The 424,556-nt window shown below is 46.0% G+C and overlaps 1 protein-coding gene across 3 annotated transcripts; it reads left to right on the forward strand.

The window, feature by feature from the left end:
• Positions 1 to 79,740: 79,740 nt before the first annotated feature.
• Positions 79,741 to 359,009, forward strand: ZFHX3 (zinc finger homeobox 3). Of its 3 annotated transcripts, none has more exons than XM_084644864.1 (10): positions 80,175 to 80,243; positions 172,540 to 175,289; positions 179,364 to 179,860; positions 231,794 to 232,025; positions 307,758 to 307,865; positions 325,852 to 325,985; positions 326,220 to 326,420; positions 335,695 to 335,797; positions 337,321 to 342,744; positions 358,578 to 359,009. In XM_084644864.1, exons 2-10 carry the CDS (start codon positions 172,586 to 172,588, stop codon positions 358,640 to 358,642), a joined length of 9,468 nt encoding a protein of 3,155 aa, XP_084500990.1. In that variant the 5' UTR covers positions 80,175 to 80,243; positions 172,540 to 172,585; the 3' UTR covers positions 358,643 to 359,009. The 3 variants fall into 3 exon arrangements, with proteins under 3 accessions (XP_084500991.1, XP_084500990.1, XP_084500989.1); XM_084644863.1 differs by lacking the exon at positions 358,578 to 359,009 and adding an exon at positions 354,973 to 357,034; XM_084644865.1 differs by lacking the exons at positions 172,540 to 175,289; positions 358,578 to 359,009 and adding an exon at positions 354,973 to 357,034 and having other exon boundaries at positions 79,741 to 80,243.
• The last annotated feature ends 65,547 nt before the right edge of the window (positions 359,010 to 424,556 follow it).

Here is a 424,556-nt window from a genome sequence, read left to right on the forward strand (position 1 = left end):
TGTAGATGTATTAATGATTTGGTTTGTCCCAATAGTTCATACATGAAAACATCCAAGATAATATAAAAAAGCTATTTTCTTGACATATCTATTTTTGCATTTTATACAAGTCTTCTACATGTCCTAAATTGTTTAGTTGTCATTACTTGTCTTGTAAAAATTCTTCCCATTGCCTGAAATCTTATGTAAGTCAGATTTCTTCCGTTGCTAAAGAGCACAGAATTTTGAGTTCTAGAGTTGTTCCAGGTGAACAAATCTGAAGTTACCATTTGTATTGGTGGTGAACTTTTAATCACTTTTAGTGTCTTGACTTGGGGACGTAGGTTTTGTGGATAAATAAATGCAGCTTTCTGTTTACTTTTCATAAAAAGTGTGCTAACTTTTTGTATAAATTAGCTTAACAAAAAATACCACAGGATTTCTTACAAATCTTTGGCCCTTTCTTAACTGACATATTTTTATCTTTCTATAGCTAGACTCATTTTTTATTTTCCTTTCAAAAATATGTTTTTTTAAATTCATTTGCCTTACCTTGTTTTAAACTTTTTCAACACCAATTAAACAGCTATGCTGACCATTACTAAGGGATTCATTGGGTTGCATCAGTAGCCTAGCCCAGTATCAGGGGGTAGCCGTGTTAGTCTGTATCCACAAAAACAACGAGGAGTCCGGTGGCACCTTAAAGACTAACAGATTTATTTGGGCATAAGCTTTCGTGAGTAAAAAACCCCACTTCTTCAGATGCATGGAGTGAAAATTACAGATACAGGCATAAATATACTGGCACATGAAGAGAAGGGAGTTACCTCACAAGTGGAGAACCAGTGTTGACAAGGCCAATTCAGTCTGGGTGGATGTGGTCCACTCCCAATAACTGATGAGGAGGTGTCAATACCAAGAGAGGGAAAATTGCTTTTGTAGTGAGCCAGCCACTCCCAGTCCCTCTTCAAGCCCAAATTAATGGTGTTAAGTTTGCAAATGAATTGTAGCTCTTCAGTTTCTCTTTGAAGTCTGTTTTTGAAGTTTTTTTGTTGAAGGATGGCTACTTTTAAATCTGTTGTTGACTGTCCAGGGAGATTGAAGTGCTCTCCTACTGGCTTTTGTATGTTACCATTCCTGATGTCTGATTTGTGTCCATTTATTCTTTTATGTAGAGACTGTCTGGTTTGGCCAATGTACTCGGCAGAGGGGCATTGCTGGAACATGATGGCATCTATTACATTAGCAGATGTGCAGCTGAATGAGCCCCTGATGGTGTGGCTGATGTGTTTGGGTCCTCTGATGGTGTTGCTAGAGTAGATATGGGGACAGAATAGGCAACAGGGTTTGTTACAGGGATTGGTTCCTGGGTTAGTGTTTCTGTGGTGTGGTGTGTAGTTGCTGGTGAGTATTTGCTTAGGGGGCTGTCTGTAAGCGAGGACTGGCCTGTCTCCCAAGGTCTGTGAGAGTGAGGGATCGTTTTCCAGGATAGGTTGTAGATCATTGATGATGTGCTGGAGAGGTTTTAGCTGGGGGCTGTACGTGATGGCCAGTGGTGTTCTGTTATTTTCCTTGTTGGGCCTGTCCTTTAGGTGACTTCTGGGTACCTGTCTCGCTTTATCAATGTGTTTCCTCACTTCCCAAGGTGGGTATTGTAGTTTTAAGAATGTTTGATAAAGATCTTGTAGGTGTTTGTCTCTGTCTGTAGGATTGGAGCAAATGTGGTTGTATCTTAGAGCTTGGCCGTAGAGAGTGGGTTGTGTGATGTGTCCTGGATGGAAGCTGGAGGCATGTAGGTAAGTATAGCGGTCAGTAGCGATCAGTAGCCTAGCCCAGAATCCCTTCAGCTCCATTGCTCCATTTTTTCTTGAGGAGACCGATAATTATTCATTTTCTTAACCTCTATTATTTTTTAAAATCTGACTAAATAACACCAGCAACAGGACTGCTAACTATTTGGATCATTTTCCACTGCATAACATATGATGTTTTCAGGCTTTTAAACACTAAAGAATGACATAATACCCAACCTCATTTCTTATTTACGAATATTTCATCAAACATAAGAGTTTCCTTTTTTTCCCTCTTCATCATGCAAAGTCTAAAAAAATGACCTGGTGCTTAAGGTTAGTGAATTGGTTTCATTTTGGAGGGAGTTTTTACAAACTTGTTAGTGTGGTTATCTATAGCATGGTGGTTGGTTTTTGTTGTTGTTGTTTCTTTTTAATCTTTTCTACTCTAGCACAGTTTTGCGACTTAGATACTGGTACATTTATACTTACTCAGAAACTGGTACAACCACAATCTCTCACACTCAACAGTAGCTGCACAGACATTTGATGTCTGCATTGAGGCAGAATTGTAAACAATGTGTTTGTATTAAAATATGCACAGAAATTATTCTGTGAGTATAAAGTCAAGAAATTTCACCCTAACCTTATACTTCTAAGTTGCTGTAAAATGGCATACTTAATAATAAATGAAAGGTGTTAAGCCAGACTACACGTGGAGCCTTATTCTTTTCTCCTTTGCCCCTCGAGTAGTCATTTACAAAGTCCGTGCAAATAATTTGTAATATGTTACACTTCTGATATTAGTGATTTACACCCACTTTGTAGAGGTGTAAATAACTTCATATGGTGTAAAACAGTGGAGAATCTAGCCCACTGTCTTTATAAGACTCAGAGTAGTGGTGTGAGAGCAGAGGAAGTGTCGAAAAGGGAACAGGAAACAGATGGGAGATGAGATCTCTCAAAACTCCACAATTCTCAGAAATTTCAGGCCAGTCTCACACCTGAGGATTTAAGGGTAGAAAAGAACAAACATTACTCTTTGCACAGTACAAAATAAGAAAGCAGAAATGTGGAAAAGAGGAGTATACTCCAGGTTAATTACAAATGAGCACAAAAATGCACTCCAATATTTCCCTGCGTGTGTGCTATGTGGAAAATGTTGATTAAGTAAGTCTTTATTAGCATCAAATAGATAGGACATCACATCAGTCTTTGAATTCATTTAACACAAGGAAGAATAAGAGAACTAATGTGGGATCTCCATTCACACTGAAATGGGCTCTGAGTACATATCTGAGAGCAGAGGAAGAAAAGAAAAACGTTAGGAGACCCAAACAGTAAGAAGCTGGCAAAAATATACTGTGTCTTTATAAACAAAGATACCAACTAAACCCTGTCCTGCTTTCACTTGACATCTTTAATTTTGTTGTATGGAGCACAATGGGGGAATATGTTACAAATTCTGGAGTGAAGGAGGGGAAATGTCAGTGGCATTATGCTACACCAACAAACAGTCCAAATTCCTCACTGAAATTTATTCTGCGCTGTAAACCAGATGAAACTGCAACGCACAAGGGTACCAAAAAGTGTCTTTGCATGTTTTGTAATTATAGTGTTAGTGTATCATAGTAGATTTCTTATTTATGGAGATTGGGTCTGTAGTTTTATTTATATTTTCTTTTCAGAGTGGGGCATGGCCCTTTAACCATAAGGAGAAGTTGAATCATCTTGCTAAGATGCTAAAATATTGCAATCCAGCTGACCTCCTCAAAACAAATCCAAATAGTAAAGCTGTCCAAAAATCCAAGACACTCCTCCCACTCCTCTGCAACTGCGTTTCACTTGAAGTGAGCTGTAGCTCACGAAAGCTTATGCTCAAATAAATTGGTTAGTCTCTAAGGTGCCACAAGTACTCCTTTTCTTTTTGCAAATACGGACTAACACGGCTGTTACTCTGAAACTTGCATTTCACTTGTGACCTTGCACAGCCTGTGGTCAGACAAGATCTTTTGAACACATCCTCAGAGCTGCAGTGATTTGCAGTGCAGGTCTTTGATTACCTAACTCAGCTGGTCCTCAGTTCTCTATAATGCTCTTTCTCCCCCACACTTTGTGCTCGCCTCTCCCCCCTCCATGCCCTATTCATTCATAGGCAATATTTAAAGTCAAAGCTTTTTTCCACCCTCTTTTCATTTTCCTGTAGCGTATAAGTCTCAATACGTAGTTAACACTAATCCTGATTTATTTAGGATTTATCTGTATTATTAATTCCAGTCATGTTGTGAAAAAAGTGCTAATGGTTCTAGTTTGTATATAAAGTTTGGTTGTTTGGGAGAGAGGTTTAGAAGAAGAGTGACCTTTTTAAATCTTATCTTTTAGCCAAAATCTCAGACTTTTGCATTATTTAAAACACTTTGGATGGGAATTGGCCATAATAATTTGATTTATATTTTTTTCAGTAAATACCCTGTCGGGCTATTTCATGCATTAATCTGGATTTAATGTGGATTTAAACATTTACAATGCAAAATAATTTGGGTTAAAAATAATCCCCTTTGATAAAGCTAGAAAAAAACCCACAACTGTCACCATCTCTGACAGCCAGGCATCAAATGAGACCTTGGATATGCAAATTAAGAAAAGAAAAAATTCAACAGGAAAGACCTAAAATGGCATGTTATATTTTGTATTCCGGTCAATCAAATGTTTTGACTGATTTAACAGTTTGAGGAATCAGGGTCTTGAGCTACTGTGTGTCATAAATCAATTCATCATCATTCGTCACCCAAATGGTACAAACTCTGACATTATGGTCTTAGAAATCTTGCTCTTCAAACTGTGCCATGTTGTGCCATACACAGGCCCAGATTACCTGAGTCTGGAATTTTCAGTAAAAAGACTTCTCAGTGCATAATATAATGAAGTAACACCACAATTCTCGATTCATAGATACTAAGGTCAGAAGGGACCATTATGATCATCTAGTCTGACCTCCTGCACAATGCAGGCCACAGAATTTCACCCACCCACTTCTGCGAAAAACCTCACACCTATATCTGTGCTATTGAAGTCCTCAAATTGTGGTTTAAAGACTTCAAGGAGCAGAGAATCCTCCAGCAAGTGACCCATGCCCCATGCTACAGAGGAAGGCGAAAAACCTCCAGGGCCTCTTCCAATCTGCCCTGGAGGAAAATTCCTTCCCGACCCCAAATGCGATCAGCTGAACCCTGAGCACATGAGCCAGATTCACCAGCCAGATACTACAGAAAATTCTTTCCTGGGTAACTCAGATCCCACCCCATCTAACATCCCATCGCAGGCTATTTACCAAGAATATTTAATTACCAAAATCATGTTATCCCATCATACCATCTCCTCCATAAACTTATCAGGCTATTCCTGAAGCCTGGTACAAAATTAATCTAAAGTGTTATTCCACAGTAGCTGTGAACTCTCAAATCTTTCTTTGAAGAATGACAAGACTGCTTGGCCCACAATATATTTATGGACTCCCAGGTACTCTCCATATTTGACATAACCCATTAACCTACAGTACTCTCCATATACTGTAGCTTTCAGAATGTCAGGGTGCATATACCATCCATATACATTTATGAGAGAACCGTTGGGCTCTGTTAGCATGGGTATTTGCCATGAGCAGGCCAGGAAACCACAAAGTCTTCCTTCTTATGCTGCAAGGCACAAAAATATCCAAATGGGATGCACAATATGGCATAGGATGTAACGAAAACCCTAGCAAACAGCTAGGATTACTGATTGTTCTCCAAAGTCTATTAATACCTCTCACCTCCTGTTCTCACACTTTGTCATGTTTTAAAAGAAATTTCAGATCATGTCATTGAGGAAAGTATAAATAATTCTTGTATACAGTCCACAATATGAAATTCTCTTGCAGTTGGTCTCACTTCAGTCTGCTCTGTAGTCTTCTCAATAGCTCATCAGAGCCATCCATCAATAATAAGGAGCTGAATTCCACTCTGGAAGCTGGTGAATCAGTCACTGGTAATTGTTGGATGAACCAGGGAAGGATATTCCAGAGCTGTCCAGGAACCAGTGGGTTGTTGTGGTAGCTAACAGCTTTTACCACTGAACAATATCCCAGCTGCATATAAAGCTTGTGAGAGATTCATCAAATGAGGAAAACCCGGCCATCAATAAGCAGCTCCACAGGGTCAGTCAATGAACTGCCTTTCAAATGGTTACCGACCACTGAACTGGTTCTCCAGCAACAATGAAACAGTCTTTAGCTGCTATCAGCCACTTCCATCACCTCTGAGACTGGCAGTTTTCCAATAAAGCCAATATCCCCCTCCCCCAGGGTAAGATCATCAGCAGGAGCTGGGCATTGTCATTTTACTCCAGCAATTTGACAACAATGTTAGGTTACACTCTATTATCAGGCAGCTACACCCTGACCCCTGACCTTGACATTGACCGCAGACAGCCCACTAGCAGGGTGGACGCTGATAGTTTAAGGTGGACTGGTGAAGTTGCTTAGAACAGCCCTCACAGCTACCAAAACAGAGGTCTGCCAAGACCAATTGTGCTGAACTGTGCTGATAATCTGTGATACACTGATACACTCCTAATAGTAAGTTTTAAATCATGAAGTTCAGAAGCAGACTGGAGCTGAACTTAACATTCAGCAGTGAATCAATTATACATAGCAAAATGTCTGAACAGGAGCCAGTGCTGGATTCTGGGCACTTAGCACAGAATTGAGGATAGCTGTTACCAGATATTTAGAAAGGAAATTGCAAAATCCAGTTTATAAGATAAAAAACAAAGAGTAAACAAAGTGAAATGTGCATTTGATAAGAGTGTTAGTATGAGATATACTTTTATACTAGAAGCAGTAACTTATATGTGCGAGTCCAGTGTTGTTAAATTTGAATGAGTTTTATACCAGGACTGCTAGATTGAGCTATGTGTTATACAGTACTGGGCTTGTTAGACTGAGTTGCAATTTATCTCAGGATACAGGGTGCTTTGGGTATAATGGGACTTGAAATTTTCTGGAATTAAAATAGCAGAGAAAACTTTTAACAGAACGTTTCTTCCAAACCAGATCCTCTCGACTTTTGTTTTTTCTGGTCTTTACCCATTGTAATCTCGCTACAGTTTTTCTACTGAGGATTTAAAGGCTTTCCCCCATCAATAAAAACATTAGCTCACTAACCATTCTGATGGCTTTGCTTCTCTGGATTAACCCTTCGGGAGCTGGGGTTTCCTTTGGATTTGTAAAGATATTGATCACAGATCATGTTTGCCTTTCAAACACTCTCTCTCCTTTAGACTTGATGGATAGTTTCAGTGCTGCAGATAGGCAGCAAATTCACCGCAGCTATTCAGCAAAAGTCTGTAGTAAACTGTTTAAAATGTTTTCACTAGTTGGTTAGATAGACAGATAGAAGAGTTATAACTTTGAAACGGAACATGCTGACCATCAGCATCAGGATTAATTTATTGATTATTTTCTCAGGTAATTCTCAAAGCCATAACCATTTTAGCAAAAGTTGAAAGATTATATAATGTCTGATTAACAAGGCTTTATCATCAAGTTGGCAAAAACTGTACTAAAATGTATTTTAAAAGGCTGCTTCATCCTGATTCAAAGGTCTCTTTCCTAGTGATAAACCATTTTTCAGAAAACGTCTATAAAGCATGAATAAAATAACTAGATAAACCTATGAGAGAGGGAGGTAGCTGAGATACCTGCACCGCTACTAGTCAAGAAAAAGTTAGAGAAGCTTTTAGGATAATGGTGCACGAGAAGCCTTGCAAAATGTAAGGGTCACATTTTACAACCCAAGCGGGCTTAGCTGGCCCAATTGGCTATGGTAGAATATAAGAACTAGTAACCTAACCAGAAAACAGATCTTCTGCCTTTTGAATGCATGTACTAAAGTTGTTCTCCCAGTATACAGAGTCTGACTGAGACCCTGGAATAGAGACTTACATATTCCCTTTAGTTAGGACCATTTTACTATTATACCTCTCATATATTGTGATCCTCCCAGTCCCTTGTATACATGTATGAGAATGAAAAAAGAGACCCTCTCTTGGACTGAGAAGAGCTGGTATTCTCTTGAAATCTGGGCAGTGTCCCTGAGTTATTGAGCCCCTGGAACATCTGCTCCAGGAACTGTCTATGCTGGTCCTTTGTGGATGTTGCATGGACTTGCAAGTTTCTTCATAAATTGCAGTGAATCTATCTGCTCTTTTAGGTGGGCTGTATCTTAGGCCTACAGCTCTTTTGTCTGCTGTTATGTCGTCTATTTCAGGATTTCTTTAGTTTTCCTTCTCTTATGCCTCTTTTGCAGAAGGACTTAAAAAATAATAGGAGTACTTGTGGCACCTTAGAGACTAACCAATTTATTTGGGCATAAGCTTTCGTGAGCTACAGCTCACTTCATCGGATGCATACTGTGGAAAATACAGAAGATGTTTTCTATACACACAAACCATGAAAAAATGGGTGTTTATCACTACAAAAGATTTTCTCTCCCCCCACCCCACTCTCCTGCTGGTAATAGCTTATGTAAAGTGATCACCCTCCTTACAATGTGTATGATAATCAAGGTGGGCCATTTCCAGCACAAATCCAGGTTTTCTCCCCACCCCCCCACACAAACCCACTCTCCTGCTGGTAATAGCTTATCTAAAGTGATCACTCTCCTTACAATGCGTATGATAATCAAGGTGGGCCATTTCCAGCACAAATCCAGGGTTTAACAAGAACGTCTGAGGAACAGGGAGGCCAGGGGGTAGGAAAAAACAAGGGGAAATAGGTTGCCTTGCATAATGACTTAGCCACTCCCAGTCTCTATTCAAGCCTAAGTTAATTCTATCCAATTTGCAAATGAATTCCAATTCATCAGTCTCTCGCTGGAATCTGGTTTTGAAGTTTTTCTGTTGTAATATCGCAACTTTCATGTCTGTAATCGCGTGACCAGAGAGATTGAAGTGTTCTCCGACTGGTTTATGAATGTTATAATTCTTGACATCTGATTTGTGTCCATTTATTCTTTTACGTAGAGACTGTCCAGTTTGACCAATGTACATGGCAGAGGGGCATTGCTGGCACATGATGGCATATATCACATTGGTAGATGTGCAGGTAGATGTGTTAAGTCATTATGCAATGCAACCTATTTCCCCTTGTTTTTTCCTACCCCCCCCGCGCCCCCCGTTCCTCAGACGTTCTTGTTAAACCCTGGATTTGTGCTGGAAATGGCCCACCTTGATTATCATACACATTGTAAGGAGAGTGATCACTTTAGATAAGCTATTACCAACAGGAGAGTGGGTTTGTGTGTTTTGGGGTGGGGTGGTGGGAGAAAACCTGGATTTGTGCTGGAAATGGCCCACCTTGATTATCATACACATTGTAAGGAGAGTGATCACTTTACATAAGCTATTACCAGCAGGAGAGTGGGGTGGGGGGAGAGAAAACCTTTTGTAGTGATAAACACCCATTTTTTCATGGTTTGTGTGTATAAAAACATCTTCTGTATTTTCCACAGTATGCATCCGATGAAGTGAGCTGTAACTCACGAAAGCTTATCCTCAAATAAATTGGTTAGTCTCTAAGGTGCCACAAGTACTCCTTTTCTTTTTGCGAATACAGACTAACACGGCTGTTACTCTGAAACCTTTTAAAAAATAATAAATACCATTACTGATTCTGCATGTAAGAACCTGCCTTTCCCAACCTGCATTACAAAAATAGTCCACACACTATACAAAGTTAAACTCACCCCTTTCCTAGGATTTAGCAACTATTCATAAAGAAAACAACAATAAGACAATGTAAAAATCCACTCAGACTCTCCTCCCTGAATTGGCTGCTCCTAAGATTCCTTCCTCAGGACTGCTGAGTCTACATCCTACATCCTCTTTCCCCAGAAAACCAATCCCACTTATCTTGTTGGGGGTGACAGCAACATCTCCCTCTCTGAGTTAACAGAATCAAAACCTGCCAACAAGGTAGGATGTTTCAGGCAAACACTGCTAGGTTGTTACAAGCCCAGTATGATAAGATGAGATGTGACCCTATAAACTACAACCTTGGGGCATGTATGGCAAAACAGCCAACCAATAGAAATACTCTGTGTGAGTGAAATGGCAACACCCCTAGAGGTTCATATGCTGCCTCCATTTCTTTTCCTGTGTCAAAAATACTTTTGGAAATCCTTCAGCACAGTTTCAGCATTACATTTGCCATTTCTTAAAACCACAGCCAAAAAAATCTCTCCCCCTTTGTAATGTATGCTTGAGATAGGCAGCTAATGAGAGGCAGCACAGATTGAAGGAATGATTACAAGGCTGGGAATCAGGCCATCCTTCCTGAGTTCTAATCCCACCTCTGCCATTGATTTGCTGTCTAACCCTCAGGAAATACATCATTTCCCTACTTCAGAGATGCTAATATCACCGCAAAGGGGTGTTGAGAGGGTTAATGAATATTTGTACATCACTTTGAATATATAAAGTACTGAAGCATTGTTATGGATAGCTGTTATATTGACAATTTCGTAGTGCAATATATTAATTGATCACTCATCTTCCTGTTATCAGTGTGATCACCTACCCTGTGATAGGTTTGATCATCTAACTTATGTTAGAGAACTAATGTATCTATTTCACAGTCTAACTCCTGTAGAAAGTAGTTGTTTAAGAGGATTTCCCTCTTCATGCAGGGATGGCAGCAACCATGCCAATCAGGGTGGGGGCAGATTATGGGAGATTGATTGATGGAATATAATCCTCAAGATGTACTGATCTGAACTGATGAAGATTGTGTTTCAAAGGTAGCAGCTTATCTTCACTACAGGGAGTGGCCCATAAATAGGGGTTTAATGAGCTCCGACAGGCACGATTTCTCTGGTGCTACAGTAAAAACAATGTGGCCAGACCTGATGGCTTGGAGGTCCTGACCTTTAACAAGGATTTATGACATAGGGCACGCTGCCCAGGAGAGATAGAGAGGCACAAGGCCAGAGACACAAGGTCATCAGATAATGAAGTGGTCAGCATTGGATGTCTGTCACTCACATTAGTTTAAGCATAAGACTGAGAGTGTTTAGTAAAAGAAATTGGTAGAAGCACACAAAGCATGGAGGTGAGATCAGAAGACCCAGGAAGGACCTTATCACTTGCTGCTTTGAACTAGACTAAATGGTGATTTCTCTATAACTTTAAGTCTTTAAATCAAAGTTTGAGGACTTCAGTAACTCGGCCAGAGGTTATGGGCCTATTACAGGAGAGGGTGGATGACATTCTGAGGTCTGCGATGTGCAGGAGGTCAGACTAGAGGATCATAATGATCCCTTCTGACCTTAAGGCCTATGTGTGTATTTCTCTAGGTTCTTATACTGGTGCATGGACTTGCAAGTTGGTTTCTGAGTGACTGTGGGACAGAAGGACACAGGCAAAAAGGACGCTCAGAAAACTCTAGTGAGGTTCTGGTGTGGAGAAACATGTAATGAAAAGGGGAGATCAAGAAAGGAACAGGAGGTATTGAGAGGTGGTTGCAGTATGATATGTTATTTCTACTCAGCAGCAAAAAGATAAGGAAATTCAGGCAAACCCGTAACTTAAAGTGAGCATTGTGGTTAGACGTTGAGACTAGGGAAACAGGAAGGAAATGAGCAGTATAGTCAGCATACACAATGTGGATCTGAGTTCAATGAGCATCTAGGTGCTGATTCATCCACATGCTGGTCCAGAGTCTGGTACAAGGCCTGAAGAAAGGCAGCTTGTGCCTCCTTTTCTTTAGATACAAATTAGGGCATCCCTGAGTGCTGCCATAAATTGAAACACAGCTGCTATGGCCCCTCTGGGTCTTGTGACAGCCAGGGAATAAGTGGGGATCAGGAATACCAGAACAATGCCTCTTCCATCCTCTGGCATGCTCCCTTCTACCCCTGAACTGTGATCTATGATGTCAGTTTTCTAAGAAAACTTTTCATTTTGTTCTAAACAATCTGCTGAGTAGTCAAACAGCAGGACTGTGAAACATAGAGGAAATTAAGATCTGTTGTTAAAGAGACCCTGTGAGGTGATTATGACCATAACTTAAGGTTTGCTTTAAAAAAATATTTTCTATAAATCCTAATCTTAATAGAAATGTTGTCATTACAATTTTTGTGACATTTGTCCCTGAAATACAAACATTAAAATCTAAACATTTGCAGCCCAAACACTGCAGAATTACACTACTGCATAAGAAGACAAAAATGAAATGAACTAGAAACAAAAATTAAAAATGAGAAATCTATTATCCAACCTAGTTAACATGCAAAAAGTAAATAAAAATCATTAATGATGAAAAGGAAATTAGATTTTGAAAACTATTATAGACTTAATAACCTGAGAAGATATTTAATTACACAAGGAAGGAAATTTGTTTTTTAATATATGATTTTGACCTTGACAGTCCCTTTCAAAACTTTAAATTTGCAAGTCCTATAAAGATTAGAATAATGAAACAAGACCTGTGCAACTGTTTCCTTTCTTATTTAGCCCTTCAGCCTCTGGTACTCTGCTACCTAAAATTGTAGCAAACTGAACAATGCAGAGTAACCTGCTTCTGTATCAGCTTCAGCCACTGAACGGTGAAGGGAGGGTAGATTTGCTCTTTAGTTGTTTTTCTCCATCTGGGATCGTATGGTTCTTTTCTTCTCTGGGTGAATGGGAGTGCTGGGGAGCCAAGCAACCTGTTAGTGAGATGACTTGTGAGATTACATTGCGATGTTTTAATTCGTCTTTGGATGAATTCTCATTAGCTTTCATGAGAAAATCTCCCAGTAGATGCATTCGTTTAATTTAAGAACAGTTGGGAGTGGATGGGCCCAGATGACAGATGGAGGAACATGGTCTCTTATAGGGGAGAGCTAGCACTTTTTGTATTTATCTTTTCATAGAACACAGTTGCTGTTCTTTTCTGTTCCCATTCCCATGCATTTTTCATTCAATATTTCTTAGCAATCACTCCCTTTTTCTGTACTGTGGGTCTAATAAATGTAATTGTTTTCTTCTGTACTGTCTGAAAAGACAGAGCATTGAAACAGAAGAATATGTTGTCGGAAGCGGACTAGTAGGAACACAGGACAGGAAAAGGCTGAGCCTTAATAAGTGGGTCTCAGCCCAGTTTTGGACTGCAGAATATTCTCTAGAGAGAGGTAGGGGGAAAGGAGAACTGCTTTGTTAATTAGATCTGCTCACTGCTGTTGAGCAAGTTGGCCAAGTTTTGTTTAAATCAATTATAAAAGCTTCTATTAATAGGAATATTTTCATGACTTTTTTTGTCAAGGAAGACATGTTTGCAACCCATGCATAACAGCATTTTGCTGATGCATGAGACTCAGAAAGTGAAATTGACTAGGAAAAAAAGGGAAAATGGCTTATCTATTTTCATTGTACAAGATGAATGAAATGCACTAAGTAAACAAACAGTATTAAGTGGTATAAATAAATTATTCTGCCAGTCTTAATAACATAAATTGTAATTAGTAATGGAAATGAGGACAGTTATACTATCAATACATGGGGCCTGAACATGCAAACATATATGAGTGTGAATGGTCCCATCGATAAGTGTTTGAAGGATTAGTTCTATGGTTTGTGAGTTTTGTCCCTTTAAGAGCCTCTTAGTTTTAATAACAGGTAATGATAATAAAAAGTAATTTAGAAATGCCCATGCACTGAGACTGCTGGGCACCATAACAGAAAAAACTAAAACTAAATTTTAATAAGCAAAAGAAAATCTGTCAAAAATAAAGAGTCACTTCTGTTCTAAGTCTCTTTATGAGGCAGCTTTATAAAACTTATTCCACTTTGCAATTTGATCAGTCAAGAAGCTAACATAGCATACAGGGCCAAAATTTCAAAACCTGGAAGCTGGTTGGGGGGAAGCAGTAGATACGATATATCTTTGCTGTAGTAAGATTTTTTACATGATCCCACATGACATTCTCATAAGCAAACTAGGGAAATGTGGTCTAAATGAAATTACGATAAGGTAGATGCACAACTGGTTAAAAGACTGTACTCCAAGAATAGTTATCAATGTTTCGCTGTCAAACTGGGTGACTGATCTAGTGGGTTTGCACAGGGGTCGGTCCTGGGTCCAGTACTAGTCAATATGTTTATTAATTATTTGGATAAGGAAGTAGAGAGTATGCCTATAAAATTTGCAGGTGACACCAATCTGGAAGGGGTTGCAAGCACTTTGGAGGACAGGATTAGAATTCAAAATGACCTTGACAAATTAAAGAATTACCCTGAAATCAACAAGATGGAATTCAATGAAGACAAGTACAAAGTATTCCACTTAGGGAGGAAAAATCAAATACACAATTACAAAATGAAGAATAAGTACCTAGGTGATAGTACTGCTGAAAAGGATCGAGGGTTATAATGGATCACAAATTGAATGAATAAACAGTGTGATGCATTTGCAAAAAAGGCCAATATCATTCTGGGGCATATTAACAGGTGTGTCATATGAAAGGCACAGAAGATAATTTTTATAAGAACATAGGATCATAAGAACATAAAAATGGGGATAGTGGGTTAGACCCATGGTCCTGTCTTCTGGTAATGGCCAGTGCAAGATGCTTCAGCGAGAATGAACAGAACATGGCAATTATCAAGGGATCCATCTCCTGTCATCCAGTAGCAGCTTCTGGCAGTTGGAGTTTTAGGGACACCCATAGCATGGAGTTGTGTCCGTGAACATCTCCGCTGTTAACCATGGATTGACCTATCCTTCAGGAACTTATCTAATTCTTTTTTGAATCCAGTTAGACTTTTGGCCATCACATCTCCTGGCAATGAGTTTCACAGGTTGACTCTGTGTTGTGTGAAGAAGTATTTCCTTTTATTTATTTTAAACCTGATGCCTATTAATTTCATTGGGTGACCCCTGGTTCTTGTGTTATATGAAGGGGTAAATAACATTTCCCCATTCACTTTCATGATTTTATAGACCACTATTACATCTCCCCTGAGTTGTCTCTTTCCAAAGCTAAACAATCCTAATCTTTTTAGTATCTCCTCATATGGAAGGAGTTCCATACAGCTAATCATTCTTGTTGCCCTTCTCTGTACCTTTTCCAATTCTAATATATGTTTTTTTGAGATGGGGTGACCAGAACTGCACACCGTATTTAAAATGTGGTTGTGCCATGGATTTATATAGTGGCAATATGATATTTTCTTTCTTTTTATCTATCCCTTTCCTAATGATTCCTAACATTCTCTAAGCTTTTTTGACTGCTGCTGCAAATTGAGCAGATGTTTTCAGAGAACTATCCACAGAGAACTCCAAGAGCTCTTACCTGAGTGGTAATGGTTAAGTTAGACCCCCCCACTTTTATGTATGTATAGTTGGAATAACTTTTTCCAATGTGCATTATTTTGCACTTATCAACATTGAATTTCATCTGCCATTTTCTTCCCCAGTCACACAGCTTAGTGCGATTCCTTTGTAACTCTTCGCAGTCAGCTTTGTACTTAATTATCTTGAGTAGTTTTGTATCATCTTCAGACTTTGCCACCTTACTGTTCACCCCTTTTTCCAGATCACTTATGAATATGTTGAAAGAACAGAGAAAGCCAGCACCTATGAGTATAGATACTGAATATTGGATCCAGGAAAATGTCTCTACTGCTTTTGATTTCTTTGTGTTCTACAATATGTGGCCACACAACATAACAGACCATAAAGCAGAACTAATCCTAGCAATTCAGAGAGGAAGACAACCAGAAACTGACCTGACCTGATTTGCTCAGGAATGAAGTAAACAGAACAAGGAGAATGTATCAGTTTTCTCCTCACACCAGCCAATGCTGCAGTTAGATTATAATAATTTAACTTACATTTTAAACACCTTTCCTCCAGAAGGCTTCCCAAGTGTCTTACATTCTTTATAAACTGATTATATGTACAGTATGAATCCCTTTACCCTTTGCAGAAATGCAGTCACCTGTGGCCTGGAACCTGGGAGCAGTTTAATAGCACACAGTGTTATTACCCAAGTTTCAGACAACAAATGGAAAATAATGTGTGCATCTGAAATGGTGTTTCCACTGAAACTAGCTCATGCTGCACCTATTCAGCTTGTTGCAATTATTTCTAGCCAGCGATCACTTTCTGATGGTCAGTATTCTTATACTATTAACTAAAGTGCCTCCCTGTTGGCAGAGGCTGGAACTAGAGAATCCATGCAGCTTCCTCATAGCCAGCAAATGTTTCTATGTGGTTTGTGACCTGAGATGGCAGTAGCAGAGACTGGGATAATTTCTTTCTCTGTATGAAGTAGCTATCACAGTACTAAAGATGTGTATCCTACATACCTTCTTGTTTTCAGACTCCTGCTTACTCCTTCCCTTTTCCTGCAGCCAGCAGCTGTCCCTAATCATGGGAGGTGCTCCACATAGCTCAGCAGGATGAACAGGGACTGTGCACAGACTCTGAAGGGCTTTCCTGCTCCACCAGCCATCACAAGTGTCTTTGTTATCTCACCTGTCGATGCTTGGCGCTCACTTGATGTCTCAGTTCCGGAACAGAGACACTCCAGCTGCTATCTGGGAAGGCTCTGGCCCCAAAAATATTTAGTTAGCAGCCATTCAGTTAAGTGGAATTGACTTTTTATCGGCTTTCCTCTGTACGGCTGCCACCAGCAAAGGCTGTTTCCTCCTTCCCTCTTCTCCGCCTGTCAGTTCACTCCACATTCCTATCGGCAGCCTTTAGCTCTGATCAATACTAACCGCTGTGTAACAGCTCACGCACGGCTGCTTTAGTTTGCATCGATCAGACCCTTCTTCCAACAGGTAGCCAGCTATTTGAGGCAATGACTTGAGATAAACACCTACTTTTACTTCAGGCTAATTCATTATGGAGAGATTTCAAGGAGGCCCTGTGCCCTATTTCTGAGAGACTCGTAGATATCAGAGATTCAAGAACAACTCCTCTTCTGCTTGAGATTCTAAGACACCTTTCAGAGTAGCAGCCGTGTTTGTCTGTATCCGCAAAAAGAAAAGGAGTACCTGTGGCACCTTAGAGACAAACCAATTTATTTGAGCATAAGCTTTCGTGAGCTACAGCTCACTTCATCGGATGCATTCAGTGGAAACTACAGTGGGGAGATTTATATACACAGAAAACATTAAACAATGGGTGTTACCATACACACTGTAATGAGAGTGATCAGGTAAGGTGAGCTATTACCAGCAGGAGAGCGGGTGTGGGGGGGAACCTTTTGTAGTGATAATCAAGGTGGGCCATTTCCAGCAGTTGACAAGAATGTCTGAGGAACAGTGAGGGATGGGGGGCGATAAACATGGGGAAATAGTTTTACTTTGTGTAATGACCCATCCACTCCCAGGCTCCATTCAAGCCTAAGTTAATTGTATCCAGTTTGCAAATTAATTCCAATTCAGCAGTCTCTCGTTGGAATCCGTTTTTGAAGTTTTTTTGTTGAAGAATTGCAACTTTTAGGTCTGTAATCGAGTGACCAGAGAGATTGAAGTGTTCTCCAACTGGTTTTTGAATGTTATAATTCTTGACATCTGATTTGCGTCCATTTATTCTTTTACGTAGAGACTGTCCAGTTTGACCAGTGTACATGGCAGAAGGGCACATGATGGCATATATCACATTGGTAGATGTGCTGGTGAATGAGCCTCTGATAGACTGGCTGATGTGATTAGGCCCTATGATGGTGTCCCCTGAATAGATATGTGGACACAGTTGGCAACAGGCTTTGTTGCAAGGATAGCTTCCTGGGTTAGTGGTTCTGTTGTGTGGTGTGTGGTTGCTGGTGAGTATTTGCTTCAGGTTGGGGGGCTGTCTGTAAGCAAGGACTGGCCTGTCTCCCACCCATCAATATTGTTAATCTGTCCAATTATACTCTTAACCCAGCAGAAGAATCTGTCCTATCTCGGGGCCTCTCCTTCTGCCCCTCCACCCCCACGAACATGGTACAGTTCTCTGGTGACCTAGAATCCTGTTTTCGACATTTCCGACTCAAGGAATATATTTCCAACACACCTCTGAACAACATACTAACCTTCCTACCAAGACTACAAAAAGAAGGATTCTGGCTGGACTCCTCCTGAAGGTCGAAACAACAGACTGGACTTCTACATAGAGTGCTTCCACCGACATGCATGGGCTGAAATTGTGGAAAAGCAGCATCACTTGCCCCATAACCTCAGCCGTGCAGAACACAAGGCCATCCACAGCCTCAGAAACATCTCTGACATAATCAAAAAGGCTAACAAAGGAGGTGCTGTCGTCATCATGAATAGAATCATAGAATCATAGAATATCAGGGTTGGAAGGGATCTCAGGAGGTCATCTAATCCAACCCCCTGCTCAAAGCAGGACCAATCCCCAATTAAATCATCCCAGCCAGGGCTTTGTCAAGCCTGACCTTAAAAACTTCTAAGGAAGGAGATTCTACCACCTCCCTAGGTAACGCATTCCAGTGTTTCACCACCCTCCTAGTGAAAAAGGTTTTCCTAATATCCAACCTAAACCTCCCCCACTGCAACTTGAGACCATTACTCCTTGTCCTGTCATCTACTACCACTGAGAATAGTCTAGAACCATCCTCTTTGGAACTACCTCTCAGGTAGTTGAAAGCAGCTATCAAATCCCCCCTCATTCTTCTCTTCTGCAGACTAAACAATCCCAGTTCCCTCAGCCTCTCCTCATAAGTCATGTGTTCCAGACCCCTAATCATTTTTGTTGCCCTTCGCTGGACTCTCTCCAATTTTTCCACATCCTTCTTGTAGTGTGGGGCCCAAAACTGGACACAGTACTCCAGATGAGGCCTCACCAATGTCGAATAGAGGGGAACGATCATGTCCCTCGATCTGCTGGCTATGCCCCTACTTATACATCCCAAAATGCCATTGGCCTTCTTGGCAACAAGGGCACACTGTTGACTCATATCCAGCTTCTCGTCCACTGTCACCCCTAGGTCCTTTTCTGCAAAACTGCTGCCTAGCCATTTGGTCCCTAGTCTGTAGCGGTGCATTGGATTCTTCCGCCCTAAGTGCAGGACCCTGCACTTATCCTTGTTGAACCTCATCAGATTTCTTTTGGCCCAATCCTCCAATTTCTCTAGGTCCCTCTGTATCCTATCCCTACCTGCCACCGTATCTACCACTCCTCCTAGTTTAGTATCATCTGCAAATTTGCGGAGAGTGCAATCCACACCATCATCCAGATCAAGATGAAGATATTGAACAAAACCGGCCCCAGGATCGACCCTTGGGGCACTCCACTTGATACCAGCTGCCAACTAGACATGGAACCATTGATCACTACCCGTTGAGCTCAACAATCTAGCCAACTTTCTACCCACCTTATAGTGCATTCATCCAGCCCATACTTCTTTAACTTGCTGACAAGAATACTGTGGGAGACCGTGTCAAAAGCTTTGCTAAAGTCAAGAAACAATACATCCAAGAAACAATACATCCACTGCTTTCCCTTCATCCACAGAACCAGTAATCTCATCATAGAAGGTGATTAGATTAGTCAGGCATGACCTTCCCTTGGTGAATCCATGCTGACTGTTCCTGATCACTTTCCTCTCCTCTAAGTGCTTCAGGATTGATTCCTTGAGGACCTGCTCCATGATTTTTCCGGGGACTGAGGTGAGGCTGACTGGCCTGTAGTTCCCAGGATCCTCCTTCTTCCCTTTTTTAAAGATGGGCACTACATTAGCCTTTTTCCAGTCGTCCGGGACCTCTCCCAATCACCATGAGTTTTCAAAAATAATGGCCAATGGCTCTGCAATCACAGCCGCCAACTCCTTTAGCACTCTCGGATGTCCAATCTTCCACTTCTTGTAAGCTTCTTTTTCATGTTTAAGATCCACAAGGATTTCACTGTTAAGCCAAGATGGTCGCCTACCATATTTACTATTCTTTCGACACATCGGGATGGTTTGTCCCTGTAACCTCAATAGGGGTTCTTTGAAATTCTTTGAATAGGTCGGAATATGAACAAGAGGCTGCTAGGCAGCTCTCCAAAGGCACCACTTTCTGCAAGCCATTACCCTCTGATCCCACTGAGGGTTACCAAAAGAAACTACACCATTTGCTCAAGAAACTCCCTGAAAAAGCACAAGAACAAATCCGCACAGACATACCCCTGGAACTCCGACCTGGGGTAGTCTATCTGCTACCCAAGATCCATAAACCTGGAAATCCTGGAAGCCCCATCATCTCAGGCATTGGCACCCTGACAGCAGGATTGTCTGGCTATGTAGACTCCCTCCTCAGGCCCTACGCTACCAGCTCTCCCAGCTACCTTCGAGACACCACTGACTTCTTGAGGAAACTACAATCCATCAGTGATCTTCCTGAAAACACCATCCTGGCCACTATGGATGTAGAAGCCCTCTACACCAACATTCCACACAAAGATGGACTACAAGCCATCAGGAACAGTATCCCCGATAATGTCACGGCAAACCTGGTGGCTGAACTTTGTGACTTTGTCCTCAACCATAACTATTTCACATTTGGGGACAATGTATACCTTCAAATCAGCGGCACTGCTATGGGTACTCGCATGGCCCCACACTATGCCAATATTTTTATGCCTGACTTAGAACAAAGCCCATTGCCAACTGTGTCCACATATCTATTCAGGGGACACCATCATAGGGCCTAATCACATCAGCCACACTATCAGAGGCTCGTTCACCTGCACATCTACCAATGTGATATATGCCATCATGTGTCAGCAATGCCCCTCTGCCATGTACATTGGTCAAACTGGACAGTCTCTACGTAAAAGAATAAATGGACGCAAATCAGATGTCAAGAATTATAACATTCAAAAACCAGTTGGAGAACACTTCAATCTCTCTGGTCACTCGATTACAGACCTAAAAGTTGCAATTCTTCAACAAAAAAACTTCAAAAATGGACTCCAACGAGAGACTGCTGAATTGGAATTAATTTGCAAACTGGATACAATTAACTTAGGCTTGAATGGAGACTGGGAGTGAATGGGTCATTACACAAAGTAAAACTATTTCCCCATGTTTATCCCCTCCCTCACCCCCCCACTGTTCCTCAGACGTTCTTGTCAACTGCTGGAAATGGCCCACCTTGATTATCACTACAAAAGGTTCCCCCCCCCCCCGCTCTCCTGCTGGTAATAGCTCACCTTACCTGATCACTCTTGTTACAGTGTGTATGGTAACAGCCATTGTTTCATGTTCTCTATGTATATAAATCTCCCCACTGTATTTTTCACTGAATGCATCCGATGAAGTGAGCTGTAGCTCACGAAAGCTCATGCTCAAATAAATTTGTTAGTCTCTAAGGTGCCACAAGTCCTCCTTTACTTTTTAAGACACCTTTGTTTCCTTCCCTCTCCTGTCTGAAATGCCTATAGAAAAGATACAATCCAAATCATTACAAAAGCCACAGACTGAAAATTACACTTCAAAACATTTTACTTTGAATTAAATGAATTTGGAACTTATGAAACTGAAGCAGTAGGGATAGTATGGCCAGGCATCCTCTTAGCTGCCACAAAGCACCTCTGCCAAATCTTCTCGTGACTTGTAGCAGTTCCTGTTATACCAGTCCACCGTCCCATACAAACACCTCTACAAATGCTCCAAACTCTTGCACTACAACATCCCTGACACTGCTCTGTCAAAACACCTTAACTCTGGCCTGCTATTCCTGTCAAGTGCAAAATTCGAATTTTTATGGAGATTGTAGTGATGTGAACAAATATACCTTGGAAACTATGCTGAGACTGCCAACTCGTATGTAAGTTAGCCAGTTTAATTTACAAAGGCATACAGCACACATCCTTCAAAACTGCACCTTCTGACCAGATGGACAAGTAACATCTGTTTTGTTTCTCAGACAGCATGGGATGGAAAGTGATATTGAGCAGATAGACATCAGAGAGCATGGATAGGAGGCATCACTTTAAGGCTTAAACAGCAATATAGTGGTAATGGTCTTTTTCACATACCTGCTATTAAACTATAAAGTATCTGTATTGAGGTAAGTGAAAGCTTTTGGTAGAGGAATCCTAGCAGACAGAAAGATGGAGTCTAGTGGAGGAAGAGGTACTAAGGGCTGACAATCTGGTGCACTGAACTAGCAGAAACTGGTGAGTAGCCAGCTGAAAGGACCATCTCTCCAAGGTACTTATATGGCCCTCATCACTGTAGTATCTAAGCACCTCAAAATTTTTAATATTTTTATCCCTGCAATATCTCTATGAGGCAAGACAGTGCTAATATCCCATTGTACCGATGGGGAACTGAGGTACAGCAAGACTAACTGACTTGTCTAATGTCCCACAGGAACTTGAACACCAGTCTCCCAAGTTATATCTCTAACTACTGGACCATCCTTCATACCTAGAGCTTTGAGATCTGCCTGGGAGCAAAAGTGATTGGCTGGAAAAAACAGATCAGGCCCAAAAAGCGATAGCTAAGTGGAAAACTTTGGAGAACTGCTAAGAAATTCCCTCACCATCTGCTGACTAAGAGGCATATAGGAGACAGGGAGGGAATATGAGACTCTGCTCTTCTCTGAGCTTTCAGGGTATATTCTCCACATCTTGATTCCTGCTCCTCCTCCTCCTCACTTTCCTGACATGTGGACTTTCTAAAGTTTTCAGGAGCTGATGCAGATCTTCAGTTTTTCAGGAATCATGCCTAGTGCAGAGTTTATAGCGTACCATCTCTTTGTAAACCTTAATGATATGTGGATGTGTTATGGGTAGATATATACCATGTACGCCCGATTTATCATTTCCAGGGAGCAACATTCTTATGGTGACTGACAAGTGTGTATTTTTCCCCCTCCACCAGACCTTTTAACAACACACTGATAGATCTCGCTGTAACTGCGCTTGTTTTATTATAGTGTTTAGATGACAGTCTAGATACCATAGTGACTGGCACATTATAAATACCTAATAGCTAGCTAGGTTAGACGTATTACAGCTGAAATAAGCAACATATTAACTAGTAAAAAGAAAAGGAGTACTTGTGGCACCTTAGAGACTAACAAATTTATTTGATGTTAGTCTCTAAGGTGCCACAAGTACTCCTTTTCTTTTTGCGAATACAGACTAACACGGCTGCTACTCTGAAACCTGATATTAACTAGTGTGTGCGTACACATTTCTGAATATGGAAGGTTGATTGGGAATTCAAAACCAGCTTCATCTGCTTCTTTCCTCTCTTCAGGGAATCCTGAGCAAAGTTCCAGTGACAACCTTTCACTTGTTCTTGTATGAAAGCATTGCTAGGCTGTAATGCTTCCACATTGCTGGGTGTCAAGCAATTGCAAACATTCATACTTCAACTTTCCTGAGCTGCATGATGAGATCGACACAGGTATTGACCCTAGCAACTGGCCCACCCAAAATGAAGCTGTTCTTTGTGCTACACAAGTATTTTTTGGCCCCGGTGATGCATTTGAGAGAAAACCAGGCTATTGCAGACATGAAAGAGCTGTTTGTGCATCAAACTCTTGGAGAGTCTTCTGAGGGCTCCACAGAAAGCACAGCACACAACAGATGTGTGTGCAGTTCACTCTCATGCTTTCACACACCCTCAACAATAAAAACACTTCCTCAGAGCCCACTGTACAGCCTTTACTTTTACTTTTGGGAAGTGGAAAAAAAACAAACGAAGAGTAAACGTCTTTGGCAAAAATGAATCTTTAGCCGTCCTTAATCAGCTTGTTAAATATTCCACAGATCCTGCACATGCAAATCTGAAATCTCCCTACAAAAAGGGGGCAACAAGCCTAAAATAAACACACTGCCATTTCCAGTTTTCATGTAGCCAACCCAGTGCATAGCGGCATAAGGCCTGCAGGGCATCTTGGGTTGTAACAAACTTTCCAGCAAAGTGAGTGTTTATTATTGTTGTAGGTTTGATGTGTTCCCAAAAGGATCTAATCAACATGTAATAAGGCCTCAAGAGAGCAATTAGAAACCTCAGCTTTAACTCTGTTATAACCGCAGTGGATAGAGTAACTTGCTTCTGCTCTGGGGCTATGCAGCACAATTCCTTGCAGAGGAATAAGTACTGGGAATCTGAAAGCCATTCTTGTACCATTCTTAGTACCAATGTTTGAAGTTGAGAAGGGGAATTCACAAGATGACTTTCTCTGCTGACTGCATGTGCACAGCCTCATAGTTGGAACCCAGGGAGACAAAGAGACCAGTGTTCAATCCCCGTCTTTTTTTCTGGCTTTTTCTCTGTGGCCTTGGACAAGTCACTTAATTGCTCTGAGCCTCAGTTTCTCCATATGTAAAATAGAGATAAAAATAATTGCCTTCCCACAGAGGGTTATGAGGCTTAATTAGTTAATGCTTGTAAGTAATTTGAAAAACTTGATTGGAATGTGCCAGAGAAGAACTAAGTATTAAATACTTCTCACTGTTATTCAATTTAGCAAATTATCCAGTCACCAGAAAGCAAGAAATTGCTTTAGAAGACAGTTGATCAGGGTAGCAACTGCAGTGAGGACAGGCTGCTCTGGGGCAAGTGTTCCTTTCCAAACTGTCCAGCCGGGAATTTAGAAAAGCCTTGACTAATTCACATGCACCTGCACTGGGACATATAAAGACATTCTCTGCCCATGGCATATAATAGTCTATTCTCTTCTAGGCAATAGAATTGGTCTAATTTCAGCTGTTGGGTTTAGTGCGCATGTGCTGGGTGGTGTTGCCTATGATATATAGATGGTTTAGTCCCTTCTGGCATTAAACTCTTTGACATGTAAGGAGAGATATCTACACAGAGTATTAGTTTTGTAGGGGAGGGGATGGAGGCCTGCCTTCCATACCTGAGGGGTTTTCGTTTTTAAAAATATTATAGGATCAAGGTAAAGAATTTGAAATTGTCCCCAAGTAAGTCTTTCAAATCTCTTTTTTGAGGGACTCCTCCTGTGCCAGGACCCTAGAATCATAGAATATCAGGGTTAGAAGGGATCTCAGGAGGTCATCTAGTCCAACCCCCTGCTCAAAGCAGGACCAATCCCCAACTAAATCATCCCAGCCAGGGCTTTGTCAAGCCTGACCTTAAAAACTTCTAAGGAAGGAGATTCTACCACCTCCCTAGGTAACCCATTCCAGTGTTTCACCACCCTCCTAGTGAAAAAGTTTTTCCTAATATCCAAACTAAACCTCCCCCACTGCAACTTGAGACCATTACTCCTTGTTCTGTCATCTGCTACCACTGAGAACAGTCTAGATCCATCCTCTTTGGAACCCCCTTTCAGGTAGTTGAAAGCAGCTATCAAATCCCCCCTCATTCTTCTCTTCTGCAGACTAAATAATCCCAGTTCCCTCAGCCTCTCCTCATAAGTCATGTGTTCCTGTCCCCTAATCATTTTTGTTGCCCTCCGCTGAACGTTTTCCAATTTTTCCACATCCTTCTTGTAGTGTGGGGCCCAAAACTGGACACAATACTCCAGATGAGGTCTCACCAATGTCGAATAGAGGGGAACGATCATGTCCCTCAATCTGCTGGCAGTGCCCCTACTTATACATCCCAAAATGCCATTGGCCTTCTTGGCAACAAGGGCACACTGTTGACTCATATCCAGCTTCTTGTCCACTGTAACCCCTAGGTCCTTTTCTGCAGAACTGCTACCTAGCCATTCGGTCCCTAGTCTGTAGCGGTGCATGGGATTCTTCCGTCCTAAGTGCAGGACTCTGCACTTGTCCTTGCTGAACCTCATCAGATTTCTTTTGGCCCAATCCTCCAATTTGTCTTGGTCCCCCTGTATCCTATCCCTACCCTCCAGAGTATCTACCTCTCCTCCCAGTTTAGTGTCATCTGCAAACTTGCTGAGGGTGCAATCCACGCCATCCTCCAGATCATTAATGAAGATATTGAACAAAACTGGCCCAGGGACCAACCCTTGGGGCACTCCACTTGATACCGGCTGCCAACCAGACATAGAGCCATTGATCACTACCCGTTGAGCCTGACAATCTAGTCAGCTTTCTATCCACCTTATAGTCCATTCATCCAGCCCATACTTCTTTAGCTTGCTGGCAAGAATACTGTGGAGACCATGTCAAAAGCTTTGCTAAAGTCAAGGAATAACACGTCCACTGCTTTCCCCTCATCCACAGAGCCAGTTATCTCACCATAGAAGGCAATTAGATTAGTCAGGCATGACTTGTCCTTGGTGAATCCATGCTGACTGTTCCTGATCACTTTCCTCTCCTCTAAGTGCTTCAGAATTCATAGATTCATAGATTCATAGATATTTAGGCCAGAAGGGACCATTATGATCATCTAGTCTGACCTCCTGCACAATGCAGGCCACAGAATTTCACCCACCACTCCTAAAAAAGACCTCACACCTATATCTGTGCTATTGAAGTCCTCAAATTGTAGTTTGAAGACCTCAAGGAGCAGAGAATCCTCCAGCAAGTGACCCGTGCCCCATGCTACAGAGGAAGGCAAAAAACCTCCAGGGCCGTCCAATCTGCCCTGGAGGAAAATTCCTTCCCGACCCCAAATATGGCGATCAGCTAAACCCTGAGCATATGGGCAAGATTCATCAGCCAGATACTACAGAAAATTCTTTCCCGGGTAACTTGGAGCTTACCCCATCTAAAAACCCATCACAGGCCATTGGGCCTATGTACCATGAATATTCAATTACCAAAACCATGTTATCCCATCATACCATCTCCTCCATAAACTTATCGAGTTTAATCTTAAAGCAAGATAGATCTTTTGCCCCCACTACTTCCCTCGGAAGGCTATTCCAAAACTTCACTCCTCTGATGGTTAGAAACCTTCGTCTAATTTCTAATCTAAATTTCCTAGTGGCCAGTTTATATCCATTTGTTCTTGTGTCCACATTGGTACTGAGTTTAAATAATTCCTCTCCCTCTCTGGTATTTATCCCTCTGATATATTTGATTCCTTGAGAACCTGTTCCATGTTTTTCCCAGGGACTGAGGTGAGGCTGACTGGCCTGTAGTTCCCTGGATCCTCTTTCTTCCCTTTTTAAAAGATGGGCACTACATTAGTATTTTTCCTGCTGTGGTATAGAAAGACAGGTCTTTGTCTGTCCTAAAAACAAATATCACACTTAACACGAAACATACTGACAAAACCCAAATACTATTAGAATATAAGAAACTAAAAAAAATAAAACTTATCCCAGCAGCTAAAATATTAGTTGTCCATTTTGATTCTTTTAGATCTGTCAGCAGCCTTCAGCAGTCTAGACTATGAGGTGGTGTTAGTGTATTTGCAGACAATGGCAGAGTAGACAGAATTGCACTTATGTAGCTCTGTTTTTGTCTTTCTGAGATAAGTGTTCATTGAATAGTTGCTCTCATACCCAAAGATTCCATCATGTGGGGTGTTATGAATTCCCCCTTCTTGTTCAATGTGTATGTGAAGCCAGTGGGGGAGATAGTGAAACAGTTTGGAATGCCATGTCCTCAATCATCAGATGACACTCCACTCTTTAACATTTTCATCAGATCTGGATGGTGCTGCCTCTCAGCTCTCACAGTGTTGCTGGTAGGGTGGGGAAACAATCCGAGAAGTTGGCAGAGGTTGTCTGCTCCTCAGTAGACAAAGACAAACAGCACATATCCTCCAACATTGTACCTTCTGACCAACTGGCCACGTAACATTAGTCTTGCTGTTCAGCCACCATTAGAACTGAAAATAATATTGAGAAGACAGACCTTTAAAATTATTGACAGAAGGCATCACTGTGCGGATTACTAAAAGAGAAGTATGGTCGTAATTTTTCTTTTTTGCGTACCCACTAAAAAGTGTCCGATGTGGGGTGTCAGTACTGAGATATAGAAGAATACTTTTAGAAAGAAAGACAGAGGGTTTTTAAGTATACTTGAGAGTCCAACAGTTGTGGTGTTGCAGTGATCAGTGAGCCACCAGTGGACCAACGTGAAACACAGGTCAAATCAGAACATAAATGGAAAAATGTGATATGGTAGAGACCAATGGTTTCTGCCAGTGCAAACTAACATGCAATAAAATGAAAAATAACCTATAAAATGAAATAAACCTATAAAACAATGCCTAGAGCAGGAAGCCAGTCCCAATCCCACAGGACAGGAGCCACTGCTGCAGGGTGAGTGCAGGGTAGGCTGTCTCTCCATACACCTGCCCAAAGGCCTCCCTCCTCAGGGGCAGGATCTGACACCCTCCCTAGAACTCCCACCCCAGGAGATGGCCCCTGACCTCTTCCCACAATAAAAGATAAAGTAAAATTACCCCCAAAAACCAAAACAAAACATATAAAGAATTTCACAGGGATCTAGTGATAAGTAGTGTGTGTGTGTGTGTGTCTCTCTCTCTCTGTTGACAGCTGAGCATTGCCCCTCGTTTACCATTGTTCCAGGCCATGGCCTACATATCCCATAGTTAATCCACCATTGAGTGAACACATTGTAAATTACACAGACTTGTACCTCATAATAAATAATCAGGAACCATAAGACTGACTATAAAAGCATTACAAGAAACAACTCTGTGGGCTTTCTATGCCATGCTAAAAGCATACAAAAGTATAAGTCAACCTGTTCAAATATGTGGGAGTAAAGTCTGAGGTCCAGCTAACCAATTAAGGGGAAAAAATCGAAACTCTGCACCTGCAGATCTGCAAATACTACATGTGCGCCTTTACTCCGTTGCATTAGAACATAACTAAAATAATTCTCTTGCTCCACCATAAAAAAGAACACAACTTCTCATGCCATCTCTTCCAAAGCAGCAAAAACATCCTCCATATCAAAGTGCAAAAACTCATGCCAAATGAAAACATACTCCACCGCTAGCATCCCTTCCAAGCCTCGACAGCACTAACCTCCAAACTGATAGAGCAAACTAGTTTATTCAGACTAGAATGAGATTCAGGATACCAGATCAAAATCTAAAACACCAGTACACGGATCACTGGGAAGAATAGATCACAAACAACAAGATAGTTGGCTATATATCCCTATGCAGAACAATCACATAATCAAGTACATCACCATGATGAAATATGAAAAACTAAGACAGACTCTTACTAAATATCAAATCCATGACCAACTAGCAGACACAAAACGCTGTTCAAATCCAGTGAGGAATGACTGTACAACATATTTAACACAGAGATTCTACTCTAGTGTCCAAAATATAAGGGAATGTGAGAAAGGTACTTCCTCAAATGATCAGAAATGATAAAGAAAAACTGTAAGTAAGAAGAGATATGGCAGGAATTGCATTTCACTGCCAGAAAATCAAGGATAGTCAATAACAAAAGGCAATGGCATAAAACCTGAAGTGCATTATAAAACCCTGACCAGGACAGATATTTGATTTATTTTACCTATTTCTGGCAGATATCCAAGGCAGATACACTTTGGTAACACTTGTATAGCTTGTCATGAAATCAAATGGCTTGCACTGGCTTGACAGATATGAACACAGACAATTGTGCAACAAACAATTATGCAATTATTAAGGCAAGAATATTATTTTTATTGGAAATCAGAGGTGCTATTAGGCTTACAGTTGCTGGATTACAAAACTAGATTGAAGAGGTGAGAATTACATTTAGACTTAAAAATGGTGGCCATTCTAAGTTCCTGTGGAAGCAAATTCCAAAAGCCTGAGGCAGCTGCGCCTCCTGTGCAATTCCATTGTTTCTACAGAGGGGGGCGCTGTTAAGCACAATTGAGGACCCAAAGGGTGAACTAATCCTTTAGATATCTTGGTCTTAGACATTTGATGGCCTTGAAAATAATAGTCACAGATGACAGAATACCCTTTTTGTGGCTAATGTGAGTGTTCAATTTGAAAGCGGAATCCAGAAAAGAACCATAGATGGTCGAATACCTTTCTGATTTGGGGACATCCATCCTCAGTTCTTAGCAACATCATGGTGTCTCTTCAAACTCTTTCATTCTGCCTTCAAGCATAACCTGCATTTTGCTTGGATTTAACTTCAGTCACCTCTTCCCCATCCAGGTGCTGATCTCAGCTGAGTGCAGGGTTATGTTTGTGTATGATATGAACAACAAATAGAGTTGAGGATCATCTGCATATTGTTGACATTTGAGACATAGAATCTGGATTAGATGGACCACTGATCTGGTCACTACAGCAGTTTCTATGTTTCTACAGTTACACCAACAGCTCTATATAGATATTAAAGAGGACATGAGAGAGAGTGAAACCTTGTGATACCCTACAGGTGAAGCTTTTTGATGACAGAGGAGCAGTTGCCTATCAGCATCATCTGGATGTGGCCCTGAAGGAAGGTTTCAAACCATTTAAAAATATTTCTCTTTACTCCTGCTGCATCTTTAAAACTGGACAACAGTGTTCTCTGACTGACCATCTAGCATAAAGAGGAAAGATCTAAGAGTAAGAGCACTGGTATTTGTCCTTTATTAATGGATAGTTAGAGACTGTCCACAATATCCTGTCCTGGAACAGGAATGGGAATGATCTTGGATGTTGGCTTTGGACATACATACTTGGAGATAGCTCTCAATTAACTTTTTCAGAAACTTTTGCCACCGGGTGCTAGTTGACAAGGTCTGTTGCATCTCCTGAAGATTTCTATAAAGGTGGCCAGATGTATAACGTGACTTAAAATCAGGAGGTAGAGTTCCTTCTTTGAATGAGGTGTTGAAAGTCTTTGTTGGGAGAAGCATGAGGTCATGGCTTTAGTCTCCTTTGATATGTCCAAGATGTCCTATCGGGTAAACAGATCAAATTTAGGGGGGAAAGTGTCATGTAATGGGCATGTGCATGGTGACTGGATATGTTTTGGAGATTGGTAGGATTCATGAGCTTTTGGAGGTGGGCCAAGGTGTAGTAGCCATCTTGTTGTCTGGAAGCAGAGAACTCTGACCACTTTTTTTGCATGAGGTGGTATGTCCGAGAGAGTGACTGGTTACTAATATTCTCTGTGTCCACATCTAGTCCAAAGATCACATTCAAGGTGTATCTGCTATGTGGTCTGGATCAGGAATTAGCTGTGAGACTCCTAACACAGAGACAGAGTGGAAATGAACTTTCTGTTTCTTGTGTCCAAGGCCCATCTCTGACATCATCTTGTAGATGTTTAGCTGTCATCTTAAGCTCAACATAGCAAAAACAGAACTCCTAAAGCTTTTCTTTCAAGTCCTCTCCCTCCTCTCTCAGTCTGTGGAAAACCTCCCTGTCCTCCCCGTCACTCAGGTCTGTACTCTGGGCATTACCTTTGACTGGCCTTCTCTCTGGATCGTCACATCCAGGCTGCATCTAACTCCTCCTTATTCTTTCCACACAACATCTCTAAGCCTTGCCTATCCATCCACAGAGCGAAAATTCTCGTCCAAGCCCTCATAATTTCATGATTACTCCAACATCCTCTTTTCTGGATTTATCACATCTTGCCTGTCTTAGATCTACTCAAAATGCTGCTGCAAAGATTATTTTCTTAGCTTGTTGCCTTGACCATGTCACCCCACTCTTTGCATCCATTCACTGGATCCCCTTTTTCCATTTCATCAAATATAAGCTACTTGTCATCACCTTCAAAGCTCTTCATGGCATATCCGGAACATACCTATCATCTCTCTTTCACTATCGAGATGTTCGCAAAAAGAAAAGGAGTACTTGTGGCACCTTAGAGACTAACCAATTTATTTGAGCATGAGCTTTCGTGAGCTACAGCTCACTTCAAGTACTCCTTTTCTTTTTGCGAATACAGACTAACATGGCTGTTACTCTGAAACCTATCGAGATGTTGTCTCCCATCTCTGATCAGGCAATGATTCATAGATTTTAAAGCCAGAAGGGACCATTGTGATCATCTAGTCAGACCTCCTATATAACATACACCATGGGACTTTATTGAATTAATTCCTGCTTCAAGTCCAGCAGTTGTGGTTGAACTAGACCATATCATGTGAATCTATCTCGATTTTAAAATTTCCACTGATGGAGAATCCACCACAACACTTCGTAAGCTGTTCCAGTAATTTATCACCTTCATTGTTAAAATTTTGCACCTTCTTTCTAGACTGAGAGTATGTCTACACTAGAAACATAAGTCAAGCTATCTTAGGTCGACTTACAAACACCACAGTAATTACTGCGGTGGTATAGGTCCATACTACCCTTCTTGCGTCGGTGGTACACGTCCTCACCAAGAGCGCTTCTATTGATCTGAGAGGGACAGTGTGGGGAGCTGAGAGCCTGGTCTCTCAGCTGCACTGGCTGCTCCCTGCCAGGACCCTGGCTGCCTCACCCTGGTGGGCTGCCCCCTGCCTCTCTGCTGGGAGTGGTGGGAAGCCTCCCGGGGCTTCTAACCTCCCCATTCCCTGCTGAGGGTAGGGGGAAGGCATCCAGAATTTCTTTGCACACACCCCCACCTCCAAGCCATGAAAGAGACAGGACAACCTGGCTCCCAGCTAGGAGCTGGGAGGAAGCTGCCCACCCTTCTCAGCCTGGCTCCCAGCAGGGAGCAGGGTTCAGCCACCCAGGCTTCTTGCCCCAGCTCCTTGCTGAGGGTGGGATCCATTCTCGTGCCAGCTTCCAGTCAGGATTGGGGTCCAGCTGCCCAGCTCTCCATGGGAGCTGGGGGCAGCTGGCCTCTAGCTGTCCCACTTTCTTGTCAATTTCACGGCTCCTGCCCTGAAATTCACAAGACAGCCAACAGTCAATGTAAGTAACACCCTGTCCTCACCCTAACTACACTGATATAAGCCCTATGCCTCTCATGGAGGTGCAGTTATTACGTCGGTGTAGGACGGCACTTACGCCGGCGGGCACATCATTCTAGTGTAGACATTGATATAATTAGGTCGACATAAACTGCCTTGCATCAACCTAACTCTGTAGTATAAACCAGCCCTGAATTTGTCCAGCTTCAGCTTCCAGCCATTGGTACTTGTTATACCTTTGTCTGCTAAACTGAAATGCCTCTACATTATCAAATTTCCGTTCCCCATATTGGTAATTATAGACTATGATCCACTCACCCTTAAACTTCTCTTTGATAAACTACATAGATAGACTTACAGAACTCAAACACTTAAAGGCCTGTTTTCAAATTTTTTATCATTCACAGATCCCAAGACCGGAAGGGATAATTGTGATCATTTAGTCTCATCTCCTGTATAGCTTAGGCCACAGAATTTTCTCAAAATAATTCCCACAGGAGATCTTTTTAAAAAACAACCAATCTTGATATTAAAATTGTTCGCGATAGAAAATCCACCATGTCCCTTGGTAAATTGTTCCAATGGTTAATAACCCTCACTGTCAAAAATTCACATCTTATCTCCAGTCTAAATTTGTCTAGCTTCAACTTTCAGCTATTCGATTGTGTTATACCTTTCTCTGATAGATTAAAGAGCTCTTATTAAGTATTTGTTACTTATGTAGATATTTATAGACTGCAGTCAGGTCACTCCTTATCCTTCTCTTAACATAAGAACATAAGAATCACCATACTGGGTCAAACCAAAGGTCTGTCTAGCCCAGTATCCTGTCTACCGACAGTGGCCAATGCCAGGTGCCCCAGAGGGAATGAACAGAACAGGTAATTATCAAGTGATCCATCCCCTGTTGCCCATTCCCAGCTTCTGGCAAACAGAGGCTAGGGATACCATTCCTGCCCATCCTGGCTAATAGCCATTGATGGACTTATCCTCCATGAATTTATCTAGTTCTGTTTTGAACTCTATTATCATCTTGGCCTTTACAACATCCTCTGGAAAGGAGTTCCACAGGTTGATTGTGTATTGTGTGAAGAAATACTTCCTTTTGTTTGTTTTAAACCTGCTGCCTATTAATTTCATGTGGTGACCCCCTAGTTCTTGTGTTATGAGAAGGAGTAAACAACACTTCCTTATTTACTTTCTCCACACCAGTCATGATTTTATAGACCTCTATCATATCCCTGTCTTAGTCATCTCTTTTCCAAGCTGAAAAGTCCCAATCTTATTAATCTCTCCTCATATGGAAGCTGGTTCATACCCCTAATCATTTTTGTTGCCCTTTTCTGAACCTTTTCCAATTCCAAAATATCATTTTTTGAGATGGGATGACCACATCGGCACACAGTATTCAAGGTGTGAGCGTACCATGGATTTATATAGCGGCAATATGATATTTTCTGTCTTATTATCTATTCCAACATTCTGTTCGCTTTTTTGAGTGCAGCTGCACATTGAGTGGATGTTTTCGGAGAACTATCCACAATGACTCCAAGATCTCTTTCTTGAGTGGTAACAGTAATTTAGACCCCATCATTTCATATGTATAGTTGGGATTATGTTTTCAGGTGTGCATTACTTTGCATTTATCAACATTGAATTACATCTGCTATTTTTTTGCCCAGTCACCCAGTTTTGTGAGATCCCTTTGTAACTCTTCACAGTCTGCTTTGGACTTAACTATCTTGAGTAGTTTTGTATCATCTGCAAATTTTGCCACCTCACAGTTTACCCCTTTTTCCAGATCATTTATGAACATGTTTAATAGGACTGGTCCCAGTACAGACCCCTGGGGGACACCACTGTTTACCTCTCTCGATTCTGAAAACTGACCATTTATTCCTACCCTTTGTTTCCTGTCTTTTAACCAGTTACCAGTCCATGAGAGGACCTTCCCTCTTCCCTCTTATGCTTACTTGGCTTAAGAGACTTTGTTGAGGAACCTTGTCAAAGGCTTTCTGAAAGTCTAAGTACACTATATCCACTGGATCCCCCTTGTCTACATGCTTGTTGACCCCCCCCAAAGAATTCTAGTAGATTGGTGAGGCATGATTTCCTTTTACAGAAACCATGTTGACTCTTCTCCAACCAATTACGTTCGTCTACATGTCTGACAATTCTGTTCTTTACTATAGTTTTAACCAGTTTGCCTAGTACTGAAGTTAGGCTTACTGGCCTAATTGCTGGGATCACTTCTGGAGCATTTTTTAAAAATTGGTGTTACATTAGTTATCTTCCAATCATCTGGTACAGAAGCTGATTTAAATGATAGGTTACATACCACAGTTAGTTCTGCAATTTCACATTTGAGTTCCTTCACAACTCTTGGGTGAATACCATCTGGTCCTGGTGACTTATTTCTCTTTAGTTTATCAATTTGTTCCAAACCCTCCTCTAATGACACCTCAGTCTGGGACAGTTCCTTAGATTTGTCACTTAAAAAGAATGACTCAGGTTTGGGAATCTCCCTCACATCCTCAGGTGTGAAAAGCGATGCAAAGAATCCATTTAGTTTCTCCGCAATAGCCTTATCGTCCTTAAGAGCTCCTTTAGTATCTTTATCATCCAGTGGCCCTACTGGTTGTTTAGCAGGCTTCCTGCTTCTGATGTACTTTAAAAAACTGATTTTGTTAAGCTAAATAGCTTTTTAAGCTACATAGATTGAGGTCTTTGAGTCTATCATTATAAGGTATGTTTTCAAATACTTTAATCATTGTCATCACTCTTCTCTGAGCCATCTCCAATTTAGAATCATAGAATCATAGAATAGCAGGGTTGGAAGGACCTCAGGAGGTCATCTAGTCCAACCCCCTGTTCAAAGCAGGACCAATCCCCAACTAAATCATCCCAGCCAGGGCTTTGTCAAGTCTGACCTTAAAAACCTCTGAGGAAGGAGATTCCACCACCTCCCTAGGTAACCCATTCACCACCCTCCTAGTGAAAAAGTTTTTCCTAACATCCAACCTCAACCTCCCCACTGCAACTTGAGACCATTACTCCTTGTTCTGTCATCTGCTACCACTGAGAACAGTCTAGATCCATCCTCTTTGGAACCCCCTTTCAGGTAGTTGAAAGCAGCTATCAAATCCCCCCTCATTCTTCTCTTCTGCAGACTAAATAATCCCAGTTCCTTCAGCCTCTCCTCATAAGTCATGTGTTCCAGCCTGCTAATAATTTTTGTTGCCCTCTGCTGGACTCTTTCCAATTTTTCCACATACTTCTTGTAGTGTGGGGCCCAAAACTGGACCAGTACTCCTGATGAGGCCTCACTAATGTCGAATAGAGGGGAACGATTACGTCCCTCAATCTGCTGGCAATGGCCCTACTTATAGAGCCCAAAATACCATTGGCTTTCTTGGCAACAAGGGCACACTGTTGACTCGTATCCAGCTTCTTGTCCACTGTAACCCCTAGGTCCTTTTCTGCAGAACTGCTGCCGAGCCATTCGGTCCGTAGTCTGTAGCAGTGCATGGGATTCTTCCATCCTAAGTGCAGGACTCTGCACTTGTCCTTGTTGAACCTCATCAGATTTCTTTTGGCCCAAACCTCTAATTTTTCTAGGTCCCCCTGTATCCTATCCCTACCCTCCAGGCTATCCCAGTTTAATGTCATCTGCAAACTTGCCGAGGGTGCAATCCACACCAAGGATTTCCCCAACCCCCGCCCCCTCCCCGCCAAGTTTTGTGAACTAGTTATATGCAGTGTTGCCTGTTTAGTGATTGTTTGGAAATGTGAATTTAAATTGAAACATTAATACACACTTTAAAAGCATATACAGTGTCTGATAAAATATGTGTATCTGAAAAAGTATAATAGATTTGAAAAGTATAAACATAGACTAGCTTCCTTATACAGCTGTTGTTTTTTATGACAATGTGAGTGCATTCATTTCGGTGATGTTGGCCAACCTAATAATTTCAAATTATTATTTGTAAGCAAAGTCTAAATGAGCCCTCCCTGACAGCTAGTGATGAGCTGGGGCTGGGGGGAAAGGCTTCAAGACCAGATTGTATTTACATTCACACCTAATCTACCTAGGTATCCAGCAAGCTGAGCTGCGTTGCCCAAGTGATAGATTTTGGCTGGGGTTGGATTACAAATCACTTGAATGCGGGCGGGGGGGGGGAATGAAATGTTGTTATTGTCTGAGTAAAGGGCAGTAGAAGTGCACTTAGCCTGTGCCGATTGAGGGCATCAAGAGAGAGGGTGGGGACAGGTGTTTTGCTTGATGGTCTGCCTGAGTCACAAATACTATTTGACCAGCCCCTCTCCACTGTTTAAAGACAGAGCTGATTAGGCTCCATAGAGAGTCTTTCGTTTTGTTTAGTGACCACTACAGCTGAAATCAGGTCTAAGTGCTTCGACCTGCTGTGGGACAGTGTTTCTGTGGAAGAGACAGCCCAGTCTGCACTAGCAGTGAGGTTCCCCAAATGAGAGCTCAGCTGAAATCACTGAGAGCTGGGAGGAACTTCAAGAGACCAACTAGGAGAGGTCACAGGGGCAGGTGGCAGCAGAAGGTGACGGCGCAGGGCCATGGGCAACAGAGCGATGGAGTGAACGGTGGCACAACAAACAACAGTGGCCAGAGCGAACAGTGAGCAGCTGGAGGAACGAGCAAGGTGCCTTCTTGCCCCCCACCTGAGAGGTGAACTCATGTAAAAGCACCTCTGAATTCTGTGTCTCCACTGATCAAGGACAACACTGGTGAGTGTTCATGAGGCTGTTAAGAATGCTGGATATACAACACAGTTCATGCGAATAAACATGGCTGTGGCATCATACTTTCTATTTAAGCAAGAGATACCACACACTACGAACTGGAGGCCAATGTTAAGTGCTTTGTCACTTGTTCATCCTGAAGTTGAACACTGGTTCTGAACAAAACCAGCAAATGCTCGCTGTCTTGCTGCAAGAAACTCCACTGACCCGCTAGATGCATGTGGTGCAACAGTGAAAGACTCAACAGTTGAAAAAGTGAAGAACTCTCTCCCCACAAAAAAAATGTTCATACATGGCTGATGAACGCACCAGTGCAAATGGGCATCAAGTATTAAGTCACTGTGTATGTTATCTGTATGTCAGGGGTAGGCCAGTAGATGTATTTCTAGATGTTCAAGTCATAGAAGACACATCGGCTGCATCTGTGACAACCCACATCTTAGAAGAGTTAAATCCTTGTCAATTGGATCCCAAACAGATGGCTGCTTGTGCATTTGATGGAGGTGCAAACTTCTCTAGAAGACATGGTAGAGTACAAGCTTTGCTCAGAGAAAAGTGTAACCCTAATCTCTCCTATACACAGTGCAGAGGCCATCTACTCCAACTAGCGCTTGTACGAGCTGCAGACTCCTCAAAAGACATTTAAAAAGCTATAAATGTAATGTCTTCATTATATTCTTTTTTCAGCAAGAGTCCAAAAAGACTGAATATCTTGGAAAATATAGAAGATACACTGGGACTGAAGTTCAAATTAGTCCAACCTAGGAAAACCCTCTGGCTTTCTCATGAGTGATCCTTGGCTGTTGTATTAAAATTACACCAGCCATTATTACTGGCTTTGGAAAGTATCTACCAAGATGGGATGGATCTAAGTAGTGAGTCTGGTGGATTACTTTAGCTACTACGTTCAGAGAAGACTATTGGCATTCTCTCCCTTGTAAGTCTACTGTTGAAACCACTTGGGTCATTAAATAATGCCATCCAGGCTTCTGCTACAACAGTAGTAGATCTTTGTCCAGCAATAGAAGCTACATTTGGATCAATCAGAGAACTATCCATTGAAAAAGTACTGGAAGAAGCAAAGACTTCAGTCCAGAAGTTGAGTAATGAAGGCATTTATATTGAATCCTTAACTGAAGAGGACAAGAAGTGTTTGTTAAGACAACTGAAAAAATACACAGACTTGATTCTTAAAAATCTACAACAGCGACTTATAGATTCTACTCAACCTCTACATAGCTTTTACAGATCCCTGTCCTATAAAACACTGATAGTTGAGTGGAGTGAGGCACTACCAGCCATGGGGCTGCCATGTGCTCAGGACAGAATAGAGAATTTGAACACACAGTGGAATATCATACGACGAATGAATGAAGATTTGACTTAAACTTCTTTTTTATCATCACTAGTGGCTTGACCCAATCTTTGTGCTATGTTTCCTGGGATGAAAGGAGTAGAAATTCATCTCTTGTTACTCCCAGTCACAACAGCTATAGTTGAGCATTCTTTTGCCTCATTGAATAGAATTTTGTGTTCTGAAAGAAGTTGCCTTCTGCCTGATCATGTGAATGAACAAATGAGCATATAAATTGAAGGAATGGAAGTACCGGACACATGAGAAGCCACCAAAGATGAATGCATTGCATTCAAGAAGTTCATTAACAGAGTTGTGCAAAATTATAACAAGAAACCAAGAAGGATGAAGTTGTAGTACATCATAGAAGGCTTGAGTAGCCAACTTTAATTTTTGTGATGATTTTAAAACATGAGTTAAATCTAATTAAATGGTCATGAAATATTTTTCAGTTTTTACTATGGTGCCATGGAGCCACCTTCACCCTCACGATCTAACCCCCATCGGCCCTGACCCCCCTCTCCCCCCCGCAAATTCGAACACCTAATTTCGTTTCCTAGGGAAAATACTGGTCAACGCCATCCTGCATATCATTAATGAAGATATTGAACAAAACCGGCGCCAGGTCTGACCCTTGGGGCACTCCGCTTGATACCAGCTGCCAACTAGACATGGAGCCATTGATCACTACCTGTTGAGCCCAACAATCTAGCCAGCTTTCTATCCACCTTATAGTCCGTTCATCCAGCCCATACTTCTTTAACTTGCTGGCAAGAATACTGTGGGAGACCATGTCAAAAGCTTTGCTAACGTCAAGGAATAACACATCCACTGCTTTCCCCTCATCCACAGAGCCAGTGATCTTATCATAGAAGGCAATTAGGTTAGTCAGGCATGACTTGGTCAGGCCCTTGGTGAATCCATGCTGACTGTTCGTGATCACTTTCCTCTCTTCTAAGTGCTTCAGAATTGATTCCTAGAGGACCTGCTCCATGATTTTTCCAGGGACTGAGGTGAGGCTGACTGGCCGGTAGTTCCCAGGATCCTCCTTCTTTCCTTTTTTAAAGATGGGCACTATATTAGCCCTTTTCCAGTCTTCTGGGACCTCCTCCGATCACAATGAGTTTTCAAAGATAATGGCCAATGGCTCTGCAGTCACATCCGTCAACTCCTTTGGCAATCTTGGATGCAGTGCATCCAGTCCCATGGACTTGTGCTTGTCCAGCTTTTCTAAATAGTCCCAAACCACTTCTTTCTCCACAGAGGGCTGGTCACCTCCCCCCATGCTGTGCTGCCCAGTGCAGCAGTCTGGGAGCTGACCTTGTTCATGAAGACAGAGGCAAAAAAAGCATTGAGTATATTAGCTTTTTCCACATCCTCTGTCACTAGGTTGCCTCCCTCATTCAATAAGGGGCCCACACTTTCCTTGGCTTTCTTCTTGTTGCTAACATACCTGAAGAAACCCTTCTTGTTACTCTTAACATCTCTTGCTAGCTGCAACAAGTGTGATTTGGCCTTCCTGATTTCACTCCTGCATGCCTGAGCAATATTTTTATACTCCTCTCTGGTCATTTGTCCAATCTTCCACTTCTTGTAAGCTTCTTTTTTGTCTTTAAGATCAGCAAGGATTTCACAGTTAAGCCAAGCTGGTTGCCTGCCGTATTTACTATTCTTTCTACACTTCAGGATGGTTTGTTCCTGCAACCTCAGTAAGGATTCTTTAAAATACAACCAGCTCTCCTGGACTCCTTTCCCCATCATGTTGTTCTCCCAGGGGATCCTGCCCATCAGTTCCCTGAGGGGGTCAAAGTCGGCTTTTCTGAAGTTCAGGGTCCGTATTCTGCTGCTCTCCTTTCTTCCTTGTGTCAGGATCCTGAACTCGACCATCTCATGGTCACTGCCTCCCAGGTTCGCATCCACTTTTGCTTCCCCTACTAATTCTTCTCGGTTTGTGAGCAGCAGGTCAAGAAGATCTGTGCCCCTAGTTGGTTCCTCCAGCACTTGCATCAGGAAATTGTCATCCTTCTTGAACTGTGGGCATCAGAACTGGATACAGAACTCCAGCAGCTGTTGCACCAGTGCCAAATGTAGAGGAAAAATAGCCTGTCTACTGCTACTCAAGATTCCCCTTTTTATGCATCCCAAGATCACATTAGCTCTTTTGGCCACAGTATCACATTGGGAACTCTCGTTCAGCTGTTTATCCATCCTGACCCCCAAATCTTTTTCAGAGTCACTGCCTCCCAGGATAGAGTACACCATCCTATAAGTATGGTCTACATTATTTGTTCCTAGATGTATACATTTACCTTTAGCCATATTAAAACGCATTGTGTTTACTTGCACTCAGTTTATCAAGTAATCCAGCTCGCTCTGGATCAGTGACCTGTCCTCTTCATTATTTGCCACTCCCCCAATTTTTCTGTCATCTGGAAACTTTATCAGTGATGATTTTATATTTGCTTCCAGCTCATTGATAAAAATGTTAAATAGCATAGGGCTAAGAACTGATTCCTGCAGGACACCACTGAAAACAGACCCAATAAATGATAACTCTCCATTTAAAATCATATTTTGAGACCTATCAATTGGCCAGTTTTTAATCCATTGAATGTGTGCTAAGTTAATTTTATATTTTTCCAGAATTTTAATCAAGATGTTGTGCAGTACAAAGTCAAAGTCCTTACAGAAGTCAAAGTACATTACATCAACACTGTTATCTTTGGCAAGCAAACATATAATCTCATAAAAAAAAATATCAAGTTGGTTTGATAGGATCTATAGTCCATAAACCCATGATAATTGTCATTAATTACATTACCATCTTTTAATTCTTTATTAATAGAATCCCCTATGAGCCACTCCATTATTTTGCCAGGGATCAATGTCAGGCTGACAGGCCCATAAATATTCAGGTCATCTCATTTACCATTTTTTAAAATTGGCACAGCACCAACTTTCTTCCAGTCTTCTGGAACTTCCCCAGTGCCCCAAGACTTACTGAAAATCAGTGTTAATGGTCCAGCACACACCTCAGCCAGCTATTTTACAAATTTTGGATGCAAGTTATCTAGACCTACTGATTTTAAAATGTCTAACTTTAGTAGCTTCTGTTTAACATCTGCCACAGATACTAATAGAATGGAAAGAGTGTTATCTTCATCATATGATGAGACTATATAATCTGCTTTTCCCCAAGTACAGAACAGAAAGATATATTGAACAGCCTTTTCTGCTTTACTATTGCTAATTGTACCATTTCCATCTAGTAATGGACCCAATACTATTGTCAGGATTCTTTTTGTTCCTAATGTATTTAAGAAAACTCCTTTTTATTGTCCTTCATTCAGCTGGCCATAGATTTCTCTATTTGTCATTTTGCTTCCCTTATCAACTTTCTACCATTCCTAACTTCTGATTTATATTCATTACTATCAACTTCCCCTTTCTTCTATTTGTTATATATTATTTTTCTATTTTTATAATTCCCTTCCCCTCTAAACCACGTCAGTTTTTTAACCAGCATGGCCTTCCTCTGTTGAGGGATTGTGGCTTTTTGGGCATCTAATAAGGTGTTCTTAAATGATTCCCAAATATCATTCACATTTTTCTGATTAAATTTGTGACTGTTCACTGAACCTTTTCCATTTTTTCAAGATGCTTCCTGAAGTGTGGATACCAGAACCAGACACTGTATTCTAGAAGCAGTTTCATCAGTGCCAAATACAGAAGTTTGTCCTCACCCATAACTATTTCACATTTGGGGACAATGTATACCTTCAAATCAGCGGCACTGCCATGGGTACCCGCATGGCCCCACAGTATGCCAACATTTTTATGGCTGACTTAGAACAACGCTTCCTCAGCTCTCATCCCCTAATGCCCCTACTCTACTTGCGCTACATTGATGACATCTTCATCATCTGGACCCATGGAAAAGAAGGGGGACACCATCATAGGGCCTAATCACATCAGCCACACTTTCAGAGGCTCGTTCACCTGCACATCTACCAATGTGATATATGCCATCATGTGCCAGTAATGCCCCTCTGCCATGTACATTGGCCAAAATGGACAGTCTCTACGTAAAAGAATAAATGGACACAAATCAGATGTCAAGAATTATAACATTCAAAAACCAGTCAGAGAACACTTCAATCTCTTTGGTCACTCGATTACAGACCTAAAAGTGGCAATTCTTCAACAAAAAAACTTCAAAAACAGACTCCAATGAGAGACTGCTGAATTGGAATTAATTTGCAAACTGGATACAATTAACTTAGGCTTGAATAAAGACTGGGAGTGGATGGATCATTACACAAAGTAAAACTATTTCCCCATTTCCGCCCCCCCCCCCCCCGCCCCCGGCTGTTCCTCAGACGTTCTTGTCAACTGCTGGAAATGGCCCACCTTGATTATCACTACAAAAGGTCCCACCCCCCACCCCCGCTCTCCTGCTGGTAATAGCTCATCTTACCTGATCACTCTCATTACAGTGTGTATGGTAACACCCATTGTTCCATATTCTCTGTGTATATAAAATCTCCCCACTGTATTTTCCACTGTATGCATCCAATGAAGTGAGCTGTAGCTCACGAAAGCTTATGCTCAAATAAATTTGTTAGTCTCTAAGGTGCCACAAGTCCTCCTTTTCTTTTTGCGGATACAGACTAACACAGCTGCTACTCTGAAACCAGTCAAAATTAAGGCAGAAATTAGAAGTAAAAAAGTAACATATAAAAATGGGAAAAGGGGGAAAAGATAGCAACCAATATAAATGCAATGTTATGAAGTATAGAACACTGATATGGGAATCTAAACATATCATGAAAAAATCTGTGGCTAGCAGGGCTAAGGAAAATAAGGAGTTTTTAACTATATTAGGAACAAAAGAAATTCTGACAATGCTATAGGCCCATTACTAGTTGGAAATGGTAAAACTGCTAATAATGATGCAAAAAAGGCAGACATGTTAAATAAATATTTCTGTTCCATATATGGAAAGAAGCAGGATGATGTACTTGTATCACATGAGGATGACAAAATATTTTCCAGTCTATTAATAACCTAGGAAGATGTTAAATGGCATCTACAAGGAATAAACATTTTAAAATCAACAGGCCCAGATAACTTGCACCCAAGAGTTCTAAAAGACCTGGCTGAGGAGATCTCTGGCCCATCTGAAGTTCAGGTTAATACATCTTAGAATACTGGGAAAATTCCAGAAGACTGGAAGAGGGCTAAGGTGCCAATATTTAAAAAGGGCAAGTGGGATGACCCAGGTAACAATAAGCTGGTTAACCTGACATCAATTCCAGGAAAAATGGAAAAACTGATACCAGATTCAATTAATAAAGAATTAAAGGACAAGAATATAATTAATGCCAATCAACATGAAAAATGGATTTTTGCAAACTAGATTAATTCTTTGAAGAGATTACAAATTTGGTTGATAAAGGTAATTGTGTAAGTATAATATACATAGACTTTAGTAAGGCATTTGACTTAGTACCACATGCCATTCTGAGTAAAACATTAGCACTGTACCATAGCAATAAATCAAGTTAGATGGATTAAGAACTGGCCAACTGACATATCTCAAAAAGTAATCATCAATGGGGAACCCTGAATGGGAGATTTCTAGTGGGGTTCTGCAAGGTTTGGTATGAAGCCCAACGTGATTTAAACTTTCATCTGTGATCTGGAAGTAAATATTAAAACTGCTAATTAAATTTGCAGATTTTATGTATTCTCTCAGGTAATTGGTTAAGACTTTAAATAGTGTAGGGCCAAAAACTGATCATTGTGGGACCCCATTAGAAATGCAAACCCCCTGGATGAGGATTCCCATTTTCCATTACATTGTGAGACTTGTCAGTTAGCCAGTTTTTAATCAATATGTGTGCTGTGTTGATTTCATATCATTCAAGTTTCTTAATCTAAATGTCATGAAATATTAAGTCAAATGCCTTACAGAAGTCTAAGAATATTACATCAACACTATTACCTTTATCAATCAAACTTGTAATCTCATCAAAAAGAAATCAAGTTAGTAGGATAGGCTCTATTTTCTATATGCCCATATTGATTGGCATTAATTATACTGCCCTCCTTTAATTCTTTTCCTGTATCAGTCATTCCATTATTTTGCTCAGGATTGATGTTAGGCTGACTGGACTACATTTTCCCAGTCTCCACACTTGCCCTTTTGAAATACTGGCACATTAGCTTTCTTCCAGTCCCCTGAAATGTCCTCAGTGATGCAAGAGTTACTGAAAATCAATATTAATGGTCCAGAGAGTTCCTCAGCCTGCTCTTTTGAAACTCTTGAATGCAAAGTATCTAGATCTGCTGATTTAAAAATGTCTTACTTTAGTAGCTGCTGTTTCATATTATCCTCAGTTACTGTTGGAATGGAAAGTATTTTATTATCATTACATAGTATGACTATATAGAATCATAGAACTAGAAGGGACCTCGAAAGGTCATCTAGTCCAGTCCTCTGCACTCGAGGCAGGACTAAGTATATCAACTGGCTTTTTCCCAAATATGGAACAGAAATATTTATTGAAAAGTTCTGCATTTTCTGCATTATTATTGAGAAATTTTTTCATTTCCATGTAGCAATGGACCAATAACATTGTTAGGATCCCTTTCAGTGCAAATATACTTTAAAAACTCCTGATTGTCCTTCATTCTGCTGGCCATAGATTTCTCCTTGTGTCTTTTTCCTTTCCTTATCGATTTTCTACAATTTATAACTTCTATGTATTATATATTAATTATAACTATATTGCTATCAACTACACCTTTTTTCCATTTGTTATACATTGTTTCTTCAATATCAGCATGGGCGGGGGAGAGAACCTTTTGTAGTGATAAACACCCATTTTTTCATGGTTTATGTGTATAAAAACATCTTATGTATTTTCCACAGTATGCATCCGATGAAGTGAGCTGTAGCTCACGAAAGCTTATGCTCAAATAAATTGGTTAGTCTCTAAGGTGCCACAAGTCCTCCTTTTCTTTTCGCGAATACAGACTAACATGGCTGTTACTCTGAAACCTGTTTCTTCATAGTTACTCTTACTTCCCTCCTAAACCAGGCTGCAGCTCCACTGTTATGGCCTCCTTCCCTCACTCACCAGGCAGGAGTGTGGGAGCTGTCCCCAGCCAGGAACTGTTCAGCTACACCCCACAGCAGGGGGCTCATCTTCCTTCTTGCAGTTGCTGGGCCAGGACTGCAGCTTCCCCTGCACCTTGCACCCCAGTACTCTGGGCCTCTTGGCTGTGTAGGGAATCACCTGCAGCCCCTGCTATCAGCGCTGCCCTAACCCAAACCCCAACCCTAACTCCCTCCATTAGTTTCCAGCAACTGTAAAAATAAAAACAGATCAAAATTTAAAAAAAGAAAACTAAAAATAGATAATAGAAAGATTATTTTAAAAATAAAAATTGATACGAATAATCAAAAGTAGAAAAAAGTAAAAACCAAATTCTGTCAACCCTACCTATCATGCTGACCAATGTTGTTTCATTGTTTCCTCACTGGCAATTCACTGCTATCTCCAACAATGCCTCCTTCAATTCCCTTATTAATCCTTTGTTCTTCAGACATCTGAAGATGAGAAAAAAATCCAGATTACCAGTAATTTCTGTTTGGTTATACATGTTGAAGTCTTTAAACCACGATTTGAGGACTTCAATAGCTCAGACATAGGTGAGAGGTTTTTCGCAGGAGGGGGTGGGTGAGATTCTGTGGCCTGTGTTGTGCAGGAGGTCGGATTAGATGATCATAATGACCTTAGTATCTATGAATCTGTGAATTCAGATGATTTTGTATTTCCTGGTTCCTTTCTAGAATTCCAGAATGGAGAACTATATTAATGCTATTCTGCCTCTTCTCTTATCTCGTCAAGACTTCCTGTGTTCTAAATATCCTAAGGAAGCAAGGTCGGTCATCTCAGGCCTATTGATGCAGTCTACCTACCAGACTGAAGCCTGTATAGCCAAGTGCTAGGCAATCAGATACACGTTTGCAAGAGAAAAGGAGCCTTTGCTTCAGGAGGTGATGAAGCAGAGGTATTAATCTTGCATTTAGCTATATTAAAATGAATGTTGTTCAAGTGAGAGTATTTTACTATGTAATCCAGATCACTCTGTAGAAATGACTGGTCCTTACCATTTACCACTCCACCAATTTTTGTTATCTTCTATAAATTTTACCAGCTTCCAGATCACTGAAAAAGAAATTAAATAGTATTGGACCAAGACCTCACTAGAAATTCCCCCATTGCACAGTGGTTCCATAACTACTGTTACTTTCTGAGGTCTATCAGTTATCCAGTTTTTAATCTAATATGTGCTGCATTGATTTTGTATAGTGCTAATATTTTAATCAGAAAATTATGCTAATTTATTCTCTGGCCATCAAATACTTTTCATTCCCTCCCCACACCAGAATGGAGTACAATCGAAAATGCTGATCAACATAAAATTAGTCAATGCTTTCCGTAGAGATTATTTTTGAGAGTTTGGGGGTTTTTAGCTATGTTCTCCAAGTGGCCTGTCTCCACTGTTGCAATGTTTTCTAGGTGGCTCAACTCAGAATCTCCTTCTCCTCATCCCTACCAGGGAAGGAGGGAGCTTGTAGCCATTTTAGTGGCTGTCTCCCCAGGCCTTGGCTGCTGTGTTGTTCTCCAGACAGCCCAGCTGCCCAGCCTATAATTCTGCTGCTCTCACTCCCTGGCTGCAAGCTGAAACCAGCTCTGATTCTCTGTCACCTTCCAGCCAGGTTGAATAGAACAGCACAGGACATGGACTCTAATCCAATTATGTCCCCTTGCAGGAAAAACTGGAGAGCAAGAGGCAGCTGCAGACAAGTCCTGGCAGGCAGGGAGACAGGAAACAAAATGCTGAGTGCCTGGCTGCAGCAAAAATCCTGAATTCTGTAGCATCTTGTAGAAATACCAGATTCTGCAGCCACCTAAGAGTTCTTCAGGCCCTGAGTAAAAGGGGCAGTTCACGTATCTTAGAGTTACTGTTTCAGTACCCCAACAGATTCAGGTAGATATCACTACATCAGTTAACACTCTATTCGTATTACCACGTTTATGTCTGTAACCATAAGGGCTAAAAAGGTAATTTTTTAAAAACGTAAGATGAAATCTGGAGCAAGATGTAAATTTCACAGCTGCAAAATCACAAAATACATGAGGCCATCGTTACAGGTCAGCCCTTTTAGCTCTAGTGGTAAATGCCTTTGGATTTTAAACAGAAAATCCAGGGTTCTAATCCCAGTGCCTCAGGTGAGCATGTGATCTAGGTATTGTCTGCTGGCTGCACGACATAGATTAATATATATCCAAAGTGGATGGACTTCACAGAGCAAACTGCCTTTCTCTGATTCAAAGTGAATCTTTAACAAGAGATGGGAGACAATTACAGTTAAATGTGGGAAGTATCAAAACTTTGGTTAAAAAAGATACAAAGTACTATAATCCATTTGTAAAACTAATTGCACACACACCTCTCTCCCTGCTGCTGTGGAAAATTAGCAGTGGAACTGGGAAATGTTTAAAGACCCTTGCATTCCAAGCATTCTTTCTCCTCATTGTAGTTGACTTGCTGCTTATGAAAGTGAGGGATTAGCAGCACTGTCTAAACCAGGTACAGTGGGAAGAAAGCCATTATCTTTGAAAACTCGTGGCGAACCGGGGAAGTCCCGGATGACTGGAAAAAGGCTAATGTAGTGCCAATCTTTAAAAAAGGGAAGAAGGAGGATCCTGGGAACTACAGGCCAGTCAGCCTCACCTCAGTCCCTGGAAAAATCATGGAGCAGGTCCTCAAAGAATCAATCCTGATGCACTTGCATGAGAGGAAAGTGATCAGTAACAGCCGGCATGGATTCACCAAGGGAAGGTCATGCCTGACTAATCTAATCGCCTTTTATGATGAGATTACTGGTTCTGTGGATGAAGGGAAAGCAGTGGATGTATTGTTTCTTGACTTTAGCAAAGCTTTTGACACGGTCTCCCACAGTATTCTTGTCAGCAAGTTAAGGAAGTATGGGCTGGATGAATGCACTATAAGGTGGGTAGAAAGCTGGCTAGATTGTCGGGCTCAACGGGTAGTGATCAATGGCTCCATGTCTAGTTGGCAGCCGGTATCAAGTGGAGTGCCCCAAGGGTCGGTCCTGGGGCCGGTTTTGTTCAATATCTTCATAAATGATCTGGAGGATGGTGTGGATTGCACTCTCAGCAAATTTGCGGATGATACTAAACTGGGAGGAGTGGTAGATACGCTGGAGGGTAGGGATAGGATACAGAAGGACCTAGACAAATTGGAGGATTGGGCCAAAAGAAATCTGATGAGGTTCAATAAGGATAAGTGCAGGGTCCTGCAGATGACAGAACGAGGAGTAATGGTCTCAAGTTGCAGTGGGGGAGGTTTAGATTGGATATTAGGAAAAACTTTTTCACTAAGAGGGTGGTGAAACACTGGAATGCGTTACCTAGGGAGGTGGTAGAATCTCCTTCCTTAGAGGTTTTTAAGGTCAGGCTTGACAAAGCCCTGGCTGGGATGATTTAACTGGGAATTGGTCCTGCTCGAGCAGGGGGTTGGACTAGATGACCTTCAGGGGTCCCTTCCAACCCTGATATTCTATGATTCTATGATTCTAAAGCTTCAGGCCCCCAGCTTGGCCATTGTACTTGCAGCCCAAACTGCTATTCTTGTCTTGTGCTCCCACCCTACAGCTCCACTAATGCATGTCAGTCCTGGCTATTGTTGCCCTGTGCTTTCTCTTTCAGCTCAACCAATGCCTCAGAACCTCCGCAGTATTCCCACACCGGGCCTTTCCTAAACAGAGACATTGAGACAGAGAAATTGGTCCAAAAAAGATATTATTACCTCACCCACCTTGTCTCTCTAGATTAGGTCTGTCACACACTGTCACAGGTAAAGTTCTTGTGTGGATGCTCAGAGGACTTCCATAGCTGCAGATGGGAATAGATCCCCTTTGTGAGTGCTGCTGTCTGACACAGTTCATAGAATGTTTAGCTCCATTTCTTTACTATTATTTTTAGATTTTTTGCTACATGAGATAAATGAGTCAGTCGTGCTGAAAAAGGCGATTGAGACTGGGAATGGTAAGAACAGACCTTTGGAGATGGCACTACTTGGAGGCAAATCACAGCAGTCAGGTTTGGGGCCTGATTTTCAGAAAGTCTGAGCACTCACAGCTCTAGTTAATGTCAATGGGAAGTGGAGGTGCTTAGCATCCCTGAAAATCCAGCCAGGCAGGTACTTGGAGGCAGGTACTTGGTGCTGTGAGTCTGAGATTGTATTGATCTGTGTTTTCTCTGCTGCTGTCACCTGTAGGGCATAAATGGGGGTTTCCCAAAGAGGCACAGTTGGCTGGAATATTGGTGAAACCAGTTCACACAACAAGAAGTTGTACTCTTCCGAGCATGATCCTTCTTTTCTGCATAACATACATACTACTGCAATGGTTGCATTATAAAAGTGATTGGAGTGGACTTGGCAGAATTCTAGTGGTAATGCACCATATTTTTCTTGAATTGGACCTTAAATTTGGACATCCCTTCAAATGTAACAGTAACTTAGAATTATTTTTCTTTTCCATTGTCCCATGTGTTGGAATGTGCTATGGGCTACACGATAAGGAGTCTGTAACAGCGAACTCTTCTGCTTACCCACCTTATTAACAGGTATTAGAATTTGCAAAATTTTATGCAGGGATTTAACGGCTGCCACAAGGGTTGGTCAACAGAAGAGCCCTAACCCTTATTGTAGAGCTCTGTGATGCAGTCATCTAGTCCCCAGATAGCTCTGATTCTCTTATCTTTCCATGGTCCAAGAAAAATCATGTTGGTGGTGCTTTGGAAGCAAAACATGATGCAGCGAATCAGCAGAAAGTCCCAGAAGTTAGTGTAAGTGTCCCTTGAGTCTGCAATCACATTCCAAGAACCAGGTGGTGGGAGCTGGGCATGTTGCTTTCCAACACCTTTGGAACCATTCCAGCTTTTTACAATCTCCCCTTCCCAGCAGTTTGTGTTGTCTTTCCAAACAGAAACTTTTCAAACTTGTTTTAAAATATTCTTTTCTTTTGAATTTGAAGCACATTGTGTGTGAATCTTCAAATAAACATTTGTTCGAGTAAGTGCAAAATTGTACCAAACAGTCACTTCCAGTGGACATGCTGAAAACTGATTGTGGGATTTATTTGAGTTTTGTGATGGTGGTGGTGGCGGGGGAGCATAGGGGGTGTTTTCCCCTTGAAATGCGATTGTATTTGTACCTGGATTAAGCTCTCCTGTATTAGTGCTGACATTTTTAAAGATGAAAAACAGCACACCAAAGCATGGAAAGGGTAAAAATGAGTGTGAAATGGCATTTGGCCAATGTTTATGAATCATTGACTATGATCATAAAATCATAAAAAATAATCACCAAAAGGTAAATAAATTACCTAGTTTACTACTTATTCTCATGTGCAGTTTGACACAAAAGCTGAAGCCATGAATGATTTATGCCTGTTTTAGCAATAATACTCATTTTACTGAAAGATGGTCAGCACTAAGTTGTGCTCAGAGCTCATTGCCAGTTGTCAAAAGGTTAATGTTTCAGCAGCAATACATTAAATTATGAATAATACCAGTCCCAAAATGGAAGGTTATTAGTTCAGTCTGCTTAATTAGACCTGCTAGAACTTTGCCATCAACTAGCAGTACCCATCTCTACAGTGTGATAATAGGGTTAGAAAATCAGCTGCCAAAACAAGGGAGTTCATATAACCTGACCCTTCATCATGGCATCTTCTGGGACTTTGTTCTTGTGAGACCCTGGGTAACTCCAAGTGGTTAATCAGCACCTCTGAAGTTACAGCCCAGCTAATGCCCACACTGAACAGAGTTTCCAATTTTATAGTGTTCATGGATACTAAAAGACACAAAGGAGTAATAGTAGGATAATCCTTCCCTTTTGGCGTCCTGGTGGCCAATTCTCCTGCCAAAGGATGTGAATAACTCTGATAAACTTTGAGAGCTACATGTATAATTTAATGATCCCAGGACTTGTGGATTCAAATATAGTTTCAGTCACTCACATGTTAAATTAGTTTGTTTTCAGCCTTGTCCCAAATATTGGATGTCTGGCTACATCTCCAGTTTGTCATGAGAAAGAGACAGCCCAGCACATATCTGAAGCCTAGTGTATACCAGAGTGAAGGCCTCTCCACAAGACGTCCAGAACTGAAATAGCAGGGGTCCATAAATCAAAACTGAGGCAGAGCTGGAGCGGGGAAGTGTCCCAGGTCTGGAATAGTAGGGTGATGCAAGTCAGGATAGCAGGGGGGAGTTAGTGGGTGTTGGTCAATTTATTTGCATAACATCTGCCAGCCTCAAGACTGGTTCTAGCCTGCAGTATGTAGTCCTTTACTTCCACATGTACTAAAATTCACCTCCTTTTCTCACTCATATATAAAAGGAACAACATATAGTCTGTTAGTCTTGTATTATTCAGATTATACAGTGTTTTCACAATATAAAATGCTAAGTATTACATTATTATTATTATTATTTATTAAATTCTTGGTTACATTATCCTAATGCTGGAGCCAGAAGGGCACTATACAATGGTGATGCCCTGTCTGTGAGATATGCAGCCATGGGAAGCTTCCTGAAGTTATAAGAGGCCAGACTCAGTCTTTTGTGTCTTGTCTTCTCATTCTCCTAGGATGGGACAATTTTGCCATTGAAAAGAGGAAGCCAGAGAAGTGTAAGAACTTTGAGTCTGTGCTCTTTCCATCAGCTGGACAATAACATGCAGAAGTAATTAATTCATCTCCATTCCATCACCGCTTATCAGACTTCAAAGATATTTTAAATCACAAATGGGACTGTATCAAATATTGTAATAGAAATTCACCAAAAGATCTGGTCTGCAGAAACAGGCCCATTTGATTCCACTGGCTCTCAAGTGTCCTGCGACTCTGGGCCCATTTGACTCCACTGACGATCACGTGCACCTATCCAGGATTTGTATGAAAAGAAAAAGTCTGAAGGAAAAGTACAAGACATTCAAGTCAACATAAGAGACGGCAACAGGTAGGGACTAAATCTCTCTTCTTCATTTATCTTACAGTAGTTCTTCCCTCTCCCTCCTTGAGATTTCCCTAATAACCTCTCCTTCACACCAGCTGACCCTCACTTCTATTTGTGCTTACTGAAATAGGGATGCTGTCATTAGAATGACTTCACTGGAATCATAGAGTGGTGTTTTTAATAGAGGAGAACCTGTATTATAGACAGAGAGAAAAGGATAGGGTGGAGAAAAGTGAGAAAAATGGATGATGTGATGGGAGATGTAAGAAATAAAGACAGAGGGGGTGGAGTAGAAGGAAGAAAAAGACAAAGAGAATGAAATCTTGTCTATTTATTACAGTTAACTATTATTTATATGGAGTCCAACACGTATTAGGTTCTTTATTGAACAAATAAAAAGATAAGAAAATAAGAACGACCATACTGGGTCAGACCAAATGTCCATCTAGCCCAGTATCCTGTCTTCTGACAGTGGCCAATGCCAGGTGCCCCCGAGGGAATGAATAGAACAGGTAATCATCAAGTGATCCATTCCCTGTCGCTCATTCCCAGCTTCTGGCAAACAGAGGCTAGGGATACCATTCCTGCCCATCCTGGCTAATAGCCATTGATTGACCTATCCTCCATGAACTTATCTAGTTCTGTTTTGAACTCTGTTATCATCTTGGCCTTCACAGCATCCTCTGGAAAAGAGTTCCACAGGTTGACTGTGCATTGTGTGAAGAAATACTTCCTTTTGTTTATTTTAAACCTACTGCTTATTAATTTCATGTGGTGACCCCTAGTTCTTGTGTTATGAGAAGGCGTAAATAACACTTCCTTATTTACTTTCTCCACACCAGTCATGATTTTATAGACCTTAATCATATCCCCCTTTAGTCATTTCTTTTCCAAGCTGAAAAGTCCCAATCTTATTAATCTCTCCTCATATGGAAGCTGGTCCATACCCCTAATCATTTTTGTTGCCCTTTTCTAAACCTTTTCCAATTCCTTTTTTGAGATGGGGCAACCACATCTGCACATAGTATTCAAGATGTGGGCATACCATGGATTTATATAGAGGCAATATGATATTTCCATCTTATTATCTATCCCTTTCTTAATGATTCCTAACATTCCATTCGCTTTTTCGACTGCCGCTACACATTGAGTGGATGTTTTCAGAGAACTATCCATAATGACTCCAAGATCTCTTTCTTGAGTGGTAACAGCTAATTTAGACCCCATCATTTTATATGTATAGTTGGGATTATGTTTTCCAGTGTGCATTACTTTGTATTGATCAACACTGAATTTCATCTGCCATTTTGTTGCCCAGTCACCCAATTTTCAGAGATCCTTTTGTAGCTCTTTGCAGTCTGCCTGGGACTTAACTATCTTGAGTAGTTTTGTATCATCTGCAAATTTTGCCACCTCACTGTTTACCCCTTTTTCCAGGTCATTTATGAATATGTTGAATAGGACTGGGCCCAGTGCAGACCCCTCGGGGACACCACTATTTACCTCTCTCGATTCTGAAAACTGACCATTTATTCCTACCTTTTGTTTCCTATTTTTTAACCAGTTACCAATCCATGAGAGCACCTTCCCTCTTATCCTGTGACAGCTTACTTTGCTTAAGAGCCTTTGGTGAGGGACCTTGTCAAAGGCTTTCTGAAAATCTAAGTACACAATGTCCAGTGGATCCCCCTTGTCCACATGCTTGTTGACCCCCTCAAAGAATTCTAGTAGATTGGTGAGGCATGATTTCCCTTTACAAAAACCATGTTGATTCTTCCCCAACAAATTATGTTCATCCATGTATCTGACAATTTTGTTCTTTACTATGGTTTCAGCCCATTTGCCTGGTACTTAAGTCAGGCTTACCTGCCTGTAATTGCTGGGATCACCTCTGGAGCCCTTTTTTAATATTGGCATCACATTAACTATCCTCCAGTCATTTGGTACAGAAGCTAATTTAAATAATAGGTTACACACCACAGTTAGTAGTTCTGCAATTTCACATTTGAGTTCCTTCACAACTCTTGGGTGAATACCATCTGGTCCTGGTGACGTATTACTGTTTCATAGAATCATAGAATATCAGGGTTGGAAGGGACCTCAGGAGGTCATCTAGTCCAACCCCCTGCTCAAAAGCAGGAGCAATCCCCAATTAAATCATCCCAGCCAGGGCTTTGTCAAGCCTGACCTTAAAAACTTCTAAGGAAGGAGATTCCACCACCTCCCTAGGCAACGCATTCCAGTGTTTCACCACCCCCCTAGTGAAAAAGTTTTTCCTAATATCCAACCTAAACCTCCCCCACTGCAACTTGAGACCATTACTCCTTGTCTTGTCCTCTTCCACCACTGAGAATAGTCTAGAACCATCGTCTCTGGAACTACCTCTCAGGTAGTTGAAAGCAGCTATCAAATCCCCCCTCATTCTTCTCTTTTGCAGACTAAACAATCCCAGTTCCCTCAGCCTCTCCTCATAAGTCATGTGTTCCAGACCCCTAATCATTTTTGTTGCCCTTCGCCGGACTCTTTCCAATTTATCCACATCCTTCTTGTAGTGTGGGGCCCAAAACTGGACACAGTACTCCAGATGAGGCCTCACCAATGTCGAATAGAGGGGGACGATACGTCCCTCGATCTGCTCGCTATGCCCCTACTTATACATCCCAAAATGCCATTGGCCTTCTTGGCAACAAGGGCACACTGCTGACTCATATCCAGTTTCTCGTCCACTGTCACCCCTAGGTCCTTTTCTGCAGAACTGCTGCCTAGCCATTCGGTCCCTAGTCTGTAGCTGTGCATTGGGTTCTTCCGTCCTAAGTGCAGGACCCTGCACTTATCCTTATTGAACCTCATCAGATTTCTTTTGGCCCAATCCTCCAATTTGTCTAGGTCCCTCTGTATCCTATCCCTGCCCTCTAGCGTATCAACCACTCCTCCCAGTTTAGTATCATGCGCAAATTTGCTGAGAGTGCAATCCACACCATCCTCCAGATCATTTATGAAGATATTGAACAAAACCGGCCCCAGGACCGACCCCTGGGGCACTCCACTTGATACCGGCTGCCAACTAGACATGGAGCCATTGATCACTACCAGTTGAGCCCGACAATCTAGCCAACTTTCTACCCACCTTGTAGTGCATTCATCCAGCCCATACTTCTTTAACTTGCTGACAAGAATACTGTGGGAGAGCGTGTCAAAAGCTTTGCTAAAGTCAAGAAACAATACATCCACTGCTTTCCCTTCATCCACAGAACCAGTAATCTCATCATAGAAGGCGATTAGATTAGTCAGGCATGACCTTCCCTTGATGAATCCATGCTGACTGTTCCTGATCACTTTCCTCTCATGTAAGTGCTTCAGGATTGATTCTTTGAGGACCTGCTCCATGATTTTTCTGGGGACTGAAGTGAGGCTGACTGGCCTGTAGTTCCCAGGATCCTCCTTCCCTTTTTTAAAGATTGGCACTACATTAGCCTTTTTCCAGTCATCTGGGACTTCCCCCGTTCGCCACGAGTTTTCAAAGATAATGGCCAATTTTCATTTATCAATTGGTTCCAAAACCTCTTCTAATGACACCTCAATCTGGGACAGTTCCTCAGATTTGTCACCTATAAAGAATGGCTGAGGTTGGGAATCTCCTACACATCCTCAGACGTGAAGACTGATGTAAAGAATTGATTTAGTTTCTCCACAACGGCCTTATCGTCCTTGAGTGCTCCTCTAGCATCTCGATCATTTGGTGGCCCCACAGGTTGTTTAGCAGGCTTTCTGCTTCTGATGTACTTAAAAAGATAAGTTCCCAACCCCAAAAGAGTACAAACTAGTTCTAGTTGTGACTCCGTGAAAATGACAACCAAGAAGGAGGATTGGAGAAGGAAAGATAAAGGTTTGAGTAGCAACAGGTCACTGAGTTACTCCATTTTGGTATGCGTATATCCTGATGGTGCCACAAGGTGGCATTTTCTTGCTTTTACATTAACTCATTTCTTGTAAATAACACAGAAGTAGGAGCTTTTCAGGAAAGATCTGAAAGAAAGGGCTGGTCCTGGGGCCGGTTTTGTTCAATATCTTCATTAATGATCTGGAAGATGGTGTGGATTGCACCCTCAGCAAGTTTGCCGATGACACTAAACTGGGAGGAGAGATAGATATGCTGGAGGGTAGGGATAGGATACAGATGGACCCAGACAAATTAGAGGATTGGGCCAAAAGGAATCTGATGAGGTTCAACAAGGACAAGTGCAGAGTCCTGCACTTAGGATGGAAGAATCCCATGCACCGTTACAGACTAGGGACCGAATGGCTAGGCAGCAGTTCTGCAGAAAAGGACCTAGGGGTTACAGTGGACAAGAAGCTGGATATGAGTCAACAGTGTGCCCTTGTTGCCAAGAAGGCTAACGGCATTTTGGGCTCTATAAGTAGGAGCATTGCCAGCAGATTGAGGGACGTATCGTCCCCCTCTATTCGGCATTGATGAGGCCTCATCTGGAGTACTGTGTCCAGTTTTGGGCCCCACACTACAAGAAGGATGTGGAAAAGTTGGAAAGAGTCCAGCGGAGGGCAACAAAAATTATTAGCAGGCTAGAACACATGACTTATGAGGAGAGGCTGAGGGAACTGGGATTGTTTAGTCTGCAGAAGAGAAGAATGAGGGGGGATTTGATAGCTGCTTTCAACTACCTGAAAGGGGCTTCCAAAGAGGATGGATCTAGACTGTTCTCAGTGGTAGCAGATGACAGAACAAGGAGTAATGGTCTGAAGTTGCAGTGGGGAGGTTTAGGTTGGATGTTAGGAAAAACTTTTTCACTAGGAGGGTGGTGAAACACTGGAATGGGTTACCTAGGGAGGTGGTGGAATCTCCTTCCTTAGAGGTTTTTAAGGTCAGGCTTGACAAAGCCCTGGCTGGGATGATTTAGTTGGGGATTGGTCCTGCTTTGAGCAGGGGGTTGGACTAGATGACCTCCTGAGGTCCCTTCCAACCCTGATATTCTATGAAAAGGGTGTTGGGAGTAATCAAGGTGAGAGTTGATCAGGGCACAGACAAGTCATTTATGCCGAGGCACAAACAGAAAGGGATGTATTTTATTACATTGTAAGAGGAAATGGGAAGATTTAGTAACAGCCTGAATGGGAGGCGAAGAGGATGACCTTGGGGTTCCATGTCTTGGTGCCAAAGAGCATTGTAGTAGACTAGACAGAAGTGGAGAAGGGAGGAAGTGTAGAGGATTCAGGTGGAAAAATAGAGTTCAATTTTAGGCATGTTGACAATAAGCCATCTAAGAGGAACTGTCAGATGCAAGCTGCAGTGAGAGACTGAATAGAGAGAGACAGGAGAAATAAACCTACTATGTTAACCAGGTCCCCTGATTCAGGTAGAACATGGTTGTACTCTAACTCAGTTACAACAGTTCCAGTTCGTAATCTTAAGCCTTAGACATATCCACAGAAGAGGGGAGGACAGAGGATATGAACTAGTGCAAACCAGGTCAACTCTGTAATGAGCACTGTAGACCAGGGAAGCAGTAGCTAGCTGTTCATGTGTGGTCATTCTAATTTATTGTTGATCTTATTAAAGCCCAGTTCCACAATAATTTTATGCCCAGGTAAGGGCAGAAAAAGAGCCTGATGCCCTCAAGCAACCCATAAATAGCAGGGTGAAGACAAAGTGTTTATTACTTGGTCTCATGAAGGCCATATAAGTGATCTCTCAAGGGGTGGAATTGTGCGTCCCAGCTGCTAATACTCCAGCTCAGCTTTATTGCTCAAAACACTATAAACATGGAGATCATTGTAACAGTTGATTTCATCTGACAGAGCATCATATGGAAACTTTAGTTTTTTCTTCCAATCCTTTTCACATTGAACAGGATCTTTGCCTTCTCTGCACTTCTTGTCTTTCTTTCATAAGATCTCTTGAGGTATCATTACCAGCAGAAAAACTTCCAGGGCCTATGTCTATATAGCACTCTAGTCTGCAGGCAGCTAGCCAATCCAGCTGCAGTTTTCAATTACAGCCATCATTTGGACTATGGTAGATGGCCCTTTCAAATTATAATCAAAATTAAAATTTCTTTTTGTATACATGCACTCATTGTAACACCCATTCATTCTCATCCACTCACACACATGTGGGCACACACTCTCTGCTCTGGAAAATCCATAAGCTTTTCCTAAAGGAATCTATTTTTCAGCTCCTCTGTCACCAGATACCTTCAGTCCTTCTCACTTACATTCTTTAAGAAAGAGAACCAATAATTCTGAAAGCTGATTAAATGTGGAAAAATAAATTTGTTCTACTGTAAAGCCAGCAGAGAGAGGTTCAAGTGGAAATTCTGTGTCTGAGCAGGAAAACTACAGAGCGCTGTTCTTGTTAGTAATTTATAGTCTCAAAGTATGTGTAAACCAACAAGAGTTCTCCCCCATTGACTCTAGTCCTAGTCACTCATTGACTCCTCCCTAGTCACATTCTGCCACCTTTTTCCCCACTGTGTCATAGGAGAGCTGCAGTGGGACACTTTGTTTCAGGGAAGAATTGTAACTTTCATTTACCAAAAAAATGGTTCTTCATTGTGAAAAAAACCTTTCTTGTTATGAATCTGTGCCACACAATTTGAGACTGCACATAGATAGCCAGAAACAGTAGCTCAGAGAGGGGTGAACTGTGCCATTGGGGTGCTAAGCTGGAAGCTTTGTGTTGACAGTTTAAATGGCAACACAGCTAATTATTCCTTGCTAAGACATAGATATATGTAGAATGGGCGATGTGGTATAAAGGTTCTATCACTATCACTTTGGGATGGCCCCATTATTTACAAGTGGTGACACTACAAGTGAATTATGCAGGTTACCCCAAGTGTTTGCTGATAAAACCTTAATATCCTATAATTGTGTCCTGTATAAAACATATGTTATAGAAAAGCAATTTTAGGAAGGTTTAGAGTTTTATAGATTTTATTGGAACTATTTTTTTTTTTGTATTCCTCTTCTTGTAAACCCAGGTGCCTTTGTTACCATGAATCCAATTGCACAAGACAAGAGGGATCCATAAAACAGTTTGAGGCTTCCAGTTTGAGGGACCCATAAAAATGTCTTAAAATGACATAAAATAGCTTTCATAACTAAAACATCACATTTAAAGTCAAGAAATCTCAGCCTCTTCCAGGCTAGAAGCAGCTTCTGGGTCTCCATGGAAAGCTGCAAGTCTTCTCTTTTTAGTGGGATAAAGCTCCTTTTTCTAATTCTACAGTCTTGCAGGATATTGGGTTTTAACATCCATTATATTTTTATGTATAGAAAAGCTGCCCCTAGCCTGGCCTGGGATAATTTGGGAGGAAATTCCTCTTTCGTGGAGGAGGAAAACACTTCTCTGCCAGGTTGATTTATTTTTTATTCTCAGCCATTTGAATCTGTTGAGAGGTTTCAATTGTTAAAATAAGTCTTGAATAAGTAAGTGAGAGTGGTTAAAGGTGCAAGATAACTATATATATATAAAATCAATCACATGGTTCTGCAATTTTGTCATATAGCTATCATCTCCATCCATATTGTTTGCATATCTGTATATAAGCATTTAGAAAACATGAATGGAATTTACAAAAATGTAGGGCTGTCGATTAATTGCAGTTAACTCAACTCAAAACAATCACAATTAAAAATTAATCACGATTAATGGCAGTTTTATTCACACTGTTAAACAATAGAATACCAACTGAAATTTATTAAATGTTTTTGGATGTTTTTCTACATTTTTAAATATATTGATTTTAATTACAACACAGAATACAAAATGTACAGTGCTCACTTTATATTATTTTTATTACAAATATTTGCACTTTAAAAACAAAAGAAATAGTATTTTTCAATTCACCTCATACAAGTACTGTAGTGCAATCTCTTTATCATGAAAGTGTAACTTACAAATGTAGGTTTTTTTCGTTACATAACTGCACTCAAAAATAAAACAATTGAAAACTTTAGAGCCTACAAGTCCACACAGTCCTACTTCTTGTTCAGCCAATCACTAAGACAAACAAGTTTGTTTATATTTACGGGAGATAATGCTGCCCTCCTCTTATTTACAATGTCACAAGAAAGTTAAAAAACGCATTTGCATGGCACTTTTGTAGCCAGCATTGCAAGGTATTTACATGCCAGATATGTTAAACATTCGTACGCCCCTTTGTGCTTCAGCCACCATTTCAGAGGATGTGTCCATGCTGATGACACTCATTAAAAAATGCGTTAATTAAATTTGTGACTCAACTCCTTGGGACAGAATTGTATGTCTTCTGCTCTGTTTTATTCTCATTCTGCCCTATATTTCATGTTATAGCAGTCTCGGATCATGACCCAGCACATGTTTGTTTTAAGAACACTTTCACAGCAGATTTGACAAAACTCAAAGAAGGTACCAATGTGAGATCTCTAAAGATAGCTACAGCACTCGACCCAACATTTAAAAATCTAAAGTGCCTTCTAAAATCTGAGAGGGACAAGGTGTGCAGCATGCTTTTAGAAGTCTTAAAAGAGCAACACTCTGATGCGGAAACTACAGACCCAAACCACCAAAAAAGAAAATCAACCTTCTGCTGGTGGCATCTGACTCAAATGATGAAAATGAACATGCATCAGTCTGTGCTGCTCTGGATCTCTATTGAGCAGAATCCATCATCAGCATGGACGCATGTCCTATGCAATGGTGGCTGAAGCATGAAGGGACATATGAATCTTTAGTGCATCTGGCACGTAAATATCTTGCAATGCCAGCTACAACAATGCCATGCGAATGCCTGTTGTCACTTTTAGGTGACATTGTGAACAAGAAGTGGGCAGCATTACCTCCTGCAAATGTAAACAAACTTGTTTGCCTGAGCAATTGTCTGAACAAGAAATAGGACTGAGTGAACTTGTAGGGTCTAAAGTTTCACATTGTTTTATTTTTGAATGAAGTTATTTTTTGTTCATAATTCTACTTTCATGATAAAGTGATTGCACTACGGTACTTGTCTGAGGTGAATTGAGAAATACTATTTCTTCTGTTTATTACAGTGGAGGTATTTGTAATCAAAAAATTTGAAAATGTAGAAGACATCCAAAAATATTTTAAATAAATGGTATTCTATTATTAACAGCATGATTAATTGCAATTAATTTTTTAATTGCTTGACAGCCCTACAAAGATGTTATTGAATTAAGCCTCACAATTCCCCTCTGCTTCTCCTGGTCCTCCTCCAAGGTCAACTAGAATTATTGTCTGTATTGTACAGAAACATAGGGCGGGTCACACTTAAAACACTGCATTGATACAGCTGCACTTAAGCAAAGACACTACTACATCAATGGGAGAGCTTCCCTTGTTGGTGTAGTTATTCCACCTCCCCGAGAGGCAAAAGCTACGTCAACGGGAGAAGCTCTCCTATCTAATAGCGCTATCTGCATGGTGGTTTAGGTCAGTTTAGCTACCTTACTATGGGGGGTGGATTTTTCTCACCCCTGAGCAACGTAGTTATACCAAAATAGGTCTGTAATGTAGACCTGGACTTGTACAAAGTCTGTCTGGCTATGTCTCTGTTTTAGGCATTTGTAACTTACCTGTCGACATTGTATCTTGGTGCTGCAGGCCAGACAGTGAATCTGAGGCAGAGCTGGGAATAGGACCTACAAGTCCTGACTCCAAGTCTTGTGGCTAAGGTACAAAGTCATTTTTCCTTCTGAAACCGTGCTCATTAATATCTTCTTAAATGATTTTGCACACAGTTGGCTCCTTCCACTGACCAGATGTGTTCAAAACCAGCTTTGGAAAGAGAGATGTTTGGACTGTACTTTAGTGGAGTGATGATGGGACAGGGCTTTTCTTTTTCTTTCTGGCTGCAGGGCATGATCCCCTCCCCCCCATCTGAGGAAACAACAGTTAGCAGAAAACTATGGAGAAGGCTCATTAGGAAACACTAGCATGACATTAGCAGGAGAACCCTGCTAAGAAATGCAGTGGATAAAGGAACGTCTTATCTAGGAGCATAAACATTAGGATTCGCCATGAATTACAGAATTCTCTGCCATATCTCAGACACCTTTTATATTTTCTTCACATTTGGCTGCAACTTTCTTCTGTCAAGGACTGAGTGGTCTCACATTTACAATCCCCTGAGACCTTTGTTGTTGGCCAATTTCATTATTACTTTATTAATATAGACGTTTTACCAGAAGCACCAACAGGAATTGGCCCCCACTGTGCTAAGACCTATACAGTTACACACAAAGACATGACCCCTACCCCGAATTGCTTCCAGGATAAGACAGTGATATTTCACTGCCAGAAGGAGGAGGATACACTACAATTCATACAATGTTTCTAAAAACAGATATTTGACTTTGTTGTTGTAAATTGATGAAGAGTTGATTCCCTCTCCTCCCCCACATCATTAATTGTCTAATTTCATTTAAGCTGATTTATCATTTAGATTGTAGTAATACCCAAAATGTGCTCAGTGTTTTCCAGACAGAGAAAGATATGGGCCCTGCTACAAACAGTGAACAATCTAAAAACACAAAAGCCTTGTCAACATGGAGAGTTAGTAAACAACAAGCTAGAGTGTAAATCCACAGCACGCAAGCCTTCTGCACATTAACTGTCCATGTGGACTGTGCTACCATGCACTAAAAGTTTCCTACTGCACTTTTACCTACTGCTGTTTGAAATCTCAGTAGGTAAAAGCACACTAGGGGTATGTCTTCACTGCAATTAGACATCTGCAGCTGCCCCATGCCTCCTGATTCAGGCTTGTGGGGCTTGGGATAAGGGTGTAGACATTTGAGCCCAGGTTCTGGGATCCTGCAAGGTGGGAAGGCCCCACAATTCAGGCTGCAGCCCAAGCCAGAACGTCTACACCACAGTTAAACAGTACCCTAGCCCAATCCCCACCAGCCTGAGTCAGCTGGCATGGGCCAGCTGCAGGTGTCTAACTGCAGTGTAGACATACCTGAAGGAACTTTTAGTGTGCAGTAACAGGGTTCCCACAGACAGCTAATGTGCAGCAGGCTAGTATGCTGTAGATTGACTAACTCTCTATCTAGACAAGCCCTAAGGCAGAAAGTGATACAACAAACAAGAAAGGGTATCAGAGGATGAAAACCATGGAATTAATAAATCATGGCCTATTGTTTTGGGGAGTTGTTTTGTTTTAAGTTATACAAGCAATACTCCCTCTCACAAATCAGCCCACTTATCTCCCTTCCACACCAATTGCCACCTTTAATTCCAGTCTTTAATTCTCCCTCTTTCCAGTTCAACTCCCTCCCTCCATATCAGTGAGCAGCTCGCTTATGAGACAAATAAACAAAATAGCCAAGTAGAAGATTAGAGACACAAGGTGGGAGAGGTAATATCTTTTATTCAACCAACATCTGTTGACCAACACAGCTACAGCAACACTGCATACAACAGTGGAAGATAACAAATTTTGCCATCTGAAATGGAAACACCACAACATGAAGAAAGAGGAAGCAAAACTTAACAGTGACATCTACTTCTTGAGCAAATGCCAGAAACAAAACATCTTCCCCAGAGGTCTCACCATCTGTAGCCCTCAGACTGCTACATACAACTCCAAATGTGCTGAACAGCTCTGCAGACGGACTTCCGAAAACCAAGGAACCACTTACTACACTTCATGTACTCCAGACGGGACTACCTCAGACAAGAAATCATCATATGCTTCTACACACAGGAAGAAAAAAAAAATCAGGAAACATACCTGGAAATTATGCAAGAAACCCAAACAAAACAACAACAACACCACCCCACCTGATGTCACCCATCCAACACAAAAACAAGATGTGGAGAATACCAGTTGGTCCAATAAAAGTTATTACCCCAACCTTACCCTCCTTGTCCCACTAATATCCTGGGACCAATAGGGCTAAAACATCACTGCATACAACAATATAAGTAGAAGATTAGTTTGCTAATTTCTTGTAGATATTGCAGAAACAAAAGGACTTGAGGAAGAATTTAAACATCTGTGTGGGCAGCTTAGGAAGAGTGGTGCATGTATGGGGGAACCAAGGAAGTTAGGATGGGAGTGAGCACTTCCCAAGGACCCCATTCAGTCAGGCTCCATGCAGAAAGCATCTGTTGCTGCTTTAAAACTTTGAGTGTTTCTCTTTTTTCCCTCACACACCAGCTCTAAGTGGTAAATGTGCCTGTTAAAGTGCTAATGTCCTGCAAGTGGAATCCCACCTCCAAGTGTATTAGGATAATGAGTTCACACCTAACTAATGGAGACTTAATAGACTCACTAATGGGCCACCTTTTCTCCAACAGTTTATGACCCCTTAGGATGGCAGTTGTTAAGGGAGGAAAAGGTTGAAGGATGAGCTCTGTCCTGCAGCCTATGCAGCCAGCTCTCTTTGGGTCTCTGGCCTCCTTGACTTGCTCTGGCTCTTAAGGCAGTTTCCAGGGCCACACTCTCTCTACCTTCCTGGAGGAAAAGTAAACAGTTTGAGGCTCCTGTGTCTTTATTAAAGATTTCCCTTTAACTGCATACTTTGGCTCTGTGCCCAACTACAGGGAGAAAGCTTCCACAGAGCAGCACAAGCCCAGAGCCCTGCCACATGGTTCCCAGGATAAATACCCTTTAAAAAATCAAGCACCTGTTGGAGGCTCCTCCCTTAGTTGATACCTACAGGGGGTTTCTCAGCTCTCAAGGGCCAGGCAAAGAAACTCCTAGGAAGTCCTCTTGATTTCTTGTGTCAGTGATCCTCAACATAGGTTTGGAGAAAAGAATAGAGAGGAGGGACCGCGGCACTGGGGAGAGATGACTGCATTATGCACTGGGGAGAGATGACTGCACCCACCTAGTTCCAAATGGTAACAGCTGGAGATAGGGATCCAATCTGGTGGGGGAGGGGGGCAATTTACCTAATATAGCTATATTTATAAACTGATGTCGGGGGGGAAAGGGTGGGCATGATAGATATGAAAGGGGATTAATCCCAAAGTAACTGTAGATAAAGAGCCCAAAAAATTTCTTAAATCCACAGCAGCAAGGGCATTTATGCTAATACTTATGGTGCCCATGCACCCCCATCCATAATTGACAAGCAATTTGATTGGGTCTCAAAGTCCCATTTAACTTAGGGTCTGTTCACACTTCAAGTATAACTGTGTGCTAGTAGAGCTGTTGGTCATGGTCTAACATGACTTTTCCTTACTAGTGTAGTTGGGACAACCTGGTTCTTTAGCTGTGCTAGGGACCAGTGTTACAGACTAGGTATGGATCCAGGAAAAGCGTGAAGGGAGAGAGAATGTGCAGGAATGTGTAGGAAGAAAAGGGGGAGAGAATCGTCAGGAATGGGGTGGAGGAAGGAGAGAATGAATGCAGAAATGCATAGGAGGAGGAAGAGAGTGTGTGTGTGTGAGAGAGAGAGAGTCTCCAGCCAGCCAAGCAGAGAGGGAGGGAACACGTATGAGAGACACAATGATGTCAGCATTTCCTTGTGGATTGGTCATGTGGTGCTTGCCAGGTAAACAGTCTAGAAATAGATGAGAGGAAGGCAGCATACGGGCGTGTAGAGCAGGGCCAGAGGAGCTCAGGCTCCTTCACCCTTTCCTTTCCTTTCCACTGCATCTTACACAAACAGCTTTCCATGGCTCTAGCAAGATTCTCCAGAGTAGAATTACCAAAAAAACAAACTGAGAAATAAAAGACTTAAGATTGATTTAAGATCTTAAATATTTAATGATCATTTTGATTTGAAAACACTGACAAATCAAAGGAGGTAGATTTTGTTATTTTACAAGACCTTGGTTACAGCACATCCATTTCAGCCCCTCTTGCACTGGAAGGGTTATAGTACCCTGAAGAGGAGACAGTCAGGGGAGCTGGGAAGGTTCTGATTTAGGAAAACATGATGATGATGATTCTTTTCAGCTAGGGAAGAGAAAACTGTAAGAGGACTCAGTGGAAAAGATTCCAGCTGCTGAAGGGACCTGTTAAAGTGGAAGGAAATAAATTGTTCTCAGAGCTGAGAGGGTGAACCTCAGGGAACAACTTAAGATGAGAGAATTTATAGCAAACGTGAATTTTATTTAATGAGTTACTTCATGACATGTATCTAGCAAGTGAGGTCACAGCAGATTATGCATATGAAGCTCAGTGAAACCCCAAGAACAGTCTCCTCTTCAGTGTAACATTTACCTCTTTCTCTTCATTCAAATCCCTCCTTGAAACTGGCTCCTTCTGTGGTGCCTTTCAGTGTCACCCGCCACTTACAGTATTAACCACAGCAAGGAGCTGCCCATGCTGCTTGGAGACTGCACTGTTGAACCCCTGGGTATGCACTTTACACTGTCCGGACGGGGTGGACTGGCCACTTGAGAGCCTGGGCTCTAAAAGTCCTGTGTGTCCTCGGTTCCAATTGATTTTAGTGGAAGAAAAAGATGCTCAGCACCTTGCCATTAGATTATCAATTGGTGGGGGCCAGGGACCATATCTTCTCCAAGCGTTACAGAGTATCCTACACAGCGCTGGGGCCCAGTAATTATATGTAAACCATTTTAGAGTGGCAGAGGGAAACTGAAAGACTCGAGAGCTGGGGGAAGGTTAAACCGGAGACAGTTTGATGACTAGGTGTTCTTTTCCTGCCCAGCAATTTCTCTTACCCTACAAACCCTCTCACAAAACAAAGCTTATATAGAGAGCATGCCCCTTAAATGCCTTGTATTCTGAATGTGGAGATTAGTGGTAATTTTACAAGGCCTCAAAGTTGGACTGCAGGGTGCAGCACTCCCTTGAAAGGGAACAGCAGACACTTCCCTTGGAAGCAAGTTTCCCCTTTACAGCAGTTTATAGCTGAAGCAGTGTCAGATTGTGGCAGAAATACACTGTCTGCCTCTGGGTTGAAAGATGGATACTTGATACCTCTCTCTGTTGCTGAAACACATCACCCAGCCAAGACTCCCAGATCCTAGTATAGTTATTTTTTGAAGCATTATATAATTGGATTGCATGGTCAGGAGTGCTTCCTTAACAAGCCTTTCAGCAAGCCCTTTGCGTCTGCCTCAGCCAATCCTCAACTCTTACACACTTACTCACACACTCAGTTTAGAGTAAACTTGCTGCAAAATACAGTTAGGAAACAGATGAAACCAAAAAGAAAAGGAGGACTTGCGGCACCTTAGAGACTAACCAATTTATTTGAGCATAAGCTTTCGTGAGCTACAGCTCACTTCATCGGATGCATACTGTGGAAAGTATAGAAGATCTTTTTATACACACAAAGCATGAAAAAATGGGTGTTTACCACTACAAAAGGTTTTCTCTCCCCCCACCCCACTCTCCTGCTGGTAATAGCTTATCGAAAGTGATCACTCTCCTTACAATGTGTATGATAATCAAGGTGGGCCATTTCCAGCACAAATCCGGATATTCCTCCCCCCCCCCCAAGCAGTCCAGTGTCTTACTCTGCAAAAACAAAAACAAAAAATGGAGGGGTGGGGAAGGGGGGCGCTGAGGACAGACAGCTAGCAGTAGCTTTCTGAACTGAAAGAGACCACTAATCCTAACCCTTTACCCTCCCTGAGGTGAATGTCTTTAAAAGAAAGATTGCCATTGGTCGTATCTGTTGCATTCAAACAGGGCAAACGGGGTTTTGATTTCTATTTTCCTGTCATCTCATCACCACTCATAGGAGCATAGATTTTGCCATATCATATCAGACCATTGGTTCATCAAGTCAGGTATCCTGCCCCTGGCCCATGCCTGATGCCTCAGAGAAAGGTGTAAAATCCCCATAGGATATTTAGTCAATTATGCAATACAGTACAAAGTGGGTGGGGCAGGAGGGGAAAATCCTTACTGATCTCTGTCTCTTATTCCTGTTCTATACAGTTTTATAAGTCTTTTACCACTACTGTCAATATATTGGTTATGGCTCTGCTGAGTCATTCCATCCTGTTTGTGAGGGACAACTGACTAGTGGCAGCAGTTACAGAAGCAATTATATATATAAAATTTCTTTTTTTTAAGTGTGAGCTTTTTCTGGGACCAGAGGATTCAACTGGGACTGTGCCAAGAGATACACTCTGGTGGGCAGTAGTTCAACTAGATGCAGAATACTACAAACCTACTAGTCACCTATTGCAGAAAAGAGAAAAATATCACCCCCAATTCTCCATGAATACTTCTATCCCTATCTGAATCCAAATCAAAATTGTTTCCTAATTTCCAAAATGCACCCTGGTTACAGTCTTGGCCTTTTCTCCCTGTGGCTCTCAACTGTTGGTGAGGAGTTAAAACTTTTGTTTGCACTTAATCGATGATTGACTCTCCCAATGAAGTGAGCTGTAGCTCACGAAAGCTTATGCTCAGATAAATTTGTTAGTCTCTAAGGTGCCACAAGTCCTCCTTTTCTTTTTGTGAATACAGACTAACACGGCTGCTACTCTGAAATCTCCCTAGAAATATTTTTGACATTATGTAAGTAGAATGCTTTAGAAAAGCTATCAAACTAATGTTATTTCTAGGGCTGTCCAGCAATTAAAAAAATTAATTGCGCTGTTAACAGTAAGAGAAGTTTCAGAGTAACAGCCGTGTTAGTCTGTATTCGCAAAAAGAAAAGGAGTACTTGTGGCACCTTAGAGACTAACCAATTTATTTGAGCATGAGCTTTCGTGAGCTACAGCTCACTTCATCGGATGCATTTCCAGCACAAATCCAGGTTTTCTCACCCTCCACCACCCCCCACACTGGCAGGAGAGTGAATTTGTGTGGGGGGGTGGAGGGTGAGAAAACCTGGATTTGTGCTGGAAATGGCCCAACCTGATGATCACTTTAGATAAGCTATTACCAGCAGGACAGTGGGGTGGGAGGAGGTATTGTTTCATGGTCTCTGTGTATATATAAAGTCTGCTGCAGTTTCCACGGTATGCATCCGATGAAGTGAGCTGTAGCTCACGAAAGCTCATGCTCAAATAAATTGGTTAGTCTCTAAGGTGCCACAAGTACTCCTTTTCTTTTAACAGTAAGAGAATACCATTTATTCAAATATTTGTGGATGTTTTCTACATTTTCAAATATATTGATTTCAATTACAAAAAAGAATACAACGTATACAGCACTCACTTTATATTTATTTTTATTACAAATATTTGCACTGTAAAAACCAAAAGAAATAGTATTTTTCAATTCACCTAATTCAATTACTATAGAGCAATCTCTTTATCATGAAAGTTGAATTTACCAATTTAGAATTATGTAGAAAAAATAACTGCATTCAAATATAAAACAATGTAAAACTTTAGAGCCTACAACTCCACTCAGTCTTACTTCTTGTCCAGCCGATCGCTCAAACACGTTTGTTTACATTTTCAGGAAATAATGTTGATTGCTTCTTGTTTACAATGTCACCTGAAAGTGAGAACAGGGGAGTTCGCATGGCACAGTTCTAGCCGGTTCTCAAGATATTTACGTGCCAGATGCAGTAAAGATTTGTATGTCCCTTCATGCTTCAACCACCATTCCAGAGGACATGCATCCATGTGACGGGTTCTGCTCACTAACAATCCAAAGCAGTGCAAACTGATGGATGTTCATTTTCATCATCTGTGTCAGATGCCACCAGCAGAAGGTTGATTGTCTTTTTTGGTGGTTCAGGTTCTGTAGTTTCCCACCCCGAGATCAGTCACAAATTTAATTAATGCATTATTTTTTTAATGAGCATTGTCAGCATAGAAGCATGTTCTCTGGAATAGTGGCTGAAGTATGAAGGGACATATGAATCTTTAGCACATCTGGCACGTAAATATCTTGCAATACCGGCTACAAAAGTGCCATGCGAACGCCTGTTCTCACTGTCAGGTGATGTAAATAAGAAGCAGGCCACATTATCTCCTGTAAATGTAAACAAACTTGTTTGTCTTAGCAATGGGCTGAACAAGAAGTAGGACTGAATGGACTTGTAGGGTCTAAAGTTTTACATTGTTTTTGAGTACAGTTATGTAGCAAAAAAAAATCTACATGTGTAAGGTGCACTTTCATGATAGAGATTGCATTACAGTATTTGTATGAGCTGAATTGAAAAATACTATTTCTTTTATCATTTTTACAGTGCAAATATTTGTAATGAAAAATAATATAAAGTGAGCACTGCACACTTTGTATTCTGTGTTGTAATTAAAATCAATATAATTGAAAATGTAGAAAAACATCCACAACTATTTAATACATTTCAATTGATATTCTATTGTTTAACAGTGAGATTAAAACTGCAATCAATCGATTTTTTAATCGTGATTACTTTTTTTGAGTTAATCGCGTGAGTTAACTGTGATTAATCGACAGCCCTAGTTATTTCCTTTTTTTGGTGGAAAAAGTTGATGGGGACAAAAAGTTGAAATGTACGTAGTAAGTTCCTGACAATACAGACCTAGATACAGCATTCATGAGGAATTGTGTACACATGCTTGGTCTTTTCATATTATGCCAGTTTGTCCTTTCATGGTCCTAAAATGTCCCTGCACATGGACTGGTTGGTGAGAAACATTTTTCCATGGCTCCTTCCTCACTTGAGCAGTTGGAAACCTTGACTGTGGATTCAGCTCTTGGTTAGATTATTGTGATGCTGCTTCTCTTTTTTCTAGTCACTGAGGCACTTATATAGAGCTTCTAATTTTTGCCTTATATTAACTGAAATGCATAGGCTGAAAACACAACCACAAGTTGTTGGGCCTGATGAAGGAATTACTGGGTAAAATTCTATGACCTGTGTTACACAGGAGGGCAGAATAGATCACCACAGTGGTCCATTTTAGACTTAAAATCTGTAAGATTGTTTTCAGATGAGGACAAAATCTTAACTTTTATACCAGAGCCTCACACTGTTTTTACCATGAGTAACAATGACCGGCAGATAAGATTGACAGACAGCTTGGAGGACAAGCATAGAAAACATACCCTCAAAATGCCAAAAAAGAAGTTTCTCCACTATTTTAACAAATGCCAAAAGCTAGAAGCTGTATATACAGATAGCGGGTTGATGAGGAGGAGAGGCTACAGTGAACACAACACAGTTCAAGTTGGCAAAGAGCCCTTTCCTGAAGAATGTACGTTTAACCTTTAGCATTCAAGTGTCTGGGCTTAAGAGTCATTATGAGCAATACTTTCCTCTAGCACAGCCTCCCCTGACTGTGGGAAGAGGGTTTTGTAGAAACCCACCATCTTTACCCTTTCTTTTTCTAGAAGATTAAAAAAAATATTTCAGCCACCTCTATCCCTTTTAATGCCAAATACAAATGTACTTTCAATGGAAGCTGCTGACATGCTATTTATTTCTAACAAAACCCAGGTGCCGTAGCGTTTGCAGATGGGATGCTCTTTGGTCTGGCTCAGTCCCTTTGCCAGTGGAAAGTGCTGCGATGGTCTGACAGAACAGACTCTTTGCAGATCAGTAATCTGTGATTGGAGAACACAACCTTTAGCCAAACTAATGCTTATGGTTTGAATCAAAGGGTTGGGATTTGATGCAGCTGCTCACAACTGAGTTCTTTGCAGTCTTGGCCTAGCACTATGGAATTCTGAAACAGGTGGCAGCAGGTACCTTTTTGGGGGGAGTGGGGTGGGGAGAAAGGAAGGATGGGAAAGGGGCTACTAGTGACTGGCCTGTGCAGGAAACAATACAAAATGGGAAATATTTGGCCAGTTTCTCTGCCTCTCTAGCACAGAACACTTGATTTCACCTTTTGGTGAACACAACACATGAAATGTTAGAGAGACAGCAACAGACAAACATCAGACCCTGCTGCAAATGGACAGGCTAGAAATGCCCCCAAATCATCTCCATCTGTAAAACACTTCAGGACTGATAGAAAACACACACATCCCAAGCACTGACCAAATCTGGGAAGCTGCATTCCAAGAAAAAATGGAGGGGGGAAGTAAAGGAAGTGTTAAATGGGAAGAAAAGGAGGAGATTCTTGGTTTGATTTTGGTGCTGAGAGGAGAATCCTTGCAGTGAGGCATTTCCTTTCAGCCCCACAGTCTACTCACATCTCATCCATCCTCTTCGCTGTTCCGGTGCAGAGCTTTTTGCTGATCAGAACAATTGCTGAGGGGGGAGCAGGAAGCCTCTTTTAGCGTTTCTGTAGCTCCCTGATGGTCAGTCCCAACATCCCAGCTGTCAAAGGGCACTAATCAGAGCAGCTATACTGGCTATTAGGGGAGGGCCTGGGTTTAGGGGCAGGGTACATCACTGACTGAAGTCACATACCGGGTCCCATCTTCAAATAGGCAGGTCTCAAACAGGACACTCTCTCTTGCGAATGTTAACTTGTTTATGTTATATATAGGAAATATTCTGAAACAAACATACAAAAAATGTAATTCTTTTAAATGAACTTGTGAGGTATTTACATGTATGTATGATTTTATAAAATAAGCACAAATCTTCACAGCAGCAGATTTTTGTGCAGTTTTAATTAGGCTCTTAGAGAGAAAAAACAGTATTTTTAATAAAAGGTAAGGTGATGAACATATCTGACTAAAATGGATGTAGGTGGGACCTTGTCCCCATCTCTCACAATGAGTATCTCACTATTTTCCAACTTCGAATTTTGGGAGCAAGGGGAGTGAGGCTGGTACAGTATAAGGTTAGCAGGTTTGGCACCGGCATCTAAATTACTGAAGAATATGTTGACTCAAGTTCTCTCTCTTAGGCCTCCATCTCCCTCCAAAAGAATTTTAGGGGGAAGATTTTCAAAAGCACAAAGGCCAGTTAGGTGTCTAAGTCCCACTGGAAGCCTTTTAAAATCATCCCCTTGAAGATCTGGTGTTGTCTTCGATTTGAGGAGGTTTATGTGAACTGTGGATGAGAGTCCCTCCTTTGCAAGATTTCCTGTTGAAGGGCCCTGACTGTTGAAGAGATGCAGATTCTTTTGTGTATTCAATACATTTATACCAAATTGTGTGTGAACTATTTTGGAAAATATAGAACCTTTAATTTATCCCTTTGCTTTGAAAGCAAAATGTCTATTTTATCTTTTTAATTATATTATTCTGTAACTTAATCCCACCTTTTTCATTTAAAATTGTTCCCATTCAGTTTTACTATGAGTTTATTTTGATTTTTAAGCAAATTTCGGGGAAGTGACCCTAACTCAGTGATTTCTGTAAATATTTTAATAAATTCTAATATTGAAGATGACATCAGTACAACAGGCAGGAGGTGTACAAGCATAAAACTAGTGCAACTGCAGCAAATATCCATAAAGTAGTTCAGGCATAAGCTACAGCTCAGAGGGAAATGATGCTCAATATTTGTATCAGGTTAGTGAGTCCTGATTAAATGCCAAGATTTTTTTCCTCAGTGATTCTTTTTAAAAAATGTATAGCTACATAATGAGTTCATTTTTTCCGTCACAATAAAATCTACCATACCTTGCATTAAAACCTGCAAAAATAGGCAAATATATGGGTTTTAAATCAGTGTTTCTCAATGACTCGTCCATGGACCAACACTGGTCCCTGAGATCTCCCTGACACAGTTTAGGAAGGCAGCAAGCCGGTCCCTGGTATCAAAAAGGTTGAGAAACACTGTTTGAAATAACAGCCCTATGATGATGCTGTTACACCCCTGAAGGACTACTTATGTGCTCTAAACAGTGACAAAGGCAAGGCTGTGAAATAGCTCTACTAGTCCACTGATGCCTTTCATTCTAAGTGACTAACACACTTCCGGTGATGGAAAAAAATCGATGTCCGAATCTTTAAAAAAAAATAGTCGTTGAATAAAGAGTATCTGGGAAGAGACACGAAAAAACAGGGAGAGAACAAACATCCCCCTGATTTTCCTCACTCCAGAAATCTCTCTCTCGAAATCCTACAACATGTATTCCTCCAGAAGAAATACATACATCCCTCGAGCGTATCCATCTCTCAGCAATAAAGGAACTCGGCCTCCTGTCCATTAAACAATACACGCATACATGCCTCCAGAAGAAATTCATACATCTGCTAAAATTGCTCAGCAGTGCGTCTCTCTCTAGCCCTCTGTTTATCTCTTTAGCCCTGCTGTATTTCTGCATCCCAACAATGAATGTGCTGCTGTTGGCATATCCCTTTCCATGCTGCTTGCTAAATGTATGTATATGGACACAATGCATCAGATCACTTCAGTGGCTTGCATAACTCTTTTGCAAGCAAATGCTTTTGATTATTTGTGCTGTTTCGTATCCTTTGGAACCCCTAAATTAATGCACCAGCTTGATCTATTTCATGTTAGTTAACCTTTCCCCCCATCCCTCTCTGCATTCAACTTGATATAAACAAACTCTTAAATAAAAAACAAAACAAACAACCAACCAAAGCATTGTGTAGGTAAACTAAAATAAACGCTGAGAATAACAGACCCTTCCCAACTCTTAGTGCTAAGGTTTGATTGCAGATTTCCATTGCAAACTGGAAATCTGACAAATGCCTTCAAATTGACCTGTATTTTCACAATGCACGCTGTGTTTAAAATGAGTGGCAGACTTTATCACTTGGAGCTACTTCAAGGACTCTGGGCTTCTGTTGTATTCTGATTCTTTAAACATATTTCCAAGAAGCAGAAAATCAACAATTCATATTATGGACTTTTTCTAAACTGGGTTACATTTTACAATGGGTTATTGTCTTATTTAAACAGGAATTTAAAAAAAAAAACAGCTTGGAACTTTTCCCTTCACATGCAGGCATCATTATCATGAACTGCTCCTTAGGGCTGATGGATTGGAAGATATAATAGGTCTTTTCTGTCTTCAGCATCAATGACTTCCCTCTCACCCAAAACATTAGAATAAGTAGTATTCAACCAGTTTGGGGTTCTGTTTTAAATTGTGGCATGGTTGTGGCTCCCCGCTAACTCCTTGCATTCATTTGATTTCACGGGGGCCATACCCGGATTTGTCCCACTCATGCTTCAGGAAGAACCTTGTTCATCCCAGACTGTTGGGTAGCCAAGCTGCATTTCCACAGAAGGACCCTGCCTCCGTAGAAGACAGAGGGACCTAGAATCATGCCCCAAGTCTGTTCACCATGGATAACTACCATTCATCTGGGAGCTCAGTCAGCAGAAAACCATAACCAATGTGTCAGGCATTAAGCAGTTTCCAGCCAGTGTGTTCCTAAAACTCTTTAGTTTTCATGCAACTTTTTAAACGAAAGCAAATTTTGTAAATATATTAGTCTTAAGTTGTACAAAACACTGTTTTTAGTTCCATCAGTGCAAAATAGATAAATGCAATGGTATACTGCTACATACATATCCCTCAGATATGCAGGTCAAAAAATTAGATGGACAAACAGTTTGTATTTCTTGATGCAATTATTCACATGTTGTTTTTCTGCATGAAAACAGTTACATTTTGGAAGTCTTACAAGGCGAGTTTGAGAGCTTTCCGTTAAGTACATTAGATATCCAAACAAAAGATTAAATACTTTTATATTCATGTAAAGGTGTGTATATAAATAAAATGGAGGCAGCCCTACTGACTCTGCAGTTGGGGTTATGTTGATTTCCACTTAAAAACCCAAGACTAAAACTGATATTTTATACTTTAATGATAGAATTTAGTCTCCAAACGCTTTAGAGAACTGAATTTTCTAATTACTATTACCAATCTGTACATATAAAATTTACTATATGCCATTTGTAACCATTATCTACAGCTATTTCAACATCCTTTAGTCAGATTTCTGTGTTTGCATAAGGGTTTAATAACTGCAGGACAGTTCAGATGACGCAGTAGGCTCTGCACAACCTCTGTATACTGAAAAGGGGAACTCTTCCGTTTTTTCTTCTATTTCTCCTTGTCTATCCTATTGGTAAGGCCAGGGGAGGAATCTATCTCCTCATCTTGGTCTAGCCTTGTTTCTCTCCCCAGCTCCCTTAATTCCCTTTGCCTCATCTTCTGCCCTTTCCAGAGGCAGAAGGAAGGCATCTTAGGACTTGACCCCAGAGCAGAGCTGCTTGTGACTGGACCTGACTCTGGGAGGAAAAAGAGGAAGAGTGCAACCCTCTCCCCTTGCTTTGCTGCTTAACCCTTTAGTTACTCAGAAACGGATAAGTAGCATTACTGCCTCTAACCCCAGCTGTGCTGCTGCCCTCTTCCTTTTCTGGGCACTTCGGATCACTTAGAAAGCACAGAAGAACAAGAATGCAGGAGCACTGAGAGACTGTCACAGGCGGGAAGAGAGAGAGCAGCAGAGCCTGAGGAATACCACAGAGTAGCCAAAAAGAAGGATGTTTGGTTAGTGTTAAGTACCCAGACATATGCACTTCGGCATGTTTGCATTTATGGAACTATACGTTTTCATAGGAAGTGAATGGACAGCAACACAGGGCTAGACTGCACAGAGAAATGTACATGTCTAAGAGGGTGCGTGCATGTATGTTATTTCTAAGGCACCTATCACCATAGTATGTGGTATTAGACTTCCTTGCCCCTTATCACCAGGTTTACTTTCTCCTGTACCCTGGAGAAAAATGTGCACACAGAGAATGGGTCCTGCCTGACTGTCCCACTACATCTACAACCTTTGGAGAAAATAGACTCTTCTTAAAAAACTGTACTGGAAATGAGCAGGCAATTGTTGCCTTTATTCTGTTCTCCTAGCTTCACCAGCATTGAAGCAATTTGTTTTATATTCACAAAGAATGACAGCTACAAATTCTGTATACCTCTACAGACAGCACATGGAGCAGCCTTGCAAAATTCTGCTTGCCCAAGGCAAGTAGGAATATATATATATTTTGTTTTTGAGAGGCAAGTTATTTTTTTCAGTTATCCTCAGAGTAAGAGGGGGCAAAAAGATCTTTGTGCAGGGACAGGTAAATTTCCATGACTGTTCCACAAGGCTGACAAAAGTACATGCTTGCATTCATATACTTATTGATGTGTGTAAATTCACAAACAACATACAGGCAAATAGTTACATACCCTCTATGCATACCTCTGAGTTTTCATAATTTACAAATTAAATTATATACCAATTTAAATGCCCATTTTCTTATATCTCACAAACATCCAAAAATAGCAAAATACCTTTATTAATTTACCAGGTAATAGCGGTTCTTTGGATTTCTAGCATTCCTTCCCCTTTTCTACTAAAATTGTGAAGACTCCAAAATTACCACCTCAATATTAAATAATGCATGGTAGGCAGGTTTAGAGAATTAAAAATACAAATATTGACTAGTTTTAGCATGCAGTTCATTATATTACAATTTGAAATCCATCTATATTCAGAATCTCCCAAATGGAAACAACGACTGCAACTGGATTCCTTGTTCCGTACACTAAAAATCAGGAGGTTTTATTTATTTTGGTTACTATTTTTTAAAATATAAAATTACTGACATTTTTAAAGCCTCTCTAGGTGTTCAAGGAGGAAGACATAATTTGGCTGCATTTTTTTCAACAAAACTAACATTTACACAGGTTCTTGGAGACGGAGAAAAAGGGGAAAAAAAAAGAAACATTAAATTTTAGACTGTTTTTTGCCTGGCCCATCTCCTAAAAATTCAAATGCTAGGTTCCCTCTAGTCAGCTAGATTTTACAGTGACATGGGGCTGGGGAAAAAGAGCGATTAACTGTTGCAAATGGAAAGTTTAGATAATCACAAATGGAACAAATTGAAAGCAAAAATGTTACCGTAACAATAAAGAAATATTTAATCAAAGCCCAGGTTCTGTGGGGACTGAAGGAATGCTACATCCTTGCCTTAAAAAAAAAAAAAGGGGGGGGGGGGAGAGAAGAGAGAAAAGAGAGAGAAAGCAAGCAAGAAAAAAGGCAGAGGCAGAGCCGCCTCCTGTAGCTCCCCATTGTCCAGGGCTATAGAGAGCCCCAGAATGGCATTAACCTCACAAAAGGCACATTGTGCTGGGGACAAAAACAGCCCCTTCTTCTACAATAACTTTTAGCTTTTTATTTTTAGAAAATGACAAAGCTTTTGCAGCAATGGCTGGTGAAACCTGTAGCCCGATTTCCAGCGAGGCTGGACTTGGCTTTATTGATCAGCTGTCCCGCCTGGAAAAGCAGCCAGGAAAGTTTGAATGGGAACTCGATGTTGGTTCCTGGAGAGGAAAGCCCCGATTTGTTAAACTGAGCTTTCTGCATAAAGAGAGTTTTATTCCCCAGCGAGGGTCGCGGTGAGCCCGGGGGATTCCCGAGCCGGGCCAGGCACGCGTGGCGGGGCAGAGGAATTAAAGGCTCCCCGCAGCCTGCGCCCCCGAACGCGCCTCCCAGGGCGCAGGGAGTCGGGCGGCTGCTCGCGGGACACGCGTGCAAGGGGCTGCGAGGCTGCTAATTCCGCGGGCGAAGTTACACAAGTGCATCCTTGGCGTGAAAGCTCCGGCCGCAGCTGGGCGCGGAGGCTCGGGCCGGAGGGACACGGCGGGCTCTGCCTGGCTGGGCGCTCGGGCTGGGGGCTCGGGCTGGGGGCAGGTAGGGTCCGCGGCTGCCGCCGCCCTGCGCGGCGCTCTCCTGGGGCCGGGGAAGGGCCGGGCCCGCGGCGCTCCCCGGAGCTCGCCCTGCCTCTGCTCCTACCCCTAGAGACGGAGAAAGTTGCGCTTCTTTCCCGCTGCAACTTTCCCAGCTCCTCGCGGGAACTTCCCGGCGCTGGGTGCCCCGGCCCTGGCGGCGCGGCGCGGCAAGCGCGGGGCGGGGCGGGCCTGGCCGGGCAGGTGGCCCCCGAGCGCGGCCCGCCGGGCAGAGCGGGAGCCGGTCAGCGCCGCCGCGGGCGCGGGAGCCGCGGCCCAGCCCCCTCCGGCGCGGCGGCGGGTCCTGCGGGCCCCCCCCGGGTCCTGCGGGCCCCCCCGAGCGGCGCCGGGCCGGCCCCATGCCCCAAGTTTCGCTGCGCCGCCGCCGCCGCCGCGCTGCTCCCCCCGCCCGCTCGCTCGCTCGCTCCCTCCCCCGCCGCCTGGGCTGAATCTTATTGATCCAGAAGGTGGCTAATTAGCCCTTCCCGTCGTGCCTGGGTAATGAGGCACATGCGCACTGCACTAATCAGCCATTTTTTGCAGGAAACTAATTAGCAGAATAAAGATCCAAAGAGTTTTTTTTCTTCCCAATCATCAGATCTGAGTCCGGGCGCTTCCTGCTCCGGCGACCGCCAGCCCCGCCGCCCGCTCCGCCCCGAGCGCCGCTGCTGCTGCTGCCGCCCGTGGCCCCCTCTCTCCGGGGGGCTGCAAACTCCCCGACAACGATGCTGCTGCTGGGCAGCGGCGGCGGCGGCGGCGGCTCCTGCTCGGCTCCGGCTGCTGCCTCCTGCTCCCGCTGCTGCTGCCCCGGGCTCCTCCTCGGAGCGCGCCGCTCCTGCCGCTGCCGCCGCGGCAGCCTGCATGGGATCCGTGGCCCCCGCGCCGCCGCCGCCGCCCGGGATTAAAGCGCCGCCGCCGCCGCCGCCGGAGAAGCGACCGTGTAAGTGGCAACTTTCCTGCCCGGTCCCCCGCTCGGGCTCCTCCTGCTCGGGGCGCTCGGGCTGCTTTGCATGGGGCTGGTCCTGCCCCCCGCCCTCCCGCTCCCACCCACCCAGCTCGGAGCCCGCAGCAAACTTTGTGCCGCCCGCTGTCCGGGAGCCCCGCCGGGGACCGAGCCGGCCGGCCGGGGCGCTGCCCCGGGACACGCTCCGCGCCGGCCCCCGCGATCGCCGCCGCTAGCTCCGTCCGCGGCCGGCCCGCCGCGCTCTTCTCCGGCTGCCGCTCGCAGGTGTCTCGGGCTCGGGGATGGCTCCGGCTCCGGCTCAGCGAGCCCCAGGAGGCGGGGGACTCGCCTGCTCCCGAGGAGATGCCCGGCGCCCATGGACTGCTGCGTGCCCGGCGGCGCCCCGGCGGCGGGGCCCAGGGACAATGGCAGCGAGCGAGGAGCGGGGATCGCCTGCCCGGGGCTGGGGTGACACCGGCGGGGCAGCTCAGCTCCGCGGCGGAGCAGGAGCGCGCCCGGGGCGCAGGGTTAGGCTACGAATTGCACCCCGCAGAAATTCACTTCGGGACAGGAGCGGGCTCCCGGGCTCGGCTCGGTGCCCCCGAGATTTTTGTCTCGTGCTCGGGTTTGCTCTTTTTGAAGAGTGCTTGGGGAGGGACAGGAACTTGGTCGGAGTGGTTTAAAATCCAGGTTTGTGGGGGACAAGGAGAGCATTGATCAGAATAATCTGCATAATCGATAGGGCAATGTGCTGAAATCGTGTCCCTCCATTTACTGTAAATTTCTCTAATCTCTGCCGCGAGACTGCCCGAGTGCAGCTTCCCTCTTCCTAGTGTGCATTTAATTGCAATCCAGCACCCCCGACTTTACTGCTCGGCTCTCTGCAACTGTCACTGGGAAGGAGACACACTTTGTCTGCCTCACTTTCAAATTCCGTCCCTTTACTTTTCTCTTCAGTGGCTTTTTTGTGTGTATTTTTTCCGGGTAGGTGTTGAGAGGTTTAATAGGAGATGTCTTTAAACTCGGCCAGTTCCTGAATGTGGATTAATGTAGTTTGCTAGTCTTTCAAATGAACAATAACACTTCCTAGGATCCCGTCTCTGTTAATCTAGGGTTAGATTTCTGCTGTGTTAAATGTCCTATAATTCTGTACAATTAATACACCAAAGAGCAATTTAAAAATATTTTAATTTTTTTAAAAAATTGTTCCAATGTAGACACCATTCCATCCTTGTTGCCAGTCCCTTTAATCCTGCTGCCTTAGGTGAATTTGTGTTTGGGATATATTTTGAAAGAGAAGTTCAGTTTAGTCTAGTTACCACTTTAATAAAATAAAAGTGTACATGGAGCTAGTTTTGAAGATTGTGGTTAGGGGGATGGGAGAGGTGAAGGCAGAAAATGCCACTGTAGGCCAATCCCTCCTTTCTCAGTTTCAGTTTTTAATTACTTAATGCTGAATTGCACAGTGCTTATCTAAATATTTGCAAATGCTCTTTCCTATTGATTCCTCTGAATAAACTGTCCTCCTTCGCTTCAGAGCGGAGGTGATTCATGCTTTTTTAAAATGAAATCTCTAGAGCGGTATGTGTATATTTTAGTGTATAAAAACACACACATTTTAGTTTTAATTTATAAATTGGGGGTGTGTTTTTTGAAACTGTGTTAAACTCTTTTTGGGCTCTGGGAAAGATTTGTTTCTCTTTTGAACTGTGCTTGAAGCTGGCCTTTGGTAGATCCAGGACTTGGTGTGTACATGTACATCTCTGCCTGCTCGCTTCTTCTCTCTCTCTTGTTTAATATGGAGCAATTTTCTGGAGGCTCAGTGACTCCCTCCTTGGGGTCACATTGAGTTCGAATCTCACTGAAGGTGCAGGAATCCTGCAATGGGCGAAGTAAGAGAATAGAAAGAATGGGGTCAAGTTGGTTCCTTAGAGGCCAAAACTCCCATAGCTGCCTTTATATTATAAATAAATAAATTAAATAAAATTAGCTTCCCCCCCTCCCCCGCCATGTTACAAATTGCAGTCTCCCCTTTCAGGTATTTGCTTTACAGCTTAAAGCTTCTCCCCCTTCTGCCCTCAGCCAACACCCCCCCCCCAAAATGGAGTGGGGAGAAGGGGAAAAAAATAAGTTGAGTTTAGGCAAATAATGTTCAGTCTCCATATCCTATTACAAAGCACTTTGAATATGCAAGACATCACACAAGACCAGTTATTCCAGTTACAACAAACTTAAAAAAAGAGAAAAAGGAAAGGCAGGTTTTAGATGGACTCTCTCGCACTAACAAATTACATATTTAAAGCTCTCTTTAATTTTTTCCCGTAATCGCATAGTATCAATGCTTTTTTTTTTTTTTTTTTTTTGGATGTCTTGTTCTTTCATTACAATCTTTCAGCCGAGTTTAGGAAGATTGCTGCAAGCAACACGTTTTCTGTAGTTTTGTTTCTGTATCTTGGAGGAGAGTTGGCAGGCATTCTGTGGTTTGCAGTTACACAATATGTTATCATGTTTTTAATCACTAAATCATTGCAGTGGTTATAGATTTACAGTCTTAGGGTATTACAGAGGAGAAACAGAGGCTATATGTATTTATATGTATGAGTGTGTCTGTGTGTTTTGTGAACTTTTAAATTGTATTGTTTTTCTTTTGTTTTCTGAAAGAGAAGAAAGTTTATATTTTTGTGCCAAGTCTCCCCACGTGCTTCAAAAAAGTTTGTAAAATCTTCTGATCCCAACAGAGCAGGAATTCTAATATTAGTATACGAGATGTTATGTGAAATGTTGGCGTTAAACTAACATCGTGGTTGGGGTTAGCGAAAGGCAGTCAAGCTGTTCTCTTGTTTTAATATTAGCCACCTGCATTGGGATTTGGCACTTATTGGAAATGGTAATGTGGGGAAGAAGGACCCATGTTTTGTAGATGTCCGTGACCTAGTGTGTCATGTCATTGGTAGCCCACTTTCTGCTTCTGTTTTCATATTATTATGTAACAGAATCCTTGGTAGCATTAAAAATTCAGTATTACAAGCTGATTGTAATGCTCCCTCATTAGGGAGAACTGTCTGGCCCTGTATTAAGTGAAACACGGAGCATGGCTTTTAGATTCTAAACATCAATAAATATTAAGTATCAGCAGAGGAAAAAATAAAGTTAGCTGGGCTTTTGGCCCCTTCGTAGTTCTCTCCCCCTCCCTACCCCACCATATTTGTCTGTCTGTCTTTTATTGTGAGCTAGATATCTGCTTTCCATTGGTGACTTTTTCTGTCTTTCTTGAGAGAGGTCTCTTGTATACACAAAAGGTTTGGAAGTTTGTTTTGTTTTGATCTGTATTAAACAGGTCCTTCAGTTTGCTGATGTCATTTCCTTTCATATTTGAGTTGTTTGTTGTGCCTCCCCGCCCCCCTTCTCAGCTGGAGCCTAGGGCAATGTGGGGAAGTGCAGCAGCGGACGAAGTAAGTTCTGGGTTCAAAGGCTGAGGGTCGTATGGTGCCTTTTCGTCATTCTCTGTTTTGCCTGCTTGGAAAGAGGCTCCAATCCCAATATCTGGTTAAATGCTCAGACATCAGCTTTCTGTGGCCTGTCCATGGGCTGCAGTGGCAGGCGATGATTCATCTCAATTTCCTTTTCGTGCTCGATCCCCTTTTTAATGCCTTTAATACTCCCCTCTGCCCCTCCCCCCCACCTTTCCTCCCCCCCCCCCAAAAAAAAAAAAAGTTCTGACAACTGCAATTCACTTGCAAATCTGAGGCCAGCATTAGTGGGGCTCCTGCTGTGAAAAGAACGAAAGTGTTTCAAGTTTTTTTTCCCCCTGTCGCTTTATTTCTGTTCTTCATCTCCAGTTAAACATTTTTAAGTGGCTTTTTCCTTTCCTTGGTCAGTTGACTGACTTCAGAGGTATGGGCCCTGTTCTCCTGATGTTACTAACGTTGCGATATAGCTCAGTTCTCTCCTCTGCAAGCATTCTTCAGTCTGTAACAAAAACAAACAAACATAGGAAAGAGGAGGAAGAAAAAGAAACCAAATTTCTAACGGCAAAGATTTTTTTTTTGTTTTTTTTTTAAATGTCTAGTTATATTCGGAAAGGAATGGCCATTCGTCTGTTTGCTTCAGGTTTTCTGTATCCAAGCTGGGGTGAAAAATGAGCCAGCATTGACACTTGGCCTAATGTGAAACCCTGGGTAACCTCTTTCCCCTTCTATGGCTCTGGCCTTTTGTTCCTGGAGAACTGAGCTAAGGTGCTTTTCACTCGGACCAAAGGCAGCACGAGAAGTCTCCCTGTGTGCCTAGCGCCTTTGGATGGCCTCCTCATGGTTATTGTCAGAGCAGAGTCTAGGAAACAATCGCTTTGGCGAGACATAAACGCAAAAACATTTGTCCATCTTTTAATCTCTTTGTTTTAGGATTTTTTTAATCTCGTTCTTTAAATTTCACCATTTCAGTTTGTGTCTTGAGAGAGACGAGTGGAACAACATGAAGCAGATTTACCGTAGGCCAGGCCAGCAGTTGAACAGATTCAGTAGAAATTCCTAAATCCTAAACTGATGCACATATGGCTGACTGCATTCGTGTCTCTGTTAACACTTTCTTCAACTTTTTAAAATAAAAATGTTGTTCTGAAAAAGCAAAAAATGACGTAAGACTGTTATTTGAACTTGATTTAGTATTTTATAGGCACCATTTTTTACTATATTTTACTGCACATACACCACACCCCCGTCAGTTCTAAGCTTGCTTGTCTGTACTGGAAGAATTATTAGGCAACCATCTTATTCTAGGTTGTACTCTGGCTTGTATGAATAGTGTTTCTGATATAGTCATTTAATTAATTATAAAGGTGTCTTAACACATACTGCACATAGGAGAGAGCGGCTCTTTTTAGAAAAGAGTAATTACAACCCCCCCCCAAACCTCTTAAGGCTCTTAACTTTGTTTTTTAATGTAATACCACCTGCCTTTGTGTGGTTTGTATGACGCTGAATATAAACTGATGCATCAGATGGGAGAGATAGTCCATGAACAAAGCAGGAGTCCGATTTTCCCCTCCTTCTCCTCCCCCCCCCCACCTTAATATATCTGCATCAGTTGGGATGCTGTATTTAGAGGTCTGTCAGCTTTTCTGTTATGAACTCTTAAATTTTGCAGGTTGTACCATAGAAAAGCCTCCCCACGGCTAAGATGAGGTGTTCACATTGTATGAAAGGCTATTCTGTTTTTTTTTCTTTTGTTTTCCTATAATTCAACCTCTTCTCCCCCTTCCCCTTCCCTCCTCCACCCCCCATTTGGAATTGTACTGTAGTCCATTAGTCCCTTATAGGAGATTTATACTTCTGTATTTTGAGGTGAGGAAAAGAGAACCAGGTGAAAGAAATTCTTCTAGTAACAGACTGTTTTCAGCACCTGCACAGAGCTTCCTCTGCTTCCTTCTCTTCCTTTTCTGCCATTTTAAACTTGGATAGGATTTTTAATCTGTGGAACTAACATTGCCACGATAGAGTTGTTGAGGGCTGTCGTGTCAGGAGAATGGGAATCCAAACATCTGTGCGTAGGCCTCCGCACAGCAGACTCTCTAATGGTTTTGACGGAGCTGTTGTGGTCTGTTGTCTGGAAAATCTGCATTCTACGTAGTGCCCGAGGGGGGCCTCGGTACCACAGACCGTAATGTGTACCTAAATATAACTGCCTAGGCACAATGGGGTGAGATAAGGGCAGAACAAGAAGCTCAACTGAATGTCTGCCTCTTGTTTTGTCCCTGATTTACAATTCGTGTGTGTGGTTTTTTTTAAGTGTAGCAAAGGGTTCACAAGAATAAATATATTCTACTCAGTTATATAAGAAAAAAGCACATAGCTAAGGTTTCCCTTTTAGATGAAAATGGGGGCGCTCCTACTCATTGTCCCTTTTTTCAGGAATTCTGTCTGCCCTCGGTGAGAGAATGCAGACAGGTTATGTGTACTCATTGCATATGTGTGAAGAAACCTGGCTGGCACAGTTTTATCTGGGTAACTTACCAGTTAGCTGAGCCTCTGAAGCGGTAAGTCTCCCATTTCGGGGGCATGCGGAGCCAGCATCTCTTGTTAAAACGATTGTATTTAGCTGGTGTCAGTTCATGTGTGCATCCACACGCAGCTGGGTCAGTTTCTAAAGAACTGGAACTGGAGAGGAGTGACCATTTCCAATACTATTGTTTTTTTGTTGGTTCTGCAGGACAGAAAATGTCTGTCTGTTGGTGCAGGGGAGGTGAAGTGTGTATCTCCAGAGCAACCACAGTTTAAGGAGCAGCGGTGTGTTCCAGACCAGGTGTACACTGTGTATATATTTTCAGAGAAAGGGTGAAACGTACGGGTAAAGTTCAGTCTTGTTTGAAATGATGTTTTGATTCAGGGGTGTCGGAAGGGGGAGACCTGCTGACTGATTCTGTAATGGGAGCAGCACAGCGTTCAGATTACCTGCCTGCTTCTGCGTGTAGCCCAGAGTGTTGCTCGTAGCAAAGTGTTCTGTGTCCAGGGGGATCTCAGGTTATTTGGGTTCCTGTTAGTTAGGTCTGAGGTGGAAGAAGCAGGTTCTGGTAGCCATTGTTAAAGACGTTCTCTTTTGCTGCTAAATCTTGATGTTTACGTGGCTCTCCAGGTGTCTCTGTGTTGCTCTTGAATTCATTATTATATTTAAGATGTTTAACTGTTAATTGTCTGGTTTTTTTGGTGTTATCAAATTACAAACATGCTCCTTGTTAAAGCAAAGCAGCAAAATTAGATTTTTCAGCACACAAACATTTTCTTATGGTCCTTAATTAACTGTACAGTTTGTGTTCCCAGGAAGGTGGAAAGTGCAAGCCCAGAGTACTCAGGCTTTAAAGTTTCATGTTTCAGAAGAGAGGTGAGATTTGAGGGAGGAGGCTCTGGTCTTTCTCTGCTTCTTTGGGAAGGGGTGAGGTTTGGGGTGTTGGTGATAGTAATACTGTGTGTTGCAGTCTATCCATAGAAAATCCCCCCCCCCCCCAAGTGTTTTCATAAAGACGTTTCCGCTTTGCGGTATGTTTAGTCTTTTCAGAACCGTAACTTTGGTATGAATACACCTGTTGAAAAGTAATCTCCTAGGACTGAATAGAAACAGGCGTGTCCTGGGAAGTCTCAGCTCACTGGAGTACTGTTTTTCCTCTAAAAAGAAAAGGAGTACTTGTGGCACCTTAGAATACTCCTGACCTATTCTGTCCCTCCCAGTGCACTGATAACCTAGGGTAGTTGTCCCTGCGTCTGGAGGTGTTGGCTGACTAGGACATGGGTAGAATCACCACCACTCTGGAATAAAATGCAGGGGCTTCCTTCTAGGGGCTTGCCTGGTGTCTGTACCAGAGACTGTTTGCTTCTTCTAGCTAATGATAAACAAATTACAAAACAGCTTGTTAGGTAACAGAGTTTTAACACCTCCCTTCACGCCCCCCCCCCCCATATTGTAACCATTCTTTAGCGTGTGCAAAAGTACTAATACACGTATATGAACTCAGAGCCATCTCAGCATGTATACCAGATGTTCTGGTGAGGAGCGTGGGATAAATCCCTGCACAGATTGCTGGAGTATCTGAGCACCTGCGTTGTTGCTATCCAGTGAGGTGCCCATAGCTTTTTGTTTTCTCTCTGTATGATGCATTACATACAGTGATAAAAGCAGAATACACGGGCAGGCACTTGGGAAGCCTGAAAGGGTTGCAGTCAGATGAAATACTGAAGGGGACAGTGCGGGATTTGGCCTGCCAAAGGTATCTTCCGTGCTGAAGTGACGTGTACCTGAAAGATGTGGCTGTAAGTCTAGAGTCTGAGGTGGGAGGTTGGAGGCAGAAGACCACTACTGTTCTAGGCAATACAGGAAACAGAACTGCACTGATTTTGTTGACGTAGGTTTGTGTGTGTGCTGCCAACTAGATTGGTTATGTTATCCTCATGTTTTATTTATTTCATTTGCATTGCAGGAGTGCCCCTCGGAGTCCCGCTCATACGTCAGGACCCAATGTGCTAGGCATTGTTACAAATGCATAACAGAGATGGTCCCTTCCCCCAGACTGTTCACAATTGAAGCTCCTGCTGTCTGGTTACCGAGATTGTAGGATGAGGCCCTAGTCCCTTTTAGAAGAGTGAAGACTTTTATTTGAAAGCATGAAACATCAGTGCATGCCGGTAAAAGCCAGTTCCAGCTGAGTTGAAGCAGTGTGTACTGTGCTGTTGGTCAGGCCAGGAAAAGCCTGCTAATGGTTGACACTAGGCATCCACGAGCCCCTCCTGGTTCCAGCGAGGGGTCCATCCCCAGGCTGAAGTGGATTTGTGCCGGCATGGCTTGTGTTTTTGAGAGGCTGCGTGCTCGCTGAAGAAGCGCGAGAGCTCCTGGCTGCTGTGTACCCAACGTCCTTGCGTGCGTTTCCGATTAGCCGCCCCTTACTGTGCCAGACAGAACTGTAGATGTCAGGCTTTGCACAGAAAGGAGAGCAAGGCAGGGAGGGCGAGGGAGAGACAAGCCTACAAGCAGCAGGGCTGTGAGTTTCAAATTAACCTTCTGCTTTGTTGATGTCTAACGTGAAGCCCCCCTTCCCCTCAGCCCCCTCCCAGTGCAGTGCACGTTGGCAAATTGTGAGAGTCTGTCTTAATTTACATAAAGCTATTACAAGAGGCTGGGCAGCAGGAAGACTGCGTTCAGGCGGTGGCCCTCTGGGGGACGGCAATCGGAATGCCTTGTGCTGAATGGCAAGTCCAGCAGCGCTCGCAGGCAGGCAGTCGGGGGAGGGGAGTTTCCCTTCCAGAGACGGTTTGTGGCATGGGGGATTTGACCATCTTTCTTTCAACACGATCGTAGCAGCTGACTATGGAAAAGACCTGCTAGATTATCGTATCCCATGCAGGATTGCTTCCTACAGGATATTTTTTATACTATGTTGTCCAATTCAGTTTTAAGTAATGGGGATTCCACCCTTTCATTTGGGAGACGATTCCACAGCCTTAAAACATCCACTCCTAGAAAGTTCTTTCAGATGTTGAGCCTAAGTCTTCCCTTTCTGAATTTCACCCCTTTACTCTTAGTTATATGCATTCCTATCCTGAGTTCTTTCCCCTCCCTTCCATTTGCATCTTTCAAATACCTGTAGGCTGTTAGAGATGCAGATTACTGATGAGCATGGATTTGAAGTCAGGAATGCCCAAGCCTAGTCATGATGCTGACTTTGGGCCAGTCACTTAACCATTGTGCCTCAGTTTCCGTCTATAAAATGAGATAAAACTTAGTTCTGTCACAGAACTGTAGTAAGGGTTAATGATAGAAGATCTGTAATCTGCATTGAACAGGGAAAGCACTTTATGTCCCATCCCCTTGCCATTTCTGTTGCTTTGCTCTGAATAGCCTCCAGTTTGTCAGTGCTGTTCTAGTGGTCAGGTGCTTGGAATTAGCAGTATTCTAGGTGTGCTCAGACTAGAGTTATTTAGAGAAGGGAGCCATAACATGCATTTGAGTCTGAAGCTATTTCTCAGCTTCATAATCTTCTCTTATCGTCTAAATAATTCCACGTATTGGGGGCTTTATGGATTTGTATTCTTTCAGCTTGGAAAAGAGAGCAGGCCAGCTAGTGTAGCAGGTTTGGGGTCTGTGTTGGTAAGAGTGAGTCCCAGGGAAAACATCTGCTCACAGAGCTGAAGAAGTTGCTCAGGGTCTGTTTTGCCTTTCAGATAGAAAATGACTGTAGACTAAGATCTCCTAGTCTAGTCTTGTTAGCTTTCCTCCGTGTCTCTTACCTTGCTGCAGTCACGGCTGCCACTACCTCCATTCCTGGGGCCTCATTCCGCAGGACCATTATAGACATGCCTGGGGCTCTGGTTTAATTGACCTTTATTTTGGAATGGGGTGGGATATGAATCTCCTTCTGGTCTGAGCAGCTGTGCTAGATTTTTATTGGATCATACTTGTTAGTATGTGTTGCCTCATCTAGTGGAAAGAGGGCAATGACAGTGGCAGTAAAATACTTGTACCATGATAGCAGTTATGGTGTGGAGAGGAGTGGATGTGCACATCTGGCAAAGGTGAAAGGTTCATGTCTAATCCAGAGGGGCTGTCTGAAGGGCCTATTTCCCTGCTGTGGGGAAGGGGATTGCTTTGGAATCCATGCTTTACCACTGCAGAAATGTCATCTGTAATCTATTCTGCTCCCAGTGGTTCCTGGTGTGTAAATTCTACATGCAGAGGTGTCTGGGTTAGGAGAGCCAGTAAAGTAGTTTTAAAGAGAAGACTTCAGTCAGGTACAACTGTGAGAGACCTAAAAGGGCAGGCTGACATACTCTCTCCCTAGCCTTACAGGTATTGCTGGGATCTCTGCAGTAGACCTGATTTGGTATATACTGGGGTCAGAGAGCAAGGGGAGTGTGGGAGGCGCATGCCAACTACTCTATTAGTCCATTTGCAAAGTGAAGGAGTAGGGGAAAAGGAGGAAAAATGTCTGCTACATCATAAGACTGGTGCTGGAGAAGGATGCGCTAGCTGACTACAAGTGCCGTTCGCACAGCATATTTGCAATCTCTTACTAGATGAGGAGGGGTGATGAGGTAGAGTGCTGGTGAGTTTCATTCTTCTTGCTTAGTGTAGTGTCCTAGAAGGGACGTGCTGAGTACTATAGAGCAATGCCTGGCTCCCTCCGGCATGAGGTCCTGGAATTACTTGAAGTGGCAAGGCAGTCATGCCTAAAAAGCTCCCTCCCTTGCAGGCTCGCAACAGTTTCCTCTGAAACTGCAAATGTTTAAGCATCTGAGCAGAACTTTGGGAGAGTCCTGAGAATTTCTCAAAACAAACGGCCCCAAAAGCTTTAACTCCGCCTGAGGAGTGTCGGCTAGTTCTCTCCTTCTGGGTTTAACAAGATGCCAGAGGCAGGGAAATCACTTTTACCTTGAAGGGTAACCCTCCTCATTTTTCCCATCTCTCAGCTGCTTTGAAGTGAGCTGTCCCTAGGCTTAGGACCAAGGGCCCGGCTGGCAGCAGCTCTGCATCTGGACCATATGATGTTCTCTGAAGATTCTTCCTCTTACTGTGAGTCCCTTTGTGACTTGTAATTTTTGGAGGTGAGCTTTGTAGAAGGTGGGAAGGGGGAGACTAGTCTGGGGGAGTTGAAGTTTCCTCTTCTGCTCCTTTTTCCTCCATTAGCCTGAGAGGCCACTAGAACATGAAGCATCAGCTGGTTCCTCCATGCAATAGGCATCCTGTCAGGATTCTGGATGAAACTGGTTTTTCTTCCTTTTGCATCTGAAGGTCATGATACAGTCAGGGAACACAAAAATTAATGAGGCCTGTGAAGTGAGCACCTCCAGAGAGGCATTGGATGGCCCCCTGGGAATCTTGAAACTCGTAGCTGCTCAGTCATTGGGGTTCATCATTATGCGCCTCTCCCGTATTTAGTCCTCTATTACAGGGACTTCTAGGGCTCTGCTAGCAGTGCTCCAGAGTCGTGACACCTCTTCTCCTCCTCCCAAGCCGTTCTCAAGGCAGAAGAAATCTCTGTGCTTAGACCCTTGAGGAATGCTAAGAGCCCAAGCAGGATGTCCTCCCTGCCTCCCTCCGGACCTTGTGCAAGGAGCTAGGATTTGGACCTTTTTGACTTAATGTGAAAGTGTCTTGTGGGAATTTGGCAGGCATGGGGTGGAGAGAGATTCCCCTCTGAGTGCTGGAGGCAAGGGGATGTCAGTTTAACAGAGTAGCTGCATGTTACAATATTTGAAATGACAGTGGAATTTTCATCTGCTGCTGACTTCATGCTCTACCCCCCCCCCCCCCCCCCCGATTTCTATTAGCAGAGGTTAGTGACTGCTCAGACCTCGTTCCTGAATTTCTGGGGGTGGGGGTAAGGGAATGGATGGAGCTGGGAATAGAGCTGATATGTAGTCCTTGGAGGGGGCTTGGAGATCCAGTCCCCCATCGGAGTTAACAAGTGTAGGAGAGTTGAATCAAGAAGAAGGAAGATTCAGTGGGGGCAACAGAGTGTCTGAGAGGGCCTCTGTTCTACCATTGAAATGGTCAGGTTCTTAGTATTAAAATCCAAAAAGTGGAATGAAACCAAGAGTGAGTCATAAAGCTCAAGCCTTTAACATTCCCTTTGAAGGTGACCTGCAAAGGAAGAAATAGTTTTGCATCATGTCTTATTTCTCTCAAATTATTTTTTTCTTTTTTCTTTAGAAATATTAGGAGTATCAAATCTTGTCTTTCCTGTTTTTTGCTGGAGGTCTCCTTGTGGGAATCAGAGAACTGGAATGGGAGCTTTCTTAGTCTACTGTTGAAGGGGTGAGGTGTTTAATAATAATGATACTTTCGCCAACTGTTTATCAAGCATTTGAGTTAAATATATATGAACACAGATTTCTAAACAGCCTTCGTACCTCTTTCCTTTTCAGTTTAGGTTTCAATCCCTAGATACTGTACTGTGAGATCCTACAAGTTTCCCAGTCATCTATAGAGCCTTTCAGGAAAAACAGAATAGACCAGGGGTGGCCAAACTTACTGACCCTCTGAGCCGCATGTGACTAACTTCAGAAGTTAGAGAACCGGGGCACACCTGCCAGGGCTCAGGGCTTCAGCCCTGTGGGAGGTGTCTGATGGGGCTCAGGGCTTCCGCCCCACTCTGCTGAAGCCCCGAACCCCAGTGGGTGCTAATTTCTAATGCTAAGTGTTAGGGGAGTGATTCACCTCCCTTCCTATATCATAAAAAAGCAAAAACAGGGCAACTTCCCCTTTTCTTTGCAGATCACCTTTAAAAGGAGTGACCGTGTGATGTATGATTCCATTCCCAACGTTAACTACAAAGAGTAAAGCATCGACAAATGCTTTGAATTATTTTTATTCCCTCTTCATAGTTTAATACATGATAGTATTGTAAGAATCACCTTAATGTGGGTTATTTTTAAAGGGGTAAGTCAAACTCAAAATCATGCTTCTGTCTGAAAATTGATAGAAGCAACATCTAACGATATTTTAATAGAAAGCCTAGAGGTTTTCTCTTTGTTTGCAGTGGGTGTTGGAAAGTGCTTTGTGTATTTCACTTTCTCTGTTTAGTCAGTTTCCTCATTGTTGGTGTGGGTCTTTCACACAGTGGAGGAAAGGGATGTACTTGAACAAAAATTGAAAATACATTTCCTAAAATGAGAATTCCCTGCTGTATGTGTAGGACCTGAAACAACTACTGATTTTCTTTTGAATTGACCATATTTCATATTGGCAACATCCCTGTTTTAAGTGACTTAAACAATAAAGTACAGTTCGACTCTGAAAAACTGCCCGTAAAAATGCTCTGATGCGTCTCTGGATCTATTTCAGAGTAGCAGCCGTGTTAGTCTGTATTCGCAAAAAGAAAAGGAGGACTTGTGGCAGCTTAGAGACTAACAAATTTATTGGAGCATAAGCTTTCGTGAGCTACAGCTTATTGTTTCTAAGACTTCTGTATTAGAGACGCTCCCTTTTCTCATTGGTAACTCTGCAAACTCAGCCTGTGCAGTCAGACGCAAGCTGGTTTTTTAAATGTCCCTTATCTGTAGCTATAATGGTTCTGCTGGCTAAATTAGGCCCTCATTTCCACCTGTGTAGCTCCATTGCCTTCAGTGGATTTATTGGAAGTTAGGCCTGTTCTACCCAGAATTTGTGCTGGTTTAATTTAAATGGGTTTAAAAACTTGTTTACTTAACCCAGTACAAACCCCTGTGTGGGCTGGACACTCTCTTTAATTTTGGTTTATGGGTGGCTTATTTTGGTTTGGTTTATATTTGTTCCCAATCAAATTAAGCTAAACCATAAAGGCCTTTCTTAAACCGATCTGAGTGTCCATACAGGGATTTTCACTAGTAACTCAGATTGAATTCACACCTTAGATTAAATTGGTGTAATTTTCCTATGTAGACAAGTTCCTTAGTAAATAATTCTGTTGATGATGGACAGGCAGGAATAGAATCCAGGTCACTCAGCTGTAACTGTGTTGACTCTGTCCGGCTAATAGGAGCTAAAAGCACGAGAAGCTCTCACTAGAGTGGGCAGGTACGATTCTAAATATGCACGAGGGGATACATTTGTTGAACAAGAAGGTGCTGTTTTTCAGACTCCTTTCAAAATAAATAAGATATTTTAATTTAACATAAGAATTTTTGTAAAGCTTCGTAGGACTTGCCTTTCAAAAACTTGACAAGTTTGGCTTCCAGTTCTTTTGGTATGGAAAAGCTGATTGATTCAGTCCTGTGGACCCCTCTGAGGAAGTATAATTGATAGGGCACCCCATCCACTGAGAGAACTGGTAGTCCTGTTCATGGAACAAGGGTGGCTAAAAACGGCAGTGGAAATTTTTATATTCAGCTGTGTAAGGTAATGTATCTAAGCCTTGCAGTTCCCCTTTAACACTCCATTTTGAGCTTGGTTATTGCCAGGGCTGTGCTGAAATAGCAAACAACATAGGCCAAAGGTGAGACAAATCTGCAGCCTGAGGTCTTGTTTGTGCACTCTTTTGCACCTGGAACTGCACTGGTGCAAACCTTTACTGTAGATGCAGTGCTATAGTGTCATCAGTGACTTGCACTAGTATCTCACCCCTGCCAAATCTAGGGTGTTCAGAGCAGTTCTTAACAGCGCTGTTGGTCCACTTCATTAAAAAATATTTACCTTCAACATGCTCTTTTGCAGTAGCACTGGTCTATTGAATTCGGTATGAATGCTATCCCATTCTCCTAACACCCTTGCTAGGTACGTCAGCTGCATGCATTCCTCTTCCTGCAGCCTGAACTGCCCAAGAGCAATAACCTTTTTCGCTTTTCCTTAAAAACAACTCTACTTCTAAATTTTGCAGTTGCAGAAAGTGTATCCAGTCTTCTAATGTGTTTCAGGCTCTTTGCTGTTCTAAAACGAATTTTTGCTGCAGGCTTTCTGGTAGTTTAGTTCCAATTTAAACAGCCCAGTATTAACATTTGGAAACTGGCTCCTTCACATCTGTATTAACATTGTAAAGACTCTGCAGTACACTCAGGCATGATCCAAAGAGAGAGAAAAACATGGATTCAAACAAAAATGTGTGTATCTGGGGGAGGGGGAAGAATTTGACTGCCTTTTCTGATAGTGGGCTATATTAGGGTTGAAATATGCTGTTGGATGTCAGTTATGTTAGGGTAGAATTTTGTTATATTTTTAAGTTGTCAGCAGTGCCTAGAGTATATGGTACATGCTGGATTTTTAGTGTATTTAAAGCTAAATATTAGGTACTGTTAGAGTGCTGACTTACGGAACGGGCCTGACTCTAATCTCTCTCTGTTTCTGTACCCGTGTAGTACCATATACTAAAATGGGGTTACTCCTCATTTACATCCATGTCACGTTAGAATTGGCCGAACTTGGTGCTCCCATCACAAACACTGACGTGACCATCTGTGTTTATATTTATTCTAGTAGAGCATCGACTTTTTCTTGACACAAAGTTAAAGTTCTGTGCTAAGGCCTAGTATGCAGGAGAAACTGTACTAGGTTAGCTAAATTGCTTTAGAAACTGATGTAGATAAATTAGTGCACCTCCCTTGTAATAATGCCTCATCTCAGTTTTAGCTTGTTGATACAAATACTGACTTAAGCCAATTGATAGAAGGCATTCCTAAATCAAAATGAGTATCCACACAAGATAGTTGCACAAATTTAACTACATCAGTTTCTATAGTGATTTGCTAAATTGGTCCAGCTTTAGTGTGTAGACAAGGCTTAGAATCATAGAATATCAGGGTTGGAAGGGACCTCAGGAGGTCATCTAGTCCAACCCCCTGCTCAAAGCAGGACCAATCCCCAACTAAATCATCCCAGCCAGGGCTTTGTCAAGCCTGACCTTAAAAACCTCTAAGGAAGGAGATTCCACCACCTCCCTAGGTAACCCATTCCAGTGTTTCACCACCCTCCTAGTGAAAAAGTTTTTCCTAACATCCAACCTAAACCTCCTCCACTGCAACTTGAGACCATTACTCCTTGTTCTGTCATCTGCTACCACTGAGAACAGTCTAAAGCCATCCTCTTTAGAACCCCCTTTTAGGTAGTTGAAAGCAGCTATCAAATCCCTCCTCATTCTTCTCTTCCGCAGACTAAACAATCCCAGTTCCCTCAGCCTCTCCTCATAAGTCATGTGTTCCAAACCCCTAATCATTTTTGTTGCCCTCTCCTGGATGTTTTCCTATTTTTCCACATCCTTCTTAAGTGATGTGTGAGTCTGCCATTCCTCTGGAGTCTCAGTAGGGCATCTTTCTGGTGGCCCCCATCTTCCTAACTGTTCAAGAAAAAAATGCCAGCATAAAACCAGATTGTAACTGCTCCAGCTAATTACAAAGAGTAAATCACTAAGAAATGTTTGCCTTATGTGTAATAAAGAAGAATTAACATGCAGGCTGGAAGCAGTGATTTACAATGGGTTGTGCACAGTAGGACAGAGGACTAGAAAGTCCAGTTTCCAGATACGATGGGGATGGATGCAGGAGAAATGCAAATCCAATTTCAGAAGTTCTTGTAAAAGTGAGTTCTGCTTTTAAAACATGGATTTATATAGAACAGTGGTCTCCAACCTTTTTAAGCACAAGATCACATCTTTTGAATTTAAAGGGATCTACCTCAAAGAAAATGAAGGAATAAAAGTAATCTCACAAACCTAGACACCCTTCCCTGAGGCCCTGCCCCTTCTCTGAGGCCACACCCACTCAATTCCTCCTCCCTTGGTCACTTGCTCTCCTCCACCCTCAATCACTTTCACTGGGCTGGGACAAATGGTTGTGGTGTGGGAGGGGGTGCGGGCTCTAGGCTGGGGCCGAGGGGGTTCAGATCATAGGCACCGACTCCGTGGGTGCTCGGGGGCTGGAGCACCCACGGGGAAAAACTGGTGGGTGCTCTGCACCCACCCCCAGCTCCCCTCCACCTCCTCCCCTGAGTGTGCCATGTCCCCACTTCTCCTCCCGGTGCTTGCCGCTGCAAAACAGCTGTTTCGCGGCGTAACAAGCTGTGGGAGAGAGTGGGGAGCGGCGGGAACGTGATACGCTCGGGGGGGAGGCAGGGCCAGGGCAGGGATTTGGGGAAGGAGTCCAATGGGGCAGGGAGGGGGCGGGGACTTGGGGAAGGGGTTGGAATGGGGGCGGGGCAGGGGCGGGAGGGAGAGAGCACCCACCAGTGCCAGGAGAAGTTGGCGCCTATGGTTCGGAGTGTGGGAGGGGCTCCGGGCTGAGCCTGGGGCAGGGAGTTGGGGTGCAGGTTCTGGGAGGGAGTTTGGGTGAAGGAAGGGGCTCAGGGCTGGGGCAGGAGGTTGGGGTGCAGGAGGGAGTGTGGGGTGCTGGCTCTGGGAGGGGGCTCAGGCAGTGGGTTGGGGTGTGGGCTCTGGGAGGGGGCTGGTGCAGGAGGGGGTGCGGGGTGAAGGAGGGGGCTCAGGGCTGGGACCAGGGGTTGGGGTGAAGGAGGGGGTTCAGGGCGGGGGCAGGGGGTTGGGATGCAGTTGAGGTTTGGGGTGTGGGCTCCGGCCAGGCACCACTTATCTAAGGCACCCCACGGGTGGCAGCGCAGGGGGACTAAGGCAGGTTCCCTGACTGACCTGGCTCTGTGCTGTTCCCAGAAGTGGTCGGCATGTCTGGCAGGTGGCTCCGTGCGCTGCCCTCACCTGCAGGCACCACCCCTGCAGCTCTCATGGGCTGTGGTTCCCTGTTTCTGGCCAATGGGAGCTGCGGGAGCAGTGCCTGCAGGCGAGGGCAGCGCGAGGAGACCTCCTGCCCCTTCCCCACCCCCGGAGCCACATCCGGACATGCCGGCCGCTTCCCAGAGCGGTGTGGGGCCAGGCAGGCTGGGAGCCAGCAGACTGTTAGCTGCAGGAGGGTTGGCAACTCCATTGTGATCTACTGGTTGGTGACCACTGATTTAGAAATTGTTGATTGGGCATACTTACTGAAAATGTTTACATTATAGAACTTCAGGACTTGGAACATTTCTCCAGCTGTCTAATGGAGAAGCTGCTCCTTTTGGTCCTGCTCTATCATTTAATTTGATCCTTCTGGGATGTGTCAGTGCTGAGAAAGCCAGCACATGCTGACTGAGGAGTCATTGATTCCAAGGCCAGAAGGCACCCTTGTGTCATCTCGTCTGACCTTCTGTGTAACACAGGCCAGAGACCTGCCCAAAACAGATGTGATGGATCTTTCTAAAAACTACCATGGATTTCTAAAAACTACTTTGAAAATTCCTGCTTTTGTGTATCATAGGAAATGTTTCCTATGTGAAGAAAGCTATATAAATTTCAGACACTCACTAGCAAGAAGAATAAACCTCCAAGCCATAGGTGGAGCGAAGTGTTCATTCTGCCGCTGCCGAGGAAGCTCTGAGCAAAAGCAGAGGAGCTGTCTGCAGACTCGGAACACCACTGCATAGATCTACACTCTGTTAGTGTTAGAAGGCAATCTCTAGTTAGAATGGCTGGAGACTTCACTTTTTTATGTGAAAGCTTAAATTTTGTAGGTCTCTTGCCAGGGAGGATTTTCTAGGTGACAGTGAGTGGATCTGTAAACTACTAATCCCTAGTTTTCCTTTAACTTAGTTTCCAGTCAGGGAAAACAGCGGGACCACACAGGGTGGGCTTTGGGAAGGGGAAAAGCAGGGAAAGCACTGGATGAACTGTCCTCCTCTACAGAAATGGGTGACTTGCTGGACAGCATGAATAAAGTAGAGAGTTCTGATTCAACCCCTTGTACTGCATGCCCAGGAGGAGGAGGATGAGAGGTGTCCCAGAGGTGAACCCACCTGCAGTCCATGTAGGTTACGCTCATCAGCAAGGAATGTAGCCAAAGGGGGAATCAAGCCCACCTGATTTGGGTGGGAAGAAGAGGATAAAGAACCAGGTGAGCAATAGAAGTAGCCCAGGATTGTGTTCTATTTAGATTCTTCTACTCTGCCTAACATCATGGCTTCTGAGCACCTTCCGGCAATGCATTAGGCACCCTGACTGGCGCAACATCTTCTCCATTCCTCTTCCTGGGGGAAAATTGTAATGCGTCTATCCCTTGGGTGTTCTTAAATATGACACAGCATCGAACAAACTTCCACATCTTCTGCTTCCCCACAGCGTTTGGCTGTACTGCTTTGCATTCACATGCTTGTGGCTGCTGTGGTAAGGTTGTATGAGTCTGAACCAGTTGCTTCACATGTGCAGTGTATAGTTTCCTGACATGGTTCTAGCAGCCTGCAGCAGGAGTTCACACTTAAAAGAAAAACCCCTACCGCGGAGACCCTCTGGCATTCTGAAGCACGGAACCTCTAGCCACTGGAGAGAGACTGCACTGCTGTGTAGTTCTTGGTGCCTTGCAACAGATCTTTGACTGCTTTCTAGTTCCCTCCGACTGCTGTACCTCTTCTGTAGGGACAGGGCTTTCTCCTCCTGACCCTATACTGTTTGGTATTTTGTAGGTAGGAAATTGCTGTGTGTTAAATTAAATTAAATTGCCGTTTCCTAGGAGCCACTCACTCACTAACACATTTTTCAGTTTTCTCTTGTTGACCCTCTTTGTTGTTTTGCGTTTAAATTCTACATTTTCATGTAGCCCACTCTTCTTACTAGGCTGGGATAGTGTTTCTTGCCACACTTGTGCCACTGGATTCAGTAGTGCAAATGTCTGTCTGAATTCAGACCCTTTCTCCATCTCCCCTCCTGCAGGAGGAAGTTGGCAGGCTGCCTCCAAAGTGAACACCTCATCTCAATGACCCACCTAGAGCGGCTGTCCAGGATTTGTATATGCTAATAAGCCTGACTTGTCCTAGCTTGTTTGTAGTGATTTGTGGCTGCATTTATATGCAAATACTAACAACTTGCTGCTGAGTTAATTAGCATTTTTTCTATTTGCTTCCTGCAGCTTTAGGAAAGGGGCTTTATTCTTTTTATTCCAGTCGTCTGACCTAACCCCCCACCCACAGGTAATTGTGGGAGTACCAGACCATGCCCCTGCCTTCCCTCTGTAAGAGGAATAGAGGGACACAAGAGTGGTGCTCTAGTACAGTGCTACTCAAAGTTGTGGTCCATCGGCTGCCAGTCTGTGCACACATTGGCAAAAAAAATTGCCGGTCCCCCACATCAGATAGCTTGAGAAGCACTGCACTAGTAGATTCAATCTCATCACTAGATAAAAGAAATATGGCTGCAGCTCTGGAGGTCGGCTGCCATGCAGTCAATGTTGCCAGCACCTCTGTAATTGTAGAAACATCACTTTTCCTGGGTTCTGAACATGGTTGTGCAAAGTGAGTGGGGGCCACCACCTCACACCTCAAGGAAGAGTTGTTTTGTACCTTTTCCAAGTGTTGGTATAGGAAGTTCTGGTTCTCTTGGCCTTCTTGATTGCATTCTGCTACATGATGCTACATGAGTGTCTGGTGCTTGCTAGTTACTCTCTGCAACCAAGTAAAACAAAAACAAACACAAAACCCCAACCTATCCCGAAAACACACAATTTCTGCTTTTCATGTCATGACTAAAAACGCCAAATACAATCAGATGAATGACTGCCAAAAGGCAGAGGCATCATGGTGGTTTTCTTGTGGCCCAGTTATTGCAGAATTTAGAGTGTTCTGCTTGGGGCCGGGTGGCGGGGGGGGTTGGCCTCTAGCTGATGCTTTGAAACTAATTTTTGGACCCCAACTATATCGCCTGGTGTGCGGAGCAGTGGTTCACTTGGCTGCCTGGAGGATTTTACTCATTTGAATTTTGTCATCATTCTCATTATTGCCAAAATATAAGGTTTGGTTAGTCTGCCCCATTCTGGGGTACTTCCTTTTACTTGGAGTGCTGGTAAGGGTTACCAGTGACATGAGTTAAATGGCATTAGTTCGCTCTCTTGACACCCAAGGAAAGGTCGGGGTCTGTACAAAGAAACCCTGGGGTCATATGTCACCATGTGCCATTTTACTTGCTTGATCCAAATAAATGCAATGGAGAGAGACTGCAATTCCTGACCAGTCCTGTGAGCCTTTAAATGCCTTTTTGCTGGTGTGTATCCTGTACTGAGTGCTTCACTCTCCTCCTTGCCTGTCCCTCCCTCCTTTCTGCCCTGAAGCAAAGTCTTTTTCACAGTTACTGAGTCAGTGAGAACAGTGGTGTGTTGGTTTTTTTTTTTTAAAGCCTTTGTTTTCACTCTTGAAAGGTAGGGCCCTGGCTGCACAGCTGCAGGCGTGGAGCGGAGGAGACGGAGCTCCCTGCAGCCTCTAATCTCTGCTAAAGCTCCCACCTTCTTGCCTCTGTGTGGGAGGGAGGGAGCTTCTCAGCACATTTGGCCGATCTGGAAAAGAGGGTAAATCTTCACAGGGCCCTGTGTTCTCCCCTTGGAGTTTGCAATACAGTAACTCGAGCTAATTGCACGTACAGGATTAATTTATTGGGTGAAAGAGGTGCTGATCTCCAGCAGTGACGAGATTTAGGGAGGGTGGGGTCTCCTGAAGAAAAGGCACTGTGTGATTTTCTTTCCTACATGGGTTGTGTCCTGGAGGCAGGAGTTGTGAAGCAGAGCGGCCTCTGAATCTCTCCATTTTCTTTTCTTTTGACTGGAGGCAAGAGTCTCAAGTTGCATTCTTTTATTCCCTTTGTCCCACCTCTTTTCTGTATGTTGTCTACATAAATTGCAAGCTCCTTGGGCAGTGAAGTGACTTAAAGCAGCTAGCATGTTTTGGGATACAATTTAAATAATGGAAAGAGAAGTGGATTAGAAGCCTGAGGCAGGGGGCTGCAGAAAAGGCAGGCAGAAATGGAAGTCAGTGAGCCCTTGTTCTAACCTTGATTGACATTTTTTCAGCTCTTTGCTTCCTGATATGTGGAGTTATAATGTTGTGTGTGTGAGATAATGGAGGAAAAGTGATGTGACTTCTACTATTGCACTGGGCCCTGGTAAGAAGGAGAGGACCACTCTGTATCTTGTGGCATTCAGGCTGGGGGTGGGGAGAGAATTTACCTTGGTGCTATTTGGTTATCTATTCGCAGCCTTTTATCCTGGTGGCTTTAAAGCCTTGAAGGGGGGGCAGGGAAGGAGGGGCATGCATTGCCAATTGCACCTGAAGTCTCCGCATGCAAAGGGGGTGTTTTTCTGTAGTTTTCCTCTTCTAGCCCATCCTCTTGTGCAGAGTCAATTCCACTCCTCTCTCCTGGTACTTGTGATGCGTCAGCACTCTGGTTTGATTTTTGGCCTGGTAGGCAGATTTTCCTCTCTCTAAATCCCTTGGATGCTTTTTCCTCCACCTCCTTTTATTTTCTTATTTCACATCCTCAAAGACAAGAGGGCCTGGAAGCACAGACCTGTCCTGCTGCATTCCTGAGTAATTTGGTTTTGATTAACCCAAGGGAGAGAAGTTGGTTTCTCATAGCGACCATTGGATCAAAGTGCCAGGAGAAGCAGTTCCCTCTCATGCATCAGACTCCCCCCGTTCCACTGTCAGGGGTGGCCTTTTCAACCCAGGCTACTTTGGCAAGTTATTTCCACTTTTCTGATTTTTCATGCTAGTGTTCAGAGAGCTTTTGATAGACAGAAAAACTCCTCCCCTGCCCCTCCTTGCATTTTCTTCCAAGACTCCTTTTCCCTGCAAAACACATTCTTGCGTTAATCCTGCTACAGGAGGAATGCAAATACTTCTAATTGTAAGATCCAGGATGGGTCTTCCATATCTGTGCATCTTTTATTCTTGTAGGAGATGGCTAAGCATTTCACTTTCACAAAGCACTGGGCACTTTTCCTTCTCTGTTGGGACAGTTGTCAAGATTACCAGGTTCAGGTCAGATGCAAAGAGGTGACAGCAAGTGGGTTCCTTCCTGGAAGCATAGGTAATTTCTCTATCTCTTTTGTGCTTCTGGGTTGAGTGAGAAAGGGTATACATCCACTGCTCCTGATGAATCCAGTTGGATGAGTGTCAGACGCACACTAGGTGCAATGAGATAATTTCAACTCATGGCGGTGAGAAATCAAGCTGGCGTTATGGTCAAGGAGACCTTATTTAGGACAGAAAGCTACCATGTTGTGGGAGCTGGTTACAAAACTATACAGCAGGGTGTCCAAATCCTTCTGTGGAAAGGGACAGATGTATTTTTAATTATGAGCAGTGGGTCTTGGTATATAGTTAGGACTACATATGACCCATGATCCACAATGTATCTCCTACTGTTCTGAAAGAGAGGCTTGCACAAGGATCATGTGGAGAACTTAGCAGTTAGTAATTTAAACTTTTAATCATCATTATTAAAGTATCTTATTATTTTTGTCTAGGATCTTATCCGACTCCTATTGTCATAGTATCTGAGCACCTCCCAAAAAAGAATAAAAGAAAATCAGGGTCCAAGAAGGTTTCAGAGTAGCAGCCGTGTTAGTCTGTATTCGCAAAAAGAAAAGGAATACTTGTGGCTCCTTAGAGACTAACCAATTTATTTGAGCATAAGCTTTCGTGAGCTACAGCTCACTGCATCGGATGTCCTTCAGTCACTCTTCCCTCCTCCAGAAGGGAGTTCCACTGTATTGTGCATTTATGGGCAATCAATGGGAAAATATTTCTCCTTTGGCACTATTACAATTTATGCGCTTTGCTTGTTTGTCTTCCTCAGCCTCCTTTCTTTGTGTCTTCTCCTTTCCGTTTAAATCAAGATTAGATCTTTCACAAAGATAAACTCTGTTCAGGTTATTGAGCTTGGTACAGGAATTATTGTGTGAAATTCTATGGCATGCTTTATACAGGGGGTTAGACTAGATCATGACAGGTCCCTTGTGGGTTTACAGTATAAACTTTAACCTTCAGGGATTGACCAGGTTCTACAGCAGCATCGGTTTGGGGTTGAACGTCTGTATGCCCAGTGTAGTCTCACTAGGATGAAAATGTCATCCTAGTCCCATGATGCAGTGTTGGGAAGTTACAGAACCATGGTCTTGTTGAAACAGTGGCTGGCTTAGAGTCTTGATGGGTGTCAGTGATCCACTAGGACAAAAGTTTATGTAAATTATTTTCTAGAAATAAACCAGCCCAGGAGGCACTTTCACACAGTAAAAGCTCAGCAAGCATAGTTGAGTCAGTTCTTGCTGAGGTGATACGTGAGGTACCTGAGGCAAATGGCCCCGGCAGTAGGACTCTTCAGGCTGGTGAATTAAGCTGTGTTTCGGAGGAGATATGTTTGGGCCAGATCTGTCTTCCCCCCTCTCCCCCCCCCCGCCTGTAATTGCCCTCTCCCCCATCATCCTTTGTTCAGAGATGTAGTGACATTGGTATTGAATTGTGCCAAGCTTGCTTTCTCTCTCACTGCCCGTGGGAAGGAAGGGGGGATCCAGTAATGAAGGTAATGGTGCTGAGGCTAAAACTGAGCCAGCTTTTCAGTTAAGAGTTGTGGGACACTGGTGGAGGTGGCATTGGCACCCTAACAAGACCTTGAGGAAATGACAGCACGGGTTTGGACAAACGAGCAGTGAAGAGTGTGGCCAAGCTTTCCATAAGAAGTAATGAGAGTTTGGTCTTGCTCAGACAATGAGGGTGTCAAGGTTCCTCCCCCACTCTGAACTCTAGGGTACAGATGTGGGGACCTGCATGAAAAACCTCCTAAGCTTATCTTTACCAGCTTAGGTCAAAACTTCCCCAAGGTACAAAATATTACCCCCGTTATCCTTGGAATGGCCGCTACCACCACCAAACTAATACTGGTTACTGGGGAAGAGCTGTTTGGACGCGTCCTTCCCCCCAAAATACTTCCCAAAACCTTGCACCCCACTTCCTGGACAAGGTTTGGTAAAAAGCCTCACCAATTTGCCTAGGTGACTACAGACCCAGACCCTTGGATCTTAAGAACAATGAACAATCCTCCCAACACTTGCACTCCCCCTTTCCTGGGAAATGTTGGATAAAAAGCCTCACCAATTTGCATAGGTGACCACAAACCCAAACCCTTGGATCTGAGAACAATGAAAAAGCATTCAGTGTTTTACAAGAAGACTTTTAATAAAAAATAGAAGTAAATAGAAATAAAGAAATTCCCCCTGTAAAATCAGGATGGTATATATCTTACAGGGTAATTAGATTCAAAAACATAGAGAACCCCTCTAGGCAAAACCTTAAGTTACAAAAAAGATACACAGACAGAAATAGTTATTCTATTCAGCACAATTCTTTTCTCAGCCATTTAAAGAAATCATAATCTAACACATACCTAGCTAGATTACTTACTAAAAGTTCTAAGACTCCATTCCTGTTCTGTCCCTGGCCAAGACGACTACAGACAGACCCTTTGTTACTCTCCCTCCTCCCAGCTTTTGAAAGTATCTTGTCTCCTCATTGGTCATTTTGGTCAGGTGCCAGCGAGGTTACCTTTAGCTTCTTAACCCTTTACAGGTGAGAGGAGCTTTCCCCTGGCCAGGAGGGATTTCAAAGGGGTTTACCCTTCCCTTTATATTTATGACAAGGGTGATAGCAGCGAAGGCTTGGGTAGGCTCCTAGGGTGAGTTTGGAGTGGCAGAGAGGACTTCAGCAGAGTAGGTGCGGGGGTGGTGAGATTGAGGAAGCTATCTGGCAGCCTGGGGTTGGGCATATGTGTGGAGCCCATTGAGGTTGGCTTAGGCAGCAGCAGGGTCTCAGTCGTGATTTATTAACAGGCTTGCATCTGGTGCTCACTGCTGCAGTATCTGAGCACCTCATGGACCTTCCTGCCTCACAAGGGTGCTCCATGGGAACATTCTCCTCATTTTACAGCTGGAGAACGGAGAAACAAGTGCATCTAAACAGAGGATTTTCATAAATTTTCTAGCCCTCAGTGTAACACCAGCGCAGCTTCACTGGCACTAGCAAAAGTGGGAATGCTGGTATAGAATGGCTGCCAGCATTTTTACCACCATGTTCTCTACAGCTGCTCTGAGCAGAGATCGATGATGTACTTGTAAAATAGCTGGCAATAGGCTTATGCTAGTGCTCCCATCTCTGCTAACATTGGTGCTACAGTGGGAGACTTCCCTAACATTATGACAGGTTTCAGAGTAACAGCCATGTTAGTCTGTATTCGCAAAAAGAAAAGGAGTACTTGTGGCACCTTAGAGACTCACCAATTTATTTGAGCATGAGCTTTCGTGAGCTACAGCTCACTTCATCGGATGCAGTGAGCTGTAGCTCACGAAAGCTTATGCTCAAATAAATTGGTGAGTCTCTAAGGTGCCACAAGTACTCCTTTTCTTTTTCCCTAACATTGTCAGTGTAAGACCAGAGAGGTTAAGTGACTTGTCTGAGATCACAAAGAGTCTGTGGCAGAGTTGGGACAGAACACACATCTCCTGAGCCTGTCCGTTGCTTTAACCACAACGCCATCCTTCCTTTCTTCCCAGAATACTGTCCTGTAGGAGGAGAATCCTAAAACACCTGTTCATGACTTGCTCAGTAACTTGGTCAGCAGCTATATCTCACGCTTCTCCCCAGAGAGAGCCAAGCTAGGCAAAGTACACCCGTCAGTAGCCTTCAGCACTAGGTGTCCTGGGGATGGCCTCCATGTAACTGCTTATGGTAAGTGGATTATTGGGCCCTTCCAAATGGGCTGTCTTTGCCCCAGACACAGCTCAGGTAAATAGAGAGCCACCAGAAGGCTTAGCGTGAAACCTGTGCAATAGAGGGTGCCATTCTTTTTCCTGGTGGGACCCTCTGAGGTTTTCATTGACTGCTCAACTGCTCCAAAGCTCTTTACAGGCAGTTATAGTTGGGAGAATCGGGTAGGGCCATTTCACTCCTGATTGGAAACTCCAAATTCTGCCCACCACTCTCCCTGGCCCATGAAGCTGTGGGAAGAGAATTTAGTTCAGGCCTGTTCAGAATTTAGTTTAGGCCTGTTCAGGCCTCTGGTTTGTGCTCTTACTGTCAGTGCATGGTTTGAGCCCTGTGCCTTCCAAGCAAGGGACGAGCTGGTCTCTGCCTTTCTGCCTGGCTTTGGAGGGAGACTGAAGAATGGTGCTGGCGCCCGGCCCCTGCTGAGGATGGGGTGAGCTGCAGCTGCCTGACCCGGGTGAAAAGTTCAAATCTGCATTTAAAAGGAAGAGAGCCATTAAGTGGCTGGGACAGTCTCCAGTCAAGTCGAAAGGGTTTTTGTTTCTAAAAGACACTGAGCTGGCCTCTTGTTCAGACTCCATGCAGCCCTGCATGCTCCACCAGTTTGCCACTGTTCCTGTTCTCAGTGGCCTCCTGGGGAGCTTGGGTTCATGTAGGGAAAGAAACGGAACTCATGGCCTCATGGAGTCTGGGCTTTGCTGGTGGTGCTCGACTCTGAACCCATCTTTAGCCTCCAAATCTTGTATTCTGTACTTCTCTCATCTTTCTCTCTTACAAATCCCTGTGCAGTGTCTTGTCCCAGGCCACGGAGCCAGCAGATGTCAAGTACAGAACCCAGGCCCCCCCAGCTCCCTGGCCTGTGCTCGAACTACTAGACCAGGCTCCATGGCTTCACTTTTATGTTTAACCCCATACATTGGCCAGCAGGCCTGAAGCATCCCCCCCACCCCCCCGAGAGTATATTAAACTGCTGGAGCTCCATGGTAACCTTGTGTGGGATTGCAGCTTTCCCCTCCCTGGCTTAATGTTCACAGATCCACACTGGGGCAGCCAGACATTCGTATGAGCAGGACTTGTGTCTCCATGGTGATCCAGCCTGCCCCACAAGAGGGGCTGGGGGGAAGTCCTGTTTCTGTTATGTGCTAGCAGTTTAAAATGATCTCCTGGGTGTTAGGAAGGAGTTGGGAAGCTCTGTATTTCCCTTCAGGCCAGACTATCCCTCTTACTCCTGCTTAAAGACCTGGGTCAGAGCTTTCTCACATCTAAACAGCTCTGGTGTCTGGGAAACAGCTGGAGGATCTTGGCTTGGTGTCCTGAGCTGTGTGGCAATGCCCTCCCTGCCTGGGTGAATGGGAAAGAGTCTTGTTCTTAGTCTTGATGCTCCCTCACTGAGCTATATGCTGCATTAGTTTCTTTCCCTTCCTACGCTTAAAAGTGCATTGCACTCTGCAGAGGATTTGAGGAGCACCTAGTAGATTTGGTTTGTTTACAAGCATTAGACAAATGTAAATAGTTTAGCTTCTCTCTTGACTATGAATGGAGATTAAGGAGGCGCCTAGGGTTTCATTCCTTCATGCTCCATTCTGATGCTAACAAGTTGGTCTGTAACCTGGGAGGAGCAAGATACAGCCCTTGAACGTTAGGACCTTGCCTTCTGGACTACGGAGAAATGAGTTTCATGAGCCTTATTCATATGGTGAGACCTAGTGCAGAGTCTGGGGAACAGGAGTCAGAGGAGGTGTCTGTGTGTGTTCGCTCCAGCAGCTTCAGGATTTTAAGTTTGGGGAAAGTCCCCTGAGGGAGGGCGGAAGAGCGTTTCACCTAGAGTACCTGCAAGTTGAATTTCAGTTAATTTTCAAAGGAAAAACTTTACTGTATCAGAATCAGCAGTTCTTTGCTTTTTCACATGCTGAGTTTCCAGCTAGGTGTCAACACTGAATACGTTCTGTTGAATGGTGTGGGGGTTCCTGGTTTATCACAAGTAGTTTGGAGAGGGAGAAAGGACTGGAAAATGAGAGGTATTAACAGACTTCTTGTTAGATGTTTAGGCTATTGTGTATCTATTGTGTACCTTCTGGAAAAGGAAGCCCACTATAAGAGTGCTCATCTTTGGATGTGCTCTGCATTGTCCTCATAGTCTGGATAGTATCGAAGTCTGCAGCCAGATATTTGGCTTGTCTGCTTTTTTTTGTAAGAAAGAGTGATGCACTTTGGAAACTACAAAAGTCCACGCAGGGCCTAGCATACACTAGCATTTTTGCATGTCTGCACCTGTGCACCTCCCCAAGAGGTAGCAGTTGTGAGCTTTAGTCGTTTGCAACATTTTGTCACTATGTTCGGTAAACCTGATGCTGCACTGGTACTGTGGACAAGATCTCTGCAACTTGGCGTTCCTAAATTGTGCCTCATAGAGTGGGAGTGTTGGTGATACTCTTCAAAGCTGAAACCCAGTTTGCCTGTTGAATTCTAGTGTTCCACCTCTTGGTTTTTGGACAAGAAGTACAAACCTGGCTGCATTAGGAAAATAGCTGGATTTCCTTTCCAATCCCAGTATGAGCACACTCCTTGCATTTTGGTTCCAGGAGTGGAAGGGAGCATCTCTGGAACAGTCCTCTCCTAAGAATGTTCCTTGTCCAGGCAGAGGAAGTCAGTGGTAATTTTCTGGCTACCAGATCAATTTATAAATGAAACTCTCTGGCTGCCTCATCAGACCTGCTGGGGGTTTGTGTGATATTTGATGTTTCTTGTTTGCAGATAGATGTTTAAGTCTTGGCCTGCTGCTTGCAGAAGTGTTTCTGGAATACTTGAAAGGGAGAAGTCTCATTCTCAGTGTGGCACTACTTCACATTACCATGTGGGGGCAGCAGCACCTCCTGGGGACGGGGTGGGGCTGGGCAGCTAAATTCCTTGTCTGAGGTCATTTGTGCCAAGCTAAGGCAATTTAATTAGCGGAGCCTTTGTCACTAGTGAGTTATTTTTGTCTGGAAACACTAAAATACTGTTTACGCCTTGTCTCAACAAAATGCAAAACAGCAATTAAGCAGAAGTGTGTGTGTGTGAGAATCAGGGGCCAGTCAAAAAACAGGATGTGATTTCCCCCTGAACAAAATAAATGCTCCCCTCATGTTGCTGCTGCTTGATGTAGGGATGCTGCGCACCCTCTCGTCTGGATTTAATCTGCGGTTAGCTGGTGAATAAAGTGCTGTTCCCTAGTGTGCTTCACATTCCTTCATCCGGTGCCAGGCCTCTGGTAGTGAGGGGTTTAATCTCCTCTCCTTTCCTACTTTCTGTAGGAATGAGGGTGGAAACGTTAATTTGACACAATCCCCATTAGCAGCAGGCTTCTCTTTAAAGGCTTCTCGGGAGCTGATGAAGAAGCCGAATCTGTGTGGAAACCCAGCGGGGGACCCTGAATCGGGGGCTGCAGTTTATGAAATACAGATTCTCTGGTTCAAATCCTACTGGTTGCAAGATGAGGGTTGGTTTTCTGTCCTAGAAACTATCACTGTGTTAAAGGTCTAAGGTACAGGGAGCCACTTGAAAAGGCTGAGAGTGGCATGTGAGGAAGCAAGTTAATTCTTAATCATATCTCATGTATATGTATAGATTAGCCTCCTTTGCAGCAGATATGTCTGCTGTAAAATGCTTAGTGTTGAGAGCCTGGTTGGGCGGCGCACACTAAATGTCCAAGCTCCTCCCTGCCTTTTTTCTTCAAACAATATCTTCTGGCTTCCAGATTTCTGACAAATTGATAAGAGGAGTCGCGTGAGTCAATAGAGTTGTAGACACTTTGCCAATATAACCCTAGCGCTATTGATCGGCCAGTAAATTAAAGTCTTACTTAGAGGCTGCCGATATTTCTAATCTTCTGCTTCACCAATTACAACCTTCCTGCTACCTGGAAAAGAGAGTGAAAGGGAAACGGGACTTTTGAATTTTTGTTGTTGAGCTAGCCTGTTGATGGGGCAGGAGGAAAGGGAGTGAGGTGCAGGGGGTGGGTGAGTTGGGGACTACCTAGCAGTACCTCAGACATCAGTTGTTGAGTTCACTTCTGTGCATAAGTTTTATTAGTGGAAAGAACCCTAGACTTCAGTTTAATAGTGAATCTGTCACTCATCTATCCAGGAGTCCTATGTAAGGCTCCCCTAGGTAAGGCTTTCTTATGCTATTTATTTCTCTTCACCCAAACACTTGGGGGAACACTGCTCTGAGAATAGTGTAGGAACAAGTGTGACCACATCTCCAGTCTTCAGTTCCGTATTTAGGATCCTCTCTCTATCTGCGTAGAGTTAGAAGAATAGCTAGCTCTCGCCCCATCCAGTAATTCTCTTTCATGAGATAGAAATTGGATGGATTGAGCTATGAAAACATGGCTTTGCTGTGGTGGTGGGAAGGAGGGTCCCAGCTTTGGGGAATGGGACCTTGCAGGTCTTGCCGGAAGAGGCAGAGAAGTGATACATTTCCTTCTTTCCAGAAATGTGGAAAACCTTTTGTGCCCTAGTCGGACTGTCTCTCCCCTCTGTGCCCTCTTGCCTGCTTATTTGAAGTTGGGCAACAATAACAGTTGCTTTCAGATGTCCGAGGAGGAACAATGGGATCATAGAGCTCCCTGCTGGGGCTCCCATTCTCAGTGATGATGGTTTCAGCTGATCATTTGTCCGATAAGCTCCTTTCAAGTCTCATTTCTGTTTGAAAGTCCGCAGTTGGCTTTGGGAAGAAATCTCCAGATAAACGCTGTGTTCTTTCTAATACCCCAGAGCGAAAATCAATGGGAGGGATAATTCCTTCCCTTGTCCTACACAGACTTTCGTGGTTTGGTGCCTGCAGCAGCACCTATTCAGTAAGTAAAGAAAAGGGAAAAGCCCTCCCTTTGGTGCTGTTTGGGGGACAGACTGGCCTCTGCGGAGGGTGCCCCTGATGTGCAGAGCAGTGTGGTCGTGGGGGAGGCTTCCTCAAACAATGTCTGCTTTTATTATTTTGTTGATGGTTGGCTGCAAGTGCGACATAGGTGCAGACCTAGGGTCAAGTGCTACAGGGCTGCTTACGTAAAGAAGTAGAGTGGACTGGGCCATGTAGGCTCTAGTCTTGACCAAGGTCACCCAGTGGCTAAGCCAAGTGACTTTAACCTCTTCCTATTTCCACATCTGTAGTAAAATGAGGCCACTCACCCATTCTTGTAGAGTAGCACCTGCATCATATCCTCATTGTTGTACAGTCTGTTTAGGGTCCTCCAGGGAGTGAGAAGGAGACAAACACGGCCAACCCCAAATGTTCAAAAAACATGAGATTGGCTTTAAAATCAGGAGATTAAGTAAAAATAGTAGATTTGGTGTTTTTTATTTGCCTTCTGCTTGTGGTGTCTCTAGGGTGCCTGGGGTGCCATTTTGACGCTTTCTCCACAGCCGCGAGGGCTAGAAACTTCCTTTTTCTACGAGAATGAAGGCTGAAATCACCACCTCTCCACTTGACTCCAGGAGTTGGAGATCTAAGGAAAACAATTATCGTGAGATTTATGGCAGAATCATGAGAGATGGCAGTGCCGGAGACCTGTAGAGCTTATTGTGGAGGCTGGAATCCCTGTCCGGGAGCACAGCATGAACTCCCAGAAACCTCCCGGTGGAAATGCCTGTCTGAAATTTTATCTGTTGGAAGAAAAGGTAACGTCCGTGCCAGCCTGGGATGCGAACGTGTTTACAAAGATGTGTGTCTCTGAAGTGAGGTTCCTTGCCTTGCTCTCTCTGTGCGGATCACGTTTGTTGTGGGACGTGGTGCCTTTGCTGCCACTGAGAACTTTGCAGTGGAGACTTGAACCGCTCCAGCTGTTCCTGATTTGTCCCGGAGGTGCTACGAATCCTGTCGGAGGTGCGGAGCTGCAGGACAGGCACAGTCACACAGACTGCGCGTCTTTAGGGAAAACAGGGCATCGAAACTGGCTCTGCACTAAGATTTGTCTTCAGATTTCCAACAGCTGTACTTCCAGTAGTAGCAGCAACAGTGGGCATGCAAACATAGGTAGGGCACTAGTATTTTAACCACCAAGTTGCCTACCCGTGCTTGGAAGAGGCCAGTAGTACCCTTTTTACTCTAGGTTTCCCAGGTTTCCTCTCTGTTTAAAGTGGAATCAGTGGCAGTGCAAGGCTGGGAAATGGAAGAAAAATCCTATAGTGTGGAGGAGCCCAGGGAGAGGGAAATGTTTGGCCAGAGTCTGTTGTTGAGAGTTCTGAGAGGTGGGGACTGACTGAATCTCTCCTTTGTGGATTGTATTGTGTGAGGTGTTTGACTCCTGCTCACATCTGTTGGTGGGGACGCCCGGCATAGATTCAGACTGGACGTTGCTTACTAAAAACACAAACTTAATTGTAGCAACTTGTTAATGTTCAATTACCCAAATAGTGGGTGCTCTGAAGCAATGAAAGGGCATCCTCAATGTTATGCATTGCTTTTTTGCCTTCTGTTGTCCTGATAAATACAGCAGAAACCTAGAAGGGGCTAGAAAGTATTTTTCCTAACCTAAACTGGTGCACAGCAATTAGCATGATCAAAACTTTCAGCTCCTTTTTCTTTTTCCCCCTCCACATCCTGGGGTGCGATATGACTGGAGAAATAGGGCCCGAGTGGTTGCGTGATAGATGGCTCACTTGGGTAGGAGAACAAATCTGCGTGGCTTCTCCTACCTATCTTCCCCGGGGCTTATTCAGTACTAAGGCCAGGGGAACAGTGTCATTTGTCAGAACCAAACCCGGCATCTGGCACTGTTTCTGGATTCTGTAGGACTTCCTTTGTCTTGTGGTCTGGCCCTTGCGATAGCTTCTTCCTAATAAGAGGTAGGCCTGATTCAAAACCTCGGATGTAAAACTCCTTCAGGCTGTGGGAGGAGTCTAGGTTTGGAGTTTTTTTGTGTGTCTCTTCCCCCCCGCCCCCCCTTTACTTGATCATTTGGTCAATATTCCTATCTAATCCCCACAGGCCGGGGGGCACGTGTTATATGCTACTTCAAGATGCTTTTGTAGGCATGTGGCTCAAAATGGCTTTAATTTTTTTTTTTTTTTTTTAAGTTAAGTTCAGCAAAAGTCTTGGAATGTCTGAATTGCCAGACTGGAACTTCATCTAGTCCGATATGCTGTTTCTGACTGGCCCGTACCTGGTGCTTCAGAGGAAGATGCAAGGACATCATTGTAGACAGCTGTGGAATAACCTACCCAAGGAGGAAGTGTCTTCCTAACCCTCAGCATTTAGATATTGGCTTATACTCTGAAGCAAAAGGGTTTATATCCTTTAAAAATATTTTATCCTGCCTAATGCAACCTCTAGTACATGTTTTGAATCCTCCTAATTTCTTGGATTCAGAGATGGTGGTGAGTTTCATAAACTAATTATATTTTGCTTTTCGATTTCATTGAATATCCACTTGATTTTGTAGTATGAGATAGGAGTGCCTCTTATATCCTCTCTACCAATCATTATTTTTTCATACATCTATCTTGTTTCCTCTTACTCATCCCTCTCTAAACAGTCTCCATCTTTTACGCCTTTCCTCAACTAGATGCCCACCCGGACCTCCAACAATGTTATTCTCTGTCTGTGCACCCTCTCTTTCTGCTATGCTCTTTTTGAGATAGGGTGACCAGAGCTGAACACAGTATTCCAAGTGAGAGCGTTGTATAACGCCGTTATAGCATCAGTGTGTTCTATCCTGTTCCTAATCATCCGAACATTTTCTTTGCCTTTCTGGCCACAGCTGCATGTAGAGCAGAGGTTTTCATTGAGTTGTCCACAATGATATCCAGATCTTTCCTGAGAGTCCGCAGTTAATTAAAACCCCAGCAATGTGTATGAGTAGTTCATGTAAATTCTTCCAGTGTGCCTCACCTTGCTACTGTCAACATTGATTCACTGTTCACCCCTCTTCCAAGATCACTAATATATTAAAAAACCCACTAGTCTTCGTATGTAACCTTGTGGCTCCCACTGTTAACTTATTGCTGCATTGAAAATTAATCATTTATTCCTGCTCTCTTTCTTCATGTAGTTATTCATTTGTGTTTTACCTTCCAAATAAAATGGAAATTAGGATTAAATTTAAATTCAGGAATTTTGGAAAAAATAGTTATCAGATATCTGGTTTAAAAATAGGCTCCAAGTACTAGGCTAAAATGTATTAGACTTAATGTGATCAGTGTCACACTCCTCGCTCTTACCTTAAACTTCCACTTGCATTAAGTACTGAAATAGGAACATGTACAGTGGATCTAGAACAATGATATGCAGAAAAGGAGAGAGGAATTGTGTGGGGTGTGTGCGTCCATCCCCTAAGTGACCTGTGCTGGCACAGTCTGTAAAATATTGCCCCGGTGGCCTAGTGGTGGTCTGGTGGTGAGCTATGAAGAGTGCCAGATGCCCAGCAGTGTATTAAACGCTAGTTGAGTACAGGAGGGCAGCATATCACAGGAGAGAGATAAGCAAAGTTCTCTGATTGTGGATCAATAAAGGTTAGTGACATCATATCTCCAAGTGAGAGAACCTGCTTTCTGCAGAGCTATTTATCAGATTGCAGGCTGGGACAGAGTTAACCTTTTCCTAACCCGATATCCGTTCTTCGTCTGATTCCAAATGGGATAGCCTCCCTCTCCATGCCAGAGGAGTCTCTGACTTTGCCTTCCTAAGCCTGGAGATAGTCTGATGTGAGGATGGTTCTGGCTTACGCCTGGAACCTGGAAGGGTTCAACTTTGAACAATCCTCTGTTGTTTGACCCTGCGCTGGAACTTACTGCAGCCAGCCAGCACTACCCTAACGCCATGCTGGAGTGGGGGAATGTGAAACCCTGCGCAGCTGGGCATCCTGGCACTATTTAGTGTCAAATATTAACCTTCCATTCTCTTGTTACCAATTCACCATTATTTTGTGTGAGGAAGGAAGCTAGAGAGCTGGAGCTGCTGGACAAACACCCTGCGTAGGTGGTAGCAGCCCCTGCACTGGGTAACAGTCTAACATTGGGCTGTGAAACTGAGCCCCAGCTTCCTCAGTTCTCCCCAATGGAGTGTCTGGCTGTGGGGAATATGAAGCGGTTTCCCATGCTAGTTCAAGTTTCTAACGCAGAGCTGTGGCGGAATTGTGCGCAGCATTTCCCTGAACAGTTCTGCTGCCCCGGTGGTGCGCGCTGCTTAGAGCCAGTGTCCATAAGTGGCTACTTTTTAAGCGCTCTGATCACAATGGACATCAGCGGTGCTTTCCAGATGAATGGAAGGGCAGGCCCCTGCCCCGAGGAGGCTACAACCTAAGTTCGACATAACACAGCAAAGTGGAGTGAAGGTGGGAGGATGGCTAATTCCTGCAGTGAGCCTGTATTTCTAGACAGGAAATACCCATTTTCTTTAGAGAGGTTGAGATTTTATCCATAAAGACTTTTGCTTGCTTTTTGTTTCTTCTGTGATTTATTGCTGGGAGAGAAGGCCCTTGTCTGTGATTGTTTCTTTTGGCTGTGCCTGACAATACATTGAGGGCAATGCCAGTTACGTATCCGAGTGGGTTGGGGGATGATTATGATTCTAGCCCAGGCTAATGGGCTGATGTCCAAGCAGAAAGTGTATTTTCAATGAGGAAGTGCTGAGACATTAGTGGAGCTTGGATTACTGTGTGATTGTGCTGTCAATGCTGCTGTATTGAGTCCGAGAGAGTCTGCACAGCACAGGGAAACACTTAGCTCACTAGTGCTGCTTATTGAGAAGCCAATAGCAATTTACTTGCTGACACTTGACATCAAATCCATTCCCAGAGGTGCAGCTCCTACTAAACCATTGCCAAGCTCTCCTTTACACCTGCCTCCTTATCTTACCTTTAAATGTGCAGCTGGGAGGAAATAAATGAGGGTACGTCATTTTTCCCATGTATGCCTGTCCACAAGAAAGTGAGGATCTCATCTCTCACCCTTACTCCTTTGCCATGCTCTGCTCACACTGTCAGGAGCTAGGATGTACTTCTCTAAGCCCTGTGATGTAAGGGAAATCTTTACCTTTCATGTGGGATTCAACATCTGTAAAAATGTATCTCTTCCACATGTGCGTGATGCAGAGGCACAGGGGCTATGGGGAGGCTAGAACGGCTAGTCCGTTGTAGGGGAGGGAGAAAAGGAGTGCCTGGGATCTATGGAGTGGCTGCATTTCTTCCTGCCACGCTTCCCTCCTCTTGTGGGACAGGGAGACATGCCCTGACGTGCTCATTCCCCTCTTTTGGGGAGTGCTCATTGCAACACAGCACCCACAGTGCCGTAGGCACTTTACAGACACATACCAAGTCCAGGTCCTTTGCCTGGAGAGCTAATTCTCTAAATGTACAATAAACAAAGGAATGGAGAGGTGATGGAATCACTGATCAAGCAGTGATATTAGGTGATCTGAAAAAGGGGGAAATGGGGCCTATTCCCTTGTCATGCTTCTTTAAAGCTACATGCTTCTTTAAAGCTACTCCTGAAATGCTTAAAATCTAGTTAGGAATACTAGTCCAATCTTTCCTCTTTCTGCAAGAGGTCATTCGGAGGATTCAGATAATGTAAGCTTTCTTGGTCCCTAATTGAAGATAGAAGTGTTTGAAACTAAGGGTGCTTCTTCCAGCTTTTCTATTTTGACTTATTTAACTCAGTTGACTGACAAAGAGCTTTAAACTGTCTGAATAAAAATCTCTTCCACTCTACTTTGCTCAGGTGTTGCTTAGTGCCAGAGTTGGTATTATCCCCTTAGTTGCTCAGTTGTTTATAGGCCTTCCAGGACAGGTAGGACAGAGGAACCCTGAATTATGAATGTAATAAGGAAGCAGAACAAAAACATATTTTTGTTGGATGAAGACATTTTGGACTGTGTGTTGTTTTGTTTTTTTTTAAATCCTACAGAAGCAAAAATGATGCGCGTGCGGTCTTTCTGATTTCAGCTCACACTTGTGCACTCTGCCTGGCTCCATGCTTTCCACTTGTGTGGTTTTACATTTAACTTTTTTTTTTAACCTGTAGGGTGTGGCGGAGAGGAGTCAGCTTTGCTCTTACCTTAAAGCAGCTTGCGGTTGCACATTAGTAGCACCTGGCAGAAAGGCGTCTGTCTACTTTGGAGGCAGGGAACGCAATGTGTCCAGTTGGTAGAACAGGTGAAATTCCTGTTGAGAAGGATTCAGAGTAGCAGCCGTGTTAGTCTGTATTCGCAAAAAGAACAGGAGGACTTGTGGCACCTTGGAGACTAACAGATTTATTGGAGCATAAGCTTTCGTGCATCCGATGAAGTGAGCTGTAGCTCACGAAAGCTTATGCTCCAATAAATTTGTTAATCTCCAAGGTGCCACAAGTCCTCCTGTTCTTGTTGAGAAGGAGAATCACAAATTGAATAAAGCTGTTTAGCGGGTTAAGAAGTAACAAATACAAGGAAGTTGGAGTTCAGAGCTCCTGCTAGCTCCTTAATTCACTTCAAGCAGCCTGCTCTGGTCTTTGGGGCATACCTGCCTGGATGTTTTCCCTCTGTTTTTAAAGTGAATTTGTTTTAAAACTGCCTTAAAAAGGGGAATGAGACTAGAAGTGAAAGGCAGGCAGGCAGCACCTCCCTGGGTTGCCTTGCATCTGTATTGGACCTTCTCTGTCTCTTCCAATTGGGGTAATTGCCTGTGGTCCCATTGCATGGCATATAATGTATCTTATTGGCTGTGTCCAGCATGGACCTCTCTGCTTTAAATGTAGCTTTCCTGCCAGTAGGATGCATGCTGTCTCCCTTGGTTCTGATTCAAGCTCAGACCTCACATCGAGATTGACATGGCCCTGCCTAGGAGGGGATTCTCTGTGCTCCTGAGCCAGAATAAACAGAAAGTGCTGGCTCTGAAAACTTGTTGTTCTCTGCCTGGTGGGTTTAACCAGAAGTTGATGGTGATGTGACAGCCAGAGTCCCTGGTATGTTGGCTGGGGAAATGCCAGTTCACAGTTGGCATTTTGGCACTGTAAGTTGTCAGAGTGCAGTTGGAAAGACAGGGTCTCTAGTGCAAAATACAGTAGGCTGTAGGATTAGATTTTTACTGGTAAACATTGATTTCACTGTACACATACACAAACCAGAAAAGAAAAATTCCATAGATGATGATTGGAATTTATGAATAGGCAAAGTAAGAAGAATCCTGCTTGAGAACTAATTAGTTTAAGGATATTTACTTTGTGAACATCATATGTCAAAATATACAGTTGGTGGTGTAATGATTATAAAGCATTAACTTTGTGAATCTCATAGTCTACTGTCATTAAATAATTCTGACCCTCACGATTTCCTGCAACTGTGAATTTAAATCAATATAAATAAAAAAGCTTAAACTCCACAATTTTGCATAATGGTGAAAATTTTAATGACTGAAAAAATGCTTTAAAAATACATCATCTGTAAAATTATATAAAAATGAATTCTGCCAAACATAACAATATTGGATGATATGACAACATAGGAGCAGTGGCATGAGTTTTCTGAGGGTGAGGGACTGCAGGGCAGAGGGAAAGGGGTATCTGGAGTGAGGAGAGGTTAAAAGCTATATATTCCAATCCATTTATTTTATAACTATACAGTTAAAAATGAAAAGTAAGCAATTTCAGTAATAGTGCGCTGTCACTTTTGTAATTTTATATCTGATTTTTAGTTTTTAAGTGAGTGAAACTTGGGGCTACACAAGACAAATCGGATCCCTGAAAGGGATAGAGTTGTCTGGAAAGGTTGAGAGCCACTGCACTAAGGAAGCGGGGGTGGGGAATATTTAATTGAATTTGTGTTGTCCTGTAAATTTTCTAGTCACGATATGGCAGTATGTGAATAGGCTATTGATATGCTAGGGGCTGCTGAACACCTGACAATGCCTAGGGTAAAGTGTGGGCTGGAAGGCTCATGGGTGCAGCTGATTCCAGTGGTCACCCCATTTGGTATGCTGTCCCTCTCCCATATTCCTCCTGAGAATAAACCTGCTGCTTGTTTCTGGAGCATCCCTTCCCAACCTGCTCTGACTCCATCCACAGCACCCCAGCCATCCTCTCTTGAGCAAAAGTGGCTGAGTCAGCAGCCAGTAGAGGGCTACTTGGTGGCTGCCGCCATCTATGTCTGCAAGAATCAAAACTAGCTCCTTGCTAATGTTGACCTTATGCAGCTCTAAAGTTGGTTCCTAAGGGGGCCCCTGCTCTCTCTATGCATTATCAGCTTCCCCCTTTGAAAACCCTTTTCCTAATGGACTTGCCCGAGGTCATACAGCAAGTCAGTGAGAGTTGAAATTCCTGGCTCTACCTGTTAAACACTGCAGAGACCTTGACTGCACATGACAAACTTATCCCATCAAAGTTCTGTCACTTATGGTAAAAAAAAAAAAAAAATTACACCACTGTAACTGTAACAATACGAGCCTTTGCGTAGATGCACTTATATCGGGTATGCTGTTGCCAGTATAGCTTATATCTTTCGGGAAATGTTATAAACTATGCCAGCATAAGCACTTTTGCACCAGTATAAACTGAGTCTGCACTGTCAGGGGTTGCAGGTAAACCTTTACCGCTATAGTTATGTCAGCAAACTTTTTTGGTGCAGACAAGGCCTGGAAATTGTGACAGAGGAGGGGGCAGGAAGGGAAAAATTAGGTTTTCTCTGCTTTGAATGTTCTTGTCATGTTGCTGAAAAGACCTTAGGCCAACTCTTGGTTTTTAGCTGTCCCTAGAAGAGGTCAGGCAAGTTCACCTGACCACCTATCATATTTACTTGGTTCAGTAAAAACCAAGTCACTGTAATTTTGAAGGATTATTAGGATTTTGCCCAATGCTAAAGTCTTAACAAATGAAGAAGAAGAAGAAGAAGAATCCCTGTTTCAAAGACCGCAATCTAAATAAACAAGCCAGATAGAGTAGGGGAAAGGGTTGCACTTTCCAGACAAAGTGAGGTGTGCGCATGGCATGTAACCGTGATGTGTGTGTTTGTGTCTCATGTGGGATTTGATTGGGAAGAGTTTCGCTAAACAGAAAGAAAAGAAGGTGGGGGGAGGAGGTTGAGCTAACCACCAATCAGCACCAGAGAGAATGTGCAGAGTGAAATGCAGAAGCAGGCTGTCATCAGTGTATCCCTGCTTAAAGTGCTTCTGGAGTTGCTGTGCCAGCTGCTGTCCCTGGTGGACTCCTCCCTGCAGTTTCTGCCCCCTGTGCCACATCGGTGGGGCTGCGGGAATCTCTATGGTCCTAGTAGCCCTATTTTAGCAGGGCTCAGGACTTGAGGCCTGTGGGTGATGGATGCCATTCCAAGCAGCAGGCTCTGCTGTTGTCTGGGCAAAGGACTATCTGTGAGAATGTTTAAAGCAAAACCATGCAGGAGGTGAGTTCCCAAGTGCCATGTGGGACACATGGGGTGAGCAGGGAAGTGCCTTGTCAATCAACATTGACTGTTGGTGAGTGCTTTTGGTGAGCGTCCCTAAAGATGCTGGTCCTGTTTTGGCAGGCCAAGGGCTAGAGGTAGAAAGCAAGGCCAAATGAAGAGGGTTTCGGGGCTCTGACAGAGATGTTATGGGCCCTTCCTAGCAAAAGGAACACCACAAAGAAGTGTTGATCTGCTTAGGGCCTGGCTCAGTCACTCTTCAGAATAGTACTGTTCCTCGGGGCAATGGTGACTCATGCCAGCAGGGTTCCTGTGCTCTGGCAAAGGAAGATCTGTGCAGGAAACGGGCTCCCCTCCTGTTGTGGATGCAAACATGTGGAACAGTGGGTGACCAGAGATCAAGTACAGACTGGTAAATCACTCTTGTTCTCTGTGCTTGTGGGCAGGTGTGCGCCCCTCTCCTTTGCAATCATAGGCTGGCTGCTGGAGTTCGTGCTGGTCTCCCCAACCATGGGGGTTGGGGTGCTGGGGGACTGTTGGCATGGCTGGTGCGGTGCATGCCAGGCAAGCCCAGTGGGGTTTTGATGTGAGTTTCGCATGGGTGCTGTGGGTGGTGGGGGAATCCTTTGATAAGGGGCCATGGCACTTCAAATACACATGCAAGTGCAGTTTCTAAATGGTCACTTGAGAGTATCCCTCTGTATGTTTTCAGCCGAGGACTCGTATTAAGGTGCTGTTGAAATTAGCTGGCTTCTGCTACTGTAGAACTGTAATGGGGCATAGACTTTCTGCAGCAGCGCCTCCTGCTGATTGGTTTGGGAATTAGCTCTTTCAGGGGTGTCTCTCCCACTGTTACTCTCTCTGTCTCCGCTGTCCTTGCAGTCAGACCCATGTCACTCGTGGACCGGGGCATCCTCTGTGCCTGCTCTGTTGGCTCCCCCAGCCCCCCCGCTTTCCAGCTTCTGGTTCTACCACTCGCCGCAGTTCTCAGTCTAGGCACTTCCTCCAAAGGCAAATTGCAGTCTGGCTTAGCCACTCTCATCACTGGCAAGTGGGGGGACAAAACAGGGAGGGGGGGAGCCCAGGCCTGCCGCTACTCCGGGCCCCGACTCAGGGACCCTCTAGCCACAGCCACTTACTGCCCTCCTCCAACTCTCCTCTATTGCCTACTTCCCTGGGCCACTTCTCTGCCCCTGTGTCTCAGGGCCCCAGGCTGGCAGTCATCACTGCAGAGCTCCCCCAGCCTCTGCTGACCCTGCCCAGCCCTGCTCTCTCTTAGGTACTTCACTCTCTAAGGCAGGGGTGGCAAACTTTTTGGCCTGAGGGCCACATTGGGCTTTCAAAACTGTATGGAGGGCCGGGTAGGGAAGACTGTGCCTCCCCAAACTCTAACCCTATCTGCCCTCTCCCACTTCCCGCCCCCTGACTGCCCCCCTCAGAACTCCCGACCCATCCAACCCCCCCGCTCCTTGTCCCCTGACCGCCCCCTCCTGGGACCCCCTCCCCTAATTGCCTCCCCCCAGGACCCCACCCTCTATCTAACCCCCCTGCTACTGACTACCCTGACCCCTACGCACACCTCTGCCCCCGACAGGCCCCCCAGAACCCCATCCCCATCCAACCTCCCCTCTAAAGCCCCCTTCAGAATGCGGCCCTGCGAACATGGGCGGAGGACTCAGGAGGAGCAGGCGCAGCCGGAGAGAAGCAGCGGTTTCCCCTTCAAAGCGCTGCTTCTCTGGCCAGCTGTGTGGCCTCCCCTACTCCGCCGCGTTCATCGCGCTCCCACTACCTGCACCCCCCGCCTGCTCCCCGAGGCTGCCGGTGAGCCTCCCTCCCTGCTCTCCCCTGCCCCCGCAGTGCAGCCCCCTCCTGTGCTGGCGGCGTGGCGCGCTGAGGCTGCGGGGGAGGGGGGCAGTGGGGGAGGGGCCGAGGACTAGCCTCCTGGGCCAGGAACTCAGGGGCCTGGCAGGACGGTCCCGCAGGCCGAATGTGGCCCCCGGGCCGTAGTTTGCCCACCTCTGCTTTAAGAGCCAGTTCCTCTCCCTTTGCCCTCCAGGGAGAGACTCTGCTCCTCTCTGCCCTGCAGCCTTCTTATAGGGCCCAGCCTGGTCCTGATAGGCTGCTTTCAAGCCTCCACTTGATTGGCTCCCAGTAAGCCCTTCCATGATTGGCTGGGGCTCTGCGCAGCTTCTCTGGCTTGCTCCAACTCCTTCCACGCCAGAGTGGGGCAACTGCTGCACTGCAATCAAAAGTAGGTATTTTTCAGTGCAATGGTGTTGCTCAACAGCAGATATCTGGAAGTAACCCCTGCATACTCTGAGGTTTTTTTGGATGCACCCATGCTATAGCAACCTTTTAAAAAGCAGTGCCTTTGGGAGCCTCATGATGGCACTGAATGCTTAAAGCCAAGGTTAGACATGACCATGCCATTCCCAGCTCATTCCTTCCCATGACTACTTGTAGGTGTAAGGACCTTCACCCTGTCTAGAATCTTGGTTTAGTTTTTTACTAAACTTCTAGCTGCTTTATGACAGAAACCACTCTTAATTGTGGATTGTGACTGGAGCCTTTATGCAATATGTTTGTCAAGCTGGACAAGTTTCAGCTTGGTTCTGGGGCATTGTCTGATCTGGACCTCAAAAAGACTGTTTCATGCTTCTGTCTTTCTGGAATTAGTGCTATATGTGTGCACCTTAAGGAATGATGTGCTGTGGACACATTTCAGTGTGCTTTACCTTTCTTTTCAAGCCTCAGGTTTACTGGCACTCTTAGCCCCTGTGAGTGCTGATGGACAGTGTGTCTGCAATGCTCAACCTCAACAGGCCTTGGAGTCAGGCATTAAGAATTTATCTAAACTTTATGTAGCTTTTAGAGACCAGTTTAAAAGGAATGCTGCTTCCATGTAACGCTATCAAAATAGGTAGCTTAGACCAGTGGTCTCCAACCGTTTTATGCACAAGATCACTTTGAATTTAAGTGCAACCCAGGATCTGCTCAGTCAACCCCCCACCCTCACTCACTTTCACCGGGCTGGGGTTCCGGAGGGGTGCAGGCTCTCTGCTGGGGCCAAGAGTTCAGAGTGTGGGAGGGGGCTCTGGGTTGAGCCTGGGGCAGGGGGTTGGGGTACAAGAAAGGGCGAGGGGTGAAAGCTCTGGAATGGAGTTTGGGTGGAGGAGGGGATGCAGGCTCTGGGAGGGAGGTTGGGTGCAGGAAGGGGCTCTGGGTTGCTGGCTCTGGGAGGGGGCTTAAGTCTGGGGTGGGAGTTTGGGGTGCTGGCTCCAGGAGGGGGCTCAGGGCTGGGGTTGGGGTGCGGGCTCCTGGTGGGCGGCACTTACCTTCAACGGTTCCTGGTTGGTGATGGAGCAGGGCTGCCACTAAGGCAGGCTCCCTGCTTGCCCCAGCCCCATGCTGCTCCCGGAAGGAGCCAATGCACCCCTGTGTGCTGCTCCCGCCTGCAAGCACCACCCCCGCAGCTCCCATTGGCCACAGTTCCCTGTTCCTGGCCAATGGGAGCTGCAGGGGCGGTGCTTGCTGGCAGGAGCTGAGCATGGAGACTCCTGCCTCCCCCGGGGCCACAGGGGCATGCTGGCTGCTTCTAGGGGTGGCGTGGATCTGGGGCAAGAAGGGAGCCTGCCTTAGCAGCAGCCCTGCTGCGCCGCTGGAGATTACGATCGACTGGGAGAGTCTCCTGTATCAACCAGTTGATCACAATCGACCGGTTGGTGACCACTGGCTTAGACAATGAAACGTGTTACTTCCTGTGTCTGAGGGCTCACTCTGATAGGCTAACACAGCATTTCCCTCCCGCCTTGTAATGTTTCTGTCCTAGAAATCTGCAGGGCTGCTGTCAAGGTTCCTTCTCCACTCTGAACTCTAGGGTACAGCTGTGGGGACCTGCATGAAAAACCCCCTAAGCTTATTTTTACCAGCTCAGGTTAAAACTTTCCCAAGGTACAAACTATTTTACCTTTTGCCCTCGGACTTTATTGCTGCCACCACCAAGCGTCTAACAAATATATAACCGGGAAAGAGCCTGCTTGGAAACGTCTTTCCCCCCCAAAATCCTCCCAAACCCTACACCCCCTTTCCTGGGGAAGGCTTGATAAAAATCCTCACCAATTTGCATCGGTGAATACAGACCCAAACCCTTGAATCTTAAGAATAATGAAAAAGCAATCAGGTTCTTAAAAGAAGAATTTTAATTAAAGAAAAGGTAAAAGAATCACCTGTGGATTCTTGGACCTGGTTGTCAACACATTTGGTGTATTTGCCTGGGAAACTAGGATCAGAAACTGGTTGGTAGTTGCAAACTCATTAGCATTCACTGTGTGTTTTCTGTTTTGATCATGGGAGGTTTCAGAGTAGCTGCCGTGTTAGTCTGTATCCGCAAAAAGAAAAGGAGTACTTGTGGCACCTTAGAGACTAACCAATTTATTTGAGCATAAGGATTTCTTGGGCTAAAGCCCACTTCATCAGATGCATGAAGTGGAAAATACAGTGGGGAGATTTTATATACACAGAGAACATGAAACGATGGGTGTTACCATACACACTGTAACAAGAGTGATCAGGTAAGGTGAGCTATTACCAGCAGGAGAGTGGGGGGGTGGGAGGAAACCTTTTGTAGTGATAATCCAGCTGGGCCATTTCCAGCAGTTGAGAAGAATGTCTGCGGGAGGGGGGAGGAATAAACATGGGGAAATAGTTTTACTTTTTGTAATGACACATCCACTCCCAGTCTTTATTCAAGTCTAAGTTAATTGTGTCTAGTTAGCAAATTAATTCCAATTCAGCAGTCTCTCATTGGAGTCTGTTTTTGAAGTATTTTTTATTGAAGAATTGCCACTTTTAGGCCTGTAATCGAGTGACCAAAGAGATTGAAGTGTTCTCCGACTGGTTTTTGAATGTTATAATTCTTGACGTCTGATTTGTGTCCATTTATTCTTTTACGTAGAGACTGTCCAGTTTGGCCAATGTACATGGCAGAGGGGCATTGCTGGCACATGATGGCATATATCACATTGGTAGATGTGCAGATGAACGAGCCTCTGATAGTGTGGCTGATGTGATTAGGCCATATGATGGTGTCCCTTGAATAGATATGTGGACACAGTTGGCAACGGGCTTTGTTGCAAGATAGGTTCCTGGGTTAGTGTTTTTGTTGTGTGGTGTGTGGTTGCTGGTGAGTATTTGCTTCAGGTTGTGGGGCTGTCTGTAAGCAAGGACTGGCCTGTCTCCCAAGATCTGTGAGGGTGATGGGTTGTCCTTCAGGATAGGTTGTAAATCCTTGATGATGCGTTGGAGAGGTTTTAGTTGGGGGCTGAAGGTGACGGCTAGTGGCATTCTGTTATTTTCTTTGTTGGGCCTGTCCTGTAGTAGGTAACTTCTGGGTACTCTTCTGGCTCTGTCAGTCTGTTTCTTCACTTCAGCAGCTGGGTATTGTAGTTGTAAGAACGCTTGATAGAGATCTTGTAGGTGTTTGTCTCTGTCTGAGGGGTTGGAGCAAATGTGGTTGTATCGTAGAGCTTGGCTGTAGACAATGGATCGTGTGGTGTGATCTGGAGGCATGTAGGTAAGCATAGCAGTCCATAGGTTTCCGGTATAGGGTGGTGTTTGTGACCATTGCTTATTGGCACCGTAGTTTCCAGGAAGTGGATCTCTTGTGTGGACTGGTCCACGCTGAGGTTGATGGTGGGATGGAAATTGTTGAAATCATGGTGGAATCCCCTCCCTGCTCTCCTGCTGGTAATAGCTCACCTTACCTGATCACTCTCGTTACAGTGTGTATGATAACACCCATTGTTTCGTGTTCTCTGTTTATATTTAAATCTCCCCATTGTATTTTCCACTGCATGCATCCGACGAAGTGGGCTTTAGCCCACGAAAGCTTATGCTCAAATAAATTTGTTAGTCTCTAAGGTGCCACAAGTACTCCTGTTCTGTTTTGATCATGTCGCTCCTTTCTTTGCATCCCTCCACTGGCTCCCTCTTCTCTATCACATCATACATAAGCTGCTTGTCTTCACCTTCAAGGCCCTTCGTGGCCTATTCTGACCCTTCCTGTTATCTCTCACGCACTGTCCGCAGGTCCACTCCCACCTCCAGTCAGCCCATGATGCCGGCCTCCATCACTCATGTTACATTTTCCAACAAGCCCCTTTGTGCTTTGTCCTGTTTTACCCCTCATACCTGAGAGGAGCGTCTGGTAAACACCTGCAAAGCCATTTTCATTATTCTTCTTCAAAGCCCTCCTTAAAATTCTCTCATTCCCTGGGATGCCTGTAAAAACACACTTGACAATGGGTTGGCTGCTGGTGTGCTGAGACCACAGCCTGTCATGCTGACCAGCACTGTTTTGTTTTACTCCTTTGTTTGCCTGTATTCAGCTTTTGTCTCTAGTCTTACACTTAGATAGTCCCTGCCCCAAAGAGCTTAGTCTTTTTGTTCTCTTTGTATCGTGCTTAGCACAACGGGGTCCAGAACTAGGGTTCTTGAGCACTATGTTAATACGAATAATGAATAATAATTTTCTAATCCTCTTTGCTAAACTTGTTTCAAGGGTTAGGTAGGTTGTTCTATTTGAAGGAGATATGAATGGTTTTGCTTAGCTGAGGACCTGTGAACAACCATGATGGGTTTGAGGTGCAGGGACAGGTCCAGATGTCCCTTGGAACTTTTAGCGTTTTGCTTGTTTGGTCGAACCTCTGAAGAAAAGTGAGATGATATTTGATGTGTTCTAGCACAATATCTTTCATTCCTGAGAGACTGTCTCTTATTCAGTTGATATTTTTAATAGAGCAGTCAGAGGCTTTGGTGTAGTCAGGGTTTATCATTCAATTGACTACTTGGAAAAAGTCCAGCTGACCGTGACTTGGCAGAGTTAGCTGTGGAGAAGAAAGAGACTTTGTTTTCTTCTTAGCTGTGGAATATTCCTATAAGAAATCCTTGTGATGGTGTTATGGGAGGAAGCTGGAGTGGGGTTTGTGTCACCAACATTTCAGCCTTTATGTTTGCTCAGAGGAAGCGAACCAAATGAAACCAAGTTGACTATGCAGATGGTTTGGGAAGGGGTTGTCTTTGGACCAAGGTGTCAATGGTTGTGGCCACTAGATGGCTGAAATGCTCCACCAAATTACACTATTTAACTCCTTTTTATCTTTTCTTATGATTCAGGCTCCTCATCATCTGTTGTTTTTTTAAAATGTCTCTTTTGGCATTCCAGCACCTAGAACTGTGCGCGGCATTCCAGGTGTGGCCAGATGAGCACTGTATCAAAGGAGATATTACCTGCCTGCTCTGTGATGTGCCACAAAATTTCATTGGCCTTTTTTCTGACTTCTGCATTATGAACATGTCCAACTTGCTGTCCTTCATCACCCCTTGTCTCACTCTCTCAGCCCACTGCATCCCAGGCTACTCTGCTCTATTGAGTAAATGGAATGATTTTTTTCTAGATGAGTATGAGCTTTCACTTCTAAAGGTGTATGTGGGGTAGGTAATGTACACTGTTTAGAGCAAAGTCTTAGTGCTCTGATCCAGTGGATTTGTAGTCCTCATTCAGAGGACCAGGGCTCTAACTCGGCTGGATCAAGAATTATCTCATTCTTGGGTTGTGTTCAGCACCCAGATCATTGGCAGGTTAAGTAGCCTGAGTTCTGTGACTTCCAAGCTGCTTTTCATTTGCAGATCTGAGATGTGATTGGCAGTTGCTGCAAAAGTGTTCTAGCCTAATAGGCCTTTTCTACTACAGCAGTTTCATTAAAATCTCATATAGCTTCACAGGCAGCAGCGCTGGCTAGTGTAGACTGCGGATGCTAAACCTGCGTGGAGTAGGTCAGGCAACACGGTCGTAAAACGAGTGTAGACGAAGCACTGGTGTCGCATGCACCATTGGTAGCATGGGCAGAGCTACGGTGGTGCAGAACACGTTCACAGATTTTCCCAGTGTAGATTCAGCCCTGAAGCATATCTTCTACCAAGTTCCAAAGCGCTGGCAAGGGAGTAGAAATTAGCTCCTTCCAGTGCAGGGGTTCTCAAGCTGGGGGTTGGGACCCCTCAGGGGGTCACGAGCTGTCAACCTCCACCCCAAACCCCGCTTTGCCTCCAGCATTTATAATGGTATTAAATATATAAACAAGTGTTTTTAATTTATAAGGGGAGGTCGCACTCAGAGACTTGCTGTGTGAAAAGGGTCACTAGTAAAAAAAAAAAAAAATTTGAGAGCCACTGTTCCAGTGGAACTGTGGGGACTTACTGGCAGGTTTTTGGAGCAGTGTTAGTACACTGTTTCCCTGGCATTACAAAGGGATCAATGCTTAATGCCAGAATGTAAACAGAATGCCCCAGTGTAATTGGCAACAAATACAAACCTTATTGCAGCTGTTCATAAGATATCCGAAAGGTAACAATAGTATCATAATAGAACTGGAACAAAACCGAGGTCACCACTCTGCACGCTGGAAAATGCTCTAGGAGTAGCCATGGTGTGACGACAGCGGGATGCTGGTACCATTGACTGGTGCGCCATCAGGGCAATTTCATCTGTCTTCTGACCATGTCCTTCGTAAACAGTTGTGGTCAGTCTTCTCCTGTGTGTGGCTGCGTGGGTACCAGAGCCCTGGCAGGAGCCACACAACAGGCATCTGCCGGGGCAAGCCTCTCTTCTTGGTGCCATATTGACACGGATAATGTTAGTCTGACCGTTCTTTTTCCGTTAGTTATGATGCCGCCAGAATTCACACTTGTTCGAGAGATTCAGTCCTGGAAAGCTGAGATGGCAGATATTTTGAGAAATTTGAGCAGGCGGACAGCCAGCTCCTAATGTGGTTGGCAGCCCACATTACACGTACTCAGGTGCTGCAAAGATTGGAAGAGAGCTGATGGCCTGAGGCTACCACAGGAGTGGGCAGGGTGCCACTGCCTTTAAGTACTTTCCTGTTCTTGTCTCTCTCTGTCTGAGCGCAACAGCCCCGGCTTTCCAGTTCCACAGGCTGCCAGCTCTGCACCAGAGGATCTCCAAAGGCAGGTTGCGTGGGAGCCGCCGCCTCAAACCGCAGGCTCTGTTTCCATTCTGCTAGTGGCAAGAGTGCAGGTGCATTAAACCTGAGACTGCAGCCTCCAAGGCAGGTGCAGATCAGGATTGTTGGTAAAGCAAAGCAACTCTTTGCCCTCTTTCCTCTCTCTATTGCTATTCAGGTTTGTCTTCATCTGCCAATTTCTGAGGAGTGCAATTACAACTGATCAATTGAGTTTGGAAGAGGATGTGCAGCTTAGCGATCAGAGGCTGAAATGTTCAGAGCTTCTGCTCTCTCTGAATAGGTCTAACAAAAGAAACTTGACCAGCCCTCTGCTGATCTTAGGTTACGTCTACACTGTGAACCTGAGGGAGTGATTTCCCCTGCTTAAGTATGCAGACTCGTAGTAGCATAAGAAGCAGTGTAACTGTGGAAGCAGGGGCAAGGCTGACATGCCGAGTACAAACCTGATCTGCAGGCTTGCAACTCTTCCCGTGCTGCTGAGGCTGTGGGATAGGAACTGGAGGGATTCACGATCTGAAAGGAGTATTAGCTGAACTGTAAAGACTAGTTACTCTGTGTACAGAATATTTCTTACAAACAGTATCCTAAAATGCTTTCATTATAGAGATTTTACAGAAGAAAATATTTTTTTCAGGGTTTTTTTTTTTTTTTTAAATTTTAAGGGGCTCGAGGGACTAGCAGGTAATTTAGCACCCAGCTTTTGTGCACTGGTCGGGGAGTTTTCAGATCCCAAAATTAATTAATTCTCTTTGTCACAGCTGTTTTTAAATTCTAACAGAGAGCAGTTGAAATGTGAATATTCCCTGCAGCGTCTGCAGCTCAGACATTCTGCATTGTGCTAGAATGAGACCCAAAAGTGAAACTAGCTAGTCTGTTTTCAGTGTTTTAGCTGAATGAAATGCAAAAGTAAACAAACAAAAATCAAGACAAGTAAAATTAGATGAGATTTTCAAATTTTCCAGTTGTGATTACCTAAGGCAGGAGTTCTCTGGAGAGCAGGCTGGTCATATGGTACTGGCTTTCATCGTCCTCTTCATTCCCACCTACCATATTGCATTAAAATGCAGCTAAAAATGCACTATACTTTTTCATGCCCACAATTGCTGCTGTTGCTGCAGGGTATTTTCAGGATCACAAATGGAAAGGAAGGTGAGAGCTGTAATTAGAACTGGGAGGGCAGTCATTTATGGGACAATCTGTATTAAAATACGGCCCACATTATGAAATACCTTTGATCCCCTGCTCTAAGGTAATAAAGGTGAGGAAAGCCAGTTATCTTTTACCTGACAGTGTTCCTTTTAAGAGCTAGAGGCGTGAGAGATTGAATTGAGATCTGAAGAGAGAAAGTATTGATATTTGGCAAGATCCAGGATGGCTAGTCCAGATGACAAGAGTTTCAGAGAAAGCTCTTGCATCATCAGGGGCTAAGAAACAAATCTTCTGTTTTACTGAACCTGCTGTCTCTGATTCAGAGATCTGAATGCTGGTTTTATGTCCCCCTAGGAGCTGAGAGGTCAAATATAGGCTACCTGGGGTCCAGCTGCAGTTTGGCTGGTGGCTTCATGGAAAAGGCAGAGCCTGAAGGAAGCTGGAGAAAAGGGAAAGGAAATTCCCTCTCTAAGGATGATCAGAATGGTCTGAAAAGGCCACAGATTTATATTTCGAGAGGAAACCCTAGAAGTGTAAACTGATGTCCTGACCTGAGAACAGAACACAGATGCAGTCAGCATCGGCTTCTTCCAGGAGTAGTGCTTCTAACTAGAAATCAAAGAAAGTTAACTGGAGGTCATGGAGCCTGAGCTTCGCACAGGCATTATCCCAAGCAGCCACTTCATTAGTTGCCCCAGAGCATATGAGCAGGGGATGAAGGAGGCTTAGCTGAGAGAGAGGGAATTACGGTTTTGTTAAGTCACTGAACTGGTATGTGGAAGGCTTGGTTCAATTCCCAGCCTTGCCATAGGCTTCCTATGTGAGCTTGGGCAAGTCACTTAATCTTTCTCTGCCTCAGTCCCCTGTCTGTACAATGAGTAGAAAACTTCCCTTCTTCATGAGGACGGTGCTGATGTAAGTACCTAAGTAACTAGGCTAACCCAGTGAGTCATTCTTCATCTCAGATCCACTTCATTGGGCAGTGAGAGACCCCACAGTCCTGTGCCACTTAGTCAATATATGAGGCAGAATAGGAAAAGCATGCAGAATGGGATTTCTAATGTGACTAAATAGGAGAATACAAGTGTCCCTACAGGAAGAGTTCAGATATTTTGGGAATGGATTCCTAGCAATGAGATTTTCTGTTAGTCTTATTTACGAATTACAGTCCAAAAGGCTCCCAGGCCCCAGACGCAGCAGTTCCTACCAGTGATCCACAGAGCAGTTAGTGGTAGTTCAGATAGTTGACCACGTGGTGCTGGCTTTCCTCCTTGTTTCTGTTACCCTGAATTGAGGACATCTACATACATAACCTTACAGATCTTACTTTCCACATAAGCAATTGCTGTATTTGCCACAGCAGGAGGTGGCCCATGTGACCTCTCTTTAAAATATGTTCCACATTTTGAAAAAGTTTGAACCTAGTAATCAGAGGGCAAAGATCACATGTGTAACTCCTTTCTCCTGTTAAGTTGAGTGCTCGCTACTAGAGGCCCCGTTTGTAATTCTGGACCAGAATAGAGCTCCTACCATGTTCAAGGCTGGCTATAACTGGCTAGACAGTAATACTGCTGAAGAGGATGGTGGGTGATAGCAGATTACAAATTGACTCTGAATCAACACTGATGCATTTGTGAAAAAGGCTGCTATCATTCTGGGATTATTAACAGGAGAATGGTCTGCACGACAGTGGAGGTAGTTATTGTGCTCTACATGGTAGTGGTGAGGCTGAAGTACTGTGTTCAGTTCTGGGCACCACATTTTAGGACAGATGTGGATAAACTGGAGAGAGAGTTGACAGGAGAGCATCAGAAATGATAAACAGTTTAGAAAACCTGAACTAGGAGAAAAGGTGAAAAAACCAAAACTGGGCATGTTTAGTCTTGAGAAAAGACGGGTGGGGAGAACTTGATAAGCCTTCAAATATGTTAAGGGCTGTCACAAACAGGATGGTGATGAATTATTCTCCATGTTCACAGAAGGTAGGACAAAAAGTAAGTGTCTTAATTTGCAATAAGGGAAATTGAGATTAGATATTAGGAAAAACTTTCTTACTATAAGGATAGTTAGGCTCTGAAACAGGCCTCCAAGGGAGGCTGTGGAATCCCCATCACTGGAGGTTTTAAAGAACAGGCTGGACAAACATCCATCAAGGGCTGGGTTTACTTGGTCCTGCCTTGGTACAGGGGGTTGGATTTGATGCCCTCTTGAGGTCCCTTCCACCCCTGCATTTCTGTGTTTTTATTTATTTTTTTTTTAATGTGGCATATGAAAACTGAGCCTAACTGCAGGGCCACTCTCTCAAAGAGGTAAGGCATGGGGCTTCCAAGAGATAAGAAATCTCATCCTAGATGGCTTTTGACAGCAAGGCAGGTGGAAAGAAGTGTCGTGGTTCAGAGGGTTAGTGGTCACCAGTCACTGTGTGCAAAACTCTGATCATGCTGTCTTTTGAATTGAATGCATTGTAAATACAAGTTATCCTGCTAACGTCCAGGCAGAGGGAGTACTGTAGCTGTCGTGGTGTCTCCCTAATGCAGCAGCCTGTGGGTCATGTCCCAGAATTGGTTCACTGGAATGCACCAAAGGGTCATGGGCTGGCTGGGCTCGGCTTTCCGCTCTGGGTGCTGTGACCTGTGCATAGGGTCCCAGCACTGCTCAAATTTGGCCCAGCCACCCTCTGTCATGATGCCCAGAGCTAAATTTGAGTGAGTGGCTCCTTGCCTCCACGTTGTTGGCAAAATATTTCCACCCACCACTTCTCCTTACACTCTCACTGAAAGGTGCCCAAACAGTCTGTTCTAGAGAAGGGAATGGCCTTCACCACCACATGCCAGCTCCTTCATTCCTGAGCAGTGCCATTCAAATCTCATGCCTGGTGACTTAGAGGGGTAGTTTGATTTGTGTGATTCGTGTGGTGACATGTCTAGCCTGCAAGTTGTGATGCACCAAACTACCTGACTAGGTCCTCTGGAATTTTTGGCCTCTGTACACACAAACTTCCTCTGCCTTCTGAGCAAAATTTCTGACAACCTAGCTGGGTTAGTTCAAGCCTCTGTGCAGACTGAGTGCAGTGCACAGACGAGTGGCCCAACAGGCTGGTAGGAAACCACTGAAAAAGGATGTGAGTCTTCCCTGATTCTCCCACTTGTGCTAAATGAAGTTTCAGGTCTGCAAAAGCCATTGCTTCAGACAATTATATGAACCTAAGAGGGCCTTGTTCCCGTTACTAATGGTAACCTGTCAGACCCTTTTTGTCACCTCCAGTGATGTTCATCATGATCAGTGTCCTCATATTGTCATTCCCTAGTCTCCAAGGGCCCTTCCAGAACATGCTCATATGTTTGGCAATTGGGAGTGAAGATCTGCTGGGTCATCACTTGAGAAAGAGCTCAGAATGTCTGCAGAGCTCTCTAAGTGAAGAGTTGGATGGCTTGTCCTTGACCATACTCTGAAAGGGCTCTCTCTCACCGCAGGACATCCCTGAACAATGGCTACTTCACTTATGTACCAACCAAAAAAACAAAGAACTGACCCTTAGTGGCTCAAAGGTCTTAAAGAAGACCTCAGTGGGTTCCAGAACTAGTTTCCTTTTTAATTTTATTTTTAATAGAGTTGCTTTGAGAAAGCTTTTTGTGGTAGTAAAATCTCAGTAGCCACTATTAACCACCTCGTGAGAACTAAACTGACTTTGTCGCTGGACGGTGCGTTGGTCTCTAACTTTCTCTGGTAACATTGGAAGGCTTCATCTAGTGGGGTATGGCACACATGCCACTGAGGAAGATAAAAACTAGTTTCAGTTGTTCGCTCTTGAAGAGGTTTTGATAGCTGAGGTTGTATATCGCTCTTTGCTGCTCTCCTTTTCATCTAGCATTTTGTGTGTCTGCGTTTGGGATGATCATTGCCCTTGTTCCTTGGCCTCTGGAGGTCTAAAATGCCAAGAGAGATCGAAGAGACAATCTATGGAAGTGGATTTGAATTAGGTGTCTGTTTTGGTTTGTCTTCAGTTGATGGATTGAGGACTTTTTGTCTCACAATTCTGCAGGCCTTTATCTTTGTTCATGTGTATCCATCTCTCTTACATGAATGTGCATTTTAGTTCAGTTGTTGACGAGGGCTCATAAGATCTTCCTTCCAGACTGTGAATAGTTGCTCTCAGTCAGCAACTGCTGTTTCTCATAACCAGGTGGAACAATCTCTTTTTATCTGAGATCTTGCTTATTTGTCTTCTCTGGGAACTCTTTCAAGATAAAGGACTTCATATTTGTTCTACACTGGTACTTTGTGTTTAATTGAATTCGTCAAATGACTTTCTCTGCCAGCAAGCAAGTTTTATGCATACTACGTTACAAAAGTTTGTTCAGCTGGCTATCCTGAATTTGGTCTACATATTAGTAGAGTCCAGGCTTGGTACCAAACTGCATGGTACAGAATTCACAGGCCCATGCACCTTCTGGAGCCTGGAGTATCAACTTACTTCATTTAAGGATGTGACTTTGGATGCAGTGAGTTCTGTATTTTCACACAGGGAACGCTGGTACTCCACATCCCTTCTATCATGTATATGTTTGATGTATACTCTGAGAGCTGATGGTGTCTCCCCTTCCCTCCAAACACACTGGGCACCCTTGGTTTGAATCTCCAGCTGCACAGTCCGTTTTTCTTCTGTGCTTTCTCCTGACCTTCCACAGCTATCGCTTCCTCTGGGCTGGGGTTGGTTATTTAACGTTGGTGCCTGCTACAGACCACAAAATCAAACTAGAGAGCAGAATGACCAACTCTTTACGCACCACTCTGCAATATGTAGGAAAAATTGCTGCATGATTATGCGGGAAATCAATTTGAGTGACACATGCTGGAGGTATCATGCTGCCGTTGCTAAAACATGCTTGGTATTTCTAAATGTTATAGATGACAGTTTCCCAACTCAGAAAGTGTTGCAGCCAATATGAGGGAAGTCTTTATTACACCTTGTCCTAACCGATAAGGAGGAACTGATCACAGAACTAAAAACTAATGGCAGCTTAGGTACAAATGATCACGTGTAAAAGCATAATAAGTAGAAGTTTAATAAGCAGACAAGAAAGAATTTGAAGAATTACTACCTAAGGGGACACAAACTGCCAACATTTTTAACGTACATTGGAAACGGGAAGCTTGCCAAACAGTCAGTGGGGCCACTGGCCGTTCGAGATGCTAAAGGAGCACTCAAGGAAGACAAGGTCATTGCAGAAAAGCTAAATGAATTCTTTGCATCGGTCTTCACTGCAGAGGCTGGGGCCGAGGCGGGAGATCCCACACCTGAGCCATTCTTTTTGGGTGATAGCTCTGAGGAACTGTCCCAGATTGAAGTGTTGTTAGAGGAGCTTTTGGAACAAATTAATAAATTAAACCGTAATAAATCACCATGACCAGGTGGTATTCACCCAAGAGTTCTGAAGAAACTCAAATATGAAATTGCAGAGGTGCTAACTGAGGTATGTAAGCTATCACTTAAATCAGCATCTATACAAGATGCCTGGCGGATAGCTAATATGGTGCCTTTTTTTAAATAAAAAGGCTCCACAAGCAATCTTGGCAATTACAGTCTGATAAGCCTAACTTCAGTACAGGCAAATTGGTTGAAACTATGGTAGAGAATAGAATGATCAGACACCTAGATGAACGCTGTGTGCTGGGGAAGAGTCAAAATGGCTTTTGTAAAAGGATATCATGACCAATCAATCTATTAGAAATCTTTTGAGGGGTCAACACGTGTGGACAAGGGTGATCCAGTGGATATAGTATACTTGGACTTTCAGAAACCCTATGACAAGGTCTCTCACCAACGGCTCTTAAACAAAGTAGGCAGTCATGAGATAAGAGGGAAGGTCCTCTGATGGCTCAGTAACTGGTTAAAAGATAAGTTTCAGAGTAGCAGCCATGTTAGTCTGTATTCGCAAAAAGAAAAGGAGTGCTTGTGGCACCTTAGAGACTAACCAATTTATTAGAGCATAAGCTTTCATGAGCTACAGCTCACTTCATCGGATGCATTCATTCACTGTAGCTCAAGAAAGCTTATGCTCAGATAAATTTGTTACTTTCTAAGGTGCCACAAGTACTCCTTTTCTTTTTGGTTAAAAGATAGAAAGCAAAGGGTAAATGGTAAATGTTCATGGTGGAGAAAGGTAAATAGCAGGGTCCCCCAAGGATCTGTAATGGGACCAGTACTGTTCAACATATTCATAAATGATCTGGACAAAGGGGTAAAGAGTGAGGTGACAAAGTTTACAGAGGCTACAAAAAAAGAAAAGGAGTACTTGCGGCACCTTAGAGACTAACCAATTTATTTGAGCATGCTCACGAAAGCTCATGCTCAAATAAATTGGTTAGTCTCTAAGGTGCCACAAGTACTCCTTTTCTTTTTGCGAATACAGACAAACACGGCTGTTACTCTGAAAAGAGGCTACAAAATGACTCAAGATAGTTAAGTCCAAAGCAGATTGCGAAGACTTACAAAGGGATCTCACAAAACTGGGTAACTGGCAGATGAGATTCAATGTTGATAAGTGCAAAGTAATACATCTTGGAAAACATAATCCCAACTATATATACAAATGCTGGGGTGGAAGTTAGCTGTTTATCACTCAAGAAAGAGATCTTGGAGTCACTGTGGATAGTTCTCTGAAAACATCCACTCAGTGTGCAGCAGCAGCCAAAAACGGTAACAGACTGTTAGAACCATTAGGAAAGGGATAGATAAGACAGAAGATATAATGCCACTATATAAATCCATGGTAGGCCCACATCCTGAATACTGTTTGCAATTATGGTGATCACATCTCGAAAAAGATATACAGTAATATAATCGGAAAAGGGCAACAAAAATGATGAGGGGCGTGGAACAGCTTCTGTATGAGGAGCGATTAAAAAGCCTGGGGCTGTTCAGCTTGGAAAAGAGACGATTAAGGGGGGAGATTACCAAGATCTGTAAAACCATGACAGGTGTGGAGAATGTGAACAGGGAAGTGTTATTTACTCTTTCTCATAACACAAGAACCAGGGGTCACCAATGAAATTAATAGGCAGCAGGTTGAAAACAAATATAAGGAAGTACTTCTTCACACAATGCACAGTGAACCTGTGGAACTCATTGCCAGGGGATGTAGTGAAAGCCAAAAGTATAGCTGGGTTCAAAAAAGAACTAGATAAGTTCATGGAGGATAGGTCCAGGAATGGCTATTAGTCAAGATGGTCAGGGGTGCAACCCCATGCTCCGGGTATCCCTAAACCTCCAACTGCCAGAAACATCTGGCACTGACCACTTGACAGAGAGAGGATACTGGGCTAGCTGGATCATTGATTTTACCCATTATGGCCATTTGTTTGTTCTTGCAATCACATTTATAATGTGTAAGCAAAATAAAGTCCAGACCAATAATATAGATATACGTAGTGCTTTAATAGAGCCAGTTTCTCAAAGCTGAAAACAATTTTGCCAAATCACCTGGGAGGAAGAATTTAATCAGAAATATGTAAATGGTAATTGGGGACCATATAAGAACACTTACTTAGATGCCCCGAAAGCCATGTTTGAGGAAGAAGGCCGTATTGGTCAAAAAACTGTCCTGGCTTAGAGGGAAGTGAAGGCAGCTATAAAACAATAGAAAAATAATATATAACAAATGGAAGAAAGGGGAAGTTGATAGTAATGAATATAAATCAGAAGTTAGCTGTGGAAAACTGGTAGGAGAAATCTATGACCAACAAAGTTAAGGACAATATTAAGAACAAAAAAAGAATTTTGGCTATGGTATTGGTTCATTACTATATGGAAATGGTAGAATTATCAATAATACTGTAGAAAAGGCAGAAGTAGTCAATACATCTCTGTTCTGTACATGTGTGGGGGGGGAGGGGAACAGATTGTGTAGTCTCATCATGTGGTAATAACACTCTTGCATTCCACTAATATCTCTGGCTGATGTTAAACAGAAGTTACTAAAGTCAGATAATTTTAATCAGTAAGTCCAGATAATTTGCATCCAAGAGTTTTAAAAGAGCTGGATGAAGAGTTTGGTAGACCATCAGTGTTGTTTTTTCAATGTCTTAAAGCACTAGGGCAGCTCCAGAAGAGTGGAAGAAAGCTAATGCTGTGCCAATTTTTTAAAAAGGATAAATAGGATGACCCACGTAATTATAGGCCTGGCAAGATAATGAAATATCTGATACAGACTTGGTTAATAAAGAATTAAAGAACCATAATGTAATTAATGCTAATCAACCTGGGTTTATGGAAAATAGATCCTATCAAAAAAACTTGATACCTTTTTGATGAGGTTACAAGTTTGGTAGATAAGGTAATAGTATTGATGTAGTATATATAGATTCCTGTAAGACACTTGATTTGGTACCACTCAATATTTTGATTAGAAAAGTAGAGCATTAAAAAATTAACATGGTATATGTAAAATGGATTAAAAACTCTCTAACTGATAGGTCCAACGTAACTGTAAATGGGGAATCATCGAGTGGGTCCGTTTTCAGCGAGGTCCCTCAGAGATCAGTTCTCAACCCTACGCTATTTAACATTTTTATCCATGAGCTGGAAGAAAACATACAGTCATCACTGATCAAGTTTGCAGATGACAGAAAAATTGGAGGAGTGGTAAATAATGAAGAGGACAGATCGCTGATTTTGAACTGTCTGGATCTCTTGGTAAACTAGATACAGCCAAACAATGTGTTTTAATATGGCTAAATGTATACATCTAGGAACAAAGAACGCAGGCCATACTTACAGGCTGGGGGACTCTATCCTGGGAAGCCAGGACCATGAAAGACATTTGAGAGTCCTGGTGGAGAATCAGCTAAACAGGAGCTCCTAGAGGTGCAGTGTGGCCAAAAGAGCTAATACGACCCTGGGATGCAGAAACAGGGGAGTCGTGAGCAGAGAGGTTGTTTTACCTCCATATTTGGCACTGGTGTGACTGTTGCTGGAACATGATGTCCAATTCCCATGCCCATAACTCAAGAGAGATGTTGATCCGTTGGAGAGAGTTCAGAGGAGAGCCACGAGAATGAGTAAAGGATTAGAAAACCTGCCTTTTAGTGATAGACTAATAGAGCCCAATCTGTTTAGTTTAACAAAGACAATAGGCAAAGGGGTGAATTGACTGTAAATATCTAAATGGGGAACAAATATTTAATAACGGACTTTTCAATCTATCAGAGAAAGGTGGGTAGAAAGCTGGCTAGATTGTCGGGCTCAACGGGTAGTGATCAATGGCTCCATGTCTAGTTGGCAGCCGGTATCAAGTGGAGTGCCCCAAGGGTCGGTCCTGGGGCTGGTTTTATTCAATATCTTCATAAATGATCTGGAGGATGGTGTGGATTGCACTCTCAGCAAATTTGCGGATGATACTAAACTGGGAGGAGTGGTAGATACGCTGGAGGGGAGGGATAGGATACAGAAGGACCTAGACCAATTGGAAGATTGGGCCAAAAGGAATCTGATGAGGTTCAATAAGGATAAGTGCAGGGTTCTGCACTTAGGACGGAAGAACCCAATGCACAGCTACAGACTAGGGACCGAATGGCTAGGCAGCAGTTCTGCGGAAAAGGACCTAGGGGTGACAGTGGACGAGAAGCTGGATATGAGTCAGCAGTGTGCCCTTGTTGCCAAGAAGGCCAATGGCATTTTGGGATGTATAAGTAGGGGCATAGTGAGCAGATCGAGGGACGTGATCGTTCCCCTCTATTCGACATTGGTGAGGCCTCATCTGGAGTACTGTGTCCAGTTTTGGGCCCCACACTTCAAGAAGGATGTGGATAAATTGGAGAGAGTCCAGCGAAGGGCAACAAAAATGATTAGGGGACTGGAACACATGAGTTATGAGGAGAGGCTGAGGGAGCTGGGATTGTTTAGCCTGCAGAAGAGAAGAATGAGGGGGGATTTGATAGCTGCTTTCAACTACCTGAAAGGGGGTTCCAAAGAGGATGGCTCTAGACTGTTCTCAATGGTAGCAGATGACAGAACGAGGAGTAATGGTCTCAAGTTGCAGTGGGGGAGGTTTAGATTGGATATTAGGAAAAACTTTTTCACTAAGAGGGTGGTGAAACACTGGAATGCGTTACCTACGGAGGTGGTGGAATCTCCTTCCTTAGAAGTTTTTAAGGTCAGGCTTGACAAAGCCCTGGCTGGGATGATTTAACTGGGAATTGGTCCTGCTTCGAGCAGGGGGTTGGACTAGATGACCTTCTGGGGTCCCTTCCAACCCTGATATTCTATGATTCTATGAAAGGGATAATAAGATCTAGTACCTGGAAGCTAGAAAATGGCAGGCTGGAAATAAGGCATAAATGTGTGCCAGTGAAGGTAATTAACCACTAGAGCAATTTACCAAGGGTTGCGGTGGATTCTCCATCACTGACAGTTTTTAAATCAAGACTGGATGCTTCCTTTCTAAGATCTAGTGTAGGGATTATTTGGGGGAAGTTCTGTGGCCTGTGTTGTACAGGAGGTCAGACTGGATGATTGCAGTGGTCATTTCTGGCCGTGCAAGCTACCTGATCAACTGTAAGTGCTATAGAGCTGTTAAACATTCCCTCCGTGTAATGGACAGGCAGTTTGGAGTTGCAATGTTTGTGAAGTAACCCCACTTTCTCGAAACAGAGTTGTGAAATAACGTTTAATAATAACTAATTTAAAAGGAGAACAAGGGGTTCAGTATCATCGTGGTCAAGGACCTCCCATACCCCCAAGGTCATGCCATCACAATGGGTAGTTCTGTCGTGGCAGTTTGTCTAGATGGCTTTTGGTGCATATAGCCCCAAGTCTGTTTTTCCACCTTGTGGTGCTAATGGGCATCTGGCAAAACACCCCAAAAGGGGGATTAGACTGTGCAGTTGAGCCCGTGTTAGCTGTCACGTAAAGGAGACATTTGCCTTGGGAACCACAGGGAGGTTGCTGTCTCTGAACTGCAGTGATCTAATCATGCACAAGCATTGTAGTTAAACTTGCTTTCTTGCTTAGCTCACTTATTTCTCTTCCCTGGCTGGTTTATCTGGGCATGGGTGCACAGGCATCAAGAAATAGGCTGGTTGAAGGGCTTTTTCCTTCTTCCCAAAAGAGTTGTCTGTGTAAACCTTCTACCTGCTGGAGAGGAGTCTTGTGTGTTTCCAGATTTGGGAGCCAGCACTGTGCCCCTTGGGGCTTTTGGAGCAAATCCCAGCTTCAGCTTTTTCTGGTCTCTCTCTCTCCCATGCACTTTCCTTGCCTGGAGCCAAAGCAAGAAGCCAAGAATTAACTATTTTGTGTGTTTCCCTTTTCCCCTGGTTGCATCATGGTTTGATCAATAGCTGGGTTGATTAGACACAGAAACTTTTCACTTCCTTCCCCTTTCCCTTGTGAAGATCGATTGCGTTCCCAGTATTGGGGAGAGCCCAGTAAATATCTGAACACTGTGCAAGTGAGATGGACTGCTGCTGAAGCGCATCCTTGGATTCATGCACCTTCTGGGCTCCCTAAAGCTGCCAGCATTAGAATGAGATGCAGTGGCGTCATCCAGTGATCTTAATATTTACCATAGCCTGTGCTGTTTTACCTACTAGAGCTGTCATTCAGTGTGTCCCATACGTAATGGTGTCTAAGATCTAGCTAGCAGGCTTCTGTAACTACTGAGGGGGCTGAGCTGTTTGTATTGTAAAGTCCTGTGCTAATCCTGGACTCGAGAAATGTGGTATTGCCATAGTGTGAGCTACACACCATAGGACCTGTTGTTGGTGTATGAGTCACGAACATGGGTGTCTTTAGGGAGAGAGACATTCCCATTCACCCATTCTCTTCTGGCGCTGAATGAGCATGTTGGATTGTGCAGGTTTTTTGTCAATTATCCTGGGCTGTGAATCCGAGTGCATCTGCCTTTTTTTTTTTTTTTTTTTTTTAACTTTAAAGTAAACTTCACAGGACGTACCTGCAAACAAATGAGAAATCAAAATACTTGTTCTTTATTTTAGAATCTCTTTTGTTGGTGTGGAAATTAACCCTTAAGTGTTAGGATCTCTATTGGCCAGAAGGCAGTGGACAGGTAGGAGACTGAGGAAGTATGTAACTGGTAAAAGATACCTGGGAGAAGGAAATAGAGGAGGTGAGAACTTGCTGACTTACAGGGATTTGGAATTCTTAAAGAAATGTTGTTCTGGGGATGTTTATGGAAGTTTGCCTTGCAGAAATATTCAAGATTGTTAAAGATTCCATGTTTCTTCCTCTTGAGTGTGTGTGTGCTCTGTCTCTCTCTCTCTCGAGTATGACACAAGTTCTGTATTCCAATACCAAATCTGAAAAGGGGGTTAACACAGGCTGCCCAGTAGCACTGAATTATCACCAAAAAAGGAAAGGAAGAGTTCATGTGAAGGGAACAAAATTTAACACTTTAATTTCAGATTCAGCAGCAGTGTAAATGATCACAATTAGTTGAAAGTGATTGCAGAATTAATTAAATCACAAAAAAGACAGATTTTGACTTTCCAGACTTGAGTTAACGAGCAAATTATTTACAGTTCAGAAGCCCATGAATGAAATTCTGGCCATCCTTGAGAATGTGTAAAAGGGGCTAGACTTGGGAAAGAATCTGGAAAGGTGGCCTCTTGGTCGCCTTGTGGTGTAGGACAGGGAGCACTTTTGGAGTAGCTCCTGGCATGAGGAAGGGATACCGCAGATTGTCGTCTTGAGGTTGGAGGGGTTTGTAAACAACACGTTTCGGAAGAATAGCACTTAGAATATACCTGAACACTGGCTGAGTGGCGAGTGGTGCCCGGTTCGGCCAGACCCCAATTCTCATTTTTTATCAGCTGAAAAAGGTTGGTGCTGCCATTGCTCATTTCAAGCTCGAAGTCCACATCCGCGGCTCAGGCCTGGAGAGCGTGTCGTGCCGTGTGTCGGCGATGGGAGCACTGTTGGCCAGTCAAATAAACCCTTTCGTTTCTTGGCATCCCTTTTGGCGTCCTTCCTTCTCCAAGCTGGGATGGTGCATGGCTTGGCTTTTTGAAGGAGGCCAGGTCAACTTAATGGAGCTTACTGCCAATACTTACATAAGAACGGCCAGACTGGGTCAGACCAAAGGTCCTTTTACCGCAGTATCCTGTCTTCCAACAGTGGCCAGTGCCAGGTGCCCCAGAGGGAATGAACAGAACAGGTAATCATCAAGTGATCCATCCCCTGTCGCCTATTCCCATCTTCTGGCAAACAGAGGCTAGGGACACCATCCGTGCACATCCTGGCTAATAGCCATTTGTGGACCTATCCTCCATGAGCCTATAAAGTTCTTTATAGTCGTGGCCTTCACAACATCCTCTGGAAGGGAGTTCCACAGGTTGACTGCATTGTGTGAAAAAATACTTCCTTTTGTTTGTTTTAAACCTACTGCCTATTAATTTCATTTGGTGGCCCCTAGTTCTTGTGTTATCAGGAGGCATAAATAACACTTCCTTATTTACTTTCTCAACACCAGTCATGATTTCATAGATCTCTATCATATTCCCCCTTAGTCATCCCTTTTCCAAGCTGAAAAGTCCCCGTCTTATTCTCTCCTTATAGGACAGCTGTTCCATACCCCTAATAATTTTTGTTGCCCTTTTCTGAATTTTTTCCAAGTCCAGTATATCTTTTTTTGAGATGGTTTACCACATCTGCATGCAGTATTCAAGATGTGGGAGTACCATGGATTTATATAGAGGCAATATGATATCGATAATTATTATATAATAATTATAATATAATATATTAATAAAATTATTATAATTTATCATTATAAAAATTAATTATAATAAAATTATCGATGATATTATCGATCCCTTTCTTAATGATTCCCAACATTGTTTGCTTTTTTGACTGCCGCTGCACATTGATTGGATGTTTTCAGAGAACTATCCACAATGACTCCAAGGTCTCTTTCTTGAGTGGTAACAGCTAATTTAGACCCCCAACATTTCATATGTATAGTTGGGATTATGTTTTCCAGTGGGCATTACTTTGCATTTATCAACATTGAATTTCATCTGCCATTTTGTTGCCCAGTCACCCAGTTCTGTGAGATCCTTTTGTAGCTCTTCGCACTCTGCCTGGGACTTAACTATCTTAAGTAGTTTTGTATCCTCTGCAAATTTTGCCACGTCACTATTTACCCCTTTTTCTAGATCATTTATGAATATACTGAATAGGACTGGTCCCAGAACAGACCCCTTGGGGACACCACTATTTACCTCTCTCCATTCTGAAAACTGACCATTTATTCCTACCCTTTGTTTGGTATCTTTTAACCAGTTACTTACTGCTTTGGTGTCTCAAGGCAAGTCTTTAAGGGAATTTGAGTCATCATAGTAATTGCATGCAGTGTTGGATCTTTCTCTCAGAACTTGCGCTTGGCTTTTTGAGCTCTTGCGCCAGTGAAATTGTGTAAGAAGGGTGACTTCTCCCTGAGTGAAAGTGGACATTAAGCGCCTTGTATTATTCAGAAAGCTGAGCAAAGTGTGTGGCTAAGTGAGAAACAGCAGGCCATACCCAGCCTGTGGTGCAGGGCAAGGAGGTGGAAGGTCTCTTTGCTGATAGTGGCAGGATGCTAAACATCAGTTTATTTCACATTTGTGACTTCAGCAGAAGCTCATGTGGCAGGAATTCCAGAGTGGGCTGCTGTCTGTGGGTCTGAGTATAGCTTTTTGACATTGGGGTCTGCAAGTCTAGGTACATCTGGAAAGAGCTGGCTCTCCTTCCCATCTCAGTGTCCCAGAGGGAGAGGGAGCTCCATGAACCTGGAATGTGATATACAGAGTAGGCTGCTTCTGACCCTAAGACAACCCAACCTGGCTGTGACCTTTAGGCACTATCACAATATAAATGTTGAATAATGTCAGAAGCGCAGAGGTGCAATGAGGATTGATATGTGACCGTGCTCCTTGGGTGCTTCATTGTCCTGCTTGTTTTACAGTAGCTGCTGCCCGCTGGGTAGCCATCCGAAGAGTACCTGCTCAAATGGGCTTCGTAGTGCTAAACTGCTGACAGTCTGAGTTTCCATTTATTTATTCACTTCTTTTTGTACTGGCTTATCCTCCTCCCCAGTCCCACTTTAATTAAGAGCTGGGAAAGTGCTGGTGTCTCTCAGAAATGTTGCTGAGTCCCTCCTTTGGATGTGAGCAGATGCCACTGTATGTGGGTTAGGGTCCCCAACAGGACCCCCTGGGGACCTTTTGCAATCATGGTCCAGCATATTCAGAGGTTGCAATTACTGCTCCGGTACTAATTACCTTGCCTAGCATTAGCTGAGTTACATGGGGAGCTTGGAGACTGTCAGCAAAGGTCAACCTGAGGGCCTTTTACTAAACAGCCCTCCTGTGATAGCTCTCCTAGCAAAAAACACATTAACAACATGGCAAGCTTGGAAGATTTGTTGGAACTGCTGTAGCCCTTTCTGTGCTATGCTCTCTTTGTATTTTAGGGTGTTCATTTTAGGGATGCATAACGTGCCCCTTTTGTCTGATTGGATTGCTGGAGAGCTCTTTTCAGGAAGCTGGGAGGGAGAAATGCCTGCATTTGAAGTAAGGCTCTTCAGTAACCAGCTCTAGGACCTGAATTTTTCTTGTCTTTGTGCTCTGAAGTCAGCTCCTGAGAACAGCACCTCTCTCACTAAGAGAAGTGGCTGAAAAACGGAAGCTTTTTTGGTGAAAATTTTCACTGGGGGGAGGGAGGAAATGCTACCCTTTTCTGACAAGCTCTAGTCACTACTCTCTGATTAGCCTGTGTGTCTGTCCAGATGCTCTCTACTGTTGCGGTGCCACCTATTTCTTTCCATCATCTGAGGGTACTCTTCACAATCACTGTTGCTTACGAATGGCTGGGTTGGAGCAATAGAGCAAGGATTGTGAAATCATTTTCTGTGAACGCGGTGTTCCGTGGCTGGAGCAGAAAGATGGCATCCAGTTCATTGGACTTGCGGGGAACAACCTCCTCATGCCAGACAGCTTGGGCAATGGCATTAAATTGTGGTCTCAGATTTCAGCCACTTTCTAATAACTAACCCCTACAGCAACCTGATTCTGTGGGACTTGTCTGGTTATAGACCATGTGCCATGTAAAGCCATTCCCTGGTTCAATGCCTTGTACTGTAGCTGATCAGATGTATGGCAGAATTGTGGGGTTTTGATAAAAGTATGTAATCTGCCACAGTCTTAGGGCATGACCTAAACATGATTTTCAGATATGTGGCCATGGCCAACTCATGCCATGTTGGCTGTAGCAGCCATTTTAAATTCTGAAATGCATTTTTTCTACTGATGTTTTTCTCATACTGATGGTTTATGGAATGAAACCATTCCAGTGGGTTTTTATTTTTCTACATTTATATTCCTATGGTCTGAGGTGTCCTAAAAAGTAAAGCAATGAATTATGATGTCTAGAGATTATACAAAAATATTGAGAATTAACATGTTCTGTAGCGTGTCACCGGGGAGTATTTACTAAAATATTAATTGTATAGAAAAATGACAGTTTACAATTTTTTGATAATAAACAGAAAGTTACATTTCTCTTTGCTAATAATACTATGTGAGATTAATCTATGCACATTAGGATAGCTCCATGTCTCAAAAAGATTGAAAAGGGAACTTGCATAAACATTACTCCTGGGGGAATTCTGCACCAAAAATTTAAAAATTCTGCACACAATATTTAAAAATTCTGCATATTTTATTTGTCAAAATAACACCGTATAATCATGCCAATTTCAATTTTGGTAATTTATTTCAAAATATCTTTCAGCAGGTATGTCTGTAACAATACAGACCAAAAAAAAAATTCTGGTAATTTTTTTTCCTTTGGGGACAGATTCCTTACTAGGCATATTAATACAGAACTTTATTGTAATCTAAATGAATTACTCACAGAACTGTATTTCCTGTACCCGTCAAGAGCAATGCAAAGGCTTGGGAGAGTCAGGGGTAAGGGAGGAGCTGAGGGAGAGGGAAGGAGCCTGGAGTGAACCTGGAGGGTTGTTGGGTCTGAGTGGGAGAAGTATGGAACAGATTTTTTTGTGAGGAGGGGCAGGATTGTTGGGGAGCCTCCCCCATGCAGACCCTGGCTGATCCCAAGCCTCTCCCATTCAGTAAGGTGCATCTGTCCCTATCCCTGCATCTCCCCCCCCCCATCCTGATTGGTCCCAGTAGCCTTCTCCCCATGTGGCCATTCACCCCCACTCCCATTCAGCCCCTGGCTCAATGCTGTCACCCCACTAGCTTCTGAGCCCATGCCCCACTCTGTCCCGTGCACTAGCCATTCTGAACCCCAGACTGTGACCCCCTCCCCCGCAGCCCCATGTGCCCCACTCTGTCTTGACTTGGCTCTGCGGACAGATTAACTTCTACTCCTGGGGAATTCTGTGCCACTGCGTGCACAGAATTTTTTTCCCCACATAAAATACATTCTGCCCCAGAAGTGCTGCAGTTCTGCCTTTTGCCCACCAGAGGCTGCTGTGGCACCAGAACAGCCTGCTGCATTCATGCAAAAGGCGAAACTGCAGCACTTCTGGGGCAGAATCATAGAAGGTTAGTGTTGGAAGGGACCTCAGGAGGTCATCTAGTCCAACCCCCTGCTTGAAGCAGGACCAATCCCCAATTTTTGCCCCAGATCCCTAAATGGCCCCCTCAAGGATTGAACTGTATTTTATGTGGAAACAACATTCTGTGGGAGACATGAATTCTGCGCATGCGCAGTGGCGTGGAACTCCCCCAGGAGTAAAACATGCAGTCTGAAACAGTCGGTCCCAGTCTGAAGTATAGTGAAACATTGCATTCCACACCATTTTTCAAGGAGGAGAGCTGCAATTTGGACTCTGAGAGCTCCCTTGCAGGAGGTCTGCTGAACAAGGGGAGTTTATTTAGCTTGATAGGCTCTTGGGAAGCTTGGTTTTGTCTTGCAATCTCTCCATTGCAAACATGGAGTTCTGCTGCTTCCTGATCTTCTCTGCTTCCCTGCCAGAGACAGTCACCACGGGATTCGCAGTGTTTGGGGTCCAGTTTAAATAAGTCTGCACTCTCTTCTGAGAAGGGGTTGCCCATGTCATCTGTGACCTCAACAAGTGCCTTCACATGTTGTGGAAAAGATGCCTGGACACCTTTCGCCTGCTCATGGTGTTTTGATCCTTTTTGAGTGGTTCCTTCGTCTGCTGTGGCTTCAAATTCTCCCGTCGACCTGGCCATCTCCAGTCCCGCTGTCATCCAGGCCAAAGGGGTTCTTGTGCTCCGACCTCCCCTTTGATAATGGTGTTGTTTTTGCTCACAAGCTTGGTCAAGAGCAAATGCAGAGAAAACATGCTGGCTTCTGAACTGTGAAGTTCCCTTTTAGGAACTCGAGCTGTGTCTTGATGCCCTGTGTGAAGGGTACTGTGTCTCGGAGGTGATCATGTACCCAACAAGCGTAATCTGTGTGATCTAACACAAAGAATCAGGGTGACAGCTTCCCAAGGCATTCAGTGTAGAGAGCAAAGTTTGCCCGCCAGATTGACAGCAGGTAGGTCAGTACACACAGCTCCAGATGAAGTATGGTATGCCAGAAGTGGAATATTGGAGTTTCTAGTTTTTGCATGTCATACCACTTGTCATACCTCTTGGGGGGGGGGGGGGGCTCATCTTCCCTGAGGCTTTGGGTATACTATGTGCATACAGATGACTGGCAGTTACTTGCTGGGCATGCCTTGTGTGTGTGGCATGAGGCACTTTCAAGGAGTCAGACATTTCTGGGCAGGCCACTTGGGCCTGAACAAGGGCCTCTGTCCATCCGCTATCTTCTAGCCAATCCCTAGTCAGCTTCACACTTGCCATTTCCAGATGAAGCTCCTCCCCTTAGCATAATGACAAATTTTGTCCTCCCCATAGCCAGCGGGCCAGGGCTACTGTATCTGTTTGATTATGGTGAAAAGGGCTGATCCAACTTTGTGTGGGTTTAGGTGGTGTACAACGTTCCTTATCACATCCATGGTGTGACGAATCATTGCCACAGACTTGGAGTCCTCTGCAAAGAGGGAAAGAAACACAGTGATGGCTGGGGCAAAGTCTGGCTCTGGCTGTTTGCTGGGCATGGTAAGCTGTCCAGGAAATCTCTTGATCTCCATTGAAGGTATTCAGACTTGCTGTTTTCCTTGCTTGCTTAAGCATTCTTAAGCATCTGCATTCTTCTTGCAGGCTTGGGTAATCAGTTGGCAGTCTTGAATTCAACATTTGCAGCAGTGATGGGAGCACTGGTTTTCTTCAAGATGAATAGAGGTACAATTGCGTAAGACTTAAGAAGTGACGATATAGTCTGTAGTCTCACAGTCTGAGGTGGGACAACTCCCATTACTTGAGTACTGGGGGATGCTCAAAAATTGATAGCACAGTTCCATGGAAGGAGTCTGTTGCTGGGATTGTGGTTTGTGTTGTCTGGGTGTGGTAGTGAACTGACTACTGTGAAGCTTTAGAGGACAGATTACATTCTCCTCCTCTGAGTGTTGGCATGCACTGTTTGCCATGCTGGTAGAGATGGCCAACGCTTTGACATAGGAAAAAGACAATCCAAGTTTAAAGGAGGTATCTGCTAACTCACTTTTTCATGTCTGTGCATGAAGTGTCAAACCACCGTAGATTGGTAAAGGCATTTCTAGAGCTTAATTATAGTACAAACTTTCTGTTCCTTCATGACAGTGGATGTTGCTTTTGTAGGTCAGTAGCTGTGCCAAAGTAAGTGTAGGTGGATGAATGGAAACTTGTTCTGACTAAGTTTTAATGTTTGGTCTGTCCAGTATCATGAACATCAATGCCAACAGTGACTTGGGCACAGATTTTCTTGGCATTCTGAGTTAAATGATTCAGTAAACGGTGTTGTCATTTGAAACATCTCTTAGAATAATTTTTTCTGTTCGGGGCAGATGAAGTGCTTCTTGGTCAGTCTTCCTCACATGCTTCTGGGAGGACATGTCCAACATCCTGGTTGAAGGCAAGGAGTGCATCTCGTTCGTCTTTGCGCAGTTAAAGATCCGTAACGTGGGATTTTAGTTCAGTGCTGTGAATGTGCCCAGCCATTATCGCCCCCAGCTGGTCAGAGCCTTGTGAGCTCTGCTAATTTAAAGACTGGAGCCATGTCTTCTCAGTGTTTCCTCAGTGTATGCTGTCAGTTGAGCAAAGACAATCCCAAATCTTCTCTGCATTGATTTGCTCAGTTTTCTCCTCTCTGACTTTTGTTGCAGAGACACCAAACAAGTTGCATGATACTTTACCTCTTGGGCCATTAAGTCCCCGGCTCTTAGTTTTTTGCAAGCAAGCACTGGTCTGGAAGCTGAAATGCATGTTTGTGGACTCAACTATCATTGTTGAGGGTAGATGCTTCATGGAAGTTCTCTGATGGTATGTTCATCTCGCAAATAAAGTTTTCTGGATGTCCTTTGTGCTGATCACTTAAACATGTGTTTTCTTTGCAGTCTATCAGGGTGATCCGCAACTTCCTCGGATTTTTTTTTTTCAGCCCTTCTGAGTTTGGTCCGGTTAAAGTTAATGTAGTAGGATTTGTGCCAACGGCCACTGTTCTTGTTCAAAGTCTTTCAGTACCATCATCTCATCTGCATATGACTTGGGATATGGGAAGTGCATTCAGCTTATGGAAAAGTCCAATATTTTCTGCTAGAGTTTGATAGTCAGATCCAACATGCTCTTTGTGATTATGTAGGATTAATCAACTCTACACCTGTGTTTTCCTGCCAACGTACACACTTGCTCCAGTCGATATAGGAATGAGGATGTTTCTGTTGATGGACCAGACTGTAGAACAAGCTTGTATCTTTTTGACATGTATGAAGAAATAGTAATCTAATCTTTCATTACTGTGTACAATTAATATTACCCAATCACCAAGTAACTTTCACATAATCAAAGGAGCATCTGAAGGGGGGAAAAAAAAAAAAAGAAATGTGATCAAATGTTGCCAAGACCACATTGACAATACAAAATGTCCTTACAGCAATTTTAAGGTCAAGCTGAAGAAAACCAAGAAAGCATCCCTTGTATGTCCAATTGTAAACCAACATTATTTGCCCGTTATGGCAATGTTGATGAAATGACATGGCATGAGTTGGCGATGGCCCCATATCTAAAAATCTTTATTAGGTGATGCTCTAACACAGTAATAAATTTCATGTTTTTATCATAAAACCCACAAATCCATTTTTTTGCACAAATTTGATCAGCTACTAAAGGATGTTGGTAAAGCAAGATACTCTCTTCTTGAAGCTGAGACCTGTGTATTTAAACAAAAAGAAAAGGAGGACTTGTGGCACCTTAGAGACTAACCAATTTATTTGAGCATAAGCTTTCCTGAGCTACAGCTCACTTCATCGCGTGCATACTGTGGAAACTGCAGAAAATGTTCTTATACATACAAACCATGAAAAAATGGGTGTTTACCACTACAAAAGGTATTTGCAAAAAGAAAAGGAGTACTTGTAGTGGTAAACACCCATTTTTTCATGCTTTGTATGTATAAGAACATCTTCTGCAGTTTCCACGGTATGCATCCGATGAAGTGAGCTGTAGCTCACGAAAGCTTATGCTCAATGAATTGGTTAGTCTCTAAAGGTGCCACAAGTCCTCCTATTCTTTTTGCGAATACAGACTAACACGGGTGCTACTCTGAAACCTGTATTTAAACAGTATCATAGTTCCAGATGTAATCTTTCAGCAGGCCTGTTGTAGGCAGATGTGGAGATGGGAGTTGGCTGTGAATTATATTTGTCTGCTTAGAAGATCAAAAAGGTCTTTGTTTTGGAGTAATGGTGCATGCTGGGGCACAACGCTGGCCTTGACTTGAATTCTTGAGCTCTTTCAGAGAAAAGGTAGGTAAGTGGCTGTTGGCAGAATGGGTGTGGATGCTTTTAGGGGTGATAGAGAGAAACCTTTAATCACTGTTTTCAGTGTTCAATAGGAAAAGATACTCCCTTCTTGAATAGGTTCAAAACTACAGTGAAAAATATCAATCTGGAATGAGAGTGCCAATCCCGAAGTGCATCTGTGAAGGACTATTATGAGATTCGGAACTCTTCCAGTCAGTTTGTTTCACTTGTGAGCTGTCCTTGTCCCAGGGCTTCAGAAGGCAAGTCTCAAGTGTTCATTGCTGGTCAAATAACTCTTCCTGCCCCTCCAATCGGTTTTTAAAATATGCTAACTACAAAATAGAAAAACTAGGCAACACATTTGGCAGTACACCAGTCATGAAGTGCTAGCTTCTGCCTATCTTGAGCCAATCAGTGACACCTCATGCAAGAGAAATTGACATGGGAAAATGACATTAGGGATTAGAGAATGGGATACCTTTGAAAGAATTTAGCAAATGCCAAGAGATGTGTGCTAGCCACTGTGTTCTGGTCCCTGAGAATTCTCTGTTCAGCACTCTGCCTTCAGTGGGCTGGAAGGGACTTTGCAGAAAATTGTTGTAGAAACATCCAAATGATTGCTAGGTGGCTTGGAGCAGATTTTAGAGAAGAGTTAATCCAGTGCACTTAGTCTTGGGTCATTCTAGGAATGAAGTGCAGCCCCATGTGGGTGGAACTTGGCAGCCATGTACTGGTGGAAAATGACACTCTACACCAGTTGATGGCAGAAAGTAAGCTAATGTCATATGGCTGATGAATGCAGGGAGGAATTTAGGGAGGCAAAATGCAAGTACTCAAGTTGAAATCTGACTAGAATGTCAGTTAATGCACCACGTTTTGCAAAGGGTGCATGAGCTCTAGTGACAAATTCTTGGATCCTCTGTGTTCTGTTTTACCCAAAATACTTCATTTCCAGCAGTGCTGTGATTCCGGTACATCGTGCTGGGTTACTGGACTGAGCATCATCTGCTGGATCACAGCCACTCTTTCCAGCAGCACCTTAGTGGTCTTGGGAGAGCATCTGTCTAAGTACTGATGTGCCCTGCTCTTAGTCTGTGAGAACTGACTAATTTAGAGGGGATAGGTGTTAAGTGGCAGGCTTCTGGAGAGGTTTAGCTGATCTGTTAATTTACCTACAGACAGCTTCCTTGGAGCTGTACAGGGCACAAATATGAAGATTGTCCCTGACTCGAGGAGTTTACAACCTAATAGACACATAAGATAGGAGCCACTGGGAGGCCCAGAGGAGAGAACAAACGTAATTTATGCTGGCAGAGTCCCCTAATGGAGACACAGTTTATACTGGCAAAAGGAGTACTTTCCCCAATATAGTTAAAATACCTCCCCAAAGGACTCTAAGCTGCATCTACATGCATAGCTATGTCAATTAGGGGTGTGATTTCCCGCGGGGGGGGGGGGGGGACTGACTCTCCTAACAGAAACATTGATGCCAACAAATCTTTCTAGTGCAGACCTGGCCTCAGTTTTTAATAATTTTCCTGCTTTCACACACTTTTCCTCTAAGGTAGCATTGGGAAAGAGAAAGTGTTCAGTAAATACTATGCTGACCCACATTTAAAGTGTGGGTTGCCTCCATGTGTAATAGATTCTCCAGTAATATAACTGTGTGTCCAGGCAGTAACTCAGAAATGAAATTAAATGAGGGTAACTGCTTTGCTATGGCAATGTGAGGGACTTTGGCCCCACTTTGGGGGGGGTTTCAGACAAAAGACTATGGCCTGGCAATTCTGTATTATTTTTGTAGAAGGCTCAAGGAAGCACTGGGAGCATCTTGCAGGCACCCAGCAATTATCATAATAAACAGTTTTATCATCTGCTTGGCAATCAATAATGTGGCTTACTCTGCTTTAGTATCTCAGTGGTATTGATTACCTTAACAACTGTGCTGCGGTTAGCCTATGTTAACCCCTGCTCTGCTGGTAGGGCTTGCCACTTTCACTGGACTAGGCAAAAAAGCTCTGTTTTCAGTCTAGACAAGTTCACGAATTTGACAGCAGGCCAGGCCAAAACTAGCTTTAATCCTGCAATGTCTGACAATAGGTTTTAAATGAGAAATGTGGAGCCTGATACATTTTGGGGAAATGGTATCTTAAACATTTAGAGCAATTGGATTAAAATGTGATTCAAAATGTGACTATCAAAAGCCTAAATATTTCCCTGTGCTTTCCCTACTTGGTGGATTCTGATTGTGATCATTACTTACTCCATTGTAGCTTTGTAGAACAGTTTTTATGTAAGTGGGTGGATTTTCTTGGTTTTGTTTGTTTTTCTGAGCATAGATTGAGATCTCTGTACCTCACTTCTGGGAGAAAGGATGCCTGTGGGCCTTGAGGCTAAACCACACCCCTCTATCCAGGGTCCTGGGCCCCACTGTCCTTAGAAATTGACAGGAGCTCAGAATTCTTATTGGAGTAAGAATTTGTCCCGGACATTCCAGCTTCTACCAGGTCCCTGATTTCTCAGTGCTGCTGGAATCCCGTGGTCTTCAGGGACTGCATGAGAACTGGTCAGCTCATGGGTATGGAGTTCTCTCGCAGCTGGCACCCAAGGTCCCCTCGTGCTCCTTGGTCTATGGCGGGATATGGTTTCCCTTGGCTACAGAATTGGGAACCAATTGCTAAGGGTATGTCTATACTCCCTGCCGGATCGGTGGGCAGTGATAGATCCAGCTGGGGTCGACTTACCGTGTCTAGACTAGACGCGATAAATCGACCCCCGAGCACTCTCCCATCGACTCGTGTACTCCAGCGCCGCGAGCGGAGTCGATGGGGGAGCGGCAGCCGTCGACTCACCGTAGTGACGACACCATGGTAAGTCGATCTAAGTACGTCGACTTCAGCGACGTTATTCACGTAGCTGAAGTTGTGTGACTTAGATTGACACCTCCCCCCTCCCCCCCAGTGTAGACCAGGCCTAAGAGCTGCTTGGTCCTGCAGCGGCACACAAGGGGCTGGGCTGTGTAGAAGAGGCTTTGACTAAGTGAATCTGTTGCAGCATTTTAACAGCCTTGCTGTGCTACAGTCTCGGCTCAAGAGCAGCAGTTCAGAGCTTGTTGCGTTTTGGGAGGCAGAAGTAAGCTTGCTTCTCTTAGGGCTCCTGACAGGAGTGTGAGGGAAGCAATACTTCCTGGACCTTGGGTGTAACTAGGAAGTTTGGTCTCATGGCCCAAGTATTTCTCCTAATGGAATTTCCCATCAGTTACTGCCCTGCTGATTTCTGATCAATGAAAATGAAATTGCATCACCTCCTCAGAGGCTCCATGTATGGCTGCAGCTTCCAGCCGTGTCAGTTCCGGTAAAATAATCTCATCAGGCGTGTGAGAGGGTAATAAGAAATAAAAATAAAACCCCACAATTAGGAAGAGGCTGAACAGCAGAGTAACACTGAGTTCTGGAGACCAGGAGAGCTACATTCCGTGACTCCTCGCTACCCCCGCAAAATCTCCTGGCAGTTCAAACTTGAGGCCCCCTGAATCCTGTGGAGGCCCGCTTTTGGGTGAGCTCTGAAATCTGCGTGCATCCACTCCAGGCAGATCCTGGAACTTCTACTTATTTGGGTCACAGTTTAGCCATTCTATAGGTAACAACTGTAAATTGCATTAGGATTCAGTTTGCCTGAAAGCGTTACAAAAACCTGGCACTTGCTAAACAGCGGCAGTGTGTGGCGTGGGCCAGGAGAACCTGAACTCCAGACTCACAGCGTATTGAATAAAAAGAAAAGGAGGACTTGTGGCACCTTAAAGACTAACCAATTTATTTGAGCATAAGCTTTCGTGAGCTACACGAAAGCTTATGCTCAAATAAATTTTAGTCTCTAAGGTGCCACAAGTCCTCCTCTTCTTTTTGCGGATACAGACTAACACGGCTGCTACTCTGAAACCAGCTTATTGAATGGGATTCAGCCTATTGACGCCCACTGGTTCCTGTACACAGTGGGCTTTGTTTTAATCAGACGACTGCTTCTGAAGTGACACCATGTCTTAGACACCAGTGGGGACGGGTAGATGGATGGGTAGGTGCCATGCCCATGGGAACAACCTGTTTTTAGAAATTCTCATGTCTGTTGCAAGGTTACACAGAAGAATAAGGGCTTGTCTACATGGGAAACTTTTCCAGTTACAAAGGTATATTTAAACTGGTGTAGATATATTGGTATAACTCCCTGTGTGGACACTTTTTTATTTCCAGTGGCTTTTTGGCCTCATTCAAAGGCTAGTCTACACTAGAAGTGTCTTATCTCGTGAAGAGAGTCTGTGCCGACAGGAGAGAGCTCTCCAGTTGGCATAATAAATCCGCCTTCACCATAGATGGTAGCTGTGTTGGTGGGAGAAGCTCTACCGCTGACATAGCGCTCTCCTCACCGGTGCTTAGGTGGGTGTAAGTTGCATCGATTGGGGGTGGCTTATTCACACCCCTGAATGGTGTAAGTTCTACCGAAGTACGTGGCAGTATAGACCTGGCCTAAACTGCTTCCAAAGTGAAATAAGCGAAACCAGAAAAGGCAGGCTTATCCCGGGGTAAGAGTGTCTGCCTGGGGAATTGCACCAGTAGAGCTATTGGGTTTAAATTAATGTCTTAGCTCATACTTGTATAGGCAAGCCTTCCTGCCCTGTCTGCGGGAACCGACCAGACAGTAGCAGCTGTTTCTGGGGGAAGAGCTTGTTTTACTGGTCTTCCAGCACCCTGTTCCCTAAAGTTCTCTTATTCAAAGTCGAGTTCTGCTGCTGAGCTATTGCATCCCATCGGTGCTCTAGCTTGCATCAGTCCTTCACTTGAACCATCAGTTGATCAGTTCAATCCCTACAGCACACTTCTCTGCTAGGATCATTGCTGAAAACCCAAAGTCCTACTTATAGGCTTTCCCAAAGGGTGTGGGCCAGGGTCTGAGCCCTGGCCAAGGAGAAAGGTGTGATTGATAACTCTGGCTACTGCTCTGGTCTCTGTTTTTGTCCTTGACGCTAGACAGAAACAAGTTCACTGTTTGGGTGAACCAGTGGAGGGAACACAGCATTCACAGGGACCCTCACCAGGCGTGTGAGCTGCGGTGGGTGAGTGGACATGATAAGAAAGGTTTCAGAGTAACAGCCGTGTTAGTCTGTATTCGCAAAAAGAAAAGGAGTACTTGTGGCACCTTAGAGACTAACCAATTTATTTGAGCATGAGCTTTCGTGAGCTACAGCTCACTTCATCGGATGCATGTCGTGGAAACAGTTTCCACGGCATGCATCCGATGAAGTGAGCTGTAGCTCACGAAAGCTCATGCTCAAATAAATTGGTTAGTCTCTAAGGTGCCACAAGTACTCCTTTTCTTTTCATAAGAAAGTTTTGGGTGTTTAGAGAATACCTTGTTTTTATGAGCTGCTGTGGGGCATGTAGAGACTTCACTGTCTGTCTTTATAAAGATTTCCATTTTGAGTTTTGTGTAGCAAAGCAATGCCTGGAGTACTTCTGCTGGAGAGAGAAGGCGGCAGCCGTGCACAGCACAGGCTGTTGGAGTACTAGGAAGATATAGGACGGACAAAGACTCAGTGAAGCTTGAAACATCAAGAGTGAAAAGCTTCTTCCAGGAGTCATTACTGTTACTTGGAGCACAGGGTCTGTGGATTATAGTTCTACATTCCTCCTCAGTTCAGGCACAGCCAGTAAGAACCTCTGTAGCTCTGTAACCTCGGGCTGTGATCTCTGATCTTGTCAGATAAGCGGGCTAATGTGGAGGCAGTAATGGACTGGAGACTCAAGGAACAGGTGATGCAGGAAGTGGTGACAGTGATTCATTGAGGGGCCCTCTTGCCTCTGGGACAGTAGTGACTGTATCAGAAGGGGGGGCCCTGCTGGAGGAGCTGTCTTTGCTGTTTTTAAAGATCTGGCATTTGTCGTAAGAGGAGGTGTGTCAGCCCCACTGTCTGGCCTCGTTGCGGGTGGAATGTAGGGATGTCTACCTTCATTGCCACGACTGGTGGCTTCAGCAGAAGTAGCAGTGGTCCTGATGTAGACGAGATACTAGGCAGACTTCAGTTTCTGTGCCATCTTACGTACGGCTGCAAGGGTTACAACTGCTGCTAACTGCTCATAGCCTTGTCTGTGTTAGCCAGCACCAGTGAAGCCGAGCTAGTGGTAGCGAAGATAAGAAACTCCACAGAAAAGCCTAGAGTGGAGAAAACGTAGTTCTGGAATGACTGCAAATCCCCCGGCAGGTTGTACAGGCAAGCTGCTCTTCACTTGGGAGGCAGGGGTCAAAGGCTGAGTGAGGAGATCTGGATTTTTGTCCTGCTGCTCCCACCATCTTGCTGTGTGACTGTGGACGAGTCACTTAATTTCTCTGTATGTGTTTTCTTTATCTGTACAAAAGAGATGATGGCACTTACCTTTGAGATCTACAGATGAAACCCGCGAGATAAACACCAAGTATTGCCGTTAAAATTATTTATTCTCTCCTAACTAGTTGTGTGGTGTTGCTTGTGAAGAATAGCTGCTATGCTCCTCCCCAGAGGAGCATATGGTTTGTAAAATGCATTTGGCTGGAAGGCCCAATACATATTGTGTATAAGCAGGGCCCTGTGTACTCCCCGATACGGGGGACCAGATACTGTGCAGGGTTTGCCTTTCAGGTGGGGACCCTCTCTCCTGTTTCCATGCCAAGTGGTTGAGCCCTACAGCTTCCAGGCCTCTCCTGTTCAGCATTTTCTTTGCTTCCTGCTGCTTGAACAGCTGTTTATGCTAATGATCCCATGAAGATCTGAGGAAGTTGCTGTGCCTATACATGTGAGTCTGTGCATGTGTGTTTTCTACCCTGTTAATGAACGTGTGCAGAGCAATGCTTCTTTGTATGGCCAGTGCGCCAGTTCCGGAGCCCTGTGCCAGAGCCAGCTGCCAATGGCAAGGGCCCTCGCTTATGCCTTTTCCTGCTGTGAGGAAAACACACACCTTTTTCAGAGTCGCTTTGGAGATACCTGCTGTGCGAGTCTTCCCTTTCCTCAGGCCATCTTTTACCTAGTCCTCTCCCAGTGCTGTGTGTCGTTCTGCACTGGTTGGCAGGACCCCCGCAGAACAGAAAGTATCCAGCACTTAAACGGTAAATCACATGGGAGCTTCCCCAGTCAGGGAGTACAGCAGGATGGGTCATGAAAAGGGAACACTGCAGCAGGATAGCAGGGCTCTTCTGTTCCCCATCCTGTCAGCGGGTGTTGGAACCCTGCAGGGTAGCTGGCTTGATTCCTACTCACTCAGCAGGGCTCCTGTGGCTTGCTATTCACCCTGCCATAACAGAGCTGTGACTGTCTCTGGCCAGCTGGAACCACAGTCTTGGACAGAGGTCTCTGCAGGGAAACTCTAGGAGCAGCCAAATGTAAGAAGAATGCATAGGCTGAGATTTGTTTTTGTTGTTGCTTTGTAAATTAATGCAAACCTTGGAAAAGGAGTAAATAAAGGCTAGTAGTAGATGGTGTCCAGAATTGGGCAGGAATACCTCGTGCTAACAAACACATAGGATGCAGCATCGGCATTATGGTCATTTAACTGTTTGATCAGTTACTTCCTGTGGTACTTATCTATTGCCTTCTCTCACGAAGAGTGTGGGGAAAATAATTTGCCCTGTGAAATTAGTTTCTCCTTATTGAAATGTTGGGCTGCAGTGATTAAAAAATGCTGGTTTTGTTTTCTCATTAGGAAGCACATAATAAGAATCCCAGAGAATTAACCCTCTGAAATGTTGCTGGAAACCCCTATCAAGAACCACTCTGCAAGCTACACACACGCTTCATTGCTATGCCTAGATTTTTACACATAAACACCATTTTTATTCTATTATTCCAAGGCACGTTGCAAACTCCTCAGATTCCTCTTAATGAGAATATCTGCCAGCCTCTCTGGCACCTCAGTGAGGAGGGAAGAGCTGAGCTCTGTCTCTCACGTTTATGATATAAGAAAAAACCCATCTGGTGAAGCTGGGAGTTGAAAGAGCAAAGAACCATGGAGGTCATCTCTAAATGCTGTTGCCTAGCTCAAACTTTGGCTCTGTGCTGCACCATTCCTTTGAGCTGATGCTTTGGGAATTAGGCAAGAGCTCTCTATTCTAGAAAGTAATTTTCCATGTATTTGTTTAATAAGATCTGCTGTATAAATGTTCTAAAGTGACATGTCCATGCAACCTTAATTTTACCCCCTTGTGCATCCATCCTGTGCATTGGATAAGGCAGGAGTCCTATGGGAAGCAACAGTATGCGTTCAGATTACTACAGATTTGTGCTCTAAGGGTCTGAGTTAAGCCTGCATGGGCAACCTACATTCTGGAAAAAAGAAAAGGAGGACTTGTGGCACCTTAGAGACTAACCAATTTATTTGAGCATAAGCTTTCGTGAGCTACAGCTCACTTCATCGGATGCCCGATGCATCCGATCGGGCTTCCGATGAAGTGAGCTGTAGCTCACGAAAGCTTATGCTCAAATAAATGTGTTAGTCTCTAAAGTGCCACAAGTCCTCCTTTTCTTTTTGCGAATACAGACTAACACGGATGCTACTCTGAAACCTACATTCTGGAGTTTCTTAATTTTTAAGTGCTTGGCTTTGCAATCTAACTGTTTTGAACATAGCCTTTTCTGCATATAATTCCCTATGCTTTTAAAAAGGAAAAGGTTTAAAAAATATGGGCATGCATAATGCATCCACAGTAGCATAGGAACTGTGACCTTTCAATACTGTGTTACTCGCCTCTGCTGCTTGAGCTAGAAGGCAGAATGGTTACAGAATTGGCAGCAGGGGAAAGGTGGTGTCCCAGCAGGGCATGGGTTGCTGGGGCTGGGTGTTGGGTTCAGGGGATAGTTGGGAGGAGTCTGGCCTGGCTCTCTTCCCCTTCCTTCCCTGTTGCAGCTTACCTGGCATCTCTCCGCTTACAATGCGGTGTCCGCAGCAAGTGGCGGCAGGGGCCCAATCTAAGAATATTTGGTTGTTATTTTGGCAGGGTGCCACATCTTTCCAAAGGTTTGCTGGTGACAAAGGGGAATTGGGAATTTTTAACCATTCACGTCAGCAAAACATGAACGGCATTTCCTGGGGCCAAAAAAAAGGCACTTCTCTGGCCCACGGACTTTCCACATGCTAACTTCAAAGGTGCTGCAAACAGTAGAGGTGTTTAGAGCTCCTCAAAAAAAGTTGCAATAATTTTTGGTAATGTAAATATTAAGCAACCTAAATATAGGGTTTGCTTCCAGCTTTCCCTATAATTAATAGATTTCACACTCTCTTTATTATAGATGGCTGTGCTGTGTATTCTAGGTACTGTGAAAAGCTGATAATTTTGCAAACCGATATTTCCCATCATCTACTTTACCTGGTATGCAACAGCATCCAGCTTTATCCAGTTAACCTACATGGAAATCTGTGACTGTCTGATACATGAGGTCCGTGTTCTTGATGGGCAGTGCAGGGTTTTGGTATCCCTGTAACAAAGCATACATGGTGCCGAGCGGTGTGTGAGTGTCAACCTGTATTTCCCCTCCCTTGAGGGCACCCACTTGCAGGCTCCTAGCTGTTACTTCTGGGCAGGGATTTTAAGGCTACGCAGCTGTCTGCCTGCACCGCTATCCTCAGCAAGCCAGACTGCTGCCCACACTTTGTTTTCTCTCTGAGGGCTATGATCAGTGTTAGCACACAGCTCTTTCTAAGCAAGCACATTTATTCTAAAGGTAATAGCAATACAGAGCAAACATATTAAAACAATAAAATAACCTATACGCATGCTAAAAAAGCTTACTTGAGGTCATCCCCTGGTTCGAGCCTAGGGCTCTGATAGATGTTAGTCTGTCAAAACCCACAACTGGCTTTTCCCCGTGGTTACAAGTTCATCCATGTTCGATCCGGAATGAGAACGAAGGCCCCGAGACAGTTTAAGCTTGAGCTGTTTATCCAAATGGCTTTTCTTTGTCTGTTGGTCTCGGGAGACTCCAGTTTGAACCAGAATACCTGATGCTCCATAGGAGGTAGCACCTCTCTGGAGGTGTTATAACCTGAGTGATTTGCCTTGATCATCCCCTGCTGTTTTCACTTCCTGGAGGAGCTGTGGTAACCTTCCCCCCGTTGAATGCACATAGTCTGTAGCCCACATTGATACAAAAGCCATTGATACACTTAATACAAAATGGTTGCCCAGAGGGATTGCCGGAAGTTGCCCTATCTGTCACAGGTATGTGGAAAGGGTCAGTGCTCCAGAGTCTCCACACCTGCACTCCCAAGATTTGCTGGGGCCATGATACTTGGTTTCTGTGTGTGTGTGTGTCTCTCTCTTCCCTCCCCCCCCCCCCACTAGATTTCCAATTAGTAGGAGAATCAAGCTATGAATACAGCCAATACTAGGGGGCTAAATAAATGTTAGACTGCTCTGTGGAGGAGCTGCTTCTGGGTCATCCTCAGGAGGCCCCTCTTGTGCTTTGGGATTGGCGTATTTACACAAATGAGAAAACAGAGGGTGTTCCCTTTTGGCCTCTCTGCAAAAGAGGCTGGAAAAGAGCCAGCTATGCGGGAAGAAGGATGGGTCTGGAAGGGGCTGAGTAGACTGTCATCCCTAAGTAGTCCCGATAACCAGGGGGCCTCGTCTGAGATCTTGCCCTTCCCTACCAACCCCAGCTTCTAGTAACTGAAGTTGAAGCTAGACAAATTCAGACTGGAAATAGTGTCAATTTTAATGGTGAGAGCCATTGGAACAATTCCGCAAGGGGCATGGTGGATTCTCCATCACTGACCATTTTAAAATCAAGATTGGATTTTTTTTGTGAAAGAGCTGTTCCAGGAATTATTGCAGGGCAGGTCTCTGGCCTGTGTTACACATGTGGTCAGACTAGATGATCACAATGGTCCCTTCTGGCCTTGGAATCTGTGAATCTAGGAATAAGCTCAGTCAGCTGAATAGATGTCATAAAAACTAATTCCAGTGTCAGCAGGAGCTACTCCACTAACCTATATACTGGACCACTTATCTTGCTCCATCCTCCTTACCATGCATTTCAGCAAGCCACCTTGGAAAGACGAGACAGAATAAGCGTCTTTGCAGTTCCAAAGTTCCCCTACTTTGGGATCACAGCACTGAGGTCCAGCTGCCCACTGGGTGTTTAAGGCAGGATACTAATGTAGGAGGTGGTGTGGTATGCACTCACACGATTGATTCCTACGGTGTCTGTTGCCAGAAGGCCTAGGTGCATATTTACAAAGTTAAAGCCTTTCTTATATAACTTCCCACAATAGGGAACTCTCGAGGAGCTGCTGCTGCTGCCTACAGAAATGTTTACCAGGAATCATGTCCTCACTGAAACCAAGGCTCACACCTAACCCAGTAAATGTCACGTGAGGCCCTGCTGCCGGCTGGCCTGTGGCTGGGCAAGCTGTGAAGGAGCAGGCCTTCTGTTAGTTGAGCTCTTTCCTCTCCAGAACACTGACCTGGGCAGTCTGCAGCTGGGCCGGGCTGCACCTCAAGGTGTCTGCCAGGGTCATGGCCAGCAGTGGCAAGTGTCTGCCTGTCTCTCACCCGATGTTGCTCCCCCTTTTTGCAGAGGGAACAGTTTTTCACTCTCTCCTTTTGTTTTCCTACTTTCTCATCGCTTCCAGTCTTGGTTTACTGCCAAACAGCCTCTTGTGAAAGGGCCGCCTAATTAACCCTGTGCTAATTAACAATTTAAAATTACACAGCATGGCTGTTCATATTTAATTCTCGGGAAGCTTGAGCAACAGCAGGAACCCTCTCCTCCCTCCCGCTTTCCATTCTCTGCCTTTCATGACTGCGACAGCCTCAGCCCTTTAAGGGGGTAAGGAAGTAGGCTGTTTAGACCAGAGCCTGCACCCAGAGGTCAGCTGTTTGCTGAAGCACAGTGAAGGAAGCTGGCTTTATACCAGCTGCTAGAACTGGAAATATTGGAACAGGGATCACTGAGGGTGGGGTAAGGGTGGTGGGGGAGTGAATGCTGTATGAGATCACCCAGTGAGAAGCTGGGATTGACTTCACTCATGTTCTAGACAGGCAAATAGCTGCAAAAGGAACTTTTGTGGTTAGTGGAGGCCCTTGGTGAAAGTTTTTGGAATATTTGTAGTGTAATTTATTGCTTCACCCACCTGAATGTGGTTTAATCCTGGTAAGAAGACATTGCTGTTCTTGCGGCTGAAGATACTGGCCCATAATTCTTCATCATCTAATCAGCAAATGCATCCAGGCAGTGTTCTGGGAGGCCTTGAGATGCAGAGATTTAAAAGGGAAAACGTAGGGACCGGGGAAGGATTAAAGTAAAGGGTTATGGCTGACCGAGCTGAGTGACAAAAGCCTGAGGGATAGTTGTGAGGTTTGTATGACACAGGTGAGAGAAGAGGCTAGAGGAGGGATTGAACAGGAAGTGTTTCCTTCTGCTCACTATGCAGTGTGTGGAAGCACAGGTGGTCTTTGGGTTCTCACACTGTTCTCTTTCTCTAACTAAAGATCACTGACTGTATGGGAACCCATGTTTACAGACAGAGTGCTGATCGACTTGACGAGTTGACTTCTGCCTCCTTAAGTAAGAACAACCTTTCATTATTGACTGGCTGATAAACAGTAAAGAAGAAGAGAGAGAGAATTGTAAGAGGATGAGGAAATGTACAAAAGATGCTTGTGCAGGAGGGCTTAGCCAATTCTCTTACATCTTGTTGCCCCTGTTCTTGGTCAGTCGGGATGGGAAATGTTAGGTCTAGGCCTAACCCAAGGCACTAATACTGAACTAGTGTGTCAGTCACCCCATTTAGAATCTAGTTTGCTTTAAACATGCAAATCATGGAAAGCGCTGAAATCTGCCATTCGTATATGAATGGGAACGATCAGCTGTCTGTATGTCTTCTTTCTTGGCCCCATCCCAGGAAAGTAGGTCTGTTCTTGGGGCTGAAAGGAATGGGCAAGAAAGCTCCCAGTCACAGAGCAGAGAGGTCAGAAACCTGTCCAGGAGCCAATGGAAGTAGTGCATTCAGGGCATTCTGGCTCAGGAGTTTCTCACTAGCAGCCTTCTGAGATTCAGAAAATCAAAGACAAAAGAAAGGAGATTCTTAAAGCAGCATCTCCTGAGCCAGTTAACTGGCTGAGTGGGGGAGGGTTGTTAGAGCAACACAGAGGCAGAAAAGCCCACCAATTAATTGGTAAATGCTTGCAGGTTTCTCTGGCCTGGCCTGGCCTGGAGAGGAGATTGGCTTGCCTGTCAATAAACAAGTCCCCAGTGCCGCATCAAAGCCGCAGTCCTTTATCAATCGTGGCCTCCTCTTCCCGCATGTTTCTGTAACTTACCAAGCATTTACGACATTGATTTTACAATCAGGCTGTTAACCCTCCCACCCCATTGGCCCTGCTAACCTTTTTGGCCCAAACTGTCAATCAGGCATCTTCCAGCCAATCAGATGTATTCCCAGAAATAGTCTAGAATTTTGAGTGGCCCTATTTCTTGGCTTTAAATATTTCTTGAGAAGCCAATTGCATTTTCTTATTTTAGTTCTGTCCCTATTACTTTGACTCTTGTTTAACAAAGTAACACTGTGTTAATGGGAATGAACACTTGCTTGTGTGTGTGTTGAGGGTTACAAACAGAATGAATCTTTTACAGACTTACTTTTTCCAAGAAGCTAATTCCCAAGAGAATATTGACGATGGCTTTCCAGGTACCTTTGTTGGGAGACTTTGGGATGGTTTAGAGTCTTGCTTTTTTTCACCTGCCAGAGAGCCTTGGGGAGCGTAAGTGATCAAACTGCTAGCCAGAGGCAGACAAAAAGATGGAACTCCCAAACAGGGTCCAGGGACAGCACCCTGAAAAGAGTCCCAGCAGGTGGGATGTGAGAGAATTGGCTTCTCACTTGGAGAGTCTTATCAGCTTTCTTCCTAGCTTACTGCTTGCAAATTTAGTCCTGGACAGAGCATCACAGAAATTACACATTTTATCCATGGGATTGGTGTGAATGGGGCAGACTGCGGGGATAACTCAGAAGAAAGTGTAGTGCAGGCATGTGTGTGCATATGTATATTGTGACAGGGGCAGGCCAGATGGCTACAGGAGAGTGTTAGAAGGCAGATATCTTAGACCCAGATTAAGCAGGTCCGTTTTCCCTGGGTAAAGTAACAGGGGCAGTTCCAGAACAAGAAGGAACTTGCTGGAACAAATTCAGGCAGGCAGGCTAATTAGGACACCAGGAACCAATTAAGAAGCTGCTAGAATCAATTAGGGCAGGCTGGCTAATAGGGGACCTGAGTTTTAAAAAGGACCTCACTTCTGTTTGTGGCATGTGTGCGAGGAGCTGGGAGCAAGAGGCACTAGGAGCTGAGAGTGAGATCGTGGACTGTTGGAGGACTGAGGGGTACAAGCATTATCAGACACCAGGAGGAAGATCCTGTGGTGAGGATAAAGAGGGTGTTGGGAGGAGGCCATGGGGAAGTAGCCCAGGGAGTTGTAGCTGTCACACAGCTGTTCCAGGAGGCACTCTAGACAGCTGCATTCCACAGGGCCCTGGGCTGGAACCCGGAGTAAAGGGCAGGCCCAGGTTCCCCCCAAACCTCCCAACTCCTAATCAGACACGGGAGGAGTTGACCTGGACTGTGGATTCCATCAGAGGGGAATGTCTCTGGGCTGTTCCCCGACCCACATGGTGGATCAGCAGAGACTGCGGGAATTGTTCTCCTTCCTTTTTCCCGTGCTGGCCAGTGATGAGGTTAGCTGAGTGAATGGCAGGTTTCAGCCACTAGCAAAAGTGGCCAAACTGAGGGCTGCTGTGATTCTCCGAGACAAGCAAAGCCACCAATAAGCGCAGGACCCACCAAGGCAGAGGAGGAACTTTGTCACAATATGTAATGAGAGAGGTGGAAGTGATAATATATTGAAGGAGGAAGAGAACTTATCTAGGGAGTGGGAAATACACATTGAGAGAGAGAAGGGAAAGAAGAAATAGCATAGATGGCAAATTAGGAAAATATCCACCATGATCCATTATAGGAAAAAAAATAAATGTGGGTGAAGAACGAAGTCAGGAAAAAAGAGCAGGTATAGCAAATTTGCCAAGTGACACGTTCCTCAAGTAACTTTGCTATAGTCAAGTAATTTATTCAACAACCACTTTTTGTGGGATTCAGCCAGCTCTGTAGCTGGTGAGACGTTTCTTGGCAAACATTCAAGTCGGTGAAATTTGTCAAATTGCACGTGTAGCTAATATTTTTTTTTCTATGTCACCAACCCCCATAAGTAACATTTAAAAATTTTTATTAAATGAAAAGTTCATTTGTTATGTATTTCATGGTGTTACAGTTAAATACAGTGCATGGTCAATGGGGCCGAATTCGTGAAGGGGGTAGCTTTTTCTTTTTTACGGTATTCCTTTAAATTTCAGGGCATACAGCTTTGGAAGAATGTAGCAACGCAGCTGTCTTTCACCATAGCTACTAGGTTCAGTCCTTGGGTCAGATACATTTATAAACTCTGATCATGATAGTTAGCAGTTAATAAAGCATTTTACATTTTCAAAGCATATAATTAAAAAATTACAGATTAGTTGTATTGAAAGAGCCCCAAAGTTGGTGGTGGACAGCTAATTCTGTTGGAGTTTGTAAAGTAACAGGGCTGCAAAAAAGGCAAGTGCAATGTTGGCTTGTATGTACAAAAGCATCATCTCTATGGATCCGTGAGGTGCCGATTCCTCTCTACTGGTCTGGAGTGGTGTGACCAAACCGGACGTATTGTTCGGTTTTTGGCACCTCAGAAGAAGAAAGTTACAGATTAAATGGAGGGAGTTCAGAGAATAGCAACCAAAATGACTAGGGAGCTGTAAGAAATGATTAGTGGGGAAAGGTCATTTTAAAAATTATGTAGGCATAAATGCAATACTTAGATTGACTCAAGGAGGCATAATTAAGACCAAAGTATAAAATTAAGAAATGGAAAGCTTAGGCTGAATATCGCAGGAATTCCTGATGAAGATGTATTAGGGTTTGAAATAATCTCTCAGGGAAAGTCAGGGAAACTCAATACTTGGGACGTTCACAACTAGCCTGGACAGTTAAGTAGCACTGCAGGAATAATCACTGCATTGGTTTAAACATGTTCTAGATGACTGCCGAGGTTTTTGAGCTCTGGTTTCTGTGCTCATTGTGGTAATGAGGTGCTTAGCAATGACTTCTGTATGTCCGTTGCAGTTGCAGCAGAGCTGTACAGAGAAGAATTACTGCCTCCTCCATCTATGTGGCGATGCCTCTGTGTACATAACCAAAACCAGCGTGTCATGATTTGTTACAAGCTCCCGCTGTTTGGCAGTCCGTTGTTAATTGTTGGTGGCTGTTTGCATTGTGGTCGTGCCTAGAGGCTCTGATCCAGGACCAGGGCCTTGTGCTAGGCACTGTGTGTATATATATATGTACCAAAAATATGCACTGTGTCCCAAAGGGCTTATAAGACAAGAGACCACCGGTGGATGCAGCAGTTTGTGGGAACATGAGGTAATAATGAAACAGGATTAATGTTGTACGCAGCAGCCACTGGACACCAGCTGCATTGCTATCTTCAGGTGTTTGCAGATATTGTGTCATAGGTGGGTTTCAAGGAAAGTCAGAGGATAACATCTGCTACTGTGGGTTTTTACAGGGAGCGTCTCCCATGAATAAGCGGCACCATGGGAGAGACCACCAAGATGCTTGTTGGAAAATTTGTCAAATTGGTAATTGTGGCTGGCAGCTTTGGCCCAGGGATCGGGGTTGATGGCTCAGTAGCATATAAAATGAAAAGTATCCAGCCAAGTACTTTGTTTGGTATAATGGGGAATGGGGCCGGTGCCAGGATGCAAAGGGGTATAGTAGGGTAACATGGCTGAAATGACAAGCCAGGAAGGTGACTTCTCTAGCAGCATTTTGAATAGATTTGATGGCATTTGTTAAGAACAGCAAAGAGATGGCTGTAACAGTAAAGACATGAGATACTGCGGGCTTGGATGAGTTTTACAGATAGAGGAAAAAGCTGACCGTTAGAGCTGTTGAGCAGGAAGAAGTGGTAGGATTTACACAGCTTGAATATGTGGGCCTAGAGAGAGAGATTATGAGCCTGAGTGTTGAGGAGGATGGTGGCGGTGGTGTCTGATAGGAGTTGGGACGGGCAGGTCATGTAGTTTTGGCCATGTAGAATTGAGTTGCTAGCTGGACATCCACAAGGGATGTCTGACAGGAAGAGATTTTAGCTCAGACAGGAGACTTGTCCGAAGTAGCAAGGTAAAGATGAGTCATCAACATAAGGATGATCGTTAAAGCCATGTTTTTGAACGAGAGTTGGGTATAGATAGAAGGGGCTAATAACAGAGCCCTGGGGACCTCTAGTGAACCCTGGAGTAGGTGTGACAAAATTCTGGGCAGGGGCATTGTAGGCTGACCCTAGGACTCATTATGCATGTGCAGATACCCTTCCAGCACACCCACTGCTCTGTAACGTTGAATGGCTTCAAACGGAGCCATGGTGGGGTGAAGGGATTCTAAGACTTGCTCAGAGCTAGCACAGCTAACTCTTGTGAAATGCTGCAATGCTTTGTGCGAGGCGCAGTGTTTGGCTCTTCTCCTGAGACACAATGTGTGTCCTTTCCTTTGTTTACAGCCTTACAGCCGAGTTGCCCATAGCTGGTTTTGCCATGTTGAGATTAGACTTCTGCCAGTTTCGGGAAGGACAGTTGACATGAACTTGAGGGAGAAGTTGGGACCAGCCATCACTTTCGCTTCTGCTGGCTCTTTTGACCGATTTTCAGTTCATGTCACAGTTCTCAGTCAAAGCTGATAGGAATACATTTTGTAAAGAAGTAGAAATCAGACATCCAAAGGTATTGCATCTGCCCTGTCCTTCATCAAGCGTGTGTGCATGTTTTAAATCAATCCATTTGTCTGGGGAAAAGATGTTCTGTACCATCTTCCAGTCCCGTCTATTGCTCTTTGTCCCATCATTTACTGTCTGCATGGTCTAGAGGTCATTTAGTCTTTCCATTATTCCTTTTCTTATAATGCAAGAACAAGGCTGTCCAATGAAATTATAAGGTAATATGTTTAAAACAATAAAGGGAAATAATGGTTTTAAATAATGTATGATTAACCTGTAGAACTCACTGCCACAGAATATCACTGAGATCAAGATCCTAATAGGATTCAAAAAGGATTAGACACCTACAGCTGATGAGGACATCTAGTTATATTAGACAGTAGAAAAAAATGGGAGCGGTGTAAACTCTCATGCTTCAGGGCATAAACCAACCATTTACACATGAGGGTTGGAAAGAAACTTTACCCATTAGCAGGTTGTGTACTATGGGGTTTCTTGCCTCCTTTGAAGCATCTGATACTGGCTCCTGACACAGGATACTGGTTAAAATGGACCCTTGATTTGATCTTGTTTGGCAGTTTCTACGTTCTTAAATAATTTCATATCCTCTCTGCTATGTGTTTGGCTGAATTTAACTGCCTAGATATCCAAGTAGTTAAATCCCTGTGAGTGCGGTGTCCCGTGAGTTTGAGAACCTTGGGAGTTGGTCCAGGTCTTGGTGGTCCATGGCAAAGATGGATGTGTGAAGGGTACAGCAATGTTCTCTCTATTACCAGGACTTTTAATAGAAGAATGTGTCTTGAAGTGGCAGAATTCAAGTTCAGGAGTCACTTGCTCTGTACGTGTGTACTGGGAAAGTGTGTTATTTCCCCTGATAGTGAAGGGAATGGGAGGGCCTCTGTGGCACATTCTCCATAGAGGTTTAATATTGCAGCTGTTACTTACATTACTTCATGGTAGCTTCTTAATTCTGTTTCCACCCCAAAGGCTTTTCTAGTTTAAATTGCATCATTTTTAAAAATATCCTAAGCTTCTTAGAGATACAGTGCAGTTACTAGTCTTCGGTGGGGTCACTGCACCGTGGCCACGCCTAGTGCCTCAGTCTGACTCTTACTTTTTCTAACTCCATCACTGAATAGCAAAAGAGGGGCAAGTCCACCTTTTCCTCCTCCAGTGAGGAACTCGTTTTAGTGCTCTTTCAGCCCCCCACACGGTTGTTCTCCCTGGCTTCAGTCCCTTTGCATTATCCTCATTACCTTGGGTTAGGTCTTGCATTTCAGGAGCTTATTAGTGGGGCGCCATCTCCCCTCTAGGGCTTTGGATGCTCTAGGACGAAATGGACTGTGTGCATTATAGTGACTGTGCTGTGTGGAAATGCGGTGTGTGCCTTCTCTAACTTATTCGCCTTTCTCTTTCTTTCTGTCTCCCCCCTCTCTTTTTGCCTTTAGGTCCAAGCCGTAGTGGGTGCAATGAAAGCTCCATGCAGGCCTTACCATGGAAGGCTGTGACTCGCCTGTCATCTCTGGGAAGGACAATGGGTGTGGCATCCCTCAGCACCAGCAATGGACTGAACTCAACAGCACCCACCTCCCTGACAAACCCAGTAGCATGGAGCAGTCCACAACCGAAAACCACGGGGCCCTAGACAGCCTGAGGGTCCCCTTTAATGAGCGCATTCCAGACAGCATCAACTCAGCTGGCCCCAACACTGAGTCCACTAGCAAAGAGGTCAGCTGCAACGAATGCTTGGCCTCCTTTGCCAGTTTACAGACCTATATGGAGCACCATTGCCCCAGTGCCCGCCCACCTCTTCCACTGAGGGAGGAAAGTGGGAGTGATACCAGTGAGGAGGGGGACGAGGAGAGTGATGTGGAGAACCTTGCTGGAGAAATAGTCTACCAGCCAGATGGCTCCGCGTATATTGTTGAAAGCGTCAACCAGTTGATCCAAAGTGGGGGAGCCAGTGGCAGTGGGGCTCTCCCTTCATTCGTTATGAACTCTCTACCCAATGCTGGGGGCAAACCAGGAGAACCCTCCTCTGCTGCACCCGTGTATCCACAGATCATTAATACTTTCCACATAGCCTCATCCTTCGGGAAATGGTTTGAGGGCTCAGACCAGTCCTTCCCGAATACCTCAGCCCTGACGGGCATCAGCCCCGTCTTGCACAGCTTCCGCGTTTTTGATGTGCGACACAAAAGCAACAAGGATTACCTGAACAGCGATGGTTCTGCCAAAAGCTCCTGTGTATCCAAAGATGTTCCCAACAATGTGGACCTGTCCAAATTTGATGGCTTTGTGCTCTATGGGAAGAGGAAGCCCATACTGATGTGTTTCTTGTGCAAGCTCTCCTTTGGGTATGTCCGCTCATTTGTGACCCATGCAGTGCATGACCATCGAATGACTCTGAGTGAGGAGGAGCGGAAAATTCTTAGCAATAAGAACATCTCCGCTATCATCCAAGGGATAGGCAAAGACAAGGAACCCCTTGTAAGTTTTCTGGAACCAAAAAACAAAAACTTTCAACACCCTTTAGTTTCCGCAGCTAACCTCATAGGCCCTGGACACAGCTTTTATGGTAAATTCAGTGGCATTCGAATGGAAGGGGAAGAGGCTGTCCAGGCTGGCACTGCCAGTGGAGCAGAGCAGCCACCATCAGGCATCTTGGCGCCTGGTGCCCTCTTGAACCTTGGTGGGCTGACCAGCTCAGCTCTGAAAACCCCAATTACCTCAGTTCCCCTGGGCCCGCTAGCTTCCAGTCCTACCAAATCCTCAGAGGGAAAAGACCCCGGGGCAACAGACAGCGAGAAGCAAGAACTGGGTGACCAGGATAGCCTCTCGGAAAAAGCAGAACCAGCTGAGGATGTGGAGGAGGACGAAGAAGAGGAGGACGTGGAGGAGGAGGAGGAGGAAGAGGAGGAGGAGGAAGAAGACGACGACGATGAGGGTTGCAAAGGACTGTTTCCAAGCGAGTTGGAGGATGAATTGGAAGATGGGCCCCATGAAGAGTCTGGGGCTGTGGCAGGTAGCAGCAGCAAAAAGGACCCTGCTCTCTCAAACCAAAGCATTTCTAACTCTCCCTTAATGCCTAACGTGCTCCAGACCCTGTCAAGGGGCACAGCTTCTTCTATTTCTAATTCTGCTTCTTCCTTTGTCTTTGATGGTGCAAACAGGAGGAGTCGTTTAAGCTTTAACAATGAGGGCGGTGGAGCCAGCGTGGCAGAGGGCAGCAGGAGGTTGGACTTCGTCGATGAAAGTGCCAATAAAGACAATGCCACAGCACCAGAACCAAATGAGAGTGCAGAGGGCGAGGATGGGAGCTACATCTCCCATCACCAGCACACTGGTCCCCTCTGTGAGCTTGGGGGTGGGGAGTGCCCCTCGGGGAGTGGTGTGGAGTGCCCAAAGTGTGACACAGTCCTGGGCTCCTCACGGTCACTAGGTGGCCACATGACCATGATGCATTCTCGCAACTCGTGTAAGACACTCAAGTGTCCCAAGTGCAATTGGCACTACAAATACCAGCAGACACTTGAGGCACACATGAAGGAGAAGCACCCCGAGCCAGGTGGCTCGTGCGTGTACTGCAAGAGTGGGCAGCCACACCCCCGGTTGGCACGGGGCGAGAGCTACACTTGTGGTTACAAGCCTTTTCGTTGCGAGGTCTGTAACTACTCCACCACTACCAAAGGCAACCTCAGTATTCATATGCAGTCCGACAAGCATCTCAACAACATGCAAACCCTGCAGAATGGAGGGGGAGAGCAGGTCTTCAGTCACACGGCTGGGGCAGCGGCGGCGGCTGCGGCCGCGGCAGCAGCTGCAGCAGCAAACATTGGTAGCACCTGTGGGGCCCCCTCGCCCACCAAACCAAAAACCAAACCCACCTGGCGGTGTGAGGTGTGTGACTACGAAACCAACGTAGCTAGGAACCTTCGCATTCACATGACCAGTGAGAAGCACATGCACAATATGATGCTGCTTCAGCAGAATATGACCCAAATCCAGCACAGCCGGCATTTGGGCCTTGGCAGCCTGCCCTCCCCGGCCGAGGCCGAGCTGTACCAGTACTATCTGGCACACAACGTGAGTCTGCCCAGCCTGAAGATGGACAGCACTTCCTCCGATGCCCCGTTCAGGATGGGTGGATACCAGCTCGATCCCACCAGCCCTATGGCAACCGTGGCTCCGTCTCTAGGTGAGGTTGAAGTGTTTCCCTGTTTTTGCTGCTGTCATTTCTGTGCGGGGGGGAGAGGGATTTTCTTTTTGCCGTAAGGCCCTGTGGGTGGATGAGGTGCTGTCCATCCCAGTCTGTTTTCCCCAATCCTATTCTGAAATACCTGTAGCGCTCCATGGAATACATACATAGTTCGGTGAATCACAAAAGGGATAGAGACCCTTCTCCCTTCTCACCCTAATTTTTTCTCATCTTCAGAAATTCTTGGCACTCTCCTGTGTTCCTATGTATTTCTTGTGAACTTCAGGAAACTCTGTGGATGAATTGAATAGTGAAGCCACTGAGAGAGGATGCAATGGGTAAACATCGCTGATTGGATTGTTAAGGGTTCTCCAGTGCCTGCACCAAGGGTACCTTATACTCCCTCCTTAGTTTGGAGAGCGTGAAGCATACTATTGAAGGGGGGTGCTTAATGAGAAAGCGGGAGGTCAGGTGCTTGGCAGTTACATTGTATTAGTGAGGATAGATGTTAGTTATGGGGATATGGATCTGGAGAAGTGAAATGTATTGATAATTGGTAGGTCAGGATAAATGTGATTGACAGTCGTGATAGAGGCTTCTAGAGTGAGTGATATTTGCTTGGTGAAGGGGAGTAGGGACAGTTGCAGTGGGTGCTGGTTTGAGATCTCAAACTCAAAGCTTGACCACCGAGAGTTGTTAGGCTAGGAAGGGTTGGACCAAGGTTGGCTGGTGTAGGGAAGGGAGGTGATCTCTTTATTTTGAAGGGGGTTTGTCGTCCGCACAGCATGTTCTCCGAACAGGCATATTAACGGTACTTTATTACCTGGAAACAAGACTTTATTATGCATGCGTGCATGTTGACATGACAATTGGTGCTGTAGAAGATGTCAGTAAAGACACAGTCCCTGCCCCAAGGAATTTACTGCCTCAGAGTGCAGTTAGAATTTGGAATGATGGGCTAAATCTATTCTTGGAAGTCTGATATGCTGCTATAGTCAATTAAAGGACACAACTGTATCTTCACCTACCCGAATCCTTGCTATAGTCCACACGGTGTGCATACATCTGTGTGTATTTGAGCTTCCTATTGCCAATCCAATATGAAACAGTGAAGCATAATAGAACTCTACCAGATCAGCTCTGGCAAGGGTCTGTAGCATCTACCAGCTGAAATAACCCTTTCTCTGTACCCCAGTTCACTATAACCACAATTATTTGACACTGCTTTCAGAAATTACATATACAAGGAGAGCACCCACATTCCTCTGACCTGACCTCTTTTTCCTGAACTCTGTCATTTGTAATCTTATTCATCCATTGAGACTGAACAGGCTAGCTTGGTCTAAGACCGTGACTCCTAAGGCACTATGTTTGGGTGCCCAAGACTCCAGCATCTTTTTCCTATACTCCTGTAGCAACATAACTCATTGCCGCACAGGGGGGGCTTGATGATCTTAAATTTTCGAAAGATCTGTTTGTTTGAGAGGGGGAAAGAACACAGAACATTGAAAAGGAAAACTGAGGAATGGAAGGCTCTACAAACAAAAGTAACTACAATTTTCTTCCACATATCTGTTGTCCCAACTTGCCTCTTTGAGGAAGGTGGCAATGGTTTTGTCTTTGCTGTGACTTTTTTTTAACCATTCCGGGTTGCCAGTAGAAAGAATTTCTACTCTTTTATAATGTAGCTTGTTGACATTGTCAACTTTATGGGGAGTCAACATGTTTAGGGTTTCCTGAGACATACCCCTGTTAAAGTCCCTAGCCCTGTCTACCTTAAGCTGTCGGGAAGTGCTCCTGAGAGGAAGTGGAGTAACCTACTGGTGTCTTACTCTTGAGTGACTCCAGCTGAATACAAGCATCTTGAATGTGTCTAAGCTCGTTCGGGAAGCGATTTGTGACTTGTGTGCTTTATGGCATTAGGAATCATGGCTACAAATCTTGAGCTAGGAGTTGTGGGGCAGAGTCCCTGCCCTTGCCAATAAGCACTGGACACAATTCTAGCTGTTAGGATAAATCTTTTACTTTGGGTCTATTAGAGTGGCTTTGTTCTGCATGGATGCCTTTTAAGCTCTTCCCCCTCACTTCCTTAGTCATCTGTCCCTTTTTTTATTTGCTGCATATAAACATATTCATTGTTTTGGCTGGTAGGAGGTGCTTTGCCCTTTTTTGCCATTGAATCCCAGACCTGCCTGTGGCTTGTAGGTTTGAGTAGAACATGAGCTATTCTGTGGACTCCATTTCCATTCAGCATTCCTCATTGTGGAGGTGGTTGGGATGGACTAGCTCAGAAGAGAGGGGCTAGATTGCATGTCAGGAAAAATGGCCTGACTGGGGATGGTGGAGGTAGGCTGTGGAAAAGTCTCCCAAGGGAAGTAGAGAGAGCCTTGTTGTTTGGGGCACTAAAAATGAGTGGATTGTGCACTAGCAAGTGTCCTTGGGTGCACAATACTGCCCTGGCAGGAGGGGGAGTAGATGATCAGACAGTACAGTGGTGGGGATGAAAAAGGCACCTAGACAGAGGAAAGGCCCCTAATCCCTGTGAGCCCTGGCACATGGAAAGGAGTGCGTGTGCAAGCAAGCTGGACTTTTCCCTGTTTAGCCTTTTCTCCTATCTCTGTGTGTGCTCATGGGCGTGGGACACCTGTGCCTTGCAACCAGACGGAAGTGAAGGCTTCATTGGTCTTCCCTGACTAGAGACATAACCATCATCATGTCCGTGCATCTCTGCAGGGAAGAGAGGCAACACACACGCTGCACTGGAGGCTAACCTCAACCATCCAGAAGCACTTGTTTGTGCAGATTTCTGGATTCTGCACAGGTTGCACAGCTGCTCAGCAAATTCAGACAGCTCCTGATCCTGGCTGTTCCTCGGCAAATGACTGAAAGCATAGAAAGGAAAACCATTAAGGAATAAAATCTCCCTTTTTTGATTAGCTATAGACTTGAAGGCTTAAATAACCCCTTAAACCGAGTTGGGATGCAGTCAGGCTTAATTGTTGAAGGGGAAAAAAAATCAAACCAAAACTAGCTGAAGTGTGGTGGGGGGAAAGATAAGCAGAGCTCCCCCATGGAGGCTGGTGGTTGGGCTATTTGCTTCGGCATGAGATCCCGGGTAATGGAGAGGAGTCTTCCCTCCTTCCACGTCCTCAAGCCTTTCTAACCATATAAATAAGAGGTTGCTGTATTAATTTACTATAAGTGAATGGAGGTCAGCTCTTGGTTTAGCTGGGTCAGTGATAATTTGAAGAGCGGGGATATGACAGAGCGAGAGAGAAAGCATGCTTCCTGCTGACTGTTTCCCTGACACACACACGCATACTTGTACTTCCCCAGTTATTAGCTGTTGTCCTTTCCTTGGCCATAAGATCTCCCCCTGGCCAGGACTTTCCTTGAGCGTATCTACCATTCTGAATTTTTGTTTCAGACAAGTCCTGAGGCTTACCGCTGAGAGCATGGCACTTTTAGGGAGCTGCAGCTGTCTAGTTGGTGCTGCTGCAACATAACTTCCTAATCACACTGCTGTGCGTCATGGCCAAAGAGTCTCTTATTCAGCAGGGGTTGGGTTTGGATGTCCTATGCGTGACCTTTCTTGTCTCTTCCTTGTGTCCTTGCCTGCCTGGAGAAAGAGGTTTAATTCCTCAGAGGTAACCACATAGGTGGTAGAGCCAGCAAGTGGGAGAGTGTCATATAGTTTTTCACAGAGCAGCAAAGTGAAGACTTTACCCCTCCTAAAATCTGTTGGGATTCACATTTATTTTCTCTCTGGCTGGCGAGGACCTGTTGTGCTCCTGGCCCTGTGGTCAGCAGGTCCTGGGCTGGGCAACAAGGGACTGTTGTCCTCCAGGCCCAATGGCTGTAGAACCAGACAGCTGACTCTTTTGTGCCTGGCATACCAGCAGTGCACAGGCATGGGCAAGGGGTGAGAAATTCTGCTGTGTTTTGCTTCTGACCCAGGACCTGGTGGCATATTATGGGGGCATGCCAGGGGAGTGAATGTTCTGCTCTGCTTCTGTCATGGGAGGTACAGGATGCAGCTTTTCTGACTTGTATTTTTCTCTCTCCTTTCTGCAGTGGGTGGAGAGATCCCCCTGGACATGCGGCTGGGGGGCGGGCAGCTGGTGTCCGAGGAGTTAATGAACCTGGGTGAGAGCTTCACACAAACGAACGACCCATCACTGAAGCTCTTCCAGTGTGCTGTGTGCAACAAGTTCACTACAGACAACCTGGACATGCTGGGGCTGCACATGAACGTGGAGCGCAGCCTCCCGGAGGATGAGTGGAAGGCCGTGATGGGGGACTCGTACCAGTGCAAGCTGTGCCGCTACAACACACAGCTCAAGGCAAACTTCCAGCTCCACTGCAAAACGGATAAGCACGTGCAGAAGTACCAGCTAGTAGCGCACATCAAGGAGGGTGGCAAAGCCAACGAGTGGAGGCTGAAGTGTGTGGCCATCGGGAACCCCGTGCATCTGAAGTGCAATGCCTGTGACTACTACACCAACAGTCTGGAGAAGCTGCGTCTGCACACAGTTAACTCCAGGCATGAGGCCAGCCTGAAGCTGTACAAGGTGAGGCTTGATTGCTCTTTTGTCTTCCTTGTGGGGGACCCAGCTGTCCGTTCTGAGCTACCGTGAGAGTGGGATTTTAAACCCATTCAGTCTAGCACCTCCGCAGGGCTTGGCCCCAGACTCACTGGGATCACACGCCTCCTCAGCTTGCACTTTGCTAGCAACTCTTTTGGGCTCCGAAAGCCTTAGGCCAAGCTTTTCAAAAGTGATAGTGGCTGTTGGGGCCCAACTTGAGGTGCCTTAGAGGGGCTGAGCACCTGTCCTGTGAAAATTAGATCCCTTTAAGATGTGTCACATTGCACATCCAAAATCATCAGTCCTGTCTGAAAATTGCATTCCAACAAGCTGTTTCTCACTGCTAATCTCGGAAGGGATTCTGCTAGCTAGGGTTTGCCTTATGTCAGGTTGCTCATCCTTGCCAGAAACTTTCTGAAAGCTACTCCCATCCAAGCAGGAACTCCGGGTAGTTTGCTCATGCTAGCATGGAGAATGCATGTGGGCAGTGTCAAAGAAGCGGGCAGTGCCCTGTTTCTTTTGTGCTGTGTGTGGGAGTGCCGGGGATGTGTTGTTGAACTGCTGCTTGAGCCTGCTGGAAAGGAGCGAGAACAAATTCTATTGCTGTATATATGTAGTTGACTGAAGGCATGGTCAAACTGACAGCTTCCCTCGGACGATATGTCACAGCCTTTCCTTACCACTCACCTTCCACGTTACACGTTGCTCCATGACTCTCTCTTGGTTTTTGTCTTTTTTTCCTCTTGCCTCCAATTTTCTGTCCCTTCTGTAACCATCTTTTCCTCTCCTGCCTCATTTCTCTGCCTCCCCACCCCCCGAACCCTGTAGGCTATAACCCAATGGGAGCTCCGGATACAGTAAATAGTCCTTTCACTCGCGCAGCAGAATTGCTCCAGACGTTTTTATTGATTTTCACTGGACTTAAAGCTTCACCTTTTTCTCTAATCATCCCATAATGGCTTTAGTATGAACAATCAGGTACAAATCGCCATAAATCTAAGCAGCCTCACTTCGCATACCTTCTACTCACTTACACATGCTCTGTCTCTCACTGTCTTCTCATTTTGCTCAATTTTGTATTCTGTCTGTCTTTTCTCCTTTCCTTCCCTCTCCCTGTAATTCTAAAGGGATCTACAATTTTGGATTAGACTAGGCAGTCTTGTTTTGTACCCCATTTCTCTCATTTCCTAACCCTGCTGTGCCTCTTTGCTGTCTGTGTAACTCTCCCGTATCAGGTGAGTTCAAAACTTTGCATCTCTCCCTGTGTCAGTCCCCCACACTAAGGAGGAAATGTGTGGTTTTTAACATAGGGAGTTGTTCCAGGAAATGAATTACTCCAGCAATTTCAGGAGGAGAGGGGAAAGTGGTAGGAGGGCAGAACAGTTTAGCCTAGTCTAGAGCAGCTGGAGACTCAGCTAGTATTAAGAGGGAAATACTGTTAAACCTGAGGAAGCTCCTAGTGCTGGAGGCCCAGTGGATGTGACCGGGCTTCTCTGAACATCACTGTTATCGGTGTCAGTGGAACTAGTGAGGCATGGCACAGCTTCGCTCTGAAGATGACGAAGTTCACTCTTATTTCTCTGCTTTCAAAGTATCCTATTTTAGTAAAGTCAAAGAAACTGGGATATGTACAAGAGGGAATTTGGGGTGAAAGTGGGAGCAGGAGAAATCTCACAGGGGCTAGGAGAGGACATCTGAATAGTGCAGTCTGTCTTCAGAATTAAAACTCATGTACCAAGCAAGCATCATGATTTCAACTTATAATAGTCTTTAGATTTGACTTTTTTGTTATCTGGGGACAAGACAGTGGTGACAGGCTGCAAAAATTCTTGGTTCAAACCCTCTGTCTCTGTTGTGCTCCCTGGTGAGAAAGCAGATTGAGGGCACTGGCTTTCTCCTTCCCTCCTTGTTTCCTGCCAAAACAGGAAAAGGATACATGGTGCAGGGACTGGTTTTCTAAAGCAATATATTGGAGGCTTGTGAAATGCCTTCCCCAGACAGGTGAAGGAATTCATTCATTCTCAGGGACAATAGGTAGTTTCAGCCCTGAGCACTTAGTCATGATTTTAAAATCTCGTTTGTCTTTGAGGTGAGAGTTCCAGTGAAACATCCAAGCAAGAGAGAGCAGGAACTACCTTGGTATCAAAATACTGAACACGAGCACCTACCAGTTTAGCATGGGTATAAATGTCTGCTAGTGTAGTCACACATTCCATGAAATGCTTGTATGGAATTCATTGCATTGGTACCCCAACCACTTTCATTGTAAATCCATATAAGTCATGTTGCTCTTCTTACTTAGTTACCATTGTGCTATCCAATGAAAGGAGAGATTCCCAGAGAGTCTTAGCCCAGCACATCGATGGATTCAGTGTTCGTTGTCATTGAAGAACTTGGCTGTAGATAGAGTTGCTCACTGAGGTCCTCAGCTCAGAGTTTCCATTCTTTCGTGTGGTTTTAGTGCCATGGAGCTTTGACAGCTGACGGGTGAAGTGGGAGTGGGGGCAGTTCATGGACCAGTTTCTCTTCTCTTCTCTCAGCCCTTGGTGTGGTCTGCAGTAAATTGAGATTGATTGGATGTTATTTTTCCTCTTGCTAATGTAATCCATTAGCCTGGCACATGCATAATCAGTTTAGAGCACAGTTAACTGGATGTAATCGAGTTCTTCCCTGTCTGCTGGAGAAAATCCTCTCCAGATGCTGCCTGGGTGAGAGAGTGCACGAAGCTTCTCGCGCACAATCCTCCTTATGCTGCCTCTTTGCCGTTTTCCTTTTAAATCATGTTATTGGCCACTTGGGTTGCCCAAGAGCCACTTCAGCAGCAAGTGGCGGAGCTGGAAAATGTGATCCTGAGACCTCGTTAGTCAGCAGCATAACGAGCCTGTGAGACCTCCCCTGCCATGTATCCGGTGCTTTCTGGTGAGGGTGGAGTGAGAGACTGCTTGGAATTTTAATACTGTTTCCAGTATTTCAGGATGTCTTAAGTCCAGTCCCCTCTTATGCAGCATTGGTTTATAAGGGGGAGGGTTCTTTGGGGGGGCGGTTTGTGTTGGAGTTTCTCACACTGATGAACACGGAGAGATCTGACACACAGCTTCCGTCTCTCCTCACTGCTTGTGCTCTCATGTCCTCGGTCAGTATTACCCAGAAAGTGCCATTAGTATCATAAATACTTGTTTCGACGCTAAGTGGAATGAGGTGGACATGCTGGTTCAGGAGATGAATAGGATATGAAATATTTCAATTCTAGTTGAGGCAGTGTGGTCTAGAGGAAAAGCATGGGGCTAGCAGCCAGGAGACTAGGGTTCCATTCTAGGGTCAGCCACTGACTTGCTCCGTTAGCTTGGGCAAATCCCTTCCTATCTCTGTAACATGGGAACGATAATACTCCTTTTTCTTCAGTGCTTTGAGATTTACAGATGAAAAGGGCAGAGTATTTCTGATCTTGAGACAGTATGCAGACAGAGAAACTTTTTAACCTGTAAATCACAAACTAAGTTCCAATTCAGACTAGGTTAGCAACAGTTATTCAGATTTGGCTTTCCTGTGAAATGTAGGGATGAGATAAAGCCATTTTATCCAGGGCAAGTGGGGCATTTGGGGACAGCTAGAAAGGGTACTGGAGATCTTGGGGAGGCCTTGGTGTAGATGAACTAGGTTTACAGAGAGAGGGGTGTTCTAAACTGCCATCTGACAGTATTTTGTGTCACAAGGACAGAGCCCAAAGCCTAGGCACCAGTTGTCCATCTCAGCTCCTACTTGGTTTTCCATTTGTTATGCTTCTTTGCAGGAGTCATGTGGAGGAAGGGCAGGGCAGGTTTGAGGTACTCTCCAAAGGTAATTATTTGGAGAAACCTCATTTGCTTTTTTTGGATTTTCTCCTTCGTAGAGTTTCTGTGGAGGTTTTGTGGCCTCCCCCTTATGCTTGTTTGAGGAGTTTTTAATCTGATGAAAACTAAATTCCTTCAACTCTGTTAATTAGCATATCTGCTCTACGGTATCACTGGACAAGTAGCTGGGATAATAGTGGGAAGGGTATGGGATAGAAGGCTGTAAAACTCTACCATTTAAAAGGAACTCTCTGGTTTCCCCTCACTCCTTGCCTGCTTCTTCCCTCCTGAAACAAAGCAATGTTGTTTATGCATCACCTTGTTTCTCTGTGATCCCTACAGATGTTCAAGCTCTTGCCTAAGACAGCCAAGCTAATGTACTGTCCCTGAAGTGCAGCCCCTAGAAGGGAAGCATGGAGATGGCTTAATACCAGTGCACTGCACCATGTGACAGCCACTGGCTTGTTACAGCTTGTTTTTCGGTCAATGTTTTTTCCATGAAAAATCTGTTACCTCAAGCAGGTAGGTGGGGACCCATCCAACTCCTTACACTGAGATTCCAGTACGGGCCCCACCGCCGGCTCTGCGGATACCACGGCTCTGCTTGTTAGGTTGGTGCTGGCTCAGAGGGAAGAGGCCTGCCAGCTGAATCACTGGCACCACACCTTGGTGCCCCCAGGTATTTTTTTGAGGTCTCTCAGTCAAGTGCTGATGTCTAGACAAATACTTGGTGGTTTTAAGATCTATCCCAGGGTGCAGACCAGAAAAGTGGGAATTTGTCTACTTAGGGAAATGTCGTGCACGTTTCCTTAGCCCAGACTAAGCTTCTGAACCAAAATGGGTCTGGGACTGGACTAAGCTTCAAAATCTAGAACAAGCTTCTGAGCTACACTAAACTCAGAGCTGGACCAACCTGCTCATGAACTATCACAAGCTCCCATGTTAGAATGGGCTTCTTGCCAAGGGCATGGTCCTGCCTGCTCTGAGCTCCCAGTAGTCCAAGCCCAGAGGAAGAGTTGAGCTGATGGGCCCTATGGCCCACCTGAGAAGTTTGGGTGTTATGCAATCGGGTCTTGCAGCACTCCCGCTACGCAGTGTCTATATCAGGGACCAAATCTCTTCCAACATGGGTACATCTATACAGGTTTCAGGGTATGGGATTGCATCTCCTACTAATGCTTCCAGATCTGGGCATAAAGTTGCTTCAGGATGCTTAAGTGCAGTCTCATAATATTTTCCCTCTTTTCAGACCTTTTTCTTGGGATGAGGATGTTTTTACCCATTAGCCTTATTTATTGGGCATAAACCCCATGCAAAGTCCAGTTTTGGATCAAAGTGATTGAATAGCTTTGAATACAGACCGTTATTTATTAGATCTTATTCCCTCTTCTGCCCAGTTCTCAAAATAAGCTTCACAGTCCACTTTTGCTCTTGCCCCAGAAATACCTTGTAAATGTTTGTTTAATATCATCATGGCACTATATGACCTCAGACATCTTTTGCAGAATTTGAAATGTCTCATCTGCTAGGCAAGGGCATCGTTACAGTATTTTGATTTTGGAATAGTGTCTGTAGCTTCTCGGATAACTCTGATTCTGGCTGTCCCAGATGTTTCTTTGTCATCTGGGAGAGCACTAAGTGCATCAGATCGAGTACTCTGTCACAGTCCATAACCAAAGCGCCACCAGATCCTGCCAGAACAACAGATGCAAAACCTGCAGACATATCTCCACTGCTACAATGATCAGCACTCCCCATGACGCACCTTTCAAGATCCATGGTCCTACACATGCCTAGCACAACGGGGGGGTACCTCATCCAGTGCATTAAATGCCCCAATAACTATGTGGGTGAAACCAGACAATCACTATGCTTTCAGATGAACTTACACAGGAAAATGATAAAAGACAAAAGCACCCTATCTCCGGTGGGTGAACGTTTCACAAAGTGGCCTTTCTGTATCTGACCTGCCAGTCCTCATCCTCAGAGGGAACCTGCACAACACTTTCAGAAGATGAGCCTGGGAGCTTAAATTCAGAAATTTGCTGGACACTAAAAATCATGGTGTGAACAGAGACACTGGATTCATGGCTTATTACAACCATCTGCAACCCACTAAGCCGCCCCCCCCCTTTTTTTTAAATTCGATGACTACACAGGTGTTAATGGGCCCCTTCATCGTGATGGTCACTTCGAACGTGTGCTAACTACTTATGCTAAACTATCTGTTCAACCTTGTATGTAGCTGTGACGCTCTGAGAACCATTCCCAGATGTGAAGAAGAGCTCCGTGTGTCTAGGCAGCCTGTCTCTCCCACCAACAGAAGTTGGTCCAATAACAGATATTATTTCGCCCACCTTGTCTCTCAAATATCCTGGGACTGCCACGGCTGTAATTACTGCATAACAGTATACAATGGTCAGCCAGGAAGATAAGTGACTCCCATCTCCTGTCTTGTAGAACTTGTCTTAAGGCATGTCACCTCTGGGTGACCTGCCTTTAACTGCAAGGACTTCAGAGCACATGGGCATGCACACACATACTCCTCCTTACATATTATCCCCATGTGGGTTTCGCATAGATTGTGATGACCAGGGTTTCAGTGGAAACCTTACGTGATGCTCTTTGATGAACCAGAATGTAAATATCAGAGCCGGGGGGCCCTGCAATCCTTATGCATCTTTGCATCCTCTGCCAGGTGGCATCAAGAGGTTCTTGGGTCACACATTCTCCTCCACCTGACTCAGAATGGTGTGTCTCTGTGGGTAACAAATACTGTAGCCTCTCCCCCAAGTCTAAATAAAACTACTCCAACGCATTTTCCCCCAAGTAAAACATCCCTGCATCTCTATGCATTCAAGGAAGAAGGGATAAACCAACCCTGCAATGAACATGCTGCAGTTGGATTCTACTTTGCTTTCTCCCCCTGGGACTCATTAAGGAATTTTAATACAGGTAACATATATTATCCATTTAACTGTTTCAGAAATCTAACCCTGGGGCCTTCACACTTCCTGTGCCAGCCTGCTCCACCACATTACCCTTGCAGTAAAGTAGATTTTTGCATTTAATGTTGTAATACAAAAATACCTTAACATAGGACCAGCAACCATGTTCTGTATGTTTGCCCCTTAGGAGGCGTTGGGACTGAATGAATTTAGAGTGCAAAACCACTTGTAAAATACTTCATTTATTCAAAAATTCAAGTCAAACCCTTTTTTTGGACACATCTTGTCCCTACTTTTACAATATTGTGATATGTCCTGACCCATATTCAACCAACGTCTTCGGGAGGTAAATTTGGTTTGCATAGTGATGAAACTGAAAAAGCACTGAAGACCAAACAGACTCCCAAGGCAACCGGAGTGAGCAACCCAAAGTCAAAGGGTTGGGAATGTTGGGGAAGAGCAGCCTCCCAACCCTTCTGTCTACTTGTTAAAGTAAAATTCAAACTCCAAATTGTCAAAAAAAGATTTAGAATTCAGTCCAAAATGTCAAAATGCCTTCTGTCTTTGACCCTAATCATAGGAAAGGTGGAAGAAGTTGTCATTGCCTCAGTCACCAAGTGTGAGCAATCCTGTTGGCTTGGTTTCTCTGTCACTGAAGGGGGGAGGGGAGAAAGAGCAGGAGGGTTTAAGGGATTCTTTCCTAGCTGCCCCAGGCTTTGGTTGTTATCTCCACAATTAGGGATTGTAAATTGTGACCAGAGTACAACCCGAGCCCTGTACAGCACTGCACAATGCCCATGCTCATCCGAATTCACTCGTCATTATTTCTGAGAGTAAGCTGAGAACAGATCTGAGTGTTTTGTTGAAATTCTACAAAGTATTGCCTGCTCATCCTACCGTGCCACATCTGTCCCAAACCCTGGCTTGAGCAGAATGGGATAGTACTCTCAACACCAGCCGTCAGACTGCAGACCCGGGGTGGAAGCAAGGCAGTTCAGGGGGGGCAACTTCTTGACAGTTTGATAAACTGCTGATTGTCTTGAGTCCGAATAAAACAGCGTGGAATTACACTCTGAAGATTCTGATTGCTGATTGGAGTCCATCACCCATGGTGGTTGTTTGGAACACCTGCTAATGACCGCTCTGGGTTCCGGAACCGCATGAGAAGAGCCCTTAGTTCTGTGTCTGATCAGTCAGAAAGGAATGAAGCAGATATAGATGTACTCACTTGCATATATTTACTCTCTCTGATTACAACTGCAGATTTGGCATTGTGAGAAGCTCTAATTAGGAGAGTTAAAATGAAGTTTACTAGAGCTTGGTATCAGGAAGTCTGTGATCCCAAGGCTCTCTGGAGGCATACCCTGTATAAAGTGCTAAGACGACAATCAGGCCATTGCTTAAGTCTGGGTCTGAGAGATTCTCTGTAGTGGGTGGGTCTCGGAGATGGGAGTACCACATCCGTAAGAGATCAGAATAGGCAAATCCAGACACTCTGTGGCATGTTTGCGCTGCAAGCCATCTCCTAGGCAGCTTGTCCTTCCAGGAGAAGCTCATCCATTCATAGAATCCCTTATTGTCATCTGCCTAATGAGTCTGTAGTCCCAAATGGGTAGCCTGAGGCCCTACTCTCACAACCCTCCCTTGCAGAATATGCTGGGACAGAGGCTTGAGAGATGCTGTTTGGAATGTTAAGCTGCTTTGCCTTTTTTCCTCTCTGGCTCTCATTTCCAGGTGAAATGGGTACCAGTGTCCTAGCCAGAATTTGCGGCTGCAGCCAGCGTGGCTACAGCAGCGGTCTCCAGCGCAGTGCCCACGGGTCCTATGGCGCCCGCCGGGGCATTTGTGCGCCCGCCTACTGACAAGGGAGCGCTTCCGCCGGACAGCCTGCCGCCAAGGAGCGCAGCCGCGAGACAACCAGCTGCCGAAATGCCGCCCGGAAGCAGCAACGCCAAGAAGTGTCACCGCTGAAATGCCACCGCTTCTGTGCAGCATTTCGATGGCAGTACTGCTCGATGACACTGCTTCTCGGCGGCATTTCGGCGGCTGGTTGTCCAGTGCCCGCCACGCTCTTCTGGGAACGTAAATATGCTACAGCAACAGAAAGGTTGGGGACCGCTGGGCTACAGGGTCTTCTGGTGCCTCCTCCCCTGCTTATGTTTATTCAATAATATCGCAAGCCCTGAAGTCTCTCTGGCAGCTGAGCCCTGTGTGCTGTGCTTTTCCTAGCAGCAAATAATAATGTCACCCCATGAAGTCGCAGTTGGACTTTTGTAACCGATGAAAATGGGTTTGTCCCCTGTACAATAGTTAAACTGTTCAACTCTTGTTCACGGTGACCATTGAACAGGTATTTTCAGCAGTGGGTCAGTTTCCTAGTGTAGGGACAGGTTTCAGAGTAGCAGCCGTGTTAGTCTGTATCCGCAAAAAAAAAAAAAAAAAGGGAGGACTTGTGGCACCTTAGAGACTAACACATTTATTTGAGCATAAGCTTTCGTGAGCTACAGCTCACTTCACAAAAGCTTGTTCAATATCTTCATAAATGATCTGGAGGATGGTGTGGATAGCACTCTCAGTAAATTTGCGCATGATACTAAACTGGGAGGAGTGGTAGACACACTGGAGGGCAGGGATAGGATACAGAGGGACCTAGACAAATTGGAGGATTGGGCCAAAAGAAATCTGATGAGGTTCAATAAGGATAAGTGCAGGGTCCTGCACTTAGGACGGAAGAACCCAACGCACAGCTACAGACTAGGGACCGAATGGCTGGGCAGCAGTTCTGCAGAAAAAGAGCTAGGGGTGACAGTGGACGAGAAGCTGGATATGAGTCAGCAGTGTGCCCTTGTTGCCAAGAAGGCCAATGGCATTTTGGGATGTATAAGTAGGGGCATAGCGAGCAGATCGAGGGACGTGATCGTCCCCCTCTATTCGACATTGGTGAGGCCTCATCTGGAGTACTGTCCAGTTTTGGGCCCCACGCTACAAGAAGGATGTGGATAAATTGGAAAGAGTCCAGCGAAGGGCAACAAAAATGATTAGGGGTCTGGAACACATGACTTATGAGGAGAGGCTGAGGGAACTGGGATTGTTTAGTCTGCGGAAGAGAAGAATGAGGGGGGATTTGATAATTGCTTTCAACTACCTGAGAGGTGGTTCCAGAGAGGATGGTTCTAGACTATTCTCAGTGGTGGAAGAGGACAGGACAAGGAGTAATGGTCTCAAGTTGCAGTGGGAGAGGTTTAGATTGGATATTAAGAAAAACTTTTTCACTATGAGGGTGGTGAAACACTGGAATGCGTTGCCTAGGGAGGTGGTGGAATCTCCTTCCTTAGAAGTTTTTAAGGTCAGGCTTGACAAAGCCCTGGCTGGGATGATTTAATTGGGGATGGGTCCTGCTTTTGAGCAGGGGGTTGGACTAGATGACCTCCTGAGGTCCCTTCCAACGCTGATATTCTATGATTCTATGATTATGCTCAAATAAGTTTGTTAGTCTCTAAGGTGCCCCAAGTCCTCCTTTTCTTTCTAGTGTAGAGAGGGGTCTTGGTGTGCTCCCTACCCAGAGAGGGATCAGTGTGATGTGGGACTGGCTCTTGATTTGTCATAGTCTGTTAGAAATACCACTTTGCAAGTCAGGTTCATCCCATGATGTCTCCTAAGACAAGTGTGCTTTTTTTGGGCAGTGCTATGCAACTAATTACGGCTATAGTCTGAAAAGTGCCTACGAAAATGGTATTTGTGGTTCTCTCTGATCCTATGTAAATAGTGCTTAGTTTACAACCAGAAAGGTGTTTTTTCTCACTGCCAGCCCTGCAAATTCAGCCTGACCTTCAAGAGTCATGTGGGTTCTTTCCCTCTTCCACATCATTACTTGCAATAAAAGTTCTGCAAATCTAATTATGCCAGGAGTTGCACTTGTGCAAACCAAGTGTCTTAAAATTGTGCTTTAGTTACACCAGTGCAGCCATCAGTGGTTGACACACGTGTGTCTGCTTGGAACTTAGTAAACAAGTCTGTTGCTGTTGCACAAGGAGGAATAGACTCCAGCTCATTCAGTCTGAGCACTCGTGGCTTTTTAGAGCTAACAGGAGTAAGAAGCATTAACTAGTTAAGTTGGCTGGCCTGACTTGCATAATACCTTGGATTGTTCCCCTCCTGACAGCCAAAAAAAATGCCTTGATTTGTTCCTGTCCTCTTCTCTTCTGCTGCTTTTAAAGCAAAGAAACAGGGAGGGGCTATCATGGAGATATCTGTTTCAGACCTCTGAATTGGTCAGCCAAGTGGAGTTGGGCTTAGGACCCGGCTTTCCCACTCTCCCACACGAGTCAGACTTCTGCTGCTTTGCAGCCAGCTGTGGTTTAATTGGTGTTGTGTGTAATGGTTTGGCTAGAAATGTAGGTGCTGTCTCATTTTATGACTTTTCTCTCTGAATCTGTTTTATCAGTTCTTGTCTCTCTGCTCCCCACTCTGTCACGTGGTCCTTTCCATGGGCTCCAAGTCTGCCAGCATAGGGCAGTAGGAAGAATGGAGAATTGATGTAGTGGAGGTCATGTTGCTCTGACTTTCTTTCAGGGACTGCAGGCCTAGCATGATCTCTTCTCCCATTAGCTCTCTTGCAGTGAGGTTCACAAGTAGGGAGTTCGCAAGGCCTGCTACTTTCATTTTACTCTGGATACTTTTGAAAGGAGTTAATGTTCTCTGGCCTGCTACCATTTGCTTCTGCTGTCCAGTGGCATGTATCTTTCACTCAGGCACTTTCCATCTCCTGTGCATACTTTGGAAAACCGTGTCTCACTCACTCCTCCCCCGTTTCTTTCTCATGCTCTGAGAATGGTAGATTTAAAAAAAAACACCTGGGGAAGTTTTAGGCAGCAGTAACAAAGCTTGTCTCCACAGAGGGGAGACTAATTACACAGCTAATTAATCCAACAGATGTCCTTTTTAAATGCCTGATTCTTTGTGAGTCTGTTGCACACACATGCTGGTTAAACAGACTTTGTGGGCCCTGTTCAAAATGCCTGTACAGGCTGTTGGAGACTGTCACTGTTATAGAATGTCCAGGGAGATTGAAGTGCTCTCCCACTGGCTTTTGTGTGTTACCATTCTTGATGTCCGATTTGTGTCTTTTACGTAGAGACTGTCTGGTTTGGCCAATGTACATGGCAGAGGGGCATTGCTGGCACATGATGGCATATATCACATTGGTAGATGTGCAGGTGAATGAGCCTCTGATGGTGTGGCTGATGTGGTTGGGTCCTCTGATGGTGTCACTTGAGTAGATATGGGGACAGAGTAGGCAATGAGGTTTGCTACAGGGAGTGGTTCCTAGGTTAGATTTGAAAGTAGCTATACTTGAACAAAAAAACTTCAGAAACAGACTTCAAAGAGAAACAGCAGAACTAAAATTCATTTGCAAATTTAACACCATTAATTTGGGCTTGAAGAGGGACTGGGAGTGGCTGGCTCATTACAGAAGCAGCTTTGCCTCTCCTGGAATTGACACCTCATCTGTTGTTGGGAGTGGACTACATCCACCCTGATCGAAAATTGGCCCTGTCAACACTGGTTCTCCACTTGTGAGGTAACTCCCTTCTCTTCAAAAAGAAAAGGAGGACTTGTGGCACCTTAGAGACTAATAAATTTATTTGAGCATAAGCTTTTGTGAGCTACAGCTCACTTCATCGGATGCAGACTAACACAGCTGCTACTCTGATCCCTTCTCTTCATGTGTCAGTATATTTATGTCTGCATCTGTAACTTTCACTCCATGCATCTGAAGAAGTGAGGTTTTTACCCACAAAAGCTTATGCTCAAGTAAATCTGTTAGTCTTTAAGGTGCCACCGGCCTCCTTGTTGTTTTTGTGGATACAGACTAACACAGCTACCCCCTGATAAGTAATAACAATGACGTTTTGGGTGCATTTCCTGCTCGTTTGGGATTTTATTCCCCTTTAAACCAGCAGAGATGGAAACCAATTCTTTGTCTTTTCCTCACTGAGAAGTTACATTCCAGTGACAATAGGTACATGTATGGCGTTGGTTTCAGTGTTGGATTGAAGTTATGGGCCTATTGCAGGAGTGGGTGGGTGAGGTTCTGTGACTTGCAGTGTGCAGTAGCTCAGACCAGCTGATTGTGATGGTCCCTTCTGGTATGAGGCAGCCGCATGTTGCTTTTAAAGCACAGATGCTAGGTGGGAAGAAAGCAAGAGAGATCCAACAGATTATGGATTGGTTATAATGTGTGTGGCAGTCTGAAGGAGGCAGACAGTTGGATAATAACTACATGGAATAAGGGGAAGAGTAGTCAAAGGCAGAGGGAGGTTTTCCTGGTGCTTAGATCCTCGAGTAAATCACTGTTACTGCAGCTGATTCAGCATAATTGATGTGTTCTCATTTCCCACAGCTGATGAGGATTATATCAGCTTGGTTTAACGGTCTCATTTGCTACTCCCAGTGCACACTTGTTTTAATGTGTTTCAGTTAATGAGGTAGAAGAGAGGGTGAGGTGTTACTGTTTATACATGGATAGTCTGTGCAGAGAGGGCTCTGCTGGAGCCTACACGATCCCTCTCAAAGGGCCAGCTTCTTGAAGACGTTAGCCAGCACTTCAGAGAGAAGTTATTGGCTGGGCTTGTGCAGGTGCTGCCCTGGCCACTCCTGCTTGCTGGTGCATATTCCTCCTTTGCATATTAGCTTCCCTTCAGCATGGTTCCCAGTTGGAAGAGGCTGACTCTGTGACCAGCCGTCAGCATTTGGGAACTCGAGCAGGGAAGTCTGAAGCTTAGCAAGGCTCAAGTGCTACAGCAAAGATTCAGTGTTGCCTCCCAGGAGTAACAGACTGCGGTATGCCCTGACTCCAGTTCTGAGAGCTGTGTCACCTCACACCTCTGTGTTGCTGCATTACAGCCCAAAGGTCCCAGTCAGGATCAGGGCCACATCGTGTCAGGCTCTGTGTGTACATGTAGAAATAAATGCCCCTGTCCCAAATTGCTTACCATTGCAAGTCTCATCTTATTAGGAGAGAGGCTGTGTCCTTGTCGGGGCTAGCATGTAGTAACTAGCATGTAGTAAAATACTAGTGAGGACAAAGTTGGTAGTTTTCACACAAGGTAATGCTGGGCTCTCTGCTAGAGTTTAACTTGACCTGCTAATGGGTGAATAGTATAAATTGCCTTGTGTTCACTAGACTTTTACCTCATGTTAGTTACCAGGTGTTAGTCCAGGTAAGAACATACCCTTTCTCCTAGTGTGGATATGCCTTAAGTTAACATTGCCTTCTCCGAGCACCGGAGAGGCTTAATCCAGCACTGTGTAGAAGAGGGTCAAGACTAGGAGCTGGTCTGTTGCTGTTTGATATGGGCTCTGCCATTGACCACAAACTTGAGAAGCCTAGTCAAGAGACGGTTGTAGGGGGATGGGAAAGGTCAGCGATACAGTTTGAATGGATTTATGTAAAGGGGGTCTCTGCATTCATGAAAAAATGTACTCTGGTGGTGAAATGTGTATTTGCTGTATTGTGAACTGTAATATGGTGGGTGGAAAGAGCACATCATCTCCCCTACACCCAGTTTAAGTTGCAGTGAAAAGTGTCTATAAATAGTTAAACCTGTTATCTAATTTGTGGCATGGAGCCATTCTCTGGCATCAGCTGGCTGACAACCCACCTCAAAAGGCCCTGTGCATTGGTGTGTTCCTGAAGGCAAAGCTGCTGCTGTTTTAAGCAGGAATTAAACAATTACTGTGTCTTAGTTCTCCCCACCTTCAGTGGATTGACTCTATAAATTGTCAGCCTGTTGACATTTTAATGCGAATTATGTCATATGGTATCCCCTTTGATTTCAACATGCCTCAGTTTGTAAATACATGAGCCTCTCAAAGGCTTGTGGTTAGCATACACATAGGAGGCCTCAGGGGTTTTGGTGAGGAGTGAGCACAATGCCTGTCTCTTTCAGCAATGAGTGCGCCTGGCATGGAAAGACTCACTCACTTACCACATAATCTCAAGAAACAGGCAAAGAGGGGCATTTTTCAAGCACCAGCCTCTGGCAGGGCTGCTGTAGAAATGCTCTCAGCCCTTCTCTTGCACAGAGGGGATGGTGCTCCAAAGGAGATTCCAGGGCTTCCATGGTGCTGCTCACATGGAATGCTGATTTAGTGCTGTTCTGTGTAATGGTTGCTCTTTTATCTCCACACACCCCCATACTGGGGATTGCACAGGCTCTGAACTGTTAAAAGGCAAATAAATCTGGTGTTGGGCTGTTCCCGGTAGCTCCTACACCCATGTAGGACAAATATCCAAAACAGATGTGTCCACATGCACTTGAAGTGAGGAAGCAATAAACAGCTGAAGCCATTTACCCATCTCCGGTTTTATGGAGCACTCGTCCCCTGTGCCCCACCCCGGTGTGTGTTCTACACACAGTACTGTTGGGCAGTGACTGTTAGCTGTAGCTGAACCCTTAATATTAAAAGGGGTAACACACACTTACACACACGCACACGCACACTTACACACGCACACGCACACTTACGCACACGCACACGCACACTTACACACGCACACGCACACTTACGCACACGCACACGCACACTTGCACACGCACGCGCGCGCACACACACACACCCGTCTCTCTCTTTTGTGTTTCAAAATCCCCTTTCCATGCTTGCCTGCAAAGTATTTGTCTGGAGGATCTGTTGCTTTGGGGAATGGGGCATAGAATATGTACATAACCTATACAGCAATACTGTCCCATGTGTAAATTCCCAGTCAAAAATTGTTACATTGGAATTAAAGTTGAGAGTACATATCAGAAATTTAAGGTAAAAAACTTTACATTGATGATGGAATCGCTCTGAAAATAAGCACTTTAAACCCAGGAAACTAAAGTTAAGGTTAAATTTAAGAGACTAAGTGAATGTATGGTGAAGACACCCAAACCACTTTGTATCACTATTATTTTTATTGCTCTTGTGCCAAGTGCCCCAGTCATGGACCAGATGATAAAAAGATGGTCCCTCCCCAAAGAGTTTATAATGTAGGTAAATCTTAAACCAGTCAGTCAGACAGGACTGTCACCGCCATCTCATCTGACTTGCTGGTTCTCACAGGCTGTATAGTCTCTCACGCTGTTTTCTGCTTCAAGCCCATCACTTCTGTTTTGAGCTATAGAATCATTTTTGAAAGGCATAGTCTTGATTTTAAAGACTTCAAATGATGGAGAATTCACCACGTATCTTTGTAAATTGTTGGAATGATTACCTCCGTTGTTAAAATAAAAAATACAAAAACCTTACACCTTATTTCTGGTCTGAAACCATTGGATATTATATCTTTTTCTGATACATTTGAGACTTCTCTACTGTTAGAAAACTTCTCCCTGTATAGGTGTTTGTTGATTAGGAACAAGTCACCTCTTAATTTCTCTTGGATAAAGTAAATAAAGTGAGTTCTTCTTTGAGTGCTTGCTCATGTCAATTCCATTTTAAGTGTGCCGCGCGCCCACCTGCACAGTTGTCGAAGATTTCTGCATTAGCGGCATCCGTAAGATTGGCTGTGGCGCTCTCTGGAGTGCTGCGCTCATGCGTTGGTCACTCTTCTTTTCTGATGGTCCTCATTAGAGAGGGCTAGCTTAATTTTGCCCTATTTTGTTGGCAAATGATAACTGTGTAGCTGTGACTGAAATATATTTGAATTTGTTAGGCCACATTACATGAGCCTGCCTTTTTTTTTTTAAAGACACGCTACATTTTTTTTCCTCATGGTGTCATACGGCAGAGCTAAGGTTGTCTAGTGGCTTCACCAAGGCATTTCCATATCTTACACATTTGGATTTCTTTTAAGTTTAAACTTAATGCTGAGTTTCCTGGGTTTTATAATGCTTGTTTTGGGGATAAGTACAGCATTCCTATAAGGTTGTTATGATAAATTATTGATGTATACTTTCAATCTTCACTCCATGTTGCCACAGCTTTTTCTGAGAATTTCCTTGTTTTTTAAAAATATTAAAATGTTCTTACATAAACAGGAAGCAAGAAATCGAAAGAGTGCTACGTGTGCCATTTGTAATGAGTTGAAGATCTCTAGTATCGGCAGAGCTGGGCAAAGAGCTGATTTTTTCAGTTTGCTGGCAGATTGAAAAACTCAGTTTGGGTCAAACCAAAAATTCTGAAACATTTCATCCACTTGAAAAAGTCGACACATTTTGTTTTGTGATTGAACAAAATGTTTCATTTCATTGTTGGACATTATAAATAGAAAAACAAAGGAAAGTGAGGACTGGCGTCCCAAACAGCAGGTCAAGGGCGAGGGGTTGATGGTGGTGCCACTTGCCTCCTTTTTAACTTTTAGCCCGGTTGTTAGGGGACTCACCTAATCACCAAGGTACTGTGGGGTGGGTCGTGCGCAATCTGTCCTGTGGAAACTGTTCTGCTTTTGTATAAATACTTGAACTGTCATGGTGCTAGGCGAGAGAGAGAGACTGATTCTACAGCCTGGTGTTTAGGACGCTCTTGCAATGGACCAGACCCAAGTTCAGATTCCTGTTCCACATCTAGCAAAGGGAGGGATTGAACCTGGGTCTCCCAAAATCCCAGTTGAGGGCCTTAGCTACTGGGCTAAAAGTTATAAAGGAGACCGCCACCTCCACTGTCACTCTCCCCCCTGTTTTGTGAATAACACTTAAGTCCCCATGTGAATTCAGCTGGAACTTTTTTTTTCTTTTTGCATGAAATTATTCAATGAATTCATGTCAAATTCACAACTCGTTTCAATATCAAGGGTATGGAACAGCTTCCATGCAAGGAGAGACTAAAAGGATTAGGGCTGTTCAGTTTAGAAAAGCGATAACTAAGGGAGGGTATGATAGAGCGCTATCAAATCCTGACTGGTATGGAAAAGGTGAGAGAGAAGTGGTGTTTACCCTTTCACACAATTCATTTCACCAGCTGATCTCTGGTTTTTGTAGCGGTAGCAGGGTTAGTACATACAAGAAGGGAAGTACTTTTTCACACAACTAACCTGTGGAACTCATTGCCCTGGGATGTTGTGATGGCCATAAGTGCAACTGGGCTAAAAACAAAAACCTGGATAAGTTCATAGAGGATAAATCCATCAATGGCTATTAGCCAAGATGGTCAGGGACACAACCCCATGTTTGGGGTGACCTAAACCTCTGACTATAAGAAGACATGAGTAGAAGACAGAAGTGGATCACTTGGTGATTGCCCTGTTCTGTACATTCCCCCTGAAGCTCCAGAACAGGACACTGTCGGTGACAGGATTTTGGGCAAGATGGGCCATGGTGTGTCCCAGAATGGCAGCTCTTATGTCAGTCAAAACTCTATTTTAGGTAACTAAACGATTTGTGCAAAAAACTTCTCCCAGCTCTAAGCATCAGCCCGAACTTTTCTTTATTCTATTTTTAACTATTAGGGCCAGGCTATCTCGTATGCACTGGAGCAGCACAAGGCAGCTGGAACACAGGGGCTGGTTAAACTGGATTTACAGCTGCTTTGTATTGCCAGAGCACTACAAGGCAGCTGGCAGGTACGAGGCAGTTTTCCCTTCCTGTCCACGTTCTCCTACCTGTGGGCGCGCCCCCTCCCCTCCCCCATGTCCCCTTTGCTCGTGCACACCTTATTGCCTCCATGCACATGCACGCTTCCTGGTCTCCTTCTCCTTCTTCTTCCTTCCTTTCGTGTTGAATAGATCTGGTGTAGCAAGAAGTTTTTGAATAGAAATATTTAGGATTAATGGTCACTTTTTTTTTTGCTGACATTTATTCTTCAGCAGAGTCAGGTGCTTAACATCTTCAGAGGGAATGCCCCTCTTTCAAAATGGCCTGTCAACTCTTGAGCTCAATGGCTTGGAGGCCACAAGCTGCCTTTTCTTAGCCCTGATGGCCACTGTTTCACATGGCTCCCACTGGGAGTGAAGCAAAGCTTACCTCAGAGAAGATGATTGTCCCCTGCGCTGTCAGGGGGCAGAGGAGCCTGTGGCTTCTTGGCTGTGGGAGAGATACGGGCTTTGGGGGAATGGTAGCTGTTTTTGAAAGAGGACAATTCTTTGAATTTCTCTGAAGAGAAAAGTGTTCTTCAGCCACTGCTGTAAAAAGCACCATGAATCCTACATTTCTTTTCCAAAGGTACCGATTGCATTGAACCTAGTCAAGTTTTATTTCTCTGCCAATTTTTGTGTAGATGGACTATACCTGAGCTGACATCATGCAGGACATAAAAAGGTCTGGCAGAGTTAATTTTCTTAAATAACCTCTTTTAAATTTATTTCAACTTAAATGAATTAACAGATTTACTTGTTAAATTCTCAAACTTCATTCAGTACTCAGCATAAGTGCTATAATTTTGGGCAGGATAACATCTCAAATAGTGATCTCCCACTTTAAAACTCAACCTTGAGTCTGGAGCCACGACTGCCATTTCTATAGTAACAATAATCATCACAATAGCCAAACTATATAGTCTGAAAAAGAAAAGGACCCTGAGCTGCTGGAATCTCCTGGATTAAACTCTTCCCACCGGGAAACATTCTACGGGGAGGCGTTGCTGTTTAATTATTTATTTTGATGTTTGTAGCTCCTGTTGTTTGGTGGTTCTGGGAGTAATACACAAAAGATGGGACGCAGCAACTCCCGCTGAGGGTTTGCCCTAAACTCAGGTGTCAAGGCTTGTGAGGTGGTGCTCGACCTTGTGTATTGTAAAAAAAACCTCTGCTTCCATCCTCCCTTAGCTTTTGTTATCGTACTCACATTTGCATGAAGAGAGGAGGGCATCTTGATTCTTTGAGTTGCACTGTGGTCTGGCATTGTTTTGAATTCTTCTGTTGCATTTTGGCAAACTCCAGGGTAATGGTGTCTTTATTATCAATTATTATGGTAGCATGTAAGACCCTGAACAGGTCTGATCCCCATTGTGCTAGGTGCTGTACTATTCATCTGTGCAACACACAGTAATTCTGTTTTTGCAGCCCAGGAGGTACTGGGCCTAGTGAGAAAGGTGAATTGCATTCTCCTGCCAAGTGACCATGGCAGTAGACAAAATCACTGTCTAGGGTGCACAGCTGGCCAACTTGAAAGGAAGTTTCTCAACTGCTGCCTTATCCACGTCCGTGGCTGCTCCACTTGCACAGTGACTGGAATACGGATATGAATGAATTGGAATACTCAAGAAGGAGGGGCCAGTCTGACTGTACCAAACATGTAGACATGCTAGCACCACCATCCCATTGTGTTGAAGCCTGCTTCAACCCTGCATCTTCGTGACTTCCAGTTCAAAAAGAAAACTATTTTTACTTTGTCTGTTACTTCTACTTCCCCTCTGTCAGAAACTGTTTTCGTTGCATCCATCGATGTAATATCTAGGTGCTAGTCTTCACTACTGGCATGCCATCTGCCACAGATTCACAGGATCGGACCTATGCCCCAGCTTTTAAACTGTCTCTTGGAGGGGCCCCGTCAGTGTGCCAGTCCCCTAAGAGGTCTCACTCTTCCTTCAGCTTCAGTCACGTGGCCTCCCTGCCTCAGAGACTGAGCCTCTGGATTCCAACCCTCTTGCTTCACACCTGCGCGTCCGCACTGAGAGAGGCTCCTGGTCAGAGACTTGTAGCCTCTTCAAAGACTAATGCACCTCTGCAAGTAGTTGCAGTGACACCAGACAGCCTTTTCAAAACAGAGTGGGATTTATTAGTCAATTGGAGCACAGCATTGGGATATCTTTAGGTTAGTATAGAGAAATAAAGGTCAAAACATAGTCCATCTAGCCAAACCAGAGCAATCCAGCAGCCAAGCTGTAATGGATTCCATTTTAGGCCTTTTCCCTCTGGGTATGTCTGCACTGTAACCAAACACCGATAGGTAGCCCGTGTCAGCTGACTCAGGTTCATGGGGCTTTGGGTATGGGGCTGTAAAATGACAGTGTAGATGCTTGGGCTGGAGCCTTGGCTCTGGGACCCTCCACCACTGCAGTGTGGGCATATCCTCCGTGACCCCTTAATCAGTCCAAGGTGAGAGCAGCCAGCCTCTTCCAGAAGCCAGCCCTTTTCTCTCCTGCCGGCCTCCTCCAGGCAGGCCCATGCTGAGTTCACAACCCCACCTGCTGGAGCTTTCCACTGTTGAGTGTAGATTGTTCAGTCAATGGAGCTTTTGTTGTGTTTCTGGAGCCTCTGTTGATCTGAACCAGATCCTTAATGACCCTATTCATTGCATCCCAGACTACAAGGTGACACCCACACCTCCTTTCCTTTGCTGCGCCAGGGACCCTTTTGCACCCACTGGGTAGGCAAACAAAGTACAGAGGGAAACTGAGGCACACTCACTGTTTATAAAAATATTACAGAAAATTCCAACTTCTGACTACCCTCACTCAACCAAAGCCATCTGGTTATGTGTGTGTGTGCATGCAATGCCAAATCAAATGAGAGTGAAGCACTTTCCACTCCAGCACTAACTCAGGAGGATGTTGAATAGCAGCACCTTAAGTGAGATATTTTTAGTCAGCACATCTGGATACCTGGCATCTGAGCGTTTTAAAGAGCTGTCCTTGGAGCTGTGGATGGTTAATGTTGTTTTTTTCAATAATTCTTGTGTCAAGGTTCCTTCCCCACTCTGAACTCTAGGGTACAGGTGTGGGGACCTGCATGAAAAACCCCCTAAGCTTATTTTTACCAGCTTAGGTTAAAACTTCCCCAAGGTACAAACTATTTTACCTTTTGCCCCTGGACTTTATTGCTGCCACCACCAAGCGTCTAACAAATATATAACCGGGAAAGAGCCCGCTTGGAAACGTCTTCCCCTCCCCACCCACCCCCAATCCTCCCCAAACCCTACACCCCCTTTCCGGGGGAAGTCTTGATAAAAATCCTCACCAATTTGCATAGGTGAACACAGACCCAAACCCTTGGATCTTTAAGAACAATGAAAAAGCAATCAGGTTCTTAAAAGAAGAATTTGAATTGAAGAAAAAGTAAAAGAATCACCTCTGTAAAATCAGGATGGTAAATACCTTCCAGGGTAATCAGATTCAAAACATAGAGAATCCCTCTCAGCAAAACCTTAAGTTACAAAAAGGCACAAAAACAGGAATAGACATTCCATTCAGCACAACTTATTTTATCAGCCATTTAAACAAAACAGAATCTAACACATATTTAACTAGATTGCTTATTAGCCTTATACAGGAGTTCTGACCTGCATTCCTGCTCTGGTCCCGGCAAAAGCAACACACAGTCAGAGAGAACCCTTTGTTCCCCCCACAGCTTTGAAAGTATCTTGTCTCCTCATTGGTCATTTTGGTCAGGTGCCAGCGAGGTTATCTTTAGCTTCTTAACGCTGTACAGGTGAAAGGGTTTTTCCTCTGGCCAAGAGGGATTTAAAGGTGGTTAGCCTTCCCTTTATATTTGACATCTTGGAACACTGGGTAAGTTCCAGAAGTCTGGAAGAAAGCTAATACTGTGCTAGTATTTCAGAAGGGTAAATGAGACAACCTGGGTAATTATAGGCCTGTCAGCCTGATACTGATCCTGGGCAAGATAATGAAGCAGCTGATACCTGACTTGATTAATACAAAATTAAAGGAGAGGAGTATAATTAATGCCAAGCAACACGGGTTTATGGACAATAGATCCTGTCAAACTAACAATCTCTTTTTTGCAGAGATTACAAGTTTAGTTGAGAGAGGTGAGTGTGTTGATGCAGTATGCTTACAGTTCTGTAAGGCATTTGACTTGGTACCACATGACAATTGGATTAAGAAACTAGAATGATACGAAATCAACATGGTCCACATTATATGCATTAAAAACTGGCTAAATGACAGATCTCAAAATGTAATGGCAAACAAGAATCCTCTTCAGGCAGTTTTGGTTCTAGTGGGGTCCCACAAAGAGCAGTTCTTGGGCCTGTGCTATTTAATATTTTTATCAGTGACCTGGAAGAAGACGTAAAAACTGAATGTCTGCAGCACCATCTAAACAGCCCTGTAGCCCAAGCCAGGCCAGCCGCTGGTGTTTAATTGCAGTGTAGGCATACCCTAAGACTCCTTCATGGACTGGGACTCCCTTGTGCTACGTTCTGTACAAACACAGAACAAAAAAGTTCCCTGAGGATTTTACAATGCAAATGTAAAACCAGAGAACAGATGGATACATGCAGACGGGCATACATGGAAACAGCAAGATCGTATTGATCAGTATGATAGGTGGGGATAAAGTTTTTGCAGATGACACAAAGATTGGGGGAGTAGTAAATAATGGAGAGAACAGTGGTAAATAATGACCGAGCACGATCTGGATTGCTTCATAAAGTGGGTGCCAGCAAAAATATGCATTTTAATATGGCCTGATGTAAGGTCAACTTGTAGGAACAAAAGAATTCAGATCATACTTGCAGGATGGGAGACTCTACCCTGGAAGGCAGTGACTCTGAAAGGATCTGGAGGTGGGGGCCAGCTGGATAATCAGCTGAATGTGAGCGCTCAGTATGAGGCTGTGGCCAAAAGGCCTAATGCGATCCTTGGGTGTATAAACAGGGTATCTTGAGTAGGAGTAGAATCTCAACTATACCTACAAAATGATAAGTTCTAAACTCACTGCTGCCACTCAAGGAGAAGATTTTGGAGTTATCGTGGATAGCTCTCTGAAAACCTGTGCTCAATGTGCAGTGGCAGTCAAAAAAAAAAAAAAAAAAAAAGCTAATGCTAGGAACCATTGGGAAAGGGATCGCTAATAAAGCAGAAAATATCATAATACCACTGTGTAAATCCATGGTGCCCCCACATCTTGAATACTGCATGCAGTTCTGGTCGCCCCATCTGTAAAAAGATGTATTAGAATTGGAGAAAGTACAGAGAAGGGCGACAAAAATTATTAGGGGTGTGATATTGGCAGACCAGGTGCCAGTTCATGCCAAGGCTCCTATGTCTCACTGAACATTGATAGTTGCATAGCTGGAAACCAGTCTGGCTTGTGTGTTACTCCTGGGGGAATTCTGCGCCACTGCGCAATGCAGAATTTTGTAGAAATTAATGTTGCGCAGAATTTCCTTTCTTCCCCACAGAAATGGTCTGTAGAGATGTTGGTCGCCCCTAGGGACCTCTGGACCTGGCAGAGTCCAGTTTGCAAATACAAGACAAGGCTTGGGGGGGACGGAACTGGAGGGTTCCCAGCAACTACAGTTCCCAGCATGCCCTGAAGGAAGGAGGCGGCGGTGTGCAGGAAACCGTGCAAGCCTGGGACCCAGCATCAGGCTCTTTCTCCCGCTGGATCCCTGGGCTCTAGGAGAGTAGGCTCTGAGTGTCTGGGCCGGGGGGAAGGCCTGCAGCTGGCCTCTGTGGGGGAGAGGGTGTGGGTGTCTGGCCCCCGGCTGGGCTCGAGGGGATGGGGGTGGAAGGGTGCAGAGAAGCAGCAACTGGGTTGTCATAGGGGTTTCTTTAATGCTCTACTCCTGGGGGAATTTTAGTGTGTCTGTATTGTTACAGACATACTTGCTGACAGGTATTTTGAAATAAATTACCAAAATAATTGAAACTGGTGTTTATTATATAGTGTTATTTTGACAAATAAAATTTGCAGAATTTTGCAGAATTTCAACATACTGTGCACAGAATTTTAAAATAGTGTGCGCAGAATTCCTCCAGGAGGAGTGTGTGTTAGTAGTGTTAAAACAGGCTTTAGATTTTTAAAGATGTTTAGTGTTTGGACTTGCTTGTGAGTTGCTGCATGTATTAATCTCACTTATAATATCTGTATCCCATGTTATAAAGTAATATTTAAGTGTTGGCTCTGTAACTATAAAAGTGTTTAGCTATGAAAATGAAACCCCCATAGTCAGGAGACAAACATTAAATATCAATTTACACAAGATGTCATCTTCTGCCCTGCAAAAGAAGGCCTGTACATACCTACAAACCATTGTGGAACATAAGTGGACAAAAGACTTTGTTGGTTGTTTTCCCTATCCCCACAAAGCAGGGACGTGCACAAACACTCGTCCCATCACAGCTTGAACGCTGGTGGAAGGGAATAAAAATTCCTGTGAAGAAGAAATTGTCATCACGATGCTGCTTGGAATTTGGAGAGGCCAGTATTTCTAAATATTAGCATGGGATCCCAAGCTGCTTAGCTTGGGTTAGACCTGAGGTCCTATAGAGTTTGCACATTATAGCAGCTTCTATTACTTTTTGGAACCTAAGACTGTAACTCATTGGTGTGTGTATGTTTACCTGCTTTAACCTTGTAAATAACTCTTGTTTCCTTTTCTTAGTTAATAAGTCCTTAGTTTATTACAGGATTGGCTACAAGCATTTGTAGTTGGTGTGTGATCTGAGGTGCAGTTGACCTGGGGTAAGTGACTGGTACTTTGGGACTGGGAGTAACCTGAACATTGTTGTACCAAAGATCTTTACAAGGGACCTCTATTACAAAGGCAAGTTTGCCTAGGTAGCGGGATAGACTGGAGTACCCAAGGGGACTGTCTATGACTCCATGGTAAGGTTCTTACAGTGCCTGTGGAGTTCACACTCGGTGAAATCTAAGTACAGAACTCACAACCAGTTTGGGGTTTGTAACAGTCTGCCCTGAGCCTGGCTGTCACGTTCATGAGCCACTCTGTGCAGCTTGACAAGGGGAATGGAACAGATTCCATGTGAGGAGAGATTAAACAAACTGAAACTGTTCGGCCTAGAAAAGAGACGGCTAAACAGGGATGATATAGAGGTCCATATAAAATCACGAACGGTGTGGAGAAAGTGAATAGGGAAGTGTTATTTACCATCTCACATAACACAAGAACCAGGGGCACCCAATGAAATTAAGAGGCAGTAGGTTTAAAACAAACAAAACAAAGTATTTCTTCACACAATGCACGGTCAACCTGTGGAGCTCATTACCAGGGAATGTTGTGAAGGTCAAAAGTATAATGGGTTAAAAAAAGAATTAGAGAAGTTCCTGGAGGATAGGTCTATCAATGGCTACTAGCCAACATGGTCAGGGATACAATTCCATGCTTCGGGTGTCCCTAAATCTCTGACTGCCAGAAGCAGGGACTGGATGACAGGAAATGCATCACTCACAATTGTCATGTTACGTTCATTCCCTCTGAAGCATCTGGCCACTGTCAGAAAATGGGATACTGAGCTAGATGGACCATTGGTCTGACCCAATATGGCCATTCTTATGTTCTTATTGTTATATTACCTCTGTATTTAGCATTGGTGCAACAGTTAACTGGAGTATTGTATCCAGTTCTGGTGTTCACAATTCAAGAAGGATGTTGATAAATTGGAGTGGGTTCAGCGAAGAGCCATGGGAATCATTAAGGGATTAGAAAACGCGCCTTATAGTGAGAGACTGAGGAACTCAATCTATTTAGCTTAGCAAATAGAACATTAAGAGGTGACTTGATTATAGTCCTTAAGTGCCTACATAGGGAAGAAAATTTGATAATAAATGGCTCTTCCAGCTAGCAAACAAAAGTCTTACAAAATCCAATGGCTGGAAGTTGAAGCTAGACAAACTTCAAACTAGAAATAAAGTGCAAATTTTTAACAATGAGGGTAATTAAGCACTGGAACAACTTTAAAAGGGTTCTGCATCACTGCAAATTTTTAAATAAAGATATTGGCTGTTTTTCTAAGGACATGGTCTAGTTCAAACAAACTATTTCAGGGAAGTCCTATAGCCTGTGTTATACAAGATAGCAAAGTAGATTATCACAATGGTCTCTTCTGCTCTTCTGGCTTTATAGTCTATGAATATTTGAAATTGTTCCATGGCTTTCTTGAGATGGAAATGGAGTAAAGAGTTTCAAAACTTTCTGGGTATGTATATTACAAGCCCACAGCTGAAGTGTGTCTTTGGGTAAATAACGCCATAAGCAAGGAGAATGAACGTAGCCCTGCAGGATATATTTGGACCTACAGAGAAGCAATGACTGGTAGCGGCCTCAGTCCTCCTTTGTGATGCACAGTATGGATTTTTCAGTGTTGTCTCTGATCTCTGTAGGTCTATATGTCAGAATGAATGAGATAAGATAGAAACTGGTTCAAATGGAATCCAGATCTTCTAGTTTTGAGCCTTTGATTTTTAGGAGATTCCTTTGCATTTGTCCCTTTTCTAGATCCTAGGAAGCTCTGGATCTAGCACTTCAATGGAAAATGACAAAGCATCCATTTGTAGTTCTCGCTGCAGCTGTCTAGTTCTCACATGAACTTCTTGAAGTGAAGGTACTAACCAACGCAACACCTCAACACCCTGGCCTTTCCTGGCCAATGTCCCACCTCCAGCTATGGAAGAGGAAGGAGATTAAAAAAACAAACAGAAAGCATTGGGATGGAAAAATCTCCTCCTGACCCCTGCAGGTGACTGGCTGAAACCCTGAATCCATGCGCTTTCAGGTACATAAGACATAAACTAAAAGTGAGCCCAGGGCTACCAAGCCCTGTTCCTTGCCATTACAAGCAACCCCTTCATACAATTCCACTCAAACTTGTCCCGCTTTCTCTTAAAACTAATTAAATGGTCACCATAGCTCCTATTGCGAGGCTGTTCCAGAGCCTCACCCCTCTGATGGTTAGAACCCTTCTAATTTCCAGCCTGAATTTGTTCATGGATAGTTTGATATTGTACTTCATCTTAAATAGCTGTTCACCCTCCCCGGACATGTGTGGTCTGCCCTTGGAGTTGGAGAACCCATCTGCTGGAAGGGTGAGTCTGAGGCTATGTCTGCACTGTGAAAATAAAATGTGTGTTGGTCACTTGAGTTAGACCAGCAGCAAAGACATGGCAGCTCAGTTTTTGGGTTAGCCGCTTAAGGCAAAACCTAGACGGGGGAGCCTGGGGTTGAAGTCAAGCTGCTAACCAGAGCTAAAAGAAGAGTCGCTGGGTCTTCACAGCTACTTTAACCCAAGTTAGCAATTTTTGCAGCGTAGTCAGACCCCGAGTCTTTAATCTGTGACTTGGGCTTGAGGACAACAGCTTCCTCACACATCCACAACCCTAGCAGGGTGTGCTGGCATTTCCCCTCTAGTTCTTTCCCCAAAGTTGGGAAACTCACTGAAACTCCCTATGTGGTGCTACTGGCTCAGTGTGATGTTGGGTAGAAGTGTGAAGGCTGCCATGATTGAAGCTCCATGCTATTGCTCCTGTCCCAGCAGAGGGTTAGGTGGGGCTGTGTTGTTGTGTGTCAGGGTCCAGCTGAGAGTTAAAATTAACATCCTGGCCACTGAAGATCTCATGACACCATTCATATGCATGGAAGATTTCTGAATTCCATTTATACCGAAAACCAGTGTTAATTACATTCTGCCTACTTAAATCTCCCCTATGCGCTTTCTTCCCTTTTTTCCATAGCTATTGTGTTGCTGTGATGCTGTTAAACAATCACCTCAGTTTACCGTAGAAACAGTAAACATTTCAGTGGAGGGTAAAGTAATCCCTCAGCATGTAATCTTAAACCCATTTAACATTTTTTTGTCCTTCTGAAGCTAAAAGTCCATTGTTGGTTCTACACAGGTGCAACTGGGTATTGCAGCACTATGGTATTGTGAGATGAAGGTAATGATATTTATCTTTAAACCGTATTTCACGATCTCTGTTGAATCCTCACAGCCCCTCAGTAGGTATCCCCATTTCATAGAGGACAAAGCTGAGACAAAAGAGGTTAATGGTCTTGTCTAAGGGCACATAAGAAGCAGGTTTCAGAACTGAGATCAGAGCTCTGGAGTTCCTGGGTGTAGCTCTGATGTTCAAGCAACAACTTTCTCAACACCATGATTAACCAGTCCTTCGAGGCGGAGCCACATCTAGAAGCTGGGTGCTCTTCTCTGTTTGGAGGCTGCTAGCAGTGCACAGCACCCTCCCTGAGGAGCGCAGAGTACAATTAAACAGAAGCAGTGATGGGCTTTGGAAATTGATCTGCTTTCCCTGCAGTTGTCTACATAGAAAAGCTTGTGCAGGTACTAATTGGTGCAGAGTAGTAAAGTCACCCCTGCTCCAAAGTGAGCCAGTTCTGCTGGGAATTGTGTGTGTGTCACCCTCCTACTCATCTGTGTTCTCCTCAGGGACTGGGCCAGCTGGCTGTCAGGGTGGGTTGCTAGGAAACCAACATGCTTTGGTCTCAGTTTCCTTAGGACAAGACCCCAGCCAACACTTCAGGGCCTGAAACCAGCATGGATCAAACGGAAAATACAAAAGAACAAGTGGAATGCTGTGACCCCAAACCCTCCCCCCAGTCACCCAGCTCAAATTCTTTCCATGGGCTTGTGATTCTTAGAAATGAATCTCAAACAGTTAGGAAAGGGGCAGGCAGAGGGACCTGTGCCTGCCCGTTTCACTTCAGGAGCAATTTCCTGTTTGCATAGGACTGGGAAGGTAGAGTCTGTAGATCCCACACAGCAAGACTTCCTTTCGCTTTTAAATTCTGAAGGCTTCACCTGTCACTCCCTCTTATTTCTGTGACTGCAGAGTGCAAGGTTTTGATTCTCTGCCCTGGGGTAGGGTGTGTCATCTTTGAGTATCAGGACTCATGGTGAGGGGATAAATAGCAGGTAACGTATGATCTCAGTAAACCCTGATTGACCTTTCCCACTGATAGATTTGGAAAAGTCTGCTCCTGGGACACAAGGACAGTGCTAGCCCTGAACTCTCCTCAAATTTCTCAGGTCTAGTCAGGAAAAGTTTGGCAGCATAACTATGTCAGTTAGTGTGAAAAATCATAATCCCAGGGGCTGTCAAAATTCCTAGTGTAAACGTAGCTGTCCTGGCAAAACCCCCGACAGTCGAGCCTGGGACGTACAGCCTATTTCAAAGCACAGGCAGCTGTGAGAACTTAGCGCTTCTCCCAGTCAGAGCAGGGTGGCTCAGTCCCAGGTCGATGCTGTAAGCAGATAGAGCACCCTCTGGAGTCTGCCTGAGCAGAGAAGTTAGCTGCCAAATGCTAACGTGTCTTTACTGAGCATGTGTAAACAGGTTCTTTTTTTTTTGTAAAGGCTCATAACTTGGCCAAATTGATGTGTTTTCATAGGAGCTGCACGAGGCACATCCCTGACACCAGTGCATCCTCTGTCAGATTTCAAGTATCTCCTCCAAAGTATTGAGGTGCTAGAGCTTCTAAAAATTCTCATTTTGTATAGGAGGGCCATTTTGAAGAGGAAGGTTGTACAGTATTTCTTAAAGGCAGTCATCCCCTGGACTCACCTAATCTTTCTTGGAAGATTTTGTTCCATAGCAGGATGCCCTCAACCAATAGGTAAAATAATCCTATTCTCTGTGTGAGACTGGAAGCTATTTGGAGCAGGGACTGCCTAGTCTTGTGTCTTTGTTGGCACCTCACTCTATGACGTATCCTTTATTATCCAAACTGTTCACATTCCATTCAAGTGATTTTATTAAATATTAACAAACTTTCATATCTATGCATGATATTAACACAGTTTGACATTGTGTTTAGCTCATAGCTATTATCAAATAGCTTCCTAACTCTGTCCACTAACAGAGTTTCCTTATGGGCTACTCAGATCAAATTAACTAGGTGGGGAGGTTTGTGATGGTCCTTGGTTCCTGGGAGAGTTCTTTCTACAGTCTTGGGCCAGCCCCCAAGACAGCTTGGTCTCTTGCAAAGATGAACTTTGCCCTTATGGTAGAAAGTTCCATTGTGTCAGAGGAGTCAAGATGTCAACTATGATCTTCATCCTGGAGCTTTAGGCTCTTTTAGATACCCTGGGCCCAGGCCATTGAGTGCCTTGAAGATTAGGACCAAGACCGGGGTAGTCCATTATTTTTTTTTGTCATGGTCCAAATTTCTTAGTCAAGGTCCAGACTCCAGAGAGAATAATAATAATAATTAATGATAACAAGTAAGTGATTTTTGGGGTTCGTTCAAAAGCATTTGGTGGTCTGGATTTGGCCCACAGTCCACCTATTGACTACCTCTGACCTAGATCTTTAACTTTATTTGATATTCTGTGGAAAGCTAGCACAGGGAGTGAAGGACTGGTCTGATGTTTGTGGTAGCCTGTGTTGCTGAGAAGTAGTGCTTTGTGCCAGCTGGAGTTTCCTAAGGCATGAAGGCTTCATTGCGAGGCATATTTCATTGCTGTAGCCCAGCCACGAGGTGACATAGGTGTGTGTAACTGAGGCTGGGTAATCCATCTCCAGGATGGAGCAGAGTCTCCTAACCAGCTGGACATGGCAGAAAGTTACTCTCAGATGCTTGACATCGGTGAGGACTGATGACTGAGGGCCAACTTAAGTCTGTATATTTTCATTGTCGCCCTTGTTAACGTTTGTGTAGGACAGCTCAGAACCTGATATTGTTCATCTCTGTGGTACTGGTATTCTGGTACTGGTACTCTCACTTACGGCGAGAGTAAGACCATAATCCTCTGGGGGCACTGTTGCTACTATAGGATTATCTCTTGGGATTCACTAAGGTACATTGCTGTTTTTCAACCTTTTTTCATTGGTGAACCACCCCCCCCCCCATCCCCCCAAATTTTTGACTGGAGGTGCAGATACCTTTGGAAATCTTAGACAGTCTGTGGCCCTCCTGGGGTCCTCAGCTCACATGCTGAGAACCACTAGTGTAGGAAGTTAGTTATAAATAAACTATGTGAAAACAGGATATTCATCAGTCTTTGTCATTGTCACAGTTCAGGGCAGCTGCACCTGTATTCTCCCTCTGAAGTCCAGCAAGAGCACCTCTCCTAGGCTTCTCTCTCTCCAGCCATCATCTCTCTTGGGCAGCGACACACATCTCTCCCTCCAGGTTGCACAGTTCCCTGTCTATGCTGTGAATTCCCCAGCAAGTCAGATCACTCATATCATGCTAAAAAGCTTACCAAATATCACCTTCCCCCATCTCCACAAGGGCTGTGGTCAGTGTCGGTCCTTCCAGCCATTCCCTAAGGATTGGGCCCACGCCTTGGACAGAAGTCCTGTCTGTTTGCTGGATCAGAAAAAAGGCCCTGAGTCTGTTTAAATTCAGGCCTTTTATCCAAAAGTCCTTTGTCTGTCGGCCTCTGACAAATGCAGTTTGAACTAGCTCATGCAGGCATCCCCAGGGGTGGTAGTTCTCTGGAGGTGTTACCACCTGAGTGAATTTGCCTAATCACCCCCCAGTGTTCTTCGTTTCATACAATCCCTAGCCCAAATGATACATAAACTTAGTACAGGAAATCTCCCAAAGCTATTGCAGGAGATTGCCGTATTTGTAACAATCACAACACTTATAGCTCTCATTTGATTTGAGGTAGTTGAAACAAATAGTGAGCAAAGAAAGTTTAATCTATGTCCAAAGTATTTCCTTGAATAAAATGAGCACAACCTAGTTGGGTCTGGCTGGCTCCAGTTTCCTGTGTAATTTTTGAAGCATTATTACACTGGCCCCTTGTTGTCCGCATGTCGTAGCCTGCAAAAATCTCCTGCAACTGCTCAGCTAGTAACATGATCACAAAGCAGTGTCTCATCACACCGAATAGTTGAGTTTCTAGCTCATTTCTTTCATATGAGTGCATAAAACCTACTGCAGTGCTTTCAACCAGAGCCTTCAGGAAGCTTTCTGCTAGTGAATGCATTGGGCACCAGCTCCTCAGTATGAGAGACAAGTTGGGTTTTTCTTTCTGCTCTGCTTTATCCTCTTCCCCCAATCAAGCAACAAACAAAAATTACCTTGTAGAGACAGGTTTCAGAGTAGCAGCCGTGTTAGTCTATATTCACAAAAAGAAAAGGAGTACTTGTGAGTATGTCGTCGGATGCATCCGATGAAGTGAGCTGTAGCTCACGAAAGCTTATGCTCAAATAAATTTTTTAGTCTCTAAGGTGCCACAAGTACTTCTTTTCTTCTTGTAGAGACACTTTGTGGTCAGTGAATCCACTTCAGGTTCCAGCTGTGCTTCCTTTCAGTCACTGCCTAGATTGTTCTCATGATGCTGGGATCCCTATTATTTCTGAATGTGGCATATGGTTTCAAGAGCCCCATGCTATCTGTTTCTTTTCCTCTGATTCTGTCTTTTTTTCACCTGAGTTACCCTGGATCGGAGCCCAGCCTGTTACACTTCTCTTGTCTGGCCTGCTTGCTTTGGTGCTGCAGCTGGACTTGTCCATGTGCTGCTTTCCTTTTACCTACCCCTCTTGGCTTGGAGCTGGGAGAGCAGCTCCTTCTCATAGTTGGGGGAGTGTAGATTTGTGTGCCAGTCTTGTCACCTTTACATGTACAGCACAACTGTTAAGAGCATCTCCAGCTGAGCATTCCTTCTCACATGGGGACGCTAAGTCAAGAGGGCCTGTCTGCTCACTGGTGGGTGTTTGGTTGATTTCCAGTTCTAATTCCATGTCACCTGAGGGCGTTCAGAGACTGGGAAACAAGAATAACTAATGACCTGGAAAAAGTCTCATATGAAGAGATTGAAAAGATGTAAACTCTGAATCCAGCATACAATTTCAGGAGCCCCTCTGTTTCTTTTCCTCTGATTCGGTCTCTTTTTTTTTTTTCTCCACCTGACCATTTTCTCCATTGACTGTGTAGAGAAGATGACTAAGAAGAGGTATGATAAAAACATACAAAATATAAATGGTATTGAAATGGGGCATTTCCCTTCCCGCTCTCAAAATACAGGGACAAAGGTGACGCTCAATTCAATTGAGAGGTTGCAAATTTAAAATTGATGCAGAAATACTTCTTTACAACACACACTAAGACTGTGCAACTCACTGCCACAAAATAAACTCTTGCTCTCGGTGATAACAAGATTCAAAAAAGGATCAGACATTTTTATGAATAGCTAGAGCCAGACTTGTCCTAATGAATATTTTAGGAAAATTGTGGAAGAGATAAACCCTTGATCTTCAGGGCATAAGCCAACTTCGAACTATTAGAAGTTAGGCAGAAACTTTCCTTGGGAGCAGATTATTCTGTAAGTGTCAACAGCATGGTTTCTTGCACCTTCTTCTGAAGCAACTGATGATGGCCACTTTCGGATGCAGGGTACTGGATTAGATGGCCCTGTGGTCTGTTACATTCTGACAGTTCAAACATTCTGCTTTGGAAGAATGCCACTGCTATGCCCATTATCTCCATTGCATGTCATTTCCAAATGTTTGCTTCAGGTTTTTGGTGGGGGGTGATATTGTAAACTGAGAGGCCCTCAGAGAGTTAGGTCTCATGGACATAGCTCACATCCTCCAGCACAAAAATTAATCTCTTGAAGCATTCTAGGTGTGTTTCTAATGACTGCATTAAGTGTCACACTCTGCAGACTAGCGAGGGAAGTGTGTTCACATGTCCCCTCCACTGGAACTGCCTTGTCCACCCCTTGCTCCTCTTGTGCTCTTCCAGAACAAGCTTTATTTATACCTTTCTGCCTGCATGGGTTAATCCAACCCAAAAGCAGGTAGGACAGTACTATTACAAAAACTTGATAGCAGTCTCTTAAAGATCCTCTGAACAAAAGATACATGCTTCTCAGAGGTCAAAGGAAGCTACTGAGGGTTTGCATTGCCAGGGGAAAGACACAGACACATTTCAGTGGTAACATGGAAAATAAATAAATAAACCAGCTCTCCTCTTCCTCCTCCCTCCCTTCACTACTGTTGCAACCACTTAGAGCTGGCCTGCTGGATTTACTCAGTAGCATCAAACTCCATTTTATTAATCTGTATTTGAAGATCTGTAGTACCTTTCAGCTGAGGATCACAAAGCACTTCAGAAGCGTTAACTAAGCCTCATGACGCTGTAAGGTGGCAAAGGTAAGGGATCTTTAGTGTTTGCTTTTCCTGCCACTGAAATGCAGTAGTGTCTAGGGTAGGACTAAGCAACTTTTTAATAGACTTTGACCATTGAGGAGCGGAAGACGAATAGAATGTAACCATCTGAGGTGGGATTTGGCCAGGGAGCAGGAATAATATACACTTCTATTCAGTTACTCTGGGATTTTACCATAGTAGTAACCATATAGTAACTCTGATTAAAAAATCAAAATTAGCAGACAAGGAAAACACAAATCTGATCTTTGGATTTTATTAAAACATTTGATATCTCAAAATCATGACCTGAAACATTCAAATTGGCTTGGGTAGGAACAGTGTTATGGGGGCTAAAAATAAACCAAACAGTAGTGAGGAACAGCAGTGACATGAGTTTGAATGACCTCTCGGGTACAAAGCTGGGTGGTAAGGCCAGTGTTCATTAACATCTTTCTTAATGATCCGAAAGAAGTAAACAGCATCCAGATGTAGTTCACTGATGATACCAACTTGTTAAGGACAGAGAAATAATTCTGAGGAACGTAGAGATACTGGGAACGTAAGCAGGAAATTATCAAATGAGATTCAACATAGAAAAATGCGGCTAATACATCTTGGGGAAGAGACTCTGTAATGAGGGTACTCTGAGCAAGGGAGAGATTGGGAAGCAGTGTTGCAGAAAGAGAACTAAGGGTGACAGTGGGCTGTGAATCAGAGATGAGTTTGCAATGTGATATGGCAATAACAAAGCCATTGCAATAGTGCAGTTGTTCTCAAATTTCATTGCACTGTCATCCCCCTTCTGACAAGAAAAATTACTGCATGACCCCAGGAAGGGGGACTGGAGCCTGAACCCACCCAGAGCCCTGCCATCCTGGGGGGCAAAAGCTGAAGCTTGAGGGCTTCTGCCCTGGGCAGGGGCATGTAACCTTGGCCCACCTGCCCAGGGCTGAAGCCCTCAGGCTTCAGCCTGGGCCCCATCAAATCTAACAGCAGCTCTGGTGACCACATTATAATGGGATCATGACCCACTTCGGGGTCCCAACCCACAGTTTGAGAACCCCTGAAATAATGGGCTTCATGTCCAGAGGCTTTGTATTGGGTAGCCAAACCTGGCCCTGGATGTGGACAGGATATAAGTCAGCATCTCACCTCCTGCTTCTTCCATTAATTTTTCCAGCAGATGTAACCATGCCAGAGCACGTCTTTTATCTGCCCGCTATTCACACCATTGCACCAATTAACCTTTCAGAGCCAGAATGCATACCTCCATTTCCCTTCTCTGGAGTTTATAAGATGGGCTCACCTGCAAGTTCAAGGCATCTGTGAACTTGAAGTATAACAGTCTTAGTTTTCACATTCTTTCTAAAAACAAAGGAAGTTTCCTGACCCAAAATGTTAAGATATTAGTGGTTATATTATTTAAACAAACGTTATTACAATGTTAATTGTTTTTTAAAAAATAGTTGAAAGCCTGGAAATTCAGAGTGAAGATTTCAGATTGCTGAGCCTGTATCCACCTAATGTGGCCTGTCTGGCTAATTTTGTGAACTGCACCTTTGAATGTGAAATCTCCTGGCATGTGTGTCTGGAGGGCAGGACTGGGAATCAATTCAAGATGGCGGCAGGGTTGCCAACTTTGTAATATTTAAAAACCAGACAGTCCAGCAGGAGTGCTGGAACCTCCCCTGCCCCTTGAGGTCTCACTCCCGCCCTGCCCCTTCCCCCTGAGGCACTTCCCCCCACATTACCTCTTCTTCTCCCCCCACCTCCATCGTTCACTGCTTTTCCCCTCTTCCCCCCTCCATGCAGGGTCTGGTGGGACTCACCTGCAGAGCCGGGGCTGGGAACTGCAGCCACCCAATTCAGGTAAGAGGTGGCCTGGCTGAGTAGGTGCCGGCACGGGTGATGATTTGATGCCTCCCCACCTGCCCTGCCCGCAGCGACCAGACTTTGGGTGTCCGGTCAGTAGATCTGACCGGACAGTCAGGTGCTCTTTTTGACTGGACTTTCCAGTCAACAGCTGGACACCTGGCTACCCTAGCTGGCTGTCAGAGGGAATAATACATCCTCTAAACAGAAAGTAGGTTTTGCTCTTCCTGTATGAAAAGCTAACAACCCTGCTTTCCTCTGTCTGAAACCCCCTGTTTTTCCAACCCCAGACTTCATATACCTCTTCCTCCCTCATATCAGCCACCAACACTCCTCCAGTTCACCTGATAGTTGTAGCTAAAGAACCAAAATGTGCCTGTTCATACTGTATAGAACAGTATAAGGAAGTAGGATCTTTGGCCAGGGCCTGTCTCTGGCCATCACCTCCTTCCCAACCACAGGCTGGCTTCTTCCTGCTCCTCTCCAGCCCCAGCGAGATGAAGCTTTTTGGATGCTGGTCTCTGGTTCCTCCTAAGATGGTTGAGAGAAGAAATACATGGAGGAAGGACAAGTATTAACCGCTAGGGTTGGTACTGTGGAGTTGCACAAATACGGAGTTTGCAGAGCTTCATCTTGGTGCTGTACATCCTAAAACATAGGCTTTGCTGTTGCACTTGCCAAGGAGCAGCTTTTAAAAATAATGTTCAACATTTTCGTCCGTCGACAGTGACGGTTCCTCACGGAGGGCTAGCCCCTGGAAAGCATGACGTTTGTAAAGCTGTATCTGTTAGTGACGAGCAAAACCTCCCTAATTTAGCTTCGTCTCAAACTTTCAAAAAAATCCACCTTTTGGCTGAGACTAAACAATTGCAAACATCACAGTATTTGATAGTGAAAGCTCCTGTAAGTACTGGAGATGTCAGTGCAGGAAAGCTTTCTTGTGAGGCTTTTAGTCATGTCTATTATTTGCATAGTGAAACTCTGTCGACTGCTTTGAAAATTTACCTGCTGATGTCGTTTATGTAAAACATGCATCACCTGTGCCAATTTTCCAACAGTATTTTAATCTCTGGGCTCTGGTGATCCAAGCTTCCCTCTTAAGCTTTGATTTGTACACAGCCTCTTGTTGGTTCTTTCTGCAGTTTACACTTATGATCAACATTTGTCCTCGTAATGTAAATTGGTCGGGATTAAGGTTGCCTGCAAAAAGCATGGCAGTCTCACCTGTCCTGCTAACCAGCAAAGAAGTCTTGATGGACAAAGGTAAATAGGTCATCAGAGACTGCTGCAGTAGCAGCAGGGTCGGGGAAGGTGGATCGTGAGGTAGCCGGAGAGGTCTGTTGGCTCCAGTGAGAGCAGGGAAGTGTAATGCCAACTCTTGTGACTCTATCATGAGTCTTGTGATATTTGGTGTTCTTTTTGAAGCTCCAACTCCTGGAATCAGGTAATTACGCTAGAATCTCAGCTTTCATTTAAAAAATAAGCAAATTCCTAGCCCTCCTGGTTGCAGAGAGAAGCTTGAAAATCCAATCAGAGTGCCCCGTAAAGGCTCAGAAACCAGAAGGCAAATGAAAAGACGACAAACCACCTGTATCGCTTTTCCGAAAGTTAAATGAATTTTAAGCTAATAATGATTGTTGGGGTTTGACTTGGATATTTTTGAAGGTTTGGGGTTGGTGATAGTGAACGAAGTGGAGCAGCTGCTGAGCACGGAGGGCACTTTATAGTATCAATATTGAAAGACCTGGGTGCGAAACGGGGCACTGAGTGCTCAAGTCATTCCACTTCAATTCCTGGTTATTCCTGCAGTGGTAGTTCACACACACATGCGGATAAGGGATGACAGTTAACGAGGGAGAGGCCTGAGAGGAGGACGACTGCCATGGTGGAATGTCCTGAAACGTGCTTAATATCCTGTGCACATTGTGTTAGTTTGTCTTTAGATTTTTAAAAGTGAAAGATGTTGACCAAAAGAAGTAAATCTTGAGGTTTGAGAGCAACACTTGCCAAAACAGTTTTGATCCACATATGTGGGACACTAGGAGACGTACCATTGACTGTGACTGTTTGCTCATTATTGAGCTTGCTAATGACAGTAGCATGCCACTGTGTTCATCTGCCCCGGTATTGGAGCATGTGCTTGTGAGAAACATTCTATGGAGGATGTTCAGACGCAAGGCGATTGGAAAGCTCTTAGAAATTGTGTTCTTAGGAGGGAATTGCTCCGATATGGCTGCCAGTCTTGTAATGGAATAGTAATGGGAAAGCGGAATACCATGACTGCAAGCAGGATGCCAAGTGAGCTGAGCCCCTTCACTACAACTGTCTTTTTGTCATGTGTTTATAAGGTCCCTAGCCCAAGGGGTCCTGGTCTGTGAGTAGGGACCCAAGGTGCTACCACAAGACAAATAATAATTTGCCAGATGGAAACTGGCACCTTCAGCCACCTGGTTTTACTCCATTCATGTCTCCTCCTGTTGTTTGTTTGACTCTTGGCCCCAGGACAGCAGTGTTTTTTTCCTCTTGATCCATGACTTTCAGAGGAGGAAGTGGCTGGTGAGTAAAGTTGAGCAAAGAGGCTTTCCAGGGACTTGCTAAAGAAAGTGGGAGGGATCCTGGTGACACTTTTACGCATGTAATGAGCATGCAGAGTCTTTCACCTACCTGACTCTGTGATGAATGATTAATTCATGTTCTCAGGCCAACTGTGCAATTAAGCCAAAAAGAGGGAAAAGTCCAAGTTAAATCTAATTTGGCCCCATCTTGTTTTCTGTTAATCTATGCTGTTGTGTGTCCGTCTGTCCCTGGAGAGTGCGGGGGGGCTTGCTGCTTACTGAAGCCTGCATAAACAATATCCTTGTTAAGAGCTGATCGGTTTAGGAAGGCCATGTGAAGAAGCCAGCCTGCCAAAGGCAGTGAAAACTGGTGCTGTTGCCTCCCTCTGGGCTTTAGCCCCTCCTCATTAAGCTGTTCCGGGCTATTGATTGGGAGCTTGTGTTTGGAAGAGTCTTACTTACTCCATGCATTATCTTGACAGATTGATCAGACCTGATTGAGAACCTCTTAAAGAAACGAACAGCTGTAATGGGAAAGTTGGACTCTGTCATCTGTTAGGATGATTCTGGGAGTGAGAAGAACAAGGCTGACATCTTGGAGCAATTGTATTTACAATTAACATGGCTGAAAACGATTGCCTCTATTGATCCCCCCTTCCTGCAATTACAGCCCCATTGTTTACATTCCAGCACTTCGGTTATAAAAAGGAAATTCAATAATTATTGCATTATTTAAAGTTAAAGTGCCACAGAGTTTGCTGGCTACGCTTGCTGGTTGATTTAACGTTCAGTAAAATCCATGTTGAGCTCTCCATCTTTAGGCTGAACAATATTGGCTTTTAATGAGACTTAAAGGGGTGGGGGAGCAAAACCCAGTCTGCTGGGTGTTCGTCTGGGTTGTTTATGGGGGAAACTCAAAAGCACTTCAGAGCAGCCAAAGTATTGTTTGTTCTTCCCTCTTCACCATGAGGAACAGCCTCATGGCCACCAGAGAGAGCATGTCTGGGCCAACCACCTTTCATCTTACTCTAAACCCCAATGGGGACATCTCCCCTCCCTTGCTTCCCTCTACTGGCATATGTGGGGCACACAGGGGAGATTGAAGGTTCAAGGGGGTTATTGATAGGCCAGTAATGAGGTAGAATGAAAAGCTTTTCTCCAAAGTATGAAAAGACTGTGATGGGTCTTATCCTTTCTGGGTAAGATGGCTTGCTTTTTCCAACAGGCTGATCCAGGACTCAATAAATAACTAAAGGAGGATAAAGTAATTAATGCAAATAAACATGGGTTTATGGAAAATAGATCCTGTCAGACTAACTTGATCTCTCTTTGAGATAGCACATTTGGTTGATAAAAGTAATAGCATTGACATAATGTGCTTAGGCTTCTTAAGGTGTTGGACTTGGATTCCCACAGGGATCTGTTCTTGGCCCTACGCTATTTAATATTTTTATCAATGACCTGGCAGAAAACATAAAATCATCACTGATAAAGTTTGCAGATGGCACAAATTGGGGGAGTGGTAAATAATGAAGAGGACAGATCACTGATTCAGAGCAATTTCGATTGCTTGGTAAACCAGGCACAAACAAACAGTGGCTAAATGTAAATATATACATCTAGAAACAAAGAATGTAGGCCATACTAACGAGCAGAGGGACTCTATTCTGTGAAACAGTGACTGAAAAAGATTTGGGGGTCGTGGTGGGTAATCAGATGAACGTGAGCTCCCCGCGTGACTCTGTGGCCCAAAGAGCTAATGGGATCCTGGGTGCGGAAACAGGAATCTCAAGTAGGAGAGGTACTGGTATGACCTCGGCTGGAATCCTGTGTCCAGTTCTGGCCCCCACAGTTCAAGAAGGCTGTTGATTAAATTGGAGAGGACTCTGAGAAGAGCCATGAAAATGATCAGAGGATTAGAAAACCTGCCTTATAGCGATAGACTCAGAGCTCTGTCTATTTATCTTAACAAAGATGACTTGATTAGAGTCTAAAAGTATCTATGTGGGGAACAAATATTTAATAATGGGCGTTTTAGTCTAGCAGAGCAACAGATAACATGATCCAAGGGCTGGAATTGGAAGCTAGACAAATTCAGACCGGAAACAAGACGTAAATTTCTAACCGTGAGAGTAATTAACCATTGGAATAATTTACGGCATGTCCTGGTGGATTCTCTATCACTGGCAATTTTAAAATCATGATCAGATGGTTTTCTAAAAGATTTGCTGTTGGCGTCATTTTGGGGGAGTTCTCTGGCCTGTGTTTTACAGGACATCAGACTAGGTGATCTTAGTGGTCCTTTCTGGCCTTGGAATCTATGCAGTATTATCTTCAAGGAGACAGGTTAGACGATGGCAGCTTCGAAGACCCCGTCCAGAGACACAGGGCTCTTCTCAGTGATGCTGTTGTCAGGTGTTTGACACGTGCATGAAGGTGTACTATAATTCCTGCCAGGTTCAGTTATTGCCAAGCAGGATTTAAGAATGAGAGGATCCTCTTTAGGGGGAAAAGAAAGTGAAGACCTGCAGAGAGAACCTTGGCAAGAGCATGTTTGCACCTCTTGTGATACTTGATGTTTTTCTTAAGGTCCCAGCTATGGGGGCTGTGATCACATCAAAATCTCAGCTTTATTTTTTGGAGAGTGGGGAGGGAGAGAATGTTTCTATCCATTAGAGTTGTGTAGAAAAATGTAGACAACATGAACCTTAAAGGCTCAAAAGGCAAACAAAGACCTAAATTTGTTTTTAAAAACCTCATGGTTTGTTCAGTGATTGGGATTGGCAGTACTGGGAAATCTTGACTTTGGGGAGAAAATTTTAAGGTGAAGACTATGATGTTTGGTTACAAAAATGACCAAAGAACCCAATTTGCAGACAGGTGTGGGACAGAAAATCTGGACTTTATACAGTGTGTGCAAACTGTTTAGAGCAAGGTGGGAATTCCTGCTTGGAAGCATGTATAAAGGCAAGGAAATAGAGGTCTTTCAAGGTGAGGGTGTGGAGATCACTTCTTTGTGAGCAATACACAGTTGAAGGACATGGGAGAAATTTAGAGACAGTGAAAGTTCTTCTGTTGAACCTGCTGCAGTGAAAATAAATTATTTCTTGTTCCTGCAGACATCTGGACAGGCAAGCCCAGCAAGAGGTTGGTGGTGAGCAGGCCACCCCCTTTCAGCAGTCAGGCAGCATGTGTTCTCACTGTAGTTAGTTTCCCCAGCTTCTCAGATGGCTCCAGGAAATTCCAGCAGGGGTGCAGGTGTGAAAGGAGAGTAAGATGAATTGAGCCAGCTCTGATTTTTATGGAGTACTTGGAACAGGCCAGCATCAGACAGCTGCTTCCACATGACTTTCATTAAGGATCCAAATTCTTGTGTACAAGTATTGTATGATTTATCTAGTGCAGCTTATGGCTCTGAGCTGTGGGGAGGGGGGAAATTTTGAGGCATCTAAGATCTTCTGAGGGCCCTGATCCCTTCCCCGAGTCACAATATTCTGCATACATGGGTCCTAGCCTCAGGTTCTAGGGATCAATATTTTGGCGTCTTACCTAGATTAATAGATTATAAAGCCAGAAGGAATAACTGTGGTCATCTAGGCTGACCACCTGTATAACACAGACCAGAGAACTCCCCTGAATTAATTCCTCTTTGAACTCACGCAGATCTCTTAGAAGAATATCCAGTCTTGATTTTAAAATTGCCAGTGATGGAGAATCCACCATGATCCTTGATAAATTGTTGCACTGGTTAATTAATCTTGCTGTTAAAAACGTGCAGTTTATTTCTAGTTTGAATTTGTCTAGCTTTGACTTCCAGCCATTGGGTTGTGTTCTACCTCTTTCTGTGAGACTGAAGAGCCCTCTATTATCAATTTTTGTTCCCAGTGTAGGGTATATATAAACTGTGATCAAGTCACCACTTAACCTTCTCCTTTTTAAGGTGAAACGGTTGAGGTCCTTGAGTCAGTCATTGGAAGGCAGGTTTTCCAATCCTTAATTGTTCCTTTTGCTATTCTCTGAACCCTCTCTAACTTATTAACATCCTCTAGCTTTGCTGGAGTTCCTCATCGCATACAGAGTTACAGCCTGGTGGTAAAAATGGAATCCTTATGGGCATGTGAAGTGCTTTCCACATAACCCCAGGGTCAGGAATTTGTATCTATTGTATCCAGTGGGCCCCAAACTGTGGGGCATACTCCCCTAGGGAGCCACGGAGGAATATTCGGGGGAGCATGTGGCGGGGCCAGGGCGAGCTCCCACCGGGGGCGAGGAGGGTACGCCACGCTTCCAGCCCTGCCGGCAGACCAGCTCTGCCCTCACTCCCTCTCTGCCCCCAGTCCAGCTCCTCCTCCATCCCCAGTTCCACCTTCAGCCCACGCTCGACTGCTGAGGAAGCCTTGGCTGTGCAGTAATGGAGGGGGGGCACGGACACGGACAGAGTCTCTTACTGGTAAGGGGGATGTGACTGGAAAAGATTGTGCACCACTGCAATGGGCAGACTGAATTCAGAGGGCCACATTCTACCCTCCACTCTCCGTGTGACCCTGTATTATTACATTCAAATCCGGGGAGAGACTGTCTCTTTGTCATTACAGCAACAGTGCTGTCCTGTTTCCAAGGTTTGTTCCTGAACCCCCACTAGTCAGGAGTTGGAGGCAATGAGGCTGGCATGTGCTGTCCACCAAGACCTCGCTCACACAGGCTAATGGCAACAGCTGCCAGTGTGCCAGTACGTGTGTACACAAGGGCTTTTGAAGTAGTTTATATTCTTGGTTTTCTCTTTTTGTCCCCTCTTGGGGAGAGGCAAGTGCTAAATGGGACGTATCTGTCTAGATGCAAGCGTCCCTGAGGCATGGCAGACTGAAGTGTTTTGTGCCTGTATTTGGCTCCTGCTCGCCTTCCTCTTGCAGCCGTGTTTGGTAATTCTTTTAACATCTCTCTTTAACTGACATTTACCAGTGCATCAATTACAGCAACTCCAGGGCTGGAAAGAAGGCTGCGTGAGAGGAGAGGTGCAAGCCTTTGCTCTTTAACATTACTCCTTTCTTTCACAAGACCTCTTAGAGGAAAACTTGTCTTTAATAGTTCTAAAAGAAGAGAATAAAGACCCCTCTTTGGGCACTGATCTTCAGCACACCAGGGAAAGTACTGGATAATGTTGTTCAGTCAGCTATCATTCTTGATATGAAATGAGTCCCATCGATTTCTAATACTAATGTACTGCCATGAACCCTCAGCCAGTTTATGTAGTATAGAGTGACTGAAGAAAAATCAACCCTGGGGGGATGCAGGGGAGAGGGAGCACTCTAGTTATTTATGTTGAGCCTTTGGAGGAGTATCACAACATATCACCCTGACAGGGTAAAGCAGGCATGTTTAAAATGATCCCTTTGCAGCAGCAGGTTCCCCCTGTCCACCTGATCCCTCCGGGCTCAGGCAGAATGCCTACACCGTCACCTCTAAGAGACTGGAGGCAAGAAACAAGAACTGAAAGCAAGCAAACCAGCTCTCTTGGACTGAGGAGGCAACGGGTGGGAGTTCTCTCTCCGCAGGGTTCCCTCCATGGGATCTGAGCAACATTAGGGGAGAGAGGGAGGTTTTTCCAATTTTGCTGCTGCCCAAGCCTCCAGCTATCCATAGAATCATAGAATATCAGGGTTGGAAGGGACCCCAGAAGGTCATCTAGTCCAACCCCCTGCTCGAAGCAGGACCAATTCCCAGTTAAATCATCCCAGCCAGGGCTTTGTCAAGCCTGACCTTAAAAACCTCTAAGGAAGGAGATTCTACCACCTCCCTAGGTAACGCATTCCAGTGTTTCACCACCCTCTTAGTGAAAAAGTTTTTCCTAATATCCAATCTAAACCTCCCCCACTGCAACTTGAGACCATTACTCCTCGTTCTGTCATCTGCTACTATTGAGAACAGTCTAGAGCCATCCTGTTTGGAACCCCCTTTCAGGTAGTTGAAAGCAGCTATCAAATCCCCCCTCATTCTTCTCTTCTGCAGGCTAAACAATCCCAGCTCCCTCAGCCTCTCCTCATAACTCATGTGTTCCAGTCCCCTAATCATTTTTGTTGCCCTTCGCTGGACTCTCTCCAATTTATCCACATCCTTCTTGAAGTGTGGGGCCCAAAACTGGACACAGTACTCCAGATGAGGCCTCACCAATGTCGAATAGAGGGGAACGATCACGTCCCTCCATCTGCTCGCTATGCCCCTACTTATACATCCCAAAATGCCATTGGCCTTCTTGGCAACAAGGGCACACTGCTGACTCATATCCAGCTTCTCGTCCACTGTCACCCCTAGGTCCTTTTCCGCAGAACTGCTGCCTAGCCATTCGGTCCCTAGTCTGTATCTGTGCATTGGGTTCTTCCGTCCTAAGTGCAGGACCCTGCACTTATCCTTATTGAACCTCATCAGATTTCTTTTGGCCCAATCCTCCAATTTGTCTAGGTCCTTCTGTATCCTATCCCTCCCCTCCAGCATATCTACCACTCCTCCCAGTTTAGTATCATCCGCAAATTTGCTGAGAGTGCAATCCACACCATCCTCCAGATCATTTATGAAGATATTGAACAAAACCGGCCCCAGGACCGACCCTTGGGGCACTCCACTTGATACCGGCTGCCAACTAGATATGGAGCCATTGATCACTACCTGTTGAGCCCGACAATCTAGCCAGCTTTCTACCCACCTTATAGTGCATTCATCCAGCCCATACTTCCTTAACTTGCTGACAAGAATACTGTGGGAGACCGTGTCAAAAGCTTTGCTAAAGTCAAGAAACAATACATCCACTGCTTTCCCTTCATCCACAGAACCAGTAATCTCATCATAAAAGGCGATTAGATTAATCAGGCATGACCTTCCCTTGGTGAATCCATGCTGGCTGTTCCTGATCACTTTCCTCTCATGCAAGTGCTTCAGGATTGATTCTTTGAGGACCTGCTCCATGATTTTTCCAGGGACTGAGGTGAGGCTGACTGGCCTGTAGTTCCCAGGATCCTCCTTCTTCCCTTTTTTAAAGATTGGCACTACATTAGCCTTTTTCCAGTCATCCGGGACTTCCCCGGTTCGCCACGAGTTTTCAAAGATAAACTGCAATCACAGCCGCCAATTCCTTCATCACTCTCGGATTTTAGGCTCGTGGATTTTAGGCAGAAGAGAGCATTTCGTTCCACTGCACTGTCACTGGGAAGTGCGAGTCTAGCGTCTTAATGCTACAGTAGGAATTGGCTTCCTGCACAGTATTAATAAACTTACTGTACATATTCAAAAGAACACTTCCAAATTAAAAGCAGACCTGCTATGCTCAAGTTAGCAGTTCAAATGTGGAAGAGTTGTGTGTTAATTAACAAATTAAAGATAATTATGTGGTTAAGGTGTCCTCCGTTATTAACCCTATTTTTTAAAAGGTGTTTTATACATATGGGTCTGGATAGGTTTAGCTAGTTTCTGCTTAATGCATTTATTTGTATTGCAGTAGTGTCTGGAGGCCCCAGCTGAGATCAGGGCCACATTCTCCTAGGCACTGTACACAGTAAGAGAGAGAGAGAGAGAGTCTCTGCCCTGAAGAGCTTGCAGTCTAAATACAAAATAAAGAGGGGAAGGAAGGTGGGGAGGGGAAGGAAGGTAACATGCAAGCAGAGTGAACAATCTGACGGTTGCAAATGTCCTGTTAGCTCCACAGTTTTAAAAAAGAATGGTGGGTGGGGTTTGTTAGGAGGGGATGGGGGCATTGAAGGGATGGAAGAAAAGGGGAAGGGAAGGAAGGAGAAATGGAGCATAGTGTCATTCCTTCTCTCATTTGTTTAAAAATTACATTGTCCACAGTGATAGGCTGTGAACGTTTATTGTGCTGTTGCTTATCAGAATACAAGCCGACACAACCTTCCAGGACAGATGTTCATGAACAAGAATTGGAAAGTTAGTCGATCAATCCAAGGGTCAGTTTCACAATCACTCTCTTAACTGATTTCTTTCACTTAGAGCAACTGAGCAGATTGATTTCTTTAAGATGAACTGTAAAAATAACATTAAGCAACACTTTCTTAATCAGTGTGAGAAACTACAGAGTTACAATGTAGGCTGTCTAGTTATTTGAGTGTGAGTCTGCGGTTTACTGTGGAAGTAGTCTTAACTCTGTCCTGGGTTTCTAAATGTCTGGTGGTTTTCTTTTAAACTCTAACCATATTGAAAGCTCACAGGCAGACAAAATGGTTGATGCTAATATCTTTACTATAATGTAATATTTTGATCTAACAAAAAACATTTGACATATCACTTCCTTTGTCATTCTGACTTCCAGCCTCCAAATGAAACAGGGTAGGTTCCTCCACAGTCTAACTTTCTGATACAAACTGTGTATAAGGAAAACTATCTTGTTTGCATCTATTTGCTGCTACTCTTTGCTGTCTTGCTTGAGCAGGATTTTGTTGTTGTTGTTACAGAGGATGGAATCAGGGTGTATGTTTGATGTGGGAATAAAATGAAATAGAGAACCCAGTTTCTCAAACGCAAATTTCTTGTTTTCTGATTAGCTTTTCTTCTTCATCTGCTAAAGAGCTAATAATGTGTAGGGCTGCTTCTGTGGCCAGGTACTAGAGATGGTAATGTACAGGGGTATTTCCTCCAGGCTTCAGAAAAGTTCTAGTGTTGATATACAACCAGCTACACACTGAGAACACTTTTGGCGTTGTAATCCTTCCCCAACTGCCCTCTTCCACAGGGACAGCAGATGGCTTTGCATTGAGGTACTAGATGTTTCCTCATTGAAGGACTGGGCAGAGTTGTTTTTGATTTTTGTGTGTAAGAGTAGGTGTTGTGAGCTGCATGTGTTGTTGTGGTTCGTGTGTGTACAGTAACAGGCCTTATTCCCCTAGGAAGCATCACTTGTGACCCTTATGGTTTCTGTCAGAATGTACTTCTGTCTGTTTCTACTTTAAAGTGGAGCTTTGACTAAATCTAATCAATATTTTGCATTCCATGCGTGAAGAACCAGATGTTAGAAGTTTCCTATTGTTGGAAGGCAGGGTAGGAGGGTGGGGGTGAACAGCTCCTTCAGATTTACTGAAATCGATGTTCTCTTAGCGAAGTTTGGTTAGTTTTCTTTTGGAACAATATATCCTTTTGATTTTTTTTCAAGATGAATTATCGTCTAATGAAAGTTCTTGTTTAGTCTTTTGAATTTGTGCTTTGTGTAAGGGAAAATTCTCATCTGGGGAAAGCTTTACTACACGATGGACCATTAACAGTACTTATCTATCTGTGTGTTTCAGCATTTTCAGTAACACCCCAGCTAAAAATTGCAGGTGTGTGACTTTCACCCAGTTCACTCCTCTCGTGTAACCCTGCAGTAAAATCACAGCACTGTATGTGTGACCGCTGTTGCTTCCATGGCAGACTGATGCTGTAGGTCACACAGGATTTTGACTTCACTACAGGATGCAGTAGCAAGTGAAGGGGGCCTGAGAGGGGCAGGGTCTCTGACTACAACCCACATCCTTGGAACAGACACACAGGGAGCATCGCAAATGAGCCACATTTATTAAGTTGTTTTAAAATATATTTCCCCACGATGTAAGGCCCCCCCACCCCTGTCAATCAAAGACTGAAGATTGTGCCTCTGTCTCCCATGGAGACCACGTCCATAATACTTTTCTGGAACCTTGTATAGTGGTAGCAATGATCTTGCAACACTCCTGGTCAGGAAATACCTTATGAAAGGCTAGGAAGAAAATCCCCCAATGTCAGGTTATTCCAGAATTGCCCTTTTCGGGTTCCTTGCACTGTTTCGAAGCAGCTGGTACTTGTTGCAGTCAGAGAGAGGAAACTGGGTTAGATGGACCAGGTTAGCAATTGCTACATCTGTCTCTGTTCATTCAGGGTCTTAGAATTTGAAATTTGTACCACCAGGACTTAGAAGGCTTCTTCGCTCAGGGGAGCAAATAGTTTTCTTGTAGCCCCAATGAGCAGGAAATCCGGGGCTGGTGGTAGGAGTGTGATGCAGAAACCTGAGCTGGACAGGACAAGGCACTGGGCTGGTTGAGCTGGGCAGGACACTGTCAAATCACTACTCCCGTGCGTCTTTTGTTTTTTATATCTGAAGCAATTGCTCTTTTTCTGGCTATAGCATAGGCTAAGTTAATGCACACAGACAGTAGAGATTAAGCAGAGGAAAGAGGAGTAAAACGCCCACAAGAGAGAGCGCTCTGGAAAGTTTCTTTGAGGGCAGCAGAGGGATTGGTGCCTTGGTGGATTCTTCAGATACTACAGTGAATTTAATTAAATACATTATGATCCCAAATGAGACTATTCTAATTAGCTGGATCAGGAATGCATTTATTCTCTTCATGCACCCCTTCTGGTCAAAAGCAGCAGCTCTAGCTCCTATCTAGTTTTAAGCATGTCCTTAGCTTGGAAGGATTGTTTATCTCTTCGGCACCCTACTGCAGATCCCTATCATCCAGACATAAAGAGTTGGGTAATGTGTGTCTTTAGCAGGACATCTATACCTTAGCCATCGCTGGCAGGTACAACAAGGCAGCTGTCTGAAGTCTAGGATAACCTACCCTCATATAGGTAACGCTTTTTGGTGACAGAGTGCAAATGAATGCAGCCCAAGATTGGTTGACGTAAATTTTCCCCAAGTAGAACAAATGGGAAAGGAGGATTTCCTGGGCTGCTATGGAAGGTGAGGAGCAGCTGGTTGTGGGGCTGTGTGCTAAGAATGGATACTTCCAGGCTTGCGGTGCAGGACAATATTGGAGAGGATTCGGGTTATTGCTGAATTGCAGGTTATTGCAGGTACAGGCGGTAATCCGAAATGGCTTGGCCTGGGAATTCTTCCTTGACCTTTGACCTTGTGTCCCTGCTTCACCTTGGCAGGCAGGCAGGCACAAAATGCCATGGGAATGGGGAATGCTAGTGCAGAATATATGGGAACAGTACAAACTCAACCCAAAAATGAGAGAGCAAAGTGGGGCAGCCCTCTGCACAGCTAAGAGGGCGAATTCTTGCCCGTGTCTTTCTCTAAGAATTTTGTTCCAGCCTTTGGGATTCACAGCAATGTGGTAAATAACATTTACCCCTTTCCCCAGTGTGCTGGGGATTCTGGGTCTGAGAACTGACAGGTTTCGTTTGCTGATCAGGGGGGTAAACTGTCCTCCACTGGCACTGGCTGGCTTGGCTATGAGGTCTCCATGTGGGAGGGGGAAGCTTTTCTGTAGCTTGCTCTGAATTACTTGAAAAGGAGGTTGTTGCTAGTGCGCTTAGTCTCTGGCCGTCTCTCTCAGGTCATCCTGCTTCTTTTGTCCATTTCCGAGGGAATGGACCCTGGGGTGGTAGGCGTTTAAACCTTCTCTTTACAAACAGAAAACCAGGGGATGCACATACTCAGCAACTCTGCTCTCGTGAGCTCTTTCCAGGGTCTCTTGGAATTGGTTCATTGCAACCAAGGGCTGCTCCTCTTTTATTCCTCTGTTTTAGTTGAGCATTTATCAGATGTAATTCTGTCTGTTGGACATAAGACCAGAGCTCCCTCTCTGATTTCCTCCCTGGAACCGCTTGATTAAGAGAGACTCTTGCCAAATTCCATACGTAGGTTTTGAACAGTTTTTTAATGTTGGATTGGTCATTTTCTTCCAGTGAAAAGGCTTGATCTCGGTTGTTGCTGCTATATTAGTTTCAGCACATGCTTATCTCCCTGATGACTTTCCATGGAAGCAAAGAGTGGGAAGTTCTGTTTTAACATCCCCAAGTGTAGGAAGACATGGATTTCAGCTTTCTCCATCATTTACTACATTTTCCCCCTCATCTTCTCCTCTCCCTCTCTTGGGACAGCCCCAATCCCTAATATCTGTAGCCTCCCGGAAGACTTCAGTGCCTTTCAGTGATCAGTTGTGGGAGAGGAGCACTGAGCACAATGCACAATGGGTCCCCATCAGCGTGAAAGTTTGTGTGGTCACTGTCAAATCCACTTTTCCTGCCATTCAACTTATAGTCCTATAGGGCATGAGGCCCCCTTTAAGTACAGCTTTCAGCCCTCCCAGATTCCCCTGTGTAGCCGGGCCTCCAAGTGAAGGACATGGCAGAGGAGGGATGGAGGCACTCCGTGTCTGCAGGGATGTGTGTGATAGTGGGCTCACTTTTCACCTGTATGATGCTAAGCTCTTTGACTTAGTACTTCCACTTGCACTAGTGGACAGCCACGAGCAGTGAGTTATTGATGGTTTGTGTGGGACTTTGGATCAAAAATGAAGGTTGACCCTTATTAGTTATAATTGCAGGCGCTGCAGAGATGGTTTTCGGTGAGATTCAGTGGCTGAGGAATCAAGAGGTTGTCCTGTGCTGCCCTGACCACTGAAACATCATCTCACTGCTGTGCAAAAAGCAGCCTTTCTCTTGGTTCAGATCCACCCTTCAAATGCCCCTTTCCACCAGGCCTATGAAAGATAAACTTGGAGAGAAGTGGGTTAACAGACCCATTCACTTAAAAAAAACAAACCAACAACTCTGGAGTTCTTGATGGCCCTTTTTGCCCTCCAGTGCAATTTATAGCTGAACTGTTTTGTCTGTACGGCTAGATTACAATCTCTTGGGGGCAGTGACTGTGTGTTTTGTACAGTGCTGAGCATACTGGCAGCCCTTTAATAAAAAAAACAAAACAAACAGTCCTATGCCCACTTGTATCGCTCCTTTGCCCAAAGTCAGCCCAGCCTCTCTTTAAGTGCTGTTGCTGTCAGTCAGTACAACAGTGCCAGGAAATCCCCATTCATGGTTCCTTCATAGTACCCTCAACAGAGGAAATTCTTGCTCTTGCTCTTGTTCTTGTTCAAGGTGCATTCCTGCTAGTGAGTTTCCAAGAAACCTTTTGGGAGCTTCAAGTGCTGTAGCCCATATAGGTTGGGGATGGGACATTTTCTAACTCTGTCACTCATGTGTCTCTGCTTTGTTCTTCACAGCACCTTCAGCATCATGAGAGCGGGGTTGAGGGCGAAAGCTGCTATTATCACTGTGTCCTCTGTAACTATTCCACCAAGGCCAAGCTGAACCTTATCCAACATGTGCGCTCCATGAAACATCAGCGTAGTGAGAGCCTGCGTAAACTGCAGCGCCTTCAGAAGGGCCTCCCTGAGGAAGAGGAGGACTTAGGTCAGATCTTCACCATCCGCAAGTGTCCAGCTGCTGATGCCGGTGAGTGGCATTTCTTAGCTATTGCTATTGACTGGTGTATGTTCTGACATTCGACTTGGAGAGTTAGTCTGCAGAATTTCTCAGCCAGCTTCAGAATTTCCTTGTCGTGGTCTCTCTTCCTCTTTCGAGGTGACAGTATGTATTACAATAGCCTTACAAGCCTAAGTCAGGGTCAGGGGCCCATCGTGCTGGGTGCTGTACCAACACACCAGAAAACGTAATCCCTGCCTCAGAGAGCTTACAGTGTAGGGCTCCAACCCTGTGAAGACTTAAACACGTTTAATTTCGTGTATGTGAGTTGTCCCATGGGCTTCAGTAGGACTAACTGCATGTGTGACGTTAAGTACATGCATAAGTCTGGGACCTAAAATAACTAGGGACATAAGAGGATGAGGGATAAAATCAAATTCGGTCACCTTTAATAGGTGGATATTTGCATTTTTTCCAGATAATTATAAATAGGGCCTTTCCAAATTCACAGTCCATTTTGGTCAATTTCACAGTTATAGGATTTTAAATCTGAAATTTCACGGTGTTCTATTTGTCAGGATTCTGACCCACAAAGGAGCTGTGGGGTGGTCACAGGGTTATCGTAGGGGGGGTTATCGTAGGGGGGGTTATCGTAGGGGGGGTTGCGGTTCTGCTACTCTTTCTTCTGAGTTGCTGCTGGCGGCAGCGCTGCCTTCAGAGCTGGGCAGCTGGGGAGCGGTGGCTGCTGGTCAGGAGCTCAGCTCTGAAGGCGGAGCTGCCCCCAGCAGCAGTGCAGAGGAAAGGATGGCCTGGTCTGGAATTGCCACCCTTACTTCTGGGCTGCTGCTGGCAGGGCGCTGCCTTCAGAGCTGGGTGCCTGGCCAATAGCCACCACTCTCTGGTTGCCCAGCTCTGAAGGCAGCACAGAAGTAAGGGTGGCAATATCACGATCCCCTTAAAATAACCTTGCGACCCCCCGCCCCCCCGCCTTGCAACTCCCTTTTGGGTCAGGACTCCCAATTTGAGAAATGCTAGTCTCCCTCATGAAATCTGTATAGTACAGGGTAAAAGCACGCAAAAGATCAGATTTCACGGTCCATGATGCGTTTTTCCTGGCCGATTATAAATAGGGGTCAGCTATGCCATGTGCCCCTCACATCTTCATTCACTGATTGATTTCCTCTGGGTATTGCAGCAGAGGTGGCTCTTGAGGAGTTTGGAGGAGGAGAGGATAGTGTCCTACAGACTGGTTCGGAAGGAACATTCCATGTGTAAGGAGCAGTGTGGAAGAAGGCACAGTGATGTTTATGTGAGACATGGCAGGGAGCTGGAAGAGGGATTTAACAGGGTGCGTAATTAGGGATGGCAAGAGAACAGGAATTCGGTTTCACAAAAGTTTGTTGAGGTTTGGACATTTTGTGTTCTGTATTGGAATGAAACCAAGACCTTGCAAAACTTTGTGTGTGTGTGTGTGTGTGGCCCTTAACATCCCAGAATAGCCAATAGTCAGGACACTTGCCTGTATTATGGGGGAGACAGATTCATGTCTGTGCTCTGCCTGATTCAGAGCAGGGTCTCGGGGGGTTTCCTACATCCCAAGTGAGTGCCTGGGCCACTGGAGGACTGACTGTTTCTCTCCCTCTCTCCTTTTGACCATAAATTCCATCCTGGGCCTCAAAAACCTTCCCGATGAAAGTTTTGTTTTTGATTAATTAGCATTTTCTGGGTTTTTTTTAAAAAAAAATCGTATTTGTGGAAAGATCCCTGACCAGCCATATCATAGGGACTGATCTCAGGGTGCAGTCATCCAGACAGGGTGAACATCTGGATGAACGCTTATATTGTGTGGATAGAAAAAAAAAATGCAGATCTTAGAAATGTGTTGGATGAAGGGTTTGGTGGTTGCTGATATACATGTTGATCAAAGAGGAACGGAAATGCTTGAAAATACCTGAATAACCAAAACAAAAGATTTCAAATCACTAAGGGTTAAATCTGGTTTTACAACCTGAGTACCCAGTCTGCAGGCTCGGGTAAAATTTCATTTGTGTGTTGGGTTTTTTTGCAGCAGCATCACACTGTTGACTCATGTTGAGGTTGTGATACGCTACCGCTCCCAGATCCTTTTCAGCAGTGCTGCTGCCAATCCAGTTATCCCCCATTCTGTATTTGTACATTTGATTTTTCTTCCCTAAGTGTAGCACGTCACATTTCTTTGTTGAATTTCATTTTGTTGTCTGTAGCCCAGTTTTCAATTTATGAAGATCCCTCTGAATTTTAGCTCCATCTTCCAAAGTGTTTGCAAACCACAGACCCCCAGCTTTGTGTCATCTGCACATTTGATCAGTCTGTTCTTTATTCCTACATCCACTCGAGACCTCCCTCCCATCTGACATCATTCCATCTGTAGTTACTCTTTGTTTGTTTAACCAGTTATGTATCCATTTAATGTTAGTTCCGCCAAACCTGCATTGCTCCAACTTACCTATCAGAATGTCATGTGGGACTGTGTCAAAAGCCGTGCTGAAGTCCGGGTATATTATGTCCACTGCATTCCCCCTATCCATCAAACCAGTTACCCTGTCAAAGAAGGAAATCAAGCTGGTTTGGCATGATTTGTTCTTAGTAAATCCATGCTGTCTGCTAGTGATTACCCCTTCATCCTCCAGGTATTCACAAATTGAATAATTTATACATTGCTCTAGTAGCTTCTCAGGTATCAAGCTCAGGCTGACTGATCTATAGTTCTCCAGCCCCTCCCTTTCCCCTTTTTTGAAGATGGGCACTACATTAGCGCTTCTCCAGTCTTCCAGGTTCCACCATTTTAAATCTGGGCTGAGAGATCTCACTCCATATCACTGGGGGTCTCCCTGGAAATCACCAACAAACAAGAGGGCAAAACTTGACATTCCTAATGTTTCTAGGTTTCTAGTTGAAAAAATATCTTTTTACCTAATAAAGATGCAAAGGAGGAGCCAGCCCCTTTTGCAGGTCACCTTAATGATTTGGAATATTTTCACTTCCTTTAGGTTTTAAGAAGCCTCTCAGCCAACCTTTGAGAGAAGTGAATAAATACTGACAGCCTGAGGATTCTTGTTTGCCAGAATGTCAAGTCACCCCCCAGTAGAAGACCCTGCTCATTGGGTGTGCTCCCAAAGTAATAAAGCAACAGAGTTTGCATTTGGCTGAGACAGTACAAAACCAAAGCAGAGAATGGATAATTTCATCTTCTTTCTCTTGCTTTTATGCCCATAGAGAATTGTAGATGAAGGTGTCCAAATGGATGATAGAACATGGCCCCATTTCTCTGTGTGACAGTGAAGAGAGGCCCTGGCTAGTATCTGGGCTGGATGTTGGTTGTTTAGTTCTCCCTAATAAATGTTCTCCTTTCAGGATCCTAGGAGCTAGAGACCAACAACCCCGACTAGGTCTCCCTTAGCCTGTGGCTCCGGGGTTAGGGCAGATGGTTCCCTGCAGGGTGTGTTTCAGGGTCTTGTCCAGTTGAATTTCCAGTGACACACCACCTGGAGGTGATTGCACAGGTGGTCCCTGAAAGCATGCCTACACAGCCTGTGGTAGTGAGTCTCCAAGCCTGGGTCCGCAGACTCGAGCTCACGCTCATGCACGAACAATAGCTCCATAGCGTTGCCGCTTGGGCTCTGTAGCCCACCTACCCTCCCTGCTCCTGCTCAAGCCACAATGGGAAAGCACTGTCTTCAGAGTTGATTCGGGGCCGACAGGCTGCCCACCCGAGCTGGCAGGGTTCAAAGGAAAGGAGATGTATGTAGCTCCTCAAGCCCATTGCTGACTGCTGAAGATAACAGATAAATAATAATAGCAGAGCTAAGCAGTGACTGAGGGGGGCATTTCAGTATTTCAGGAGGAAGGAGAGGAGATATTTATAAATAAAGGGATGAAATTGAACAAAAGAAAACGTTTCCTTCTCAGGTCTCTCAAACTGTAAGGATACATCTACACAGCCAGTGGCAGCCTGCAGCTTCAAGCCTCCAAGCCCCAGTCAAGTCAACTAAGGCTGGCAGTCTAAATCCAGTATCAGATCTGGAGATGTGTTCACCATAATGTTTCTGTGCCTGGCATAAAGGGTTCCATGGTCCCTGGATCTGACCTGGTCAACCAACTCTCTTGAAATCTGGCACCCCTTGACACTGAGGAGCCACTTGTCAGAAAGGTCCCTGGATCCATCCATGTCGACAAGTCCAGAGCTGAGGATCTGGCCCCATCTACTCTTGAGAACCACTTACCAAATGTGTCCACATGAGTAGCATTGAGCTCTCCAGTTCCATCCAGGTTAACCAGGGTGGACTGAGGGCCTGGTTCCATTGACTCTCTGTGCTTAGCACGAGTAGCCTGGAAGTCGGAGTCATAGAAATGAAGGCCAGAAGGGACCACCAGATCATCTAGCTTGATCTGTATATCACAGCTCACCATCACCACCCAGATGTGTCCGGGTTGACTGAATCACACTCTTCACATGCGTTGAACTATTTCAGTGTGGGGCATATGTCAGTAGAAGACCCTATTTTAAGAAGGGCTGCCTGGGAAAGCTATCTTTCTTTCCCATTAAACCTCTCCTCCCTCTACACTTTTTATCGCTGGGTGTGTTCATCCACTCACAGGAATGATTTCACTGTCATTCTGATGTAGATGACTCTCAAATCTACTTTGTCCAGGCCCACATCTAAGCCTGTGTCTCAAATGCTTTCTCTTAGATACTCTATATCTGCAGCTAAACTCTCCCTCCATACTCTCTTCTTCCCCATTCTCCTTTACTGTTAAAACACCCCATCCTCCCTCACCCAGGCTCACAACTTGGAGATTATCTTTCATTCTTTCCCCTTATATTATGCACATCTAAGGACTATATACATTTTTCCACTTCTTTACAGCATATCAAAAGATCCAGCCTTCCCTTGCCAGCCTGACAACTAAAGCACTGAGCCACGTTCGTAATTATTTCCAGTCTTAGGGCTTGGCTACACTTACATTTTATAGTGCTCTAACTTGCTGGCTCAGGGGTGTGAAAAATCACCCCCCTGAGCACAGCAAGTCTGAGCGCTTTAAAGCACTAGTGTAGACAGGCTCCGAGCACTGGGAGCCATGTTTCCAGCACTGGGAGCTAATCCCCTCGTGGAGATGGATTTCCAGGAACGCTGGGAGAGCGGTCTCCCAGCGCTCGTGAGCGACCACACTCGCACTTCAAAGCACTGCCGTGGAAGCGTTCCCTCAGGAGCGCTTTGAAGTTTCCAGTGTAGCCATGCCCTTAGCTACTCATCTTCCTCCTATTTGGCCTCACGAACGCACACCTGGATCCCTTTCAATAGGATCCCAATACCCTGCCGCAGTTATCTGTCTTGACCATTATTCAGACCTGGTCACAATTCACTTTCAGTCCCTCTGCTGGCTCCCCTTTAAGAACTTAAAACTTCTTGTCCTCATCATCAAAGCTTCAGTCCCAATGACATCAGTCTCCTGTCACCCTCTGCTCCGAGCAATGCCACTCCCAGTACCCTGTGTCCTTCTCCACCCCCTCTCCATACTTTCTCACCCTCTCTGCCCCTACATGAGCAGTATCATTTTGAAATCATTTCTCCAAGCCACCACCCTTTCTTCATTCAAGCCCCTTTTTAAAGCACCTTTTTTGTAAGGCCCATAGAATGAGTGTATAATTTGATTTAAATAAATTGAACAAAAGCCCTCGACACAAAATCTTCCCCCTAGGATTTCCCAGGGTAGCCTGTGGTCTCTGCCTGCCTGTCCAACTGTAAGTGCTTAGGGGAGGGGCTGTTATCTTTGTGTATTGTGCAGCGCTGAACATATCCGCACTAACCAAATAAATAATAATGAAGAGTCTACTACAGTGCATTTCAGTGCAGGCTAAAGCTCTGTCCCTGTTGTTCCTCCAGATATCCCTGTTAATAGCATTCAGGTGTTGCAGCCATGCTTTGTGTTTGCACATGGATAGTCTATGTTCAGGTCTTATACTGAACCTGAATCTGTGCTGTGGAGTAGTCAGGGTGAAAGGAGTGGCCATGGTGGAAGAGGTTAGCAGGGCCCTTGGATGGAGGGAGGAGGGATAGCAAGAGTGCTGTGTATCTGGAGCTAATTGAAATACTTGCATCACTTTCACAGGAAATTTCTAAATCCTTTTTTGTTCTGAAATGGAACAAAATTTTAAAATTTCCTGCAAAACAAAAAGTCTTATTGTTTTCAATTCAGAACAAAGTTTGTGAATTTCAACCCAGAGGAGGAATTGTGCGAGTGGCCATTTTGTATTTTCTGCAGTGCCTTAGTAGGCAAGGGAAGGAATGGATGAGTTGTCCCTAGGCATCAGTTATCTCCCTAACTCTCTAGGGCAGTGGCTCTCAACCATTCCAGACGACTGTACCCCTTTCAGGAGTCTAATTTGTCTTGTGGACCCCCAAATTTCATCTCACTTTAAAAACTGCTTGCTTACAAAATCAGACATAAAAATACAAAAGTGACACAGCACACTGTTACTGAAAAACTGCTGACTTTCTCATTTTTACCATACAATGATACAATCAATGGGTTGGAATATAAATATTGTACTTACATTTCAGTGTATAGAGCAGTATAAACAAGCCATTGTCTATGAAATTTTAGTTTGTACTGACTTTGCTAGTGCATTTTATGTCGCCTGTTTTAAAACTAAGAAAATATCTGGGTGAGTTCATGTACCCCCTGGAAGGCCTCTGCGTACCTCTAGGGGTACATGTACCCCTGGTTCAGAACCACTGCTCTGAAACAGGCACCCCCTTTCTGTGTCTGTCCAATGCTCAGTATGTCTGAAAACCTCCCCTCATGTAAATAACATATTTTCCTGTCTCTGCCTGGATGCATTTCTGTGTTTGTGTGCACACCACGATATTTGTGGGCTCTGTTCTATGGGCTGGTTTGCACACGGTTATTTCTGCATATAGGGGGTAGTGTGGGTGAGGCACCGAATTATGTGTGTGTTGCAGGAAGTGGTTCAGAGCAGGCCACCTCCCTGGAGTGGCAATTTTGTTACCATAGCCTCAGTTCTCCCAACTATCCAATTAAGTCCCACATGCCTAAGAGTTTGAATGACGATTCTCCCTTATGGGGTCTACTTTAGTAAGCCATTCCGGTTCCATAATTGGTTCAGTTGGACCTCTCAGGCCAAAAGTATTTCTCCCTAGTCTGCAGAGTTCTCCTCAGCACTTCACCGTCTGGGTGCAGGGTTCTCTGCATTCATTCAGGGCTTGCTCTCTGCGGACCCCTCTCCTAGGTGAGCCTAACTCATCTCATAGCAAGTGCCACCTCCATGTTTCTGTCCATAACCCTTAGTCACCTGACTCAAGTACAGGCTAGAGCTTGAGGCCTGTTGGGCGGCAAGGGCGTGTCGCAGGCCCAACAAAGGGGTAAGATTATTAATAAAACCTTTGTTCACAGTAACAGCATTAGCAGCTAAGTGTGGCCTTTGGCTTCATGTCAAGTTACTCCTGTAACAACCACCTTCAAAAAAATCTTTTAATCCTTTTATTAAAGACCCAGGAAAAGAAGAGAAACCAGTTATAAAGCATTTGGAATGTAGTGTCCAGGAAGGCTTTTTTTTCAGTAATATTCCTTCCTCCCTTTCCCTTCAGCGGCAGAGTTTATTTCCTAGGCTGGGTTTCCCCCTTTGCTAGGTTTTAGACGGTGTTGACCATGGTGTTCACTCTTGTGGGGAAAAGAGGAAACGTTTAGCTTTGATGATCTGGCACTGTTGTAGTTGAAGTTGATCCTGTTTAATTTCCATAAAACAAGACAAATGCACACAAAAAGGGAGAAACAACAAAAGCAAAGACGAGAACCTGTGTGGTGTTCAGATGCTGACTTCCACTTGCAGCCTTGCTCCTGGAGAAACACAGGGTTTATCAGCCACTCATGGTGTGTCTACACTGTAATTAGACGTCCACAGCTGGCCCATGCCAGCTGACTTGGGCTTGCAGGGCTCTGGCTAAGGGGCAGTTTAATTTCTGTTTCAGAGGTTCCTTCTTGAGCTGCAGCCCCAGCTCTGGGACCCTCACACCTCAGAGGGTCTTAGAGCCCGGGCTCCAGTCTGAGCCCGAATGTTACACTGCAATTAAACAGCCCCTTAATCCGAGCCAGCTGGCATGGGCCAGCCACAGGCATCTAATTGCCATGTAGACTTACTCCCAGTGATGGCAAACTTTTACCAGTGTCAGGAATCTAGCACTGGCTCACAGCCTGTCTTGCCAGAAATGAAATTATTTGTCTTGGCTGGCCAATCCAGACTCTTGTTAGACAGAAGACAAAAGGAGAGATGGGGAAGAGGAGAAATAAAATAGGGAAGGAAAATGACACATGAGGGAGGGGCTGACATCAGGACCCAAGTCTCTCACCCCCAGGAATCATTCAGGATTGAGTAGAAGCTGGTGGAAGTGGTGATATAATCTGATTTTCTCCCTGTGGCCCGACCTGGTCAGGTTGTCTTTCAGAATCAGGACAGTGAAGGCCCAGTGAATGGTGCCATGGTGGATCCCAGGATCTCAGGTGGCAGTCGCAGCCATGATGGTAAAGCTTGCTCCTAACCAGTCCGCCCATACCACTGCTCCCCTTTAGTGACTCCAGATAAGCCATGTCCAAAGCAGGGTGGCAACTACATCCCATTAATAATAATCCGTTCTGACACAGTTCAGTCATTTCAACTATAAACGCTTCTTCCTTCTCTAGAGTCTTTCAGCTCATTGTCATGCCAGCCCATCACTTTACCAGGAGTTTGGAAAGACCCCTGATTACAGGTCTTCTAACTTAAACAATCCAATGTGTACCAGTCTACTTGTCTCCAACTTTTTATTACTTTTACAAATAGCTTTATAGACCAGGCCAACCTGGACTTTTGTTACCCTGAATAACTTTGAATACTGCACAACAAACCTTAATGCTTTGCTGGGGCACAGTATGAGTGGTGGGATTATTACCTCCAGTTTGCATGTGTGCAGTTGGTTATTTGTGTGTATCAAAAAAGGGGTGTATAACAGGTTGGGTTTGCATGTAGATATTTCCATGTGTTTGTGCCTCAATCTCCTGATGGAAGAGAGTGCCTGATCTGGCTTAATTAGTCCTCTAACAATCTACAAAGGTCAGGGCCAATTGCTTGTTCGTTTACATTTGTAATTGTGATGGTTCCTGATTGCACATTCCCTCCCATCCCTTACAGAACACACAGACACACACATACACTTCCTCCCTCCCACCAACCCTTTACAGAATGAACACACACAGGAACACACACACACACCAGTCGAAGCAGCAGCCTTGTAGACACAGGGACCTTTGTCTCCTCACTTGTGCTGATGATACAGACCTCCCAGGAACTTCTGTGCCTGCCATGGAAAAGAGCTTTGGGAGCTACAGTCCACTTCCTGTGGAGGGAAAATGAAGCCACTGGCAGAGAAATTACACAGACACTGGGCAAGAAACCCAAGCCCCATTATCTGGGAGCCTTCTTGAGCTGGATGATTAAAGACCATTATGCTTTTCTGCTTGCTCTGTGCAGAGTTTGCTAATGTAGCAGACAGGAAGATGGGCTCAGGTGGAATACTCAGTGTTGCTGACCAAGGACAGTGCATCTTAGGTGCTAGGAGATGCTTTTCTCTCTTGGATATTTTTAGGGCCTCCCTCACTGTAGTATTTTAGCACATCTCTGGGCTTCTGCTATGGCTGGTATTTGTCGCTCACTGAAGATACATCCATTCGCTATCACCCATGGGCCAATTTGCTTTTAATCCTGACCACTTAGCAAAAAAATTCCCTAAACAATGATCAATGAATAGAGGGAGGCTGATGAGTGTGGGAGACAGAACTTCCCTAGGCTAGCCCCAGCTCCTGTGACCTTAATTTCTGCAGGAGATAGTGACAACAGACCTCACCATGTTCAGCGGTAAATTTAAACTCATTCCTTCAGCCTAGCTCTCCCCAGTAACTCCTGCATACCTCCCCCCACAGATCTCACAGGCAAAAAAATCCCTAGAAATTAACCAAGCTACCGGTTTTACAGCTGGGAAGGAAGAGTGAAGAAGGACTGTTATTTCTATGTGCAAATACGTGAAAGGCTCTTAGATATTGTGGTGGTAGCACCATGTAAGTAGACAGGGCATGACAGAGATAAACATGAAAACAAACTATTTTTGTCCAACCTGTGAAAGCATCTTCTCCCTGAAAACTGCAGATACAAAACAAACCTGTTTAGTGCTCAGCTCAGACAATTGTGCTTGGAGCTGCCAACCACTTGGTGTGGAACTGCCGGATTGGCGTTTTGTCGATGTAAATGTAGCTCACTGGTCAGTGTGTTGTGTTCCCTCAGTGCCTGATACACGCAGGATGTGAGTCTGTTACAGCCCCATATATAGCCTGGCTCTAGAGACTCCGGCTTTTAGTGCGGGAGGTCCCTGAGGTCAGTCATTTTTGCATGCTAGCTAAAAATGTCCCATTCTGCCTGCTTTGATTTTGTTCTCCTCCCCTTTTCCTTTCCTTGTCCTTCTGTCCACTTGTCCTCCCTCTCTGTTGTATGTCTTGGTGTATTGTTGCTGCTCAGATTAGGGTTTATTCTCTAGGGTTTAACTTTCTAGCCTTCTTTTTCTCAGATCATTCTTCCTTCTGTAAGATGTGTTTTTCTGCCTCACCTTTTAGCTTCCTTTTCCCCTCTCTGTTTTCCCTTCCGCATACTCTCTTTATCTGGTGTTATTTGTACATAATCCATTCCTTCTATATTTTCTTCTTTCCCTTCTGTGTTAACCTCTATTTCCTTCTGTCCTCCTCTCTCTTTTCTTTCCTGATTTCAGCCCAAAGGGTCACCTCTTCCCCTAAAAGCACTAAGTGTGGAAGGTTTCAGAGTAGCAGCCGTGTTAGTCTGTATTCGCAAAAAGAAAAGGAGTACTTGTGGCACCTTTAGAGACTAACCAATTTATTTGAGCATCAATGCATGATGCTCAAATAAATTGGTTAGTCTCTAAGGTGCCACAAGTACTCCTTTTCTTTTTAAGTGTGGAAGATTTTCTTAAAGATAAAAGTGGGCATATAATTTCTGTTGTGTGTGTGTCTGGCCTGTTGGCAGCTGTTGATCTGGTAACATGCTTTCTTGGGGGCTGGTGTAAGGCTACGGAACAAACTCCCACAGGAACTAAGGATCATCCCTAACCTCACTACCTTCTGCTCTAGCCCCAGGCTATCGTCTTCAACCTGCCTTCTCTAGCATGAACACGGAGCGTGCACGTTTAAAACCTGTCACCCCACTCACAAGTCTCCCTTGGGATGAGGATGAGGGAGAAAAAAACCACAGGAGACAGACGTTCGTTGCATCACTTTATCTTAAATACGTATTTGTAGGCTGACCAGATAGCAAGTGTGAAAAATCAGGACGGGGGTGGGAGGTAATAGGCACCTATATAAGCAAAAGCCCCAAATATCGGGGACCGTCCCTATAAAAGCAGGACATCTGGTCACCCTATGTATTTGGCTTCCATCACTGTAGCGTCTGATTACCCCACAATCTTTTTCCTTACAAACCCCCTATGATGAGATAGGGCAGTGCTGTTATTCTCATGTTACGGATGGGGAACTGATGCACGGAGAGGCCAAATGACTTGCCCAAGGTCACCCAAAAAGTCTGTGGCAGAAGGGGATGTGAACCCAAGTCTCCCGAATCCTAGGCTAGGACCTTAACCACTGGACAGTCTTTCCTCTCTTACCGCCGTCTTGGAGGGCGCACAGCTACTATGGTGATAAGGGCGGTCTGAGACCCTCCATAGAATTGAATAGGGCTGGTAGTAAACAGGAATGTTGTTGCTTGAAGTTCGTTTTGGACACAATAATATGAGCGTGTATCGCTTAGAGAATCCTGGACTGAAACATCACCGAGAATAATTTAAAATGCCTGTCCCCAACTGAGAGATTGTCCTAGAAAAGCACTGCCTGCGGATGATGGAATTTTGTTGCCAGGTTTCTGTATTTGACAAACTAACTCAAAAAAACAAGGAATTTTCTAGGAGAGAAATAAAGCTCCTAATGGATTTAAAAGTAGGGCTTTATTTTGAAGGGTTTAGAATGATGTTTACCTAACACCCCCACATGGGCCCCCATAAGTTGATGGTGTGGCCGAATGCTTCACCATCAGGAGAGAGAGCACAGTCCCTGCCCCAGGGACTCACAATCAAAATGGACAGAGCATGTGCTCTAGCTGAGGAAGGAGCAGGATAAGTCCTGGGTGAAATGGCATGGATGAAGGAGCACACCCTTTCTCTTTCATCTTCCCTTCTCAAAGCAATGCAATTGGTTTGGTTTTAAATACCTAAATCTGTGTGTGAGGGACGTGGCAGTGGGGAACATCTACAGCAGGGGTCGGCAACCTTTCAGAAGTGGTGGGCCGAGTCTTCATTTATTCACTTTAATTTAAGGTTTCTCCTGCCAGTCATACATTTTAACATTTTTAGACTGTCTCTCTCTATAAGTCTCTATATTGTATAACTAAACTATTGTCGTATGTAAACAAGGTTTTCAAAATGTTTAAGAAGCTTCATGTTTAAGAAGCTTCAAGTTGCAGTGGGGGAGGTTTAGATTGGATATTAGGAAAAACTTTTTCACTAAGAGGGTGGTGAAACACTGGAATGCGTTACCTAGGGAGGTGGTAGAATCTCCTTCCTTAGAGGTTTTTAAGGTCAGGCTTGACAAAGCCCTGGCTGGGATGATTTAACTGGGAATTGGTCCTGCTTCGAGCAGGAGGTTGGACTAGATGACCTTCAGGGGTCCCTTCCAGCCCTGATATTCTATGATTCTATGATTTAAAATTAAATTAAAATGCTGATCTTACGCTGCCGGCTGTGTTCCAGGCTTTGTGGAGCCACCCCTTAGAAAAGTCCTGTAGCATTTAATAGGAAATAATAACAGTTTTCTAGACTTTGTGAATCATCCCATAGAATAGACTATATTAAAAATTAGATCCACGCTCTAGAAATCTGTAGGATGTTTTAAAAACACCTATGGAAAGGAAGCCCTTTCTTATTCTAGTCAATGAGTTTTAGATCATTGTTGTGGAACGTATAATTTAGAACCTGTTGGTGGTGTTGCTATTAAATTGTATGGAATTTACCCATGGGGGCCCAGCAGCCAAGGACACACTCGGTTATGTGCTGCTGCACTGTTTGCTGGCTCAACAGGAAAAGGGTTCCTGTAGTCTCTGCATTCCACTGAAGGGACCCAATCCCGTACGTGGACATATTGTTTCAGCCATTCTGCTAATCTCTGCCAGAACCTTATTCTTGTAAGACATAAAGTCATTGTTGTAGGCCTTTGCATGTGAAGAATGAGAGCAGGGTCTCTGGAAGGAGTCTCTGAACAAATCCAAGTATGCTCAAAAGAGCCTTTCTTTGTTCAAGAAAAGAATCTGAAAATGGTGTCAGACAGAGAATTCTTAGTCACGTGTCACTCCTTCTCTGCCCTGGTCTTGTTGGAGCATCCATTCTGATCCCAGCATCAGCCACAGCAAACACCCGGGGACCTGGCTTTCTCCTCAGACTCAGGGTAGAATGGCTGCCAGCAATTTGGGTCAGTATCTCTAGATGTAAAAGTCTTAACCGCTGGGGAGCTCTTCTGTTCTCAGAGCAATTGGGAAGGGGGATTCTGGGTATGTCTTCCCGGGGGTGGGGGAGGGAAGTGTTCTTCACTTGGGTTAAAATAGCAGTGAGGACATGGCAATGCTTCTAAAAATGTAACAGGTTACAGCTTGACTTTAAAGGCTGTGGGGTTGAACTTGAGCTGCCAAGCTGAAGTAAAAGCAGACTTGCTGTGTATTCACTGCTGTTTTAACCAAGTTAGCTGCCCCCACGATCCAGTCTGTCCCTCTTGTTTGGTAGCCATTTCCTGGATTACACATTGAATGGACAGGGTGAAATGCTGGTAGCTCACAAAGGCTGTGGAAAATCTGGTACCCAGCTGGTATAGGAAGAGGAAGCAGGCTCTCCCCAGAAGGTTTAGAAAAACGCTGAGCATCCCTGGCCCTCAGAGCCTGGGGGAATCTGACCACCATATAAGGCATTTCTGATTTGTAGGTGTCAGTGATGTGTAAGAGCCAGAAAGCATTATTAAAGTAGGGGTGCAACAAGTGCCTGCTTTGAGTGGAAGTTTTACGTGAGTCCAGTGTCCCCACTTGCACTGTAACCTTCTACGGCCTTGTCTGTGTTGGAGTTTGCCCTGATTCCTACTGTCACTGTAGGTGCGCTGGTATCAAGTTTAGACAAAGAAAGCTGCAATGTTCACCAGTGGAGCTTATCCCTGCTTAAAGTATGGGCCCATCCCTGATTTTAGTAATGCCTAAAATCTCTCTCTGATTGTAATTAAAGGTAAACTGCCCCATAACCAAATGCAAGTTGTTGGCCGTACTGAACAGAGGCAATTGAGGGTTTCAGACGGATTCAGAAGAGTGGGATTGTCATTGTCACTCCCCTCGTATATGCCTTTGTCTGCTGTCTAGGTGGAACTTAGTTCTGTGCACACAGGGTGCTTAGAAACTTCCCAGTGGGCAGAGAAATTGCGGTGGCCACAGTAGTACAGTGCACCCTGGGCGAGGAATTTCTTTTGCGCCTCGCACAGGGACACAGGCTATTTGACTAAATTCTGTCTGTCAGCAATGTGGAGGCAGAGTGAGCAGCTCTTCCAAACTGATTGCTCTGTCTAAACATTACCAGTAAACAAAATTAAGTCAAATCTCCTGCGTCCACATATGAAGTGCAATAGGAACACCTCTGTGCAGGAGACGGGCCTTTCAGGGCAGAGCTGAAGTCTGCTGGTGAAGCAGGGCAGAAGCCTCCTTGTCTTCCCTGTATGCAGCTTTTCATGATCGTGTTCAGACTGCTGCCTTCTTCCATTCTCAGCCTTGTCTTTGACCTGTGGATCTGGAACAGTCTCCCCTGTCCTGTGCACTTGCCAGCCTTATTGTCCCCCTTCAAAGCGCTCCTCCAAACCAGCTTCTTTCAGCTAGCATCCCTGTCACTAGTGACCCCTCAGGCGCTCGCTCCTTCCCCCTGCCAGACCTGCCCAGGATCGATTAAATCCGTCTAATAGGACAGTTCAAACGAGAGCCCAACCCTCTGTGCACAAATGTCAAATGCTGTCCCAGCACCACTAGCTTCTTCCCTTATTTTGTCATGCACTTATCGCCCTGTCCCAGCGTTGTCTCTCCCCAACATGTCGTTGCTAGGTTCCTTGTGGCAGGAACTTGTGTTTGTATCTGTGAAGTGCTGTGCACCTGATGCCATGTAAATGCAATCAGATTATTGGTACATAGACTCTAAAGATTTGCTCTAAACGCGTTGTGAATGCCCAGTCTGTGCAGCGTACCAGAACTGGGCTAGGAAGGGCTGCTGTGTGTGTCCTGCCATGCCTCAGTTGGAATGGAATCAAAGAGCTTGCTGGGGCAATTGTATAGCTTTGGTCTCTGAAGAGGGAATCCTTTTCTGTTGTCTCCTCAGCAGAAGGTGAGGAGTGAGAAAAGCTATTGTCCTGATTTGAGGAAACATTCACTCTTCAGCACAGTAACATACGTGAAATAGCAACAAAGCACACGACTCTTGGCAGTACGTGTGAATGCTGATTAAACCTACATTTGGCCTTTAACTGCAGCATTTCTCATCCTTGTGCCAAAGCCCCAGGACACCCCCACATACAGGATTATCATGTCTTCCAAACAAGATTTCGTTTCACTTCTGTTCCTTAAGCCATAAGAAAACTTGTTGCTTTAACCTCAGTCATTCTGTTGGGATCTCAAAGCCCCATTTCTCCAAGCTGTTCTTCCATTTCTGAAGGGTATCATGTCCCAGGTGTGACTGTCAGCTGTTTGGCAGGCCCACATAAACAGATGTGATCTTGCTCTGCTCTGTGTAATCATATCCTCCGAGGGATGTGTTCAGACACCAGGCTGATTCAAAGGCCTCTTCTTGATAGAGAAGAGGAGAGGGATATTTACAACTGTTACGTTGGTTTTGCTTTAATCTTTGTACTGTTGTTCCACAGTCATCAAACTGGAGAATGTCTTTTGTTTGTGGCTAAAGGACAGGGTGGCTGCTGACCAGAACGTCTGTGAGAAACAGAGTTTGGGGACATGGGGAGACAACCATTCCAGGTCCCATAGGAAAACACACCAGGCTCAGTTTGTTTAGAAACATAGGGGGACTTGCTTGTCTCTGTACTTTTTCTCCTCTTGTGAGAGGCTCTGATGTGAACACAGAGATGAGAGGCTGGCTGCTGAGAATAGAGGGACAACATTTGTTCCTCTTTAATATCTGGCAGAGGCACATTTCCTTTTATTTCTCTTTTGGTTTTTAAATTTAAAGAAAAGAGCCGTTGTGTCCCAGAATCCATTTGACCAGCAGCAGCAGGGAGATAATCTCTAAAGGATATGAAAGGTTTAATCATTTTAATTTTGTTTTTATTAGTTTATCATAACTTTTTTCCATGTGCCCCTGGTAAACATGAGAAGAGGATGGAGGGAGTAATATAAATATGCACAACGCCCCCAAGCGTTCACTTAATGAAAGGCTCTAATGGGAGGCGCCTGGCGGGAAGGAAGTGGTTAGATAGCTGGGCTAGGGAAGGCAGACCAAAGACATGCTGTAATATCACTGAAACATGGCAGGAATCTCATAAACTCCCCATGGAGCTCCAGCAGACACTTGTCACTGGGAGCTCATGGCTTTCATTAAAGAGAAAGAGAGGAAGTTCTGACTGCTGACTTGTTCCAGAATGTTTTTCTTGTTTGGCTGCATCTTAAAGCCTTTTCCACTTAAAAATGTATAAAAAAATATAAAAATAAAAACCAAAACCCACCAGACTACCCAGCAGATGCTACAGTGAAGTGTGTTGAGAAGATATGAAGTCCCCCTACTAGGCTTTTCTCGTCAGCAGAACAAACCCTGGTGCTGGGATGAATCCAGCCTGTTTGGGAGGGGCTTTTCTGAAATTCTCCCTAGCTGTAATATCATCTGGGGCAGGCGAGCCATAGGCCAACAACTGCCTCAGATCCCTGGCAATGAGCTTCAGCGCAAGTTCACCCTTGTCTTTCCTGGGTTTGGAATATGGGACTCTACTCATTCCCTTGCTTTGGGGGGGGGGGGGGAGGTTTAAAGGTCGTCATCGTTGGAGTGGTGTGAGGTAAAGCCAACAACTAACTATGCTCACCCCTGTGCAGGGATTAGCAAAGCAGTGAGGAAGCCCCAGATTGAATAACTGTGGACCCTAAATTTCCCTGTCTCCTCAGGAGCCATGTGTGGAGCAGGGTTTAAGGCCAGATTGAGTTATCTCTGAAGGAATTATTCAGGCTGTGGGGCATTCTGGTAGCAAATCCAGTTGTGAGGTAAAGTCTTGTTCCCCAATTTTTGCACTTAACCTGTTGCACGTCTCTCCTTCCGGGGGGATCTGATGAGGTTCCTGACAGGTAGAAAAGGGAAGCTCCTGGAAGCTCAGCTTCTCCTCCTGTCCCAGCAAATCAATTCCAAGTTGCTTGAGCCGAATTCATGTGTCACTGTACAATACTGGGAGACTGAGTGACAACCCAAACCCTGCAGTATCCTATTCTAGGCTGCAGTGTTTGGGTCCATCACTGCAGTATTTTCTGTAAGGCTTTCAGTTAAATTGCACCCGGCATGAATTTGTCTCACTCTAGTTCTAGAAAGCTAATGAGTTTGGGTTTTGCTTTGCTCTGATGCTTTTGTTTTTACGTTAACATTGGATCCCTTGTCATCTCATGCTGATAAGTAATTAATGGACTAAAGGACACAAGAGAAGAGGGCAGTCCCCTTCGTAAAGTTGTGTGTTCCAGCCCCTTACGGAGTGATTGTTGCGTGGAAGTGACCAGACTGCTGGGCCTATGTGCTTAGCAGAGGACAAGAACTCTAGTTCAAAGCGAGTGTTTTGTTCTCTTGAGCAGAGTCAATCTCTGTACTGTATCAGTCCCCTCTGCACACCCTTCCTAACCTGCTCTGTGGCCCTATCTGGAGCTACAGCCCAGCCTCTTTACTGCATTCTGGTGTCATAAAGGGTCCAGAAACCAGACAGCTTTCCCAACTGGGAAACTCCCCTGAAGTAAGGGAGCTTCCACTGTGGTACAGGGCCAATGGGATGGTCTTGTGCTGTGCTCCCTTGGCACGCGCCAGTGCAGCGGCGTGCTAAATGTGTGCCAGGAGGAGGCCAGAGGTGCGTGGGGAGAGAAGGGGAGTGTGGTCAGAGTGCACTGATCTGCCAGCTGGTTTCTTAGGGATCATTGTAGCCAAGACAAATTGGCCACTGGGTGCTACATCTAGATTTAACGGTAATGTCTTTGTTCTGAGAAACCTGGAGTTCTCTCCTAGTAAATGTCCATAGAGATCTAATAGGTTCTTCGAGTGCATGGTACTCTACAGTCCCACCTCACTCCGTCATGCAAACTCGCTCAAAGAGCAGTCACAGCTGAAAATACCTTTTGTTGTCTTTTAAGAGACAGCTGTTCTTTAAAATGGCTGATTGTCTGCTGAGCTGTGTTGTGGCTCCATTCTAGCTCTCTGGGACACCCAAGTGCAGGAGGCAGCCCAACATCATATTAGCTGTGGCAAATCTTGCCCCATTGTATTGACCGTCAGCATCTCTGTCAAACATGTCTCTGCCTTTTGACCTGAAAAGAGCTGTAAATCCTCAAAGCACAGAACGCTCCCAGACTCCTAGCTCATGGTGAGCACATGGACATAGGAACGGCCATACTGGGTCAGACCAAAGGTCCATCTAGCCTAGTATCCTGTCTTCCGACAGTGGCCAATGCAAGAGGGAATGAACAGAACAGGTAATCAGCAAGTGATCCATCCTCTGTCACCCATTCTCAGCTTCTGACAAACAGAGGCTAGGGATACCATTCCTGCCCATCCTGACTAATAGCCATTGATGGACCTATCCTCCATGAACTTATTTAGTTCTTTTTTGAACCCTGTTATAGTCTTGGCTTTCACAACATCCTCTCTGACAAGGAGTTCCACGGGTTGACTGTGCATTGTGTGAAGAACTACTTCCTTTTGTTTGTTTTAAACCTGCTGCCTATTAATTTCATGTGGTGACCCCTAGCTCTTGTGTTATGAGAAGAAGTAAATATCACTTCCTTATTTACTTTCTCCACACCAGTCATGATTTTATAGATCTCAATCATATGCCCCCTTAGTCGTCTCTTTTCCAAGCTGAAATGTCCCAGTCTTATTAATCTCTCCTCATACAGAAGCCGTTCCATACCCGTAAACATTTTTGTTACCCTTTTCCAATTCCAATATATCTTTTTTGAGCTGGGGCAAAAACATCTGCCCGCAGTATTCAAGATGTGGGCATACCATGGATTTCTATAGAGGCAGTATGATATTTTCTGTGTTTGCCAAGGAAGCCCATCGGTATGCACACACTATTTGTTTTATCACACATTTGCCTGTATGCACGAGGGCTCACTTTATTTGCTGGACCATGTAGCAATATGAGAGGAAGTGAGAGGAAGTGGACATGTCCATGTTTTTCTATGGACAAAACAGAGATATTCCTTGTGTGCTGTGGGGTGTTCCTTGGCGTGGTGCATCATTCACATAGCCCAGGACCAGTGGTGAAAAAGGAGTCCAGTGGTTTCTCCAGGACTCACTTTTACCCAGCAGTTCTCAGTTTCCAGTGGAGGGAAATGTTTGAGCTGGGTGGCAAAGGAACAGAAGGAAATAGCCCTTCAAGGGCACAGTACGCAGTGGTGTTGGCACCATTCGGTGGCATGGGGAGGAAACATCTTCTGCTGATGTGGGGAACAGCAGAGAATGTCTGTCTGAGACAGTGGCGATGGGCCCCACATAAGGACCTAGATAGGGCAAGTTTGGAGTTCCTTTCTTGTACCAAGGCTATGGCGAAAGGAATCCAGAATAATGATTCTCTCAGTACTTTGTTTCCTGAATCCCTATAAAATGAGGGTGAGATGTCTGTGATGCATAAATAATGTTAAGAATTATTGAACTATTAGACAAATACTTGTTGAGGGTAAGTGCCAAATCAGAGAGAGAGAGCGCCCATGGTGCAGAGCCAGGGCTGAGTTTTCAGACAGTGCTTGTGCTCCTGGTCAGACTCGTGTCCTTTTAATGGAGTGCTTCTGGCTGGAAAATGCTCTATTTCCCACCATTATTTTGACTACTTTATAGGAGATGGGGAGAGGGTGGCCCGGAGGGAGGAGTTGACTGTGGCTTTCTTAATTAGGTTTTATGGACACAGTGGACTCCAGCCCCACTTGCTTTGGTGTGTGTGTGCCTGGCTGCCCACAGCAGGCTCCTTGAAGTTATGCTTTTCTATATAGAGAGCATGTCAAGTTCTTTAAAGCATATTGCATCAGCAGGAATATTTCAACCAAACTAGCTTCATTCCTAGGTGCCTGAGCCCTTACTTGACAGCAGAAATGTGTGTCAGTGGAGAAGAGAAAGTAAACTCCTGCTTCCTTGGGATGGTAGAATCATTTGGGTCAGACACTGCCGCCTTGAACTCCTCAGGTGCTTTTATGTTGCGTTGTTTCCTCTTTGCCATCATACAGGACTGTGAACATTATATTAGCTTTCTGCTCTGCAGCGTTCCTCATGGGGAAAAATTGCAGGGCAGGTTCGCTTTGTGTGTCCAGCTGGGGTCGTTCTCTGCCACTGGTTGCCTCTCTGCTGCTGCCTGAGTACTTTCCAAAATAAACAATCTGGTGTTCCCTCGCCTTTCTCTGCACGGTAAAAACCCCTGTCCAGGGTTCAATGCTTAAAGCAATAAGGAACAGTTCCTGCATAAGCCTGTGCAAGACCGTAAGGAAGTGTAATCCCACAGTGCACTTCAAAGGCTGCCATTGGGCCTTTCATTAGCAGAGAAGCTAAGGGCACTCCAGTAGCATGTTTGTCCTCAGTTTTTAACACATTTTAGGATTGGAAGTGACCACAGTGTTACTAATTCACTTCAGCAGCTCTCAGTGATTGGAGGGAAAAGTTGGTCTTATGGCCAAAACACAGGATGGACTCCAGAGATGTGAGTTCTCCTTGTGGCTCTGACACTAACTCACTGGGGCAAGTTACTTAAACTTCAGTGCTCCCCACTTGCTGGCTCTTCTCTCCCCCAACCATGCTGCGTCAGGCCCCGAGCCCTCCCCACTCCTCCCCCCACCCGCACCCCCCAACAATCCTGCACCAGGCCCCTGAGCCCTCCCCACCTGCACCCCCCACCCACATCCCCCACCCGTCCTGCGCCAGGCTCCTGAGCCCTCCCTGCCCCTTTCCCCCCTTCAGACATACTGACTGGCCTGGACAGGTGGTGGGGATAGGCTGGGGGTGACCTACGCGCAGTTTTCCTTTTCCTCTGATCGGCTAGTATTGAAGCAGAACAGAAACTTTTGCTCCTTTTCTGGGAGCTGGTGTCTTACTCTCGTTTTTAGCCTTTTAAACTGAAGCATTCTGGTGTCTCCCTTCCTCCTCTTTGTTGTTGTGAAGGGTGAGCCATGGCTGGGGGTTTGGAATTGTTCTCTGCCCTGTACTGCTACTTTGCTGCCTCCTTTGTGGCAGGACAATGGCATTAATTTCAGCCTTTGCAGGCAGGCAGTCTGGCAGAGCACAGCGCCTGTCCGTTCCACTTCAGTAGTGCAGCCGCCTCCTTTCCACATCACCTGCTCACTTCTCTCCTCCTCCTCCTTTCTTTTCTGCTCTTTTGGTGCGTGTGGTGCGCGGGATTGTGTGGAGTTTATTTATTCCAGTCTGGAGGAGGTCAGAGGTCACTGCTTGGATCCAGCACACAGGGAAGCAGACATGTGGCCAAATGAAAGTAAGCAGCGTTTTCCCCCTGCTGAGCATGCTTTTTCCCGGAGCCCAGGCTCAGGCTTCCTTTGCCCACTCTGGGTGTGTCTACACTGCAATGAGACCCCCGTGGCTGGCCCATGCCAGCTGACCAGGGCTCGCAAGGCTTGGGCTGAGGCGCTGTTGGATTGCAGTGTAGACATTTTGGGCTCAGGCTGCAGCCTGGGCTCTAGGCTCAAGCCTAACCAACGTGAGCCTTATGCTGTACAAGCCACAGAAGGGAAGGATAGCAATACTCAAACCACTGATCTGGAAGAGGTAGAGGAGGGAATAAAAGAACCCAAACCCCACCCCACCCCACCCCTGCACCACATGACAGTGTCTGAGAGGGGGATGTGGGCAAAACCTCTCTTTCACAAAGTGTTCCAGCTCATTGCTGTGTAACCTGGAGGTGGTTCAGAACTGGGCTAGCGCCTCTTCCTCTTTGCCCCAGCAGGGCTCTCTGGATGTCTCACGTAGATGGCTTCAGGCTGAATTCACAGTGTTGGTTAAATAAGGCAAACAAATCAAATGCATTCCCAGGCAGTATGGTGCCCATTATCCGAACCTCTGCCTATCAGGGAAGGACTCTGCAGTTCCCTGCCAGAGCTGCCTCTGTCCTGGGGACTGACTTCTCCCAGTTGCACAAGAGAAGAACGGTATGCAAGGCCAGGGCACTGCACTCACTCTCACATTTGCAGCACCTGTTGGGACACGCAATGTTTGTTTTCTCCCCAGATAGTACTTTTTCTTCCTTGGGTGTGTATGCTGGAGTTCCAGGGAAATGGACACAGCCATTATTTCCATCACTGACTCCCTCTATTGAGTAAAGACCAGCAAATAGCAGTTTGAACATTGCCAAGCAATAGCCTGAATCAGCTGGGGTTAATAATTTGTGATGCTGGCTTCAATTCTTTTTGGCCAGTGTTGACAAACATTCCTTTAGGACCCCGGCTAATATGGTACTGGAAGTTCTGGAACTGCTTTGTGCCAGTTCTTCTCCCACCACGGCCATGTTGTAGAGCAGTGGGAAATGCAGAGTTGTCTGTATAATGGAAGGTGGATGCTGCCCCTGTGGGGGAGGGGGGAGAAAGACACACTGCTAGTATGCTGGCAGTTGGATTTCAGTGCCTCGCACAGGGGGCAGCACTAGTGGTGGGGAAGGGAGCAGAAAAAAGTTGGGCTTTGCCTCTGATCCCACCGGCATTTCTAAACCGGCAGAAACAGAGAATACTTAAAATGTCTGTCAGAAACTGACACTTCCTTTGAAAGATGCGGCACAGCTTCATTTTGGGTACTGGTGTCCACAGAACAAGTACCCCCGGCGTGTCAGAATTAAAATATAGCACAGAGGGAAAAAGATTCAGATGCACAGGGCAAGGGAGAAAAGATGCTTCTAGCTGAGAGATGAAATGATTGGGTACATCAGGCACCTACAAGGTGGAAGTCTGTTCCAGATGGCAGGAGCTGCAGAGGAAAAGAGTCTTGCACAAAGAACGGCAAGATTATGTGGTGGGACAAGAGAAGGCTAAAGCTTGATAAGTAGAAGGAGTAAGTAGGCACACTGATGTTTTAAAAACAAGGAGGTCAGTTTTGAACTGTGTGACTCTGATGCTTGGTTCAGGTCACCCAGAAGTGTGAGCCACTGTGTTCTCTTTGCTGCTGCCAAGCTACGTGTCAGCTCCCCAATGTGCCAACCTATCTGCCTAGCCAGCAAACTCTGCGGGATTCTGCCAGTCCAGACCTATCTTGCAAGTAACAATCAGCAAACCCCAGTTCCCAAGTTCCCCAGAGACATCTTGCTGCAGTGTCCAGTCTCTCTCACTGCACACTCACAGAAGTTAAATTTGCTGTCTCCAGAGAGGCAGAGCACCCATCAGCCTGTTAAGTTAGCTGAAGACCCATACTTCGCTTCAATATAACAGCACTGAGATATCTTTGTAATAAGTTTATTAACAAAGAACATAGGTTTAAGTGATTTCAGGTACAAGTGAAAGATATGAAAAGTTACACGCAAAACACGCTTTCTAGTGACTAAAACTTAATTTCAGCAAGTTACAATCTTTGTCACCTACAGTCACTTCAGCCCCCTGGTTGAGGGATCCACCTTTCTCAGGTTTCAAGAGCTCTGGCCTTTTGTGTTTTTCAGCTGATGAATGCTAAAATGGCTTTTTTTTTTCTGCTCATATTTTCCAAGTCCATTGTCTCTGTTTCAAGAGCCAGGAAGGCTTCCTCCATCCCCCATCATGATTGTTACATCTCCCCACTTACTAGTTTGATGGCTTTGTTTACCTTCTATCTACATGTACTTCCGTTATTTCTGGCTTCACCTTTCTCAATTTAGACTGGAAACACAGTCAAGCAGGTAAAACAACATTACTTAGTTTAGGACTGGCTGGACTTAGGCTTGCCGAATACCTTTTAAGTACATATTTCCAGTGCACATCTATAATTCGTTGTATATCGCCTATACATACATCACAAAATAATATTAATGATCAGTGTGTTACCAGTTTGTATAGGATACTTTACATGACTCCTTTTAGATACAGATTATGACCAGAGTGAGTTGGGGCCGTGTGTGTGCCAGGCCTGATGGGAATTGTGGTATGGCAACATGCTCTGCCAGTTAGAATTGAAGGGCTTCCTGGGTCACAGTGACTTTGGGCAAGTCACTTAGTTCCTCTGTGCCTCAGTTCTCATCTGTACAATGGGGATAACAGCACTTCCCTACTTCACATGGATGTTGTGAGGATAAATACATTAAAGATTGTGACGACTCAGCCACTGTTGTAAGGGGGGCTATATGAGTACCCGAGGGACAGGGGGAGGGATATTGAAATGACTGGGGAGCCTGTGGACTTGGCTGAAGATGGGATACTGTGTGCTCTTCTTTGTATGTGGTTGAAAGTACTAGTATCCAATGGAAAGTCCATACTCTCCATGAGAGTGCTGCAGCTCTTGCTCTGCTCCTGCTGAGTTGGGTCTTCAAGGTATAAGCACATGGTGACCTGAATGCCGAGCCAGCACTCCGCTGGGCCTCCCATCGGGGTTTGCTAGTGTTTTTCAAGCTGAAAGCAATAGATGCATTTTGAGCACTCGCCCATAGCCTGTTATCACTTAGCCACTGTGAAGGTTGCTCTTCCCTGGCCAGGGACAGGCTAATGAGCCCACAGTGAGGTGGCCTGTGCTGTTGGCAACAAGCAGGAAGTTTGAGCTGAGAGAACACTACTCTGACTCCAGTGTGCACATGTGCTTTCCCGCTGCTATCAGACTCACATCAGCCAACCTGCAGGAATGGGCTGCAGCTTCCTTTGCCTCCAATTCAACGCTCTGGGGCAGTTGGTTGGCCTCAGTTTATTTCCTCAGTTCATTTTGTCCGCAAATAAGGAAGGTTCTTACCTGCTTTTCTAAAGCTAGATATGGAGCCCAGCTGAGGTCTTCTCTGTCTGGAAAGAACATAATAAATCATGGGCTACCTGGTAACAGGCGTGTCCTTTGCCTTCCAGAAGGCAGCCGATAAATGCATACACGAGATGCCCCCCCGTCAACTGTTTCCTTCCTTCTGCGCAAATTGGCAAGAACTAACCTTGTCATATTTAGTGCAGCGCTAACGGGCGCCTGCCTCCAAGGGGTAATCATGCAGGCATAAATTCGGAAAGTTGCTAAGCTATGGGCAGTCTTATGAGCATTAAAAGTGTCCTCTTTGCCAGAAAGGTCATTCATAACTTGGCTGCGCCGCTGATGCACAGTCAGTGATATTGATTGATTAATGTATAAAAAGCACCAAATCCATTTGCCTGTATGAAAGAGAATAAAGTGCAGTCGACTCTCTTTATTTTCACCTCATCCTTTTGTTTGAAGGACGTTTTTTTCTCTTTTTGTTTTGCCGGCTAGGTTTAAGGGGGTTACAGAAAGCCAGTTTCTGCCAAGTAATGCGTTCACAAAGGGAACATTGATTCACATCAGTGTCGCTTGAATTACCCCTAAAGGTTTGCCAAGGAGTTGTTCTTATATTAACCTTCTGTTCATCAAAGATGAAATAAATAAGTCATAAAATCAGCTCCACTGCATTTGATTTGGAATTGGATGCAAAACAGGAATTTCTTCAGTTGATGATTGTTGCAAAAGGTGCTGTAGCCTTGTCTCTTCCTCCACCCTGGGGTCTTACCCCTCCTTCCAGCCTTGCTCCCTCTATGACACTGCATTTCCCCTAGTTCCCTGGGGGACCTCATCCCCTCTGTATGACTGGCTTTCCCCCTTTATAGGACTGCCCCCTTCTTCCCTGAACCTTACATCCCTCCTCTGGGGCTAGTTCCCTGCACTCGCCTTCTAAAGCCTCTCCCAGTGCTGTTTCACAGAACAGAATGGAGAATTTACTTCCAGCACAGAGATTAGTTCTGATTGGCTGCCTTCCCTTTCACACTGACTAGCTGCTTCCCGGATTCCTTGTACTTGGAGACAGTTCATGTGGGGTGGGAGAGCTGGAGAGAAAACCTGCCTTTGTCAAGAAGAATTGAGTTCCTGGGGCTCTAAAAGGAACACTTCCAGCCCTGGGTCCATGGATTTAACTGCACAACTCAGAAACTCACCCTAGAATATTCAGATTCCCCAGGGATTCAGAAAGGGGGGAGGAAGCAGAAGAGAAAAAAGGAAAACAAGGGCCCTCTCCTCACTTCCTGTGATTCGGGATGGAGGCTGGGCACATCAGATACCAGGTGGAATATTCTTTCTGTACTAACAGAATTAATTTCTTGCAGTAGCTCAAAATTATCCAATATAAATTCAAATGTGTTAATTTTTGTAAGTGAGCAAACCTTGGGGACTGCTAGGGGGTGCCTCTATGTACATATGTGTTTCCTCTCTTGGAGGGAATATTTTGTTTATGGTGGCTATTTTGGATATTTATTCAGATATTCGATGAGCCATTTACTAACCCACCTAACCAATGTATGATTTTATTCTTGGATACATACCTTGCCTGGGAGTTGTACTGACATTAACTACTAAATCCGCACAACACTTTGACCCTGAGAAGTGCTGTCGAGAAGCCTTGTAGTTTTGTTTGCTGCATGAGTTTCATGTGTGAAATGTTCATTCTATGACCACAGCCTTAATTAGGATGATCTCCGAACATCCTCACTTCCGAACAGAAATGAGGTCTTGGGACCAGCCAATACATTCTGGACTTGCCATTTGATCCACCTCATTTAGCATCCACATAGTTCATCCGAGAGTCCCATCTCTAGATGTTGGTGGTTACATTCTGTCTTTGGTTCCTCGTTATGGCAGGTACCTCTCTGTTTGATGCCAATGAGCACCCTGAAACAAGAGGTCCTTGAGTCCATGGAGCTGGCGCTATGACCCATGCCCCCAGCATGCAGGCTGCAGCATTCCCTTCCGCAACAAGTGAAACGGACAGGTTAAGTTGTAACCCAATTTGCTGTCAGTTGGAGGAGCAGTTAATTGTATATGTGGCCCATCGGTGACTGCCAGTAGCAAAAATCCCCAATGGCCGGAGATGGGACCCTGTAGGGGAAGCACTCTGAGTTACTAGAGAGAATTCTTTCCAGGGTATCTGCCTGATTGGTTTGGCCCACATGCTCTGGGTCTAAATGATCACCATATTTGGGGTTGGGAAGGAATTTTCCCCTGGGTCAGATTGGCAGAGACTGGGGATGGGGTGGGGGAGGGGAAGAGAGACGAAAAAGAAGGTGTTTGCCTTTCTCTACAGCATGGGGCACGGGTCACTTGCAGGTTTAAACTAGTGTAAATGGTGGATTCTCTGTAACTTGAAATCTTTAACCCATGTTTTGAGGACTTCAGTAAGTCAGCCAGAGGTTAGGGTTCTATTTCAGGAACGGGTGGGTGAGGTTCTGTGGCCTGCAGTGTACAGGTCAGACGATGGTCCCTTCTGACCTTAAAGTCTGTGAATCTGTGAGTCAGCAGGAGCCTTACTGTTTGTCAGTCACGTGTTTCATTTGAGCCAAAGTCTTATGCTCTCACTGGTCCTTAACCAAAACCCAGGAAGGACAATTCATATTGTCCTTGGGTCAGTTCATTCCCTACACTCAGGGTAGTAGTCTGTTTTGGCTGTTGTCTGGGAGGCTGGGGAAGCGGTGGATGTCATTGTCCTCCTTGCCTCCTTCTCCCTTCCCCTCTAATGCAAAAGGCTACGCTGAGACATTTGGAAAAGGCTCTGTAGTGAGCTGTCTGCACCTGGCCAGCAATTTGATAGAGAATCGCTTCAATGTGTGAGCATCTCGAAGGCCTCAGGTTTTGTGTGTCATTTCAAATAATCTCTGCTGCTCAGCCATGAGTAGTTCAGTATTATAATTGTTTGCAGCTGGACCGCAGTGGGCACTGCACAATAGCGTCGGTGCTTTCCTCAGTGCAAGAACATGGTGACTGACCCAAAGACAGATGTAACTTCCAGTTTCTCAGCCCTTTGTATCTAATCAGATTTCTTTCCCTTCTTGCTGACTAGAGCTGCTAATGCACAGTGCTGCCCTAACCCCCGGACATGGAGAGGCGGCTGCAGGACGTGAGCTAACTGGATTTGCGGATGATACTAAACTGGGAGGAGTGATAGATACGCTGGAGGGGAGGGATAGGATACAGAAGGACCTAGACCAATTGGAAGATTGGGCCAAAAGGAATCTGATGAGGTTCAATAAGGATAAGTGCAGGGTCCTGCACTTAGGACGGAAGAACCCAATGCACAGCTACAGACTAGGGACCGAATGGCTAGGCAGCAGTTCTGCGGAAAAGGACCTAGGGGTGACAGTGGACGAGAAGCTGGATATGAGTCAGCAGTGTGCCCTTGTTGCCAAGAAGGCCAATGGCATTTTGGGATGTATAAGTAGGGGCATAGCGAGCAGATGGAGGGACGTGATCGTTCCCCTCTATTCGACATTGGTGAGGCCTCATCTGGAGTACTGTGTCCAGTTTTGGGCCCCACACTTCAAGAAGGATGTGGATAAATTGGAGAGAGTCCAGCGAAGGGCAACAAAAATGATTAGGGGACTGGAACACATGAGTTATGAGGAGAGGCTGAGGGAGCTGGGATTGTTTAGCCTGCAGAAGAGAAGAATGAGGGGGGATTTGATAGCTGCTTTCAACTACCTGAAAGGGGGTTCCAAACAGGATGGCTCTAGACTGTTCTCAATGGTAGCAGATGACAGAACGAGGAGTAATGGTCTCAAGCTGCAGTGGGGGAGGTTTCGATTGGATATTAGGAAAAACTTTTTCACTAAGAGGGTGGTGAAACACTGGAATGCGTTACCTAGGGAGGTGGTAGAATCTCCTTCCTTAGAGGTTTTTAAGGTCAGGCTTGACAAAGCCCTGGCTGGGATGATTTAACTGGGAATTGGTCCTGCTTTGAGCAGGGGGTTGGACTAGATGACCTTCTGGGGTCCCTTCCAACCCTGATATTCTATGATTCTATGATTCAGTTGTTTTGTTAAGATGTTAGTTTTTCAATTCTACGTTCAGCACGTGAGCCCTTTTTTAACCGAGACGAGCAGCAGGCTCTTCAGCATTGTCATGCACAACGCTGTCTTGCCAACTCTTCCACTCAGAAAATGACAACGACGTTACTGTAAAAATCTCTTTGGACACCAAATACAGTATAAATAGTGGAGGAACAGCTGGGTTTTCTCCCCACATATAACTTTGCTCAGGCTACTTGTACCACTTTCTCTATGTCCTTTTCTGTGTGTCATACCACACCTGTGATGCATCTGAGGGTTGTGCCACTGATTTAACGTTCCAATAAAGCAAGCCCCTCAAATCTCTACGTGCTACCTGGAAGGGACTTTATTTTCTCCATGGCTGCTGCAGAAATTGAAAGAAAAAATCATTGTCTTTTAAATCTTTTTTTCTCAGTTTCTGAGTGAGCCTCAGAACCCTGACTTCCCCTCCCCCCAAGGTGAGGTGATGGGGATAGGGTGAGAAAATACAAAGTGAGCACGCTGAGAACGAATCCGTTTTCTCCCTTCCATCTCCGCAGAATCAATTAGAATTTGCCTGATTTAATCAAATGGCTTAATCTCTCTGCCATCTTTCCTATCTCCCAAATGTTCTCTCCCCACCCCCACTGCACAATAATAGATCTCAGCTCCATATCTCCTTGTTATAAGCTAGCCATTTAACATGGAGAGAGAGAGACTGTGTGTGCACACGTGTATGCATAGCTTGCACTAGGGGATTCTGGGGACCGAAGGTGCAGGAAATTTGTCACTCTGTCTCATTTTCCTTATTGTCAGACGTGATGGTTATAATTGATGTGCAGGTCAGTGTAATTTACTGTCTGTCTGCCATTAGCCCGACCTCTTGGAGTGGATGTGACTGCAATATAGAATTTTTGTTTCAGATGTGGGGGTGTTAGTGATAGGAAATCTTGTAGCACAAATTTTCCCCAGCCACTTTTCTCTTTAACTGGCACATATTTATCTCTGTGTTCATTGGAATGTAATTCTTCTGTCCCAGACAGGAGGAAGAGGTTACTGTTAGAATTTAGAATCGTTTCACTATATCTGAACCTTTCCCCCTCTTCAATCTGGTGTGTTTAATTTCTATTTCCTAGGTTGATTTTTTTCCCTTTCCGTTCTGACACTGATTATGCTAGGCGCATTGGGAGCGCTTGCTGCTGAGAGGTACCCAGCTAAGTGTTAAGAAAGGTTTTAAAAACAGACTGAACTCTTCCTTAATGAGGCTCAGTCGTGCTCTCCTCTGGGTGGTTTTGTTTTGCTGATCTGTCAGTTTTTCGAGGCTTTAATTGCACTTCTTTCATATTAGTCTTTGAAGTGGGGCTAACCAGATTGCTGTAAAATATAATCTAAAGAGGGAGAGAAGTTATTGGCTTTTCTTTTTCTGTTTTCTTCTTCTTTTTAGCTTTCATCACTCCATGATCATCTTCTGCCACTGGCTCTTGGGACCCAACGGTCGTAAAGAATAAAATATATGAAGGCTGCAAATGAAATGGCAGGCTAGACCTTTATGGCAGCTCCCAGAATCAGACCCTTGTAGGAGATATTCTTTGCCTCTCACGCTGCCTCGTTTTGGCTCCTGTGTCACACTGTTGCTTATGTTGATCTTAATAGAACTTCCAAAATGTTTGGTTTGGAGGGGAAGCGGGAAGAGAGGGGAGGGGCGTGCTGATTTGTATAGTATGAGGAGGCGCTCATTTCCTATAGAAGTGACGAAGGACATCAACATGGTTCCAAAACAAGTGCATTTGTGAAGCTCAACAGCATCTCCTCAAGGCCCAAAATGTATGAAATGCAGAAATCCAGCCCAAAAAATGGAAAGCAGAAGTCAGGCTGGTGGGGGTGGGGGAGAGAGGTTGTATCCCTTATACTATTATCTTTATGGCATAGAAAAACATGCTTGAAGCAATCAGCATGAAATTCTTAATTGCTTCGCTTACTTCTGCTCCCCTCGAGGGACAAATTGTGCAAATGCAAGAGCTGCCAGGACCCTCGTATTAGCGCACTGTCCCTGCTGTACACACTATGTTTAACTAGTGCTTTGTTTTGCAAAGATGCACAAAGGTTTTTCTTTTTTCATGGATGCTAATAAACAGCAGAGGCAATAAAGAGCCGTTCTAGCCAACCTGACAGTGACTGTGCTTTAGTAGAGTGCAATTCATGTTTCATCCTCTTTCTGTTCATCTTCTTTAGCTTTAGCTTTGGCTTTCTTTTTGTTTTTCTTCACATTTATCCCGTAACTATTTTAACAGCTATTTTTAATTTCTAGTCTCAACATGACTCAAATCCCTTGTTCCTTTCTTCCTTCAGATGCATATCTTCCTCTTCTGGTTCCCAGCACATCACTCTCATGAGGCTGTATGATCCAAGAACCAGATCTGAGATTTAAAAATAAAATAAAAGTAAACTCTGCTTAGAAACACTTTAGTAGGAAAGCCAGGCTAATTGTAAATCAATGAGTCTTAAAATGCAGCATTGATCTCCAGTTAGAAGTTTGAAGGGGAGAGCAGTAATTACTGCGCCAAAGGTAGTTTTTTCTCTTAGTAAGTTCTGGGCAGAAAGAAGGCTCATTAGGGCAGCACTTCGGAATCTGAGTAATTAGTTTAAGAAGTACTTTTGTGGTGTTATTCCCTTGGCTAGAAATTATTGGAATCTTCACAGACTTATAGTTCAACCCAGATAAGGTTTGATTTATTATTGTGTTTGGTGTGGGAGATCCTTACTATATCATCACCTGGGTGAAGATCCCAAGCAGTGTGGATCAGGCAGCAAAGCCTCTCATACACTTTGAGAACTGTTTGCATTTAAACATTGTTCATTGGTAACCCCAATTTCTCTGTGTAGTGGCTTACCTGAAACAATGCAATGTAACTCCACATACACTGTCCCCTCAAGGCAGTGCTGTTTGGAATGGTATAAGTGGGCCATGGCATCTCGGGGAGTAGACAGTGATTTGTGTAGCAAAAAACCTGTCCTGCTGGAGGGTGATTGGCACCACTTGTGTTTTGAAGTGCCCTAGATATCTCTCTAATAGCTTACATGTTTAGGTTTTATTTCATCTTAACAAATAAGTTTAGCACTAATATACCATTCTATATATAACACTTTCTGTCTGATGACCTAGGGGCTCTTTCATCCCTGAGGAAGACAAGATGCCAGCACTGGAGATGGTGCCTCTAGCAGCTAGTCTGCCTGAAAGAGATGAACTCTTCTAGCTTTGTGAGGGATTTTAGCTTCTATTTTTCTGCTTACAGTTATTCCTTAGTGAATTTCCAGGAATGACACGTGTTTCTGTTAAGGCCTGTCCAAAGGTCTCTTGGAAATCCGTTTGTGTTGCTATGTTAATGTGTATTATGGAGCTGCAGTAGCAGTTCCATAGTTAAGAAGTTTTATTTTCCCAAATCTGGTTTATAATAGAAAAACACCCTGCTTACTTCCCCCAAAAAGAAACAGTTCTCCTGGAAATTTGGCCACCATATATTGCCCAAGGGTAGAGTTTTCTGGGAAGCTCAATGGAAATCAGAAAAAGTGGTTCTGAAGTTACAGAATCTTGAAAATGTCCTTATTGTTTACTTCTGGCTTTCAACTCATGGGTTGATTTTGACCTGTGGTGTGTCCTAAGTGAGTTTTTTGTTGTTGCCATTGCTGTTTGTGGGGCCAAAGGGAGTTAGTAGGGTAGATGCAAAGGCAGGAAAGGAGTTAGCCAGGGTCTGGCTCATCAGAGCAGGGCTATAAATAGAAGGCCCTGGATGGTGGGGGGAGGGCCTCTGATGGGAAGAGGAAGTGTTCAGCCAGGAAGCAAAGAGGAACTGCCAACACTGTCTTACTGTACTGCTTCAGAGACTTGGCAAGTTAACGGGCTGTTTGCTATTTTGCTATCCTAGTTTGTTCTTCTACTTCCTGGTTTTTAATTCTGAGTTAGTTTGGACCAGATAGAAGAGATCCAATCCTGACTCGTGTGCGTGAGGGCCAATGCAGAGGAATGCTCTGGGAAGAGCAGCATGCGTTTTACAGGGCCAGCTTGCAGTTCCCCTCCATCCCCATCCCCTCCTTTTTATTCATTTATTTATTTATTTTTAACTTGTGGTACAGTGTACTGAGTGCTGCTCATGCTGAGCTGTTTTTGTATGTAAACAGAGCATTAAGATTATTTAAAAATATTTATTCATATAAATTGACTGCGTCTAACTCCTGACATGGATTGGGTAGAAGGAGGACTTGGGTCTGAGGGAGGGTGGCGTGGAGTGGCAAGTGGCATGGAGCTGTGCTACCTGGCTTTGGGATAAAGGGGTCTGGAGAGGAAGGAAACAGAAGCACAGGAGACAGGATGGACATGCAGTAGCAAGATGAATGGATGGTGCTGGGAATTGGGGATTGCATGAGGGGTGAGGAGAGGGAAATGCCGTGTTTTAGCCATGTTGAACTCTACCCACAAACGCACCCCCACCCTCAGGGTGCCTACAGTACCAAAATAATATAAGCACATTAGAAGGGCACGAGAGAGAGACAGTCTGGAACTGTGCACATTTTTAAGAAAAGCTCCCCTAACTCTGGGCTCTTCTCCGCCCACCAGCTGAGCCTTTCACAGAATTTCCACCTCTTCTTATCTTATCAAATTAAGTCTGTGTTTTAAAGCTGTGGCATTTTACTGGTTTGGTGCCAGAGTGTGAGCCTCTCTTGCTCGTTCTTTGCACAAGTAGTCCCGTTGATGTCAATGGGACTGCTCATGGGAGTAATTGCTCACCATTGGGAGTAAGGAGTTCATAAGCTGGCCCATAGTGATTTTAGTGTTGTAGTTCTGTTGATTTTCTCCAAGTTTGGAGGTCTTTTTTAAGCCAGTTGTGGAAGTCTCCACATGGTGAAGTTAGAAGAGTTATAGTTCCAGAAAGTAAATCTCAGACTGTGATTTACCCATGCCCATTGTTATGTGTGCTTTGGTAAGGGGCATTCAACCCATGGACATTCATCTTAACGATTTCCTGACTGGAAAAAGCTTTATTCCCCCTCAGAGCATAGATCCAAGAGCTTCATGTAACTGGGGCAAATCAAGGAAGAGAAAGTGACCTTAATATTTTCACATCTGGCAGTAGCTGCATCATCTTTGTTGCTCCCTCCAAAGACGTCTAGGTGGCACTTGTAGGCCCCCAAGAAGTACAGAGGTCATCCAAGAAGAGGTCAAGGAGTCAAGGGTTGAATCGGACTGTGCCATGGCGTGTCTATTTCTTTGGATTCTAGGAAGCCTGAAGAGGACAGATCTTCCTCAGATCCAAGGCAGTTGAATTCTTTGAGGCTTGTGGGCTTTGCAAACTGAGATGTAAGTACTCAAATCTATCTTCGGAACTGAGGCCTGCTCACCTGCTCATATCCCAGATTTGGAATAACTCTCCTCCTGGATATGCAAGACCATGGGAATTTTCATATTACATCAGACCTGTGGTCCATGTAGTCCAGTGCCCTATCTCTAGCAGTGGTCACTACTAAATATGTAAGAGAAAAGTGCCAGAACCCCACAGTAGGCAATTATGGAATAACTTGCTTCCAGGGTTGGTTTCTTCTAAGCCTTAATAATTAGAGTTTGGTTTATGCCCCGAAGCTTGCAGATTTGTATTCCTTCCAAAATTTTTGTTGGCTTTAAAATTAACAATAATAATTGGATATTCTTGTTATCCCTATAAATGTCCAATCCCTTGCTGAATTCTTGGCCACAGCAACATCCTGTGGCAATGAGTTCCACAATCTAATTACTAATTGTAATTACTAAATCTAGTTTTATGTGCAAAAATATTTCTCCTTTCTCTACAAGCTCTACAGCTCCATTAACTGGCGAGCTCTCAGCCTGCACAGGTAGAACCAGACTTGTCAGTCACTGCTACGGGAGGTTGTGGCCAGTTACACTGAAAACACTGCTGGTTTTTTCACTCTGCCTCCCTGGCCACAGAAAAGTTTACCAGACATTGTTACAGAGCAAACACGTCTTGTTAAAAAATGGTTGACAGGGTGCATCCATGAAGCCCTCAAGTAGAAAAATCTGTCCAGAAACCAGCATCAAAGCCCATCCATTGAGAGAGTAGCAGCTTCCTGGGTGAAGGAGTCTTTCTGATCTACCTGCTTGTCCATTGATCATTTCTCAAAATGTTACAAGCTGGGCATTCAGGCAGCAGCAGAGTTGCTCCACACTATGATCTCCTAGTGGTAGAAAAGGAATTTAAAATTCCTTATCTAGTTCTGTTTGACTGAACCCTCCTTGACAGCTCACTACTGTAAAAATCCCACTGGTTAACAGACTTGTGGACCTTGTGACTCTACTGAAACTTTTCCCACATCAGATGTTCCAATTCCTTTTATCAGTTTTGAATTTGCCGCTTTCCAATTTGACTCTCTCCTTGCTCTCTTTTTTATGTGATGGAGAGCAGAAGTTCCTGGTTTACCTCTCTGAATCACTTATGTACCTTTATCATGTCCCCTGTTGTTTGCCTCTTTTCTAAGGGAAACAATCCCAAGCTTTTCAATCTCTCTTCATGAGAGTTTTGTTGGGCCTCTGATGATTCTCTTCCTGCTTCTCTGAATCCCTGTAATTCTGGAGTGTCCTTTTTGGATTGAGGTGATCTGTCCTTCACACAGTATGCAGATGAGTCCATATCACTGATTTGTGTAAAGACATTAGAATATTATCTTCATTATTCTTCATCCCAGTCCTTGTGGATCCTAACATCTTGTTTGCTTTTTCTGAACACAGCTGCACATTGAGCCAGGGTCTCTTTCGTAAATTGATTCTGTTAATTTAGAAGCTTGTGAGCTGTATGAGTTGTTAAAAGTTTGCTTTCTAATGTCCATTGCTTTGCATTTATCAACAGTGAACTTCATCAACCATCACATTGCCTCTTCTCTGACCTTAGTTAGGTCCTTACAAAGTTCCCACGGTTTTTCTGGGTTTGACTGCTTAAATTACTTTCCTTGTCTCTGAAACTGTCCTCTTCTTTGTTCCAAGGTTCCCTGATATCACACTCAGAATTGATATATTGGGTCCAGGAAAGTAAGGATGAATGTCTTTGCTAAATATTGACTTTGTGGTGGTCCCAGCAAATCCTTCTGCCTGTATAATCACTCCTCCTGGTTCTGAAACCCCTTTAATCTGAATGACAGCCTTGGTTGTTTTTTTACTCTTCTGTAGGGATAATTTAATCTCCCTACAATCTATGTGGACCTTGGAATAACTGGCCTTCTTGGATCTTGGGTTTCTTATCCACTGAAAGGTGATGACAAAGAGTTTGGAATTTGTTTCCTGTCCCTCATCTGTCAAAAGATCTAGGGTTATAAAGGAGCATATGACAGTGCTTCAGAATACCTCTTATTAATGGCTGGCTGTGGAGAGGCAGGCAGGAATTACTCTTTGTCCACTTCTCTAGACCAGCGGTTCTCAAACTGTGGATCGGGACCCCAAGGTGAGTTGGGACCCCATTTTTATGGGGTCACCAGGGCTGGCTTAGATTTTCTGGGGTCTGGGGCTGAAGCCCAAGCCCCACCACCTGGAGACGAAGCTGAAGCCCCCCTCAGGTTTCGGCCTGGGGTGGCGGGGCTCAGGTTACAGGCCCCCTGCCTGGGGCTGAAGCCCTTGGGCTTCTGCTTTGTTCCCCCGCCCATGGTCGTGGGGTTCAGGCTTTGCTCCCCCCCGCCCTCTCAGGGTGGTGGAGCATGGGCGGGCTCAATCTCCAGTCCCCCGTCCTGGGGTTGTGTAGTAATTTTTGTTGTCAAAAGTGGGTCGTGGTGCAATGGAGTTTGAGAACCCCTGCTCTAGATGACTCCATGTGTCTGTCTTCCACATCTCCTCCTGAGAATCCTAGGTCATTGGGAGCTGGCAGGCTGTGTGTGTTTTCATAACTCCATAAACTCTCTAACATAGTAGTTCATATGGAGCGTGGCCTAAAGGCCCTCTCTGCTCTCAAGAGGTTCTCTGAGAATTTATCCAGCCACTGCTCCAAATGACCTTCCTGATGGCTGTCAGATACTTCAGACGATTTAGCATTTTAACCCAGAGTAGCATTCAGCACACCAGAAGTGCAACGTGTACGAGCTGGCTGACAATTACTTGCAGGAGAAGATGCAGACTTTGGGTTAGTCCCAGCCTCCATTGCACAAGTGTTTGGCAATGGTAGCAGTTCATCTTTGTCAGAAATTACGGATATATCCTTATCCTTCATAAAACCCAGGTGTGACTGGGCCTTGTAATGTAACTTGCTCTCTCTTCTTTTCTTTGGGGTTGAGGATGAGTGTAGCAAAGTAGACACTAAAGCCAGCTCAACAATTGACCTTCGTAGAAGTATATAACAGGACTTTGCGTGAAGGCACAGAGCTATCCTGCTGATTCACTTTGATAGGAAGACCAGCTCTGGGGTATTAAATGGCTGAGTGGCTCTCTGAGGTAACAGAGCCATAAGGAAGGGATGCTGACACCTGCGGTTAAGTCTAGCTCAGGTGCATGGGGTAAGGAAACTCCTTGGACCAGCTACTGTTTTCCCCGCCTGTCCTAGATAACACTCCCACCAGGCCCTCTAGTGTGTGTGTGTGTGTGTGTGTGAGAACTGTGGTACCCTGTGCACTGTTGCTGTTTTGATTTCTCACTCTGAGGCCTGGTATCCTCCCCTGTGTAATCTGATAAATATTTTTATAGACATAATTTAGTTTAGGCTTAGTTTGCAATGATTGATAAGGATCTGATTTTTTGCAACTGGAAAGGAGAAGGTATTTTGAGGCAGAAAATCCCCATGTGTCAGCAATCCTGCTTGGAAGTCAGCTCATGAAGAATTAGAAACCTTTAAATAAATGCTTGACAAGGCTCTGTCTTCCACCTTCTAACAAGCAGGGAAGCGAATGGCAGCCGCTGGCCAGAAATTGATTGCATTAATTGATATGCCAATAAGAGAGCTTGTTACATCCGCCATTGGTTAGGAGGCCGGCTAACAAGTCCTTCTGATCAATGGAACCAATAAAGATTTCATCCATTAATGAGCAACATGGTAATTAATGTTATCTATAAACCAATTAGCCTAGGTAGCTAATGTGCTGGTTAGCACAGTGAGTAGCAGAGCAGTGGGTGTGCATAGACTGGCCATCCGGTATGAAGAGCAGGTTAGGCTGTTGGGTAGAATTTTGTGATTTGAAGGAACCAGCCACCCTCTCCAAGCCTTTTCACAGGGAAGAAAGTTGACTGACTTGGGTGACAGGAGCTTTTTTGCTGGCAGAGGAGGAATTTGTGGCCAGATTTATGGAGCAATTTGAGCTACATTTTTTAAAATCTGCTTCAAATATGAAAGTTGAGAATTTTTTCTTTTTGCAACAAATGTTTCTCTGTGTGTGCCAATCTCTTTGGCCCTGTGTACAGAGGGCAGAATGGAGTGGTTGTGTGCCCCAGCTCTGCGCCACTGGAGACCTGCTGGCCTCTCACCTGGTTACATTCTCTGTTAAGCATACCCTCTCCTCTTGTTTGCAGGCCTGCCGCCTGCACTGGCTTCCTTCTGATAATTTCCCACTGGTGAGAAGGCTGGTTCAGCGCCACTCGTGGGAGCAAAGGTGGCAGCACCCTTGCAGGCGAAGCTCCAGGTGCCACGCGTGTGCTAAGGGGTGTATTGCTTAAACCTGATCAGGCAAATCTACAGACCATGGCCACTGAAAGCCTGCAGCCACCAACCCTCCGCCTGCAATCGTAGCGCATGATCCATACCCTGGGTGGAGAGAGGATGGTGTTAGCAAGGGTGGGAAATTTTTAGAGAATGACCTAGTGTAGCAGGGCTCTGAGAAGCTTGGAGAGTGGTGAACTAACTCCCCTGCCGCTGCCTGCGATGAAGAACAGCGTGCTCGTGGAAAGAGCGACGGACGGTTGTAGGCTGGGCCTTTCCCTGCCAAAATGATTCAAGCAAGTTGTTTGACAAACTGAACCCTGCAACCCTTCTCCAGACCTGGGATTTCTGAGGGGAGCCTCCTCCCTGCCTATGTCATCGGGGCGGCTTTCCAGGAGCATTGCTAGGTGCTGGTCTGTGGTGACGGAGAGACTGGGGGGCTTGTGTGGGTCAATCAGAACAGAGGGAGTTTAAGGCTCTAAGAGGCTGTGGGGGTTGGAAGCTGGCTGAGGGGTCTTGTTAGGGATCTTGTGGGAATCGGAATGAAGCTGAATTAGTAAAAAACAGGCTGGGGGATAAGACACAAGGCAGAGGCACAGGGACAGGCCTGGAGAAATACTTCACAGTGTCAAGCCCAATATTCCACTGTGGAGTTTCCTTTGCATTGTTAGGTATTGACCCTGGGAGACCCCTTGTGGATTCCCTAATTGAAAATTAATACTAGATCGATGTCTTGGGCAATTTGCATATTGATCATAAACAACTTTGAAGGCACCAAGTGTGTGCTGGATCAATAGGGCTTTTGAGCAGGTTGCAGTGGGAGTACATCCCCTTACGCTGTGCTGTGAAAGAGGTTAATGATTTGGGAAGTTCCGTCACTGGTCAGGGCAGGCATGGCGGCAGCCTGCAGGCGAGAGGAGAAGCTGGCTTGGCTGGGACAGGGTCAGAGGGACTTCTGAATTAACAGGCTTTTTCTGCATTTAATTCTGGGGATGTTATTGAGGGAAAGCAAACCCAAAGGCCAGTGAAATCACACAGCACCAGTGGGGATGTCCCTGCTGCCTCCCAGTGCACAGCCCCTGCCCCCCTTTATTCACACACTGAGAGGTGGGGGCTGCCATGTCTCCTTTCCTGGAGCTGTTGTTTCCCAGCAGTGGTATTGGGAGGTATGGAAGCCACCCCCAGTTTCTATTCATTCCCGTTCTGTTCAACTTCATTTGCCCCCTAAAGACATAGTTAGAAACTGTCTGACTATGGCCTTTATGGCATGCCCCTCACCATAGTATCTCTCCTGAAATACTTTCCTCCTCCAGCCCCACCCCATTTAAAGAAAAGCAAACCAACGCCATTTTGGGCTATGCACAGTGCTCCTAGGTTAGGAGATTCCTAACTACAGAACAAGCAGACGTGCTTCACCTGCATAGAGAGGAGACGTTTGGGGAAATAGGAGTAAGGTGTGGAAGTGAATTTCCCCCTAGTCTGTTGAATCCCATCTGCCACTCCCACACTGTGGGCCTTTCAGTCCCATTGGATGTCACTCCCATCCAGGATTTGAGCAACAGGAGATCTGAATCGATAGTAAAACACAAGTAGCATGCGCCATTTGTGAGCAGAGGATTGGAGTGAAGTTAGGATTCTGCTCCTGAAAGTTCTTTCTTGGTTTCAGAGCAGTGGCAGCTGCTTGTCTGTGTAGCCAGCAGGTTCCAGGAAGTCACTGCGCATCTAATTACTTCATTATAGGGCCTTTCATTGACTTGGCTGTACTATACTGATGAACTGAGACTGGGGACAAGAGCACATAATTGAGAGAAATAAATTCTTATCACAGGCCTTGCTGGAGAGAGAGAGAGAGAGAGTGTGTGTCTTTTTGTCCAGTTCTCAGGAACATTTCAAGCTTTTAGAGCGGCTGGTGCTCCCTTCAGAGTGTTCCAGGAAAGCTGCCCAGTTAAATCCCAGGGATGGTACATTTCTTAAGGGGTGCCTGCAAAAACCCCCAAACGTCTCCCCAGAGTGACCTGGCTGTTGTGCCATTCTGCTCAGTTGCTTGCCTGGAGCCAGCTATGACCCTGAGGTGGTAGGTCACCACCTTTCTGTCAGTGTCATATTGGAAACCTTGCCATATTCCTCACCCATGTTTTATTTGTTAGTTATGTGTAACCCTTCTGCCCGTCAGAGTTGGCAACAACAAGGGCCGGGTTCAGTATCTAGGGGATCCATTCCAATAACACCATGCAAAACCGGCTTGAGCCCCCACCCAGTGACCTGGGACAAATATATACCACCCCCGCTGGGTGCCTCTAAGAGGCAATACTTCGCCTCTTGCAAGCACAGAGTCTGAGTGTAGCAAAAGCCTTTTAATAACAGAGAGAAACAATGTGGCATTATGCTAGGGAAACACCACCAACAGAATTCATAACACAACCCATGAGCGGAAAACCCACCCCAAGCAAATTGGGCTGTGTCCTTTCCCTTTGGTTCTTGAGTCTAGCAACCCAAAAGTCACCCAAAGTCCCAAAAGTCCAACACCCCCAAAAGACTCTGTCCCTGGTAAGTGCAGCACCAGAGTTTGAAAGTTTATCTGCAGAGTTTTACCTCCCAACCTGGGTGGAGATGGGGGGTTAAGGGGCACCTGACATGGTCCAAAGTCAATTGCCCCACCTCTACATGGGGCTCTGCTCTGCTCCGCTCCACCAGCCATCCCGCAAATCACTCCGCTCTGCCAGCTGCCCCCATGAGCCACTCCAGCCATCCCGCGAACTGCTCCACCATATCTCTTCAGGCCCCCCCACTACTTAACACAACACTCAGCTCTTAGTCAGTTCAGCTCTTTTGTGATTTCAGCTTGTAGTAGGGGAGCCTCAGTGCTGGTGCACCATTGGCCCAAAGTGAATTCAGCTCAGCAGCCTGTAACTAGACGCCTAATGGAATCAAAATTAGCTCTGATATTCCACAGTGGAGAGAGGAGGACGTGCAATTAGCATGTAAGACCCTCACCAGGGGGCCCATACCACCAGGTATTAATACCTGTCCCCAGCCTCTCTAAATCCACTGAGTTTTGGAACCCATGTCCCTTGCCTAGCGAGTGTTACTTACTTGATGGCAAGTCCCTCCATCATAATAAAAGGCCAAGTACAGTTCCACTGTCCTTGACTCACATAATCAGGATAATAACAATTTATTCTTCCTGCCCCAATGACAGAGAAACTGGGGATCCCACAGCAGCCAAAATAACCATTTGGGCAGCTGTGGGCTTTTGCTAGGCGGGGTGGGTGTGCCTATGCAAATGAGATCAGCCCCCAAAGTTCTTTTCCACAACTTGCCACAACTCACCACCAGATGTCAGGGTGGAGCTCATCCTGACTCTGCTTACATCTGGGAGCTCTTTTTTTTTCATTCATTGCTTCCCAGCTTCTCTTTCCGATAAGACAGTGTACACAAGGGTATGTCTACACTATGAAATTAGGTCGAATTTGTAGAAGTCGGTTTTGTAGAAAACGTTTTTATACAGTCAATTGTGTGTCCCCCCACACAAATGCTCTAAGTGCATCTAGTCAGCAGAGTGTGTCCACAGTACCGAGGCAACTGTCAGCTTCTGGAGCGTTGCACTGTGGGTAGCTATCCCACAGTTCCCACAGTCTCTGCCATCCATTTGAATTCTGGCTAGAAATCCTAGTGCTTGATGGGTCTAAAACATTGTCGCGAGTGGTTCTGGGTACAGATCGTCAGGCCCCCCTTCCCTCCCTCCTTCTGTGAAAGCAAGGGCAGACAATTGTTTTGTGCTTTTTTTCTTGAGTTACCTGTGCAGACGCCATACCATGGCAAGCATGGAGCCCACTCAGCTCACTGTCACCGTATGTCTCCTGGGTGCTGGCAGACGCGGTACTGCATTGCTACACAGCAGCAGTTCATTGCCTTTTGGCAGCAGACAGTGCAGTATGATTGGTAGCCGTCATTGATGTAGTCCTGGGTGGTGTTTTAACCGACCTCGCTGAGGTCAGGGGCGCCTGGACAAACATGGGAGTGACTCAGCCAGGTCATTTCCCTTTTAAGTTTCGTCTCATGGCAATTCAGTCCTACCAGCAGTCCTAGTGCACTGTCTTTTAATCAGCAGCCAGCAGAAGATGATGGCCATACTGCACCGTCTTCTGTCCAGCACCCAGGAGATGACAAGGGCTAGCAGTCGTACTGCACAGTCTGCTGCCAGCAAGATGTATAAAGATAGATGAAGTGGATCAAAACAAGAAATAGACCAGATTTGTTTTGTATTCATTGTTTCCTCCCTCCCTCCATGAAATCAACGGCCTGCTAAACCCAGTTTTTAGTTCTATCCTTGAGGTTTTGAGTTCTATGCTTCAGGGGGCCATTCTCTTTCTCGCAAAGCCACCCCCTTTGTTGATTTTAATTCCCTGTAAGCCAACCCTGTAAGCCATGTTGTCGATCGCCCCTCCCTCCGTCAGAGCAATGGCAGACAATCGTTCTGCACCTTTTTTCCATGCAGACGCCATACCACAGCAAGCATGGAGCCTGCTTAGATCACTTTGGCAATTCGGAGCACATTAAACACCATACATATTATCCAGCAATATATGCAGCACCAGAACCTGGCAAAGTGAAACCAGGTGAGTAGGCGATGTCAGCGTGGTGACGAGAGTGATGAGGACATGGACAAAGACTTCTCTCAAAGCACGGGCCCTGGCAATGTGGGCATCATGGTGCTAATGGGGCAGGTTCGTGCAGTGGAACACCGATTCTGGGCTCGGGAAACGAGCACAGACTGATGGGACCGCAAAGTGTTGCAGGTCTGGGACAATTCCCAGTGGCTGCGAAACTTTTGCACGCGTAAGGGCACTTTCATGGAACTTTGTGACTTGCTTTCCCCTGCCCTGAGGCACAAGAATACCAAGATGAGAGCAGCCCTCACAGTTGAGAAGCGAGTGGCAATAGCCCTGTGGAAGCTTGCAACGCCAGATAGCTACCGGTCAGTTGGGAATCAATTTGGAGTGGGCAAATCTACTGTGGGAGCTGCTGTGATGCAAGTAGCCAACGCAATCAAAGATCTGCTGACATCAAGGGTAGTGACCCTGGGAAATGTGCAGGTCATAGTGGATGGCTTTGCTGCAATGGGATTCCCTAACTGTGGTGGGGCCATAGACGGAACCCATATCCCTATCTTGGCACCGGAGCACCAAGCCGCCGAGTACATAAACCGCAAGGGGTACTTTTCAATAGTGCTGCAAGCACTGGTTGATCACAAGGGTCATTTCACCAACATCAATGTGGGATGGCCGGGAAAGGTACATGACGCTCGCATCTTCAGGAACTCTGGTCTGTTTCAAAAGCTGCAGGAAGGGACTTCATTCCCAGACCAGAAAATAACTGTTGGGGATGTTGAAATGCCTTTAATTATCCTTGGGGACCCAGCCTACCCCTTAATACCCTGGCTCATGAAGCCATACACAGGCAACCTGGACAGTAGTCAGGAGCTGTTCAGCTGCAGGCTGAGCAATTGCAGAATGGTGGTAGAATGTGCATTTGGACGTTTAAAAGCGCGCTGGCGCAGTTTACTGACTCGGTTAGACCTCAGCAAAACCAATATTCCCACTGTTATTACTGTTTGCTGTGCGCTCCACAATATCTGTGAGAGTAAGGGGGAGACATTTATGGCGGGATGGGACGTTGAGGCAAGTTGCTTGGAGGCTGGTTACGCGCAGCCAGACACCAGGGCGGTTAGAAGAGCACAGGAGGGCGCGGTGCGCATCGGAGAAGCTTTGAAAACCAAATTCATGAGTGGCCAGGCTAAGGTGTGAAAGTTCTGTTTGTTTCTCCTTGATGAAACCTCGCGTCCCTTGGTTCACTCTACTTCCCTGAAAGTGAACCACCCTCCCCTCCTCCCTTCGATCACCGCTTGCAGAGGCAATAAAAGAAAAGGAGTACTTGTGGCACCTTAGAGACTAACAAATTTATTTGAGCATAAGCTTTCGTGAGCTACAGCTCACTTCATCGGATGCATTCAGTGGAAAAACAGAGGCAATAAAGTAATAGTTGCTTCACATTCATGCATTCTTTATTAATTCATAACACAAATAGGGGGATAACTGCCAAGGTAGCCCGGGAAGGGTGGTGGAGGAGAAAAGCACCAGCAGGGGTGGTGGAGGAGGGAAGGACATGGCCACACAGCACTTTAAAAGTTTAAAGCTTTAAAACTTATTGAATGCCAGCCTTCTGTTGCTTGGGCAATCCTCTGGGGTGGAGTGGCTGGGTGGCCGGAGGCCCCCCCACCGCATTCTTGGGTGTCTGGGTGAGGAGGCTATGGAACTTGGGGAGGAGGGCGGTTGGTTACACAGGGGCTGTAGAGGCGGTCTGTGCTCCTGCTGCCTTTCCTGCAGCTCAACCATACACTGGAGCATATTAGTTTGATCCTCCAGCAGCCTCAGCATTGAATCCTGTCTCCTCTCATCACGCTGCTGCCACCTTTCAGCTTCAGCCCACCACTTACTCTCTTCAGCCTGCCACCGCTCCTCCTGGTCATTTTGTGCTTTCCTGCACTCTGACATTGTCTGCCTCCACACATTCATCTGTGCTCTGTCAGTGTGGGAGGACAGCATGAGCTCAGAGAACATTTAATTGCGAGTGTGGTTTTTTTCGCCTTCTAATCTTCGCTAGCCTCTGGGAAGCTGGTGGTCATGGTATATGTAGGCCCCAGTGACATAGGGAAAGGTAGGAGAGAGTCTTGGAGGCCAAACATAGGCTACTAAAGTAGGAGATTAATGTCCAGGACCTCTGTGGTAGCATTCTCTGAAATGCTTCCAGATCCACGCACAGGCCAGGCAGAATTGCAGGGGCTCAATGCATGGATGAGATGACGGTGTTGGGAAGGGGGATTTAGGTTTATTAGGAACTGGGGAATTTTTTGGGAAAGCAGGAACCTACACAGGGAGGATGGGCTCCACCTAAACCAAAACAGAACAGGCTACTGGCATGTAAAACTAAAAAGGTAGGAGTTTTCAAACAAAAGGCTGGGGTTAAGCTGACAGGTGCGGAAGAGCATGTGGTTTGGGCAGAGACATCCCTTAGGGGACGATTTATTAGTGAGGATTCTCTATAGCCTAGTACAGAGCAGAGGATAGAAGCTGATAAATTCTCTATAGGAACTGAGGAAAACAGTCAAACGAAAGAGTTCCATTCAGTTATGTCACATAAAGGCAGACAACTAAATATTGCCAAATTTTATAAGTGCTTAATACAAATGCTAGAAGTCTAAAAACTAAGATGGTGAACTTGAGTGCCTGGCATTAAATGAGGATATTGATATAATAGGCATCACAGAAACTTAATAGAACAATGCTAATCAATGGGACCTGATAATACCAAGGTACAAAATATATAGGAATGTCAGAGTAGGTCACATTAGTGGGGGAGTGGCACTGTACGTGAAAGAAAAGCCGAGAGGCAAATATACTAAAAATCTTAAATGAATCAACCAGTACCATAGAATTTGTCTGGATAGAAATTCCAAGCTTGAATAATAAGAGTATTACAGTAGGAATATACTACCGACCTCCTGACAGGCATGGTAGCAGTGATTGTGAAATGGTCAGGAAAATCGGAGAGACTACAAAAACAGAAAACCCAATAATAATGGAGGATTTCAATTAATCCCATATTGACTGGGAACATGTCACTGCAGGATGGGATGCAGATATAAAATTGCTAGACCCCATTAATGGCTGCTTCTTGGAGCAGCTAGCCCTGGAAGCCACACAGGGAGAGGCAATTCTTGATTTAGTCCTAAGTGGAGAACAGGGTCTGGTCCAAGAGGTGAATATAGCTTAACTGCTGTGGGATCCCCATAATGTAATTACATTTAATGTCCTTGTAGGAGGAAAATAGCAAAGAAACCCACCACAGTAGCACTTAACTTCAAAATAGGGAACTACACAAAAATGAGGAAGCGAGTTAAATGGAAATTAAAATTAACAGTCACGAGTGAAATGCCTGTAAGCTGCATGGAAACTATTTAAAAACACCATGATAGAGATTTGAACTAAATGTATACTCCAAATTTAAAAAAAAAATAAAAAAGTAGGAGGACCAGAAATATACTACCATGGCTGAACAGTAGAGTAAAAGAGGCAGTTAAGGGCAAAAAGGCATCCTTTAAAAATTGAAAGTTAAATCCTACTTAGCAAATAAAAAGGAACATAGACTCTGGCAAGTACAGTGTAAAAGTATAATTAGGGAGGCAAAAAAAGAATTTGAAGAGCAACTGCAAAAGAGACAAAAACTGAGAGCAACAAAAAATAAAGTACCATGAGAAGAAGGAAGCCACTGGATAAGCAAAGTGCCAAAGGAGCATCAAGGAAGACAAGACCGTTGCGGAGAAGCTAAATGAATTATTTGCATCGGCCTTCACAACAGAGGATGTGAGGGAGATTCCCAAACATGAGCCATTCTTTTGAGGTGACAGATCTGAGGAACTATGCCAGATTGAGGTGTCATTAGAGGAGCTCTTGGAACAAATTGATAAATGAAACAGTAATACGTCACCAGGACCAGATGGGATTCCCCCAGGAGTTCTGAAGGAACTCAAATATGAAATTGCAGAACTAACAACTGTGGTGTGTAACCTGTCGTTTAAAACCACCTCGGTACCAGATGATTGGTGGGTAGCTCATGCGATGCCTATTTTTATTCAAAGCTCCAGAAGCGACATTGGCAATTACAGGCAGCTAAGCCTGACTTCAGTTCCGGGCAAATTGATTGAAACTATAGCAAAGAACAGAATGATCAGACGCACAGATGACCACAATATGCTTGGGGAAGAGTCACCACAGCTCTTGTAAAGGGAAAGCATGCCCCACTAATCTATTAGAATTCTTTAAGGGTGTCAACAAGCATTTGGACAAGGGTGATCCAATTGATATAGTGTGCTTGGACTTTCAGAAAGCCTTTGACAAGGTCCCACACTAAAGGCTCTTAAGCAAAGTAATGGGATAAGAGGGAAGGGAAGGGGTCAGACATGTTCATGGCCAAGTAGGAGGGCTAAGTCACCTCAGCCTGAAGGTGTTGGAGTCTGGGTGGATTGGTGGAAGACCAGGAGGGAAGCAGAGGCCGCACCACTGTGGCACACCATAAATTTGTGTGGTAACAGAACCAGCATACGGTTCACTTTAAAGTAGCCCCAATTCCCACTTATTTAAACATCTTCACAGGACCACTTTCCCCATGTCTGGGCCAAGCCCCGCTGCCCACCCTGCCTTCCATAAATCAGTTGTTTTGGGGTTTGGCTGCTTTTTAGCAGTTCCTAGGATTTTTGTGCTGTCATCTGCTGTGGAGTGATACTGCAGGTTGGGACTCCTGGTGTGAAGGCAAATGGAGAGGACTCACTTGACATTCTGTGGACTCACTTGGTGCAGCTGAATACCGGAGAGGCAGGGCTGAAATTGCAGTCACTTCTGATTATTTGGAACTGGTAGAGGCAGAGAGAAAGGAAAGGGCCCGTTGACTGCAGGAGGTTGGAATGTTCCTCTGCTGAAAAGCTTGTTAGTAGAAGGGGAAAAGCAATTACTGATTTTCTGCTAGTGCTACTAACCCAAACTGTGGTTAGTAGGCAGCTCCTAGGGCATCTTTCCAAAGAGAGGCCCTCCCCAAAGAGAGGAACCTGTGGACGCACTTGGGCTTGCATGAGTTGAATCTTGCTAATTTTAACCTTGTTTTTCCTTTGGCCTGTTGTTCTGTCCTGTTTCTTCTGAAGCTGTCAGTACAATAGCAATGCCAGGAGTCATTAGAAATTGCTTTATGGGACTGCAGATGGCTTCGTTTGTTAGAGAGGAGTAGATTAGTTATACCATAGTAGCCTCACGTTAGTAACTCTTCCTCCAAGATGTAATGGTAAGGTGCTAGTCCGCAAGAGGGACATGACGCAGCAGGATAAAGAGTCTTAGCCCTTCTCTAGCACCCTCCAGCCAACAAGTTCAAAGAACACAAACACTGGTTAAGCCTCACAACCTTCCCATTATCCTCATTGTGCCAATTGTAAAACAGGCGCAGGAAAGGGAAAACCTCTAATGGGAGGTTGGATGCCAAGCCATGAGTAGAACTCGCATCTCTCAACTCCCGGTCCAGTATGTTAGCCACGTAACTCGCCTTCCTGCAACAGGCTGGACTGAGCAAATGGCCCACATCGTTAGATTCACATCACACCAGCCTGGACAGAAGCCTTGAGAATCGGCTGCAGGGAGCCCATTCTGCAATGGCTGGGAGCAGGCTATCCTAGATGATCTAAGGGGCGGGGGCAAGGAGTGGGGGGAGCAGATGGTGGGGCAGGAGCAAATAGATGATGGGGCAAGGTGTTGAAGCAAAGCTGGCAGGAGGACACACAGGAGCAGTGGAAGGAATGTTCTGAGCTCTCTGTGAGCACTCCTCTGGTGCTGAGCGAGCCAGACTATGGTTTTCTGGGACAGCGGCTTCCTAGGGGCGTTTGGTATTTGTGTTCTCTTGCTGTGGCTGCTCTGCCCAGCTGTTCCAGGCACCTTGCAGCAGTGCACTCTGTGCCTTGAGCTTGGCAGCAGCCACGGATTTGTAAGGAGCTGGTTGCCAGGATGAGCAGAGAAGGGAACAGGGTGGGAAATTGGGAGCCTCCAGAAAAAGCAGGATCTTCTGTTCAGATCCAACATGTCAACAAGTTGGCTCAAAGTAGCACAAGTCTGAGCTCAGTCTGCAGAGGTTGGGTGCTCGCGGAAGGGTGCAAGCTTGGGGGGAGGTCAGGTGACCTGCAGAAGGCTGCAAGCTTGGGGGGAGGTCGGGTGACCTGTGGAAGGCTGGTAGCTTGTAGGAGGTGATGTCATGTGGCCTGTGGAAGGCTGCAAGCTTTGGGTGTGGGGGGGTCAGGTGGCTGACGGAAGGTGCGAGCTCATGGGAAAGGGAGGAGTTATACGCTTGTGGAAGGCTGAGAGCCTGGGGGGAGGGCAGAGTGTCTCTCTCCATAAAGGCTGTGCCCTCTGAGAGCCATAGTTAATTTTTCTAGCTATAGGCTTCTAGTAACCAGCAGGAATCAGAATGTAGTGGAAATGCAATAGTATTGATTTGGGGGCCTTAATGTTCTAGGGTTAATTAATAGAAATCAGAACCATAGGAATTAGAGCTGAGAAAGCACTATTAGGTGCCATCTAGTCCGTCACCTGGGGCCCGTTCTGGATTGTTCCCTACAGCATTTTGTTTTTCTAGTACTTTGAAAACTGGGGTAGACAGTGTCCCAATCAGTGCAACTTTCACCCCGTCCCTCGGCAGACTGTTTCCCGCCTAACACATCTCACTGTCCAGAAAAGTTCCTTGAAAAGTTCCTCTGGCTTCAAGACTAAGCTTGGTAAGTGTACGGAGGGGATGGTATGATGGGATAGCCTAATTTTGGCAATTAATTGATCTTTGACTATTAGCAGTAAATATGCCCAGTGGCCTGTGATGGGACACTAGATAGGGTGGGATCTGAGTTACTACAAATAATTCTTTCCTGGGTGTCTGGCTGGGGAGTCTTGCCCACATGCTCAGGGTTTAAGCTGATTGCCGTATTTCTACTCGGGAAGGAATTTTCCTCCAGGGCAGATTGGCAGAGGCCCTGGGGGGGTTTCGCCTTCCTCTGCAGCGTGGGGCACGGGTCACTTGCTGGAGGATTGTCTGCACCTTGAAGTCTTTAAACCATGATTTGAGGACTTCAGTAGCTCAAATATAGGTCAGGGTTTTGTTACAGGAGTGGGTGGGTGAGATTCTGTAGCCTGCGTTGTGCAGGAGGTCATACTAGATGATCATAATGGTCCCTTCTGACCTTAAAGTCTGTAAGTCTAAGGTAAGTCTACACTACGAAATTAGGTTGAATTTATAGAAGTTGTTTTTTTAGAAATCGTTTTTATATAGTCGATTGTGTGTGTCCCCACACAAAATGCTCTAAGTGCATTTTGCACTTCATCTTGCATCCGATGAAGTGAGCTGTAGCTCACGAAAGTTTATGCTCAAATAAATTGGTTAGTCTCTAAGGTGTCACAAGTACTCCTTTTCTTTTTAAGTGCATTAACTCGGCGGAGTGCTTCCACTGTACCGAGACAAGCGTCGACTTCCGGAGCGTTGCACTGTGGGTAGCTATCCCACAGTTCCTGCAGTCTCCGCTGCCCATTGGAATTCTGGGTTGAGATCCCAGTGCCTAATGGGGCAAAAACATTGTCACAGGTGGCTCTGGGTACATGTCGTCAGGCCCTCCCTCCCTCCATGAAAGCAACGGCAGACAATAGTTTCGTGCCTTTTTTCCTGAGTTACCTGTGCAGACGCCATACCACGGCAAGCATGGAGCCCGCTCCGCTCACTGTCACCATACGTGTCCTGGGTGCTGGCAGACGCGGTACTGCATTGCTACACAGCAGCAGCTCATTGCCTTGTGGCAGGAGATGGTGTAATAGGCCTGATAACCATCGTCGTCATGTCCTAGGTGCTCCTTGCCACCTCAGTAAGGTCGGTTAGGAGCGCCTGGGCAGACATGGACGCAGGGACTAAAATAGGAGTGACTTGACCAGGTCATTCTCTTTAGTCCTGCTGGCAGTCGTATGGCACCGTCTTCTGCCGAGCAGCCAGGAGATGAGGATGGCTAGCAGTCCTACTGCACCGTCTGCTGCCAGCCAAAGATGTAAAAGATAGATGGAGTGGATCAAAACAAGAAATAGACCAGATTTGTTTTGTATTCATTTGCTCCACCCACCCTCCCTCCTTCCCTCCGTGAAATCAACGGCCAACAATCATTTCAGTGAGGTCTCTCCAGGGCACCTTGAAAAGTTTAATGGAGATTCAGGCCTTCCTGGAATACCGGGGGAGGGATAGCTCAGTGAGCATTGGCCTGCTAAACCCAGGGTTTTGAGATCAATCCTTGAGGGGGCCATTCTGTGTGACAGTTGTTTTTGTTTCTTCTTGATGTAGAGCCACCCCCTTTGTTGATTTTAATTACCTGTAAGCCAACCCTGTAAGCCATGTCATCAGTCGCCCCTCCGTCCGTCAGAGCAATGGCAGACAATCGTTCCGCACCTTTTTTCCGTGCAGACACCATGCATGGAGCCCGCTCAGATCACTTTGGCAATTAGGAGCACATTAAACACCACGCGCATTATCCAGCGATATATGCAGCACCAGAACCTGGCAAAGTGAAATCAGGCGAGTAGCCAACGTAAGCGCGGTGACGAGAGTGTTGAGGACATGGACACAGACTTCTCTCAAAGCACGGGCCCTGGCAATGTGGGCATCATGGTGCTAATGGGGCAGGTTCATGCCGTGGAATGCTGATTCTGGGCTCGGGAAACAAGCACAGACTGGTGGGACCGCAAAGTGTTGCAGGTCTGGGACGATTCCCAGTGGCTGCGAAACTTTTGCACGCATAAGGGCACTTTCATGGAACTTTGTGACTTACTTTCCCCTGCCCTGAGGCACAAGAATACCAAGATGAGAGCAGCCCTCACAGTTGAGAAGCGAGTGGCAATAGCCCTGTGGAAGCTTGCAACGCCAGATAGCTACTGGTCAGTCAGGAATCAATTTGGAGTGGGCAAATCTACTATGGGAGCTGCTGTGATGCAAGTAGCCAACGCAATCAAAGATCTGCTGACATCAAGGGTAGTGACCCTGGGAAATGTGCAGGTCATAGTGGATGGTTTTGCTGCAATGGGATTCCCTAACTGTGGTGGGGCCATAGATGGAACCCATATCCCTATCTTGGCACCGGAGCACCAAGCCGGCGAGTACATAAACCTCAAGGGGTACTTTTCAGTAGTGCTGCAAGCACTGGTGGATCAGAAGGGTCATTTCACCAACATCAACGTGGGATGGCCGGGAAAGGTACATGACGCTCGCATCTTCAGGAACTCTGGTCTGTTTCAAAAGCTGCAGGAACTTCATTCCCAGACCAGAAAATAACTGTTGGGGATGTTGAAATGCCTTTAGTTATCCTTGGGGAGCCAGCCTACCCCTTAATGCCATGGCTCATGAAGCCATACATAGGCAACCTTTTATGATGAGATTACTGGTTCTGTGGATGAAGGGAAAGCAGTGGATGTATTGTTTCTTGACTTTAGCAAAGCTTTTGACACGGTCTCCCATAGTATTCTTGTCAGCAAGTTAAGGAAGTATGGGCTGGATGAATGCACTATAAGGTGGGTAGAAAGCTGGCTAGATTGTCGGGCTCAACGGGTAGTGATCAATGGCTCCATGTCTAGTTGGCAGCCGGTATCAAGTGGAGTGCCCCAAGGGTCGGTCCTGGGGCCGGTTTTATTCAATATCTTCATAAATGATCTGGAGGATGGTGTGGATTGCACTCTCAGCAAATTTGCGGATGATACTAAACTGGGAGGAGTGGTAGATACGCTGGAGGGGAGGGATAGGATACAGAAGGACCTAGACCAATTGGAAGATTGGGCCAAAAGGAATCTGATGAGGTTCAATAAGGATAAGTGCAGGGTCCTCCACTTAGGACGGAAGAACCCAATGCACAGCTACAGACTAGGGACCGAATGGCTAGGCAGCAGTTCTGCGGAAAAGGACCTAGGGGTGACAGTGGACGAGAAGCTGGATATGAGTCAGCAGTGTGCCCTTGTTGCCAAGAAGGCCAATGGCATTTTGGGATGTATAAGTAGGGGCATAGCGAGCAGATGGAGGGACGTGATCGTTCCCCTCTATTCGACATTGGTGAGGCCTCATCTGGAGTACTGTGTCCAGTTTTGGGCCCCACACTTCAAGAAGGATGTGGATAAATTGGAGAGAGTCCAGCGAAGGGCAACAAAAATGATTAGGGGACTGGAACACATGAGTTATGAGGAGAGGCTGAGGGAGCTGGGATTGTTTAGCCTGCAGAAGAGAAGAATGAGGGGGGATTTGATAGCTGCTTTCAACTACCTGAAAGGGGGTTCCAAAGAGGATGGCTCTAGACTGTTCTCAATGGTAGCAGATGACAGAACGAGGAGTAATGGTCTCAAGTTGCAGTGGGGGAGGTTTAGATTGGATATTAGGAAAAACTTTTTCACTAAGAGGGTGGTGAAACACTGGAATGCGTTACCTAGGGAGGTGGTAGAATCTCCTTCCTTAGAGGTTTTTAAGGTCAGGCTTGACAAAGCCCTGGCTGAGATGATTTAACTGGGAATTGGTCCTGCTTTGAGCAGGGGGTTGGACTAGATGACCTTCTGGGGTCCCTTCCAACCCTGATATTCTATGATTCTATGAACCTGGACAGTAGTCAGGAGCTGTTCAGCTGCAGGCTGAGCAATTGCAGAATGGTGGTAGAATGTGCATTTGGACGTTTAAAAGCGCGCTGGCGCAGTTTATTGACTTGGTTAGACCTCAGCGAAACCAAATTTCCCATTGTTATTGCTGCTTGCTGTGCGCTCCACAATATCTGTGATAGTAAGGGGGAGACGTTTATGGCGGGGTGGGACGTTGAGGCAAGTCGCTTGGAGGCTGGTTACGTGCAGCCAGACACCAGGGCGGTTAGAAGAGCACAGGAGGGCGCGGTGTGCATCAGAGAAGCTTTGAAAACCAAATTCATGAGTGGCCAGGCTACGGTGTGAAAGTTCTGTTTGTTTCGCCTTGATAAAACCTTGGTTCACTCCACTTCCCTGTAAGCTAACCACTCTCTCCTCCCCCCTTTGATCACCACTTGCAGAGGCAATAAAGTCATTGTTGCTTCACATTCATGCATTCTTTATTAATTCATCACACAAATAGGGGGATAACTGCCAAGGTAGCCTGGGAGGGGTGGTGGAGGAGGGAAGGACAAGGCCACATAGCACTTTAAAACTTATTGAATGCCAGCTTTCTGTTGCTTGGGCAATCCTCTGGGGTGGAGTGGCTGAGTGGCCAGAGGCCCCCCCACCGTGTTCTTGGGCATCTGGGTAAGGCAGGTATGGAACTTGGCGAGGAAGGCGGTTGGTTATACAGGGGCTGTAGCGGTGGTCTGTGCTCCAGCTGCCTTTCCTGCAGCTCAACCATACCCTGGAGCATATTAGTTTGATCCTCCAGCAGCCTCAGCATCCTGCCTCTTGTGAATCCTGCCTCTTGTCATCATGCTGCCGCCACCTATCATCTTCAGCCCTCTCTTCAGGCCGCCACCTCTCCTCCTGGTCATTTTGTGCTTTCCTGCACTCTGACATTGTCTGCCTCCACGCATTCGTCTGTGCTCTGTCAGTGTGGGAGGACAGCATGAGCTCAGAGAACATTTCATCGTGAGTGCGGGGTTTTTTTTTTTGTTTGTTTTTTTTTTGTTCTAATCTTTGCTAGCCTCTGGGAAGGAGAAGATCCTGTGATCCTTGAACACATGCAGCGGGTAGAGAAAAAAAAAAGAGACAGTGGTATTTAAAAAGACACATTTTATAGAACAATGGGTACACTCTTTTATGGTAAACCTTGCTGTTAACATTACATACATAGCACATGTGCTTTCGTTACAAGGTCGCATTTTGCCTCCCCCCATCGCGTGGCTAACCCCACACCCCTCCCCGTGGCTAACAGCGGGGAACATTTCTGTTCAGCCACAGGCAAACAGCCCAGCAGGAATGGGCATCTCTGAATGTCCCCTTAAGAAAAGCACCCTATTTCAACCAGGTGACCATGAATGATATCACTCTCCTGAGGATAACACGGAGATAAAGAACAGATGTTGTTTGAATGCCAGCAAACATACACTGCAATGCTTTGTTCTGCAATGATTACCACGCCAGGCCAGTAGCATGTAGTCGGGAAAGTGTCCTACCATGGAGGACGGAATAAGGCTGCCCTCCCCAAAAACCTTTTGCAAAGGCTTTGGGAGTACATCCAGAAGAGGTTTATAGAGATGTCCCTGGAGGATTTCCACTCCATCCCCAGACACGTTAACAGACTTTTCCAGTAGCTGTACTGGCCGTGAATGCCAGGGCAAATTAATCATTAAACACGCTTGCTTTTAAACTATGTGTACTATTTAAAAAGGTACACTCACCAGAGGTCCCTTCTCTGTCTGGCGGGTCCAGGAGGCAGCCTTGGGTGGGTTCGGGGTGTACTGGCTTCAGGTCCAGGGTGAGAAACAGTTCCTGGTTGTCAGGAAAACCGGTTTCTCCTCCTCCTCATCTTCCTCGTCCCCAAAACCTGCTTCCGTGTTGCCTCCATCTCCATTGAAGGAGTCAAACAACATGGCTGGCGTAGTGGTGGCTGAACCCCCTAAAATGGCATGCAGCTCATCATAGAAGGAGCATGTTTGGGGCTCTGACCCGAAGCGGCCGTTTGCCTCTCTGGTTTTCTGGTAGGCTTGCCTCTGCTCCCTAAGTTTCATGCGGCACTGCTTCGGGTCCCTGTTATGGCCTCTGTCCTTCTTGCCCTGGGAGATTTTGACAAATTTTTGGCATTTCAAAAACTGAAACGGAGTTCTGATAGCACGGATTCCTCTCGCCATACAGCGATCAGATCCCGTACCTCCCGTTCGGTCCATGCTGGAGCTCTTTTGTGATTCTGGGACTCCATCATGGTCACCTCTGCTGATGAACTCTGCATTCACCTGCAGCTTGCCATGCTGGCCAAACAGGAAATGAGATTCAAAAGTTCGCGGGCCTTGTCCTGTCTACCTGGCCAGTGCATCTGAGTTGAGAGTCACAGTGGAGCACTCTGGTATAGCTCCCAGAGGCAAATACCGTCGCATTGCATCCACACTACCCCAAATTCGACCTGGCAAGGCCAATTTCAGTGCTAATCCCCTTGTCGGGGGTGAAGTAAGGAAATCGATTTTAAGAGCCCTTTAAGTCAAAAAAAAGGGCTTTGTCGTGTGGACGTGTGCAGGGTTAAATTGATTTAATGCTGCTAAATTTGACCTCAACTCCTAGTGTAGATTAGGGCTATATTAATTGAGTTTAATTTTTTAAATTTCATCCCATTACTCTGAGTTCTACCTCTTACCATGCCCTAAATAACTCCTCTCCCTCTTTGTCATTTTGTAGAAGCCTGTTTTGTTGTCTTTTGCCATCACTTAGCCAAGCTTTGAATGTGTGTCTCTTTCAATCTTTCTTTATAATGAATTCCTACACCCTCAATCATTTATGTTGCTTCTCTGAACTCCCTATAGTTTTGTTTACAGCCTTCTGGTACTGCACTACCCAGAGCTGAGCACAGTATTGCTGGAACAGGCTCGTTGCTGCCATGTAGAGCAAGACTGTCATCTTCTTTCTTTGTTACTTGATGCCTTTGCCCAAAATCAAAATGGCCTCATTTGCGTTGCATCACAGTGCACAATCGATCTGAGCCTCTGTGGTGGCTGCCCTTTGTGAGAGTGCAGAGGGGGAGCAGAGTGCAGGGAGGCATGGTTGTACCCAGGCAACTTTTGGCAATATTTGGAGTACTCCAATTTTCTTGACCTGAGTCAGTTTGATTTTAGAGCTGGTTATGGTTTGGGGACTGCCCTGTTCCTCTTGGTCAAAGATCTAGCAATGGAGGAGGCTCTAACGGCAGTCTTCTATACCATTGACCCTGAGGCAGGGTTGACTTGTCTGTGGGCCTTGTCGGGATAGTCACTTTTGAGTAAAAAGAAAAGGAGGACTTGTGGCACCTTAGAGACAAATTTATTTGAGCATAAGCTTTCATGAGCTACAGCTCACTTCATCGGATGCTGTAGCTCACGAAAGCTTATGCTCAAATAAATTTGTTTGTCTCTAAGGTGCCACAAGTACTCCTTTTCTTTTTGCGGATACAGACTAACACGGCTGCTACTCTGAAACTTGTCACTTTTGAGTGGCTCTGTTCTCTCCTTTTCAGTACAGCCCAGAGGGTGCTACTGGACATTTGCTCCCTAAAGTCTTCTATTGGAGGTGATATTAGTGATATTCGTCCAGTATGAAACATCTGGTGGGTGTGGAGTTACTGGGGCATGGAATAGGTGCACTTTTAATGCAAAATGAGAAAGGGGAGCAGCCACTGTTAGGCATGCGTCTTAGGGCTTTGACCACAGACCCTGAGCCAATCAGGACTGTCCTGGGGTGTATACGCTCTGTAGTCCTTCTTCAAATGCCGTGCCTCCTTTCACACTGCTTGGATTGCGAAGTTTCTCCTTACCCCTTGTATTCCACTAATGCTCACATCCCCAGATGGCCCAGAATTTGCTGTTCATGTTATCCATAGTTCTCTTTCAGTTTTATTGTTTCCTAGCTATTTCCAGCCCATTGAATATTGCTCTGGGATTATTTTTCCCTCCATGTTTCAGCTGCTGTTCTCCAGTTGAACCTGTCTAGGCCCTAAATACTGTGGTGTCGGAGCTTCTCAGACACTAATGACTTTATCTTCTCAACACCCCTGTGAGGTAGGGCAGGAATATTATCACTGCTTTACAGCAGGCGGGTTGAGGGAGTAAAGGACTTGTCCAACTTCCAAACTTCATCTTTTAGCTACTGGATCTTGACATGTCTTTGTCTGCAGGTAAAAGAGCCCTCTAAGCATGAGAGAAATTGAACCCAGTCCAGGCTCTTAAACCACAAGATCATCCTTCCATATGTGCAGTTTGTTCATGAAAATGTTAAATAAGACACTCCTACAACTGATCCCTGCTACCTCAGTAGGACACCTGTTCCCACTCAATATACAGTCATTGATGATTTTGCACATTCACATCCATTGGCTCTCCTTGGAAATATCTTTAAGTACAAACATAGCTACATGTAGAAATAACTGGTGCAACTCCAGTTAAGGCTGAGATAAGTTTTGCACTTAATAATACAGAGGTTAATCTTGTTTTAAGATGAACCTCAGCAGAAGAGAAGAATGAGGTGGGATTTGATAGCAGCCTTCAACTACCTGAAGGGGGGGTTCCAAAGAGGATGGAGGTAGGCTGTTTTCAGTGGTGGCAGATAACAGAACAAAGAGCAGTGGTTTCAAGTTGCAGTGGGGGAGGTCTAGGTTGGATATTAGGAAACACTGTTTCACTAGGAGGGTGGTGAAGCACTGGAATGGGTTACCTAGGGAGGTGGTGGAATCTTCTTCCTTGGAGGTTTTTAAAGCCCAGCTTGACAAAGCCCTGGCTGGGATGATTTAGTTGGGGTTGGTCCTGCTTTGAGCAGGGGATTGGAGTAGATGTCCTCCTGAGGTCTCTTCCAACCCTAATCTTCTATGATGATGTATGATAACTACAGAATATCCTCCTCAAAATTGAAGCACTGAATCTTTGAGTATCAGATGAATTTTCTGACCATTTAGAAGTAAATCTGGTTAATCAATGTAGGAGCTAAAATTAATTTAAAATTGGTCCTTTGAGAAATTTAGCACCCACTGCCAGACCATTTTTGTTCCAGATGATCTTAATAATAGCATAACACAGGCACGTCAAACTTCCCATGTAGTTTAAACTCACTGAAATCTTGTGAGTAGGCTACATTTGAAGAATTTTTATTTTAGGATTAGTGCTCTTTTCCCCCTATTCTTCATAATTGAAAAAATGTCTTCTGCAATAGGGGCTAAAGAATAATGTTCTACTATAGAGAAATCCATGAAGAACTGTCTGTCCACTTTCAAACTGGCAGATCCTATTGTTCTCAGTGGTACTGAAATCACAGACTGCCAGTGCATGCCATCCTCGTAATGGCCACCTGTCTCCTGTGGTTTCCAGCGGGACTCCAGGGATGTCTACCCAGCAGCCGGGGGAGTGTGCTTCCAGCACAGGTGGACGGATGTGCACTAGCTCTCATCATGCTGGTGAGCTAAAGATCGCCGTGTGGCTGCGGTGGCACAGGCAGCAGCTCGGGCTAGCTGCCTCGGGACGTACCCTGCGGGTCAGTGAGATTGTACTCGGAGAGCTAGGCTGAGCCGCTGCCCTTGCCACCACAGAGCTAGCACCTGTGTCTGCCCATGTGCGGAAGCGTCCTCCCAGTTGCAGCGTAGACATACTCTGAGAGTTTCTCTCTGCTTCCTGAGGGCCACCATCTTCTCTTGGTTTACTCTCATTTAGAAAAATGGGAGATGAGGGCCATTTTGAAAGATGGCAAGTCTTCATCAGTTTCTGTGAAAAAAATCATCTGCCAGAAACTTCTGGTTATGAAAAATAATGGCAAAATAATAATTAATTCTAAGTTCTTCTCAAAAGCTTCTATTGTACCATCTCTACCCAACAGGGAGGGGAAACGAGGATGTTTGTGTATACGTGGGGGGGTGGGGTGCATTTCCAGACCTGAAAAGAAATCCAGACATGTTATGGTTAGCCTTAACGCTACATTTTCTGGGTTTATAATGCTTGGTTTTGTCATAATTACATCATCTCTATAATGTATTTTACCCTAAATTACTGACACACATTGTCATCTTTAGCTCCGTCTTACCCCAGTTTGTCTGGAAATTGAGAAGGGCTTGCAGTGGAGCCCTAGGTTGAAGTCTGAATTGTGATAGTTCAGAATTCAGCACCTGGCCTTTGCCTCAGTCAGCTGAATAATTTTAAATAATGAAATCCACAGCCTTTACCAATAGTCTGGGATGTCACACCCAGCCTATGGGCACTCAACCTGCCTGACTTATTTATGGACCATGTGCAGTGTTAAGCTTTTGCAGAATCCTGAGCTTTCATTTTTATAACAGTAACTGGCGTGCTGCTGTCTGCCTGAACCTGCACGCAGCCTTGAACAATTACCAAGGTGTGCAATTGCCCCATTAGCCTCACTAGTGAGGACACTAATGTCAGCATGGACCATTTAGTTGCTGATCACTTTAGTGTACGGAAAGGGGAAGGGATGGCAGCGAAGCCCATGGGGGCAGGTAGATTTGCTGTAGGGAAGGAAATGGAGAGGGGATGAGACACACAGACAGGGAAGGAGGAGGGAACCAGAGTAAGGAGGATGGGGAAGGAAGAGAAACGGGAGAGATTGTATGGTCTCTACTGGGGAGTGAGGAATGACACTGAATGGGATAATAATGGACTGATTAAATGAGAATAACTCAACATTTAGCTACTGCATAAGGACCAGATTCTTCCCTTCAGCTCTGTGCAAACCTCCCAGTGTGATCGAGGGGAGTGTGGAGCCCTAAACAGTATACTGACACACAGCAGAATTTAAAATGGAATTTCCCCCCCTCCACTGCAGGAGTTTGACTCCCGTTTTCTAAAAGGAGCATGGCCACTGACAGGTTCTCCATTGCCTCTTTTCACTCCTTCACCATCTCCTTCTGATAACCCCTCCCTGCGTCTTCTCACCTTTTTCTTCCCTTCCAATGCTTTCCTCTTTGTTTCCTAAACCCCCCCATTTGTCTCCACTCTGGGGCTGAACTTTCCTTTCTCTCCAGACCCAAAGAGCTGGATTTGGGCTTCCTCTGTTTTGTTTCTTTTGGTGCTGGTTTTGCAGGATTTGCAGGATTCTCCTTTCCAGCTGATTCCTATTTAGAGCTCGGTTAAACTGTGCAGAATACTATTTAAAAGAAAGGAACGTGTCAAGATGCATTTGTTAGATCACATTTAAAATGAAATAGAATTGAAGGTAGATTTTGTCCAAAGAAAGGAAAAAACCCTGAAAAGCTGTCGAGCCGCAGGAGAAAGCCCCTCCTTTGTTGTCCTCCTGACACTGAAGTGTAATTTTTCATGGTTATTTGGACTGGAAAATGGTGGGGGGAGGTAATGAGGGGAGAAGGGAGAGATGGGCTTGCGATTATTTCCCATAAATGACAACACAATTCCATCACGCTCCACTACAAATATGTTCAGGGATTTTGCCTTTTTTTGCATTTCATGTCTGAAAATAATAGCAATGATCTAGTTCTGTTGAAATTCAAGGGAACAAATCCCTGTTGGATTGTACTGACTTCAGACTTTGTGCCGCGTGCAAGAAAGGGCCATCTCAGGGACCTGAGTGTTGAACTTTCTTTTTTAAAGTGGAATTAAATTATTCAGAAGTATCTTTAGAAACAATTGGTTGTATTTATGATAATGAATCCTCAAAAGTAAACTGAAGAAAAAAAGTCTCACGTTTTGTTAGTTTCCTTTACAGTATCGATAGATCTGTCTCTGGATCACTGGCCAAGAAGATAAGTAGCCCAGCTCATTTTGTTTGAACTACTTTTAGACAGTTTTGTATGTAATGTCTCGTCTCCTATGTTTTAAATAAAAAGAAAAGGAGGACTTGTGGCACCTTAGAGACTAACCAATTTATTTGAGCATAAGCTTTCATGAGCTACAGCTCACTTCATCTAAGGTGCCACAAGTCCTCCTTTTCTTTTTGCGAATACAGACTAACACGGCTGCTACTCTGAAACCTATGTTTTAAGTACTTTTTTGTAGGATATGATGAGTTCAAATAACTAACTAGCACTTTTCCTGTTGGGTAAACATGGTGGTCAGTGAGTGACACTGAAATGGGAGCATTTCTGGCTTTGTGTAGTTTGGAAACGGTCCTTCTTTTTGCAGAACTGTTTTCTAGTGTGATATTTTCTGCAGAGCTAAATTCCTGTCCAACTTGTAGGTTTCCAAAGCAATGCAGACTCTTTCACTGTTCATTCTCAGAACGTAGCTAGCTGTCTGTGGCCCAGATCCATTGAAGTCAATGGGATGCCTCACATGCTTAAAGCTAAACACGTGTGTAAGTATTGACAGGATTGGTCCGAACTCTCTAACAACAAACTGAAATTAAAAGGCGAAGGTGCTGAAATTTCCTCCTCACGCTGTATTTCTCCTGAGGGTTAGACTGCCTCCTCCTCCTTTGCCAGCAGTAACTGCAGCGTTATGGAACAGGCAAGCTTCTCACTCTTGTCTAAACTCCTGTTTTTTCTTGTTTCTGTAAACAGTGGTAAGATCTTCACTACTGTATGCAGAGACACAAATGATCTCTTCTCCAATTATCCCCCCAAACCATGCCAGAGTCTCCACCTCTCTGTTGCTTCAGCCGTTGCCAGAATCCATGGGCAGAGGACTAAATCATTTTAGGATCAGGATTTTAGCACAATGGCTTTTTGTGCAACACTCCTCTTGCTGCAGACATTTTTTGACCACATGCATTTCTTGTCACTCTCCAGGCATGGGATCCCCCAGTGGATTTGGTAAATGAGGTGATACATTTGATTGGTAAAAATAATGATCATACTAATTAAAATGATGTTTTAATGAAAAAGGGAGAGATGCAAATGTGTGACAGAAGAAGGCCAGCCTGCTTTCCTTGAGTGAGAAGCACATGTCAGGGGAGAGTCAAAGGCCATGTCTATTTTGTAGGATGTTAAAATAAAATGACCCCAGCAGCCCTGTCAGAAGCGTCTGCATCTGTCAAGTTTCTCCCTGCGAAAAGGCAAATAAAAACCAAAGTGTTCAACAACAAACATACCTGTTTGTCTGCGCTTGCCCCCCTCTTCAGTGTTCTCTGCCTCCACACTTGCCAGGTTGCTGCAGGAAAGCCTGGTACATGGCTTCAGCTTGGAGGACAGGCCTTTGGGGGCTGTTTTTCAGTTGGGCATTGCGTGCTTTTAACTTGTAGCTGGCATTCTCCTTACTCCTCCTCACAGACGTACCCTTTCTGCACAGACGTACCCTTTGCACATGGCTGCCCCAGAAATAAAGTTATTAACCCAAGAGCAACAAAAGGGTTATTGATTACATCCTGAGGCCCAGTGCTAAATGGTTAGGAATCCCTCCAACTAGGCCCATTACTCTAAGATTTGAGCCCCATGAATCAGTCCTCACATTCTGGACCCTGGTATTTCCCTCCCGTCACTTTGGGCCCTGCTTCTCCTTTGTGTAGCACAGGTGCAGAGTGACCCACTCAAGAAAGCACCACACAGTGTCTTTGGGCCGTCCATCGTATGCATCCTTGCGTCTGTCTGTGCCCGAGGAGGGAAACGGCTCCAACCTGACCAATGCCTCCAACAGCAGGTGACACTCTGCAGGGCCAGCCTTAGGGGAAACAGCACCCTGGGCAAACGTGTATTTTGGCGCACCTGGCCCCCATGGGCGTGGTGCCCCCCTATTTCTCCTCACCCCTGTGGGTGCCCCTTCCCATTGCACCGCCCACACCCTCACCCCTGCACTGTGACCCTGTCGCCCCAACCCTTGCACCCCCGCCGCACCCACATAGGAAAACTGACCTGGATGTATGGAGCGCATGGTATTGCTCCTTGCTCCCCCGAGCCTCCTAAGGGGGCACAGAGGAACGTTGGGGAGTGCAGTATCTGTGTGTCACCGCTTGCCTCCCCCCTCCATAGTCGTCATCCGGAAGAAGCCGGGAGAAATCTGGGCGCCCCCCACAGACCGCAGTCCTCTGCCAGCAGCTTCCGACTCTACCCTGGCAGCACGCACCTCTGTGCTGCCGCACGGCACCCCACCCCCCGACCATGCCTCCCTGATGCTCCGCTCCACACGTTTGGGGCATGGAGGTGAGATCGCTGCCAAAGGGCTGGAAATTGGATTTATGCACATTTCCAAGTAGCTGCATTGTCTCTGCTTCACGTGCAGCTAATCTGCAGCTCAGGACATGTGGAGAACGGTCTTCTGGTAGGCCCTGTCACCAGCACTTAGTCAAATTATTCTCAGGATGCTGCTCTCCGAATGCTGAATCTTGGTCGCTTATGCCTGTTCACTGTCAAATCAAAGGTTAGAAAGCTGTAGGATTGATACTCTAATTTGCAGATTAAAAAGGCCAGAGGACTCCAGCGACAGACTTGCCCTTATATCTGTGCTCCGCAGTCCTCCAGCCATGGAGAGCTCCAGTAACAGACCTGTCCCTATTTCCTCCTCTTTTGCTGATCTAAAGCAGGGTGTGGAAGTGAGTCCCTTGAAACCATTTAGAAATGCTTGGTCAGTATGTATAACAATTTGGATTCATACATTTTCTTGCATCCTGAAAGATTCTAAGATGATTTCCATACTACAGCTAGCAATCCCATTGCCCGCCATTGGGGTGAGGCCCAGCAGCTTTTGAACAGCACAAAACGATAGCACCAGTGGTTTAGAAATCCCTTCATCATGTTAAGCTGCAGGTGGAATCTAGGTAGTTGTTTGGTTATTATCCAAGTTAAGATTTGGCTAGGTTCCCAGGATAACAGCCCACCTCTTACCTCATATGCTGTTGGCTGTTTAATAACTACAAGCAGCCAGAGGCTTGGTTCTAAGGCTTATATGAAAGACATTGCCCCATTAGCCCTCTTATGCACTCAGAGGGAAGAGGGCACCCTTCTGAATTGTCAGCAATGCTTCCTGCTGCATTTAGGTGTCCCTGCAGTGCTCCTATCCAAAGTCCAAATGTTCCATTCTGGACCTGTGACCTGAGAGGACAAGGCACAGCTGGCATGTGGGAGATGGCATAGAATGCAGACCGAGGCTTTCATGGTGCTTTGCTCCTACCCCACAACAGTCGCCCCCTAGAGCTTCTTCACAGGGATTCATTCAGCTGGCCAGAGGGACAGTCCTCTCCATGGTATTGTTACCATTCCACCCACACACACACACACAGTTAGTGGGGCAATTGCATGAAAGCCGATGCTCACTAGGGCAGGGCCACCCCAGCTCAATAAAAACCCTGAGTTGGGGAGTCCTAGTCAGAGCCCCTAGTACACCACATGTCTATGGCGAAGGTGAAAAGATGGGCACAGAGGGCTCTGGCCTCCTGTGGGCCATCCGAAATCCATGGCATGTGAGGGCCAAACGCCCCAGATGTTCCAAAAGGAGAGAAAATGACAATACTTTACATGGGGTCCTCGAGTGCTGATCTGCCCTGACTCTGCTTCATCTGTGAGAGCTAACTGGATTGCAACATCCATCGGTGAATGTGTACTTGAGTAGGGCAGGGCTACCCTGACCTTCTAGTCTGAAATTTCCCTGCCCTTGCTACCACCATTGCATGTTCATGGCTGTGGGAAAGCTTCTCCCTTCAAGTCTAGTGATGGTAAGCACATGCACACGCATCATCACGTGGAGTGGATAGCTCTAGCCTACTGCTGTCACTGGTGCCCGAGGTAGGCTGGCTTTCAGGTCCGTGGGAGGGCACCCTTTTCGTTTCACAGAAGATGCTTTGTGTACAATTAAAACTTGTTTCTGGTAAACCTCATTCCAGGAAAGATGAGCTTTTAACAAAGGGCTTTTGACAGCTGCAGGGTATTTCACTTTTTTAATGCCGAATGAAAAATCAATACATTTTTCTGGGTTATACATATTCAGAACAGGCTTGATATTTCCATTATAATGGAAAATGGGTGTCTGTGCACATCTCGCCTGTCAGAGCTGCACCATTGCATTTTCCAAGCCACTGCTAAATATTTCAAACCTGATTTGATTGTGGTTCATGACAGCTAGTGTTTCTCAGCTCTTGAGCCTGCCGGAGGGAGGGGAGGCAAACACGCTATTTCAGTTCCTTCCCCTCTGCCCCCCCAAAGAAATACCGCTCATCCTTTTGCATCAGAGATGACAGTTTGTTAGGGAAATAAGGCTGAGAGGAAGAGAGAACTGAGGAGACTCAGATTGTTCAGCCTGGCACACTTCCAGTAAGGATTTAGTGACTTCTCTCTGCACTAATTTTAAGCTTTGTTGTCTGGGTTTTGGAAGGGGCAAAAGTGATACATTTTGTTCCTGTGATGTTTGGGGACAGAGGCACATTCTCGCTACTTACTAAACTCAGGGATTTTCTGAATTCTGCTGAGGTCAGAAGATACTTAAATTTTCCAGACTGCTTTTCCTCAGCTCCTTCTCTTTAGTGAATAGTTTAATTTCAAATTAAAAGGAAATGCCGTTGTCCAAAACGATTTATTTGCTAAGGAAGAAAAGACCCATCCTGGGAATTAGCACTGGGGTGGATTTCAAAATTCTGAATAGCAGATTTCCTAGCGTTCCTGCCACCCGGTAATTACTGCTCTTGGTATAAGCCCATTCTCAGGGATTTATAAAATTGTTCCAAGTATATTTATTTATATAGCACCCAGTGTGCACTGGGTACCTCTTGGATAGTGTTAAGGCAGTGGGGCTCATGGCAGGATTTTATTGTTTGTGTTTCAGTGAGACTCAATCTCTCTCATGCAAATTGCTTAGCAGCAGCCCCTGAGTCTGCCCAGTTCCTCTGCCTAGGAAGGGTGAAATTCACTTAACTTTCATAAACCCTGACATGTACAGAGCTTGGGGAAATCCGCTTTGCAGGCTGGGGCCACAGCACAGCTATACCCTCCCCATGCCCTCTACTCCAGCTAATGCACAGGAATAGCAGCTATAGCCCCTCAATGCTATTCGTTAAGGCCCCACACTGCAGATTAAAGAGCACTCCCTGGGATGGCTCTGTCATCCTGGATTCAGCACACCCTGCTCTGCTCCTGTAAATGAGAGGATCAGCATAGAGTTTCTCTCAGACACACAGAGGTTCCCGAATGCAGTGCTGCAGGTGAACTACCTCACGCGGCACAGCGTCCCCTGTGTCTCCTGCACAGGGTGCATGCTCTCTAGTCACAAAGACAGGTTTCAGAGTAGCAGCCGTGTTAGTCTGTATCCGCAAGAAGAAAAGGAGGACTTGGGGCACCTTAGAGACTAACCAATTTATTTGAGCATGAGCTTTCGTGAGCTACAGCTCGCTTCATCGGATGCAAACTGGAAACTGCAGAAGACATTATATACACAGACCATGAAACAATACCCCCTCCCACCCCACTCTCCTGCTGGTAATAGCTTATCTAAAGTGATCACTCTCCTTACAATGTGTATGATAATCAAGTTGGGCCATTTCCAGCACAAATCCAGGTTTTCTCACCCTCCGCCCCCCACACACAAACTCACTCTCCTGCTGGTAATAGCCCATCCAAAGTGACCACTCTCTTTACAATGTGTATGATAATCCAGCTGGAAATGGCCTACCTTGATTATCATACACATTGTAAGGAGAGTGATCACTTTAGATAAGGTATTACCAGCAGGAGAGTGGGGTGGGAGGAGGTATTGTTTCATGGTCTCTGTGTATATAATGTCTTCTGCAGTTTCCACAGTATGCATCCGATGAAGTGAGCTGTAGCTCACGAAAGCTCATGCTCAAATAAATTGGTTAGTCTCTAAGGTGCCACAAGTACTCCTGTTCTTTCTAGTCACAAAGTGGGTGGGACTCAATTAGACTAACAAACTGAGCAGATGTCTCCCGCTTAAAATGTTACTGACTCTTCAGATACTCAGCAAAGACACAGTTTTCTCTCAGAGATCTGCATGGCCATGACTGAAGGCTCAAAGTCGAGCTGTTTTTGAGTTATAAGCGTGAGGGGAAATGGGACAAGGGTTTGGGTTTTTTTGTTTTTTTTTTCCAAGTGAAAGAATGTAGGAGAGTGCTTTAAGCACACAGTGACCAGTGAGATTTTGCTCAAGCTTTAGGTGCATCAGAAAGTTGTGAACATGTGAAAGTAGCGGATGGGAATGGACACCAAGTGTGGCGAGTACTTGCTATAGTATAAGGTGACACAAGTGCCTTCATTGTTTTTACAGGGACTTTTGCCCCTAACTAATCAGAGGATCGGCTGTCTTTAGTGGTTTGGCACTGGACACTCTTGCCCTAGAGGAGGATGAGCATTCCCCTCAGCTGCAGGGCTCTCCCATTGGCCAGCTGAGCTCAGCAGAAGGGTCAGCTCTGTCTTGCCATTGAAGTGTGACTATAGCATAAGTACAATCTGACATGAGGATATTCTAGCCAATTCTAATGAAAGGAAATTACACATCAGAAACCCTTCAGTGTTACTGCACGTGAGAGTTCAAGAGAAAGGGGGTGAGGGAAGAAGCTGGGAGTGGACAACTAGGGATGGATCACTTGATGACTGCCTGTTCTGTTCATTTCCCCTGGGGCACCTGGCATTGGCCACTGTCGGAAGACAGGACACTGGGCTAGATGGACCCTTGGTCTGACCCAGTGTGGCCGTTCTTAAGAGCAGCCCCCTCCCCATTAGTCATGTAACTGGCCTTGTTCGTTCAGTAATATGCCCCATGAAATGCAAGAGGAAAGAAGGATGCAAAAGCCCTGACTCAAAAGTTTACAGGAGGTTCTCTTCCGTCTCTGAGAATAGCTGTTGGAACAGTCACTTGGGCACTCCAGATCCAGAGACCTCATCAGAGAGAGAATTTTGAAATAGGTGCTTGGCAAGGAGGAAAGACCCTGTTTCTTTTTTACGTTGACATTTGGGGGTTTGCTCTTTTCTCTGTTGAAAGGAGACACCTTGACACTAAAAACTGGATCAAATCATTGGTCTTAACTCTGGTCTAATATCTTAACTCTGCTAGTGGCCAATTCCTGATATTTCAGACAGAGGTTGTCAATTATTTTTTTGTCAAGGTCCAAATTTCTCAGTCAAGGTATAGTCAAGATCCAGACTCGAGAAAATAATAAAATATAACAATAATAAGTAAATAAAAGGATTTTGGGGTCTATTCAAAAGTGTCTGGTGGTCTGGATTTGGCCTACAGTCCGCCTGCTCCAGAGGAAGGCGAAAAACCCAACAGTAGTGCATCTAGTAGCTAGTTACGAAGTGCTGCACGGGAAACTGAGGGAATCTCCATCCTGACTGTCCAAATGATCAGCTCATCCCCTGAAGCCTGTGGTAACTACCCAACATATAGATCTGGTATCTACACTTCTGAAAATACTAGATGGAAAGGGGCTGTGGGGAGCTGTGAACCTGTTCTTTTACCCCTGGGCTATACTACTAGAGTAGGTTTCAGAGTAGCAGCCGTGTTAGTCTGTATCCGCAAAAAGAAAAGGAGGACTTGTGGCACCTTAGAGACTAACCAATTTATTGGAGCATAAGCTTTCGTGAGCTACAGCTCACTTCATCGGATCCTCAAATAAATTGGTTAGTCTCTAAGGTGCCCCAAGTCCTACTAGAGTAGTAGATCTCAGCTCCACCGTTGCTGGAATGTCCCTGTGCAAGGAGCATTCCAGGGTGGGCTGAAGGAGGGGAGGGGCTGTGTCATGGATGGGAAGAGACAAGACAGGAGCATTCTTATGCTTCAGTGATTCTGCACCCCTGCTTTGTCCATAGGGGTCATTCCAACAGGGGAGCCACGTTAAGACAGTGGTCAGGGCTGCCTCAGTCTGTGCAGGGAACCAAATGAGCCACCAGGGGTCCTGGAGAGGCTTGTGCCAGCAAATGGAAGAATATATCCTTCAGTGTTTTATCCACCACCTCTCCTATTTAAAAGCAACCAACCTTCACAAAAATTCTGTTCTGTGAGAAGGAAAATCAGTTCTGCAACCTCATCCCGTTCCCTCTGCCTCATCCAGAGCTGTCTGATCCAGGAAGCAGACATGATTTGGGTCTCAGAAGAGCAAGCTTTCCAGTGACAGGGGCTTGGTGAATTCCTACTACACATTACTGTCTGGTGGCTTTCTTTTTAAGTAGCTGAGCAATAAAATGAACTGCCTTCATGTCAGTGGGGCTGGGCACTGAGAAGGGGAGAGGAATTTGCTGTTTGTATCCTTGCTTTTTAATCATTTTTCTACCTTTATAGTTATTCATAGCTCACATTTTCCCAGTTACTGTCAGCCTAGGCTTTCATCCATTTAAAGAGCTCTGAGCTCTTTTTTTCCCCCTTGATGGTGGTGGTGGTGGTATAAAGACAGATGGTGTAACTGCTTATGAATGTCCTATTTTATTTCCCCAGAACCAGACGGTTCACTTGAAGACATATATTATTTCCACATGCTCAGGTTAGGCAGCCCAGACAGTGTCTGAACCCAGCGGCTGGCTACCCCTTCCTCCTCTCCATGCAGATGGTGACACCTTTAGGTCACAGGTGGAACTGCATGAAGGCTCTGCACATCAGGCTTATCTTTGTTAGCTACGGAGGATGTTGCAGCTTCATTGTAGCTGAGGAAAGCTTTAGGTTTTTAGAGTAGCAGCCGTGTTAGTCTGTATCCGCAAAAAGAACAGGAGTACTTGTGGCACTTTAAGCTTTCGTGGGCTACAGCCCATTTCATCGGATGCATAGAATGGAACATATAGTTAGATAGATAGATAAATATATACACACACACACACATACAGATAAGTTGGAAGTTACCATACAAACTGTGAGAGGCTAATTAGTTAAGATGAGCTATTATCAGCAGGAGAAAAAAACTTTTACAGTAATAGTCAAGATGGCCCATGTAGACAGCTGACAAGAAGGTGTGAGGATACTTAACATGGGGAAATAGATTCAATATGTGGAATGACCCAGCCACTCCAAGTTAATGGGATCTAGTTTGCATATTAATTCAAGCTCAGCAGTTTCTCCTTGGAGTCTGTTTTTGAAGCTTTTCTGTTGCAAAATTGCTACCCTTAAATCTTTTACTGAGTAGCCAGAGAGGTTGAAGTGTTCTCCTACTGGTTTTTGAATGTTATGACTTCTGATGTCAGATCTGTGTCCATTTATTCTTTTGCATAGAGACTGTCTGGTTTGGCCAGTGTGCATGGCAGAGGGGCATTGCTGGCACATGATGGCATAGATCACCTTGGTAGATGTGCAGGTGAACGAGAACCTGATGGCATGGCTAATGTGATTAGGTCCTATGATGGTGTCACTTGAATAAATATGTGCACAGAGTTGGCATCGGGCTTTGTTGCAAGGATAGGTTCCTGGGTGGTGTGTGGTTGCAGGTTGGGAGCTGTCTGTCAGCGAGATCTGGTCTGTCTCCCAAGATCTGTGAGAGTGAGGGATCATTTTTCAGGATAGGTTGTAAATCTTTGATGATGCGCTGGAGAGGTTTTAGTTGGGGGTTGAAGGTGATGGCTAGTGGCGTTCTGTTATTTTCTTTGTTGGGCCTGTCCTGTAGTAGATGACTTCTGGGTACTCTTCTGGCTCTGTCAATCTTTTTTTTTTTTTTTCACTTCAGAGGTGGGTATTGTAGTTTTAAGAATGCTTGATAGAGATCTTGTAGGTGTTTGTCTCTGTCTGAGGGATTGGAGCAAATGTGGTTGTATCTTAGAGCTTGGCTGTAGACAAAGGATCGTGTGGTATGGTCTGGATGGAAGCTGGAGGCATGTAGGTAGGCATAGCTGTCAGTAGGTTTCCGTATAGGGTGGTGTGTATGTGGCCATCACTTATTAGCACTGTAGTGTCCAGGAAATGGATCTCTTGTGTGGACTGGTCCAGGCTGCGGTTGATGGTGGGATGGAAATTGTTGAAATCATGGTGGAATTCCTCAAGGGCTTCTTTGCCATGAGTCCAGATGATGAAGACGTCATCTATGTAGCACAAGTAGAGTAGGGGCATTAGGGGATGAGAGCTGAGAAAGCGTTGTTCTAAGTCAGCCATAAAAATGTTGGCATACTGTGGGGCCATGCGGGTACCCATAACAGTGCTGCTGACTTGAAGGTATATATTGTCCCCAAATATGAAATAAGTGTGGGTGAGGACAAAGTCACAAAGGTCATGACAAAGGTTTGTCACTGGTCCCCCTGTTTAACCTTGAGCAAGTCACCAACCTTATCTGTGCCTCAAGTTTTCTGTTCTGTGAAATGGGGCTGGGGATGCTTTGCCCACCTTCTTAAAGTGCTTTGAGGAGCTGAGAGGAAGTGCACATTGTATTTTACCAGGAGGATTCTAGGCTATTTCCTTGTCTGTCTAGTTAAGCAATTCTAGTTTATGTATCACTGGAGTGTCTTGGAACCAGTCACTATGGAGAATGTTAATTTGGGATAGAAAAAAGCAAAGACTTGATATTCAAATATTTTTTTAACGAAGACCATAAAATCAGTTAACTTTTTAACTCCTGCTTTTTAGCCCTGCTTCCCCAGTTAAACAGAAACCTTCTCCACACCTTGGCTTACAGCTTCTCTTAGGCAGTAACAAAGAGATGAATTTTTCTCAATTTTTCCCTGAAGTGAGGGGAATTATGGAATTTCAGTTCCCAACTATGAATCCAAATGCTGATTCCACAGTTCTTCCCTCCAGCAAACTCACTGCTGCTCAGCCCACAAGGGGACAGTTTCTGCATCAGTAATTTGTAGTATTGTAATTTTCTGCATATCACTGAAAAATGTCTTTGTCGAAGGATACCATCCACCAGGCATTTGACACTGGGAATCTGAGCTTCCCAGCACAAGACCCCTGCAACTCTCACAGCTCTAAAGAATTTTGACCTGCAGAGCGGTGGTAGTGAGGTAGATTATGAGCCACGCTCCCTGTTAGACATCATGGGCTACCCCTTCTATCCATCGGCCTCAGGGGAGCATTTTCCAAAGCACCTCAGTCCCATTTTCAGAAGAACCATAGCCACTTACAAGCCTGGGTCCCCATTGGAAGTCGATGGAACTTGGGCTAAGTCATATAGAAGTCTGTGAAAATTGCATCCTGTACCTTCAAGCAAATGGCTTGTGTTTGGCCAGCAGCGCCTAGAGTGCCAAGTAGAGAAAGTTCCCAGTGTGGAGCAGTCACGCCCAAGTCAACCCCTTGTCAGAGTCAATTTTGAAAGCCCTTGTTAAAAAGCCCCCTTTGCCAGTGGCTACTAATGTACTTCTGACAGAGCTGGTGAAAGCTGCATGTGAACCATTCCATTCCTGTAAGCTTATGTTGCTTGTATGGTGGCTCGTTTCCCTAATGGTAACCTTCCGTTTACAGGGTGAGTGATCCTCAGGCTCTAGTGATTGACCCAGCTTTTACTGGAGGAGGTACTGTGAACTCATCCATGAGACTCCTTACCAAAGCGGTGGTAGAATTCCTCCTTAATGAGCCTAATTGTCCTGCCAACATTCACTTTCTTTTTTGATTGACTGGAAAAAATTGTTAGACATGCAAAAAGAGCATGTTCGCTTGTCATCCCCTCAATCTAATGTCACAGTTTATTCCCTTTTCTGTTGGTGGTAAAGCTTGTCTACATGAGCATTTAGTTCACTGCAAACAAGGATGTGAATCTGCCTTGTGTAGCCTGCCACCGGCCAAGTATTCTTGTGAACCTGCTGTGTCAAATAGGACTAGATCAAAGCACGTTAATGAACTGCTAGTGTGCATCAGTAGGGTCCAGACAGACAGCTAGTCTGCGGCAAGCTTCACACTCCAACTTGCTGCAAACTAATTGTTTGTGTAGACAAGCCCTCAGACTGTTCTCTCTTACGCTATGTCTACACTGGCAGTTGAGCGACAAAAGGTGCTCCCCTCCCACCCCGCCAAATACAAAAGTTTTGCCATGGCAAGAGTCAGTATAAACAGTGCGTTGTCAGCAGGAGCGCTCTCCTGTCAACGATGAATGCTGCTCGTTAAGGGTGGAAGGATTTTGTTGGCAAAAGTGCTGACAAACAGCAACTACACTGCCTGACTTTTAGCGACATGGCTGTGTTGACACGGTCGCTAAAAGCTGTGTAGTGTAGACAAAGCCTTAGTGAGTCTGTTCCTCTTCGCTAAAGCCATTGGAAAGGTTGCCATTTCTCACTAGCTTGTTTGGGTTCTGTGGGATGGGGACAGTTTCTGACAAAGTTGTGCATGTCTGAAGTCCCAGTTTTTTCGTATTCGACGTGGGCCTGTCAGTGCTTAGCGTTCTCTTGATGAAGTCTTGCTCTGTTGTGGATTAATACCTGCTTTTATGGCTCCCATTCCCCTAGTGTCTGATGGACTGTGTGTGTGTATTTAAAGGGCAGGTAAGGATGTGTGTAGAGAACAGGGGAGCTTGGCTAGAAACTAATTGAACTGTTGCTTTAAGAAATATCTCAAAACTAACTTTATGATCCAGTTGTTGGACAATCTTGTTGAAAGTCTGTATAAATAAAAGCAAGATAGCCAAGCACGGCTGGACCTAGAAAAGATGGTGCACGTGTCTCCATATCCTCCAGTTTGTTTCAGCAATTGCCTCTTCTCAGATTATATGTGCATGGAGAAGCAAGGATTGTACTATTTCCTTAAAAGGAATTCTCTTTGGACTTGGGGATCATTTTTGGTTCATAAATGACCTTGCTGGAATTTTGTCAGTGGGTATGAACAGCATAGGAGGGGCAGGGTCCTCATTTCACTTCCCCACATGGTATGTTTCCCTAGGGACTCTTGCTTTTCTTAAGTTTCTCCTTCACTCAGGCAGCAGGTTTCTTTTCACCATGTGAAGTGCTGCAGCCTGTTGCCTAGAGAAGTGACTGTTCCTGGAAATAGTCCTTGTATGTTTTCTCTGCGGTGATTAGTGTTGGGTAACTGTGAGTAGTTCCCACCTGACGGGATCTTGTGGGATATACAAAGGTCAGGTTGTTGGCAGAAAAGTTCCAGCCACATCCAGGACTGGGAATGTTGAAACTGCAAAGTGCATTCTGCCAGGTGTGTCATAGGTAGACAGCCCTGTCTGTCAGACACAGAATCTTCCCAGTTACAGAGAACAGGACATCCCTGGAAAGCGAATTAGTGACGACAGCACTCCTTTTCCTGTTGCTAGAATTTCACTGTTCTTTGAGCTCTACTGACATTACATCCAGCCTTGAGACTGCGTGTGTTTGTTTCTTGGAATGTCCCAAACAGTTCTGTGCTTGCAGTCTGAAATATGGGTAGGTGGAAATCTATTTGAGATTGGTCCTCAGCAGAGTAGCTTGAACTGACCAGGCAAGAAACTACTAGCACTGTAGGTTCTGAGGACCCCCAGACACCATAGAAAATAACCAAGCAATCCTAGTTGATGAATGTGAGGGAACTCAACCCAGCATCTGTCAGTTTAGCCAGGTCCTTCGGTAAGTTCTTGTCACAAAGCAGTCCTGGGAGAGGGGAATCGGAACCACTGGAAGCCCAGTTCTATATATACATCACAAAATTAGCTGCTGCCGAGCTCTTTGAGTGAGAGACTCACTCCTGTTTCTCTACTTCTGCTTTTATTTTTTTCCCCTTTGCTTCTTACATTTCAGAAGAGTCAGTTGAAGATGTGGAAGGGCTGAATGAGACACCAGCTGATCCAGAAGAGCCTACTAAAGAGCAAGAGAGTGGAGGTGACAAGGACCAAAACAAATGGACAGGTGGGTTTTGCTTTCATTCCTATCCCAAGTCCAGCTAGCCTTGAGGATAGATAGATGGTTAGCATGGCTTATAAGGGCACCTCAGCTGATGCCTTGTTCAGCTCTGTAAATCTGGGCCTTCATATTTCTTCCATTTGATTTTATTTGAAGAAGGACTTACAAACTCCATAAAATTTTCAAACAGATATTTCAACTTCCATCCATTAACCTTCCTCGTTCATTTTTTTGTTGAAAATATGTCCCCTTCCAGCCGCCTCCTCCTGCCTGAAGTTACTAATTCAGTGCCCAAAAGCGTGCTAGGCTTTACAAACAGTTATGAGAGAGTCCCTATCCCGAAGTGTTTTCTAGAGACATAGCATGATGGGAAAGGAGGTCACGAAAATGGTGAGTTACGCGGTCATTCTGCAAATTAGCAGGAAAGACAGGGGAAAACAGAAAGTTACAGGTAAAGCAAACTGTTGCTTTGCTTGAAAGGTCTATTCAGGTGACACCATCAACATGGCATAAGAAGTCATGCTCACAGCACTCCTGTCACTAACACTTTGTTCGTGAGACCAACAGTACATTCGTTTGTTTTCTCACCATTTACTATTTGTATTGCAGTGTCCCCCGGGTACGTCTGTACTGCAGTAAAAGATCCGCGACTGGCCAAGTCAGCTGACTTGGGCACACAAGGCTCAGGCTGCGGGGCTGTAAAATTGTTCAGGCTCAGGCTGGAGTCCGGGCTCTGAGACTCTCCCCCCCCGCATGGGGTCCCAGAGCTTGGACTGCAGCCTGAGCCCAACATCTACACGGCAGTTTTATAGCCCCCAGCCTGAGCCCTGTGAGCCCGTCAGCTGACTCGGGCCAGCCGCAGCTGTGTTGTGGATCTTTATCGCAGTGTAGACATGCACTGTGCAGACATAACAGTGAGACTCCCCCTGCCCCGAAGAGCCTGCAATCTGGCCATTTCATAGAATCATAGGACTGGAAGGGACCTCAGGAGGTGGTCCGGTCCAGTCCCCAGCACTCATGGCAGGACAAGGCATTATGTAGACTTCCTGCTTGTTTACTTTTTGCTAGAGTTGTACAAAATTTTGACACCACAATTGAAAATAGATGTATTTTTGCTTGTGAGAAGTCAAAAATGTCTCTCTTTGGAAAATCTGTGCTCATTAGAAATGGAGAAATAAGCAGTTTGAGGGTCACTGCCACTCCCGGGAATAGGGTCACTGACCCACTAAAGAAACATTTTTTTTAAATCCTTTTTGCCTTTGGGCAGAAAACAATTTCAGGTTTGTCCTCTTAGCAGGCAGGTAGCAGTTCCCCTTGGCAGCATGGTTGTGCTGACCATTCTGTTTACTTGCAGGTAGGGGAATTGAGAGGGATTCTCATTTCCCAGCATCCAAGTCTGAGCAGTTCTGGCTCTCTTTCCTGGCAAACAGAGAGGAACCCAGCGATTCCCCCTTAGGGTTATTTATGCTGCTGATCTAAAATGTTCCCCTTCCTCAAGGTAGCCAAAGAGAAATACAGATGTTTGGCCCCATTTACTCTGTCTTTCATGGCCAGCACAGAGAGAGAGCACATAGCTCTTCTGCAGGCTGCCATCTCCAGTATAGTTCCCATCCTGTTTACAGCTGCTTCTCAATGAACCACAACTGAAGGCCACAGGTCTCTGCAGTGCATACAGTCTTACTGTGGTGGGGTATTACGATCTCTGCTTTCACCTCCAGGAACAGTTTTGATTCTTTCACTTTCGAAGGACACGTCAAGACTGGGAAAATAGGTTTTGTTTTAACAGATTACGACTCATTTTCCAAGTCTAGACAAGCCTCAACGAGCATGCAGAAATGTTTGTGAATCTGTTGTATGCAGTCCTCCTCCTTCGTCTCCCTCAGCTTGAACAAAATGGTGCATGAAGGAGACCCAACTGATGACAGTCCTTTTCCAAAGCCCCTCCTGCGAGGCTGTGTATCTCCAGGGAGAGAGATAAGTCTGGCATGGATTAGAAACTGACTAAAATACAACAAAAAGAAGAAATAAACGATTAGTTTTCACCATGGCAAAAGGTTAACAGTGGAGTTCCATACTAAGACAGTGTTGTCTGATTTATTGAGAACAGGAAAATGGGGTCAAGGGTCAGGTGGCAAATGTGCAGGTGACAGAAAGTTAGGTAGGCTAGAGAAGACTGTGAGGAACTTCAGAAGGGACCTACTTAAACTGTAAGCTCTGAGGGGCAGGGACAATCCTGTTGCTAAGTATTTGTACAGTGAGTAGTACAATGGGACCCTGCCCGCTGGTTAGAGCCCCCAAAACACAACCACAATACAAATAATTAATCATCATCAACCTGGGCAGCAAGATTGAAGGTGAATGAAATTCAGTATCAACAAATGCAAGGGAAGCACATTGAAAAGACTACTTGAACTATTTGTAAATGTTAATATATTCGAAATTATCTCACGGTGCTGGCGCACTGGTATTCGTAGCACTGCCGGAGAAAGTTTAAATTTTTAGATAGTTTTCAGTTATATGTTTAAGAAATCATGTGAAAAAATTGAAGTCATGTAAAACTTTTTTTTCCACGCACAAAATCTAAATGTTGGACTTAAACTTTTAAGGCTCCTTGTATTATCATTTTCCTGTGAAATTTGTAGCCCATGTTCAGTGTAAGTGCCATGTAAACAATAAATACTAAAACCAATGTATAGCACCTCTAAGCTTTGCTTAGTGTAAAAGTTCTCTAAAAGGAAATAAGCTCTACTGTGTTAGGCCTCACCGCTATAACTGGCTCTACATAGGCCAGTCCCTGTGCTTCCACAGAGCCCCAGGAACTCAGTGGGGCTCTGGCTCTGGCCAGAGACTGTAGCAAGGTCAGGGACACTGAGTTTAGTGAGATTTAAGAACATGCTTAAATGCTTTGTTGAACTGGGGCCCTAATTTTGTACATGTAATAAAAATACCCCACATTATTCAAACCAGAGAAACACTGAAACCTTTTCTTACTTACTGGAGCAGCGTAGCAGTGTGGTTGTAGCCATGTTGTCCCAGGATATTAGCCGGACAAGGTGGGTGAGCTCTGTGTGGCTCCAAAGCTTGTCCCTTGCACCAACAGAAGTTGGTCCAGTAAAAGATATCGCTTCACCCACCTTGTCTCTGTAGGTGAACAGAGCAATTGTAATTTTACATCTTAGTCCATTCTGCTTCCAGAATCCCCTTGAAGGCAATGGAAGATCAGGGCAAGGAGGAAATGCAGGTTCAAGCACTTGCAAGCCAGTGAACATGGGTTTGGCCTGAAAATCAAGAGACTCTGCTTCTGTTCCTGATTGATTATTTATTTATTTACTTATTTGTATTATGGTAGCACCCCGAAGCTGTAGTCGTGCACAGGACCCCACTGAGCTAGGCACTGTACAAACACAGTCCCTGCTCCAGTGAGCTTACGGTCTAAGTGTAAGACAGGAGACAACAGATAGATGCAGATGGATGTGGGAATACAAGGAAACAATGAGACAAGATTGTTCAGCTGTGATTTCAGCACACTGGCAGCGTAACCACTGTCAAGCTCTTTTCAAGGCATCATGGCAAAGGAGGGTTTAGAGGAGGGATTTGAAGGCTGATTAAGACATCGCTTTCCGGACGTTTACAGAGAACTTCTTCTAAGAATGAAGGGCAGCAAAAGAGTGACGGTGCTTGTTTAAAAATTTAACAAGTGGACAAGGCAGGCTGACAGCATGATCTAATCCAAGGCAGGCATCCACCTTTTGATAATGAGAGATGATAGGTTGGGTGAGGACAGGTAATGAAGGGACTTGAAACTGAAGATAAGTAGCTAATGTTTGATGCCATAGAGAAGAAGGAGGAGGAGGGATGCAAGTAGAGGAGTGACATGGTCAAAGCAACAGACTAGGAAAATGACCTCTGTAGCTGTGTTCTGGATCTGAGCAGAGCAAGACTGCATTCTCAAGGCCAGAAAGAAGGATGTTGCATTGAGATGTGAGATAATGACAGCTTGGGTGAGATTCTGTAGCCATATGAATAGATAGGAAGGGGCGGTATCTTAGAATCGGCAAGATTTAGATACAGCCTAAATGTGAAGACCTAGAGGAGATGATGCCTTTCTTACAGGCCTGAGTGACAGACAGTATGGTGGTGTTATCCACGGTGATTGAGAAAGGAGGGAATAGGAAGAGCTTTTGAGGGGGAGAGTAGGAACTCCATCGACTCATTATGTGACTCTTCAGAATTTACTTAACCTTTTTGTGCCTCAGTTTCCCACCTCTAGACTGAATAATTACCCACCTTAGTAAAGCACTGTGAGATCCTCTGATGAACAGCTGCTGTGTAACTTATAACCATTATTCGTTTTATTGCTGGAGCAGAGTGAAAAGTGTCCGTGAACACTGCAGCTGGCTGCCTTTGACCACTCAGCATGTTGTGCCAGCATGAAACCTTTGTAAGATATTTGCGATGAAATGGAAAAGACTCAGCACTTTAGGTTTCTCTGTTTCATGGCAAATTTATAAAAAAATTTCCAGTTTCAAAACAAGTCTGGAAAATTGTCTTTTTTTAAAATTTGTAAATAGAACAAATTATTCTTGTCCCATGTTCAAGTAACATTCTCCCCCACCCAAAAAAAAAAAATCAAAATCTTTTGTGCATAATGATGAGTTTTCAAATCAAAATACAAAATTTAGAATTTTTGCATATTTTGATGTGGATGAGGGGAAAGCCGTGGACGTGTTGTTCCTTGACTTTAGCAAAGCTTTTGAGTCAGTCTCCCACAGTATTCTTGCCAGCAAGTTAAAGTAGTATGGGCTGGATGAATGGTGGATAGAAGGTGGATAGAAAGTTGGCTAGATTGTCGGGCTCAGCAGGTAGTGATCAATGGCTCCATGTCTAGTTGGCAGCCGGTATCAAGTGGAGTGCCCCAAGGGTCGGTCCTGGGGCCGGTTTTGTTCAGTATCTTCATAAATGATCTGGAGGATGGTGTGCATGGCACCCTCAGCAAGTTTGCAGATGACGCTAAACTGGGAGGAGAGGTAGATACGCTGGAGGGTAGGGTTAGGATACAGAGGGCCCTAGACAAATTAGAGGATTGGGCCAAAAGAAATCTGATGAGGTTCAACAAGGACAAGTGCAGAGTTCTGCACTTAGGACGGAAGAATCCCATGCACCGCTACAGACTAGGGACCGAGTGGCTCGGCAGCAGTTCTGCAGAAAAGGACCTAGGGGTTACAGTGGATGAGAAGCTGGATATGAGTCAACAGTGTGTCCTTGTTGCCAAGAAGGCCAATGGCATTTTGGGATGTATATGTAGTGGCATTGCCAGCAGATCGAGGGACGTGATCGTTCCCCTCTATTCGACACTGGTGAGGCCTCATCTGGAGTACTGTGTCCAGTTTTGGGCCCCACACTACAAGAAGGATGTGGAAAAATTGGAGAGAGTCCAGCAGAGGGCAACAAAAATTATTAGCAGGCTGGAACACATGACTTATGAGGAGAGGCTGAGGGAACTGGGGATGTTTAGTCTACGGAAGAGAAGAATGAGGGGGGATTTGATAGCTGCTTTCAACTACCTGAAAGGGGGTTCCAAACAGGATGGCTCTAGACTGTTCTCAATGGTAGCAGATGACAGAACGAGGAGTAATGGTCTCAAGTTGCAGTGGGGGAGGTTTAGATTGGATATTAGGAAAAACTTTTTCACTATGAGGGTGGCGAAACACTGGAATGTGTTACCTAGGGAGGTGATAGAATCTCCTTTCTTAGAGGTTTATAAGGTCAGGCTTGACAAAGCCCTGGCTGGGATGATTTAACTGGGAATTGGTCCTGCTTCGAGCAGGGGGTTGGACTAGATGACCTTCTGGGGTCCCTTCCAACCCTGATATTCTATGATTTGATAGCTGCTTTCAACTCCCTGAAAGGGGGTTCCAAAGAGGATGGCTCTAGACTGTTCTCAGTGGTAGCTGATGACAGAACGAGGAGTAATGGTCTCAAGTTGCAGTGGGGGAGATTTAGGTTGGATATTAGGAAAAACGTTTTCACTAGGAGGGTGGTGAAACACTGGAATGCGTTACCTAGGGAGGTGGTAGAATCTCCTTTCTTAAATATTTTTAAGGTCAGGTTTGACAAAGCCCTGGCTGGGATGGTTTAGTTGGGGATTGGTCCTGCTTTGAGCAGGGGGTTGGACTAGATGACCTCCTGAGGTCCCTTCCAACCCTGATATTCTATAATATGAATCCAGTCATTTCTAGAAGTTTTGGCAAAAAGCAAAATTCTGGGGTCATAAAATGGGCCACAATGAAATTACAAATGAGTTTTCATTACATTGCACAAAAAAAGCTCTGTCATTTTTGCACTCACTAGTCCAAATGTTTTGTGTGTATGGCAGACCCCAGAGCATGGCCAATGGCTCTGAACAATCACTAGCTTTTCATAGGAGTTCAGAATGTTTGTGCTTTTTTAAAATCAATTATTTATTGGTTTAGAAGCACATTACTAATGTTTCCTGTTCCTGGACTGGGCTTGTTTGCTTTTCATTTTCATTACAGTAGTAGGATTAAATAGCTTCTGCACATTCAAGAGATGCAACATGAGTGGTGCTGGAGGTTCTTCCTACCTGTCAGTCTTATGTTCGAGTTCTTCCAATTTTAGTGCCAAACAAGAATGACAATTCCCAAATCTCAGCCTCTGAGCAAAGAATAAATCATGTTTTCATGATTAACTTCAGATTCATCACAAATGAGCAAAAAGCCGCAATTGTTGCCTGACTGCATTTTCAAATCATGAAGATATGAATGAATTCTAGATGTAAATGTTTAATATCAGACACATTGGTTTCCACCTAGAGCCCTGAGTCATATCCAGGGAAACCAATTCTGGACTTAAAGAATTTTGTTTTGTTTTATTATTTTTAAACATGAAATATATGGACGTTGATAAAATGTCAGAGAACGTCTCAATCTCGAGTGACCCTGCTATATGAAGGACTTTATTAGTATTATCAGTTGTATGGACTTCAGTACACCCGTGTTTTTTTGGTTTGTTTGTTTTTTAATTTCTACTTAAAACATAGATTGAAATGAAATATTTCTGGAGGACTAGCCTGAAGGGTTTAAAAAAAACAAACATTTTTTTTAATTCATGATGCTCACCTAACCCTGAGCAATTAGTGCAATGGAGCATCCCTTATTCGAATTTCTGGTAGATTGCTATTAAAGGAGGTATTAATGGGCTGCTGAGAGCTGGGAAATTGTTGCAGAAAAGTGTGTTTATGGAGGATGGTGCTGGCAGGCATGATTTCAATCAGATTTGACATGTTTAACATAAATGTACACTGCACAACTCCTGCAGTTTATGAATAATTCCTACAGGTCCACTGCCTTTCTAATTACTGAAACTGAAAAACCAGGTCAGGCACATCCTGGCGGAAATCTATTACCATCCTTCCCCCCTGCCTTTTTTAATATCTGTAGTTTTGGTGAGCACTTACTGTCCGGGATATTCGGTGACATGAGAGTAAAGGAAGGGGAGAAATCAGCTGGGGAGAGGAAAGGAGAGGCAAAGGCAGGAGGACACATTAGAGTAGTTCTGGATCCAGACGCCATCTCCAAGGTCTGATTTTACTTGTCTTTCTATTATTCACATAAAGGAAATATGGTCCACCTGCTGTTGGGGATGCTGTTCTCTGGCCCAGGGCAATGCTCTAGAAGGTCTTGCTGATGAATCCTAAAGTCATAGAAGTCAGAGACTGGGAGGAGCAGTAGGGCCCCAGCACTGGGCTCCATTGTTGCTACAGGATGGCGTTGTCTAGTGCGTTGTCTGCCGTACTTAGAAGTGTCTCTTCTGCTGAGACTCCTTCCCCGGCCCTTGGGAGAGACTCAGCCTCTAATGGCTCAGTGCCAGGGAATTTTTTACATGAATTTGCCCTTCTCATTACATCTCGTTACACCTCCTGTCCCAGCTTCAGTAACTCCTCTCCCCCCACTGTGTAGAACCCTCCTCCTTCTTGGAAATAGTTCATAGAATCATAGAATATCAGGGTTGGAAGGGTCATCTAGTCCAACCACCTGCTCAAAGCTTTCTCTCATTTCCTGGGGAGTTCTTTAGCCAAGCCACATGTATTTAGCATTGTTAGTCTTTCCCTCCAATCAACCCCTCCAGCCCCCTGATCAGTTTTGTTGCTGTTCTCTGAATTTCCTCAGTTTATCAGTATCTTTCAGCCGATACAGTACTCAGAACTGACTGCAGCATTCCCAGTGCCATCACAAGAGGGCTCTGTAGAGAGGAGCTGTCCCCTCCTCTCCCTGAGTTAGGGAGCATTTCTGCATGCAGCCCACAATGCCGTGGCCTTCTGGTGTCATATTACATTGTAAACACCTATCTACTTTGCCATCCATTATAACCTCAAAGTCCTATTCTGCAATTGCTGTCATGATAGCACACACAGGTAAAACTGAAAGTCCATCCCCCAATGTCCTTTAAACGCAGATTAGTCTTGTAGTTTGGCTAAAACTGACCTATGTTGCAGGTTGTATTTTGTAGGCTTATAGCATACAACGAGAACATGATTAAAACAGTTTAAGCCTGTCTACACTGCAAGATTGAACTGTTTTATCTGTTTCAGAGGACATCTTTATTATAACTGGATCCCTCAACAGGGGAACAATTATAATGTTGGTGTGACCTAGTCTTTGACACTCCTAATTCTTCTTCCCACTCAGTCTCCTTGTTTATTTCCTCCTGGATGCGTTAGCAGCAATTTACAGATAGACTCTGCCTGTTCTGTCCATGTCTCTACCCCCTATAGATCTCTTTGTATTCATGCTATGTCCCCACCGCTATTGACCGCTCTAGCCACTTCTGTGACGTGCTGCATAGCCATGCTGTTTGCTGCCTCATCCAGACTAGAAATGACTGAACCCAAAAAAGATCCTGTACTCCTCATTGGACACTTCTCAAAACTCTGTCTTTTAGCCCTAAACTTTTTCTATGGTCTTTGGTCCAGTTTTCAGTCCAAATGAGTTTTTGTATCCAAGCCATTTGAATTCATTTTTCAACTAAGATAGCATGAGTCTCTGTATCAGCTAATTATTGAAATCCAAGTGCTGTGTTCCTTTCAACCATTCATTTGGTAAACCTCTCCCAAAAAAGCAACCAAGATTGTCCCTTAGCAGAGCCCATGGTCTTTAATACTAATGATTATGCTAGGAAGAAAAGGTACAACATTAGGGGATGTCCCCATATGCATGACTTGTGCATTGCAAAACAATGACCTGATGATTTAGTTGGGGATTGGTCCTGCTTTGAGCAGGGGGTTGGACTAGATGACCTCCTGAGGTCCCTTCCAACCCTGATATTCTATGATTCTATGATTTCATGTACATGCCAGTAATAATATGCTCTAAAGATATGGGACAGCCCTGCCCAAATTAGGAAGGTAGCAAATATTGGGCTTACTCCACGGTACAGTCCAAAGGTAATTGAATGCTCTTCTTCTGAGGTCCAGTTTATTTAGTTCTGACACACATTGGCCTTTCAGGCCACACTCCAAGTTCAGTCTTTCTCTCCTCCTGGGGGAGGAGTCCCCAGCTTTCCTTCTCAGAGCTGGCTTTCAGTTCAGTGACTCTCTCTTCAGGCCCCTAAACTCAGGGTATCTCAGGGGCTTCCCTGCATTAGCAGGCTACTCCCAGCCCTTCCTGGCAGGTGCCACTCTGCTAATCTCAGGGTACTCCCTACAAGAGCCCTTCTAACTCTCCTCAATAACCAGGCATGGCTGAGCCCTGGCCTCTAGCCCTTAAAGAAGCAAGCCACCCTGCTGCACCAACTTAAATGTCTTTTTAACTTCATGTTGTTGTCCTGGCCCATTGCTCTGACAATGCAACTCCTGTAGTTGAATCCTTCTGCTGGATCCCCCTGTATCAATTTCAAGCTTCTTATCTTGACCATCAAGGCCCTTCATATCTCTGCTAGTCCTGATTTCTCTGCTCTGGCCTCTTGTGACATTGCACCCTGACCCAGTCTGGTCTGCCAGCTATGTTCTTCACACATTCCTCCCTACTGTGTCACCTTCATAGAGCATAGTCTGCAGGGCTTTTCCTGCTATGAAGCCCACAGGAAATTAGCCAACCTTTAACTGCTAGTCTGACGGGGAGCTGGGGAAAGTCGATAGTATTTATTGATGTCACTACAAAATGTATATATAATTGATTGTCTTCTTGTCCCCCACCATTTGTGTCTTGCTTGTCGTCTTATATTGTAAGCTCATTGGTGCAGGGACCACATCTGTGTGTTTGTACAGGAGAAAAGGCCCTTATCCTGTTCAGGGCTTTTGCGTGCTGCGGTAAGATAAATATTTAATAAGAATTCAGCTATTCAGACTCACTGCAGACTGAAATGTATAACTCAAAGATAGAAAAACAAATCCATTTGACCATTTTCAGGGTCACACTTTTAAAAGATAGACAAAGGTCTGTGTGTGAAAGTGCATTTGCAAATATCTGTGTATTTAATTCTATCTACTGTATGATCCTATTATTTATCAAATGTGGGTTTGAAAAAATCCAGTAGAGCAACAGGCGATATTCAGTCCTATTAGTATGGCTACAACGTCCCATTAGGATGAATGGGACCTTTGGGGAATAGGGAATGTAAACAGACAGCATTTCAGAAAGAAACATTCTAACCATATGCTATTAACACAAAAAGGAACAAACGTGCAGCACTGCAACAATATTAGACAAGGAAATTCCATTTCAGAGCGGCTTAAGGTCTAGTCTCATGGTTTATTATGTCACTAGAATCCCTCAATGGAATTATTGACTTGTATTTATTCCTATTATATTACTATAAATGGTGTGTTCCTGCTGGAATAGCAAATCTTTGATAGAGAGATCTGCCTGAAACTTGATACCAAAGTATGCAGGATTCCAAAGCTGTTTCTCTGTGTGCTCCAATGAGGAACACTCCCCAGTGTAAGTATGCTGCCTCACCATTCATCCACTCTGCTAAAGATAGGAGGGTGAAGGCCTTATGGCGTAGGGAAATGAAAAGGGATGAAATAATCCCGTCACCTCTCCAAGCATGGGCTCTCCCAGACAGAACCAATAGGGGCTGTAAGGATACCTTTCTACTGAATGAGTAAAACGGTCGTGAGGAGCTCTCGCTACAAAATCCTCCACAAGAGGCAGTCAGATTTAACTCTGAGGGTTAGAGTTTGGTACAAAATTTCAGAGTGCAGGGTCCAGGAAAAATTTGAGGAAAAGGTCTGAAGAACCTGTCTCTGTGGAGAAAGGCCTGTGGGGACCAGCAATCCCACTGGGTAATTGTAGTTTCTATCAGGCAGCGAAAATAGTGTTCTAGTGGGGTTGAAAGTGTAGCAGAGACTGGTTGCTGAGCTAGTATGAAGAGTATTTTCATAATCAATCAAGGTAGCAAAAACCCTGCTGTAAATTTGTAGGGCAGGTGGCAAGCTGGTTTACGGAATGCAGGGAGTTGAGAACCTCTGGCTTACGGAAAGCAGCATGAATTAATAATCATTTAATTGGCTCCTCCATTATGTTGCTGGTCAGGAGATGGAGGTTTAGATGAAGGGGCTGTCAGTGGTACTTTAGCTAAGAGAGTCTGATGGTTGAAAGGTGGGGGGTGGCAGCTGCCTTTGGCCTTTCCACAGGGCTCAAGCATAGTCAGCTCTTTGGGACCCTCACAAGGTTAGCCTGGGGTTAGCAAAGAAAAGCATGAGTGTCCCCTCTGGGTGACCTCTTCCCCTTTAAAACAGAGAGAGAGTCTCCCCTGTGCTGAAAAGCAGGGACAGCCCGGCATATGCACTGGCGGAATAGCCTCTCAGAAATGCTTTCGGAGGGCAGAGTGCCTTGCGGCCATACTGCTTTCGGGTGTGGGTGTGAGGTACGTGTTTTCTCTGTCTGTGGAAAGGTGTATTCTTCTAACCTCTTTATTTCTTTAAACCTTGAGATTAGCAAATCAATGCACAAATTACCTCCTGCTCAGGACATTTATCACATTTTCATTTGTTTTCTTGAGGGGAGCTCTGGTCTTTGAGCAGAATCTCTCCTTGGCCCCTAATTGTGGCACAGGGGTATTTGTGCTGGATGAGCAGTGGTTTGGAGAAAGTGAGAGAGAAGGTTTTCGACACTTGTTTTTTTATGGACATTTTTCCTCGTCTACTCTATAACAGATGAATAGGTCAGACTGACTGTGTGTGACATGGTAATTAATACACATTCTTTTCCAAGTCTGTTTTGAAGCTTTATAGTCAATCACTGGGTGTGCTCAAGAGTGATGCCGTCTGCATGTCCCCTTTCTCCAGAATGTAAAGGAATTCTTAATTCCCCTGCTCTGTGACACTGTTCCATGATGGCTGATCCTAAGATCATTCATGTACTTAGATCTAACATACAGTAGGTTCGGGTGGATGTCTACTAGCAATAACTTGGTCTCAGTGTTGATAGCCCAAATGGGAATTTTCTCTTTAAAAATACTCCTTAGCATGTATCTTGAGACATCCATTTTGAGAATACTGAAAACATTGGCCAAACCAGACAGTCTCCACGTAAAAGAATAAATGGACACAAATCAGACGTCAAGAATTATAACATTCAAAAACCAGTCGGAGAACACTTCAGTCTCTCTGGTCACTCGATTACAGACCTAAAAGTGGCAATTCTTCAACAAAAAAACTTCAAAAACAGACTCCAAGGAGAGACTGATGAATTGGAATTAATTTGCAAACTGGACACCATTAAATTAGGCATTGAATAAAGACTGGGAGTGGATGGGTCATTACACAAAGTAAAACTATCCCCCCTCCCACTGTTCCTCACACGTTCTTGTCAACTGCTGGAAATGGCCCACCTTGATTATCACTACAAAAGGTTTTTTTTCTCTCCTGCTGGTAATAGCTCACCTTACCTGATCACTCTCCTTACAGTATGTATGGTAACACCCATTGTTTTCATGTTCTCTGTGTATATAAATCTCCCCACTGTATTTTCCACTGAACGCATCCGATGAAGTGAGCTGTAGTTCACGAAAGCTTATGCTCAAATAAATATGTTGATCTCTAAGGTGCCACAAGTCCTCCTTTTCTTTTTGCGAAAACAGCCAGTTCATCTTCACACCCCTCCTATGGAGTAGACCAGTGTCCCTATATTAGAGAGATTAAGGCTGGTGAGCCAGATCAGCAGCACTGAGGAGTGCTTAGAGTTTCAGGGGTAGGGAGCAAAGCTGAATTTAAACTATCTTTTACCAGGATGGTTCCCCAGCTGAAGATAGTGGTCTGAAATGTTGCTATATCTTGTGCTGACTGCCTGTGGCTCCAGGGACCCATTATGGAAGACAGAGGTCACCAAAACCTAGGGATGCCCCAGCCACACCTGGCCATGCACTCAGCATCAGCAGTAGTGGGAAGGTTAGTGGGGGCAGCTCCTATGTCACCTGAGGATCCCCCTATGTACGAAGGGTTCTTCAGAAGCTGGCTACGCTTGTTAGGGCAGTTTTGTAGCTGCAGACAGTGCAGAGCTGCCTTAACAGCCCAGGTTCTGTTTTCAAAAGTGTGCACTAATTTAGGGTGCTTCAAACACCCATGGTCTGATGTTCAGAGCAGCCGAGCATCCACAGTGCCGACTGACATCTGAGACATGCCAGCACTCAGCACCTCTGAAAACAAGCCCCCATTGTCTGAAGCTAGGCTCCCAAAATTAGAGTCCACCTCTGAAAATGCAGGTGAGCTTCCCAAGGTGTGAGTGTCGGTGGCATAGCCAAGGTATAAGAACCCAGGATTTCTGGAGTTAATTGCTCTAATCTGACATGGATTACACCAAATCTTATGACTGAGGAAGAGAAGATGATATTTTTGGAAGTTTCCAAAGATTATTTTCCCCACACATTAGCTATAAGGTTTGATTTTTTATTTATTTATTTTTATTTTATTTTATTGACAAAATTAAGTAGGTCCTTAGTGCTTTGTTTCCAAAACCATAAAGCATTTGAGTTCTTTACCTTGGAAAAGTGACTGTGGCACATTCCCAGTAATGGCTTGAATCATTTACTGTATGATAGCATATTTATTTTCCCTTGTCACTATGCAGGTGACTTCCATACACAACTCACAATAACACTCACCGGAAGTTACACAGATACGTTCTCCTGCATGTTTCTCAAAGAAGAGACCCCAGTAGATTCTAAGCACAGAAGATTATTTCAAAAAATAATTCTGATAATTCAGTGGGAGTTTTGTGACATGAGATAAGATGTCATATTAGTCACCCTCTCAAAGCCAGTCCCTGCTCACTGAATGTCTTCTGCAATGTGTTGATCACAGTTCATTCCATTGAGTGAAAACTAGAAACTTATGTTTTCGGTAAAGGACTTATTCTGGTTTTTATGCTCCTCTTTACCTACAAGAGGTGTCATGAAGATCATGGTGATAAGTCTGATTTCGACCAACAAATTCTGGGAATGTTCATCCTGACCTCACCTTGGGAGCCTCAGGCTAGTCTAATGTGACATACCGAAGGTACCAGCTGTGTGGCAATAGCAGGGCACAATAGGGGGTACCATGGAAAGCTTTGGAGACTTGGGTAAATAAAGCATTGGTTTTGGTTTGGGTTTTTATGGGTTAAAGATAGACTTTAAAACAGGCTTTCGTGTTTAATTAAGGTTACGTGTCCACATTGTGTCCATGAGAACATCCATCTCCTGCATGTATATTTTTACATTTGATATATATGAAACAGGTGGTTAAACTGATAGATAATAAATCTTGGAAGGGGAGTTTCTATCCTGTAGGGACTCTTTCTGCCACAAACACCGCAGGAGAAGAATCACTGGATGCCTGTTGCACTCAACTAATAGTAGTTCAAGGGTTGAAGTGAAAGTTGATAGAGCCCAGAGAGTCCCTCCCCAAACCACACTGGAGACCTAATTACAGTCAGTGCAAGGGGACAGGGCCAGATTTACACCTTACATGCCCCTAGGCGCAGCATCTTCAGCACATACCCCCACCCAGAGACCCCTCCACAGACTTCTTCCGCCACAACGGCACAGCACTTTGCACACCACTACTCAGCGCCCCCTGCCCACTGACCTCCCCCCCCCCCCATGCCCAGCGTCCCCTGCACAGCCCCACCACCACAACTACCCAGGGCCCCACACAGATACCCCACTGCCCCAACACACACAAGCACCCTCCACTGCCCAGCGCACCTCCCCAAGCCCCACTCCCCTGCTCCCTGGCCTCCGTCCGCACTCACCAGCCCCGCTTGGAGGTGACTGTGTCTGCCAGGGTGATCGCTCTGGCCCCTCAGGCGTGGCCCGATCAGCCAGGCTGGAGCAGGAGCAAGACCTGCCCAGGCCAGGCTCCCTCAGGTCGCACTTGCCCGGCAGGGCCCCTCTGTTGGGCTGCTGAGCTCTTCCCCTGCAACAGGGGCCTGCTTCCCCTTCCCTGCTGGTAGAAGCGCCCCAGCAGGGTTGCGTGGGGCCATCTCCCCTTCAGCTGGCCCCACCCCCTGCCGGGACCTAGGAGCAGCAAACTTTGCATTTTTAGGCACCCCTAGAACGCTGGCACCCCTAGGCATGTGCCTAACTGGAAATCTGGCCCTGGCAGGGGACCCTAAATCCTGTAGGGCTCTGTGATTCAGGTCCCCGTGAGTAGGGACAGCAGTGCTGCTTGTACTGCTGGCCACACGCAGACAGAGCTCGGGGCCTGGGCCTGACTGCCCGGTCGTGGCTGGCATTTCAGTGTCTGCGGTCACACTGAGGGGTGGACAACAGCAGCAGTAGGTAACCTCCTTATTGGGGCCACTCTCCTCATGTCACACAGGGACCCACCGAGGCAGTTTAGCACCGGATCATCCTCCACCAGCCACAGCGAAGGAGTTCTTGCTAGGAATTCTTCTTACTCTTACTGGTAGAGTGGGGGCTCGTGAAGCACAGCCGGGGTCACTGCTATTCTCTTATCGCACCATGAATCCGCTCTAGAGGGCTGTTTCCCATGGGGGGGTGGGTAGGTAGTAATCCTCACCCACAGCCCTGATGCTCTATTTGTACTGTGAGATGATTTTTGCAGGGGGGGAGTAAACTTCAATTCTGTAGAAATCTTTTTAAAGAAGCTCCATCTTGGATCCACAGGGAGGTTTTAGATTCAAACATAAAAGTTCATCTCGCCACATGGACAAGACAATGGTGGATGCATTCTGATGTCTATAGATTTACCATGAAAGAATTGACTTCTTTTACACTAATAAGCTGTAGGATTGGCCTTTTTCTAGTAGACTGAGTAGCACAAAGGTCTTAGTGGTACAGTGGGATCCTACACATGTTTTTGGGGTATGTGCTTAAATTTGACACTGGGGCATTAGACCGCTGTAGGAGCACAGGACTGAAATATCAGGGGTTCTGCAGGACAGGAATTAAGAGCATTAGCAGAGCCATGTGACGAAGAACTTGCCAATCATCTATTCTGGCTCTCGCCACTATATCCCTTGGACACATTCAGGAGCATCAACATTAATCAAATCGTCTTTCCACAGGAATGGCCCAGGTCCTTTTATGTCCATTCATAGTGTCTCTGACTCCCTTTTCTTGGACGTGGTTTTGCACTCTGTTTATTTTACGAATGCTTAGTGTTGGGGGATTGTTAAATGTGGGAATTGGATTTCCGATTTTAAGGCACATTGTTGAATAAATCCCATCTCGGTAGCTTTGAAAGGGTCTCTGGCATGTGAGTGACCTATCTGAGCCATGCACTGGCTGCAGCTTCTGAAGTAAAGTGTGGCTGGTTCCACAGCATCCAGTTCACAGTGTGACTAAGAGATGGAGACAAGCTGTGGGGGAGCCAGTCTCAGAACGTTACAGCACCTGGTTAATCAGCAGCCAGTCTATCCTGTTAAATAGCCAGCTGTCATGTGTTGTCTTTCAAGTGAAAATGAATAACTCCCATTAAGGGTGACATGGGTTTGAAGTCGATTCAAGACAGATTACAGTACTGTTATGAATGTGTGTTCGGGGGGGCTGTGTGTAATATGCCTGGCTTTCTAGTTTTTAAATAATAGATGTCCTACAAACTTATGTACTCCAGGTTACCAAGATACAGGGTTTATAGGTCATAGGATGTGCATTCTGGGAACAGTATCAATTTCCTGGAATATTTTCTGCATTGAGCTCTGATTTTGTTGCTTTTATGTATACATTTGAATTTGAATACCATTGCTTGGTATTAACGTGTTTAAGGTTTATGCCTAAACAGCCATTCTTGGTGTCCATATCGGAGCCAGTCCCACCGCTGGTCATAAGCCAGGCTCTGTTCCCCAGACTTCCTGGGGATTTCAGTGGGACTGCTTGCTGGAAATAAGACCAGCCATGCCCTCTGCACAAATGCTGAGTGCATTCCACACTCTGAACTCCCAGCTGCTGCCAGTCTAGGAAAGTGAGACTGAGCCAAGGACCCAGATGTGAATCTTCTGCGTTGCACCTACCACTGCCCTTGGCTGGCTTTAATGAACGAATGCCTCACAATGCTTAGCACACTGTGTATGAACCTTTCTGCACTCAGGGTAGGAATGTTATCCTGCACTGTCCTCTGTATGGCCAACTCTTCCTGGAAGGAGGGGGAATCCTGACACTCAAACGCTGACATATGGCCAAGTGGTCAGGTCTCACATGTAAACACAGGAGAAGACTCTCTTGCATCTACTAGATTTTTAAGCTGACCTGGGGAGTCCGAGTGAGTGGGTGTGCTTTTTTGCTTGTAACTGTATGGATTTGTAACGGTTCCTTATTGCCAGTAATGCCAGATATTGAGAGAGAAACTCTTACTTTCTCCCTAGCATGTTTAGGCCCAGATGTTTCTCCTCTTCAAATCCTTAGTCTGTGTTTGTTTCAAGAAAATACAATAGCACAAATGGAATTACTGATCTTTTCATCCAGCATGAACCCCTTTAGAGCTGGCCTGATGGGGATGTCCTAATGCAAATCTCATTTGTCTTTGCAGCACCAGCCAGCCAGGCAGACAAGGAGCTGACAGAGTCTCCAGCATCCTCCAAATGCATGTCATTTCCCAGCAGCTCTGAGTCACCTCTCTCCTCTAAATGGTCAAAAACTTCAGAGGAGACCAAATCAGAGCAGGTGAGGCACAGGAGCCCAGCATTACTTCCTGGACAGCCATAAAAATCTAGAGGCTGTTAATTCACTTCCCAGGTGTTGAGAGAAAAAGCAGAGTTGATGAAAAGATGGTGATTGAGTGGTAGGACAAAGGCACAAGATTATTACAGTCAAGCTGTAAAGAAGGAGGGGATACAAGCAGTGATTGTATCAGTCACATGATTCAGTCAGCATGTTTTGTTTCATCTCTCTCTACAGATGTATCAGTGTCCATACTGCAAATACAGTAACACTGATGTGAACCGGCTGCGGGTGCATGCCATGACCCAGCACTCCGTGCAGCCCATGCTCCGCTGCCCACTCTGCCAGGACATGCTCAACAACAAGATCCATCTGCAGCTGCACCTCACACACCTGCACAGTGTGTCGCCTGACTGTGTGGAAAAACTCCTCATGACGGTAAGTCTCTGGGAGCGGAAGTGCACCTTTTGCCTTCCCAGCAAGAGTGAAGTTGTCTTCGCATAAATGAAAGGACCTTGCCTGTGCCCATGGGCACTGGCTAGTTTTGATGTAACCTGCTGATCCAAGATCCCACTCCCTGATCATACAAGAACTTCTCTTGCTTTGATTCTTCTCATCCCCATGTTATCCTAGCTGCAGAATACCAAGGTTTGGGTATCATGGTGGTCGGCACAATCAGGAGAAGGAGTTATCCTGTGGAGATACTGAGAAGAATATTCAGTAAACATGTTCTCCCTTAACCCTTTAAAGTCACTACAAAAGATCAAGTCGACACTCATCATAATGGGAGTAGAAGTAGGATCTGTTCCTTCAGTGAGAAATCAGCCAGTCGGAGATAATGTAACTTTTTATAAGTAACAGATCACTTTATTCAAGGCAACTATAACAACCATGTGGATATTGTGTAGTTGGCCTGAGTGAGATGGATAATGTGTGGCTGTAGAATCCTGTAAATCCCTTGTTTAAAATGCCACTGTCACAATGTTTTGAAATGCCTCATTTTAAATTGAACTTTAAGGATGGTCAGTTAAACTTTTCTGAAGTGGGAAGGTCTTTAGGCCATTGAAATGGAGGAGATTTGCTAAATAATACCAAATATTTCCATGGAAACATGTAGTTAGAAACCGATCCATTTTTGTAATTGTTTCTCCAAGGTGGGTTGCACCTTAGTCACAGCTGCGCAATCTTCACCAGTGCAGTTTCTCCGTAAGTGTAGCAAAACTTGAGATCAGTTAAATCTGGTTCATTACCAAGATGTTTGTGTCAAACTTTTTTTCCCCTTCTACAGCATTGCTCTAGGTGTCAAACATGGGAGTCCTGTTCTAACACTGTCTCTAATGGAAGCCTTTATCCAGCATTCTCTTTGTCTCCAGTTCATTTGAGAAGGAAATTATCGTTACAGTGCATGATGGGGAAATGTCCTTTTTATTATGTTTCTAACATTGCGGTGCTCAAGCTATCATTCTGAAGAGGCTTTTTGTATGAGCGACAATCTCTTGGTCATGGACTGGCTGGTCGGGGACTTGCTTTTATGATGTCTGTGCGGAGCACCTAGCACAATTTAACTTCTAAGCACTGCGACAATACAAATAAATACAAATAATCTTGTGGGCTCACCTGTCTTTCCAGCGTCTCAATCCATGTGTATCAGGGCACAAGAAAAAATGTCCAGTGGTCCATGTTTCTCCTTAGGTGGCATTGTTTGTGAAAGTACATAATCTTGCTCCAGCACCAGTCTTCTTCTTCCCCCTTTTTTTCTGTCTTTTTCTCTCCTTCCTCTTTGCTTGTCAGATTTCTCTTTCCCTCTGCAGCTTTCCCCCCCAGTTTCTTGTCCTTCCAAGTCTGCTGCCATATCCCCCTTCCTCTGCCATGCCTGGCTCCAGATGGGCTGAAGAAATGCTCTGCTCCGCACTGGAGGATGGTTGATTAAATGCCAGAAGGGATGCTGTACCTAGCAATCAGCGCTGTCCAGGAACATCTGGGAGAGATCCGTGCACCACAGTGTGGGAGGCATGATCCTGGAACACATCAACGTCTAACAGTGTTGACAGGTCCCATTACTGCTCCCCAGTAAATGCCAAATTCGGATACTTCTGTCCTCAGTGAAAACAATAAACAATACAAAAATACCAGGGGGCTTTGGGAAGAGAACATGTTAGTTAGCTAACATTTATAGCACTCAAGATATGTCTACACTGCAATTAAAAGCTGTAGCTGGCTCGTGCCAGCTGACTCAGACTCATGGGGCTCGGGCTAAGGAGCTGTTTAATTGCAGTGTAGACGTTCAGGTTCAATCTCTAGGACCCTCCCCCTTCATGCAGTCCCAATGCTCAGGCTTCAGCCTGAGCCCAAACTCCTGCACCACAATTAAACAGCCCTGTAGCCTGAGCCCCGCAAGCCTACGGGTGTCTAATTGCAGCGTAGACACACCCTCAGAGGCCCCAAACAGGGACAAAGATCTGTCGTACTGGGCCATTGTACACATTTATAGTCAAGGACTGTCCCAAAGAACTGAGATTCTAAGGCAGCTTAGAGTCAAACACAAGATGAAAATATTTGGTCCCTATGATGAAGAGAAATGTGAGAGCAGTGAGTAGCAATAGAGCTTCTGCCATACAAGTGGGAGTCCCCGGTCTGCACAGAGTGCTCTCCATTGTTATAGCCTAGAGAAATGGGGTCAGTGTATGAGGCCTTGTCTAAACATACAAGTTGTACCAGTTTACCTAAACTGGTTTAGAAACTGATGTGGTTAAATTGGTATAGCCTCTTGTGTGGGCACTCTGTCATGGTTAAGAATGCCTTATTTAAATCGATATACGGAATTCTTCAGGCCATTTAAGTGCAAGCAATTTAGTTAGATTGGTGCACCTTCTGTGTGTGATCAAGAGCTCACTCACCCAGTAGTTTAACAACCCCTGCCCAGGGCACCTGGAGTGCTCCAGCCTTCTGCTGAGATCAGAAATCCCATCAGAAAGGATGGGAGTCTCCTATGAGCCCTGTCCCATTACTTGTTTCTTTGGTCACATCCATGAAGCCTGGGCTGCTTTTCTCTTTGGTGTTGGGGAAATAACACCTGGGGAAGAGGGATGGTCTCAGTGCTTTGAATAAAGCAGAAGGGGGCCAAGCAGATATTTTCCTTTTGCTTTAAATGGCAAACATGTTTTTTAGAAAAATAAAAGAAACAACCATTTGTGGTGGACACAGAAACACCCTAAGTTCCTAATTTTGCTCATTCCAGCCAAGATTCCTGTCTCAGTCTGAAGGCACCGAGACCCAGTTCATGCACTATAAGTGAATTGCAGCCCAATAAATGGGAGCCAGGTTGCTTTTGACACGATGTCTTTGCGTTCAGTATTTGAAGGAGGCTCAAGTTAATAATACCTTATCAGACGCCTTTCAGGAACCTGCAGTGTCTAATATGTCTGTTGCCATAGTAACAGCTGCTTGCTTATGCTCCATCTCATATCTGTGTGTTTCTTGCCCCTCTTCCGTTCATATCAACAAGCAGTCTGGGTGGCTGTCCTGTTGGGAATAGCCAGAGCACTAGCCCTCCTTTCTGAGACCTGACCCTCTCAAGACTCTGCTAGTCCATCAATGGTGGGGTGAGAGAGAAACGTGTGTGATTGGTATGTCGAGGTCCCAGAGCCCAAAGGCACATGTGCAGCAACTCCAGCATCTAATGGACTGGGAAGACATGACATAGAGGGTTTATATACAGTAAGTGAAGCTCCCAAGATACCCTGACAGCTGAAGGCAACATTCCATGAAGCCCCAGTTCGTTCGCACCAGTCTTCTGCTGCTGCCACTTGATTACGCTGGTAAATAAATGTGTTAAAATTTGTTTTATATGGTATTTCATCTGCTCTAAACTAGTCTAGTTGTCTTTCCACACAACAGCCACTTCACTAGTCCTGGACCTGCACCACTTTGGCCGAGAGCTCCTTAATGAGGGTGAAGTGCAGTTCACTTCCATAGTCAATTGACAAGATTGATGGGCTCGAAATAGGAGAAGGGACTGCTTCCCAGGCAGCCTCCAGTAATGGGGAATTCTCCTGCCTCCCTCTCAGCATCCTTTATCTTTCCATAAATTCCTCTGCCCCTCCATTTAATTCTGTTGTCAGTTTTCTTGTCCCGTGTTCAAGGTGTCCTTCCAGGGTTTCCTGTCGCCAGCTGTCTTTTCATCTTTTTCGTTTCTCTCTTGCTCCCAGAGTAATTCTTTCCTGTCTCTGCCATCCTCTCTCCTCTCTCACTATCTTTACATTCTTTTCTACTTTTCTATTGTCTCTTCTTACTGCTCTCTGCCTTCTGCTGTCAGTCAGTTTTTCTCTCTCCCTCCCTCTCACCCCCTTTCCCTCCCCCTTCTCTTTCTCACTCTGTGTCTCGTTCTCCATCTCGGATGAAGGTAATGAAAATAATCGGGCTTCATTAATTCTGAGCCCTGTGAGATGATAGCCATTTGGAGCCATGTTTGCCAATTAGATGGTCTAAATTAGAAGTGACCTTGGTATACTGCCATCGCTTTGCCTGTCTGAGTCTAATGAAGCTTTTCACTCCAGCCCCCTCTCTGTCTTTGTAATGGAAATTCCCTCCTTTGTCTGGTTCGGGGACCTTGCATTGTATGTGCATTCCCCCCTGCATGGACAGAGGGGGTATTAATGTAGCTCCTCAGACCATTGCTAGAGAGGTTATTTTTAAATCTAAATTATTTTGGCCATTTTGGGGGAGCTCATGAAGAGCTACCTAGAACTTACATGGGATTGGCCCCGCATCCCAGACAGGCAGAGGCAGCCAGTGGGAGAAGGCTGAGCTAATGTATAGAATATTGATCTCTTGTCATTGTCCAAAGGTCAGTACGTGGCTTTGATGTGTCCAAAACCCATGTTATGCTCCTAGGGTCAGAATAGAGGAGACTGGCCAAGATGGGAACCTCCATACAGATGGTTACCCCAACTATAAGCTTTGCTAAGGCTTAGAAAAGGGTGTGGTGTGTGGAAATGGGGCAAGGGAAATGAGAGAACAGGGATGAACAGCCATTTACAGAGCCCAGCATTGCTGGCAGAGTGGAGATTGTACCGAGCCCCTTTTCCAGCCCCTGAACTGTTACATTCAGCTCTTCTAACAGGCTCTCCGGTGCTGTCACTTGAAGAGTGTGGGTGTGGCCCAGTTTCAGCAGGATTCCCACACCGAAGGATCATGTTTCTCTCAGCCATTTTGGACTGTCTCCTCTGAGGAAGCAGCTTACGGAGTCCTTTTCAAAAATAGCAGCAAACTCATTTTCGCTTGAGGATGAGCGCTTGAGCTTAGTCTCTGTGAGAGAGGGCAGTCTTAAGGGAGACAAACAGGACAAGGAGAGAGGAGAGCTGTGTTCAATTTCTGCTCACTTTGTAACACTGAGCAGTTGGGCCAAATTTTCCAAAAATGGCCACTGATTTGGGGTACCAGGTACACGTACTGGAGCCTGCTTTCTAGAGAGGCTGAGCACCCGTAGCTTCCATTGGCTTCAACTGGAGTTGTGGGCGCTCAGCATCTACGAAGACCAGGGACCACTTCACCCCTAGCATAAATACTCACTAGCTAATTTCATCTTGGGGCAGCAGGATACTGCATAAGAGACATTGCTCGGACAGGAAGGAAACATACTAAGGTCTGATAGTACTGGGTATACATTTCCTATGTAGGTGATACCATTCATAGCCTACACGATAACATTGTGTAGAAGGATGACTTACAAGAGAGCCAGGAAGTGCTAGCGTATGGTCCCTTTGGACACATGCCTACATACTATGGGGATGGGCCGGTTAGAAACTCTGAGAGTGAAATAAATAATTATTTTCTAGAGCTGAAACATGCTAGGTGACTTTCAGCCCAGATAGAACAATGTGACTCTAGCCCCTAGGGGATGACAATCTGATTTGAACATGGTGCAGTGAGTATGGCTAAGAAACAAAAGGGAAGTGATAGAGGGAGATTGTGAGCTCTTTGGGGCATGGACCATCTCTTTGTTCTGTGTTCGTACAGGCCCTAGCTCCATGGGGGTCACGGCTAGGGCTCCTCGGCGCTGCCCCAGTACACAGAATAACTAAGGTCTAGGGTTACAGGAGCAAGCTGACACAGTGACGCATTGCAATTGTATACATACCTTAGGGTTGTTTTCATACCTTCATACTGGTGCATATGATGTTGGTGTTGTGGACGCACTAGAGAAACTTGAATGAGGAAATACAAGCATTTAGGAGTTTGGGGCTTGCATTCGTTCCCAGCTATTGCTGGACAAGCTGAATGAGAAGTGACCACATATGATCACATGAAACTTGCACATAAGTTATCTTCCCCTACAAGACTCAACCCTCCACCGCCCGTCCACCCATGACAGTTACACCATTTAAATACAGACATAAGCATAAACAGTAGCAAATAATATCATTTACCTGGTGATCTGTGATTGGCCACCAGCATTCAGTGCCTTCCTTTTCACCTTATACTCTGATTATTTATTTGTATTGCAAAATCACCAGAGTGGGCCAGGCCCTCTGTGCATGCACAGGAAGCCATAGTCCCTGCCCCAAAGAGTTTACTGTGTGAAAAGATAAAACAGATGAAGATGGGGGCTTGGGACACAGCATATATGCCAAGTGATCAGGTTGATGAGTGGTCAGGCAACTCCCCCTGGGAGAGACACTGGGTGTGGGAGGGGGAAGGCCCCCACCAGGAAGATGGCTACAGCAAAGAGGACTGCATATCAAGAAGACTGAGCTGGCAAATGACTGAGAGGTGGAGAGATCAGGCAATGAGCCAAGCATAGAGCTTTGCATTCAGGGTTTCACTTGCCAGTGGCTCCCATGCATAGCTTTTTGGGAGAGCCTGCAGTTGTCCTGAATACACAGATGCACACAATTTCTCACTTCCTGCCCTTCTGGCTTTGTCCCAGTTCCCTCTGGGAATTTTCTGCCTTATAACAATTTCCTGTACCAAAGCCCTTTCTGGGTGTGGGGGGAGGAAAGAGGGAGAAGGGGGGAGAACTGAGGCTGTGGAGATGCAGGTAGGTAAAGGTAATTACTTAAGCACATATAGGGGCAGGACTTCTTGGTTTGGAGGCCCCGATTAAGATGCAGAGGCGCATGTGAGGTTGATGATTATATTTCGGGGTGAGTTAATTGACAGAAGGTGAAGGCAGACAAAGAAACTCTGCTTACTGCCTTCTTGAATCCCAATCAGGAATTATGATTAAAGACGCGGCGAGACAACAGAGCCCTGATGAATTGGTATCTTTATTTTTTTCCTTTTTGCCGTCATTCACACTTGATTGACTTCAACCTTTCAAGTGCAAAAGTCTCTCTTTTCCATTATTATTCATAGCCATCTGAGTTTTTCTAATTAAAGTGTATGAAAACAATTACTGATCCATCGTACTGAGTCTGTTAGTGGGGATGACTGCCTTACTGTAACATGTATAAAAAGCCCACAGTTTTCTATAATGATGTGCTACTGAGGTGTTAGATAATTTTATTCTTTTTCTACTCTGTGGGGTTTTTTTAATTTCTCGTTATTTATTTTTCATAATTCCTAAAGATCCTGGGAAAGCACTTTCCCTGCTGATAAAATGAAGAGGGACATTGCTTTCTTTCCTCCTCTGCTTCCCACCTCATTCCCCCTCCTCTGAGTCTGGTTACTATGAATTAATCGGTGACCTTTCACTTCTTGCATTCCCTCTGGACTCACCAACCATATCCTTCAGAAACATTCTGCTTTGGAATAAAAGGTGGAATGAGTTTGGCATTCTCCGCCCCTTTCCTAGTGCTTTGTCAGTTGCAGCTGCCTTTACAGGGTATAGATGTCTGTAAAACACAAATGCTGTGTCTGTCTCACACTCACCTTCAGTGCTTAATTTGTGCCAGGGCTGAGTCCTGTAACTGCTAGGCTTGGCAGTTCAGAGCCCCGGCACCTCTGGGCTTGCTGTGTCAGTTACCAAAGTAAAAAATCGCTTGAGCTCTAGCACCTCTTTCATTACAAATGAAGCACTGCCCATCTTGCACAGCTCTGTGAGTGACCAGAGCAGTCACAGCATCCCTTCCCTCTGCTGTCAGACATCCGAGATCTCTCACAATCAAATCTTCATTTGAGGCTGTCCGTGTACGTGCTCCTGCTCCCCATGAACCTGAGCATGGCTGGACCAGACCCTGTTTCCCTACTCATGCTGTGTAGGCTTTACATTAGTGCCAGTGAGGAAGACATCATGTCCTATTTAGGGTTCACAGTATTTCAGCTAGACCTTGGTCACAGATGTTGCTAGCATTTCATTAGTCATCCCGCATGCACCTTGTGGCCTTTGACTTAAGTTCACTTAGAAGAAGGTAGGTAGCAGAACTGTATGAATGTAATCACGTCATTTGTTCTGCCATGAAATGCAAGGATCAATCCATTCCTCTGCCTGGCCTGAAGGGGAGCCTTTTGTAACTTCACTAGAGAACGTGACAGGTTAGCGCAGTGTCCAGCATGCCATGCTCTCCCAGCAGTCAGTGACTGGAAAAGGGCACTGTCGGAGCACCACACTGTGAGTCAGTTTGGGTTTGCTGCTCCCTCAATCACTAAGAACTCAGGGCATGGTAAGGATGTTCCTTTTAGCATCTAGGTGAGAGGTGCTCACAGACAATCAAAGCAGCAGAACGGACATCAAGCACTTGTTTATGGGGTGAGCTCCTGCATGTGGCTGTGTTATGAGATAACACTAGTGGGAACAATGGTCTTGAGTGGTTTCCTGAGCCACTGTGTTGGGGAGCATCTGTTGAAGAGCAGCCGTTAAGATGCTATGCGTGTGGTGCTCAGAGTTACATAGGGTTTTGTTGCTGCACGCCTGATGTTAAACACTGGTCAAAGCCCTAGTCATTTTGGTCAAAACTGTCAAAAGTAACTAGTGATTTTGGATGCCCAACTTTCAGTTACTTTATGGGGGCCTGATCCTATGAAAGTGCAGAGCCCAAAACCCAAGCTTCTTTTGAAGTGTCTCAAATCGGGCTCCCAAAAATTGAGCTATCCAGAATCACTAGTTGCTTGTAAAAATCCTGGCTTTCGAGTCTTGGGCTGGTGATAGCACAACTGATTGCAAACGGAATTTTGAAGCGAGCCAGAGTGAACACTTGTTTTCTTTCCAACAGTCAGAACAGCTTTGTGTTTCAGACAGTTTGCCATCTCTTTTCCCTCTTTCTTTATTCATCCCTTCTCGTCACCTCTCTTTAATTGTACTCTTCTTTCTTGTGCCCCTCCTTTTTTTTTGCATCAGTACACTTTGAAAATAGTGCTGTAGTGCTCCCTAGTTCAAGATTACAGTGTACTTTATAGGTGTGATTTAATTAGGGCCTTATTATGTTTTCAGTAGCTTAAGGTGGGCCTTTCAACTTCTCTACCTAATTGGTTGCACAAGAAGTTTCACAGCCCATGACAAAACATTGTCAGTGATCAAAGTCTGAATTCTACATAAAGGAAAAATATTAATACGATGATTCTTCGAGTGTGCAGTGCTAATTATGTCCAGAATGTAACTGTAGAAACACTTTTGACTGATGTGAGCTTTGTCTAATAAACACGAATCTTCAGTGAGCTAAGAAAAGTGACACCTCTGCTGATGTCTGATTTTGCTTATTGAAAGATTTAAAAAATATTTTTCTGTTTTTATTTCTCCTCTCTCCCATTTTCCCCACCGTCCTGCCGCCCTCAGGTGACAACACCGGAAGGGATGATGCCCAGCAGTATGTTTCTCCCAGCAGCCGCTCCAGACAGAGATGGAAACTCCAATGCCGACGAGCCGGGGAAGCGGGCCGGTCAGTTACTTTACGCTTATCTGGAAAAATCATCCTGCTTTGAATTGTAGCAGCTTCTTGTTTCCCATGCACTGAGAGAAAAAGGCCTCATTGCAATCCCTTGCCCATGCAGTTTCTGCTACAGATCATTCATTGCAAAGACCAGTGCAGACAGCAGGAGATCTAACAGGAAGCAGCTAATTTCACTGAAGTAACACCACAGTTGAGGCATGTTAGCAAGGCAGCTCAAAATTACATTGGCCTTTTTTATTACGTTATTGTTGTAAAGTCATGCCTACCAGTAACAGTGGTCAGTTATTTAATCCTGACTATAGTGTGATATGGCAGCAAAAAAAGGACACTACAGTTTTGGGTACATAGGTGAGGCCCCTAGTCTCCAAATGGGGAGGTGATAGTCTCTAGGTCGGATTCTGTCAGTGTCGAGCCCGGTGCAGGGACCACAGTGGGAGAGCCCCATAAGGAAGTTTGGGATTAAGACAACCACCACCTCCTTTCTGCACAGGGCTTGCATGTGAACGGCACCGTTCCAGAGAGGACACCAATGGCATGGCTTGGGCTGCTGGAGATGTGCTGATTCCTCAAATCCCCTCCTCAGCTTCCACCAATAGGAGTATCTCTCCCCTGCTAGAACTCTTCTTCTCTCTTGGGTAGAACCTGGAGGAAAGATGGCAGTGGAACGGTTGCTTGCCCTTCCCCAAAAGGCTGAGTTCTCCTGAGGCATAGCAGCCTTCAGTGGAGTCGGGAACAGCAGGGGCTGAATTTCACTCTTTCTTTGCAGCGTTAGTGGACCTGAGCCTCAATGTATGTTTAGTTCTTGGCACATCATTATCAGCAAGACTTTGACAAGCTGACGGGACAGCAAGGAAGAGTAACAAAGATAGTTATGGGACCACAGGGTTTAATTTGGGGAGGAATTAAAGGGTGGTAAATATGCCCGGTTTGTTTGAACAACCATCATGTGGGAGATGTGTGCAGTCCACAGATAGTCAAAAGGTGTAAAAGTCAAAGAGGAAGAAAAATTTATTTAGGGTTGTGCAGTGGGGCATAACATGTATAATGAGGTGAAGTTAAGAAAGTGAAAATTTAGGCTGAATATTAGGGGGAACGTCTGTCCTTCTGCACTAAAGATAATGTGCCGGCATGTAGCGAGGAGGCATGGCCTCCCTCTGAGACTGATGGGAAGGAATGGCCACACACTCTTATGGGGCAGTAGCCTGCTTACAGAAGGGGAAGGTATGTTTTATGAGAGGGCCGTTGAGCTACATCATGGGCTGTGGTAATCTTGGGCAGCGGGGGGGCTAACTAAATACTTGGTGAGAAGTAACAGCCTCAGCAGAAGTAGTGGTGAAGGAAAATGACGCTGTTTGTGGCCGGGGGAGGAAGTACTGGATCAGATGTAAATTAAGAAATGAATAATGATTTATATTTTTATTTAAATTGTAAATGAGTGACAGAGACAAGTCCTGTCTAAACTGTATCTTCCTTGCATCACTTCACCCTTTTTATTCCGGTTCTGTTTTCAGAGACCTCTGAGGACTCAGGAAAAGGCCTCCTGTCATCTGAGAGCATAGAGCACAGTGGAGAGTCCAAACCTGTTCCTGCCGATCAGAGCTCCACCAGAGAGGACTCTGGCTTTCTTTGCTGGAAGAAGGGGTGCAGCCAGGTGTTCAAAAGCTCAGCGGCCCTTCAGACGCATTTCAATGAAGTTCATGCTAAACGGCCCCAACTGCCAGTATCCGATCGCCACGTCTACAAGTACCGTTGCAACCAGTGCAGCCTGGCCTTCAAAACCATCGAGAAGCTGCAGCTTCATTCTCAGTACCATGTAATCAGAGCAGCTACTATGTGTTGTCTTTGCCAACGCAGTTTCCGAACCTTCCAAGCTCTGAAGAAGCACCTGGAGACAAGTCATCTGGAGTTGAGTGAAGCAGACATTCAGCAGCTTTACAGTGGGCTTTTGGTCAATGGAGACCTCCTAGCTATGGGTGATCCTTCGCTGGCTGATGACCATACTATCATTGTTGAAGATGATAAAGAGGAAGAGAGTGACCTAGAAGATAAACAGAGTCCTACTGGCAGTGATTCTGGGTCAGTACAAGAAGACTCTGGCTTGGAACCTAAGAGGGCCCTACCTTTCAGAAAAGGTCCTAATTTCACCATGGAGAAATTTCTCGACCCATCTCGCCCATACAAGTGCACAGTCTGCAAAGAATCTTTCACACAAAAGAACATTCTTTTGGTCCATTACAATTCAGTCTCTCATCTGCATAAACTGAAAAGAGCCCTTCAGGAGTCTGCTACTGGGCAACCTGAACCTACCAGCAGTCCAGACAACAAACCTTTTAAGTGCAACACTTGCAATGTGGCCTACAGCCAGAGTTCTACGCTGGAGATCCACATGAGGTCTGTCTTGCACCAGACAAAGGCTCGAGCTGCCAAGCTGGAGGCAGCTAGTGGCGGTGGCAGTAGTAACGGAACTGGCAGCAGCAACAGCATCTCTCTGGGTTCGTCCACACCAAGTCCAGTGGGTGCTAGCAGCTCTAATACCTTCACAGCCGCCAACACCAGCAGCGCTGGCCCAGCTCCCGTCCCTGGTTCACTCAAGCAGGGATCCGGTGAGAGTGTGGGAATCGCACCGTCGAGTAACCCCGTTAGCACGAACATCGCCTCCCCTTCCGAGCCTAAGGACGTCAACCGGAAGAAACTGGCTGACATGATTGCATCCAGGCAGCAGCAGCAGCAGCAGCAAGCTCAGACTTTAGCACAGGCGCAAGCCCAAGTCCAGGCCCACCTCCAGCAAGAGCTGCAGCAGCAAGCTGCCCTCCTGCAGTCTCAGCTGTTCAACCCTGCTCTCTTACCACATTTCCCCATGACCACAGAAACCCTACTCCAGCTTCAGCAACAGCAGCATCTTCTGTTTCCATTTTACATCCCCAGTGCTGAGTTCCAGCTCAATCCAGAAGTTAGCTTACCTGTGACCAGCGGTGCTCTGACACTACCTGGTACTGGTCCAAATTTGCTGGAAGATTTAAAGGCTCAAGTTCAGCTCCCACAGCAGAGCCATACACAGATATTACAACAGCAGCAAGGCCAACTATCTTTGTCACAGTCTCACTCTGTCCATATACAACAGAGCCAGCATCACGAGAAAAAAAACAAATCCGTTATTAAGGAGAAGGAAAAAGAAACCCAGAGGGAAAGGGAAAATGCAGAGAGGGGAGACAGCAGTTCATTGTCTAAAGAGTCTCTGCCTGACAACCTAAAGCCCAAAGACAAGAAAGACTTTGCCCCAGGCAATAGTTCAGAACCCTCCCTACTTCCTCCACGTATCGCATCTGATGCAAGAGGCAATGCCACAAAAGCCTTGCTAGAAAACTTTGGCTTTGAGCTGGTTATTCAGTACAACGAGAACAAGCAGAAGGTGCAAAAGAAAAATGGGAAGACAGAGCAGGGTGAGAACTTGGAAAAGCTTGAATGTGACACATGTGGCAAGTTTTTCTCAAACATCCTCATTCTAAAGAGTCACCAAGAGCACGTTCACCAACACTACTTCCCTTTTAAGCAGCTGGAGAGGTTTGCCAAGCAGTACAGAGAGCACTATGATAAACTGTATCCACTGAGACCTCAGACTCCAGAGCCACCTCCACCTCCTCCTCCACCTCCACCCCCTACAGCACCTCCTCAGCCAGCTTCCACTCCTGCCATTCCTACTTCTGCTCCACCTATTACTTCTCCTACAATTGCACCAGCCCAGCCATCTGTGCCACTCACCCAGCTCTCTATGCCAATGGAGCTGCCCATCTTTTCACCACTTATGATGCAAACTATGCCACTACAAACATTACCTGCCCAGTTACCACCTCAGCTTGGTCCTGTAGACTCTCTACCTGCGGACCTGGCTCAGCTGTATCAACATCAGCTCAACCCTAGCCTTCTACAGCAACAGCAGAACAAGAGGCCACGTACTCGGATCACAGATGACCAGCTCAGAGTTCTTCGGCAGTATTTTGATATCAACAACTCTCCCAGTGAGGAACAGATCAAAGAGATGGCAGACAAGTCTGGACTGCCACAGAAAGTGATAAAACACTGGTTTAGAAACACTCTGTTCAAAGAACGCCAGCGCAACAAGGATTCCCCATACAACTTCAGCAATCCTCCAATTACCAGCCTGGAAGAACTGAAGATAGACTCACGGCCTCCCTCTCCAGAACCTCAAAAGCACGAATACTGGGGAAGCAAGAGGTCCTCCAGGACACGGTTTACCGATTACCAGCTCAGAGTCCTGCAGGACTTTTTTGATGCTAATGCTTATCCAAAGGATGATGAATTTGAACAACTTTCTAATTTGCTGAACCTCCCTACACGGGTTATAGTGGTGTGGTTCCAGAACGCCCGTCAGAAAGCTAGGAAAAACTATGAGAACCAAGGAGAAGGCAAAGATGGAGAACGGCGGGAGCTTACAAATGACAGGTACATTCGAACGAGCAACTTAAACTACCAGTGCAAAAAATGTAGTCTTGTCTTTCAGCGCATTTTTGATCTTATCAAACACCAGAAAAAGCTTTGTTATAAGGATGAGGATGAGGATGGACAGGATGATAGCCAGAATGAAGACTCTATGGATGCAATGGAGCTATTGACGCCAACCAGTTCCTCCTGCAGCACACCAATGCCCTCTCAAGCTTACAGCACCCCCACATCCTCAGCTAATGCAACCTCTTCAGCCTTCTTGCAGCTCACAGCTGAGGCAGATGACTCCTCCGTGTATAGTTCTAAAATAGAAGCTACAGATGAGAAACCAAAGCAATCTGAACCTCCAAGTACACAGCAAAACCAAACTCAAGACAAGCAAGTGCAACCAAAGCAAGAGCCTCAGCAGCAGCAAGACCAAGGAGAACAGAAGACAAGTTCAACACACCAAAAGATCTCACCATTATCCCCCCCATCCTCATTACAACAACAGCCTCCGCCACAGGCACAACCACCCCAGTGTCCTTTGCCACAATCAAGCCCAAGTCCATCTCAACTCTCACATCTTTCCCTCAAGCCCCTTCATACGTCCACCCCGCAACAACTAGCAAACCTACCTCCTCAATTAATCCCGTACCAGTGTGACCAATGTAAACTGGCATTTCCCTCCTTTGAGCATTGGCAGGAGCATCAGCAGCTTCATTTTTTGAGTGCACAAAATCAGTTTATCCATCCGCAGTTTCTGGACAGGACGCTAGATATGCCTTTCATGCTTTTTGACCCCAGTAATCCACTACTTGCAAGCCAGCTGCTATCTGGAACTCTACCTCAGATTCCAGCAAGCTCAGCCACTTCACCCTCAACCCCAACATCTACAATGAACACTCTGAAGAGAAAGCTGGAGGAAAAGGCCAGTGCAAGCCCTGGGGAAAATGACAGTGGGACTGGCGGAGAAGAACCTCAGAGAGATAAGCGTCTAAGGACAACTATTACCCCAGAACAGCTGGAAATTCTGTACCAAAAGTACCTGCTCGACTCTAACCCAACACGGAAGATGTTGGATCACATTGCGCATGAGGTGGGCTTGAAGAAACGTGTTGTGCAGGTTTGGTTTCAGAACACTCGAGCACGGGAAAGGAAAGGGCAGTTTAGAGCTGTGGGTCCTGCCCAAGCCCATAGACGGTGTCCTTTCTGCAGAGCTCTCTTTAAAGCAAAGACGGCTCTGGAAGCTCATATCCGATCCCGTCATTGGCACGAGGCTAAGAGAGCTGGGTACAACTTGACTTTGTCTGCTATGCTCTTGGATTGTGATGGAGGACTCCAAATGAAGGGGGACATTTTTGATGGAGCAAGCTTTTCCCACTTGCCACCAACCAGTAGTGATGGTCAGGGTATTCCTCTTTCACCAGCAAGCAAAACTATGGAGCTCTCACCTCGAACTCTGCTTAGTCCGTCCTCCATTAAAGTGGAAGGAATAGAAGACTTTGAAAGCCCCTCCATATCCTCAGTTAATCTGAGTTTTGACCAAGCAAAGTTGGACAATGATGACTGCTCTTCAGTCAACACTGCAATCACAGACACTACAACAGGAGATGAAGGCAATGCAGACAATGACAGTGCAACGGGGATTGCAACTGAAATCAAATCAACATCAGGACCTAGTGAGGGCCTGACAAAGGCTGCCATGATAGCAATGTCTGAGTATGAAGATCGATTGTCTTCTGGCCTTGTCAGCCCAGCTCCCAGCTTTTATAGTAAAGAGTATGACAATGAAGGTACTGTGGACTATAGCGAAACCTCCAGCCTTGCAGACCCCTGCTCACCCAGCCCTGGTGCCAGTGGTTCAGCAGGCAAGTCTGGAGACAGTGGGGATCGGCCAGGGCAGAAACGCTTTCGCACTCAGATGACTAATCTCCAGCTAAAAGTCCTAAAGTCATGCTTTAACGACTACAGGACGCCTACCATGCTGGAGTGTGAGGTCCTAGGTAATGACATTGGACTGCCAAAGAGAGTTGTTCAGGTCTGGTTCCAGAATGCTAGGGCAAAGGAGAAGAAGTCCAAGCTAAGCATGGCCAAGCATTTTGGTATAAACCAAACAAGTTATGAGGGACCCAAAACAGAGTGCACTTTGTGTGGCATCAAGTACAGCGCTCGGCTGTCTGTACGTGACCATATCTTCTCTCAACAGCATATCTCCAAAGTTAAAGACACCATTGGAAGCCAGTTGGATAAGGAGAAGGAGTACTTTGACCCCGCTACTGTACGTCAGTTGATGGCTCAGCAGGAGTTGGACCGGATCAAAAAAGCCAATGAGGTTCTTGGTCTGGCAGCTCAACAGCAGGGCATGTTTGATAATACCCCTCTACAAGCTCTTAACCTTCCTACTGCGTACCCAGCACTACAGGGCATCCCTCCAGTCTTGCTCCCAGGCCTCAACAGCCCATCCTTGCCAGGCTTCACTCCATCCAACACAGGTGGGTTCTGGAACTATCATCTCTCTGCTCAAATGTGACATTTTCCCTGGTATTGTGTCTTCAGCACAAATGGCTGTTTCCTTGGCAATGCCTGAAATCAGGTTCATGAGCCCTCTGTTCTCTTATGTTAATTGGCAGGCTATAAAGAGTAGTTATTTTGCCTCTAGTTCCTTAATCCATGTTCTCTAGCAAGGCAAGAGACTTACTAACTCGCTGTGTCTCTCCATATCCGGTAGGCAAGTCCCTGTGTACTCTGGGGCAAGGACCCCTGCTTGCTTTGACACATCCTGTAAATTCTCCAGCACCTTCAAGTAACATGAAAATTGAAGCTTTTATTGAATTAAATATGAAAAGGAATAATACAGTCAAAACAATATCCGTTGTGTTGTTTCTTTTTACATTAAGTTCAATTTAGTGCTGCTCCCAAATTTTCAGTATATTGCAGATGTTTGTATTGACAACACAAACTGCATTGTAGAAATGGTGATAGAAAATCTGGTGGTTTTTAGCCTTCAGAGTGCCTTACAATAGTACCTACATGCCTATCCAGGCAGCCACGGATTCTTTTTGAGCAATAATTGGCAGTAAAAGGGAAATACAATTCCCTTATGGCCTACTTTCCATAAACAGAGAGTATGAATACTCCATCTTCCCCAGTGGTCCCTCCGTTCCTCTTCCTTCACCAGCTGGAGCAGTCATGGAAAGAAGGTCCTTAATCAGTTTAAACTTAGGCCATTTTTCCAAAAGTTTTTTCTTTGTCTGTTGGCATCTGGTGAATGCAATTTGAACTAGTGTATGTGAGCCTCCCCAGAAGATGGTAGCTCTCTGGAGGTGTTACAGCAGGGAATTTGCCAAATAACCCCCTGGCCCACCCCACTTTTCTTTGTTCCTGGAGGGCTGTGGTCCCCCTCCTCCATGGAACTACATACAGTCCCTGGCCCACAATGAGACATTGACTTAATACTGTAAGATCTCCCAAAGATATTGAAGGAAATTGCCATAGCTGTTACAGGACCCAAAAGGACTATGAGATTCAGCTCCAGAAGCTGCTCTCTGGTATAGTGCATGAATCAGGGATACCTTCTCCTAACAAGGAGACCCTGAAACTGTCCAGCATTAAACAGTTTTAAACAAGCTCCAGGGTTTGGAATACAGAGAGCTCGGGGCGCTTATTGGCGTGGCAAACACACCATTAAAAATCTTTAACCTTTTATTAAAGATATAGAAAAGAAGGGGGGAGTTGAAAGCATATGAAATGTAAAATAAGTAAGGCTTTCATTTTAACAACATCTCTTGTTCCCATTCCCTCTAGCTGAAGAGAGTTTTTTAAAAGGAAGCTCCTCCTGTTTGACAGTCTTTTAGATGGTTTTAGAGATGGTAATAACAGTGCTTTTTGGAGGGAAAAAGAGAACTTAGTTGATATGGTCTTAAGCTGTGGTTATTTGTTGCTGTTACAGTCCAATCCCATTTCCTAGAAGACAAAACAAAACAAACTCCCACAAGATAGGAGAGACAAGAACACCAAAGATTTGAAAATGCAACTTGTCTTTGGTGTTGATTCACATTTTGCAGTCTCACTGAGCAACACAGCCATAGCACGCAGTCTTGGCCACTCCCGAGACCTAGCAAACTTGTATCAGTGTCAGGCTAACTAGGGCATTGCTTTTGCTGCCTCTCTGGTCACAGACTTACAGCAGTGTTGCAAAACATACAGTCTTGGCCAGCTAAATCACACTGTCCTTAGACAGAAGGCAAGAGGAGAGAGGTAGGAAAGAGAAGAAATTAGATGGGGAAGGAAACAGACAAATGGAGCGGGAGGCACAAAGACTTACATCTCAGGTGGTGGTTGGGATTTAGCCAGAGCCACTGGAGGTGGTGATATCATCTGGGTTCCTCTCGTGGCCCAGTGTGGTCAACACATCTTTTGGGATTAGGATCACCAAGGTGCAAGGATGTGGTGGTAAATTCCAGAGCCCCAGGAGATTGTGGAGGTAGCAGCCGTGATGATGAAGCTCACTCCGTCTTTTCATTCAGCAATTGTTGCACTCGCATTTCCCGGTTTTCTCTGAAAAGTTTTTTCTTTTAAGGACTTCAAAAGGGAGTGATGGGCATAATAGCCCATGCTCTCATTACGTTCACCAATTAGGCCTAATTTCCAACACACCAATTTTGGATCACGGATTTCCAATCCCTTCCTCCTCTTGTTTACCAGGCATGATCTCAACAAGTCCTTGAGTGGTATCGTTAAGCCTATTTGTTTAGACTGTCTCCTCCTCCCCTCCTCCCCCACTCTTACTGATTTTTATAAACAATCTTCTGTAACAGGCTGAGTTGCACTTTTGTTACCTTTTCCCATCCACGTTTCTTGTTACGGGTGACTAGAACCATTTCATACATTTCCATCCGCTTTCCCACAGTTAGGCTCACAACTGAGATAGGCCTACTAGGCCCCAGTTATTACAGCAGTTCTTTGAATGGAGCTAGGGAAAGCACCTTCTACAGTGCCAGTGGTTTGAGGAAGCCACGTAGTAAGAAAAAGTGTTCTAGCAAAGACCCTACTATCGAGTCTAGCTGGAGCACAGCGTGTTTTCCCTGGACTATTGGGGTTTCAGAAAAGGACCTCTTCAGAATGGCCATATCATCTGCCTGAGAACACTCATCAGATTGGCATGGCCAAAGGAATAAGAGAGACCATTCTTTGAAGACTCTATAGGAGAACATGTCTGAGGACTTGGACCTGCCCTAAGTGCTGCACCTGACTGTTCTTCTTAGGATGTGTCAAATGGTTTCTGATTTGTCAAGCTCTTTCTAGAGCTGTCTTCTCCCTGGCACCATATGGACAAATCCTCCACAGGAGCCCCAATTCTAGACTAAGCCAATGCCATCAGACTGCAGAGTTCACAATTCCTGCCAGATCTCAACTCAGTCCCATAGAAGTCTTGAACTCAAGAAAAGCAAGTTCTTTAACATTCTGCTGCAGGTACACCTCAGAGGAGCACCAGAAGGCATCTTGGATAGCTACAGTGTTTTACCTAGGATTTCCTCAATATGGGCACAGTTAGAGCTTTTGGGACCTATGATCCTCCATCTCCTGTATTGGAAAGCGATGATAAGAGATCAGAGTCTCCTTTCCCCAGGAAGTCTCTTCCTCCAGGCTGCTGTCTGGATCCTGTAGCCTGCTGTTTCTGCATCCCTTGCAGTATTTATGCCTCAGTCACTCTACCTCAGAGGAGGAAGGAGAACTGGTGGGAGACCCTTTAGAGGCACCCTTTTTCCCTCATCCTGGGATGAGACTGTCTTAACTACTACTTCCTCTCCTCTGCGTGATGCCTAGGCCTTTCAGGGGCAAGATGGGCAGAATGGCGGTAGCTCTGGAGATTCCTGCAGTTGCCAAGTTCAAGAATTCACAGAATTCCAAGGAAGAGAGAGAGAACTTTCTAGCCTATTAATGAAGATCTGTTGAAACCAGCTAAAGAAGTCTGAAACACCCTGCCTCTGTTGACTCAGTTTCTAGGAAGTTAGATTGTATATACCTATGTGCTATATTCTATAGTTCCCCAGGGAAATATTTGAATTATTCTGCAAACATCCTTAGTTGTCGTTTCAGCCTCACCTAATGAATGGCATCTACTTCTGGGGACCCAATGGCAGGTCCTGCTATAGCTAAGCAAGCATAAAGGTGTGCTGGAGGACTCCACACCAGTTCTAAGAGATTTAGACCGTTGCACACCTTCCTGTTCTACTCCTCTCTTTGGGAACTGTTTATCCCAAACACAGAAAGCCATTTCTTTAACTCTTGGACCCTAGAGGTCATTGAATGGGGTGTTCTCCCTTAGGTTCAAAGCCATGCCAAAATATAACCACCTTCCCTTTTCAGGGTACTTTCTCAGAAGAAACTATTGTGAGAAGAGGTCTTGATCCTCATGATGAGGGGAACCATACAAGTGTGGTGCTACAGGACAGTGCAGGAAAAGTTTATTATACTGAAACGAAGTGCTGGCCTATATCCTATCCTGGACCTCCATGAATTAAACCAATATTTAAGGAAAATCAAATAATACATAGTTTCTTTAGGAAGCATAACCCCTGCTCTGCACCCTCAACCTTCAAGGTGCTACTTCCACATCTCAAGAAGGTAAAGGCACAGGATGTGCTTCAGGTTTATGATGGGCAGAAAACACTACCAGTGCAGGGCGTACCCTTTCAGGCTGGCAGCAGTCCTGAGGGCATTCCTCAAATGCTTGGTTTTACAGGTACGTCTGGTGTCTGATCTCGCAGGTACATCGATACCTGGAATACTGGCGTACAAGCTCCCAGTTTTACAGAGGGTAATTCATGTCCTGGAGGAGACTTGCTCCTTCTTTATTTCGTCTCAGTAGAGCATAGGCTGTCTTCTGTGATGGGTGCTACCAGAGAATGTCTTAACCTGGATACCTTTCTCTGCTCTCATTCGTTAGATAATAATTACAATCTGAGTTGACGGGTACACCAGGAGCTTTGAGTCTTCATAGTCACGGAGACCTGAAGAGTCCAGGCCCGTACAAATTTGCTAAAGATTTAAGTCGTCAGATTGGCTCTCAGGTCCCATTTCCCAAGGATCAAAGAAAATTCTGTGCAGATTCTCTCAGATACTATGGTTGTGGTATATTACCTGAACAGACAGGGAGTTTGTGTCAGGAAGTAAACCATGAGAATGATGCATTCACAATGAAGGACCCTTAAACACTATTTTAGCCAACAACCCCAACTCTGAAGGCTGCAAATCAGCATGAGTAGTTTTTCTGGATCTCACTGGCTCTTCTGATATTTGCAGGATGAGCTCATCATGAACTAGTTTGCTCCAAGTCAGAATAACCATGTCTAAAATTCTGCTTGAGAGCTGACAGGGATCCCCAATGCACAAGAGGCAGGAAGATTTGACAGGACAAAGCTAGTATGACCTTAGTTGTGCCAGACTACGTAACCAAAGATCATCCACTCCACCTCCCTCAAATCAAGATCCTTTATCCCATCCAAACAGCAGGGTGTTCACCTGACAGCATGACTTCTGAATTTCTAGGGCATGCTGTCTTCAGCTGAAGAGATTAGGGCAGCGCTGCTGGAGTCCAGAAAACCCTCACTAGAAGTTATGCTAGAGACCATGGCTTTGCTAACAGGGGCAAAGCAATTCTCAGCCATGGCGAAGGTCTGCTCCATCACTGTTTGTGCTTATCGTGTCCCTGTGAAAGGGACCCCTGATGGAACCATTTTACAGGCTCTTAAAAGCATATGCTGTCCCATTCAGGGGTTTTACTGGTTCTTGTACCATGTATTTCTTCCTCTATCACTTCCTGCTGAAGGTCTCAGTGTTCTCAGAACGGCAGACCTTGTTGGCCAACCCACCTTATACTGCATTGGTCTGTCTTAAGCCTCAGCTCAAATTTCTAACCAGTATTGTATCAGATTTTCACTTTGGACTATGTCACTATCTTTATTTGTCCCAAAGCCCCATCAGTATCCTGGGGAGATGAGGCTACATACTCTGGCCATTTAAAGCAATCAGCTGCTACTTAGAAAGGACTACCCTGTTTAGAAGTCAAGCAGATTATTGGTGGTCTTTAGAGAAAACTCCAGAGGTCGAGTCGTCTCAACTCAAAGGCTGTCTAAGCATATAAAACTGTACATCCAGGAATGCTATGAATTAGCTGCTGCTCCTGTGTTTGAACATCTCAGGGCTCACTGAACTAGAGAACAGCATCTTCAGTGGCACTATCCATATTATGCCCTCATCTGAAATACATAGGCTGCTACACAAAGCTCAATTCACACCTTCACAAATCATTGTTGTCTCAAGACAGCATCCAGAGCAGATGCTGGCTTCAGAAGGGCATTGCTTCAATCACTGTTGAACTCTCCAGGGCTCCTTAGCCCACATCCTCAAGCAGCCCACTGCTACTCTCCGGCAGTACACCTTTGTGAAGGCAAGGAAAGGATCACTTACCCAAGGTAACTGGTCCTCTGAGTGAATTGCCTCCAGAGAGCCACAGTGACCCTCTCTCATCTCCTTCTCTTTGGAAGTCAACTGTGAGTGAGTCTTGTGGAGGTATAGTGGAATGGGGGTGGGGTGTTTACACCTTTGGTATATGGATTGCAGCATCAAGGGAATTGCACACACCTACAGACTGCCAGCTGCCACTCAAACGGTTCCATTGCAGGCAAGCACCTCCTTTGGTAGGTCTGGAGAACCCAGAGTCCCCACTGCTAAATAATCCCTTCTTTAGACAGGTGGAAGGCCTTTCAACCTTTGGAGTTGGGGGCGGTTTGGGACTGGCACTGAGAGGGGATGCAGTTCCTCTTTCCTTCCTTGCTGTGGGCAAGAGCAAAATTGACCTGAAAATATTTGCAGTTCTTGAATCCATTGCGTCCCACTCCAGCCACTCTTGACAGCAGCAGTCCACCCAGCTGCACCAGCCCCAGTATCGATCTCTGCATCCAGCAGTGGGTAAGTATGTGACTGGATGTGCCTGCTAAAATCAGGAGTTAGGATGTACCTACACGGCAGTTCAATGCCCGCGTTGGCTTGTGGGGCTCAGGCTGTGGGCCTGTAAGATGCGGTGTAGAGGTTCGGGCTTGTGCTGGAGCCCAGGCTCCAGCACGCTTCCATCTTGCAGCTCCCAGAACTCAGGCTCCAGCCCCAGTCTAAACAGCTACCCGCAGTCTTACAGCCCCATAGCTCCAGTCCCGCAAGCCCAAGTCAGCTGACCCAGGCCATCTGTGAGTGTGTTACTGCAGTGTAGGCGTGCCCCTAGATGGTTAACGATACTAGCATTTAAATTATTATAATTAGTTTTCAGAATCCACAGCACACAAAGATAAATGGGGCATTTTGCACCTCACTGAGAGCTACTTGCCCCAGTTCTTGACTGTATTCTGGCCCTTATGCTGCTGCTGTGGTGTAAAGGAGCTAGAAGCAGCTGGCTCTCTCCTGCCAGGAATGGCCTTATGCTGCCCCTCTTGCCCTGACCCAGCTCAGGCTTTGGAAGGTACAAAGGTGACCTTTCACCTCCTGAGCTGTCTCTCCTAAGAGGCACAGCTTAAAGTCAGGCCTATTTCTGGCTGTCTGCAGTATTTCCTGATTCTGCATCAGTTTGCGCTCAGTTCACCTTTGAACAGTTTGTAACTGTAAGGCTGGAATTTCCCTAAACGAAGGGTTAGATTCTGCAGCACACATCTGCAGGAAGGGCTGGATGCTGCAGCAAATCTCACAGCTGTGGGATCCCTGAAAACATGGGCCCTACCTATGAGAAAATGAAAGCGTTTGTTTTATTTCCCCTTAAAGGCATCAGGAGACTTTTCCTTTTCAGGTGCTTGTGTGCCAACGGCAGTGGACAGGACTGATGCTATAAGCCCTTTCAGCAGAACTCCCTTTGCCCGAGCTATTAACAACCGTAGAGTGAAGATTCACAGCCCTGGAGACTATATTGTTACTGGCTATCCCTTCTGCTGGGAAAACTAGCCAGCTTCATGTTCCACTATTAATCCATCTCCTTTGTGAGGATATATTAGGGTGCATTTACTTCCACACACAATACTAGGTTCTTGCCTTAAGGGAATATCTAAATACCACATAAACTTTGGAACTACATCAAGGCTGTATGCCCAAAGCCTCCCACCCTGGTAAGGCAGAGGCAGCATTAGAGGTTTATGGATCCATGAATTTTTACCCAATAAGGACAGAAGAATTTAGAAACTCAGTCTGTTCGGTTCTTTGCGATAGCCATGCCTCGCTCTCCCTAGTCTGGAGAGAGTTTAAGAAGGTTGATCCTTTCTGATATTCAAAATGACTTTGCTTGGCACAGGTACTTTCCCTTCTACTCTTGAGCCCTTTGGACGAAGGAACAACTGCGACTTGTGCAGCTGTAGAAGAAGTCTCTGTCAGAGACATCAACGATGAGTCTCGTGTGCATTACGACAGACATTCAGAAAGAGTCAAATTGCTACTGTGAATTTTCAGTTATTTGGAAGAAATTGAAACAGCTTCCTCTGCTGCCTAGTAAATTACCTGTTTCTAGTTACCCCACTTCATATGTTGTTTTTTGACTCACCAGCCTGCCCAATCAAGGGAAGCTTCTAAGAGAAAGGGAATGTGGGGTTACTGGTTTCCTTTGAGGCCTTCTTTGCACTCGGCCTTTTTCCCCTAACATTTCCCACCAGTTTTAGTAACAAGGGTTAAAAAGCCAGCACGTCTACACTTTTTCTACCACCAGTAGAGCTGCACCCATGGGAAATTTCAGGGGGGAAGACTAGTGTAGACAAGTTCCATGGTGCAGCTCCCTCAGGCTTTTCTTCTTTCTGCTTCCCCAAGCTGGGACTTTCCTTGGTTTCTTTTCCAGTCAGGGAAAAAAAACAGGCCTAGAATGCCAAGGTACCACAACTTTGTGTCGGCCTGGGGAAGCGATTGTAGCAGACTCTGCTATTCCACACCCCAGGAACCACCCATAAGTACCGCGCACCTGGGAAGGGAGCTGGGGTCCCTTCTGCAGGAATAACTCCAGTTTGAGAAAGACTTTGATAAGAGTATGCAGCAGAGATAAGTGAATCATGTGTAGGGAATAATTTATTCTGTGCAGTTTTGCCTTTCATTTGTTTGCAGTTTGTCCACAAACAGATGCTGGTTTTTTTTCTCAAAAACTATCGGGTGAAAATCTCTGGCAAATGCCGTGTGCTCTGTGGCTTGTTGTTAATGTCATGTGCTCTGTGGCTTGCTGTTAAAGCTGTGTTATTTAGTTGTGATACATCACAAAAGGCACGTGGTATTGTTTCTCTTCCCTCAATGCAGGAGGGTAACCTTTATAATCAGATAAACATTCACAGGCAGTAAATCTTAAATATACTTCCGGCAGGTATCCATGCTGGTAAAAATGACCCTTGCGAAAGCTGACCAAATGTGGCAAAAGAGAGCTGTGACACAAGCAAATTTATTTAGATTTCAAATTAATATTTATCCAGCTCTAGTATTTACTGCAGGAAACCAAGTGTAAGAATGTAGGAATTGCCAGTCTGGGTCAAACCAGAGGTCCTTCTTGTCCAGCACCCTGTCTCCAACAGTGGCCAATATCACCTGCTTCAAAGGAAGGTACAAGAAACCCTGCAACTGGCAGTGACAGGAGAACATGCTCTTAGAGGAGGATCTCCTAACCCTCATTAGTCAGAGATCAGTTTATGCAACTGTCTCTCAGTGGGGAGTCCTCCTTGTGTTTGGAAGACTGGTATTCCATAATTGATATGGGACATGAATTGGAAGGAAGTTAGTTAGCTCTGGTATGAGAGGGGATAACTTTCAGATCGGGTGACGTGGGATGATCTGGTTGGCCGGCACCAAAACAGGAAATGGAAAATGACTTCATGCTTTGATGTGACTGGGCACAGCTTTTGGTTGGGACAGAGGCAGAGGGTAAGAGTCGCCAGTACTGACCAGAGCAGATCCATCCATGAGAATGCTCCAGTTATATCCCTGCCGAAGGAGTTACCTTACAGTTCTCCTATTCCATTGGTGATGTCTGACTAACCACAAGCTCTTCTGGCTGTTGTGACACTGGGACCATATGTAGTATTATCACCAGAGGTAGGGTTGCCAGTTTTGGTTCGACTTATTCCTGGAGGTTTCATCACATGACATAATCTTTAATGGAAGATTAATCTTTAATTCCTGGAGACTCAAGGACAATCGTGGAGGGTTGGCAACACTACCATAAAGGAGTCACTTGTGCTTAGTCCATAGCAGCACACGCATAGCTATTTATATTTAAAAATCCCTTCTGTGGGGTTAATTACTTCTATTCTTACAAACTAGCATTTCTAAATTGAGGCCTGTGCCTAGTCAGATCAGGCTGTGTGACTGATTGTTGTATCTCAGAAAGGCCAGCAACGAGAGGACCAAGGATCTGAGTTGCGGCTCCAATCCTATTATTAGCATATGTCTAATATTCGCATACTCAGCAGCTAGACATCCATGGCTGGCCCGGACCAGCTGACTGTCTCGTGGGGCTTGAGCTGCAGGGCTATTCCATTGCTGTTAAGATGTTAAGGCTCCCACCCAAGTCTGGGACTCTAGGACCCTGCGAGGTGGGAAGGTCACAGAGCTTGGGCTCCCGCCAAGCCTGGAACATCTACATAGCAATGGAACAGCCCCATAGCCCAAGCCCCAGAGGCTTAAGTGAGCTGGCATGGGCCAGCCGCAGGATTTTCTTTGCTGTGCAGACAGACCCCCTAGTGTTTGTTTGCAGTGGAGCCCACGGTGCACTAGGCGATGTACGGACACACTTCGATGATTTAACTGGGAATTGGTCCTGCTTTGAGCAGGGGGTTGGACTAGATGACCTTCTGGGGTCCCTTCCAACCCTGATATTCTATGATTCTATGAAGACGGCATAGTCCCGCCTCAAAGAGGTTAGGCTGAGATTTTGCAAGCTGCTTACTGGTAATTGGCCATCAAAATGCCAGGTACCTTTGAAGATATCTGCCTTACACTCTAAAAAGAGCTGACAGGGAAGGGAAAGGTCATTGTGGTGACTGGCTGCAGCCTGGCATTCAACATGTGATAAAGCGTGGCTTTTAGAAACAAACTCTCCCAGTTTGCCACTGAACACTGGTTCCTTCTCAGGACAGGAGAGGAGAACAGGGGTACACATTTGCTGCTTTTGCCTCTCTGAAGTTTAGAGTTTTCCCAGCCCTTACAATTTGCAGTGCACAATATTCCTCGCTTAGCTAGCTGATCTGGGATTGGATGGTCTGACTGCCTAAGGAAGATGTTGGCTAGTGAAAGAGTTGTGGATTGTTGTCTCTTTACCTGCCCCTCTTGTTATCTACGATGGTTTCCCAGCTGTTCTCCCCCCATCACCAGCTTTTTCACTTGCTTTTCCAGTCCTGTGGCTGGACACAACAAACATCATATCACTTTATACATGAAAGAAGTTACAATGCAAGTGCTTATTCCTTTCTGCTGGTTTCCCTGGCCTCGCCAATATTCCTCTGGCTGCTCTCTCTCCGACCCCTTGGACACCCTCCAGCAGTTCCTAAATAATGGATTGTGGCAGACATTCATCTGTCCTGGCCAAATAAGGGACATTCCAAGCATCTCTAGTATCAAGGGGATTCTGTACTTCATATCCATGTAACATTTCCCAGGAAAGCAGACACTTGTCTGCATTCTGCAACCATTGAGAGGGATTTTAACAAACTAAGAAAAGAGCGTGGGGGCAGGGAGAGGTCTTCCAGTGGTTGGACACAGGCGTTAGGGGAAGATCTGCTTTCCTCAAGGAGAACAGTGGGAGTCAGTGAACTCGCAAAAAAAACAAGAAAAGGAGGGCTCCTCATTTGTACCTGTTCTAGCCGGTTCTTTTGCTTTTCCCCTCCCCTCTCTTGCTCTGCACCACTCCTTTCCTTCCCTGTCTGCCCCTCCTCCATTCTCTTCTTTCCTGCTGTTTGTCATTTTGAAATATCTTGAGGCTAAAACTTATTTTCATTAGCAGAAAAATAATTGCAGCACCTTCGCACCCAACCCCCCCGCATCACTGCTGCTGTCCAGCCATGGCATTCTGCCAAGTCAGCACTGCCCTCTCCCTCTGTGGCTGGCAGGGCTCTGCCTGTAGCCAGAACAGGTCAGGACAGTTGGGCCTATTGCTGTGGGAGTGGTATGGGAAGCTGATCTCTGGTGCCAGGTATTAGGCAGCTAAATACGGTGAGTCTAACAGCCCTGTCGCCAAAACTAGGTAGGGAAAGCAGACAGGTGAACTCATTACTCTTCGGTGTTTAACTGGCCTGTACAGTTTGGGCTCCTGACAGTCTTTACTGTATGTGTGAACACCCCCTCTAGGAGGCAGTGCAATGCTATTGTCCACATTGTGCAGAGGGGGAACTGAGGCACAGAGAGGCCAAGTGACTTTGCCCAAGGTCCCAAAGGAAGTCTGGCTGAGCAGGGAATTGAATACAGGTCTCTGGAGTCCCAGGCTAGCACCCTGACCTCACGTTTCTAAAGTACGTTGTAGGTTAAAAGTGTCACTTACAGAGCTGCTCCCCTGAAGCCAGGCCCATGGCTGAGCAGCCGGCGTCAGGCCTGTCCTGCTTGCGGTGACGCTGCCGGGATCCAGCCTGGCCCGTGGACTGACCTCCCTGCTCAGCCATAGCCCCCAGTAGGGCTCTTAGACCTGCACGGTGCTGAGTGATTTTATTGTTGCTTCCCCCCTTTAGCTTTAACTTCTCCAAAACCCAGCCTGATGGGTCTGCCCAGCACAAGCGTCCCTTCACCTGGCCTTCCCACGTCTGGATTACCAAATAAACAGCCCCCCGCCGCGCTGAGCTCCCCAACTCCAGCACAAGCACCCGTGGCCCTGGCCCCGCAGCAGCAGCCGCGCAAGGATAAGGAAAGTGAGAAGATGAAAGAGAAGGAGAAGGCGCCTAAAGGGAAAGGGGATTCCCTGCCGGGGCCCAAGAAGGAGAAAGGAGAGGCCCCTGCAGCGACCCTTTCTGCCCCCCTGCCCACCATGGAGTATGCGGTGGAGCCTGCCCAGCTTCAGGCTCTGCAGGCTGCCTTGAATTCAGACCCCACAGCCTTGCTTACAAGCCAGTTCCTTCCCTACTTTGTCCCAGGCTTTTCACCCTATTACGCCCCTCAGATTCCTGGGGCCCTGCAGAGCGGGTACCTGCAGCCCATGTACGGCATGGAGGGCCTGTTCCCTTACAGCCCCGCTCTGTCGCAGGCTCTGCTCGGCCTGTCCCCCGGCTCCTTGCTGCAGCAGTACCAGCAGTACCAGCAGAGCCTGCAGGAGGCGCTGCAGCAGCAGCAGAGACCAGTGCAGCCGCAGCAGCCGCCGAAAGTGCAGCCGCAGCCCAAAGGAAGCCAAACCCCAGCCCCCCCGGGGGCTGCCCCCCCCGACAAAGACCCTGCCAAAGAATCCCCCAAACAGGAAGAGCAGAAAAACGCCCCCCGTGAGGTGTCCCCCCTCCTGCCCAAACCCCAAGAAGAGCCCGAAGCAGAAAGCAACAGTGCGGACTCCCTGTGTGACCCCTTCATCGTTCCAAAGGTGCAGTACAAGCTGGTCTGCCGCAAGTGCCAGGCGGGCTTCAGCGACCGGGAGGCGGCCAGCCACCACCTGACGTCCCTCTGCTGCTTCGGCCAGCCTGCGGCGAGCCTGCAGGAGATGGTGCTCCACGTGCCCACGGGCGGGGGCCAGGGCAGCAGCTCGTACCAGTGCGTGGCGTGCGAGAGCACAGTGTGCGGGGACGAAGCCCTGAGTCAGCATCTCGAGTCAGCCCCTCACAAACACCGAACAATCACCAGAGCAGCAAGAAACGCCAAAGAGCACCCCAGTCGATTACCTCACTCTGCCTGCCTCCCCGATCCTAGCACCGCATCTACCTCGCAGTCTGCCGCTCACTCAAACGACAGCCCCCTAGCCCCTCTGTCCTCCTCCTCCTCTTCAGCTTCCCCCCACGCCTCCAGAAAGTCTTGGCCTCAAGCGCTCTCCCGGGCTCCACTTGGGAAGCCGCCGCCTCCTTCTTTCCCTCCTCTCTCCTCATCTCCAACGGTTACCTCAAGTTCATGCAGCACCTCAGGGGTTCAGCCCTCGATGCCAACAGACGACTATTCGGAGGAGTCTGACACGGATCTTAGCCAAAAGTCAGATGGACCGGCTAGCCCGGGGGAGGGGCCTAAAGACCCCAGCTGCCCGAAGGACAGTGGTCTAACTAGTGTAGGAATGGACACCTTCAGATTGTAAGCTTTGAAGATGAACAATACAAAAATGAATTTAAATAAAATTAATAACAAACCAATTTCAAAAATAGACTAACTGCAATTCCAAAGCTTCTAACCAAAAAAAGAAAAAGAAAAAAGAAAAAGCGTGGGTTGTTTTCCCATATAACAATGCTGGTGGGTTTTACATTTTTTTTTCTTTTAATAAAAAAACAAAACAAAAAAACCTCTCTTACATTTGTCCTTTTGAAGGTCCTGTTGGTCTGGGAGACAAAAGTCCAAACTGCCTCCTTAATGTCTTTGGAGCTTAAACCCCTTGTATATTGCCCTTTTCCAATAATGCCCCCACATTGATAGCACAGCAAAGGCCGGCATGCACTGTATGGGAAAGCAGCCCACCGGGCTACAGTTTAAATTTCTTGCTATCTTAGCATTCAGATACCAATGGCTTGCTAAAAGAAAAAAGAAATGTAATGTCTTTTTATTCTCAGGTCAATCGCTCACACTTTGTTCTGTTTTCAGAATCATTGTTTTTATATATATATATATATATGTGTGTGTGTGTGTGTGTATGTATATATATATATATATATATATATAATTTTTTTTTGTTTGTTTTGGGTGTTTTGTTTTGTTTTTTGTTCCAGAAAAGAATTTTGTTTTGTTGGGTTTGGGGAGGGTTGTTTTGGGCTGGGGGGGAGGTTGTTTTTTAATTTAAAATGGGCAGAAAGTATTCAAGAGAAAAACAATGTGAACTGCTTTCGCTTTCTGGGGATTTTAAGGGTAGCTTTTCTGATGAAGCCAATTTCAAGGGGAAAAGTTAAGCACTCCCACTTTTCAGAAAAAAAACACAAAGAGTGTTGAGGACTTGGAGCTTAAAAATAAGTTTTAAAACAACTGACTTTCTGTATTTATGATAGATATGACCATTTTTGGTGTTGAGTAGATTGTTGCATTGGAAATGAACTGAAGCAGTATGGTAGATTTAAAAGAAAAAACCCTTTTGTGTACATTTAGCTTTTGTATGGTCCAGCTGACGGCTTCTCATTTGATGTTGTCTTGTTCATTCCTAGCCAGATAGATTGCAATCCATTGACTCGCCTAAGCTTTTCTCCCCTTTGTACCTTTATTCCCCTTTCACCCATCCTGTAATCTTCCACTTATGGTTACTGCCTTCATTTCTTAGAGGGTGGTTGCATAATTATTTTATAAAAACTAAAGAAAGAAGTTCAAAGGGTTTTGGGGGTCAGTAGGATCCCTTGCAGAATATTTTTTGTTGGGGGTTTGAAACTTTTTAAGACATATACATACGATTTACCTATGTCTGTTACCCTTGTGCACTTATCTCTTATTTTTCGTTTTCCTTTTTTCTCTTCCTTTCCTCATTTTGTAAATGCTTCAAAGATTCTGTTCCTAAACTATAAGCGTTTGTTTGTGTAATTAGGCTGCACTCTGTTCCTTCTTTTAAAATAACTTTTTGTTACATTTTTTCTCAAAAAAAAATTCATGCTTTAAATAAAATCCAAAGACATACCCTTTCACCACTGGTGCAGAATGAGCAAAAAGGTTTCTTTTTACATGAGAATTTGTTTCTGATTTAAACAAACAAAACTAAGTTTAAATAAAGAAAAGAATAAAAAAGTACCCAGGTTGTTATCTGTGCTTCTTCTGCAAGCAGAGAGGCAACTCTTTATGAAAATTCAACATACCAAAACACAAGTTTTTACTTCAAAGATTTGTCCTTGTGTTAGGCAGTCTGAGTGGTGAGAGACCCAGAGGTGCAGCCCGCAAAGAATCAGATAGCAATGTACAGAAAGCAAAACAAAAAACAAAACAAAAAAATCCCATATGTGAGGCACTTGTGTTTATGTTAATCTCTGTGTTCCTGTTAGTGGAAAACACACACACACCCACACACACACACCCCTCTTACGGTCTGGACTTTAAAAGAAAAACTTTGTGCTGCTAAAATGTAGATTTTGGAGACAGATGCTTGCTATTTCACTTCCCTAGCCAAATGTCAACAGAAACAATCTCCCTTCCTCCCCACCCTTGAAAGTGTGAAATCATTCACCCTGTCATCCTCCTTATATTTCAAAAGGGAACTTCGAAGACTGTGAATGCAGGTTCCATTGTTCACCCTCTGGCTTCTTTTCCCAATGTTGAAGCCACTCATCAACTTTTCAAGAGACTGGAGCATTCCGAGATATGAAACGCGGATTTCATTTTTTTAGCCGGGACTCTTATTTTTATGAATTTTTGTTTTTAGTTTAATGAAAGACTAGATCTTGAAATGTTGTACATATTTCTAACTAGGCTGATGCACAGTGCAAATTCCTTTTTTAATTGTTTTTTAAGTAGACAATACTAAAGAGAGTACCATCTAATATTCATACGAGTATCCAGTTGTAGCATAAGGTGTCAAAAATTAAAACAAGTACACAAAGCGTTTGCTCTTTTAACAAACTGTTTTCTTTTAACAAAAGTTCTTGTATTTCTCCCTGTGTTTGAGATGAACATTTTTTAAATTTCAAAGTTGTACAGTTTTTTGTTTTCCATTATTTTATCTTGTTTGTAATTCTATGATATATATATATATATTCAAATATATATATATATTTTTTTGCCATTTAACTGTTGTATGTTACTCTGTCTGTATCATATAGAAATATTTTGTTTGTTTTGTTTTTGGTTCTCTGTGTGATACAAGTTAACAATTTAACACTACCTTTATCTGTCAAATTCTGCTAGGTATCTTTTGAAATCTTTTCTTTTGGTTTTTATTATGTCGTTTGGTCATAGTGCAATTTCTCTCTCCTCCTTCTCCCTCTTCCTTCCCACCCACTAAAAAGTGTTTTAAACTTATTTTCTTATATTTTTTTCCTAAATATTTCTAGATACTCTTTCAGTCTGAGATTGTCTCATCCTTTTGAAGTGCCATGCAGCAGTGGCTGCAGGGCCTGCTCGCTTTCTCCAGCCCAGGCTGAGCTACTGTGCTCTCACTCGAAGTGAAATTGATGAACATCAGAAGGGTTAGGGTTGCCAAAGTCTGATTCCTGCTGCAGAATTCCCACAGGGGTTGAAGGTGTTATGTGGACTCCTCGGTTGTAATACTGCTTTAATCGCAGATGAAATGAGTGATGGTTTCAACCAAGTCCTTGGAGGATAATTTTCCCCATCAGATCACTATTCTCCCCCCACCTCCATGTCTTTTAACACACTGTGGTACAGTTAGCGGTCGCTGCTCAGGAGAGGCCCAGAACTAGAATACCAGGTGTGGTGCCAGTCAGGGTTGAGATGCATACAGGCTGTGTTGGGAAACTTGCATGGTGCCTGTCTGCTCATACCAAGCCAATCTGTAGCCGGCGCTGTTAGTCTCTCACTCTCATGAGCACTAAAATTCATGCCAGTAATTCAATATCTGTCTACACTTCTGCCCTTCAGACTGGCCTTCACTTGAGAATTTGCACCTCTCTTCTCCTTGAGAGGCTATGGGAAGGGGGTCATTTTCAAAGCCTTTTTAAAAATTTCCCCATAATATAAATTTTTCTATTTCAAATAGAAAAACCCACAAAGTGGCCTGGTGCTGGACACCAATCCCAAAGGGAGCTCTGAGACCCGAGTAGCTGGTACTACTCAGTCTGCTTAGAACAGCACCAGATAGAACCCTAGAGCTGAGGTCTCCTCCCTTCTGCTTTTCCTAGAAAAGGGGGAGGTGGAAAACCCCCACAAGGAAAAGATTTTAAACACAGCACAGAGCCGATTACTGTTTATTTTTAAATTAAAAGCTTTTTAAAGAGGCGAAGATGGCCAAATTTCTCACACAACAGTATGAAATACACTGTAAGGCATGTGTTTAGAGGGCCAACCTGCGCCCGTGCAGCAGGCAAGGCAGGAAGATGCAGACAACAGAGAGGCATTAACACAAGCCAGCACAGTTGATGTTTGTGAAAATATATTTTGCTTTTTTTAAAATAAATTAACTAAATTAAAACATTTTAAATAGAAGCAGAAATTTGGTTGGTTTGTTGGCTGAGATACTGCCCACTGTGAAACACAAAGCTTTGACTATTTTTTTGTTTGTTTTTGGGGGGCAAGTTTGGGTAGAACAGAAAGCGTAAATGAGGTGAAGAGGTATATGAACAGCCTTTGCAATGTACAAATAATAGAGCAAGTGAAACCAAAAATGATGTTCTTGGTGTTTTTCTATAATGTAGTCTTGTTAGCTTTTTTGTTACTGTAACAATGCTGATCTCGAACTGTACCAAAATACATGGAGACGAACAGAAACAGAAACCACATGGAACTTTCAAAACTTTAAAAAAAAAATTGTCACAAAAACTTTGTTGTCATAGTTAAGTTGATTGTAGATGGTAATTGAATATACTCCTTTGAAAATATTTCATCAAGTATGTTTCCTGCTCATTGTGATACATTAAAAAAAAATGAGCAAAAGCTCTTGTCTCCGATGTCCCCGGGTGTGTGAAGGTTTTGTGTGTCTGCATGCCCGTGCGCTCGCTGGTAGGACTGTGTGCGTGCATGTTTGTGAATTCATCTGTGTGCATGAAATTAGATGTTCATGGAGCTACTTGTAGGCACATGCCCCTGGTGCACTCACAAGTGTGTGTGTGTGTGTGTACGTGCATAGTCATTTGCCCTCACAAGCATGTGGGTGTTTGTGTGCCCATGGGCACTGTTTGCATTAGTGTGAGAGTGCATGGTTCTCAGCATGGAGTCCAAGTGTTTAATGAGCCAAGTAGCACCGTTCGTATTACAGCTTTGGGATGTGTTGTGTATGAAAAGGGCATTGTACAAGTTGAATTTTACCAAATGATTGTGTAAGAAATCTGGGCACATTACTGTAATTAATGGATAGAAAGACAAAGCTTGATGCCTTGGTCAACTTCACATCTGTAAACTAGAGATGAGCCAGTTAGCATGTTTTCTTCTGCTGATTAAACCAGAAGCAAAGGAAGGTAAGAACAGTAAGTAGTTGATTCACTGCGCTTTCCTTTGATAACCGAGCCACTCGCGCTCTCTAGAGCAGAGGCTGAAATGGGAGCAAAACTTGGTAAACTGATGAGTGTTTAACATATACATTTCTCTTATCAAAAACTGCCCCTTGCAGTGGGAAAGCCTTGAAATTCATTCATAAGGACCACACGCAAATGAGAGCCCAAGGGTCTCCCATTCATCTCTAATTTATAGCTACAGGAATAAATATTTTTTTAAAAACCATTGTAGGTAAGGTCTGAAGGCCATTTAGCATGATAGTGTCCTTGGACGGTCTGCAGACTTCCCTGTAATAAGGGGCATCCTACCATTCCCTGGGAGGTGGGAGCTTCTCGTTCCTGAGTATTACAGTAAGTGAGGGGAGGCAGGAAACTACAAGAGTCTCAGCTTGGGAGGAGACACTTTTTCTTTAATTAATTAGGTTGGAACATTGACTAGCCAGAAAGTTCAGGTAAGGGGGGTACTTTTGGTTTGGAGTTTTTTATTTTGTTTAATTCCTGATTTAGGCTCCTTAAATATGTGGGATGATTTTTTTCAAAAGTGCTGAGCACCCGGCAGGTTCCAGTGACCCAAAGTGTGGGGAATTCTCTCTCTTAAAAAGGGGCTCACTTATTTTTGAAAATCTTGACCTTTTTGCTGAATGTATGTACAAAGTCATCCAGGAAGTGGCACCTGTATACAATCTTGCAAGATGCAGATTGTACTGCTTTGCATCTACAAAAATAAGAATGACTGGGCTTGAATGCATACTACATCCAATCACTCCTGTCTAGTTTACAACACTTGAGGGCGGGGAGAAAAAAACAAAAAAGGCATGGCTGCTTTTATAATGATTTGAGTTCTCTGACTCTTGAAGGTTTGTGTTGCAACTCAACATTATTTATATGTTTTTTCTAACTTAATTTCCCCTTTAAGGAACATTTGAAAAAAGCAGGATATTTTGTGGGATACAAAGAAGTGCTCATACGTCTGCCAAGACAGCACATCTTTCCAGTAACTATGGAGGTAGGAATGCTTCAGGGGGAAAAAAGCTTACCACGCCATGCACCTGCTCGACAGAAGTCAATTCAGTTCACTGAGAGCATGCATACCTGTTAGTTGTAAATTTGTAAAAACCATAATTAAAGCTATTTTTTTCATGGAAAAAGTGATATTTTCATGTTCCAAAGTGGCAAATGTCCCAGGACAACAGTAAATTTCAGAAATGCATTTTGATGGTTAACACCAGACAAAGCTTTAGACACCTTTCAGTACAAGTCTGAAGACGGAAACTAAATCCCTATTTATGTTTTAGCATGCTGTAGTTTTGTTCTGAAAAAGGGAAAGAAGCAAAGAGTATCTTTACGTATAGCCAGTGGTGAGCTGGAGCCGGTTTGCTAGAACCGGTTGTTAAATTTAGAAGCCCTTTTAGAACTGGTTGTTGCACGAGGGAGAACCAATTCTAAAAGGGCTTCTAAATTTAACTGGCCAAAAGTGGCGCCTTAGGCGCCAACTCCATGGGTGCTCCGGGGCTGGAGCACCCAAGGGGAAAATTTGATGGGTGCAGAGCACCAACCAGCAGCTTCCCACCTCACCCTCGGCCCCAGCTCGCCTCCGCCTCCTCCCCTGAACGCGCCACCCCGCCCTGCTTCTCCGCCCCCCTGGCTTCCCACGAATCAGCTGTTCGTGCGGGAAGCTGGGGCAGGCTAAGAAGCAGGACGCGGCTTCGCGCTCAGGCCCAGGGAGGTGGAGGGGAGCTGGTGCGGGGGGGGGGGGCGAGGAGGGCCGCCCGCCCCGCAGCAGGTAACCCGGGGGGGGGCGCAGGGGAACCGCTCCCCACCCCAGCTCACCTCCGCCATCCTGGGCCTGAGCAGGAAGCCACCGCCTGCTTCTCAGCCCTCCCCAGCTTCCTGCCGAACAGCTGATTCGCGGGGAGCCGGGGCGGGGTGTGCGGAGAAGCCAAGCGGGGCGGCGTGTTCAGGGGCGGAAGCGGAGCGGAGGTGAGCTGGGGCCGGGTGCAGGGCAGGGAGCTGCCGTTGGGGGCTCTGCACCCACCAATTTTCCTCTTGGGTGCTCCAGCCCCAGAGCACCCAGGGAGTCGGTGCCTAAGGCACCACTTTTGATGTGATCAGTGGGGGAGCGGCCACTCCCCCTGTTCCCCCCCTAGCGACGCTCCCCTGCTCTTAGGAGCCAGAGGGACCTGCCGGATGCTTCCTGGGAGCTGCCCCAGGTAAGCACTGCCGGCACTCCCCACCTCGCCCCCCCGGCAGGTTCCTCTGGCTCTTAGGGGTGGGGTGGGCACCCACTACGGTGGCCCATGAGACCCTCCTGCCTGGTTCTGGGGGCAGTCAGGGGAGGAGGTTGGATGGGGCGGGGTCCAGGGCGTGGCGCGTCAAGGAACGCAGAGGGGTTGGATGGGGCAGGAGTCCCGGGGGTGGGGGTGGGCAACGACCCCCTCGTGGGGTGAGGAGGGAACCCGTTGGCAGCTCATCACTGGGTATAGCTGCTTCAAAAGCACAAGAAATAGCAGTAAAACAACTAACAAACATTTGGAATTGCCGGAGAAACTCTCGCAGTTGGATTTGCTTCCAGGTCGGAATGCAGAATTGAGTTAGCCGGTGCACTGAGAGGCGCATCAGCAGATGGGAATGCTGCCACCAAGATGAAAATTGCTGTGTTTTAGTTTGCGTTGTTTATGTGCACAATACCTGTTCTCCAGACATCAGGCTCCAGCAAAACCCAGCTTTGTCCTCTTCTGAATATGGCACAAGGCTGCTAGGGGACAGTCACGTGTCTTTTTCCTTTTTATGTTGACCTGAAATAGTAGGTGGCATGCACACCAGCATGAGGCCCACGCAGCTATTGCTTTTATAGTGCAGTGAGCAACACATGGCAGAACTTTCCCAGTTTGAGTGGAGTCTACTGTGCTGATTCACTCTCCATCTAGAGTAAACTCGCCTAACCTTTGCCAGGCTTCTTTCCAGAAGTATCCTCTCGGGCAAGTGGGGGAGTGAGAGCCACCTCTGCCCTGAGGGGTGACTGAACCATTCAAAAATGGGGGAATGGACAAAACCAAAGGGCTCATGAGAACAGTGGGACACATCCCTCCTGAAATCAGGGCTCCTCACTGATGTTCAGGGCAGGGAGTGGGGTAAAGAAGGCTGTAGTGTAGACAGGGCTCAGGTGCTTTAACCACTGCAGTGTCACCAGCTCTCACCATTTCCTTGCCAGTCAGGATTTCAGCCAGGGCTGAAGCCTGTCTGTCATGATCCTTGTGAATGTCGGCTCTGCTTTGGTGGGAGCCCCTCTGGCTGCCAGCCCCGCTGCCTGAGCTAGAGCAGCCGATCAGGGCTGCTGCAAGGGGCAGGCAGGGCCCCCCCCCCCCCCGAGCAGACTTCATTCTCGCAGGGGGAGCCCAGCAGCTCAAGGTAGCTCCTCTTCCCCTGCCTGTGAGCAATGGGATCGCTCCTCTGCCCCCACCCCCTGCTCCCCGTAGCACCCAGCCTGGGAAGGGGCAAGGGAGGGGGGAGAGCCCATGGAGCTGCAGAACAGGTGCTGGTGGGGGGCAGAATGAATTGCTGGGCAAGGGACAGACAGATGCGGGTGAGAGCGCCTGTAGCGAGGGCCAAAATCACTGCCGGTGCGAACAGGGATCAGCAGCCTTTAAGCGCCTCTTGAGTGTGAGCACAGAGGCAGCTTCATGAGCCTCAAAGGGTCAGAAGTCACGAGCCAGGCCCCAAAACCCATGAGACTGGCACAATCTGATAATCTTACAAACCATTGAATTTTTCTGCCAACCTTACGGCTTGTGGGGCCTGGCTCATGATTTGGGCACCGAGGGAAGCTGCTGCTGTGCTCGCACACAGGGGCGGGTAAGATCGCGTGGCAGCCACGGCTCCCGGGCCCTGCGGGCACCAGCAGTGGGGCAGCCTCCCTGGTGGAGGATGGTGCCAAAGTTTCTCAGCAGCGCAGCCAGAGACACAACCCTGGAAACAAGCAATGAGCGCGGCGGGGAGGGGAGGGAGGAGGACCACTGGAGACCCATCCCGCTGTGCCAGGCGGCCCGCTCTGACCGTGACCAGCTGGACACTCCAGCAGGAGAGCTGGAACCTGCCATGCCCCGCTCTTCCCCGAGCCTCTGCCCTGCCCTGCCCCCCAACCCCTGCCCCATCCTGCCCTGCCTCTTCCCCTGAGCCTCTGCCCTGCCCTCCCACCTTCCCCTCAGACCCTGCCCCACTCTTCCCCGAGCCTCTGCCCTGCCCTGCCCCCCCGACCCCTGCCCCATCCTGCCCTGCCTCTTCCCCGAGCCTCTGCCCTGCCCTCCCACCTTCCCCTCAGACCCTGCCCCACTCTTCCCCGAGCCTCTGCCCTGCCCTGCCCCCCCGACCCCTGCCCCATCCTGCCCTGCCTCTTCCCCGAGCCTCTGCCCTGCCCTCCCACCTTCCCCTCAGACCCTGCCCCGCTCTTCCCCGAGCCCCTGCCCTGCCCCCCGACCCCTGCCCCATCCTGCCCCGCTCTTCCCCTGAGCCTCTGCCCTGCCCTGCCCCATCCTGCCCCGCTCTTCCCCGAGCCTCTACCCTGCCCTGCCCCCCCGACCCCCTGCCCCATCCTGCCCCGCTCTTCCCCGAGCCTCTGCCCTGCCCTCCCACCTTCCCCTCAGACCCTGCCCTGCTCTTCCCCAAGCCTCTGCCCTGCCCTGCCCCCTGCCCCATCCTGCCCTGCCTCTTCCCCTGAGCCTCTGCCCTGTCCTCCCACCTTCCCCTCAGACCCTGCCCCACTCTTCCCCGAGCCTCTGCCCTGCCCTGCCCCCCAACCCCTGCCCCATCCTGCCCCACTCTTCCCCAAGCCTCTGCCCTGCCCTGCCCCCCGACCCCTGCCCCATCCTGCCCCGCTCTTCCCCGAGCCTCTGCCCTGCCCTCCCACCTTCCCCTCAGACCCTGCCCCGCTCTTCCCCGAGCCTCTACCCTGCCCTCCCACCTTCCCCTCAGACCCTGCCCCGCTCTTCCCCGAGCCTCTGCCCTGCCCTGCCCCCCGACCCCTGCCCCATCCTGCCCTGCCTCTTCCCCTGAGCCTCTGCCCTGCCCTGCCCCCTGCCCCATCCTGCCCTGCCTCTTCCCCCGAGCCTCTGCCCTGCCCTCCCACCTTCCCCTCAGACCCTGCCCCGCTCTTCCCCGAGCCTCTGCCCTGCCCTCCCACCTTCCCCTCAGACCCTGCCCCGCTCTTCCCCGAGCCTCTACCCTGCCCTCCCACCTTCCCCTCAGACCCTGCCCCGCTCTTCCCCTGAGCCTCTGCCCTGCCCTGCCCCCTGCCCCATCCTGCCCTGCCTCTTCCCCCGAGCCTCTGCCCTGCCCTCCCACCTTCCCCTCAGACCCTGCCCCGCTCTTCCCCGAGCCTCTACCCTGCCCTCCCACCTTCCCCTCAGACCCTGCCCCGCTCTTCCCCGAGCCTCTGCCCTGCCCTGCCCCCCGACCCCTGCCCCATCCTGCCCTGCCTCTTCCCCTGAGCCTCTGCCCTGCCCTGCCCCCTGCCCCATCCTGCCCTGCCTCTTCCCCCGAGCCTCTGCCCTGCCCTCCCACCTTCCCCTCAGACCCTGCCCCGCTCTTCCCCGAGCCTCTGCCCTGCCCTCCCACCTTCCCCTCAGACCCTGCCCCGCTCTTCCCCGAGCCTCTACCCTGCCCTCCCACCTTCCCCTCAGACCCTGCCCCGCTCTTCCCCTGAGCCTCTGCCCTGCCCTGCCCCCTGCCCCATCCTGCCCTGCCTCTTCCCCCGAGCCTCTGCCCTGCCCTCCCACCTTCCCCTCAGACCCTGCCCCGCTCTTCCCCGAGCCTCTGCCCTGCCCTGCCCCCCCGACCCCTGCCCCATCCTGCCCTGCCTCTTCCCCTGAGCCTCTGCCCTGCCCTGCCCCCTGCCCCATCCTGCCCCGCTCTTCCCCGAGCCTCTGCCCTGCCCTCCCACCTTCCCCTCAGACCCTGCCCCGCTCTTCCCCGAGCCTCTGCCCTGCCCCCCGACCCCTGCCCCATCCTGCCCCGCTCTTCCCCGAGCCTCTGCCCTGCCCTCCCACCTTCCCCTCAGACCCTGCCCCGCTCTTCCCCGAGCCTCTGCCCTGCCCTGCCCCCCCGACCCCTGCCCCATCCTGCCCTGCCTCTTCCCCTGAGCCTCTGCCCTGCCCCCTGCCCCATCCTGCCCTGCCTCTTCCCCTGAGCCTCTGCCCTGCCCTCCCACCTTCCCCTCAGACCCTGCCCCACTCTTCCCCGAGCCTCTGCCCTGCCCTGCCCCCCAACCCCTGCCCCATCCTGCCCCGCTCTTCCCCTGAGCCTCTGCCCTGCCCTGCCCCATCCTGCCCCGCTCTTCCCCGAGCCTCTACCCTGCCCTGCCCCCCAACCCCTGCCCCATCCTGCCCCGCTCTTCCCCTGAGCCTCTGCCCTGCCCTGCCCCATCCTGCCCCGCTCTTCCCCGAGCCTCTGCCCTGCCCTGCCCCCCGACCCCTGCCCCATCCTGCCCCGCTCTTCCCCGAGCCTCTGCCCTGCCCTCCCACCTTCCCCTCAGACCCTGCCCCGCTCTTCCCCGAGCCTCTGCCCTGCCCTGCCCCCCCGACCCCTGCCCCATCCTGCCCCGCTCTTCCCCGAGCCTCTGCCCTGCCCTCCCACCTTCCCCTCAGACCCTGCCCTGCTCTTCCCCGAGCCTCTGCCCTGCCCTGCCCCCCGACCCCTGCCCCATCCTGCCCCGCTCTTCCCCGAGCCTCTGCCCTGCCCTGCCCCATCCTGCCCTGCCTCTTCCCCTGAGCCTCTGCCCTGCCCTCCCACCTTCCCCTCAGACCCTGCCCCGCTCTTCCCCGAGCCTCTGCCCTGCCCTGCCCCCCCGACCCCTGCCCCATCCTGCCCTGCCTCTTCCCCTGAGCCTCTGCCCTGCCCTGCCCCATCCTGCCCCGCTCTTCCCCGAGCCTCTGCCCTGCCCTCCCACCTTCCCCTCAGACCCTGCCCCGCTCTTCCCTGAGCCTCTACCCTGCCCTCCCACCTTCCCCTCAGACCCTGCCCCGCTCTTCCCTGAGCCTCTACCCTGCCCTCCCACCTTCCCCTCAGACCCTGCCCCGCTCTTCCCCAAGCCTCTACCCTGCCCTGCCCCCCTCAGCTCCTGCCCCATTCTGCCCCGCTCTTCCCCGAACCCCTGCCCTGCCCTGCCTCCGACCCCTGCCCCATCCTGCCCTGCCTCTTCCCCGAGCCTCTGCCCTCCCCTGCCCCCCTCAACCCCTGCCCCCCTCTTCCCTGAACCTCTACCCTGCCCTGCCCCCCTCTTCCCCTAGGCCCCACCCCTGTTCCTCTTCCCGCCCCTCCCCCATCGCTCACTGCTTTTCCCCTCTCTCCACCCCTTGCCTGGATCAAAGGAGGAGCTCGCCTGGGGAGTGGGGCTGGGAGCTGCAGCCGTCCGACACAGGTGGGAGGTGGCCCCGGCTCGGTTGGGGCTGATGCGGTTGACGACCCAGCACCTCCCTGCCTCCCCCACCCGCAGTAACCGGACTTTGGGTGTCCGGTCCCCTTTTTGACTGGACTGTCCAGTCAAATACCAGCCCCCTGGCCACCTACCCTGAGGAAGCCCTGGTCTCTGTGGGAAAGTGGGTTCCCCTGTCTCCTAGATGCCTCCATTTTCTTTTCCCGCCTCTCCCCCCTGTTCTCCAGTCTGGCGTGCAGGCTCAGGGTGAAAAAGCCTGAGACCTAGTCAGCTGGGTCCAGCCCGGGCCCCAACCCAGCCGCCTCTTGTTGCCAGCTTGCATCCCTCTGTCAGGCTTTCCTCTCCCACTCTGCAGTGAGCACAAAATAGAGGGAAGGTGTGAATTTCATGGGGGGGATTATGGCACACCTTAACTTTACATGTGTTGTGAAATCACGCTGATTTGACAATAGGTGCAGCCTTAACCAAAATCACCATTTTCGACGAGTGCTGAGTTGCCTGTCAGCGGCTTTAGGATTAATCAGAGCTCCATGTTTTTTAAAGTTTATGAAACAGTACTGCTCTCTGTTTTCAGACGGTGTCCGGCTGTTCTAGGGTTTTGAATCAAGTCACTCCCTACAGGACGAAACCCACGAGTGATTAGCCTGCACAATTCCAGTTTAAAACACAGCCATTCTTGACTGCTCAAATCAGACTCAAATAGGTCAGAAAACTTCTCAGAGCTGCACCAGTTCCCAGCTAGAAGCTTTACAACGTTTTTACTGTTTAAAGAACTGCTGCAACTAAAGTAGTGCAGGCCTCTGACGTAACAAAAAAGACCTTTCTGCTCTCTGTGATGCTGGTAAAAGGAGATCAGGCGCAAATCCAGCAAACTTTCTTTGGCATCACTTAAAGGAAAAAATAAATTTAACTGTCACTAGTCCAGGGTTAAAGTGAAGGATATAATAAAAGTACATATAAAACTGAAAGTAAAGCCAGAGCGAGGCTTGGAATTCTGCTACAGAGCAGAAACTCTTTATATTTGTTTGCAGCTGTGTCTTTGGACTGGGTGCTGCCTTGCTCCCTTGGGACATCATCTCTTCTTTGGTACCACGTGCACAGAGGCAAAGGAAGCTTTTGCCTCAAGTTGTATAGTAACCAACTTATAAAATGGATGCAGCCGAAGGCTTTGATCAGCTTTCCTGCTCCACACATCGTCTTGCTTTCTGTCGCTAGTTGGGCAGTGGCTTGCTGACATCAAAGGGACATGGCCTCATCTCCTTGTTCTCTATAATTGGCTTTTCCATCCCTAGGAATTAGCCACAGAAGGAAAGGTTCAGTCACACACTGCCTTGTAGGGAAAGGACGCAGCAGTGGTTTTGGTGTACTGCAGCTGGCTGCCCTAACACAGGAAGTAGGCCACCAGCATTAGGGTTGTCCTGGCAAATTGAGACCAGTAGCAATCGACTCTCATCCGAGGGCACCAGCAGAATAGCAAATTGGAGTCCTGTGCAGGGAAGGGTGGAGGAGTGGAAGTTATGGGGCCTTGAACGAAGCTCTTTTTACAAGGCCCCTCTCTCTCCCCCATCCCGTCCTCTCTCAGCACCTGTCTGTTATAAGTCTCTAGCACTGTAACATCTCAGGGCTCTTCCTGCCTCTCATGTAACATCTGCTGTCTGTTGTAGGCCCCCTCCCATATTTTCTGGGCCACCCATCCACTGCTTCTGTGGTAGCCTCCCTGTATCATAGATTAGATTCGATTCTCAACCACAGTTATTCATCAGTTTTGCTGTCAGTTTCTGTTCGAAGCAGAGGCTTGTGCTTGTGTTATTTTATGAATTCTACAGTATGGTGCCACCTTGCAATTGACTGCCAGCCTAAAACAAGGAGGAGGGAAGTCTGAGCCAGGTGCTAGAGGAATTCAGCACAACCCTCAGGACTCAGATTAGTTATCAGCAGGTGGATTAGTTATGGCAGCTGCAGAAGTAATGAGAGTTGGAACGGATGCTGTTAAGTCAGATGGAGGGGAAAATACTGAGTAATCCAACAGCTCAAGCAAGACGGGGGGGCAAGAGCTAGCTGGACCGCTTGGCCCTTGCACGTTTCTACCGTTAGTGCCGTTATGGTTCTCTCCTATGTATTCACTGACGTGGACAGCCTGAAATCTGCTGCCTTGGAGCTGCTGTAGCCAACATGCCAGAAATACTTCAGCTTGTAAAATGTGTCCACGTATCTGAAGGAGGAGCGGGCTCTGTAATTCACACCGCAGACCCTACATTAGCATAGCTGGCAGGCTGCAGCAGCCTAGAATTGCAATAGCAGTCCATTTAGCCCAACATCCAGGGCTCTACCTGATGCTTAAACAAAGGTGAAAACCTCAATGTATCCTCAGTGAAAACCTGCATGCATCCAATGAAGTGAGCTGTAGCTCACGAAAGCTTACGCTCAAATAAATTTCAGAGTAGCAGCCATGTTAGTCTGTATTCGCAAAAAGAAAAGGAGGACTTGTGGAGTACTTCATCGGATGCATTCGAGGAAGTGAGCTGTAGTTTATGAAAGCTTATGCTCAAATAAATTGGTTAGTCTCTAAGGTGCCACAAGTACTCCTTTTGAATGTATCTAGCTAATTGGGTGTATGGGGGGAAACGCATTTTTATCTTTGTATATAGAGAGAAACTTTGCAGGTGATTATCTGAGCACATGAACCAAGTTGGTTCCCCAAAGCACTGTAAGGCTGCCTTAGCCTGCACTCTGAAGTGTGTAAGTAGCAGTTATCAAAGCCCTTTTCACTCCAGCCACACTGTATCCAGCTTAAATGAACTCCAGCTTCACTCCTCTCAGAAGAGCAGATTGTTGGGCTTTTACGAAATGTACCGTTTTCCAATGTCCTTGCATCTGCTTCTCAAAGTATGGACAAAAGAAGCAGCTAGTCAGTCATCATTAAACCTTTACTAATTGTGTGTAACTCGGACAAATCTGCTCTTCCATCTTTTTCAGACTAAATATTCTTAGGACAAGATTTTCAAAAACATGAACCTAAAGTTAGGCTCCAAAATCCACATTTAGGCACTTAAATAAGAGGTCTCGTTTTCAAAAGTACTGCTCACCCAAAAGCTCCCAGAGAGCTCATTGGGAGTTAAATCAAGCTACCTCTTTAGGCTTAAATCTGGATTTAGGAACATAACTCTAGGCTTATGCCTTTGAAAACCCGTGTCCCTGGTCATTAAAATAATAAAATACAGGAGCCTGACTCTTCATTCAAGTGAAAGCACCATAACGCACAGTGTTGTTTTTTTAAAAATCAATAGTGAGGATTGTTCACATCTTCATTTACAGCTATGCTAGCTTCTATTTTCAGATGAGAAAAATATTCCAGCTAAGAGAGAATTACAAATACCTGACAATCTGTGTCCCCTCCCTCATATTCCACAGGGTCAGCTAGTGATGGAGAATAACTTCCTAGCACAAGTGCAAACAAACTCTGTAGGGCCACCCTGGGGAGAGCTCTAGGGTAAAGTTTCCAAAAGCATCTCAGTAACACAGGGGCCAGGCTTTCGAAGGGGCTGAGATGTCTACATTTTGCAAAGCCAGTAGGCAGCTGTGTGCATGTTGGGAAATCTGGTCCCAGGCAGGAACGTCAGTCAGACCGAGGGGTTTTTGGAGCCTCTTTGGAAGAGAGCTGTGGCTCCAGCCCACTGTTCAGAGCTGTTGCTTCACATCTGAGCCTGGTTTTCAACCAACTCCAGCTGGAGAGTGGGCAGGGGCTTCCTCTCAGAACAGACATGGCAGCACTGTTGCAATGCCTGCCTGAAAAGGGTCCAGTGTTAACCAGTTTCAGTTATTGAAGCATTCCTTCGCTAAATGGGATATGGACCTGGCCAGCCAAGAAAGCAGCTGGTCTAGCACAGCCTGATGTTCTAGGAAACTGCCACCAGACTTTCAGTACATGCGTGTGGCTGCAGGAGTGAAGGATTAACTCCATCAGTGCTTACACCAGGAACAGGGAATCTGTTCTGTCCTCTGCACTTGTTAACAGCGTGCACCTCATGGCCAAAGGCACTAGAGAGTCCTTTTAATTCATGCTCTTCTACAGGGGTTGCGGTGTAGCTTCTGATTTCACTCCAGTGACGGGCTGTTTTGGTATTGTGCAGAGCATTTGTTCCCATAAGCAGGTGTGATGACCTAATTAACTACACTGCATGGGCTCTGGCTTCACTCAAGGAGAGGGAATTGGTGTCAGCTGCCACGGCACCAAATATTCTGGTTCCTTGGCATCAGTGACTCACTCCTGTTCATTCAGTCCCTCTTGTGTGCAGCCTCTATGCTGCAGGTCAGGGACAAGCTGAGCAGCTGCACATTGTCTGCTTTTTTTCATTTAGCCAACTAGTCATTCCAGATGTGAGGAGCCAGCCCAAGGCTCAGATAGGCCAGGGGGGCTAGGTCTGCTTTAGAGACATGGTGAATGTTTCTGTCCTCTTCTTGCTCGCTGTTTGTAGCATAGATGGTGGCATCAGGAAACAATAAACCAAACCCATCAGGAACTGCCACCCACAGAAGTCTGGCATACCATTGGCGTTGCTCAGTGAGGGGAGTGAGCCTCCATCCTCATTCCCCAGACAAAGGATGGAAGCACCATACTGATAGTCATTAATTAATTGCCCACCCATAGTCAGCCCATTTGAATAGCCTGGATGCTGCCTGGGCAGTAAAATTCACTCAGATGCAGCTGTGAACACAATCAGTTTAAAAGCTTCCAACTGTGGAGCAACTATTCAAATGTTGAACTGTGCCAGCAGAAAGGGCCAGTCCCCTAGCCCATTGTGCTAGGGCCTGGCATCACAACATCTCTCCAGCCACACTCACACACTGGGCCTACATAGGGTAGCCAACTTTCTACTTGCACCAAACTGAACACCCTTGCCCCACCCCTTCTCTGAGGCCCTGCCCCCTGCTCACTCCACCCCCCTCCCTCTGTCGCTCGCTCTCCCCACTCTCGCTCACTCGCTCATTTTCACCAGGTTGGCTCAGGGGGCTGGGGTGTGGGAGGGAGGTGAGGGCTCTGGCTGTGGGGTGCAGGCTCAGGGGCAGGGCCAGGGATGAGGGGTTTGGGGTGCAGGAGGGGGCTCTGGGCCGGGGGGGGGGGTCGAGCCGAAGGGTTCAGAGTATGGGAGGGGGCTCTGGGCTGAGGCAGGGGGTTGGGGTGTGGGAGGAGGTATGGGCTCTGGCTGGGGGTGCGGGTTCTGGGGTGGGGCCAGAAATGAGGGGTTAAGGGTGCGGGAGGGGGCTCCGGGCTGGAGCAGGAAGTTGGGGTGTGGGGTGTGTGAGGGCTCCTGCTGGGGTTGCAGACACTGGGGTGGAGCTGGGGATGAGGGGTTTTGGGTGTAGGCGGGTGCTCCAGGCTGGGATCGAAGGGTTCGGACGGTGGGAGAGGAAGAGGGATTTGGGCAAGGGGTTGGGGTGCAGGGAGGGAGTGGGGGCTCAGGCTGGGGTGGGGGCTGGGGCTGAGGGGTTTGGGGTGCAGAACTGGGCTGGGATCAAAGGGTTCGGATGGCAGGAGGGAGTTGGGGTATGGGGGGCGCTCAGGGGTGCAGGCTCTGGGCAGCATTTACCTCAAGCAGTTCCCAACAGCAGCTGGCATGCCTCCACATAGGCACCAGAGGGGGGACAAGGCCACCGGCTCTGCAAACTGCCCCGTCCACAGGCGCTGCCCCCCACAGCTCCCACTGGCTGCAGTTCCCAGCCAATGGGAGCTGCGGGGGTGGCCCTTGGGGGGGGGGGTTGCGTGCGGAGTCCCCTGGCTGCCCCTATGCATAGGAGATGGAATGGGGACATGCTGGCTGCTTCCTGGGAGCTTTCCATGACCCTGTACACCAAATTAGCAATTTTTCTACACACCTATATGCAAATGCCTTTTAAAGGGTAACTAAAGTCACATAGGTATCAAAAAAACAACTCTCCCAGCAGTGAGGGGGCCCTCCTGCAATCAGTTAACAAAGGTGGGTGGAGTGGCAGGTGTGCCATGAAAGAATCCTAATGAGCCTTGGTGACAGCATGAACCTGGTTTCTTGAGGGTCTATAAACCAGCCAGGAAGGAGGTGAACGAGAGCTGGCTGTAGACTGGTGTCCAGAGGAGGATGTTGGCTTTGAACACTAGGTGTGCTGGCTGAAGGAAGCCTTACGTGTTTATGCTGCATTATGCCTGAGGACAGCCTTCTGGTTTTTAATCTTTGGGCAAGGGCTAGGATACTTAGCCTCATGCTTTCTTTGTGTACACACACTGCCCCAGATAATTAGCTCTGATGCAGGTGTGGTGTTGTGTGCCAAGTTTAATGCTGTTCACATAGGCTTGTCACACAGATCCGAAGCCTAAATTCAGTTAGCTCATAGTCCTTTGCTTATTTTTAGTAATGCTACCACATGTGAAGCACTGGAATGGGTTACCTAGGGAGGTGGTGGAATCTCCATCCTTAGAGGTTTTTAAGGCCTGGCTTGACAAAGCCCTGGCTGGGATTATTTAGTTGGGGTTGGGCCTGCTTTGAGCAGGGGGTTGGACTAGATGACCTCCTGACGTCTCTTCCAACCCTAATCTTCTATGATTGATTAGCTTACTGGCTCATTTCCTAGGTGCTGTTTCTCTGAAAGCAGCTTGCCATTGTCTGACTTCGCATTCATTTGCCTAGTTTTAGTGACATGGCCCAGAGGACAGGCTTCAGGGGACACGGCCTTTATTAGAGCACACATTTGGAACGGTCGCTAAAAGGAAGTGCAACATCCAGTGTCTTGCTGTGACACCCCCGCAGAGCTGCATTGGTGCCCCTCAGTCGATTCAATGTGTAGGAGTTAAATGGCAGTGACAACGTGTCTCTTGGCCCCAGGTTTGGGCATGGCTGTGACTACAGCCCTCTGAGCTTGGGGGTAAATGTGTTTTGGTTTGGACAGTAAAGAATTGACTAGTTATCCAACCCTCTGAGCTGGCAGGGATTTGCGCAGCACATAGACAATTAGAGGAGTGCAGAATAATACCAGTGTGATGAAATTCCGCTGCCTTTTGCCTGCCTCACTGGAATGTGGCTTATGACTGCACATTATAACCCTCATTATAAACCAAGGCGTCTTACTTCTACTTTGGCATGCGTGTGTGTGTGTGTGTGTGCATGCGTGTGAACAGGGGAGGGAAGCTTGCATGGTGTAACTAAAATTTACAGGTAAAATAACTGAGAATTTGCACATGGTCACATCAGATACAGCCCGCCATAGAACCTGTCTCTCCAAAATAATAGAACCACGTCTCAGCCACCTTGCCACACAGAAAGAGCGGCCCAAATTAGGTGCTATTGTGAGCTACAGGGATCAACACAGTTGATGTCTGTGTCGGCCGCTAGTGATTAGATTACATACAAAGTTGTGTACGCTAAACTTTTTTTAGTGGGTGAGGCAGGCAGGTGAGTGAGGTGGCAGGAAACCTGCATTCTGGTGGCCTTCCAAAGACTTGTCCCATTCACCACATTCCCACTGAATATCTCGCTTTTAATTAATTAACCTTTTTCTGATGGCCAAATGTGCCACTGGGAAAATTCCATCCAGCTCCATCCATCCTCAGTGTAACTGGGGAGTCGAGCACAGATGCGCCCCCTAGAGCTTTACGACAGCTATTAGTGCTACGCGGAGAGATCGGGTTCTTCAGCTCAAGGGGTAGGGCCTACGTGTGCTTCTACATCTGGCAAGCCCGGGTTCAGTCCCCAAAGGGGCAGTGCACATTTGTTTCTGCTGTCTGTAACCCCAGCCTGAGTGTGCTCACGGCTTGTATGGGCTAGTCTACTCAGAGGCTCACAGCAGCCTTCCCCACAGCACTTACTCCTGGAGCTCTGTGCTGTGGCTCAGCAGATTGAAGGGGGACACATAGATAATCGCTCTGTGGGGTGTGTGAAAAAAATGATACGTTATGGCAGTTTTGCTTGTGGGTCTATAGTTAGGACTGGGCTGAATTTTGCCCTGAACACAGGGACTCAGGTACTTCATTACATATGCAGAATACAGTCTAATCCTCCCCAAATGTACAGCACTTACTTTGAGTACAGAATTATTTTTCTGAGAATTTATGAGTAAATTGGCCAATTAGTTTGAGTTAAAATTAATTTTAAAATGGGTCCTCCTGGAAATTCAGCACCTGGTGTGAGGCCATTTCACCGTACCAGGTAATGACTCTTTTTGGGGGAGGAGAGGTAGTGTTAAGCTGGCCCAATTGCTCTTAATTGAAATTTTCTTCTGATGGCTAATGTTCTTCTGCAGAGTATTCTGTATACAACTACTCTCTCTTTAAAACGATCTGCCGTCTCCCATTGGTTTCAGTGGAACTGAGCCCATAGCTTGCCCACAACTAGCTGGCCATTTTGAGAAGTGACACAACTGGCAGAGGGGTGCAAGAAGGAAAAAAAGGTGTTTTTTAACAATCAGTGTAATTTAATCTGTGATCTAATGCACTGACCAGAATTCTCTGTTTATTGTAGGGTGTTAATACAGGGCAGAGTTAGAGTTGTGTCAGTACCTTACCTTTGTATTTCCAAACCTTAATGTGTTTGGATTCCTTTTAATTTCAGCCCTAACTCCAAATTCAGTGGGTTTAAAGTGCATAAAGTTTGTGTAAGGCTCTTGGAATAATTGTTTGAATGAGTTTATTTTTATTTTTTAAAATACAGTATTTGGCTGTTGTATTAATACCTGTTACACTCTTGCATTTTAGAGTGTGTATATTTCGGTTCGTAAGCGCTGCCCTTTTAAAAGCCAGGGTGGAGCGTTCAGAGCAGTTGTTTGACAGAGCCTACGAGCAGTAAGAGGGAGATTTTGCTCTGTGGCCAGAGAGTGGATGACTCTGCCTGTGTAAACACCACAAAGGTCAGAACTCGATTTAATAAATGTATCGCTCCAGAAAGCAGCCTCATGCCACCAGCCCTAGCAAGGCCTGGACCCCTCAGGACATTATGGAGCAACACGGCCTTTCCACAGAGGCAATCCAGTGCCACACAGCAGGAGCTGACAGTTGTTCCCTGGTAGTGGATGTTTGCTGGTCCTGATATGAGTTGTGTTTGGGCACAAATTCACCACCAGGCATTGCACTTGACTGTAAACTCTTCAGGCCTGGTGCTGTCTCGTGCTTGGTGTTTGGACAGTCCCTGGTCCGATGGAGGCCCCACACTTGGTTGGGCTTGCTAATGAGACCAAAACCATGTTACTGACAGTAAACTGTGGGCGTCAGCAGGGATATAACTGTCTCACGGCTATTGGGAGGGGCCAGGAGAGTTATAAAATCAGAAGGCAGACCAGAAAACACAATCTAATCTGGCTAAAGAAAGTTCATGATTTTTGGGGCCTGACGGGTGACTTCTGAGTTCCTGGCGTTGGCAGTCCTGTGGTGCTTTCTTCTTTAACCCACTATTCCTTCTGGGTCCAGCGGTGAGGTTCCAGATGTCATGTGTTGCTGGCCGTGTTGATAAGGGAATTTCCCAACTATTTCCCCTCTGTTCCTGCTACAGAATGTTAACAAAAAAAATCTGGGGCCAGCCTTTGCCCGAAGGGGACTGAAATAGCAGCGTATTGCTAGTGAACAAAATTCTGAAGCACCTGCAAACTGGGGCCAGTGTTCCACCGCTGAGCTTTCACAGTACCTTCTGTTTTCACTTTGTTGGTGCACAGGGACATCAGAAGGGCTAGAGGGAGGTTAAAGCAAAATCAGAATTGACAGAAAATTATTAGCAGGGAAGAGACAGGGAAAAGCTCCTCTTCCTCTCTGTAATCAGATTAATGTGTGCATAGACTGTTGAGTGTTTGGGAAATCTGTTTTTTAATGTAGAATTTCAGTGTCCATTTTGTGACGCTGTACCCATTCCTGCTCAGCAGGGCCTTTGATCACTGAACTCAGTGTGGGAGATGGGCATAGGCATATTAATAACGTCAACATGTGGCTCTTTGGCCTAGCCGTACCCTGCTCTTGGAAAACAGCCAGGTGAAAAGGGGTTTTCTTATCCCGCCTGTTGTGTGGGGAAGGGGTTCCAGGTGGGAAGCAATCCCTTGGCATGTCAGCCAGGCACTCTCGCAGGCAGGGTCTCCGGGTGGTTACCCTCTCACTGTGACGGGCTCTGACTGTATCGCCACCATTTGCTCCTCCTCCTGCGCGGCTGGAATCTGTAAAGATTAAATCTGTGGTTGAATTTACAAGGCTGGAGGGAGGGTGGAGATGCTGGTGCAATCAGGGATCTAGTGTGGGGAAATTAATGGGAACCAGCTGCCTGGAACAGGAGCGCAAGTTCCAGATTAATAGATTTTGCCCTTTTCCTCTGTGCTGGGTTTGCCTCAGTCTTATTGTATCTTGCTGCACTTTTGGACTCACTCTATTTCACACTCCAACTGCAGCTCTGTCCCAGGCATCTCTTGGGTTGGCAGGTTTGGGGATGGGGCACAGAGACTTCCCCATACACTGAGGGCTGAGAGCCAGTGGGGAATCACTCCTCATTGCAAACTGCTGCCTTCCAGGCATGGCGTGTGGTGCTCAGAACCGCCTTATCCCAAGGGTTTTGTTCACTGGCCCAAGGTCCTGCTGGTTAGAATGCAGTCTCACTTCTTTCCCAGCCCCACACCTGTGATCCAGCCTCTAGTTAGTGGGGGAGACGGTGATGAGCCACCACTGAGCAGTCCTGCCAGTGGAGAGACGTGGCAGCGTCCTAGGATAACATAGCATTGTGTAAAGTGATTGTAAGGAGAAATATTCCAGAGAAGCGAGGGCTGGTCACACTGTGGGGAGTTCTGTGCTGTTTTGGATGAGTTGATTAACAAACCTCAAAGCTGATCTGCTTTTTCAGGTTTTCATTGAACAGTCTGTCTCCTATCACAGCCAAAACCACTCAGTCCTAGAGTCTGTGCACTCCCCTCTCTCCACAGCCTGCCTCTCAGGCCTGGTCTCCCATCAACCTGTATGCTGCCTGAATGGTGCTAGGCCTGATGAATCCTGGGCTTGCTACCTCTGGGCTTGTCACCAGGAAATCATAGAATCATAGAATATCAGGGTTGGAAGGGACCTCAGGAGGTCATCTAGTCCAACTCCCTGCTCAAAGCAGGACCAATCCCCAACTAAATCATCCCAGCCAGGGCTTTGTCAAGCCTGACCTTAAAAACCTCTAAGGAAGGAGATTCCACCATCTCCCTAGGTAACAAACGCACTCCAGTGTTTCACCACCCCCCTAGTGAAAAAGTTTTTCCTAATATCCAACCTAATCCTCACCCACTGCAACTTGGGACCATTACTCCTTGTTCTGTCATCTGCTACCACTGAGAACAGTCTAGATGCATCCTCTTTGGAACCCCCTTTCAAGTAGTTGAAAGCAGCTATCAAATCCCCCCTCATTCTTCTCTTCTGCAAACTAAACAATCCAAGCCCTGGTCTACACTAGGACTTTAGGTCGAATTTAGCAGCATTAAATCAATGTAAACCTGCACCCGTCCACACGATGAAGCCCTTTATTTCGACTTAAAGGGCTCTTAAAATCGATTTCCTTACTCCACCCCTGACAAGTGGATTAGTGCTTAAATCGGCCTTGCCGGCTCGAATTTGGGGTACTGTGGATACAATTCGATGGTATTGGCCTCCGGGAGCTATCCCAGAGTGCTCCATTGTGACCGCTCTGGACAGCACTCTCAACTCAGATGCACTGGCCAGGTAATCAGGAAAAGAACTACGAACTTTTGAATCTCATTTCCTGTTTGGCCAGCGTGGCAAGCTGCAGGTGACCATGCAGAGCTCATCAGCACAGGTGACCATGATGGAGTCCCAGAATCGCAAAAGAGCTCCAGCATGGACCGAACGGGAGGTACGGGATCTGATCGCTGTTTGGGGAGAGGAATCCGTGCTATCAGAACTCCGTTTCAGTTTTCGAAATGCCAAAACCTTTGTCAAAATCTGCCAGGGCATGAAGGACAGAGGCCATAACAGGGACCCGAAGCAGTGCCGCGTGAAACTGAAGGAGCTGAGGCAAGCCTACCAGAAAACCAGAGAGGCGAACGGCCGCTCCGGGTCAGAGCCCCAGACATGCTGCTTCTAGGATGAGCTGCATGCCATTTTAGGGGGTTCAGCCACCACTACCCCAGCCGTGTTGTTTGACTCCTTCAATGGAGATGGAGGCAATACGGAAGCAGGTTTTGGGGATAAAGAAGATGATGATGAGGAGGAGGTTGTAGATAGCTCACAGCAAGCAAGCGGAGAAACCGGTTTTCCTGACATTCAGGAACTGTTTCTCACCCTGGACCTGGAGCCAGTACCCCCCGAACCCACCCAAGGCTGCCTCCTGGACCCAGCAGGCAGAGAAGGGACCTCTGGTGAGTGTACCTTTTAAAATACTATACATGGTTTAAAAGCAAGCATGTGAAAGGATTACTTTGCCTTGGCATTCGCGGTTCTCCTAGATGTACTCCTAAAGCCTTTGCAAAAGGTTTCTGGGGAAGGCAGCCTTATTTCGTCCTTCATGGTAGGACACTTTACCACTCCAGGCCAGTAACACGTACTCGGGAATCACTGTAGAACAAAGCATTGCAGTGTATGTTTGCTGGCATTCAACCAAAAGCCGTTCTTTATCTCTCTGTGTTATCCTCAGGAGAGTGAGATATAATTCATGGTCACCTGGTTGAAATAGAGTGCTTTTCTTCAGGGGACACTCAGAGGAGCCCATTCCTGCTGAGCTGTTTGCCTGTGGCTAAACAGAAATGTTCCCCGCTGTTAGCCACAGGGAGGGGGGAAGGTTGAGGGGGTAGCCACACGGTGCGGGGAGGCAAAATGAGACCTTGTAACGAAAGCACATGTGCTATGTATGTAATGTTAACAGCAAGGTTTACCCTGAAAGAGTGTAGCCACTGTTTTATAAAATGTGTCTTTTTAAATACCGCTGTCCGTTTTTTTTTCTCCACCAGCTGCATGTGTTTCAATGATCACAGGATCTTCTCCTTCCCAGAGGCTAGTGAAGCTTAGAAAGAAAAAAAAACGCACTCACGATGAAATGTTCTCCGAGCTCATGCTGTCCTCCCACACTGACAGAGCACAGACGAATGCGTGGAGGCAAATAATGTCAGAGTGCAGGAAAGCACAAAATGACCGGGAGGAGAGGTGGCGGGCTGAAGAGAGTAAGTGGCGGGCTGAAGAGAGTAAGTGGCGGGCTGAAGAGAGGGCTGAAGCTCAAATGTGGCGGCAGCGTGATGAGAGGAGGCAGGATTCAATGCTGAGGCTGCTGGCGGACCAAACCAGTATGCTCCAGTGTATGGTTGAGCTGCAGCAAAGGCAGCTGGAGCACAGACCACCGCTACAGCCCCTGTGTAACCAACCGCCCTCCTCCCCAAGTTCCATAGCCTCCACACCCAGACGCCCAAGAACGCGGTGGGGGGGCCTCCGGCCAACCAGCCACTCCACAACAGAGGATTGCCCAAAAAAAAGAAGGCTGTCATTCAATAAATTTTAAAGTTGTAAACTTTTAAAGTGCTGTGCTTAAAGTGCTGTGTGGCATTTTCCTTCCCTCCTCCACCACCACCCCTCCTGGGCTACCTTGGTAGTCATCCCCCTATTTGTGTGATGAATGAATAAAGAATGCATGAATGTGAAGAAACAATGACTTTATTGCCTCTGCAAGCGGTGATTGACGGGAGGAGGGGCGGGTGGTTAGCTTACAGGGAAGTAGAGTGAACCAAGGGGTGGGGGGTTTCATCAAGGAGAAACAAACAGAAGTTTCACACCGTAGCCTGGCCAGTCATGAAACTGGTTTTCAAAGCTTCTCTGATGCGTACCACGCCCTCCTGTGCTCTTCTAACCGCCCTGGTGTCTGGCTGCGCTTAACCAGCAGCCAGGCGATTTGCCTCAACCTCCCACCCCGCCATAAACATCTCCCCCTTACTCTCACAGATATTGGGGAGCACACAGCAAGCAGTAATAACAGTGGGAATATTGGTTTCGCTGAGGTCTAAGCGAGTCAGTAAACTGCGCCAGCGCGCCTTTAAACATCCAAATGCACATTCTACCACCATTCTGCACTTGCTCAGCCTGTAGTTGAACAGCTCCTGACTACTGTCCAGGCTGCCTGTGTACGGCTTCATGAGCCATGGCATTAAGGGGTAGGCTGGGTCTCTAAGGATACATATAGGCATTTCAACATCCCCAACAGTTATTTTCTGGTCTGGGAATAAAGTCCCTTCCTGCAGCTTTTGAAACAGACCAGAGTTCCTGAAGATGCGAGCGTCATGTACCTTTCCCAGCCATCCCACGTTGATGTTGGTGAAACGTCCCAGGTGATCCATCAGAGCTTGCAGCACTATCGAAAAGTACCCCTTGCGGTTTATGTACTCGGCGGCTTGGTGCTCCGGTGCCAAGATAGGGATATGGGTTCCGTCTATGGCCCCACCACAGTTAGGGAATCCCATTGCAGCAAAGCCATCCACTATGACCTGCACATTTCCCAGGGTCACTATCCTTGATATCAGCAGATCTTTGATTGCGTGGGCTACTTGCATCACAGCAGCCCCCACAGTAGATTTGCCCACTCCAAATTGATTCCCAACTGACCGGTAGCTGTCTGGCGTTGCAAGCTTCCACAGGGCTATCGCCACTCGCTTCTCAACTGTGAGGGCTGCTCTCATCTTGGTATTCATGCGCCTCAGAGCAGGGGAAAGCAAGTCACAAAGTTCCATGAAAGTGCCCTTACGCATGCAAAAATTTCGCAGCCACTGGGAATCGTCCCAGACCTGCAACACTATGCGGTCCCACCAGTCTGTGCTTGTTTCCCGAGCCCAGAATCGGCGTTCCACAGCATGAACCTGCCCCATTAGCACCATGATGCATGCATTGTCAGGGCCCATGCTTTCAGAGAAATCTGTATCCATGTCCTGATCACTCACGTGACCGCGCTGACGTTGCCTCCTCGCCCGGTATCGCTTTGCCAGGTTCTGGTGCTGCATATACTGCTGGATAATGCGTGTGGTGTTTAATGTGCTCCTAATTGCCAAAGTGAGCTGAGCGGCCTCCATGCTTGCCTTGGTATGGCATCTGCACAGAAAAAAGGCTTTACATCAAGGAGTATTTCAGGCAGGACTTCATGGAGGGTTCCAATAAGAAATGGTGCACCTAAGTTATTGTTCTTATTGGAACAAGGAGGTTAGCCTGGCCTCTGATTGATACATGGCTAGATTTACCTCACTGCACCTTCTCTGTGAGTGACTGCAGTGTGACCTAGAGGAATGAGTCCCCTAGACAGGGGAAGAGGCAAATGAGTACAAAACAAATCTGGTCTATTTCTTGTTTTGATCCACTCCATCTATCTTTTACATCTTTGGCTGGCAGCAGACGGTGCAGAAGGACTGCTAGCCATCCTCATCTCTTGCCTGCCCGGCAGAAGATGGTACAATACGACTGCTAGCAATCCTCATCTCTTGCCTGCCCGGCAGAAGATGGTACAGTACGACTGCTAGCAATCCGTATCGCCTGCCTGCTCACCATAAGACGGTTCAATAGGACTGACTGCAGGACTAAAGAGAATGACCTGGTCAAGTCACTCCAAATTTAGTCCCTGCGCCCATGTCTGTCCAGGCGCTCCCAGCCGACGTGGCCAGGAGCACCTCGGACATGACGATGACGGCTATCAGTCGTACTGTACCGTCTGCTGCCAGAAGGCAATGGGTTGCTGCTACTGTGTAGCAATGCCGTACCGCGTCTGCCAGCACCCAGGAGACATAAGGTGACGGTTACCTGAGCGGGCTCCATGCTTGCCTGGTATGGCGTCTGCACAGGTAACTCAGGAAAAAAGGCGCGAAACGATTGTCTGCCCTTGCTTTCATGGAGGGAGGGAGGGAACGGGGGCCTGACGATATGTACCCAGAACCACCCGCGACAATGTTTTAGCCCCATCAGGCATTGGGATCTCAACCCAGAATTCCAATGGGCAGCGGAGACTGCGGGAACTGTGGGATAGCTACCCACAGTGCAATGCTCCGGAAGTCGACTCTAGCCTCGGTACTGTGGAAGCGCTCCGCCGAGTTAATGCACTTAATGCACTTAGAGCATTTTCTGTGAGGACACACACACTCGAATATATAAAACTGATTTCTAAAAAACCGACTTCTATAAATTCGACCTTATTCCGTAGTGTAGACATACCCCAAGTTCCCTCAGCCTCTCCTCATAAGTCATGTGTTCCAGTCCCCTAATCATTTTTGTTGCCCTCCGCTGGACTCTCTCCAATTTTTCCACATCCTTCTTGTAGTGTGGGGCCTAAAACTAGACACAGTACTCCAGATAAGGCCAACGTCGAATAGAGGGGAACGATCATGTCCCTCTATATGCTGGCAATGCCCCTACTTATACAGCCCAAAATGCCATTGGCCTTCTCAGCAACAAGGGCACACTGCTGACTCATATCCAGCTTCTCATCCACTGTAACCCCGAGGTCCTTTTCTGTAGAACTGCTGCCAAGCCACTCGGTCCCTAGTCTGTAGCGGTGCATGGGATTCTTCTGTCCTAAGTGCAGGACTCTGCACTTGTCCTTGTTGAATATCATCAGATTTCTTTTGGCCCAATCCTCTAATTTGTCTAGGTCCGTCTGTATCCTATCCCTGCCCTCCAGCGTATCTACCTGGAAATGGGACCTTATTGCTGCTGACTGGTGCCAGACACAACAGGTGATGGGACGGGTTCCTTCGAAGCCTGGTCATCACTAACAAATGCAAATAGTTCTGGGGGCTGAGGAGAAACTTTCAGTGACTCTGCAGAACGGAGCTGGGGGTGCTGGCTGCCCTGAGTGACAGCAGGGATTATGGAATGGAAGCCCCTGAAAACACCGCGCCAGAGGGAAAAGCTCTGTCCAGCTGTGGGGGCAGAAAGGAGAGGAGGTTTCTGAAAGCAGGAAGAGGGCCCCACACCCATAGTGTGGCAGTTCAAGCTTGACTCTAAGCCACTTATTGGGTATTTACACAGTATCTTTCAGCTGGGACATCAAGTCGTATTTCTTAGAGAAACAGTCCAGGGTTCCTGGCAGGGGCCTCGTGTGCTCGGCGGCGACTCACAGTTCATAGAATCATAGAATCATAGAATATCAGGGTTGGAAGGGACCCCAGAAGGTCATCTAGTCCAACCCCCTGCTCAAAGCAGGACCAATTCCCAGTTAAATCATCCCAGCCAGGGCTTTGTCAAGCCTGACCTTAAAAACCTCTAAGGAAGGAGATTCTACCACCTCCCTAGGTAATGCATTCCAGTGTTTCACCACCCTCTTAGTGAAAAAGTTTTTCCTAATATCCAATCTAAACCTCCCCCACTGCAACTTGAGACCATTACTCCTCGTTCTGTCATCTGCTACCATTGAGAACAGTCTAGAGCCATCCTCTTTGGAACCCCCTTTCAGGTAGTTGAAAGCAGCTACCAAATCCCCCCTCATTCTTCTCTTCTGCAGGCTAAACAATCCCAGCTCCCTCAGCCTCTCCTCATAAGTCATGTGTTCCAGTCCCCTAATCATTTTTGTTGCCCTTCGCTGGACTCTCTCCAATTTATCCACATCCTTCTTGAAGTGTGGGGCCCAAAACTGGACACAGTACTCCAGATGAGGCCTCACCAATGTCGAATAGAGGGGAACGATCACGTCCCTCGATCTGCTCGCTATGCCCCTACTTATACATCCCAAAATGCCATTGGCCTTCTTGGCAACAAGGGCACACTGCTGACTCATATCCAGCTTCTCGTCCACTGTCACCCCTAGGTCCTTTTCTGCAGAACTGCTGCCTAGCCATTCAGTCCCTAGTCTGTAGCGGTGCATTGGGTTCTTCCGTCCCAAGTGCAGGACCCTGCACTTATCCTTATTGAACCTCATCAGATTTCTTTTGGCCCAATCCTCCAATTTGTCTAGGTCCTTCTGTATCCTATCCCTCCCCTCCAGCGTATCTACCACTCCTCCCAGTTTAGTATCATCCGCAGTTCTGAAAGGCTAGCGCTGCCCTGCAAGCCGAAGAGGGTAATAAACTCCTCCTCCTGGCCAGCTGTCAGGGCCTCTTCTCAGGGCAAAGGGCCATCAGGAGAGGGTGGATCCTGCCCTTCTCCAGCCAGCCAGCCAGCCCAGCTGTATCTGGTTGAACAGGAAATGGGAGGCCAGTCAGAGGTACTTGGGCCTGAAGCCTTAGCGATGGAAGGAGACCGTGGTGTTGTCTCCAAGCCAGGCCATTTTTGTGAGATGAGGGTACGTCTTCCCTCTGTTCATCTGCTCTTAGGTGAATGTGATGTTTTTGCAGCCGCCTTCTTTCCAGGTAACTAACATTCCCCACTCCCTGCCCTGGTGAGAAACCGTCCTTGTCCCATGTTACTGGTGAGCAAACGAGGGATGAGAGGGAAAGGCTACAAGGTGCACCTGTGTCAGAATGGCCATGTGCAAGGCTCCACTCCCTGCGCTCTAGCCACTGAGTGCTCCTGCCTTTGCTCAGCTCGACTCAGACAGCGCCCTACACACGGACTGGGTGGGCAGTGGGGTTTCCAGGTCTCTTGATGCTTTATTTTGCATTTCCCTTTCCACCTGTGCATATTGTCTGGGAAGGGACTCGACCTTGGCCAGAGCTATGTTGCCCCTGCAGTGTTGTAAAGGGGGGTGTCTCAGGCCCAACAAGGGATAAGATCTTAACAAATCTCTTGTTTGCTGTGATGTGAAACAGTTCTATGTGGTCTGGGGCTTCGTGTCAGGTTATCGCTGGCAACTGCCATTGTAACAACCACTAGCAGACAGCTTTGTATCCTTTTAATTAAAGATACAGAAAAGGAAGGAAACACAGTTAAAATGTGTAACTATAGAGAATTAAGTAAAGCTTTCATTCTAACAGCGTCCCTTGTTCCCTTTCCATATTTCTGTGGAGAGTTTTATAGGGAAAACCCCCGCTTGGCAGTCTGTTAATGGTGTTAAAGATGGTGCAATGGGGTCTGCCAGGTCTCCCTGGCTGCTTACTGGAGGCCCCACAGTCCTACTACACCCTGCCCCAGGAAAGGAGCAGTGAAGGTGAGTTCTCCAGGCCTTCCTAGGTCAATGAGAGCCCGGGAGGCTCAGATAAAAGAAGCTGTAGGACCTTAGCAATTCAGTCCCTGTCTGGAGGTTGTCCCTTCTGTAGCTCACTTTCAAAAGATAATGAGATGCAGAAAACCAGTGTTCTTAGCATATTAGTCTCTTCCCTCCTGTCCCAGGGACTGGGCTGTGGAACATCCCCCAACTCCCCTGGGCCTAGGGTTTCTTGTTCCGACAAGGCAGAGTGAGGAAATCAGGCTTTTGATTAATCCATAGGCCACATGTTTCCCTTCTCTCCCTCGCTGTATCCACTCTTGCATCTCTCAGTGCCCGTCATTCATCTCTCAGGATACAGCGGGGTGGGGATGCTGTAAAATAAAATTAAAAAAAGTCAGGGGACTGACGAGTGAAATATGCATCTGTCCTGCTGGAAGTCACCCCACGGCACCCCCACTCCATGAGTTACTTGTTTTAGTTCACATAGAAGGCAGGCTTCTTTTTTTATTTGTCCACTTTAATATATTATTTTTGACTATCTATCCTCATTTGTAATGAGGTGTGATATCTGGAACTCAGTCAGTTGCCATGGAGACGCTGGTCGTCCATGTCTTATCAGAGAAGCACACCATCGTCTAGTGTCAGCAGAGAAGGGATGACAAAGGCTCCCCAAGAGCCCAGCTTGGCTATTACTGAGCAGGCAGAAACTGGTTTTAATAGGGCCCATCCAGGTATCTGGCCCCTCCCTCCCTCGTGCTAAGCACAGACAAGTTTGGCATAGCGAGACCTGCCTATGGATAGTAGAAATAGTGCACAGGGAACATATTTGTTCATACTGAGGCTTTTTCCTCCAAAAGATTTTTAGATATCATCACCTGGTTTCCTGTGCTGGCAGAAAAAGGACGGGAATGTGGTAAATGCCATATTGTCTTTACTCTTGAGCCCTTTGCGTTTTCTGGTTTGGAGTCTGCATGTTCTCTGCTTGGTCTCTGAGATTTAGGCTTTTCTGGTTCTCGTAAATTCCTGAATTTCATATTTTTCTCCAGGGCTCTAATGGGCAGTGCAGATCTAGCCCCTATTGTCCCAGTCCAGTGAATGTGACTCCTAAAGCAGCATGTGTTAGCTTGTTGTAGGGTGGGGGTTCCGTTTCTGCTTAGAATTCCTCCACTGGGGGACTCCTCAGGGCCTGGCACAGGCAGGAGGGACTACTGAGAATCCTGTTCTAATCAGTAGCTCAGATATCTCACTCCCTCCGTGGGAGAGGTGTGCTATACCAAAGTGCTATACCTGATGTAGCAGGCCCCTGGGCTGATGGCCGTGCCTGTCTAATGGATTCACCTTTTCTTTGCCTGCTAGAATGATTGTCCCTTTTTGACTGTTTGGTCAGAGATGTTAGATGTTTGGTCAGAGGAGACAAGCGTGAAATGAATTTTTCATCATTATTTCCATATGGCAGGGAAGTGCCATGGCTCTGGTAGATGCTGCAGAGAGCCCAGCAGCTTGTTTTTCATTAACCAAGTGAGCTCCTCCAGCATCAGTTCTGTGCCCTGAATAAGCTACATGCTGCCGTTCCGCTCAGCTTTAGGGCTGCTTTACATATGTCTCATCTTGTGCCCTCATGCGGCTTCCAAGCTGTGGGAATGTCTGTCTAGGATGCTGCCTAGAGTATCGTGAGAAGCAGGTGGAGTGTGGGAACACAACCCTTCCTCTGCTAATGAGGGGAGCTCCCCTCATCTCCCCGTCTTGGGGAGCAGCATGCATGAGCATGCGTGTTTCAGGGCACAATGAGGGCACAGTGTGTGTCCCTGTGTATTTAGTGCCAAGTGTTTTCAATAGTGCACTTTACAGCTGTGACCTCTTCCCCTTGCCATGCTGGGTAAGTGTGATGAGCGAGGGGTCAGGTGAGAGGGGAAAGCCTTACGTTGCTTCCATCAGGTTCTATGAATGAGCAGGAGTCCTAGTGCTTACAGACCCCAGTCAGACCCCAGTCAGGTTGCGCTGTGTGGCGCAAGGGATGATATTAGGGCACAGGGGCTATTTCTCAGCTTAGGAGAAATTTTAGCCCCAAAGCCCTATTCGCTGCCTGTGGCACACAACAGTCCAGGCGCCTGAGGGCTGGGATGCTTTGATCTGATTTCGAGTCTTGGGTTTAGGATGCAAGTACTGGTGGCCTGTGCCATACAGGTCAGACTGGGTGCTCTGGTGGTCCCTTCCGGCCACAGATTCTGTGACAAGCAATGGCCCATGGAGAGCCATAGTTAATGTACATAATGTGGACCAGGCTCTGAATGAGTTCTCCCCTGCCAGACTATTTGCATAGACACACCTACTTCACCTAGGTGATCAGCAGGCAGTGCTGCTTTGCCAAAGTGATCAATTTTGGGTTAAAATTCACTGTAGTCTTGGGTGCAGGGGCAATGAAATGCTGTCCTTATTGTATGAGTGAAGGGCAGCAGGACTGTACTTAATATGGCCTAATTGAGGAGGGTCACCCTATGCAGAGCCTCGCTCGTTAAGCAGTGGGTAGCGATGCCAAATACACATGAAAGTTGGAGGGAGTGAGGCCAGGTGTTTCCTGGGAGGTTCCCTACTACCCAGTGAAATCACTAAGATCGGGACTGAATGATAGGACCTCAGGATGTAGCTGTGAGCAGCAGCAGAGGCGTCACTTGATACCCACCCCTACTTTCCAGGGGAATGCATGTGAACGCACCCCTGAATTCTCAGACTTTGCTGGTGTTGGACAACCAACTGAGAGTGGGATGTAGCACTGGAAAAGGAGAGTGGGGTGTTAAAGGGACAGGGTCATTTGGATATTCACACCACAAGGTGGGAAACTGAGGCAAAGGACTCTGCCTAGGATATTGTGGAGCAGATGTTTACTTATTGTTTGCATGCTTTTGGATCGTTGTGGTGGTGTTTTACCAAACGAATGTGGAGTTCCCTCTCTCAATACAAGTTTTCTTTTGTTACATACAGACTCTGTGCTTGTGAGTGGGGAAGTATTGCCTCTTAGAGGTGTCGTGGATTTAGTTTTCTCAGATTTCTGGGAGGAGGTGCAAGCCGGTTCTGTTTCATAATGTCAAGAGGAACCCCTAGATATTGAACCTGGCCCTTGTTGCTGCCCATACAACCTGGCGGAAGGGACACATTAGCATGGGTCAGATCCTCAGCCGGAGTAAGTCAATGTAGCTTTGCTGAAGTCAGTGAATAGGGTCTGTGTCTGTAAATGTAGGGAGGAAACGGTGCACAAGGAATCGTGCAAGACTGTGCATGAGTAACCTGTGCTGGGAGGACATGGGACTCCATGGCATCTCCTCTCTCCCATGGGAGTAGCTTCACCGTGTGTATAGAGCAGAGCAAAGTCAGACGCACAGGTTGGGTGGGGGAAGAGTTTGACACCATGACTGTCTCAGACTTGCTGTCTGTGACCAGGAGCTGGCTAAGCCAGGTTCTTTCAATCCTTGAGCTTTGGGCCCAAGAACGGGAGACATCTGGGAAAAGAACATGGAGTCTCTTTGGCAGTTGTGCTGTGAGAAAGAGGCTGGGGGCATGAGGCTAGCAGTGGGAGGCAGAGTCCATCTGGCACATAGGGGGTATGGGGTCGAGGCTTGGAGGCTGACCTGAGAGGACTCACTCTGCAGAAGTAGGCTATGGGGCGCTGGGGCTAGTTTAGGCCCCCACCTTCTCCCCACTTGTCTGCAGCAAGGGAGAGCACTGGAAGCAAGGGAGAGCAGATGATGCTCTGTTCTGGGAGCTGCAGAAGCTGCAGTTGTTGTGGGAGAAGGGGGACACCTGGAAAAGGAGGGGTCTGTATCTGGGACAGGCCAGGAGTAATGCTGCCTGTATTTTCCAACTGAACAGAAACTAACTTTTGCATTTGGCCTAATGAGAAAGCAGAAGACACTGGTGCATCCTGATACTAACAAGGGGGCCTCTGGCCTGATCTCCACTGAGCTGAGCAGGGTTTGATGTTGCACAGATTTGGTTAAACTGGTCCAGTGTTGTGTGAGGAGGCTCTTGTTTTAACTAACCAGCTTAGGCTAAACCGAGATTCAAGCCGCTGTACTTCCCGCACACATGGTTCAGAGGTGGGCAAGCTGTGGCCTGCGGGCCACATCCGGCCCACGGGACCGTCCTGCCCGGCCGCTCCCTTACTGTGCCCCCGCCCCCGCAGCCTCAGCTTGCCATGCCACCAGCGCTCTGGGCGGCGGGACTGTGAGCTCTTGCCGGGCAGCGCAGCTGCGAGAGCTGCTGGTGGAGTGTATTAAATGGCTCCCCATAGGAATGTGTTACACACGGTGTACTACTTACACCTGCCAGTCCTGGTGCTCTGAGCAGCATGGTAAGGGGGCGGGGAGCAGGGAGGTTGGATAGGCGTGAGAGTCCCAGGGGCCTGTCAGGGGGCAGGGGTTTGGATAGGGGGTAGGGGCATTCAGGGAGCAGGGGGGGTTGGATAGGGGGTGGGGTCCTGGGGGGGCAGTTAGGGGCAGGGGGTTCCAGGAGGGGGTGGTCAGGGGACAAGGAGCTGGGGGGTTGGATGGGTTGGGGGTTCTGAGGGGGGCAGTCAGGGGGCGGGGGCTAGGCTGTTTGGGGAGGTACAGCCTTCCCTGCCTGGCCCTCCATAGAGTTTCGGACCCACGATGTGGCCCTTGGGCCAAAAAGTTTGCCCACCCCTGATCTAGTTTAACTGAATTAGTGCCACATCATAGCCTAGATTGGTGCAACTTTTGTCTGTCGACAAGCTGTGGCCCTGCGGCTTGCCAGGCAGGGCTGGTGCTGGCCAGCCCCTCTCTGCGCGAGAGAAGTCAGCAGTAATAGAACCACTGGCTTACAGCTCGGAATCCTTGTACTGTGACTACAGGCCGGGCTGGCTGAGCACAACCACCATGCCCCGCCTCAAACTCATGTGTGTTCCCCAATATGCTCAGCTCCTCCTTAACACAAGCTAGATTGCAGAAGCGGAGAATCTGGTGCTAGACTTATACAGTGAAATTTCCACCAAAGCAAGAACTTCACATAAAAAGTTCCCATTTATCAGACTTTTCATCTATGCTGGCACTGCAAAAGCCAGCCAGATTTCCTCTGGCTACAGCCAAAAATCTTTTTCTGTATTCTTGGACCCTTGCAAAGTTCAAGCCACATTTTAATGACCATTGTTTGATGTGGGAAAGAGAGAACTTCCCCCTCTCAGGAGAAGGTACCCATAGATCCTATATCCACCCCACCCCTCTTCAGTTGCATTATAAAACATGGCCTGAAATCAGTGGAGGGGTGTGATAATCACCTGTGTGTATCTGAAGGACCAGTCCTGGTGCACTGTGACATAGTGCTCCCCTCCTGCCCCCAAGGCTTAATGCTTGGGGCATTTCAGATCAGACTGACTAAGGCCCTGGAGTCTTTGGTATCTGAAGCAATCGTGTCCTGTAGGGAGAATGGACTAGGTAGGCCTTTCTGTGCCTTACATCTGTGGTTGTAATGGGTAAATTAATTCCACTGAACCACAAAACACTGGACTTCTCGCTGCCCCTTGCCTCTGACCCCGTGGCCTCCATTCCACTGGGATGTTCCCCTTACACAGTGTCTGCAGGTAGAGATGAGATTTTCATCACATTATTTCTGTTCTCAGGGTCCTCTCTGAGGATGGGGTAAGGGTGAGGCTTGTCAGAAGGGCCTCTGATGTATCTAACCTACCTGGATATGCAGGGCCAAACCACAGTGCCCCGTGGGCTGCAAGCGGAGGTGCCAGGAGCACACCTGGCACTATACTGGTGCCTTGGTGACAGTAGCACTGAGGAGAGCAAACCTTCCTGTCTCCTCATTGTCTTCCCAGAAGCATCTGGATCCTACTTTGCTTTGATCCCCTGCAGGTTCTGTACACACTGCCTGGGCACGACAGGAGGAGCTCGGAGCCAGCCAATCAACGCGTTCTGGGCCCTGACTGCTGCTCCAAGGCTCCTTTCCCATTCGTGTCCATTCTGCGCAATGGCCAGTGTCTGTCTAGCGCCGTCCGCCGCAAACCTGCCTGGATTTATCCCCTTCACTTCCATTGATAGGCAGCACAAAGGGCTTCCCACTGGCTGGCTCCAGCTTCGGTGGGAACTGCACAATCCACATTAGTAAGTGAAACCTGCCATAGAGAAGCAGAGCTCCTCAGCTCTGTGTCTGTTACACCACACCACTGGCTACCCATGGTTCTGGGTACATTAGGGCATGAGCCCCTTAGGGACAGTGGTTCTGTTGCTAACAGAGCTGCATTTCCCCGGCTGATCAGTGTCAAAGCCACTGATCTGAACTGGAACAGGCTGGAACCCTGAGCAAGGGGCCATTTGAGTTACTGGGAAATTAAAAAGTCCTGTAAGTGGAGGAAACACGCCTCGCTTTTACTCTGGGAGAAAATGTCTCTCTAAACACAGAGCTTTGTCTTGCCCTCCCCAACCTGCCCCAGCCTACAAGGGGTCTCCCGATAGCCAGGCCGAGTTCACCTGGGCCCCGCATGCACAACACTCACACTCCTGTCAGCTGGAGGAGAGGGGCAGCACCCAGCCCCTGGTGCAGGCTGACTCCTGAAACCCTGGGGATATTCTTTCCTTTCTTGCCTCTTTGTTCGCCAGAGGATGGATGTGTGGGTGCAACTGCAGCTCCCTGACCCCTCTCCTGCGCAGAGCATCCCTGCGCGAGAGGGGGTGGGTTAGAGATTTGTGGCCTTTTCTTAATAATCAGACACAGAAAAAAACGGTGTATTTTCATTAGGCCCTATTTTCACAGTCCACTGAACAAAAAACACGATGCGGTTTTCCTGCTGGCCCTTGCTGCCCAGCCCTGCCTCTTACCCCTGTGGAGCTCAAATTAAAGAAAGGTGAAAATTGAAGCTGCTGTACACAAGGCGATTGCAACATGCATATTTGATTTTTATGATGGATCTAAATTGCTGAATAAGGCCCTGAAACAAAGGGAGACTGCGGCTTCCTGCCCATCACAGGCAGCCAGCGACTGCAGAACAAAAGCTTCAGCCATTAGGGGCTCAGCAGGGAGACCTGTTATATAAATGACTTTGTCTTCTCAGCCCCCTGCCACCCCACTGGGTGCACTGGACAGGGCTGGGGAGGAGGAGGAGGATCCTAGGGAGCGATGGAGGGAGGAGGGAATGGTGTGTGCTCAGCTCCAATAGCCTGTGATTTCTCCCAACTCCTTGTGCTAGCCCTGGGGAGAGCTGGTGCACAGCGCCATGGAAGAACAGAGGCTCACCACCTTTCGGTTATTCCTTGCTGCTGTTTTCCTGTCCTGCAGCACATGGTGCATTAGGATGGTACCTCTCCTCTTCTGCAAACAAGAGGGTGTAGGGTTACTGCCCTCACCCTTTTGCCTGGCTCTTGCCGGCTGAGCCTGGCCCTGGTGTCTGTGGCAGGGCAGGAGCTGGTGCTGGCTTCAAGGTAGGACAGAGTGGGAGCAGTAGTCATAGCTGTCAAAGGATTGTCTGACAGAGGCACCAGCAGGCAAGGAGCAGTTCCCCTTGCCAAGCTTGGCAGGGCTCCCCTGCTCTCCCTCAGAGTCAGGCAGCCCCTGTGTGTTTTGTGCAAGCGGAGTGGGTGGCTGGGGCTACCTGGCAGCTGTGCGACAGCTAGAGGCCAGGCCAGACACCACAGATACAGGGGTCTCTGCCTGGGACAGGACCCCCACACAAGAAGGATACGCATTCCTAACAGGGACATACCCTCAGCTGAGTCATATGGTACTGGCCACGGGGAGAGTCCAGCAAAGAGAGCACAGGGCTGTTTCCTGTGTATGGCCCTATGCTCGCGGTCTGCTGTGAAGCACTGAAATGAGCAAGTCACTTACAGTGAGGTTGTCCCCCACATTCTGAGGCCGGCAAGATGCAGGGAAAGTATCTCGAACAGTAGTTCAGCGTTCAGCTGCAGAAAAAGGACTTAAACTCTTCCTTGTGGTGACTGCATTTCTTATTTTCAATTACAATTAGCCTGTTTCAGTCTCCCATCGGCTGGCTTTCAGGGGAGCAGGTACCAGGGATTAACACCAGCAGAAATGAATGAATGGACAGAGTCCGCTGGAGAGGCCTTTGTCTTCCATCAGCTGAGCGAAGTCAGTCCAGGGGGGCGGATGATGGCAACTCTGAGCAAACCTGGGAAGGAGCTGGGCTGAGAGGCCTTTGCCCTAGCCCGGGGCTGAGAGCAGCTGGTGTCACGTGGATGGCGGGTGGGGAGAAGCAGGGCCAGTCGGGTGGCTGGCCCCAAGCTGTGATGCTGTGTGGTTGTGACATACCCTGATGCTGATTTGAAGCCGTATCCGCCGTGGTGGTGTCCTGCCACATGATGGTGACGTTGTCTCAGAATAGCCTCGTGTGGCCCATTCCTGACGGGGTTTGGGGAGAAAGCGAACTGGCGAGAGACAGCTCGGATGGCAACCTGCATAGACAATGGCCAATGGATAAATATGGATCTCATGTCTGTGGAGAAACAGGCAGGGACAATGCTCACGAATCTGCTGGCCAGAGTCTGCTATCACCTTCGTTTTACTATTTGTGCGGATTGGGACGTGTGTTACAAATAGACGCGTCCTGTCTCTCCATGAGACTTGGCACATCCCTTCGGCCAATACCTGAGTAAAGTCCCCTCTTCTCTCACGATTTGAAGAAATGATCCAACTGATGTACTCATAATCTTAAAATCAAACGGGGAAGAGCTGGGCCTCCGGTCATAGCTCCTGGATGAACAATGCTCTGAAGGACTCGGCATGATCACTGTTAATGGGCAGGAAGTGCTCAGGCTCACCCAAAAGGTGGCTCTGTCAGAGTATGGACCATGTTCCTGTGCTAGGCACAGGGCAGCATCTTCTTCAATATGCCTGCCCAGAAGAAGAGAGCTGGAGAGGGATGGAATGCACAGAGCAGACGCCGGGCGTGTTGAGGCTGTGGCAAAAGCAGAGTGGAGCAAAGGGAGAACAGAACAGCTGCAAAGCGGTAGAGAGACTAGAAGACAAGATAAGGAGCTTGACTTTGATGTGGGAGGTGAGAGGGAGCCAGTGAAAGGAAACAAATGGGAAAGACGTGGTCTGGGAAGCAGGCCGGGGAGGAGGATTTAGCAGAACCACGTCTTGGATGGATCAGAGAGGAAGGGCCGGTAAACTGGGATGTGACCGGTAACTAATAGTTCCCTGTTCTCTTACCCCAGTTCCACCCCAGGTGCTCCCTTGTTTTCAAAAGAGGAAATATATAATTGCTTATCATTGGATTGTCCTAGGGCAGCTCTGCCTGAAAAGGGGAACACACGTTTCCTTTCCCAGTGGTATGTTAATCGTGGTGCAGATCTCCTGGCAATGGCATGTCTGTGAACACGTGCAGCGCTACCCAGCAGTATTTGCATGACTAGTGAGGCTGGAATGATGGTGTGTGGACATTGTTAAAAATATTCAGAACATACCTGACCAGTTACAGTTCAATGCAGCTGGATACTCCGAGCATCAGAGTTAGACCTCAAGCCAGCAGGAGAGAGAATGAGAGAACAGTGAATGGAAATGCGCTGGCATTTGTATACGTGTTTTGCATAATGGCCCCTGTGAATGGTTGGTTAGGTGTGTCTGTGGTGAACAGGCTGATGTTCTGGACTCCACAATTTGCCCCAAGAGTGGGGTAGTCTGTGCTTCAGTGCGGAAGGGGAATAGTGGTAGTGGAGGTGTGAAGCTGAGCTCAGGAGTAGGCTATTTTGCTCTTTAGCTCATTGGAAACTTCGTTCAGTGTTTCATACAAGTAAAGCATTTGTTAAGGAAACTCCAAGCAGGAGTTCTGCGATTCCTCAGTCTGTCACAAGCATAGAATCTGGTTAGGATGACTTTGGACTGGGTAAAGGATTTCCCACTGGTTCCTAGAAGATGCCCTAGCTCCAAATGCTGAGTTTCCAAAGGAAATGCTGGAATGGCTGTGCTTACAGCGGCAGAGGGAGGAGTGAGGTTTCATCACCCAGCAGAATGTGGAGGAACAACAATATAAGGAGTTGGTGGGGAGATAAACTAGAGGTACACTTGGCAAATCAGCGTGAAGGAGAAGTGTTCCCTGTGTAAAGAGGATGGTGCCATTGTCACTCAGAGCACTCCACGATGCAGCTTAGGTGGTGTGGTCTGGCATGGTGATAGGTGTTATCAAAAGCCCTACGACAGAGAGAGATGATTGGTCAGATTGTGGCAAAGAAGCTGTTTGTAGCTACAGCTGAGGTGTGTAGCTACAGCAACAGTTAAGTCTGCCCTTGTGTTTCTATTCTAAAGGGTTTCTTCCAGGCTGAATTGATCCAGTTCTGGTCCCTGCCTGATGTCAAGTTCTTTCGGAAAATTTAAGCAAAACTAGTTCAGTCATTTCTGAGCATGAGGAGGAGGAAAAGGAAGCTCTTTGTTATGGGGGAGGTTTAGGTTGGATATTCGGAAAAACTTTTTCACTAAGAGGGTGGTGAAACACTGGAATGCGTTACCTAGGGAGGTGGTGGAATCTCCTTCCTTAGAGGTTTTTAAGGTCAGGCTTGACAAAGCCCTGGCTGGGATGATTTAACTGGGAATTGGTCCTGCTTCGAGCAGGGGGTTGGACTAGATGACCCTCTGGGGTCCCTTCCAACCCTGATATTCTATGATTCTATGATTCTAAGAGGGCATTTGCGTTTGTTAGAGCACTTTAGCACCTTGGTGGGAGAAAAGGTCCCTCAGCCAGATGCCTGCCTTTGGCTGTTCTGATGCAAATCTATTTTGAATTGCCTGAGTGATATGCATTTAAAACCCATATTGCCCCTGCTTTGCCTCTGGCCCTGCGCAGACTAGGGTAAGGTAAATGTGTATCAGAGTAGCAGCCGTGTTAGTCTGTATTCGCAAAAAGAAAAGGAGCAGCTCACGAAAGCTCATGCTCAAATAAACTGGTTAGTCTCTAAGGTGCCACAAGTCCTCCTTTTCTTTTTGTAAATGTGTATGTTAAACTCTGCTAGCTAGCTCCTTCTAAGTGACACCGTTAAAACACTCGGGCAGACAAGGACACTTCAGCGTGTGCTATGCAGGTGAGGTAAAGACGATTGATAGCTTGAGAGAGGCGGCTTCAGCACAACCACTACACACTAGCTAAGACGTTTAAAAATACGAACTCTGATGGGTTTTCTACCAACACTTCCCTATGCTCAGTGGGTTCTGTTCAGGCCGGCTGTCTCACTTGAGTGGGATATTCTCTCTCTCTCGAGATGTGACAGGATCCCAGAGTGCAACCTGGACTGTGGGACCACTGAGCCCTCTGTCACGCCAGCCTGGGGTCCCTCTCACCCTGTGATGCTGAGTAAAGCCACAAACCTCTGGCAGGTCCCGCACTGACACAGACCTCTACAGGCGGGGACACGCTTAATGCTCCCCCAGCCACCAGTAAACCAACAATAGAGAGGCTCCATCCAATTCCGCCCAGCTCCCCAGCCTAGGACCCCACACCTGTACCGTCTTGCCCTGGTCAGAAGTCTGGCCAGTGTAAGCTCGTTACCAAGTCCGCCCCTCCCTCGATGTGGCGAGGACACACACCAGCCTTTGTAACCTGAGCTGAGATTCCCCAAGCACTTCGACCCAAACACACTGTTTTAGGTGCAATATAAAACTGATTTATTAACTACAGACAGAGATTTTAAGTGATTATAAGTAGTGAGCTGGTGACATGGGGGTCTGCCCCCACTGGTCAAGCAGTCTCCATTGTCTGTGTGCTCTCTCTGAGAAGTCTTCTGTTGGGAGAGTGGATTCCCTTTAGTGGGCCATCAGCATGGCTGGCTACTCCACTGTTGTACCTGAAAGGCTGGTTCTGGGTGTTCAACAGATTAAGACTTTTAGAATGACACCTCCCAAGGCATACTTTGTACCAAACATATAATAGCTGTATGACAGTAGGGCATCTGGGGAGCCAGGGCGCTGCTTTGGGGCACGGAGTGCCGCAGCAGTTACACAGAAAGAGGCAGACAGTCCTCCCATCGGGGAGGCTGGGTTTGGCTGGAGCCCTTGCCTCGTTGCGTAAGCTATTCTGGTGCAGCCTGCGCCCCTCTGAGGTCACCTCCAGTGCAGACATTCTAGTGCGCTCTAGCAAATAGCTCCACTTTATGGATCTCAGGGTTTGGTTTTTTTTTTAAAGAAAAATGACACAAACACAGAAAATCTCAGACTGAAATCTCTGCCCAGAGAACGCTCTAGCTGCAAAGTGAAGCACAAAGTGAGTTCAGGAAATGCTCCTTTGGCAAGTGTTACGCTGGTCTGAGAGCGTAACACAATCTTACCTCTGCCTCTTGTGCACATGCGATATAGCTTGATCTCTCCCTGTTCTTTGCAAAGGATCCCTGCCTCATTCAGAGTGCAGTGAATGAGGTGGGTTCTGTAAACCCGTGCCTTCAGCGGCCAAATTCGGGGTGCAGTTACCACATTATAAATCCACTGAACCCAATGGATTGTGAATTCACAGCAATGGATGTGCAAGTGGGTTGGGCCCTCAGTGCAATTGGTGCAGTGGATGTGGCAATGGTGGGCAGTCGCCAACTTGAGCCTGGGGACCTTGGAACCTGTCCCTTTCATAGAACAAAAATTTTAGTTTTGACATCCCTGTGTGATGGCAGCTTGGTGCTTGGGTGTATCACCACGGGCTACAGAGGTGAACCTCTGCTGGAGCAGAGCAAATAGCCAGAGAGGTGAGACGGCCTCTCTGCTTGTCGGCGACAGTCCCTCTTGGCTCATCTGTTTGGAGGGCAGAAGGGGCTGCTCAGCAATTCACAGGACACTGCTCCAGGGAGTCGCACTGGGGGCCACTCATCATTAATGACACCTGAAGGCCTTGTTCCTCCTCCGTTGTTTTTTAGCGGATGGGATCAAGGGATAACTCCTCCTCCCCAGCCATCACCATTCAAACCATTGGGCAGGAGGAGGGTGAAGGTCAGAGGTGACACGCTGTGTTCCATTTACCAGCTGGTCGTCAGTTCCATGGACAGAGGCATAAGAAATGTGATCATTCCTCCAGGATGCACATTCACAGCATGGAGGAGATTCCCCTCAGGCACCCCATAATACCCATTTCCTTTCCATTCAGGCTGCTGCAGGACGGAAGGGGTTTTGTTTCCACGCTTTACTTGTGGAGGGGTGAAGTTCTGATGCAATGATCCCACTCATTGAGGCTGGTGCATGAAGTCTGAATAAGTTTCCACTGTGTAAAGTGTAGTTTGATACGAGACACAGGATGGAACAACACTGGCCAAAAGAGAAACCTAAACCAGCAGCGGGAGATTGAGCAGCATAGCTGGGCATGGCATTAAAACAAAAACTGGTGGGCGTGGGGGATGCACTGGAAATAGTGTTCTAGAGGTTGGTGGCTGTGTTTGCTAGTTTTAATTTCCCTGAATTTTGTGCCTGCCTGCCTGTCTGTTCCCCACAGTGCCACACCCCAGCACCAAGTTTTGTTGTTTTCCCCCCTGCTAAGTAGCTAAACTGAGATGCTGTGTGTAAGAAATGGAAAGTGACAAGATATGACCGAAGCATTGGAAATCAATCCTAACTAAATGTGCTTCTTAACTATAAGTGAACAGTTGAAAACAATCCTCTTTTATAGCCATGGAGATAAATACTCTGTTTTTATTAGGAAAAAATTGCTTTGGACTGAATAAAGTCGTTTGATTAACAAGTCAAAGTAGATGGTTTATTGATGTTTCAGAAAGGAGTTTACAAGGTCTAGTGAAAAAAAGACACCCAGCTCTGAATTAACAAATTACCCCGGTATATGGGACATTGACAGTTCACTGCGAATAGATTTATGGGCTACTGCTGGCCGTTTCATCCCCATTTGGTTTATTGTGATAAAATATTGGGGCCTGGGTAACCTATAGCTGTACCGCAATATACCATATCGACCCCTGACCCTTAAGACCCAACAGCAAACCTACGTATTAGATTCTTAATTTGTCTTAATCTAACAGGATCAGTTGTAGTCATTTCCAAGATGGGGGGATTGGGGAGGGGGAGAGAGTGTGTGTTTGTTTTGCAGGTGAAGGTGGATCACTTAGTCTAATGCACTGGACATACAGTTAGACTACTGGGGCCCTAAGAGATCACAGCAAGAGGAGTGCAGGAGCATCGGTGGGCTATGAAGCACAGTCCTACACTGAGAAATGAGATAATTCCCAGATCCCGTAGATTACACGTGTAGAAAATTTACCATGAAAGCTGAGGACATTCTAGAGGTGTCCTTGGAATCCAAGGCAGACTGGAAATGCTGTGACTAAAACAATCTGTGCAGTAGCCCCTGTTACTTATTTTGATATTAAATTCAATTATTTTGCACATTCCCCATACCTTTATTTTTCAAAATGCCACAGCTTTCTGTATTGACAGTCCAGAATCGCTTCTTGGAGGCAGCTGGTTTGGGGCATTCATGCATTTTGGTGCAGAATAAATGTATTAGTTGGATGTTTCTTTAAAACTGTAGCAGTGAAATAGCTAACAATCTAGACATTTACATTGGCATCTTTAGGTTTCAGAGTTAACAACCCAGTTGAGATGAATATGGACTTCTCAGAGCTATTGTTTTGTACTGGCTGCAGCTTGAGGCAGCCATCACTGTATAGACTTACACTCAACTCACTGTTTCAAATAAGTCTTTGCAATTGTGAGGGCTTGTTACATAATTTTTCTAAAATGAAAACTCAGGTTTTGAAGCCTAGTTCTTGTAGCCAGGAAATGCCTGCAGCCCTGTCTGCAGTCACTCTGTGTGGGTTGTTATTCTGAGAACCAAGCATAGGTGAAGAGCTGATTCCTGACAATGTACTATTGTTTTTAAAATTGGTTTTTGAAATAAAATCAGGGCATCAAAAGTCAGGGCATCAAAACTTGCATCAAAAGACTGGAGCTGTGAGCCTCCCAGAACCCATGAGCCCGAACACTGCCTGGGCAGACATATCCCTCCCTTTACTCATTCCTTCGGGAGTGCTTGATAATGTTTATTGTACATGGTCGCTGAATGACCATACAGAAGGCATCTCTTATACTAATTTTCATTATTATACTTAGCATGACAGAACATGTTGGATTAATGAGTTGGACTTATGTGATATATAGTTTATAAACCCCTATGGCCAATAGGCAGAAATAATTCCCTTTTCCCCAGGGAGTTTTTGGAAGAAACCCCCTGTCTATAAGAAGGGGGAACTCAAAGCTAATCTAGCTTGCTGTCCCTGGAAGAATTGCACCTGCCTGAACTATGGCATTCCTGCTAGATGGGACATCCCTGTGCATGTAACTTTGAACTGTTGCTGAAGCGGTCTATCTCAGGTACTTACGTGGACCCCAGTACCGCAGAATCTGAGTGCCTCCCCACTTTCAGTGTATTTATCCTCCCAACAGCCCTGTGAGGTCAGGCCGTGCTATTTTCCCGTCGTACAGCTGAGGAACTCAGACACAGAAAGAACACGTGACTTGAGCAGGGTCACACACGATTTTTGCGGCAGAGCAGGACCTGAGCCTGAGGCTTCCACAGCCCAGGCTAGCGCTCTAACCCCTGGACTCTCCTGCTTTTCTCTCTGTTATGCTCTCCATGACCCTCTGGAAGCTGCAGGGACTCCTAAGGAGCTCTGTAATCACAGTCTGTGCGTTCTGTGGGTTTTATTTTCACTAGAATTCAGTTTCTGTGAAGACAAGAGCAATGGCACAGGCTGCAGCAAGGTATAGTGAGCAGCAGGTTTCTCTGCTGATGCCTCTCAGTCCTGACTTGCATCACACCAGTTAATCCAGTACAGTGCCACGCCCCAGCTTTGTAAAACCCTCGGTTCTGACTGTGCCCCCTGTTCAGCTCAGCCTGTGCACCCTACAGTCACTTGTAACCCCCTGAGCTATTCTTTCACCGAGCTGTTCCTCTGCCTGGATCACTGCACCTTGGCCCTGAGCTGCCACACATTGCTATTCCAGTCCTGTATCTTTCACTGGCAGCAACGGCTGCTTTTGCCAGCTTGGAGTATTTTGCACAGAGATTTGACCTTTGTTCAATAACTTTATTGAGGGGGCAGGATGTCATGGTTTTCCATCTTATTTCATTCATGTTGCTCCCTGACACACACAAGCCAATAAGAAACCATCATGTCTGGCTGGAAAAGGGTCTGAAAAGAAAGGGATGAGGTTTCCTAGTAAAGGGGGTGGGGAACAGGCTGGAGAATGAACCGGGTACGGAAATGCTGTGGAGTATGTGTTAATTTGCACCCATTCACAGAGCTGCTAAACAATATCTGCATGCATCTGAGGATGACATAGTGATGAATGGGACACAAATGCATCTTTTATTGCCTCTACAGCGCACGAGTGCACTCTCTCTCTTTTTTAAGGGACTGGCGGACAGCTGGCTGAAGGAATTCATATGATTTGTTCAGCAGCCATTTTTCCTTTCTCTCCTGTAATAGGATCTGCAGAAATAATTTAAAGACATGAAAGGTAATTTAGTATCTTCTTTTCCTCTCCCCCCACACTTCCTACGAGTTCACCAGGTACCCTCCAGATGAACTAATCCTACTGTAAAATATTATTTCTGGGGTTTATTCATCTCATTTATTAACTGTCTGCAGTTTTATTTACAGGGTTTAGATTAACTCAGAGAGAAGTTACCATATGGAGTTTCTGCTCACTCACTGGCTTTAATTTTCTGTTTATCTTCTTTTTTTTAGAAGGGTTTATTCATAAACTAAATTTCATGAGACTTAGGTAATATTTTGCAGAATCACAAAGCTATATCCTGTCATTTCGAGTACTTAGTAACTGTCTGATACCTAACAGGAATTAATGGCAAATTTTCCTGTAAACACTATCCCTCACCATAAAGTGAAAGGGAAACGAAAGGATTTCACATCTGCCATTGAAGCTACAAGCTTTAATCTGAACCAAACGACAGGCCAGTTCCTTGGCTAGTGTAAGTGGGCAGTGAACACTGGAGCAATGCTGGTTGACATCAGTGGCAGAGCTGGCCTAAGCACCCCACACACCCCAATGGAGGACTCTGAGAAAAACTTTGGGTTTCCTCTGCTGCTCCCTGCTGTTCCTTTCCCCACAGCAGGAGACAATCTGGTCCCATCTCTAGCTCTCTCCAGGTCCCTCTGGAGCACTTTTCTACCTAGGCTGATGTTAGTGACATCACCTACTTTAGTGTCCTCTTCTTATTTAACTAACAGGCTTTTTACCCTCCTTCCAGATCATTAGCACAGATATTAAATAAACTGAAGCCTCTCACTGATGCTTGCATTCACCCCCCAAGCAGACACATGGGTCTGTATTGTGATTCCTTGTGAACTCATGTTCAAGCAAATCTGAATTTGCTTTTCAGGTAAGGCAACTTGTGAGACAAGTGGACTCAGCTGTGTTATGGGGTTGAGATGCATTTTGTCACACGAGCACAGAACATCCTTCCTGAATGGAGCCAGGAGGACACTGCCTTCCCCCTTAATACCTACGGCCATTGTTGAACACTCTTGCGATTTCATCGTGAGTTTCACAATATTCAATGTTTTACTTAAAGTCCTAGGCCACGACATCAAGTGATTACGCAGAATCTCAGCCATCTTTTAAAAATAAAACATTCCTTCCTGATTGTGGAGAAAAGCTTAAAAATGCGATCCATAAAGGTTCCAAAGCCAGAAAGCAAAGAAACACAACTCCAAATGTGTTGTTTTTAAAACAGCATGAGTTTAAAGCCAATCTCTCAATTTTTTTAGGCCTAACTCGTGATTTTATTTTTTTTAAAAGATTGGTGTTGGCAATGCTGTCCTTTTGCTGTGATGTTTAATAAAATCAACCGAGTGGTGATGGCCAGGCTGAGCAATGACTGGAGGAGCAGATATTCATTTTTCATAATTAAAACAAAACTCTTTCACATTATTCAGAACCATCCAGTTGTCCCCATTGTCACCTGTGTAGACACATTATCTTATTTCTGTTCACTGGTCCTTCCTCCTCCTACTCCATTTCATAGATTCATAGAATCATAGAATATCTGGGTTGGAAGGGACCCCTGAAGGTCATCTAATCCAACCCCCTGCTCGAAGCAGGACCAATTCCCAGTTAAATCATCCCAGCCAGGGCTTTGTCAAGCCTGACCTTAAAAACCTCTAAGGAAGGAGATTCTACCACCTCCCTAGGTAACGCATTCCAGTGTTTCACCACCCTCTTAGTGAAAAAGTTTTTCCTAATATCCAATCTAAACCTCCCCCACTGCAACTTGAGACCATTACTCCTCGTTCTGTCATCTGCTACCATTGAGAACAGTCTAGAGCCATCCTCTTTGGAACCCCCTTTCAGGTAGTTGAAAGCAGCTATCAAATCCCCCCTCATTCTTCTCTTCTGCAGGCTAAACAATCCCAGCTCCCTCAGCCTCTCCTCATAAGTCATGTGTTCTAGACCCCTAATCATTTTTGTTGCCCTTCGCTGGACTCTCTCCAATTTATCCACATCCTTCTTGAAGTGTGGGGCCCAAAACTGGACACAGTACTCCAGATGAGGCCTCACCAATGTCGAATAGAGGGGAACGATCACGTCCCTCGATCTGCTCGCTATGCCCCTACTTATACATCCCAAAATGCCATTGGCCTTCTTGGCAACAAGGGCACACTGCTGACTCATATCCAGCTTCTCGTCCACTGTCACCCCTAGGTCCTTTTCCGCAGAACTGCTGCCTAGCCATTCGGTCCCTAGTCTGTAGCGGTGCATTGGATTCTTCCGTCCTAAGTGCAGGACCCTGCACTTATCCTTATTGAACCTCATCAGATTTCTTTTGGCCCAATCCTCCAATTTGTCTAGGTCCTTCTGTATCCTATCCCTCCCCTCCAGCGTATCTACCACTCCTCCCAGTTTAGTATCATTCGCAAATTTGCTGAGAGTGCAATCCACACCATCCTCCAGATCATTTATGAAGATATTGAACAAAACTGGCCCCAGGACCGACCCTTGGGGCACTCCACTTGATACCGGCTGCCAACTAGACATGGAGCCATTGATCACTACCCGTTGAGCCCGACAATCTAGCCAGCTTTCTACCCACCTTATAGTGCATTCATCCAGCCCATACTTCCTTAACTTGCTGACAAGAATACTGTGGGAGACCGTGTCAAAAGCTTTGCTAAAGTCAAGAAACAATACATCCACTGCTTTCCCTTCATCCACAGAACCAGTAATCTCATCATAAAAGGCGATTAGATTAGTCAGGCATGACCTTCCCTTGGTGAATCCATGCTGACTGTTCCCGATCACTTTCCTCTCATGCAAGTGCATCAGGATTGATTCTTTGAGGACCTGCTCCATGATTTTTCCAGGGACTGAGGTGAGGCTGACTGGCCTGTAGTTCCCAGGATCCTCCTCCTTCCCTTTTTTAAAGATTGGCACTACATTAGCCTTTTTCCAGTCATCCGGGACTTCCCCAGTTCGCCATGAGTTTTCAAAGATAATGGCCAATGGCTCTGCAATCACAGCCGCCAATTCCTTCAGCACTCTCGGATGCAACTCGTCCGGCCCCATGGACTTGTGCACGTCCAGCTTTTCTAAATAGTCCCTAACCACCTCTATCTCCACAGAGGGCTGGCCATCTCTTCCCCATTTTGTGATGCCCAGCGCAGCAGTCTGGGAGCTGACCTTGTTCGTGAAGACAGAGGCAAAAAAAGCATTGAGTACATTAGCTTTTTCCACATCCTCTGTCACTAGGTTGCCTCCCTCATTCAGTAAGGGGCCCACACTTTCCTTGGCTTTCTTCTTGTTGCCAACATACCTGAAGAAACCCTTCTTGTTACTCTTGACATCTCTTGCTAGCTGCAGCTCCAGGTGCGATTTGGCCCTCCTGATATCATTCCTACATGCCCGAGCAATATTTTTATACTCTTCCCTGGTCATATGTCCAACCTTCCACTTCTTGTAAGCTTCTTTTTTATGTTTAAGATCCGCTAGGATTTCACCATTAAGCCAAGCTGGTCGCCTGCCATATTTACTATTCTTTCGACTCATCGGGATGGTTTGTCCCTGTAACCTCAACAGGGATTCCTTGAAATACAGCCAGCTCTCCTGGACTCATAGTGGATTCATAGTGTTCATAGTCAGAAGAGACCATTAGATCAACTAGTCTGACTTCCTGCACATCACAGGACCTTACATTTCACTCTGTTACTGTGGTGTATTTGAAAAGTATGCTGGAATTGGAGCAGCAGCAGCAGCATTCAGATGACTATGAGTAGCCATGGTGGCATGTAGAATGGACTTTGATTTTGAATGGTCCCTTGCAAGTCTTCTTCCTTCTGCAAGAGTCAGTAAGGGAGGATTTAGGCCAAATCCTCAAATTGCACCTTTCAGCCTCATTCATGGTCACCCTCATGCTCTACCTTCTTCAACCTCAGCTCTATAAATCTCTGTAAACATGTATCATCTTCTTCATGTTGGACATGATACCACCATTACAGTCATCTTGTTCTCAACTGGTGCCAGACTGCAACGTGGCAAACCATCCCTGTAAAACATCTCTAGCTTCAACACGCAGAAGAAAAACAGGTTGGAATTGTAGACTGTCACTTTTATTTGTAAAGGGGTTTCTGGTCCTGCTTGCAGGCTAGGGGGCTGTGTAGGAAAGACAGTGATCAAAGTCATTCAGCAGACAGACTAGAGCAGGAGTGGGCAAACTTTTTGGCCCGAGGCCCACATATGGGTATGGAATTTGTATGGCGGGCCATGAATGCTCCTGAAATTGGGGGTTGGGTTTTGGGGGGGGAGGGTGAGGGCTCTGGAGTGGGGCTGAGGAGAAGGGGGTGCAAGAGGGTTCTGGGCTGGGACCAAGGGATTCGAAGGGTGGGAGAGGGATCAGGGCTGGGGCACGGGGTTGGAGCATGGGAGGGGGTCGGGGGCAGGCTCCGGATGGCGCTTACTTCAAGCAGCTCCCAGAAACAGCGGCATGTCCCCACTCTGGCTCCTATGCGGAGGCGCGGCCAGGTGGCTTTGCATGCTGTGCTGCGTGCAGGCTCCGCCCCTGTAGCTCCCATTGGCTGCAGTTCCTGGCCAATGGGAGCTCCGGGGGTGGCACTTGGGATGGGGGCAGCGTGCAGAGCCCCCTGGCTGCCCCTACATGTAGGAGCCAGAGTGGGGACGGTCCACTGCTTCCAGGAGCCATGTGGAGTGGGGCAATACCCCAACCCCACTCCCCGGCTGGAGCAGGGCAAGTCCCAGACCCCGCTTAGTGGGAGCCTGAGGGCCAGATTAAAATGTCTGGAGGGCCGGATGTGGCCCCCAGGCCATAGTTTGCCCACCTCTGGCCTAGAGTAAGGTGGCGAGAGCTGTGCCTTTCTGTTTTAGGGAGCAGCCTGCTTTATGTGTGTCTGTGTTTGGGTTCTTGTGTGTTATCATTGTGAATGCTAAGAAATAAAGTAGCATTATGCTGCAACCTTCCAGCAAGAGTATTTGTTTTATCGAACTTCTCTGTGCATATGCAGTGAACGTTACCTTTGCACTGAGCCCAATAACTTCCATCCTAGACTGCTTACACTACTTCCAGCCAGAAGTTCTGAGAGACTGTTGCCTCCCATGCTACTGATGTGGCAAAGCTGCTGGATATGGATTAGTATTTGTGGGCATCCTGGAAGAAGGAAGTCTCAGGAAAGACTGGAATGAGGAGAGGGTGAGGGCCCATTTTTCTGGGATGTGGAGGTCACTCCAAGGGAGCAGCAATATGCAGTGTGCTCTAACCTGGAGACTTGGCAAAAAAGAGTGGTGCTGTGAGGATGTGCTAGAAGCTGTAGCTGGGTCAAAAAACAATTTCCAGGGAGAGATGGCATGGTGAGCTTACACTGCGTATGTGAACAGTACCTGGAAACAGGTGAGCGAAGATTGTATATTTATTCTCCAAGCAGTTGCTAGGAAACTCATTCAATATTTCAGCTTCATCACTTAGCTGTGCTTATTCCAATAACAGAAATGCCTCAAGTATCTCCCAAGGTCTGTGGTGAGAATGACACAAGCATTGCATCGGAGACTGGCTGGGAATGTTGCCATGGCTGGCACTACGCTGCAGTGTGTCAGGAGAAGCTGGCATCTACTGGCCTTGTTCTCCTAGAGAGTTTTTTCATTCAGGACTTATTGTGGAGGGATGTAAAATTCTCCAGGAACCTGTCCAACTCAGAAGCTCCCTGGAGTCTGTGTATTCCCATAAAGGAGGTAGCAAATTGCAGCTGAACTGTATCCTCAGATAGCAGAAGTCAGCAGCATTCCAGAATAACTTTGCCCTGCTTTCTCAGAACAGTGGTCTTTAGGACATGCTAAGGGTGAAGAGACCAGGGAAGTGTCTGGGGGTGGCTGGGATGAGCCTGTAGTGCTTCATGAGGGGCAGAACTCCACTGGGCAGAGCACCTTCCCCTGGCTGGCTGTTGCTGACATCAGAGATGAAAGCTGCATTGTGCAGAGCATGAATGTGTTCTGTCATGGGAGGCTGATAACAAATTTGTAGATCGCCTAGCCTCCCTGAAACACTCTGACAAAATTTCAAAGGCCAGCGACCTGGCTGCCTTAGAGTCTGTCTTCCCCAGGGAACTGTCACAATGGTGGCTGTGACTTGCAAGGGGCTCTTCTGTTGATCCTGGGCTGCACTGCTGGGAGCTTGGGAGCAGAGCACTGAGAGGGGAGGCCCCGTCTCTGGATTGTCAATCTGGAGCTCTCCAGGTGTTGCCAGTCTCACTTATTTAGTCAGCAGTTTGTCAGGGTATTGGCTGTGCTGGACAGTTGGATTTGTCGGTGAACCAGGAACTAGGCTGGTTTGTTTGATGTGTAGCGCGGGTAACCTCAAGGGTGGGTTATTAAAGTTTGGGGCGCAGAACGTAATGTGAGGGATGGCAAGTAAATAATTGATAAGTGAAGCCCCAGTGTCTTGTGACTTGTGAAGAAGATTGTGTGGAAGATTTTGGGAAACTTTTTCACATCTGAGAGTGTCAAACTGCCAAAGTGCAGGCAGCCTGAACCAAGGAGTCACTCAGGGGAGCCAAGTCTAGGCCTGGGCTTGGCTTCAGCTGGGAGCAGGGCAGAGCAAACTATTACTCACAGCCTTGTGTGAAGCACCATCTTGTTTCAGATTAGATTGTAAGCATCCCAGTGGAGAGGAGTACAAAATATATTGGAAGGACAGAACAGGTTGTGCTGGTGTGGGAGTGGCACTATATGTGAAAGAAAGCATAGAATCAAATGAAGTAAAAATCTTAAATGAACCAAATTGTACCACAGAATCTCTATGGATAGTAATTCCAAGCTCCAATAATAAGAGTATAGCAGTAGGATATATTACCGACCACCTGACCAGGATGGTGATAGTGACTGTGAAATACTCAGAGAGGTTAAAGAGACTATTAAAATAAACTCAATAATAATGGGGGATTTCAACTGTCCCCATATTGACTGGGTACATGTCACCTCAGGATGGGATGCAGAGATAAAGTTTCTTGACACCTTAAATGACCGCTTCTTGGAGCGGCTAATCCTGGAAGTCACAAGAGAAGAGGCAATTCTTGATTTAGTCCTTACTGGAGCACAGGATCAGGTCCAAGAGGTGAATATATCTGGACCGCTTGGTAATAGTGACTATAATATAATTAAATTTAACATCCCTGTGGTGGGGAAAAACACTACAGCAGCCCAACACTGTAGCATTTAATTGCAGAAAGGGGAACTACACAAAAATGAGGTGGTCAGTTAAACAGAAATTAAAAGGTACAGCGCCAAAAGTGAAATCCCTGCAGGCTGCATGGAAACGTTTTAAAGACACCATAATAGAGGCTCAACTTAAATGTACACTGCAAATTAAAAAACACAATAAGAGAACCCAAAAAGTGTCACTATGGCTAAACAACAAAGTAAAAGAAGCAGTGAGAGGGAAAAAGGCATCTTTTAAAAAATGGCAGTCAAATCCTTGTGAGGAAAATAGAAAGGAGCATAAACTCTGGCAAGTGAAGTGTAAAAATATAATTAGGAAGGCCAAAAAAAGAATTTAAATAACAGCTGGCCAAAGACTCAAAAAGTAATAGCAAAAGAATGTTTAGGTATATCAGAAGCACGAAGCCTGCTAAACAACCAGTGGGGCCACTGGACAATCGAGGTGCTAAAGGAGCGCTTAAGGATGATAAGGCCATTGCGAGAAACTAAATGGATTCTTTGCATCAGTCTTCACAACTGAAGATGTGAGGGAGATTCCCAAACCTGAGCCATTCTTTTTAGGTGACAAATCTGAGGAACTGTCCCAGGTTTAGGTGTCATTAGAAGAGGTTATTGATAAACTGAACAGTAATAAATCACCAGGACCAGATGGTATTCACCCAAGAGTTCTTGAAGGAACTCAAATGTGAAATTGCAGAACTACTAACTCTAGTCTGTAATCTATCATTTAAATCAGCTCGGTACCAGATGACTGAAGGACAGCTAATGTGAAGCCAGTTTTTTAAAAAGGCTCCAGAGGTGATCCAGGCAGTTACAGGCCGGTAAGCCTGACTTCAGTACTGGTTGAAACTATAGTAAAGAACAAAATTGTCAGACACCTAGATGAACATAATTTGTTGGAGAAGAATCAAGATGGTTTTTGTAAAGGGAAATCATGCCTCACCAAACTACTAGAATTCTTTGAGGTCAACAAGCATGTGGACAACGGGGATGCAGTGGATATAGTGTATTTAGATTTTTCAGAAAACCTTTGACAAGGTCCCCCACCAAATGCTCTTAAGCAACGTAAGCAGTCATGGGCAACCTGTGGCCCGTCAGGGTAATCCACGGCCAGCCGTGAGATAGTTTGTTTACATTGTCATGGCTGCCTGCAGCTTCCAGTGGCCACAGTTTGCCGTTCCCGGCCAATGGGAGCTGCGGGAAGTGGTGGCCAGCATGTCATAAGAAGCACATAAGAACATATGAATGGCCATGCTGGGTCAGACCAAAGGTCCATCCAGCCCAGTATCCTGTCTACCAACAGTAGCCAATGCCAGGTGCCCCAGAGGGAGTGAACCTAACAGGTAATGATCAGTGATCTCTCTCCTGCCATTCGTCTCCAGCCTCTGGCAAACATAGGCGAGGGACACCATTCCTTACCCATCCTGGCTAATATCCATTAATGGACTTAACTAGATAAATTCATGGAGGTTCTCTTTTAAACCCTTTTATAGTCCTAGCTGTCACAACTTCCTCAGGCAAGGAGTTCCACAGGTTGACTGTGCGCTGAGTGAAGAAGAACTTCCTTTTATTTGTTTTAAACCTGTTACCCATTAATTTCATTTGGTGGCCCCTAGTTCTTATATAATGGGAACAAGTAAATAACTTTTCCTTATTCACTTTCTCCACACCACTCATGATTTTATATACTTCTATCATATCCCCCCTTAGTCTCCTCTTTTCCAAGCTGAAAAGTCCTAGCCTCTTTAATCTCTCCTCATATGGGACCCGTTCCAAACCCCTAATCATCCCTGTGGCCCTTGCTGCAGCTTGCCCACCACTGGATAAGATGGAAGGCCCTCGCATAGATTGGTAACTGGTTTAAAGATAGCAAACAAAGGGTAGGAATAAATGGCCAGTTTGGAATAAATGGCCAGTTTTCAGAATGGAGAGAGGTAAATAGTGGTGTCCCCCAGGGGTCTCTGCTGGGACCAGTCCTATTCAACATATTGATAAATGACCTGGAAAAAGGGGTAAACAGTGAGGTGGCAAAATTTGCAGAGGATACAAAACTACTCAAGAGGTTAAGTCCCAGGCAGACTGCGAAGAGCTACAAAAGGATCTCACAGAACTGGGTGACTGGGCAACAAAATGGCAGATGAAATTCAAATGTTGATAAATGCAAAGTAATGCACATTGGAAAACAATCTCAACTATACATATGAAATGATGGGGTCTAAATTAGCTGTTACCACTCAAGAAAGAGATCTTGGAGTTATTGTGGAGAGTTCTCTGAAAACATCCACTCAATGTGCAGCAACAGTCAAAAAAGCAAACAGAATGTTGGGAACCATTAAGAAAGGGATAGATAATAAGACAGAAAATATCATATTGCCTCTATATAAATCCATGGTATGCCCACATCTTGAATACTGTGTGCAGATGTGGTAAGACATCTCACAAAAAGATATATTGGACTTGGAAAAGGTTCAGAAAAGGCAACAAAAATGATTAGGGGTAGGGAACGGCTTCCGCATGAGGAGAGATTAATAAGACTGGGACTTTTCAGCTTGGAAAAGAGACAACTAAAGGGGAAGATCTATAAAATCATGACTGGTGTGGAGAAAGTAAATAGGGAAGTGTTATTTACTCCTTCTTATAACACAAGAACTAGGGGTCACTAAATGAAATTAATAGGCAGCAGGTTTAAAACAAACACAAGGAAGTGTTTCTTCACACAACACATAGTCAACCTGTGGGACTCTTTGCCAGAGGATGTTGTGAAGGCCAAGACTATAACAGGATTCAAAAAAGAACTAGATAAGTTCATGGAAGATAAGTCCATCAATTGCTATGAGGCAGGATGGTCAGGAATGGTGTCCCCAGCCTCTGTTTGCCAGAAGCTGGCAATGGGCGACAGGAGATGGATCACTTGATGATTACCTGTTCTGTTCATTCCCTCTGGGGCACCTGGCATTGGCCACTGTCGGAAGACAGGATACTGGGCTAGATGGACCTTTGGTCTGACCCAGTAGAGTCATTCTTATGAGCAGCGGTGGCTGTTCTCTAACTGATGATGAAGCTCCTGGGACACCATATGAAAAACCAGGATGCACGGTTGCTTAAGGACAATGGAATTGTCCCAGTTCTTCATTTAATTCCTCAAAATATGGTACGGAGCAGAGTATGGAATATGGAACAGAGCCTCTTCCTTCCAGGATCAAATGGCCTTGTGGGATGAGTGTTCAGTGTGGTGAGCCATGTTTGAGTGAAGAGGAAAGTTGAATGAGTGCAGACATTCGCTGCACCATTCATTGGCTCAAAGTGAATGCTTATGTCACTTGTTAATTGTTTCATGATCAATTCAGTCAGACACTAAGTTACTGGACAAATTCCTCAGCTCTGAGGAAGGTGCTGGAAGACAAATCACTAGCAGTGAGCCCAGCATTTTTAAGGTACTTTTGTTGGAGTATTTCACAACCATAAAAATGTTTATATGGAAGTTTTTTATTTTGAAAATATGGTCTCCTATTTGGTCAGAGTCACTATGATGCTTGTTGTCATGCTAGTGGTCCTCAGGGTGTTGAGCTCTGTAGTTATAGCTGGTTGCTCTCCTTTCTCCTCGTTCCATTTTTATCATGTGTTCAAATGAAGATCATACACAAAATGGCATTAACAGAAGGTTATGGTTGTATGGATAAGAACTCAAAAGTTAGGAAACGCCAGAGTTAAGGAAGCTTGCACAACCTGATCTCCTCCCCCTGCCTTTTTGTATCATCAGTTGAAGTAAATGGAACTGTGCTGATTTACGCCAGCTGAGGATTTGGCCAAAAGTGTTTTAATTATATGGTCGTGCTACTTCTCTAACATACAGTTTGGTATCACACCATATATCTGTATCGACTTCGACACATTCTGAAGGCTGCTGAGCTCCTGCAGCTCCCATTGACTTCAGTGCATCAGGATTTGTCCCTTAGAGAGAAAAGAACTTTCCCATATAAAATGTCCGAGGTATGTCTTTTAATAATTTTTCTGCATCCTTGGACTACACAAAGAGGATTTTTTTCTTTTATGGACATACATTTCTAACGAGAAACCTATTCTGTCATGATTTCAGCAGTTTCTTAGAGACATACAGTGTTGTCCTAACACAGGGGTTCCAAAATTTTGCTTGTGTGACCCCATTTTGAGACTTACTGTTTCCTGTGCCCCAGACAGCAACATAGTGACCAAGGAATCCAAGGAATTTACATAGAAAGTACGTTATTTAATGCCCTCTAATGTGACCCAGGGGCTTGCATGTTGCAACACATCTTCCTGAAGTCCAGTAGCAGGGGAGAAATTGTACATCTAATCTCCAATGTGACATCAGTGACAGATCGATACCAAGACTTGATGGACCCAAGTGAGCTGAATCCAGCTTCACACAAATACATGCTCATGAATGGCACCATCATTTTCAAGGCATGTGTTGAGCATGCAGGACATTCATTCTTGACAGTGAACCAGAACTCCAGGAGAGAAAGTTAGGTATATGTTCCTCTCAAGAATAGATTGCAGGAAATTTCGTTGAGATGTTCAATTTCAGCTGCTGGCAAATCCATGGCATCAGGCTTGCACTGAAAGGGGTTTCACACCTAATCATACTTTGTTATGTCTGAGTCAGGGAAAAAGGATGCAAACTGTTCCTCCAGCCAGCTAAAATACTCAGCCATCCCCTGCGTGGGAGGCTGAATAATTCCATTGTCAGCCAGGAATTTGCAGAGCTGCAGGAACGATTCATAGTTTGTCTTCAATGATTATTCTTCCAAAAAACAATTTTCTTCATGAATGGTGTGATTTGATCACTCAGTTGAAGGATGTGGGTGTTCTTTCCTTGCAGGCCTGTATTCAATTCATTCAGTCTCTGATATGTCTGTGACATAAATAAGAAGGCACATCTTCCTCTGGTGACAAAGAAAATCAATTAATTTACTCTTTTTGCAGTCCATTGCAGAGACATGCAGGTCATCTCTTAGTTCAAAAAATCTGCCTGTACTTTTTCCTCTTGAGAGCCAGTGAGTTGCAGTGTGGAACAACACCACATCATGATAGGACCCAGTTTGTTCACACAGGTTTGCAAACGGACGTGTGAAAAGGCTGAGTCCTGATGTAGTTCACGGTAGACAAGACCTGCTGCAAAACTTCATCAACTCTGAATTCAGAGCTTTAGATGCTAGTTGTTTGTGAATCGTGCAGTGAGTCCACATAGTAGATGGAGCAACTTCTTTACCAAGGCATGCAGATCTACTTTGTGGCCCACCAGAACAGAAGGCCAACATGCAATCACATGGTATATTTTTGTCTTGCATGTAGCTTATCGAACATTCCTTGTGCCATCTCGTGTCTGGGAAGAGGGAGAGAGAAGAGAATGTCTTTGAGCATTGCACCTTCCTATGTGTATTTCACAAAAGCCAAGAAATGTGCATCACAATCCTCAGTGCTCACATCAATTTGAAGAGTTGCGACTTGGGAGTTGCCTAATTGGAATAGATATGAGCAAGCACTCGATGAAGAAAAAATGGTTACTCACCTTCTTGTAACGGTTGTTCTTCAAACTGTGTTGCTTGTGTCCATTCCATTCTCCTCCTGCCTACCCCTCTGTCAGAGTAGCCAGCAAGAACAAACCGAGGAGTGGCCGAATCACCAGGGTCATATATTCACCGCCATGGAGGCGCCACTCCAGGAGGCTCCACAGCCAACCCGATGGGTGCTGCAAGGGCAAAAGCTTCCAACGACTGTGCACATGGTGCACGCACACCTAATGGGACTGGACATGAGCAACGCATCTCGAAGAACAACAGCTACAAGAACGTGAGTAACGGTTTTTTTTCCTGTGTGAGAGCTTTACATCAGTGAGGAATTCAGGAGCACTCCTAAGATATAGACTGAATTGACCAGTTGTGGCGGTTCACCTTCAACCAGAGAAGACTACACCATCACTGCAAACTCTTCAAAGAGCTTCCCTCGGACATCACCTCTGTCTTGCTCTGCTTCACCTTCAGCCAGCTGTTTTTCATCCACAAGCTGATCTCGACCAAGCATTGAGCCATCTTGGTGGTAAGGGTGTGGTCATATGTGGTGAAGTATAGGTAGAGCTGTGTATCCTCTGCAAATTGCTGGCACTTGCGTCCATGTTGTCTGATCCATTCACTTAGTTTCTGCATGTAGATGTTGAATAGGACAGGAGAGAATTTATCCTTATTGGATTCAATAAGTGAGGGGTCTAGAAGAGGAAATGCAGTTTCCCCACTCTGCTTGTTGGGTACATCCCTCCTGGAAGGACTCAAACAATTTTAGTGCATTACCCTGGACCTCTGCCACTGCTCTGCAGCATTTGATGGTCAGCCATTAAATAACATGTCTTGCCTGAGAGAGGTCTAGGAAGCTGAGAATAAAAGTTTGTCTTTGGCTAGCTTTTCTTCTATGAGCTTTCTCAGGAATGAAAGTTTGTTGTTTCATTTTCCCACTGGAACACATAAAATAAAGTGCCAGTCCTGAAATCTCACTGGCAAAAAGGACTAGGACCTGGCCTCCATGGACCCTGACCTATTCCAAGATCCATGCCAGAACAAAAAACAAGGTGTTTCAGCAAAACCATTTATTGACCTGTTTGTATTTGGGGCATGATATAGTCCTGCGGCTGGAATAGGTATATTTTGCCGCCGAGCTCCTTTTGATATGGTTTTGATGGGTTGGTGGTTAGGTGAACTTGACTCTGCTGCTTGGCCTGGGGATGAACTGCATGAAAGATTTTACGTGTTGTCCTTAGTGGGAACTGCACTGCCTGTTATTTCATAAGCTTCTTGTGTGCCTGAGGCTAACTGGATTAGTGAAGGATTGCATGCATGCATGGTTTATGAAGCTTCTTTGATTACAAAGTCCAAAAATATATTACTTTTTATTATAAAAAGTTTTTCTTAATTTTTATTTAAAGAGAAGACAAAATTCCAGGCATTCTCTTGTTCTGCTGTCACACATACTTTCCAAAGAAGGGAAAGAAGGTGAGTTTCCTCTGCTTTTTCCATGATTAATTTTTTATCCTTTCATTTTCTTTCTAGTTTGTGCCCCACTTCCCTTGCTCACTAACTGCATGGGCCCACAAACAGCCCCTCACACACATGTAGGCCAGCTGGTGCTACCCTTTCTGCAAGATGAGTTCACAGCCTCGTGATCTCCTGGAGGTTTTGCTTTGCTGGTTTCCTGACTCCTTCTTTGCAAGAGGCTCTTTCAGTAGCACTGTTTACTTATCCAGACCAAGCACAACTTCATACTGATCATGCCAGTTAAAAACAACATGGGAGATGGCTGTCAAATACTTCCCATTTTATCTCCATTTATTTATACCACTTTAAAAAAAAAGGTTTTTAAATCATCTAGTTTTCCATATAGCTGGGCTATGCTAACACATGTGCTATTGCTGTTTCCCAGTGCTCAGCTAGGCATTTTAGCACGTGGGGTGAGCAAGCATATTTGCACCCCCTACGAGAGTGCACGGGACTATTTTTTTAGTCCTGCTCACGTCCCGCCCTGCAATACCCACTCCCACTCTAACCCGCTCCTCCATTGTTTGCTGAATTTTTATCCCACACCTGCTATTACGGCAGCAGGTCCTGCGGGACCTGTGGATCCCAGTCCCGCTACAGGACTCCTAGAAGCAGGGAAGTATTTGTACAGTGCACAGCACAAATCCCAACCTTATTGCTACAACAATATAAGTAATCAAACTCATCAAAGCTGTGAGACTAATGTAACCAGGCAGCTTTCTGATAAAGGGACAGAAAACCTGGGATAACCAAATATTTCTCTGACTCAGAATATAGTGGATCGCATCTGTGTGGGTATAGTGTCTGAACAGGAAAGGGTAAGTGCTCATCCATCTCAAGGGGTCTTGCAGTATTCCACTTGATCTCTGTCATTCAATGTATGTGTGAAGGCACTAGGGGAGCATGCAAGATGCATTGGTCTCCAGATTGTCAGCATACAGATGATATTCAGCTCCTTAGCTCTGATGAATCTCACCTAGATCCTCTAGAGTCTGATTTTTTTCAATATCTGGCCAAGACAAGATCCTTGATGAAAGCAAGCCTGCTTAATCTTATTCTGGACAAGTCACTTGATTCTGGTGGATAGGAAGAAGCATTTTGACAAACTGGCTGGGACTATGAATTCTTTAACTGAAGGAGTATTATGCCTGTTCTTTAGTTTTACTGATTCAGAATCCAGGCAAGTCATGCCTCACCAACCTGATTGCCTTCTGTGACGCGATCACTGGCTCTGTGGATATGGGGAAAATGGTGGATGTGATATATCTTGACTTTAGCAAAGCTTTTGACACGGTCTCCCACAGTATTCTTGCCAGCAAGTTAAAGAAGTATGGGCTGGATGAATGGACTATAAAGTGGATAGAAAGCGGGCTAGATTGTTGGGCTCAAGGGGTAGTGCGGGGCCCCTGTGCAGGGGAAGGGCAGGGTTGGGGGGGCGCCGTGCGGGTCGGGGGCTGGGGGCTCTCTGCCCGGGGGAGGGGCGGGGGGCTCTGTGCGGGACAGGGGCTTTGGGGGTGGGGGGGCTCTGCCCGGGGGTGGAAGGGGTGGGGGCTGTGGGGGGGGCTCTGCCCGGGGGGGCTCTGTGAGGGTCGGGGGCTGTGGGGAGGGGGGGCTCTGCCCGGGGGGGAAGGGGTGGGGGCTGTGGGGGGGCTCTGTGAGGGTCGGGGGCTGTGGGGAAGGGGGGCTCTGCCCGGGAGGGGGAAGGGGCTGTGGGGGTGCTCTGCCCGGGGGGGGAAGGAGCCGTGGGGGCGCGGGGGGCGCTCTGCCCGGGGGGGGGAAGGGGCCGTGGGGGCGCTGGGGGCGCTCTGCCCGGGGGGGGGAAGGGGCCGCGGGGGGCGCTCTGCCCGGGGGGGGGGAAGGGGCCGCGGGGACGCAGGGGGCGCTCTGCCCGGGGGGGGGGAAGGGGCTGTGAGAAAGGGGGGCTCTGCCCGGGGGGGGGGGAAGGGGCCGTGGGGGGCGCTCTGCCCGGGGGGTGGTGGGAAGGGGCCGTGGGGGCGCTCTGCCCGGGGGGTGGTGGGAAGGGGCCGTGGGGGCGCGGGGGGCGCTCTGCCCGGGGGGGGAAGGGGCCGTGGGGGCGCGGGGGGCGCTCTGCCCGGGGGGGGAAGGGGCCGTGGGGGCGCGGGGGGCGCTCTGCCCGGGGGGGGAAGGGGCTGTGGGGGCGCGGGAGGCGCTCTGCCCGGGGGGGGAAGGGGCTGTGGGGAAGGGGGGTTCTGCCCGGGGGGGGAAGGGGCCGTGGGGGGCGCTCTGCCCGGGGGGGAGAAAGGGGCCGTGGGGGCGCGGGGGGCGCTCTGCCCAGGGGGGGAAAGGGGCTGTGGGGAAGGGGCGCTCTGCCCGGGGGGGGAAGGGGCTGTGGGGGCGCGGGGGGCGCTCTGCCCGGGAGGGGGAAAGGGGCTGTGGGGGCGCGGGGTTCTTCCCGGGGGGGGAAGGGGCTGTGGGGAAGGGGGGCTCTACCCGGGGGGGGGGGAACGGGCCGTGGGGGGCGCTCTGCCCGGGGGGTGGTGGGAAGGGGCCGTGGGGGCGCGGGGGCGCTCTGCCCGGGGGGGGGAAGGGGCTGTGGGGGCGCGGGGGGCGCTCTGCCCGGGGGGGGGAAGGGGCCGTGGGGGGCGCTCTGCCCGGGGGGGGAAGGGGCTGTGGGGAAGGGGGGTTCTGCCCGGGGGGGGGGGAAGGGGCCGTGGGGGGCGCTCTGCCCGGGGGGGGGGAAGGGGCCGTGGGGGCGCGGGGGGCGCTCTGCCCAGGGGGGGAAAGGGGCTGTGGGGAAGGGGCGCTCTGCCCGGGGGGGGAAGGGGCTGTGGGGGCGCGGGGGGCGCTCTGCCCGGGGGGGGGGAAGGGGCTGTGGGGGCGCGGGGTTCTTCCCGGGGGGGGAAGGGGCTGTGGGGGCGCGGGGGGCTCTGCCCGGGGGGGGGAAGGGGCTGTGGGGAAGGGGGGTTCTGCCCGGGGGGGGGGAAGGGGCCGTGGGGGGCGCTCTGCCCGGGGGGGGGAAAGGGGCCGTGGGGGCGCGGGGGGCGCTCTGCCCAGGGGGGGAAAGGGGCTGTGGGGAAGGGGCGCTCTGCCCGGGGGGGGAAGGGGCTGTGGGGGCGCGGGGGGCGCTCTGCCCGGGGGGGGGAAGGGGCTGTGGGGGCGCGGGGGGCGCTCTGCCCGGGGGGGGAAGGGGCTGTGGGGAACGGGGGTTCTGCCCGGGGGGGGAAGGCGCCGTGGGGGGCGCTCTGCCCGGGGGGGGGAAAGGGGCCGTGGGGGCGCGGGGGGCGCTCTGCCCAGGGGGGGAAAGGGGCTGTGGGGAAGGGGCGCTCTGCCCGGGGGGGGAAGGGGCTGTGGGGGCGCGGGGGGCGCTCTGCCCGGGGGGGGGAAAGGGGCTGTGGGGGCGCGGGGTTCTTCCCGGGGGGGGAAGGGGCTGTGGGGAAGGGGGGCTCTGCCCGGGGGGGGAAGGGGCCGTGGGGGGCGCTCTGCCCGGGGAGGGGGGAAGGGGCCGTGGGGGCGCGGGGGGCGCTCTGCCCGGGGGGGGGGGAAGGGGCCGTGGGGGGCGCTCTGCCCGGGGGGGGAAGGGGCCGTGGGGGCGCGGGGGGCGCTCTGCCCGGGGGGGGGGAAGGGGCCGTGGGGGGCGCTCTGCCCGGGGGGGGAAGGGGCCGTGGGGGCGCGGGGGGCGCTCTGCCCGGGGGGGGGGAAGGGGCCGTGGGGCGCTCTGCCCGGGGGGGGGGGAAGGGGCCGTGGGGCGCTCTGCCCGGGGGGGGGGAAGGGGCCGTGGGGGCGCGGGGGGCGCTCTGCCCGGGGGGGGGAAGGGGCCGCGGGGGGCGCTCTGCCCGGGGGGGGGGGAAGGGGCCGTGGGGGCGCGGGGGGCGCTCTGCCCGGGGGGGGGGAAGGGGCCGCGGGGGGCGCTCTGCCCGGGGGGGGAAGGGGCCGTGGGGGCGCGGGGGGCGCTCTGCCCGGGGGGGGGAAGGGGCTGTGGGGAAGGGGGGCTCTGCCCGGGGGGGGCAGGGGCCGTGGGGGCGCGGGGGGCGCTCTGCCCGGGGGGGGAAGGGGCCGTGGGGGCGCGGGGGGCGCTCTGCCCGGGGGGGGGGGAAGGGGCCGTGGGGGCGCGGGGGGCGCTCTGCCCGGGGGGGGAAGGGGCTGTGGGGAAGGGGGGTTCTGCCCGGGGGGGGAAGGGGCCGTGGGGGGCGCTCTGCCCGGGGGGGAGAAAGGGGCCGTGGGGGCGCGGGGGGCGCTCTGCCCAGGGGGGGAAAGGGGCTGTGGGGAAGGGGGGCTCTGCCCGGGGGGGGAAGGGGCCGTGGGGGGCGCTCTGCCCGGGGAGGGGGGAAGGGGCCGTGGGGGCGCGGGGGGCGCTCTGCCCGGGGGGGGGAAGGGGCCGTGGGGGGCGCTCTGCCCGGGGGGGGAAGGGGCCGTGGGGGCGCGGGGGGCGCTCTGCCCGGGGGGGGGGAAGGGGCCGTGGGGGGCGCTCTGCCCGGGGGGGGAAGGGGCCGTGGGGGCGCGGGGGGCGCTCTGCCCGGGGGGGGGGGAAGGGGCCGTGGGGCGCTCTGCCCGGGGGGGGAAGGGGCCGTGGGGGCGCGGGGGGCGCTCTGCCCGGGGGGGGGAAGGGGCCGTGGGGGCGCGGGGGGCGCTCTGCCCGGGGGGGGGGGAAGGGGCCGTGGGGGCGCGGGGGGCGCTCTGCCCGGGGGGGGGGAAGGGGCCGCGGGGGGCGCTCTGCCCGGGGGGGAAAGGGGCCGTGGGGGCGCGGGGGGCGCTCTGCCCGGGGGGGGGAAGGGGCTGTGGGGAAGGGGGGCTCTGCCCGGGGGGGGCAGGGGCCGTGGGGGCGCGGGGGGCGCTCTGCCCGGGGGGGGGGAAGGGGCCGCGGGGGGCGCTCTGCCCGGGGGGGGAAGGGGCCGTGGGGGCGCGGGGGGCGCTCTGCCCGGGGGGGGAAGGGGCTGTGGGGAAGGGGGGCTCTGCCCGGGGGGGGCAGGGGCCGTGGGGGCGCGGGGGGCGCTCTGCCCGGGGGGGGGGAAGGGGCCGCGGGGGGCGCTCTGCCCGGGGGGGGCAGGGGCCGTGGGGGCGCGGGGGGCGCTCTGCCCGGGGGGGGCAGGGGCCGTGGGGGCGCGGGGGGCGCTCTGCCCGGGGGGGGGGAAGGGGCCGTGGGGGCGCGGGGGGCGCTCTGCCCGGGGGGGGGGAAGGGGCCGTGGGGGCGCGGGGGGCGCTCTGCCCGGGGGGGGGGGAAGGGGCCGTGGGGGCGCGGGGGGCGCTCTGCCCGGGGGCGGGGAAGGGGCCGTGGGGGCGCGGGGGGCGCTCTGCCCGGGGGGGGAAGGGGCCGTGGGGGGCGCTCTGCCCGGGGGGGGCAGGGGCCGTGGGGGCGCGGGGGGCGCTCTGCCCGGGGGGGGGGGAAGGGGCCGCGGGGGGCGCTCTGCCCGGGGGGGGGGGAAGGGGCCGTGGGGGCGCGGGGGGCGCTCTGCCCGGGGGGGGGAAGGGGCCGTGGGGGCGCGGGGGGCGCTCTGCCCGGGGGGGGGGGAAGGGGCCGCGGGGGGCGCTCTGCCCGGGGGGGGGGGAAGGGGCCGTGGGGGCGCGGGGGGCGCTCTGCCCGGGGGGGGGGGAAGGGGCCGTGGGGGCGTGGGGGGCGCTCTGCCCGGGGGGGGGGGAAGGGGCCGCGGGGGGCGCTCTGCCCGGGGGGGGGGGAAGGGGCCGTGGGGGCGCGGGGGGCGCTCTGCCCGGGGGGGGAAGGGGCCGTGGGGGGCGCTCTGCCCGGGGGGGGGGTGTTGTTCCGGAAGCCGGACTGTTCCCCCTCCCCGCAGCCGCCGAAGACGGACGAACCCAAGAACTTGACCCCCCCGTCCCCGTCCCCGTCCCCGTCGCGACCGCGGCTGGCCGCTCCCCTGCGCTCCGGGAGCTGCCCCCGCCCGTCCCCATGGCAACCGCGCG

This window comes from Lepidochelys olivacea (genome assembly GCF_965140295.1).
Source record: "Lepidochelys olivacea isolate rLepOli2 genome assembly, chromosome: 12".
Classification (NCBI taxonomy): domain Eukaryota; kingdom Metazoa; phylum Chordata; order Testudines; family Cheloniidae; genus Lepidochelys; species Lepidochelys olivacea.

Excerpts from the sequence above, each read along its gene's own strand:
- ZFHX3 (XM_084644863.1), top strand. The coding sequence starts at position 172,586 with ATGGAAGGCTGTGACTCGCCTGTCATCTCTGGGAAGGACAATGGGTGT. Across the intron at positions 232,026-307,757 it reads GTGTCCAGCTGCTGATGCCG|AAGAGTCAGTTGAAGATGTG; the intron begins GTGAGTGGCATT and ends CTTACATTTCAG. Across the intron at positions 307,866-325,851 it reads GGACCAAAACAAATGGACAG|CACCAGCCAGCCAGGCAGAC; the intron begins GTGGGTTTTGCT and ends TTGTCTTTGCAG.